The sequence below is a fragment of the Myiozetetes cayanensis genome, unplaced genomic scaffold (genome assembly GCF_022539395.1).
Source record: "Myiozetetes cayanensis isolate MyiCay16 unplaced genomic scaffold, myiCay2020 scf17, whole genome shotgun sequence".
Lineage (NCBI taxonomy): Eukaryota > Metazoa > Chordata > Aves > Passeriformes > Tyrannidae > Myiozetetes > Myiozetetes cayanensis.
The window spans coordinates 3,236,845-3,813,560 of NW_026087378.1; the positions used below are offsets into that span (position 1 = coordinate 3,236,845).

General features: G+C 38.5%; 1 long non-coding RNA gene across 2 annotated transcripts; it reads right to left on the minus strand.

The window, feature by feature from the left end:
- Positions 1-99,578: 99,578 nt before the first annotated feature.
- On the minus strand, positions 99,579-400,158 carry LOC126638278 (uncharacterized). 2 transcript variants are annotated; one of them, XR_007628573.1, is made up of 5 exons: positions 400,053-400,158; positions 393,889-393,953; positions 200,181-200,709; positions 169,857-169,909; positions 99,579-99,618 (listed from the first exon to the last, which is right to left on the minus strand). It is a non-coding gene; the product is annotated as an uncharacterized LOC126638278 (long non-coding RNA). The 2 variants fall into 2 exon arrangements; XR_007628572.1 differs by lacking the exons at positions 99,579-99,618; positions 169,857-169,909 and having other exon boundaries at positions 199,945-200,709.
- Between the last annotated feature and the right edge of the window lie 176,558 nt (positions 400,159-576,716).

The following is a 576,716-nucleotide window of genomic DNA, read 5'->3' on the forward strand; positions in this document are numbered from 1 at the left end:
CCTCGTGGTTTACCACGCAGTTTCATAAGACATTACGATATTTAAAATGCGTACAAAAATCTTTCCAGCAAATCATCTACAACAGAATTAACAAAAGGAGTTGGGTTTCAGTCATCTGAAATTATAATACTACTTTGTTGTTGCTGTATCCACGCCTTTGGCTTTACTCTGGCTATATCAACACATAAACCCCTTGGCCTATGCCTGGATACAACCAGTGCCCACTGACTTAGCAGTGCCAGGTAAATAAGAAAGTCTGTAGTGCTGGAACTACTTTTCACGCTATGCAGTCATGAAAATAACCTCTCCTTGAGTCTAGAGCAGAATAATCTCTTTATCACACAGCATTCATACGGTGGAGGAGAAGAATCAAAGCAAAATAAATTCTGTTCTTTCACATCCCTTTTCCTCTGTTCCCTAAGTTAAATAACCCAAATTTCACACTGGTCAAATGAAGCTGCTGTAACAGCTCCAAGTGCAGTTCAGTGTTGTGCTCAACTGGAAGAGCAAGGGTTTCTCAAGGCCTGTTACCTAAACCTCATTAAATGGAAGGAAGCACAACTGGTCTTTGCCCCTGAGGGAGTAATTTATTGGGGCTTTATTTGGTGGGAGGTTTTTTCGCTTGTTTGGGGTTTTTTAGAGGACAAGCAAAAATCATACCTAATGGAAATACCAGCTAAAAGTACAATGTACCATTTGTAGCATTTTTTATTAATTTCCTAACATTCCCCAATGAACATGGCATTTTAAAATCTAGAGAAAGATGCTGAGGCAGCTTACTGTTTACTATTTCCAGCTGAATTGCATTCATGTAGATTAATTTAATATAATTTTTACTGGCATATTTTTGCTCATGTATGTCTCTAAGAAGAAAAAAATAGAATAAAGATTTCTTATTTGAAAAGTATATGTTGACATTTGCCACACTTGCTCAGTATTGAGCTTTCCTCTGGGATGATGTTCTGCTGTTGAGCTTTCCTTAAGTCCTTTAGTCCCATACAGTAAGTTGCTAAGTGGTCTGAGATTCATTATTTAGAATCATAGATTATTTAACAGACTCTGATATTCTCCACTATTCCCAGTATGAACAATACCATCAGACTTTCATATGAGAACCTGCAAGACTTGGTGCAGTAGAAATGTAAACAAACTGTGATTAAGATAAGGTTTCTCATTCTGCTTCCTAAAGTGGCCATCCCATCCCATCCCATCCCATCCCATCCCATCCCATCCCAATTTTCTAACATTTTTCTTTTGCAAACTATTTCTCAGGAAAATTAATAGCAGTCAGCTGCTCTCACGATGCCTCCTAATATCAATTGCAAAGGTCACATTTGTTCAGAGGTGGCAGGAGAGGTGGTAGTTGCTAATTTTAAAAGTTGTTATGTCCAAAAGTCAGTCAGGTGACTCTTAGTGGGACATGGGGGTTGATTCTGCTCTCTCTCTTAATCCTCAAAAGAAGATTAAAAAATCTTAAAAGGATCTTACACATCCTTTTCTTTGAGAAGCAGGACAACAGACCCCAGAAGATGGGCAAGGCAATTTAAAATCATTAGACATACCTGTATTTTTTGTTAATTCTCACCTTTTTTTAAGAAATATTTTTCTTAAATATTATTAGGAAATAAAATCCTCAGAGGAAAATGTGAAGCTGCATTTATACATTATGCATGGATCCAACACAATGAGCATAAATGTTAATGTGTGATAGTAAAAAGTAATATGTATATTGGTGCAGGAGAAAAATTCTGACTTCAAAAGGAACTTCAGATATTTACAGAATATATTCACTCAAACATTCACTCGATTTTGTTCTTTATGATCATGTGATATGTAAGTGCACTGGATCTGCTTGAGTTGCTGCATAACTATTGATTGAGAAAGCACAAGAAAGCTTCATTGATAAAGAAGATATAAAAGAACATATGCCCCTTTCCATGAACTTACTTGTAATTTTTTCAAGATGAGATGGATAACGTGAATAACCCTCAACTGAGTGCATGGCAAACGTCAGCAGGACTCAAGACTGAATGTCCTTGCCAAAAGATCTCCACAGACCACATTTCAGTAGCTTTAACCAAGAGACAAATAAAAAGCAAGTTAACCACCTAAGAAAGAAATTATGACAGATTCCATAATTGCTTTTATCATCCTTTATCACATTAGTTATCCCTGTTATAATTTGGTTAAATGTGTAGTTGCTGGTGGGTTTGGTTGTTGTGGGTTTAGTTTTTTTAAACATACATATTGCAAATCAGGAGGCTCCAAGGGAACTTTAGGTAAAGCTAACAACCCATTTACAAATCCCTCATTTCCAACAGCATTAAAATTCTGAAGGCTGCTGCTTCTTAATTGTACATAGGCAGGACAATTTGCTCCAAGGTTTTATTACATTAATTTTGTATAACACTGTTATGCATTATTAGATTCTTGCTAAAGTACACACTGCTGAAGCATGAAGTAGAGAGGACAGACTGAAACCATGCTACAGTTTACAATACTGTGTGTCTAAAAAGTTTAAAATCTTGCTCTTATATTTTAAATATTTGTAACCATTTACCTTGGGAAAAAGCGAATGCAGTTTTGAAAGAACATCAGTGCGGTGGCAAATCTTTTAAAAAGAACAGAAAAACTATTCTAACTTTGGAAACACATCCAAATTCTCCCCTAACTAGTTTGAATACGAGCACTGGTAATATATGCTGGTATAATTGAAGTTATCTTTGTACTCTCTTCGGAAAAGATAACATTTCTAGGCAAATTTGATGCTTCAGAATAAAACAGGAGATTACTTATGAAATTGAAAAATGTAGGGGGAAAATCCCTGCTCTGTTAATTGCAGCATATCTGTTTGAACAGTCTTATTAAATTCTGAAAGTTTATTCTCAAGGTTTCTTATGCTTCTGCCACACAGTGGCCTGAGGGGATGGAACTCAGACTTCACCCAGAGTTCTTCTCAGGATCTTCCCTGAGAATGATCCTGTCTGATACTTTTGCCCCTGCCCATCTGAGTTCAGTTCCTTGGGAAGCCTGGGAAGCCTCCCAGCATCCAGAACATTCCTACTGCATTGGTGTTTAGACAGGCAATTAGAACAACAGACTGCCCCAAACTGGAGGTGACAGGGAGAGAGGGGACTGGATTGATTGATCCACAGGGAGCCAGACCCATCCAGCTGGATCTACACTGTGCTCCAGTGGCTGCTTTGAAGTTTGTCAACAGCCCCTCTGAAATCAAAGTGCCCCAGAGACCCCTCACAGCCACCCTGGTGAAATGTGGGCTGGATGAATGGATGAATGGAAGGGTCAGCTTTTGCCAGTGGTACAAAATGCAACTGGTGGCCGGTGTCACTCACAGGCACTGCTGCCAACACTGCTTAATGTCCTTGTTTACAACCTGGACAATGGCATGAAGTGCACTCTCAGGCAATTGCACTTTCCAGCTGGCTTGGGAGCTTTTTTTAGAATCGATTGAGGAAGTCTTATTATTAAAAACACATAAAAGAAGAAATGAGATGATTGGTCTCCTTCTCTATATATACATTTTGTAGAATAACTAGCTGATTATACTCTCAGTATCAAATATGACCACTCATGTATTTCACTATTGAATAATAAATTATTGTGGTTATTTAAAATGTTTATAACAAGCACCTTGTGCTTGGAAATCAGTGTCTTTATTCAAATATTATCTATTGCTTCAGGAAGACAGGCTGATATATTAGAACTGTTTTAGTTAAAACACATTCCATCATCACTTTTGCAAGAAAATCACAAAAATAGGAAGCTTTTTTACTAAAATCTATAGTATACTAGGAAAAAAAGAAGATTCAGTGCAGGTTAGTGGATTTGATTAATGCAGTTATATATACATTCAGAATAAATGCCTAATTCAAGTACCTGATATATGCTGCTCACTCATCCAGATTATTCAGAAAACTATAAAACAAACCAATGATAAAAATGTTCCTGGAATCTCTATTGCTGTGAGGAACCAATGAGGATAAAACCTTTAAGATACTCCAAATCAAAGAAGAATCAAGAGCAGTGTTTCCAAAAGCTGGCTTGGTGAAAATGTTGCCAACACAACTCATACACTGACACACCTATTACCTCCAAACCCAGAAACATTTCAGAGGACAGGTAGAATTGTCCATTAAAGCTTGATGTGTGATTGAAGGCAGAAATGTCACGGTTCAAAGTACAGTGCAATCTAAAGAAATTATTTCAGATATTTTCTGTAACTCAGAAAATTCTTCATCTGACTTATCTTTGGGGGAAAAGCAAAGCATCTCCAAGGCAAGGACAGCAGTCTGGAACACTTCTGGAGCGAATGTGAACAGGCACGTGCTTGCCCTGGGCTTATGCTCTTCCCTAAATGCAACTGGTGGCCACTCTCAAAGGTGGAGTATTATTTGAGGTGCAGACACAATTTATGGGGACTGGATGGACACTTGACTCCATGGACATCTGGTCTAGTTCTGCACAGCCTCTTCTGATGTCACCTTTAATCTTCTGTGTATGCAGCAGAAAACTATGAAAATGCACAGGAGCAAAACACAAAAGAATCAGCTGTGCTGTATGACTTTTGAAGGCCCCATAACTTATCAGTTGAGCTACTGGAGATTTATGAAATAGTAAACATAATGATCTCTGTAATGAGGACATTTTCAGCTGTTTACATGACACGTAAACACAGTCAATGCCTACCAGCAGATCAAATCAAATGCAGCTTTTTTCCCTGATAATTCCAGGAGTTAAATTTTCAGTAGAAATAAAGGTCCATACATGTGTGGAAGGGGGAAGGATCAGGAGAAAATGAAAGAGTTTAAGTTTTTTATACTAGACTCAAAATAGAATTATTCTTCTGAAATTATACAGGGAGACACTCTGATGAAGAAAGATGGTCTGGCTGTAATTCTTTAGAATTGATTCTTCCCCTGGGCAGGGAAGGAGAAGTTTTAGAAGAAAGGTAGAAAATGTATTGTCATGGTTTCTTTGACATTTTTCATTAACAAAACCCAAACAACAAAACAAAAACTCAACAGCAGAAACAAACCAACAAAAACCCAAACACTTCTGCTTCAAAAAGACTGTTTGGTATAACGAATTCCCATTACTGTCATCACCCAGGGGGAAAAGACCATCAGTGTTTCATTTAAAATCAAAATAGATGAGATAATCCAAGGTATAGGATACAGCTCCATTGAGAGCCTACTGATGAGCAGTGCTCTGATAAATGGGCGAGGGAAACCACCTGCAGCCTCCTGCTAATGTGAAACACCAGCTCAGGAGAGGAGGGAAAAATCAGATCAGGGCTCACCCCAATGAGAGCTCTGTCATTAAAGAGACAAGGTTACTGCCAGGCTTTCATAAAACAGGAACTATTTCAATAACATACTGTAATTTATTCTCACAAAGAATTTCTTTGAATACCAGAAATAAGGGCAGTGAGTCTGAAAAGTATGAAAGGAATAAATGTGCAACTTTTCCATATAGTATTTACAAAAGTTATTCTTAATCTAATACATTTTAGAAAGGACTAGAACAGTTGTTCAACTCTTTCTTCAAACTGAAAGGTTCATAATTTTTTTATGTCAGTGAATGCAGAAAACTTGACTAATTATGTATTATTTACTTGTCATAATTTTAAATGGGGTTTTATAGGCTTCCTCTGAAAGATTATGCTGCATTACCCACAATTGTCATCACTGCTAACATAGAGGTTAAGTGTTCTTTCTTCCAAATGGACAGAACAACAAAGGGCAGAGGAAAGGACATTACTTCTTTTTAATATGGTTTTGACTTTCTAGTATTGTTGAGTAACTTTAAGTATTCTAATAAGCTGAACCAATGATTCTAACAGAAATACATATTCAAATTATGCATTTATATTCTTTTGTCTTGATGTCAGTAATAATTACTAAATTAATTTAAATGTCTTGCTTGTTGAATAATAGCTTGATGTGTTTTTCTTCAAGATATAAACATTCAGAATGCAACCATTCAAAACACACTTCACACAACATGCTTTAATACAGACTTTACAATAAATCCTCCACTAATTCCAATCATGCTATTACAATTCTTTCTTATTGTCACTTCTGCACTGGTAATGTCACTTCATATATTAGGGCAGCGTAGGGTAGAACCCTGATTGAAATTTTCTCTCAAACTAATTTTAGTTGTCTGGTGGTGGAGATAAAACAACAGAAATTGAAAACAATTAAGAGATTTGAAACAAAATTTTCAAAAAACTAACATTCAAGCATTTTGGGAACTCTGTGTTTAGGAAGGGAGGGATACACTGGAAGAGAGTTCCAACCTGGTGCCATGTCATATGGAAGTCTCCCCTGTCTCCTAAACTGTTACTGGACTTTTGCTGAAATAGAATCACAGTTCAGTCTCTGACTCCTGATGAGTCACTAGAGAAAGCAGCGAACTCTACTGGCACTTTTCTTGGAGGAGTTTATTTTCATCACCATATTAGCTCAGCCACACACCTGCCTTTTCTTAGTGCATTATTCTGTGCACTTTTGTTGGAAGTAAAACAGCGGCAAGTGCCTACCCCAAACAAGTCAGTGCCTGGGAATAGAAGCAAGGGGTTGGCAGAAGCAGTTCCCATATGCCTGGTAATGAGAACTTAAATTCCTTATCAAGCAGCCTTAATGTTAAATATATCATTTAACAAGGCAATCAATACCAAGATGCACACATTTTGGGAAGGAACTGCAAGGAGATCTATTGACTAAGATTCTGCTTCAAAGTGAATAAGTAAAACGGTAGATTTAAAAATGGATTGCCAGTTTCCAAGGTCTCTGAAAACACCATCTCTAGGAAGTAATTTGCAATTGTCAGCTCTGGAATAAAATACATTGTCATTGGTATGGAGATGTAGTGAATAAAATAATGGGAGAAGAAGAAGAAATAGAAATTATAAAACTATTTCAGTCAAGTATCTGAAAAGACATAGAAAATGCTATTGTAGTAATATTTGGAGAAATAAAAGGCATTAGATCTGACAGGGCAAAAAGCACTTAGGAGAACATAGAGGGGAGTAGAACTCAGAGCTACTACAGGCTGTTAACACTGTCTCATAAGACACTCATGGTTTCCCATGACACAAGACTGAGCAAAGCATTGAATTCAAGATGCAAGAAGATAGTGCTCATCAAAGCCACTGAGAGAGACATTAATCACTTCACTAGGATTTGATTCAGGTCTTAATTCAGGTGAAATATGATAAGATTTCATCTGCATGTTTTTGCAGTACCTAAGAAAAGGCTTTAGTAGCTGTGTGAACTTCGACTTCTCATTCTCATGACCTTCGATTTATTACCGTGTACAGGACTGACTCATAATAATTATTATGAATGTTGATGCTGCTGATCTACTTTAAAAACATAAATACATCCTCTTAGTACAGCCTTCTACAGTACTTCTAGTACTTCTAATAATTCTCTGTCTCCATAGATGTTCAAGAAAGGAAAAAACATAACTAGTTTTACTTTTCTAACTTGAAGGGAGACATTTCAGCCAGTGTGATTATTTACTCTTTACTTAGAATCACAGTTTGCCCTGCTGGCTTTATGTGAGTGGCTTGCAGTAATGGAAAATCTATTTGCTTTTAGGAGAGCATAAGGTACTCAACCACCATAAAGCTTATTGTCAAACCAGTGCTGGCTCTGCACAAAATGATTTCTAATGTTCTTCATTTTATTATGTTAAATGAATTCTCTAGTGCAATTATTTTGCAGTGGATCATGGGGGTAATAAGCTAATTGTTACTTGTTTTAATTGCTTAAGTATGAAGTGTCAGTGATTTATAAGTAATGAAGAAGCTGAGATGAAGTCATAAAATACTAAATGCCCATAAGATCAAGTAGTGCACTTCTGCAGTGAGGAAGACTTTATTTCCCCATGGCAAAAACATTGTATGCCCAGCCTCTCAACAGTAAGATAAAGACAGAAGAAGGAAAGAATTTTGTCTCCTTTCTTCATCACAGTTCCTTTTCAAACAGTGGAAAATCCAGGTTCACCCCAGTAAAATAACTAGAACAGTGACAACAGTATTTATTTCATACAAAAAGGATGACATGAACATTACTATGGATGAACTGTATGAAAACATTTCTGTACAGCTTTATGCACTCACTGGACCTAAACCAGTCAGTGCTCAATCAGTTGCACCTGTTTTGAACTGGAATACAGTTGTTTTAAGAAGGGATTTATATTAGTGTGATCAAGTAGAGTTTAGCTTTGCATGATACAGAAAAAAAGTCTTACTGTTTGTTTGCACTGCTTATAATGAAGCTGTCATATGGTGCATGCTTTTCCTTGATCCAAAATATACAGCTATGAAAATTAGATGGAAATGCATAATTCCCTATTGCACTGCTCCACAGAGATGGATGAGGGAAAAGCTGGTTTGTTTCTTGACTTAATATTTTAAGTAAGGTTCTAAATTTCAAAGACTGGACATAAATAAATCTGCATGTGTGAATTTCCAGATTATATTTTAAAATATTAGAGATTTATGTTCAATAACTCTTCAAAACTCTTCAGATTACAGAAAGTAGAAAGAAATTTCACAGCCCCAGAACAAGTTGATAAAATAAATCTTTTCAACTTGCTCATCCCCAGTGCCAACTGTAAACATACAGAACACAGAACTTTTATTCTAGTCCACAAGCTCAAGGAACATGGGAATCTTCCATCCTCACTAATATGAACTTTAGGACTTAAAGGCTTAATCATTTCTAGAAATCAAATTTCTGAAATATCATCTTTTTACACAGACTATCTGGAAGAAGAAGATGTTAAAAATCTGTTCTGAATTTTCTCCTGTGTTAAAAATTGAGGATATTCTGTTTTCCTTAACAAAAATTCCTTAGAGACATTAAACTAGCAAGAAAAGGATCAAAATACTCAAATCAACCACCAACAACAAAAACCAAACACACAAGAGGGAGAGAATGCCCCATATAGCACGAACTTTAGGAAATTTTACTGTTAGAGAGTGGGAATTTTGCTTTTTTTAGGAATGAGTTCCAATTTAGAGAAGAAATCAAATATTTCTGATGAAGAAAGTGACCTAAACGATGATGGCCACAAAGGAAGAGGATGGTCACTGACATAGCTCCTCCTGGATCTTGGATCTACTTTCTTTTTATTTTAAATAAATATCATATACTGGACTTAAATTTTTATCAAAAATAACAGATTCGTATCATAAGTTTTACTTTTGATCACTGCTTTACAAAGAAACAAACATTCATTAAAAAGTCCTCTCTTCATCTTTATGAAAATCCAACTGCCAGTGAGTCAACAAGAAAGCAACAAGTTCCATCATTTAAGAGTGAGTTGCAAACTTCACTCTGTGCTATTTAGTCACTTATAGTTGCTGCATTTATACACAAAGTTGGAAGATATCAGTGATCAAACTCCAGTGTCATAATTTTCTCATAAACATATGAAAAACATCCATTTTCTAATCAAAGGGTTTTCGTGTAAAATGTGTGTTCAAGTTTCCAGCAGCATAAACGAGGAACCAGCACTATACTAAATTCATGTGAATACAAACGAATCTCACAGATGAAATTATTGTAATTTTGCAAATGCAATATTGATTATTACAAAAGTAAGAAACACTATCATTATCATTACAAATTATTATATTTTTTCCAAAGGAAAATGTCCTCACAGTTTCAGTCACTATTCAAGTCTCAGTAAGAACTCACTAGCTGGTTAAAAAATAATACTTCTTAATTTTGTAAACATTTATTTAATACTTGAAAATAGAGCTTTACTAAGAACATGAGCCATGTTCACTATGTATATATTCATTTGAAACAAATATTGAAGTCTTTCAACATTTGTGCTGCTCTCATTAACTATATTTATTGTGGACACACTGACAGACCAAAAATTGTCCCTCCCTGCTCCGTGCCTGCCCCGAGCAATTTGCAATCTGTAATGTTTGGCCAAGAGAGACAAACAGCAGCAGACAGATAAATGTGGGCAGGAAGCTTGAACCCTTTTATGCTCACAGAGTATATGGGAGCTAAACCTCTCCTGCACATCGTACTAACTCATTAAAAATCCATCCATAGGTCTAGAATGTCATCATTATTCCCAACTTCCAGCATGAAGAAAACACCCAGATAACATTCCTCTGCACAACACACACAAAAACCCCAACCTTCTGCTGAAGGGATACAAAACTGCACTCAACAGTAGCAAGTAAAGCAGAAACACTCTTTTATATCCTCAGAAAATAAGACTTTACATTCTTTGGTCAAGTAAAAATAAAAATGGAAACCTCTTTGCTTCAATAAACAAGATCTTTCTTGGTTGTACAAGTCAGAAGATTTCTTTCCATTGTTTTTGTTCTGCTTCTGTTGAAAACTGTGTTAGGATATCTCTGAGTAGGCAAGCCCAAAATCAAATATCTTGTCAAAGTGCCCCCCTCTCTGGGTACACAGGGAAATCTGAGATCATAACAGTACATAAAAAGCCAGGCTTGTGTTTTGCTTTTTTGGGGGGAGTGAGGAGGGGGGTTAATTTAAAAAGATACCGTTCACATGGCACATTCCCTAATTCTTTCAAAGGTATAACCCTGCACGTGGCCAGAGCAATGTGAGCACTCTACAGTATCTGAACGGCTGTTTACCTTCTGTTATAGTGCTGAGGAGGAAATTGAGCTCTATATGTTTTTTATTGGCTTGGGATATCTATCTACTATCTGAAATTACTTCTATTTCCATATCCATTATGTGAATTGGATGTGGAAATTATAGTCTCAGGTTTCTTGTGGCATCTGCACACTAATGCTGATAGCATGTGGACTCAACACCCCTTGGAAATAATTGTATGAGATCACTCACACCATTACATCTGATGCATTAGGTCCATTACATACTCCCAGAGATCTCTGTCCTCACTACTGTAAGCTATATCCTTGATAGTGCTGATATCAAGGAGAGAAATTCACCTCTTATTTAATCATAATAAATGTGATATTTCAGGGTAAAAGCACTTCCTGAGGAAAATCAACTTCTTGGTCACAGCAGATTTGCTGATCTCAGCCTACACAGGATGGGCATCTTTTTTCTCTTTCATAATAAACATCAAGAGGAAAATGCACTTACTGATCATCCAGTAAAGTTTTTTGTGCTTTCTTCAGCCAGCAGAAAATCATACATACACATTAGTCATGAAAAGGTGCAAAGGAAGAAGCTGTGCTTTAAAGAGGTGGAGTAGCTAAACCCACAAGCTGCAGTTTACTTTTTTCAGGCTTATCAGATTCCCAGGAGACAATGGTAGTAGGAGTGGAAGTATGCATGTGTATACAGAACTACTCAGACTTCACTGGAAAATTCTAATAGCTGCTAAAACATGGCAATCCCATGCATAGCCAGGTAATAACCAGGGAGAGATGTTCATGCTGCAGTTTTGTCAAAGAAGTTGTAAATCAGCAAACTTTCCACACAAAATATCACTGACTTATTCTAAATTTCTTTGTTTCTGCTTTTTCCAGTACAGTTAACACCACAAGCATTCTTTGGGCTGCTGTGATTTAAAGCAAATATATACAATAAGTATCTTTCCTGTTATTTTGGTGGCTTGGTTCAAAAAAAGTGTTATGAGAGTTTTCTGAACTTTGGAAAGGCAGAACAGTAGGACAAAGAATACGTGCTCAGCTAGTCCCACACACGAATCTGGATTTATGGGAGGATAATGGCTTCATCCATCAATTCCAAAGATGAAAGCCACATGGTAGAACAGGTATATATAGAATATATAGAATAGTCAGTGTGGGATGGTTCTTCAAAGTGCACTGTCAGTACCAGGAAGCAGGAAGAAGAACACTTGAGTGAACATGACTTTCAAAATTAAGAATAGTTGAATTTGGGCAAGTATCTGATAACTGACCATTGTTCCATAGTTGAAGATCAACTATTTGAGTAGTTGAGCTACCATATTTTAGAAAGGCAATCTATAATTTTCAAGTCTATACCTTTTAAGTCCTAAAAGATGACTTTACTGTAATTTCCTCCTAGGAAGATAATTTCCCCCACAGGAAAATGGAAGGATGCCTTTGACTTGATACCTTGCTTTCTATAGACTATAACACTGCAGTGTTAACAGCTTTACAGTTTTAAAGGACCTTTTAAATAATACAAGTGCCAAAAATTCCAGGATTTAGGATAAAGCAGGGAAGGGGGAAAAGTTTGATTTTGGATTGATTTCTGTGCTGTTTAGTACAATTTCACATCCCTCTGCTTTGCTGAGTGTAAAACAGATGTGTGAGAATAAAGAAATCAGTTCCTCTAGTGCTTTGGTAACCAACAGGATTCCAGATGGGAATATTTCTGAAGTGTGTATAGTTTCATTTTGAATTTTTGAAATCTACGCATATCAGATCATTCTAAATAGATATACAATAAATTATTCAGATGCCCAACACAAACACGTTCCCCTTTGTTCTCAGAATTATATAACATGCAGAGTAAACATTTTCTCTATTTAACACAAAACAGTCAACTAAAACATAATGAGAAAACTCACTCAAGATCCTAAGACTCCAATAAACCCACATTGTTGGCCACTAATCACAGTTCACAGACAAACAAAAAAGATAAAACCACAATCCATCCTCACTGGTCAAAATCAAACCATCACCAAGATCACAAAGACTGCATGGAGATTTTGCTAAAATACTGAAATTCAGGTCAAAAATATCTAGTGAGCCAGGACAGTGAGTCTCAACTGGAAGGATTTATGGGTTTGGGGAAAAAAACCACAAAAATACCCGAAAGAAAAACCACACGAAAAACTCCAAGAGTCACACTGCATTTCAAATAAAAACACACAAAAGAGCAAAATGCAGTTTTCTTCAGAGTCAGGGCTGAGAGGGAGCCTGAAAACTGAGACCAGTGCCAAGATACTTTGCATATCGTTTGGGCTTCATTTCTTTTCCAAGATTTACAGGGAAAAAGGCAAGTAATTTTCTCTAGAGAGATTTTTATTTTTGAGTCTCATATTAAGAGGAAAACATCACAGAAGCCATAAGAAATTATTGATGAAGCTGCATTATTTCCTCACCATATGTTATTAAGTGACAAAACATCAGTTGAATATGTCTTTTCAAGAAAGATTTTGAAAGACTCAGGAGCTTTGTCAAACTAGTATAATCCTCTTAGATGTGCCAACACTGAAATAAATTTTATTGCTTCTGGAATTAAGAAGTATAAAGTTGAATGGGGAAAAAAAATCATTAAATGGTTTGATTTTGTGTGTTCTTTTTCCCATCAATCTCAAATGTTCGTATTCAGAAGAACTCTTATTTTTATCTCTCAAGTTTTAAGTACCAGCCATCTGTATTATCCACAGTATTTGTGGATAGATAGATATGAACAGTGTTTATATGAAAATCTTAGAAGAAATGCATTTGCACTTTCAGCTGTTGGAAAATATTAGTTGAACACGTTAAGCATGATAATATGAATTCAAAGTAGATGTCAGCTCTCATCCTGTGCTGTCACCTAAAGAGGAACCCAAAATTACAGTCTAATGAGAATAATGACTGGGTTAAAGCTGTGCCAGTGCCCACTTTTATCATCATTTCATCTTTCGTGACATCCTCTTTCAAAAAACAGACCTACAGTAGTTACATTTTATACTGGATATTCTGACCTAAACCTGCATGATATTACTTAGAGCTTTCAAGAATTCGGTGAGGCTATTCCCCTTGTATTGTGGGTGAGGTGTTAATGTGGGCACAGAAAGAAAGGGACAGTAAACTACAGGAAAGATTACAGGAAACAATTTCTGTTAAATTTCATAGAGGATATTGGATAAAAATTCAACTACTTTTTAGTGAAAGACCGTTACAAGAAAAACAGCACAAAGAATCCATTGACAAAGATTTAGGTGTGGGGTCTTTTTTAAAAGAAGGAAGGTTAATTATAAATGAGCATTCCCTGTGGATATCTCAGGAGATACATCTCAGTCTGTTTCCTATTGACAGGTGGCAGTGTAAACGAAATGTGGTATTATGAATTCAAATTGGATTTCAACTGCTCATCATTCATACTCTGGCTTTAGAACAGGCTGAGGCTATTATAGTCTAAAAGCCATAATGAAAATGGGTATCTTCTGTGCCATTTTCTAGTCTCTTTTCTTATTTTTTAAGAGGACAGATTTATGATGTTCGTTTAATATTTATCATCTCAGAAACGGATTATTCTGGGTTGTATACATGTGTTACTTTCGATTAGGTGAAGCAATAAATGCACACTCCGTGGTACAAGTATAAAAATACAGCATTTGTTGGGGGGTGGGCATTTACCACAGACAAGTGTCAAATCCAGAGGATTAGTTTTCAGTCATTAGGCATAGAAATGTTGACATAATGTTATGGTAGGGGTTACCAGTCTCATAATGGCTATGAGTCCTGGAAAAAAAAATAAATGTGTATACTCCAAACATAGGCTAATTTAGTTAGTCTAACAAACACAAGCCAAATGCAAACAAACACCACACTAAATACTCCATCCCCTCTGTCTCAATTTCATTTCTAGCCTCTCGACCTTCCAGTTTGTGCCTTGGTTCAGAATTATGCAATTTATAAACACATTTTTATGCCAGTATATCTAAGCAACACAGGCCCAGAGATGTCCCTGCTAACAATGCAGAAGGGGCACAGAAAAAAACCCCACATGATCATAACAACGAAAAAGAGAAGCTACTGTAAGAAAGAGGGGAAATATTTACACTAAACTTCCCTGTCGTGCTCACTGTGGAACTTTTTGCCCTTCTGCACTTGTTTATCTCCTTGCCTCCTGCTCCTGGCTCAAAGGAGGAGTACAAAGTCTCACTGGAGCAACACAGCTGGGAAAGAAGCATCTGCAAAATATGCTGGGATGGCAGTACTGGAAAGGCAGCAATCATCTTAGAGGCACAAATACTGCAGAAGCAAAGGGTTCACAGAGATCCCTTCTTTCAGCAGGATCTACAAATAACAAAACCTGAGCCTTCCACAGATGTGACTCTGATGTGACCGCTGCCATACGTCAAGTGAAGGATATTGTTTATACACACACACAGAGCTCCTTCCAGGATGTTAAAGCCAACCATGCCAAAACTGAGCTATGGAATTCCCTGGAAAGTGCCTGTGCTACAGCCTCTGCTCAGTGTGAAGGACAGACAGGTAGTGCTAATTAATACCAACAGCTGTGATGATTTTACAGCCACAGAAGCAACAGTTTGTTATAATGAGCCTCAATTCCATAATAATTTCAAAATAGAAGACTTCCACTCCCAAAATATTCACCAATATAATTTTTAATTGTTTGGCTAGGAATTCCTTGTTAGCATTTCATAGGTCTATCCAGAATAATAATCTATCATTTGAAGTTCATTTTGCAAGTATCTCCATTAACCAAAGCAAGTGAAAAGTATTTGATTAAAAATTCACAATAGTATTTTTTAAAAAAAGCACTAGAACAGGGTGTTTTTCTTTACTGTTGTTAATAAAATACAATTGTTCATGACATTCGGAAAGATTAAACATAAATTCAAGAATAGAAAGGAATGTTCAACCTTTCTGAAAACAGAAAGAGCTCATGTATCTTTATAATACCCCCCTAATTTAATTAATATATTCCTCATACCATCTGGTCTGACTCACTCAAAATATAACAAAGTAGATCACAATAAAACATTATAAATCTAACACAACTTTAGCCCGAACACTTTAGATTATACCATCATTGTTAAAAGCTGGGCTGTCAGTGATGTGACAGATGATTCCAGGGAAGGTAATTCAGCAGATACTTTACAATGCTCTCTTTGTTAAAAGCATCTGTATATTGATTTCCATATTTGTATTTGAAGACAATCTTATGATTAGAAAACAAGAGCTCAATGTACAAATGAGGAATGGAATATCTGTCACTTGTCAGATCTGGACTGAAATACAGAGACATAAAAATGTCAGGAAATAAAGTATTTTACATCTGCAGTGAGTAATTAACCAGGTAATTATTACTTGATTTCTTTTTGGGAATAAAGGGCAGAAACTGGCGGGGGCGGGGGGAATCACATTTGGTTTAGTTTTCACAGGTCTTCTCTCCTTCCTTTTAAATACCAGCACATTTGAAAATAGCAGCATCATTTTGAGATATAAACACATTCTTTCCCATTAAATTTTACTATAATTCAAAACTAATGTTGCGGTTTTCAGTATTAATTTAATTCCCATCTAAAATGGTTCCTCCCTTTCTATAAATGGGCCTCACATTATCAAAGTCCATGACCAGGTCAAGAGATGAAGGAGAGACTCATTAATTGTATTTATCTATTTTTGCTCAAAAGTGGTTCAGGTCACACTGACAGAACTAGAATCAGTTTGTAAAAACCCTTTCTTGTTTATTCAAATGCAAATAAGTAAAATCGGAATGACAGCAATAATTACTGTTATTTCTCCTGAACATCTCCATACAGATAGGATGTGAAAATATATGGGCAAAAATATTTACTTTTCGTCCATCCAAGCTTCACCCCTTTTTTTAAATGAAATACAACACTAGTTTTTGTCACAATCTGGGTCCTTTTACTACAAAGTAAGCAGAAACCAGCAACTTGCAAAGAACAACAGTCTTGGAAAAATGAGGGGACTTTGCTGCATGATTGATCCCCCAAAGGCAGAATTCTCCCAAACACAGGTGGATGTGACCAGACTCACAGTAAAAATTCACAGAATCACAGAAATGTGTCATATGCTTCCCCAAACTGTTACTGATAAAGAAAGCACCTTAATTTGGAAGATACAAATATCATGAGAGAAAAATATCCCTTGGAATAACCTTAAATATCACACACACACACACATATATATATACACACACCTCAGAATATAAAAATATGTAAAAGGTGTTCCTCAATACTTATTGCAGCATAAGGAACTAAATACTGCCCTGGTCTATCAGAAACAGCAAACCTGAGGTTTTCTTGCCTTCTATATGTACATTTCTTTTTGCTCTTCATCTTTCACTAGAAATAAAAATCCTTAGTCATAGGGTTTATGGGAAAAGAAAGTCCTTTTAAAATAAGAAATAAAAAGCAATTGATGAATTGATACCACATATATATTTGCACAGGACAGAGAACAGTCTCTTTCCTGGGTACGAATGCAACCTACTGAGAATCTGTAGGGTATAATACAATAATATTTGTATTAATTAATATTTTTTTGCTTATGCTGCAAAGCACAGAATAAAGGAGAAAGTGCAGTTACAGATTGACATAGCATAGTGTTAATAGCATCCATTTTAGTCTAACTTCGACTGTGCTTGGGCTGTAATGGAAGAACATATTTGCATATTATCACAACCCATCAGAGAATCAGTCCTCCACTACCCCTGCTGACACAGGGGAAAGAGAGGGTTGAGTTTTCTACTAACATCAGTTAATTTATCCTATTTGAAGTACCATAGTTTTGAATTAGATGTAATTGAAAACCTGCAAAACAGGGTGAAATGGAGTTTTAGCTGAAAAAGTAAATAATGAGAGATAAAGTGATGCATGTTACCAAATACCATCTATCCAGATTCCCACCAGTTAAACAAATGTCAGAGTATTGATCTGTTCATGCAATAGCTCAGGGGGCCTTGTCTTGAATTTCCTGTGGCTCTCAAGAAATCCAGCAGCAGGTCTCATGCCTGGGCTGTGTCCTGGATCTGCCAGAGGACTGTGCTGATGGAGGCAGTGGCTTTTATGAGGAGGCCTGGCTGCTGCAAACAATGCACCAGATATCAGGGATTTATCTGCATGCTGAGATGGAACACCCAGCGCCCTTGCAAGAGCATCATCACCTCAGCAATCTGTTCCCAGAGCTGCTCCCCACTTCCCAGTGAATTCTCTGGTGCAATACATGTACTGAGTACATGGTTCCTGTAGGTTTAATAAAGGGAGCCAAATACTGAGCATGGGCTCCTGAGAAAAAGACCATGAGGAGGACAAGGCAAAGCTCCTGGTGGAAGGAGCTCCCCAAGCTGACCCTCAGCATAGCAGGACATAGGGTTGCTTCTCTCTGATGGAACCTTCTGGAGATACCACTTTATCCACATTCACCAAACCATCTTCACCAAACTTCCCTGCATGACTGTGGAGTTCAAAAACCATTCTGTAAGGACTTCTGTGAGTCATCTGCTAATTATTTGGTTTGAGGAGCCTGGATTAAAAGGTACTATCAAATATACCTGTGACTCAAACTAGCCTATCCAGTGCAGTGTCACTTAAAAGGAGAAAAATCCAAAGCATTAGCATCGTCTTATTTTGAATATCTGCTCAGCCTTTTGTGAGCTGTACTTTAGTATCTCAGGCAGGCACCACTTGATTTGTGAAGAGAATTTAGAGGCACAGGAGATATGCTAATTTCCCAGCTTATTATCCTGCCTGACTTCCCCTTTATTTTTTCCTTTTCTTCCTGTCATGAACTGAGAAGGTCCCAGATGGAATTTCTAAATGAAAGCATTTGTGTCCAGTGCTCCCTACAGAAAAATTGTTAAGGGAGAAAGTCTGTGGGAGTACAAAGATTGGGTGAGGAGTTAAAGGGAGGACAAAAGGCATCAGTGGGAATATAGATGAAAACAGGCAGGAACTGAGAAGAACAAAGAGTAAGCATGAAAGAATAAATATTAACTGCCCTCCTATACATATATGCCCTTTCCACAGAATATGGAGCTCCTTAAAATACTTTTTCCCCACTTCCTACTGAAAGAGTCAAACCTGACTTCCAGCTTTTATTAAAAAGCAGATACATAGCTCTTTCACAAGTAACAATTAATCCAAATGTTTTTCAGTTATATTTGTTTCCAATGCATAATAAATGCATTTCTCACTGAAAAATGTATTCAGCAGCTTTGCCCCATTTTGCCTTTTAAATGCAAACTGAAGAGAGGGGCCTCAGGAGCAGAGGGAGAGGTGGGTGCTCTGACAGTGCTTGAATTTTCCCAGCTGCCCTTCCACATCCAGAGCCAAGGCCAGAGCCCAGCTCCCCAGCCCTAGGCCTGGCAAGGCATGCCAGGCTCACAGCAGCTTTGCTCTCTTACTTCCACCTCCTTGAGGTTTTATTGTTAAAAACTTCTGCTTATAAACTTCACCACCATAATTTTATTACAAACACTTAGTGGAGCAAAGTGCATTAGTGCTTTTGGCTTACTTATTCCTTGTAATGACCATAACTGGCAATAAAATCTGTTACTAATGTTTACCTTGGTTTAATCAACACTAGACCACAGCAAAGAGCAGAATTGCTGATGCAGTGACCCCACTGTCCTGTGTTTAGATCCTGCTTGCTGGTGATTTATAGCTGCATGTTCCCTGGCCTATATTAAAAGAGAGAGAGATGACTAAGTACTTCCAGAATCATAACAGTAACTGGAAGACTATTCTGTAGCTTCAAGGGGAAGGTAACAAAAGGGATTCTGCAAGCTTCTTTCTCTGGAGGGGTAGTGGTAGGGTTTTCTGCAGTAAACCTCAGTGGCAAGATGGAAAAATCCCCCCTTTCCTCATTAGAGAGCCCCCATCACCTTTTCCCCAAACCCCTGAAAAAGAAACAATGAGGGCTCTTCTGTAACTGGATAGCACATGAAGTAACAGTGTGGAAACAAAAGAGATGAAACACATCATGCCCAGCTCACTGTAATCACCACCAGAGATGAGGCAGATGAATGAGGGACATCCATACAGATTTTACAGCCTCCAGTATCTTACTTTTCCCCTTCCTGGCAGTTGCAGGGAACACATAATTACAAGTAGTGATTTGCATTAGAGGGTAAATGTGCATTTCTTTCCTTCTTCATTCACAGGTTAGATTAACTTTGTGTATCAAGACATACATAAAAATGCAATCACTTCATTGTAAGGAGCCTAAAGCTAACGTTAATTACAGTTTGAAACTTCGATTATTAATGCATCTTTACCTACTGAAGTGTGAAATAAGCAATAGTAGTTGGAATACACCAATTAAATTAGCTTTTGAGACTGGAATTCGTAAATAGGATACTATGTTGTATTTACAGTTGAAATTGTAACGCAGCATTCAAGAGCTGGAGGGTTCTGTATTCTAAACAACAATACACCTTAACATTCACTCAAAAAAAAGAAAAAAAAATTGGCCTTTTTCCATAAACCTATTGCTAAATTATAAATGTGCAACAAGCTTTATGTCCTGTGGAGGCAGATGCTCTATTTATTCTATTCAGTCAACAACTACAAAAATCAAATTCACCTTTCTCGTAAATTTGCCATAACACACACCCCCACACCCCTATAAAAGGAAATGGATTCTATAGCCAGAACTAAGCAAATATTGAATACAGTTATTCAAGAACAATAATTCAAAGAATTAATAGAATTCTTTGTTAGCTAATAATTTTTTTTTTTTGGTCCATTTTCCAAGTTTGTTCATTTCACTTTGTTGAGCTGGAAGGTCAATGGTATAAAAACATATCGCCTAATAAGTTAATATCAAAAATACCTGGAGAAGAAAATGTGTATATAAATTACAGGGAAGCAATAATGTTTTGCATATATTGTAATTGTTAGAAGACAGAGAAAAATTAAATGTGCTTAAAATAAGAAAGCTTTAAAGAACAACAGGTTTCAGCATCAGTAGAGCATACAATATTCCTTCCAGTTTTGTCAGTCATTGCACTTCTACAAATTTACTACCTTTGGTTCAATCGTAGAACAAAATTCCCTTCATATCTTTTGCTCCTCATAAATTCTCCCTCCCTTTGTAATATCTACTTTTACCAAATAAGTTACTTCCCTTTGTGTATTTCTTCCAAATTACTGTATTTTAAAATTAGCCTTTCAAGGGCTTTCATCTTTAATTTCCAAGTATCCCCATTTTTTTTCAAGCAACTTTTCTTCCAATATAAGGCACCTTGGAAAGGCAGTGAATTTTCACCAAAACACAACCTTTTAGTGATGATTGGAGCCAATCTACCATCAAAACTAACAACGTTTTTTAGACATCTGTCCATGCATGAGTCCATACATCATTCATTTGCTGTACTTTACAAGCTTGGAAATCTTCACCATGCACATTTTAAATTGTAGAGTTTTTTAATGAAATATTTTTTGTGCAGTAAATTAGTTACAGACAGCTTTAATTACAGGTGCTGACTTAGACTGAAAGGAAAAGTCTGCACAAAGTGATCTAATAAATTAGATATGAACAAGAAGCATGAAATGACAACCTGAAATTAGCAACATAAAAGAAAATTGTTCTCCAAATTTTCAAGTAGATCATAAGCTTAAACTTAAACAAAGAATATATATTTTTAATGCCTCTTCTAAAACTCACTCCTTTGAAAGCCACACCAGAAACGTTGTTATTCATAGGGGACCAAAAAGTGGGGATGAGTGAGCAATAATTAAGTAGCAATTCAGAGAAGGATTTTCAACAGCTTTCTGAAAGCAAGAGGACACTGGAGAAAAACATTTAGAGAGTGAAAATAATGTGGAAATAGTTAAAGTCCTACAGAAGATAAAACTTAATCCAAAATAAAGTTAGTGACATGCACAGAAGACATCTTATCTCCAAAAAAATCCCCATAGAAAGTTAATTGATCAAAAAAAAATTAAATACATTTGACTTGGATTAATGGTTTGTTTCACTGCATTGCATCTCCCCAGTTCCAGTGGATGACAGGAAAGAAACAGAATCCAAAAATGGAGCTGGGCTGATAGACAGTGGTTTAGAAGGAATCAATGATACACTAGATTAGTGGACAAACTGATTAATGAGTTACTTTGTCAGAGCGCTGGGGATGTTAAGGGAAAACTGCTGTTAGGGTGTCTGGGGGAATCTTGGGCAGAGCTGGGAACTGGCAGGTCTGGCAAAGATCATTCAGCTTTTCTTCATGGGCACTGCTGCCCTGTTTCATCCCAAATTCAGGATGCTAAGATTGTCAGGATAAATACAATTCTCAAACAATAATGCCTTGACTCCAGTAACCTTCTCTCAAAAAAAAAAAGAGACAGGGGAAATTCATTCATGAGACAGATTATTTTTACCTCAGAGGTTTAAATCCCCTGATTTTTTTCCTCAGAGCCACAATGCCAGTGGTCTGGCATGTTCTTACTGCCTTCCCCATCATTTTGTGTTTCACCCATTTCCTTCATATAAGACACCTCTCCTGAAATAACAAAGCCTCAGTGCTCACATAGCTCACCTTTGGGAGCAGCCCTGGGCTGAATCTAAATTTTGGATAACACTTTAAAAGCCTTTAATAGTGCCTTGCAACTTTCTCAGACAGGGGAGCATAATCTCCCTCCCCAGCCCTACTCACACCTTTTCCTCGTCCCTTCCTGACCCATTTCAGTGGGACTAAATCCCAAAACACAGAATTACTCTCTGAGTCTCTTTACAGTGCAAAAATGTTGAGGTCAAGCAGAATTAGAAAGAGCTTTGTGGAGACAGTTTTCATTTTGCTGAGATGAGGAGCAGCTTTGGAACTTACATGTTCTGTCTCTTTTTTTAATACCTGAAGGATTTCTGAGACCCAGCTGGAGAGCTCAGGGCAGGCAGGTGAAGATGCCACTGACTGTGGCTGCACCTTCCCATATGGTGTTCCTGGCCAAAAGCAGAGACACAGCCACACTGAAGAAGCAAATAGATCAGAGCAAGCCCAGTAGGACAAATGCAGAAGCCAAGACACAAATGCTGGGGTTTCCTCAGAATACTGTGATGGCAGAGGTGACCACAATGGTCTGTGCTGAGCTTCACAAGTGAAGAAACAGAGCACCTCTAGTTCCATCTTAGAGTCTGCTGTGTAGGAGGTTCACCTTTATGCCCCTCCCTGCCCCAAGCAAGTCAAAGAGCTCTGTACATCATACAGATTAGAAAGTAACTTGGGGATTTCCAAGTGTTCTGTTTGTTCATTTCAGTAACTACACTGAAAAGCAGGACAACTGGAACCCTTAGATCCAAATCCAATTGTGCCAGAAGCTTGTTTGGATGCCCCAAGTCCAGAGTCTCACAGTGTTTGGGTAACTAAACAAACACTTTGCCATTTAGTGAGTCATTTAAAATATCTCCCAAACTTTTGCTGATAGGATCCTATAATTCATAGCTCATATTTATTCTGTAAATCCAACAGATTTTATATTTCAACTCCTTTGTACTGCACTGCAGAATTTATCCAAAGAGATTGTGACTGGAACAGGCTTTAGTTCATTTCTAAAAACCTGCTGGAAAATTCATCTTGCTGAACACCTGCACTGTTATTTCTGTATTTCTCCTGACTCATAACTGCCTCACCTTTGCAAGGGAAACCACACAGAAGCAAAAGGATATTTCAAGTTACTAGGTCCTGATGGGATATCTAAAATTATTATAATCTTCAGAGGAAAATTTCAGTAGAACTCATCTCATTACCAATCTGACACTGTATTTCACACAAGATACAGTAACTTTGCACAAGGAAAGTTTCTGTTCTTTGCAATTTTTGATGGGAACCATATTAAATTAACTTTGCGGTTTGAAATCAGCATAAACTTTAAAGGATAATGGAAATATTTTTAATTATATGAGCTTGTAAATTGAGCACAGCGTTCAGCAGATCAGAGGCTTTGCACATCCTTATTTGCTGTAGAGCAGTGGGAAACTCAATTTACCACAGTGATTCAGATGTATTTAGGGTTTGATTTGGGAGGGTGTGCTAGGGATAGTAATTGATGTAGGTGCTCCAATAGTTTAGCAGATGATATACCAAACCTATACACTCAAGGGGTTTGGGTTGTTGTTTTTTACTGTTTTTCATACATGGTGTCCACTTTCTTGGCTAGGATCCTTACTAACTAATCAGTCTTCCTCCTCTTTTAGTACAGAAGAAAATCACTCAAATTGCAGATGTTAAATGAGTCAAAACAGCTTTCCTGTACAAAAACAGCTTTTTGCACACCTTTCTCAAAATGTGTATTAATAGATATTTATACAAATGTGCATGAGCAGAAAGAAGAAGATGCATTCAACGGTATCAGTAAGTGTCTATAAAAACATTTGCTGCAATAGCTATACATTATGCTGTTCTTCAGAATTATCTGGCACAATAAAACACTGAGATTGACCCTCGAGTGAAAGAAGCATCAAATACATTCTATTCTCTGTTATCTTGCCAATATTCCAATGACAGGTCAAAATGGGAAACATATATTTAGAGATATTTAGTAGAGATAAAGTTGCACAGGGTCCAGATGAGCCATAGTGGTACTGTGCTATTACACAGGAAACTCTTGACTTGTAGGGTTAGAGCTTTACCATAATTAGGACTTACTTCTTCACAGTCACAATTGCAGATAAAATAATATTGCTTCTAGTTATGCTACCATTGCTAAATTTAATTTTTGCTGTATTTAACTCCTTGTATTAAGGGGAAAGGCAAAGTAAATCTGTCATCTAGCAACATTTCTAAGGAAAAATTGATTTTTCATATTTTGAAATATTAATAAAGTTCTTTAGAAAAATAACAGTAAAAAAAGAGTCACATACATGTATGTACATATTCCCATATAACTGTATTAGAAAAAGCCAGTAATGGAGCTGGACCAAGAAACCATAAAATTTGGTCACAGATTCTATTTTGGACCTAGAAGAACTGTCTTAATGAAAGAGAAACAGATGTGTCTTTATGAGAACTCATATATTTCAGTAATTGACAATTTCCACCAGAAAAATCCTATAACCTTTAAAAGAATTAGATGAATATTTTTCCCTGCTCTCCTACACCAATCCAGCTCAGGTTAAATATCTCTTGACCTGAAGATGTTAACTTTTCTTAAGCTTTGAACTAACTTCGAAAATTATTTTTTTTCTGCCTCACAGCCCCTTACTATGGCTCTAACCCTGACTGAGCACACAAGCCCATGGTCAGTGGTTTCTGTGTACAATGATTTCAAGTTGTCAAATCTCAACACAAACTTGCCAAGATATGTCCCTGGGTTTTGGGAGCATGATAATTTAGGTTAAATCTTCAAAACTTTGCCACTCCTGAGATGCATTTAAACCTCATTTCTTCCAGGTCTCCTTCTCAACCAACACCCTTCTTTTCCTCTTAACTCCCAACTTAATGTCTCTTAAAGACACAATGAATCTTTTGATCCTCCTCATCTTTGCTGCCTGCTGAGAGGAAGTCCTTTTCATCTCCTGCTGTCTCATTTGTCCAGTCTCATTCCTTTTGCCAAGGACTTTGCTAAGTCTGGCAGTTCCCTCCTCTGAGCCAACCACGCTGACTCACTAAAGCTCTGTTGAAGTAACAAACTATTGTCCCTGCTTTTAGGGGGTTTTAATTTCAAAGGCAGTCAATGTTCAGGAGAGTAAACTTCACCTCTAAAACACCTTTATTTTTTTTTGGAAAATGGGTATTCAAAAGGACTGCTGAATATCTCATGGGGTCAAGCTTAAGTAGCAGGAACTTATGTGCTGCATTGAACTCCTCATTTGGAAAAACAATTTCAGATTAAGTTAAAAAAAATAAACAGGAAACTACTTCTTTCTATTCCTGAAGATCTTTAAACGCCCACACAGAAATGTGTATGGTATTCCAGCATCTGTCTGATGACCTGAAAATATAATGCAGCTCTCAGAGGACTGCACAGGTTGCAGTAGATTTTCACTCGAGCAAGTTTATGGGTCATGTGCTCATGCTCTGCCTGATGCAGGTCAGAGCCACTCGCTCACTTCTCGAAGTGCTGAAGTGACTCATTAAATTTTGGGAGAAGGAAGAAACACTCTAAAGCCAGCTTTTACAGCAGCAGGTAATTCTTGCTATTTCACTGCATATTTTATCTCCATTTGTTGCTGAATAACTCAATCACAATCCAAAGCCATTACACTCTTAACAGCCTGCCATTAAATATAACAACATCTCTCAGGAAGACATGGAGACCCATGTCTGAAGTCATAACCAATTTTTTTAAATGACAATTAAGATGGAAAGAATTTAGCAACAACAGTATTGGCTGAACAGAAAAATCAATGAGGGCCTCTCCATTTTGGGCAGAATTTTAACAAATAAAGCTGAACCTAATCTTATATAAACTAGCCTGTCATGGAAATGAAAAGACATTATTGAACTCTAATGTCTTCACCAAGCCTAGTCTGAGCCTACCCATTGATATTTTCAGGAGATGCTGGGTGATGGATAGATTCTCTCAGCAGCTCTGAAGTTGTCTGGATGCCAGAAATCCCGTGGGCAGCTGCTGTTTGAACTTTCATAAGGGTCAGATTGCAGTGGTGCAGAGAGAGAAATAATGTAAGAGTCAAGCTTTGGGTGGGTTTTTTCCTTCTGCGCCTTCTCATGGGCACACAACATGGCTTAGCACTCCCAGAGCCTTTGAGCTCACAAAGGTTCACACAGTGTGGAGGGAGAAAGTTGGGAAAGACAAGGCTTGTTTCCTACCAGTTCTTTCTGAAAATGCCACGATGTGCATTAAAAACATCAATGTATATTTTATTATAAGATGGAAGATAAGTATCTAATTGAGAGATCTATTTCTGTTAGTAGCCATTACACAAGACTACAGACCTGAATTAGCTCTTTTTTTCACTCCTGCATTCAAAAAAATGCTTAAAATGGAAGGAAAAATTAAAAATATTAGATCTATTTGATGTTCCATAACCTGACTTTTCAATCTACTCAAGTTATGAACGCAAGCAATGTTTTCTTAAGTTACACCCACCCACAAGAGAAGATGACTGGTAGGAAAGAGCTCTTCAATTTAGAAAGCAAAGCAGGAATTCTAACTTGAGGTTTCAGGTGGGAGAGCCAGCTGCCACTTAGAAATAATCAGAATAAACAGAATGTCTTAATCAGAAAAACAACCAACACAACCAAAATAAGCAGAAAAGCAACCAGTGCAACAAGGAAGCCCCTGGAATTCAGCTACGTGCTTTTAATCTGCTGCTTTATTGGGTGAATATTTAATTATTTGAGGTATTGGTTCTAAATTCTCACTATCCACATATACCTAACCCTTTTTACAAAATGGCTTCTTGTTTTCTGGCTCCTACTAGAATGTGTTAGCTTGGTGTTGGTCCTATTAGAAGTAATAACTTCAAGACAGAAAGCTAATTCCTAGGGTTCAAAAATTCAGTGATGATTAAAAAATCACATTAAGGTATTAAGTATGGCCATAAGTTAGCATCAAGTGACTTTAGAATATTGTTTTTTTAATTTCAGCATAATTTCAAAGCACTTCTCCTTCGTTCATGATTTAGCCTTCTACAGTTCCATACACCACCATCTTGGTAACAGCAGTAAATGATAAATGGGTCTAAATCATGTATTAAAAAACTGAATTACATCCAAATTGCCCAGCCTTCTCTCTTAATGCCATTGAGGATCAGTAGAAGTGATAAAATCTTAAGTAAGTACCATCAATTAAATGCAGTTATAATGAAATAAGCTGTATTATAATGTACTTTGAGCAGTGCAAACCATTGCAGATGGAGCTTCAAAAGAGGAAATGGTGCTGGGAGAGTTTTCTAGCATAATCTAGATAAAACTAGCTCAGTTCTTTTACCTCAAATGAGGATTTACAATCCCACTCTAATTTATAGTAAAACCATTCCAGCTTCTCAACCTTCTTTCTTCATGCTCCCAAAATTTGTGAAGCACCTGCAAATGAGAGATTACCCACAGCAAACTGAATTGGACACATGTCTGAAAGCAAGAGAGAAAAATCTTCAAGGAAAGAGATTGAGTCTCCTTTTCTTTGAGCTCTGTTACACTGCTTCTGTAAGAGAATGACTCCAAAGAGGGGATGCAGCTGCTTGAATATCAGGGAAATAATGAATAGATTTTATTCCATTTGTAAACCACACTGGATCACTGATAGGAAATAAAACCAAAAAGTGGAAATCGTCTCAGAGTACTGATGTGGCCCCAGAAGATTTCCTTCCCCATATTTGTTGCTTTGGGTTATGTCAGTTTGTTTTATAGCTGCAGTAATTTTAAATGCATTTTTCTCTCTTGTGAGATGCACTCTTTCAACTTTCCTTGAGGGAAGCTTGAGGCACCGATTTATGGTCAGATATGTGTGAATATATCTGACCATAAAACACACTGTACTTTAGTATTTACTGCTGGAAGACAGATAGTATTCCAGATTCAGTGTCTGAGTTATGTTAGCCCTCTTGCTGTATGCAGGTACCATAACATCCTGTTAAAAATAAACACATCTGGTTTATTCAATTATTTCTAAAGGTTTTGCAAACATGGCATTTCAGCCTCCATTAATGGTTAAAGGGAGACCTGCAATATTCTGATTTTTACTTACAAAGGAATCTTAAATCTGGAATTTTCAACCCATCCCTTGATAAGAGATGGAGCCTGAAAGTTTTTGAAATTTCCATTCTCAGATCTAAAAGGGACAGTTTTCTTCTCCTTATAGAGTATAGAAATTGAATTATAGCATTAAAGAGTCAGAAATGCATAGAAGAGAGAACCATCCATGCAGGAAATTCCAGATTTGTTCTCTCCACAGTGCTGAGTTGGGAGCAAACACAGTGAGAAGTGCAGCAGCCCATCCACGAGGCTGCCTCGTGCTCAGGGGGGTCGTGGCCATCAAAGAATGGGATGGCAGAGACAGCAGGGATCTCCCAGGCTCGTGCTCCTGGATCCCTCCAGCCTTCCCAGGCGGACAGAGCCAGGCTCCCCAGCACCCTCCCTGAGGGACTCGGGAAGGGATTGTGTCTCGGAATCCTCCTCATCCAAACAGAGCATCCACAAAACACACACTGCAGTTCTGACGAGGGAATTTCCACACAGATCTCTAGGCAGGCCTCAAACACATCTGATATCCCACAGCTACCTGTCAGCGTGGCATTGCCCTGTGGAGCACACACATGGGGACTATTAATAACATTAATTATTGAATTGAATTGGATTGAAGCTGTGCTGATGCAGGAACTTCTGAGCAAAATAAAATCTCAGTAACACCTAAAGCTCCACCCTAATTTCAACTTGAGCAAGAAAGAATGCAAGAGTTGTCTCTGTTTATAATAAAGCTGATTTAATTTCTTTTTTTAAGCAGGTTTCTTGCTCCTCTGATATTCCTTCTTCTCACACACATAGGGACATGCACTGGAAACACATCACTTCTGCCCTGACTGTAACAGGTCATAGGAAAAGTGGGTGAAAAGAAATCCAACCTGAAATTACTCTGCATTTGCTAAATAGTCACATGTTGCATGACTCCCATTCTCAGCCAGTGGAAGTATAGAAGTAAATTTTTTTCTTTGAATTCTGTTAACGTATTAACATTTGAATTATAAAGAAATACAGACTCATTCATGCAATGTGACTAAAAAGAGTGAAAAATTGCTCTGCTTTTGTAATTACTTACTCAGTTTTCAAAACGCCAAACCCTAGATGTGCTGTGTGATCTAGACTTGTAACATCTATGAGAAAAAATAATAAGCAAATAATGCACCATGAGAACTTGAATCTTATGAAAAATTATTAAAGGATATGAAGAAAACATACTATTTTTTATTAATATCTCAATAATATTTATAATAGCAGCTGTATAAAAATGAGATTTTCACAGTATCAGGGAAGGAGTACCAGATTCTCATAAGATGATCTCTAAAGGATCGAGTCCTTGCCCTTTCTATCATAAGGCTATAAACCAAATACTTGTGATTACAATGCCTAAAAGAAAGGGCTACACTGTCCAGCACATCAAATGAAACACCTCTAATAATCTCCAAGTTTTCAGTTCTGCTGTATTCTTCTGAAGACCATTATGAACACACAGAAATAGTCCTGGCAAAATTGGTCTCCAGACCTTTTGTAGTTTCTGCTTTCTTTGTCAATACTTGGTCTGTCAGGTGGCAACAGCCATAGATGTCGGGGATGCAAAAGTGCTGCTTCTAACAGTGATGTAGACAAAATATTTTCCTCAGTGTCCACAGGTAGTTCAAAAGTTGTCACCTGCCTTCAGCAGCATGCCTGTGTCTAAACTGCTAATTAGGGCCCACTTTTAGGCTCCTTGCTTGAAGCAGGCTCTCTCTGTAGGAACCACTCCACAGAATATTGCCCTTTCTTTTGTTCTTCTTCCAATTAAGGGACATTAGAAAGAAGAAAGATATGTGAACTGCAAAAGGTCCAGAAGTTATTGGGGAATACTGTACAGACAACTTAAGGCCAAATCCTAATCATCATACAGGTATAGGCAGAGTTCCCTGATTCCTCTTGAACTTACAGGTACTATCTGTGAGAAAAACAGATACAGCCAACAGCTTAAAGCTGGCATGAGAGTGCACACTTCATTTAGAATAAATTTTGCCTGAATTCCTGCCTCTTAACTGCTCTGCATTTAACTACCCTGCTAGTTTTGTGTGCTGAGACATAATAATTTATGATCCAAACTTCTCTTCAAGTACAGTCAGAGTGACTAAGAACCAATTTTGGCACCAACGCAGTTGCTTAATGTTAAGGGATGAGTCAACAGCATTATTTAAAAAAAAAATAAAAAAAAAAAAAGAAAAAAAAAAGAGGAACCACCTTTTTATAAAATAAATTTAGAAAGGAAATACTTAGCTACTGAAAGCACAGAGATATAGTAAGACAGTAATCTGAACAGTTATGATGGGTTGTCATTTCTCTGCTTCCCTCATGACATGTATGTCCTGGCACTGCCTACACACTGCACAACAAACTCCTGAGAGCTTCTAAAATTAGGATTTGACCCACTACCAGTCACACAGTTTGGCCAAACTTGTTAATGTAAAAATTACTTGTGTGAAGAGCAGTTCCCACAGTACCCCTTGTTTAGAACAAAATGCACATTATTCCATTTTCCTGTGTTACAGCTAATTTGGTATGGGATTCACCACATCTGAGCTTTTACTTGTAAAAATACCTCATAATTCAGAAGCTTTTCATATCTAAAATATATGAAGTCCAATGTGGACATCAGGCTGACATTTAGGCAACTGCCTGCTTTGTTCAGCCTCTGATCCATTAATGGCAAAACTTCTTAAGTTTTTTGGATTGTAGCTTCCTCATTCCTCTAAGACTTGAAAATGCCACAGCAAATTCCTAACCAAGAAGCTGATAGACTTTTATAGAATACTTGATTGAGGTATGTTTCTAATTTATTCAGCTCCTCCATTATGTAAACGAGAGCAGCGTAAGACAAGTGGAACAGTTTGCATCACTTATGCAAGAAACCATTATGGAAGCCAGCCCTTGGACTGAAATAGAAAGCTTCATTAACAAGGTGTCGGGGTAGCAGCAATAATAAACAGGCTTTTCTGAGTTGTTCATTACCTTTTAAAGAAATCTTCAAGAAAAAAAGTTACCCCTTAAATTTCAGATTGAGGAAAATACCAAGGGAGCCTTTTCAGCTCATTTGAAGTCTGAAGGCCATTGTACACGTTTTTTAAACCTGATCAAAATTCAGTCTGCTGTTTGTTACTAAATTATGTATCTCTGAAGCATAAATGTGTTAGCTTTAGAAAGTTACAAATTAGTGTATTTCCATACAGCTTGGGAAAATATAATTTTAATCGCTTTGTTTTGGGTAGGAAAAATATTGCTTGCATTATAACACAGGGGAGCTGTCAGTAAACACGGCCAGACAGTTTCTTTGGCAGCAAGATTCTCAGAGCCTTACAAGCAAATTACCTAGAATTATTAACAGTATGCCATGTAATGGCTGATTTTATTTTTTTATAGAAATATACATTTTTCATTGACTTGTGTTTATGAAGACATTTGATTTTAAGGTGCCATCTTTTTATTCTATAAGAAACTGCTTTGATGCAGACTATTGGTTTGTTCTATGTCTACCTGATTTTATAAAACTATAAACTCTGGGCATTTCTAACAGAATATTTTCCTACTCGTTTATCTTATAGTGACAATTTGGTTCCACTGCCTAAACTGTTCAAGCAGAACTGATGACTTCTGAAAGTGCCATCAATAAAGGAAATAAGGGCCAACTGTTACTGTAATCAGGGAATGTTGCCATGGATTTCAGTGGTTTTAGGATCAGGACTTATGGCAGGAGGTAAGAAGCAAACTAATTAAAATAGATGACATCTAAGAAAAAATAATAAAAGAGAGGCAGCAGAAGGAACTAAGGGGAAAAGGAAGGAATTAAAAGAGTTAAATCAACAAAAGGAGAATAAAAGTTAGAAAAGGAAGAAAACTGGATAATTACACTGTTAGAAAATAAATTTCAAAAGGAAAGAAAACTAATAGAAAAAAAAGGTATGAATTGAAAGACAATTCCCCTCCTCAAGCCTATATTTTATCAGCCTAACAGCAGAATCCCAGGACACGTCACAGAAGTTTTAATTTCTACTCTTCAAGGCTATGAATGGAAATAATGACTTCAAACTGGAGCAACAAAAGGAAAATTAGAGACTAGACCACAGCTTTTATGTTATCACTATTTATTTGCACTAATGACTACAGTATTAGAATCCATCCCATTTTTGACACCTGCAATATGGTTTTGCTCACAAGCCTCTTGTGTCATAGCTATTGTTCTAGAGGCTGGATATATTTATCCTTTTTTATCTACAGGATATAAAGGAATAATGTGATTTAAGCAATTAGTAGCTGCGTAGAGAGAGGATTATTGATGATGATGATCAGAACTCATGGTTTTAACAATAAATCTACTGAGCTAGCAAACAAAAGACTTTCTTGAGCAAAATCTGGAAATCTAAAGGATGAGTAAAAGCTACAAATTTCTTTGTATTTATCCTTTTCTGTCCATGGAATATAAGTAAGCCAGTAAGTATGATGGCTGATTTTTATTTCTGACATGACAATTGCAGCTCTATTCAAAACATATGAACAGCAACAACAAAATCAATGACAAGGATATTTTTGTTCCTTTTTAAGAACACTTTTTGTGTCATAACTTCAGCTTCTTTGAAGCCATTTCCTAGTGAAAACTACTTAAACCTGCAATCTGTCTTTGCAGACTCATCTTGCTAGCAAGACAGGCAGAGTGACCTTGCATCCTCTTTTCTGATAGAATATTATTTAATTTGGAAAAGTGAAACAGGTAAAGCTTTGCCTCTCACTTATCTTGCCTATTTTTTAAGCAATTCAATGCTTTTAAGCAATTTCTAAGCTTTCACTTAGTAGCGTTGCAAGAAAATGCTTAAGTGCAGCATTTGAAATAAGGTTTTTTTTGTCACAAATGGCACCAATGCCATGTCACATTTTCTTGCCAGTCCAAAGTCTACAGCAGTTATGAAGAAGGCAGCAGTTCACATGGGTTCTATCTCCATGGTAACTTGTTTACAAGGACTGAAATACATGCTGAAAATTCAAGGTTAGCTTTCCCTTTGTTCCTGTTTTGATGTTTTTGGCAATATGAATAATGTGGGCATAATCCTAAATTCAAACAGCTTCATGGCAGGCTGAGTCGAAACAAAACTCTACACAAAATGTGCTTTCATCACCTCCATTAGAAAAAGGGAATTCAAAAGGCTGCTTAATCAGACCCATCAGTTGCCTCTTCCTTTCACACTCCTGAACAACTGTCCTTATTCTGCATTTCAGTTTTATATCTCGAGGAATGAGGCTGTCTAAAGATTTCTGTTTTTCTGAGGTGATAACTCAGGGCATGTGTGTGTCTGTGTTGCATCCATATCACAATCTAAGGAACTTGCTTTGTCTACAATAATTTCAGAAGTAGAAATGAACAGGCACCTTTGCAGAACTTAAGCTGAATCGCATGATGGGAATCTTTTGTGTTTAAAAAATTCAACCTTAATAATAGCAACACACTGCAATTCTGTAATTTCTTATAATAATGTTCCTGTAAATGTTTTAGGATTTTTCTGCATCTCTCACACAGGAAAAACAATGATTTGAAGAATCCCCCACCAGAAAAAAAACCAGCAAGGACTGAGGTGACCTTGCTTTCTCATGTGATCAGTTCAGGTATGATTAGAAATCCTCACCATTCATGTAATAAAATGTTTGAAAGAAAAACCTTTTAAAAACCTTTAAACTTACTGAGTTGTTTTTTCTTCTTATCATATTAAATACAAAGATAATTTATATTATTAATAAGACACCCTCCAGTTTGGCCTTATCCAATTTGCAGCAAATACCTTTGATTTTTCTCCTCAGCAGCTGATGTGCTTGCTTACTGTGTATTTTCCAAAACAGAATTTTAAAAAATCAGATGAAAATGCATGTAACCCTTTTGATGGCACTGGATGCAACATGTCTTATTACGATAAAAGGCTTGGGGGACTTCTGCTAAAGTTCCTTTGCAGTACCTTCTTTTTTTTCTCACATCTCCTTCCTATTCATTAAAACTGGAAATTCCTATCACTCCCTTTCTGTTAGAACAGAAACTCTATAAAAATGGATAGATAAAATCCGCCTTTTGAACAAGGCAGTTATTTTATAGCTGCTCCATCTGATATACAGTTCCCAGTCTTGATGTACTCATTAGACAAACGGTTAAAAGCTGTCAAGCTGCTGGATAGATCAAATTCTGCAGGTTTTGGAACTGAAGCTACTGAAACAAGGAAAGGCATTAAGAATTCAGCCACTACATTAGGATCTCTATCTGAAACAGAATATTCTGTGTGTTCACATCTACACATGCAGAGCTCAACTCTGGCCATGGAAAGAAAGGGAAGAAAGATATTCATTTAGTTCCAGGTCTGAGAAAAAAAGCCTTTAAAATCATTACTGTCCAGCTTTAGCTTAAAGTAGGAAAAGCTGTGTGAGTACCACAAATGTTGTTAGCTAAATAATGCTTATATCACTTTGCTAAGCAAAACAAATGCTTTTGGGAAGGAACAGTATGGAAATATGTCTATTATGTGTTTCACTGATACAAAATGAAATCATTGTATGTTTGGAAAAATTGCAAATATGTTCTGAAATTTTTTTTTTACTGAAACTTCCTATCATCTATTGACCAGCTTTACCTAATGGAATACTTTCTAATTGTACTACATTAAAAATATGAAGCATTTTAATTAAATTAGCATCCATCAGCTCTTGAACAGATATTTAATGGATTAATAGGACACTTCACTTTTTCCTGGTTGGCACCTCTAAGTGAAAGACCGAGGGTTTTGCCCTGTAAAGGAACACTTACAATGTGTATTTAAGGTGCAACTCTTGTTCCCATTGCCATATTTCCTAATTGACAATGAGACTGTTGGGTACTGCTGCCATCCCAAACCCACAATCTGCACATGGTGGGACTTTGCCACTTAGTCCAGCAAGGCTGACATGGACTGGTCTTTTATAGCAGCAATGTAAGCATAAAATCAAACATATCTTCCTCCTTCCTTAAAAAATTTCTTTATAACTTTAATTGAGGTTAAAGACTTGGATAACTTAGACACTGTTTGCTAACAAAAGGCTTTCTAAAATAATTGCCTTTTCCCAAATTCAGCTGTCCTGTCACATTTACCCTTCTATAATGGCACGGCTGAAATGTGAAATAAAGGGCTGTGGAATTTCTTCGTCTGCTAAAAGTTGCTATCCCTGGTTGTATATTATTTTTTTTGTATTGCAAAGGAATCATAAGATCCAAAGCTTTTTAGTTGAAGTGCAAACAAAACAGTGAAAGAAAATAGCTTTTGGTCCCCTGATGCAGTGCCTGACAGCTGACTCGGCATAGCACAATGAACAAGACATGCATCGCTTGAGAAGAGACAGAAAATGTCAGTTGGGGCTATTCATATAGTGAATAGGATGTGATAACCTTTAAATACATATAAACAATGTGTCCTCACATACTGTGCTTTGCTGTTCTCTTCAGAAAGATACTGTCCAACAGTTCTGCCTTTGGTACAGAAAGCAGTTTGCCTGACCACTGAAAGTTAATGACTTGCTTCAAACAGAGAAATAAAGCTTTCTAAAGACCTAGTTAGTCATCATGGCAAGGAGAGGGAGTCAGAATTGAGATTACTGAAGTGGTCTGAGCACCAGAAAAATATAACTCCAATCTGAATCAAAAGTGATGTTACATTACAGAAGGAAATGCCAATATGTACACACAAACCCATGACTGTACACAGCCTCCCTCCACCTCTGTTTGCAAAGGAAAACCAATCCTCCAGTCTCTGATTGATTTACTGTGTTAATGAGTGAAAATAAATTTCCAGAGAAACATTCTAGATTTGGCTCTGAAACTTTGCCTGGGGTTAGAAACCCATCAGTCATGCTCTCTCTATCTCCAATATTCACGGTCATTCACGAAGGAGCTGTAATGGAATCTGTGTATGTAGCAATTGCCCCCCTAATGACCATGAAAATCTCTTGTGTTTATCACTGTTTAATAAAGCTGTGACTAATTTAAGATGTCTGGATTATTTTAATCTTTAAATGTATATATAGACACTGATTTTGAGAAAATCTACGTTTTTCTATCTTCAGATAACAAGGTGGTGCCTTCTGAAGGATGAGTCCTTCTGACTCCCATCATTAGTTATGCCTGGGGAAGACTGCAGTGTGTATTCATTTCTAGTATAATCATTTGGAAGAGATATATGAGGTTGGGGATACCAAAGTTTGAGTAAAAATGTGTATTTTAAATTGCTGCAGCTAAAAAAAGTCTGCAAAGATGTCTAAGTGACAGTATTTGCTCTGGGAAAATACAGTAAAGTGACTGATTTACAGAAAATAGTGTAGAATTGTGGTGCTTAAGAGTACAGTAATGTAAAAGTCTGGATATACACATATTCAAATAAAGCAGTAAAAAGACTAAAAGTAGCTAAAATTAAAACAGTGGAAAACAAACAATATTTGGATGCTATTGAATCTGCTGATTAACACAGGTTCACTGACTGTTTTACAGAGTCCATCAAAGCTGGGCAGAAGTCACAAGGGGAGTTGATAAACTGCTCATTACATTTACATCTGTTTTGCATAAATTCAAACACCTGATGCAAAAATAAAGGAATGAAAGAGAGATCTTGGTCATCAAATCCAATCCCAAACTGTTACAGACATTTTCACTACATAAGATCATTCCCAAATTTTTCAAGGTTCATCACAGAACTAGTCTGCTTCTGCCCACTGCTCCACCTGAAAGACTATTCCAGAAACCACCATTCTTATGGTCAGAAATCCTCTAATTTCTGCCCTGCTTTTCTTCAAGTCTGATGATAGTTATCTCCCACTATGCCATCATCATCTTTCTCACTAAATACCTCTTTCCCATTCACTGTGTTTATTCCCATGATACATTTACAGACAGGAAATCATTCTCCATCTTAGCCCCCCACTTATGCTACTTCAGGCAAGGCAAGTTCATCCAGTTTGCTGTGGCACCACAAGCTTCCCACTCCCCAGGTCACTGTCATTCCAATAACTTGGAGTATTTGAGGAGTATTTGACAGTCCCCCTCATTCTGCCTGTGAGTTACTCACTGCCTGTAATTGTTGTACCATTCCTGACCTCTGAGCACCTGCAAGTAACTGCTTTCTTTCTGCCTCTCTTTCCTCGAAGAACCAGAAAATATTATCTGTTTCTTATAAAATGTGACATATCTATTCCCATAACAGTGATGACTGATGTTGTACAAATAATTGCTTTTTCGGTTTGGTGGCTAAGCCAAAACATGTAAGGAAATCCAAGCAGAAATACTTCCTGCCCAAGTTTGTTGCTAAAGCACAGAATAACTTGTTTCTTTCCAAAAGAGAAGAAGGAATTAATCCATGCTCTTTTTTGCCCCCCTACAATAAACTAATCTTTATTAACATGTCCTGGGTTTAATTCCCTGTTTTGCTTGGACACCTGTATCCTGCATCCCAAAAATGTTCTAATGACCAAGTTTCTGAACAGGTAAACACTATTTCATCTGAGAGAGGTCATGACAGAGCTTCATGGCTGAGCAGTCACTTCTTTCTGTGATGCACGATGACATTCAGGACTCAGGTCACCTCCCTACCACCCAAATCAGCCTCTGTAATGTGGGTAGTGCATGTTGCCTCTCATTCCTTCCTGACAGACCCATGCTATTTGATGTGGAATACTTATACCTTCACCAACAGGAATGAGGGAGCCTGTATCCTGAAAATTTCACCAAGCTTAGACAAAAATTCAGGTTCATTCCCTGGCTGAGTCAGAGACTGCAAATATTACCTTAGAGAGATAAAAATCATGGTGGTTTTTTTTTTTTCAAATTTACACATAAGTCTTGTCTAATCATGTATATATTTGAAAAATACTACTAATAATTAAGTTATAGACATATATATATACATACACACACCAATACATATATATTCTTGCTTCTGGTGGGTGACTACCTTAAGCACACATAAATCTTGAAAGGTAGGATTACCAATGTAATTACTTTAAAGTAGTCACAGATTCACACATCTAGCATAGTTTTGCACTTAGACAGGAGTGTAAATTTTTCCTTTCACCTTGGAAAACTAGAAATTTAAACCACTCTTCAAACAATCTACTTATTTCTGATTGAGGAAAAAGTCTGACAGTGGGGTTTTTTCAGAATAAAAGGAATTATGACAACATCTTTCTTATTCAAATAAGGTTTTACTAAAGCTGACAACTTTAAGTACCTTAAATTAGGCGATTGAACCCTTTACTTGCAGAGGGAGAAATGGCAAACAACACTTAAGCAGGGCTAAGACATTCAAACTATCTCAGAATTCCTCTTGTCTACAGGATTAAGAGAAAGAGTTGACCTTTAGCCTAATGATTCGATGGAACTGTACAGACCAACTCTTTCCAACATTTTAGCAATTGCACCTTTGTTTTAGACAACTGGCAGTGTTTGACAGTCACTGGATTCAGTACTTGACATCACTTGCCCAGCCTTTGGCCTCTCGCTTCTTGTGACTGCCACCATTCCCTTCTCCTCTCCTTCTCTCCAGCTCCTCCTGCCTGCTCCCAGTCTGGCTCTACCACTGCTGTGGCACTGCCAGCATGGCTTTGTCACTGAGTCAAACCACACAGCCTCCAGAAGCATTGGCTCTGCTGTCCTGGGTTCCCCCAGTTCCTGTACCAGTACCCCAAACTAGTTTTGAGCCCTGTAAGTTCTCTCACCTCTCTAGTTTCACTTATAGGGCTCAAAACTAATTTTTTGGGGGGTGGGTTAGTTTTCAGCCTTACTGATGCTAATCCACAGACTGGGTCTAATGGGTTGCAAAACTGCAGCCTGGACTAAGCACGTCTGGCTTGCTCTGATCAAATTTTCTCCCCATGTGTTCCATCACCAGCCCCTCTACTCTCTGCTCCAGCCCAGCTCCAGCTGAGTTTGCTGGGATCCTTGCCTGAGACACTACACAAAGGTGCCTCTTCTCAGTCCTACCTCTGCTTTACCCTAAAACCAACAAACCAACCAAAGCCTCTTCCTGTTCTCCCTCCAAGGCACAGGAGGCAGCAGAGCTCTTGTGTGCAGTCACAGGGGCAGTGCCATTCACAGCCCTGCCTGTTCTACCTCAGCCTGATGGCCAGAACAGAGAACAAACCATGAGAACTTTCTCCTCAGCACAAACACTCGTGTGTGTTTGTGTACACACAGGTATATACACAGCTAATTGTATTCTAAAGAAATAGTCACACCCCCCCGAAGATTGAAAATAAAAAATTTCCCAGAGTTACCCAAATGTTTTTATTAGGAGTTCAGGGTATAAAAAGATAATAAATTGCTACAATTTCTATTTAAATAGCACATATTCTGCTCTCTTCAGTCTGCTGTTTTCACAGATTTGGAGATTTAATGGCACCCACTATAACCCCTAATTTTCAATATTCAATGTCCTGTCTTGCTCCTGTTTTAGTCAGTGGGAGTTTTGCTGTTATCTCAGAAGAGCAGGGGTGAGCATGTGGTTAGTATGGCATTTGCACAATATTAAAATAACCTCTCATGATTGGAACACTGTGCCATAGTTAATTAAATATAGGAATGACTTGTTTGAACAATCTTCTGTTTGCATTCTGGATCGTGGCCATACAATCTGCTGATGGTGCCAGGGTTATCTCTGCTTCTGCTTAGATTTTCTCTGGTTTGTTCTGCTTACTGTGGTTTGCTAAGCATATGTTCTTGCGAGTGTTTCTAACCCCAACCTCCACTTTTTTTTAATACTTATATAAACTGAAAGTGACAAGCCATTTGTTTACTGTGGTTCTAAATTAATTAGGATTCTCCAAGGCGTATTTCATACTGTTTGCAGCAGATCCAGTTTACCGAGCGCTGCAGTGGAGCTCTGCACCTTACACGCAGCATTCTTTAGAGGATCTCAGGATATTTTGTTATAGGAAGTAATTATATTACAAAAGATGGAGATACAGGAGCACAGAGAGATGAGGTATTAATGCACAGCTATTCAGTGACACAACTGAGAAAAGAAGCTTGAATTGTATTATATTCATAACTGATGAGTAATTACTGCAATGATGATGCCACATGCTTACTCTCATGCCCCCAAGCGCATCTTGCTACATCAGAGATGCTTCCAGATCAATGAGATGTAAAATAGAAGATACTGAGGTTCTTACTTGGTTAATTTCTTTATTTCAACCTCAGCTCAACAGCATTTGTCATTGCATTGACATGATTTGTACGGGACAGCACCACACAAGATCTATTTTGCAATCTGTACAACCCTAAACTCCAGTGTGGCCTCATGGAGAGAGGAGCCCACTCTGGAGCAAGTTTGCTGGAAGGACTTCTGACTGACGCTGGAACTACCTGTTCCTGAGGGACTGATCCCATGGAAAGGACCCATGGGGGAGAAGTTCATGGAGGAGTGTCTCCCTTGAGAGGGCCCCTAGGCTGGAGCAGGGGAAGAGTGTGAGGAGTCCTCCCCTTGAGGAGGAAGGAGCAGCAGAGACAGTGTATGATGAACTGATGAACTGACTCTAGCCCCCATTCCCCATCCCCCTGTGCTGATGGAGAGGAGCAAGGACAGAAAATTGGGAATAAAACTGAGCCCAGAAAGAAGGGAAGGATGGCGGGAAGGTGTTTTAAGGTTTGGTTTTATTTCTCATCATCCTACTCTGATGCGATTGCTAATAAATAAAATTCATTTGTCACCAATGTCAGTTCTTTTGCCTGTGATGGTAATGGGTGACTGATCTTTTCCTGTACTTATCTCAGCCCATGAGTTTTTGATTATATTTTCTCCCTCTGTCTAGTTGAGGGAGGCATCCAGCCACGCTCAACCCCCACACGCTGTTACTAAGTACTAGATCCTTACATGCATGCAAGCAGGAGACAAATTAAATATAATATAAATGCACATTTTAAATAGGTGTTATAAATGAAAAAGTCTGATTAAGAACTAACCAGCCACTTAAAAAAAATAAAAATAAAAATTATTCTAGTTTTATGCTTGGTTTTATTTGCTTTCTTTATACAAGAATGGTCCTATCTCTAGGCTTAAGTTATTTGCTCAACCCAGACACAAGGCACAGCACCTGTTAATAAAGAATGTATCTCTTCCTTCTCCATGCAGGATTAGGCTGCAGTAGGAACATGTTTATATTCTTCCCCTAGAGCTTGACTTATTTCATACCAGTCAAAGGCTTGATTCAAACACTGAAATCAGCTCATAAATCGAACCCAGATTCACCAGAAACAAATTTTAAGTTGTATAATATTATAATAGAGATTCTGTTATAAAGATCCAAAATTGCTAAGAACTGTGGGGAGGGGTTCTTTATCTAGAAGCTACAGCTAGGGAACGATTTTCTAGAAAATTACAGTGTAATTGCTTTCTGTAAATGGTACAAAATCTCTGTAGGAAACCCTTCATGCCATGATCCCTTCCAATGCAACGCTCTTTCCACTACCCAATCATTATCAACCTCCACCCATAGCAGAGACTTCATTTCAAAGAGGAAAAAATAATAGGGCTCCTTACACTCTACTACAAATCCTGCTACTAGTATAGATTAGATTGTGAAAGAAAACGGTAGTGTAGAATCATACAGAATACAGTGAATTAAATCTATTAAAAAAATCTTAAAATCTATGCAACATCCACTACAAACCTCACTAGAATGAGCTTAGTTAAGTCTTCCCAGGAAAACTTCATCCCTTAAAAGCTGCTGCACAAAACTGTGAGTCACAAGATGAGCCAGCTGTCCATGCAGGCCAAGGTTCTGACTCTGAGCTGTGCTGGTTGCTAAGGAAAGGGTTGCTCACCACAGGGTGAGCAGAGCACAGAGAAACCCTCCCCAGCTTTCAGTAAGCACTGAACTCAAACATCTTTAAAACAAGAAAAAGCACTTAAACTGATAGGGATAAAGTGCAGACATTCTTCTCTTGGAAAACACCTATTTGTCCAAAGCAAATGCCCTTAGACAGGATGATTCTGACAAAATTGCACAGGGAAAAGCAATTCAGAAAAAAAAACAATTTTTGGAAAGGGAAAGCTTTTTGTTTAGATCTTTCAGGAACATGTGGATTTCTGTTTCAGAATCTCTTCACCTGCTTTTTCTAACAACATTTAAGGAAAAATAAGTCATAGAATGATTCCCAGGAATTTATTTTTAAGTAAAATTTCACCCTTATTTTAATGATGTTTTTAAATGGAAAAAGTGTAATTAAATCCCAATTTAAAAAAAGAAACATCTGGTTGTTGGCCTACTTGAACTGTAGGAGATGTTAACTGTAGTCTTTTAGCCATTAAAACTACTGTTACATCTCTTATGTCTATAAACTTGCTCCATTTTTAATCTGTTATTAAATGAAAAAAATATATCAATAAAATAATCTTATAAGTCCTAATGTCCTTAGCAATGACCTAAGGAACAGAAAAGAAACAGCAGCTCACAGAGATCCAGCCTCTTGCAGGGAAAACTACACGTAGGTGCTCTATCTGATTAAGATGCTATTCCATTAGCCATTTTGAAGAGGAAGTCTCTCCATAATAATTTAAAAATCAGTGTCAAAAGCCATTCATCAAAATCCCTGTTCTAGTTTAGTTACTTATCCTCAACTTTACGTACACAAATCATCACTATTACTGTCAGAGCAGCCGTGAGTTCGTCAGCAATAGTTGGCTTCTTGACAGTATTTATTTGGTTCTTTGTTCCAATTACCACCTTTACTGCCTGTAATAACAGTTGTCCTGCCCTGGTTCTCCATTGCCTCACTCTGTATGTTCAGTAACAACAAATGCCTCCACCTTGCATTTTTTTCTCTCTCCAGAAAATCCATTGCTGCACCTGGTCCTACACTGAACCAGTAAATTGTGTGTTTGATCCTGAATGCTGCAGATCACTGGAAATGATGATGGCCCAGCCCTTGACAAGAGCAAACTTGTCAAAGTTTGAGTTAATTTTAAAGATATATGACCCCAAACACTCAACTGTGTTGGCACGTGGGCCCCAGTGGGTGAGTACATTTTTCACTACAGTGCAAATTAAAAGTAAGCTGTGACTTTTAACTCTCCTTTTACAGTCCTTTAGAGTTGAAGTTTCCAAGATTCTTATTTCATGATTAGCTTTCAAAGATCAGAATACCATTAGTGATGAAGCAGCTATTGTTAGAACTGCATTCGATGCAAATCAAAGGAGACCCATAATATCAGGGAAGGTGCCTTGCCTGCAGGAACTTGCATTTCACAGTCAGTTTTGAAACTATGAGCAAGCTAGGAAGGGAAAGAAAATGCCCTTGGCCTTTGTAAATTGCCCACGATGTAGGGAAGACATTAGAAGATGTGTCTTTAAGAAGATTGACAGCAAAGGTTTCTCAGTCAGGTGTTAAAACACTATGAAACCCTGGTTGAAATTATCTGCTCTGCTTTTTGCAAGATGGTCATACCCCAAAGTGCTCAGTGACTCAGCTCCTGGATTTTCAGACTTTCTCCTTTCAGAGAAGGCCTGGCTGCTCAGCTTAAACCAGCAGTTAATCAGAACAAAAAAGTTTCCAAAACACAACTTCTAAATAATGAATTTGTTTTGTCAAAGCTGGACCAACTCTGGAAATCATATCCAAGCATTTCAAGCCAGGCAGACAAAAAATAAGCAAAGCAAACCAGAAAATTAATGGAGAGTTGGGGATAATTTGATTTTAAATGAATTACAATACACAGGAACTCTGAATTTCAGCCCTGAACTAAGAAGCCATATTTTTTTTTGCTGTTTACTACTCCCTTTTTTACTTTCTTCACCATTCAACTTTTACAATACCAGAGGTCAGTGTTGTACTGAGAGGAATGATTGTCATTACAAAGTGGTTTAATACCAGGAACGCATTAGAAAAATATCATCATCAGACAGTTTCCAATGACACTGCAGTTACACACAAGGCCACTCAAATAATCCTTCATACGTATTTCTTAACTTTGAAGTTCTTACAATCTTTCAGCATTTGTGAATGCAGGTGTGCTCCTACAACTATGTCTAAACTTTCTAAACTAGTTAATGTTTCATTCCTAGAAAAGACCAGCACAACCTTGATTGGTTTTGAAGCTTAGCTATAACACAAAAATAGAGTACTTGTCTGGCATTCATCTGCTATCTGTCAGCCTCCACTTGTTTTCTAACACAGTTCATTTTCTACCACTTGATAGAAATACAGAAGAGACAGGCAGAGAGAATGTACCGAGGGAGAATAGAGAAAGAATAAAAGACTTATTTACAATTATGCCAAGCTTCACTTAAGACAGCAAGTGAGAACCTTGCTCAGAGTCTGATGACAGCATTCTCATGTGACAACTTTTAAGTAAAGACAGTTCCAGAGGCCACAGAGTTTCAGCACATAAAGATATCTGGAGTTTGCCAAATATTGTCTGTGCCATAGCTAATGACTAATAACAAAAGTGTGTTTTCTGTTTTCACTGTTCATGACACTTGAAGTAATATGAGGTACTCCAGAAGCAGAAGTCTTCCTTCAAGAATAGAAAAGTGCTTGTGTGACCCAGTGCTAAGATGTGAGAATTGCCTTTGGAAATAAATGGACCATCCTGGAGCTGAGTAAAAGTACTGATCAGTTATTTGAGCTTAAGAGTAATAGAGAACACTTTGTTGTAATACTTGCTCGTTTCTGAATACTTTTTCTGCATCTTTCAAAAAGTCATTGTAATAAAATACAATTCCAATTTCTTTTCACACTGCAGCATATTCATTGAGCTGGACACTTGTGCTGCTGTGTGAAAATAAGAACACATAAGTTCCCTTTCCTTATAAAGGTAAGCTAAGCTCAAAAATCAGCTATGCTATGTTCCAGAACTTAAAATTTGATGGCAGTGAAATTTATGCATCCAAATTGTCTAGATGTTTTTGAAATACTACCCCTGTAACTTGTGTTGAAGATTTTATATGCACAGGGGATAAAAAGGCTCTTGAAGATTTGAAGATTTTTGAGGATGTGAAAGCACATTCAGGCCAAAGGGCAGGACACTCCACTGTACTGTTTGGGTACTCCAGGAATTCCTCATGGATCAGAAAAAAATAGATAATGAACCAGTACTGCCATCAACAGAGACCAACAGCCTGTAAGATACACCTCTGTACTTCATCATATGGCTTTAAACATCATTCCTGACAACTTCAAACACTCAAATATTCCTGGGTATAAAAGGACTTAATTTGCACAGAATCATTCACCAAGAACCAAAAGAAAACTAGTAGTATTGAAAAATTCCTGTATCTACAACCTGCTGGATGGACCAGACATTGTGCTCCAATTCTAAACAACACAGAAATATTCATTATAAATATTGATGAACTAGATTACACTTAACATGCAACAAAATACGGCATATGAAGCAACACGTTTGTCCCACTTTGAGGGTATCAGTTGGGGCAATTAAGGATCCAGGTCAGATATTAGAAGCACATTATTTTGCAGTGGAACTGATTAAACAGCTCTAAGGCCTTCCCAGATAAGGGGCAGGAAAAATATCTATGAGGAAAAACTGATGTGTTGTAATGCAGAATTACAATTACTTGAGAATCTTTCAAACCTCATTTTATGCTCAAAATGAAAATACTAAAGCACTCAGGATACCACAGCAAAATCATTGGATTAACACTACAAGCTCACAGCTTCCTAGTCATCAAAATTGTATTTGTGCAATTAACAATTAAGTTCTCCAAGAACAAATAAGCCTAACTACATTGTTTAATAAGCTTCTCAGTTTAGAAAATTTTATCAGCAGTTTTATTACCATTTTCCATCTGTAAATTTATAGCATGTTAGGAAGCTATTTCCTTCAAAGTGAGTGGTAAGGGCTGAGGAATAGACCTCAGATTCAATAGACCATAAACTTGGAAATCATCGTTCATACAACTATTGTTTTTAAACAAAATTGCTGTCATTTATATAATTGCTCTAAAACACGAACTGTGTGCCAATTGGAATGCAAGGAGTATTTGCTGAGTCTTAAGATCATTTTGTTGTTTTTAACTTCTCAAGCCCCTGGATACCGCTGCTTAATGCAAACTTTCCATAATTAAAAGGGTACAAATTATCTTCTTTAAAAACCACTTGCTCAGAACTCAAATAGCAATTGTTTTGCTCAGTTATTATCTTCACTGGTCTCAAAATAAAGAGATTAGTGTTCCACAGTATAATGGTTTTCCCTTCTTTTATTTACAAACAGCCTACAAGGATGAAACGCAAGAGGAGCTCTCTAAATACAGACACTGTACATAAAACCTCTGCAGGAATTAGGGAAACTGCAGATGGTGATAGCTCTGCCTTTGCTAAACTATGACAGCAACACACAGCTTTTGTAGGTGTGAATTAGTAGTTACAAGGCAGCTTGGGAACTCGAGTCTCAGGCTTTTGAAGTCCAGGTATTCCCTATGCTCTAGTCTTCTCAGCATAATGTCCCCTTGTTTTGAAGGTTCAGCTGTTTGCTGAAGGGTAGGATGGTTACAGGACATCAGTTTCCAGCCCTCAGGTATCCATAGCACACAGTCCCTACTCTTAACACAAGTTATGGCAACCCACCAGGAATCCTGGCACTGGTTCAGGTTCCCCTTAGGAAAGTTTGAGACTGGGACCCACCACTGAAGAACTTCTTCCTCTCTTTCACAGGTGTCAGTTAATTCATTAAACTAGTTTAACTTAGGCTTCAGCTGAATGTACTACTCAGACCTCTGGTTCTTTTACTGTGTTTATATTCCAAGCAGAGAAATTCTTAATGAACTGTTCATCTTCACAGAATCACAGAATCAGCTAGGTTGGAAAAGACCTCTGAGACCATCAAGTCCAGCCCTGGATCCAACCCTGCCATGGTTCCCAGACCATGGTACTGATGTGACATCCAGTCTCATCTTAAAAACCTCCTGGGATGGTAAATTCATCACCTCCCTGGGCAGCCCATTCCAATGTCTGATCACTCCCTCTGTAAAAAATTTCTTCCTACTATCCAACCTAAACCTACCCCGGTAGAGCTTAAGACTATGCCCTCTTGTCCTACTGCTGACTTGACTACTTGAATACTAGAAAAAATAAAAATGGAAAAAAAGAAAAAAAAGAAAAGGGGGGAGGGGTAGAGAGAAGTTTTTGAAATTTTGCAAATTTCTAAATGCAGAATAATCCAGTTGTACAGGGGCAGGAATTATGCTTTGTGTAAATTGTTGCATTAATTGAAAATACTATCTCACTATTGAAACATAAATGCTTTGCAAAACTGTCAGTAGGAAAAATATGGACATGATATTTATATCAAAATATGGCCTTATCAAAATAGCCTATTGAAAAATAGCATGATATGGAAGCATTGGTGCAAACACACAAATCTTACAGAGTGGATCTCTTTGTCACTGGCAATGAAGAATTTGGCCAATGCTCCAGAACACTGTCCCAAGCATTGCCTTGCCTGCTGTTTCTAATGTCAACATGTCACCTGCTGTTACAAAAAACACTGAGAAAAAACCCCCCACCATATTTTTGTCATTTAAAATTGTACACATGGTGTCAGAAACAGCAAACTACCCAGCCTATTTGCAGATTGGCAGGGACCCAGGGCTTGCCATTTCCCAAATCATAATTGATTCCTTTGGCAGAGCCCTGGCTATGCTGTTATGCCCTCAGTGCAGCGAGGACACAGAGCCCTGTGTCTTCTCTATTACTCTTTTCAAAACAAACAAACCAACAAACAAAAATCAAAGGTCAATAAAGAAATGACCAAATAAGCTCCAAATATGCTGTTGTAGGAGGAACAGCACCCAAAGAAAGAAATCCTACACAGCGTAATCCAAACACGTGATGTTAAGCCAGTGTAAGGACAGTTTGGTTTTATCAACCTCCTTATCCTGGCGGTCAGCACAAGCCCTGAGATCCCCCCCACCAAAATCAGAGCTGCTTGTCACTTCTACAGACTGTAAGAGTCTTCTGTTCTAGAGAACTCTGCAGAACATATACCTTCATATGTCATCATATTTTCCTCTTCAGTTAAGTGAAAAGAAAATAAGGGTACTATTAGAGAGGGTCCATCTAGCATACAATACAAAACTAGGTGCTCTAAAATGAGGATTGAAAAAAGAAAGAAAAGACAGTTGCTCCCCAGATTTGTTTTAAATAGATGTCTTGTTAGCAGTGTCCTTCATAGAGGCACTTGAAAGCAAAAGTGAAAGGTTAATTTTGCCATGTAGATCCTTCTGTTTCAAAATATATATCTGGTTATAGAGAGTATGGCAGTAAATGAATAAAAGTTTTACAAGTCAGACTATTAATCCCTTTTTCTCATTCTGAAAATCCTGCTCAGATGAGTTGAGTGTGTGAACTCATTAGCTGTGTCACCAAGAACTTTTGAAGTACAAAGTCAGCACACGAAATTCGCATAACTCTAAATTGTGAGGTATGTAAAAATAATAGTTTTTCTTTGGCATTGCATTTTTTGAGTCTTTAACATTTGACTTCAGACATTCTGGAAACTCAAGATGGATTAGAACAGCTACTACATGAACCAGAGTATAAATAGTTAGTTAAATCATCACAGAGTTAGAAATTATCCTAAGAAAACCTACTATCATGTCAGAAAGGGAAATACATTGGATTGTAGACTAAGCAGTAAAAATAAAATAAAATAAAACCCTAACCCTAGAGATGGCTTGGATCACTTGGTTTAAATCAGCCCAACTATGCCTGCAGAGCAGGGGACCCACAGGCTGCTTGGGGAGTTCTGGGCCAGGGCTCAGCGTGGTTCTGAATGACACTGCTCTGCTTTGCCTTTTAGCACCGTGATTATATGCAAAACACTCTTGGAATATAAAGTGTCAGACACGACAGCAGCTCACCCACATCCTTGGGTTGAATTGTAGAGAATGTTGTTGCTGAGGCCAAGATAAAAGGAACAGACGTGTGAATGACACCCATGGTTACCCATCCAAGCCTCTGTGTGTCAGACTGCACTGTGTTCCTGATAAAGGACACAATCTTAATGCTTTGTGTGGATCATTGTGCACCAATATTTGTGCAATTAATTTTACCAAGACAAGCCAACAGTTCAAATCTATAAATATTTACTTCTCACCTCATTGACTTTCTATTTATTCTTTTGGTGTTACCATGAGGGAAGTTTCAACACTCCTTTTCACTGCCTTTGCCTGAGCAGCTTTGCTCATCATGCTGTACCAAGGTTGAAAGAGCACTACAATGTAACTCGGAGAAGGCTTCTAAGGATAATAAATGCCTTTTCATTGACTTGAATAGCCTAAGCCCTAAGTGTACAACAGCACATTCCTCTCCCCCAACCAGTGCCCTTAACAGCTGATCATTCCTGGAATAAAAAAGCCATAGAAGAAATTTTTCTTAAGTTTGGGCCATATTTTAAAGACACTGGGGTCATCCTGCAGCTTGAAAATATTCCTTGGTCCTGGACAAGAGAAGCTGAAATCTAATTGCTCCTAAGGTGTTTATGCAACATCCCAGACTGCAAATTCAAGGTCGTTGTTAGCATTTATTGTAAGGAGAAATTATTGTCAGCAAACTACCCTTTAGTAAAAACACAAAGGTTAACTCTTCTATTCTGTTGTTTGAGAAAAATTACTTCATTTGTGAGCGAAACAAATTAAAAAATGAAACTACTGCATGTAATGAAAGTCCATCTATATACAGCTGGTGTGTTGGGCATGTACCCTCCTTGAGCAATAGGAATTAATATTAGCAATTTTTGTGCTATTAGGCTATGGAATGCTAAAAAGGGATGAAAATGCAGTAATTTCTTGAACTATTGCATAACTACTCGTTACTGTACAGTTTCCAGGGAATATCTTTACCAAAGATGAAGTATAGACATAAAAGTCAGATGCTGAAAAAGAATATTTCCTTTTTGTCTGATTATCTGTAATTTCATGAATCTTACATTAAACTCTTCTTCCAAAGGTAATGTTAGAAATATGAAACTGGCACTGGGTGTGGAAATCCTACGGAAGAATAATGCAAAGGAGAAAAAGACACCAACAGAGAAATTCAAGGGAAAAAATACCAACCCTGACTTTGGAGCAAATCCCCCTGTAATGGTTATACAAATGTAGGCCATTATTTCTGGACATGATGAATTCAGCCATCTTTTCCCACTAATGCACTTATTGTAGTTACAAGGTACAAATCTCGTTACAAGTGCACAGATTCTTTTAGAGAGAAGTAGCAAGCCATGCCAGTAACAACATCTGCTTAATAGAAAGGTCTAAACTGAAGTTTGAGTATTTATTGCATGGAAAAAGCATCATTTTGAAATTGTTTCCAGCTTTTAACTGGCAGATTTTTCTTTTCAGTGTTGAACTCCTTTTATTTGGCTGTTTTAGAGGGCTCCAAATGGTCGCTGTTCTATTATGACTCATGAGGGAAAAGTGCAGGTTTGAATTATGAAGCTCAGTCATTCTCTGGAGAACTGTATGTGTATTACAAGAGGGGTTTTTTCACTGATTGATTGAAAACTATTGTTTCTGAGCTGCTGATTGCAGGAGATGTCAATTTACAGTCCCGCTAAAAGGTTTGCCACAAAATTATACATTGCATTTAAAATAAGCCCACACTAAGTACTTTTATAAATTAGCATCAATGTAATATTGCAGAGTGGTTATATTGACACTGAAAATTGTATTTGTGAAGCTTTAAAGAACAAAGTATGGTGACTGTGTCAAGCTAAAAGGGAAAAACTCCATTTCTTCATCAAATGAGGAACAGAATTATTCCATTGTTCCTACATTCTGATCTTGACCTGTAACACTGAAGTCCTTTGTACTGAGAAGTAGAGTTTCAATACAGAAAGTAAAAACATCTACCATATGTGCATTTCTTCTCTCAGAGATGGGTATTTACATTATACATCAAAAGCCATGTAGCCTCACTCTGACCCTTATAATTCTTTATAACCTGGAAGAAGAAAAATCTGTATATGTAAATAAATAGATACTCTATTTTGTAACATAAATTTAGTGGGATAAATTGGCTAATATATTTTCTATCTTCAAATACAGTTTTCAATTTAGAGTTTAGCCAGAAGTACAAACAAGCCACAGTAAAAATAACTTTTGAATTTTACCAAAAGCATAGAAAAATGTACCAGCACTACCTTCCCATGTGGGCAGTTTACAGAAAACTCTTTTAGCCTCTCTGGTTTTCTGTGTCTTATAAGTTTAAATGATCTCATCCTTACTAAGATGTGGGTTTGGCCTGATGCTTTCAGCAAATATCATGCCCACTGTATTCACCTTGCCATACACGTGGGAGGTTGGCAGCAGACAAAAACTTGAGACTAAAATGCCTTGTGACCACTTTTCACACTTTGTTAAAATGTTCTGACACAGCACTGTTAGAAAAGAGAACAGTGACATAATTCTCTCAATGCTTTAGCTCATAGACTTTAAATGATTCTCTTGTTCAGCTTAGATAATGCAAACTGGAAGAGGTCAATTGGACAAAAATGAGAAAAGATTTGTGGGCCTGACAGAGAATAGGAGATGACATTCCCCGATTTCAAGAGAAGAACAGAACATTCAAGCCATCCTTTGACTCATATATTTACCAGTTTAATTTAATAAAAAGAGGGTAAAAGGGTGAAGAATGTATAACTCAGGGAACTGGTGATGGGCTAAAGCTGCTCTTCATCTGCAGAAGTCACTTCTTAATAAAGAAGGTAGTGAAGTCTCTTGTAGGCTTTATAAAAAACATGGAATATGTGAAGAGAAAGAGTGCAAAGATAGTGAAAACTCTTCATCAAGAATGCAAGCAAAACTTGAAGAACTCAGTTGAAGTTAAACTGCACTTCAGAAAAGAAATAGAAAAGCATATGAAATGCCAAGGATGAAAAGAAATCTTTATATGAAAGCTACCAGAAAAGAGAGAGCATTTTAGGACTAATTAACTTCTCTGACTAAAGCTGTTGTATCAGAGTGCAAAGGAAGGCACTACTAGAAATATCTTACCATGAAAATCCAGAGTTTGGCCATCTTTGGTGCACACTGTGGGGAGCTGGCAATGTAACCTCCAGGGCTCACTGCAGTCAACTCTTCACCACGCTCACAGTTTCACTTTTGGAGGCAGATCATGTCACACAAAGGTGGCTCAAAAGTTTGTATACACCTGATGTTGAGAAGTAACTGTCCCCTACACCAAAAGATGAAAATGAGACCTGGCCAATTATAGGTATATTTCTTTCACCATAATGCTACCTTTATAAGAAAAAAAAAAAAGAAGTGTGGGAGTAAATGAAAAAATGGATGAAAATAATACATGGATTTGCTGAGCATGGGTTTACCAGTTTTCTAGTGGTCGAATAGAGTAATTTTATTTAACTAAGATAACAAGATTTGTGTGATGAAAATGGAATCAATCTGATACAAAGAGAGATCTCATTCTATGTGTCTTGGGAAATAATAAGGTGCTGTGCAAAAGATAGACCTGCCATAAGAACTGTAAGAGGTACAAGACAGTGGAGAGAAAAGGGAGCAATAAACAGCAGTTAGTGCAGAAAGGAGAACTAAACAGCTGGAGGTTGCTACTAAAGTTTAGTATTAAACAGAATGCACTCTATAGTAATAAATAAAATTAATAGCAGCAAGAGTTCATGCTGATAAAGTGTTACATGCAAATATTTTTCAAGTCTATCAAGGAGGGATCTAAGACAGGTACTGAATCACAGGGGAACCCATCAAAATTAGTAAGAGTTTGAATAATTCCGTCAGATAATCCTGTGGGTCTTTTTCATTCTGTATTACAGCAATTTTCTGTAAATTTGTAGTCAGATGTGGTAGAACAGACAAAAATAAAATAAAAAAAAATAGAAGTGAAGAAATCAGAAAAAGAATCCCACGTTAATTTTTTTGTTTAGGAACACAAGTGGAAAACACAAGTATCTACAATAACGTTCTGCTAACTTTTGGTCATTATAAATTGTTGGAGTATTTTTACTGAATTATTATTTTTCTTAAAAAAATGAGGGTTCTTAATTAGCATACTACAGTTGATGGTACTTTTCATTCTGAAGACTGACTTAAAAGGTGTGGGGTTTTTGAATATTTAACCTATAAAAGTAAATGCCATAAATTGCATAAATACTTATTTCATAACTGCAAACCAGGGAAGTGCTTAGTCCTGTGACAGTGCACTCAGGAAAGTCCAGGACTTCAACATTACTTGATCTTGAATAACATTTCACAAGATGAATTATAACTTCTATTTTATCTACGGAACTGATTCCATGGACTTCTTAAATAGGGGCTGCATCCTGTAAACAAAGCACACATGTGCAGTGATATAGAATTTGGACAAATTACTCTAAAACTCCACATGCCCTTCATTTTTCAGAGCTGAACGGACACTACAAACTAAGACAAGCAGCAACTTAAGTCAGTAGTACATGGCATCATTAACAAGTGTTCACCGACTCTAAGTTCCACACTGTAAAATCTCTTTTGCTGTACATACATAAGTGTAATTTTTCCCATTTCAGGGATTATTTTATACGGGTGAACAAACTTGTTCTAGGGTTGGAGGTTGACTGCTATTCAAACACAACTATGTGCAGGATTTCTGACAGGAATTTGAGGGCTGATTCAAAGACAGACACCACTGTAAATGGCACAGCAGAGGTGTCTGTCTTTCATGGTAGCACTTGGTGTATCTCCATTACTATCCTGGTACTGCTGCTTGTATTTAAATTACAGAACACCACGGCTGGAAATCCATGAATTTCAAAACATTTACAGTTTCCTAAACTTAGGAAAGGGCTTTTGAAATTTACATCCAACTGTTTTCAAGGATTATTCTCTATTACATTTTCTGCATAGCAAATTTAGCTCACATCCTTGCACTCCTCTGCTTTCTCTTGATCACATTGTAAAATAACCACAGCAGTTTAAATACAACTGTGTGAATAAATACATAAGATTTCAAGCCACCATCTGAGATAAATATTTGCGTAATGTTTAGGTAAATCTCTGCTTAACAGACTAAGACCTCTTATCACTGACCAGATGGAGTCCTGAATTTATCAAAGCATACACACCTTTGCTGGTATTAATTTACGTATTTAAAAAATTTAAAGCCAGTTTCACTGAGGTTTTCTAGAAGTGAAAGGGCACTGAAATGATCCTCAAAAATCATCAGAGACAGTTTCATTTGCAAGCAACACTTTAAACCTGAGTGTACTTCATTTTGCCATCTACCAGCATTCAGGTGCAAAATAACTCACTACAAGTGTGTTATAAGAGATTTTAAACCTCTCTGGATGAAGATATCTTACTGTGTTTTTTTAAGTAAAATATCTCATTAGCCAAATGTCGAAAGAAAAGGTTCTTTATGAAGTTGATAGAAGACAGTTTGTTTCTTCCGAAAACTTACTTTTCTAAATATCTGATTATCTACCTAGATATGATATAGTCCCTCAACACTTGCTAGACAACCAGCAGGAAAACACAACAGCATTTAACTCAAAATTTTATGAAGTCTCAAGAAACGAATCAGCAAAGAAAATGTGACTAAATGTCAAATCCACTGTTTGCTCCTACCTCCTGCAGCTTCTGGAGATAACCTGGTCCACTAACTGACAACTAAATACGAAGTGTGTGTTCTGGGAAATATCCAAACTCCTCCTTGTATTGCAGCAGCATATTCCAAAAGGCCAGAAGAATTATATTTAATCTTAAAGGAACTGAGGACAATTTTATTTCATTCTCATAATGGTTTTCCCTGGTTAAATTCCAGTGCTGGCAGTGGGTCTGCTGATTCCCTGCTATACCCCACAGAACCTACTTGAATGAGAAGTCAGTCAGAAAACCAGGCTGCTATTAGAATGCTTATTCCCATGAATAGTACTTAGAGTGCTATTTATAAAAAGAGCAGGTGCAAGCACAGTGAATATTTCAGTGTTTATTTATTTCAACTAATATTTTAAGAATAATTATTGTCTTTTTAGGCTGAGCACTCATGGGGAAGGCAAAGAGTTAAGGAAGTGACTCAATTTTCATCTAATTAAAAGGCTTCATAAATGTTGTATTGAAAGAACCAGAGTAGATGACTGGTTTGGTCTCAGCCTGTTTGTTTTTTTTTCTTGTAAATATTTGGGTACTTGACTCTGTAAGCCTTAATGTTCTTAAGAGTGGTACATAATTACACATGGATAGACTACAAGAAGTGATGGGTAATACCAACCTTAATTACAATAGCAGGAATTGTTCCCTTTATTATGCTCAAACACCACAGTGCCAAGGACAACATTACTACACAGAATGGAGAGAGAGATAAGATCACAGCCAAAGGCTACAGAAACACTGATGAAAGAAGATTCCCTCTCTAGGGCAAAATTCAAAGCTAATGAAACAAAAAAGCTTTACCCCCCCAACAAGTTTGCCAGCAGATGCTGCAGCAGGATTTTTAAAACTACATTTTTGTACAATTGTTATTATTAATTTAAAAGTTTTTTAAAAAATATTTTGATACAAAATTCTATTTTGAAATAAGTGAAAGGATGCAATGAACCTTTTTAAAGCTCTGTCTTTCAAAATTATACCCTAGACTACAGTTAAACAGCATATCCTACCATAATTATTTAGTAGCATGCCACATTTATTTATCACTGGTAAAAATCAATCACACAGGATGCAGAAGGAGGACTGAAAAAGGACTGAGGCCCAGGATTCTTTTATAAAAAGAGGAGCAAGACTGACAACACCAGGTAATGAGCCTTTCCCTGGACAGAATTCCAGAAGTTTGCACCCTGTTTGCTCACCTTGCCAGAACACTGAAACAACAAGTTGTCAGTTCAGTTTTACCCAGAGCCATTTGGATATATTTTGACCTTGGGCTATTCTAAATATTAAAAAATACTGCAACCAACCCAAATTACAATAAAGTCTAATTCCCTCTCAAGTTCAGTGCTGAAATTAGTTAAAATACAGTTTAATGCTACATGTCTCCAGGTGAGAAAAACCTGTAAAACTAAATCATTGCTTCATTTTATAAAAGGTATAGATAGAATATATGCAATCCAGAAATGAATATATGTACATATAAATGCCTCTATGTAAACACGTAAAACTTGCAGAAATTGAGGGTACACAATCAAACAGTGATGGGTTTGGAGCCTCATCTCAGTTTACTGGTTGCAGTTTTAGCCTGTTGCAGGTATCCTGGAGGGACATTCTCCAGACAGCCTCATCCATGGGAAATTATATATTCTCCTGGCTGCTCTCTCAGCCAAATGAGTATGTCAAATGACAAACCTCAACACTCACTCTTTTCTAAAAGCACTCAATGCTTCATGGGTCCAGTTTAGAGAAGCTTTGCCGAGGGCTGGGATGATACCCCTGGGATGGTGACCCTCTCTGCTGAGGAGCTCACACCAGAAGAGCAGCCTGGTGCCTCTGAAGAGAAGTTAACAATTCCTGATCCCCACTCCGGAGGCCAGGCTGCAGCCTGCACTGTTTGCTCATCTTCTGCACCTCCCACTGCAAGGCAGGACTGCAGGGGAGAGGAGAAATCAGTGCAGTGGGGATTGGGGTGTCCTGAACACAACCCTGTGCTGGCCTTGTCCTCAGTGGTCACACACAGGTATGTATGTATGTAAAGGGGATAAGTTAAATACGATGGCGTTTTGTGCAAGAAGTGACTTTGCTCCAGGAGTTGGAAGATGCACTGCCCCAGTGCTCCCCACTCTGCTAATAACTCCTTCCATAAGAAACCCAACTCTGTTCCCTGGTTTCTCTACACCCACAGCACATTTAAAGTGTAGTCTGGACAATGTGATGCCTCCAAACAGTTGCTGTTTTACCAATGATTCATTTGTAAAACCAACGTGTGAAACCTTTCTGTTAGAGACAAACAGTACCTGATCCCTGTGACATCTGATTTCATACGGCTGGAATCAATCACTGATGTGCCCTTGTCACGCATCATTTTGTTCCCAGCCCTCCCTCACTGAACTGCAACCTCGACCTCTTCTCAAACAGATGCCACATTTTCATTTGGTGCTATGAGCAATCTCAGAGCTACTGCCACTGTTTGAAGATTGTGGTATTACTCATTTACCTCTCTTCATGTTCGACATTAAAATGTATTTTTGGACACTCAACAACTTATTGTTTAAATTAATCATAGGTAGATACCAACATCCATTTTTTCTCCTTTCTTTGACTGAGCTGAACTTCCTTTGATTCATGTGCTAATGGAAACAAACGATATAATCCACAATGAATAATTTTGCTCTGCTCGAGATGTGAAAGCAATAATAAAATAGTAAACACAAGTTATCAGAATTCCCTGTAAATGCTACAACTGCTTTCTTTGTCATGACAACAGATATTTATCTGCTGCCTACTTTTCATTTATATGCAACATAATGAAGTAAGTGAAAGTGTCTTTCCTTTCTAAAACAAAAATATCCAGGATTAACAATTCATACCAAACCATGGCTGATCATTTTCACTGTGTGTATCAGCACTGCCTATCAGCAGGTTAAATAAACTTCATTTAAAAATTCTCCTCCTTTACCTGTCACTTACAGTTGCATGATGCAGATTTAGCAGGAGGAGGATTTTCAGTTACATTTATCCATGTATGACTCAGACCTAAAGCATATCCAGTTTTATACCTAGAGTTAAGTAGAAAGGGGCTTTTCTAGAGTAAAAGTATATACAAGATTTTTTATATTACACCATAAAAAAATACTAAAAAACCACAAAGCTCAGAAAAGTCAGCTTGTTACAGTAATGCCCCTTTCTCACTTGACCGTGAGAATAGGAAGGGAATATTGGCTGCAACAACACAATCTTACCAATAGTTCCCATTCCTGCAAGAATCAAGCCCCTGTTACAGAGGGGTTTCTAAGCATTTAAAAAATGTTTAAAAATAGCGAGTATAATGAACTTTAATGTCTCACAGTAACCTAAATATGGCTGAAACACCCTTTGACCCTCTTAATGCCATATCAGCATTTGTTCAGCGGGGCACTGAGATATCCTAATTTTATAGTCATTTAAGACTGTGGAGGAATATGCTGCACTCTGGAATCCAAAACTCAACTTTACAGGTTTTAAACAAGAGCCTGTGCATCAACTCCTTCTGTCCCTGGTCTTACCTAGAGTCCAGTAAAGACCAGTTACTGCAAAATACTACAAATGACTGCAAATAAGGAAGAGGGAAGTGGGGATAACAATTTCTTGAATCACTGCAGTTCGCTGATTTGCACCCCAAGATCTGCCTTCTAAAACAACACTGCCAAGAGACCTTGGACATCTTTCTAAACTAAGCAGAGATTGGCCCAGAAAGTTCCTTTCCCAAGAAAACACTCTTCAGCTATTGACTTTCCATCTTGCTAAGCTCCCCAAGCAGGACTGTAACACTGCTGCCAGAAATACTCACTGAAGTTGTTACTTCACGAGAGAAACAAATAATTTTTAGCCATATGTATTTGCTGTCTAATTCACTGTCTAAAGACTATTCAAATTCAGAGTGCACATGACCGTGGAAAAATGCTACATAATGTCTGGCCAAAGGATTCCTCTTCTTCCCTCTCTCTCTGATTTTTTATTTTTCAATACCAAACAATTCTTCATAATTAAATGAACCAGGTTATTACCTCAATCATTAGGTTCCAAATCAAACAAAAACACTCAAGTCATAATTATAAACTAATGAGTCTAAAACAAGACTTTGGCAAAGAAGCATTTAAGTGTTAGAAAAATGTTCTTGAATAGCAAGATACGCTCTGCTTATTCTAAGCAAAATGTTTCATAAATCTGTTTAATATTCACAGTAAAGCAGATAGAAATAAAACCAAGTGTTTTGGGTTTGAGCATGTATAAAGGGAGGAAAACAGGCTGCTGAGGAAAGGGGAATAAGCAAAAAGTAATCTATGTCAACTAACAAAAACTGATTTATATTCCCAGTCTGAGAAAACGATCAGAAAGAAACCAAAATAAGATTGTTTGACCTATGTACCAGTCATAGTATATGCTTTAAAGAGGAAAAAAAAATAAAAATGAATGCAATGTATCCCTTATTACCTTTCATTGCTTTGATATGTCCAGAGAGAAGATGTATGAGATACATTTCTGAGGCTGAATTTTTCACAAACAGTTTGACAAATTAAACAATCACAGAGATATAAGATTCCCACGATCTTAGGTAGAATTCTCTATAAGTGATATATTGTTTTCATTAGAGTTTTAAAAACAGTTTTATGTATAAAAATGCATTCTTAAGAAGAAGAAAACAAAAAATGTTATATAGTGGTTTTTTCCTGCTCTGCCTACAAAGTGAAGTAATAAACCATCTGCAAGTTTTCTAAAAAATTTGTTGAGTTCTGAAAGAATAACCTTCAGGAAGATATTCTTGAAGGTGTATTTTCCCCAACATGGTCCAGGGTGATATGTGATATTCCTAAAGATCAGAATCAAGGCTATCAGCTCCCACATTTTGAGCATTTAACATTTGTGCTTTGCATATGATAAGACAATATTCTTCCGAACTGCTTCCATAGGTCTGGATTTTAAAAATTAAGCCAAAACCAAAAGAACATCCCTGGTAATTTCAGTTCCTTCAGTCTGGGGATTAACAGACTTGTTTTTGGGAAAAGAGATTATCATTTAATACTGAACCTATTTGCCAAACCACAAGGTGATCAGCACGCCCCAAACAGCTTGGGAAGGGAGGCTGTGGAGAAGTGAGAAGGAGCATTCACATGCTGTCCAAGTGAATGAAACAGGGGCAATATGCTCTGGCAACTGAAACCGGAAAAACCCACAACAAAGCAAGCAAACAAACAAACAAACAAAAACACAGAGAGAACTTTCTCTAAGGGAAGTAAAAAGAAAACCTTAGAAAGGTCAGTGTCATTAAGGTAGCATTAAATCCTTTTTCAAGCATGTCAGAGCTTGCCTCCTGAATACTGGGCATGTTCCTGTCCCAGGATGCTAAAATTCACGAGCTCTAAAGCCAAAGACACAGATTCATAGATTTAAAAGATAGGAAGGGCCACTAAAAGAGGCCCAGCAAGTCCCAGAACGACGTGATGCTGGGAGCTGCTCTGGGATGGTACTGCCATGGGCTGCTTCTCCCCTCATCTTCCACCCAAAGCACCACTGGAGATAATTCCTGCAGACACTATGCACTAAAATGGCCATGACTGTAACAGCCACTAAAACTATTCTTCTACATTTCTGTCTTCATTTGTTTCATTGTGTGCTTCACAATTTTCCTTTAAAATTAAATGTTTTGTCACCAGAATTAATGTCTGCAGTAATGGATGCTAAGAGGCATTTGGAGACATCTCAGTTCTAATACAATCTCTTTTCAGCAAAAACTTTATAATCTATTTTTCATATAGACTTAAATCCTATGGCTTAGACATCAACTAGTTCATTAACAGCTTTGTAATTATGCAGATTATAGGTGAAATACCAAAATATTTTGCACTTACAGCCAAATACAAGTGTCCAGTTCAAAATGTGGTTATCCTGCAGCATCTCAGCATTCAGCTCAGAGTAAGGTATTTTTTGTTCCCTAACTATATCAATTTCTATATATTTTTAAGTAACTTTATTCTGCATTTATTCTTAACTCTCAATCTCAAACAGTTTAGGGTGATACCTTTGTAAAGCTTCTTGTATCTGTCAGATCAGGAGTATAAGAACCATGAAAAGCCTAATTTTTCAGTCTACATCAACATTTAAACACACTCCAGACTGGTTCACTTGTTTCCCCCTTCATTTTCCTCTGGTAAATCCTAATCAGAAAAAGGCCATCACCAAGGTCTAGAGAGAGCATCACAGTGACAGTGTGACTCAAGGAGATATCTGCACTGAAGATATCTTCCACACACTAAATCAGCCCTAATTCATTCTTTCGTCAGTCTGAGATGATGAATATTCTCTTAAGAATTTGAATGTCACTGTCAAGTAAATAATGATAAAAGGGCAGCTATATTTAGAGTGTCACAAATATACAGCTTCAGAACCAAGGCATTATATTCTGTTTGCATTTTACACAATATCACTTGATCAGTAACATTTTCCTGCACATTTCAAGCAAATACAACCCAGATGTTAACAGTGTAAAAATTTAAAACAATGTCCAGGTTCCCTATAATTCTACAAGTAACATTTTATGATTCAGCTTCCTAAAATTACTAACATTAACACTAGGGGCTTATAACACATTCATAATAGGTATTCATAGCACAAGACAACTTTATATCAAATATACCTAAAATAAGAAGCACTGGAGGATCACTTCAATTTGGTGCTTTCAGGGAGGTACAAAACACTTGTGCAGCAGCTGCTTATCTGGAATGTAAAGGCTGAGTAATTGTGCTACAAGGGAAAAAACAAACACACAAACAAACAACTCACAACCCAAACAACAACTTCAAGAAGATAAATACCCATTCTCTGGAAAGTACAAAAAGCACAAAAGTACAGAAGTATAGTCTCTTGCACAAGGTGGATTTTCTGTTCTCTTTGTATTTGAGATAATTTCTGTAATAGAATGATGTTTCTGTGCATGTCATATAAACACCCCAGATTTATTGCTCAAGTGATCTCCTCAGAGATATTTGAATGTTCTCTACTTCTCCAGTCAATTGAAGTTCTGATGTTCCACACTGTTACCCCACTTGGATTCCATTAACACCTAATTTACAAGCATAAACCATGTAAATGATTGGAGCAGATGCAGAAAAATAATTATAATCTGGGATGAAGTCTTCATTTCCCAACCTCATTCAGTAACAATAAAATCCACTCTCTAAAGAGTAGACAGGAAGACTTTAGGCACAAACCCAACTATATAATATTCACAGCCCTGGGCATTTAATTTCTGGAAACAGCCCATGAATGGAAGAATAATGTCCCAAATTATGAACCAAGCAATGCAGGACATTGTTCTCTACATAAGGATTACAATGATAAAATAATTATGGAGTAGGAAATTCCTAATATCTCCAAATAAGATTTTTCTCAGAGCTTTAAAGTACACAATACTTGGCTTCAAGGGAAGATTCCTGGGTGCTGAAGAAATTATCTGCTTGGTCCTACCTCAATCTACAGATTCAGAAGCTCTTGTTCCCTTTGAGGTGCTTCTGCATAAGAACTTAAGCTCAGTTATCTTATAAAACACAGCACAAAGTACAGAGAGTTTTGCTGATGGAAACTCTTAAAGAAAGAACAGTATTGCCTCCCAATGAGTTTAGTTCTTCTGATCTCTGGAATTCCTCTCAAATAATTCCCAGAGGCACACACTTGGGTGATAGAACAACTGCTGCCTCACCCATTAGAGCTTCCTTCCAGCAATAAACCTGAACTATTTTAATACAAAGTTCTATTGACATTTATTCTCTTCCCCTCACATTTCTACCACGTCCCTTTTATTCCACTATCACATTTTGTGCCTGTATGGATATACCTGGCTCTACACTGCACCAGCAAAATGCAATTTGAGTCAAGTAGATGAGCTTGTGAGTTTTAGTCAGAGCAGAGATGCTGCTCACTAAAAGAACAGAATTAAATTAAACTAGCAAAAAATTGCACAGAATTTTAAAGGACTCGACATTTTTATTATATTCAAGACCTCTTCTATACTTTCACATTGATTTCATTTATTAATTTATGTGTATGGCTATCCTCAGCATCGTTACCTACCATTTTGAAAAAAAAAGATAATCAATATCATGATGTTTATTTGAAGACAATGAAGAAACACTGGGAATCAGAAAATTATCTACAAGCCACCCACAGTCCTTTCATGAAGTTTAAAACTAAAACTTAGGCAATAATGTCCTGTTTATGGTTATTTCACAGACAGAAATGCGAAATTACTGTTTATGTTATTTGTGATACACTGTCTGTGTAATTTCAGTAATAGTGACTTTTATCTACTTCCTGAAATTGCAGGGAAAATTAAATATTCAATATTTTCTATCTCAGAAATATAATTGCTAACACAAAAGACTATGTACAGCACTTCATAGTGCCGAAGGTCTTGAGGGGGATATGCAAAAACCCTGTATTTTTCAAAGACCCTGTTTGAATTTTAAAAATCTCTAAAGCTATTTTAGGATAAGCAAAGTAAAAGATTATAGGAATAAAACAGAAGAGGGGATCTGGGCAACATCCATCAAAACACATCTGCACACTGAAAACTCAAAGTCTACACCTGCAAAAGATCTCATTTCAAGATAATCAGTACTTGGAGGACACATTGTATGTGCTACTTGAAACCAGTTTAACCTTTCTAAGGAAACACAAAACTCATAATTCCAACATTGAAGTAAGTGTTGACTGCTTAAGTCTTTGAGCAGTTTAAAGAGAATATCACAGGTCAATGAATTAAAGCTGAGCTCTTCTTTAATGAATTAAAGCTGATCTCTTTCCTAAGAACAATTTGAGAAAAATTATTTCTGAAGCAAAACCCCTGAAACTTGCCTTTTCCAAACCAGCATTTTATTTCTGTAACTTCTGGCCATCTCTCAGTGGCACTGTTTGAGATGACTGGCCAGCACTCACTAAGGTACTGTGCCTATGCACCTTCTTCACTGGCACGGAAAAGCAGTAACCAGGACTCTGGGAAAGTAGAAATTTATAATCCACACAGAGACCACAGAACCCACAAGAATGGCACCACTCAGCCTTACACCCTTGAGTGAACTGTTGTACTTCATTTGACTGACACACTTTATTTAACTGTGACATGACAAAGGGAAGTCAAAGCTTGGATGGAGAGAGAAAATACAGAATTCAAATCCATAAACTTGAGCACCAATGACCAATAAGTGCATGAAATACCACTTTAAGCAGAACACATGAGCAGAAGAATAGAACTCTGGCACATCAGCTCTCTTCCATGACCCAGAGAACCCCAAGCACAAAAGGGAGAGAACCAAGTTGGGGCATGTGAAATTGAAAAGTTTTATTCAGAGATGGCCTTGAATCTCAAGCTTTCAACAGCTCAGAAAAGTTCAGTTACCTCTCTCTCTCTCTAATAGAATATATTTTTTGTTATTTATGCAAATCTTTGGTGACTGAAACACAGCATGAAGGTGCCTGGTTGAAAATTTAACACATGCAAAATGGGAGCTGTCATTGTACACTGACTGGCATGGAAGTCACTATTTTGAACATTCACTATTTTTTGATTTTAAAAAAAATAACAGTAGGAAGGAAAAATATTGGCTGTTGGCTATCAACATGTTAGCATGTATTTTTCAGCAGTGTTTATCCTAATTTAGAATAAAAACAAACAGAATTAAATCTTGAAAACTTCCACAATTGTGAAAATTGGTTCCCAAGCCTGTGTTTTCTTTCAACCCAATAGCATTTTATATCAGCTCAAAAAGATGCAGCAATGCAATAGTATTTCATGGATCCTTAAACAGAGACTATAATTATCCTTTATTGATTATATAATTACTTTTAACTTCCTACTGTATTTTCTTCTGCCTTCATCCCTCTTCCTTAGTGACTTGTAAAAATTTGTTGAAATATCCTTTTTTAATCCTTGCTTTAACTTCTGATATTAGCTGCCAGAAAAGTTCACCTTTCTGCAGTGATTTAACACAGAATATTCTCTTGTTCATGTAATTATACATATTGCTTGAATGGATGCTTCTGTTGAGCTCAGATCCTACTGTATGTTCCTAAAGCTCCTGGACACCTGGTGGGTTACAGTGAGCTTCATAATAGTATAGAACTCCCTGGTGAAGCTGCTGACAAGAGAATGGGGGCCAGGAGACCTGAACAGCCAACTAAACTCAACAGTCCCATCATCAGTTATGAGTTGTTTGGACAGATGGTCCAGCAGAGGAATAAGGAGGACTAGAGGGTGAAGGAACCTCATGGAGAGAAATTCAGTTCATTGCCTTTAGCTTTTATTTTCTTGGTTTTGTTCATTTGCCAAAAAATTAATAGAGTCTGAATGAAGGACACCACTTGCATATCTTAACTCTTCACTTCTGCACAGAAGGAATTGAGTTCTGCTGCACTGACAATACACTGAAATCAGCAGGCAATCCAGTTTTTTATTTAAAAGCAAATGGAAATATTTGTATACTACTTTTTATATAAAGAATGTAATTATTGATGATGCATTTGAGTCTATCTTTATAAATTAAGATAATGTATGTAATTTGATAGAATAACAGAATAATTTGGGTTAGAAGGGACCTTCTGCTCAAAGCCCTCTCAAGCACATCAGATTCCTCAAGGCATTTCAGTCAAGTTTTGAAAATCTTCAATCTTGAAGGGACTGCAGTGCTGTTGAACAGATCTTCTAATTTTAACCACACTTATAATGAAAACATTCTTACATCTAACTAGAATTGCCTCTCATCCTCTCACTGTAAGACTCCAAGACAATCGTTTCATCTTCTCTATACCCTCCCATCAAACATTAGAGACAGCATTAATATCTCCCCTTCCCCTTCTCCTCTTAAGGCTTCAGCCTTAAACTCAGCATTCTCAGTCTCTCCTCATACCACGTGTGCTCCAGCTTTTCAATAAAGACATTTAACACTTTTGATCCTGGAATGACTCTGCTCATACCTGGCACCAGTTGGATTTGTACTTCTGATCACAGTCCTGGGAGTTCAGTCAAATTTCCACCTCTCTTTTCCATCCACTTAACCAGTGTGCATCTCCCAGAATTGGCTAAGCTTGTAGGAGACCACGGTCAAGACCTGCTGAAGCCAAGTTATCCAAATTAGCCCTCCACCAGACTGTCTCCAGTATGCCCGTGTCTTCCTTGTCCTGGGGAGCCCAAACAAGACACAGCACTCGAATTGTGGCCTCAAGTGTGCAAAATAGAGGAGGAAGATCGCTGAAGTTGCTGGCTGCACTCTTGGTAATGTGGCACAGTATGGGGTTGGCCTTCCTGCCTGCAATATCAGCCCTGTTGTATTATATGATCTCACACAGCCCTTCCAGGGAAGGGATCCTGCTGAGCATGAAAGACTCAGCTATTCCCTCGCAGCATTGCTGTAGCAATCAGTTTGTTTGATTTTGGCAGTCCTGAACTTTCCAAGAGATAGAGAAATGTCAGCAATCCAAAAAGAAATGGTGGGTAGAGTAGAGAAGACAACGAAGGCTGCATAATAACCTGCCTTATTTTTACAAACGATTCAAAACATACAATTGAATTATTTTTGACAATGATCCTGAAAGCTATTCTGTGACTGAATGTAATGACTTCTATTGTCTCAGATACCCATTACTTAGACTAGAGACTATAATAATTGTTCTGTGGCAAACTGTTCAGCTTCCAGTTAATCCTTGTATTGTTTGTTTTTTTTTTCCATCCATGTTGTATCAATCTACTGTAATATTTTGGAAGACACACCTAAGGACTGTGTGGAGTGCAGGGGATTTCATGAAATCCATTTTCTGTTAGAGGCTCAGTGCTCCATGGATCTGTGCAGATTAGTTTGCTCTCTGATAGGAAACAGATTTATGCAATATTATTGCATCACTGGCACCTATGCAACATTTGATGTATTTGGTCTTCATAAGGACTCCAGCAAGAGGCAATAACTCAAGTTTGTTTAAATGATTCTGAGTTGAAAAAGATGCAAGTATTTCTAATATTGACAAAATGGAAAAGCCATCAGTTCAAATTGTTTTGGCTACTGGTGCGATCGATTCATGTGAATTACCTAAATTATTGAAGTCAACATCAAAGCTCCATGGCCTAAATTTTTCATTCCAAAATTCTGTTTCTGTCAGGTTGTCTTTAATTTGTTTAAAATTAATTTCTACAAGATTACTTACTAATATAGCAATTTGATTTGCAACAGAAGAATTTGTAATAAAGAGAAAGCAGGATGAAAGCTACAGATTCTGAAGTAAATATTATTAATAACTTCTGGGATCAGAACAGGGAAAAAAAGAACTTAATTAAGTAACAGACTTTTAAAAGTAAAATGTATGGATTATTCTTACCTCTGTATCAGATTTTAATTTTTTTTTCCTCTGTCTTATTTTTCCCCAGAGCTAATTCCTTAATTATTAGCTATGGTGACAAATTTTGTTTCCCCATTCTTAGCAACATGAGGACATTACTTATGGTTTTACAGGGAGGAAAGAACTTATTCTAGGGCAAAAAAGCAGCAAACAAAAGGCAACAGAACTCAGGTGGATCCTCCACCAGCTGATAATGACATTATTTTCCAATAGGTCACAGAAGGACATGTCACTGCTACATGTCCAAAGCTACAGATGCCTCCTAAAATTCTGAAGAAAAGGCAAACAACAGAGACAGCACTTATCAAAGACCACAGTTTATATTTGCTCTCTGCAGTTTCCCCTAGTTAACTATTAAAACAGGAGTTTCAATATGCACTGGCTGCCTGGGAGGATATCATTGCTTGGCTGAAGCACTCAACATTTCTATTATTAAGACATATTCCAAGAACCCACTCTCTCACCACATTTAGTGTATGAACAGGCACAATTACAAAGTCATATCCCTGAAGCAGAAGTAACAAAAACTGAAATAATTTCTTGCTGCTTTCAGACAGTGTTTAAGGTACTTTATATTAAGCCAGAAAATGCTATGGAGGCTCTCCTAGATGAGAAACAGCAGGAACTCCCATTCAGTGGCACTTTCTGGACCCAGAAAGTATCTCTGCCTGGCACTTTATGGCAGTGTGCAAAGATCTCAGCGTAGGTAATGTCATGCACCACTGCCTGGCATTGCACAACTCACCTCCCATTGTCATTTCCAGTCTTCAGCTGTGATCAGTAGAGACATTTAAACCCATCCCTACTGCTCTGAGAAAAAAGGATCATCGGCAAGATTGTTCTGCTTGTTTTCCATTTAGGCCTAAAATATTAATAGCTCACATACAGGGCAGTGGATTGTTAATGAGAGCAAAGTACAGTATTTTGAATGGCTACCCACCTATTTATCTACTCTTCACACTCACACTACAGGCTATAGAGCCTGAACTTTTTCATTCTTGCTGCTCTTCTGTTATTAAAAATGAATTCCATTTTTATTTAGGTGAAGAGTGCAATATCATTAGTATTATCTGTACACAGTGTACCTTTGGGCTGGGGAAAGCAGGAAGGGAGGAAAAGTTAACTTTAATGAGTTCTTTCTCAATTTTTTTTCAGAAGCTGCACTCCAGCACTGTACACACTGACACATCGGGAGTGCCCCTGCCCTTCTCAGAATACAAACATGGGTCTAGTTGACAAATAAATGCCAAATTCCCTCAGAAGCAACATCCCAAAGAGAAGTCTTCCAAACTACCCACCCCTACAAGGTGCACCCATCACTGAAAATCAACCAACCTTGCTTGGTAAAGGCATGAACCTGATTTCTCCATGCATTGTTAATTAGCAGGTCATTTAGGGATCACGACTCTCATCTATTTTCCTGCCGTCACTTATTAAGCCCTGGGTAAGAAATGGTGTTTTCATCAGCCCACCAGCTCATAGCCTGCATATAAAAACTGCTCTCAAGGTACTAAACTCCATGTAACAGAAGGTTTGACGTTGCCATTAGATGGGAGAAATAAGTTTTTCAAATGCACAGTTTCACATGCCCATTTAAATATTTCCTGAGCAGATGACAGTCAGTAGCTCTTATCACAACAGACATGGTACAAACCTTTGTGCTGGGAAACCAACTGCAATGCAAACCCTGTATTTTGAAATGCCAAACTTAGGTACAGATGCAAAAGCAGTTCTCTGATGCACTTGACGTACTCTAATGCTTTAGTTTTCTCTTCAAATTAAAAAAAAAACAAAACACCACCAACCCAAAACAATTAACAAACCTCTCAGAAGATGTTGGGTAGGGAAAATTCTGGTAGTAAGGCTGGAAATTTGAGTATCAAAGCTATACAGGTAGGAAGAACACAAATGAAGTCATAGAAATTCCCTGTATAAAGACAGGATCTCATATGCTGTTTTCATTCTCTACTTGACATAGGATTAAAAGCACAGTATCTCTGGTTTCATTTTATAAGATACTTTTTATTTGTGCTTTTATTTTAAATCTTTTTTCTGAAATTGTATTTTACATAATGTGACACAAATTGCACACTGCAGAGGAAAATGTCTGTCTTGGTGAATGAAACCATTTTAATCTCAAGAGTTTTATTACCTGTTAAAATCTATTTAAATATAGGCCTTCAATTTTATATTGCTTGACTTTTATGGAGGAGCTGTTTTACCAGAGCAGGATTTTGAATAGAAAAGATCACAATAAATACCTGTGACTTTGACATGTTAACATCAGAAAACACGAAGAAAGAATTACCTGAATTTTCAGAGTTATTCACATACATCAAAATGTTTCCATAGGCCAGAGCCCTTCTAATAGATTGTATTTGTTATGATAATGCCTTCCTGACATGTAGCAATGTAGAAACCATATACATCTTAGAGACACACAAAAACCCAAGCACCCAGGACTGTTAAATTTAAAACTGCTGAAGCATTGTAATATTTAATCGTATAATTCTATTATTCCTTTTGAAGCATTATTACCTGACTGATCACAGATTATTGAATACAATACATTCACATATTAGGGAATAAAAAGGATAATATTTTAGACTACTGTTTCACTTTTGTTTTAAGCAGATGCTGCAAAGGCAGCTTGACTTGTGAGCTATAAATAGAATCATGGGCTATTCCTTTTTTTTTTTTAACATACTGCAGCAAGAGGCATCTTTACTGCAACACTTGACCAAATTGCCAGCTCTAGAGTTAAAAGGATTGAAAAATTGAACTTTATACATTAGATTTTACAGCCCTGTAGGCTCTTCATGCCTGATGTATAATGAAGGAAAACTAAGATTCTTATGAAAAAGTAAAGAAGCAAATCATTGCAAGACTTTAAATTACACTGAACATTCTGCATGAAACTTCAATCCATCAAATGGCCACTGAAAAATGAGGTAATTACCTACAATAATTTGCATGTTAAGAGCTAATACAATATTACAAAGTAAAGTCCAGTTGCACATTAATTGTGAAAGCAATGCATAATTTCCTGATTAATGTTTCATGCCTAATATTCTTCCATGCTCTGTCAGATGCTAAATAACAATATGGCCAATCAATCTACAGAAAGCACACTCAGGCAGGGCCTGAGCTCAGTTCTCATAAATCCTGATGCAACAACTGCAGTTGCAGTAGGTGATTCTGTGAAATTTAGAAAACCAACTGCTGAAATGATATTTTGAATAATTAAATGTTTCAGTAGAGCACCTCAGACATAGCGCTGATTCTTGATACACAGAAGTAAAACTCTGCTTCTTCCAGACAAGGGACAACAGACTGGGGGTGGGGAGAGGGCAATGAGAGGGTAAAATACTGTCCCCCACACGCACACCTTGGCTCCTGGGTGTCTGTCTGGTCAGCAAAGGCTAAGCACGTCAAAGAAATGATATGTTCAGTCTCTCCAGAGGAGGATTTCTATCCATGCTCCTCTGTTGAGGCAGGAAGGAGTATTCCTCAAGGACTGCAACTCACCTGTCCTGTCAGCCACAGACAGGGTGTCACACTTTTGAAAGAGCATCAGGCAAAGAAATGAAAGGATGATAAAAATAAGGAAAACAAAACAAACAAAAAAATACCACTAATAAATAGTGCCAAAATGAGGATAGTGCTTAACTGTCAACAGCAGAAAACAAGCACGGCCTGGAATTTCTCTCTTCTATGTTAGCCAATTCAATGGCCAGATTTTTTTGTCAGGAAATTAAAATTGAAAAGAACAATTATAGGACCATAAAGTCTTTTTGATTTCTATTGGTTTGCTGGGAAAAACCCTCTTAAAGCTTTGACAGGTGAGTTACTATCTTGGTGTCATTCAAACAGCAAAATGTTTCCCAGAACTTGGAGAGGGTAAATTCTCAAAGCAGAGCTTTAAAACACCAAATAGTCAGGCTGAATGAGCCAACAGAAAGAAAACCCAAAACGGTTAAAAAACAGACTATTGACATTAATGGAAGTAGTGGCCACCTACAGAAAGAAGAATCTTTAAATAAAGAATATTAGACTTTCACTGGGTGCCGAGGAAATCGTTGGAGACTTTGTGATCCAATGGAAGCAGAAAAAAGGAATTGGGCATGTTTTAATGAGCTGTGTGACCTTGAGCAAGGCATGTGACTGAAGTGTGTCACTCTCCTCATTTGTACAAGAGGTATTATTCCACCTATTTCACAGCGGTATTTGGAAACTTGATTAATTTACAAAAACTGCCTCCAGACTCTTGGAGGAAGGTGACTCTTAATTGATCTTCCCTAAAGCAGACAATTTTGATTAGAATAAAACAACTGCCCATTTCCAAAGCCACACTCCAGGGACAGATTTCATGTGTCCATTTTCTAATCCTTAACTAAACAATAAATATTTGCCGGGGGTGATAAGAATATGTTTTGTTTTCATTTCCCTGCCCACACAAAGGCTGTGTGATCAGCTCTTCAGCTGGGAGAGCTAAGATTTCACACTACCCATGTGAAAAGACAAGTCAAAATTTCATCGACCTGATGGGCATATTTTGAGCCATTCCTATAACACAAAATCTGTCACCTACTGATGGAAATAAAAATAATAAAAAAAAAAAAAAAAACCAAACCAAAAAACCTCAAGACCCTAAAACAGCTCGTGTGGTTTAAAGATGTTCTCAGAAACTCACTGGTAATTTTTTATATTCTTGTAGTGTCATCCTGTATTGCCTTCCAATCTCCAGTCTGATGTCTGCAGAATCCTACTGGGAATCCCAGAGGCTGGAAAAGCTGAACAGCTCACTGCAACTGGCAGTAGCAGCTCCAGTTTTACCAACAGTTTTCTTATTCTCACCCTTTCTCAAACTCTGGAGTACATTTTTTTTTTTTGCTATTTTTGTCAGGGTTGCTCATTGAATTTAGACTTCCAGACCTGGCACTTCAAATGGGTTTAACCACACTTCTGTTATTATTTCACTATGGGGTCAATCCAACAGTTTATTTGTGTCCGTCATGACCGTAAATGGCTTTCCAATTAAATTATTAAACAGTAGCACTGTATTAAATACTGCAAACATTTGATCTTTGTACTTACTGTCCAGCTTCTGTGGCAAATCCCATTCAGTGGAGGACCACAAAAAATAAATACTCCAAGGCATCAGAAGCAAGAGAAAATGAGAGAAATCCTAATTTATTTGACTCATTTCATACATGATAAGAAAAAACCTTTTGTTTTCCACTGTAGGGCGCCTCTAAAGGAAATTTTGAAATATAAGTTATCATTGCCCTTTTCTCAGCTTTCACAACCAAGTTTGTGTGACAAAATTATTATCATAACTATGTGACATTGTGCTGGAAAGTTGCTTCAGAGAAATTTCTGTAGGATGCTAAAAGAAATAGTTATCATCTTTATATGTACTATGCCCTACCTGAAGCTCTAATGAATCAGGAATTCACTCATGATTTCAAGAGTCACAAAAGTAGGAAAAAGAATTCCGAACACTAACCTAATAAAGTTTTAAGCATCTCCATCACATGTATAATGTTTTAAGAGCATGTGTCACTGGATGTTAAATTTTCTGGTTTGATTGAGTATATGCAATTTTTACACCATTCTCTTTATCTTTCTTTATTCACCATTAGCTAATATACTTTGATTTAGTAACCCACCTTGCCTACCCTTAAGAGCAGTTCCATGAGCACAGAAGGAACAAAGACCCATTTTGTAGATAATGTATGCCATAGCCTATGATCTAAATAAAGTTTTCCACATAGAACATCCTCACTTATCTTTTTAATTGCAAGTAATGGGAAAGTATATTCTATTTATCTTCAGAGGAAAGAGAACTCACTATGCTGGTTCCCTCTGCAACTTATTGAAAAGGAACTATGAAATACGCAACTAACTGTGAGAAAGCAGGGAGAAAAAAGAACTCTAATTGATTGGCAACTATCTACGAAAAGTATTCTTCTGTTACTATACTCACACTGAAACTATTCTTGTTCATTGCCACTGCAGCCCTTCCTTGAAGTAAATGAAGGTTTACACAAAAAAATAGATGGAAATGGAAAAGATACAAGAAAAAAATAGTACTTAAATGTTTTCAGTACCTCATCCTTAGAGATGATACTTGGTAAGGAACTCTTAGTAGATTAAGCAGTGCAAATACTTACCAAGTAAATAATCACTCATCAGTACTTATGCAGAGGGTGGGATAGGTAGTCTGGGAACCAATAAACTGGACACATTCCAAAGAAAATCTTTACGTTTCCCCAAGCAGCAGGTGTTGCCTCCTGCTGTCACTGTGACTGTTCTGGTGCCTCACCATCACACACACACAAAGTGTCAGCTTTGTTTTGCCATCATCTCTCCAGAAGCAGGCTCACAGTTGCTGAAGAAACAAGGGCAGTGGGTTGGAGGGAAGAGGCTCCTGTGGAACAGCACAGAGGCTTTTCATTCTGGGACAGGATTCTTAACTGCATGAGACACATTTCCCACGTGTTTGTGGGAAAGGAATGTAACAGTTATGGTCTTGTCTAGTCTCCAGTTACTCAGCAGTCTGCAGACAGGCTCAGCAGAGCAAAGGCCAGAAGCAGCATTAACTTGGGAATTCTGTTAACTGGAAGAGAACTTGGAATGACTTTTTTCCCTTCCATACACCCCTTCTTACCTTCACGAGTTACAATGAGTACCAAAACCTGGCAGAGTATTTCAATTTCAGTTTTACTAGTAGTTCAGTTTTATTATTTAACTAGGGAACACATGTAACAGCCTTCATCTAAATACACATATACATACCTGTGCATATTTATATACAGGTAAACAGAAATCAACTTTCAACTGCCAGCCTAGACAAACTCTAATGAGTTAGCTAACCTTCCATTTTTTGCAAAAAAAGATGCAAGTAAAGATAGATTTCTAAACCCTCATGATTTATAATTTAATTATAAAGTAACAGTTGACAGTGATAGAATAGCTAGACTGAACCTCAGGTTGGCTATGAGTTGTTTACCTTTCTCATCATCCATTTCCTTTTCTTGCAGTACCTTATCTTACCTCCTTGACTTGTCTAGGTTTCCCTCAGCTCCTCACCTTTCAGAAACTCAGTCTAATAATGCAGTAAGTTTATATCTGGTCCTTTCATTTAGGCTCACAAGCAGAGCTGGAAAGATTTGGGGTGCTATAAAATGAACACCCACACATGCTCCAGCCTCTGACTAAGCACAAGGGCTGTTTCAATGACCAAATTCCAGACGCATACAAGAAAGCTTAAAGGGGAAAAAAACCCAACACATAACCCAAAACCCCTCACCACACCTGAAATCTGACTTTACCCATAAGAATTTACATGAGAAAATTGCTAAGCCCCATTCCCAAAGAAGGATTCTTCCCACACAGCTCAGCTCAGCCCCCAGACAGCCCCCACCTCGCCCCAGTGCACACAGTGCTCTGGCACCTTCCTCAGCTTGGCCAGGAAAACACTCACCTAAATTCAAGTTCAATATATCATAGCAAGATGAAGTTGTTTCAAGTAAGCAGCTTCAGTTTGATGCACTCTTATGGCACAAACAGGTGTCATGTTTGCCAGAAAATAATGAAAGACAAGCTCGATAACCCTCCCATACCCTTCATAAACTAAAGACAGCCAGCTTCCCTCCCACCCAACAGACTCTGAGCACTAAATAAAACTGAGTTCAGTTGTGAAGGCATAAAAAAAAAAGGTAGCTTAAACTCCTGGGGCTTATTTTTGCTCAGATCACCAAAAGACTCAGCATCTGAGGAAGAGAGATTCAAGGGAAAGCATATCTCCTGTAATTTCCACCCTTTGTATTCTGAATCACTGCTGTCTGACAGGTTCAGACTGTATTAAAAGAGAACTGAATTTCTATATTTTCACGCACACTGTAACTATGACTTGCTTAAGAACCAAGCAGACCCTTCATTTCATTCAAAGCAAGCAAGATACTTAACATTTTTGTTATTAAAAAGGTGACTTGAAATGGTTATAAGAGTATGGACTTTCCTAAAATGGACCCAGTTTTCAAGCATTCACTACCATTGTCAGAAGAAATTTCATTAAAATACATTTTGTCCATGACAAAACCTACAGTTTTCATTTGGATGGGGGAGAAATCCATGTGATGATGGGGACTGTCAGTGCTTAAATGTGAGGGACTCTATTCTACTACAGTTCTGGTTTAGCCTGAATCACCCGTTGATGCTTTTATCCACAACCACAGAAACACTCAAAAACTCTACTTGAATCGGCATTTCACTTAACCATGAACTTATGTGAGCAACATATAACGCATTTTGTTGTAAAGTACAAGAGAAGACAAGAAAATAACCAAGATTATATATTATTCTCCATTAAGCAACAAACTTTGCAGATTTCCCTAGCACTACAGCCACCTTTTACCACTTTGCACTTGTACAGATTGAAAAGTAAATTTGATCAAACGAGGGAGACAGCAGTAGAATCTGACATCAAAACCCATCTCAATGTAAACATGGTTTTAATTGTAATGTTTCTACTAGTTCTGACTTCTAAACCATTTTCACACTGCTCCATTTTAGAGAAACAATCTCAAATGTCAATATCATTTCTCTATAACAATAGGAATTAGCAGACTCCAAGCTTCTGGCAGGGATATTTTGATAAAAGCACTACTATGAAAAGAAAGGAGCAATAATGATAAAACCATCTGACATATTTTTTTCAAACTCTAGGTCAAAATACTTCTGAGAGACAAAAAGCCTTCAAAGAAGAGAAGACAACACAAGAATAACCATAAGCACGAACTGTAAGATTACACATTCTTGCAGTTTTCTTCCCACCTCTTTCTTTCCCCTTATCCATCCTTTTCTCACTGCACCACTTGATCATTATTATCCAAGAAAAAACACCCAACTGGGGGATGTTTCAGCTGATCCTCATGGTTTAAATGCAGTCTCCCCTCTGTGCTGGCACACAGACTTCTCCTGGCTGGCATTTATTTTCAGGAGGCTTGCAAGAACAAATTCAAAATTACTTGGGAGGGCTTAAGAGAGGAAAAAGCAGAAGTCAGGCAGGCACTGATATCGAAAACACAGTGATCAAACCCATCATTTACAGCAGAACAAGAGATTAAAACATGAGTAATGTATTCCTGAATACTCTTCTGTCTTGCAGATTTGTGCTGTGGTGCAATCAGACACCACTCTCAGTTCATTTTGGTCTGATCCAATTTACAGGAAAGCTGCAGGCAACATCCTGACAAATTCAGCAGCACAGCCTCGTCTCTGCAGATGAATATACATGCACACAACACCTTATACTTCAGCCTTTTTTTAAGCTGGACTTGTAAAGTAAATGACACTATGTACTGATGCAATAAAAATACATTTCTACATCTGTAATCTGATTGTTAAAAAGATCCTGAAACCTTTGCCTATCTTCTTTACTTCTCTGATATTCACCATTTGTGCCTGAGAACAAATGTGTTAAGGTTTTATATTGCTTCACTTGCTCAGATCAAGCCCTTGATCAGCACATTTTGAACCAGAATGTTGCTCACTTCCCCTGCATACCATTCTCCAAAAATACAGAGAGACAGATGATTTATACCATAAGAAGTGACGAATTTCTTGGATATTGTCAATGCCAAGCCACAATGGCTGCAGAAAATTCTGGCAAGTAATGCTTTCAGATGAAAAAAAAAAAAACAAACAAACAAAAAATCACAACAGGTTTAGCCATTGAAGGAGGGATCCTTGAAAGAAATGCTCTATGAGTCCATTAACTTTTAAAATTACTTGAGCTCTAAACTACTTACATGTTTAGAAAAAAACTTTAGCATGAACTGTCTGATTTACAGGCTCTTACCCAGAGCTTCCAAATTGTGATGAGCAGTCAGATGTCTAACCACAGTGATATGCACCTCAATCACACCCACAAAACTTCAGACAAGGTAAAAAGTATCTTACTGACACATCCTGATAACTGCAGCCCATTGTGGTGGCAAGTAGGCACAGTTTAAATATGTACAGGTCAAGAGCCTTTTTTCAATCTTTTCTGATTCCATCCATTAAATAGATTATAGAGCTAGAATGAGTCAGACATTCTTCTGCAGATGTGAAGAGCGTTGGATTTACAATAGTTACTTAAATGCCTCAAAATATCAAGGACACAGAAGTATGCTTTTATCTATTATTTGTATTGATTTTTTTATTCCTTGTTTTCCAGAAAAAGCTTTGAATTCTGATTTTTCAGGGCCTCTTGTTTTCACAAAACCCACAGTTTAGAAAGATATTTATTCATCTTACTTTTAAAAAATTCATGGGAGAAAAGGGGGAGTGTAGAGGGTGTGGAGCAAAAACTGAGCTCACTTTCACATTCCCACAGTAACTCTAAAGGAACTTCAAATTATTTTCTCCAAGGACTTCTAAGATCACAAATGCATGTAATAAGAGGGGGGAAAACAAACAAACAAACAAACAAACCAAAACCAAAACAACAAAACCCCAGAATATTTTGTGTATAGATGACTAGAAATATTTGTCAGTGATAAAAGGTTTTTCATTGCCTTTAGTAATTTTTTTTATATTCAACAACTTTACTTCAAGTGATATCATAGAGGACAAGATACTTTTAGTAATAAACAATATTTTGATGTATTAGTGTAAACACTTCTCACTTTACTAAGCAGTCTTCATGTAAAATAGAACCCCTGGCTACTGCAAACATGGTGTCAATTTGATGTTGCCATACGTATTAGTGCAATAAAATAATGTAAGTATTACATAGGAGAGTGACTTTACATGTGCAAACCTGCCAGTCAAAAACCTACTGTCATATTTCACTCAGAGGTGACAGAAGATCACACAACACACGAATCTCTACAGATGCCCAGGCAAGAACTCACATGTGTTTAAAACCTTTCACGTTTTTCTTTCTAAGAAAATTTGGCACTATTTAATTAAAGATAAAAAAAGAGATTGAGAGCAACAGGCCAGGTGTTGATCTCCTGTGCCAGGGCAATGCTAGGAATGTCACTCCAAAACCAACAGCGTAGGGAAAGCTCCTGAAAGTTCAGGCAGATGTCCCTAAAACCACATAGCTGTGTCCATTACAGGTTCTAATGGAGACAGGCCCAGTAACAAAGCTGACACTGTAACCTGCCTTTGTGAGGAAATCCAGTGACACAGAAAAGCATATTTGACAAGTTCACTGCGAGATCTGCTAAGGAACGCACAGCTCTGTGTGTGTGTGTGGTGTCTGAGTTTCTTTCTTTCTTTAGGGGCATGTTTTTTTTCTTTGTATCTCTAGAAAGATAAACAGGTAGAGAGGTGATGAGTGCATACTGATGTAATTTCTCCCTTTCTCATCTAAATTTTCAGGTAGCTGCATTCCCCCAGTACTGAACAAGGCGTTTGTTGCTTCAGCTTGCCTTGAGCAGTACACACAGCTCTGCTCTGGGGAGCAAACTCCAGTTGCTGCTCAGTTATCCTAATGCCACTTTACACTACAATCACTGCAAAAACAGGCCTTTAAGAAAGATGAAGTTGCATTGATGTTGCATTGATGTTCAGTGTGAAATCTCTTCCAGTGATTCATAAAATACTTTTCACATGTGTAGGAATGAGAGCTGGTTTGTTCACGGGTAAACCTCACACCAGAGCCAGCTGATGTCCCCTGGAATAAGACAAGGCTGCTACCAGTTAAGTGTTAAAACAATGTGAAAACCTTCCTTCTTAATGTGTTTCCACAGTTATGGAATGAGGGATGGAATCTGCACATTACTCTTTATGTGGATATAGGGCACTCAATGGACAAAGAAAGAATGAGGCTTGTCCAGACATAAAGTTATAAAAATCAGGGGTGGTGAATGCTGCATTCTAGAAAAGTTTGTCTCCTAGGCAAAATATGCACTATAATGAGGAAAAATTTTCATTCTTTGCATGCATAAGTTCTAAGTGCAGTATTTATCAGTTGCTAAATCACACTCATTTTTCTGCATTTTGCCAGCAGTTGCATCAATTGTCATTTAACTGCTCTAAATAATGTGTTCTCTTCCCTGCTGTATTAAACTATTTCTATCAAGGCTAATGATTTTCTGATTTCCACATGCCAGTGAGCTTGGCAGTAACAAATGATGCCTCTCTTTTGCATGTTACAAGTAGCTTAAATTATATCTTACACACCCATTTAGAGGATCATTAGTTAAGTTAATATCCTTTCTATTCAGGGGATCAAGCATTTTAGTAAAGGATAGTCTCACTATACATCCTCTGTTACCTCTGAGTACGTTTTTAACAGCCTTGGCTTGTTAAACTCACACTCACTACATATGGATAGTCTGTGGAAACCCTAAATATCTATTATGGCCTCAGTTATGGTGGCTTATTATGTCTTTGATGCTGTTGTTATCCCTCACCTGAGGAACTATGTACTTCAAAACAGAATCCATCAAAAATTTTCCTTTACTTATTTCTTAAATATTGCCTTAAAATAAGAATACAAAGCAAACAGTAAATAAAAACTCGTGGTAGATTAGGATACCACAGAATTTCGGAAGGTAAGCCACAATCACAGAGGGACTCATTTATAGGCAAAGGCTTCCAAAATCAAAATAATGGCCCACTTTTATCGGAGCTTTCCCTTAAACTATGTCACCACTGCCTTTAAGGATATGCATTTTACAAGGCAGTATAATATACTAGGCAGCAATCTGCCAGTGCAATAGTACCAGCACTTGGTGATGTAATCATTTGACCAAAATAAGCAGTCTAAAATTGGGGTCTATTTATTTGCACTGAAGGAGTTTCACAGGACATGAAATAACCTCTTGTCTGAAATCAAAAGCTTCCAACACAGTTAGTGACAATGGACTCTAAGGAATGCATTTTGGAGGCTTATACAAAGCAAATACAGCAAAATAAATTTTCTCAGTCCTCTTAAGTGAAAAGAATTGCATTTTGGTTCGGAAAAAAACATTTTATTTAGCATTAAAATCTACTTTAATCCTCTTTAATAGATGTAACTTATGCAAACATTTTAAAAAGAAAACACAAAGACTTCCAGATTTGATAAGGATATTTTTTCTTTAAATTTTTAAAATTCAACTTTTCAATTTTCATAAGAGCCTAAAATCTAAATTGTTTTGCTCAACAAATAGACTTTTGTTCCCCCTTCCTACCATCAGCTGCATCCCCCCCTCTTCTTAATCCTAGAGAAAAAGAAGGGAAAGGCTGGCAGGGGCTGAGTTAATGTACAAAGGGAAATGGTGTAAATAAATGTTCTCTAAATAGTCAAATGCAGGAATCAGTTCCCTTTACTGCTGCATCATCAACACATAAGCAAGAAGTTCTACTCCTGCACCTTCTCTCTGATTCCCACAAGGTACTTTTCTTATTTTGGGGTCTGATTATTGGGTTTTTATTTGTCTACCTTCCATACTAGTGTACACACAGATCCTACACACTTTTAACTTTAAACAAAAAACAACAATAACAACAAAACAAAACAAACAAACAAAAAACCCCAAGAAAAAGTGAATAATCACAGTCTCTGAGAAATGACAGAGCTAAAAGAGATGAAGTTACTCTGCAAGCCAGAGCAGCTCAGCTGAAAAAAAGAGTTGATGTTGCAGTTTCTAATGGCCACTGTTTTTAAATCTGGTTTTGACTATTTATAGCTTTGACAAAAATAAAACATTTGTGCTGAACTTTCCAGCACCAGTAGGTGGTTCTTGTTACCAGCCTTCGTTTTTTGTTATTTCTACAACTTCCACACTATGCCAGGTAAGGAGGCGGGTTTGTGTAGCCCATTCCCTGCCAAATACTGCAGCACTGCTTCCAGAAATACATTTCTAGTGATTTCTGGTGCTCTGCTCCCCCAGCAGCTCCATCCCCAGCTGTGCTGCTGCTGCCAGAGGCTGTTCCCTCTCAGCCTGTCTGAGCTGCTGGCACAGGGCAGGAACCCAGCAGTGCACACATGGACAGACCCTGCCTCACCACCCTCAGACAGAGCAGAACACAGAGCAGATACAACTGCCCTCCACTGCAAGGAGCAAGAAATGCAGTGGCTGGTGAACCATTGTCAGTTTTGCCGTTTATCAGTTTCCCAGTTCCACTGGAGTGATGCTGTCTGGTACACTCAAAGCACTGTGAGCTGATTTCAGCTTATTGTAAAAATATAAGCTTTTCTCACCAATACCCTTTTATTCAATTTTAATATATATTTGGGTTTTCAGGTTATAAAACACCTAATTAAAATTAAAACTCAAAATTCAGGTGGACTGAAAAAAAAGGACTGATACAACTCAAATTCCTCTTCTTGGTACACATACAACCAGGATTGTCAGCTGGAGCTCCCTTCCCTTCATAAGATTGATTTTCTTAGTGACTGCACAAAATACCTCAACCAGTCTCTTAAATATTTACCCACAAGTGATCTGAAACTGTTATGGCTCACACATCTGACTGACTGCCATTAGACAACTGCTTATTTGTTGCATCCTGGCTGTACTCTCTGTGCAAGGTTTGACAGCATCTCTGACAGACTCCTTGCTGACAACACATCTCCCTTGTTTCACACTCACCTTGTTTCTTACTGCAAATATTTAACCTATGTAACCACGTACAAACTTGTAATTGGACCTGGGCAACGTACAGCTCCTAAATATTGAGTAAAAGGCATTAACTGACATGGTTAATCTCTAAAGGACCGTGAGTGAGAGAAAAAAACACAACCTCATAAATAACTCTGGTCACAGAAACACCAGAATTGATTCAAAAAGGCTCTAACTAGGATGTCTTTTAGCTTCCACTGCTGGCCCAGATGATGCTTTACTCTTTCTCACACAGACTCAAGAGCAATGACACACAGGACTGAGAAACTACTGTTTGCTGTCATTACTGTACTGCAGGTTTTTCTTCCACAAACCCATTATATTAATCGAATTTTCAAATATTCAGGAAAATAACAAATTAACTTCATAATATTAAACGAATTCCCATTACTCTGGGCAGCTTTGAAGTTTTCTGAATTCAAAATGCAAATGAAATCTGCAGGTTTCTTTTCAGTTTATTCACAAAAAGATACAGCTGGTCTACAAGAAAGTCAAGTAAGCATGTCTGTCTTCCAGCATTACTCTTTTAATCTTGAATTAAATGTTGGGAATTAAGAAAACATTGGTTCCCTCAGGTATAAACCAGCCCCTTTTTGTGTCTGTCAAGTAGCCACAGTAAAAGGACAAGCCTTGTTAAATTGTTATGTTGTAAACATACCATATGTTCTCACTGCTGATTTCTTAGCACATGGAATCTATAGCTCTTACCAAAGATACAATTAAACACAAGGTATAGTCTATCTAGCCAGGGAATGGCTGCATCCTTATATGACAAGTAGATGGGAATATTCATATGCATTATTAGTCCTTTCATTCTTTCTATGCCTTGCTTACATCTAAATTAATTCAGGTTTCCCACTATTCCCCTGTTTAATGGGGTCCTGCCATTTTTATTTTACCTGTACTTCAGTCAACTGCACAAGTTATCAACATTTAAACTTTCCTTGACAGCTTCAAAAACTTGGGCAGAGGAATTTCCCAGAGTCCTATCACTGAAGAGTCTCTTTGCCTTCATCTCTTTAATTAGGTCAAAAGAGTACTTCTTTCAGTACTTGTTAGAATCAAGGGCAAATTGGGTATCAAGATACATTGGTCAGAGGCAGCTGTCACTGATTATTTTGAATGTAAATGAGTACAAAATGTATTATGAACACAATACACCTGAAAAACCATTAGCATTTCCTAAGATGTTCTTAGGTGGCATTCAATGTTTACCTCCAAATGGAGGAAACAGAATGAGGAATGATTTTTATTTTTCTTTTGGCCTCAGAAATGAAAAAAGCTGGTGTACAGAAATGGTAATAAGGAGTTATCATAACCTGAGGGAATCTATTAAATTTCAATTAAGAGTATAAACTTCAGGCTATAAAACTGAAAGGGACAAACATCCCTTCAGACCAGAATGAAAGGCATCTTTAAAAATCAGATCCTAAAGGACTAGATAGATTAAATCCTTGCATAAACCTAAAAATCCCAATTCACAACCAGCAGAAAGTAGAGCTACTCTAATTTATTCATGGTGTATTTTATTGTATTCACCAGAATAGAACATTATTTTGCTGTCTTGAGCTATAACCCCCTACTCATAGAGGTAGCTTTTGATTTCAGTTCCATTGCCTTGGGCAAACATGGCTGAGGATCCACAAGGCTGTGTCAGGTGCTGATTGATTCATTTGAAACTGGAAGATAATAGAAACTGCTCAAATTGACTGCAAGAATGAGAAATGTGAATTGGGACATTAGGCAAATTACAAACCCGTTTTGTAATCCTAATTTTAGGAATTAGTTTAACATGAGAAACACAAGGATTTTAATTCAAAATTTTCTCATAAGCTTACCAGAGCCCATTACAATTTATCTGTTGGATTACATTCTCTAGATTTTGTGGAGATTAGAGACTATATGAAGCCTATAAAACTGGAAGTTAAAAAGGCATGTCCTAGATATTAATTTATCATTTATTCATTCAAGCAACTCCATTTCTTTGGTGCTCAGTGTGTGTTTTCCAAGTAGGGGAAGGACCTCATTTAACACGCTGTCTTCATACAGTCTTTTAGTAAGCTCTTGCTGATTTAAGCCCTCAAAATTAGGATAATGCAATTAGGAAAACAGAAGAGGAACAAGAGTAGCAGCACAGCCTTCTGTCACTAAAATACAAGTGACAACAACCACTGTAGAGTACCACTAAGTCGAGTGTAAAGGTGTAAGAGGTCCTGTGGGTTTTGCAGCCTTGGCTCTATCTGGCAAATGTACTGCATAAACAATATAAACACATCTTGATCTTTAAATATTGATACTAAAGGAAGGGATAATTTTCCCAGCTCTGTCCTGTTCCTGCACCCTAACCTCCAGCTCTCTCACTGTACCATCAGCCATGTAAGAGATTGGTGCTTACAAATCTCTCGAGGGAGCACTGGGAAAGGACGAGAAATTGGACAGCTTGGCACAAAGACATCCCCACCTTTCAAGAGCAGCTCTCTGTGAGATGAAGCTCCTTCTCATGTATTTTTAACATCAGGTTTGGCGCCACTACACAACACTTATGCAAACAAAACCAACCCAAACCAGAATTAAACAAGAAAAGAAACATAAATACCATCAGTTAATAAAGACTGGAGTACTGACAAGGCACAATAGTTGTTTTCTTGAATTCCATTCAATTGGAGATTTCTTCTTTGAAGATTTTAACTTGACAGATGGGGCATAACCTGCTACGAAACACAACTGAGACACAGCTTCCCTGGGTAACCTGTGCCAGGTCCTCACCAACCTTACAGGAAGAATTTTATCCTTATATCAAATATATATATATATATGGAAATGTTGAATAGGTAGAATGCAAAAGTAATGAAAATACTGTAAGGATGGCTCTCTCAAATAGAAAAATATGTTCTGTGTTGGAGAACGATTAATCAAGACTTGGAGGGTCCACACAGAGAGATGAGAAACAGCAAAGATCCCCAGGCTGACTGGTATTACTCTATTACTCAGTAGTTTATTTATTTATGTCCTATTCTCTCGTACAATGCATTGAGTTGAAACACCTTCAGAATTTTGGTAGCAGCAACCAAACCGAGCAAGAGATAAAGATGCTGTGCTGTGTAAGATGCACCTCGCAGCCAGGACCTCTAGATCCATGTTACTGTTGGCTTAGGGAACCCCTGGACTCAGTTTCATTCATTTCACAACAGAGACATGTCTGCAAATAGCACTGGCCTTTTCTGGTGAAATCTTTATTATGAATATATGAATATATCTACAGACACTATAGACAGAAATGAGAATATTAAGTGCCCAAGTGATGGCCACAACTAAAGAAAAACTGTATTATTTAAAAAGAAAAAGCATTCAAGTTGTGGACTTGCATCATAGTACTTAAAAAGAACTTCGGTAGAGAAACACTACTTCCAATATATCTAATTTAACGGTAGCTCTCTTATGCAGAGGCTCTCAGTACAGTTAATAGATATTCAGGTTCTCCAGTTTGTCAAATGGCTACTCCTTGAGTCAGATTTCCTTTATTCAAATAGGACTTTGTTCATCTGCAAAACATGAACTGCATAGCTAAGTGGAACTAAAATACAAAAAATAATTGGGGGCGAACAAATTCCAAAGTTCAGTTCTTGCATGGCCAAGGGCAGAGTGCTGGATTAAATCGGACAAATTTCACCCTTAATTCCGTTTCTCTCCAAACCTCTTATTATTCTACCAGTATTGATAGAGACAGCATCCTGAATGACAGGCTTATCAGGGAGATTAGGTAGTGTCTGTGAACCTTTCTCCTGAAGGGTAAATGTCACCATGGGCTATTATTTGCATAATACATGAGGAAATGAAAAATTGGAGCTTCTTCAATTGTTTTTGAAAATGAATTTTTTTGCTGCCATTCACATCTTGATGTAAATGCTTAAACATGCAGCATAAATGGCCATAAGCATTAATCACTATTCCATTAACACCTGTTCTTGTATTCAACCATATCTACTGTCAATTACAAATGCTGTAGTAGTGGTAAGCAACAATGCTGTCAATGTTTGCAGGTTTTACAACACTGTGGGGCTAAAGATTTTAATTAAGAGGGAGATTCCTAAAAAAAAAAGAGAAGGGGATATCTCATTTCACTTACACCTATCAAAATCAGTCCACATAGCAAAAGCTTGAAGGAATCATGCTGCAAAGCTGAAAATATGGAAAACCAAACAGTCTTGAGCTATGCCAGCCTGAAAAACTATGGGAAAAAAATAAATCTGTTCAACACTATGTATGAAAGTAGTTTCAAACAACAATTATACGGAAGGGTTTTCAACCCAAACCTCACTAAAATAGAAAACAACATCTAAATGTGTGTTAAATGGGTAAAGGAAAGCTCTGGTACACATGCAGAAGCACTGAATAGTCATCTCTAAACCACAGCCTGGGCAAATTATAGCTGTGGATTAGAAATTGTTCTGTGAGCTGGTGCACAGAACAGGAAAAGGGACAGCAGCAGGCTAAGACTTTGACCCTCTTTTTGTACTTCCTTCCTGGACAATTCTGATGATGAATATCAGATTTTAGCTCCATTAGTTGCACATGAAGGCAATCTGCCCATTCACTCCCCATTATAACCTCCATTTTTCCATATTATTCTATTTTCTAAAATTGCTGCATGTTTGATGGCAGCTTCACAGAAAATCTACCACACTGACCCAAGCTGATTAAGCACACATGATTTCCTACCTACAACAGTCGTGTCATGCTCTGCAGAGTTATTGCCAATGCCAGGACTTGTTGAGCCATAAGATCCTGTGATCACTATTATCCATCTGCACCAATATCCACGAGGCAGTTAAGGTGACAATAACCAGGGAATGACAGAGGAGGAGGTACATGCAACACAGCAGTGATAAAACAGGATGGACTGAAAGCTCCTCATCAGCAACAAAGAGGCTGGCACGGGGAAACAACAGCAGAGTAATGTCTTTCATAGATGCAGCGAGAGCTGCAGACACCATTTGTGTTTCTCCATTTCAAAATGGCTCTTAAAATGTTTTAATTTGGAGGAGAGAATATTATTTTCACACCACCTTTCCACAGTCTAGTCCTGAATGCTCCAAGTGTAACAAAACACCCACAGGAACTGCCGTTCCCTCTCCCCATCCAAGCTCAAGCAGAACCTTTTACCCTCCTGTAACTGTACAAGCACATTTGTAACACGAGAGCCATGTAAATGTTCTGTACAAGGGTAAGACTGCAGCTGCAGGAAAAAGGACAAGTCAGCTTGTCTTCTGCTTGCTCACATTAAATGAATATGGCAAGTGGTTCCAGCCCGTGGAAAAAAAGGAGGGTGATGAAGTGTGTTTCCTAGAGCTGAGTGGTAAAACGTCTGTCCACACCTCTGAGAGCCCCAGGCAGTGATGGTTCTCATATAATTACACAAAGGTCCCCTATTTTGTAATAACCAAGTGAGACATGAAGCGAGTAGTGCCACGAGCAAAACTACAAAATAAATACTGCCGTGTTGCCCAGGAGCAATGACTCGGTTTGCTCGAGTGCACACCGCACAAACTTATGTGAACAGACCTTGACCATTTGATTATTCTAAATTTTTTCTGTGTAACATTTTAAACAAATCCCTGGGCCATGCTCAGACAAACTGTGAGACAGCCCAGGCCCCACAGGAATGTAAGATGATCTTGCCTATAGCAATAGCCAATTAAGGGGCTTGGGTCATTTTTCTTTTTTAATTGAAGAAAAAAAATTTAGTGTGACACAGAAGACAGTACTATTGTGGGTTTCTTGTGGAAGTGTGGCTAGAGCTACAGCAATGATAAAGGGGCAGGAGACCTTTACTGTTATCACTGAAAACCAAATAAACCCAACAGATAAATAAATTAAAAGGACCAGAAACCTGCAAGGCCTATGACATAACTATTAGATTTGTTCCTTGTGTGCATGCAACAGAATGAAGGCACCTTAACAAACCCCAAAGCATAAAAGTATAACATGCACTGAGGTTTTCCTAAATGGTAGGATAGTTTGAGGTGAGAAACATATGATCTCAGATGTACAGATCTTCTTAGTAATGCTAATTCTGCAGATTCTGCTCCTGCTCTCCAATTTATGGGTTTTTATTGAGGTTTTTAAATTATTTTTTGTTATGGGTTTATATATTTATTTATATTACAGATCATTTTCTGTTAATACATCCCTCTATGACATGAACTTCTTTCAGAAACATTTCACATCATGCCATTTTGACCTGCTAAACAAACTATTGATCCCATATCCTTTACTACTGACCCACTCCTTGGCCCGCTGTTGTGCAACATCCATTTGTGAGGCTGATTCACTGGGTTTGGGTGAACAGCATTTCAATTTACAAATTTGGAATAATTGGAGGGAGCTGTTTCCAAGCATCCCAAGATCCCTCTGAATTCTGATCACGTCCCCAAGTATACATCTGTCACATGTAAATGCAATATAGTCACTCTTAATTCTATTGTCTGTGTCTAATGGAAATGTTCAGTTGTGCCACCTCTCTCTTTGGAACTGTACCTGATACATTTTTCTAATCTGACAGTGAACCACTGAAAATTGCTCTGAGAATTGTTTTGTCAAACAATTTGTCAATCATGGTGATGGGTTTTTTCCTCCACAGTTGAGGAAAATTTCAAAGTATACTTGGAATGTTTACGAATTAAACGACATGGGCTGAATGTACAGGACACACATGAAAATAATTTTGGCAATATTAACTTCAGGAATATGTATAAGCAAGAAATGTCTGATATAGGAAAGAGACTAACTCTTACAAAAAATTAATGGAAAGCTCCATAGAGTGCAAAGCTCCTCAAGCAGAGCTTAAATTTCCTTTTCTTTTTTTTTCCTCTGATCTGAATCAGTTCTTCCCTTATGTCTCTGTTCATGTTTTCTCACTGAGAACATGATTTTGAGAACAGAATAAGTATTTCTGCAATTCTTTTATTCAACCTTCTACTCTACTACAGCTAAGCAAGGTAGTATTCACATTCTCACCCTTGGACAGCTGCTTCCCTCCAGCTGCACAGCAGTTGTTGTCATTCATTACACCTTTCCTCTGCTAATTCAAAAGCTTCAGGTGTCATCGACTCCTTTGTTTGTTTTAGTTTTAAGAAACGATCACAAGAAATATACAGAAAGTTACGTAAATATAAAATCCTTAGGAAATAAATGGGGATATTCTCTTACAGAACGGGAGAAAATTATTTAACTTGAACCATCTTATTAGCAATGGTTCTGAAATCCTGAATTCCTGCTACAGAGCATTTTCATTCCAACAACCCCTTAAATACTAAACAATTTGGCCTCTTCCTTCTCTGTTATCTCTATTTACTTGATATGCCCTGTGGCTTGGCACCAAAAATTAGGTACTGATACTGGATTTTTCACAGTCTTTCTTATTACTTTCTTACTTACATTCCTCACACAGATAAATTGAGATTAGAAGTAGTCCTTTGTTGTCACTAGTAAATTTAAGGATGCTATTGGCAGTGCACTGATAAATACAGTAGGAACTGTTGTCAAAAGGTGCATTTCTTCTCCCATCTCCTTCTTGCCATAGTAAGGCCTGACAGTGGAGAGAATTCACTTCACTTACAAAATTGATTAGTTTGGAAACAATCAGTTGTGTAATTAAGATAGGTCAGGCCAAGTTTCTTTATAAATAATTCATCAGGAAACTACTCTATAAAAAGCTGGAGAAATGTCACTCCAGGTGCACTCCTTTAAACTATTTCTGTATAAATCAATTAAGGTGTTTTATTTTGACACCCAGTGTCAGTATTTACAAAACTTGGATAGACAAGTCCATCCCTGCAGCATGCATTTGCAAATAACTTTACTCATTAATGTTTAATTAAGACAGAGGAAAACTGTCCTTGATATTTTGCTGCAATTAGTGCTCTCTATACCCCACTGACTTTCCATGATGAATTACTTTTCAAATGCAAAGTGAAGTGATTAAATAAAGCTGAAGATTCTCCAGCCATTGCACATTGCCCACCCTACACTTTTAAGTCCATACAAAACCTACTGCTCAGCTGCAGCTGATAACTATTTGGCAAAGTTGTTATAAAACACCACACTAACCACCTAAATGGAAAAAAAAATTTTTTTTTACATTCTTTCCAAACCTAAATTCTTAACAGCATTTTCAATGTCCTGAAAATCTTCTTAATTTGGAAAAAAATAAATGTCCAAATTCAGATCATATCCTGAAGGGCTCAGATTATTTTTTATTTTTAATCAGTAGAGTATACATTGACCAACTGCAGCTCTAAACTCTTCCACACTTGTGCAGTGCTAAACTAAGGGACAATGCTCACATTTCATGGTATAACTGCCTCAACTCTTTGAAAAACTGCATTTTAGTTCCACTACACATTTTCTTTGCAGAAATATTTTTCAGAGTGAAATAGGGTAAAACACCAATAAAACATTTCAGGGATGAGATGTGCAATATTTTCTCTCGATGCCCTGCAACAGTCTTTTGAAAACAAGGGCTTCCTCCAAGCCCTTCATAGAAATTAAATCTACTTCATAAAACATTTCAATTTTGACGCAAATATAATAAAAATCTTTCAGAGTATTTCTTTCTCTTTTTTTTTTTTATTTTTCTGGTACTAATTAAAAAGGAATACTTTCTCTCAAAACATTTTAGCTTTTCCAGTTTCAGACCTAGACAGAGCTTAGAAATCTGGAGAAAAATCACACACAGAACAAGGAGCTGGAGGGACCTCTGCCTAAGGCCCACCAGAAGGAAAAGAATGACAGTGGTAAAGGAATACATGGGATTATTTCAGGGACTGGACTGTGCTTTGGGCTCAAAATTCTTCCACCAGAATGAAAGCCTAAGCCAGGGTCTGAGCTTGGAAGGTTTCCATGTAAGAGAATGGATTGTCCTGGGTGGGGAATTATTCTTGGGGCAACCTCACTGGCTCCAGAGGAGATTGCACATATTGTGCTGATTACAGTGTGATTTAAATACACATAAACAAAACTTAAATATGGTGTTGAAAAAGCTTAACAGTGTCAGCAAGCTGCTCAGTCAAGGCTATTTTACCATTTGTTATTTTATGGCCAGACTACATTGGGAATAAAGTACAGAGATAGTGATGATTTCATGTTCTGACAATTTTAAAAGGTGCTCCAGAAATCATAGAGGATAAGGATAGTTCTTCACATTGACTCACAGGTCATCCTTTGTTTATTAAGGCTATCAAACAACCCCTCTGATCTACACCAGAAACAAACCAACTGAACTCAAACCAAAAGCCACCAAAGCTACTTCTTGCTGAATTCACAGCTTCTCTGGGACACACTGCCACTGTCACACAAAAACTGAACCATCTGCATTGTCTACTGCAATGCAAGTTTTGCCTCCTGCAATAAGATAGAAAGGTTGCACTATTTAAGGTTGGGAACTATGGATTTAAAGAAGCCTGATTTAAAGAGCTGAATAAATGCTTTCATCTGGGATTTATTTGTGTGGTGAGAGCTTGCCTTGGGCAGGGAAGGTCAAAAGCAAACCTTTGATCTGTTTGGACTATATCTGCGTCCTGTCACAGGCTTAATTTGATGTAGGGACTATCTCAGGCTTAGGGCCCCTTTACCATTCTGATTTTATAGAAATAAGCTAAATTCCTACACAGACAGCCCACATCCTGCCAGTATCACACAGTTCCCTCTCCCAAGAAAGCATGTAGGACATGTATCCATAGCTGAAGCAGTTGTAGTAGGACAGATCAAACTGATAGGAATTAAAAAATAAGAAATAAATTTTCAAATGTGGTTGGAAAAGTACAAGAAGCCAAATTAAAGAGTTATGAATGATGATCTTGCCCCATAAAGAAAGACATGACAAGGAACTGCTGATCCTGTTTTGCACTTGGGTAGGATGTTTTTCCTCAAGTGCCCTCAACCAAAAGTGTATCAGTAAAACAAAATATGACCAAAGGCCTTTAGATTGAATCAAACGTGTTGCATTGCAGGACTTGGGACAGCCCCTCCATAACACCAATAGTGCTTAGGCTTTCTTAGGCGGATTCTTTTTTTCTTGAGTGCCCATTACAGCATAGAGAAATTGGTATGCAGCACTTACTTGCAGGTGAGAGGAACACCAGAGGAATAAAACCCCTCATGTTTGTCTTTGTTCCCAAAGTAGCAACATGATTTAATACCTGACAGTGAGTCAGTAAACCAGTTTCTTAATCACTAAAAGCTGAAAATTTCACCTAATGTCACAGGGCTCTCTATACTGACAGAGTCTGTAGCTCATGAGGACCATACAACTAAAAACCTCTATACATCCATTTACTTATTTCAGCAGTCTACACTACTCAGCACATTTTGGTATGAACCTATGAAACAGCGATTACAAGAAAAACTGTGAAACATTTATCTTAATTTTTGTACAACTGCAGAAGTTGTACTTACAAAGTCATTCTGCAGCTACAGTAGAAACGTTCCCAGATCTGCTCTGCCCAGTGCAAACAGCATGAACAGCTGCATGTGCCACCTACAGCACGCAAACACGACCTTGCAGCTATTTCTCATCTCAGTAAAGGGGATCCACATCTCCCCTTGGCTCCCCAACCGTGGGCCAGCCCAGCAGCCCAACCATCACTGCCTGATCTCCAGGCCCTTTTACTGACTTCCTCTGTGACCAGTCTTAAAAGAGAAAGCCCTACATTTTGCTAATATGGGACTTTTAACTTCCAGATGTAAATGAGAATGGTTTGATCTTGTACCTACTTCCAGTCTCTGCTTACTGTTGATGAAAACGGCTGGTAAATATGATCATAGTAAAATTTTGGGGAGAGAGATGAAAGTTCAAAAACACTAGTTCTACCATCTTCCAAATATGGAGTCACACAGAAATAATCTTTTTAAAGTATCATTTCTTGAAAGAAATTAATTCCTTCATGTAATCTGTTCTAGCTTTGCTGCCCCTCAGCATCTCCTGTTCATCTGCTGTTCTTCCCAAGGAAGAGCAATGTTCATTCTTCTTAATTGCTGCTAATGATTCTCACCCCAGGGTACCCCAAGGGACTCACATTGTCCTGATCCTCAACCTCTCCAGTTCTTAAACTAAGCCATTGGATCATTCAAGGGAGAAAGATAAAATCATGCCTGTGCTGACAAGTTCTTGGCTATAGTTTTAGACCCAACATAACTTGGAAAAGTTGAAACATAATAAAACCCTAGGGAAGTGTGTGAGGGGAAACCTGACAGACCCTTAACTGCAGCAGCCCTACTGGATGCCACTTATAATAACAATTCAAAGACCTTGAGCTATCAAGCAGGTTTACTGATGGAGAACTCTTATCAAAGTTCCTGCTGTTAGTTCTGACAGATTCACCACACATGGCTGCACACGGTTACTCTCACATTCACTCAAGTATACAAGAAATGTCTATTCCTCAGCCTCTAGGACTTTGCAGTAGTAATGTTTTAATTGCAAAGATGCTGAAGACTGACTAATACCTGATGGTGAAAGTTTTCTCGTAGTATGGAGCCTTTTCTACCATTTGAAAAGCAAGCTAAAAGTGTGCTGTATAGTTAAACGGTGTCTCCAACAAACCTGCACATGTTCAAGGGGCTTGGCAGCATAGAAATACTTTTCCCCTCTGATGTAGGTCTTTGCACTTCTGGGATTTGTTTCCTCTTATATGTGCAGTTGAATGGATGCTGAACTACTAATGAATCATATCATCCAGCACTTCAGGGGGGAGCTTGCTCTGGGCAGATGCAATCACAGTTCTGCTGGCAAATTGTCTGGACCAATCTGAGTCTAAGTACTTCCTCCAAACCCATAATTATTAAGCAAAAGAGCAGCCATTTCAGTGTTACATCAGCATCAAATGGTAGAATTTGGTAGAATGCTTCACTCACTTGGAGTAATTGTGAAGAAAAATATAACGAATAATACTGACATTTAGCCAGGGAGTATTGGCAGTGTTGTGCACCAAGTGACATGTCAGAGGAGAGGAACTCTAGGCACTGGACATGCTATGCAGTCTGTGGAGATACACTATTTCAGAGGACAATTTAGAGCAACCTCAATCAGACTTCTGCTTTGAAGTGCCCATTGGAAAAGTATCTCTCTACTAGCTACATTGGGAACTTTTTATCCATGATTTATGAAAAGAATAATTAAAACCAACAAGTAATAATAATAGGAGAGTGATACTGAGAGGGAGACTCACAGACTCTTAAAAATACAAGCCTTGAGGGCTGTCTACACAGCTATTAAGAGGTCTCTCATTTCTCATGGGATGTCTTTGCCATGACCAGCAGACACATGCACACATCATTTGGAAAGAGTAGACATAACTGCAGTAAGAAAGAGGGAAAAAACCAAAAAAACATGAGAATTCCCCTGCTTGAAATCAGGAACCAACTATAACATTTTATGAGGCCTCCTACAACAACAAGTAATTCAGTACCCAAAGTATTGACTAATATGGCATGAATTTCTTTATGGTTTTGACCAGAAATCCACTCAGGCAAGGACTGCAGGAGTTTTCCCCCTCCTGGTTATGCATTAAAACAAATATATTTACAGTTTCTTCCTGACCTCTTAAAACTAAGATTTTATGTAAACTGAATATCTATAGTACAAAACAACAGGCATTGAGCTGGGATACTGTAAACCAAGGTCCACACTCTATTTTCAGCTCAGGCACTCAGACATTTCAACTGAGGCTCTCCAACATGTTACAGGTGATTAAAAAAAAATTTAATAATAACCTGTTGTTTGTAGGTGTTTGTATCCACCTCTTTATGGACACCTTTGGAAAATACAATCTCATCAGAAGCAGATAATGAATACTAGTTGTCTGGATAAAGCAAAATTATTATCCCCAGAGTGCAAACCACATTAGAATTTTCAAGATAAATAAATATTGGGTGTGACCTTCAGAAACACACATTCTATTTATTTCCTAAAATTAGACAGGATTTCTCTCTAATACTTAAAAAACCCAAACTAGATATCTAAGTAAAATGTGCATTTTGGGTAAAATCAGCTATTGCTCCTTGGAATTGTTGAAAGACCTTTCATTGAATGTACATTTCAAACTATTTATCCTTAAAAGTGTTAAATCACAAAGCCTTTATAGGACCTAACCAGCTGAAGAATACAAGTGGAGCTCTATTTTGTTCATGAATCACATTTCCAGCAAACAGCAAACAGCTGTAGAGATGGCAAAACCAAAAATAAATTTGCATCAAGTGACAATGCAGTTAAAATTCCCATTGTGTGGCTGGTGAACCAAGAAATAGATAAGTGCCCTGCCCAGGTTATCTGCAGCCTTTGGTGGGACTGTGCAATAAGTTCATATTTCCTGAGTTCTGTATTCCTAAACGAAAGACCTCCCTTATTTTTGAAGCAGCTCATCTTGGAAATTAAAGTCTCACCTCTTAGATATTTTACTTTTCCTATACCCAAGTTATTTTTAGGGGTTTTTTTCCCTCTGTTTTTCTTATTAAGAGAAGCAGCACCTCAGAGAAAGTGAAGTCTATTCACTAAGATCATGATGTCTATGACATTTTTGACAAGTTGACTTTTTGAACACTCTGAATCAAGCAGTTGTTTTGGCTGGTATTTATTTTTATGTTTTCTATTAATAGACTATCTTCCATCTCATTTGTCTTTCAAGATTCTATGTGTTTGTGGCTTTTTAATGTCTTTCACTGTCAGAAATGCTTTGACTGACACACAGCCACTGTCTGAAAAACAACAGAATTCTGTCTCAAGGCGTCATCTTTTTCTTCTTACAGAAAATCCACACAAGGATTCGATCAGTGGGTCTTATTTATAGGAGAGATTTTTGGAACTCATTACTAAAAATTGTATGCATATTTTATGGAGATTTTCCTCTTTGTTCCATTTTGTAAGTCCAAGCTGAAACAGGCTGAACTGCTTCAGAAATAAAGTGAACATGAAGGAAATCCTTTCAAATCTATTCAGTACATTCAAATCCATTAGACAGAACAGCTCTCACACGAAAAAATAATTTAAAATTAAAAAAGGCTACTCAGAGAAATATATTGAAACACTAAGCATCATGATTTCACCCTTTTGCAACTGTCTCTTATCAAGCCCTCAGTCTACATTTCCCTTAGTATGAGATTAATTCTATTATTTGTGATGTTATACATCAAGTCTCTTTTGATTACAATTTTGATTATAACTACTATGAAGACTTCCTGAATATTAGGAAATTAAAAAAAAAAAAAAAAAAAGGAAGCAAGAACAAACACCTTCTTTAGAAAATTCCTGGGTTTTCCACTTGTCAGCTGAAACCCTTGAACAAATGGGTTTAGGGCACTGTGATGTAACTGCTCTGTAGTCCCGTCCTGGCTCCCTTCTGCCTGAGGGTCTCATGTCATTAGCCCGTGCTCCTCTTTCCCTGCACTAAGAGCTGCTACTCAGCTCCTTCCAGCCTTTTTAATTGTGCAGCCTCTTTCTGCAGCTCCCAGAATCTGCTCAAGGCTAATACCCTCAGATAACCGCAGCAGCAAAGTAGTTCCAATGGGCACCCTTAAAAGTTTCCTTTCACTCCTCAGTCAGTCATAACCAGTTACTGGTGTTGCTCATTAAAAGCACAAGGAATATCTCCTCATTATGGCTGCAGCTTATCTAACATCGAATAGGTAAAAGGAAACTTTGCAAGAAGTCCCACTGGATTTTAATTGAAATAATAAAATTAAACTTGTCACTGGAACCATGCATGGACTTTGACTTACCCATTTGAATTGGTTCTTAGTCCATCACTTGAGGAGAAAAATATTTACATAAATATTTAAACACAAACCTGTCGATTACATATGTAATGTCCATAGTTATTTCTTGAAGGTATCATAACTTTTAAATTGCTTCCTACTGAATCATTCCATGGCTTGTTGCCATGAGTCAGTTTAACTTCTCATCACTGCACAGGAGTGAAATAGTGAGTACCTTCTTCCTTTCATACTTCAAGATGATTTATTAAATAAACATACACATAATGTTTATTTGACATTGTAAGTAGTCAGAATTATCACTGCTCTGCAGCTCAAAATAATTGTCAGCAACGAATAATAGCTGAGATCTATTGCATTTCTGTCCTGAGGGACTGTCAGAGATATTGTGTTCAGTCACATATGTTGTATAATTTGGTAGGTACTCACTATTTAAAAGGGGATAAAAAATGGCAAGCTCATTTCAGATTCTGCAGATTCCCCATTTTGGGACTTTTGTCATGTATTTGCACGCCCAGCCCATCAGGATCCTCCTGTCAAGCCCACAAAGAATCTGCAATGCAGAACAGGCCTGAATGTCTTAGTTACCTACATGCTGTTTGTAAAACAGAACACACCACAGCCTGGAGAGCTAATTCCCATCTTTTCCATCCATTAGCTGAGACAAGGCACAGGGAACCATTCTGCACAACAGGGACCAGGCACATTCTCCTGCATAGCAAGACTACCAGCGTTGAAAGTGAGAGGCAGAACCCTGAGCTTGTATTTTCTAGTGTGGGTTCTGATCCAATTCTTAGACAGCACCTTCAGAAAACCATATATCTCCATTCACAGCAGAGAGATCCCTCTTACCCCCAGCATCCTTCAGAGTCCCCAGACTTCTGAATTAGATGCTAATCAACTCCATTTCCAAGCAGATGAACTATTTTGAAGCAGGAGAAAACTACCACTTCAGGCAAGATATTGGTGGGTTTGAGCTGTTTGTTTGGGGTTTTTTATTTTATTCAAAATCATTAGACGGTGGCCACTGTCTTTGAAGAGGGGATGTCTCTCTCATTCCACATTTCCTGGGAGATGTCACAGCTGTGACAAGGAGGAGTTTATAATGCCACAGTTCGGTGCCTTCATAATTTATTCTCTCTGATTTTATGCTCTTTTAGTCTCCTGCTCAACCATCCACTAACAAGCAGTGATATTAGCCAATAAATCAAAGACATCTGCTTGTCACCACCAGATGCTTGGTCACATTGCAGCCGATTATGAGACATACAAAAGGACAATTTCATGTAGAGAGCTCTGTGGAGGTGTTCCACTGATATTCTGTTTGATAGGAGACCAGCGTGAGGTGAATGTAGTATAACTCAGTAACTTTTATGCCTCCTGGCAATGGAAAAGAAAGCTGAAATAAAACTGGGAAGTAAATTAGGACCTCACCTTTATGACTGTGTAATTTTGATCCTGCATCTATTCCTGAAGTACACTGACACAAGTTAGCATAAAAATAAATTTTTTCATTTGTCCATCTTGCATTGAGCTGGGCACAGAAAAAGCAGCTACTTTAATTTTCACAAAGGACAGAAGAGGTGCTTAATATCAATTGTTACAAAGTGCATCAATTTTTCATGTGCCAGTCTTGCAAAAAAAATAATCCATTAGCCTTATCAGTCAAACGTACCACTAACATGCCCAGTGCAAAGACACTCTGATCTCTCTTTTTCTCCCTAATTTATTATAACAAACACCATTAATGGTAAGACCCAGGGACTATTCTGCAGAATGGAAGAAGAGAGGAGAGCAAAACTCTTGCAGCAATGCTGCTCTAGTTTCTTTTCAAAATTAAACACTTTACTCCAATCCTGTATCGTGAAGCTGACAAAATATTATGCATTATTCCAATGTGCTATAAATAAAATCCATAGGAAAAGCAAACAGTTTGCCAACCATTTCTGTATAGTTGGTAACAGTTCTAAAAGGAAGTGCAGCATTTGCTGATTGCTCTCCAAAGAGGAATCCCTCTCCAAAATCTACAGGGCTGCATGGCTTTATATTGCTGGGTCACCAGCTGAAAGGACATTCAGCCTGGTTTTCTATACATCATCATGCTTCTTTTTAGTAGGTTCAATCTTTATAACGTTTAATCTTTATAAGTTACCTATCTTTTCTCAGACACACACAGTGGGGATGTTACCAGGGTGTCACCACACTGGTACTTTTTACTCACTCGTTCTCATATTTTAAAACATCAGTAGCTTTAAAGGAGGACATATACAAGTACTGATCAGACAGGTTCAGCTTTACAGTCCTCTCTTGTATTCTGGTTTAATTTCTGCCCCTGCAAATCTCAGGTTTGAATGTCTGAGAATTTCCTTTGCTGAACATGGATTCAGCCTCAGGCCATCCCAGTTCTGAGCAGTACAGTCGGGAGGACAATGACATCTAGAAGACAATTTGGGATCCTAACACAACAAGTCCAACCAGCAGCTGCCATTCAGCTAATTGGGACATTAACTACCACACCATTCAGTGACTAGAAAATGTGAGCATATGAAAGAAGTGGTATTAATATATATACATTTTCAATATTCTAATGAATCATGTTTTAACCACAGCTCCAGCCAGAAGCAGCTCATAGTGAAATGACAGCTTAATCAGCAGCATGGCATCAATTCTCACTAGAGCAACACTAGACAAAAAAAGTCTGTTCGATTTCCTGGTAGTAAATGATTGACATGTACCTTTTGTTTTAAGAAGCACTTACCTATGGCAGCTATCTTCCTATCTCATTGCCTGCTGCAGATTCACAGGTCAAGCCAAATGACCTGTAAGAAGAGAAGATCAAAATTATGCACAGGCATAATATCAGGAAGAAAAAGCAATAGTGTGCTTGACTGTTTTACAGAAAGAAAAGCAGATAGTACAGAAACTGCCATGGACCAGCTTCAGGTTTGATAAGTCATCTGGTACAATCCCCAGATTTGAGATCTGATCTATTCTGCCCTGTTTTACATGAGTGAAATTTTACAGAGCTCCCACATTAACAATGAGGCCCAAATACTATTTTTTTAATCTAGTTTTTCTAAAAGATTCGAGGAATGTTAGAGAAGCACCAGGAATTATGCTCTATGTCCTATTAGGATCATGGTGTTTGGAGCACATAAAAGAACAACTTTCCATTAAACTCCTGCTACGTTCATTAGAGGACAAGGAAAGCAGACCTCCCATCAAGCATTCCCCAAATGCAGCTCCCCTGGCACAGCCCCTCTCAAAAATGAAAAGACTTCCTTCTGCTATTGCAGTTACAGCCTGCAAGTTACTTTTTGATTTCCAAATATAATCCTGGGCATATTCATCTAGAGATACTTAGATTGAAAACTGCAGTTAACAGCTGATAGTCCAACATCTACATTCTTCTCTCCCTTCGACCACATTAGACAAGTACCTCACTTGCACTGAATTCAAAATTCAAAACATTTAAATCATTTAAAACATGAACACATCCACTCCTCTTTTTCTTGAAAACAGTTGTCAGAGGAATTGTCAGGAAAGCATTCAGAGTATAAAGCTCAGTCCATAATATAATGCAAGATTCAAAATAATGAGTTAGTTTTAATATGGCTGATCAATTTTGATGCTTTAACAGTCACAAAGCAAAAAACTTCGGAAGTAGTGTCAAAACAACGGTGATTACTGTTGGTAAGATGGAAGCTAATATAGAAGTAAACACTAATAGACAGCACCAGTGCAATATATATTATATAGATATAAAAAAAAGATGGTCTAAAGAGTGAAAGGATTAGACACCTACAGAATGGGATAAGTATCCATCAACTTGTTCTGAAAAATGAGAATATTTCTCAAGTATCTTGTTCCTAAAGCCTGAGATGTACACTCCAAACTGCCCCCAGGGCGGGAGAATTATGTCCTTATAAACCTTGGACTTCTGTTAAGATGAGGTTGGATGTCAATTCTCTCACAAACTATGGAGAGCAGTTCCCTGCTATACCCAAACAAGATGCCATAACTGTCCCATATTAGAACCTACTCCTGGTTATACTGACACGAAACTCAGCAAAGTACATTCAGTGGAGTATCCTGGGAGGCAAACTAGGGATACTCCTGAAATGTGGGGTTTATTTATGGCTTTCTAAATTACAGGTATCCATCAAACATAAGTTTTCATGAGGATTTTTGCCAGAGAATATTTTGGGAAACTCTTCTCACTGTTTCTTAAGTCACTCTTGTTTTCTGAAGATGTGCTTTTCAGAATTAAGAGCTGATGTAGACATTTATCTAGAAAATGTTTATAAAAATCTTGGGTTTATTTCTCTCAGTATGTCCAACAGCTCCATCAGTAGTTTGAGCACAGTCTTTCCAAAATAATTATTTTCCACCCATTTTCAGCATTTTTTCAAAAGTACTAGGAGTCTCCTTTGAGAAAAGAAACAAGAATGATTTTATTTTTATTCTTGTTTACTGAAATTAAGAGCCCTTTCATAAAGATAAAAAGCTCCTTTGAAAAGTCTAGTTCTCCACATAAAACCTTTCAATATGCTTGCTTATGAAGTACATGAATTGTTTCCATGATCTCCATGGGACGGCAGATATATTTAAAGTCAATCATCTGCACAAGTCATTAAGTGACAAGAGCCAGCATCAAATGAGAACTGTGACAAAGGTCTCTTTTTTTCATCGTGGTCTGGGATTTCCACTGCTATGCTGGGTTAAAAAAAAGCTAAAGTGTGCTTCAGAGAACCTCAGTTATAGCTTTTACAGCAAGCACTGCTTAAAATTCTGATGTCATTTGTAAGCAAAGCACTTGGAATTAAATATGATCCATTAAGGTAATAGTAGAGTTCAGCGTGGGTTATTTTAATAGGTCCTGATAGCCTGAACATTAGTCTTTAAGTAGGCAACCAGTTGTGCAGGTTTCAATTGATCTATTTATGTTTGAGCTTAAGCATGTGGCCAAAGTGGCTGCAAGATCTGCAAAGGCTGAAGAATTAACTGAAAAGAAGACATGAAAGGAGGGGATTCATGATGAACACCTCCTGCTACTGCATGGTGGGTGACTGCCAATAATTAGAGACAAAAGATGGGATTCTGTGATGTTAAAACAGAGACCAAATAAGGTTATTGTTAAATAAATCAGAGGAGTGAGGTGATTTAATGGCTTTTTAATGATCCTAATGTTTTCAATTCTAATGATTCTTTTTACATCAGCTTTAATCATTTTAGGAGACTGAAAAATGTCTGCATTAGTTTGGTTTTCTGTTCAATATGTCCCCACAAGCCATTACGGAGGGGTGGCTAACAGGAGTCAACTTTCATAAGTGGAAGCCCAGACAATGGAATAACTGCTAAATTTATTTGGGAAAATGATACATTAGCTATCAGTACAGTAAACCATAACTTTTTTTAAAAGTTCAATGGAAACATTTCACTGCAGTCCAGGAGTTAAATGTTGTATACTAATTAATACTGTGAATTGAATTGTCTTTTCAGTATTATTTAATGTAAGTAACTTCAGGCATTAGAAGTGAATATGACTTGTTTCATCTTTTAAAATTGGCACATAAGGTAACTTCAAGTCATGCAAGAAATCTTTCAGAACAGACCACCTGCAGGACCTCTCCCTTCCAGGCAGCTTTAGTAGTTTTGCTCAAAGCCTGGTTTCCCCTCCAGGGAAGTGCTGCTGTGCCAGAGAGTGGAGTGCAACCACGGAGCTGGGGACACACCGGGACAAAAGGCAGGGGGAGGAGATACACTATGAACTGCCCCAGCAGTTTGGTTTGGGTGTCTGCCCAAAGAAAGGCTGTTGGGTTTGGTGGTGGCACTGAAGGCTCAGGTGCCTCCCTGGGGCAGCAGAGCACACGCTCATTCCAGTGGCTATTCCATGAGAGTCCATCTCCATGGCTTGGCTCCAGACAGTGACATTTTCATTCCTCATGGCACAAGCACTTAGGACTCTCCTACAGCTCTGTGGAATGCACTGATACAAGATTGAGCTCTGCTTTACGTTATTGTTGGAAAAATGGTTTAAGTTCCTAGTTATATCAACTGTAGCATTACTTTCTGTACCTTTCCTCTCAGGCAAAAAGAAATTTCAATCCCTAAGGAATTTAAATTCTGCTCTCAGGTAAAGGAATCTTGCACTTATATTTGACTCAAACCAGTAACAAAACAAACTATTTCTCCCAAAGGCTCCATTCTGAATGTCTCATGTATTGAATCCTCACTTAAAGCTGGGGTATGTTTCAGTTAGGGCAGCAGCACCACATCAGACTATTACTGAGTTTCCAATTGTAACATTACAGAAATAATTGTTCACTATTATTATTATTATTACTATTGGTTAATTTGGACCTACTACAGAAACCAGACCCAAACCAAATTCAAGTCATGATGGTAAAAGAGCAAGGCTGAGGTGTGGAAGAAATAGTGGGAAAAGAAAGACCATCTCACTGCACACTGTGAGGCATTTCCAGCTCCTAAAATAACTTATAAAGCAAATACATAGTTACATTGGTCCAATTATTTTCTTTCTAGGAGAAATAAATACTGAAGATACCAGAATAGCTGTCCTAACTCCCTGCCTATGGTTACCTACCAAGCAGAGTAAGAAGGGAATTTCTATAATGCCAAAACAGATTTGAGGATACCAATATTAGGCTCACTTCTTTTCTTTCTGTTGATTTCTAGGTTTGGAGCTTTTAATGTTAGTGATTTCAAACTTCTCCAGCCATGCTGACACAGATCTCAAGTGTTCTCTTACTCCAGCCCAGAACTGTGGTTACATGACCTCAAGTATTGAAAGTTCCATAATAAAATAATGAATTGACAAATAGTAATGTTTGGGGGTGTTTTTTTGCTGGTAGCAGCAGTATTCTCAATCACTCCACTGGATGCTCTTCTGACAAGAAAATAATTGAGAAATTCTTGTCCTGAACATTGTCATGGAGTTTTATTCAATATGAATCCTCCTCCTTATATGCTCATATTATATTATTTTTAAAAAGCAGAAAAACATAGTTTAGACTGTTTCCATCTTCATAAGTATTCACTTATCAAAGTACCCCATCCACATCAGTCAAAAAGTTAACTAATACAGAAAACTTTAAGGAAAAAATTTAAGCCAACTAATATTTATGAACATACTTGGATACATCAGAATTAATATGTTTCTCTTTGGAGAATGCTTATGAATATTACAACATGCACACATTCATCCAACTGATAAAATTTAGAGTACAGCACATTAAATTCAGCTTTTACTGCCACTAAAAAATAATGCCACTGAAAAAATGCACTTCCAAGTAAACTGTGACCTCCCCCAAGCCAATTTTGGTGCAGTATTCAAAACCTAATTTCTTAGTAACAGGAAATAAAAAATAACAGCTGTCAGTATCCTGGTGAAAAATCCTAGGCTTTACTATGGAGAAATCAGTCTGAAAATTGCCAGCTGGAGGGATCAGGGAATGTGGACAGACAGCCCCTTATCAGCCTGACTGGAAGCAAAGAGGGCCCGGGGATGAAAAGGACAGTCTTCAAATGTGTGGAACAGCCTCAGGAAGAAATGTGGGAAGGAAATCAATCAGCCAGACTTATGGGAATCCCGGGCTTAGCAGAAATACTGAAGGAGCAGGATGAGGAAGATACAGGGGGAAGAATGGAAAAGGCAGATCTTATCCAGAGCAGTAAAGACTTGGCTGTCTGGAGCATCAGGGTGCAAGTGCAGACTGGCAGAGTTTTCAAAGAAAAGACCCTTTAGAAAGAGCAGAGCCCTCTGGACAGTAGGACTGCTATTAGCTGGTCCTCTCCTCTTCAGGGGAGTGATCACAAAGAGTTAATTTGAAACCAATTTTCTCACTCTGTTAAGATCCTTGAGGTGAGATGGTTTGCCCCCCAATCAGTTTTTGGTTGAGAAGACACATCCAACACTTAATTGTGGATTTAGAACTGGTCACAAAATTATATTAAAACTTGGAGATAACAACCAACTTCACGGGCTGAGACAATGCATTTTAATAGTTATGGCTTTATTCCAGTAATTGACTTGATAAGTAATTGGCTTTGATAATTTCTGCATTTCTCAGTTTCAAGAGTAACTATTTCCAAGAATCTAAACATGTGAAACATCCTATGTGTCCTCATGTTGAGTTTTAAACTGCTAGTAGAAGTAAAACAGAAAACAAGCAAACAATAAAAACCAACCAACACCCCTGGCATGGTCTTGCAAAATAGTTTATACCTTTTATAAGCCAAAAGAACTAAAGAATAATTACAAAGAAAACTATTTTGACCTATACTGTTAATGTCTTGAAAAATTGTGACATCTCTAGCTATAATTATTCTTAGCTTTTACTAACAGAAATCCCTGGGACCTGTACACTCTTTTTATCTTACATGTTATCCCAGATACTTCTTTTTGTAGTGAAAATCAGAAAGCATCATCTTCATGGTTCTGTATTGCCCCAAATCTTCAGTGATTTGCTGATATTCACCAATATCTTTGGGCACCTTTGGTATTATTTGAGTACTGCATACATCTTCTTTCTTTTTTTTGCAGGAAGGAAATACAAATGTAGTGTTCCTAAGATGATATTTGTGTAAGTATTCTTGTTCATCTAAGTGCTATCTGAGTTGCTAAAACCACAGCCAAGTTAAAATAGACAATTCTCCATCTGCTTTTGATGCAGTAATATCTCATTTCTGAGGATACAGAAGGTATAGGAAGCTAATAGCTTATTTACGTGATGATTTTGAATATTTGAATACACACTACATCTCTGAAAGAAGGGAATAAACACATTCTGGGCAAATGCCTCAACAAATTAAACTGTAGTGAAGAAACTGGCTCACATTTTAACAAGAATGGTCATAAAACACAGACCTGAGAAATTAATGTAGTTCCTGACAACTCTGCAAGGGAATTTCTCTCAGGTACTGAAAAGAAACAGGCTTGTTCTAGCCCTAATGTCCAAATGCATCATCATCTTTTTTACAAGCTTATGAAACCTCCAGTCAGGTTTCTTCTGGAAACCGTTTCATGCCAAGACAAATAATGACAGGTAAAAAGAAAAACTTAAAGGTGAGTGGCAGTAAATTGCCTTTAATTTCAAGTATAGTTACATAGATCTGCTATCTACATGTGCTGAAAGCAGGCATCAGCCAATATAATTACAGCCTCAAATGTAGATACTCAGGTAATGCTCTCATTGAACTACTGAACCCAGACACATTTGCATTTTTCATGCAGTGGTTTCTCCCCTATTTACGTGGCATTACACTGCTTAGTCTGCTTTAACATTTATTGCTTTGTTTGCAAAATTTCTTAACCCAAATCGCTTGGTTTAGTGCCATAAATGGAATTGTTTTACAGGAGTATACTGCAGGATCTATACTGGGAAAAATAATACGTAATTATGTTGTCCCCAGAGCTCTTAACCCACCAGATCAGTTTTGAAAAGAGTCGCCTGAGTAGCCCAAAATTCGCATTCTGTATTTACTAGTATTAACTTAAAATATGTTATTCTGCAAACAATCCTGGCTATAAACTCTGTCAGATTAAGTCTTTCTGAAAAGGAATCCCAAATAGGTAACAAACCAAATCCTGTTTTATTTCATTATTCCTTTGTACTTAACACTGGCAGCTTTTTAACACAGGGTGATACAAGTAATAGTTCCTTCCTGGTGGGACAAAAAACCAAGAGTACTCAAAAATTGCTGGGGTTACACCATTCTGACAGGCCTCTTGATCCCAAATAAGAAGTAATATTTATTACAGGACAGTTTCTCTTACTTTCTACCGAAACACACCCCCTGTGAGTACAGGAGTGCTCGTATGAAGGTGTGCAAGTGTGCCTGGTACGCATGGAAATGAACTTGCTGGGTCCAAATGTGAGTATGTGGGAATCGTTCCATGGACTCTTACAGATGGAGTCCAAATATCTTGAGGTGTCTACATATCTGCAAATAACTAAAAAGAAGAAACCTAGATGCAAACACAACTGCTCCCACAAGGACGCTCGTGTATGCAGCTTTGGTTTCCTACACCAGAAAAGAGCAGCTGAGCAGTTACAGGTACAGCAGATTTCCCAGTATCCTATTTCATCCCCCACCACTGCAACACCATTGACCTACCCCTCATACACTCCACACAGGAAGCCAAGCCAAGTCCTCAAAACGATTTTGCTAATGCACTAAGGTCTCATAATCTGTGAAATGCAATCACCTCATCAATCATTCACCATCATTATTTTTTATATCTCCTATAGAAGGAAAGGAAAGGGTAGATTACAAAACTATATACCCCTCCTTTTTTCTGCCTAGTACAGCATTAACAAGCACTAACAAACGGCACAGCAGCATCTCCCAAACTAGGGACACAAGTGCAGTGATAAGCCACATAAAATATTCATAACCGGAACTTTAGATGTCGGCAGATGCACAACAGCAGCACACAAGCTTTGTCAGGAATCGTTGGGAGATTGAAAGTATACTTAAAGGATTTATTAAAGCAATCAGAAGAGGCCTGTACTCAGTCACCATGATTGCAAGGAGTTTATGGCCATGTGTTTAATCTCCTTGCTCTGTAACAGATAAGTTATGCTTTCTTGTGATTTGTGCACAAAGAGTTTTTTCAATCTTTTCTAGCACTATAAAGAGCAGAAGTACCATTTCTGCCTTACTAAGAGAAGCATTAATAGGAATGCTAGCAGCAAGATGGAACAGGTAATAAATATGGGGGTTTAACATTATAAAGATTTATACTACACAGAATATAGTCCTAGATTATAAGACAACATTATTATCTTTTGTTATATGCAATTATAGGGAAAATCCTTTGATGACAGGGATGTCCTTTTGCAGCATTATATTGAGGGAGACCTGAGTTCAGCAAAAAAGCTGGGAGTATGTAAACAATCTGAAACAGTTGTCTTAATAGTAATTAACCAAACAGAACACCAGGAACAACAGAAATTGTTAACACATGTCATGAAAAAACAAGTTTGTTTCTAAGGTCAACTAGCACACAGGAAAAATTACTGAAGGGAAAGGAAAAACAATTGCTAATTGAAACAAAAGAACAGAAGTAGGCAACTACACCAGAACTTCTGTGTACACATATACAGAGAGCTTACATTTATGCAAATAAAAACTGCCATTATCTCTACAAGATGGTCGACTATATTCTCATTTTGACACTGACCATTATAAGCTCTGAATAGCTGAGCTTGTTAGCATAACCAAAAAGATGGAAGAATACACTTTTTTTCCTCCTATTTTGACTTGCTGCCTACAGCTTCTTGTAGTTTGCACTGACCTTTCTTTAAGGAAGCCTTAGAAACATTAGCTGTGCTCTGGAGCTCTTCAAAATACTTCACATGCAGAACAGAGCTGACAGACCTTGGCTTCCCTGCTGAGTTTGCAAGAACTACTGAAAAACTCTTCCTTATTTTGGATCATTTTTCTCTTCAAAAAAAAATATCAGTGTGAACACAGGCAGCTTTAAAGAGTTTTAGGGTAGAGAAGGAAAAGCATTGCTGCATCTTAAAGGCAAAATGACATGGAATGCAGGATTCGTTACTGTTATCACCTTGTTTCTTTTTTACTTAATCTTGCAGACTTTCCCATCATCGTTGGAAATTGTTAAAAAAATTTCCTTCATTTTAATTTACAAATGTGCATGAGTGTTGCATGCTTAGCATAAGAGAAGGGATCTCCTCACCCATGGAAGAACTCTTCAGCAGATGCTCTTAGAGATGACATTGTTTTTGTCCACTGCTTTTGGTCAGAACAGAGACAGACAAAATAAATTTAAGTGCCTAAACATATTCTGGGGACTTTTTCCTCATCCCATACTCTTCATCCCAGTTTAATCTTAATCTCATCAGATCACATGAGTTGCCAAAAGTGGATTTAGCATTCTCCTTTCACTCCCATCTTACTGAGCTGCACCTTTGCTATAACACAAAGGAAGAAAAGTCTACTGGCTGATCAAGGGAGGGTGTCACACACCTGCTGAATTGGGCACTTCTCCAAAACCAGTTCTTACACAGATTTCTTACCTTTTTCTATGAAGATTTTACATGTGGAATAAATACTTCCATACAGACCAATTATAAATATTTCACTATAAATACTACACATTAGTTCTAAATTCTGTAACAAGCCTGAAATTTCCCTAGGCATTTAATACCATAAGAAAATCAAAGCAATTCTTCTGAAAAAATTAAAGAACATAGTCATTACCTGTATCCTCCTGCATTTCTGTTCATACCTCTTCATTCACACTAAAACTCACTCTGCTAAGCTATTTTGCAATGCAGCATTTCTTCTTCTATAACAAAATATTAGAACTAAGAACTCAGTGGGACCTTTCTTCCCCTGCTGACCTCGAGATGTTATGGTGTGTTCAGTACATGTGATGCACATGAGTATGACACATGCATAGCTATTTCCTGTTCCTTTTATCAGAAACAGAACCATAGCTTGCCTTCCCATTTCTATTGTCTTATGGAACAAAAAAAATCTCTAAGAAATTCCAAGATCTTAGCAACCAAGACGTAGCATTTACTTTACATCCTGCTCCAACACCAAAAGAACGCCCAGTGCACAGAGGAGGATGAAGACACAAAATTGTGGTTTGGGAAAGCTTACAGTTTTGTTACAGCTGCACAAATATCCCCAGTTTCTAATCCTGTAGTGCAGATCTGTTCTTCTGGTTTGTCTGGAATTCAAAACCCATAATTTTGCTCTAAACTTTGAAATAGAATAAAACAAATGGAAAGAGCAAGTCAGACACAGTCCAAGAATTTCACAACCTCCTTCTCAATGTCAAAATCAATCAAGATTTGCAAAATTTGTTGCAAATGAAAATACACATAGCTGCTCTCCAGAGTTCTTGCACTAACAAAACCCAGTTCCCCACCTAGTAATCTTCTAATAACAAATACACAAATGAAACTCCAGTCACTTTTAGCCCACACCTAATGAATCCATAACTGTACATCCTTCAGGGAACTTAAAAGATTAGTAAAGCTGAAGGGGTTAAACTGTGTCATAGAGATCATTTTCACATGTTCAGGAAAACCTCAACCTCTTTTGTGTTTTAACTGTAGCCCATATTAAAAGCTTTTATTTCAAATCAGAACTCCATACCTAACAGAGAGATTGTTATATGAAGACAAGTTTTCATGCTAAATGAATAATAAATTATAGGTTATGTGTCTCTTTGATTTTACAGGATGCATAATTTACAACAATAAATAATTAACATATCAAAGGATTCTAATTTAACTGATGCCTTCAGCATCAGCACAGTCAAAGTACAAAACCTTCTGTTTGGTGCTAAAAATCCATTTTTGTGATGGAGATGAGTTGTTGTATATAAGTAGTTATTATGTTTTCCAATAGGTAATTTTTGTTTATCACTTAAATGTATTAATAAATACCAGAAAGTTCAGTTTCTGACATACGATCTGGAATCATACTACATCAGAGGACGGAAAGCAGGCATAATTAGCACTATGCTGTTATAAACAGTATTTCAGCCAGAAATACTTAATGCAAGGTTTATTTTTAAGCGGTATTAAGTTTTTCATTGGATGCCTGTAAAGACAGCTTATGGTCCTAGGAAAAAGATTTGTCATAGCAAATAGCTCATTTCTAGGTAAAAAAAAACTAGTACTATTTCTCTTTGGAAAATAATAGACATTAAATTTATCTTAGTACTTGTGTTCTTTAATTAGAGTAACATCTATGGCTATACCAAAATTCCTCGTAACAGGCAAGATCAACAATGACTTAAAAGCACATTTTTCTCACTATCCCAAAACTGGGCAGCTGATTAGAGCAATGTGCAGGCAAGTAATTCCTCTTGCTCAAGTGATGCTGCTCCACAACGGGTGATACAGACATTTCTGTGGAGGAGGCCAGGCTGGACCACAGCTGGGGATTATTGACTGCTGGGATAAACCCCTGCAACAGCTCCAGTGCTGTGCAAGGAAAGCAGCCTGAGGGCAGCCCTTCTCAGAAAGCCCCCATGGGCTGTAAAGCAGGACTTGAGCCCACATCACCCCTGGAAGCAGAATGGACTGAAGAAACACTTGGGACTTACAGAATAGCTCCACCCTACATCAGTGAGAGGATCCATAAATTAACCTCTAGCACGCACAAAGAAACTGTTTTTTCCTCAAGGACTTCATGATCAGGTCATGATCCTGCAACTGGACTGTTGTGAGTGCAGCTTCTGGTTATACAGAGGGTCACTGTTATCAGGCTGAGCCTATTTTCGGGTTTGCTTCCTTAGGGGTGGGGTGGGGATATCTCCTTCAGCTGGGGTCCATCACTGCAGGGCAGGCCTGTGCCTTTCCACCATCCTGACTGTCCCTCTCTGCTCTTGCACAATTCCAGCTGTATCACATCTCTGTGCCCCTTTGCACCCATCTCTCCAGGCACTGTCATTTAAAGCAGACACGTGCCCAGCAATGCTCTCTAAGAGTGGGATAGAGCCTCCAGCCCACAGCAGCCTCCAGACCCTTCTGCTTGGGAACTTCTCAGTGCAGACTTGAGAATTTCTCAGCCAATATCCATCAAGAGCTGAGAGACCTACATTTTTCATCACATACAGAGGAAAATGTGACTGAATAGTTGGAGTCCTGCATTTGTCAAAGTCCTTGATGTTGAATATCAGCTTCTGTGAGGTCGCAGGAACCATAAAAATTGCGCAAAATATTGGAAAGAAAAATCCGTAGTACCATATTTTAAATATATATGTGCACACATCCACAATTTGTAAAAAGCATTTGTATCAGAATTCAGAAGGCTACCTCATAAAAGCATTTGATTTCTTTTCTTGGAGTATGTTTTGTGTTTGGAATGAAAAGCGCTGGTCAGCTGCAAATGGCAGTCAGGCTGTGGGCTGAGAGAAGACAAATGAAACAAGTGGTGCAATTAGAAAAGACAGATATAATTTTCATGCCCAGAAAAATAAATAAAATATTTTACGTTGATGCCAATGGACCAAAGATTGCATCGAAATTGTTTGCATGGAGAGACCCTTAATTACAGCTATGTTAAGGAAAGCATCTCTGCAGCCCAGATGTAATCACATGGAGCATTATGAAATACAGCTTAAAGAAGGAAAGTTAAAAGGTTGCCATCTAGCAAAAACTAATTAGTGGCTATTTATGATCAAGTTTATTTTCTAACACACAAGATATTTCAGTGTGTCTTTTTTGTCCCTCACTTTCATTTTCTGCACAATACTACTGATTTAGACCAAAATAGAAAGGAAAAGTATATTGAGGGTTAGAGAAAATGTGTATTTCCTGAGAGGATCCTATCAAATATCTGGATCATGAAAACATACCCTTATTGGAGATTTATGGTTCAAGGTGTTCATAGTTGGATCAGAAATCAGTCTGGTGTTTTTCAGAGGTCCTTTAGCTACTTTCATACACAGAAAATAAAAACAGAGTCTATTGCACAGCTTAATAGCGAGAATTAATTTAAAGGGAATGAAAATTACTTTTGCACATTTCCTGAGAAAAGTCTGCACTAACATAAGCTCATGTCCGTCTAACTGAAGGTGGGAATTGTCTTGAGTTTCTCCCACTAAGTTTACCACTGGTAGCATCCTGTGGCCAGTTGCAAATTGGGACACTTGTACAGATAAAGTGAAAATCAGATGCTAAGGTGTAAATTTCAATAAACTCTGCCATTTCATAATCCTGTTGGCAGAAAAAGTGACACTTGTCTTGTTAATATTGTTACATCGACTTTATAAAACACAATTTCCGTTGACTGACTGACAGCTCTGATCACTAAACACTATTTGATTTTTCTGCTCCCAAAATGGGTATGGTTTGTCAATAGCATGAATGAAGATTACCAAAGGGCTGTGTTAAAATGTCTCAGATTGGCTCCAGAATTATAATTTGTTTTCTCCTTTAAACACACACTCCTCCTGACTTTACTACATGTATTTAAAAAGTTGAAAATTTGCACCATTATAGCAGGACAAACACTTCTCACCCTAATGAGCCAATTCCTCAGGCAAATATTTCAATAAATCAAAATTAAGAGGGACTTGAAAATCCCAATCTGATCATTTTTTTGCAGTTATTTACACCTGCATATTTAATTCATGTTTAAGAATAAGGGGTCATTAAGCACTTTGTATCTGTATAACCAGAGGTACACACCAATTATGCACTTGCTTTACCCCAGCTCTAATGGCTGAGCAGCAGCTGGTTGACAGGCTCAGGTAGCAACACAATTTGGCCTTGTAGTAAAAAGGATTAATCAGGACATAAGCAGCACTCAGGTTCTGACAGGAGTCCTAAAGAAATTTGAAAACACACTTTAAACACCAGCATTCAAAGCAAGCTGAGGAGGCGTGCATGTCTTTGGACCCTGCCAGAGTGCAGACAGCAGAACATCAGATATTCTTCAATGAAGATTTTTTTTTTTTTTTTTTTTTAGTGACCTGTAATTTGGTACAATTCTTTTTGCTTTAATGGAATCAGTTCTGATGCCTGAAATCTCAGCAACTGAGTGAACCCACTTGGCTATTTCAGCGAGTTTCCCTCAGCTGAAATGACAGCTCGGAGCACTCAGCATGCCCTTTATCTTTAAAGATTCTTATTTTTCTACCATTTCACAGCAAGCTGTTCTGATGAATAGTGCAATTAACCTTTCCATTATTAAAACAATTAATTGCAAAAATTAAAGACATGACAGGGGCTAAATACTAATGCATAAATTATCAGGTTCAGGAATTGTAATTATTAATCTATGTACACTAATTGTGAAATAAACAAAGAGGACAAATTGTAATCAGAAGTCAGTGCTAGAATTGATGGTCATTTGTTTTTCCTGTGAAAAGAGAAATACACCATTTTACCCTTGACATACAGAATTAATCATACCAAACCTTAAACTAGAGTATTTTTTCTCTTGTGAATGATTTAGAATCTGAATATAACTAAAGTTTAGTCTTGTTTCTACAGTAGTGTAAGTTTACATCAAAGAAATTTACATTTCAATGTAAAAATATCTGTCTAAGCTATGCCAGCAGTGAACCTCTACATTTTCATCTCATGTAGCTATAACTTGACTAAGCATTGTGGAATTCTTAGAACAGGGTGATACTACAATGTTGAGAGATACAACATAAAGAAGATATGCTGAGCAGACACAGGGCTATATAACTGTTGAAGATTAACAGCACCACTGAAGTATTTCACTTATGGGAGAAGTACCTGCCTCATAAACATGCACAAAACTGGGCTGCCGAAGGGTAGGATTGCTGGGGAACCAACACGGACACACCTCGTCAATAAATGACTTTTTATTTCCTACGGAAAGTGTCAACATTTCAGCAGTTTTGTAATTTTTCACCTTAAAGACAGTCAGGGATGTAGCTATGAAGATTCTAAATTTATCCCACTGCTTTGTGCCAGAAATAATGGAAAGAACATCCAACTTGAATCCTCTGTTGTTTACTGCCCTCTAGCAGTTTTCCCATCTCCTTGTCCTCCTTCTCCCCCCAGTGCCACTAAAAATACACTCTTCCTGAGAGCAGGACCACCTTCCTCTGGGTCACTGCCTTAAAAGCTGTGATGTTGCCACAGCAGGATTCAAACAGCTGAGCAATGGTCTCATGAGATAAGTGATGTTAGAACATCGACTGCTTTCACTTAAGCCTGACAATTGCTTCCTTCCTTCTACACTGTTCCTAACAGGCTGCATATAACAAGTTTCAAATGGTTTTATCAATTAAATAAAAACAAACTAAACCAAAACCAAACAAATCATAATAAATAAAAAAAAAATTAAAAAAAAAAGCCACACCAAAGCTCCACCATGTAAAGGCACAGTCACAAAAAACTAGCAAAGTAGTTGTCCCTATAAAGTATCTGTGCAGTACCTAATGCAGAAATGGCAGATCTATGAGATTCAAAAGTTGGATAATGATGATGTTAAAACCCACAATGCCAGAGACCTGGAACACTAGAATAAAAGCTTCAGAGAACAATCAGTGTGTTGAAGGAAGGATATTTTGATTTGAGAAGACCACCCTCTCACAGATCTGGAAAGAAAAGACTTGTCCCCTTTAAACCTGGTCCTACTTCACATAATACTTATTTTTGCCTCTGATACCACACCCAGCTCCAATGTCAATGACCAGATTACTTGTATTCACTGAAACCTTTAGATATTAGATAGTTCACCAAATTTTTCAACAAGTGCCTGTGCAGTGCCACTTAGTGCCTTCAAATTTATAATTACTGCACAGCATGAAGCAGAAAAATAGAGGTCTTCCAGTTAATTCTAAATAAATTAAAAAAAAAAATCTATCTAGGTTTTTCTTGACCTGTGCATTATTTGATAAGGGGTTAAAGTCCTTCAGAACATCTTTCATAAGACATCTTTGCCCTTGCAGCTCAAACAAGTTGGGGTGTCCTGTGCAACGTGATATTTAACTTGGTTACAAGGTATTGCACAAACCACTGTACATTGCTAAAAGATTTCTTTTTTTACAGTGTTATGTTCCACCTACCCTTAGTTTCATTCTTATCCTGTCTAGGATCCTACATCCTACCCCATGCACTGGAAATGATGCTGCAGTAAAGAAGGTGAAAGACAGAATGACATGAGGAGCAGCTGTGTGTGCCTCAATTCAGGACAATGATGCAGTCAGCTTTACTCCAATTTCTGGTTTTGATCTTGTATTTAAAAACCTTATTTCACAACTACCATGATTTTTAGCAGCAATACCAGTTGATGAGAAAATTATTCAAATCCTCAGTCTCTTAATAAGTGTCAAGAAACAGGTGGCCATGTGGGGCAGCTTCCTGATAGGGCAGCACAACTATAGCAACCAACAGTAAGAAAAATCTACTCAGCCTTTAGAATGCAGTGGATGGAACCAGTAAATGGCATTATTTTTATAATCACCTTTTCACAAGGACAATATCCCAGAGAACATTAATTGACAATAAGTTCTCTATTAGGAAACCCAAGTTCTGGCAAATCCTCTTTCATATCTTCTCGTTCTTTTGATTGCTTTGTTGTCTGTACACCGTTAAAAATTTTACATTTATTCATGCCAAAGATAGAGCTAGAAAGGGCAATGGTACAGTACACATTCTGAAAACAGCTATATCACTCATAACAAGGTACAGCTTAGGCATATTCCCACAGTTAATTATAAATGTTTGTGCTCGAATGTCAGTGCAAGAAAACATAATCTTGTTATAATATAAAAAGTTATTATATAATGGCCTTTCCTAAAATACAGTTTACTAGAGCATGGCAGGTGGCAGACAGGAGCCTGAAAACTGTAACAAGCAATTACATTACAGAAATTTTTCCCTGCAGTTTCATTAGCTAAATTTCTTCCTATTTTAATCTGATCTTTTTAATAATGTGTCAGGACTGACACTCCAGTGGACATGAAACTCAGAATGGTCATGGCTGAATAAATGCATCTATTTAATTTTTCTCTTCAACTAGTTTTAAAAATTAATATATCTGATTGCTCAGGCTATTATATAAAATTTGTTGGATTTTGTGTATTACTAATAGGCACCTTCCTTGTGTTTCTGCTTGCTATTGCCTAAATGAGGTTTTTCTAATACTTGCTGATGGCTGATTAAAGAAATAATGAAACAGTGACAAAAGTCAATTCTGCACAGTTCCCATAAGGCTTCAAACAGATCTGGAGTTAAGCAAAAGGAAAGCTTCAGAATGGTTTCCAAACACAGTTTTGGGGTTCAGTTCATGTCCACACCACAAACCCACACATCCAGCAGCGTTCCCAACCCAAGGAAGCGGCCTAAGAGTATTGAGCAATTCAAGGTGTGCTCAGGAAAATAGATCAAATCATAATGGAACATAGGAACTACTACATCAAATAGTTAAATTCTAAAATATCCTCATGAAAACATCTTAAAGCTTTTTCAGTGTTTGGTGAGTTTCGTTGAGAGAACTAGAAAAAAAAAAGTTTAAATAAACAAAGCATCTCTCAAATTTTTTGAATTAATTTCTTTCTTTTAATTTTTGAACCATCTGTTCAATTTCCTAAATCCTGCATGCATTTTGTTTCTAAAGACACTTTTCAGTGGATCAAAATCTTTACATTTTTGATGGGGAAATAAAACTTCTGAAGGACCTATTTACCTTTTAGTGAAATAGTAGATCCATATTCAGCTATGTTGAAGAGAATGAAATTGCAGTATCATATGAGTGAATGGTGAAAAATCAACATCGTTTTACAGAATTTTATAAAGAAATACTGACAGAGACACTCCTGGCTGCTCAGAATTAGTTCTCTCACTGTTTGGGGTTGCAGCACTCAAGAGAATTAGTCGCTGGACAAGATGGATCAAACAAATGTCACAAGCTGAAGACTTGTTTAATTTGGAAAAAAGCATCCACCCATCACCTTTTACAGCCATGATGTAATATATACTTCCCTTGCATTGAAGTTTAGTGAATTCTCTTGTTTTCATGCAAGCATTTAGAAATAATTAACAGTGAACTATTTCATTTAAACCTCTCAAGAAGCATTTGAAATATGCAAATATTTTGTGTCCATGTGTTAATTGCACTGTGATCATGGGGTAACAGCTCACTATATAGAAGTGATATAGAAAGGAAAAAAGTTACAGTAGATTTACTGCAGCTACTCCACAATTCTTCCTTTACATTCCCAAAGTAGATCAGCTCCCCTGAGCTGTACAAGTTCCAGATAAGGAGGGACTAAAACTTTTAGATTTCACATTTGCGTACAATGCTTTTCAAATCGCTAAGCCTTGCCTAGAGACTTCAGTCACTTCAAACTCGCCCAGAACTCAAGTAAATTATGAGATTGAGGAGATTACAACTGTCATCTTTAACTTTTATGCTGGTAATAGATTCATATTTCAAATCTTGGTTATCTTTGCATACAGTTCAATGCTATATTGTCCTGCCACCTACTAATCAAGATTTGGGAAAAAGATGAATCTCCCAAAGTCAAACATATATTTCTTTCCTATCCCAGCAATACAGTTTATTCCAGTTAAGGAGCTGATGTCACTATAAAAACTTCAGTTTTTAAGGGGGTATTAAGGTTACCTATAAAATTTTGCCCTAGAACAAAACTTACTGTGCAAGGTTATTATGTCAGGAATCTTTTCTTCCCCTTCAAAGTGGTATGATTTGAAAAGCCATAAAACAAATGGTCTTTTGGAGATGACATTTCAGACAGTTCTTTTTCCCTGACTTCTTCCAAGTGAGAAACTTGGAATTCCATTTTTTTAATAATTCCCAGTCTTGACAATTCTACATCAGCACTCAAACCATTCCTGGGCTCATTCTTAACACAGTGACTAAGACTGCATGAAGATTAGTGAAAATGAAAAGTAAGAACAACAAATAAATAAAATGGAGCATTTCATTGACTCAGTTGAGTACATGCTCATTGCTAAGTTTCACTTGCTATGCTGTCTCCTTTCCCATGCTGCCAGACTCTAATTAGCTTTTTCCCTTCCTAGAACTCTGTTGTAGATCCCTGCTCTTTCCCTGCCCTTCCCATGCTCTCCACTGGGTGAGAAGAAGGGTTTTCTCTACGCTGAATTCAAGTGACTCAAACTGCATCCAAGTTCCCTGTGACAAGGCCAGAGAGACTGAAGGAGCAGCAGCTACAGCCCAGACCAGTCACGCAGTCCTTCCTCCCTGGGAAAGGAGTGCAAGGAATAAATCCTGATCAACCTCTCAGTCCTCAGTAGGCAAGGTTTTCCAAGTTCCTGCCTACCAGGCCATAGGGGAAGGGATTCTCACGTGGAAGAGGAAGCTCGTCACAATTGCAGCTCTTCCTGAATCAAAGTCAGGGACGGACAATTGAAGACATCAAAGCAAACAGAGGAGGAAAGGAGGAGTGTCTTCATCATCTCTTATGGTCATGATAATTACTCTGGGCTTTTGGGGACTTTGTTTTAGATGCATAATAAAGAAACAGAAAAACTCTTTTGAAAAGTTTTCAAAACCTCTGCTGCCCTGGCAACATCTGCTGAGAGCACTTGGAAAACAGACTCAAATCAGAATTGCACTTCTGATAGTTGATGAACTTGCCAGCTTTGAAAAGCCACCTGAGTAATGAACTCTTGCTTTCTAATTAATGCCTTCTGTTTTCCTCCCAGTAGAAAAGCAGGAACATTTTATGGCTTTTTTTTCAGCTTAAGTTCTTTCCTGAATAAACAAAAATATTTTCAACATTGAAAGTTTTGTTTTTTTTAATGAAACAAAGAGGAAGACTGGAGCTCATGGACATTTAATACTGCAACACTCATTCTAATCTGATCTACCAATAAATGCACCAACCAAACAAGAAAAAAACAGAACAATAAAGGCTTGACATCTTCCACTTGTTTTGTCCTATCCTAAGATTGTATAAAACAGGCTGTTCCTACGGCTTTGGAGAAATCAGCTTTACATGTGCTATCAGATTTTCCATTCTAAAAGTTAACACCTGCATTAACAGAGGAAAAGTTAGAGCTGGAAGAAGGAATTAATTATGCAGCATCATTTGATGCTAGGCTTTCATCTAACATTATCCTCAGTGCTAAGCTGAAGGCAAGGACAACTTTCAGCTGCCCTTTTCAACACATTAGGTCCAATTCCATTTTCCAAATATGTTATCAATATGATAATTCCACACTTTCCCATCCGTAGACAGTCCAGTCTTCATAAAAGTAGCATTATTACTACAAATATACTGAGGGGAAACTATTTCAATTACTAGGAGACTATGCAACTCCAAGTCTATTTATTTCAATTTATTCAACTGTCTTGATATATGCGCGCATAGAACTTTTATAAAGAGGGAATAAATTCACCTTGAAATTGTACCAAGTGACTTTGGTCGGGCCAGGCTGTGAGATGGAATCAGAATCACTTCTGCAATAAGCCCTGACAATGCTGATCAAAACAAAGTGGCTACTCATTTATTAAAGTGACAGCTCAGCAATGGTTTCAACCAGGGGACGCCTTGGCCCGGGGTGTTGGCCATGGCCTGGGGTGAGAGCTGCAGCTAAAAGCTTTTTAGGCACTTGTGCTTTCTGAAGCTGCATCTGACGGTGTGACATTTCCTAGGGCTCCCGCACCTGCCTGGATGTCAGGCAGCTGGTGTGAGCACTGTCACCCATTTCAGGTTGTTATTCCACAAGTGACAAGTTTGCCCTGAGACTACATGCATGAAATTGATCCTTCTTCTCTTTGTTACGAGCAATCCAGTCAGGGAGAAAAGCATCTCGGGTCAGACACACGCACAAAATGCACAAGACACTAATTTTACAAATTTATCATCAACTTCTCAGTAATTAAAATGAATCATCACTGAAAATACCTGTTAAAATATATTTGAAAGTTTGAGCCTAAGAATTTCAGTTTCTAGTATTTATTAAACAATAGGTTTAGTGATACTCTCCTTTGAATGTTCAAGTACAGGATTGCTATAGCAACCCATATCCTGCTTTAAAATCAATAGCAATTTGGGCAAGACAAGCTGTTAAACCAGTGTAACAGGTAGGAATGTGCTTCCTCACTTCACTGTAGGTGTTGCTGCTTAAGTTAAAGGAGGAATCACAAACTTCCTATATGATTTTCGAAAACAAGGTAGGGGATGAATAACAGTGAATCTGGATTTGAGGAAGGGCTTAACTGAAAGCAGCAGAACTCATGAGCAAGTGAAACAAAGACCAGATTGTGCTCTTTCAGCTTTTGCAAAGAACAGCGTTGGGCTTAAGTGAATCTGTGCTTTCCTGAAAAGCCAGTTTTAGCTTTCCTGTTGTGTATAAAAAGTCGTATAAAATGCAGTCACAGGAGTGCTTCTCCATCGAGTCTTTCAGAAAGGAACACCCAAAGCAGAGTTAGCATGACCTCATGTGCACATTTCACTGTTTTTCACTGAGAGCAGAAAGGGTGTTGGCACTAATATATAATGCCCACTTGAAGCTATTATTAAATGCTGACAGTTCTAAAATTAATATAATTTAGTAGGAACATTTCTTCTGGTAAATTTTGAGTTAGCCTGTTGTCTACTGCCACTGCTTTGGTGCCTTTGGTTCCTCATAAACACTCTTGGTTGCACAAATCTCTCTGATAGGGCCCATCTCTCCTGCAGACTGAAGAACCCCTCACCTTAATTGATTCTGTATTTCCTTGCTGCTCTGCTCTATTCCTTTTCAGTAATCACTATATTCTTATTAACAAACTTTACTTTATCCATGCCACAAAGCATTCTGGACGCAGGTGTAGTATGGAACTTTATAGTGCAATAATGATGATATCATCTCTATTCCTTCCTAATTCCTACCTTCAAATAATTCATCTGAGAGTTGTTGAATTCTACACTAATGTAATCACAGAATTTTTATGTCATTCCTGTGTAGCACAGTAAACTCAGAGCCCACTATCAAAAGATTAAAATAAGGAATTTTTTTTTTTGCAATGTATACCACTTTATATTTATGAATGTGCCATCTGAGTGCCCTTAGTATTGAGAGGTACTAACCCTTCGTGGTTCTAAGCCAGATATCTGGTGACTCCAGATGTTAAGCTGACTGGCAGTTTTACAGAGGCTCTTCTGTCCAGACATATCAAATCTGACACACTGTAAAGCAAGTCTAAAATAGTAGAGAAAAAAAAGTGGGAAATATGAGTAAGCTTTGTCCTGTTCTAATTCCTTGAAACTGTTTCTGTTTTCTACAAATATTTATAATAAATTGCAAGTATCAATTTCAGAATAAACATCGCCATAGGCAAACACACTTGGGCGTGTACCCCACAAAAGATGATCATAAGAAGTGCTTATTTCCCTGCAACAAGGAAGTACTGATTTCAGAAAATGTCATGCAGGAATGAATACCAATTCCCATACATTTGTAGGCATTTGCACGAGTGTATCTAATAATGAGAAAAAATGAAGAACCACTCAGAATATATATTAACATTTTATATTACTCAACCTATTGACACAGCAAGATAAAATTACAATATGTACCTACCTTCTTCACACCTCTGAAACTCAATAAAAGCATTCAACTATTGCAGAAGTTCCCTACTATCAAGGGGACACCCTTCTAACAACAAATATAATGCTTTGTAGGGAAAAGGTGAAAGAAAATTGGCTAGAAGCAGTAGGTAAAAACCTAAGAAAAGCAGAGAATGATCCAAAACGCAAATGGTAAAGATTGAATGAAACAGTACTTTTTGACAACTCCAACCTCTCTGTTTTTATTACTCTTGCCATATATTGAGCTCTGGGAACTGAGTCCAACAAACAAACAACTCTCCTTTTAAGACACATTCTGTTGTGTGAAAATCCTTTAATGAATTTATGCTACATTTGTAGGTATAAAAGATATCTACAGAGAGCCTCCCTTTCAAAATAGTCTCCTGAATGAAAATATTTAAGTTGTCCCATTTCAGATTATTGTGTATTATTCTCTATTTGTTTTAGAGAAACTTACTGAAGATGACAGTAGTTACATCATTTTCTTAGACCATTAAATCTACAGTCTGGTTTGGAATTAACTCTTCCTTCAGTTTTCATCTTGGCAAAGGAAGTTTCTATTTCCCTGAGTTTATTAATCCCATCGATCCTAAATTTATCAGCAACAGGTAAATAACACTTTGTTGCTTTTATTGGCAATAAATAATATTACTTAAGCTTTTCTGGGAAAATGTCCAGGCATCGCATCTGTGTTAAGTTATAAGATTTCCAGAGACAGCGGGAGAAAAAAGTTCATTATCATTTTTGACCCTGGGTGAAAACAGTTTCCTCAGAGTTATTACACGTTCCTGTCTGGCAAAAGCAAAGCTCCGTATTTCAGCCTGTGCTCGTTTAGTAAATGACTTGAACTCTCTTGGTGTTTTCACATTTACAGAGCTACACAGGGGAAAGAAATTTCATTTGAACAAAGACTGCACAAATGCTGTGCAGGGACAAAAGAAACACCACGGAGCCTCCTTCCATAACCACCAGCACCTCCAAATTACATTCACCTCTTCCTATGTGGAACAGGCAGTGTCCTGATTTCCCTCCCTCCAAAAAGGATGGCTGGCACTGTGCATGCCTGGACTTCTCCTGTTGGTACCTCAGACATTCCCACCCAGCGAGGGCACAAGCTGTGCAGTCTCATTCCAGACCACCTCAATCCACACGTTCTCAGAAGTCACACAGTGTTTAGCTACGCAACATTCCGAAATGCCCACGATTGCTGTATTTTTCTGGACATGTAAACTTTCTTGGCACTAAGCCTTCATTATTTTTCAGTTGTTTAGGTTTTCTTTTTACCCTGGGTAAATCCTTGCTGATTTCCTCTTGCCATATGTTCTCTTGTGGTATATTCCTTTGTGCATGTGACTCACACTGATTCTTTTCATAGCGAGGAAAAAATGGTTCTTGAGAAGGATGATGAAAAAACCTTTTAGGAAAAAGATTGCAGGTGAGTTGCTGACATGCAGACCCCTGTTATGTTATTTTTATTCCCAAGGGATACTACAAACTTCATTATTCTATGAATGTCTACCTACGACTGTAACTTTTGCTCCCTCCAAGTCATGTTGCTGGTGTCAGGTTTCAACTTGTGTCAAGTTTCCCTCAAAATTTTTTTTTATAGTGCATAATGTCAGCTTTTTAAACCTCCCAACAATGTCCTCAATTTAGTTTAATTGTCTTCTTGCAGGTGTCAGAAATCAGCTGACAGTTGTTCTTGGAAGTCTTCCCTATTAGAACAAGGCACTCTGATCTTTTTACTAGAGCTGACACACATGTACTAACGAACACCTTGACAACCACATTGTACCATTTGTCACTTATTTTGGCAGCTTTACAAATCACCATTTACATCACAAGCTGGAATATCATACTCCAAGGGAAAAAAAAAAAAAAAAAAAGAAAAAAGTTCTTTTATGCTCATTCCTTGTCCTGACTAGTTCATAGATCAGAGCATTTGATTGCACCTCATTCCTCCTTGCATGACGAGCTCAGAAAGCCATTGCTCATCCTGAGCCGATCAAAGGCAATGTCTCTTTTCTCCTCATTCTGAAGCTACTCCTTACACTTTTCATTACAATTCACACAAAACAAAAATATTCTTTCCCTCATGTCCGGTATTATTACTCTACTTGTATAAGTTTCTTGCGAGAAAATAATGGCAGCACGCTGTGCTTTGAAAACTGTGTCCGTGTTTGCAGTTAACTCATTCAGTCTCAGAGATCCCTGCATGTGTTTGTGCATACCGAGTAAATACTTCAGCTGAAAAGAGATTTGCAAGCGCCCAGGAGGCAAACTGTTTCATTAAAGCTGATAGTCAAAATCAACTTTGCAGAGGAAGGGTTATCTGTCTTTCCAAACTCCTTATTACAGCCTGACAGCTTGTGAAAAAACCTGGCTAAACAATCCCTTCATGTATGTTTAGCAACTGACAGGTTTTAAGAATGGGGGAGGTTTTGTTTGTTGTGTTTTGATTGGTTTTGTTTTTTTTTTTTTTACATTGCTGTTTAGCAGAACTACAAATCACAGCAGGGGTCAATTAGTGTAGCTGTAAACGTTTTTATGGTTGTCACCTAGCTTTTATCCTTTAAGGCACCATGTAACACCTCAAATTGAAATGTAAGCAGTTGCCTATTACTATGTTCTGACCTTTGGGCTACTAAATTTTTCGGAAAGAAAAGGCTAGTTTTAATTCCCTCTTTAAAGCACATGCCCACATGTGAGAATCTTTTATATCTGGGTGCTGCACTCTGAGCCCCCAGCACCAACCTCTTGCCCAAACCCAGGCTCCTGAGATAACCTCCCTCTTCAAAATCCCCTGGCCCCTGGGTACAGAGACAGTTGGGACAGAGGGAGTTGAACATCCTCCTCTTCCCCACTGAAAAGCCAAGTTTTCTCCTTGCCTTAATAAAAGCAGTGCCTCTAAACAGCACAAATGGTACCCTATTTCTCTGGAAGTGAATGAGCTGAGAGCATCAGGATCACAATCACCTCCATAATTTAGAATTATTTAGAGAGAAGTGACAGGTTCCATTTCTTCTTCTTTGAAGACTTAAAAGTTTACTTTCATTTACTTTTAGAAGGTTTGTGCAGCCCCTACAATCGTACCTTTACCCCCGACATAATAAGCATAGACCACAGTTTTGATTTCCATTGATCTCTGGAGGATTGAGTTGCACCTTACTTGGTAACATGCAGTAGTAGCCACACAGAATGCATCAATATTAAGGACTAAAAATATGCTTCTTTCTTGTTATTCTCATAGGACTGTATTTTGTTCTTCGGAGTACAAAATTCAGTGAAAAAGCAAGGTAAGTAGCTGTTAATTTGAATATTGTGTTTGAATGCTTTTGATGCTTCATGTCTAGACTCACATATTGCCTTTTCTACCTGATTCCCCTCATCTGATCTACCCAGAAATACACCAAAAGCAATCCTGTCACAAGTTCAGCTGGAGAGGCGTGTACAGTCAGCCTGGATACAGCACACTCCCTGCCTCAGCCAACCTGGGCACAGACAACTAAACTTCAACTATTCATTCTAGGTGAATTTCTTACATGTGAAAGTCTATTTGCCCAGTTCCTTTTAATGCCTCCACTCTTTTCCTTTAGTGTTTATGACATTATTTGAATTACTTCCATATAAAAATACTGAGATCGACACACACCGGGCGATTTTGGCATCAAGCTGGACTTGATGATCTGAGAGGTGTTTCCAACCTAAAAGAGTCCCCAAAAGGCTGAAATTCTAATGTATTGTTTCAGAGTCAAAACACTGCTTTAGTGCTGCACACGAAGAATTATTTGTCTGTGTAAGTTTTATGAAATGGTGTGATTATTCACCAACTACTCTTTTTTATGCATTCAAAGTATTTCATGATGAACGGGGCAGCAAAAGGTCTTTTTCATTCCAAGCAAAGACAAACTGAAACCTTTCAAAATTCTTCACAACAGCACTTTATGCCTCTGAACAGCTAACAGTCAGAGCAGGGAAATCAGTCAGGATGACAGAGTCACAGAATAAAGTATTTCTTAGTCTTTGAGACAGGGAAGGTAAAGAAAATTTCTTTTTCTTTTTTTTTTTCAGGGTGTTGCACTTCGGCTTTTTCACTTAAAATTAAATTATTAAGTAGGTCAGAGAGATAGACTGGCTAAGCATGTTGTGCACAGAAGTTCCAGGGATGAAAAATTAATCGTTAATAGTTACTTTCTATAAAGAATGAAAAGGTTCCAATATGAGAGGCAGAAAGGTCTCCACCCAGAAGGCAAAACTGGACAGGATACTTCAGTGAAATCTGGATGACCCAAAAGCAAGCTCTTATCTGAAGCAGGGCCAGCAACTGCTGCTACTCACTCACCATCTGGACAACTTTTTTGAATTTTTTTTTTTTAAATATCTGTTCCACAGTTGCTTTTCTTTCCCTGATTCTAGGGTATTTTTAAAAGTGTATTTTTTTTATTTAAAAAAAAAAAAAGGCACACGATCAAAACAGCATGATCAATTCTGTTTGTAATCTATCTTTCATTTTTCATAAAAATGGTGATAAACATTTACTTAAGTAAAGACTTGCTTTGTGTGCAAATGACGACTACAATAAAGCACTTAGAAAAACAGATCAGCAGTGTTTTCACTGAGAACAGAAACATGTTTGATAAATAATTCATTTATACCTACTGTGCATAATAATCCCTCTTCTTAAGCCAGTATTTCTTGGAAAAAAATCATCAGTCAACAATTTGTCTGGAAACATGACAATGTAGCCTCTCTCACACTGGGAAAAATCTAAACATTCATAAATAAGGGATCTTGGCTTATTAAAAAAATTGAACTGCTTCAAAACCTTGGTTTTGTTGCAAGCTTTAGTTGTTACAGAGCACCTACTCCAGATTCTGTTTAAGCACATAAACACATGCCTTGATAAACCTTGTGCCCCTGCACAAGCAGCAGAGCTGCAAACCTGTGCTGTCCTTGCCCACCACCCTGACACTCACACGAGTTATTGTTGGTGTTCAGGACTCGCTGCACTGCACAGGCTAAAAACAACACACAAGAAAGGCAGTGTTATGGTATTTACAGTGATCACAGCACACAAATTTCTGTGAGGTTCACGAAATCATAACACCCCAGAGAAATGTGGGTGACTGCTTGTGTTCACTGACATCACCTTCCCTATCTGAGTAAGCACTGGAGGCAAACATACAGCTTCCCTATCCAAAAAAACTGAACAAACAAAAGGAAAGATGAAGGAAGCACCTTTCAGTGGTTGGAGTCCATGTAGATTCAGATGTAAATTACTCAAGAAAGAAAACACTCAGCGTAAAAGTGAAGTTTTGGTAACTAAACCTTACTATATCTATTACTAAGAGTAACAGCTACATCAGCATATTTTGCCAATCTCTCACAACTATTTTTTGCACAGATCATTCTCTGACTAAAGCACGTTGACTGTTGGCCTACGTGTCAAATTTCGTTATTTTTTACACTGTCAGTCACCTAAGCAAGAGTCCCAGCAGAAAATCAGGTTTGTGATAAGATATATTTAAGATTTAAACAGTCCCAGAAGAAAGAAAACAACAGAAAATCCTACATGCAGTTTGTACATCCTTCAATACGGTCAAGAGGTGTGTCCCAAACCAAGCTGCAATCAAGTGGTCTTTCAGCTGGTTTTGAATGAACTTGAAGTTCAGCCAGAGCCGGAATGAGCTTCTCAAGGGACCTAATGGCACTCAGCAATCATAATTTGAATATTGACTGGGGACCAGATATCAAATTGCAGCAGTACTGGGCAGTGCCACTCAGTGACAGGCACAGGAAGAACTGCAGGAGCCAGGACAGTCCAACACACACACAGATGGAAACCTGAGTATTCATAAAACGTGAAGGTTGGGGAAGGTTATAAACCATAAAACCTTGTCAAGGTCACAAGCTGGAGGCTTTGCTTTCAACATTTTACTGACATACAAGGACAGCTAAAATGCTGTGTAACTGATATGTAGTTTATGTAAAGTATGTGTTGCAACAACATCTTACGTTGAATTGCTCTAATTAGCTTATCCCAAAGGCTTTTGTCATGTAATTTCTTTATCCTCCACATAAGCACTTCAATAACAGAAGGATCACTGGACAAAGTGTGAACACAAGTTCACATTAAATCTAGGTGAGGTAGTGCAGCCTCTCTAGCACATTCAGGAAAAACAGAGAAATCACATTTCAAAAAGAGTAAAACCATTTGGATATCATCAATCTAAAATATATTACAATATTGCCCTAGTCTGGAAGTAAGATATAGCAATAAATAAGAAAGCCAGTGAAGAGGAACTGGAGAGACCTCTGTAAAGATCTGAGGAAAATGGAGATAACTCCCCAAGAGCTTCTAACCAGATGTTGGCAATTTCACTCCGTTACTCTGTGCAAAGAAGATTTGTATTTCTATGGCCTGGGAAAGATTAATGTGCTGCAATCAACAAATTACAATTTGAATAATAAATTCCAGGTTTCACTAACCATCTCTAACCTTGTTGAGAACAAAAAACCAGACACCCACAATAAATCACTTGAGCAGTAACTTAAAAGGACAGAAAAATACCAAATGGAAAGATATGGCAAACTGAGTGCAACTTTTTCAACTGAATCACAGCTATATTTTTATTACAGCAGGAGGATATGTGGCACTGATTAAACAGACTGATAATTTAGTCATATCATGCTGGAAGGTCTTGGCTAGAAGACAGTATCATATGGCAACTAAGTAGCTATCCCTCTGATCCAGAAAAAGGGAATCAAGGGATATTTACCTTTTGGGAGGTGCTATATCTCCTCAATTAAATTTCTTCTAATAATTTTCCAAAAATATATAAAATGTCAGAAATTATTACATCTATATAATTTTAATAAACACAGTTTCTGAATAATGCACAATTTCATTAAGCCTTCCGTCTCTGTTATGACCATAAATTAACTTCTTAAAACTCTGCACAGATCTAATTTCAGTGCACTGGAGTTAACTGAGATGAGGTAAGCCCTTGGCTGTCCACCCATAATTAAATTAATCACTGTATACAGTTTTCTAACTTTGTGTAAAATATATTTTGCATGACTGGGTAACAATCTATTTAGCATATCAGAGGAGGCAAGGATTAATTTGGAAAGATTTCAGAGATCCCAGTCAGTCCTTAGAACTCTTCTGTCTTATGAGCTAAAATTAATTTACATATGTCCTAATTGTTAATTCACTGAAAACATACCATATGAAGAAATGTTCTGGAATGCTACAGTTCCTTCAAAGGGCAAACCAGGGAAGTTGTGTATTTGCATGAAATAATAATAAACAGAATTGAAAATACATGAAAAGAAATACTGTCTGCATGCTTATACACAGGCCTGATGAACTGCAGCTACAAACAAGGAAGAAACTTTGGAAAAAACTGAATGCACCACAAGGACAAAAACTGTCAAACCTATGGTTACAGAAGATGCATGAGCTGGAAGTGACAAGCTGACTAAAGACATGCAGAGAAGCGAGGAGGGTAAACTCACACATATTCAGGCAGCTCTACCAAGTTCAGAGAAAGGACTTTTTCACAGGTACACTCGAAGTGCAATTTGTACCCCAGACTCCATATATCAATGAGCTGCTTTACATCTAGATGCAATTTAGTTGTACAGAATTTAAATCAAGGGAAAAAAAAATCTTGTTATTGTAATTTCACCAATGCTTGTAGATCGTACTCTTTAACACTGCTTATTTCATGCATTCTTTGATCATCGTGCTTTGAGCTAAATTTTGACCTTGTTGTCTGTTCACATATTTAGGAATATTTTTACACAACTCAGACAACCAGGGGTGTTCCTATTACCCAGGATTCCCAGCAAAATTAGAATCCATTCTTTAGTTATGTGGTCATGCATTACTTGTATTTTATTCAATGCACCAACATAAAGAAATTAACAGGGGATTGAAAGAAGCAAAAGAATTTTAGTGCAAGGAAGTCTCTGGAATAGGGTCAACTGTCAGTTGAGCAAGAAAAAGTACAACAACAACATGTGAGGGGCAGAATAAACTGATATCTTGATGATTGAAGAGTTTTGCTGGTCCCCATCCCACATCCACACCACTCTCCTTGCACAACCCTCTCCCACCTTGCTGTCGACAGCCACACTTCTGTAATATCCACGGAATATAAACCTCAAAGAATTTCTGTACTCTGCAATAGCACTTCAAAACATTACAGAGGAGGAACATAAAACCCTTGTGCAGGATAGGGGGTTTTGAGTAATTTCTACAGAGCTTTGTGTGGTTAAGAGCGAAAGAGGGTATTTCGTAAAGTATCAATAAAAGGATAAGAGAGGATGACAGCATTGCCTGGCAAAAGTCAGCAAGATATTTATGGGGACAATTTTGACATGGAAGAACTTTTTCTTTTTGTTATTTCCACCAAGGACTTTGAGGAGGAAAAAATAAACTGTACCATATGCTGGGCTTTGTAAAGGATTTAAGGTTCAGTTACTACTACAGTTCCCAGGTATATTGCTGAAAATTTCAGACCCAAAATGCACAGAAGGGCACATTTAATAAAGGAAATTAATATACTTATATAATTTTTCACTAGCCCAAGAAACTACTCAGGCTCCTACTCAGGCTCTCCAAAGAGATGGTGTTTGCTGCTCAAATGCTGTGTGTAAATCGTGATGCTGGACTTCAGCACCATCTCAGAAGCAGTACGTAGTTGATGTTACCAAGATGATTATTTTCTCTTGACATCACAGAGAGAAAATAATAGAGGAGATGCATTTTAAAACCAACTATTGCCTGAACATAAAATGGTGATCTGACCCTGTTAGCAATTTCAGTCAAACCCTGAGAAGCACATCCTTAGCTATGCATGTACAAACACACAAAACACCCAGCACAGTTCTAAATTCTGCCTTTTACAGGTGTGTTTGGACTTCTTGTTTTTAACACCTATCATTTTATAACTTTAAGGTACTAAGGAATTTAGTAATGAAAACCATATATAAACCAAATTAAAACGTTGCTGAAATCACAGTTACAAGACTAGATAATAGAATCCTTTCTATAGCGTTTTGGGGATTTTTATTTCAAAACACCACAAATACTTAGAAATAATGTGGTTTTTCAGATTCATGTACATGGATCCCAAGTCAGAAATTGTTACTATCACACACAAAACTTCCCAGCCTGTTACACATTTACTGTACAAGAGTTTTCAGCTGCAGAGTTACTGCACAGAGGCACTAGGTAAAAATTCCTGAGCATTCCTGTGATCTTGATTATATTTTCCTGGACAATGGGCAATGACAACTAAAGAGAACAAAATAGATCTCTGGAGGAATATTTCCAGGCACCCAGAAGGTTACTACATGTAATCTATCTTAAGGAATGGCCAGTAGGCACAAGGGTAGAATACAAGGATTGTTTGAACTTTCTTGGAATTTAAAACGTTTTACAAAGACATAAAACCTTTTCATTTACACATATGTGTGAACACACATATATATGTGATATATATGTTATACATCTATTTATGTTTGAGCACATTTTTTTCAAAATAAACATTGCTCATTTTTTTCTAAACATTTCACAATATTCATCAAGAAAATAGTTCTCAACAATTATTTTATTTGAACCAAATGGAAGCCACGCAAAACAAACCATCAGCTCTGTTTGTTGCATTTAGCAAACACTCATATTTTCCCTTAATTGGAAGACTATTTCCCTTTGTTTTCTCTCCCCAAGAGCAAGAATTTCAATACATTGCATTTGAGAAAGGGCATTATATTCTTTAAATAAAGGATGTCACTCAAATAATCACCAAGCATTCACGTGTAAGGCCACTGTGGATCAAACATCAACTGCGAGAATCACAACAATTGTTTTTATATACATCTTTCACCGAATTTTAGAAAAATTCTGTTTGTGAATAAAGCTGCCACTTCCAGAGTAATTGCAAGAAATTACTTATTTCACAGTCTTGGACAGATGAAAGGTTTCCAGTCAGTATCTTGTTCCATGTATTATATTACAGTACTCTTGTAGCTATCTGATGAACCCATCAGAACCTGACCCAGTATTCAGGTGAGTGTTGATACAAAGTGGGCTGTCAAGCATTCTTCAAAAACACTCATTTAATATTTTTGGACACAAATCATAATTAATATTTAACTCAGTATAACAGATCTCAAAATAAAAGCCTGTGCCATAGCAATTTGGATTTAAAAGTGGGATATTTAGTCCTTAAATAAGAACACTACCTATTATGTATCAGAAACAAAACACACGCAAGAAAAGGATCAGTCCTGCAGTAAAATCCCTTTCTTCTTTCACTCTCCTCTCCTCTAATCCTTCCAAGAAAAACCCAAAGCAAAAAAACCAATGACATCAAATTAGGAATTCACACAGAAGGCAGAGGAGCGTCTAAATTCCTCGCCAAAAGAGCCAATTTTGGGTGAAAAATGACAGTTAGCAACCTTTAAAAGAAAGAGCAGAAAAACAGCAAGTGTCATAACTTTGAATGCAGCAGCTACATTTTTCTTCCCTGGTTTCCACACCTGGCTTGTGGAGTGCCAGTAGCCATAGCAACCCCTCCGTGTGCCAAGGCTCCCACCCCACTGAGCTGGATCTGCACTGCCTGGTGTGCAGGCTACCAAAACTACCTGCATTCGTCAGGATTCTCCTCCAAATCCCCTCTCCTCTGTCCCCTAAGCACGGCTCAGGGGCTTTGTCTTCTTTATAAACTCAAACTCCCTACCTCTCTCCCCGGTAACTGGAGATTAAAAGCCCTTTCCTTGCTGAGGGCACTCAGTCTGTTCAGCCTGGAGAAGGGGAGACTGAGGAGAGACCTCACTGCAGTTCCAATTTCCTCGTGAGGAAAAGAGGAAGGGCAGGCACCGATCTCTGCTCCATGGGGAGCAGCAACAGGACCCCAGGGAATGGCCTGAAGTTGTGTCAGGGGAGGTTTAGGTTGGATGTCAGAAAAAAGTTCTTCCCCCAGAGGGTGGCTGGGCACTGAACAGGTTCCCCAGGGCAGTGGTCACAGCTCCAAGCCTGGCAGAGCTCAAATAATGTTTGGGTGATGCTTCCAGGCACAGGGTGGGACTGTTGAAATGTGTTCGAAATTTTAACAAGACAGCTGGAGGATCCCTAAATATAACCCTGTGCCCACTTCATCCCTGAACACTGTATGAACATATCACAAGTAACACTAAGTTTTGCAAGTAGTTTAACCTGGTGGAAATTGCACGGATGCCAAAGGCGTCTTTTTCGTGCTTAGCTACTCATATCTCACTTCCCCTCTCGCAGTCTCCCTTGTGCAGGTCTTCAAACCATTCTGAAACGACCCACACAGGGAATCAGTGGGTTTCAAATCAAACCAGGGAGTGAGGAATAAAGGCAGCTTAAACCATAGCAACATTTCATTTGGTTCATTTCAGAGTCAGCTCAAACAGATGGAAGGGAAGGAAAAGCTTCCTCCAGAGGCAGGATTAGATTACCTTTAAGTGCTTGTGGAACTATAACATATACTTAACATTTCAAATAGTTTGAATAGGTGTCTTCTGCAAATTATAATAAACCCTAAAAATGTCACCTAGTATAACTATCATCATGTCTGCTGTAGGTACAACACTATGTTGGTAAAACAGTTGATTCTAGAGATAGAGGTTTTGCCAGTTCCTAAATAAAATAAGAGGTATCAGTACAATCACGTTAACACATTTACACTGGAAATACCTTATTGCATTGAGCCAATTTGCTCACAAAGAAGCCTTATTAAAATAAAATTTGACTAACATTTCTATCAGGCAGAATTTCTGATATGGGGAGAATTTCTACTATAAATCAAGACTGCCCATCTGCGTTGTCTTGGCCTGCATTTTCAGGGGTACATTGTGTGTGTGAAAAGAAAAGAATGAGGGATCATTCTCTGCCAGTGTATTTGAGATGCACAAATGAAGATCATTCTAAGCTGGAAGTTTACTAGGGAATTCTGTGTACAATAGCTATAGGCTCCTTGTTATGTATTTGCAAAACATTTATATTCCAGAAGAAAACAGAATGATGCTCTGTTCCACTGAGTACTCTGCAAACACTGTGTAGGAGAGAATTTTTCTCCTATAGATCTTATTTAAATGAAACATGAGAAAAGAAACAGCCATAATACTTTTAGTCACTTGGCCAATACCACTTGAAAGGACAGTTGCCAGACACAACTTACTTTCATTTTTGACATTACTAGACAGACTCTGAACAGAAGTATGTCTGTGGATTTGAATGCCTAATTTATTGAGTATGTTAATACTAATATTATTTTAACTCTAAGCCTTTGTTAAAGAATTAGATCTTCCACTGGATACTCAAAATGAAAAATCAGTTATTTGAGCAAAAAGAGAAAATCACAAAAAGATGTGTCTGTGACCTGGTGCCTGTAGGGGGAGAAGGAAAACTGCAGAGAACAGTCAGACTTGCAGTGTAAGCACCACCTGAGCAAAGCCAGCAGTGTGGGGTGGTACAGACAACTGTCCTGGTGAGCAGGAGGGACTGAGGAGCAGCTCAGCATTTAAGGCATAAACCCAAGTTGAGAAATCCCCTCATCAAGAGGGAAGAAAGTCTCTTCATGTTTGAAAAGGTCATCTCAGAGCCCCCTACAGCCTTTTCCTCCTACAGTTTTGGAACGTTTTAAATTATAATTTTTGATAATTATATATTTTATATGTAAATCAGGTGGCTGGGGTAGAAAAAGCAGTGTAACACTCTAACAGAATAACTCTAACAGAAGCCAAAGATTCAAAGAGATGATATGGAGTGCAAAGGCATAGGCTGGTCTGAACAGAGCAGTTTATCTCCTGCTTTATTCCAGATCTCTATTGTGGCAATTTTCACCACTCTAAACAGCTGGCTTGTAAAAAGCATAAAAGTGGCTACATCAGCCAGTAAATTGTTAAAATCTCTTATTTTGATGCAATGCCTGCTGACAAGACACAGGAAGCTACTTTTTACAATTGGAGCCAGCAAAAGCTTCTGTTGCTGTGACATTCCCTACATTTTCCATTTCCTTGTTTTCTGCCACTTTTATTAGGCAATCAAGATTAAAGATTTATTTGACACTGATAAACAAAAATAATTCAATTTAGATTTTGTGCATACTAAAAGCCAAAGTGAGTGCTGCAGCTGAATCAAAACCAAAAGAATTTCAAACTATTGCATTTTGTCTTTGTGAAATAAAACAATTTAAGAAGCTATCAGACAAAGTTGTTAATCAAATTAACTGGAAACTACAAAGGTGAATTAAAAGAAAAAAAAAAAGAGTATGAGATATTTTACACTTAAAACACTGAACAATAATAAGCTGCCACCTGTTAACATATTAATAATGTTGTTAAGAATATGATGTGCTTGACAATGCCACAGATTTCAAATGCCTATGCAATTTCTTATCTGTCAAAAAGCACTTTTTACCTACTGCAAGAAATGTAAGAAGGTAGAAGGGGAGAAAGATAGAAGAAAAAAAATACTGCATTAAGACTTGAATGAGATTGTGAAAATCCAGTCACTTGACTCATTTACCATCAGGTTTCATATATTGGAAAATATATAAAAGCCCAACATTGCATCAGGAAATGGATTGTACTGAGTGACCTCACAGAACTTTTCCATCTGTGCCATTATTAATATGATGCAGACACCGTAAAACAGAGCTGGCAAAGAAATAAATGTTCTCAGAGAGATGATGGATAAGAAGGGAGAAAATAATGCTGATAGAAACAATTACTTGGTATAACAAGCAGGGGGATTTTGTAAAAGTGCAATGATGTAATGAGGAAGATAAGCTGATATCCCTAAAAGTCAAATTATTACATTTGTAAAGCCAAAATGCAACATCACAGAAGGCTTTCAAGCTGAGCAAATAAATCAGAATGAATAATTTACCTGATACTCTGCTCAGAAGATGTTCTCTAAACCTCTAAACTAATGGCACTTTCTCTAGATTTCTTGCTTTAAATTCCTGATTTCCATCATTTTCTGTGAGATTTGGACTATATGAATTGATTGAAACATTTTGCTGCACTAGACATGTGAAATTCGCATTGGATTTTGGGTTACATACACTAGACAAAATTAATTTAGTATTTTCTTATGCCTCATGAGTCAAATAATATCTACAGAAAAGTATAGCTGGAGTCCTCCAGACAGTAATCAGAGCAAAGTTTATGCAGAACTTTAAAAATAACACATTCATTACTGCAGTGGGTTCCTGTAGGACAAGTTTGATTGTTTATTCAACAAGCCTGCTCAGCAACCTGTAGTGTTAAAAAAAATTATATATATATATATAAAATTTAACTTGCAGAACTTTGTACCTGAGCACAGTAAAAGGTGACCTGGACTACAGCAGGTGCCCCAGGGGGAAACTTAAAGAGGAATTGATGTTTAATACATGTTGATGATCAAAGCAATTTTTAGTGTAAGTAGCAGATGTGTCAGGGGACAAAGACCCTTTTTTTGATAAACAGTAATTTCGGATAAATGAGGATCAGTTACAGTGACACTGTGAGCTACACAGTGCTGAGGAGAGATTGTGCATGCTGTGCAGCAGCTGCATGGACACTGTAGGACAGCCAGGCCAGAAAAATGTAATCATATTCAGTACAACTCCATCTTAAAGAAACTGCAGGTCCAGCAGGGTCAACCAAGTGACACCATTGACAGCCTTAGGTCTCGTTCTCTGCCTCTGTCAGGGAAACACCAGGTTGCTTCTGGCACAGGGAGTAAGTCCTCCCCTCCTCCATCATTTTCCCGACACTGTGGCCTCAATCATTTGCCCTGCTGACTGTTTAAGCCACCTCAGCTGGGAGCCTCAGTGAGAAGAGCCACCAGTTCACCTCTGGCTAGCAGGTCAAGCCAGGGAGAAAGCAAATTACTGCAGAACTTTTATTTTCAACGCCTTAATCCTACCATTGGTCTGCACTGTCAGCCCCTTGGGGTTGTGCCTAAGAAAAATACAGGGAAAAGTGCAGACCACCTTAAAAATTCTGCTGCTAAAGTTTCAGAGGAACTCCTTTGGTAACTTTGTATTCACTGCCCACTGACTAACCACACACACCACCTTCCATTTTCACAGCAAACAAAGGTATTTGAGAGCACTGAGGTCTCTCAAGATGACAGCAAAGAAGTGCTTTATAAAAATGAGAGGGAGGTTTTGATTAATTTTAGCATCAGTCTTGCTAATTATTGATTTCTAATATCTCCAACATACACTATGACTGACAAACACAGCTTTGAAACACTGATATTTTCAATGTTAGCTGTAAAGTAGACTCAAATTAATGTGCCAAGAAGTGTTCTAGATTTTCAAGGCTGACTTTTTCAACAAACTTGCCTTGCTAATGCTTGGCCTCTTCTGCCTTTGTTGAGAGAGCGATTTTAATTACAGAATCACAGAATGTGCTGAGTTGGAAGGGACCCACAAGGATCATCAAGTCCAACTCCTGGACCTGCACAGGACCACCCCCAAGAGTCACACCCTGTGCCTCAGTGTTATCATCCAAATGCTTCCTGAACTCTGCCAGGCTTGGTGCTGTGACCACTGCCCTGGGAAGCCTGTTCAGTGCCCAACCATAGAAACTGAACATCAAAAGATGTTATGAGAAAAAAAAAAACACTTGTGGGCAATGTATTTTTCATTCATAATGAAGTTTGTTCACAGCAGAAGTGTTTTAAGTGTTCATTCACCCTAGAATCAGGAGCAATACAATACACGTAACCAGTCGTAGCTAAAACTACAGCCTTGATGGTGCCTATACAAATGAAATGTTTGTATAATCAATTTACCATTAATACATGAAACTAAAAAGACCTTCTGAGACGTTGGTATACCAAATGAAATGTTTCTGAGTAACAGATTCAGTTTAGCAAAATGATGGTCTACATACTGTAGACATTGCAGAGCACAGCAAAAAGAGTAAAACCACAGGATTGGTTATTGCAAATGATCACTTCCCCAGAGTCATACAACTAGGAAATAAACACAACTTTTGTGTAATATTTTCCTTTTTTTCCCCCAAAACCAAGGAAAACCATGATGCAACCTGCCAGATTTTCAGAAAAAAAAAAAAAAGTCTTTCAGTTTAAAGACTTGTTATTTATCCTCAAGTATCAAGTTTCGGCAACAGCTATTGCTGCTGCCTTACATAACACTCGTTCCTGTGTAAATAGAAATGCATTTTAGTATATGTCAAAGGAAGTGCAGATGCATCTTTAATTGTTTCAGCACAGAAGGGAATTTTTTAATACAGTTATAATCAGCTTAGACATGAATTAACTGATACTTATGTACTGAGTAACAAAGCTCATTAAGCTTGCATGTCATAGCTGTGGTTATCCACCTAAGATCATCCAGAATTTTCTTTCAATTGCTGAGAGAACAAATATTTAAACTCATAACAAATGGGCCCCCAAAGCCTTACACAGTTATTAAAACACAGATTTTAAGCCCTTGCCCACTTTCCCTAGCATGTCATTCCTTTTCAGTTATTCTTTAAGCAGTAAGTTTCTATTCAGAAGGTGATCAACAACCTCAAAGTACACTCTATACCATGTAAAAATTACATAGAATCATGGAATGGTTTGAGCTGAAAGGGACTCTAAAACTCATCCTGTTCCAATCCCCTGCCATGGGCAGAGACACCTTCCAGTAGACCAGGTTGCTCCAAGTCCCATCCAACCCGGCCTTGGACACTTCCAGGGTTAGAGCACCCAAAACCTCTCTGGGCAACCTGTGCCAGGGCCTCATCACCCTCACAGGGAAGAATTTCTTCCTAATCTCTAGTCTAACCCTGCCCTTTTTCAGTTTAAAGCCATTCCCCCTTGTCCTGTCACTGCTTTTCCTTGTCCAAAGTCCCTCTCCAGCTCTCCTGGATCCCCTTTAGGTACTGGAAGGGGCTCTAAGGTCTCCTGGGAACCTTTTCTTCTCCAGGCTGAACAATTCAAGTCTCTCAGCCTGTCTCCACAGCAAAGGTGCTCCAGCCCCCAGTCATCTCAGAATCATTCCAACAGGACCTATATTTAAAGACCCAGGGTTGTACACAGTACTCCAGAATCCTGAACATCTAGTATACAGAAGTATCCAAACTTCTTTGGATGAAAAAACTCCTGGAAAATCCTCTCTTCAGGAATTAGCCAAGTCTTACATACTTCAATGCTTTCCAAAAGCAAAGAGGGACAGTATCAATACCCTTCCTTAGAGCAAACCTGTGACACACTGTGTCCATACAGGCTTTCTAGTCTTCCTATACAAAAACTCCCAGCAAAGTTCCAGTGAAGGAATCCTTTGGGTTTGGGCATGGCTTCTGCAGTTCAGGCAGGTGAAAGCTTCCTTAACAAAACAATATGTTTTGTGCCACCAGGTATCAGATTTGTCTAGTGCTAATAAAGCTGCAGAATCCCATAGGATGCGGCTGTAAGTCAGGGATGTGCTTTATCCGTTCTCTGTTTCCAGCGTGAAGACCCCACTGCCCCAGCGTTCCTTTGCATTTCAACAGCCTGGCCACACACCTTGTCAGGTTCTCTCAGGTTTCAACCAATAACCACAACAGCAGGCAGAGGAATAGGGAGGGCAGGCAGGAAGTGGGAAATTGTCTGGAGCCACAGATGTCAAGCTTCATTCCCTTTGCCCTCTGTGTGCTTGAGAGGGACCATCTTGGCAGCTTCAGCTGCAGTTGGAGCTCAGGTGTGTTACCCTTTTACTCTGCAAGTCAGACGTTCTCCATGCACATTCTTTGTCCATTCAAGGCCTGAATCAATACCTCCAAGGCTAAGAACAAAGTCAAGCTGCACAAATGTGTGCTGCATACAGCAGTTTTCTCTCTAAGGTTTTGGCATCGGACACAACATACTAATCATTCTGCAGTTCCCGTATATCATCTGAAAAGCCTGAATTTTCAGGTTCAGTACCTGCCACATGCCTTTAACTGACGATTTAGCAGTTATTAGGTTGCCTACAGGACTGAAAAGGAGCAATGATTTAATATTGCTCATCCTTAAAATCAGTTTTTGATGAAACACAACCATGCACGTGTAAGTGAAAAGTCTAAAATGCTATTTACGTTTAAGTTTGCTGTGGTCAACCAAGGTTCTAATGGCTTTATGAGAGTACATTATGATAACTATTCTTGATATCCTGTTCAGTTTCCAAAAGTAATTTGTATTAAGTAATTTTTCTCACCACCTCAGTTTAATTTAAAACTTTATTCTATCTCTGCTGAAATGAAATTTCTGCATACGTAACAAACTTTGTCTCCCAGGTTTTAAACATCGACAGACTATCTTTAAACTTGCTGTTTTCTGACAAATGATGATTTTTGAACCTATAAATTGTGGCTTCCACTTTTTCTCCTGCCTGCAGCATTTTAAAAAGCAGTAACAAGTCTGACCACTCAGCACAATATCTTTGTCAGAATTTATGACCACAAAGCTGCACAACACCAGAGATTACTTCAATCTAACACAATAATTAAAACATGATTCCCATTATTTAAAATGCTAGGCATGCAGTATTTCCTACACACACAGTATTATTGGCATTTAAAGAGGAGTTTCACAGACCTACAAAGATTTTATATGGTTTATACTACTTTTTCATGCAATATATCTTGCACTGCTGGGTTTGACCAGGAGTAGCTGGTCATCCACACTATGTTCCTGTTTCCTCTACAGTTTCTGAGGTGAGATCAGGCAGGACCCGGCCAAGAAAAGAGAAACACCTACACATTTCTTGTCTAACGTGCAATTAGCAGCTCACTAAGACGTTCAGAGAGCTACATTAAGAGCAGTGATCAGATCACATTTTCCCAGACCTAACACTTTCAGGCAGACTCTATTGACATGTTTGGCTCCATGACCTTTCACGACGTGATTTTGGGAGCAAATATCACCACCCTCAGGAGAAGAGCATTCTGGAAGTTGCCAAGTGTAGCTGAAAACTTCTGTCAGTGTGACTGTGCTAGAAACCACAAAGTGAAATAGAATACCAGCTGGGTTCGAACGCTTTAGAGAATGTTCCAATCTAGCATTTCATTCCTTTGCCCAAACAGGATACCCACAGTATGTCTAACAGCTTGGACTCAGTTTTCTTGGCCTGAAATAATTTTGCATCCTGGCAGGATACTTCATTCACTCTGCAAATCTCTTTTCGCTTAATGTTTCCAAAACACCTAATTTTTCACACCACACTTTGCTCATTATTTAGAGGATCCTACATTTCCAGCAGGGAGACCAAAGTAATTTGAAATAGTGTTGCATTATCATATGCCTGTGATTTCACAAATCTGCATAAAGTTGCTTTTGGAGAATTTCAGACTTCAGCTTCTCCTAAGCTTTTTATGCATTGTGAAATTCACTTCCAGCACGAAGCTTAAAAGTTGTTTTGGTTTTACAGGGTTTTTTTTTAAAAGAAGAACAGAAGTAACAGATATTGCAGGGTTGATATGGGGCATAGCTAAGCCCTAAACATTATACCAAATACTAGACCTTTAATTTCTCTATTTCATTCCAGTCTGAACTAAATCAAAATGTATTTGCATTGCCTGCTGCAGAACATCCCTATAAGTAAGCAAAACTCATTTTCTTCTTGTGTTCAAGGGTGAGAATGCTCAACTCTCATTAAACAAAACTTTTGACCTGCACTGGTTCATACTGTAATTTTGAGCAGAGAAAACAAACTGGAGTAAGGCAATAACAAGGAATTTATTCCTGCAATCTGTAGTTCAAAGGGAGCTAAAAATGTTAAACTTGGCATCCCTTAAACCCAATAAAATGAAAAGCACGAGCCAATGCAGGAAAAATATAACAAGAGTATAAATAAATAAATCACACACACGCTAATGACAGAGTAATTTCAAAGTCTGATGTGCTTTTCTAACCAAACTGTACAAGCACTCCCCAGTTATTTCTGGTCAGATACTTTCCCTAGGATTGTGCCTACTTCTGGAGTTGCAGAGAGAGCAATCATTTTCCATTAACATTTTTACCAGGACAAATTATTCACTTAACTTTGCTGAAGGATAATGCAAGAAGCTCAAAATCATGACTGACATAAATGTATTCCAGTCATTTGTGGATTAGAGCTTCTTTCTGGCGATTTCAGGGAGATAGAGATTGGTTCCAAAAAGACTTATTACCCACACCACATCCTTATGCATAAAGATACAATAATCACAGAATATGGGGGGAAAAAGTAAGGTGGAAAGGGTGTTAGACCATTTAATCCATTCATTGTAGCTGATGACTCAGAAAGAAATTTGCATAACCTGCTCTAAAAGGTTTTCTATATAATGATGCTTCCTCAGTTTCCCAAAGTAATATTTTAAAGCTTCAGCTCTCCTACTGATAGGAAAGGATTTCATATGACTAATACAAATTCTCCTTCAAGATATATTCTCTGCTCTTTCCAAATAAATATCAGAATAGATCTGCATTTTTTCTATGCAGTGGATGACCACATATTTTGAGTTTTGAAGAGTCTATGCAGTTTCCAGTATTCTAACCCAAAAATGCCAGTTCCTCTCCTCTTGGGAAATACTGAGTTTGCTCCTTATGATTATCCTTAATTCTGTCCTTATGATTATCCTTAATTCTGTCCTAGGCCTTCTCCAAATAATATCCCCAGCCTTACTTTTCCAAGTATGATGCCCAAAACTGAATAAAGTCCACTTTACAAAAGGTTTATGCTATATGATTTAACTTTATGCTTCTACTCATGAGGTATCACTATGACTGTGTTTATGTGTTTTTTGTCTTTTTTATGAACCACTCAGTATCTGATCACTCTTTTGCACTCAGATTCTTTCCAGAGTTTATTTTTCCTAATTACATACGTTTTTATCCTCATAACTGATATGATCAACATCCTTACCACAAAATCCTTGGTTGTTTGTTTTTCTTTCTCCCAGAAAACAACATAAAACTGTTCTCGTGCTCATCAAGACTTCCCTGAAATCTAATAATGGTATCCTTATATTCAGCAACAATTCCTCCCTGTTCAGTGTCACCTACATATGTACCATTCATATTTTCTATTTCATTATGCAGGCCATATATGGAAACACCGAGCAGAGCCATGGTTAGGACATACCCAAGGGAACTCACAGTATCAATATTCCTCAGCAGGGACTGTGACTTGCTAAATATTTCCCTCCATCACAGCAGAAAGCTAGAAAGCTTTGAGCTAATTTTTTTTTTATATATATGTACATTCCCATTGCTTTTCACCAACCTGTTTCCTCATGTGCTGACATACAGCTTTAAGTCACAAGCACTCAGAAGATGCCAACTAAGTTCATCATTCCCACAGCAGGATCAATCTTCCTCCAATTTCTCCGGCAGGCTGACCCTAAAGACCCCAGGACAGAAGGTCCTCCACTGAGACACCAAAGTTTATTAGACCTTAGGATTTAAACAGAAGGTAATAAATGAGCTCTCAGGTTCATACATACAGTGTATCTATACCCACAACAAGCTCAATGCTCCTAATATGTGCAAGTCTGCAAAGAACTTTTTACCAGATTACAGACTTATATCCTTAAATTCAGCTTGGTACATCATAAAAGAGCTCTTCCCACACAGCTGTTTTAGAGTCAATCCCTTAGTTTTGTTTATGTGAGTGGTTAAGATTTGTCAAATATTTTTGGTGAAATTTTTCCTGCAGATTTTTTTTTTTTAAATATCCCTGTTATGTAAGCAGATTGAGAAGTTTATTTTCACTCCTGAATTTGTAAACAGCAGTTAAACAAAACAAACAGAAAACCTAATGACCTTCAAGTGGTCAATTTTTTCCATGGACACATTTGAAAAGTATTGTGCAAACACCTCTTCTTACTTCTAACAGCAGGACTGCACTCTGTACTGCAAAAGGCAGACCAAGTCATTATGACTTGCTGGGGAAATGGAGGGATATTACAAAACAATCAACTTCCTTTATTGATTTTACACTTTGCTTGTACTCTATATATGTAGTCTAACTAGCATGGGAAAAGGGAATGTGCTCCTGTGACATCATTTTTCACTGCCATGTGCTCATTTGTTGAAAGGTCATTTCTAAATTAAAAATCTGAAAGCAAACAATAAAAAAAAACCCGATGCAGTTTGACACTATCATAAAACCCCATTTTAATTTATATTTGCTATAATGTTTTCTTAAGATCTTTTTCTAACACTGTTTCAATAGAGCAGTAGTTATTAACACTTTCAAGCAGGAGTTCATTCAGACTAAGCTACAGTGGAATTTTATGACTCCAGGTGACACATTTTTTTAAAGTGGAAAATCCAGAATCATTCAAGCTAATTCTCTGAATCCTAAGGGAAGTGATAATGCTTCATCATGCATTTAGCATTATGACTATGGCATGCATGCAACTCAACATCTTCAGCATTACAAATGCTTAATGAAATCAGCTCTCTAAAAGTTCACATTTAGATTTTATATACAAGCAATACTTATTTCTTTTAATCCTCTGTCCACTTACATCTCTTGCATATAAAGAGATTGTTTACAACTTGTTAAAGAAACTAAAATAAACCATGCATGTCACACAATTCAAAATAACAGCAGTTGTGCTGGTAACTTGCTGCATTTTGAGCACAGATGTTGTTTGGAAGCAGAGGAAGCTGTGGAATCAACAAAATTAGCCCAGTTCTACTGGTCCAACTTCACAGCAGTCAGCTGAGTGCCCCAGCAGAAGATAATTTGTCCCAAATCATTTTAAAGCTGTAGAGGCACACTCAGTAATGTTATCTTTGGCAGAAAGGGTACCATGAAGTCTGTCTGAGAGCATCAAACAGCACTTGCACTTAGTGTGAAAAATCTAAACCTGCTTTTCATTTTTCACATTAAAAGTCCAGCCTCTTGAAGGAAATGTATTTTTAGCCTTATCTCAAAGAGGGGCAACTGAGCAGTTTCCTACTGCAGCATAAAGTTTATATAAAGATGATTCTATCTGTGAGTGCTAATCAAATGTCATTTGAACATGATGAGAAGACATTATGAAGGCTCAGCTCTATGGAAACTGAGATCAGTTTTGTTATCTTCAGGCCAGAGTTATGAATAATATATTGTCCTGTGTGCATATAGCAGTGATTGATGCACTGATTAATGTGTGTCTCTTCTTATCCCATAGAAGGCCAGGAACCAAAAATACCCTCAGAAGGCCCCTCTCTCCATCCAGTTCAGTAAACTCATTTCAGCTTCCACTCGCACAGATCTCTGCAGTCACAGTACAGAAAAACAGCATCCACAGAGCTTTCATAGTGAAAAACAACAAGTGTCTTTCAGAGTTCCGAAATATTAATCCAAATCCTGCACTTGTTTCACACACTGTGAGCATCAAGGCACAAATGTACCCTCTTGAGAAAGATTTGAGAGAGGATCTACATTAATTCCCATGAATTCTCATAGAAGGACTGAGGCTTGACTAAGGGCACAGAAAGTGTTTCAGAGCAATTCTTTGTTACAGGAATAATAGGGATAGAGGAAGTTGTAGCAAAGTCAACAATTCTGATGAAGTTTAGACTTTGGAAAACTCCTCTCAAATTCATTATTGCATTTTGAAAATCCAACCTTAAAATACTTCTTTTTTTCCTCCCTGAATTCTGATTTATCTCAGCAAAGGCCATAAACAAAGAGTTTAAGGTCATTTGCTTTACTTAATGCAAAGGTACCAATTTCTTTCTGTCCTTTCTGTGGAGGCAGGGAACAGATTTTAGGTCACAGACAATATTTATACCTTGGAAAGTGATTGAATGGGCCAGTACTAAGAATTTTATCATCGTGCAATTGCACCTCCTTTGATCTCAGGGTCCAGCCGTGCCTTTTACAAAACACTATAGCACGAGCTCTCTGTGAAATATGTTTTTGCTGGTTGTTTATTCTGTCTTATACGTATTTACACACTTCTGCTTCTGCCATTGATTTTTCATATCTACTACAGAATGTCAGATGACATTAACAAGCTGTAGAGTCAGATATTACTTATTTCAGATACACCATAATAAAAGGAATAATACTTTGGTCTCTCTTGCTCCTCTGCTCCCAAATTTTACATATTAATACATGGAATACCATAAATATTATATATATATACACACACACATTTATAAATAGTCTGCTCCAATTACCTTCTGCTTTTATTATTAATTGGGACCTATAACCCTCATTCCAAGTAAAAATGTTAAAAAAAAATTCTGACCTTAAAGAGCTGCTAAATAAATCAGTTAATATAGTTTTGTCTTAAAACTGTCAAAAGATATGGATTTCACCTTATAAAATTAGCACTTTGAGGAATAGACTCTGATCACTTTTATACTGGTTTTATACTGATATTGGTGCATTATGCTCTGAAGAGCTATTCCTGATTTACAATGCCATGAGATCAGAATCTGCATCTCTGCATTCTGAAAATGCAAAGAAAAGCCAAAAGAAAACATTCCTTGACTAAACCTGGGACTAAGTCCTCATATTTGCACAGGAATCCCAACCTGCATCCAAAGTGGCTCAACTATTTGGGCTACAAGAATGCCTTCCTAAGCAAAGGTTTCCACGGACAGCAAAGTCTTGTACACAACAGTTGTGATCACAATTCCAGGGGGAAGGGATGACTTCTCCTACCAGCACTTGGTGTTTGACAAAGCCAGAAGGGTTAACTGAGCTCAACTGGAGGCAGCACAGGGTGGGCTCAAGGGTTGGCCAGATAACTCTTTGGGATGGACTTCATGCAGACTCTGAGAGATAAGCATCAGTAGAGATCAATACAGCAAAAGCAAAACCTCAAGAGTTAAGAAATCATACAGCAGCAGCTTAGGGAAAAAAAAAATCAATTTTTTTTTTTCCCTATCCAGAAAGCTACTAGCAAGATTATATTTGGGTCAATGTCACTCAGACTTTCCAAATCACTATGCTTTCTTGGACCTTATATCATACCTATTGCTCCTGCAGTCTCATCTCCTCCTCCCCTTTTCTCTCTAAAAATGAGGAAAGCTAACAAACCAGAACTGAGGGTAACTCAGTTTTCTTCTGTACTGCAGGTTTTCACTCACCTTCACACACGACTCTGACCGTGAAAGTCACTACTGGTGTTCCATTCACATGATTTAGTGAAGTCAAACAAGTGATTTAACAGTAATCAGAATAACCAGTTAAAAAAGACTGTAGAAAATTATGAGTCAAACAAGTTAAAAAAAAAAATTCATTGCTGTAGTGTTCTCTACGCTCTCTACCTTTACAGCTCCAGAAAAAGAGGGAGCAAACAGATCACAGAATATTCTCAGTTAGAAGGGACCCACAAGGATCATCGAGTTCAACTCTTTAGTAAATGACCCATACAGGGATCAAACCCACCATCTCAGTGTTATTAGCATCGTGCTCTGACCAACCGAGCTCATCCCAGAATCAATGGTCTCTAAAAAACACTTTCTTCTCTCCCATTCCCTTATTTCTCCCCCCAACAACAAACAAACAAAAAAATCCCAACTCAAACCAAACCAAAAAAAATCAGTAATAAATCTGAGACCCAAAGTTCAGATTGGAATTTCCTCTCTTTAAATTAAATAACCCACAGATTCAGCTGATATTTGCATTAGTGCCAAAGGAATGGGAGTTTGCCCATGCTTTGCTTGAAGAACATCCAGGTGCAGAAAGGGCCCTCCCTGCCCTGTGTGACAACCAGAGTCACCAGGGAGAGGATCTGCACAGTTTTAAAACTTGCAAAGGCAAAGATATTATGCCTCATGGCTCAGCCTTACTGAGATTTCAGCTGGGAAAGAGCCTTTTTACTACACTTTTTATTCAATATTAGGGGTGTTGTGAAGCTTATAAAGTCCCATGTCATAGCATGGCTCAGTCAAGCCATACCTAAATGAGAGGTGATTTTTTCAGCATGACATAGTTTTATTTTCCCAAGTGGTTATATAGTCCAGGGCAGCTGCCTTCCTGAATCAACTAAACAGGCAACATAAACCAGCTTCCTCCAGTCCACTGATAATCACACCAATTGCTTCATCATTAGCTTAAAGAACCTTGGAGATGTCCTCTGTTAAAGCCTTCAAAAAATTTAAGACATGGACAAACATTTCCCTGGGTTTTGATTTTTACCCAGATTAAATGAGAAGCATCTTTTAACTCCCTTCAACTACAGCTTCCTCCTGCACATAAGTTTTTCTCCTATAAAGAAAAAACTTAAAAGAAAGTTTTCAGACATCAATTTGTAGTGAAAAAATGCAGTCAAAACTGTTTCATATGCTGCTTATAAATAAAATTCTCTCTTTACCAGACTATTCATCTATCTTCTGTTTTCTTCCTAGCTGCCATCCAGAGCTCCTGACACATGATTTGTGGAATCCCAATTATTCATCTGATAGCACACAACTGCATGCTCTCAGCTATTACATTATATAAATTGTGTCTTTGTGGAAATTACACATCACAAAAATTCCTGTGTCATGCATTCAAACAGGCATCTCTTGATTCACTGTTTCTTTGATTTGAGTGCTTGTATGATACCCTGTTCTCTCTCCCCTAGTTGGAATTTTCTTTTTTTTTTTTTTCCTTCAAACTTGTCCTGATTACAGTTTTATTTCTCTTTTCATCTTATTTGAAATTTCCAGAGCAAGAAAGACTATGGCTTGGATGATTGAGCAGTATAATGAAGAAAAAGGGGAGAGAAAAGAGCAGACAAGGTTTGGATTAGCAGAATTTTAAAGGCTTGAACTGATATGCCATCAGCTTTTGTAGTGGTGGTACATAAGCAGCAACTTGCAACATTTCCTGAAGACATTTATTTTATCTTCATTGCTTTTTATGATCCAGTCTTAATCACCCTTAAATACACTGGCATAGAAGCCCTGCTGATGTGCTTTCCTCCACAGCAGCCCTGGTCTGACGGTGTTGGGGCAAAGCACAACTCGCAAAAGGCCCTGAAACAAGTGCCAGTTGTACATTACGACCTGCCAGCCCACCCTCTCTTGTCTATAGGGTCTATGAAATCATGAATAACAGCACCCATGAGTTTCAGCAAAGTCAGTGCACCTGCAGAAACGCTGTGGACTGAAATGTGGTCCCAAGTGCAGTGCTGGGGATCACTGTCGTGCTCCAGACCCAGCAACAGCACCTGACAGAAAGGTAGCTCTGGAACCACCACCAGATCCACAGCCCAAACCCTCACTACCAGCTGCTAGGATTAGCTCACAAGGGGATTCCTGCATTTTCTTTCTCTCAAATTCCTCTAAACTGGATTTTCTACTGCTTTGAAAAACAGTATCCAAAACCAAAAAGACCCAGCCACATAATGACAGACAATAATGCTTCCCTGTATGCTCTAGATACATCTGAACAATTCTCCCTGAACAATTCCAGGGGTTTCTCAAACAGAGCCTGTCAGGGTATCCCTTCCAGAAAGGTGTTCAGTGGCAGAAAGGGCTCAATCAGCTCCACTGGCACAGCTCGTTCTGCAGTGCAGGCACCCAGCTGGATGGTCACTGCCAATAATAAACATAACAGAAAAGTTCAAGGGTTTTTGGAGTTTTTTACCCCTAAAGAACAGCAGTTCTTCAGGAGTCATGTCTACTAGGCAATCTCCTCCTGGTCAGTGCAACAACCTGCTACCCAGTGGGGACACAGCTTAAAATCTAATAGTCCTATAGACTGCTAAACACTGTGGGATGACAGAGGTAAGATAATGCTAAGTCATCAGCTCCTCTATTTCTTCAGCAAGAGCTTCTTATAATACTAAAACATTATTTAATTATTTCCATTAAGGTTGTATGTTGAAACTCAACTTGTAGAGAACTATCCATTTAAGTTCACAAAACTATTAATTGTGCCAATTATTTCTCCCTAAATAAAAGTGTTGATAAATATGTCATGAAAATATTCTTTACAGTGTTATTTCCCTAAAAAAAAAAAAAAAAGGGGGGCAAAAAAAAAGGTAACTCTACTTCTAGTTGTATGTTAATACTGCAGGTTTTATTTTCCCCTACCATTTTATTACAGACCTTCTGTAATTATGACTAATCAAACATCTGTTAGCTACATCTCTGACAAATGATTTATGGTACCTGGAGATCTACTGCAGGTGACTCTCCTCATCTGTATGAAACTTAGTTATTAAAACGAGATTTCCTTTATTTCAACAAGTGCAGAGGAAGGGAAGGGGAGCGATTTCTCATCTACTTATTCACTTTGTGGGGAATATTTCCTTCCCCTCCCTTCCCAGGAAGGGCCATTATTTATAGCTATCTGAAGCATCCATATTTCCACCAGTAAAGGACAGAATTTAGAGTCACTGTTTAGCTGATCATATTAATAGCATTTGAGATTGAAGCTGAGAAAGCTGAAAATAACTTATCCCACTGATGAAACAGCAGTTAGAAGGAGTAAAATACTGTAGGCATTTGCACTGAGAAGGAGCAAAGAAAGCTTTACACAGCTGTGTAGAACAGGTATTAAAAGGCACTATTTTCCATGCTATTTCCCTATTCATATTTTTCAAATAGTTGGCACTGAATCTTGCACAGGATAAATATTGAGTTCTACATCAATTACTTTAAAGTTTACTTTTTTTCCTGGTACTCAGAAATCTTTCTTAGCATCTCTTTCATTACAAAGACAGCTCATTCATAGTCTGTGGATTAACCACTGCAGGCTGAATATTGTGGTTGAGAACATAAGCTGGTTTAAATCAGCACCAGCCTTGTAAAGGTGTTCAATAATGTCAGTTTTAAGAGACAAACCCCCTCTCATTATGTGTGCAAAAGCTGCTTTACCCTTTTGGCACTGTATCATTAGAAATAATAATGTACAGGGCTGGCCAGCTAAGAAACACTTTGCCTGCTTTTAATACAGGCCATATATTCTGGTAAGAAAAAAAAAAACACTTTATAAGAGGGTTTGCTGCATTAACAATTTCATTCCACGGAACAAAGCAGGCCCACGCCTCTGATCACAAGTATTGACTTTCCTTTTCCACACTGAAGTGAGTGACAGCACCTGAAATGCTAAGTGCCACTCCCATGGGATGGGAAGAGGACACAGTGACACAACCAGAAGTGCTTCTCTTCATGTGAGTGGGATTGCAGTCCCCTGAATGGGGATGTTCGACTGGCATTGGCTACCTGTGAAATCTTTAGCTCAAAAAAGGAAACTTTTGAATTTACCTTGACAGCAAACTGAAATGTAGGTTAAATCCTTCAAAAAAATATTATTGAGGTGGCATATTGATAGCTGGTTTGGGTGGGTTTTCATCACTGTAGAAGTGTCACAGACATACAAACACAGAAATTGATGCAGGGCAAATCATCCTATTTTCACCACAAACTACACTTCCTCCTCAGAACTGATTTTTCATGAAATTGAAGCAGGTTGGTTTTGTTTTGTTTTTGTTTTTTTTTTACAAGCAAAATAAACATAAGCAATTTTTGCAGTAATAAACTTTTGTTATCTCTGGAAGCAGAGTATCGAGAAATGCGTTTCTTTTTCTGCACTAGCTGACCCAAAAAAAGTTGCAGTTATTTATCAAGTAATTTTGTAATGTTCAAGTGAACAAAACCTTAGAAAATATGCTGCTAATGAAAGAGAGGAATAATTCTCTTCATGAAACAATCTTATCCTAAATGTATAAAAATGCACAAAAGAGGCAATAAGTACACTTTTCCTACCTGAAAATATTTTGATCAGCTATTAACCACTCTCTTTGAAAAATACAAGCCTGGATGCCAAACTCAGCTCCGCTTTTTCTAAAAGTGTTTAATTTTAATTGTTTGGGTTAATTGAGGAAAGCAGAGATAAGTAGCAGCATGGCTTGGAAAAACTATACTAGTCATACATATCAGCAGTACCTGATGCACCCAGCCCGCTAAAAAGTCAGTATAATATTAATGCAAATGCTGTTGTGGGAGCCACCATTTATCAAGCACACAAGCTACTGCTACAGGCTGCCAGGAGTCACTGTCAAAACAAGGGAAAAGGACACTCCAGAGGGCTGCAAGAAAAGCATTCCCCATCTGAGAGCTGAGTGTCCTCTGCCAGCAGAAGCAGTGAATGGACTTTGGAGGGTACAAGCTAAAAACAGGGTTAAGGTTTAAGCACACAGATACAAAATACCAATTAAAGTGCATGAAACACTTTTCCCTCCTTTGGGGTCAGGAATCCCTTTACTCCACTCATCAGACTGTTGCTGATGACATCTCTTTTCTGCCCACCCCCAAGGGACAAAATGAACACCATTCAACCAGGTACACAGCTGTAAGGGCAGGGTTTTGCCTCTGGTATCAGTTACCACCAGGAAAGGCTCATCTCCACACCTGACTGCCAGGCTGGCACAAAATGGCCTTGGCATGAGATGGGGAGCAGAGGAGTTCCCTCCTCTATAACAGGGACATTAATTATATTGGCTCCTGCAGCTCCAAGGTGGAGATAAGCAGAGACAATCTGATCATCTGACTTAAACTTGTCAGCTGAGAAGTAGAGTTTGAATGTTGGTAGAGGGGAAATAAATATTGAAAATCTCCTTTTACACATGCAGGCAAAGGCAACAGTTATACAGTTATTAAAGTGAAGCACTTGGTCTCAGTATCAGTGGAAATTAATGAGCTCTGCAGCCATCCTTGACCTCTCAAGTCAAAGGAAAGTTTCTGACTTTGAGACTGTCTCTTTGAGACTCACATGGAAACTAAAATACAAAGAACCCTCGACCAAGCTCGCTTCAGAAGAAGCAAGGTGTCAGATTCAAAGACTTGTTCAGAAGATGTTCTCTACAGAAATTGTAAATATTTAAGAACTTATCTACCCCTACATTTTATTAAATCCCTGACTATCCCACCACAATGACTGCATGGACAAGTGCATGGACAGAATATGATAATCACAACATGGGCAGGGTATGCCAACTTTTGCAGACTATTCTCCAGTACCAGATTGAAAGGAACAGTTTTTTTGTGGTAGCTTTTTTTTTTTTTCCTAACTAGAAGTAAAATCTTATCATCACTGAAAATACCTAAAGAGCATTCTCGCAACCATTCCAAGTCTGATTATTTTTATAATACAATTCTGGAAATGTTTGCTATAGGAATCCTCAGAACAAATAAGCATGAAAGATTTCTATTTATCTCTAGATTCTACCCTTTGGAATTGCAGAGAAACCCATGAAAACAAAGTGTCCCTAATGCATCCTGTAATCTGAAGGAACAAAGGGAAGAAAAGAGGATGCCATAGACAAGAAGTGTGAGCAATGTCAGAATGCCTGAGGTTAACAACATTATAAAATAAGCATTAGCATAAACAAGTCAAGGCAAGTGCTTCACACTTACATTCCTTGACGCATGTGGCTTTTTCTCCTCAAATGTGTGCACACATGCGTCACATTGGAGAGTTTTCCAAGGACTGGTGCTTCAAAAAACCAAACACTTTAATTCTAGAGACCTTTGGTCTTAGTCTACCCTTTAACTCTTCTGAATCTGTGGTTAGATAAGTACATTAAGTCAACTTTGGGAAAGAAAAAATAATTGCCCATCTATTTCCTAAGAGTTTGATACCTTTTCCAAAGCTGATTTGGTAATGGGATTATTAACTCTTATAGACAATCATGCTCCAGAAGAAACTTAGGTCCAAGCTAGATATTGTAGTTCTGTTCAGACAGAAAAAAGATTCAGAGAGACAATATTACAAGCAATGTCTCGAAGACAGGTAAGGTTTCATTATCTGTTTCCTCAGCATTCCATTCTTACATGTTTGATATAAACACATCTAATGAATCTGGAGAATTTAAAGTTTCACAGGAATATTATTTAGCAGTCAGAGAAAGATACCACACCTACATAAAATATCACAAAAAGAATGGATATTAGCTTTAAGAGACATGGTCAGTGGAGTTATTACAGATCTACACTTACTACAGATCTTTGCTTCAAATGAAGAAAAGAAGAAATGAAAAAATAATTGTTCAAATAAAAATTGCTAGCACTACAGACCCTGAATTTGGAAATAAAATATATTATAGAGTCATCCTACAATAACACAACAACAAAGAAAGCCAAAAATTTCTTCATTATCATTTCCACACTTGCACCTCAAATGGGCAATTAAAAGAAGCATCATCCCCAGAGCAGCCCTACCCCAAACAAGAACCCTGACCTTGGGTCCCTCTCCTCACCCAGTCTGCTTCTGGTAAGTCACAAAAGCAACCATGATAAGAGAGAGAGAGTACATTTACGAATTTCTCTAATCTCTTTAAAGTTTTTCAACAGTCCTAAATTAAATCCCTTTCACCCTTATCGCTTTATCCATCAGAAAATCCGAAGGATATTTGGATTCTGACATCCATTGCACCAAAGATCTTTCATTACAACACACAAACAAGCACTTTTATTGAACAAGAACCCAATTACTTAACCCAGTTTCAGATTTCATTCTACCCTGCTGCTTCCACCTCGACATGGACCTACTAATCTCTTCTGACGGGCACTGCTACATATCAGTTCTGATACACAGAGATGATTCCTAAGCCTCCCTTGCAGAGAGCTACTGATTAAATAAACTCAGATGCCCATCTCTGCTTCTTTGGACCAATGAATAACAATGAGGAAATAAAGTTGGGAGATAGAGACCTTTTTCCCTTTAATATGAACAGCATTCAGAAATAGACAGAAAATGAGGGAAAATAATTCAGTAAAAGAAACAGGAATGGAAACAGCTAAGTGTTTATAGTGCCCTGTATAAATGATTCATTTATTGTATCAGCTGGAGGTTATGCTTCCTCCTTTTGTTTCTCTGCAGCAAATTAGTAAACAGTTTCCTTGCTACTGTAATGGGTAAGTGATAGTATAACTTCAAATTTACCAAGCTGAGGGTTATGAATATTGGAACACAAAGACTTCAACCTGCTCTGCAGAACTCCACAGCTTAGTCACAGTGATACATTAACTCCTTGTTTTATTCCTTTCCCCAAGGGGTGACAGAATCATCACATGCTCCAAGCATGTATTGCCCAGATCACAGGCATATATATGGATGAAAGTTTTTTGCTATTGAAGTTGGGAAAATAAAGTATATATAGAAAAAAAGAGGGAGGTCAACCATATAAACAAATGACCTCTCTCTAAATCAAACCAGTTAGCAGAAGAAAGATGTTAGATCCAGACTTCTACTAACTTCAACAGCCCCTGGCCTCAAACTCAGGGGCTCTCAACAAAGAAATGTGCTGTTCACCTGCTTATATAAGCAGCCTGCTGTCTAAATCAGCCAGCACACAAAACCACAAGGACCTGGACAAGGACAAGGAGCCATTGCAACACATCATGAATAAAGACATGGATACATGGAAAGTGAAAAAGAAGAGTTGGATAAGAACAGAATGAGAGAGGGAACATCAAAGCCAACAAGCCAGAGAACTAAATATGATCACTGATAATTTAATTGTACTGAAGAAGTAGGAGAGCTCTAATATCACTTGTCTCAATCCATGGGGAGTTATGAAACACATACCAGTGAGAGCAGGATCACAGAGCCACTGTGATCCATTCCCTTCAACTACTCTAAGATTCATATTGCTGTACTGTTTCTTTCTAGAAAGAAAAAGGATTCTAATATTCAACAATGTGTTTCCAAAAGAAATTTTAAAACAAGGTTTAGAATTATGAAAAACAAGAACAGCTGAATCTAAACTATTTTACCTATTAAGTAATTTCTTTTTCCTCTATCAAAATGTCTGCTTATTATCTGTGTTACTGAGATGCTTTTCTTTCATACAAATGTGTATTTCCAAGAAAAATATCATAAAGGAAATGTAAAAGATGGTGTTGTTTCTACATTTGGTATTTGTTGACAAAGACCTTGTGTTATGGCTCTTCCTGCCTCTGTTTGGTTGTTGTTTTGTGCTGACTTGCTTTGTCACATTTTTATCTCTGAACTAGGGAGAATTAATGACTTTCTATATTTACTTTAAGTTACAGACAAGTATTTTTCATGGAAAAAACCCACAAACAACTTACTTCAACCACGAGCATGGAGTAATTTTTAAAGAAATACCTTTTTAATCTCAATGTTATTAATAATTTCTCTACAGAAGGAACCCAACCTTTTGAACTACTCCATCCTCTGCCTTGAGTTTCTAATCAAGATCTTTTCAGGCAAAGAAAGCAACACAGAAAAAAGAGTTTTGTGAATAACCCTATAACATGATAATCTCTGTCTAAACATCATTTCAAAAGATACCTGATGTCTTTCATCACTATGCAAGACATTTAGACAATTATAGGTGCATTTCAGAGTATCTTCTATTTACAGTATTTTGACCCTTTAAGGAGCAACTAACACAACTACAGCAATAAGATATTCATATTATCATTGGCTGCCCCCCTCTTCTGACCCTACAAGGAAAAAAAGCTTCTCCAAGACAGAGCTTGGTGTATGTTATCCCAGACCTCTACTCAGCCTGTATTGTTTACATTTTGTATTACTTGAAGCCACATTTGCTTGCCCTCCTGCTCCCTCCATGCTTTTATCCACCGTGTAGTCAATGGCACTACTATTCTTTTATTTGCAGAGTGGATACACACTGCATATTCCCCACATGGAAAGAGAGGAAAGAATTTATACTCGTGGGTAGAAAGGAGATGTCATGAGAGTAGCATTTTTGCAATAATTAAATTGCTAAAAATATGCTTTCCTCCCCATAACACATGCCCCTCACCCCAGTTTTCTTCTTCCTTTTGTCTTTGGGTCATGGAATACTGCATCTTTTATCATTTTTGGAAACAAATTATACCACTTGATTATATTAGTTAAACAGAGGTTGATTGATGTCATCAATGCAAATTAATTATGTCTAGTTAATGTTTCCATGCCAGATTCCCTCAGCTAATAAAGTGATAGGTAAATGAAGTGTCAGAAAGGACCATTATCTTTGATTTTCAAGGTCAAGTTGTCAATAAAGTTTCAACATGAACTCACTGGGCAGGGATAAGACTCGCTGTAGGGGGTCTTTTAATCATGTTTATTATTTCTGCCAGCATAAATGTGTTACTTAAACCTGTGGTAATAATCTTCACGAGCAAACATTAGGCCAAAAACATCTGCTTGTTATCGTTGCAGATCAATGTGAGAAGCTGCAGATCTATTTGTGTATTTACCTCAATAAAGTTCTAACCTACTTCTGTTTGCAGTGTCAAACATTAGTCTTGTAGAGGTGACCAGAAATGTCACTCACGTTCCATCTGCTTATGACTAAAATATCCTACTTATATCTACACAGAGTGCAGCCAATCTGCATGTAGGACAAACACCTCCAGTGGCTTTGGAGCCACTGTCTCTTATGTCACATTCAGAGGTTTTCCTTTGCAAGGTGAAACTTTCAGAGGGGGCACAAATTGAATTAGAAGCCTTAAAAATAAGGTGAGTGAGCAGAGTTCATACAAACTCGTTTTTCCCCATCAATAACAGATATTCATTAGCAAAAACTTACAGGAACCCAGCAGTCTGTTTGTGTTAGCACATAACTCAGAACTTAATGTAGCAATAGTCTCTTTGCTAGATATAGAAGTTTGTTCAATAGTCCCCTGCTCTGTTGGTTTCATAACTTCAGGGGGAACTTACTAGGTGTTCACACACTGGAAAGGGAAAAAAAAAAATCAGCAAAATACGTAAGTAAATTCATTAATGAACAAACCCTAGGATGATGGTTAAGTGCTTAACTTTGCCTGAACAACAATTGAAGAGGGGTCTCACGTCTGAGCATTTCTGAAGTGCAAAACTTGAATTGCTGAGGGGGTTTTCCAGGAGAAGCTGAGTGGTCCCAGGGTTTTGTCTGCATCCACGAGGCACAAGGCTGGCCAAGCTCGGAGCAGTCTGTGCACTTTGCAGCAGCACCTGCTGTGTTGTGCAGCTCTGGGGGCTGTTCTCTACTGCCCATCCCGGCAAAGTTCTCACTGACTCCGACACAGTTTTTAACAGCAAGAAAATTGAGGTAGCTGTGGGAACAGTGTATCAGAAATACTGATAGTGCAGCTACAAATAGGATTAGGTTGTTATTTGGCACATTTGCCTGCAGGAAAGCCTCTCACCTGATCCTCCAGGACTGAAAGATAGGTGAAACCAGAGAAATGCTCTTCCCCTCATAAAACGAAAAGCTGAGTTTAGAGCTTCTGCCTTGCTATGAAACACCAGCAGTACGATAAAGGTGCTCAAAGAGAAACAGGCAACAAGAAAAACATGCTTAACAAATATAATTGTAACCCATAGCACTATTTCATATTGAAAGACATGCACGACACCCCCTACTAGTATATGGCCATATATTACAAATACACACACACATCACACAGAAGACCCTCATTTCTGTCTACCAAGATTCGAGCCAAGCCACTGAAACATAGGACATTCTTGAATTTGCTTTTCAGTATCTGCACCATGGGCCTAAATTCACATATTACACTAAGAGAACAAATGAAATATACTTTTATTTATTATAGAATCTCTCCTTAACAATAAAGTAAAAATCTTGAAATAACTGTAGCTAATAAAGACATAACAGGTCCAAAGAATCCCTCTAGAAGAATCTCACAGGCTGTGTAAACAACCAAGAGGAAGCCACAGGTGAATGTTTCATCTGACTGCAGTCAGTGCATTAAACACAACACAGAACATGGCCTCATAAATCTGAAGCTGTGGTCAGATGTTCACTTCAGAAACAGCCTCACCAGTTAAAGATGCAAATTAATCTCTGCAGGGGAGTGTCAGTCCAGCTCCTTCTCCGGAGCACTGCCTGTGTGAGCACTTCCCAGCCATTTCAGTGCAGTTACTGAGGTACCTGGACCCGCTGTGGGAAGCTCCTGAAATATCAATGCCTGGCTTGAGAGCATGGCCAGCCCCAGACTGCCAGTGCCAATGCCACGTTCTCCAGCACACACCAGCAGCAAAGCAAGCTCAATGGCATATCTCTTTCTTGCTGGTCATTTGAAAAACAATGCTGTTGATCCTTTCTACAAGGCAGCAGTCCCCCTGCTTCTCAATTCCAGTGGACAGAATAGCGACTGTATGTAATTCTAGATGATTTCATAACAATATTTTAATTTTTCTCATAATAAAAATATTGGTATTCAGGATATTATTAGCCTCAAGTACTACCAAGAAAGTATTATGTATCTTCCTAGTTTTGACTTTGCTATTACTTTTTGATTAGAATTCAGCTGACAATACAGACTGGAATAGAAAGCACATTCAGATCCTGCAACACAGAGAAGTTAAAAGAACAAAAAAGGAAAGAAAGGAAAAAGTAAAAAACCCCAAGCCTTTGAGGGCAGAACGTGCACACATACAACTCCTGAAAAAGGCAAATATAGCACAATACAATATAGTCTTTATGCCAGCTAAGAGTTTTTCTCCCATTTAAGCAGTCACTTTTCTGCCCAGTGCTGCACTTTCATTTTGAACCATCCCATTGAAAGTGTTCTCTGATATGACCCTTTTAGGAATTAATAATTCATAGAGGTATCACTGCATGGTGCAGTTCTAAGATTAGACAGCACTGAGAGAATCTACTACAGCATAATGTAATAGCCAATAAAATATAAAAAATTACTCTTTCTTGCTTATAAATTTAATATCTTCAAGACGCATTTTTATACTTCTACCCTGTTTCAAGAAGGCATCAAGAAACAAAAAAGGGAATAGGAAAAAGGGCTTTCCCTACTTGAGCACATTTTAGCACATACCGGTTCCCTTGCAAAAGCATATGTACAAATATATGTCATATATATATATATATATACACACACACACATACACACACAGCATATCAACATTTTATCAATATCCCAGCCCTCTGGCTTGTTCAAACAGAGCCATGCAATGAATGCAAAATTTAGGCATCAATAGAAGGGCAAGAAAAGACAAACAAATACTAAAGTATTTTCACTTTTGTATTTCTACTAACACTTTTTAGTAATTCTACCTACAGGGCTGCAACAACAGAAGGCAGTTTTGCCCAGAGGCTGACAAGCTGAATATATTTTATTTATTTATTTATAACTTGAAGTGCTCAGACAAACTCAAAGACCTTACTAATATCTCTCCCTGCCTAGTTGAGTCTTATGGTGTATTTTCATTTTTAATAAGAAAATTATAGGGAGAGGGTATGACATTTACATCACTGTACATAGCTGGAAACCTGTGGATACCACATTCAGTGTATTGCTGTCACTGTGCAGCTCTGAACTACTGTTAGCATGTTTTTCATTTCTCCTGATTATAAAAGACTGACTGCAAGAATAAACCAGTTGGAAATAAACTGAAACATCCCTCCACAGGGGCATGAGACCCCACATTCCTCTCTCTTGGTGTTTCCAGCAAAGTAAGAAAAAAACCACTCCTACTGAGTTGTACTTTTGCATCTAAGGCTGAAAAGAAAACAAATGGAAAACAAGACAGTGTGCAACTCTGCTGGCCCACTGAGTGTTTCTAGCTTTGCAGAACAGGTACATCAGTGTCAGTGAAGAATTACTACATGCCATAATCACATCCTTCGCAGTACTTTTCCCGCTGCTGACATCACTAATAGCATTGCCTTCAACGGACTAAAATTGAAAAACCATTTTTCATTCTCTGGAGACACTAATGCAAGCTGGATCACAAGAGGAGAGTCAGTATTTCTTAAAGGGTCCACTTGCCAACAGCCGCAGTACCCAAACCAGCTACATTTTCTGTACCAGTGGAAACCTGCACACTTCTTCCTGACCTGGAGGCTCCCCTTGCTGTAGCACAGCCACTCTGTGAGCTCCTGCCTCTTCCTGCTAGGCATTTCAGAGCAGGGATTTCCCCCTCTCTGCTGGATAGATCCATCACAGCTGGCAGCAGAGAGGAGCACAAGCTGCTGTTCCTCTCAACGGGGTGGGTGGGCGCTCTGCAAGATTTCTTTTGTCTATTTGTTTCTCTGTGGAAACACACTGTTATATATGGGGTTGCATGTTTCTTTTTGAAACTGATTCTAATGTTATGGCCTATCCTAAATGAGATTAAATTCTCCCACGTGGTGCATTTACATCTTGGTTTACTGGCAAAGCTTCCAGTCTTGAGCACCCACGTGGCTCTGGGTCTGCTCTCTCTGCAAAATTCACCATAGGAATGCAAAATATCATCCACTCTCATTTATCCACACCTATTTTTTCTCTCTTCTGATGCTTAAAGCACTGGCTTTGTACACGTACTATTTGAGTTCAATGACAACCAAGTATGGCTAGAGAGCACTCAAAAGCTCCTAAAGAAACCGAAAGACTTACAAACTCAGCTGGAGTATTTCTTTTCTCTCTTCAAGTGCAAACTGTGGAGGACTACAGTAGTTTATCTTCTTTTATTAACTAGTTTGACAAAACCCCAAACTGGACATATTTCCACCAAATATCCATTTTAATTAACTGGAGATAGACATCAGAGGTTATAAGTTCCTTCCTGCTCTACTGCCTGTTAATACTTGCTTTACCCCAGAGGGGGAGGTGCTGAAGGTATCCCTGCTCTTGGATAGATTAAAAACTTGAGGGACCCTGGTCTGAGGTGAAGCCAGCAGGAAAACAAATCAAACAGCAGGAAAACACCACCAGTCAAAGACCTTCTATGGCAGTGGAAGGGGAAGAGCTGGGCAGTCTCCAGCTACAGCTGGACTAATAACAACTTAACATGGAAAACCACTGGGCACTGGGGATAGTAAAGGAAGAAAAACACTCAAATAAGAAAACCCTGCAAGGCTACTTGGGCTTATTTGCTTCTTTATGCTATGCTGCACGTGAGCCCTCAAAGAAAATGGATAATCTGACCATTTGAAAATGAAAAGCATTTAGAGTCAGGGTGTTTAAAATTGGATGCTTTGGTTACGATATTTTAACTTGAAAGATTAATTAATATTTGGAGAGTGGAAGTTTTTTGGTTGTTTTTTTTTTTTTTTTAAAGGTTCAGTGCTCAGCTGCTCATTAAGCACAAAATTGCATCTTCAGTAATTGCTCACAAAAGCTGAGCAAAATGGTAAACATTTCTGTAGTACAAGCAGGAGTACACTGCAAAGCAAGGTACGAGACTGCCTCGTTTGGGAAAGGAAGTGAGAAAAACAACAACTCTTCCACATATTCAGTATAACCTTACCTCTATTTGTCCATTCCCTGGCTGAGGGATGAAGCTCTGTGCAAAGTCCAACAGCTGTGAACTTACTGTAGCATTGAGATTAGGAGCAAAGGGACCCCAGCGAGGAGAGGGACCCCAATCTCTCCCCACACCATGGGGAGATCAATCATTAAATGACAGCAAAGGAGATTCCTTTTGCCACACAAGGTAACACCAGCCCTTGAGCAGCTCCTTGGAGTTCTGGCCTCTCCAAGTCAGGAGAGATGGAAGGGCATTCCCAGGACCACCTGAGAGGCACAGAAGGGTGGGGCAGCCTGCCCAGTGTTGGGTAGGAACCTCATGGCCACATTTCTAACTAAGCTCCAAGTGCAGAGAGAAGTATTTCTAAGACAGCAGAGAAATGGAATTCAAACAAGGTATAGTTTTGATATAGCCAGAAAACATATTACACACTGTATTTCAAATAGTGTGAACAAAGCTGATGTTCATACATATAAAATAATTTACATTTTCCTAAAAGACGTTCTGAAAAAAATACTAATTCCTGCTTCACTATGAAATAATCTGTTCCAGAAGGATTTTTTGGCTATGAAAACCAAGTGACCTTTCATATTAACATTGATTCAAAATGATATTTTTATTTCATTTTGAAATGTCATTTTGGTTTTTTTAACCACCAAACCAAAACGAAGTGACATTTTAACTTTAAATTCATTGAAAAAGAACTGTTTGCATTTAAATGCCAAACTGAAATAAAAAAAAAAAGAATCACTTCTCATTAAATTATTTCTCTCCAGAACTTTAGAAGCTTTTGTTTCATAACTCAACAGAAAAATGTTGTCCTAGACTTTTCTTTCAAAATTTTTATCAGAAAATACCGCTTTGTTCAAGCATCAGTTGTTTTTACTGTAATTTAAATTTATGGATCAGAGAGACAAGAACATTATTTCCGTTGCTTGCTTCAAAGTTCAATCCCCAAACAGTCAGGCCTATTCTTTTTCACCTGCACTGCAATTCACTAAAAAAAATCCTCAACAAATCCCCTTCTACCACCCTACCCTACCTTTAAATTCAAGGGAAAGGAGTAATTTTAGAATTTCTTCTGGACTTCTAGAAGTTAAATTTTATTTCTTTTGCTGTTAAACTCATAATCCTATTAAGATTTATCTCTCACATGAAATACTTCTTACTCATATGCCTTTTTATCTTGTGTTCAGTAGCAAAATAGCAAATAAATCAGAGTTTAATGGCAAAACTACGTCTGTAATGGTATTCCTTTTAACTACTCATCTTGCCATTTCTTTTTCTTTCCTTTTACAGGAATATTTTTAATTTTCTCAACTAATTGCTTATGTAGCAAAGACAATCCAGTGCATAAACGGATATGGAATGTGATTGATGTAAAAGCTGAAGTTTTAAGATTTCAAAAAGTAACCTCATAATGGAGCAATCCCCAATAATGGGAGATCATCACAGTGTTGCACAATCAAGCCAGGATTAATATCAAAACTCTTAAACAATTTGAGTTCCTTTGCCTTGGAGTACACAGGTTTTTTGTTTGAGAGTGGTCCAAAGTCTCTCCCTTTCACTGCAGGTTTTGGACACCTGAGAGCACAAAGCCAAACAAGGGAATTGTTCCATGTTCAATCAATCAACCTTTGATTCTGAGAGCAGTGGCCCTGCCTCTTATGGCTTTGGGCAACAGCCGAGGGATGACTGGTTTAATGCAAACTGGTTAATTTTCTTTTTCAAAACTCTTTGGAAATCTCTGCCCCCCACACAAACTGTGCCATTGTTTCACTTTGGCTCATCCTGTTCTGCCCTAAGGAGGGGCCACAAGCATTAGAAGTGGTTTTGGAGAAATAAAAAGCTCAGTAACACAGGGGTTGCTCAATGTGTGTACATGATGCTATTATTCTGAGATGCTGCAAAGGGAGGATTACGAATTAATCTCGTGTAAAAAAAAAAAAAAAATCCAAGAGAGAAAATCAATTATAAGAGCAGCTGGGAAGGAAAGCAGGGGTACCAAAAAAACCCCAAACCCAACCAACCAACCAACTCCTGGAGAGCAAGCCCTCTTCTAACAAAATGCTGTGTTGGGAAAAAAGGAATTTTTTGATTGATGAAAAAGAATACTTTCATGATAAGTGCCCTACTTGGTATAGAGGAACCAGCTACAGAAACAGGCCAGATCTCAGCGCGAGTGCCAGCATCGGTGCTGCCTCCTCGAGCTGCAGGCTTAGGAAGGGTTTCGACTGCAGTTCTTAGAGCTCCGTGACACTACAGTCAATCGAAATGATACCACCACCTAACCGATAACTGCTCATCTTCCTCAGGCAGGGTGTGATCCAACTCCTCCCGAGCCATCATCGCATCGTTCACAGCCCCCTTTTGTTAGCTCTGACAGGACTGGGATGGTAAGTGGTGTAAACTCTTCATTTCCTTATTATTTCTCAAGGATTAAAGCAAATGGTCCTCGCTCAATAGCCCTTCTTCCCACACTTTTCATTATTCCTTTGAAATTATTCGTACTTTCTTTTATTAGGAAGCGTTTCTGTGGAAGTTAGGAATTGGAAATAATAGAAATCTTTCATTTTACATCAAGAATCATGCAACTGTGTCAGTCTTTTTAAGATGGCATTTTCAAGCGATTTAATTCTAGAAATACAAGTCCTACTACATTACTTGACTCTAAATGGTTTATAAACCTGCCCATCTGCTTGGCACATAAAGATTCTTCTTAAAAAGGCTCGAAGTGTAAATCTGAATAGGAAAAACCCAAAATTATTTTCAAAAGTATGACCTGCATCTCTTGTTCTTCCTGGTAAAAGCACAGAATCCCGAACTGAGGGTAGTTGGGAAATTTTTGGCTCACAAAGAGTAGCAGACAAGCATTGCAGCTGTGTTTTACTTCTGGCCTTATCCTAGAAAAACTAGGCTGTTGCCAGGTTTTCTCAAAGGAAGGAATCACATTTTTTTCTGTCTGTCTGATTAAAGGAACTGAGAAAGTACAAAACAATTGAGCTTCACGTGCTGTAGTTTAAGAAAGATTCATCTGCACCTTTACATAAATAATACTTACAATTCTCTTGCTTGTAAACACATGAAAATTACCTCATAACAGAGTTATTCCCTTCTTCCTGTTATTAAAATGCAAATGGCTTACAAATAATGAGGGAAGCACTTCAGAATCATAACAGGGAGCAACACTGATGAGGGCACTGACATGGGAGAACTGGTGCAACCCCTTCCTTGACCCTTCCCCAACCCTACACAAGCAGGTCAGACACAGAGACATAAAATATCTGCCTTGATCTGCTGGGAACAGCTCTTCCTGTATAGATAAAGAAATGTTCACCACAGGAGGAATATGAGCCTGGATTCCAACTAGGAAATGTCCCAGACTCGCCTGCTGATCTCATGAGTATTCACAGAGTTGCATTACAGGGGCTGGAACCAAGGACACCCCTATCAGACATCCTGCCACAGGACACACCCCCCCACCACCCCAAGGAACCACAGACAGGCAGGAATATGACACATCCCATATCCCACTGCTGGAATGCACTTGCCCCTTGCCAAGGTATTCTGGGACAGCAAACCCACAGTGATTGTATGTGTCAGGACGGAATTTTTTAAGACCTTAATTCTGGTCCAATTAAACATTTCTTGAAGTTGACAGTAAATGAACAGCATCAAAACCAATAGATTTTTTGGGAAATGGACTTTCCTGAAAATGTTATTTCATTGACAGATTTTAGTTGAATGGAATTGTAATCACAGATGTTTTAAGAAACATAAAGATTATCTAATATTATCTTACTTTTCTTAATTTTACCCTTTGAATCTTCATAATTTAAAGCTGATATATCTCTAGTTTGAAAAATATTCAGTTTAAGATTGTAAACACAATCATTAATTGTTTTATGTAGTGGAAGGGTAAACATATCTATTTAAACAAACATCTGGACAAACAGGTGCTTCCCCATTCAATATCCTATTAATAATTCCACTTACTTCTCTTTCCTGCTGATGCCAAACTATTTGTGAGGGATTTAAATCACAGTGGTATAAAGTGTCACCTGCTGATATCAACTTATGTATTTGAAATATCCCAGGCATTTGAGTTTGTCATGTGTCTGGAGCTAAACTTCTGTCAAATGCTGTGAGCTAATTTCAGTCAATGTTGGAGAGACCTCAAATCAATACCTGAGTAATGCAGAAGTGTATCCATCATTTAGTAGGCGATACTTTGTCATTTCAGACACAGTCTAGCCTCCAAGTTCCACCCAGGTTGGTTTGGATTATTGTTTGTTTGGGGGTGGTTGGGATTGTTGTTTTATTTTGCAATTTGGTTTTTTTTTCAAGGCAGAAAACAGAATCCCAACTCTTGGGAATGACAGAAATTTCCCTGTTTCACACACTTGGGAGAGTGTTATTTGACCCAAGCATAGTGGCCAAATGCCAGTTATAATCATTACATTCTCAGCTCTTTGAATTCTCAGTGGAGCTTCAGCTGGATATACTGATCATCTGAGGGCACACAGACGAACTGACTGCCCATCAGTGCAGTGTGAAGTGACCACTGGGTATTTCTTACACATTGAACAGAAGTGTTATGTCTTGCAGCTTAGTCAATTCATTGTTTGTAATAGGAGATCACTGGGTGAAGGATGGTGTAGGAGTACTAACAACAAGAATGAATAACACCAAGTGCTGGATTAGATTTATACATGTGAATACAAACCCTGTCACAAACTCACTCCAGGCAGTAGAAAACATGCTTTCCTGGACTACTTACTTTGTATGAGCTAAAAAAGGTAAGAAAGAATGTTTTGTTGAACTAAACCACAAAGCAAAAAGATCAGTTTAGGTTCAATCAACCTGAACCTTCACCCATATTCAGTAATTCTGGATGAACAAGGAGTTTCTCTACACACTATTTCAAATAAGAAAAAATTTAAATGCTTTTCCCACTTCTCCCTCTGCTACAAGAAAAGATGGCGATATTTTGGATACAATAGGGATCCTAAAAGAAGAGGCAAACCAAAACAAATAAGAACCTGACAGCAAGGGAGGTGGGCTAGTGAGTGGCTCCATACTCATCTAAATCTTCTGTTTGTTCACCCCCAGGATTTAGATATATTAGGTAGGTATTTAGATATATTAGGCTCTACAGACAGATCTGTGAACAGACTGACCCCAGGCAGTTATGGTTGACACCCAGCTATAAACCCAACTGTGTTCTGTGCTATTTTTTGTAGAACAGAGGATAAATCTTAATGTTTAATATTTATCCACACTCATAAACATAATTCCCCAAAACTTTAAGTCAGGCACAAAGCATAACTTTAAGCAGGAGATTTTAATGCCAGAGTTACTAAACTCTGGGGGGGGAAGCAGGGAGAACATGCCACGTTTTCCCTTTGCAGTGTATGCTCTTATTGGATGGAGCTGAGCCTTTTATGAACTACAGACAGCATAGTTCAGACTGCTATGATTGATGGCAAACCATTCATTACAAATTAGGCTCACAGAACCGCACTTTGATATGAATCAGAGAATCATGGAATAATTCAGATTGGAAGGGCTTCAGCAGGTCATCCCCACAGACAACAGAAGGCAGCTCTCACCACAGATTGCAGTACCAGTTACGACACTAGAATTGGGTTGGTTTTTTTGAATAAATCGTCTGATTGTAATAGGAAGTGGGCATAAAAATAGAGTTCAGCAACTCAAGTCATCCCACACATTCATTGAAAATAAATAAATAAATAAAACCCTTTCTCCTAGACTGGCAAATTAGAAAGAAATAGAACTTTCATTATCACCAGCAAAGAAAAGATGAAAAAACCTCCCCCCCTAGGCCCCCTCCCTGCTTACACAGCTAAAGTGACAGGGTCTGCTTAGGGTCAGCATTCAATTTTTCTATTTCTGAACAGAGGAAAAGAGTTTCTATAGATCCAGAAAACTAAAAAAATGCATTTTGACATCAAGCATTGTGTCTATTAATCCTCTCCATATATTTCCCTTGCAGCACTTTCAGTTCAGTAGTAACGTTCTATTTCTTACAAATATTTGCATTGTGACAGAACCACTGTCAACTTGTGAACTTTCTATAATTCAGAGTCAGTTTCAAGGGCTGGTACATAATTTTCAGAAGGTTGTATTGTTTTGGCTTTGTTGTTTGTTTGTTTGTTTTTAAATCTGAAATGTGTTTACACGCTATGCACTTAAATGTTTTACACTGAAATATGAGAGCTGGTATTTAGGAGGGGATAATTCACATTTGCAAGCCTAATTCTCTTCAGTTATGCATTTAAGAATTGCTCTCTTCCTGTAGAATTGCTCATGTGCTTCATAGCTGTTGTGTCTGGGCCTCTGTGATCCCCGATGGCCACCCGTACTCAAGTTCAACACTCCATTTATAAACACAGTAGGGCCAAAAGGAAGAGATGTGTCCTGTTCCACAATCTGATCTAGAATATCCTTCATCTTCTGAAACAATCTGAAGCTGTAGACTCCTTCCCTCTTCAGTTTCTCAGTAGGAGAAGAAAAAGGAAATGTAATAACTGCAGATCCAATACATCCAGACAATTCTAAGAGTCAGAAGACAGAAGAATTTTTGTTCAAACTCAGCAAAGCATAAGGAATTATCAGAAGGGGTCAAAGCAGCCAAAGCACATCTGCTGGGTGGTTCTGTGCTGTGTAAGGAGCTATCATTTATTTATTTTCAAATAAGAAGGAAGGCTACATGCTCAAAGGCAGTTTTGTGGATGTGTGTTGGGTGTATAGAAACTGTTTCTCCTACTCAAATACATCATTCTCTTACCTGGCATAGTTCAAATAGATGGAACCCTAGTATAGGAATTCAAGAATACATTCACTTTATTTTTTTCCTAAGTGCCTTCTTAGGATTGGAAATGAAATAAAGGGAATAAATACATAAGAAAAAGGAACATGAGTGTCAGAGTGACAACAAGCACAACTCTGACCCCTGCAAAAATGGACAAATAGAGCTCAGTCACCTGCATAATAATCCATTGCTAATTTTTTGTCAAAATTACATACTAAATTAATTTCTCAGTTAGCTTCTGGATTTATAGAACAAGAGGAGTGGCAAAATGGTAGATCCTGATGTACCAGCTCTATTTCCAGTCACATAATCCAGAAGTAATATTTGCTGTGGCATCAGAACTAAGTGCTACACCAGGACATGAAGTTTATCATTCAAAACACAGAAGGAAAAATAAGATATAACTAGATAGACAGTGCTTTCAAAACCATCCTAAATATCAATAATTTTAACTAAAAAATAAAACCTAAAATTGGTGCAAAGATCAATGAACTAGAAGCACAGCACACACCTCAAAAGAAAGGATGAAAAATCCCTGTAGTATGTTCTTTAAAATGGCAAAACACAGAGGAGTCAGGTGTCTCCTGAACATTTTCCTTTTCCACTAAAAATTCATTATTATATTTGTCTTGCTAGGGCAACATGCTCCATTTTGACACCACTAATGATGCCAAAAACTACACAAATTGAATAGAAACACAAGAGGATAAATAAAAGTAGATCTTGGAATGCCTGGATTTCACATACCACAGGCTGCTTGTGACTGTCTGAAATACTCACTGCAGAAAGATTTACAGCATTGTTCATGAAGTTGCAGAATAAATTCAGAAAGCAGAGGAGACAGGAACAAAGGAATAAAAAGAATTAAAGTGCCGCTGAAAAGGAGATGGAACTGTTAAATGCAGTTACTGAAAATAAAAAACAGCTGAATGTGTCAGATTCCAGAGAACTACATTTTATAATACAACTTAAATAATCAGATATTCTTACCAGAAGGAGTGCTGTATTTGATGTACTCTGATGAGAACCAGCTATGTTTCCTCCTGAAAGAACATAAAATGAAAATTATGTCAGGAAAAGGCAGCTCGAAAATTCCCTGTCAAAACAGAAATGATTTAGATTGTTTATGTGGCATTAGAATGGATTCATTCAGGAGTAAGTACTCTTAGTTATAACAATATAGTACAATATTCCTTTTAATAACAGCCTTATTCTGGAGCAGGTTTTTTTTTCCCACCAAGTTCATATTAAGACAGACATTTTTACATGGGCAGAGCAGCTATTATGCCTGCTTATTTACTATTTCTGCTACAGAGTGCCTGGGAGGCACACAGCTGCAGGCAGAGAGTACATTGTGATACTACATACAGACATGAGAAGGTGTAAAGTGTTTGTTAAAAAATGAAATACTTATGAGTATACATTAGAGACTTTAGGGCAGGAGAACTAAGGAGAGCGGGAAGTAGAAATCACTGGCCTAAACTAATCTGACAAGAATTTATATTCCTATTCTAAACTCAAATGGCTGGTTTGAAACATTTAATTCCATGTTAATGCAGGTAAGAGTTTCTGTGACCCTGGTTCTAGCATGCTTTGCAGCTGTGCAATAAAAAAAACCCCTCACTTAACAGGGGTTTTTTCTGTCAACCTGAAATTAGAAAATCCTGTAGTATGGTCAAGTGATTGGCAAGATGTGTTGGTGTGTTTGAGCACACTCATGACTAATCTACCAGAATTTTCACCTATTTTGCCCAAAAGTTGCTCTAAAAGCAAGTTCAGGCATGAGGCTGTTTCACAGTCATCACAAATTGTCCTTTTGTCCCTGTGTCCATCACTAGGTAGCAGCTTCCATGATGGGATGGCACATTTATTCTGTTGTGCCAAGGTGTTTAATGAAGCAGTCACATGTATTAATGAAGCATTATATCAGGGTTCAAATGCTGCCCTCACTGATGCTGAGGCTGCTCTGTTGCTCCCTTAGGTAAGGCAGAAATGAGCCCTTTTGTGCCCATATTTCCCTTCTGCAGTAGCAGCCAATTCTTCTCATGCCAGAGCCTTTTCCCACCTGAACGGCTGCACTGACTCCCTCAGGACATGTGTCTCCTGTCAGACAGACTGGACAAGCCCCACGTGAAAGTCTCTGCTCAATATCAGGCATTAACTTTCTTCCACATACTAAAAGCAGAGTAATTTTTAATTTTTTTTTTTAATAGAGAAAGGAGTAACAGATATCAGCTACATTTTTCTGTCAGTAACTGGAGTTTCTAAGTCTTCTAAGCCTTCTAAGACTAATCTATCTCCCCCTCCCTAATACACTTTTCACACCTTTCTGCAAGTCACCTGGACAAGTTCCAGAACTGGCAGGCTCTCACTCCAACCACCTTTTAAACTTTCACATTGTATTTCTACTAATTCTCTTTCCTAACTTAAGGCATCATTACTGATTAAACAAGAGAAGCACAGTCACTGGTCTCTCATGAATGTCTTCCTCCTGTACACATTAAGATGAAATTTAAGATCAAGACAGGTCAGGTTATTATAATTGCTGACGTTGCTTCTCTTGTGGAGCCCTTCCCTGTCCCAGTGCTACACTGCACTGAACGGAAACAGGGACACCTTTTCCACTTCACAATCACTTTATTTTCATGGACAATGGCATTGAGCAGCCAGCTGTGCTATACATTAAACTGCATGGCAATATAATAGGCAAGGTATATGTATCGAAGCAAACAAAGTATCCTTTAAGTGTCTGTGATAGCAGCTGGCTTTTGTTATCACTGCAGAAAATAAGACACTGGAGTACAGGAACTTACAGCACAAACCCTCCACTGAAATTCAAAGTAAGAAAGGTTCCTGACATGGAAATAATGCTTCTGAATGAGATTTCCAAGGAGATACTTTTCAAGTAATTCATACTCCTAAATGCAAACTGAAACACTGAAGAACCTCCAGCTCTACGTGTCTGATGTGGCATTCTGTAGGATTCAGAACCTGTCACATTTTATCATCTGGTACCAGTGGAAGTGGATTTTTAGCTGGTTCTGGGAAAAGGGCAAACCCATGAAAACTTTATGATGCTGTATTTATTTGCAAACAACAAATCTTTACGTTAAAATAAATAAGAAATATAAAGGTTTGTTTAAATCAGTTATAGAAATACAACCTCAGTACACTGAGAGTACAATACTTACAGAGTAAACATATCTAATATATCGTTCACATCTCAGTTTTAAGATAAAACCTCTCCAGAAAGAAATAAGATGCGAAAGTCTATATTTCACTAATTTACTAATAAATCCAGAATTGTTTTCATGGTCCAACTATGAAGGCAAATAATCTGGATTATTCAAGAAGACATCAAATCGTCCAGAAACTAATATATATAGGCTGCAATCATTAGCATTCCTAAATTACCATCATGAGTTCAACAATATTAGGATAAGGATGGTAGCTCATAACATTAGGTTGAGTGTGGTATTTCTTTCCCTAAATGAATATTCTATCTTTACATAAGAAATACAGCCTCTAAAAATAAGCTTTTTTGTTCTTTAAGGTTCTTTTGGACACACCTCAGACATGTGGGTAGATGTGGGCAACACAAAAGATCAGTACTTCTTTTGACATGCTACTAAGAAGAAATAGATTATTTTATTCAAGTACAATATAATTAATTTTTTAATCTGTTGAAGCAGAGAAATTACTATTGTTTGTGTTAGAGTTAAAAATGACAGGCAAGCCTGCTTCTGTGCAGCTTCAGTGGAGTGGAATGCATGGAAAGAATCAAGAAACTGAAATACTTGGTAGCTTCAGATTTATAATAGCTGCACGTATACTGTAATTAGAATCTAAACCAGAAGTGATATACACATGAAAATACAGCATGACACGCACCAAAAATGAACATTGTAATATGATGTGCTGTGCAGTCATTAATAAGTTTTCTAACAAATGAGTGCCAGAAGCCACAGCACCTCTTCTGAAGGTCTTGCTGGCTACCTAAGGAATTTCAATATACAGACACACCTGCCACAGAATCCATACAAAAGTGACTGCTTCCCAGACAAACCCTGCAGAAAGATGAACGCTTTCCAATTCTTCATGGAAACACGCCAGAGAACTGGGGTCAGCACTGCAGGATGGCTTTCAGGAGGGGGATGTAAGGACAAGCAGTAGGGATGCTTCCATGCTTGGCTGGAGCCAGCTGCCCACACACAGCTCTCCCTCGGAGCGGGAAGCCCAGAGCTGTGCTGTGCCCAAAGCCACAGCAGAGTTCCACTGGCTCATGCTGAGCTCAAAGATTCACCAATCTCTCCAAAAGGGTGCTACAAATCACCTTCAGAGTGGTTTTGTGCCCCATTCTCTGGATCTCAGGTTGAACTGAGCCCACCCTGCTCGTTGCTTTCCCTGTGTAGAGCAGGAAGCTCTTGCGGGACTGGATTTCACAGAAGCAGTGAAATACCTTGCAAGAGATCTTTTTCAGGCAGTATCACACTACCTGAGGATGCCTTTCCTAAAATGCCATGTGCCATAACCCTGCTGAGCCCTTCAGACCATGCACTTGCCCCCAGCCTGACAACAGGAAGCAGTTTTACTCTGGAATACTGCAAGTCACTGGAGAGTGCTATGGGCTCTCACACAGACAGGTCCAGGTGGTATGACTGGAGCCAAGACAACCACACTCTCTAGGACACTAGAATTTGATTTAGATTTGAAAGGAGCTCTAGACATCATCTCAAGTTTAACCCAGAGCCAGACTAGGTTGCTGTATATTCAGTAGAGTTCTGAACAGGTCTGTGGATGGAAATCATCCAAAATCTCTTGGCAATCTACTCCAGTGGCTGACATTCAACTGGAATCTCTCTTGTTGTAGCTTGTACCTGTTTTCCTCTACCCTTTTGCTGTACCCCTCCATAAGTCTTCATCTTTGTAAAATCCCTTTAAGTAATTGAAAACAGGAATAGGATCCTCCCCTAAGTCTTCTCTTACAAGAAGAGATCCAGCTTTTCCAGTTTCTCCCCATATATTGTGCCCCAATGCTCTAACAATTTTGATATAATGAATAACACCAAGGTCAGCAATGTCACCATCCCAGCTACCTGGGGTCTTTCTCTACTTCCTGGTGCCACTGAGTCATGAGGTCATTAATTTCAAGGACTTTTTATTTTCAGTTATTATACAAACAGTCATTGCATGGCTACAAAGTCAAGATGAATTCTAAAGCAGATTTGGATTAGAGCTATATTGCTTTATCAGGATATCATTTACTAGTCTTCTCTTCCCAATACCTAACAAAATAAGAAAAGAACAGCTCACAGAAGCACAAGACATGCAGAAACGTGACTTCTACAGCCACCCGTAAAAGCTCATTCATTCTCACTTAATCACAGGACTGTAATATGGAATTATGGAGGATGACAGCAAATCATCTTGTATCTCCCCCTCTGGGTTCAAATTTTCTCTACAAGTACCAGTATTTTTTTTTCCTACTTATTAAAAAAAAAAAAAAAAAAAGGCTATTTCAGACCCAAATACAAAACCTAGTAAAGTTAACCATCCACCGATATTAGAAAATGGAATTTCAGCCAGTTAAATGTGAGAAATCACAGCAGTAGCCCAAGGTCCAGCAGTTTTACTGACACAGCATTAGTCAATGCTCTCTAGTGCCTGCTGGGTCTGGGGAGAGTAGGAGGAACTGGAAAGAAAAATTAAACAGAGTTTAAAAAAAAAAAAAAAAAAGAAGGGGGCAAGTTTGAGATCAGTCATCAGCCTGTATCTGAATGAGCTCTATTCTGAATGGAGAGCGTGATACATGGGAATGTATCCCCAACTGCAGATGCCACTTAGCTTTCCTCCCAGCTGCTCATCACAGAGTGCCGAGCCATCCAGGGCTGCACATGTTCATTTTTCCTGACTCCTCACAAAGTGTCACAGCAATATTTTGCCTTCTTCCTTACTTTTCGCTGCTTTTGCCTTCCTATCCTCTCTCAGCTGAATCTTGCATACATTGATGGGCTAGATGGCTTTGACATTAGACTGACATTACTCAAGCTAAAAAATGAAAGTGCTCTTTGCTTTCTCTGAAGTCACCTTCTCTGAGCCTGCCTTTCAGTTAATTCAGACTCCTCAGCAGCTTTTATTCCCTACCTGGTTCCGTGGCCAGTTCAAGCTGCTTCCTCCCAGGGGCTCTGAGTCCCGTGGATCAGCTATACTTACTCTTTTTTTTGTACTACTACGGACAGTGAGGCAATGGAAACAACGGCAGGGGAGAATCAGATGGAACAGATGTCACATAATGCAGCTGTTACTTTAAGATGGTCATGCCTGGAAAAAAGGAGTGGTCTTTTGACAGAAGACTGGGACCTGAGTATGTCTAAAGAAAGTCACCTCATGAAGCTATAAACCACACATTAAAACCCATCCCACACTCGCCTCTGGAGTACAAGGGAAGCTTTCTACTGAGCAGAGGCTGACAGGATTAGCTGTCTTTTGAATCACAGCCTCAGTGAAGTCACTTCCCCAAAGCCAGCAAGGCAATATATTTTTTATTTTCATCAAGGCCACAGGTAAGACAAGTTCCTCTGATTTCAACATCGATTTGACAATGCACCAGGAGTGAGCACCCCAAGCACAAGCCAGTAGTAAAAGCAACCTTAGCAGCAGATTTGGTGGCCTTTTAGAAAGCACACTGTGAAGGTTGGTAGGAGAAGGAAGAGTAACTGCTGCCAGGACTGGGACAGGAATGCAGCTGTCCTTAAAGGATCACTGACTGAACCACAACAATTCCTTCAGAAAATTCCACCCAGTTCCTGAGCAATAGATGCCCAGAGCTTCACAGGAAAGAATGTGAAAGTGATTTTAGAAATGGGCAGTTGAATTCTGGCAAAGCTGAGAAGATCCTGGTGTGAGCATTCAGCAGATGATTTACAAATAAATGAAACCTGAACAATGCCTATTTTCAAAGGACACATTTTCATAGAATATGGATTTCAGCATGTTCTCTGGAGTCCTGCTTTCACTTCTAACACTACAATGGTATGCATAATATTTCCATAGAATTAGTTTATTCCCATACTTGCCTTCAAATGAGATTTCTGGCATGAAAGTAAAGGTAGGCATGTAGAGAGATACTTTTCAATGTCAGACTGTCAGCACATCCAAGCAAAGACACTGAGAGTAAAGCTGTGCTGAATGCAATGCAAAGTACTCACAAGTATTTACCCCATTCTTGTTCTAGAAAACAAATAATCAAGAAAGTTTTGTTACTGCTCAAAAATACTGTATTAAATAGATACAGTAACCTTAAGAATGAATAAAATAGTACTACAAAAATTCAACTTAATGTATTATTTGATCTAAGGAACAAACTTCCAAGTTACTGGGTTTGTCTCCATGCTATAAACGTTGGATATTTCTTAATAATAAAGCCACACAGGCTGTTGCTGGTCAAGTCTTGACAAGTCTTACTAAATTCTCCGGAAAGAATTTCAATATTGTGAAGACTCAACGCTTCAAGTGTTAAATACATTCTGCATTTTTATGATCCTGATTTGAAAAAGAGTCCTCTCTCAAAACCAAAACATTTCTGTGTGTCCATGTTTCAACACATAAAAAGATTTTTCTTAAAAATTAGCCCTTTCAATAAGACATGAGCTAGTAACATCAGGAAAAATATTTTAGTCTCTCTTTGGCTGTGAAGACTAATAGTGATAAAAATCAAACTTAAAATGTCAATGCTTCAGTCTACACCAAAAACTCAACAGTTCTAATTGCATTGGTGTCATTGAGGCAGACTAATAAGATATGTGCATTTACTGTGCATGGTTGTATGTTTGCTGGGGACTAATCATAGTAAAATAAATCCAATACAGCAATGGAAAAGGTTGTGTTATGACTCATAAATATTTATAAACCAGAAAAACAGTAAAGTTTGGTTTGATGTTCAGGAAAGAAAAGATTTATTTTTCATGAATCCAATTCTTTAAGAGCTTCAGCGTGCAACATTTTTAATCTTTATATAAATGACCTTGATAAAATGAATAAATTGAGCAAGGCTATCACCTAGTGGTCAACGGGAGCAATATTTTATTTTTTCTTGTGAGCTCTTCTATCTGCTGGGGAGGTGTTCTGGGGCTTTCTTTGTCTCCGTGGAACTCTGTCAAATACTAAATCTGCAGAGCAATATTACATAAGCAGCAAATGAATATATTAAGAAACCCTGTTGTTCCAACATAATTTATATTTGTCTCCAGTAGCTCTCTTAAAACATTTCAAGTCTTGAAAAAGTTCTACTAAATCCTTGATTTCACTTAGTGGTTTGGTTTTTGTCTGAAGCTAACCTTAATGTCTACCTTAAAACCTACTCAGAGATTTTCAAGAATATGCAGTAATGAGTTCAGGCAGCACTCCTCTGACCATGTTAAACAGAATGAAATACTGAGAATGTATTTCAGGTAGATAGAAAATCTAGACTGAAGGAAAAATTAAACAGAGCAGTTCCTAAAATAACACTTAAAAAAAAAAAATTCCAAAATACAAATGGAAATAATCAGTGCCTATTCCTCAGTGAAAATAGGTTTGGGTGTTTGGGGGGGCTGGGCTGTATGTTTTGGCTTTGGTTAAAAAAGTCAAGCAAGCAAACATCCCTCACACACTGTCCAGGCTCTGCTCTGCCACAGGATCAGTATTCCAGAGTTCCCAGGAGCTCTGGTCACAGCCCAGTGCCCTGGAGGCTACACCGACACAGAACAAAGGCAGCGCCTGCCCTAAGCAGCTTAGTCCTTCCACCTCCTCCCGGTATTATTCCATGGCCATTAGAGAGCCTGTAGGATTACGTTATCAAGGGCACAGGGGCTGGAGCTCCGGGGCTTTAACCAGACAATCAGCACGCTGTAATTATTTGTCACGCTGGAAGAGGAAACAGTTTTCCATCTTGGAGGTTTCTCCCTTGTTTTCAGACAGTTTTCTGCCTCATTTGAGGCCAAAAAACTAAAAGTGAGAGGATGTATTTTATCAGGAAGTGAGGGTGCTATTTCTCTTCAAACCACTTGGGATAGTTATTGTTAGCAGACTTCACTGCTTTTTTAAACAAACCAAAAAAAACCCCCAAACTGGAACTGTAACAAAAAAATAGCTTCAAGTTTGAAAAGAAAAGGCTGCTGCTCCCTGCAGTCCAGGAGACCATCATGAAAAGATAAGGGCACATTAGTGCAGACACAGCCCCTCAGCAGCACTGCTACGTGGCTGCAGTCAGCCTTGGCTTGTACCTGCCAGCTCTCAGCCAGGGCAAGAGGGTGATGCACACCTATCCCCACTGCCAGGAGAAGAAAGTCTGGTTTTGAAGGTGTTCAGTGTTTCACCTCCAAACAGGAGGGCAGTGCACAGCTCCTGAGGAGATAGGGAAGGTGACAGATTCCGTGTGCACGGTACTTCACTGCAAACAGTGACCCAACCACAGCTTGGGCATCAAAGTGCAAACCTGATAAGGTTTGTCAGGGATCCCTGGTGAAATATGAAACTCCACACAGAACAAGTGCCAGAAGTCAAAGGAAAGCATCAACAATTTCAAACACTGTTCTCAGCTTTCCAACACACTTCTTTCTACATGGTGCTGGAGAGTGATACATGAGTTATCAGTTTCTCAATTGACTAAAAGCAATTATCTCTTAGTTACCAGCAAATGACACCAACGTTGAGAATTTGCATGTAATGTATCTGTATCCAACAAAACACTCCAGCTGGGCCCTCACCTTACCCATCATTATGTTTCATGTATCCACATTTTGTTGCTGGAACGTGTCCAGAATGGACATACAAGGAACCTACACGTGAACGTATAAAGTGAATGGCACTTCAGATCTGATTTCCTACAAATTTTCACAGCTATGACTCATTAGAGGTCTTGTTTTTTCAAGTTCACAACTGTTTTCTGCAGTATCATTTCTGCTAAATCTTGTTATATTTGAGAGCCAATCTGCCTGGCTCATCCCTTCCCAGGGAGGAGTATCCTCTCCTTACCCTGAGTCCGTGTTTACTCCCTCTGAGTTGTAATGTAAACATTATTTATAGTAATTGCAGCTTTTATCATGACTTAACAAGTCACATGTAGAAATAGAAATAGCAGATCACAACTGTGCTGTGTACCCAGTTTTGTACTGATGTTTCAGATACAAAAGTCTAAGCTAAACTTCAGTGTGAAATTGAGTTCATCTTCTCTGATACCATCTCTGATCATATCTGCAAGTGTTAATTGCTCTTTTGATAATACCAAAACTAACTACATTAAGGCTAACAGTAGGAACATGGACTACTGCAACTTATTACCAAGGTCCCAAAGTATAAAGACAGCCCTTGTCCCCTTTTACTCCTCCAAATAAGACGGTTCCAAATCAGCACAGTGTCCAATTCCCTGAAGACATTATTAACTCAGGCCTGCAGTGTTAAATAAGTCAGGTACCAGATCAGACAGAATTAGATTAGACAAATTAATCAGCAGAGGATGCATTGTACAATATCCAGTTCAACCTGCCTACATTTATATTACTGTTAGAATTTAGGGACAAGTTTCAGTCTTTAATGACAAATTCACTTTTTCCTTCACATGCCAGAAGTTGGCTGGTAAAAGTACTGACTGTGGAACGAGTAAAATAAGATAAAAAATTTTGCTGCAGAGTATTAGCATATTAGGCTGCTTGGTAGTTTGAGATTCACAAGGCATAAAATACATTGAAACACACTTGCAAATTTGAGCTGTTTAGAACCTTGCTGCTTTATCTGCAGTTCAACTTATTTAAATTGCACATTCGCTTGTGCTACTACATATTTGAAAAGAAATAGTCCAACACCTTCCAAGAAAGTTTTGCCTCAAACTTTACTCATTTCCCACCTCTTCAGACCTGACCACTGCATTGCCTAGTGGATTTAGGGCTATTCCAGATCTAAATCTTTAGTCATCTTTTCATCCACTCACATCCTTTAGTCTAGGCACTAAAAAGATTATTTTTATAAGACTTACATTCAATTAAGTTCAACAGCACAACTAACAACAATATTTAACAGTATGAAAATGAGAAGTGGAGCAAGATCCACAACAAGCCAAGGCCAAACCCCAAAAACAATGTAAGTGTAACAGCCTCCCTCTTTCAACTCCTTTTTACAGTGTCAAGTGTCATATTTTAAATAAAAAATCCTCAGAAGAATTGACTATGTACCCATAAATTATATGTAATATATACATATATATTGGGATATATTCCATATAATGGAGCTCCACCCCAATCTCAGAGCAGGGACAGCTGTGACAGGACACTCATGGTGGGGTCCTGTTGATTCTGAACATCCCCAAGAACTCTCCTGACTGCCTCTGCCCATGGCCCATCACCCTGACAGTAGAAGAGACCTCACCTAGGCTTACATAGAATTTTTTATATTTAAATATAAAATTGCCTTTTGTCCTGACAGTGGCTACCTGAGACAAGAGTCCTCCCTACATATACAACTGTAGTCAAATTAAGGCAGGAATCATAACTGTCACTGAGGATAACAGATACTTTTTTTTCAAAGTGAAACCTCCTTTTTGTTTTTCATAGGATAGTAACAAGTTTTCATTTTAAAAGAACAGCTGTGCAGAAGACAAATCTAGATCATTAAGATATCGTTATTTTCTGGGAAGGAATATGTCAAGGGAATTTTTCCCTCATTGGAATTTTTAACATTTAAAATTTCAATATGATAAGTCACAGAATTTAAAACTTTCAGTCTCCAACAGAACAACAACAACAAAAATAGCAAAAATGGTGTTTTACTGTTTCTCCTCACTGAAACATTTCCCTCTCTCCAAAATAAAATTTCACTAAATTGACAGGATTTTGTCAACTGTTGAAACTTTATCAGAACTTTACCCACATATGTTGAAAAGCAGCATTTTTCAAGCACACTCCAACCAGCAGCAAACTACATAGTAAGAAGGTGGACATCACCATTTTTTTCACAAAAAATGGCAGCACATTTAAGATTAACTTGGCTTGTACTCAGTGTCTAAATACAAGATCCTTGGTGTACTGCATGCACTGACTCAAAATCATGAATCAAAGTCTCCCTCAGAGTCAAAACAACTGTTTCTCTTGGCTAAATTCTGCAACAATTCTCACTGAAAATTTATTTTAGCTACATTGCTTCAAACTTAAGAGGCAAAAGAGATGAACATGCGTTGCTATCTGTAAAGCATTCCAGAAAGGGAATAAAGAAGCCAAATCTATCTGGGCTTGGCTCTCTCTCTAAAAGCCATGGGACTTGGAAAGAAGGTCATAATACAAGGTTAAAGTTAACACATATTGATGAGAGATGCAGTATAATGTGACACCTGCTATGGGCAGAATTACAGAAGATCACAATTTCATCCTTGTTATTGGTTTTTTGGGGGGGAAAAAAAAAAAAAAAGACTTTCAGGTGTCAAAATTCATAAATAATCTAGCCTCTACAGCTTTATTGCTCTCCTTGTCTTCCTTCTGGCTTCAGAAATCCGTGCAGAATGCTTAGCCCTGGCTCAATTTTTATTAAAGATGATAAAACAGTGCAGGGCTTGCATAGTCTCAAGAAGGCAATGACACGAGAAGCAGGATCTGTATTACAGGCATTTGTATGGATGGATTGGACCCAACAAATGAATTAGCTCAATCCAGCGCTTCACAGCTAGCACAGAATCTTGTTTTGGATTAATTTTCAGGCAGTAGAACTGTTTCACTCAGAAGATGAAGTGTTTTGGAATGAGTTTGAATGAGATAGTTAGAAACATCACATCTAATCTTTTTTTAAATCACACACATTTAAACCGCCACAGCCAGAGAGCCCTGTTCACATTCTGCTTTCAACCACACCAGAAAAGGAAAAAAAAACCAAGGGAAAGATACCATAAAAACCTTATCTGCTCTGTAATCTTTTGGGAACTGAATAATAATAATACTTAACGGTGATATAGCACTTTATCTCTTCAAAGCACTCCACAATCATTAACTGAAAAAAATCATCTGACAATAACTCATCTACCTCCCGTCTGCCATCAGTGCTGCACTCCAATGAGAGCACTGCAAAGAGAACATTCCTCAGTGCATCCAACACCAACTTGCTTATTTTGTTCCTCAAATTTAACTTGTACACTCCCTGTATGGGGCAAAATGTGCCTCTGGGGACAACCCCAGTGACAAGAGCCCCAGTTAGACCTCAGCTGGCAAACTGCTGCTGATGGCCAGGGGGATGCTGAAGGGTCAGCTCACATCACACTGCCTGAGGTCCACAGTCACTGTGTGACTCAGGTGCACTTATTGCAGATAGAAAAGAGTGAATTTTGGAATTTGAATTAATATCAAAGAAAACCCCACAGAATTCTTCAGCTGCCAACTAAACACAGATTTGTTGAATGACCAGGAAACTCCTCTGTCTTTGGTGGGGATTAGAAGGGCATAGGCTGATCTATCCAGGAAGAGGAAACTACTGAGCAAGTTTAATGATTCTTCTCCCACAGTGTGCAATTTAAAATTGTAAATGCAAGATTTTCACACAGATTGGTACAGATACACCAGACAACATTAAGTGGTTTTGCATTCAATTCAGCACAAGCAGGGTGAAGTAGTAATTTATTACCAGCTGGCTACTTCCAAGTCACCTTTACCATTTGTCACATATGCATCCTAAAAAATTACTGTACAGAAATGAAAACCATGACAAGTAATCCAAAGCATTCAAGAGGTCACTTTCTGATAAATGCTCCCTGAGATAGGAGATACACACAAAAGGATCCCTCGGGAAAGCAGCTGCAGCAAATCAAACAGATACACAAAAGACAGAACTTTCAGATTTACCTCTCCATCACCCCATTTATTCCTTCATCTACATCTTCTATATAAACACTTGCAACTGTGCTGTGTATTCTGGGTATTATGAAAACAAATCCTTTATTTGCATTTTACCTTAATCTGGCTTGAGTAAAGGGGAACTTCAAGGTAACTTTCCAAAAAGGACATCTCTTCCAAAGGTAGAGCAAATCTAAAAACCAGAACACAGGGATGCCTTTATAGGTGCTTTGGCTTCTCAGCACATCCTCCAAAACAGTAAAATCATTTGTCCAGGACAGTTAGGTTGGTTTGAGAACAAACATTGCAGGATCGAAAGAAAAAAAAAATTTAAAAATCACCCTTTAGTTACCAGGTATAACCTGTGGAACTCTCCAGCTTTCTGCTGGGGTACAGCAGACCTCACCTCATTTTCAGATCTAGGCAGCAAACACCACCAGAGGTGTGTTATGTTCATAGCAACAGCAGCCACTGATGGCTTTACCAGGCAATCTTCAAATCCCATTCACTCTCAGAAATGTTTCTATTTTCAACTTATTTGCACAGCCCAGCTGCATTTGGGCTTTATATGCTGTAAATGTTAGCAAAACTGATGACTTTAAAAGAAACCTTTAGTTGTTTTAGCAAAAGCAACTTTTAGATACAGCTCAGAACAGTAAAGGCATGGAAAAACATCATTGCTTTAGGGAGTAAAGCACACAGAAAGCAACTCCCCTGAGGCTCACTATATCATTCTATATTATACCCTCATTCTATATTATACCCTCATTTCTTTGGGGATTTATCACATATAATCACAGACAAACATACATGCCTTTCTTCTTTTCTATCAACCTACATTATGTTGTTTACATTATAGTTTCTATTTCAACTTGTATTCTCCTGAAAAAGGCTCTTGGCTGTGCATAAAATCACAGAAATAACATTAGAGGCACATTTACTTTACTTTTACAAAAGGGCACAAGCTTTACAGTTTGCTTTGCCATAATTAATTTACAAAGCATTAAAGACACTAACACCATATGAATCAAAAGCTATAAGGGGAAAAAAATCCCAAACAATGATGACAGCTTCTTTGTTCACAGGTTAAACTGGGGTTTTTTAATTTTATTTATAGGAGTGATTTTTTTTCCTCCCTTAATGGACTAATGCAATAACAAAGGAAGTTAGAAAGTTGATTTCTTTCCTCTTTCTTCTCTGCAGCTCTCCCTGCCTTCAGTTATTTCCTTGTGCTGTTGGTAGCTCCTCCAGGGCTGCAGAACCACAAAAGAAGCCAACATGCCCATTTCCACTGGGTCATAGACCCCGACTAGATGACAGTTAACCCCAGTGGCCAGTTTGCTGAGGAAGGGTCACAACGACATTTATAATTCATGACCAGTGTGTTTGAATGCATTTCAAACACTGTTTATGCCCTGTGGCAGTTTTACAACTCTCCACAGTAAAGCTAACTTTCTCCTGAAAATACTTGCAGTTTTTACTGAGGAAAGCATCCCTTCAAGGTCCCTGCATTCTTCAGGTGCCCCTGAATGGCATTTCCACAAATGACAAACTAATTTACTGCAGCAAGTCTAAGCTACCGTTCTTTTGTCAACAATCAACCCTATGACTCACCTCTATTAGTACTATAAAAAGGTGATTTTGTCATTCTTTGTCACTGGACAGACTTATCCTTCAAAAATGCGTGGAGGATTTACTTCCCTGCAAAGAGATCTTTATGGAGCAAACCAAGTCATACCATATTTGTGCACAGTATTGACAAATGTGCACTTGCACACCCACTGCACTGCACAGGCTGACACATTCAGGATAACCAAGGACAACACACATAGTGTGCAGCCATGGTAATGGATCTGCTACATTCCATAAATTAGTTTCCTCATGATCTTCTCCACTTAGCTCATTGATCCATGAATGTACTATTCCATTTTGGTGCTTAATACTGCTATGTCAGCTCGAGCACTTTTTCCACAGAAAAAAAAAATGCAACTCTAAACCATTCCAGTAAGAAATTAGATTGTTCCTGCTTGCACTGCACTTAGCAATAAGCAATTTTTACAAAACAGTGCAGCAACAACTAGAGAGGAGGGAACAAACTAAATTAAGATTCAGATCTGAATCAGATTTTTTTTTTTGGTTGAAAATTAAACTTGAATTTTGCTGAAATTTCAGAAACAAGCAGTAAAAACTGAAAAGGTAAACATTGAAAAAGACATGCTGCAGCACATCCCACCTCTCATGTGAGCCAATTGGAAACTGTGTGCTTCAATATTTTGTGTGGTTTTGGTCGTGATGAAAGTATCACCATTTGGGGAAATTTTTTTCTCAGTAACCATGATCTCTGCAGGAAGAAAAACTCTCTTTGAAAAAAAAAAATATGATGGGGAAGAACAGAGTCTGTCCAAAGTTGTTCCAGTCCCTTTTTCTCTGCCAGCACAGCATCAGCCCAAGCTAACACCGACTGCTCTCACCTGTACAGCCCTGCAGGGCTGCCTGGGGAGCTCTGTCCTCACCTGGCCTCAACAGCACCAGCACTTTCCAACATATTGCTTGCAGCAGTTTTGTTAACAGTGTTTGGAGGAACTCAGTATAGAACAGTCATCCTTAGTATTCAGCCTTTTTCCCCAGGGATGTCACTGAGAAAAATCCAGGTAAGGAAACCAGCAAGTGAAAACTTGGTTAAAAATTTAAATTCCCTGACAAACGTTCATATTTGTATGTCCATTTTATTCGGCTTCAAAAAAGTGTAAGCTGCATTTAGAAGCAGCTTAGATCTACACCAGCTGGAGTAAAAACTATTATTCAAGGAGTAATTAATAAAATAAACTTTTACAAATATCTGAGGCCAGGTTTTGTTATGTAAATGTAACCATCCTGCATCCTCAGGCAATCAGACAGAAATCCCTTCTAAGAGGAGGTGCTTTGGATGAAGGTCAAGAGAAAAGCATTCAAATAACATGTCAGATACTTATGCTGCAGAGCTGAGTAAATAACTACCTGAAGTCTTATCTTCTTGCTGATTTTCACTCATTTGTTAACAAATGAAGCAAACTTCATGTGCAGCTACTGGTCTTTGCCAACAACTCTCAGGAACTATAAAGTTCTTTTATGACTGTCAGTATTATTTTTGTCTATGTGACCCAAGGTAGGAATGGATGGTAGGAATGTGTTGGGGGCAGAGGATCTTATTCACTGAGGCAAAAGACCCAATCTGGGCACCATAACGTTGAGACTGCTCAGGTGCTTTAAAGCCACATCAAACACCCCATATGCTTTAGCAGCACACCACCAGAAGCTCCAGCAGAGTGGTCAGCGAGACAGGAACCCATAAATCAAATCTGTGGCCACAATATGGGGACGGGTGGTTACAAGCACATTAAGGGAATTCAGAGATGAGATGGTAAGAAGCCAAGTCATTATAGTGACAAACAGCACCCAGATGCAGGAGCGTCTGCTCACATTGCCGGACACCTGCCCTTGCCACAGCCACTGCTCTGAGCCCACAGGCTGCACAGCCTGAGACTGGAGCAGGACAGCTGTGCTGGCATCCTGGTGTGGAGACTGCCCGTGCCCCAGCCTGCCCAGGCACAGCCCAGCTCAGCCTGGTGCCACAGGCACCCTCCGGGGCAGGACAGACTGGCCCTGTGTCCTACAGCAACAAAGGCAAGTATTGTCTTACATGATGCCAGAAAAAAAAAAGGCAAAAAAAGTCAATTCCCCTTGTCAATTTCCACAAACAGTCATTGATTTCACGGAGCCCCAAGTTTAACCAGATTACAGCAGAGGAAAAAACCGCTCTGATAACAAATATGAAATCCAGGGACACGGAAGTAGAGTTAAGGGTGATGTGCAAGCAGCAAAGCTGAAAAGTAGCCTATGGATAGGATCAAGCAAAAAGCCGAGTAAAAGACAGAGTTCAAGAGTATGTTAAAAAAAGGCCATAGCCCAGATGCAGATTGCAGCACTGAGCAGACCCCAGCTGAGCACTGCCTCTGCCTGAGCCCCCACAGTTCACTTCCAGAACTGCACTCTTGCAATCAACATGCAGCAGGGGACAGCTTTTGGTGCAGAGTTGAGCTTTAAGTTCCTCAATCTATTCAAAACCAATACTTAAAGTGGAATTGTAACGTTTTAATGGAACCAAGTTGTGCTTTCCCTCCCCCTCCCCCTTTTCATAAGTGTCAATACACAAAGCTGTTTTACTCATTTACAGTAAAGAACTTTTTGCCATTGAAACTCACTGCAGAGCTACAGTTCAAGGGTAGATCACCTTAGTTCTACTACTTAGTTCCATCATAGTTTTGAGATCCAGAGGCAAAAAACTTCATAAGGCTTTTGTCACCATAGGGAAAAAGCTGCAAATGCTGTAAATAAAAGAAATAAAGCTCTCTGATTACATTTCCCTAAGATTAGAAATGACAGATGCCCACGTATCAGAGAAAGCAGAAAAACATAGAGCTAATCTGCAAATACAATGACTACATTTTTGGTATTTAAATGTGAAGCTTAAGCTATAATGAACTAATGCACTAAATTAATTTTGGCTTGCCAGGTATAACAGAACCATTCAGTTTATTTTTAATTGCTCCATCAAAGTTTTTTACTTTGAAATTAATGTAAAGATACATCATCCAGGCCTGAGCATTTTGTAGATCCACATTTCTCAGTCACCTCAAAGAGCATTCCTCATGAATACTTCTTTGTAAATTATAGTGCTTCATATAAACAAAGTCACAGAGGATTAAGTTGCATATTAATTAATGTAATTTCTTTTCTTCTTCAAAATGCTACTCTGATGATTGACTAATAAACTTAATTATTTTAAAAATCTGATTACTTTGGAAACATAGTATCAAGTAGAAATATATTCAACAGCAAAAACTTTTGTCCCTGTAGCAAACTCTCAAAAATTCCCATTCAAACTATAGTCTCATTTTCTAGAGTAAATCTTTCCATTGGGCTCATGATAAAGACTAAACCTAAAATAATATTACAAACGGCTCCACTGAGCTTGCAGCAAATTATGAGCTTTATAGGTGCAAGGGGAAAGCAGGTTTTATGGTAACACTAAAGTGACTGGTGCAAAACACTATAAAGTTTGCTGCTGCTTGATAAAGAAGTGCTCTGGATTTAAGAGGCAAAAAGAAGGCATGTGCAAATCTGTATAAAATAATGGAAATGCTTTGTGTAAATAGTTGGACATACTTAGATGTGCATCTCTTAAATTACAGGCTAATAAAACCAAAAAACCTCCAAGGTCTTTCCTACTTTTGCCCTTATGCTCACAAACACAGGAGTAATAAAAGACATGCAGCATCTGCTGCCCAGTTTGAAGGCTGTAATATTGGGCTCCATCTTCAAACCTGGAAGGAAAGTGTTCCAGTTTGCCCAAAACCCTTTCACATAAGCAAAACTGAGCATCTTTAATAGTCAAATGGCTTAACTATTCCTTAAGTACTCCTTAAAACATCACTGACCACTACCTAGAGGATGGCTGGTAAAAGTCCTTGGGAATGGACAAGTTTCCATTGGTGCTTTGGAAGAAGTCCTCTCCTTGCAACTGCACATTTTTAAAACCAGATTCCACACACACAGTTACAGTTCTGCAGGAGTTTGCTGGCAGTCAAAGCAAGCTGGGTCCAATTACACAATTTTGAAAGCAAGTATTTTGTACTTCAGTTCTTTTAACCATTTTCTAATGTGTCAACAGTTTTGCAGAAATCTGATCAGCAGACCTGCAAAGGAAATATCCTCCCCCTCTAACAAAGATTTATGATATTGGGTTCTCATAATTCAATACATGATGAAAAACAATCCCATTAAACAAAGATTTTAATCTTTTTTTCTTATTGTGATGAATTATCAATATCATGCTTTATCAATCATAGAATATTATCTAAAAATAGATGAGAGCTTTTGTGCTGTATCCAAGTTTTAGTCTTAATAAATAGTTTTTAATATATACTATAAAAAATTACTGTATGAAGAGCTTCCCTTCCATTTTTTGCATCCTGTTGAAGAACAAATGCCTTGCAACAGCAAGAGTTGCTCAGTGCTAATTCAACCATTGCTAGTTCCATTTGCAATAATATCATCCTTCAAACACCAGCAGTGTGCCTGACAAATATTATGCTTTCCAGTGGGCTTGTCTGGGGACTTCGTGTGTCTTTTTGTGAATCACCATTTAATCAAGAACAACAACAACAACAATCCAATACATTAACTAACTCTTGGACAAAAGCATAATATTTCAGGCCACTTTTAAAGATTCATCCCATGCATGTTGCATGACCTCCCACATCGTGCATGCAAAAACCAGTACTTGGTGAGTATTGTCCATTTGAACCAGCAGGTATGGCTTTTTATAAATATTTTTAAGGTTAGGTTTCACATTTTACACTTCCAGTTCACCACTACTCTTCTACCAGGTTTTCTACAGCTGCTTCATTTTTAATGATACACCAGTTATTCAAACAATATTCACCCTAACAACTAACTAATTTACTGAAATTATATGTTCCTATTTATCATGTATCAAAAGTTAGAGGTAAGACAGGCTCAAGAAATACAGCTGCAGAGCAGCAAACATTAAACCTTGTGGAAAGTAATAAATTAACAAAATGTGCTTTGATGTTACTTATCACAGAGCTACAGCACATTCACTTGAAAAGTGGGAAAATATCCTGGCACTTAAACAAGTAGAGTCAAACTCATTGATTTCCAATCTCTACATTACAAGTGACAGAATAAAGGCAGGGTATGACACAAAAATAAGAACAGGCTCACATTTTCAGAATGAAGCTCTGCTGCAACTCTGTTTTTAGCAACAGACATTTGCTGGGTTAAGATTGGTAGAGGATATTACGAGATAAAAATCAAGTGCCTGGATGGTCAAGGTGCAAAGCCCTTGCAACACTCAGGGCTGCAAAACTACAAAACTGGCTGCTCTCTAACTGCAACAGTGTCATAAAATACACTCCCTAGTGATATCATCATTACCTGCTTCTGGTTCTTTGGTAGAGCTACTATTCTTTTTTCTGCTAAGAATAAAATTTGCATCAAGGCGTCTTGCTTGATTGCTTTTTGGTTTATCATTATTATTACTTATTTTTTAAAACTATTTCCTTTTCACTGAACACATTACCAGAGAAGAACATGCACCTATGGCTTTTTGAAGAAAGACCAGCTTGGCAGATCATGCCACTTACAGGAAGTGAACCAGAACTTGACTCAAGTAGGTGTCTACAGCACAGTCAAATTATCCACAATAATCTAAAGTTTCAGAACTCAAATGGTGGCAGCAATAAGAAATTCCTATCAGAAGTATTAAAGTTTTCATCAAGGCAGAAATCCATGGTAGTAAAGTGCTGTATTTATGCTTTGTGGTTTCTGACTTGCTATTTATGAGATAGTTGTTTCAGCTTTATTTACACCTCTTGGTGTGGATGCTTCAGGTTGCAGTGGTGCAACTTTAACTCTGGTTGCCTGGGGGAGTTATTAAACATAATAAAACAAACTAGGAAAAGTAAAGATGAACTCCCTACAACCCCTTTCTGTCAACACCATGTCTCTTGGAAGAAAGACTTTTGCTCTTTTGGATCTATCTCACATTTTGTGAATGTAATTCCTGGGGATTAAAAAAAAAAGCTTCTGTCAGGACAGCAGCAAGGTACATGACTAAACTTACAATAACAGGACTTATCAGGCAAAGAGTGGCCTTTCCACAGAAACCACCTACAAAAGTCAAAATAAATTAGATATTTCTAGAAAGAGAGAAGACTAGTGCTGTATTTCGTGTAATTAGCATCACACCATCTCTCCTGAGTGATAGTGATCACAAGCCAAGCATAAAAGCAATAAACAAGCCACCAAGTTGAGCTATTCACTCAACTTTCCACAAGAGTTCTGATCCCAAGCATTAAAGCCATTTTGCTTACTCTTGTTATCAAACCTTGCAGTATTTACATGCACTATGGGGATAAGAAATCATATACCAATTTATTTTTTTTTCTTTAAAAAACCCAACAGTTAAGGTTCAAAGAAAGAATTCCTTGAAAACTGTATTTTCCTAGCCCTTTGTTTGAGGCTCTGTATTCATACCTTAGCTAACATTGCTAAGACCCAAGGCAAGAAAATGATACTTGCTCAGTCACAGAGAAATCTGTTGCCATGGGAAACACAAAGATATCAACTCAGGAATTGGTAGCAGCAGTAAATGAAAATCCACTTTTCCAACATACAAAGAAAGTACAAATCAACACACAGGGCTATGCAACGATTGTGATTTAATCCTCATTTAGGTAAGGGTATGTGATTTTTGAGTATGGCAGCTCTATCTGCACAACCCACATGCAGTTGGTACATCTTTTGTTTTAACTTAATATCCTTCAGAAACCCCTCTGTTCTGCCCATCTACAGGGTGACATAAATAGACCTGCACATTCACCCCAGTGTACATTTTTCTGTGAAATGTTTTTCCCATCAAGGTCCAAACGGGTTCAGCAAAATACACAGGAAAATAATCATTGAGAATTAACTCATCCTCGTACAGAATATTATGTTAAACTCCTTTTTAAGATCTGACACTTACATGTTACCTTCTAAAAAACTAGAGTTTTCTCTCAACTAGAATTCTAGTATGAACTCCTAAGCACTTACCAACTGATAACTCAATTTAAGTGATTCATAACTCACTTCAAAGTTTTGTTATACATGCTAATTTCTGCAAATCTAATTTCAACAAAGTTGTGCTGACAAAGCAGCAAAGTTAAATAATTTGTAACTTGCTAATGACAAATGAGATGAAATGCAGTGATGTCAATGTAATAGCTTCATAATTTACTCAATATCCAGAGGATTAAAACTTTGTTATTAATCAATAATCCATCAGACATGGTGTTGTGAGGCAAATCTGTTATTGGTATTTAAATTTCTACTAAAGTTTCTAAGTGGAACAAAAGCTTGGGATGTTCTGTTAAGCTTTGAAAAAATTAGTGCACTGATCAATGAAAAAACAAATGCACCAGCAAAGTGCTTTGGTTTAGTCTGAGTTCAGATTTCAAGGTAGCCCAAAACAGACATAAAATCTCAGTAGTTCATTGCATCAAGAATGTTACCAGTGAACACTATGGTTCAATGCTGCAATTCAGATGAGTCAAATACTCTCAGCTCATTTCAGATCAGTATGTATTTTTCTACCCCTTTACAGTTCATGTTCCTGACAGAAATTGTGCTTAAGGCTCTCCTAGACCCTTTGCCAAATTAAAAATAAATAAATAAGTAAAGATTAGGATACCTTGTGAAATTAAATTCCAATTTTATGCTATGTTTTTCCATGTTCTTGGCTTATTGCCACCAGCACCTAAAGGTAGAGGCTCGGTAGCATCATCCTGTCACTGGCTGCTGCTCAGAGCAGCAAATGGCTCACAAAACACAAATGGCTCAGTTGAGACACATGTTTGTTTTATAGTTTCAAGGTTCCATAGCATCATGATGTACATAAATGTCTCATTCTGTAGAGGTTGCTTATGAGAGAGTAACTTCAGATGCTAAATATTTAACTTAACACTACTAGTAATTAGACAGTAATTTAGACTCAATATTGTGGCAGGCCTCCAATTTTATTCTTGAGCTTGAAGAGAAAATGCAAGCACTGTGCCCAGACCCTCACCCACTCTAATTTAATGGCCAGAGAACAAATCTGTAGGTTCCTTATGCACCTACAGGCTCCAAACCATGTTTAGACCAACTACCCCCCAATTAGTAAGATAGCCAAGAGTGTCCTTCCCTCTCAAGAAAGGTATACCCTCCAAGACAGATTTTCACAGGAACAAATTTACAGTCTAGACTGCTTTGATTTCTACTTGTCTGCAAAAGTCTCCAAGTGTTACATTCTCCCTAAACTGAATCACTCCCCTGGGAGGAACAAAGTCACTGCAGCACAAGCACTGGAGCTGCCTCATCTTGGAATAAATAAAGAACATGCATTGAGGGGCTGCCCCCAGCAAAAGTGACAGTAAGTGTGCAAAGGCTGAAGTCTTTGAGCATCCTGTCTAATAAACACGTTTCCAGGTTTTTCCTGTAACGGGATGCTGGCTGGTAACTGAAAAGCTTTGCTCGCAGCTTGCATTTCAAGACATGTCCAAATAATCTGCTTGACAGATAACGAAACTTTGTGCAATTACCTTTAGCTGGAAGCAGAGTTCTTCAAATATCATTTTCACATTGATTTGCGATGAAATTAATTATGTTTTCCTGCAAGCTGGAACCCACAGCTAAAACCAGAGTCTAATCAACCCGACTGGGACTAAGGCAGTGGTGAAAGAACCCTTAAAACACAGAACAGAAAAAAATGATTCTTGGTCTTTTACAGAGTGACTTGGATCCCTGTAGGGGGATAAGGGTTAAATCTCATCACAAACAGCCAGAAGCCCTTGCAGTCCACTAACAAGGGCGGGGGATTACCAGGAGCTCCACATCTGTTATTGACAATGCTGATGAGCCTAATTGGCAACATGCAGCTGATCCCCCTGGAGCAGCAGGGGAGAGAAACAAATAAAGAGCACAAAGGTGGATAAGACAGCTTGAGCAATGCACTTCCCAGAGTGACTGTGGATAACCTGCTCCTGCACACTGCAGCTCACCAGCCCCTCTAGCAGAGACACTACTCGAGGCTGGGGGGCTGCTGCAGGCTCAGCACTGGTGCAGCTGAGGAGCTCTGACAGACACAGAGAACAGACAGACACAAACAATCAACATGACAACAAGACCTGTCCAAGAAGGCCACGACTTTCTGGTAGATCACACACACACCCTACCTGCCTGCCACAAATTAATTACTAAAGAATTATGGTTCTGACTTCTCAGCAAAACCCTGGAGTCTGTGAAACCATGTTTTGTAGTGAATGTATTATTACAGTATTTGTTTGAACAAAAGAAAAGTTACCTGGATCTTACTAACTTAATTTCTGATCTCTTATGGTTATGTTCTAATAGTTACACCATAAGCAAAGAAGGATATTCTTGTTCATTACCAAAATTTAACCACCACCACCACTACCCCTAGTAGGACTTGTCCTGGAACAAGGATCACTCTCTGCAGTTCAATGGCCAAGATGTGACAGCATGATAGCAGCTGTCTCAACAGTTAGGAGAAAATAAAAACAATGTAATCGGGCCTAATGTCATAAAATTAAGTACAGCCCAGGTTCCCAAAGTGACCATCAACCTTTTATTATCACTTACAAAATACTAGTTGGTGTCCAAGGAATTTTATTAGAAGAGTTTCTCCTTGCAAACACTACTCTACACAACTGGATTCCCTTCTTTCAAGCCTCTTTCCCCAGCACGATCCCAGCTGCCAAGGCACACTGTCAAAGTCCGTGAAGCACTCTTAATTAAAACACGATTAGAATGCTGATGTCACCACATGCCAGAAACATGCCAAAAGGAGAGCCAAAGTGTGTAATTACTGAGCAACTGCAGCTACAGAGAGCCTTCAGAAAAAGCAAAGCCAGGTGGGAAATGTGAGCCCACCCTGAGTACAGCTCCCTCTTACACTCTCAGACTGGCTCTGGCCACCAGTGACACCCACACTGACCTCAGTTTCCTAATTAGTTGTAATGTGTTTGAAAGTCATTGGAAAGACTCTCTGGAGATTTTTTTTTTAGGGTTTAAGCTTTTCATTAGCTGGTGAGATCAATACATTCTCTCTGTACTAACAGAATATAAAAGAAACAAACCAGGACAAACCAAACCAGCTTTTCACCCTTCTCAGACTTTCCCAGCCTTGATATGTACCAATTTATATCTACAATGGAAGAGACTGTCATTTAATTTACTCCCCTTTTGACTAAAGGTAGCCATTAGAAAGAACAGTCAGGAGTTGGGTATCATAACCCACCTTAATATTGACAACTATAAAAGTCTATCCAAACACTATTACAGACAGCTGGTCCCAGGCATCCACCTCAGTTGAAGTCACACAGTGTGCAGCAAGAGTATGATGATTCATCTTTCATCAGCAATCAATGAAATCTTCAAGCAACGATCCTGTTTTCTGTTAACATGAAATCTCAAGATGACTGCCTAGTTAGAAATTACAGAGACATCCACATTAGGAAAGATAGGAGTATTAAACATGCCTTTCTCCAAGGGCTATCAAGAGCTAACAAGAAAATGATTCAAAAAGGCTCTATGATTGAAAATACACTCTGGCAGATCCTTCAATGCTTTCACAGCCTTTTTTTATGCACACACTTCTCTCATTCTGAAGTTTATTCACAAATTTTGTGAGTTCATAACTAATATCCTTCCAGGTGGCATTTGTCAACACATCCCAGAATGATGAACTGCTATGAGCTCTGTTTCACCATTTGGGATTCTGAATGCCCTATCCCAAACACCTCAAAAATCCCCAGATCAAACTTAAAACATTAGCTGCATATCAAGTAAATTCCTTTCACTTCATATTCAAATGAATTACTTATTTTTGTGAAACAAATGCAAAATTATTTCTGCTTTATGTTCAGATAGTAGCCAGACTTAAAAGGGCATTTGGAAAAGGGGTCTTGGCTGAAAATCTGTCTGCAAGCTTTGCTCTGGTACCCACGTGAGCCTGGAATCCAACTGCACGAGCTCCTCAGACATCACATGGGGTTTGGATGCACCTAAAATCCACAGCCCACGTAGGCCCCTCTCCAGGCACATGAATAAAATTTCAAAGCAGGCCAGATTCATTCAGCAATCAAACCTTCAGTTTAGACAGACTTCTCTGCTTCCAGAAGGCAGCTCTGCTCTTTCATTCTGCTTATTCTCGCATGGCTCTAATAGAATTCCTCGCCATTTCACATGCATTACAATAGATTTGTTTTACATGACCAGGAAACAAGCTTTTAAACATGTGCTATGCATTAAATATCACATATATTCAGCAAGGAAAGAAAAACATTTCTGGAGTAATTTTACAGACTCTGGTTTCTAATAAATTTTCACAGCAACCCTAAACTGTATTAGCAAGTTCCAGTTTATTGTCAAGCTCATGCACAACATCCCTCAGTGACATGTCAAATCTTTACCAAGGCAGCTGAACTCCTAAAGCTGTCCTCATTGGCAGCAAACTTGTCAGATTAAATTGCCACCTCTTGTCAGGTAAAGATGTATGATCCGATATCCCTCTGTTGCTGATGACACAAACTGTCCTTTCACTTTGGATGTATTATGAATCTCCAGTGTTTCTTACTATGAGAAGAGATGCATCTCATGGGGAGAGAGGAAATATTGCTTGCTGACCACTTTAAACATGGTGTATTATAAATATAGACAAAGGAATACAAAACTACAAGTGTTTTCAATTGTTGTGTTTAGTTTTCACTCTGTGTCAGGGTATTTGCTTATCTGTCTAGGGAACTAAAAATAAAAACGTTTTCATTATCTCATCTCTTAAGTGCTGTTTCCATAACGTTGCCCAAACATGTATTTACTATTTCCAAATATTCTTAAAGAGGCTGAACAGGCAGGATGGACCAGATGACCCACTTTGGTGCCTTCCAGCCTTACCCATTCTGTGATTTCTGTGCATTATTGCTCCTCTTTGTAAGGCCTTTGAAGCAGAGTTTCACAAGAAAGAATTACCTGTCACAACATGTGCATTATTAGATGGCACATAGATAATGGAATAGATTATTGAACAGAATTTGGTTTTGTGTCATGCCTTTTACAATCACAGCATGGCAATCTGTTTCCCATTAAGTAAGACAGTAAGACAAACCAGTTCAGCTGTCAGCAAGCCCACCACCTCTGTGATCAGTGGCAGTGCAGACACATGCAAGGTACCATTCAAAGACCATCTCAAAGCCCCTGGGCAGTCAGTGGAAACTTGAGGGCAAAACACAAGTCTTCCAGGATGATGATAAGAACTGTCCCAGGGAAGCATTTACTGAGCTAGGAAGCAACCAGCACGAAGTCAGGAATGCAGAAATCAGCTGAGGCAGCTGCACAACCAGCCATCAGATGCCACAGCACCACCCCAGACACTGACAGTTCCGTGGCATCTCTCTGTACCTAAAGCCCTGAGCGATGGTCAGAAGCTCAGCAATTGCAGTGTAGAAGTGGCTCTAATAGCCCAACACAGAACTTGAACCTTGTGGGGAGTTAGTTTTTGGGTTCCAGATCACACCCAAGACTTGAGGAACAGAAAGGAGCAGAGCACCCTAAATTTTTGTGGCATTGACATTGAATTGTTACTTCCATCAGCATTTTTCAAACAATTACAGTGCAAAATCCTACTGCTGGCTTCCTTTACTCAAAACATAACCACACAACTCTGACACATAGGATATTCTAAACAGCCTCCCTAAATTTGGAGGGGAAATAAAACTAAATATTAACAACGTATTTCTGACATGCCTGCTCAGCAAAGTTTTGTTAGACTCCTTTATAAACTGCATTTTCACATTTAAGCTTAAACTAGTTTTGCATTTCCACTTGTCATCCTGCAAATCATCCCAAAACACAGAGTATTAGAAATGCAAAACAAGTTTCAGGTAATTTTTTTTCTTTTCTTGAAAAAACAAAACAACCACATCCCTTTACTGGAGGGAGAACTAAATTTTCACCTCTATTTACAACTTTTCAGTCAGGAACAGGAAGTTACAGAAAATGCAATTTAAGGCTTTTTAGGCCAGAGAACAGAACTTTAGTGCTACCTCAAAGACACAATTCTGTTGAGCTGCAAGGGTATAGTTTGAAAAGTTGATTCACCAGAAATTCCTAATAGCAGGCAGAAAGTTTTCCAAAGCCCTCTGAAGCACTAGTGCTGATTAGTACTTTATTTCCTCACCTGCTTGCAGGAACACAGATTGCTTACTCTGGGCTCATCACAGACTGAAATGGCTCCAAGCAGTGCCTGGGAGCATAATTAAAAAAATTGTGCCCCAGAGAAAGCTGCTGAGAGGCCTGAGCTCACTCAAAGATGCATTCACAACTTTCCCAACTGACAGCAAGAGAGGAGCTGCATAGCAAGTTCAACAGACATCAGATTTAAGGTGATGCTGGAAATTGTCTGGGATTTAACAAAATTTTGCAAGCTTCTCCAAGAAGGTTGAATGGAAGTTCAAAATACTAATTTCAAAATTCCAATTTCTTCACTGAAAGTTTAGATTATGGCACAGTACTTAAAAGGGGATACTTTTTTACCCATTTTTATGTCTTACATAAAATAGACTCTTTCCACTACCCAGTACTATGATCCTAGACCCCAATTTAGATGATTTCATTATCATCTTAAAAGCAGAAAGATATATTACAAAAATGAAGCTATAGACTAATGTTACCTTATTAAAATCCTATTTACATAGAATTACCATAAATACAAGTTGGTAAACCATATGCTATTGCATCTGTTCCTCTGTGTATTAATAACAAGACTGTCCCCTATAGGGCTCTCAAATTAATATGTATTAGACTACAATACAAAGTATTTGGATTCTCTTGACAATATAATTTGTAGCTATATTATTTGTGGGCTTCTAGCTTGGAACTATTGCTGTTACACTATACCTCAGCTGTTCCTTCTACTGTGATTAAAGTAAAACACTTGGCTCTTCTTGTATTAGAACTTTATGGAGTTGTGTCAGTTTCCAAGTATTTTCAGTCGAAAAGTGTCAGAATATGCAGTCCTTTACCAAGCACAGCACTGTTTAGGAGCTTTGTTTTCCAACTTCCTGAACACCTAATAGATGCCAAACACTCAGAAGTCTTTACTAATTAAGTTAGGAAAAAACTCATATAACAAAAGAACTTTGAAGCTTAAGAGGTCCATATTTCATTTCAGTCACCAAACACTCTATAAATATACGTTTGCAACTCCCAATGAAACCAACAGATGCTTCATCCCTGCACTGAATAAAGCAGGTGTTCGTATGTGCTCTTGAAGACTATGAAGAATACTTTAGGAGATAATAAAGTGTCTTATACCTTACTGTTTTTATAATCACATTTATTTCTTTTCTTTGCATACACTGTGTGACCGAAAAAATACTCACAACCCCCCTGATTTTTCAACTCAGCTACCAGGCTTAGTAACTAAAAAGGTTTAAAAACTAAATGCTGAAATAAGAAATTGCATAGAATTCATCTTTAGAACTAGTAAGGCCTCTTCTTCATAGGGGAGAGACTGTCCTCCAGGGCTCCCTACCAAAGGCTGCTCTCAGAATATCACTGTAAAATGCTTCCCCTGTTTTAAAGGGTAATAAAGAAAAAAAGCTGTATGTTGGCAGGTCATTTAAAGAGCTAGAGAAACCCAGAGTTAGGCACAACACCTCTGAGTCTGTTAGGAGTATCCACGCCACAAGGTCAATACACTGCACTATCATCCCTCATGTTTATCAAGTTATCACCACCCAGTCAAGGAAAGTTACCTGATGGATGCCTCATGTGCCCCTCTGTGGTTCGCTCCTACCATCCCTTCCAACCTCAAGATCTCTATTTTGTTGTTTCTCCTTAAGTAACTCACCAAATAAACCAAGCACTACCAAATCCATTATTAAAACTCATCTGGTTAGCCACACCTGCAGCCAAAAGGCTGCTGATCCTCCCCATCTCCCACAGCCTCTCTGCACCTCAGCCATGGTGCAGAAACCACCCCTCCCACACATCTCAAATGGCAGATAGTTCCTGCACACACCTTGAAACAGTTTATTAAAAGCCAAAACAGCATAGGAAAATGCCAACTCATCTACTGAGAGTAGCTTTTAGACCAAGCCAAATACAAACAAATCAACTAAGTCCATCCAGGTGCCATTGTTACCTTTTTTTGAGCCAGGGGAACCTAAGAAATTCCTTTCCCAGGAGCAGCTCCAGCACCATATTGTTCCAGGCTATTCCTCACAACTCAGCAGTGGCAAAACGTTCTGGAAGCCCCAAGCTGTGGACTCAAGGAGCCACTGCAGGTGGGAGGTCCCAGAGAGAGGACCCCACCCCACCACATGCTACCCTCACCTTCTGTGGAGGACTGGCAAATGAAGCCCCACCTAATCCTTCTCACCTGAAGACAGGAACAACCCTAGAATGTCACAGGAATGGCATCCCCAGTCAGGAAGAGCCCCCTCATTCTCAGCAGGCAACCCTGGGACACGCTGCCTTCCTGACCACCCACCCCACAGGCTGCTGAACATCCTGGGAAAATTTTAAGAAAGGTAGTGATAAACTCAGAAGCACAGAAGTGTTTACACTGCTTTTATTTTTATACTCTTGGACCAACTTTTGATCTTCCACATCTCACAGCTGAGTTTATGTTAATGCCTCAATGCCCCAAGACTAATTGCATGACAGGTTCAGGGCTGCAGATGCAATTTATGAACAGATCCTGCCCTAATGCTCTTGAAGTAGTACTGAAAAGTATGTCTTGAGTTTTCAAGAAATGTAAAGAAAATGAAGTGTGTAGAAAATATTACTAAAAGGTTGTTCTTACTGCACTGATTTACTTTCACAGTTCTGGGGCCCGGCTCATTATGTTTGAATTTTCAGCTTCTGCTAACACAGGAAAGGATCCAACATGGCATTCTTATTATATCCAGCAGGAGAAGGAGAAACATTAATGGAACAGTCTTTCCTCTCAGTGCATTTTCTTCCTGCAGTTGTGTTCTGTGCAGCAAACCAGGCACCTGCTCAGGAGCCAAGTGACAGCAAAGGCCAAGCCCAGCCTGCCCTGCTCCAGCTGCGTCACAGGGGGTCCATAACTCGTCATAGGGCACAGCAGACACAGCACAGGGGATTCCAGGTGTTGGACCAAACTGCACCTTTTCTGGAATCAGAGAAGTGTTAAAGCTGGAGGAAGAAACATAAAACTGAGCGGTCCTCAGCTTGTTCCACGCTGGGTCTTCTTCTCCAGGTTTAAATCCACGTTACTTTTATTTTCAGGCTCACACAGTCTTCTGCCTGGCACTCCAGGAAAAGATGCAGTGATGCCCTGCAGGAGACAGTGCAGAACATGTCATCTCCTGGAATGAGAAACAGCCTTAAGAATAACAGATCATCATCAGTTTTCACTGGGTTTAAGTAACAGAGCAGGAATTGCAATATTCAAAAAGCAAATCAGTTGAGCAGTGTGAGGATGGAAACCATGCAGACAGGATTGTAACTGATTTTTAAATCTGACCTGCAACTACTAGATTATTCTGCTTTATTATGTACATTTGTAAGGCTGCATTATGGGTCAGATTGCTGCATAAGGTATTACAGAAATAAGGGAGCTCTAGACCTTCCCCCATGCAATTTCATCATGCCTGCAAAATTTCCTTCAGTTTTGCATATTCATTAATTGCTCGAGTTTTCACGGTCTTGAGTTCTGAAGTGTTTCATTAATTTCCAACCCAGACACAAATATAATGATTTTTCCAGCCAGAGACAAATAGATTGGATCAAGAGTAATCCTACTGAGCTCTGAGGTTCAAAGCAGTGATCACAAAGGGTCTCTCTGTTATAGACCAGTGACCCTTTTGAACACTATCCACATGTAATTAATATAAGCATGTCTTAATAAACCATATGCTCACTCAGCTGTTCTTTGCTGTATTAATAACAAGGCTGTCCCCTAAGGGACTCCAAAATTAATGTATATTAGACATATGTATCCTAATAACCAGAAGGTAACACAGTTGTACTTGTCTTACTTTAGATAAGTATTTAATACAGCATTATTTTAATGACTTTAACAAAACATATGTGCCTGTTGGCTCCAAAATGTAGTTCATGAGATTGAAGATAAGCTGAATATTGGGATAACAAACCTCACAAATGCCATTCTTCCCCATTATATATGAATAACAAATGGAATTGATGATAATATGTGTCTAATACCCTTTTTTAAAAAAAAGGGAAAGTGACTAAAAGGCAAAGTGCAACATAAGAAAACCTCTGAATAGATCATATCATTTCAGGTCTCATTTGCTGTTGCTCATTACCTTATGACACAGACTATAACAGAGTATTGCTCTTCACAGTATTAAAGTAGGCAAACCTATTTAAATAAAATAATCACCATTATCTCACACAAAGGTTCAGCTGATTGGAGTGATCTGAAATTTCCAACCACATTTTGTTCCTATCTGTTTTATCACAAGCAATTTATTTTGTAATATCCTAGCTCCCCCACACTTCTGAAAGAATAAGTGGCAAAATAAAATTCCGGTCAAAATCCAAGAGTGAGGGAAGATGTCTCTAAGTAGAAAATAGACAAATATTAACTGGAATAAAAATTTCTGCCAGTATCTCTGACTTTCCAAAGGAAAAGGAAAAGGAAAGCCTGATCACTGAATTTCTTTCTTTTCTAGGATTGTTCTCATAGAAAGCTTTGCCAGAGAGCAGACTGGTCCTGGGGTGATTTATTAAAATCTGAATATGTCTTTGTGGAATGGGAAAGAGGTCTGATGGCATCACAGGAGGGCCATGAAGATGCTCAGAGGGTTGAAGCACCTGCTGTGAAGAAAGGCTGAGACGGTTGGGGTCGTTCAGGCTGGAGAAGGTTCTGTGGAGCTTTCCAGAGCCTAAAGGGGCTCCAAGGGAGATAGGGAGGGACTTGGGACAAGGGTCTGCAGTGACAGGACAAGGGGGAATGGCTTCACTCTGACCAAGAGCAGGGTTTAATGAGATATTAGGAAGATATTCTTTAATGTGAGGGTGGTGAGGCACTCAAACAGGTTGCCCAAAAAAATGGTGGATGCCCCATCTCTGGAAGTGTTCAAGGCCAGGTTGGATGGGGCTCTGAGAGTGTGGTGGTTTTTTGCTGCTTGGTTTGGTGGAGGTTTTTTTTGGGAGGGGAGAATAAAAAAAAAAAAAAGGCGTTTCTCCATGTGTCTCCACAGGACAGGAAACTGAGGAAAGCATTCCCCAGTGGTCAGGTTTTTTTCTTACTGGCCAAAAAAGATGGAAAAAAAAGGTATTTGCCTTTTTGTTTGTAAAACTTTGTTACCAATTGCTACCTGCACACCTTGTCCTTCCTTCAACAGAGATCTTCTGTATGGCCATGATAAGCTCCCATGTCTTGTATATACAACACCAGGATGAATAATTCATGAATAACCTTTCCTTATACTGTTTTCAATGACTGCCTTCTCTCCCCTTCCATGTGCATTTTCACCCTGTGCCACTTTTAAGTAGAGATAGAAGAGTCACTCTTTTTTGGGGTGGGGGAAAGAGGGGGATAGGGGAGGCTCTGCTGTGGTGTAGAAGGACCATAGGTGCCAAAATAACACACTCATGTGGGATGAAACTTGCAATTATCATTCTACCCCTTACATAGCTCTGCATAATCTGATACAGCTCCTAGAAAAGCTCAAAGTTCCAGCTCCAGTTTTCTGAGCAGATGTGATCCCCACCTCACAAGATCCACTGATAGTTAACAATACACTTGTCATTTTGAGTTGGATAAAAAGCAGCTGTTCTTTAAGCTTTCATTTCAAAAAATTCATACTGTTCTGCAACAAATGGTAATTAACTGCTAAAAGGGGAATATTGAGAGCAGTTCTCCAGATAAAATGCTTTTGTTTATCATTAATTTATAACAATGCATCACAAACTTGAGAAGTAGATGCAAGAGTCACAGAATAATGAAGCCTGAATATTTTGATCAAAACAGCTACAGCAGGTTAAACATCTCCACTGGGCTAAGTTAGCTGAATTGAAATGTCTGGTCTCCATTGCTTGTTGCCGTGTTGTGCTTTCACCAGCTGACATGAGGAAACTTCTTTTCCTGACAAAAGACAAAACATTTCTGCCAGCTGAGGTGACATTGTGTTCATTCAATAATGATACAAGGCCCTGAGGTTCTTCAGCAAGAAAGATAACAAAGAGAATCCTCATTAACTAACTGCAGAAGAATGAAGGTCAACCCACAGAGAGCATTTCATGCTTACATGTCACTTAGAACATTTGTTCTTCATTAATTCTTTAAACCCAAGCTGGGATATCATCTAGCAGCATTTTAATGCCCTGCACTCCATCAGAAATAACTCTTTGCACTATGCTTAAGAGGCTTTATTTATAAGCACTTAACTTCACATTGTTGGGCAATAATAATGTTTTAGGATTGTTCCAAGACTGAATGTAATCCAGGTAATAACAGTTTGAGTATTTCAAGATGAAATAAATGAGGACTGACATAATATATTCCAAGAAGTTCACTATATGGACATATAAAAATACCACCACTATTTTTTATGTTTGTGCACTACTTTGTTATTGCTGTGTTTTTAGGTTCTTTCTGGTGAATCAAAACACCTTATTGCTGTCAAGAGTATACTCCTCACAGACTGGTAGAATTATATGCGAGATACCTGTGTTTTCAAATATGCATTAGCAAATATTGCTAGCAATAGCAGAGCAGAAACACTCATCATTGTTTCTTATGATAATAAAAAAAAATTATTCTGTGTAAAGTTTCAAAAAAATTTCATGATGCCTTAATTGTAACAATTTTTGATCAAGTATTCATACTGGCCACATCCAGAACATTTCATATGGTTGTTTTTCATTAGCCTTAATGCTTGTACTTGCTCAGTTTCTCACTGGAAAACAGATAATGCAAATTTTTTTCAAAATATACTCACCTCTGTCAGATTTTATTTCCTCTGCCCAAATGAAGATGACATATAGATCATTCAGGACTTAAACCAGAAGTCATTACTCAAAAAACACTTAATTATGAGAGTTAAGTGAGTCTCATATTTTCCAATTCATGAAATTTGAATAAGCTTGGATTTGTTTTTTTATTTTCTATTTCAATATGCTTCTTTAATGCTGGGCAGAATGTCTTCTTCCTCCAGTCCACATTAGTTTATTGAAGGTTGAAAATATGACTCCTTTTGAGACATACATGGCTGCTGCTAACTCTTTTCCAACTCTTCATTTTCAATTAATTAACATATTCATAGTATTTGTATAGTAGCATAATATTTGTGATGGGCTTCTTTGGACACAGACATACAAACAGGTTAATGCATAATATAAAATATAATAGAGGTCAGTGAACCCTAAAGTTTTCTAAGATCAGCACTTTTGACCCGATGATTCCTGGTACATTTGTCCTGGTTTCAGATGCCTGTCTTTCAGGGCACAGCTTATCCATTTCAAAGATATTAAAGTACATCATTTGGTCTACCACAATGTCACTTGCTCCAAGTATTTATATGTGTAGTTAAAATGAACATTACAGATGCAACTATAAATATTTAGGTCTATTTATATCTTGAGAGTTTTGGACCTTTGGACCTGTGCTGTGTAATTGACCACCAAGAAGATGATAGCCACACCTTTTTTTTCACAGGCTTTACCAAAAAAAACCATCCATATGTCACCTTATGCAATAATTTTCCACATTTTCCTCTTCCTGTGATGTCCACAAAAAAAATCCCCCAAGACAATAACCTTCTGGTTCCACGTGTTTATTGTTCTTAAGTACAGCTCAGTTCTCATAGAAGTCAGAAAACATAAAGCACAATGTATATGTGTATATGTATATATATACATCTATATCCATATTTTTAATGGATACCCTTTTAAAGATTTAGTCCTGCTTCCTATGATTAGAATTTGAGGGCATTCTGCATAAAAGAGGATGTTAAATGTGAAACTTGGGAAGACTTCCTGCAGTGTGTGAGCACGAGCAGAGACTTCATCTGGTCCTACCCCAAACGCCAGAAGATTCCAGCAATGCAGCAACACTGGCAAACCACAGGATCAACACAGTAGGCTGCAATGCTTGACTGAGCTGAAGCAGCTGAGGAATTCCCAAACTTTCCATGCCATCAATCCTGGTAACCTCCATGTACAAGAGAAAAACATCTTAAACCTTTGTAGCTCCTGGTAATTTTGGCTTCTCTCTATGCCATATGACAATTCTGATTTTAGATTTATTTTATTGTTTACATGTTGCAATTGGAAGTATCAGAATCCTTAGAGAGATTTTGGGAGAGGAAACTGCCAGATCATTACTGCTTCAAATGGCAAGGCTTACTGTTGTATCAAGTTTGTTCTAAAGCAGTCTGTTGTAACCCCACAGTATCTCATGTTTGGGTTGTATTGGTCATCTCTGGATTCTTGTTAGAAAAATAAAAAACATGATGGAAAGGTCACTGAAAAGCAATAACCAAATATCCTTTTACTGCTTCTTCCAAATCCTCAGTGAGTTATCTTAAATCTCCCTTTTAGCCAATGCCAACATGATATCAATATATTATTTTATGAACATTGTGCAAACAGAGAAGCACTCTTGTCTCTCAGCAGACTTTTGTTTATGTGTTTCAGGTTTAATCTGCAGGTGACATTAGATTCCTAGATCAGCACAGAACCACAGTGCACAATGGTCAGAAGGCAGCCTGTGTCAGGGAAATTTGATCAGCATGCTGTCTAACCTAACTTTGAGACAGAAACATATCATTCTTTGCCTAGATCTTCAAATTAGAATCTGGTAATAATTAATGTTACAACAGGAAAGCAGAGAAATAAAATTCTAAAGCACCAAAACACTACGGCACCTGAAACAACACAGCCTCAAATTTAACTCTGTTGTGGTAATCCAGAGGAATAGTGAAGCAAAGTGCCTATTTGTGTCCTGGATCACGAAGCAGGCTGCAGCCCTGAGTGGGCTTATCTAGCTGGCTTTTAAACTGTTTCCATCCAACCTTGTCCACTACAAAATCCTTGGTTCAATACCCTTGTTTCTGCTGTCAGGCAACGCTGTGAACATGACGTTTTTTCTACACTCCTGTGCACCTGCAGAGTTCTGATGTCTGTTCCTCAGACAGCCCAGCAGACAATTGCTCTTCTCTTTCACATGTTCCTTTTATTAGGAAGGCAGCAAATTATAAGCTATTCTCTCTCTTCCGAAATCTTGTCCTGATTGGCTTGAAAGGAGATCCCAGAGCCCACCTGCCACATCTGCTGCACAACAAGGCACCTGCCACAGGCTTGAAAAGAACAGGAGCGGTATCCTGTGTTTTCCATTTCCTAAACACCAAGTGCTACATCAGTTCTACCTCAGCCTTCTCCTCTGCTGCTGCCTATGCTCTTCGTGGCTGGGGTAGCCTTGCTTGTGACAGGTGCCATTTCAGATTTAATGGCTCTTACAGACCATGACAGAGAGATGGTTGTTAGTCCATCCTACCCTACTGGGGTATGCTAGGTAAATCAAGAAGCATAAATGGTGGAATAAAATAACCCCTACATTTGGGTAGTATGTCCATCTTAGCTGGCTATTGTACATTCCTCAAGTCGTAATAAAACTGACATTTACAAATCCCTCTCATGCATGTACTAAATTACAAAAAGAGAACTGCAACAGTGTTCCTAATTTAGAAAATGACCCATTCTGTTCCAGCTTTCCAAATTTATCCAGTCTAATGTTGATCAATGAAATGGCTTTACAAAGGGGAAGTTCCTTACCTAGTAGGTAGATGAAACACAGACAGTTGTCTGCAGCCCAGACACAGAGGCTTTCTTAATTTCTTCTCTTGTGCTTGGATGGTTTAGAGCACAGGATTTGGTTCCCCTTCTTCTCTGCTGAACAATTATGAAGTAATGTCTGGTCTGCTTAGCAAATGGTGCAATTTCCTCTTTCATTTTTATTCATTTATTTATTTTATAATGAAGAGAGAGCTCTCAGAGTGAACGAGCAATTACCCAGCACCTTCCTCTGGGATCTCCCTGAAAGTAAGGAACAGAAGCACTCGAACATGATTCCAATCCACCTTTGCCATCATCCAGTGGCAGTCAATTTGAAGAGCTGCTGACATATCCAGAGGTCTCCCAGGCACTCTCATGAGTTAAGTATGTTAATGCTTTCCTAATCAAAGCAAAAGCTACAAAGTTCCTATTGAACATTCCTGGTAATTACTATCAGATTATAAATGTCTGTGAGAAGTTCATAGTCCATCCCCTAAAGTTTACCTAAAAATAACACTTTCAATAATTACTTGAATATCCTGAAATTTTTGTAACAAGATTGTTGAACTGAACTGTGAAAATGCCAAATTTTAATGGACCTGGGACCAGTTTTCCACCAATGTCAGATGAAATGGATGGGTTTGAATCAGTTGATCAGAATTTTAAATGAAAGCAAGCAAAGTGGGAGTTTTTTTGTTATTTTTTTTTTTTTTCAAGAGATACTGAAACATTATATTATAAAAGCAAGAGATACAAAATAATGCTCATTCAGTTTCAGGAAGGTATACAGGTTAACTCTGAACCAATAATTTTTTGAATTCTATCCCACTATTGCACACCCACTGCAAAACACAAACCTTCCAGTAGTGGAAAATTACCCCTTCTCTTCTCTGACAAAAATGTTTGTGGAAATAACATTCTTTTGTAATTTTCTCAGATAATAATTGATATCAACTAAGTAAAACATAATCCAAAAAATCTTCTTAAAATATCACAGCATTTAATGTTACATTGCTGGATGGAAGCATGCACTTCATGAGGGTTACATATTGCATTAAGAAAAGTGAATATTTTTTAATATACTAAGTCTAGTTCTTAATTGTTTTCCCCTTTGTATAAAACTATGCAAAGGAGGTTTGAAATAGTGCCATCCAAATCTGCCACAGTTTACAACTTCCTGTGAGTGACTGAAGAAGATATAAGATAGTAGAGTATCAGTTCTACTTCACATACATTTAAATAGACTGGAGGAAAAAATTTAAAGCTTTAGAAAATCATAATCAACACAAGACTTTTTATACAAGTACTACTATCATGTGACACTGGGAAAACAGATTTTTTTTCTCTTCCATCAATCTAAGTCTATTTATTTAGAAATTACTAGGTTATTAGAACTGCTATCTTGTCTCTTGCATTTAATTTTCAATCTGCATTACATTTAGATATCCTAGTGACAGAGAAAGAGGCGGATGGTTCCATTTCTGCAGCTTCCAGTTCTGCAAAATGAATCTCAGTGTGAAAAATTAAGATTAATGGGCTTCATAATCATTTTGTTCTGCTAAAGCCAATTTGAATAAAAGGGAAAAAGAGTTCAGATATGAAAACATCTTTGATATGTTTGAATAAAAATAAGCATTGTACATAATGTTGAGCTCCTGCACAAATTGCCATTTTATTTTCTCCCATGCCTGTGTGAAGCACCATTACCACATGTACAGGGGATTTCACAACGTTCTCTTTCAACCTGTTTGCTCTGTGACGTGCACAAAACAGTCTGGGGGAACATGAAGTGTAGAGTAGCTGAAGGCCACTCTGGGCATGTGATTTTAAGGATTCCACATACACGCTGATTTTTCAGCAGCTAATTTACCACCTTCCTTTAACTGAAGGGCAGAATGGTTTAGCTTGAGACAGAGGTCGCCATTCTGACCCCCATTTGCCTACCTGGTCCCTCTGAGGTACTCTCTGAGTGCCTGATGTGGTTGGTCTGTAGCTATTTAAAAGGGTGCCACATGTCAAGAGTTTTGGTTCTGGATCAGCTTAAGAACCTAAAGGTACCTTGTAGGTGATGCAGGAACAGCTGAGAGTTCCCTGCACTGGACAAGGAATGTCTGAGAGAAGGGTGGTGAGACCACTGCCATCCCCATCATCTGTCAGGGTCATGAAAGTTCTGGCAAAGATAATGGACACAAATTTGGGCCTTTCCTTCCTTCTGAGATAAAAAAACACTCTGTTGTATGACACAGAAGTGACATTTGATCAAAAGTAATCCAAGTTGAAACTGCTACAAAACTGGTTGGATAATGCTTAATGTATAATCCTTACTGGTTTTAAACTGATAAAACCAGAACTAAATTAGTTAAGCTAAAGAGTATTTCATTCCTCACTGGCTGAAAATTACTGCACTAGCACTTTGGTTGTTTACTCTTAAAACTGTGGAGTTTCTTTATGCCTGGTCTTACTTCATAGGAGAGTAGGCACATTTTAAATTCTTCAGTACAGGAGAAAGAAGAGAGCAGGTGATACACAAAAAAGCATTTCATACCTATTCAACTTCTTGCAGCCTCTCCAGACCAGTGACCTTAAATTAACAGAGTGATTGCTTGAGAAAAGCCCTCTGCCACAAGTCTGACCAAGTCCAGCATTGATCTGGGGGCACAGCTTTCTCACTGCTACCAAGCCACTCTATTTCATCAGCACCTTCTGCTTTATTTTTAACTGTGCCCCCGCATCGGCTACCACGCTGTTCTGGCAGGTTGAACACTGCCCTCCAGTAATCAACCAGGGAGTGCAAAATGGATGTGGTGTTATAGTACCTTAGGTAGGAAATACTGCAGCATCACCTGCTCCCTGAAAGCTTGCAAAATCCCCCTTTCTCTTCTAGCAAAACTCTCCTGAACCCATAACGTGCAGTAAGTATAATTTAGATTTTTGTAACTGCTGGCTGAGCACCAGCCCATGAGAATGATAAACATTTTACTGTTTCCGGCATCTGGCTCTTGGAAAACTTTTATTTTTAATTTCTGTTGTGTGATTTGCCATCACCTCAGATAACCTGCAATAACCAGGTGTTTCACTCTGTAATAGGAGCAGAGTGGGTACATGGGTTTTTGAATGCACAAGAGGTGCTGTGATGTCCTGACTTGGAGATGGCCTATTGTTAATCTCAGCTTTGGTTGCGTTACTTTCAGAATTGTTTGGTACCAGTCTTTCCTGTCAGCAGGGTGACAGCACAAAATGAATATTTGTATATTCATAAATACTCATTAATAGTAGCAGAGAAGAACTCTGGCACTGTATTTTGCAGATAAGGAATCATTTAGACTGGCCATATATAGATTCATTGTATAATTTGGGCAAATCACCTGGTTTTTTACAACTCATCTCTTTCCTTGTATAGCAGAGAAAGTAACTTATTTTCATTTTCTTTTCCCATTTAAACTTTGAGAACTTGGTAAGATGAGGGTGCCTCACTCTGAATATGCAGAGATACTTTTAGAAACTACTATAACCTAAATGAAATAACACCACTGACCAGACAGTCCTAAAATAGTTCCAGTAAAGGCTGGGCAGATGCATGAGGAGGTCCCTGGGTCCATTTTCTCCTGCAAGAAAAGCTCAGGTAGCTCTTATGCATGGCAGCTTTGGGAAAGTGCAAAGCTTAACCCATTAATCATAGTCAATCCCTGGGTCTGTATTAGCCCTGGTACAATATACTATGTGCCAAAAAATTAATAGTTACTTCTGTGTGCACAGACATAATGAGTACATATATGAGCCTTCTAAATAAATATAAACCATTAAAAATTGGAAAAAAAAACCTCCCCCAAAATTTAATTTGAAGACTGTACAAGGCCTTTCAAAATCAAGCACTTGAGCCCTGGTTCTGTAACAGCAGAGATAAATTGTGGAAGCCTTTGACCTCTCAAAGCATGACTGTGATATCTGAGGGAATCAGACCCAATGGCTGACAAACTCCTCAGGATAAAAAAATATCACGTAAATTCAAAGAAATGTCAATATTAATGAAAAATGATTAAAGTAAACCAAGACACCACCTAGTATAACACAGATGTAGAATTATATTCTCACGGAGATATCTTTTTGAAGTTTTCCAGGAGGCAGCAGTGGATCAATAAAGAGCAGAATTAATCCTTAAAACACTGGGAAATGTGCAGCTCAGGCTTTCATTTATCTTGCACTCATGGTGCTGCACCACGTATATCAGGGGTCTGACAGCACTGTGTGATATTGCTGCTGCACCATCTGTGCAGCAAATGCACACCTAAGCTCCAGGGAGAGGCTGGAGGAGTGCAGAGGAATTTTTAACTCAGTGTTTCTATTTAAATATTTTATGGAACCTCACAGCTGACCCAACATTAAAATATTGCTGATTATTGGACAGTAACAGTAAATGTTAGAAGGGCCTTTCTGTAAATAATATTGGCTTTGTGAAAACTTATGGCATGAAACCCTAACTTGGAGAGGACAAGTCGGGCTTTGACACTCACATAATGAGACCCAAAATTAATCTGTCATGTTCTCATATAGATGGTGTATTGAATTTATTTAGTTTCACAGTACTCTGATCTTGGAATGAAAATACACTTCAAAGTGGAAAAATAGCCTTGTAATACTCTGCAAGAGATTTTTTTAATGTCATACACAGATGAGAAAGATACTCAGCATAACAGGGAAAACCAAAGCACTGAATATAGAAGCTGATAGAGTGTCCTTCACAGAACTTAATATTTAAGCAAAATATCAAAGCATTTGCTCTTTTGACAAATATATTCTCTGTGTGTAAATAAAAAATAAAAGCTGGTCTGACTGCAACATTGTCCAATTAAGTGTAATTTACTTAATTAGTATCAGGAGATTCCCTGGATGTCTGCATTCTGTCATTTTCTTGCCATTTTCTGTATCTACATCCCTCCTAAATTCCTTATAAGTTTAAAGCTGAAGAGTCTATTTGCTGCTTCCATAGGTAGTAATTAGAGTTCAGTTGTTGTCTCATTTTTAAATACAAATAAATTTCTTACATACTTATAAAGCCACCTGTTTCTAACCACCTTTCCAGTACCACAAGGACAGGTTTGTATCCCATTCACATAATAAGTGAATAATTACTGTAGGAAATCCAAGGTTTGTTATCACATGCACAGTGCTCTGCCCACTGGGAAGCTCAAGATTAAGAAAAAAAAGATGACAAACATGATTTTCTTTTGACCCTCTCATGATCAAATATACATGAATGGGGGCTAGAACTTCATAGGAAGAGCAAATAAAAGCAGTGGCAAGAAAGACCCTGAAGAAGTGCTGCAGTTTTCCAGCTGAAGTGCCCTGGGAGATGGCCACATCTGCCTGGCTACAAACATCACTGAGGGAGGGAAGAAGTGAATGAAATTATCAGCTGCTTGTGATGACGATGCTTAGTTTTTAAGTAGGTTCTTCTACTCAGCTTGTAAAGCTGATGGACGTTGAGATTTTCAAACTCATCTGGTTCTACCCTGAAAATAAGCTGCCTAATCTACACTTAGTTGAAACAATACATAGAAAAATAGTCAGAAAAATAAAATGTGGGCCCCTGAGAGGTTTCAATCAATATGTAGCCATAAAAAAAGCTGTAAAACAATTAGTCTTGAGCGTGACTCCAAAACATGTTCTAAGTTAATCAGGAACTCCCAGGTTTTCCTTTCCTTTTCCTGAAAATAGTCCTTCAAATGATTTCCACTCTGGATTTTTTCATTACCATCAGAGTTTACATTAACTCAATCTACCTCCTACCTACCAAAAGCTAATTACCGATCTCTCTTAGGCCCATAAACAGTGCTTTTACATTAACCAGGCGTCATTAAATACCATTTCTTCTCCAGATGGTTGGAGGGTTGTCTCCATGCAACATGTTCAGCATTTGTTCACCTGCAAAGAAGACTTCCAATTAACATGTTTTAGCTGAAAAAAATATCTACAACTTTTTAGAGATGCAGCTGTTGGCAGCTGTAGGCACTGTTACTGATCCTTGCACCACTTTAATTCACTTACTTCAGGACGACTCAGTGTAACTCCATGGGTTTCATCACTTTACATTTTTACTTTCTATGCATTTTTGGAAAACTCTGGTAGGGTTTTACAAAAGTAAATATATACTTACAGTAGCAATTTTACCTCCTTTAGAGGGATGGGGCTGAATACCCAGCATGAATCCCTTGAAAGCCACTGGTAATTAGTAAAATCACTTTGCACAGCATGAGTATTTTGAAAAAATATTAAAATTTCTGCACTTGTGATTGGAAATTCTGTGGTATCTGGGTTATGCACCCATTTCTTGATGAGATGTGAAGATTGTGTCACTGACATCTGTTGTTTTTCTCTCCAGAGGATATACAATGGAAATAGGTGTAACTATTAAAGAGAAACATGGGATTTCCTCCTACTGTGTCATCTGGTCAGGTACCTTAGTCTAAAATGTTATGTCTGATCTGAACGAATTTCTGAAAAGATGGAAAAAACAAACCCTCCTGCAGCAGGGTAGCCTGAGGTCTGAAAATGGGAAGACAGGGAAGCATCATCCAAATATCTGTGAGACTATAAATACATAAAAACACAAAGAGGACACAGTTCCTTCCATTTGCTCTGGTGTTTTCCTTCAAGGTGAGAGTTTTCCAAGACAGTCACTTAATTATTTTCCTATGTGTACATCACCTGTTTGTCAGTGAGTGCCTTCAGGTGCTAAAGAAGAGATGGATCATGAATAAACTAACTCTTGCTTTCATGGGAAGCATAATTAGGAGAGTGTGTGAGAAAAATAATGGGTATTTCATGGAAAATATTCTGCAAGTGGACAGAGAACTCAGAAACCCTCCAGTGGATAACGTGAGGCAAGAACTCAGGGATTCTTAGAGCAGGCTGGGTTGGTTACTTTGAGATCTGGTTTCCTGCCTTGGGCTTTTATCTATTTTACTTAGCTCTAATTATCAGAAAACATTGAAATTTATGTTTTGAGTATTCCCAGCTATAATTATTAATACAAGATAGCTGTGATTACCAAAATTGCTGGACAAAAATTTTCAGATAAAACCATTGTTTGGCAAAAAGGCATACTGAGCCACTGCTGGATGCTTCAGAAAGTCATTAAATTTTGCTGGATTGGGAGGAGGGACCACTGGATTTTCTTTAAAAATACTTTTTTTTTTTTGTATGAGACTTTAAAATCTTGGTTGTTCTTATATTTTTTCAACTCTCAATGTTATTTTTATGTAAATAATTGCTATATCACGTGGTAATTTGTAATTTTTAAGAAAATAATTATTAAAAGAAAATAAACCAATAAATTTCAGTATTTTGAATCAATCTCAATGTTCTGTTAAACCCTTTCAAAATTATTTGGTGGAAGAGACAAGCCAAGAAATCAATTATTTACCTACTTGTAATCATGATTTCTCTGCACTCATAATCACAATGTAACCACTCATATATTTTCTTTTTTCAGAAAACACACTAAGAAAAATTAGATTAGTTCCTGATTAAACAGCAAGGTAACAGCTAGTGCAAAGGCAATAAATGACCAAATTTGAGGATGTCTGTGGATTATTTCTTGCTACCAAAAAACATTCACTATATAATTCACAAATTATTTTTGGGCTCTTTCCCATTTTATGAATGGTCTATTCTTCTGTTTTTATTAATATTGTTGACTCGCTACAACAGGTGACATTTTTATCCCCTTAGGCTGTCCATTATCCAAATGAAGGGCCATCTGGAAAGGGATTCTGTTCACTGAAAAATGTGACAGAGCTGATGGCTTTTTAACTGCAAGTCATCTATGATTGCTGGTAAACACTGAAAATTAGCATTGATCCCCCTCAAATGAAAAAAACAACAACAATAAAGTACTTCAGACAGGCTTATGGAAACACCTTCTCGGCAGATGTGCATGCTAATTAATAATTGTAGATGGCAACCCTTCCTCATTTTTGTAAATTAATGCCAGTTGAATTCTCTAAAACAAATAAACACGACTACAGATGGGGCAGCTACTTGTATATGCCCAGCACAGCATATGTAGATTAGGAAATGGGGTGGGACTGAAATCTCTGCCATGCTACAAACAGGTAGTAGACAAGCACCATTACCACAACCTGCCACACTCAGAAAATCAGATAGTTCATCCCTTTGCCCACCAGGTTCCATTCTGGGAGGCTTTCCAAGGCAGGAGCTGGATGCTGCATTGCCTCTGGTTCTGAAGGTGTTCAGTACAGAGGTGGTGGCTGGAGGGGCTCTTGCAGTCACACATCCAGGGGCACAATAGAACTGCCACCATTTGCATATCAATAACCCTCTAAACTGCGTTTTGCACCAACAGTACAAGAGGATTTGAAATAGCAAATTAAAATATACTCCACTCATCTGGCTTCCAGCAGTACTGTGTTTTCCTTCTAGGGCGATGAGCACACTCCTGGAGTGAATTCACTCATCAAAATCAACTGGAAACTCTTTGGGCTTTGATGGACTCAAACCAGAATCTCTAACAGAACCAGCAAAAACTCAGAGAGAGTCTGACATATCCTGACAAAGCTGTAACCCATTAGGAACAGAAATAGTGAGGATCATAAGCATCAGAAAATAGTTTCATAGTTTCAAATATCCTCTCTGAACTGAGATTATAAACATGTTTATTTTATTATAAAACTGCGCCACATTTAGTAATTAGAAAAACATTGGTTCCACTTAAATTGGAAACAAACTCATTATCTTTTGAGCCACTGATTGAAAATGTGTTTTGAGGGACATTTTTTTCACCAAGATCAGAACTGTAACAATGTTTGCTCAAGTACCTTTATGCTGGCACTGAAAATATACATAAAAAAATTTCTTCAACATACTTTGTCACCTCAAAAGCCATTAAGAATATAAATATCTTACCTTAGAAAAATCATATCCATCAGAACCTATAATGACAACAGGACTAACAACCCTTGATTTATTTCTGCCTACTTTCTCATACTGGAAACCATCTCCCTGCATCTGGTGCCATCCTGGTGAACGCTTGAGGAGCAAGTTTGGGCAACATAAGACTCTTGATCGAGCAGGTGTGTGACTATCAGGCTTACACAATGTTCATATATCAAACTGATTGTGAGAAAAACTTTAAAGGAAAAAAAAAGATCTACAGCAATAATATTGAAGCTTTCCAATGTACCAACAAATAAAAGCACCAGACTTGGTCACAGCACAAAACATGAAAGAATTTTAGTTTTAAAGTGCTGCTCTGCACAAAATAGCAAACAGAACAATCAAATTATTGTCTGCTTGTCTAACATGAAGGCAGCATTATCCACAAACATCCTGCAGCTAGGAGATAAGATGCTGGAGAAGTACTGTAAAATGGTTTATAATGCAGCTAACAATGATTTGGTAATTTGGACATTTCATATTTAATGAAAAGCTATTTAAATCAGAAATCATCAGACACGCAATGACAAGGCTTATTTATACTGTTTGTGTCCCCAATCAATGACTGAGTTCTCTCCATTTTTAAAAAGTACCCTTTTAACATGAAGGCAGAAAGTTAGATGCTTGCTATGACTTTTAAATTAAACCACACAACTGGTATGAATAAAAGGAAACCTCCCAAAGCATTCCATAATAACAGGGATAGCAACAGGGCTAGCAGAACTCTTGCTTTTTTTTCACAGCAGATTTGAAGTGCACTGTAATTTAATGTATTGAAAATTATTTCTAGCCCTCCCTGATATCACAAATCACAACCTGTATAAAGGCACATGGGCAATCAAAGATCCATTTGAGCTGATTCATATGTGCATGTGCTGGTGCTGCTCAGTGTTCTATAATCAGGATTGCAAACATTTCTCATTAGTTTCCCTTTTCATTAGAGTTGCGAAAAGAAGGAAGAGATGGAATCAAATGTAAAAAGAATGAATTTGGGATATAAGGCCAGAGTGCTTTTTAAGGTAAAATTTTACCTGCTTTGTGTGCATGTGTGTGCACATATATAGTGAGAGGTGGTTTCTGAGCAATATTTCATGAAGTAATCATGGAAGAAGTCCCCTGCTGCCCTTTCAAGAACAGGTTCCTCTATCTTCAAATCCAGATGTGCAAACAGAATCCTACAACCCATATCGAATATATCATGATAATTAGGATTTTATTCTCCAAAAATCATATTATGCAGAACAGTACCTACCAAGATAGCATCCTTTTCTTTCCATTTAGATGGAATGGTAATTAATGCCACTCTTGGTATCTAGGTACACACAATGTATCTCCATATTATTAGTACATAAAAGACATAATTAAACCATATACCAAGATGTAGTTAAGAGAAGTTGCCTGCTCAGCGTCTCTTTCAAACAGGAGTGGAAGGTATATCTGGAATGTAGAACTATTGGAATTACTTATAAAGTCTCTACCTTGCACTGAAGAAGAAAACATACAGAATTCCCCTCTAAAGAAGATACTTGAGGAATAAAAGTACAGATTGGAATAAGGAGCTGAGCTGGCTCCCATCATTGTCTGGATATTGGTTTAAAAATGAAGATTTGGATCTGACACATTTGCTAAATGGTAGAACTGTGACTAACTGAAATATCTGATTTGAGTTGGAATTCAAAATCTAATTCATTTCTTGAATCTTATCTGCATAAAGCAGTCAAGACACTTTTTTATAAAAGCGCTTGCAGTTGACATAGGAACAAAGGGTTAATGTTTACCATTTTCCTCCTTGCTTCCCAATCTCACAGGCAAAACTGAAAAGAAGTAGTATGATAGGATTTTTAAAATGGAGAGCAGAGAAAGATAAAATAGCTTGGATAATAATTTAGCAATGACTTAGCAATAATTCAGAAATATCTTTGGAGAAGATAAATAGATCCCTATACTCACATATTCCATGAAAAAGTAAATTTGGCAGTAATGTTGACTTAAGGAAAGATTCTTTTTCTAGGAAAGAAAAAGAATGGAGTTCATTAAGTCTTCTGGTGTAGAGCAGGAGAGTATCTCAAAACCTTAGGTGGGCATAAAATCCATCTCCCTCAACAGAGCAGGATAAGCTACACTAAAATGATTTCTGACAGCTGTTTCCTTAATCTGTTCTTGAAAATCTTCAGTGTGTAGAAAAGACTGCAGCATCCCAGGGTGACACATCCAAGTGCTTAATTATTGTTGCAGTTAGAAAAGGGGTTCTGGTTGCTTCTCTTTCCTGATGTCCAATCTAAAGGTCCCTCACTGAAAAAGAATCCCATTGCTTGCTGCCCTATTCTGTATCCCGACCTGCAATGGACATGGAGAACAATTTATTACCTTCCTATTGGTGATAACCTTTATTCCTTTCAAGACTGGTATCCTCTCTCATGTCAGCTGTATTTTCCCATCTAAACAAGCCCAGTTCTGTCAGTCTTTTATGAGAGATCATATTTTTTCTGATCATATCTGTTTCCATTCTCTGGGCTGACTCTGCACTGTTCTTCATATGCTTAAAATCAGACACACTGGTACAGCCCAGAGTCTGCCTGTATGACTATGATTAACAAATCCTGCGAATTTGCAATGAACAGACAGTAGTATTTTCAAAAATCCTTAGTCATTAAGAAGCTGAGGCACATTTTTAACCCTCAGTGCACATATATCCAAGTAATGCAATTTTCAAACTCGTATGCCAAAGGTTGAAGCACATTAGGAGACCTACAGCCTGAATCTATGTCAGGGATTTATTGTAATAAAAAACTTAAACACTGTAAAATGAGCAACAACTGAGCCAGTCATGACCTCTCCCTGACAATAAACACAGCAATGACCAAAGGAAGAAGTAGCTGAACACACTAAACCTCTGACACACTGCTGGTTGAGGGCCAGCTGATGACAGAGCCCATGATGTAACTGCCCCTTCACACTGAAATAATGAATCCTCCAAGTGATCAGCCCTCAAAGTTATCAACTTTCAGAATTAAGAAAGCTGTCTGAGCAGCTCCATAAAATGTGGAACTGCTTCATGCTGCTCTGAGGGAAACAAACATCATTAAAGAGCTGCATCTCTGTTCTTCGTCACGTTTCTGGTTAAAACCCAGAAGAGAAAGAATTTGTACAAGCACTTGGATAGGTATAAGAAAAAAACCTAATTGCATTAAAGAAAATATATTGAAGAAAAATGAATTTTTTTTCTTGTTATTGCTTATACATAGCTCTTCTAGTCTTCATTGCTTTAAAATCAAATTTGATACACAAGTTCTCATCCCTCTCTCAGCCAGGAAGTTTACTGTTAGTAAGGTGTTCCCAGGAGAAGTGTAGTAAAGTCTGCATTGATCAGTTGTTGATGTATGTAATTTAGGACTCCAGTTACACAAGTGTATGGCTACATTAATTTGTGTCTGGAAGCACAAAACTAACATACACAAAAGGGCTCCCTTAATCATCTTACCACACTGCTCAACCTAATTTTAATTCCGGTACCAGGGAAGGGATTTTGGTTCTTGGGAGAACTTTCTGAAATTACACAGTTATTAAGGTAACACACCTGTAACACAGAGGAAAAAAAAGAAAAAAAAAAAGGCAAAAAAACCTCCTGAGTACTTCAGGGGCCGTGATGGCCTCTTCATCTTTATTGCAGTTGGCAGCACAGGAAACCATAGCTTAATTTATTGTAGGATAAGTGCCCTCACTGAGTCCATAGAAAAAATGAGGGCATTAAATTATTCTATCTCCAACTAACTGCAAAGATTAGTGTCTTTTATGATTCCTGCAGTATTAACTAGAAAATTTATAATGCTTTCAATGAAGCAGTCTTGGATTTTTTTCATTCAATTATAATAATAACTTCTAAAGTTTTGATTTGTTATTGAAAACAAAGTTTAAAACACCTGAAATTTCAGTGGGATGGAAACAGTGGAATGTTTTGAAACAGCTTTCTTTTTACCTTTCTTCCCATAGGAAAAGAAAGTATGTGGCAAGATTCCTTATCACATCAAAAAAATCCATAAACATAACAGGTATTTTCCTATTAAATGTAGTATTTTACTGAGAAAAACATTTATTATGCCAGAATTTAATTTCATGAAAATAATTAACATTAAAAATCCTGCAGTTAATATGAACAAATTTGTTAACTGTCTCTAAGTTTTCAACTTCTGATGACTGCAAAGAAAGCAGCAAAACTCTGGATGTTCAGCATTCTTGCTCTTATGACCTCTGGAGAGCAGGTTACTTTCATCAAAATACCACTGGATTAGCCAAAGTTTTGGACATCTCATCACTACACCTGCCTTTTCCCACCCGACATCAGGCTTCTCTTTCTTTTGGCATTTCCTTGCAGAAACCTTCCCACTGGCTTATTTTAGTGCAAAAATAACTGTTTAACCCCAGCCATCAGCTCAGTTCCTTGCTCACTCTCCTCACTGGTGGGACTGGGGAGAGAATCAGAAGAGTCATGGATTGAAATAAAGACAGTTTAACAGGGAAAGCAAAAGCTGCACACAGAGGGAAAGCAAAACAAGGAATTCATTCATCTCTTCCCATCTGGAACATCCCTTGGGTGAATTCCCTCCCGGCTCCTTGTGTACCCCCAGCCCGCTCACTGCTGGGGTGGGGAGCAGAACTGGCCTCGGCTGTGTATGTGAACACTGCTCAGCAACACTGAAAACACCCCTGTGTAATCAGCACTGTTTCCAGCCCAAATACAAAACACAGCCTACACCAGCCACTGTGAAGAAAACTAATTCTACCCAGCCCAAATCAGCCCAAATCTGCAAGAAGCAAAGGCCAGTGGAAGGGAAGGCTACTGTGCAATTACAAGCCCCTGCTGTGCCAGAGCAGAAAAGCAATATGAGCAGCTGCCCAGCTGTGAGGACCCATCCTAGTGGAAATACCTTCTGAACAATGTTATTTTTGAGGTCATGTGCCTCTCACCATCTCACTACCTATTACCTTTTTTTCCTCATCCCTTTGGCTATCTACTCTGGCAGTCACCTGCCCTCCCTTCACCAACATATTTAAAATTACTGAGCACCTATCAAATGACCATTCACTAAACATAGGGTTGAAGATATCTTAGAATGAAAATTTGAGGGTATAGTGAACAATTACAACTAAATTTAACCCAAAACATTCATGCAAACCTATGAAGGCACAAAATCCAGTGATACTGCTGTAATATCTCCCTTTATTGCAACACTGTTCTTGGATGGTTTGCATTTCAGAGCTTTGAACAGAGAATTTTGAAGCACACACTCATATCAGCTTTACAGCCAGAGTGCTGAATTCTGCCTAAATTTTTCATGGACAAGGTTTTCCAAATCACAAGCATAAAGCTATTGTATTACTTTTCTCAGAATTCTACACAGCTATAGTGTATGAATTATTCCATCGGTGTGTAGTGTTACTAAAATTAATCCTGTGAATTAACAGTGTTTATATCTAATGCAATTCCTGTTCATTCAGAAATATGACTGATCCTTTGCTCTGTTTTCTTCCATCTAAATACCTCAAATAGTACTAAATCCGTGAGAACTATTTAGATATTTTTAAAAAGCCAAAAGGTCAAATAGTTTGTGGGTATGCACAGAGGGAAATCCAACAGTCTTGGGGAATTGTACCATCCTAGAGGATGCCAAAATGCATTCTGGATGCCAGGATACCAGTTTGCATTTTGGATGCTTAGAGGATGCCAAAATGCATTTTGGATGCGTAGAAGATGCCAGGATGTCTAAATGTTTTCCACTCAAAAAGGAACTGACTGGGGGGGGAGGGAAAGCAGAAACACATGCTGCCTTCCAGTCTACCTGACAGGTTAGAGAGAGCTGTTATCTGATCCTAGATAATAATAAAAGACTTCCTATTATCTCCAACACCATGGAAATTCTAGGCAAAAGTATGCAGCTCCTCTGACATCAAAACACCTAACTCCATTTTCATTTGGGATCTATCTGCATCTCAGAAATTTTGGTGGTGGTTTCAGCTATTGTAAGAAAGCTGACATGTTTTTAATCTGTAACATACTGTAACATGCTGTATTTTTGTGCTGCAAACCTGAAATGTGTTTTTTTTCCCCTTAGCAGAATGAGTCCCAAGACATCTAAACAGAGGCCCAGGGCCCCATCACTCTGTCTTCCCTAACGTCCTCAGTGACTCTTTCCACAGATTTAGTTATCTGGGCTTGCTATCACCACATGAAAAGATGGATGAGCAGTTTCCAGTGTAGCTGCCACAGATGTCCCACTCCATAGATCACCCACTAAGTTTTGCTGAAGCGTTTTGCAGTCTGCACTCACTGCATCATATCACATGTCATCCCCCATTGCCCGGGGCCTGGGAAACCAGACACTCTCCAGCAGCAGAAAGCTATGTCAGAATAATAATCAGGTCACATTATTAGTCATGATTGGGGGAGTTAAAACTTGCAGTATTAGTTTACAAAACTCCTAATGAGCTCTTTGCTGTCTCGGGAAAGCAAACGAGCCCGCTGACTCCAGGAATCCCACCAGCAGGTATTAGACAGGGAGCTGACAATCGATACGTGCTGGAATAAGGGCTATTTGTGTAGTTCTTACAAGCACACATCAGACCTGTACAATAATCAAAAGTCAGCCATCCAAACTCAAACTGAAATGACAGATAGATGGAATATCTGAAAGGACACATGCATTGTATTCAGGCAAGCCTTCCTAACATCTATTCTGGCGTGACAAAATAGAAAGCTGCAGTCCTGCTCCAGAGGGGTTTAGTGAACAGAACCTTGCACATTTGCTTGCAAATTTGAACCTGGCCAACTTTAGCCTCTGAGGGGAAATATCATCTTTTCTTATTCTTTTTATTGGCTTATTTATCCTCTCTCCTCAGCACCATAATAACTACACACCCCTTCAGAGGAACTGAATAGCTTATTAGGTAACATATGTTTTGGAGAAGTTAGTGCAAATCTGGTATTCTGTTCTTCTGATCATTAAAATCAGAGTAAATTGCTGATAAAAAGGCAGTAAAGTTTTTGGACATAAAATTAAGACTGAAAGACTAGAGGTTTTTTTATAAAGAGCAACTGTAAGAAGCTACTTTATTATGTTGTAACTGATACCCAAGGCTGATGATTTGAGAAAGCATCATGTTATAGAGCTGCAAGTCACAGCCCAAAGCTCAATTCCACCATAGGTGGATTTGACTCTTTTGTGTGACAAGGGTAACTGATCTCAGGAGATGCACAAGATAACAAACCAGCTCTTTTAATTATACTACCAGCTATTATGACATTCTCAAAACCAAAGAATTGCCAAAACAATGGAGATTTCATAGTCCCTCCAGATTTATCTCAAGAACAATCAATTAGGAATCTTTGAATTGCTATCGACATATGCCTTAAATTAAAACCAAGATGAGCTTTTGACATGGGAAATGTTACTGGTACTGGAGTTTCAGGGATATTCGAGGAATTCAGCTGCAGATAGGAAGACTGACAGTACCACTGAAGTTTTCCTTTACAGCTAAAAAATTGACAGGAGAGGAGAAATGACATTACAAATTGACAGATCTGTTATCGAGGCTGGTGAAAAGTTTATATTAAAGCCTAATTGTCTGAATAACCCTACCCTAAGAATGCACTGAATAACAGGCAATTAACCACTGTTTGGATGGCGTCACTTATTCTAATGAGATCCATGCTCAATACTTTAAAGATATACAAATAGATGTATCAAAGAGATTCAGACGCCTGAATGTCTCTAGTGATGTGTGCCATTAGCACCTAATACAGGTTCATACAAACCCATCTTAGTCAAGCAAACTTACTGAGATTCTTAACCTCTGACATTTCACACCCATTTTTAATTTTAAATTAGAAACTCCTGATATTTCTTATTGTGTTAAGAGGATTAAGAATGAAGATAAAAAGAAAATGAAGATATAGCAGTTTATATATATATATATATATAAAAACGTCAGTCTGCACTTTCAAAAAATGCATGCTGATGAAAAATTAATCCCACTGTATTAGTCATTATCCCTGTGAAACAGAAACCCCGTGTCTATGGTGTACTCTATAAACCAAGGTCAATACAGGAATTTTGAAACTTTTCTTTGCTCCCTGTATTATTTTGGGTGATATATAACCTCGAGTCAAACCTTCATCTCCTATGTCTCCCACACTAGCCTGGCATGATGTTGAGAAAAGTCTTTTACCTGCCAGTAGTGGGCTGGGAGTTTGGTCCTTAGCATGAAGGATGTGTTCAACTGCTGCTGGACAAAGTCCTAACAGCAGTGTGACACAGCCAAATAGACTAAAGTTGTCATTAACCTTAAAACCATTAATACATCCTCCCCTTTGGATTTTTCTAAATTACTGTACAATAATGCCAGACTCTCAAAAATACGTCTTGAAAATGTATTAAAAAAAAAAAAAATCAACCTACTTAATTGAAAGCATGCTTTGGAATTAAAAGCAAATAAATATTGCTATGTAAGCCATGGAACATTTATTTCAGATGTGGTTTTGTTTTATAGTTCTAGTTTGATTGTTTTTTGGTTGATGGCCTTACAGGGAGGGAAAATTGCTTTGCTGCCCTTTCAAAGACATATCAGCACTTGAACAAAGTCTTCCCTGTCCTTTGAATTCTTTTGCAAGTGGCACCAAGTCCAAGTTTATGCTCATTCATAAAATGTGCACCAGCTCAGATGCCTGTCAGGCTCCTGAGCGCAGGCAGCAGTGGGACAGCTGGCAGGGTGACTCTTGGAACCAACATGAGGAATGACGGCAGTCAGAGGAGATGCAAGAGGCTCTGGCTCACTCTGGGCAGCTGGAAGGTGTTCTGTGCCAGGTGGTACCTTCAGGGCTAAGCAGCACAGCCATTTGTACTTACAGGAGTTTGGCATATCTGTCTGGGTGAACTACATCTTCTAAAATCAAAACAACTGAGAGAAGTGGAAAGAAGAAAATGTAATATAAGGTGGAAATAAGCCCAAGATATGTGAGGAAAATGTCTGGGGTATTTTTTGCATAAAAGTATTACTGCATACATTATACAACTTCCTTGATTGAGCTGCATGTTATCTAGAGAATTTAATTAGGTGATGTAGCAGATTTACTTGTTTATTTACACCCCCAGACATATTTAAAAAAAAAAAAAATCTTTCCCCTGGAACACCTAAGAGTATTGCCTAAGCAGTCAGTTGGGAGCTTCCTAGTAACTGATGTTCCCAAAAGCCTGAGGTTCTCATGTCCTACTTCTCCACCATTATCCATGGATAAGAAAGTGAATGCTCAGAATCATTTTAATGCAGATGCCAGCTAATTTTAACGTGGGAGCTTTCTCTCCGCAGTGCTTCTTGCAAAATGTTGCTTTATCCGAGATGATTCTACCTGCAGGGCTTGCTTTAGGTGCACTCTCCAGTGTGTGTGCACCTGGAGTGTGTCACAGTCAGAGGCATTGCCCTGATCACGTTCCTGCTCCCTGCTTTCTGACAGATGAATGAAGTCCTCAGTTTGCCAGAGCAACTCAGAACTCCTGATACCCAAAAAAAGTTTAGATCGTGGTGCTCAGGAAGCAGTCAGAGATGGGGATGAATTTTTTTAAGAATCTCAAAAACAAACTAAAAGCCAGGGAATTTCAATATATCGTTTCTCCTGATACTGAGAAGAGACAATAGTAAAATATCAGCTTAGGAAATCTGAGTTTCAGAAATATATTCCTCCATCAACACAAAGTCTGCAAACATTGCTATGTTGGACCAGCCCATCGGTCCCTTCAGTCCCATCTCAGCAAATGGTTTGTTACCTGTTGTCTTGTGTGGGGATGATGCATCCCCACCAATGCCCTGAGCCAATTATGCTATTGTGTAGATAAGAGGAAAATGCTTTCCTGACTCCTTTTGTGGTTGGGGAAAGCTCTGAACCATGAAATTTTATTACTGTTATTTTAGTAGGAACTGCAAGTATCCTGAAATGGTCCAGGCTTTTAAAAATTTCAGTCGCAACTTATTCCCCCCTGGCACAAATCCAACAGGCTTTAAATAAAACGTACAGAGAAATTTTTCCTCTTAGACTCTTTGTAATTTTCCTGCTATTATTTCTGAGGATAACTTGTCCTTGTACTCTAAAAAAGGCAGGATCATCACTAGGGACCCTAATATTAACAGTGAATTTGAAGAGAAACATCCTGTTCCCAGTTTTGCCATCTGTTTTGTTTCGACATGATGCTCAAAGAGAAAGAAAAAGAATCTATTAAGCAGAGCATATCTTTAATACTTCTGATATGAGATCTAAAGCTTTACCAAAATGTGTCTTCAAAAGCTGCAACAGAATAATGCAGTTTGAAGCCTGAAGCAAAGAAAGTGTTAATTATTACATATAACAGAGATGGCAACAGGACAGAAGAAGAGAAGAGGAAATGCTGTAGTTCCCACTTTAACATTCTAGTCACACACTCAAGCTGAGGGACCGAAGGGCATAAGAGAAGGGGGAAAACGTCACGCCCTACTGTGCCAGGAAAAAAAAAAAAGAAGCTGCCTACAGCAGATTCTCTGAGCTGGTCTCATATTTAACCCTCAGACGGTTTAACAGCCGTGGCTAATGCTCAGAGCAGGGAAGCTGTAACTCTCGGTGCAGAGCCAGCCAAAGGGGAGGCTCCACCAGGCAATTAGCCAACCTTGCAATTTAGCTGGGGTTTTATAGCAACAAATACCACTGGTATGGCTCACTATAATCTTAATGCTGCAATTTGTTCTTTAACTTTTGTAACTGTATTCCATTATGTAAATTTGTGTTGTAAGTAACTGCATTTTTACTGTTAGAGCCTGTCCACTGAGAAGCCTGAACTCATTGCAACACCAAGACGAATCCAAAGATCCTCAAAAGAGGCAAATTCGTTCACTGTCCAGCACAACCACACTGTGTGATCTCAAATCCCAGAAAGAAATTGCCAGATAGAGGTCTTCCCTAACTATCTGTAAAGACCACTACCAAAAATAAAGATTTGTGATTTCAGGGGAGTAGAATTAACCCCAGCTGAACTCCATAATCCAGCAGATTGAAATACTGGATGTAGCAGAACTAGAGAAAGGTTGAGGGAAGATATTTGACAGGTTAGAAGTAAAAAAATTTATTGGATAATTTGGACAAAACCAGTCCTAGACTGAGCATGCTGCTAAGGTGCTATGTGGGAGATTATCCTTGGAGAAAAGACTTGTTTAGAGAAGATCGTTTGGAATGAGTCTTCCCAGCAAGATGAGAGCATTCATTTTTCATAATAAAGAAAGAATTTTCTCAGTCTGCAAAGGATTCTACAAATCACTGCAGTTCCTACACTTCTGCACATCCTAAGAAAACAGAACAACACAATTGCTTCTGCAACTGCCTGCAAAAGAGGAAAGACAGGAGTACAGAGATCACAGGGGACTGGGGGGCAAAGGTGCCTCTGAGACAGTTATTGTTTCAAGTACCAGAGCTGGCAAGTGCTTGATTTCTGTTACCAGGAGGGCCTGAATTTCACCTGTTTGGCTTAAGCAAGCGTAAGAGGAACAATCAGGGAAGGCTTGTACCTAAAATTTGTGCAGAATCAACAACCTCACAAGCTGAGCTCTGAGCAGCATTCGTGTTGCAGCAAAGCTCCCATGGCAAATCACTTGGACAGCACCAGCATTTCCTTTCTCATCAATTCACCTGCCTTGTGTTTCAGCACCTCTCCCTGTTACCAGGGCTAGAAGTTAAAACTAAGGACAGTTTGCCTTGGCTTTCTTTCTGGGCAAAAGAAGTGGGTAACAACAGAAGGGGAAATGCTGTGATTTGTCCTTTTAGAGACTCCCCAGTGTCAACTCCCTGTGTAACTTTTCACACAATGAATGACAGGTGGGACAGACTGACTTTCACAGTTTCTTTGAGGTGGGACAGGTTGTTCCTATGAATTCAAATTTGAGTTCACTCATTTGCAGAGTTGAAGAGTTTGCCATCTAGGTGGATAAAAAGGAAAAGAGGAATCAGGAGAATAATCTTTGCCTGAGAAGGTCACACAGGATTTTATCCCCAGTTCACCCTTCTCCTTCTTTGACATCAAGACTAAAAGGAGGAATATGAAATTCAAACATTTTTATTCTCTCAGATACATAATCTAAATAATTAAAGTACCTAAAGCACTTGATTCCCATGTAAAACTGATCTCGTGATAGTTTCTATAGAGAACTCATGCATCATGATTACTGAAGGAGGTACATCGATGCATTATTCATGGCCACAAAGTGCACACACCATCTTACTCTCAAATGACCCTCATTATTTGGGACATTCCTCATTTTAGATTCACATTCATCTCTATCCCATACTGAGGTTACCATCTGGTCATTTTTTTTTTCTTTACTGACTCAGTCTGATACTTTTACATAAAAGTCATTTGAAGCCAAGCAGTAACCAATTCTTTCAAATAGCTTCAGTAAATAAAAATAAACAAACAGCGATCACAAAGGAGAGTAAATTGGTAGGTATTTAAAGACTCTACAGTAGTGGGAGAATGAAGCCAAGGTTAATATAATCAGTATTTTTTTCTTTAATAAATTTTCACATTAATTTATGAAACTCATAACAAATGACGAAAAAATGAGATTCAGTAATAAGACATATGAAAATATAGATAAATCTACACAGGTAAACTTTAACCTACACAAAGATGAACAAATCATTAGCAAAAAAAAATTATAGAGAACAAAGGACACAAAACTAAACCGATCCAGTTATTTGAGACAGCAACGTTAGAACAGATGATACAACAATTATAACTTAAATCCACTGTCAACAGCATCATCTAGAGAATTGCACACAAGGGAGGACCACACTAGAGACTCCTTTTTACTGCTCCAGGTAAAATACTCAGCTTACTTTTTCTTTTCTACTTTTTTTTTTTTTCTCTCACTTCATCCACAGCAGCAGAACTGGGCAAACACTATCAGTTATTATTCACTTGACTGAAGGAATCTATTTGCTATCACTGCATTTCTGCTCCTTTTGCTTCATTTTTTTTTTTAGCAACTTTCTAGCTATCTGCTGGCTAGAAGGGCTAGTAAACCAGGGTCATGGAAGAAACAGAAACATTGCTACTAAAGGAACAGTCCCGAGCAGGAAAATAGAAGATACTGAGCTCAAAAAAGGTCCTTCTTTTCTTTACAAGAGCTACTATTCATGAGAACCCGCATCACACTGCACTGTGTTCAGCCCTAGGAGCACAGATGTGTATTTCTGCATCTGGCTTTCAAGTCTCAACATACCTGTATCTTGTGTAACCTGACACAGAAAGCTGAGTGAATTGCTGAGTCACACGATATTTTTTATAAGGGTTGAGAAAGGACTTAATGAATTTAATCAGGGGCTGTGGTTGGAAGTGTCAGAATTTTTGTGATACAGTCACAGGTGTCACTGCAGCTAAACAACCTCTTTTATGGCTGTGCTTTCCCCTTAAAAAATTGAATGTGGCTTTGCTTTTCTTAAAATGTCCATATAATGTATCAGAGCTGAAATATTTTAGTCACAGTTTTCAAAAAAACCTTGTCTTGTTATGCCCTTATTCCATCACTTCTGCAATAATACCAGGTCCTTCAAGGAGAAGGGATTTCTTTCTTAAGAGTGCGTGTTCTCTGATACCTTCAATAATAATCAGTCCTATCTGCCACTCTGAAAATGTTTGAGACAGTGCAGGACTTCAGCCTCAACAGTCACTGTTGTATTTCACCAAATGAATGACCATTTGCCAGTTAAAAGCCTGAAAATGGAGAAAAAAAGGGGCCCATTAGTTCTAACAATAATTAATGCTGAGAACTGAAGCATTATTTCAATCAAAAAGTTGAGCTTTTTCCTCTTCCTAAACTCAAGAAATTTTCATGAAAGGTTAGTCTTAAAGGCCAATTTTCAACCAATTTTAATTAGTATTTCTACAGAAATTGTTTCTTTTCAGGAGCTCTGCAAATTATGGCTGGGTTCTTGTATATACTCCATCACTGCCTCCTGCAGAACAGTTCATCTTTTGTCTCTGCAAAATAATGAATGAGTGTTTTGGTCACCTTGCTCTTGCCTTTGCCCTTCCCATACTCCCCTGTGAGAATCTTCAATATCATTCAGCACTTGAAGTTCAAACTCATCTTATTGTTATAAGGAACATTATTAAGAGCTTTGACTGGGGTTCCTGCTTTAGATTTCTCAGTTCGATTAATAGAAAATAATCACTCTCACACTCTCCCTCTCTGGTGATTTGGTTAATTAACTGGTAGGAGCAGCACAAATAATTTCTACACCAGTGTACTTATTGTTTTTAAAATTATGTGAAAATTAGTCCCTTACTAGATGATTAGGGTTTTAGATCTGCTAATGAACAACAATAGTCTGCCACTGCCATCTTTTAATTTACTTTTAATCACCAGCTAAGTAACAAAGAAATGTCTTTTAAAATAATTAAGACTACATATCAGGTCTCTGTAGGACATCAACAATAAAGGGGTTAACGATGCATCCAGTCATCGTGGAAACAATCAAAAACTGCCTTGCTTTAAACAATGCAGAGCAACCCACTATCTAAATGCATCTGTGCCACAAAATTCCCACAGCTTTACAACATTTTTCATCCTGTAGAGATCACACACACATGCACAGAGACACAAAAAATAATGATGGAAATCACCTACGTAACAGGGCAAGATGTAAATGAAAATAACTGTGAAGAGCAGCCACTTTCCTCTGAGTAAACAGAACTCTCTCAGCATCGTAGTGTGACTTCAGCTGTGACAACAGGGCACAACAAAAGATGCCACTCCAAATACAGAACTCGTGGGCAGAGAAGGCAATTTTCCTCTCATAATCTACCAGCACTTGTCTTCTTTAGATACTTCAAAATAAAAAATTTAAGAACTCAAAAGTGGTTTCCCCAATCTTTATTCCAAAGGGATTTATTAAAGTCTCTATAGCACATAAGAAAAAACCCTATTTTTGGGTGAACAATAGTAATAATTTTGCTTTGAATCCATTTAACTTTTGTTAATATTGATATTTATGTCTGCTGCTATAAGATTAACCCACCATAATTCTAGGATGGGATTATCTTTTTTTTTTTCCACACAAATCAGGCATGAAAGTTGTGTGTGTCTGTCCATGCACGTGAATCTCTTTTGACCCAGCAGTGAGTGAATGTGGACAGAAGAGAGACAAAACAAAGTTGCCATGTCTTTTTGTCAAAAAAAATTAAAGAAAAAGAAAATTTGATAAAAAATACTTTCCTTAAATGTAAATGTTTCACAATGTGAGAGAATAATGGCTATTAAGAGCTCCTGAAAGGGAAAGGCAGGTACTGCACTTAAAATTACCAAACCATTTTTACATTTAGAGTAGTGTCCCTCTGAACAGTAAATGCAGCACAAAGTTTACTTTAATTCTTGACCAAAAAAAAAAAAAAAAAAAAAAAAGAATTGTCCTAAAAATTCTCTATTATAAAGCATCCAACACATGTATTGGTACTCCAGAGAGCTACTACACTCTAATACATGTGCTTCCTTTTGAAAATGGTCTTTTCAAGCAGCAGGTTTGGCCCATGGGAGTGCAGAGCACTATGAGGAGGCTGCTAGAAGGCCATCTGTGCTCTGGCTGAAAAGGCTTTAGTTACTTACTGTGGAAAAAAAGAGCCTATTTACTGCTCTCTTCATAGCCCCTATTTTTGTTTGGAAATGAAAATTAAATAAAAATGAGGATGTGAAAATGATATTAAAATGAGAGCTGGCATTGGCCAAACAGGTAACTTCATCCACCTTCTTGTCAGTACAAGATGATTTCCAGCCAGTAGTAAATGACAGCAGCTAGTGAGACTGCCTGCTCTTGCCAGCTTTACCTTCCACACCTTCTACAGTACCAGTCCCATCACACCCTTTCCTTCTGTCCTTCCTTCCATCTTTCTCTCCAAAGGTTTGCTCATTTTACATGAAGCATAAAATCTTCACGGTTACAGATGCCCGTGACTCTCTATGTTTGTACTATGCCCAAAAATTTAGGCTGACTGTCACATAGGCTCTCCAGGGATGATGATAATAGTAACAAATACAATAATCACGTTGATCAGGCCTGTAGAAACCTGATTCTGGAGGTCTCAAACGCTGTGACAGCTTGTTTCCTACTGTAATCCTCATCGGGATTTTACATTCACTGTGAGCATTGTTTTCTCACTTTCACCTCATTGACTCCAATTAACACTCTTTTAACCATTTTCAGTAATCCTCTACCTTGTTTTTTTGGTTCTCTAAAGACCTGTTAAATAGCCCATGCACAGTACTGGAGTCAGACTGATGTTAATTTTTCAGCAGTTCTTTGCAGAGCGTCCCAAATCCAATCTGCAGTGTGTAAGAGAAGGTGCTTTACCTGCCTGTCACTTCACGTCTCCAAGTACCCACACAAACGTCATTTCTCAGATACATTGCTCTATAAAACCCTTGTCCACTGACATCAGAACCTTTCAGCCTTCTACAGATTCCAGTGTTAGAGAGTTCTGATTTTTCTGCACCTCACTTTACATTTTTCTTCACTGATCACTTTTAGGATTAGTTCTATTCTGTGAAGCTTAGCATGGTCTTACCATTGTTGCCTTATGACATCTCAAGCACACAAAATATGTCAATATTTTTTTATGTGTCTTAAAACCTTTTAAGCTCCTGTTTAATTACTTCATTAGTGAATAAAGCCTCTTTAGAGGAAACTGCTCAGCAATTCTAGAAAATCAAACTGCCTATTAGGACCTCTAATAGGCCTTCAAGATGCCAATTTTAAGCATCACTTTGGAAAATCTTGACTCAGATACTTGTTTTATAAACACATGAGATTAAAACTGCAGGACAATATACACAGTAATGCTGAGAAAGGAAGCTTTTAAAAAACCTTTTTAATAAATACTGTGTGAAAAAACCTAGAGCAAAACTGTACCAAATTTATGAAGGATAAAACAGGTAATTGAAAGAGGTTTGCAATACACATTTCACATAAAGATAGCTATTATTTTAAATGCAATTAAATACTCAGGGTTTCATTTGTTATATTTTGCTCTATACATACTTTCAAAATACAAATACAGTTAAATTTGAAAGATGAAAAACTTGGATACAAATCCCCGGGATGAAGAGGCTGACTCTTTTCAGCTCTGTGTGACACATAATTTCCTCACAGACTTCAACAAGTGAAAAATATCAACTTTGCAGTTACCTGTATTTTGTCACCTTGTACAATCCTGACTACTCTGCACTGGGATGTCTGAGGAGCTTGTTCCTTTTTTAATATTGATGAGTACCATTATGGTTATGAACCATTAACTTCACCCATGGGGACATCCCAGAGGTGTCTGTGTCTCTGATGAAAGGCCACATAAATCCAGATGCACATTGTCCACCATATGTGCAATAGTCCTCAGCTTTTCATTCTCCTGTAACAAAATGGCTCATGTGTATTCAGGAGACTTCAAAAGGGCAACCAAAAAGACTGAGACTCAGAGTGGTCCTTTTATGCCTTTGATGTACAAAGCAAACCAGCCTGAACTCATCAGAGACAACTGATGACAGGGGCTGGGCTAATCTTCGAGTGATCAAAGCATTCAAAGTCAGTGACATTTGCAAGGAAATTAATGATTCCTCCATAAAGGTTTTAACCATCCTATAAACAGGATAAATGTAGAAATCCTTAGATGGATAGGACCATTAAGTACAGCAAATGTTACTGAAAATAATCACAATGGTGTCTCATTTATTAAGAGACTGTTCCCCACATTCATTTACATTCCACTGAACAGATTGTATGAAAGCGGGGTTTTTTTCAGTCTGGTTAACGTTCTCTGAAATGAGAAATTACACACTGAAAAGTAGTACTTTGTGTGTGTCATGTCAGAGAATTACAAGGGATCATTATCCAATCTTGGAGACACAGAATTATTACAGATTTATCAATTGTTTCTACTGATGTAAAAGGTCTGATAATGGCACAACGTGCCTGACTAACAAGAATTACTATAATGAAGTTAAGTGCTTTAACTTGTTTAATGATTCTGGTGGCAATTATTACTTATCTGGGACCAGAAGAGAAATTGTAAAATATGCCTCTATCCTTGATACAATTAGAGGTTAAAGGATGAAACTGTAAATTCAAGGTTGGCATTTGCTTTTTAGAAAAGATTTGTTAAATATGCTGAAGTCATATCAGTACTGGCACAAGATAAAAGCAACCAATCAACTTTTTTCAGTAGACAGTCTCTCTCTGCTTTTGTAGTGTCTTTATTTAATAACAACGAGATGTGCCAGGTTCACAAAGTAGTTTTAAGAGTATTTTACCTTTTACTCTGTAACCTCAAGAAATTCCCATACCAAACAAAATACAGGTGAACAATTGCACTTGCTTTTCCCTATCATGTAGGAAAAATTTTTAAAATACTTCTGTCATGGATTGTTTAAATATTTAGGCTCTGTCCTGTTAGGAAAACAACAGTTCTACCATTATCAAAGATGGAATTTTTGGAACTTTTCAAACAAGATCTCTTTCTAATATGCATATTAATACCCTAACAGAGCATGGATGCACTGTTGGCTCTCAGTCTGGCAAGTAGGCCCTATTTACCCTATCTTTCACTGTCTGTGGGTGATAAATCAGTATTTACATGGAACATACAAATGTCAAAGTCCACCCGTGTGCTGAATTTATTTTTAATGGATGGATTTCAGTCTATTCCATCAACCCTTACTTATAATTCCAGAATTCAATAACTTAACAATTTAATTAAGACCATATTAAGCATACTAGAACATGATATTCTATCTGAAGTTTCTAACATTTTTACAATTGTTCATTATCAGAGAGTCCTGTAAGTAGACCTTTCAAAAGTGAACAGATTTTCATATCACATTGCTGTTCTGTGAGTCCAACCACCACTGTTAAGATTAAATCCTTAATAACTTTACTTGCACTCAAGTATGATGCTCTGGTTTCAGGTCAGTGAAGCTCATGAGCTTTTGCCCCTATGTGCTCATTTCCACATCACATTTGGTTTTGATTTTTTTTTCCCTTCACAGATATGATCAGTTGCTTAGTTTGGTCACAAAATATTTCAGTCTGGAAGGGACCTCAGGAGATCTGCAGTCCAGCCTCTTGCTCAAAGCAGGGACAGCTCTGAGATCAGCCTGGGTTGCTCAGGGTTATCCAGTCTTAAAAACCTCCAAGAACAGAGACTGCTCGACCTCTCTGTGCAGGCAGAGCCTGGCCAGCCTCAGGATGTCAAAAGTTTGTCTTTATTTTCTCTCCTGTCTCAGTGTACTGTTGCTCTTCCAACCATGCACCACTGTGCAGATGACATATTCTTGATGTCCCCAAGGTACCAATAGGCTGCAATCTAATCAATAACTGATTGCCTCCAGAGCTGGGTCTTGTCCAGACTGCCAGCTCCCTCAGCCCCTCATTGCAGGGCAGGTGCTCCAGCCTCCTGACCATCTTGGCAGCCCTCTGCTGAACTTCCTCTACTCTACCAACACCTTTCCTATATTGAGAAGCCCTTGATGAATTTTGATGAATTTCTTTAGGTCTCAGCTGCCCATTCCTCCAGGCCATTCAGCTGCACAGCAGCTCTTCCTCAAGCATATCAATCCTTTCCCTCATTTTGGTATCATCTAGAAACCTGAGACTGCACTCTCTCACCTCCTCCAAGTCGGTGAAATGAAAATTACTAAACCCAGTTTAAAAAAAATTAATTGTAGAGGATTTTTTTAATCCCAGATTTTTTTTTTTTGTCAGACTTGGTTTAAGGAGATCTGACAGAAAAGTAGTTTTCAATATGGAATAGGAAAAACAGGCACATGGGAGAAATCTTCCCCCGTGCTCAACTGCAGCATCAAATTTATTCTGAAAGCATCACTATCCTCTTCCTTAGTATGAAGCAGTAGAAAACAACGGGGTTGCAAAACATAAGGACATAGTTGTGACATTTAGACAGATTCCTCAAACTGTCAACTCTCATAATCCAGCATAGTCTTCCCACAACTTTAAATGCACCTGGTAGAACTTCTCCTTTAGCAGACCCATGGCCCTTCCCTTTCACACTTCAGTTTTTCTTCAAAGGTTGATTAAAGAAAAAATAATACTCTGAAATGTCACACTGACTCCAACTGTGCATACACATATGTTTGCAAGGCTCAGAACACTGAACAATCTGATCGGTATTTAACAGAACTCTCAAGATCTTTGCTCAGCTCCGAGTGCCATCGTGGTGTATTTCTGCTTCCCAAACCCAGCTGCTGTAGTTCCAGACTAAGCAAGTTGTGCTTTGCCCCACTTTAAATTGCAGTGAAAAGGATTTTGTTTCCTGTCTTTCTGGGGGAAGAAAAAATAACTATAAATGAAAAGGAACAATAGAAGGGAAGTGCTTTAGCAGTTTTACCTGAGAACTGTGCTGGAGCTCTAATTGCAATGATCAGGATTAAGAAAAACAAAACCCAAAACCTGAGAAAAATGTAACTATTTTCCTAGTAAGAACCAAATCAGGAAAGCTAGGACTGCAGTGACAAACCTGGTCAGCTTTATACCTTGCAGAGTTACTGCAACCATGTTTATTAACACACTGAGGTGTAAAATTTGCATCCCATTAGTCTTTAAAAAAACCCCAAACCCACAACAAAAACCAACTAAACCAATACAACTAACTATGCCTCTATCAGTGAAAAGGATATAATCTGTTTTTCTAGTTATGAGATGGGTTGAGATACCTGCACTGGAAAGAGAACCTGGGCATTAACCAGTTTCATTGCTACCATTCTCTCCCTGCTTCAGCTCTTGCCTCTTAGTTCAGTTTCTACATTTCCAGGATCTTGTTTCTCCTTTGTTGAGACTGATTTCATTTAACTCTGCCTTTCTGCCATCACAAGCTTCCTTCTCCTTGTTTATGGAAATATGTGAAATATGTCTGTAATACTCATTCTGTTCAGTGTGACTGATACACTCCAACACTGCAATTTACCAAAGAAAATATCAGGCTTACATTTACAAAATAAATATGTTTGATGTTAAGTTTAGAGTACGGATGAGACACGTGGAACTTGCAGCACTTGTGAATCTCACCCAGGTGATCTTGCCAGAAAGAAATCTGCGTGAACCAGGGAGCACAGACATGTGCTATGCCTGTTATGGGATTTCTGCTCTTTTTGTTGGGCTTTGCAATTGGAACATAGAGAAAATGAAGCTTAAGCTTAATTAGTTGCAGTTAAACAATACACAAGTGTTACTGTTATTTGTTTGCTCCGTATTTAACTTACATCCTCTTGGTTTCTTGTGTAGGGCACTTGGGAAAGAAAAGGAATGTGAAATATAATTAACCATATTACCAATTGCAATATTTTTAATAAATAACAATCCAAGAAATTATTTGCAGGAGAAATATGTTTAAAAAAAATAAAAACAATTACGTTTGAGGATTTGGCATCCATTCACATTTGAAAGTACAAACAAAACACAAAATGAATGGGAATTAAATTATTTGTGAAATTATTCATTCAACTGTTGCCTTGCTATTTTCTTCCCTCTAAATCTTAAATACAGTTGATTTCATCCTAGAAATGGAATTAGCATTATAGTCATTCAGTAATAATCTCTGACAACTAAAAGGAAAACAATCACCTTTCTACAGCTTCATGAAAGAGTAAAGGGCTCTTTTGTTCTCATGTCAAGCTTTGCACAAAGAGAGAAACTAATTCTGTTTGTGTGCAGTTGGGAAATTTTAATCCAGATTTTTTTTTTTATGGCACTTGCTTATCATATTGAAAGAGAAAACAATTGTAAAATTTTCCTCCACAGCTTTCCTTAACAGCAATGTGTCTTCAAGAAGACAAGTTGAGGCCAGTGACTTTCCCAGTGCTGCCAACAGACACTTCATGTGTGCTCACCAAATCAAAACATTTCTAAGAGGTAAGGGACTGGCAACCCTTGGGCCATTTAAATGAACATCATTTAAATGAAAACTCCTGCTTTGTGTAATCTACTGCATTACACATAAAACAGAGATTGCAGGAACAGCCCTGATATCTGTAGGAGGGCTCTGGGCTCGACCTGAGAAACACATGATGTACCTGTTGCAGGACATGCTGACAGGTGATCTCTGAACAATGCCCCTTCCCATGAGATTAGAATTAAAGCTAGGGAAGGATTTGGTTTTTGTTGTTGGTGGTTTTGTTTGTTTGGGGTTTTTTATTAAAGTGATTCATACGATAAATGGAAACAAAATTTTAAGTGAACCATAACTGCTAATGATTTTCCATTAATTTAGCATATAAGAGAAAGGAAGACCACGTAAAAATATTTTGAAACAATACTTCCATGTTTAACTATACTCTTGGTGTGAAAGGATCTCAAAACCCCCAGATTTTTGTACAGTAGTTTCCTAAGCAAACCAAAATATGATTAACTTCCCTACCTTTACCATGGTCTAGTTCAGCCTCAGAACTCAAAAATCTGCAAGCACAATAAAGGTGTAAGATGTTGCATTTTGTTATGTATTCAAAGTGACAAATTACTCTATATCATTCTCCAGTTTATAATATTAAGCACTTTATCAGTAAAATCCAACTCTTTCCATGTATTAGGGGCCTCTAATAATTTAGCTTGATTTATTTCTAAATGTCATTCTTGTATGAAACCTCCCTGTTCACTGAAAAGTCATCGAGACTGCATATCAGATAAGGGAAACAGAGACTTTCAAGCTGGCTGCTCCTTGCACAAGGGAGATTGTCATATGTCATATTTTTATTAAAAGTTATTTCATGTTTATGCTTGGAGAAAATTCTTCTTTGAGAAAGACTTAGTTTATTCCTGATTTCAACATCCACTACTGACTATTCAGTATTTTTCATACATTCTACTTTGTTTAAACTCTACAGAAAGAAGTCTGGGATGTTACCTTTATTTTGTCATCACAATAGGAAACCCTTTTTAATGCTGAGAGTGAATTGTAGCTTGCCCTATTACTGAAGATGTGTATTTGCAGCTATGAAAAAGGACAGTGTTATCAGTGACTTCCCTTGAAGACTTTACAAAGTCTTCTAAAGAAAGGTTTCTGTTACTTTCCTAACAAATAAGCTCATGTGTGAGTCCTTTATAAATGTCTTTATCTTAAGGCACAGAAGTCAATGTGGAAGTTACTTAGAGTAAAATTATCAAATATTTACAGGTTAAAGATGTTCCTGGGCCTGTAGAGAGTCACTGTAATTTGTGATGTGTGATACCTCCTGCTGCAAATCCTACTAGTTATGTCTCTTGATCCCATTTTCAAGGGATTTTAGCTCACAGGAGCCTAAAGGCATGTTTACAGTACTCAGTGCAACTCCGGTTTGAGGCGTTGTAACAAAGCAAACATGACCAGGTAAATTCAATAGTGAGGCATAACTCGCAGTGCTGTTTGCTGTGGTGACCCGTGATTTTGGTTCCAGCATTATCCTGCACTCAGCTTAGCTGTCTGTGCCAACTGCTGATTCATTCTTGGTGTTATTTATGTTTGAGTCTATATAACTTTTTAATAGTCACTCCAGGTTTTCAAAAGAATTGAGAGAGAAAATTCCCGAATGTGTTGAAAGTATGACTCCCATTTGAATGCAAATGAACATAGTTTTCACATAGCCTAATTAAATTAAATGCCTAAGAAGATATTCAAAAGATCTTAGGTTCTGAGTCATTTTGAAAATGTGGTCTCAACTGTCAAGTGTTAAGTTACACAACATATATAGAACTAAAGACTTGTATTGATCTCCCTTTTGTGGGTATTTAGCAGACGAGATACAGGGTCTGAAATATCCAAGGCCCAAATCAGAGCAGACAGGAAAGTAAACAATAATTTTCCATACTCTTCGTTTCAGCATTTACCAGCTCATGCATTTGAATTTAGAGAGTTTTAGCATATTATTAGTCATGAATGCCAGCTCTGTCACTGACATCCATCAAGTCATTCAATCTGTTTATGTATCAGCTCCAGTTCTGCAGAATGAGAAATTATTTCCTTTGCATTACAAAAAATTGTGAAGCCACCACAGTAATGATTGTGATGCCCCCACTGTAAAGCTAAGCATCTAATACATTACTATTTGTTTCATATCACCCACTTTACTGCTTTATTTTAATTTTCCCCCAAAGGTTTCCTGTCATCCACTTTGTTCATTCCTTCCTTTTTATCATCCATCTACAATTTGCCTCCCATACACTTCTTCCTGTGTACCCTCACATGTACACCAGAGTGAGGATAAACTGTACCACCCAAATCTTGATATTGGTATTTCCCATTATAAATGTCACATCATTCCTTCCCACCTCCTTCCTTCCCTTGTTTGTATTGTGTATTTAACATACATCTGGGTATCACACAATGAGGTAGTTGGTGCATCAAGGAGACTTTAATATTTTAAACCATTCAGTCATGACCTGGCCCACTGGAACAGCTGCTGACAATTTGCTGCTATGAAGTGACACTTGTCTGCAACGCTGGTTCAGGGATCTCTGACTCAAACAGCAACGGGAGAAATGGAAAGACGAAGCATCCCCAGATTCTAAAACATTCTCAGCTTTCTGTTCCTGCAAGTCAACACTGAGCGGGTGTGTCATGGGTGTGGTTCTGGTATCCTGCAGTGCAGAGAGAGACCCAGCGAGAGACTGGTTCTCCCACAGCCAGGCTTGTGCAGCACATTAATATCCTGCAGCACAGCCCAGGCTTATAAAGCATGCCAGAGAGAGGCACGATTCTGTTTGTATTCAAATAAAGAATCCTTTACGCTACCATCTCCTCTTTACTTTGACTCTCCTCTTAACCCCACTAATTAGGGTGTGATCCCAGTTGTCAAGGCTGTTTGACATGGGAAATTCGACATGTGCCTCTTTGCTGATCACCACACTTAGCTGAAGACCTGACCTGGCTCTCTCCTCTAGTAGCTTATGAATCTTTCTCACATTTTCTTTCCAGCTTGTGGTAGGACAAAGTGATGCTCCCAACCCCACCTCTCTATGCCTTGCACAAAGAGGTTTATTATAAACATGAGGCAAATCATGAACACAGAGAGAAAAGCACATCTTGTCATCCCTACATGACAATACAACCCAACCCTTATTTCAGCTCATCTTTACACTAAATGACCAAATGATAGAAGCTCTCACTTTGAATGTAACAGGTCGCTAATGGCTGGCTTGAAAAATACCGGCTCACACAAGTCAGCTCTGCTGAATCCTCCTGGGACAACTGCAGAGATTTCCTGCCTCCCACTCACGAGGTTACCACATCTTATGCAGCTGCTTATTCTGGCACCTCAAATGTGTAATTTAGAGTGCACACCCTAAGCTCCACTGGACCGTGAACCTCAGCATCTGAAGAGTAAATACCTGCCCCGTTTTGCCTTTGTGAGGCACAGCCAGTGAGCTCTGCAGAGATCAGCTGGGCCAGGAGCAGGGAAAGCAGCACTGCTGCTGTTTCAGTTAAGATTTGGCAGGCAGACTTATTTGCTGCAGCCCAAAGAATCACTCACATAGAGTGACACAGATCGCAAATGACAGGTAGAAAAATTCTGCACAGAAGAAAAGAAACTTATTTCGCTCATTTTTAACAAAACTAAATTCCAGGAATTTGCCTTCACATTATGCACATATTTGCCGCAGTGTATTCTCAATATTTTTTTTTCCTTTGATGTCTTCAGTTTACCTGAAATATTTTGCAGCTAAATTATTGGCATATATATCATCAGTTTCTATAGATATATCTGGTCTTTGCTATTTCACTGCAAACTCCACAGAAGATGAAAATAAAAGCCAGGTTTTATGATTGACTTGCTGCTGCCTAATTATATGGAAATATTGTTTTTTTATAATAATGATATGTCAGCAGCTTGATTTACTAATCAGATTCAGTATCTAGGGATAGGAAGGGGTGTGTGAGCACATATGTACATGTATATTTGTTCCAAAATTTGCATTTTATCTAAGTTAGCATTGATTAGCAACTAAATTTTCCACAGTACTTGTAAGGAATAATTTGTCTGAATCATTAAATACAACATAGTACCTTTGCAAGTTAGAAATTCACAATTCTGTCTAGAAAACAAGATCATACCAACGTTATTCTACATTGAAATCCGATAGTATTGATGGAATGAGTTACTTATTCCCCTGAATATATAAGGCCAGTCAGAAAACAGAAATAGTAAAACTCTGCAACTCACTAATCATGCAAACTATAATGAATAATCAAAATAATTTTCAAAATGTACACTGAAACCCATTTGTTTAACAAGTTCTTTAGCCAGTCTATCCAAACCCAGAGTCACTGCCAAAAGACTGGGTCTGTAACAAATACAATTTACAGCAAATGTTCACACTGCTATGCTCAGAAATATAAGATATCAATCATTTCATTTCTATGCATCAGTTTGACTTCAAATCTATCTTAGTAGCAACCACAATTTGGCCTTATAACCGGCAAAGTGTGGGGCTGCTCATCAGCAGGCAAATCTACAGCATTCCAGGCACCTGAGTGTGCCACTGCTGTAACCTGGGGTGGCAAAAGGCCACAGGCTGAGCTGCCCATCTTCACATACCTGAGCCTGGACATTCTGGGGAGGAAAAAGCTTAAAACTGTACTTTTTGTTCTACTGCAGTCCCAGTGCACGTCAGGAATGGGAGGAGAGACTCAGCTCCAATAAGGACAGTCCAGCTGTCCTAGAAAAACCATCTTAGTGACTCCAGACAGAACTCACCACTTTGGGATAACCAAAGAAGAAAACTCCCTGGGTATTTTGCTAAACCATTGCCATACCGATTTCTTTTACTCTACTGACCTCTTCTGAAATGTGGCTGAATTTGTTTGGTGTGACATCTGCACAGTTTGTCCTACTAATTGAAAGACTAGATGTGACTTATTTCCCCAAAGGCTGTCTGCAGCCAGCAAGCAGGAACAAACTTCAGTCATTTCTGATTGGCCACATTTCAAAATCTTGTCCCAGATGTACCTGGGCTGTGTTTTCTATGTGCCACTCATTTCTTTTAAGCTGGCATTTTGATTTAGTTATCTCTGATCAGCTAAGACAGGCCAAGAGATCTCTTTGGTCACAAGCCAGCTGCACTTGTGCCTGGTGTGTCCCCCCTCTAGAGAGACAATGTACAACTGAAGCTCCTACTTATTCCCAAGTCAACCTGTACAGCAAAGAAATTACAGAGTTCATGTCAAGTAAGAAGAAATGGGGAAAAACATTCCTATAAGGACAAATGAACTAATGTGAACCGTATAATTTCTATTTCTACAGAAAGTATCCTGAATTTTAGGCTTATTACTCACCAGCATTTGTTTCTGGCTCGTTGTTTGGAAAAAATAAGCAACCAAAAACCACTGAGGAAACACCACCATTAAGAGAAAATTGAGACAAAGAGATTTACCTTCTCCCACACTTGATGATGCCTGGGTCAGGAACAGAAAAAAATTAAAAGCTTTTTTAAAACAGGAGATCTAAAATTGCCCTGGAACTGGAGGGGACAAGCATTCTTTGAAAACTGTCCCAGTGATCAAAGATGAGGTTGTCACGAGTCACTCTAGCAGATGAGCTTTTCTTCTTGACTCTGAAGACTGACAAACCTACTGGCAACCTTGAAGGAGATTTGCAAGCCTCTGCAGTTATCTGCAGGCAAATGCAGTACAAAGGGGACACAGACTCTATTATGATATTCTGGAATCAGTATTACACTCATATTTCAGCTGAACAGAAAAATGGGAGTTGATGACAGATGGTAGTGGAGAATTGGCAGGAACAATTAAAAGCTGAAGAAGGCATGGGAAACGTATTTTTTGTTAAAATGTTTCTCTGTAATTAAGCAATATGTGTCTCTTGACACCATTTCAATACATAGATATGTTTTAAGACCTAAGAAGGTAAGACAGGCCAAGAAATTCTTGGGTTGTAAGTCAGCTACTCTTGAAAAAGGTCCAGTAGATCTTTGTTAGCATAGCAGGTTTTGCCTGGTGAATTCCAGGAAATGGAAAATACACAGTAACATTCTTAGATGGTGAAAATAGAGTATTCTCCCTTACCCCACTTCATCGTAAGTCCTGATATATTTATAAAATGTATAGGATTTTAAAACACATTTTTGCCAGTTAAGCACACTTTAAAAATCATGGATTTTTTTTTTACAAGGATACCTCTAAAGCTTATACAACCAGAAAAAAAAAAGGTGGAAATGTTCAGCTACAAGGAGCTCTTCCTTTTGCAATGACTAACCCTAGCAAGCACATTTGATGTTAAATGTTCAATTCTGAGTGATGTGGATTCACACTTCACATCTTCTCTGAAAATGACTCACTGCTGACAAAGGATGAAGCTGAATTGGTGTTGAATATGGTTCAGCTGAAAGTATGGTGACATTAAAAAATACAGGCCCCTTTCAGGGACAAGTTTTAAACCGATGTTTTTGAAGATTTTTTTGTTTTGTTTTTGTCCTTGGCTTTCTACCCAGTTCAATTTTGCTCAGCAAAATGACCAGTGCACTGTTGAGACATGTAATTCAGCTTCAACTATGTCCTAATAAGGACCATCAGCAAGGATGCTAATTGGTGTCAGATGTGATTAGGCCACTGTTCTGCAAGAAGACTACTGATTTGTTTTCCTCTACTTCTTTACTGCTGAGAATTCAGCAGCAGGTGACTCACTACTCTCATCTGAAGTAGGATTCGAAGGACTGAAGTCATTAGAGCTTATCATCAAATCTTCTATTCCATCTACTAAGGTTTTGTTTCTAAGAGGAGGTTACACATTGTTTTTGTCCTTTAGAAGGGATAGAAAATGTGGGCATATTTTCCTGTAGTTTTATGGACAACTGTAATAGAGATCAACAGAATTTTTACAGAAAACAATGCAGAACTGTGACGCATTGCTGACTGTACAATAGCAGAACATCGATCCAAGCCCTCTCCCTTTTGTAAGCCCAACAAAACAGAAGCACTGTTATTTTGCAGTGACTGCTTTTGTATTGCTTTTCTTACCAAAGCACGTACATAAATAAATAAGATACATCTCTCCTCATGCCCAACATTTAAAAGCATATGCAGGAACTCTGGGCTACAGAGCACTGCAGGAGAGTATTTCAACACTTAAGACAACCTTCTCCTCTCCTGCTTCCCTCACCTTTTCACGATTCAGTTGACACACAGAAACCACAAGCCTCTTACAAAAAGTGCTCTACAGGATATTCAACACACAATGCACACAGCCTTGAGACTGAAGGCTCGGAATTCAACAGATAATAGCTGGAAACCTCTGTTGACTCGATTTTTTTTTTTCCTGAGAAAACTATATCCAAAAGTAAAATCAGATTTGTTCCAAGAAGTCTGGAGTCAAGACTTGTCCCAGAAGACAAAAGTGGAGCTGGGGTTGATTTGCAATTCCAGAAAATGTGGGAGGTAGGGGGACGTGAAAAAGATCTTTTTGATGGGAGCAAATAAGGTTCTCCTTTGGAAGTGGAACTATAAAGACACCATGAAATGAAGCAATGGAGAAATATCTAGATAGTGAGATAGGAAAAAAAGGTGATAGAGATTGGTTAAGAAAGTAAAAACACGGAGGTGAAGGAATGAATCCCAGAGAAAAAGGCTCGAAAGTAAAAGAAGTTACCAGTAGAGTACTGGGGAGATAGGGGAGGAAAACAAAAAAACTAGAGGACAAGGGGAAAGAAAACCCAGGGGGTCTGGATTATTTTATAAAGAATTCAGAGTCAAGCTATACCTAATCACCAGGTATTTGTGTTGTACTATGCTTTGCTTCATAGCCCATTTGATGAGTTCCCTTTGCTTTTTATTCAAGGCAAAGCAATGACTGGAACTGGCACAGACAGATACAGAGTGGGTGGGGGGTGTTAGAGAAGCTATTTTGATCTCTGTCCATTATGCCACGTTTGCAGGACCTGACATTGTTTAAACAAAACTTTAAAATACATTTCTGACTTGAAAACCATAAACACTAAAACAGCAAGGACATAACCACAGCTTAGAGAAATGGGAGGGGAGGTTACATTTTTAAGTTTTTCTTTCCTCAGAACTACTTTTGTGTTTGACAGAGAAGAATGGCAGGACAAAGGCAGCGGGGAGTGGGGCGTAACACTGTCATAACATTTAATGTCCCATTGGATGTAAAGTGATTTTGGTATCTCTTTGGGTAGGAAAAAGTATCAGTGCAAATTTCTTGACAGAAATCCCTCAATGTTATATGTTTCCTTGACTTTGAATTCAAGGGCAGTCCAAAGACTGCTGCCTGCACTCACAATGAATGCAACAAAAACGCCTGCTGGCCACTGGGACATGCCCAGGTCACTGAAAAATAGCCGATGTAGTAAGAAGAAATTGCGAGCCCAACTCTCAAATGGAGCATAAGGTTTCTGAGCCCTTAGGCCTGGTTTCAAAACCTTAATGTTGGCCAAGCCCCACCCACTGACTTCAATAAATCCTGTCCCACACCAGCACATAATCACATGCACTAATTACAGCTGTCAGAGAGGGGCTTTCAGCTGCCACTCGCCTGCTCCAGTCCCACAACACATCATGCAGCATCTTCTGGCAGTTCTAGACGACAGTGCTTAAGGGGACTTGCAGGTTTGACAAAAAAGTTGCTGAAATTGATTGGTATTTAGAGTTTAGTGGTCTCCAATGAGTATTCCTGTGCTTCTCTGACTGATTTTGATGAAGTGCTTTTATTTGTCTTTCTACCGAGAGACTGCAGATGAATTTGCAATAGAGCAGCATGGCTCCTGTTTAGCTTTGTCAGGCACCACTTAGCCGTGTTATAATTTATTTTCCATGAAAAATTATTTCTCATGAGGGCTTCAGGCTAACACAGTTATAAAGCACCTGGCTACCGTTCAGCTTCGTGTCTGAAAGCGGTTTCATTTCCATGCATAAACAGGAAAAACACCAAAGTGGTGAGGAGGAAGAACCAGCAGCTCCTCCAGGTACACGTGCTGTAGGTACACGGGTCTTCTTAGGAGGGGCATTTAATTAAATGAAACACCCCCTTAGTACCACAGTTAGCAGAGTTAAGGCTGAAATAGGACTGTGCAGAAACACAGGCACTGCTGTCACTCGTGGTGATGCCACAGCAGGCTCTGGGCAGGGTTATTCACTTAACAAAGCAGCCTCTCTCTGCTCATCCCTACGTTGGGAACTGACTGTTCTAAATTTTTGAATGGATTTAGACCTGTATTTAACTTTGACATACTGTATAATAGAGCAATCTTTACCTTGCTTCAGCTTTATTTGGTGAGAGTCCCTTTTATTCAGAGAGCAATGATTGTGGTGTTTGTTGGGGTAGTTTTCTTCCTATTTTCTTCTGAATTATAGTGATTAGTGAGCCGTCTGAAAGCACAGAGCTCAAAGATCGTCTCTGCTCTGATCACCATTACTGTTATTCAAGAAGAGGCCCAAGTCTGGTTACAGGATGAATATAAATATCAATTCAGTTTCACTGCATTTACAGAGACTGTTGTACTCCTTTTCCTGTGTTTTCTTCCTACTCTTTATGTTATTAAAATGCAGGGGAAGAAATGTAGTGATGTACATATAATTAAGACAAAGTCTTTCTAGAACATACCATTGATCATATAAAGTGATTTCAAGCCTGATTTGTAATTAAGAGAGTATTCCTGTTTGTCTTGCTTAAATCTTACATTTTAAGAAGGAGAGATGAAGATCCAGTGAGAAAATGGAGCCTGTTTATAGGGAACTGCTCTCATTGCCAGTTTAATCAGCTGTGATGTTTCATTAGCAGTGACTTAACCAAAGCAGACAATGCTTATCGCAGCCCCCAGCCCTATAATCATTGCACATTACTGCTGTCGTGTGGGGTTTTATCAATTGTTCACTGAGCACTCTGCAATATTGACAACAGGAAACTGCAGGCTCAGGCTTAGATTAAATAACTTACAGCCTCTGAAATGACAACAGGGCTGTTTGGCAAGAAAAACCACCCAAATTTTGCAAACTTTGGTACAAAGAGGATGAAACGCCAATTCTAAAACCAAGTTCAGACAATTCACTTTTCCTAGAACATGTTGAGCACTGCCATCCATCTGTACTGAGTAATTACATTCATTCTGTCTCTTCTACCTCCCAGACACTTTCAGGACTAATAACTCAGCTGACCTAAAAGTGCCTCTTTATACACTGGTAGCATATTCTGCTTATTGCCACAAAACCATCACCCTTTATTTAAATTTAGCCGCTGAAAACTGAGAGACAACGTGACAAAATCGACCTCACAATAGTTTTCAGGGATTGAATGTGTGGAGCCAGATGAAGGGAGCTGGATGGAGCACTGGTTGTGTATGACCAAGAACTGCAGAGGCACTGTGCAGCCTTCATGCTTTGAGGGCGGGCAGGAACAGAGTAGGGCGAGAAATCCTTTTTCCTAACAAACTTCTGGTGAAATCTGAAGCAGATCTCTTTTGCTCTATGAAGCTGAGTTCCTCGTCTGCAAAATGACAATAACAGCACTTCCTTATCTCCAAGAATAAACAGTGGAGGGACTGGAAAGAAGTCAGATATCATCACCAGGAGGACAGGGTAACACAGCAGCAGTGTAACACAAGGAAACGGTTCTATTTTTTTCCAAGTAAATTCAAATCAAACTGGAAAAAGCATTTGACATCTCTGGGATTAAAATAGAAATGGAAAGAGGATATTTGGGCATATTTTCCCCTCAGAAAATAGGATTGATATCATTTTGCTCTGACTTTATAATTCCCATAGCTTATTATAATGTAGCTTGTCCTCTTTGATTTGTGTATTGGAATGTACAGTGGAACTGCATATACTCGTAGAAAGAGGCTTATTATTGTAACAACTCAAGGGAATCTTCTGAATTAAGGGAAAACATTTACATTAGAACAAATTACATTTTACCAAAAAACTAATTGTTACACTGAGAGCTGTATACTGTTGTAATTGCACTGTCCTAATTACACACGTTGCATTATTTAAAAGAAGAGCATTGTTTATTTGCAATATCCTCTGCTTATTTACAGTTGCATATTTGAACAAGGAGCAAGGAGTTATTCCTACAAAGCAGCAGAGAGATTGTTATCTGCACAAAAACACAAAATTAATTCAGTAGAGGAAATCTACTCTCAAGCAGAGCAAGAGAGAAATTCCTCCTGAGGCAAGACATTCTACAATTGTTTCTAAATTTCTGTATAATTAACAAAGCACTTACCATCTGCAGTGATTGACCTGTCAGATCTGCTCCTCTGAGATAATTTCAGTGACATTTTTTTAAAAATGGTGTGAATAAAAAAAAGACATATTCAATTTGTAGAGAACTATGTGATTCTCTAAATAGAAATTACAAACACTGAAGATGGCATTAGTTTACGATGCCTGCTGATTAACATCAGTAGCCCTGACAAGATGAGTTCAGCTCAGGTATTGGTGGGATATCCTTCCTTGGCTCTCATAACCATGACCCCATTTCATCTCCTATCTTTTATTGTGCAAATGCCTCTCTAAAACATGAAAAGGCATCTTGAAAAATTCACCTAATACACTAAACAATGTTTACTCTCCATGTTAAATGGAATTATTGGGAACCTTCATTTTGAAGAAAGAAGAGGATGATTCTCTGTTGTTTTGGACCTTCACTGGACATTTATTTTGACCTAACTAATTAGTATATGAAGTTGATATAACACAGTGGCCACCTTTTTACCTCAGTTGTGTGAATACCTGAGTATGGTAAAATCAAGCCCAATACTGTTGTGTTTATAGAGCGAAAACACTCTGTCTTTTGTCTATAATTTTTAATTAAATATATTAATCCCAAACAGCACAATTTGTGGATTACCTCCACCTCTTTAACTGTTACTCCTTTCTATTCCTGAGTCACATTAAGTATTTATAGATGCTACAAAAATGCTTCTCCATTAACAGCCTGTAATAGTTCTTCCTTCACAAACCTGAATTTCTTGCAAATGCTATTTAGAGACATGTGAAATACAACTTTATCCAAACCAATACACACTTTTCTCCCTTCAGGTTTCGTAAGTGATCTTTTTAAAAGTAGCACAGAAAAAGAGATGGATGTTGTGTGGCATGAGAGATGAATGCATCTTCAGTTCTAAGGAACAACTATTGAAGTTTCAGATTGGTAACGATCACAGTCAAAATGATATTTTAATCTTGGTGCACAGTAGGGAATAGACAGTTACTGCACAGTTCACTAGAATTTTTACCCCCCTTGACACATGAAAGAGCAAGTAGTCTGACTTTTCATCTTATTTCAGAAGAGATCCCCTTCTGGAGGTGGTCTAGTCAAGTCCAGCCAGTGCTCCTAATACAGAAACTTTCAGTTCTACAGTAAACGCGACTGATCTTTCATCTTTGATTTAAGTTCATTGCCACAAAATCAAGATGAATTTGTTAAAGTGTAAGGTAAAAAAAACTGCATAAATGAGAAATCCTGCAGTAACAGTTGTTTGTAAATTATTGATCAATGATTTTTTTACAATATGAATTTTAAAAAGGCTATTAAACTTTCCTAAAGTGCCTTTGACAATAAATAAAATGTTTAATCTGTTTTTTCTTCATTTCAAAGAGGGTTTTTTAGACTTTTTTTCCCCCAATCCATATTGCTAGATGCACCTTGCTATTTTCTCTTGATTCGGTGACAAGGAAGAGAGAGAGAAAAGGATGTTTCTGATTTTTCTATGATCCCAGTTCTTCAAAAATATGTGGTTTGGGTCGATGGTGTATTTCTTACAGTTGAATAATGGTAGTTAAAGAGAAAGCAGCAAGGGCAGTTCCTTCTTGTTTGCAGGTAATGGATAATGAAAGGAGATGAAAAAAAGTTATATGGTCTTTCAACAAACAAAAGAGTACTGGCACAGATTGAGGACTCTCTTAGTCTTTGAACAGGATTTTTAAAAAGGCATATATAAAGAAAGAAGAAGAAAGAAATATTCTGGAGGTAGTTGTTCTACGAAATCTGTCAAGGAAGATACAGCTGTGGAAACCACAACTCTTTAACTTGTAGAGATCCTCAGGAAAGCTTCCAGAGCCCCACCTGGGACTCGCACTTGCCATGGAGATGCTCCTTGAGAAACAGAAGGGAAACATATGGTGGCATCAAGAATACAGTACATTCAGCCATCAGAAAAAGGGAATGAATGCCTGAATCCTGGGGAACTGCATATCAGGTGCCTTAGAGGACCCACAAAAACAAGGAACTATTCTTACAAGTTATTAATCTCACACTGTGTAATCGTTCTACTTCTACACAGACAGCTCAAATCAGGTGGTACTTTCATGGGATCCCCCTACTGTCAGAGCACTGCTATAGTCTGTCCCCACAAAAGAACTACTTAATTACTGAATTTCCAAAGAAAGTGTAAAACATTCCACAGTGGTGAGGATTTCTAAAAAAAAAACAAAACAACCAAACCAAACCAAACCAAACCAAACCCCAAATGAGAGCCAAAGGAATCTCTGTCTTAGAAGAATCTTAATCAGTTATGACTTCTGAAGAAGGACAGTATTAGCTTAAAACCATACCTTGGCAAGCACTTTACAGACATGCTGTATGTACAGATAAATCCATTTTATATCACACTATGAGTGCTAATCTTATTGCAGGACACAGCGATTACAGCTCACACTGAATTAGTACTTTTTAAAATTCATTGTAGTGAGGTTTTGCTGTGTGACATCTCCAAGCTAGTGAGCACTTGATTACTTTTAAACTGAAAAATTGAAGGAAACCTCTTATGTTGAACTGTTAATGTCTTTCATTCTCATTCTAGGTCAGAAGAACAAACCACACAGTAAACCAGGGCTTCCTAGAATCTAACTGGTTCAGTAACTGGGCTTTTAGGTGCTTACTACTATCAATATTAAAAATCCTTTAAACTGCTTATTTATGACCTCACACTCTATACATCACACAGAATGAACTACACTGATGCCCACAGACTATACTACTTCTACAAGGCATAATTTGATTTTCAAGAAGTGCATATATGCATACAAATTATGAACATGCACGAAAATGCAGACAGGATATTAAGATTGTCAGTGATTTAGCTTTGCTTTTAAGGCAATAATGCCAAAACTTCTGGTTTTAGCATAGCAAGGACAATGGTAAAACGTTGCTTGAACTCATGCACATTATTTCAAATTTTAGGACGTACACTCTGAAGGAAAATAGATTATTTTCCAAGGGACTGTACAAAGATTTTTCACTTGTGCTCAGACAGAGAAATATTCTACACGATGACACCTTTTTAATTCTCTATTTAAAAAGCTTTTGATGTCACCTTGGAGAGTCCCTGAGTGTGCTTACTAAAGGAAAGCCTAAGAAGAAAGTGTGACAGCTGTGGTTTCTGACATGAAAATATCTCTCACTTATAGACACAATAACATTTTATTTACCCTATTTTGAGGAGTATGTGCTGACATTTAAGAGAGCAGAGAAGGCAAAACCCCCTAGTCCCTATGTTATAGGAGAAAAAGAAATTCTTTCTGTGTTTTGGTTTGGTTTTGCTTTTCTTGAAGATTCTCACATATCTTAGCTGGTTTAAATGTTAACAGATGTTCAGCAGACTTGAATACAGTAAAAATCAAAACCTCACATATAATTCTCTGGTTAAAAAATCAGCAAAAAAAATATACGATTGCAACTTTTTAAGGGATGCTTAAGAATTAAAATATATTTTAGTTCCATGTTTATGTAAAAAAGGGGAATCTTAAACACTTGGATATTGGTATTTTTTCTTGATCTTTCTTTTCTTTCTAGTGTTACACCTGCTATGGTAACTTACAGAAGCCTCATAACATTTAAATAACACTGTACTGACATTTGCTGCACAACTATATGAACCGAGTTGTTTGTCTAGCTACTAATGAGTCACTATTTCATATTACAGAACACACGACCTCAACTTACAGTACGAGTGGCAATACCAGTTAAAGAGGTTAAGGCTTGACCAACTGTGGAAAAATGCCTATGGTTGCTCTCATCCAAGGCTTCAAAGGGATATATGAAGCAGTTTACACCCCCAATATTGATATCAGTAACCATTAGACACAGAATTGAAGGATGCACGTGAGCACTAATTTCTTAAAAGCTTTTATGGAAGTTCATTCCATGAGCACAAAATGAATGAGGGAATCCATGAGCTCAGAAAGTGACTGTGACATTTTATTTTGCTTAGTCCCTGAAGTGCATACAAAAGTTCCATTTACATTCAGCACCAATCTAATAGGAAGCAGCTTCCTGTGTTTTTAAATCTTAAATGAGAGAAAATATGTCATTTGGCTAAATAACTTTTATTATAACATTTGGCTTACCTCAAGGAAATATGTATTTCCAGACTGCAACTGTCTTACTAAAGAGATACAGTGGATAGTATGAAAAATTTTAGACAGTATGAAGAAAGGTTTATCTGAGGCCTAGTCTATAAATTTATTTATTTTTTTGTCTCAGACATTAAAAATTCAGAAACACTGTAATCCTATGAAGGTCACAGTATAGAAACAGCTCACTTAGAAGACTGTGTGTCCTCATCACCACAATATTCAGAAGCAGTCAGGCCCAGATTAGCTGTGCACATGAACTTTCAGTCACAGAAAAGGGCTTTCTGTTTCAGTTAAACCCTGGAGAACAGGAGACACATGTTTTATAAGCAACACAAGTTTTATAAGCAACAAAGGCATGAAGTTGCCAAACTCTTCTGAAGATTCTATACTGCACCTTTCCTCTACTGTCTGAATTTCTTCCATATTGGAATGAAGAAAAGATACCCTGAATGTCTCCTCTCAAATCTCCTGCCCCTATTCTATTTAGAAAATGTTCCTTTTTTGGAAGACAGCTTCTTACATATAAATGTATACTTGTAACAACCTTTGTCTAATTAGTGACTCTGTCCACAAGCAGAAGTGGAATTTGTTATCACAGAACTATTCTAACCTGAATACCAGAAAACATTCCAGAGGACAATAAGATTCCTCTATTATCTTTGCAGAGTAATAAGTTTGTGATAGCACTACAGAAGCTGGAAAGCACCTTCTTCACTTGCTTCTTATTGTTTCTTATTTCTTCACCTTGCTTCTTATTCTTCCCTCCAATATGAATTCAGTAAGAAACTTACCCTGGCTTTCTTTTCAATCCTTTAATTTCCTGTCTCATTTGTCTTTGTAAATCTTTATATAATAGAAGCTAAGAGAAGTTCCCATTATGAATCTATATTGAAAGGGGAGCTTGCTATATTGCAAATGGGAAAGTCTAAAAATCATTGCTCGCCCTTCCCTCTGCAGAATCCTATGTCATACCTCTGTTCTGAAGCCCAAAGAACAAATCCTACGTTAAAACATCACCAGTCCTTCTCTGAAATGGATTATTTTCACCATATCACTCTCTTTCATCTGATCTGTAATCTCTCACTCTGCTCCTCCAGCTTCTATCAACACAGTTAATATAATTCGTACAAAATATTCCTCTCTCCATACTTCCCCATGTTCCTGATACACACAGTGTTTTGAAAACAATTACTATGTGTATTTACCACAGAAACCTCTGAATTTTGGCCTGTTCTTTCCCCTCTCCCCACAAGTTACAAAACACAGTTTTCTAGCATTAAAATATCACTGTACATAATAGTATTACACTCTATTACTTGGAAATCTCTATGTTCAGGAAAAAGGAAATAACAGGTAAGGAAATTCCTGCAATGCTTGTTCAGATTGTTTTTACTTCTATGTATTTGAAGTTCATCAGCACTTACAATTAAACAAGATGAGCAAAGTACACTACAGACAGCAGGAACACTAACCATGGTGCAAACCAAACCAGGTAATGTTTAGAAGTCAAAACATGCCCTTCCCTCTCCTCTCCTGAGTAAGCAAAATACTTTCCTATTTCAGACAGTTGGAGATCTTATGGAGGTGGAAGGAAGGGAAGGTACTTAGTAGGAGAGAGGATGGAAGAAGTCACAGACAGGCAGCGCCTGCAAAGATGAAGGTTGGGGTCATGAAACCTGGGGTTGTTGGCAGCTGACCAAGACTTGTAGCTGGATTCATGAAAAAAAATATTCCTGGTAGTTGGTTTGTGTATATAATTCACACGTAAGCCAATTCTGATTTAAAAGACTGCAAGACACTCAATTCTATCAGTATTTTCTCCTCCTAAATGCAGTAATGCACAATGGATTTCTGGCTATCCATCTGACTGAAAAAAAAAGGCTAAGTTTACCTTTTCGTTCTTGAAAATTAGTACATGGCCATTAATAAATAACACAACCTGAAGCATTATTTCAGGTTATCTATGCATTTCATACATGGTTTGCACCATCTCAGGACATTTTATGCTAGATTTTTTCCAAACTGCTTTTTTTTTTCCCCTCTATTTTTTTCTCTCCTATCTTTCTGAGAGGTCTGTAAAATAGTTGCTGACTCCATGTTGACCTGTTTTTCTCTGTCTCTTCACCATATACTTAACTCAGTGAGTAGCCTGTGAAGTTTACTGAAGTAGATACCATCAGACTTGACAGCAAGAGAAAAACTCTGCCTTGTATAAGCAAACAATGGTACCAGTATATGGAGGGCCTTGAGGACAAAAGAATATGACTATTGCAATTCTGTTATTTACAGCTTTGTATTACAGCTTTTATTTCTTTTTCCTTCTCGAGATTGAATGGAGCCGGGTTATCCCCAGGCTCCTTTAAGTATTTCTTTCAGAATATACATCAATCTGCAGTCCCTCTACAGCCTCCATTACTTTGGCACCTGAGCACCTTACAAGCTTTCACTATCTTTGCTCTCACAACACCTCAGATGCAGGCAATTTTTATGATATCAATTTACTAAGAGAGAATCAAAGCGCACAGAGATTTTTAGGCATTTAACATCCAGAGCGAAATCCAAACCTCTCCCTCTGCTCTTTTTATAGTACCAGGGATTATTCATCAGCTCCTCAAAATGAGATTCGGGACGATCTGAATCCTGAGCGTGGAGTCACCCACAGATTCAGAAGAAATGAGAAAAACCCTCTCCAAAACAAGGGCTAAAGCTGTGCTTGCATTCTGAGCTGTCAGTACCACACTACCGTGTATTCACAAAGTGTTACTACAAGCCCTGTTTAGAAGAGACACACTCCTACAGCTGAGCACAGATCTGTCTTTCCTGTGCCTACAGGCATCCCTCCTAACATTTTTATATGAAAGTCACCCACGATAAGGGAAATTTGGGTGCAGTTCCTTGCTCTGCCTAGGCGGAGTCAAAATTCACATTTTTCTCCTCATGGGAGAGTGAGTGCCACAGTCATTGGCTGGGGGGGGGAGGCAGGATGTATTTCCTCAGCTACTTCCAGTAGTAGGACCATCTCAAAGAATTCAAGGACATTGGAACGCAGAGTCCTGATGGAGGAGATCTCCAAAATAAATTCAATATAGGCCTGTACAGCTGGGAATTTCTATCTGAAAAAGAAGGAATTTGAGCCAGAAATAATTTTGATTTCTCACTCTAAGACAGGAGTGCTAATTTCTTTAGAACAATACCACCAAACCTTCCTGTATGCTTGTGATGAAGTGCCAGCATCTTTTTATACCTATTGCTGGAGGAGAAGCTGCTATAACAAACTTTTACTAGCTTTTATCTTTTCTATTATGGTCTATTGAATATTAATAAATTACCATCTGCCAGAGTTTGCAGGAGCAGCTGAAACACTGCCTGCATTAAAATTGAAAATAACTCCTTCCCTCTTCACAAACTTCAAGAGAACACAAATTTTAAAATAATGACTACTGCCTGTACTATTTCAGTAGTGTTTCTCTTTAACAAACAATGTTAAGATTTATGTGATACAGTCAGCTTTGGGATTGATAATTAATTGTCACTTAATTACACACTTTAATAATATTTATTCTGAAGTTATAACAACTCTGGCTTAGAAAATGACCCTGAATCACTTTAATTTATTAATTCACTTAATTAAAATGCTTAATCTTGAAAAGAGCTTTCAGGCTGTTCAAATAAAGGTAAACAAATCTTCAAATTAAATCAACACTTTTTTTTTCCCTTTGATATATGTAATTAATTTTCACTCGACTCAATAAATAAACCTCATGTAAGGTTGTTCATGTGACAACAGAAAATGGCTTGCTGTCAGCTTAATCTTCCTTAACACTGTAAAGCATTTTTAGTTATGCTGACAGGCCTGCTGAAAACCGTTTGCTGGAAAGCAATAAATATTAGCATTTTTCCCACTGGCACTGCAGGAAAAACATTTATTTGTAAATGATGATCATTAATCAACATTTTTGTACAAGCAATCACAAAACCTCCCAGGCTAAAGCAAACTTGATGGAAATGAAACTTCTATTTGCAATCAGATTTAACTTAAGCACACTTTCCCCTTAAATAATCACAATTTTTGTTTTCTTCTGTTACTGGCTGTTGGTAAAGGAGTTCTGCATGCCAAGGATTGCACTTTCTATCCCTCGTGAAAGTTTTGAGTCAAACTCAGTTACAGAGCTCACAGCACTGCCAAGATTTCACATGTTTAATGTTACTACTGCAATCAGCTCCACCTAAATCGAGGGCAGTCAGATGAACCACGTGCAAGAGGTGTCAGTGTCATGATGAAACCTGTCACAGGTACAGGCACATGAACAACTTCAAAAAATGCAAGTTTTACTCTTAAATTTAGCACATTTCCTCATATACATAGCACCAATTTCACATATTTCATTGCAGAAACAAACCCTGCATTTTGAAAAGCTGATTTCTAATGAAAGCAATTTTGAATTGTTCAACAAAATTATTCTAGAGGTCTCATTACGGCATACACTTGACTCTGCCTTCCCCTTACATTTCAGTTTGGTTTGTATCTTGAAAACTGCTACAAGAAGATTCATCCTCCCCCTTATTCCTTAACAGGACAAGAATGCCACGTTTTTCATTAGTTTACCATCTCCTTACTGCATGTTCATAGCTTAAGCTGAAGTGATTCTGCTTATTTCTCTCTATCAGTCATATTTGAACAAGAAAAGGATTCAAAAATCTGGGCTGGGTATTTACAGGGTAAGTCTCACTCTCTCAGTCCAACTCAGCCCTGAAAAGCTCAAGTTAATTAACGACAGATCTAAGGAACTACTGTCATCTGGATGGTAATTAGATGGAACTAGATATGAAAAACAGAGGCTTCAGCTGATGTAGTTTTCCATTCCTCCTCAAAAGCTGTTCATAGTACAGGTGTTTGTATCTGACTGCCATGATTTTTTTAAAAATTGCAATTCATTAATATCTTCACTGAACTGAAACCCGTATAAAATTCCTGTATGAACACACACTGTCATGAGTCTTTTCCAGCTGCTTCTAGCACTCAAGAGAGCAGAAATAAAACAAAAAATCCCACTTCTTTTGAAAAGGAGGAATTTTCAAGCCTTTTTGCAGTTTTTACGTGTGCACAGCAGTAAGAAATGACTGCTAATGAGAAAATCGACCTCCCATTTTTGATGCAGTATTTTTAGGTGCCAACCTGAGTTTGGTCTGAATTCTTAATAAAGTCTTCAGAGGATCTGTTCTTTAGCTATATCATTATTCCATCCCTTATTTTCATCCTGAATAAAAATTCATGGAAATACATCTGGGAAGACTTTGCTTTGTTTATTTGGGTTTGTTTTCATTCTCAGTGTGCAAATGCAAATACACCCCTTGTTTAGGAGACACCTAAATAAAGCCAGAGGTCATTTTCACACAAGAAATAAAAGTAGTCAATTTTTTTTATGCATTTTTGGAGAAACACTGAATGATTATCATTATGGTTTACCCTCCAAGGGATTCCAGGCCAGTACAAATGAATTCTTAAGCTTAAGAAGAGTTGTACCTACTGCACAGGAAGACCAGCTGGCGGCATCTCTGCTAACTGTGGGCAGAGTCTGCATGTTCAAGCTGTTTAATGGCGTGGATTGCAAATTGCAATCAGAATAATTATATATCTATTTAAAACAACTTTCCCTGCAACGTAAAAAAAAAAAGAGTTCAAAAATAGCCTGAAGAGATTTGGGTGTCTCTGACAAATTTCAGAGCTCAAGTGCCACTCCAGACAGCTGGCCTCCAGCTGCTCCTCCACAAGGGCACAGGTCCCCTCCTCCCAGCCAGTCTCTGAAGGTCATTTGGATGCCTATTGCTGGGGTGAGACACATTTCACAACCCTGCAGACATTTTGTAGGTTCCTAAACACTTCTTAAAATCCGGTCCTGTGGGACTGAAGTCCTCCCTGCACTGCAATGGATGAAAACTGTTTTGCAGGTGGATTTATTCTTTCCCTGCTCTGATTTAAAAGGGTGCACAACCTCAATCCCAAAAGGTAGACCAGTGACCCTATTACACAGCTACATCTCAGCCATAAACAACTTGCTTTATTTCTTGTGCTGAAGCTCACAGAGGCTACAGTGCTGCTTGCAGGCACCTGGTTGCCTTCAGCAGCGACAGATCAGCTAAATCTCCTAAATTCATCTATTTGTATTAAACATCCCTGTTTTCTGTTTTCTGTTTTTCTGTTTTCTGCTGCAGAACCAGGCAAAAATAAAATGTTGTCATCTTAACAAATGGCATTTAAACATTAAAAATTATTAACTGATCTAAATGAAAGTGATGCTGGACTGGCAACAGTTCTTATTTTGCCTGTGAACTTAACATAAAATATATGATCTCTATTATATATTTTTATATATAACCACTGTAATTATACAGAATATATGCTAAATACAAAATATATATACTACAATATTTACCAATATATACACGTTAAAGTAAATATAAATATTATGGGTTTTAAAACTTAAAAGTATTTTCATTGTGAGGATTGGTAATTACTGACTCAGACAGGAAATGGAAATATTTGGAATATCTGAAACTGGAAACACTGGAGAGTTTCTTATTAATTTCATTTATTGTCCAGCATCTCCCTCTGACAAGAAGCTGGTTCCTTTTGGTCTCAGATGCCTCCAACAGCTGCAGTGTGTGTGAAATGAGGAGTGTGCACAGCAGCAGAGGGATGCAGGGGATGTGAGGGGCTCCAAAAGAGCCTGGGGCATGATCTGCCTGTGCCACGGCAGCTGTGAGGACAAAATGAGCAGCCTGGGGCTGGAAGGTGCCAGGAGCTCAGGGAACCACAGGAAAGCAGGACAGTAATCAACAGCACAAGGAAAAAGGAGAAAGGGTCAGAGGAGGAACACAGAGAGCTGGAACATCAGAGCACAAGGGCAGAGAGAAAGCTGAGGGAGCGCAGCAGAGGGGAGCTGGAGGGTGGATGGGCCCTAAGCTCCTGGGGAGCCCTGGAAGAGGCAGTGGGACAGCCCCTGGCACTGCTGGCACTGTCCCAGGCCACCAAAGGCTGTGGCCACGCAGCCAGTGCAGAGCCATGGCACAGGGGCAAGGGGGAGCGGTGCTTCTGTTCTACAGCATTAGGGCTTATTGCTCTGGACATTTTGGCAGCCTGTTTGGATGTCTCCAGTTTGATCTGTCCTATCGTTGCTGAGATCTGCCTGTTCATTCATTTAGACAATGATTAAAGCTTTGATCTGTTTACTGGTTTGTTAACAAAAGGTAGCAATGTAAAGATCCAGGTTGGAAGGGATGAAATTACACAGCCCTTACAAGGCACAACCCATCCTATAAAACAGATGGCAGAAAAAGGCCCATTTTTACTATTTTCAGTGTAGTGAAACATGGAAATTGCATCAGTGTGCTCCTGTTTACCAACAATTCCAGTCTGTAAAATGAGCCTGAGTCAAGCCAAATGCCACATGGGCTGCAATGCACTCCCAGACACCTCACACTCACACTGTCTCAAACCAATGCAAGCCTGGCACTGAGAGCCCGAAATAGAAGAGTTTGTTGAAATGAAGTTCACAGGCAGCTAAGTTCAAACCAAAAACAAAGAAAAAAGTGACTATGCAGGCTCAAAAATTCCTCAGCTCCAAGCTTCCAATGTTGATTTTTTTTAATATCAGTGTTTAGGCCAGCTGTCCACAAACCTCTTCCATCTTTTATTGTTACTACAGTATCATGGTGCATGTGCTAGCACCAGCAAGGTATTGGTTGTCAGAGGGTTTACAAACATAACTGTAATGATTTAGTCACTGTACAGTATAAATTCTGCTGCAATGACCTCAGTGATGACTGCACTGACAATGTGTATTTGGCTACTGGGGGAGCAATGGATCCTCACATACAGAGTTGTTGTATCACAAGAGTAAAGACCTTTCCCTCCTTGACTTACCCTGCTCACAGCAGCAATGTGAGAAGACTCAGACTTAATTGATTTTGGCTGTCAAGTGCTGATAGTGCCATGCAAACAAGGCTTCCTCTCAGGACTGCAGAGATCTTTGATTCAGAACCATACCACAAACAAACAGACAGACCTTCAGCCAGTCACTTAAAACCCCGTCTGCCTCAGATTTCAACACACAGAAAAAAGACTTTCCTGACTAAGCAAGGGGATATCAGCATATCTTCAACCTCTGTGAGGCGTGCATACATTACAAGAGAAATTGGACTCATCAGAGCTGTATCTCCATGAGAGACAAATAAATCTCTTTCTGAGACAGTGCCCACGATTTGAACATCTACGATTTAGCTGCCTAAATGAAGCAAACGTAATTTTATGGGTGTTGAGTACCTGCAGCACCTTTTCTTGAATGTGACCAGAACCAGGCTGAGAACAGAACACAGTGTGAGCATATTAAGGAAACACTTGAAGGGAAGGAACATCCACTGGCAAAAGAAGAATAAAAATTAAACCAAAAAAAAGGTGATGGGGGGGAAAAAGAAAGTAGATGATTCTGCCCCATACTAGACGTTCCAATGCAATGGAACACACAGTTCATTTGGTTTTGCAATTCATTACTCCAACTGTTGCTATTGATATTCCCTAGAACAAAGACAGTAATCCCTGTGGGAGACACCTCTGCACACAAACCAGTCTTATGTTAAACTTGACCTTTCAGCTTCAGAGTGAACAGGCAGATCTGAGGTCTAGTCTATGCCCCTACATTATGCAAGCAAAAGGCACAGATTTGCTGAAAATTGGTACAACTCAGGATTTCCACTGCTTAAGGAAATCTACCTCTGTGAGCAACACAAACTGCCTGCCTGCAGTCCAGCAGCCTTGCAAGGACAGCAGCTGGGACTGGAAAGTTCTGTCAGCAAAACTAAGGATTTCACAGAATCAAAGTAGCCTTGGGAGGAGTTCTTGGGAGAATTACAGGATAACTGGAGTTTAACCAAGCATGATTCAGGTAACACACTGTCTGCAAAAATGCTTCAGTATGTGTAGCCTGTAACACACTGATGAATCACTAGTTCAGTGAGGATGATCTGCTTAGTTCTGTAGTCACAGAAACAACCAGAGACGTCAGATCTTGAAGATTGTTCTGAGTACTCTGACACCCCTGTAATTTAGGTCTGCCTCAAGTGAAGGCAGTGACATCACAGCGATATTCAGCTACTGAAAGATAATGCAGACTTTTAGCTTTCCAGTTGCCTAAAAAATATTTTGTCTAAATACCATTTGGAAGAAAGAAACCCAGTCAGAAATCTCTTTCTGCCAATTCCTAGAAGTCTCAAGCGATTATAAAAACTGGGTTCAGCAAATAATCTACATTTGGGGTTAACCTTTGCTTACAAGTAGTCCCAGTTTAATCCAGTTTACTCAGATATCTAGGCATTTACTGGATCAGGTTCGAAAGACTCTGTTATATTCAGATAACCACTACTTCCTACCAAGGACTCCAGTTCTTCTAGATTTTACTAAACTAGTACAAAATCAAGACGTTGCTTAAAACAGTTACTTTAGAACCCTTGCTTTAGACAGCACTTTTTCATAACTGAGAGGACTTTTGCTTTGTTTAGCATGAGAATCTTGAATTTAACTAATACTTCACATTGAGAAGTTCTGTTTCCATTTTCAAATCACAAGACCAACAACAGAATCACAAGACACCGAATCACTTTCCCCGATTTACTGTATGTGAGTCTGAATCTGAGCAAGACAATTCTTATGAGACATTCAGGTATGACCAGAGGCAAAAATTCTGGCAATCTAGTGTAAAACATCGTTCTTGTGCGATCCCAGGCTTTGCAGACTTTTCTTGTCAATGGAAGCCTTTTGATTTCTATGAAGTCACTCCTGATTTACCCCAGGGGCAGTAAGACAGAAGCTGGAGACACAGTAGTACATTTTTTTCCTTAGGAGCTGCCTTGAAGTCAACTGTCCTCTGTGATTTTTGATTTTGCAGGATATCTCTTACTGTAAAGAAATCTCTCTCTCCTTTCCCAGATTCTGACTTTTCTTTTCCCAAAGTAATTATGTTTGAAAATTAAATAATATTGTTGCTATTTGTAAGTATTAAGACAAGTACCTTGAAAGGGAGGATGTGTTCAAAAAATAACATCCAGTTCCATTGCTCGACTTTTTTCCTTGCTAGAATTTAATGAATTCTTCATTTGCTATTATAAACTAAATATTTCCTTTGAGCCCAATTAGCATAGCTGAAAGAAAAAGCAAAGCAAGGCAGTGTTCAGCATGCGTCAATGCAATGGAAAAATCAGTTCTTTTATTCGAGCTTTAATAACTGCAGCTTGATTAGAGAGGAAGAAAAAGCTATGGGAGAGAGAGAGGTGGGGGGGATGAGAAGGCCTGCCAAATTAGTTCTATAAGAATTCTCAACCTGTCTGCTCTCTGGCTTACTATTCAAATGCTAATTGAGCCTTTTTGTAAACAGAATGGGTAATCACGGAAGACAAAAACAGACACAGAAAACAAATGAAATATCGCACCTTATCCAAACCAGCACAAAATTGCACTGATGAGCTTTAGAAGTCTTAAAATTTTGTGTCTTTGGTCTCTTTAAAGAACATAGAAAAGCATATAATTAATATAATAAAGTAAAATATAACATAATGAAATAATAAATAATAAAGAGCAGTTCCTTTTGAACAATGAAACCAGTCATGTTATAATTAGATAAGAGGATTTATATTCTCAGCTATAAACATGAAAGTGGACCATGAGACCGGATAAAGGCAAGGTTTTAATTCTTAAAAATTAATTACATGGCATTATTGTTATCAGTACACAGGATGCATTAATTATACAATTAATAATAAGATGAAAGGCAAATTTTTTTGCAACTTGAAATCACTTGGGGACATTTGGTTTTATACAAGAATTGTCCTTCAGGCATTTCTATAATCTTGTTACTATGCAAAGTCAAGCCCTTAAACCTGTTAGTGGAAGTAGTGGATGGAATTAATCTCTCTTAATTTAGACTTTGTACTTACACATATTGCAGCAAATTTTAGATACCCCCTTGTAATTGGGGTCTCAGGTGTAACAGATTTATTACAACCTCTCCTCATAAAATAAACTAAAGACTGATGTTACTAGAGCAGAGCACATCTAGTATGCAATCAGGTAAAGGTGGCTTCTCCTACAGAGAGCTGGCACGATCTCTTGTGCAAAGCCACTGATAATGTCAATATTAAACTCAAGCTTTCCTATGAAGTTTTCCATTTTTGCAGAGAGGCAGAGCTGGGCTTTGTGCTCAGTAGAGGAGGAATGTGTCCCCAGTAACTGAGGTATCAGACCTCCAGTCAGTGTTTGATCTCACAGCTCCAAGCACAAACCTTCTAATCCCACAACTGGGCCATTTGCTAGTCCCAGCCTTGCTCAAATCAGATTCCAAACACTTAAAACCATATCACGTGCAAGAATAATTGCCATAATAATTTTTTCATATATACACATAACATCACAACAAGGCAACAATCCTCCAAAAAGGCCACACTTGACTGTTAGCAGGTCATCAGAAGAACACCAGAGAGTCTGGACACCACCAGATGTACCCCAAAGGGGCAGGTATGGACTCTGCACAGATATGTGGGTGTACCAGGGAAGACCTCTTTTTGCACAGAGGCATTCCAACACATCTGCATTTTTGTTCCTATTTTGTTTTTTCTGTTAGATCTCAATGAAGTAACCCCCTTACCATCCATTTTAACTTAAAAAGAATTATTTGGCAAATATCACTTATGAGGAAAACGAATGTTTGCACTCTGTATAGGGTTAATGAATATAATGTTTAGCAGTGTCTGACCCCATTAAACTGCCAACTAGGTCTCACATAGGAATTCACAGAGGGATGGATGTCATAAAAAGAGAGGTTCATCTTTCAGCATAAACCTTTGAAAATTAAGACCCTTTAAGAACCCAACCCTGTGTTATTATCACTAAGTAATTATTTCCAACTGTTATACTGCTTTTCTGTAGCATTTTGGTCTTAATTTCCATTCATACATTGTTCCAAATTATGGCCATCTGGGAGAAATGCACTTTATTTGGCAGTCATTTCCATTTCAGGTGTGTTCACTGTGACACTACCTCACCTTCCTTTCATTTTGATCTTCCTCCTCCATATCCTCTGCAGCTGAGGTACACCAATCTGATAGGCACCTATTGTGAGACTGTTCATTTCTGCTCTGCTTTTTAATATAAGCTGTGTTTTGATTTGTTATTATTTTTATCAGCACAATCCCTTGGGAACCCAAGGAAGGGACAAGCACCTCATTGTCCTCAGCGCCGTTATCTGTGAACAAAGCGCCTCTATCAACCACACAATCTTCATTGCAGAAGATGAAGGGTTTGCTTTCCTTTTTTGTTTCATTGGAGGGTATTATTTAGTTAGATTTCCTGGAATATTGAACAGCATTTCTATACAACAGGGCCATCAACTTACAAATAAAGTGAAAAAAAAGTGTCCTTTTCTATAATCAAGATATGCTGATATTCCTTTGGACCAGCTGGCCAATGGTCCAGTGTTCAAACAGGAAGTCAAATAAGACAATCAAAGGTTTTCATTAAAACCTTTGTTCTTTTGTCTTGCTAATAAAGAAAGATCAACTTTCCATTTTCAAGCTAGCTACAGTTATACAGTTAATAGTTAACTACTATTATAATTAAGTTGCAATATTAGAGTAGCACCAAGCAATAACAATTAGTACCAAAAGCTCTTTTTAAGTACTGGGTGATAAGGAAAAAACCTGCTTTCACCTGAAAGAGTTTAGACTGCATACTAAAAGAAAGAATTCAGCATAAAAGTATTATTAAGAAACAGCAGAATTCTAGGAGATTCAACCTTTGTGGTCACAGATCAGCAAGGTACTTAACCATGGGTATAACTTAACTTTCAGAGCTGAGGTCTACAACTCGCATGATTCCCTGCACTTTGTAGTATAAACCCATATGAAAGACAGTAGGAAAGAAAAGAAAGGTGACAGAAGACAATTAAAACAGTTATCTGTGGGTCCATTTTGAGTGTGTGGTAATACTGCACATTCCCAACAACTTGTGCAGAAGGAAGGCATTACTTGGAATGTCACTCAGAACACAGCCCTGATCCTTCCCAGAAACTCACTTTTCAAATTCAAAGACCTTCAAGCTGCTGTGGTTTATTCTATTTTCCCCTCACTCACCATCCAGTTTGCTTACAGACAGTTGTTTGTGGACACTACATAAGTCAATCTTCTGAAAACTGGTGCTATCTGTTATTTCTGGAAGTCTTCAACACCACCAGGAAATACTTGGAATAAAATATGACATTACAAACAGAGCAGGGAATTTATTAGGGATTTTTTCTTAACCTTTCTCCTGTTTTGACTTAAAACAACATGGTGCAAAGATTAGAGCTTAAAATCCTGCTTTGTGTGTTCATATATGTGTGGGTGTTTTTATATGTATACACACACTTAGAAATGTGAAATGAGAAGCAACACAAGATCAAGGCAGGGACAGGTCAGGGTGTATCTAAGCTGAGACCAGCCTGTGTTTTTATGTAGCTTTTAAAGTTCTTTAGATTCAAGGTTTGTGCTCACTCACATGTGCTTTCACTGTGAATTTACTGAGCAACGAGATACAAATGAAATATTTCTAAACCTTAGTAAATCTTAGCGTTGGTCTGAGTTCTCAGGAGAAAGCTTCTATGAAAAGCTGGCATTTTTCTTTTTTTTCTGAGTTTAATTGGAACTATTTTGCATGTTATACTAATCACCCCTTTGGGAGAACAAAAGACAAAGACTCTGCCAGCAAAACTCATTCTTTTTTGAGATCTTGATTTGTCAGATATTTGTATTTGCAAGCTACATCACAGTTCTATCCCAGACCAGAAACACTTAATTTGTGAAGTTCATAAAAATTCCGTATTTCAAGCTAAGAACATGACACTGGTATCATTTACAGTAGAATAAACCCAAAATAGCCTTGCTGAAATCCATAAGGTTACAGCAAAATACGACTGATGGAAGTGTGACATAAATCAAATTCTAAGCTTCTCCTATAAAGTTGAAACAGTCTCACCTCCTGAAATAATTCATCCAAACTCACAAAATGCAATGTTATTTCTCTTCTGACTGTCCTAGAAGACAGGTACTCAGCACAGGGCAGAGCCAGGGGAGCACTCATTTCTCCTGTCACACTACTTTGGAGTTGTGCTCCAACTATTCATCATTCCCTATTTGTTAATCTCTGCGTGTCACGCAGTGTCCCACACAATAGAGAATGCTAATTATGCTCTCAGTAACAAGCAGTTTGTGTGAACTGTGCATGACTACAGGAACTGCTAACACTGAAAGTCAGGGAAGTTTGACTGACTGTGACATGGTACTTGACAGAACTGCAAACGTTGGGAACAGGAAATGAACAAAGATGAATACCAAATATTTTACGCAAAAAGTGCTAACAGACAATCTCACACAGACAGTAAGATCTCTCCTCCAGTGTGGCAGAACTGACAACAGTAATAGACATTTTCTAAATATTCATTTAAAGAAGATTCTATCCATCAAGGGTTGGACTTGATCATCTCAGAGGTCTTTTCCAACCTGGTTAATTTTATGATTCTACGTAGATTTTTCATTAGAGAAAGAAGTTAGCAATGTAAGATATAGATGTCTTGGTTAATCACAAGGTAATTGTGAACAAGGTGTCTGTGACAAGAAATTTGATTCTGAAAGTTATCCCAGTAGGGATAGAGCAAGGCATTAATGGCATGTCATCTGAACTACTCTGCACAGTTCTGATCACCCCAGCAGGAAAAATTCAATCTTAAATAAACTTGGCTTTCATTACAATAATAACAGCATTGTTTTGCACAATAACAGTGTAGTTGAGAAAGGTAAAGTCTCAAAGAAAAGATGATTAGAAGTACAACAGAGAGGATCAGTGCACACAAGAAACCGGAAACAATACTGATGTGTAAAACCACAAACTGGGCAAGTAACCTGAAATCTTATTAAAGCTAATCCAGTCTTGTAACGAGGAAGTGAATTCAAACCACTGAGGAGTAAACTTGCAAAACAACCAAATCATTCTCTTTTTGTTCAGACTGAAAAAAAATAAAATTGCAGGAAAGTTAAGAAGGACTTTATTCAAGTCAAAAGGAAACAACACTTTCTAGTCTTATGTTCCTATTTGAGTAGTCAGAACTCAGTTTAATACATATGAATATTATTTAACAAATTTGAGTATTATTTTATTTATAATTTTTCATTATTCTTTTTTCCTTAAAAACCATTATGTTATGGGATGTGTCAGGAAATGAGAGAAGACTGTTCAGAAACAAAACTGTTTTCTGCTATTTTCTCCTGACTTCTGAAAAAATAATTTCAAATTACTGACCTTGATCCCAGTATTTGACCAGTATGTCATCAACTGGGGGTGAAGGACACTTTATTTTCCACCTGAATCCCCATTTTTACCTATTTTTCTTGTGTTTTCTGCACAGCCTAATTTAGGACTCCCATGCAGTAGCAGACAGGTTTCTCCCAAATCATTCCATTTTTCTCAGCTACCACTAGTGAGCCAAACAAGATTCAGACATCCTCAGCCTTATTCATCCCCCTAAGAGAGAGGGGTTTATTCCTTAATAGCAGGTTTGGGTAAACACTGAAGTGCAGCCTCTCTTCTTGTGCTCTTCATAAATTCAGACCTTGCCAGCCTGCACTGAAACATTTCATTTTAACATTTTCTAGTGTGGATAAATACCTGTGAGGGATCACATCACTACAGCCCCACCCAGGCTCTGAGTGGACAGAGAGGGGGGCAGCTAATACAGTGTTAATACTCCTAATATATTTTTCCCATTTAGCAGGGTGATTCCAGGCTCTTTCCAGAGGACAGCTGGCTCAGCCTCTCTTCATGGAACAGGCAAAGCTGCAAACCTTTCCTCACTTCCCAGTTGGCAGTCAAGGACAGGGGGAGCTGCAGGGAGCCTGCTCTGCCTGGTTGTGAGAGTTCAATGTGCCCCCAGTGACTGCAGGGACCCGAAGGAGCTTTTAACATCACACTCTTCCAAAAGTTATACATTCATAACCACAGTGAAATAATTCGTGTTACCAGTAATTGCTAGCAAAAGAAGTCTGAACAATGCACGAGCCCTCTCTAAAAGCCTCCACTACCATCACTGACGTCAAGGGCTGGCCTTGCACATACTTTTGCAACAAAAGTGTGTTTTCAGAAGGCAGGATTTTCCAGCTAATGCTGGGGGCACCAGAGCTGGTAATAGAATAGCCCCTCCTGCTCGTGAGACATGGAGATGGCTTGGAAACAGCAGAGCAACCCAAGTGCCGAGCACAGCTCTGTGGATGGAGGGGTTTCAGCACCATCACAGACCAAAGTGTTATCCCAAACGGTTACCAGAGAGGATGAAGACACCTGGGGTCACTGGGGCCCCCCACCTGAATCCAGGTGTTCCTACACACTGAGAGTGGGATGCAGGAAGGACAGTCCTTTTGAGAGACAGAATATGTACGGTCATATTTGATCCCAGAAAATGATAAAGGCAAAGAAGACAAAGAAGGCAAAAATGACACCATCACTATGGTACCAAAGTCATTGTGCCCTATAGCTGATTCATGTGTTTATAGGAGTCACAAGGAAAGAAAGAAGACACTAAATCCTGACACTCTGAACAAGAACACGGCTCTTTTTTGGTGTAGAATCAACAACACTGATTTTTTGCTCAAGAGTTTGTTACACAAAAAAAAAATGGAGCCTCATCTTGATGCAGACTTTGATGTCTGTGCTGAAATCCAAAAGTACTTCCCTTCCAGCAAAGAACAGGAAATAAAAGAGGAGCATTTGGAAACGTATTTCAAAATTAATAATGTTTCAAAGCTTGTCTCTGAAACTTTTTACGAGATGAAATTTATTTAATTTTAAAAACTGAAGAGAAGAAAATGAAAGTTTTATTGAATTAATAAAATTATCTCCATATGAGCAATTTCAAGCCCACTTACAAACAATCTTATTCTGATGCAAAAAAAAAAAAAAAAAAAAAGGCAGCAAATTAAAAGTCTTGGACTAATACATACTTATTTAAAAGCACTTTTTAGTTCAGCCACTGATCTAAAAGTCAATATTTCATTCAGCTCTAGGACCCAAAGAGAACTGTCTCAAGTATTTGCCCAAAGGACTAAACAAAATCACTTGTATAATTAATGTGATTTTCTAAGAAGAGTAGACTCAATACATTTGAGAATACCAATGTCTCTTAAGACAGGAGGTTTCCTCACAAGCTCATCTTAAGAAGATTTCTCTGTACTTCTTTCCTATGCATATGTGTTCCAAGCTTTTAATGAGCTTCACAGAGTTACTAGAGAAAAAGTAGTCTAACTACTTACTTTCTAGTTCTCTATTGAATTTCTTATTAATTAACATATTAATGCTCTGTTTTCTTAAATTTAACTTTAAAGAAAGCAAAAGAACTTTTCAAATTAAGTAATGAGACAAGAATGTTAACAGCTTTTTTCACTCTATTAATTCAGAGACACACTAAAATTTCTGAGGTTTTTAAGAAGTAAGATAGGAAAGATAGCAATGACAATGTTACTATTTTAAAAATGAAATCCACTTCACAAACTAAACTCTTTCTTTGCTGTTTCCTTCGGAATTTTTTATCCAACAGAAATTGTCACTTTTTGTTTTAATCACACAAAAGGTTTAAAGCACATCCTCAAACCAGTAAATCTTTATGGTCTCGTATCCAGCGATGTGTCCTTCACTGGAACAGTAGCAGTAATCCTAAAGATGGCTACTGGAATCCAACTGTGCCACCAGTCTCCTTATCACTTGTACTATCTTGTAGCCATCTGCAGTGAGCATTATCCTTATAATTTTCTTCTTACTTGTTCTTTGGCTGTGACATGCCCAGACTTGGTATCTCTCTACTGGCTGCCAACCACTGTACACCTTCCACTGTTAAAGACCATGTACATGAATAAACATGTATTAAAATCCTGTGGGCTCGACTGCCCAGAAATCCCTGCTGGCAGCCTTACAATTGTTTGGTTACTTCAGAAACTGCTACAGTTCCTCTCAAAATATACCTGCACCCTTTGAAGTTCTAACAACAAGGACAAAGGATGCTGTAAATAAGATGCCCAAGGGCATATTTTTATTTTTTTCTTTTTGATCGTTTCTTAGTTTACACTATTTCCTCTATTTACCTATGCAATGTTACTTGACAAAATAATCCTTGTTTCTAGACTGAATCTACTTGCAGAATGTAGTGACCAGGACGTCCCACGATCAGCCAGCTTGAGCAGATAAAAAAACTGAGCACAGCTCAGCTCCCTTTGCTTTTGAGATTAAATTATATGCCCCCAACTTCCTTCCAGACTTAGGACAACCGACATGAAGCAACACTTTCTGTCAGCATAACACTTACAAATAAAAGAAAAAAGAAGCAACAGAGCATAAATCATTTTAGGCTAAAGAGAAGACAAGTTTTTAGCTAAGTGAAGCCCATGCACAAAATCTGTTGGGGCAAGAGCACCAATAAAGCATTTGGGATCTGGTTTCATATGCCTGTGAATAACAACCACACGTGAGGAGTCTTTAACACCCAGATTCTGACAAAGACAATCTTTCAGGTCACCATACAAGCTGTTCAATATAAAGTTAATGTCTGTAAAAAAATGTGTTTACATGATACTAAAAATTGAAATGTACCTTAAATGTGCTATAGTGCCTTGGTATAGGAAAAAACCAGATGGAGTTTTCTGTAGTCAAACCTCAGCTTGAAAGACACCAGCCTTGTAGAGCTGAAGCTTAGTTGGTGGTGCACTTCATGTCCTTCATGTAAAATATTCTGTCACTTTTAATTTTGTATCTTGTTTACTTTCTCTGTTACAAAAGAACTGGGACTTGTTTTTAGCAGCTCTGATTAAGTTTCTATTGATTTTCGAGATAGGAAATGGAACTTTCAGATTTCCCACATGAATTTAAAGCAAGTCAGATATTAACCTCGAGGTAAAACATCTGCCATGACATTCAAAGAATAGACAAGTACTATCTCACTGAAAACAGCATCTGTGCTCAAAGCTCAGTGCCTGGGATTTGGAATTTGAGAACAATGAAAGCAGTAGGACTATATTTTTAAATGTGTAAAACCACACAGAAACACATCCACGTTTACTGAAATTCACATTCCCTCAGATGTGCATTATTGTACTTCCATGAAAACCCTTTACATGCACACACCCTAACAACAGTTAAGTGAGTTAGAAATGGTGTTAAGGGGAATTAAGAAGAATGTGAAAGCCAAGCAGAGCTGGAAAGGCTTGGGTTTTTATATCACTGGTATTGCATTTAACCACATAATGGGTGTTTATTATTTTTGAGGATCAATGTCCCCTTTCTCATCCCGTAACAACTGCCAATGTGTATATACATTTTGTAGCTTAAAACTTTCATTATCAAATATATCACTGCTAAAGACTAACATAAAATAAATATACAGAACAATCTGAAATATATGCCATATGTAACACCTACTGAGCTGTAAACTATTACCTTCAGGTCCATGGACTGGTTTTACCTACCATGGTAGCTTTCCTTAAGCACTTAAGGCAGTTGTTTAGAGATATATGTGATACTGGTGAATGTTTCCAGACTAGGAATACTGGAATATCTTTTTTCTATCAACACATTACAATTTTACTTGGTGATTGCCTCTGTAAAGATTGCAAAGCAACTGTAGTGAGATGAGATCTGCTTAAACAGCAAAAATATTTTAGGAAAGGTGGTTTCCACCTGAACAGCTGTGAGGTGTTGACATTTATAGAAAAAAAAATCTACACCTTTCCATTTGCATACTTAACAGAAATCAGTCTTTGAGCAACGGGAGTCAGTCATTTTGCATTTCAAAATACTGGGAACTCCTCTGAATTTGCCAGAAAAAGCAATCAGCATTTTCTCCTCTACAGTGGAAGACAATCCCTGGAACATAATCTATATGTGTACAGGAATGTACAGAAACTCATATTCTGCAGGAGACATACATGTAACAAATTATATATTGACCCAGTCACAGGTGTTTTAAAATAATGGAAGATGAAATCATCACCTCTTCCTTCAGCAGGTTTTTTGTTAGCAATGTCTACTTCTGCCTATAGGACCATCTTCCTACCACCTTTCTCCAGCTGCCTTGGAACATTCTCACTGTTTCTGTAAGCACTAGAAATACACGAGTTTTTGGAGCAGGCAGTTGGGTTCACTAGTTATGACTGGGATCTACTGAAGCTGAATAAATAGAGCCAAAAGAAATAAATAAAAACAAACAAAAATAATGCTGGTTTAAATCTTCACTTGGATTAGACTTAGCCACATTTGAATTGCACATGTGAGCAGCCCATTTATAGTCACTTCTCGTGAGCATTCAGTTTAGAGGCACAGATGTTCAGGGAAAATACATTTTAATCTCAGGATGAGATCATTTAAATATGGCCTTCTGTGAACATTCATACCAGTCAGAGAACAAGAAAAACACCAATCAAATGATATGACTAATCATTTCTACGTTGTGCACAGATATGTATTTGAATTTCAGATGTTAATCTGAAAAAAGGTGTCTCAAAGGCTTAAGGAACATTCAAGAAAAGGGCTATGTGTTCATGGAAATTTTAATAATGGCAAAAGAATCACCTGTGTTCATATGAAAAGCTCAAAGCAGATTATCGGAACAATTTGGAAAAAAATATTTAGAGAAAAACTGCCCTTAATGGAGAGTTTTAATGGAATGGACAGTTTTATGGAATCTCTGGTTAGACTAAAATACTTTGATGCTTAACAACGTTTCTAAAAAGCAGATATTCAAATGGTAACAAGTGCAAATTTACAAAGAAATTACTCAATCTGAATGAAGATTAATAACTGGATCCAGTGGCATGACATACATCTTCCAAAAACATTTTTCAGGCTGTGGTGATTCAGATGCTTTGACTTTCTAGTCTAATGAATCTCACCAGTAGCTGACAACTAACCCCTTTCAACAAAGAATTTCCCACAGAATGATCCTTTTCCAGGGAGCTCCCTGCTCTCAGCAGGCTGAGGTTACGGGTGTCTGCACTTAAAATGGGCTGGTTCAGAACTGCCACCACTTCCTATTTCTCCTCTGGGAGTGCAGCCAAACTACTCCGAGACCACTGCTTGCCCCATGAACTGTCACACAGAAATCTGTAGGATGCACCAGAGTCGTTTCAGATAAATGTCAAAAAAGAGACAGAAGGCATGAAAGTAGAAAGAAGACAGCAGCACTCCTCTGCAAAAAAGCTATTTTCCATGACACATGGCAAATATCTGTTTCAAGTGTAAAGAAGTTGGAAAACATTTTTAAAGGATCAGCATAAAATGTAAAGCGTATTTGGAAAAAAAAACATATTACAATACAAAATACTGAAAAAATAAACAAAAATATCTCTGCCTGTCTATGTGGAAGCTCATTTAGTTGCTTTCTTGAAACCTCATTCTGAATACAAAGCCACCAGAGCAATCCTCAGTTCATTTGCCTTTCTTTCCTGTCTGTAAATAGGCACAACTTTAATACATGAGGGTATTGTTAAGCCTCAGGTTTGGAAAATGTTGTGTGATCTTCAAATTGTGATTTCCAGAAATGGTAAAACCACTGTTGTTATTTTACCTCAACTTCACAAAACATTAAAATGCACTATTGTGCAATGTAGATCATTGTGTTAATTAGATGGAGGGTTGATTCTGATCAAAGCTAATTTTATACAGAGACTTTCATGCTCTTCCAACATCTTCTGACAACTTTATTTTCAGGGAATATGGTAATGTTCCTAGGAATGGAAGATATTTCTGTTGTTAATCATATTTATAGGAGTAAGTGCTGAAATACTGGGACACATTCAACTTGTTCAAATCACTGTAACTACTGGCACTATGCAAATTTTCACTCCAGGCATCATACTGTGTTTCTAAACTACTTTCCCAACAAATGACATGGACTGCTAGGGCCACCTATACTTGGGACAAAGACTAAATCAGCAGAGCTATCAAGCAGCAAGTTAATAAAAAGTTATTTTCCAATTTCTTTTTGACAGTTTGTTAAGCCCAAGGTTACTTGTTTAATCCATCAGGTACTATGTTCTTCCCCAAAGAAGGAACAAGATGCCAGTACTGAAAAATCAATAAAGTGAAATAAGCACGATACTAAGGAAAGCCAAGAATTTTACTCTTAATTCCATAAGGAATAATTTAGGCTTATTTTTCCAAATAGTCCCAGCAAGACCAAAACACTTGGTGAAAAGAAAAATATTTTTGTGCTGCCTGTGGCACATTTTTGGCATTCACATCCCAGAAATACAAACAGTAATTGAAGCTTCAGAAAAATCTGAAAAGTGTTTTAAAGTCCTAAGTATGAATAAGAAAAAATACGCTGGATTTTGTTGCTTTAGTTCTTCCCAGAATGCTGCTATTTAATTTCATGCAAAGGAGGCATAAAACACTCTGCTCTTAATTAGTTCTTGATACAGCTTATCTGCTTTCATGAGGGTTTGTCAGCGCAGCATGAATCAGAATCATTGGAGACCACTACTTAGCTTGAGTTTATGCATGATTTGTCTTTAAAAACAGATTGGTTTGAATTGTTGGATCGCAGAGTAATTGCAGACACTGTTGACTTTGTGTAACAGGTCAAATGCGATTGGGATGCTCCCTTTTCAAGTGCAGTACTTATCATTGGGAAGACAAAGTTTCACATGTATTTAAGACCATAAATGGCACACATTTGCAGGGTTTTTATGCTAGTAAGTTTGCAAGTCATTTATCAGCTGAAAACCAGAAATGGCAATCAAATACAAAGAGGAAAAAAACCAAATGAGCTTTCATTGCTGTGTTATTTTGTGGATTATAAATACTGCTAGCAGTAATCTCAAACTCCCAAAGTGCTTTTAAAAAACATGATTAACTCTCCCATCACCCTCGTGGAGAAGGTAAATATTACCTAAACATTTTACAGGTGAGGCTGATGCTGTGCAAGGAGGCAAACAAGGAGGAAAACAAGTAGTGCAACAGGCTTTTTGGGAATGCAAGAGGACAGTGTGTGTGTGTGTGGCTGTCACACCGTGCTCAGCCAAGGCAGCCCTGCATGTCAGATCAGCTCCTGCACTGCCCACACACCTTTGCCCAGGACACTCTGCAAGGGGAATGCTCAGCACTCACACAGCTCAGGGTCGAGAAGGGATCTAAGCAGTTTTACAAGATTATCTTTGCCAGCCTTAGGTGTGCTGTCAGTCTGTGGCCACTAACCAGCATCTGAACAGGAAAGTTTCATGCTCCAAAGTACCTGCTGTTCCTCCAAGAAGGGAGGAGGAGAATGACAAGTCATGCTACAGAAGCACAACCAGGCAGCACCTCACTCACCTATTTCAATGTCACATCATTAGCTCTGCACATCTTGTCTGGTGTTGCTCAGGCTAACAGGATCTGCCCAGGATCAGAAAGGATTTTGCTTATTAATTCTATAGCTATTCTAAACAAAATGAAGAAAAAAAAATAGTTTTCCATTTATACTTTCCCAGCCGTGTTTTGTAAACTTTAAGCATACATAGGGGTTTGGATTATTGCAGTAATGGGAAAGGCATTTCTTTTGTGAGGGTTGTAGTTTCTTCCTAGGGAATCCTAAAGTGCTCTACATTCATGGGCATGATCCTGCAAGTGCTGGGCATGAAGGACTCCCTGCAGCTCCAGGGGGAGTTCTGCTTGAGAGGTTTTGAAGCTTTTAACAATATTAGACTGTAACAGCCCCCTGAGGAGTCTGTGAACATGCCAGCCAATATGGAGCACAGCAAACCTCTGCTCTTATATAATGTGTCACAGGCTCTTTTATCCACCCAGAGTAGACAGATTATTTGAGAATGACTCAAACTGCACATACACACAACCGCTGCCAAACATCCAACCTCAGTAATTCCACCACTGTACAGTGTAAGCTCTGACACGTGTCATTGTGTTCTTTGTCAGACACAACACAACCTGAACGTGAAATATGGGGTGCTGCTAAGTGTGACTGCTTTTGAAACAAGAAATTAAAGAGTAATCCCAGCATTTGACTAGGGTAAAACTCTATAATAAGGCATAAAACTCTGACATAAGAGTAGCAAGTATACAAGCACACTTGTATAGCTGTGGAGTGAGAACAGTTCCCAGTTTCAATGTGGGTACATACACGTTTCACAAAATATTACTTAAACTTTGAATTTAGATATTTCGGACACCAAAAATTAAAGTATGTTAATGAAAACTCTACAGTGCTGCACCATCATGCTTTGTGCTGTTATACACAGCATGAGACTGTAGGAAAAAGGATAGTGTCATGTAGAAAATAGGATGATGCCATTATGTAATTTTGATTTATTAAAAATACATTACGTACCTATTTGTTATGCAATTAAAGGTTGTATAAACATGAAAGTACAGGACAGATGAACTTAACTTGCGTGACCAAACTCTGTAATGACATTTTCTAACTTACACTGTTATTTTGTAAACCAAATAATTTTCTTTAAATTTTATTTATGTGCATATGAAATGTAATATAGCAAAATATGCTCCAAATATGAGAAAAAAATTTAAAAGAAGAGACAACTAAATTTGCAGAGAATGAAAGAATGTTTTGTCTTTTAATTATGAAATAAATTCTTAAATTTACCATACTAGAAATCAAAATTGGAATACTAGAAAATTTTGTTTTTATTACTAATACTATTCTTAATAGTATTATTTTAACTTGTGGAGTTTTCCTCCTCTCCTTGATCTACAAAGCAATCAGATTCATACAATGCTGAGAATCAAGAGAAAAAGCATCTCACACAAAAGTTCAAGAAGACTCTTCCCCAGTTTTGCTCTAGAACCCTGTAAAAGTTGTGGAGAAGAAGAGATAAACTTTCTCCTGAGCTGCTCAGTGTAGTTTTCCAACAAGAGCAGCCAGTGCTGCACTGAGCAGATGTTACACCCACCACCATTCCCAGTCAGTGGAGAACACTCCACATGGGGCACCTGCCCTTTCCAGCAAGAGCCAATCCCAAACAGGAGGGACCCTCACAGTGCAGTCCCTAATCAGTCATGTGCTTGCTGATGATCACATCTTCAAACACAGGACACTGCTAACTGATTTTTTTCCCCCCATCTTTGTGCAAGAGCTTCTTACTAAGAGCTGTTTAGCAACAAATCCACAAGGTCATCTGTAATAGGAAAATAATGGACTAATTTGAAAGCTGAAGCCCAAATATTTGCTTGTAAAAGGTATGTGGCCAATTGTCAACTTTGTAGCTTTGAGATAAGGCATCTATTTTGATAGCTTAGAGTCTCCAAATTATAGATGAGCACTGAAAACTGGAAAAAAGAAGCATTTCCATTGGGGAGCTGACACGCAGAACTGGGGGCCCTTGCCAGAGGCTCAGCTGTTTTCCTTGTCAGGGCAGTATTTTGACAGCACATTCCACATGGAGGGAATCTGACAGAATTTACGATCTACTGTTGAATTTCTGAAATAAGTGCTCATTTCAATGGAATCATTGCCTAAAAGTGGAAGAACAGCCTACACTGCTGGCACGTGTTGCTCTGTGGGGATGCATAAAGGAATTACTGTTTTTCAAGGACATGGTGACAGCAACTTTGAAAAATCACATACATTTCAAATTGATACAGGTTTGGGCTCTTGACTACTGATCAGATTAACTGTCCATTTGTTCAAACTTGCATCATCCTTTTAACTTTTTAACTACCAGAGGGTAACAGTATGAATCAAGGCACAATTCACGCTTTGCTGTTGTCTGAATGGCTGGTGTTTGTTAATAATGTACAGCCTGGCTCAGGGCATTAGTATTTCATCACATTTAGCTGCAAATAACATTGCATGGGCATGGAATTCTTAGAATTGTGCTTTAATTTGGTCCACACAAGGATCAAAAATCCCTGCAAACTGCTATATTCATATATAGTTCATATCACAATCTGCATGAAATACCCATTTTTGTAGAACACATAATAAACACTACTTAATAAAGCTAAAACATAAACACTACTTAATAAAGCTAAAACAAAAGAGCTTTCTAATTGTATTAGAGTATTTAATTGAAGTGTTATCTATTGTTAAAAGAGCAATGTTAAAAATAGTTTATAGTTTCTCTTAGAAAGAGAAACAGCAATGCACAGAAGTTACAATTTAGAAAGGATGATTTTTTTAAAAAGCAGAAAATTATGGTGTAAGATGGATTTAACCAACTTGATGCTCCACTGCTTAGATTAATTCATTCCATAATAAAGAAGGAATCTGGTCATGTGCATTTCTCCAATAATTGTGTAAAACAATGCATCAGTGCAGCCAGTGAGAGCTTTCCTGTCATCTTAGAGCCAAGATTTTACCAGTTGTCTCTACAACTGAGTACACAGCCTATGTAATGCCTGTCTTTTCTAGGCAAAAATATTTGAAGTATTTCATTCATGGTCTGCCAGCTTGTCACATATCTGCCACAGACATAGGAAATATATATTATTTACATTTTTAGCCTTTAGATCATGCAAGTACTGTTACTGGCAAACTCTGACTGCAGAATGAAATGTGGGAAGACAAATAACATACCTTCTGTTTTCCCTGACAACAAACTGCAAGCACATATATATATTAAAAAATAGATTACATTACTAAATATTTGACATGCATTATTAAAATATTTGACTCAGTATTCAAATAGTTCAGGATGACTGCTGACCCACACTAAACTTCCCTGCCCTGTGTCTACTGGTCCTTCTAGTGGTATCATATAATATTCCTTCAGTACAGCAAAAAGAACACAGTAATACAGTGCCATGACAGCTCTGTCTGCAGGTACTTCTGCTATAAACCAAAGATCTGCTTTTCATGGTTGTCATTATTTAGCTCAGTTAAAATCCTCACTGGTTTAGTAACATATATAGAAAATGTGCTTGTACCTACACGGTGAGAAGAAAACCAGTGGCCAAATGAAGGCTGTGTAATGCCAACCACATCACAGCTCACCCTCTGTTCTATGCAATAAGGTGCTCCTTACAGTCAGAATCAATGTATTTTTGCATGGGCATCATTCTTTGGTGAACTGGTGATAATATAATTTTCCTCCCACCGTAATGATCAAGGCAAAGTTCTTGTTAGAGGCTGAAGTCTGTAAGCTGCCTAAATTATTCCAAGGAGTACAGGAAAGTTCTGATGATGTCCTTCTTGAGGAAGAACAGAAAATAACACAACTCAAGAGAACACATAGATGTTATTCTATATATCTAGTAATATATAAATTTAGATGTTATCAGTGGGCTTGAGTCTGTTGTGTACCCACACTCCTTTGATCCACAAAAATTCCATTTGCCTTCTTGTATGTGGTTGTCTCAATCTTCCACTCTGTTTTAGAATGGTTTTGCCACAGGACTGATAGTTAGGCCATCTGGCTACAGCTTTTTCTTTGATTCTTTTCTCCAGGCTTTCTTCCAGGTTTCTTCTAGAATTAGACTTTTTTTTTGGCTGATTCATGTCCTTTGATTACAAATCAGTATTTAGTACTAAAGCTATGACTCTGCTGTTACCTAGAACCTACATCAATAAGAGGAAAGGTGCTTCCCTATTGGAAGGCTCTCAAGGGAAGTTATTTTCTCTTGCACCCCAGATCCGAACCCTTTGCTGCTTCCTCAAGCCTGTACCAGGTATGCCTATGACATGTCTCCTGACTCTCAGTTTAGACATCTCTTAAACATACTCTATCACCTTCTTTTGCAAGCTGAATAACACCACAAGTGAAAGGTCCAGATTCAGCTGTCATTTGATCACACATAATTATACAGGGCTTGAGCTAAGAGTTTTTCGAAGGACTGTTTCCAATCAAATACACAAGGGGTGCAAAGGTAAGAAGCCTTTTCTTGGACTTGAAAAAGTTTACTAAGAAAATCCAGAATTTAATTTGTTCAATGTCACATGGCCTAAATTTCTGATGCTACTTAAGTGAAAACTGAAGGCCAGACTGAAAACCAGACAGCAGCACATAATTTAAAGGTAATCGAGAGAATTTTAGATAATACACTTATTTTAGAGTAAGAGCATTTTGTTGCTGGGAGCCATCCCTTATTATTGCTAAAATGTCCTTTGTTGTACATGAATAAACTCCATCTAAACATATCATTAATAGTGACACAACTTAGGTCTTCTACAGTTTTCTTCCAACATACTGTAGGTTTCCATCTAGACCATGGCATGAAGAAAAATGAAAGCTTTGTGCAGTATAATAAACATTTCCATAGAAGTCTATATAGTATTTCTGCTTTACATCATGTTTCATTTATCAGCCTGAATTAGGTTTTTGAAAGAGGAAAATGCAGCTTTGCCGTTCAGTACCTTTTCTAGTCTTTTCTTGCAATAACAAAATTGCTTAATGTCATTTCAAGTTCATCCTGTTCCATACACACATGTACGCAGAGCTATGGGTAATTCACTTACACAGTTCAACATCTCCTTTGTCACAGATGGTAAATGTGCAGATTTTTCCCTCAAGGAAAGAAACTCTTTTATAAAATAATTGTATATTCTGCTCATTTTTTTTTCTGTCACTGATGCTCTTGTATTGTTATTATACCCTGTCAAGCTGGTAATTAGCATTCAGGCTCCATCTGACACAAACACAGTTCTCAATCCTCCTTAAAAATCCCTTAGGACACACATGATAAGTAAAATAATGTAAGCCACTAAGGGGGGGAAAGTAGTAAAAAAAAATAAGAAAAAAAAATAAGGAAAAAAGAAAAGAAAAAGAAAAGGGAAGAACGAATAAAAACCATGAGACAGTGAATAACCACAGGCTGCTTTTGTCGTGCAGTCAATGCATTGCTCTTGTTCAGTGAATTGTATGGAGCTAATCCTACTGCGTGGAATAAGCTTTCAGAATGCTACAGCTGTCTTCCTGCAGTTGTCCTTTGCTTTTCCTACACAAAGATCTAAATACTCTTCCCATTCTCACCTTTCTCCCAAACTTCTAAGGCATGCAGTGTCCCTGGGTTTCCCTCTTTTACTCACAGCGATTGCCCCTCCTCCTTTTTCAGGTCTCTCCAGGGAATAAACATTTCCTCTTCCAGATCAATCCTTTCTTGAACACTCTCACATGTGATACTTAATGTTCTGAACTATTCTAACTGGACTATATCACTCTTGGTAAAATGATAATGTCACCTAAAACTTGTGCACCTACCAGAATTCTCCCATATTCAGTGACAATGCCATCCCTAGAAATAAGAAGAAAAAGGATCTTTCTTGCAGTTCCTACAAGATCCTCCTTTTCAGTAATTTCCCGTTTAAGTGACTGGTGTGATCACACATTAGGTCTAGCCCAGGAATTATGTAAGACTAGTACTATCACATAGTTAATTTTTTGTTGAAGCTGTTCCCTCACACACACTTGTGTTTTCATGTGAGACAGACTGGCACCACACTCACACTGTGTCACCAACCCATCTTATATGAGATGATGACTCAGTTTTCTGCCTTCATACTCACACAGCAACAGGAGAGACAGAGCAGTAACTCTTACTGAAACTGGTGGTTTAATATCAGCACAGTATCCTAAAGTTACTGTGGAAATGACAATGTACCTCAATATCAAAGTAGTATGAAAGATTGCAAGGCAGAGACCTCAGAAGTCCAATGGTTCACAGCAGTCCTGTAACAAGGTGGAGAGTGATCTCATAAAGAACTGTGGCTTGACGTAGATCCTGCACTTCTCTGAATAGAAGAAATCTTAATTTCGTGATGGCAAAATAGAGTGTGTCCTAATACAAGTACAGGAAATATCTGCCTTGATATGAGGCCAGCAATTTAAAGGTTCTGAACACTGACCTCAGATCTGCCTATTGGCATAAGACTCACAAACCAGAGATGCCCAGCCAGGAGCAGCACAGCATGGAATGGCCTCGACGTGAAGTCAGGTTGGAGTGCTGTGTCTCAGAGCTCACAGCCACGGTGTTGGCACTGCACCCACCCAGCTACAGCTGAGCAGCTACTGAACACACAGAAAGTCCAGTACCAAACACACTATGAGAGTCTCAGATATATGACATCTTCATGCAAAAGCTACTGAGTTGTTACAGAAGTGTGTGCCTTAAAATAAGAACACCAAATTTAGGCTAATATTAATTAATGATCTGGTCTGACCTTGACATCAGCCTTAGATCCTAGAAAGACTCACTCAGTTCAAGAATGTGTGAATGAGACACACGTCAGATCACTGACACCAAGGTGTGAGTAAGAAGTCCCTGGAGATGTGTATTTGCACATTAGATCTCCACAGCCAAGGAAACATTCCATGTGTGAGTGCAAAGGAGTTGTGCTTTATTTCACTTCCAGACACAGTGCCCCAGGCCCCCAGCCACAGGTTTGTCCACAACTGGGAGGAAACCAGCTGACAGACACCACTGCTAACCAAGTGTAATTTCTAACTGTAAGAGCAGTCTTAGAATGATTCAAGTATTTAAAAAATATTGGATGAGAAGAAATACCTCATTCAGAGTGAATTCCTGTGAAAATGAGATCAGTGTGGGGATGACTACACCAGTCAGTTCTGAGCATACTCAGCCCAAGCTGCACTATTTTCACTGTTTAATGGAGCCCTGCCTATTTTCTCTTCGTTGACTGACTGATGTGTGAAACACCACACCTGTAACATTCAAATATCTAACACAACCACCATTGGACACAAGCAGCATCACACTGAGACAACAAACAATAGTCAGCTAAGAATACTCTCCTAGACCGTGTAAAAAAAAAAAAGAAGTGGAAGAACAACATTCAAACCTTTTCTCTTTCTGCATGTCACAGACCTAGAAGCTCTTAGGATTATTTTGATAATTCAGAGTGCTTTCTCCTCTTATAACTTCATCTTTTACTAGGTAAACCAAAGAGGAGGATTAGGGATTCTGTTAGTCTGGGATTTATGGCTACAAGGAATTTAAACACACAAAAACCATCTGCTGCAGCACACAAGAAGGAACTATTACATACCCAAATCAGGGAAAAATCCCATTAGTGGTGGATTTTCTGCTTTTTGCAGAAAATATTTTTCCTCCTGACCTCTAATTCCAGCCTCTATACAATGATTATTTATTACCAAGCTAATATGCCAATGTTCAGAACACATTTGTGCAGTATCTGCTCACATGCTCACACTTTTCATGTAGCAAAATTCCCTTTTTCTGGGATTTCAGAAGTCCAGAGGCCCAAAAAGGGGACCTGCTGGAAGGACTGAGAGGAATAAATGTTCAGATTTGACATTGTTACTCAGCCCTCTGGGCCAAATGGCTCTCAAGGTGCCTCTAATTTTAGTAGCAATGTATCATGTCAGGTGATGTCTCAATGACTTTTCATCCCAGCATTTCCCTCACAGTTCCCATCATGGACAGGAACCATTTTTTCACAGAAGGTGCATCCTGCATAAATAGCAAGAAGTTTATGCATCTGAGTATGGAAATGTTACATTTTTGGGGGGAACTAGCTTGACACCTTTTCTGTAAATGCCACTGGCTTTCTAGCATTTTCCCACCAATTTTGGGGCTAATCCTGAACAGCCTCTGGAGAAGCAAGTGAAGAAAACTGCAATGATGATTCTGTCCCCTGCAAAGGCATAACATTTCATGGAGAAAACCTCCTGGCATGTCCTTTCTTTTAGTTCTTTTATAGTTTCTTGGAAGAGTGAATGGTTAAGCTCTGAACTGTATTCTCAATACACCAAAATGCCTAGTTCTTTACTATTTTAAATCTTACTTTCTCTTCCTGAATTTCTTTGAGAAACATTTTAAATTATATATTTAACATCCACCTATCTTGCTGTCTTTAAAGATCTGCCAGATGAATGATGGAGATTTCCAACTATTAAAAGTAAGAATCCATGTCACACATTTCCCATATTTGATCCCACTTCATTCATTGTGTATTTGAAAAAGCAGATTTGCATAATATCACATTTCTCTGGACAGTGCACTGACCTGTGTAAAACAACCTCCTGGAGAGTAATCCTCTTTCATGAAACACCAATATTTCTGATGCCTTCAAGGCAAAAGATGTAGACAGCCCAGTTCTCAGAGTCATAAGAAGAAAATATCTTCACAGATTTATGAAGGGAATAAATACAACTTTGCTAACCAACCCCTTCCATTCATTCTAATAGCAACAAGTTGCTCCTCCAGCAGTTAATAACACAAGCATGCCCCACACCAGGAGAAAATGCTGACCATATCAGAATAGGTGAGCCAATACATTGTCCAAGCATGTAAATACATTAAGTGACAGCATAATTAATCCTCAGTACATAATCAATGAGGAACAGTAGGGTCTTGTGAAAAATTGAAGACACCGCAATGAGACTGAATTTTCTCTGAGCTAAAATGTGGAGTCACCAGTCAATGAATCCTCCCTCAGGAGACTGTAACAAATACAAAGAACCAGCTCAAGGACAGCCAGAGTTGTAAATTGAGAGCTATAAAAAAATAATAATCTAACGATTGTGCCAACGTGTTTATAATTTATAGGTTGGAGTTACAGGTGAGAAATAGGGGTTAGCAGTCTGTTATAATCTGAACTTGAGTCAGTAAAGCACTGCAGAACCACTAAATCACCACTTCTTTCATTGCACGTAGTTTAAAAACATATAATAAAACTATCAGACAAAGCCACTTTCTTTCAGGGTTTGAAGCTGGAGCTGTGGATACCAATCTGTTCAAAGTTAGAGAGCTACTGGGGAGTCCAGCAAAGGGAAGCTCTTAATTTTCCTTATAGTCTTTTCTTCTTCGCATTGGGCACTTGCCATGAAAGTACAAAAAGCACAGGGGCCTTTTTGTTATAATTGAGACAGGCAAGAAAATAAGAGTTCCATTTCACATTAAATTTCGGTGTTCTCAAATTTAATTCCGTTTTGATAATCTAATTCAAGGTACCAAAAAAAGTTTGAGCATGCATTTAAATGGAGTGAAACTGGAACCTTTAATCCTCCACAGTGCTGAGTGACTCTGAGTTTCAAATTCCCTTCTCCCAGTGGGTGTTGAGGTCAGCACTTACCACAGAGCAAATTGGAGTCTAGCAGGACTCTGTTCTCTGTAAATAGGGGAGGCTGCCTCGTCGTGCTCTGCAGGGGCTGAGCAGCTGTTCCAAAAGGGTTTATAACAAGGTTTTGGGCTGCTTCTTGGAAATGACTCCCCCTTAGAGCAAAGTGAATTAAATGGAGCAACTCTGCATGCATTTGCTAATAACTGGACAGACTGCAGTATACCCCTTTTACATTTTTTTCAGTCATTCATCTCTCAGAGTTCCCCCTGTTCCCATGAACAGACCAGTCTTTATTGCCAATAAATCTTCTCACTGCCTGTACTATGTATAGGAAGGTACTGGAGCACAGTATGTAAAGATGGATCTATATTCACCCAGACTTTCCCTTAATGATAAAGTACAGCAATAAATACTTACAAATACTTATAAGCAACCTTCAAGATACTGTCCATTTATCTGACACAATCACCATTTGAGCTATAACTCATCTCCCCTTACAACTGATATACTGTATTCCTCTGGCATCGTGATGTGAATTTAACCTGAACTTTGAAATACCAATTGGCACTCAGTATTCTTCACCCATGAAAGGATATGAAAAATTTTCCTGATCAAATTACTTTTCTGCATGCTGTATCTTTCATTTAAATTCCAGCAATTTTCTATGTGCATTTCTCATGGTTAAATGCTCCCACGGAGGATAGTTGCAGCATAATTGGCAATCAAAAATTACTATTAAAAAAAAAAATTCTGAAAACTAAAGTAGGTCAGTAACACAATAAAACATGTAGCTAGTAAAAGTGCAGCCAACCTTTCACACTGACTGAGCCCAGTGGCATGGTTTTCTTTCTACATTTAGAGCCCTTTCTTTGAAACAAGCCTAATGAACACACTGACAGTTGTGTGACAGACAGAAAACCTACCAGACGAGCTCACCAGCTGGATCTTTGTGGGGGCTTGACAGTACTTTGACTTGCTGGGGTACTAACTGAGTAAACAAAACCAAAATAGTAGCCCTCTGCTCTCACACTGTTCAGTAAAAATGTTTCTCTCAGACTCAGCTACACAGCAGTCAGTGAAACCTGAAGATAATGTTGAACAATTATTGTGATCCATCACAGATTCTTGGATATTGTGAGAAATTGGGTCGAGTGAGGCAGTGATGTACCTGCAGACAAGGCTTAACGCTGATTTACCCAGCCATCCTTACACAGGAGCTTGTCCCTGGTACCAAAGGGCTTTTAGCACCTTGAAATGCTTGGTATTGGCAGAAATGCATAATTGTTTGATGAATAACTTATCACCTTCTCAAGACAAAGGTTAACTCTCCGTAGCTTCAGCCTGGTAAAATGAAGGTTGAAAACAAGAGCTATAGGATAACAGGATACATCTGCTGAGTAGATATAATGCTTCCCTTACTCCAGAGGAAATAAGTTAAAAGACAAAAACATCTCAAACAAACAAAACCAAACAATGGTTGCCTCATTCTGAGGTGATTTTTTTAGACTTAGAATTCACTGTTGAGTTCATCAGCAATCCAGCATCTTAGGAGAACCCTCACACAGCGCAGGAGAGAAACAGCGAGCCAGAAAAAAACACTCCCAACCCACTTGGGCTCTGGGCTCATCTCACTTGCAGCAAGCTGTAATCAAATGCTGCTTTGCTGGAAAGCGTGTGATGGATTTAAAATCCACTTCTGTGGTTTACATTTTGCTGTAAACTTGGTTTAAGGTAGCTAAGCCAGGAGCAGGGGAGCACAGAGGTCAGCACCCGCTGCAAAGCCCACACTGGAAGCACCTGCTGTTTTGAGATTCCTGCCAGCAAGGCAGCATAAAGCTTCTGCAAGTGCAGTTGGAAAAGTGCAAAAATCCTTACAAGTACTTCAGGAAAGAAAGTAGAAGCAGAGTACAAATCTGGAAGAAAGACAGGGCTTTTTGAGCAGCCTGCTTTTATCTCAAGGGAATTTAGCATTTCTGTAGACCACAGGAACTGCAGGGTCATCTCAGGCAGAAAGGTCCAAGCCCTCCCAACTCTCCCTGTCAGAAGGAGTGCTTCCAGCTGTCTCAGGAAACACAGGGAGTGGGGAATGTAAGGCCAAGTGTCATATGAACTCCATGATACGTGTCAGGTAACAGCTTACCTGGCACATTATCCACAAGCTTCCACATCTGAATGGATTCACTGTATACCAGCCCTGACCAAATCATGGAGAAAAGAATAAGCATGTGCTCAATTCTAAGTATGATTTATGCTGTAGTGGACAAATTATTTAACAGAGAAAAATGTGTGAAATGTATGGTGTTGTAGGGTTTTTTAGCTTTCCTTTGTGAAAAAAAACACAAACAAACAAATGTGAAGTATATATTTCACTTGACATAATATTTAGCATATGCAAATACTTTATTTCCAAACTTTCCTTATTTATTCAGCTATTTCCAACATTACTTTTGAAACCTTCACTCCTCCTTTACCCGTTCTCAGCTTGGGTAACTGCAAATACCAATATCAATCAAAAACTGCTGTTTGAAAATGTCACCTACAAAGGAACAAGATTTTAAGGAAGAAATTATGAGTTGCTCAGAACCGGGAATGAGGTGATGCCATACAGAGTTGCTCCCTCACAACCTCAAAACCTTTCAGAATTCAAGTTAAAGCCCCATAACGGGCTCCTCTCACCATCTGTCCCTCCTGTGATGTGCTGTCACCTGGCCCTGAGTCACAAGGAGACCAGCACTGATGATGCCCAACATTCATGGGCTTGAGGCTGTGCCTCTCAAAGCTGCCTGCAAGGCTTGGCCTCCTATGCTCTCCAGACAGGTTGGGAATGCCACTCTTCCCTCCAGCAGGAACACACTGCCTTGCAATTCCCAAAGCCCACCCACTCCGAAAGCACGCGCTTGTGAACACTGCAGTCCCTCAGGGCCATCTACATGCAGTTGACTAGCTATGGTTGCTCGAGCTTCAGAGCTTCAGAGGAGGGGCTCCTTGCATATCAAAGAGCATAATTTGGCTTTGTGGACTGAGAAGCCCTTAATAATTAAACTGACACACAGACACAAGACTGAAGACTCAGTCCCATAGAGTGGAAGCAGAGGGAGAGCATCAATGACTTTATACCTACATATCTACTCACTTCACAGTGTGCTTTCTGTACAGGCAGTTTTCTTGCAAAAGAAAACAAAGCAGTGTCAATTAAACAAATTTCTGATCCCCCTTTTTTTAGTTTAACACTTGTGAGAATACGAAACAACCAGAATGGAGGATGGTGTGGTAACTTCTAAAACAGACATTACATGAACAACTAATTGCTAACACAGAATGTGTGTGAAATATTGATTTAGTTTGTGCGGGTAGGGAAGCAAGCCCCAACATACTTTCATCTGCTGTTAAATATAAATGAAAAAACAATACATTTACTCTAAGGTCACTGTGGGAACAGAGGATCAGCCAAAGCACACACAGCTTGTGATTTATATTCAGAACCCACCAGCAGCAAGAAAAGACAGACTGATACCATCATCTTACAATCAGCTTTTGATCATGTTGTGCATCTGAGAACACCAGCAGAGTCCAAGGCTGTTTCTCTGCATTCAGCAAACCAGTTTCACTCAACAATCAAACATTTGCCTTTTCTACCCTTCAGTGCATGCAGCCATATATGATATTGTTCTGCATAGTCATTAAATGATTGCAGGCACTAATTATCACATTCTTGTATGTCTTTTGAATAACAGTAAAAAAAGTATAAAGCCTGTAAGAAAGAAATACACAAGGCCATCAGAGTTCTCCAGGAGTCAGTGACAGACCTGTAATCACTCTTAAACACATGAAGAGATAACTGAGAGTTAAACTGTGAGTTCAGAGCAAACAGTTCTGCACAGGGAGGGGGAAGGATGCAGAATTGCAGCAGACATTGACAGGAGTGAAGGACATTTTCATACAGGGCAGTGAACAAGTTAATTTGCAGGTAACTCTGGGAGCTCTCTGGGTACTCAGAAGGCTTAGCCAACAAGATTTCATCAAGGTTGTTAGTTGCCTCTCCATCTGCTTCACAAGGAACTCTTGGCAAGCTTAACTCTATTCCCAGTTGCTAGACAGATATTTCAGCCTCAGGATGAGGTCTTTCCTTTCAAAATATAGCATTATAACTTCATTCTTAAATAATTTTCATTGCTGAGATTGAGTTTGGAAGCCGAATTCACAAGTTTTCTCACAAAAACACCTAGCAGTTTATAAGACAAATATTGAAATTAAAAATATAAGAAGTTCAAAACTAACTGCAAAACATGATTGGTTTTGTGGTGATACTTTTGTGCCATTTAAGCAGCCAAAGGCAAACAATTCAAAATGAATAATTTATCTGACATGTATTTTCTTTCTGTTCATAGAATTTCCAATAGCATTTCGTTTCAAGCTCAGGTACATTGCCTTTTTAAGTAGACAGTTTCCCTAAAAATTAAGCCACATTCTGAACTTTCTTGGCATGTTCAATACTCCAGAGTCAGAGAGCTGCACAGTAGAATAGAAATGAAGGAGAGCAATTCTGGCATGCACATCTTCAAGTTTAATATTAAGCTTCTGTGAGTGTACCCTCATAAAACTTTGAAGTGTATTCCTTCCCCTACTCTCCCCTGAGGAACTGACTAGCAGAAGAGAACCATGTGAATGATCATAAAAAGGAGGAGCATGAGAAAAGCAAATTAACTCAATGCAGTTCTTTGAACTAAAAAGAAAAGCATTTGGCAAAGTCTGGATTTAGGGTATGACACTGCAGATTTACAGAACAGGAAAGAGCAGAAATTCAGCTATTCTCAAATGTGCTGAGTAGAATATGTATCTACATGCTCATCATCCAGCAAGCTGAAGCAAAGATAATCTTGCTTGCTCAGCCATTGTTCAGATTTGCAATTTATAGGAGTGGAGTTAAGGTGGCAGAAAGCCCAATGCTGTGTTCCTGTATTAGTGGTCCATCTCTGCCTTGCATGGATTAGGCTGAGAAGCCTCTGGTGAGCCATGATGACCCCTACAGCCCCTGGACATCCTTGGCAGCCCAGCCTAGCCCAGCCCTACTGCAGAAATGGAGAGTCAGAGGTGCAAAGCAGTTCATCATTTAAGCTGCTTACAGACAACCCACAGCCTGCTTCCTGAGAAACAGCCTGCTGGTCCCAAGTACCTCAGGTGCTGGCTCTACCTGCTCTTCGTTTTTTCTACCAGGCATGACTCAGGGTCTTCACTCCCTGGTTTGGCCCCTGTTCACATGCAGTGTAGTCCTTCAGTGCAGCCCCATTTCAAAGAAAGTATCAAACAATCTCACCATACATCTTACAATCACAAAACAACCTCACCATACATCATGCAATCATTAAGGTTGGAAAAGACCTCCAAGATCATCAAGTCCAACCTCTGACCGAGCACCACCACCACGTCAACTAAACCAAGCACTGAGTGCCGTGTCCTGCTTGCTCTCCTGGCATATGAAAACCTTCAGTACAAACACAAAACAAACTTAATTCAGTGATACCTAAATTAGCCTCGAATTCAATGTATATGCAATGGAAGTCTTTGAAGCACAGGTCACTAGTAATTAAAATCATATTGATTTTGCTTAGTATCCCAGTGCTGATATGAGCAATGTTAGCCTTCTTATAATGGAATGGAAAATACTAAGTGGCTGTGTGAATAAGATACTTTCATTTTCTGTAAGATATCATCAGGAATTAAAAAAAAATAATTTCAAATCAGTCTGGAGAAATGTATGTTTTCAAGAGACTTTGACTGACATATTTAAAAAGAATTTAACCCAATAAATACACAGACATAGTTCTCTGATGAGCAGGACAGGAATATGCACAAAGAACACTCATCCTGCTCATAAGTTGTGATTTAAGGTGAAAAAAAATGCTTATAGCAATTGGTCCCTCCCTTGCCGTTCCATAGAGTGCAGATGATTGTTTCTGTCCCTCACACTGCCTGTCCTGTGCTCTACACTCAGCTGGCCAGGCAAAGCAGCCCACAAAGCCCACCTCCAACTCCATGAAATTCCCCTGGATATTGCTGGAGGAAAGAACTATATCTGGTGGCTCTTTAGTCACTGCAGCATTCTCCCGATCTGCCAGGGGCATGACGAATTTGCAAGTCAACATGTTTTAAGATGGATTATCCTTTTCAGAAAATGTCTGCGGGGATGGTTTGGGGGAAAAAAAAAAATCCTTTAAAAATCTTGTTCCTGCTTCGCTTTTCACACTAAACATGAGAAGAAATATTCAGAGAGGTTTTCTGCATTCACAGCTAATGGGGGAAGGGATGATTCAAGTTTGTATCCCATGTATAAGAAGGGTTAAACAGCCTTTCAATTTGTTTTGCTATTCCACATAATCATATATTTATATGCACACATACATATACACAAACTCCAAAGACTATGGAGATAAACCTGTAATATGTATTTGTCCACCTTTAGAATGATGATGTGAGGAGAATCAAAGTTCTGCATCACTGCAAACCCCCCATATTTCATAAAGATAATTAACCACTGATGAAAGCTCCCAGCAATTTAACAGATACAAGCAAAAATGTAATGCCTTGGAGGCATATCAAATATTGGAGGATAGCTTAACTACTGAATTATCCACTAACCTTCTCTTCCAGCTCTGCCTTGGGGATACTACAAAAGATGTTTCAAGAATGAGATTGAAGGACCTGAAGGCAAAGCCATGTTAAAAACTTTTGAGGAGTGGCGTAGATCTTGACCTTATCTAAATTAGCTTGGACTTGCATAAGATGGGAAAAGGTTGATGTGTGGGGGGGAAGATGATAATGATCAAGTGTCTTGACTTGTAGACAGGCAATAAATCACTTCTATTGAACATGCCATGAATGACAACAGAGAGGCTTTAACACCGAGATTGAGTCACTGCAGACATTGTGTCTTCTGAGTCATCCGAGGGGAAAAAAGGTCTCCTTATATAGGCACTGTCATCCTAATTTGCAGAAATATAAATAAACATATTTCTCAGCTTTCAATAACAAAAGGAAATACAAGCCCCAAACCTCCTGGATAGCCACAGAGACAGTAAGTCGCCTCTCCAGGTGAAAATTTTTCATTTGTTTCCTCAAGGAAACACATTACACCTCCCAGGGCTGACCTTTAGGATTTAGAAAAAAATCTCTATTGACATCTATTGATTCTCCCTGCAAAGCCAGATGAGTTCAGGGCCTGTCTGAAGGAGAGGAGTCAGTTCTAGCACAGTCTCCTGTGTGTCAGGGCAGCTGTCCCAGCCCTCACAGAGGGCACAGGCAGCATGTTCTCCCCTGCCCTTGCCAAGGGCTGATTTGGGCACTGAAGTGTCCTGCAGATGGGGACGGTGTGCTGATGGCAAAAGAGAGGCAGTAAATGTGGGCATTCCCTTGCAGTGGCTCTGCAGGGTGGGAAGCTGCAGAGTCAGACAATGGTTCTTGCTGTCAGCCATACCCAGATCCATCATAGCTGATGATAACCAACAAATATCTCTGGGGACCTTTGCTCTCAAGGTTCTTTTTCCTGCTCTTTTCTTAACAAAGGAAAAGCCTAACTTAAAAAGAATAGAGATAGAGCAATTCATTTTAGTGACCTTGCTCACACAAGCCGGTTTTTTTAAACACAGATTTTAAGGCTAATCACAAACTTTGCAGAAGTAATCTCCTGCTGCTGCCCTCTCCAGTTTTTCCTACTCTCTTGCTGCCACAAGAGAGGAGCCAGCAGCCTGAATAAGATCACTCTACTGCTGCCAACTTTAAAAAGCACCAAACAAAAAAAAATATTTCAAATAAAGCCCAACTCAATGCACACAGCTTCAGCAGAGCAGTGTATGCATTCTGAAGACCCTTAAAATTTGTATTATATGCTTTACAAATGTTAACTGCTTAGTTCTTACATTTCATGCAATGCAAAGGCCTAAAGGCCTAGATGAATTCACTTGTTATTTTAGTTTTTTGAGAAGGATGGGGGAGGATAAAGGCTTACAGCTTACAAAAATGAGAACAAAAAGACCAATGGTGCACATTCTACTAAATCATCTACAAGGGTTTCCACGTGGGTTTACAATATATTTGTGAGCTGCTAAAGAAAAGATGGGCTGTGACCTCTAACATTGGAGTATTTAGAAATACATGTCTCCTTCTCAGGGGTTTCTGATGGTGCAAGCAGTGTTTCCTTAAGTATGAGTACCAAAAGCAAGTTTTCTGCACCTTCTTTTTTCATTGGTCATGTTTTCTTTTTCAGTCTTGCAAATCAAGATGTGCTTGTAAAAAAATTCTCAGTGCATCTCAGAGTCGTGTAAGAATCTAAAGGGAACTTCTGCCTCACAGATGGCACGATCAGGTTTTCTCAGGAGTTCAGGCCTTTCTCTCTTCCTCAGTACATTCAGGAGGTTTGAACCTTTGCCTCACCTCATAATTAGTCCAGTTCTCCAGACACACTGAAAACTCCATCCTAGTCCTGGGTAACCAGCTTCCAAGAAAACAAAGGACAAGTTCAAGCCCTTCTTTCAGGTTCTTTCTAAAAAGTCTGTCAATCTTCTCCTTCTCAGGTGAATCTGAGAGTCTTGAGGGACTTCATACCTATCCCTTTCTGTCAATGTGCTAAACATCTCATCTGTCTTTCAACTATTTCCTTTTCATTTCACTCTCTGTTCCCCTTGTTCTCCTGCCTATTCTCTAATATCTATACATTAAATTATCTAATTTATTCTTCACATAATTTCCAGTACTCCCTGCTCTTGGATTTTCTTGGACCCTGAACTTCGAGAGCACATTCCCACAGGTCTATGGCCAAAGTCCCCAGCCCAAGATTTTCCAGCCTCACTGGAAATCCAACAGCCATCTGTCCTCACTTCAAGTGCTACCCCCACTCTCTGCAAAGAGATTCACATCTCTTTTCTCCCTCTGCACTGCACATCTGCCACAGGCTGGGGGCTGGGCTACTGCAGGAGCAAGTCTTCTGTCGCCTGCAACAATTTTGAAAGGATGAGCACAATCCTCTCCCAGTTTCCCCACACACAAACACTGCTGTGGGCACCCCAGCAGGCCAGCCTCCCTCCTCACTCTGATTTAATACAGCTGGCCATCCAAAGCCTTGAACTCATTTCATCAGCCTTCAATACTCACTGGGAGCATGAGAAATCTGTAAGAAAAAGACTGCTTCAGAAAAACCTCAGAGGAGATGATTCAAAAGCAATGCCCTTCATTTACACTTCCCAGTCCTGGGAAAAATTTTGGATGTTTGCTCGAGTGCTGCTTTCAACAAAGGGGTGCAAGTCTCTTGCACCCTATCTGCAAAAAGATTATTAATGGCATTTCTTTTTAATCCATTTTGTGAGACTGTACTTGACAAACTGTTCACTTTTCAACAATTCCACTTTTTCATCCTTCAGAGTTTTAATCTTTTTTTTGTTCTTGGGGAAGAAGAAAAATTCCAAGTCAAGAAGAAAAGGCACACAGAAGGTATGTCTGACTGCAATTACTCACATGGTGGCTGAACATTCTAATCAAATCCTGAATACCTGGAGTTTTTCAGGTTTTTAGATCTTAATTTCACAATTATTATCATCCTCTGCTATATGCATATTTTCTATGTTTGCACTATGAAAAAGGTATTATCAATGGAATAAAGGATTTGCAAGAGATTGTTGTACAGTCCTATTAATAATATAAAATCAGTCTAAACCACAGAGCAATTTTGTTGACTCATGGGACATTAAACATGCCTTATTTAAACCCTTTTTATTTTTTATTTCTGAGTTCTCCTTCAAATCATTTTTATTGTCTGATTTAGAATAATTCAACATAAGATATGAGTTTTCCAGCTAAGAAGCCATTACCAATTAAAACATCAAATTGACTTTGCTTCCAACATGCAAGCAAGTGAACTTAGCTTGTTAAACTTTCTTAAAATTAGAAATATTATATAGCCTAGAAAGAACAAGCTCTTTAATGCATTAAATTCTTTTATTGCTATAAAACTTAGATGGTTTACCCACCCTCTATTTTAGGTTCAGGCCATGAATAGACAGATAGTAGATCTTCTGCCTATAAATACAGGCCAAATGCATACTTGTGCATTATCTGAAATAGAGTGACTGCCCAAAATCTTTAGATAGATGCAAAAGTTACTTATACATTTTACTCACACTGACTGCATATAGACCTCATATGAACTGGAAGAGATTATATGCTGAGATGGCTGGTTATTTTCTGATAAGGAACTGGGGTTTGGTGGAGCATGTTAAACGTTGAAACTTAGATTTTTCATAGGAAAAATCAAACCAGTTTTTATAGACATTATTTCCTTGATCTAAAATGGAACTGCAGACAGAAAGACAACCATTGTTGAAAACTCACTCCACAACAGGAGTCCAATCCTCTAGTAATCAAGTTTTTAACTGTAAGCCCAGCTTAGTCCACCAAGTACCGGGCTCATTTCAACACAGGACTGAAGGCTGATCAGGCAGGTCTGTACTATCCATTTATTCAGAATTTCACCTGAAAATCAGGTCTTCATGGCAACTACAAAACTACGCCTTTTGGCATGATTTCCACAGCCATAACATTCATGGCTCCAATGGAGAGACAAGGGGATGTGAATAACTACTTGACTAGGACCATTCAGACAACAAGTTCCATGACTTGCTAATTACCTCCTTTAACCTTTCCTTTTGATTTTTGCCATCAAGTAAACACTTCCTACACATATCTGCACATTCAGATTTTTGAAAGTCCTCAGCATCTCTGGTAGTGACCTTCATTTGCACAGGAAACAGGTGAGTGTGGCGACTGCACACATGCAACACTTCTCTTAGTGAGGCAACAGGTTATTTCAGAGAAATGCACGGTACCTCAAGTGGGTCAGAAATGAACCAAACAAGGTGAAGACAGCTTAGCTTAGGACACTCCCTGAGCAGTCTGTTCTACTTCTGGAAGTGAGAGAAGAAGAAGGGATGCCTTTGGACTAACCTACTGAGCCCTTCAGTCCAAACTTGCAGCACTGATGCAACAAGGTACATCAAAATTTTACAGTCCCACCTGCATTAAAAAAACACATCAAAAGCCAATCACACAACCTTACAAATGCAAACACAATTCTGCTGTAATGAGGAAAATACCCACAGCAATGAAGGGGAATCAGATGCCTCATACAAAACTGGATTGTCTGAAATTTTAACAGGTTTTGAATAATTTTCTGAAAATCTGGTAAGAATTTGGCATAAGATACAAACTCAGTAAGTTTTTTATAGTATGGGTTAGCTTATTATAGCTGCACTCTCCAGGAAGAAAACATTTCTAAACTGTCCATGGATAATCCTCTCATGTACATTTGGGATATATGTACTTACCATGCAAAGTTTTTCAAATGGAATCATTGGAGATAAATTAAATATAGGCAAAAATGCCTTTACTCATGTTAAAAACCAACATACATTTGAAACATGGGGAAAAGATGCAGTCCTAATTTCTTTGGGGAGATTTTCACATTTTGCTCAGAATCCCTCTAATAATTCACACCACACCTTTACAAGCAATCCATAAAAACAATGAAAAATGGTACAATGAAATCATGAACACAGGGTTATTATTGCCCCAATGAATAAGAAAATAGCAAAAAGATCATTTCTTTTAAAGCAAAAAAAAGTGAATTTATTTTTAGAAACATAACAAAATGGAATTTTTACATGCACACCTACCAGCACACATATGTATTCTGGAGTTAACACAGATATGTGCATCAGGGAACATGAAATGTCCTTGAAATTTGTCTGAAGTTTACAGGGTTTTAAGGAATATTTAGAGACATACAGGAAAACGAGACACAAAAGTGCTAATATCTTTTTCCTTTTGTTTTTCTTTGCACTGACATTTGAGTTTGTAACATTGTACTGGCTGGTATTTTTGCATGAACGACCACTGGGTGCCACTGTTCTGCTGCATAGAAAAAGAGCTGAAACAACAGTTTTGTTGTAGTAATAAGTTCTTTATTATTAAAGTATGTATGCTAGTGCTTCATATATCCATCTTTCAGAAATGACACTGCTGCACAGTTCATAGTGAGCTTTTTCAGAGCAGAACAATGGGAAAAGTGGCACTAAGAGCCTGGAAAACCTGTTTCAACTCTACAGGCAATATAACCTTGGAGAAACTTTCTTATAACAGTATATTTTCTACTTAATAAAAGACAGACCTGTTATCCAGCTTCAGTTCTGATATTCATTTGCTGAATGACCTTGTGGAACTCGCTGGGAACTGTTCTGCCCAGCTGTGCACAACTGCTTTTACAGTGCACAAATGTGTTTGTCAAATGTTCACATGGACATGGAAACAGAATCTGATGCACTTAATGAGTTTTTTTATGATAGACACCGTGTGTGCAGCTACAGTAACTGTGCACATGTAATTGGTACATTTTTTCATGTGAAAACCTTATCCTCTGAGCCTTATTTTCTCCAGTTGGGAAATGGGGTTAGCAATGAGTATGTCATTTAAGACAAGAATAGCACTGCAGGGAGAGACCTTTATACAGATAATAAGAACAGGGTTTGGCCTGTCTAAGAAGTAACTCAGGAAGCTGAAGTCCAGCTGAAGTGAGACTTGTAGTTTTAGAAGTAGACAACAGCACCTTGGACTGAGAGAGGACAGAGGGTTGTATTGTATGGTTCTGAGCTGCCACTTCCCATCCAGGTAATTATGACTGCAGTACTAAAAGCCACCAATTGTCTCCAGGTGCAATATGAACATATTTAAGGCCTAAGTAAAGCTCCCTGAGGTCAATGAAGAAAGACAAGTTCAATTTCTTCACTCTGGAACATTAAGAAGTAAGCAAGAAAAAGAAACAGTGATGGAAAAACTGAGTTCCTTGAAAGTCCAGAAGATAGACTAAAATTTCCTTGAAAGTGTAGAAGATAGCCTTTAAAATATGCAAAACACAGAAAGAATGAAGCAGCTTGAACTACCCAGTAACACCTTTACGCCAAATCAGGAAGAAAGATCTTCCCAATTAGATAGACAGTTTTCAATGTTTCAAAAAGAATATGTATTATAATGAGAAGGAAATTTTGTAAAGTTTGTTGTACATTTGTCAGATTAATAAGGTAATTATCTTAAATAACCTTACTTAGTCTTCCTAATATGTTATACTGCCCAAATGTGGGCTCATAGTTATTCATTATATTGCTCTGGTGCATACTTGAAACCATTTCAGAAATGCTGAATGACCTTAGAAAGACATTTTTAATAACAGAATTGGGGTGGTCTTCTTAATCCACTGCATAAGCCAAAACCCTATCACATTCCTCCAGAACAATTTTCAAGAAGTAAAAAGGACACTGTTCATGGTTTATACCCTTCTATGCATGGGACGCCTCAGAACCTCTTTATTTTTAAAACCATTCAGAACTCCAAAGAAAATAGTGTCCATCTCAAGTACCTCAGAGGATTTTGGAAGGGCATTTGCAAAGATCTAAGGAATGCTTCTGGTATCTTTCTTTATTATCTAAGAAGATAACGTTTCTGGATTGAACAAAAAACAGTTCAACAGTTTGCCATCGTCATTTTTAGGACTGTTGTACATCCTGCTGTGCCCACCACTCATAAAGAGGAACACTGTCCATCCTGCTTCCTTTCAGTCACTGGCAGCTTCTAATTCCCTGTACTTAAATCCCTCACCCATTCTCTGCAGTGTTCCCAGTCCTCGTGAAGTTCAACGATAAAAAAGCACAGCAGGACAATAAATAGTTTGAATGGAGCCCTGAACTCCCCTCTAGGCAGCCAGGTGGGGAGCAGTGACTGAGACAGGAAGATGACAAGGTTGTCTGCACTTCTTACCTTTCGTGTTTGGACTTTAATAGGAGGTAAAAATTGGTTTCTGTCTGATGCTGCCTGCCTTCCCTCTCCTGAATTGACCAGCTCAAGTACCACACAGGGAAAACTGTTCCACTTCAAGGGACTGATGGGCGAAGGGCAGATCACAGCAGAGGCAGATGTGACCTTGGGGCACTCCCAGCTGTCCTTGCTATATTGAATGGTTTGGAAACAGCTTCTACTTTGAGACAACAAAGATGAAGTTTATGAAAACTGGTGAACACTCCTTGGCCTAGATAATTTGGGTGCACCTGGAAAGTTAGAGGAAACAATCTAAAATGACCACAGGTTAAAGTGCAAAATATCCAACCTATTGCACATTGTAAGCTTGGCCAAATAGATGAACTGGCAGCAGTAAGTATGGAAATTTTTATGATTATTAATTTTTTTCTGTCATGTTTTCCAAAGTGCAATTATTGTGAAAGGGTTGGGACACATTTGCAGTTGTTTTTCTCTCATAATGTTCATAAACAACACACAAATGTGCCGTGGGTATAAAGGCCATAAAGCCAGATAGATACCCATCTGAAACAAACCATGCTGAGATTAAATGTACTTTCAATTAATATTCAGATCTGCTTCCTGTACCCTAGTCAAACCATCTTGCAGCACGCCCTGTATTTTAAAGCAGACAGAAGATACAGATATACAGTAAGAGAACATTTCATGCTTTGGTAAAACAGAGGCAAACATATGGTTTTCACATCCCTAATTTCATTACAGCTCAGCTCTTCTCAGCAATAACTGTCTCTCCCATAATACTTCCAAATGCCCTGAAATACTCTAAGTGAATTTGGTAACTAGCAAACTGCTGTGTTTTCCTGTTCATTAGCATGAACTGTCTTGTTTCACTTGCCTATCATGCCAATGTGATATGGCATAATGCAGCGCTACACGCTGTAACAAGTCAGAAAACATTTAGAAGGCCACATGTTTGGTTTTATACTTAATTCTCAGCAGCCTGTGTATTGTCCATTACACAACTCAGGTAATTTAATAGCCCAGCTGCTCAAGAAGAAAGCAAAATGACAACTTTTTACAAGTTTTGAAACCTGTATTGCTCTTATTTATCTGTGAATGTCTCTCTATATGTAGACATGTCTTTTCATCTTTTGCAGACCCAAATGCTCGTAGCTTTTGCAAACTTCTAATACAACTTAATATAAAATATGAAAGAGTTTGGAAGCATTTTAAATATACAAATTCACAAATGTCAAAGTGCTTGAACACTGTGAGTTTCCCAAGAGCTGGAAATTAAGCTTGGCTGTGGACACATAAATACTTAAAAAGCACAACATTTCATTTTTCTCAAAAAGCTCAACCATCTTTCTGATGAAAAGGTGAACAGTTATTATTATTTAACATCATATAACATTTTCTCTATTGCACACGTATACTTGTCCAAAACTGGCCCAGAACATGGAGGAGAACATGGTCCCAGACATTTTCCCAAGCCATTCACTGTAGGGAGTAAATTCCAACTGGGGAAAAACCTTGCTGAGGATGCAAGTGAGATTTCAGCCCACCTTCAGCCAGCATGATTCAGTGCTGGGCTTACAGGCATCAGCAATGACTTCCAGCCCCTGTATCTATTCTTTTCAGGTGCTAAGGAAGCAGAAAACAAATGGAAAAATACACACTAAAGTAGTAGTATTTTTCCTGAACTAATTCAAACAGCCTATTTTAGCATCACTTAATTTTTCCCTTTTCCAAAACTGGCAGCTTTCTCAGGAAAAATCAGCACTATAAGAAAGATCAGCAGAATATTCCTGGGGGAATCCAGAAATAGTTCCTCAAAGGCAGAGTTGGGTCAACCTGAAGCTACACCTGTATCAGAGGAGATGAGTCATTTCATTGCTGTTTTACATATCCTGCCAGGCACAGCTGAGGTGAGGGCATCTCTCTGATCTCACATTCCTTCTGAAGCGATAAAGAGAATCTCACACTGTAGGTCTAATGTGTAAAATACTTCTCACCTTAAAAACTAGTGTAGTGTACATACACGTGTATCAGAGCTGGGGAGCTTTAATACACCTGATCTCTTCATCCCCCTTCCCCTTACTTAGGACGGTTTTTTTCTTCTAAACCAGCAAAGCCTGACACTTGTCACCAGGAGATCCCAAAAGAGCTCTGCATTATCTGCTGCACTGTACAAACTGGTGGCCTGCAGCACCAAGCACTGTAGTCACAGGCTCCCAAGCAGCCAAGCAGAACTCAGATGTCCAGAGTCCCAGCACATCCCTCCATCCACTACGAGAGTAAGGAAGGAAAAAACCAGGAAGGCTGAGCCTCCCAGCCTCTCACTGTGCCATGGGAGCACCTCTGGTGGGTGGCACCAGCTTTTAATATTGGTTCTACTTTCAGATTAGCTCTTTCAAGCCTATTCCAGCTTTCCATTTCTATTCACTACACTTGTACATAATCTTGTATCAGCCTCAGGGTGGTTAATAAATTTAATCTTTTTATCTCAGTTTTCTTCTTGTAGCAATTCTTTTGTATTAAATGAAAGTAGTAACATGCAAAAGGTCAGGCAAGGCTGAACCTAATAGGATTGTTTTCATAGCATGTCACTAAATGCAATAAGAAGCATCCAGGGAAATGACCTTTACTCCTGTAAAATTTAAACACTTAAAATAAGGGTAATTTGGTGCCAACCAAAACCTATTTTAGTTTACCCTTTATTGAAAAGATGTACCAAATTGCATTGTGTGGCTGCTTGATCAGGTACAGATTAGAGGTCATCACAAGCTCTATAAATCACTGTGTTCCTGGATAGGAAAGGAGCAAAGCCACAGCACAAAACCAAACCAAACCAAACAAGTCAGAGCAATAATATCCTAACAGTGAAAATCTCTGGTGCTGAGTCCTGTATGTCTTTATTCTAATTGAAAACCCTCGTTGAATATTTACATGCAGGACAAGAGCCTGGCTGATGATGATTATGAAGTACCCATGTATTATTAATACTTTTAAATAACTGCAGCACACATAGAAGCTCTTTGTGTCAGGCAAGGCATAAACAGAATCTGTTTGTCTTCAAAAAGACATTCTACTTTCAAATAATAATGCACTACTGGTTTTGCCAAAGAAATGATTTTGCTCGTGCCTTACAGAAGCCTCACATCTGAGCACCACAAATGCCTACATGAGCAGAATTTGAGACATTCTGGCATATTCTGAATGCAAGGCAGACAGTAATGAATGTTTTACTTTTAATTGAAATATATATCTATCGCTTATATAATCCATAAATCACTCCAACAGAAGAAGGAACATTACATGAAGAATTTGATACACTTCAAACTGAAATAAATGCATCAACTATTAAAATAAATGTGTGTATTACAGGAAAAATTGATCAAAATCAGATACAATGTTTCATTCACCAAATCAGACACATCCCTGTTGAATCACTGCTTATTCAATATAGAATGAGATGCATCATCTATCAAAACAGATATCTTGTACAGTAAATCAAACCCACCATCTGATTCAAATATGTCTCCCGCTGAATCAAAAATATCACCCAATACATCAACTACGTGGCACCAGATACACGGCATTTAAAGAATTACCAAGCAGAATGCCTCTAGATTTAGCAAGGATAACGTTTAAATTAAAATTTATTTAGACAAAGAGATCAGTACTTCCAGGCTCTCTTGAAGGCTGATTCTTGGAATAGGGACTGTTATTATTTTAAAGTTTCCCTGGAGCATCCTCCGTTTAAGGCACCCTGCCAGGAAGAAGTGCTTTCCCCACCTCAGTGGAAAAGGAGGGTTTCATTCCACTTGGATTCATTCCTTCCAACTGCTAACAGTGGAATCAAGCTCTAAGCAGACACATGGCATCCCCAGCTTAGCTGTCCCAGTTCCTCAAAGGGAAGTGCCAATCCTTTCCAGTAGATTCAGAACACCACAGCCCATGTACCATTAAATACAGAGAAGCAAATATTATCATCATCAACCCAAAAATCAGGAACACTGACCATCCAACATTCAACTAATAGAGTGATTTTTCTACTGCAGCCTCATGCAGAACAAACCAAAGTCCATGCTCAGCCCCAAAGTGGCCTCCAGAACACTCTGCCAGAGTGTAAAAGAGATGCCAAATGTTCATATGGGCTGGAAAGAACAGTCAGAAAAGTTAGGGAAGAAGGTTCCATCAAACATTATCAAATACACAGATGTCATTCCTGGCTTGGGAAGCTACTGCAACACTGACTTAGATGCTGGGAGAGTAACCCAGTGAACTATCTAAACACACTTTCATTGGCTTGGATCAAGGATCCAAGCTTTCTTTATTTTTTCTTGAGAGCTCTTGGGGTGCTGGATTTGAGACTACTGAGTGTGGGTGACCTTGTGCCTCTCCTTTCAAAGGCACATCAATGGGCAGCAAAAATGGGGTTGAGTTCTGAGGTAAGAAGGGAAGCTGACAGCACAGAGCCCAGCATCTCAGTTGTTGTGACAGTGAAGGAAACCAGGCAGATTTGGGTTCCGCTCTCTAGAAGGGAATTATTTCTCAATTTTCATCAGTGCTGAGAAATGAGAGTTCAATAGAACTAATGTTAAAACGGACCACACCTGATATTGCAAGGGCTGTCAGGATCAGATTAAGTCATCTACAGTGGCACAATGTTTAAAAGACAGCCTGATTAACCCAGCCAGCTTGAATGTTCTTTCAGGGATGGCAAAATTCTCTGTTTCCATTGGGACACTCCCAAATTTTGAGTTTAGCTTTGAAATTAAGCCATAGAAATAGTGCTCTTATTGGAAGTCATTAAAAGGAACAACAAACCATGCTTGTTACTCATCTGCTGTTCCCTATTATCACTCTCCTCTGTCAATACAGTTGCAATATAATTGCAGTTTTGCCCAACTCAGATTGCTTAGAATGTAAAGCAACAAGACTAGTATAATTATGTCAAAAAGAAGTGCCAACTGACTTGAGACATAAAGCTGAACGCTGCTTTATGGACTACCAGCAAGCAGAAGAAACCTATGTTTCACTTACACTTCCTCCAAATCCTACAGAAATACCATTCTATTCTGCATTTTGGCACTCTTCACAGGAAAATATATCATAACGTTGGCAAATCCAGTCCAGGGAAGAAGCAATTCACAGACACGATGTCTCTACCAGAAATGTCTTACCTCTCGTATCTGACAGAGTTAACCTGACTGCTGCCTGTGCATTTGGTTAATTAAGAATCTGAACAGCAGGAACAGACTCTAAACACGTGACCTTGTAGAGGGTGATGTTTATCTTAGGTCAGGATGGACACTGCTGAGCCTGGAGAGAGTTCAGGCAGCATGGGGGGTGTTGCTTTGTTCCGCCTCCTCTGCTGGATATTGTCACAGCTTGAAGTGGAACGTGGATAATAATTCCTCCTTTCCAAAGGACAGAGCAGGGCTGGCTGTGATAGCAGGAGGCAGCAGGTGGGACATGCTAAATTCAGATATAGAATATAAATACCAGGGGTAAGCACAACTTCACAAACTCAGTGTTTTCTTTTGCAACACTTGTCGTTTCTGAATGGTACACAGAGAGCTCCAAAACCAAAATGGAGTATAGGAATAGGCACAAAGATTTATTTGCTTCCTTTCTTTGTGTCCCTCACTTTCAAAGAACATCTTATCTTACTTTATATTGTACTATCTCTTTCTACATCTTGTTATTTAAATGAGATTAAAGCCATTAAACACTGATTTTGTTAATGGCATTTGCTAGAACCTAAGGCACAAGGGAAAATATTCAAAAGGTACTAAACTAAACATAAAGTTTTAAAAGCATGGCTCAAACACTTAGGGATTTTTCCCACAGCTTACATTTTAAAGAAACTGCTATTCTTAGAGTATATCTTTAGGAAACCCTATGTTAATTAAGATAATATAAAAATAAAATACAAAAATCCCTTAATTTCTTTTTAAGTACGAGGCAGTCTTAAGTAAAATTTAATTAATACAGATAAAAGCTAATCCTTTCTTCTTAAAGAAAAACATATCTAACTTTACAGCAAAGTAACCAGCACTTTACACAAAGCCTCTGTTATTTTCTTTGCTTCCAAGGCATATTCAGGTACTCCTTTTAAAGCCTGCCCACAGAAAAAGTAAATCAATTAAACTCAATCAAATCAATTACAAATCCCTGTAACGTTACAATTAGTGAAACATTCTTGGTGAGCTTTAGTGGGAATGAAGCAGCTAAATCCTCCACTCTCCACTTTGTTTAAAAAAAAAAAAAAGGAGAGAAACTAAATCAATTATTTTGAACGTTTCATAGGATCACAGGATTTGCCATAGTATTGTTCCACCTATTCAAGTATTTTCTGTCTGCAGGCCAAAGCTTCTTATGTTACACGTGGCTGTGTTATGTGTACACACAGGGCAATCCCCCCTCTGCCTGAGTCCTCCAGGTGATCCGTTTTCATGCTGATGCCTGAGATTAGATGAAGCAATTTCTATTTTAATTCACAAAGCTCCCACACTGTTAAAACTGTCACTAAAATTGTACTGCGTTTCTAGCAAAGATTCCTGATGTGCTGCTGTTCTGTGTTCGTGCATATGCATGAAAATTTTAAATACTTGCAAAGCTCACCCCCGTCCCCCTCAAGACCTTCTTTCCTCATTTCTGGAGTTTCCTGCTATGTCCAGCTCTGCCACTTCTCCAGGCAGGGCTGGCCCAGACAGCTGGGACTGAGCCCATGTCCCAGAAACTGGCACAGCTGTGGCATCGGTCAGCGGCTTCTGGGAGGGAAGAGATGAAGCCCCAGCAGCCACTGGAAAAGTTGTAATCTGATTTTTAGATGATATTATCTGAACCTTTTCAGACCAGCGATCTATGCACACATATTTACATTCACTGTTTGAAAATGAAAGACTTAAAATAGCATTTGTTGGCCACTGAAGAATCCTGCTGGCTGTTCAGTGAAGAGCCATGATCCACCAGTGAATTCAGTGCAGCCAGTTGCTGCAAAGAGAGTCCTCTAGACACTTCATTAAATTCCTACATTGCTTATTTTTATGATAAAGAAAATATGGGTTAACTAAAGATCACAAATATTACACGGTATTACACTGAGAAGTTAATGAGCACTGCAAACTCACCACATCACTATCCTCTTAGAGTTACGTGCCTTTTTTATTTTAACACCAATTATATTTTGTAGCAGAACCATCCAGGAAGCAAGCACATTCAGAGGTCTGTAAACATGTTTAAGACAAAATATTTAAGCAAAATAGAGATTTCCAAGTCCCCCAACCTTAACAGTAATGCTGACCCTTTTAAAATAAGTGCTTATAAAATTTCTCTTAGAGTATACATAGTCTTTTAGGGCAAAACCTTTATAAGTCAAAATAGGTAAGACCAAAACTATGAAAGAACTAGACACCATACAGATATATTTTTGATATCCATGAAAACATAATTCATACTTAATACAGAACCAGAACAATGACCAGACAAATGGGGTTGCAGACGTTTCTGAACAGCCATGTCTGAACAGAAAATAAAATACTCTTGCCTGCTATCAGCAGCAGCTAGTTTTCTTTTGTGGAAGAGTAAAGATCCTGACAAAGTTCACCCACCAGGATTGTAAGAAATCACCTATTTTACATGCCGTTCAGTGGGTGTTTTGCTTGAGAAAATGCTTTTTATCTGTCCCTTTCACTGACAAACTTTGCATCAGTATCTTCTGAAGCTGCTAAATCTAAATAATTTTTGAATGTGCTATAGTGACTAGTGTACTGTTACTGAACACTACAGACATATCTGAGGTAGACATGGATATTACAGAAGCTCATTATCCTTCTCATTTCACACTTTAATAAGTGAGGTTTACTTACAGGACTGTAATTTAATCTCAGTATTAAAATAAATGTTACATGTACCTTGCAACTTTGTACAATGCATCTTGAATATTTTGTTGTTTCTTTTTCCTCCTGACTGTGTATTTAATAGGGGGAGGCCCATTATTCATACCTCTGCTCTTAATCAAAGCTGAGAATTCTGTAGAGAAGTAGAAAATTGAAATCGGCTCCTGCAACCTAGAGCTGAACAATTATGACTTGATTTACAAGGAGCCACTTCACTACATATTTAAACACAGCTCTGCTGCAAAATCTGGGGACTTCTCAGATAATCAAAATGCTACAGATTTAGCACTTTTAATTTTTGCTCCATCTCCTGCCAGCTTGAACTCTGATTATAATTACCATTTCATCTTCCCCTGAATGACATTGTTTTATCAGAGGAAGGCACTGTATCTGGAGTCTGAGCGTGATGATTAGTGAGGAACCAGTTTTCAATGGGAAACAATAAGTGTGCGGTGAAATGAATCAGGATGGGAAGTAACACTGTGCAGCTAGAGATAATCTCAAGTCCTTGAGACACAATGCATCACCCCCATAGCTCTGCAATGCATGTGAGAATACACAGAGGGACTATGCAGAGATGTAGAACAGAATAGAAAAAAAAACGCCCTGTACTGCACAGGGCAGTTTCCAAAGGAACAGAAAGGAATCAAAGCCTAATTACTGCCTAAACCCACTGGCATTTACCTCCACTTTTTGTCTTGAAAACTTTTGCTGCTTCATTGGACTGATCTGGCCCAACTAAGTGGCCAACAGACTCTCCTTCCCACGTTTTCTTTCCAGAAACTCTTTTAGAGAAAAATACTGCAGCAGTGAAGCACTCCCGATGCATCCCACCTGCTGGGATGTGGATGGATGAAGAAGGGATGAGTGCTATGGCTGCTTCTGGCTCCTGTTTCTCTTGTTACAGACCTAAGTAAGCAAGCAATGCTCTCTGCATGATTTAAAAAGAAATAAAACTTAGTGGTAAAAACCCACAAGTAGAAGTGGTCTTAAGCTCTAAAATAAAAATAATATATGCTGAGTGTAAAAAACAGGAATAGTATCCCCATATTAGCAGCATCTTTACATTTCAACTTCTTTAGGCACAGAGCATGGAAGACTTTCCATAAATAAATTCAACTGTTAGGAAACCATGAAGCCTGATATATCTGTAAGAGGAATGGACTGCTTTGGAAATTTCTTTCCTTTGTGAGAATTATCTTTTTAGTGAAGAAAAAATTTACTGATAAAATGTCAAGAGGAGTAATAAATTGACACAGATGAGTGTGAGTACCTTTTGTAACAGTTGCAATAAATTCTGATTGGCACAGGAGGATGAAAACAAATGGTGGTGTCGTGCTGCTCTTGCCAGAGACAAGATGTAGCAAAACATGTAACTTAAAATTCATAGCTGTTTCCTTAAAATTTATGTCAGTACTACTTGTCCTTTAGGTTCCATTTTTTGAAAACCCTCTCCCCCAGCTACCCTTATGCTGCATAATGCTCTAAATACTCTTGTTCTGGTCAATGAAACTGCATATAAACTTTTAGTCATGGCTTCCAGGATATGTCACAAGATAGTACCTCAAAGGGGGTAGTGTTGGATGTACATAAACTTTTGCAAAGTGTCACTGATAGACATTATATTTCTCTATGTATCTATAATAAAAAAGCCTTTCCTATATAAGAATATTTCACCTGGAAAAAATAAATGCTCTGAAAAATCCCTAAGTCAAACAGAACTTCTGCTCATCTAACTCAGAATCACAGTGTAAACTCTTCAGAAAAAGGCACAGAGGAGATTTGTGAAAATGCCTGGAAAATGGAATGTATTTCACACAAGACTAAAGTAACAGGTACTACTTTGGAAAAGACCCAGTGAGAGGGAAGGAAAATCTCATAGGGAGTGATGTAATGCAAGCTGTATGAATAGTGAGTGATTACTCACAGCTTCCCCACATGAACGATGGGGTGGCCCATGAACTTTTCAGGCAACAACTTCTTTAAAAAACAATAGGGGCCTTTTGAGGTTTTTTTAACAGAACCAGTAGTTAAGTGGTGGAATTCAGAATCATAGGATATTGTGAAGTAAAAATGATACACATGTTCAAAATCTGGACAAATCTGGAGAATACCATCAAAGAGCATAAGATTGCAAACTTCAACTGAATCTGTGTCACAGTAAGTTCTAGAAACAGGCAAGGAGGAAATGTTGTAATGGCCCTTCCTCCAGCACAAGCTGCTGGATTAATAGTAGCAGCAGGGTGGAATACAATAATTCAAGTGTGGCTCATATTCTTTTTTTCTTACATTGGCTTTTTGTTACCTTATCTTCCCATCATCTCTTAACAGCAGATAATAATAAATATGTTTCTCCTTAACATGCCAGTAGATCTGTGAATTAACAGCACTGTCCAAAAAGAGTCAGAAGAATAACACTGTACATGAGTATGGAGATGCCTCCACATGGAAGAAAACACAAGACGAACATTACCCTGAAAACTAGATGTTATTTAAAATATCCAACACTACAAATTGATATACAAACTTCAGGTCTATTTTTCCTCTTATGTGGTATTTTTGCAGGAAAAAAAAATCCTCAGAGTTAAAGATCCCTGGAGAAAGAGCAAATCCTCAAAACCCAGGGTTGCTTTTGCAGGTTTGCCTCCTCTGTTATCCAACAGGGTTAGTGTGCAACACCAGAAAGGACTGTTTAGAAAGATATATTTACTCCCAAAACAGCAACTGGAATGTGCTTTATATATATATTGTACAGAACTTATGCAAAGATAGAGACCACTAAGGAAACTATATTAAAACCAAAGAATAATTTTGCTCTTAAATAGCACTTTTAAGGCTGAGTCTGCATCGTACTCATTGTACCAAATCACTCAGAAGTAGGAGACAAGCTGTAACTTAAGTCTTGTAAAGACAGGATTGCCTATATTCTTTCTAAAAACCTAACCAAAAGGTGTTCATGAGGTTTCTTGGTTTGCTACCAAAGCCCCAGTGTTTGAATAAAGCAGAACTGTGTCTCCTGGCTAAAAAGGAGAAAGATGCCTTTAGGTTGTATGTGGCGGGAGGCTGAGAGGGACGGATTTCCTTTGAAAAGCAGCATTTGAGCAACTCTAAATACCTCTCAACTTACTGTACTGTCCCTTGTCTCCAAAAAAAGTGCCTTTTTTACTTGGTCTGTTAAAGCATAAGCCCGCTGAAGGCTTTGGAAAAGGCAGCCTGCTCCCGTGAACTGCCGTTTAATTTCCTTCCCAGTGAATCTCCGAGCCAGCCATTCAGCACAAACTCTTCCCTAAAGCTGAGCTTCACCCACACTGAAAAACATGACCAGTTCAGTCAGTATGGTTGCTAGGCTAGCATGCAGCAAGGGAATAAATTAGCTGCAAAATAGTCAGAGTTTCAAGCTTTCGTGCACCTCTAAAATATCAATAAGTAGTGTTCTGGAGTTGTTGAAAAATGATGTGCTTGAAACAATGCCCTCAGGAAGACACTGCCCCATACATTATGTAAGTAATATTGAGCTCTCTTTGGCTAACCTCAAACACTGGCCTAGAAAAAAATCTTAGAATAATATTGCCCTCCTGAAAAATAATATTAAAAAACAACTAAACAAACAAATCACCTACCAAACAGAGACAGGTATTTATTTGGCAAGGAAACCTAACAGTATCTCTATAACTTTAGGACCTATTTGGCAACATAAAGCTGAGAAGTGAGCCAGGGATGCAGCTCAGTAAACTGAATTTTCCCCCTTTAAGAGGAACAGGAGGCTTAGCTGCTTTGGCACTTGATTAACATATAAGACTGTAGGCCACAGGCTTAGATTCACTAAGGGTGAGCAGCTAGACTGAAGATTTCAGGCTGCATCTACAGTGTGTGAATCTGCCTAAAATCCCACAGATGTAGTTTGAAGATCTGCTGCCATCCTCTAACCAAGGCAGGTCTTCATCACCAATCCTGCTGCATCTGTTCAGCTTTCAGTCAAAGTAAATTTTGGTTTGAGTGCATATCTGTTTGTTCTCCAAATGAAATCTTCAGAGATTCTGCAAAGGGAGCAAATACTGAAGTAAAGGGGAATAAAGGCCACAAGCAGCAAACAAAAGCTGTCCCTACAAAACAACTCTGCTCCAGGTACAGCCAACACTCATTCCTCTGAGGAGACAGGACATTTCTTTCCTGCTTTTGAGTGAGAACAGGGAAAACATGGGTAATGTACCTGCCATGTAACACTGAAAGGAAGGGTCTGTCCATTTCCAGTATTCCAGCAGAATTCTGCTCGTGCAAAAGACAAATGCAACTTTGTAATTTGAAGGACAACAAAAACAACCCAAATTCTTTGAAGAGACATCCCCCTCTGGCTAAAAGGTCCGCTTTTCATCTTTTACTACGTGGGCTAAAACAAACACATTCTTTAATGAATGAAGACCTCACTGCTGTGGGCAGTGGGCAAGTTTCAATATACACCCCATGCATCTGACCAAGATTTCATCAGATTGAAATGCTCTAACCTTAATTCAGGATACATTAGCAAATCTACTACATTGGAATACTACAAAGAGGCAGTACATGGGTCATGGGAGTCCTTGGATTACCAGGAAAGATCACACATAGTACTTAAAACAAGCACAGCATAGAGAGAAAGTTTTCATCATGGAGAAAACCAGCACAGGTATTTTGCATTAGTATTTCTTTCTGCAGCATTGAGATTGGGCTGATGGTACTCAGCACAGAGTGGAAGATTCTGCTTTCTTGGGAAACTGGACTCTGAAGGATGAACAAATTGACTTGATTAGTTGGTTGCCTTTCCACAGATACTACAGCATGGCAAGACTCAGGATCTATCAGCACACTGATGTTAATGAAAAATACAGTAACAAACAATCTGGAAAATGTTACTGCCTGAAGTCTGATGATGAGAGCCCCAGGTATTTCTAAGTAATCACGGTTTCATTTCTGTCAGAAAAATAATTCATTAATTCCTTATTTCTGCAAATGCAACCTTCTTTATGACAGTAATTATACTGAAATTATTTAAACATTTACATACAGAACATGAAGGAGTTCTTAAGTGCATGTAGGACAGCTTACAGACAATCCTGAGCATCTGCATTATTTAACTTGAGGTAGTTTTCCCCCTGCAGATCACGTTTCAAAGCTATCATCTCGATTTAGAGATGAAAGGTACGTGAAAGAAATTTCAACTGCTTTAAAAGAGTTAAGAGGAAAATTAACTTCCCTTATAGAACTGGGCCACAGCAAACAACTTGCTGGATACTGGTCCCATTCTTGCTAGCCCAGAACTTTGCTATTACAATAACAAAGTATGAAGTTATTATCATAACACAGGAAACTAAACAATCCACAATTTAAACGCAAACACCCATAAAGATCCTGGCAGAAGAGAAAGTTCTTTTTACCCACTAACTGCTAATTTGCACTTTCCTCCCAGTCTCCGTTCCCTTTTCCCAGCCTTTCACCTTTCCCTGACAGATCAAGGCTCTTCTCTAAAGGATAACTCCGGTTTTGCATCTCTAGCATTTCAGTACTGAAGACAGAGACAAGTCAACAAATACTATAAATGAAAACATATATGTGGTAGTAAATCCTGAAAGAGCATTGATGGCCTGTACACTATTATGGATTGAAAAACAAAGAAATGAGTCATAAATCACCCTAGACACAATAACCTCCTTTTGACCTTGGCTCTTTCTATTTTTTGTATTTGCCTGGTATTTTTAGATAAGCTTTGGAACTCTTTACCTCAACTAAAATATTAACATTGTGTTTACATTGCTATAAAGTTGCCTGAGAAATTTGAAATAAGAAGCCAATCAGGAAAAAATCAATTGCAGCATCCAGAGCAGGTAATTGGCACATTTACAATACAGTTCTTGAGAAGGTAGCCCAGAGTTCCCATGCAAATCCTTTCTCTTGAATGGTGACAAGCAGCCAGGAACCAGGCAGGGATGTTATATTAGTTAATAATTGTAACTCTTGAAAGCAGGCACTGCAGATAAGATGTAATGAAGGTGTAGCACAAAGGGAAGGGACAACGAGGCATCAGCAACTATGATATACCTTTAAACTCTTCAGCACTTTGTAAGATGACAACACACCACAAACTCTGTGCCCACCTTCATCTCCAGAACTTTGCAGTTCCTTGGTGCCCTTACGAACTGACACGCATTTCCAGAGCTCCGGGTCACCACAGCTCTGGGGTTATCATTAAAGGACAAAGCTTGAAAAGCAGAAAACACACACAGCATTTCTGAGGGCTCGGTCCTATCTGATCTGAGCACACATGGCTGGCTGGCTGCAAGTCGAATGCCGACAGCAAATGAAGGCACAGTTAAAATCAAATGTATCACAAGTTCACCATTAGCTCAGAAATGATATGCAACTGGTTTATGTACTGATCTATATGAACATTAATACATGGCCAACTCACATAAACCTGGAAAATTGTTCAGAATGAAAGTAACACATCAAAACAGCACACAAATTTCTTCCTAAAATCACAAGAATTTCAAGAAGCCTTTGCAATCTGTCTCAGATCAGAATCAGTTGCCACTGAAAGCATGATAGACATCATGAATCCTCCATATAAACTCAATTAAACCTTTTCCTGTATTCAAGGATGAGAAGTACTAAACAGGCCTATAATTTCAGATAGTTAGTATATGATGAGCAATTGCAGTGATTAGAAATTGTTTTTTTTGAGAGAGTAGTGCGTGTGAAGGTGTTTCAACTTAACGTACCTGAAAGCAGACTCTAGAACTGCATAATCCTATCACCAGAACTAAAGATACTCCTTTGTAGCCATTGCTCAACCATTTTAGAGTCAATGGATCTACTAGCAACATTTTCACTTTACTTACTAAACTTCCATGCCTTAAGACAAAAATTACTAAACAACAGATTTACAGGGCATTTCAAATTTACTTTTAAAGTATTCTAGTACTCCATTTCCAACATTTCATAGGAGTTACATCCCAGAATGACCTTCAAAACTGTGCAAAGAAGGGGAAATCATTTTTAAATCAGACTACAAGCTTGGCATCAGAAGAGTGTTTTGAAAATGCAATATCATAAACAGTTGTTATTTGGTTTTGCTGCTGTTGGAACAAGTGTAATTCTTATTAATAAGCAGGTAGTTTCTAAAATTATTTCTCATTGTTCCAGATGCACTCAGGCATAAAGCCATAGTTTTACTTTGCCAGAATCTGGAGTACATTTTTTGGTCTGGATTTTTTGTCTGAGCAAGGGAACGGCTCTCTGATAAGCAACTGGAGTTTCTGTGGGTGTGCAAAGGCTGGTGCAGCATTCAGTACTATTCATGTTACTCAGGCATCACCCAACAGCTGAGTTGAATGTTACTCCTCAGTCCACAGTCTACGAGGGAGCTCTTTTTCATGTAAGAAAAAATTACTCTAAGTGTTTCATAGGCAGAAGAAAACACGGTGCTCCTATTACCTGATTCCCCCAAAAAAAAAAAAAAAGTAATACGATTTTATTAAATGACTCCTACTAAAATTCCATGTCCTTTTGTAAGAACCTTTAGTAAGAATTTCATTCAGCAAACTTCACTGTGTTAAGAGAGCTTAAATCAATTTTAGACTTGATTTAAGGATTTCTTTTGTTTGTTGTCTTTCATATTCTGAATGCTTTTATACTGCCAAATGCAACATGAAGAAGTCTGTGGTGAGAAATCTCCTTCCCAGGAAGAAAAGCATAGAGCAAGCAATATTTAGCCTGCCTTTCTGTTAAATTTTTCTTTGATGAACCAAGATTTCAGATTATAAATGTCAGGGGCTTACCCATATTTCTTCAGAACACAGCACATTTTAGCTCATGCCTGCCTTTCATAAAATCTCATTAAATTTAGCATATATACATGCCAGGGAGCCAAATGGCATGCAAACATACTGCATTTCTTCTTTTCTTTGTTATATAGAAATATTTATGAGACAACATAACATGAAATCTTGTTCTTCATCATACATCTCAGGCCTAAAAAAAATCTTAGAAGAGCAAATACTAAGTTATTTAGGGTCCTGAAGCATTATAAAAATGCAAACCACATGACTGCAAACACCTAATATATATATATATACAGACATACAAACATTTCTCAGCAGTGTTGTATAAACCCATTTTTTTCAGAAACCTACAATACTTCATAAAAAAATGAGGCACATGAAACACATCTCTGCTGATGACCAATGGTATTTCAGGGGTTAATGTAAACTTAACTTCTCTGCTCATTTTAACCAAAGTCCCCAGAGCACCAAAATTAGGGCAGTGGCTGAAGTGGAGCTTGGGACTTTGGCAGGGGCCACCTCTTACAGATTCCCAAAGGAATCTGTATTAATATGTCCATAATGTCAACAGCCTGATGGGGTTATAGGCAGCTTAGTCATCACACACAGTACAGACACTGCATTTCAGAGCCTCCTATTGATGAAATGATAAAAATAATAAAAACATATAATTAAACAGGACCAGTTTAATGGAATAAATTATTTGGTTGATTAAAGCTGTGCAAATTCCCTTGATCTAACACTACTTCAGCCTATTTATTTTATATAACTTGTGCTGAAGAGGTCAACAGTTAATGTGAAACAAGCATCTCCTGGTGCTCATTAGCAAGTTATGATGCTACAATGATGCTACCATGTGGTGAGACTTAGGACTTGGCTCTTCTTAGATTATCTTCTGAGTAACACTTTGGAATCTGCACTCACTGGCATGCACACAAGGTCAGAATACGGTTTTTATTTTGCTGCAGTGTGCAAACTTTCTGCATGTATATATATATTATATATATATATATAGGCAGATAAATACCTATTTATATCATTTCATGGAAGCTCATTTGCATTGAAATGTATCTCATTTATTAACTTAGCCACGCTGTACAGGAAATAAAATGAGTCATTTAGAATGGTGGCTGCTGCTTTAAGACACTCTTTTTCCTGTTGCATGGCAGATGGATGTCTCTAATGCCATCACTTGATACCATGCCGAATTGTGACTGTGTCATTTTGTTAGAGCCTGCTGGTTTTGTGTAGAAATTTGCTGTTGGATTAGGGCTTTTGCCAATCCAGGCAGAAGAAAAAGGCTATTTAATGTGTCTTGAGCTGCCATATGGTGTGGATAAAAGAAGTAGTTTCATGGCAGTCATGAAATGTGATGCATATGAGTAAGTCCATGTGGCTTTGCCATATTCCCTGTCATAGAGCGCACCTGCTGCCATCAGGTATTTTACATGGAAAATAGGATTGTCATAGCTCTTGATCCTGAATGCACCTCAGTGTCAGAAAACAGTACCTCCTTCTGATGTTTTCAGTGCACATGAACTGGAATGTGAGGTGAGGAAACGCCTGGCTCACAACACAGCTGATTCAAATTACACTCCAGCTTAATATTCATCTACAAATGCATAATATTCACTCAGAATGTCATAGTATTTTACTAACAAACTCGAATCTCACCACTGTGTCTCAGATTAGATGTACAGAACATGCTATGGAAAGAACTGATAATAGCACTGTCTCCAAGGAAACTCATGAGCCTTAGTCTGGATCTTCCTTTGTTTTACTGTGATAAATCTCATCCTGCTTCTTCATCCATTTCTGCCAGCACTGTGAGTCCAGCAGTGTCCACTAATATAATTCTTATCTTCTTTTCCTTCACTTCCCTTTTTTCTTCCCTTAATCCCTGAAAAAGTCTCGAAGAAAGCAAATTAAGGCAATGAGGTCTTCAATCTAACACTGCAGCTTTCTCCTCTATTGAATAATGGGAGAAATTCTGGCTCAACTGTAGCTTCAGTATTTCAGTCAGTATTTTTCTTGAGGCAGGCAGTGTCTAAGATGTTTAGCAGAGAACAGATTTCCTTTAGAGTATATATGAATGTCACCATCATACAGAAATACCATTAAGCTAAGGTTATAAGCACTAAAAATCCTGCTTATAATATCATTGTTCTTATCAGGGCTCGGTTCATCAGACAATACTATGTCCAATTAATTGCATTACTTTAAGGATCTAATTTTCAGGCTTTCAGCCTTAGAGTGGCAACCAGAAATACCAGAGCACAACAGGTGCTCTGCTGATCAGCCACTCGAGGGCACATGAGGAGACAAAACCCGAAGCTATCTGAGGAATTTCAAGGGAAATAATTAATGGTCTGTAGAGCTAAGTAGCCTTCAGCATTAGGTGATAGCTGAGGAAAAGTTTTCGGGACTATAAAAGTCCTGACACAGTAACTCTATCTAAATGCCATTCAGGGCTTCTTAATTCTGCTGGGGATATTCCTCAGGGTAGCAAATCGACTGTGGAAAATACTACTTCTTTAGCTACCATTTTCCTTCCAGAGATACTTGAAGGCTTACATTCACTTGATAAAAGGAAAAAAGCTCAGGATGTCTGCAGGATTTGGACTGTGTCATACCTAAACGCTTCTGGCAGGAGTGTTTTCTCATATGATTTGCATGAAAATACTGTGAACAACAACTCTTTGGTTTTGTTTAAGGCATATTTCTAGGAGAGAAAGCAAGGGGCAGTATGAAGGTGATGAGAAAGATGGAGAGAGAGGATCATTCTGTTTATTGCACAGCAGAGTGTGCAGCTTCAGCTCTGGAGCACAGAGTTCAGAGCCTCACATGGCCCTGCATCCAAACCAGCTTATCCTGGTCAAACCCCACCCAGCTTTATCACAAAACCAGAGTCCAGTCTTAAGCACAGTTTCTTTTCATCTGCAAAGCTTATTGAAACTCTTGTTCCAATGCTGTTAGTGCAATGAACAGCAATGTCAAGCCTTATTTTCTGGATGAAATCCATTTAATAAAAGCCAACAGATTTCCAGGAGGGACAAAGATCCTAATAGTGCCTGGAGAACCACGCTGACAATGTCACACCCACGCCATGGCCCTGCAGTACAAGTGCTCTGACCTTGCCAAACTTGAGTTCCACAGTCCCTGCATATGCTGAATATAAGGATACTAAGTGATACTATGGATTGGAGAAAGCTCAGTTCAGAAGCCATAAAGAAATTAAAGAGGCAAATCATGACAAACTAGTAAGAATGGTTATGCACATTGTAAGATACTCCTGTAACTGTTCACCTGGTTCCACCCTGCTCAAAATCTCTTGGTTGTTTTTACATCTTCTCACCCCTGGAAAGCTCCCCATTTTAACACAAACTATATCAGCCATCTCTCAAGGTACATCAGCTGGAATTTTCTCATCTACAACTTTCCTATATCCAATGTATTGGATACAACTTTTCTGGAAATTGCTTTGTGTGCATTGCATGTTTTGCTAAGTGATATTTCCCCAGAGCTGGCAGATCACTCCATAGTAGCAGATGTGCCTGTTTTAGAAAATCACTACCATAAGGAATAGCATAATTATATTTACTGCTGTTTGTTACTGCACCACATATCGACTAGCAGGGATACTGGTACAATTGAGACTCGCTAAGAACTTCTTTTCTTCCTTGGCATAATATACATAATTATGTTTTCTTTCCTCTAATTGCAGCTAAAGATTACCTGCTCACTAATAAACTTTTCTTGCAGTATAAGCCAAAATTAGGCCCTACTGAAGGCAACTGAGGATGCATCTTAAGTATCAGAAGACTTTGGTTTATATCCTTTTGAGTTTTCCACCTGCCTCATAATTTCACTTTAGTATTGGTTTCTAAAAAGATGAAATTATTGTAGCAGAACATGCCCTTCTGACAGACTATCCTGCTAAGTTTCATGATATCCATGTATTAGTTATCTGCTGACCCAAAGCCCTACACAAAGTACTGCAAGTATTTAAAGTGTACTATTGAAGATCTGTCAAAAACCTTTTGTGCTATTTTTATGTTCAGAACCAAAGGGAATTAGAAAAGCAAGAAATACTGTCCAGGGAATGATAAAATTTCAAAAAGATTTTATTGAAAACATGTTGCCTGAAACACTCCAGAAGCTTTTTATTTGATAAGTGTTCTTATCCCTTTTTTGTTTCATTTCTGATTTGAGAATACATATGCTGATTTTCTTTCTCATTTAAATTTCAATTATCGCTCCATTAGTCCCAGATACATTGTGAATTTGTAGCCTTTTGAAATCTTATTATAATTTCCACATATATATGGGGCCAGAATAGCCACTTTTAGATTAAATTAAAAGAAAGAGAAGAAAAAATATTGTAGAGAAATTAAAATTACTTCAGTTGTTAAAATGGCAGTGCCATCTACCAGAACAGCATCTTCAAAATGTGTATTATGTCTTTTAAAAAACAAAGAACACAGATGACAATATAGAAATTTATTCCCTTAGGAATAACCTTGAAGTCCTGGCCACTCTAATTACAACACACTGTCCTGGCTGATGTGTCTTATGACGTGGCTCAAGTTCACATCTGAGAAAGCATCAGCTGGTGTCTGGAAAACCAATTTGTTCCTCACAAACATGAGAGTTGAAATTCATGGTCACTGTACATATTTTCTGGGGTAGCTACTGAAAAATAGAGGCTGGTGAGGAATGGAACACTGTACTGAAGGATTGACATTCATACTGTGCATTAGGTAATTAAACCCTGTGTGTGTGTTTGATTGAAGTGCAGAACTAACTGACCCACTGTTTTTCTTTAACCAGAGGGCAACCCTTTGGTTCCATTAGTCAATTATTTAAAAGATACAGTGATTGCTATAACTCCTTCAAAGAATGCTTTGGTGTATTAGTGCTTACAGGAGGTTAATAATTTAACATTAGAATGTCCAAGAACATAATGCCACGGTCATCAACAAATACGAGTACAAAATACTGGTAATGGATCTTGACTTCATAATAAATCTAACAGATAAAACCAAGGGCAGCCACATCAACTGTATGTAACATAACATTCAGCTTTTTGATGCCTATGTTTTTGACAGGTTCAAAATTAAAAAAGGAACACAGTTTTACCTCAACATGAAGAAAAACATTGCATACTACACTTCAGAGTTACCAGTGTCTAAATATCAAGGCACTTCAGAATTTCTAATATTAACTTTTTCCTCACAATAGATAATGAAAAGATCAAGTCCTACTATCATAATTTAAGGCTGGGACCAGATAATTATACACATCCACAGGAAGCTCATGCTAAACAGGAAAATTCTGGTTACCTATGTCCCAGGCACGTCTTCTTCACTAAAACATTCTTCTGTCTGTACCAGCCTTTATGGCCCCAAGACAAAACTTGAAAAATACTGCCTAATTTACAAAGCTTACTCTTCCCATTGCAGAGAACTAAGGCAAATAATGATCAGAATAAGGCCATTTCTCAAGAAAATCCAACCCATGGAATTACAGACTCTCCCTTCCTAACTCTTACATACTTCCTTCATTCAAACACAGCAGCATTGCTTCAAAAAGCTAAATAAAAGTGTATCTGGAGAAAAGGGAAAGCCTTCTTAGACCTAAGCAGCAATCATCACCTATCTACACAGCAAAGAGGAGGTAGCTGAATGGTCTGTGCTGACCCAAAATTGCAGTGGTGTCCTACTAAGGAGTCACTTCTGTGTCCTTCTGTAAGGAGTCACTGCAGAAATAAAGGGACAGTTCAGCTTCCCTTTGCCCCTAAATCCTGGAGGACAAAGCAAAGGAAAATGATACATGGAACTTACTACATCTGCTGAAGAGCCCTGATATATCTCAAATTCCCTTGGCAGCACTGGCACTGAAATTGGAAAGGACTTGTCCTTGGCCACAGTCAAACCCACGCCCTCGACCACAACAACCTTTCAACAGAAGGGGTGCTGCCATGACGAACACTCAAAGCTCTTCACTGGTTTCTCTCCCTGTTTGTTCACTCCTGCAGAAGTGCTGTGTGACCAGGAGCCTCCCTGCTCCCTCAGACAACTGTAGCTGGAGGGTGGGCAAGCACAAAGACTCTTATTTCACCTCCTTTAACAGCACCTTTCTACTCCAGCTGTGCCACACACTCTGCCATTCACCAAATTTTATAGTATCAACTCATCACTTTACATAGTTAATGATTTTTTTCTAGACATAAGTGGTTTCATAAGCCGGCGATGATTATCAAAGGAGAAAGCGAAGGAGAAAAGATGGAGGCAAAACGTGATGAAAAAAGTAACTTTAAAAGAAAAAGTTCTTACTTGTGCCATCACCCTTCCCTAGGACATGGTGTTACTATGCATTTTTATCTCTGTGACATTCAATTTGCTTTGACTAGCAGCAATATGAGCAGCAGAACTGAAGGTGAACCTCTCAAGAATTCCTGTTTTTTTCCAGATAAACAAAACTTGGACAGGAAATGTACAAGAAAATGGAAAAGCTCAATTGGCTTAAACGCTTTTCTTCTTTCAGTTATCCAAAGGTTTCCTATTCAATAACTGTCTTGTCATTCTGACTTGTTTATTTATCTATGTTTTTCTATTAATATTCTATTTTTAGAATATAAACATTTTACCCCTCTGAAAAATCATGTGTTCTTGAGCTAAAATGCTAAGATATATGCCACAATGGGAAGCAAACAAAATGTACTGAAAATAACTAATTCCACTCTTTTTCTGTCCTAAAACTCTGCTCTAAATTTCCAAAGACTGAAGAGCCTTATTAAAAAAAACTGAACTGATTTTGCTAATTTTTTACTATTTTATGGTTCTTATATCAAAGCTAAGTGAAACTCAGGAGGGGTTTTTTTATATCCTTGAGATTTGTCTTTTAACTTGGTATTTAACCTCATGTTTGGGTTCTCTCACTCTTGCTGTTGCAACCTCTCAAAATTAGTGTCAAGAGAATAATTTCCACCTGGTGGAATCTAGAGAAGGGATTTATATAAACCTGAATGAATCCAAACCGAGTGGTGCTGAATGGCTTTAAACTTTAACAAAGGGCTTTGGGTAAGGCCCATAAATCCTGTGGAAGTGTCCTGCACTAAGCCAACACATCTCCTCTTTTCTTCCCGCTTGGAAAATCCACGAAACAAAGCAGAGGCCTGGTTGTTCAAGGGTGGAAGCCCAGCTCCGAGAATCTATTTGCAGGGCTGAATTCTGAGAGCTCGGTAATGAGTGAAAAGTCAGCTGCTATTGAGCAGGTGTTGGACTCCTGCAGACTTCAGATATCTGAACACTGCAGTGCTAGTTGCTAAAAATCCAATTTTACTGGTTGAACAATGATAAGATTTAATAAAGTCTAACAATTACACATAATGCATATTGTGTTTCTACAGTATAGCAGTATTATTATAATAAAGTATGATTTCCACATACTTTATTAACTTTTTTAATCTGGAAACTATTTTTAAAGTATTACAACTCGGTATTAATTTTTGATTGCTTTTACTTAAAACCCATAGCTTTTCTTATAACTTTGTGACAGACAATGTTTATTAAGTATTCATGCCCTTCATTATATGTCTTTAAAGTAATTAACCAAATAAAATATCTACTTTTAGAAGAAGTGTTTTTACAGGCACAGGTGAAGGTGCTCAGGTATTTCCAGAATTCTGGTGTTGAGTGCCACAATCTAAATGAAACTTCTGGGAAAAGAAATCCACCATTAAAATTTGAACCAGAGTAAGTTTTGCTTTTCGTGGAAGCAACCATTTAGCAAAGACAGGGGAATTTCAGAGATTATCTGGATGGATAGAATAAAAGTTGCAGACACTAAAGCTTTTTTATCACTACACAAAAAAACAAGTGTATGCAATGTATCTTTGCAATATTGATGCAACATCATTAAATGTCAGCACATAGAGAACTCTGGAAATTTGAAATATTCATCTAAAATCCCAAAATCTTTCAGCTAATAATACAGTTTCACCATCTCCAATTTCTTGCTTAGAAACGAGGACAAGTGAAAAGCTCTTCAAAGAGGCTCCAATGTTACAAAAAGGAGAAAGAGCAACACATTTCATCAATTCTCAAAACAGACACATAAAACTGCAAAAGCCAACTACCAAAATAAATTGTTCAAAATATTGATTTTCCTGAAAGAAAAAAAGCTGGAGCTGAAAATGAGACTTTTTTTTTTTTTTTTCCTCTAACTAGCAAACTTGCAAAACAAGAATCCAGATCTGGGTGGCCTCACCCACGCCAGTGTCAGGCACTCAAATGGAGCTGGCAGCTCCAGTAGTGACAGTGTGACTGGAAACAGCTGCATGAAGTTCACTGACATGATTTGGGAAGCCACAAAATGGTGAGAAAATACAGCACAGAAAACTGATTCTCCAGTAATGGTTGTTTTTATTGCTCTTTAACTCAGCTGCATTCCAATATCTTCCTTTTGCCTTCCACCTTTAGCCCATCACAAATTCTTTGCTCATGTATTTTGTAGTCAAGTGCCTTCATTTTCCATACTGTCTGAGTATTTGGGGAAACTATTCCAGAGAAAGTCCAGCTTCAGTGTTACAATTATGAATAGAGAGAAAATAATTTTTTCCATTACCATTTGTGTGTCGCAAAATGATAAATTTGTTCGAAAGAAGTTTTCTGTTATTCAAATACATAACTTGTCATAAATTTCTAAATTATTAGTGGTGGATGAGTGCATTTCAGCCTTCAGATTACAGGCATAGACTCCAAATTTATGGTTAAGACAGGGTGGTATTTCATCCATTGATCCAGGAGGGGTTAGAAAATAATCTTTCTTTTGGCTGGTTATAGCATTCTGAGCCAGTATCCATCCAAAAGTTGGGAGCTGTCACATACCCCTTTTCACTTTAGAGTAGTCTGATGCCTTCCTACTGGATTCCTCATGCTTTTATTAAGTATTGCCAATTCTTTCTATCCCAAACCTCATCAAGCTTTCCACAAACCAATTCCAATTTCTAATTTAGCTCATCTCTGTTAAAATGTCTCCTTCACTCAGCATAATACTTAATGAGTACCACGAACTCAGCTTCCTCAGGAATACCATGTATTAAAATGATGCAAATTCAAAAAACGTAGTTAAAATCTCACTCAACATTCAGTGTTCAAGCGCAGCTAAAGCAGCAGGTTTTACTCCCAATCCCTTAGGAGATGTCTTGTCATTTACTTCATCTAACTTTAGAAATGAATTGTGAAATCACTGGCCATAAACAGAATAAGAGAATGAGGCAATAAGAACTAAGATCCCAAAGTTACCAACCTCAGGAGAAATAATTTTCTGAAGGAAATGACTTAAATTTCTGCCCTGAACCACTGCCTCTGGGAGATAGTATAACTAGATACTCTCCCTTGACATCAGCACAAATTGGACTGTGCCCTTCATGTTAGGAAAAACACATTGGGGGTGACAAGTCAAAAAATGGGGCAAATCAGTTGTTTCAAACTGTATGTAAGCAGAGCTGATGTGGCTCATGGGATCCCTTGGGTAGGAGTTAAAGTACACCTGCAACAAGAGAAGTATGTGCTTAACCCCAAACAGTAACTAGGGAAGGTAAGTAAATAAAAATAATGAAGTAGCCAAAGAATCATTAACTTGTCGGGTTATGATGGCACAGCAACAAGCTTCCTGCTATCAAGGGACAAGCTTCTGGAAAAACAAGAATGTGATGATTTCCAGTTGCAGAATTATGCAAGACTTGGAAAGGGAAAATCTGTCCAGTACCACAATAGCAGCTGTATATAAACTGGTTACATGTCATTTTAATTCATCCATAATACAATTCCTTAGACATAAATCACACGATAACCTAATCTACAGAGTCTGAGCAATCACAAATACTGTGGCAAACTGCTTTCTGATCTTATCAATGGATTGTTTCAAAGATTACCACTATAGATCCCACACTGGGGAGCAGCATTTTGCCTGCACCACCACTGGACACCAGACCAGCTCCACAGCCTTGCTCAGAACTTGCATTACACAGAGGACTTGGAGATACACTGCAGTGGGGTGAACTTCCATTTCAAATCTTCAGCTTTTGGGAACATGGAAGAACTAGGAGTTCACACAGATTTGCATTTTTCAGAAGTCAGGATTGAAAGGAAACCTGCACTGAGAAAGTATTGCATTTCACAGCAGCTTTTTCACAAGCCACACTACACCCAAAAGCTGAGTGATTTATGTGTACCTGCAGATACCACACAAACGTGATTGAAATTAATGCCAGTTATAAATTCCCATAACTAACATGATACGTAGAATATTTAGAAGCTGAGAGGTAATTAATGTCTTTAAAAGATCATTCTCTGCTGCAGATATGGTTTCTATCTGAAAGCAAATGAATCCAAACATCCAAGTGAGCTGGAGACAAGACTTGGATGTTCATGTTCAAAAAGAAAAGCTAATTCATGCAGTTGTTTGCACTTTGCCATCTTTGGTAACTATAGTGGATTTCAGACCCAAGCACCCCAAGAAAAGTCCTGCAAATGTCTTTTCAACCATCCTCTTCAGTTTGCCTGGGTAGTTGTCTGTCTCTATAAAGCATGTGGTTTATTTCCTGTTATGTATATGGTCTGTGAGATTTGACTCAGAAGTCATTGATAAATAAGTCAGAAGAAAGATCATATAAAAACATTAAGTGTGGTAAAGTATTGGAATAACTGATGCTGCCTTAGAGTAATTATTTCTCCACTCTTAAAACATCTAAAGAATAGAAGAGCATGATTCACATTGAGACTGTTTGAGTAGAACAGATATATTTATATTCTGTCTGTGAACAACTAACAGACAGGTTTATTAGGTATACTACATAGAAAATAAAGAAAATCCAATTTAGGGTGGGGAATCTAAACAGTATTTTATTCTAAAATTTCCACATGAGAAGGCTTTTCACTGGCTTTCTCTACAATTCTCCTGTCGCTCTTGCATTTTGAGCTATACCCCTAATTTTACATTGATCTCAACATGTGCAACCTACAGATACACAGACCATAACCCTTAAATATTGTCATTTTATTGCTCCTAAGAGTGAGGACAATGTAAAAGAGAATAGTGAAAGCTGCTGCTGTTAGGAGGTTGAAAGCTCTTTACCCACTGGTGCACTTGACAATGGAACTGCTTCCAAACCATGAGGGGAGCAGAGGCAGCCCAGAAACACCACCCTGTGCAGGGTGGCGTCAAGAGATGACAAGGCACGAGGCCATCAGTTTATTCAGCCCTTGCATTTACAGGTGAGAGTTGTAATCTTTTTATCAATGCTGGATGTTATAATAAGCTCACACCCCCACATCTGTCAGCAAATTAATGCTGGCCCTTGCTGGCAGTCACTGCTGGACAGAAATGTTGCAGTGAACTCAACCAGATAAAAACATAGAGGGAAAGTATTTCCAGTTTGGAGAAACAAACAAACAGAAAACTTGCACAGAGATTTCAATGCATAAATCACCTGCAGAATTCTAATAATAGGGGCAAACAAACTGCCAAAATGCCATCTTTTAATGCTATTAATAACAATATTAATATTGTGAAGTATTAATACCAATATCTTTAATATCAATACCATTTACAGCAAATGCCAGTACAGGAGGAATTGCAGAGCTCTCATACAAGAAGTCAAATATCAAGTGCAGTGACATCCTCATGATCATTCTGTGCCAAAGGACGAGATAAATACAGCACTAACCCATCTAAGTGGGGGACACAAGTAATTTTGGGGGCTGGTAATGTCCTGTGTCTGTAAACACTGATGTTCAGTGTTCAATTACATGTTACTTAGAGAGAGACCACTAGTACAGACCACAATGCCTTCCTGCCTTAGCCAACAGAGAAAATAAATGGTTGATCCATTATTGGATTTCCCTCCCTCAGTAAAGTCAATTCCTTTAAAACAGAGTGCCCTGTTCTGTCAATTCAGCAATCTCAAGGCTGTGTCCTGTTATGTTCATTTTAGAGTGAAATAAAGAAAGGGGAGATACCAGAATAAAGGAACTACATCACCACACAGAGAGTTTAACTGATTGATATATAATGCAACTGTTCTTCCTTGCTGAACCAAATCAAAAATATTTGCTCTGGAGACCATTTAGGTTTTACAAAGTAATTTTTATGTGTTCAGTTAACTACAAACTCTGCTTCTAGAAAAGCTGAGATACTGAAGTAAAAGGGGTGTGTGTTTGACTACAGCATGCAGCATTGTACCTGACTGCCCAAAGGTGATCACTCACAAAAACACACCTGTGAACAGATGCATTGTGTTTGTCATTTAACATCAGATTTTCTGAGATTTGAAAGACTTGTGTCATACTAACTGTGGAAAAATGTTTTTCAGCCTGAAAACCTCAACTTTACAGAGAACATCACTGTAATCTCCGTATTTCTCGAGTCATCTATTCCCCCTCCCCAATCCCCCTTTCCTTCCTATAATTTCCATATGCTTTTGGGCCAGCTCTATCCATCTAAAGGACACTAAATAACCCAAATTTTTCCTTTTTCTCTTTCAATCTCTTCTACCTCAAAGAGCCAAATACTTAAATTTCAAAGGAACTCTGTGGAAGGCAGTTATTTCATTGAAATTCTCAGCTGCTAAATTTTCTCCCGCTGAGACACCTGGGCCCAAAACTCTCATCCAAATCTGTGTGAAAAACATCTCTCAGCTCTGTGTTATGTTGCTTATTAGAATTTCTTTTCTCAAGAAAGCCCAAAAATCCATTCTCATGGAAGTGTTTAAAGAGTAAGAGGGAAAGAGCATGGTTTGCAAGTTTGCTCATTTGCTCATTGCTGCTTCTTTCCTCCATTTTTTACTTACATGTTGTTTGTTTTCATAAAAAGAGGGACCTGACTTCCTTATTTGTATGTTTAGCATTTAGAAGAAGGTATTCCATACAGCAATAATAGCAGCTTTGTAAATTCCTCTCAAAAGGTAAAATTGAACCATTATTCTTCTGCAATGGAGTTATGCCTTTTTTAAAAAAAAATTCATTCCAACAGCAGCACCTTTCATTAATAGCTACCAACACTCTCACCTCATCAATTCTGATTCTGTAAATGACAATAAAACCAATTTACTCCACAGAGATCCCTTTTTAAAGGCAATATCCCAAGTCTGTGACTGTGTGTCAAATTAATGTCCTAAAGTTGTGAACTCACCTGTGAACTGAAGCCTTAGGCAGCACATGGGCACAGTCCAACAGGTCTTACAGGGCACACACACAACCCTGTTCAAGGTTTGTGAGCAAAACAGTACTGCCCAGAAACACCTACACTGAACTCAGACCAGCAGCTGTTTTCCTAATGCTTTTGAATCTTCTGAAAGCTAATTGGAGTCTGATTTAATCAAGACCCTTAATTTAACGACATGTAAGAGAGAATTCATTTCTCTGAATACATACAACCTTTATGGGTCCCCCACACCAATCCTGAAGACATGGACCTGCTGCCCAGTCCTGTGCTATATCTGCTGGCTCAACAGGCATATCTCAGTGGATCCCATGTCTAACAGGGCATCACAACAGTCTTTCAGCACCTAAATCACTTCTTCAGAAAAGTAATGTCATGTCAATGCAAAACAGAGCATTCAAAATACATTTTGAAGACCCTATCCTCAAAATACAAGCAAATAGCTACTGCCTTGTTTATTCTGCAGACATGTCCATATGTGAGGTGACCCAGTAGCCAACTGGGTCACCAACAGCCAACAGAAGTAGCACATTTTACTGCTAGAGATTTCACTGCTGTACACCTTGCAATGAACTGGAAAACTGACATTAATGCAGCAGTTGGATATGACAGTGAATAAGCCATAGAAATAGATGGCAAGAAAACAAAGTTTCTTCATTCTCCCTGGGTAGTGGAAAAGCTTAAAGATTTATTTTGAATCATCTCAGTTTAAATAGTTTGCTGTGGTCTCCTCAGGTTTGTTTGTTGCTGGCTTTTTTTATTATTATTTTTATTGCCATTTTTGGCATGCAATCTTGATGAGGGATTTTAATGGCAGAGTGATTAATTTGTGGAAAGGTATGAACTGCAGATCTCATAAGCATAGCAGCAACATAAAATCTGGCTGGAACAAGCAGATTTGAAGAGACCCCTCACCCCCTCTCAGGGTAAGATTTATAGTGTGAATTTCTGCGATATATTTATGGTGATACTTTCTCTTTCCTATATATACACTCTACTGCTGAAATGCAGAGACTTGAGAAATGGAACATATATGAGGCCAAGCACAGTTTTCCTCACTCTTTCTCGCTAAATTGTTCATCTTGGCGTTTTCAGCAGATGTATTAGGATCTTTCCAATACAAATGTTATCACAGGTACTCCACATACACTGTGCAACTAAACACGGGGGACTCATCTTTGAAACCAAATACCCTAAGCCATAAAGGTTCAAAGCTTTAAAACATCTAAGACCAGCTGTATTTGAAAATTCTGGCAATTTTAACCTCGTATACCTTAGAAATCATTCTCCCAAAAGAACTCACTTCAGGCCTGGAGGCAAAATTACACATTCCTAATTAAGTAACTGCAGTAGACATCATGTCCTTAAATTCAGCAGCAGAGCATGAGTGTGAGTTTCATACTGCAAAAACATAATTACTGAACTTAATTAAAACCAGATGACAAATATTTTGGACTATTATAATCCAAACTGTCCTTCCTGCAGTACTTCAGTTGAAAGGTATACAAGGGCTGCTCTAGGAAAGCTCACAAACATCTCGAGCTCTACCGAATCCTGCAGGAAACTGGGGTTAGAAAAAACAATGCACTGGTTTTTTATACCCTCATTATTACAGTAAGTCATGAAAAGCTGGTTTTGTACCAACTAGCTCACCAGTTAAACTGAGTTTTGGACCTCTGGTTTCTTTTTCTTCTCAGATGCTTGCAACTATGAAAAGAAAGTTCTGGATAGTTTTCTCCAGCTCAAACTCCATCTGTCACGGTAACCTTGGACACTGTCAGGTTTCTGTAAGAGGCATTTTGAATATAAATCTTTGTTTGGTGAGTTTATAGATAATTCTGACTGTTCAAGAATTACAGATTACAGTAACTGAGCAGCTCCAGCAACTATTAATACACAGCACTGCAGAAATTTTGGCCCTTGCTGTACTTTCCTCAGAAGATGTAAAGAATGCAGTTTATGTGACCCCATACGAACCACCGCATAATTCATTTGCCACATTTTGAATCATCAGCTTTTATTTCCCTCCCTTTACAACATGATGATGGACAGCACAAGCTTTTAAATTCAGAAACTTTGGTTTATTAGCTTTGGGAAAGGTTTTCCAGGCTCTGAAGCACAGGATTTTTGTAAACCCCATGGGGTATACAAAAACAGAGGGTTTTGTTTAAACAGACCTAATTTTCGGGTCCGTTTTAATTGTCATGCTGATGGCATAATTCCTGAAATACTATTCTACTTCATCTTCCTTACAAGCAAGGATTATATTGTATTATATTTCCTAACAACCTCCTGCCTGCTGTATAACTCCTTAAAACAAACTTCACTGCATAACAAGCTTTTTTATGAATCACTGAAGTTTGGTTCTTTTATAGTTTGATTGAGTTTTGCTACAGAAAAGCAACAAGGAACAAAAGAAGCCCTCTGCTTCTCAATTGGTCAGAAGTATTTTTGGTTGCTCCCTATTTCCAGAAGAACACCAATATCTAGGGTGGCCAATGACTGACTTTTAGACTTCTCCATTAATCCCAAGATCAGTTTTTAGGACAGTGCCAGGAAACTGCAGTAATAACTCTGCTGTCAGTCTGATGCATTTCTTCAGCAGTATATTCACATTTAAAAGAGAATCTGTAATCCCATAAGGAGATATTGCTAATTATGTTTTAGGAGTATAATTTTATATCCATTCTTAAATGTAAACATAAACAGCTTTCATAAGATCATCAAATATTGGAACTACAACTGGAATCTCTGTCACCTTCAGAGGTGTTCTTTATTATTTATGACTGAATCTCTTCTGCTAATATATCACCAGTACACCACTTGCAGTTTCATCACTGTTCTGAAGCAACTAGTAAATCATGCCCATATTTCTCATACTATTCTCTGTTCTCAAACCCTGAATTAAATGTGAAGAATGGAAACTGCACTCATGCATTCTTAAAAGCCCAGCACAATCATAACTCAAATACTTTCTCGCAATTTTTCTATTAAAGTCAAACTGGCAAACTTGTGACTCATCAAAGCAATTTTCTGATACAGTTCTCTGAATCATTTCCAAGGGGGGACGGGGCCATGGGATCCACCGCCAGCAAATGAGGATGCAGCCTGCAGACATATCAGTCAATGGATATTTAATCAAACAGAAGCACTTCTCATTGGCATGTATGGTTTCCTTTGAAATCTAAAAGGCTGATTTGTATCCTCCTCAGCCCGCTGCCAGCGTGGCTTTCCTCACTGGGGCTTTCTGGAGCAGATACACTGTGAGGCTGCTGCAGCAGCTCCAGAGAAGGTGAACTGTTGAGCAGCTGATGACAGGAGCTGCTCACTTCCCACGTGGGGATGGATCCCGAGCTCAGACAGTTTGGCTCTCACCTTTCTCCAGCCAAACAAACAAGGGAAGTGGCTGAAAGAACTAAATGCCCAATGGTCATTTGCCTCCAGGTTGTGAGCACCGGGCTCTGCCTCAGCAAACGCTCGCCCCGAGGAAACTGAACTTGTTAAATATCCCACACTGAGAGCTTTTACCTTGGCCTTTACGATGCCCAACTCCCAGTTTTAAATGGAGCATTTGCTTGTGACTGATACACAAAATCTACTGCATATTGCACAAATGCACTGGAAGGAAAGATGTTACAGCAAAGCTGTTTTCTCTCTCCTTATCCCAGGACTCTGATGCAGGGAAGTGGCAGAGCACAACCACAGGATTTACTGTGTTTCATTCAACTGTGCTTCAATCTGCTCAGGCACTTTCCATTTCTTTCCTCACTGAACAGTTTTAGCAGTCTTGGAATAGACCCCATCAAGTGTAATTTAAGTATAAAGTTAAGTTTGGACAGCAAAACACATGTTCTTGTATTTAGTACCAGGATATTTATCTTCTAAACAGATTATTTTTACAGTGTATTAAGGAAGGTTAAAGAAATATTTGTATACCTTTGATTTTAACAAGAGGGAGAAGAAATGAGCTTGGGCTATAATAGAAGAATTACAGTACAGCTGTTACTCCCTAATTAATTCTGTGTGTGAGTAAATCAAAGCTCTAATTATAGACACGAAATATGCTCAATATTGTGGAATATTTATGCAAAACATTATTCCTAGCACTTATCAGCTAAAATATAATGTCTCACTAGAGCTGAAGCAGCAATTTTTAAAAGTGTCATCATTTTTTTGCCACTTCTTTATAGCTCAATACATGGAAAGTGCCTGATGAGAGTACAATTTCATTTTTTTAAGTACTTTGTAAATCCCCACTGACAACTGGTTCAATTCTTCCTTAAAGAGTTTTATTTTAAAAAAAAAAAAAAAGAAAAAAAAAGAAAAAAAAACCCTCCAAAAATCCTTAAAATTGCATTTCTCTACCTCTTATGAAATAATGTCCTTTAGCTTCACAGCTGTCAACACACTTTGAAAAATTATATTTGACCTTCTTCTCCATGTGCTGTCTCCATGCAGCCTGTTATTCTTATTTCCATTACATCATTAAATAATAACTCCCTCCAACTCCCAATCCTGAAAGTTACTCTACCAAGGAAGACTTGGTTCTACTCTGCCAAATTTAGAGAGCTGAAGTTACTCAGCTACCACGAAGACAGACCAATAATCTCTCTGGAGATGGTAAAGAAGAAAGGATTTGGGATGCAGAGTCCCCACTAGTGAATGCCCCGCTGTTACTCTGAGAGCATTAACCAAAGAACAATTACACCTTAATGGCAATAAAAGATAAAACAATACAATTGCTGTATGACAATGGTGCCACTCAATGGGAAAGCTCTCAGGTGATGACTTGGTGGTTCTGTGCGTGACAGATAACAGACACATTCTAGCAGCATTAAACTGAGTCTCTAAAGTGTGGGCATTCTGGAGTATTTTCCCTCCATCCCTTGAAAATGCAGAAAAAATTGAAATAGACTCTTAAATGTCAGCAGACCTATTTAATGAGCTGTGCAGGCTGCTGTAGTTCCTTTGTTTCTATCATTTATTTATTTTAAAAGAGGACTGTGACAATTTATAAATAGAAAGGAAAGCCCAGTAAACTTCACAGTCACCTGCCATTTTCCTCCTAATTTTATTCCATGGAAATTCAGAGCCCTCAAATACTGCACAGGCTACTGACTGACACTGACTTCTATAAAAAAGTTGTAGCAAGCATCTGATCAAACATCGTTAAAAAAAAAACCCTAGGAAAGAGGCACAGTGCACACAAAAAAAAAGGTGTTAGCAAGATGGCACGAAATAATTTTTTTAAAGGTTAATTAATATTTTTGCTAGATCTGCATCTGCCACAAAAGGTAATTAATATTTTCAGTAGATCTGCATTTTCCTCTAAAAGAAAGGTGGACACAACAAGTCTTTGCTAACCTTTAAGGTAATTCAAAGAAGATACATCACAGAGCACAATGATCTTGTGAAGCACAAGAACTTCTATTGACCTAGGAGTATTTTAGGTTGTTTTAATCTGGCTTCAACTTTAAACTCCACAGTTTCAAAGGAAGTGTGATAATGATCACTTCACTTCTGTCCTTTGAAGTTTCTTCACCTACTCTTGCTTGATACTCAGATCTCCCATTTATTCTGCACAAACACCTAGAAAACACAGCTTATTAGTCTTTCTGATATTATTAGGGCTGACAAAATAACTCTCACAAAGGAGTTCAAAGTAGCAGTGAATGTTGCAAAAATTACCATTTCTAGAAAACTGTGAAAAGGGAAAACCACAATAGAAATTATGTGTGATCATCAACTGGAACATGTGAAAAGATAAAAAAGAATCACTCACAGCATGGAACTGCATTTATCTCATTTACCTGATTCAGCCAAAATTACCGGGCCAGGCTTGGCAGGCTGGGAAATGCAAGTACAACCCCTGTGCTGCAAACTCAGTAATTATAACTTCAGGGGGACCAGTGGGGGAATCAGAGCAAGAGAAATCTAAATTTTGCTAGCTTGAAATATAGCCTGAATGATCTTTGTCAACCTTTAAAAATAGGCAGATTTCTTCGTTTTTGCTACCGGTCCTGTATATGGAAGGGGATGAATAAATCAAACATACACATACAAATACACAGAACTCACTGTCCCTGCCAGAGGACGACTTCAGGCTGACATGTGCAACCCCTTACACACTTCAGCAAATAGAATGTAGCAAAATGACTGCATTACGATGGTGAGAAAATTAGCTTTGTATCCTGTCAGCATTCTCAGATCCCAGAGGCTGGAGACACTCTAGAGAAATGGGAGGGGGGATAAAATAAAACAGTTGCAGCTGCTTCACCCTCCGCAATGGGGTCATACTTGCAGCAAAACAAATTAAAAGACTAATGTTTCTATTTTGCACTGCCATCCTCCTGCACAGCAAAGAAAACAAGAAGTGGGTGTCATTAAATCTTACAGCAGCTTCATCAGTGAAAAAGCTAGTGGGCATTTAGGGCATTGAGCTCACCTCAGTCAGTGTGCTCACTGCACATCCAAACCCTGTTTTTCAGGCCACTCATTTCCTTTCACTACAAGGCAAAGAATGCAGGTCAGAAAAGAGGGACTGAATAGAATCCTTTTAAGAATATTTCAAAAAAATGGAGCTACCTAGCTTGGGTATGCAAATTATGAATTCCTTCTGACGCCTTCAGGGTGTTACTTAAGCCCAGGGAGAGATAGAAGAGCGAAGTGACAATGTATCAGCTCTATAACTTATGCATTTATTTATTTATGCAGCCCATACACTTAGCTCTCCTAACACAATTAAATCAAGAATGCTAATGAACACAGGGAATATCCTAAGTCAGTCTTCTTAATATATTTTCAAAGTTCCATTTTCTTCCAGTGTTAAATTTCCTTTTCATAGCATAAATGCTATTAATTATGACAAAAACAAGGGAACAAATAATTTTTTCACCTTTCAATACATAAACAATCTTAATAACATACAAGTGGTCATAAGTGATGTTTATCTTCTGCTACAAATGTGCTAAAGACAGGCACAAGTTTGCAATTCAAACTCTTCTCCTGTGTGAGGTTGAAGTATTTTGACTCTTCTAAAAAATGGACTCTAAATACTTTTCCTGATTTCATAAATCTTATCTGGAAATACTGATGTTTCCAAAGTGAACAAAGAGGAGATGAGTCTGGGAAATAAGGATGGAAACAGAGCTTTAAAGGCAAATATTTGGAAACTGATATGGGAGGTAGAATCAAAATGCTGCTATGTCAAATATAGTTAGAAAATAATAGAGTTGGCACCTGGACAACTTCTGGAACTTCATTTGTGGCTTCCTGGTTTCTGTAAACAGCACAGCACTGGGGTGAAACTCCAGCACTGCTTCCTTCACAAGCTAATTTTCTATTCTTATATCAATGCACCTTAATTCTAGTTTGATGAGTATCCCTGCCAGCAACACATTCTCGTTTTCCTAAACCCCTGTCTGGGGACTGCTCGGAGCTGACAGTGCTGTTTTAGGGCCAGTTCTTTGCAGTCACTGCCGCCTATTCCCATCCACACAGCCTTGCCAAGATACACAGTTCATACTACGGTGCTCCAGTCTAAATTAATTCTTTCTATTTGAGTTTTGCTGCTACAGCCTCAGATTCTAGTAACTACCTCCCCAAGGAACTTTATTATATCATCTATTCTATTAAGGGCACCAAATTAGATTTACTTACTGGTAAATGCTGATTAAAGCTTCTGTGGGCTGAAAAGTTAGAAAGGTTATGGATTTTAGGTCGTGAACTTCTATATCTATGTGCTAGATTTACTCCAAAAGTTACAGTGCTTTTAGGACTGAAAAAAAGGAAAATTAAAATTTTATAAAAGTAGATGTAACCCTGCTCAGAGGGTGCTTTGTAGCAGTATTTTTAATATACTGTGAGTTCTTTGCCTTTCTGTAGCACATAACTCTGTTCTTCACATCTCTCTTCTCCACATTCTAACTTCCTGCTACTCTTATGCTAGACTTAATATTCTGACACTTCTTTGTCCTCAGGCTCCTCTTCCCAATCACTGTTTTATCTCTGGTTTAACTCCCATGCCTTTCTGTCAAGAACTACATTTCTATTCCTCCTTGCAACTCCTCTTGCCTGTTTCCAATCATACTAATTTTCATTTCTGTAACAACACTGTGCCAGCAACCCTTGCATACTACAGCTAAAGAGCAATGCTTTGTCTTCCTTGATACGTATTTTTAGAAGACTGATTTTAAACAGTAAGCTTCATTTTCCAGAGTTTAGCTGCATGAAATACCATAAAACTGTCTAGCATTTCCCTCCACTAATCCTTTTACCTAACTTTTTCTGGGGTTTCAAATCTTTATTAAACTTTGATATTTAATACATTTGATATTCTGCTGGATGCTAAATTTTTTCCTGTAATTATTTTACTGGCAACATCTGTGTTCAGTAAATTGGAATTCTCTAAAGAGGGCTACATTGTATTACTAAGCCAACATCTCGTGGTCCTGATGTTTAATTCCTTGGGTTTTATTAGTATATTTCCAGGAGAAGATTTAATTTGTACGTATTAAGCGTCCCCACCACACGGCCTCGCACTCAGGATGTGTTTCATTAAACTTAATCCCTGGTAATGAATCTTTTCAAATCCCTCATACAAAATGCTCCTCCCCCTTTTCATTCCACCTCAGATGCTTCTAGAGAAACTTAATCAAATTTATTAAGAAGGAAGCTAAAAAAAATACCCCGCTGTGGTACGAGGTATCAACCTTTGCTGTGTATAAATTTCCACTCATCCCATGCATCGCTGTAATTCCTCCAGTAAGATTTCAGGAATAAAGGGGGCTAAAGGAATGTTCTCTCCCTCAGCTTCAATAGCTGTCAATTGCTGCAGCATTTTCTAACAGACCTGAGACTGTGGTGTGAAGTTCTCTCCCTCAAGGGGCCAACTCTATCTCCATACTATTAATTATCTCTTTATTTCCTACACACCACGCAGCTGCAAAGGAGGTGCAATCGTAAGATAATAAGAAAATTATCTTTTAGGGGAAATATAATTTCTTACTAAGGTACACATAGTAGAATAAAGGAAATTAATCATGTATTTATTTACAGCACATGTTTAGCATTTCCATGAGTTTGTGTATCGAGTCTTGATTACAGGATTATCAGAGTCTGTTTTTAGTTAATCTGTTTTTAATGAACGTGTGCTTGCCAGCTTAGTGCCCCCATTTCCAACAATTTTACTTCATTTGCAATATTTTAACTTTACTCTCTGCCAAACTGAGAAAAAAAAAGGCTCATAAAACCAAAGAAAATTAGTAAAAGTATTTTGTAAGTCCTAATATAAAGCTTTAATTAAGGGAAGCAGTTGAGCATGTGCCTGATTTTATGCCAAGGTTTAAGCACATGTGAAATTAGTCTTAAACATTATGTTGAATTGGACTCCATGTATCATTAACAGTTTGAATTGAATTGCAGCAAAATAGTCATCCATGTTACACGGTTTTGTCTTCAGTAAGTCATCCATTTCTAAGCCAGGGACATCACCACAGCTACCAACAGTCTCAACTGTCAAGGTAAATGTTCACAATAATAGAAAGGCTGCTTGTGCCCATTCATGAGATACCTGGTGCAGTATTCTCCACAGTGAAAGGCTACTAGAGTAGGAATTCCTCAGGGTATTCCTGAAGGCCACAGTAAGCTAAATTCTGAAAGGAGTTTGAAAAGCTTTTGGTGCTCCTTCAACAGCACCGTAAAGCAAAAAGAGGAAACCAAGCCGAGCAGCCTCTTGCTCATCTCTCATTCTGGAACCAGACCTGTGCCAGCACAGCTCCCAGGGAGACTTTGTTAAATATAACAAGTAATACCAGGCAACTACAGACTCTCCAGTCATGTGTGACTCCAGATAGAGCCCCTGGTCATGACAAAACCTCTTGTCAAAGCAGCGAGGAGAAGCCCACGCGATGGGGAAATCTTCCAGTGGTTATTTAAGACAGTTTTAGGGAAACTTGGTAAAAAAAGACTAAAACTTTACTTCTCCGATGTCCCAGAAAACTGAGTTCAGTCTCTTGCCACACTTATTCAAAATAGTGTAGCTTTACAGCAGATGGGAAAATTGCTCACTTATTACATCAGACAAAACCCTAAAATTCCTTGTTATCTTTGAGTGATATCCACATTTTGCATGGCTAATTCAAGTCTCTATGGAAAAGTTTCTTGCACAATGAGAAAAAAATCCCTGGAACAGTAATTTCTCGTTCACACAAGAAAAGCAATAGGGGTAGTATATGAAAGACATATGCAGCCAGGAGAAAAGCCTTTTAATTCCAAGGCTGCATACATTTGAGATTAATAATTCTAATTTCTTTGGTTGTACACAGGCTGTTGAGACAGACTGGTCGGATTAAAGGGCTATTATGGAACAGACTGCAAATGTGTTTCTCCAGTTGAGAAAAGAGGCTGCTTAAGGTGGAAAGTAATAACTATTTTGAAAGATGCTGCCCTGCTCTGCGATGATCTCTCACCTTTCAAAGTTAATTTTTGAACTAATAACTTAAATGTTTGCTTATACTGCACCTTCAGATCAGCCTGCTATGAGATTTTGCAGATCCCTTACAACTCGCTTGAAATCTTACCATGAGATGCTGCAGAAAACGTGTGGTGTCTGGAGCCCTTCCTTAACAGGCTCTGGATCAAGCCCAGTAAAACTCAGTAGCACTCGAGGCAGTTGTTTGGGTGGTTGTCCCAGCCTGACCAGCAGGAAAACTCAACCTCAACTCCAAACTGCTTTCATTGTTTTCAATTGTTCCCTAAACTCTACAAAGATTCAGTTAAAACCTGAGCCAGCACCAGGACCTGCACCAACTGTGTTACCAACTCCATTTACATTTGCCAGGAAGCAATTTCCATGAGAAAAATCATATTTTCTTTCCTTTACATCTATTTCCCTATCACATCGCTTCTTTCTTTCACAATGATAAAACAGCAAAGGAATAGGAAGAAAATGTATTGATATGCAAAAGACTATGAGCTAAAGATGCACATTCATGAAAGTAAACTCCCCAAAATGTCTCACTCTCCCTGTGACTAATGAAACCCGGGTAATCAAATCAGCCATTGTCAAACCTCCAGCAATATTTCAAGACACAAATTCATGTGATTGGATTAAAACATTCAAGAGGTTTTTGCCTTCATACATAAGCATAAAATTAGCAAGTACACTTATTAATTCATAGAGGAAGCACTTAGGTTTAAGTGGCATACGGCTGTGCCAAAATATGGCAGATCTGAGGATCTGACCTATGATTAAAATGATGAGCTACATTCATTTATGCTCAGTTTTTTAAATGATACATCATTTTATCGCTTTGTTACAGAGACAAGAGGTTAGCTCATGTACTCAGAAGCAGAAGAGTATTATCTCATCCAGAGGATGAAGCAAAGACACAAGGTAAGCAAAACTAAAAAAAAAAAATTTAAATACCAAGTTACATAAGTAAACTACTTACAGTGAACTTTATCTTGCAATTCACACACGTGCATATTTTCTACTGTAGAGCAATTAAGCTTCACCAGCTTCCTCATTGTCCCCAGCAGAAAGTAAAGGAAAACTATTATAGAACTGACTATACCATTCTCCAATGAGATGATCATATTTACCCAGATATAGTTCTGCTGAAGGCCAGTGTGCTCAGGGGCCTCTGCCCAAGCAGCCTTACCAGGGAACTTGCCCCTGCTCTCTCCTAGGACAGCTTCCCTTTGCAGGGATCCAGATGAAGGTGGAATAAATCCCATTAAATTGGTTTTACCAGGGAAAAATATTGAGGCCTTATGAAAACATCAACCAGCCCATCAAAAAAAAAAAAAAATCAGAATCTAAATTGTCAGAACCTGTAATTAAAGCCAAGCAATTAATTCTACTGTAACAGATAGTGACTGCCACTACCTATTAATTCTGCACATGGCACATACATACACACAACATGTACATCTCACAAAGCCCACCTGCTTTTTGTACAGGACCAGTTCTCTCTTCTCCCAAGCAAGACAAAAGACAGTAAGCATGGATGATGTTTACGGACAAAATATCTACGGCTTCAAAGAACATTTAAGTGTATAAGTCATTCAGCTCACTTCAATGTTAACCACTGCCACCTGTGAGGAGAAATATAATCAGCTCTGGATATCTTTTTTTTTTTTTTCCCCTTGAACTAAAAGTGAATGCAATGTATGAAAAACCTGCTGGTTGGCTTAGCCTCTCTTGGGAAAGAGAGGCCACGGCTTTTGAAAATCGACTCAGTCCCTCCCTTGTCTCGGTAAGACAAGTCACCTCAATCAGACAGGGAGTCCTGCTGTAAAGGCAGTGGGGGCAGGGAGAAAACAACCTCCAAAAAATGGGGAAACGGAGCCAGTGACACCTGAGGACAGAGAAAGCTCCTTGAGCACAGCTGGCCTGCTTTGTAATTCTTAATATCAGCAAGTGCAAATCACCCAAGCAGCAGAACTCCAAAGCCTCAAGTTTGGAAACAGGAGGGAAGTGCCAAGAAAAAGACACACTCAGATGTGGAACAAGCAGCCTATGAAGAGAGTTGGAGAGAAGCAGCATAGGGAAGGAGGGTATCCTATTAAGGAATTATTTCTCCTGAACAAAAATTCCTCAAATTTTTTTTCACCTTTGGGTGAAGTAGGACCAAATGAGAAAAAATGCATTACAAAGTACTTACAGTAACTTCTTCTTCTTACAAAACATCTACATACTTCAAATCCATTTCTATTTAAAACATTTGGAAAAAAAAAACCCAAAAACCAACATAAATTCCCTTTCTTACTAAGAGACTGAAATGCAAAGGATCACCTGCCTGTAATGTGATGCACAGGCTTTGTCCTGGCAACCTGCACAGGAATGAAATGAAAACCAAATAGTCCCTGCACAGCTAACAAGACACAGCAGGAGTGGGGGAAGCTTTGCTTTTAGAAGATAACAGAATGTGGACCCTTGAAGAGGCAAATGTATCACACTGCAGTGTCTGAAGCATCACTGGCACTGGTAGAACCCCTGCTCTCCTTTGCCAACACTTCTCACTTCCGTCTTGGAATGGAGCATCCGTAACATGAGATAATCATTCAACTACCTTACCCTTTTCTCCCTGTAGGAAGATTACCAATAAAAGATATCTACCCATTAATTCTCAGTGGTTTTTTTCCTATGTCAGTATTCCATCACTTCCAGTGTCATGACTCCAGCCACATGTTTCAGATTGGCTCTCGGAACAAACCAGTAATTTTTGATGGATCACAAATGCAAAAATAAAAATGACCCCAGCTAATATCCAACTAATGTAAGTGAATTAACCAGTCTTTAACTGCTAGTGGACACTATTCTCCTCAGTGATAAGGAAGGTTCTCACTGTTTATTACTTAATGAGTAACATACATCTCTTTCAGTAGGAAAGAAGAATATTCCATGCAGTTGCATTAGTCTGTAACTGGAATGCTTTTTGCAATCCAATCACTGCTTAATTTTGCTTCCAAATAGTATATCCTCAGATTAGAATGCCAAATTCTTTCACTAACTTAGCTTTTAAGTCAAATTTATTAATACTTGACATCAAACTGAAACTTCACAGCAGAAATAAATTCTGTTGTTTAAAACTTTCATCTAACAAAACAATTATTATTGCATTTAAACACTCACAGTTGTAAAGTACATAAGCTAAAGTTGATGATTTCAGATTTTTAGTCACTTGCTGCTACTGCTTAGCAAACTACCACTATCACCTACTGAAGTTACTTGCTGTATCATTCAATGTGGTGAAACAACCAGCCGTGTCCTACAGATAAAAGAACCTTCAGGTAAGTATCTTGCCTTCAGAACCATCAACACAGAAATTTCTAGCACCTTCATTGCTAAAAATTTTAGGGCACAACAACAAATATGGATTCAAGACCAACATAATGGCTTAAAACTACTTACAAATTATAGTTTATTTCATCTTAATTTCCATATGAAATCCATTTGTTTTAATTTTCCTAAGGTTTTCATACATTTTGCAATCTGCTACATTACGTTTGCCATAAAACTTGGGTTTTGTTTGCTGTGGCATTCACTGGACCTTGTTAATCATTAGTGATGTTTTCAGGGGTGAATGATAACCAAGGGCCTATAACTGCAGCATGTGAAACAGGCTGCACATCACCAACTGCTAAAAGCTAACCTGGAGCTGCTGAGATCAATAGGGTTGCATTAGTGTGAGAGGAGAAAGCAGAATGACTAACTGCTGGAGTTAGAAAGAAATTACAGTCAAGTTCCCCCGTAGTCAAGTAATTTGATAATGGCTCATCACAGTCTCTGTTGTGTGTTCCCCTGAAATACCTATGGAACAGATCCAGCACATCTGGATCACCAGCATTCTCAACTCCTGTTCCTGTCCCCCAGGAGTGCAGGAGTAGTTCCACTGGGTCAGTACACCCAGTCCTGTTGCAGCCACAGCCTGGGTCAGGAAGAGGGTTCTGCCATTTCTTTCTCTGACACAATCTTTGTCAATACTGAGAGTTAGCACAAGTTAATGCAAGATGTGTTTTAACATTCAAAGAATTAGTAGGTAGATTTTCAGTCAAGTTAGTTTTGAGGGCAAGTATAACTGCCATAAAATCCAGTTCATTTGTGGGATCATGACAAGATTCTCATTCCAATCTAACCAACCATCCAGTATATAAAGCCTTCCAAGCTTAGCACTGCCACAGACAGACAGTTCATTAACAGGAGCTACTGGAGCACATCTTCACCAATCACACTGGAAAGCCACCCCTCATTAGGTTCATAATTACACTGTATATGTCCCACACATCACATATCATGTTTTTGAGCTATTAAAATATAACTTTCATTTTCTGAAAGGCTAACCACATTAAATCACAGAAGCCAGGAGTAGCACTCTCTTAAACAAATCATAACTCATGGCAGACATTTAAACTGAATTTTATTTGGAATGACACAATCTAGGAAGGTGCAGTATTGCTGATCTTCAGAAGCTGCTTGTTCTTCAGAGATCAGATTTTAATTATGAAGAAATTGACAGTTGTGATGAAGAGGTTGGTAAATGAAATAACTATCTTTTGGTTTGCATGTGGTATTCTAGGCACCATTATTCTCACCATCCCTTGAGAAAAGCCTGAATTACACTTTAAATCAAAGTCACTTAGACTTTGTATGACCAATGGACTACCAATAGTACATTTCATAGACAAAAAGTATTTGTGATGTAAAATCTGCCTGGATCCTGCATATCTTTAATTCCTTTAACAATAAGCCAGAGAATTTTCCATTGAAGTACTCTTCACTTAAATATGTAGACATTTATTTTTCCCAGTGAAAAACTCTTCTAATGAAATGTCCTCCACAGATCCAACAGATACCCACAATGAGACAGGTCCAGCTACAGCATTCAGAAGTCAATGTCTGGAATGCTTCCACACAAAATCCCATCACTCTTCTCCCAGCACCTATTCTGTCTGACAGCTTCTTTTTCCCAGCAATAAGTTCTGAAATTCCTTCACCCTTTCCATCCTATTACCCTCAGTACTGTAAGCACAATTCTTTACATACTTGTGCTTTTCTAAAAGTATTATTATTACTGAAAGCACACAAACACCACCAGTGACCCTGCAAGAAGGCAGCCAGCCACCTTCTTGTTCAAGTGCTGGTGTGCAGGGAAGTTCCAGTGTCTGTAATTAGATAGACACAGCAAGGAATGGTACTGACACTGGCCGTGTATCCTCCCACCACACCCCAGCAGAGGAATCAAGCAAATGAAAATGGAACCATGGTTTGATGTAGTTGCTTCTGAGCACATCTGAGGCTACTAAATGCATAGTAAATAACTGCTTTTAATAAGCAATTAATAATAACTTTTCTGACAGGTTATTCTATCTGAGGGAAGCATCATCCCCAATATTTAGCTAAACCATAAAATGTATGCACCAAGTAGTTTCTACTGTAGACTGCAATTAAAATTGTACCCAGTAGGAATGTCTGTATTTAGAAGATTCAGGATTTTTAAAAAGCACTTTTTTTAATCACCAAGCTCTAGTGTATTTAAATTTGAAATCTTCTCTGTGGAACATAAACCTCACATATAAGGGTATTACTTGTGTCCCCTTCTCTGTTTTCCCCTGTGCTCTCAAAGCCAGCTGTAAACCATTCCCAAAAGATCACAGTGTGACTTTGACTGTCCATCATATCTGTTCTCTCAGAGGTGAAGCAGAACAATGAACACTGCACAATGCTATTTATGTGAATGGCATAATAGAGAGGTTTGCAGAGGTATGAGATAGTGACTCTTGAAAGCAATTGTTACTGAATCCCAAGTTTACAATTTCATGGGAAAAATCACGTATTTCCATGGCCCAAATGAGACAAAACCATTAAACATAAATACAGCCACTATTTTGGCTCTTAAGAGCACCTCAAGATTCTCTAGAAACCCAAAGATGAGAATCTTAATTGTAAATGCCAGACATATTTCCCCTATCAAAGTAAAAACACCACCTTTATCACCTTTTCCATTTACCTCTCCCAAACTACAAGTGTATCCAGTCTTATCTGAAACTGCAAATGATTTATATTCAAAATAGCCTATGACTAAAATATTTCATTTAGATTTTGTTTCCCTGACTTCCGAACTTGGTTAATCAAATCCTTCTCATTTATTTTAAAAACTCTGTGTTTATCATTTCTCCCACACCTTTTTTTTTTTTTTTTCTTTATAATTATTCTGTGAAAATACTTTGGGACTACCCTGCAATATGAAAGACTTCCCTTTCAGAAGAACAATGAAAAGGAATTATTGAATCCCTCACTACTCCACAACTGTAAAATGTCATCAGCAATTCTTATAAGATCACCAGCTGTTGAAAATGACTTGACTTTCTACACTGACCTTTAACTTTTGTAGTTTATAAGAGGAACTCTGTGCTTTTACATCTGCCTAAAATATATCACAATGGAAACGAGACTAATGTTAAAAAATACCTTGGAGAAATGTTCATGTGTGTGTATGTGTTTAGGTGCCAATAAGCAGTCACCTGCTCATAATATTCATCAAGGCTTCCAGTGAATACTTAACTATCTCTTTTTAAATTTTGATTAAATGCTAAACCCAGGAGAAACTCTACTGCACTTAATCTATATGTGAATATGACATTTAGTGTGATGTTGTTTTCTAACAAAGGATGTCATCAGGACACTGGAAGGGTTGGTGGTACCTGGTCATAAACTTGGTATGAAGGACAACAGGATGAACAAAGCATGCAAATTAAAGGTGAGGGAGGATAAAATGGTTATGTGTAAGGGCTGTGTGCATCCAGCATCCTCCAGTTTTATAGACCCCCTTCCAACAGCACTGTGCTCCCTTTAAATTCCCAAAGCAATTGGGTTCTCTAACTCCATAGCTATTCTGGACCTGCACTGAAGATCTGCTTCAGTTCAAAGCTGGAGACAATTATTACCTTGTCTTCACCAGTTTGTTTGTCTGCTTGCTGAAACTTGGACTACCTTTTAATGAATGTCCTGTAAGGAAACAGATCCTGATGCCCAAAGAGGTCTCACGAAAGCAAACAATAAAAAGATGCCAGCACTCTGGTGATGCTTTATCTGTAAGTGAAAGTCATTCAAGCATCTCACACAGAAGATGTAGAAAACAAAACCTTCTCAAAGCATCTTGAAAGATATTTATTTTGTTCAAATGCTGTGTCTGCCTGTAAAAAAAATATTACAACAAGGTGTCTATGAGCTACTAGTTACCACACTAGGATAAGGAAAATACTATAATGCAAAGCGAATTTGAACTAATTTTTATTGCATCCTCCTATTTGTAAATAATCAAGGTGTTTGGTGTATTTATGCCTATTCCTGATACATCTTGAGCATGAAAACCCCTCTTGCTTTTAATGGTACAGCAAACTTTCCTTACAAAGTGAGTGATATCTCCCATATTAGAAGATGGGTGCCAGAGAATAGAGGAGGTTTTGCCAATCACTATTAACAATTTGCCATGCCAGTTTGGAAATACCAAATGTGGCTCCACAAAAATGAGGATTAACTCTTTAATGGGATCCTGCTATCAGACCTGGTATTATCAGACCTATTTATTAGGCCTGAGAAAGACAATGCTGCAGAGCCCAGAGCCGCCAGAGGCAAATGCTGGTCTCGAAACAACAAAACTGAAGGAATAAACAAATTCTTGCAAATCAGGCAGCATCAAACTCCACCTCTTGTAATGGAAAAGATCCTCCTTTTCTCCAGGGTTTCCTAGACAGCTTTAAGAAAAAATGCAGATGAAGCTTTGCAGCAAGAAACCATTCAAGACACAACCCATCCCTGACCTAGGGCTGCCAAGTAGAGAGATTACACAAGAGGTTTCTAAATAATCAAATAAAAGTGGTAGGTTGAACTTTCTGGTGTTGGTGTCCAGGACAAGAAATTAAACAGAACATGACAAATTCAAATAGCATTAAACCAACAATTATATACCTTTTAATGGCAATGAGGGAAATCCTAACTTCCTCTTCTGAATTAAGCAAAAAAAAGAGTAGCATTTATTTTAATATTGATATTGCATATATACTCTGATTATCACTTTCACTAAATAAATTATAAATCTCTTTAAATGTTTATAATATAGAGAAGGCACATAATAGGTTCCTCACACTTAAAAGCTAGAAGCAAAACAATTTTTTCCAGTTCTTTCACATTTTGCTGCCTTTCCTACCTTGCACCCTCATTTTGAATTATGACAAATTTTGTTCTACACAAATTTAGGCCTATTCATTCTTGAATTAACCTGTCTTGTCAGCCTGTTGGGAGTCATTTTGTTTGAACATCTGGACCAACCACATGTTTCCTACTGAAAATAAATCATCATTTATGAGTTACGAGTATTAGCAGAGGGTTGATGAAGATTGGACTGCATGTGTTTAATGCATTATGAGAAAATATTGTAAAAAAAGTCGTATTTGGGAATTTTTTGGAATAAATGGAAAGAGAGATGCTTCTCTGTGTCTGTAGCAAGGTAGTTTGTAGATTCCCAGTTCAAGTGGGTCTGCACTTATTAGAAGTTTAACTAATATTACAGTGCCATCTGTATATAATCAATATTTCATTATTATTTTAACACCTCAATTTATCAAAATTAATTAAAAAAAATGTGATGCATACCTGACTAGAGGAGTCTTTTAATGATTTTACTCTACAAATTATAGACAGTGGTATTCTTTTTTTAGTGGGTTACTGTGATCTCATAGAGCCTTCAGGCATCCTGGACTCTGTAAGGGGATTCAGTATTTTGGCCTCACATCCCTCCCTGAAGTATTTTTCTACATGACAGACTGGAAATGGGAGCTGTGGAAATCCACTGCTCTGATTCTCTGCCACCTGAACATTCAGTAACACACAGGAGTCCTTCCTTTTTGATAGGTATTAAATCAACATTTCTATAGGAACCTTATCATTTTGTATTCACAATATACATATTTGGCAACAGCAAGTAATTAATTGGGAGTCTATCAGTTACAAAACAACTTTAACATAAGTATTATTTCCCTGCACGTAATAAAGAAAAACACAAACAGTTAATTTCAAAACCTTTTTTTCCTAAAATTTCACAAGTACAGAGGCAATTATTAAAAATAACAAAAAGCTTTACCCAGCACTGGTCTTAAATCCTGAAAGCAGGTAAGTAAACTGGAAGAACTAAAAGAGGAAAGTTCTGTAAGTATTTATGCAACCTGGACACTTCTCTCCACCTTCTGATGCTCCCAAACCGAAAGGAAGCTTTTCTATCATCCACCAGAGAGTTTTCTTATACCTTATTTATTGCTATCCTAGCTATATATTGATCAAAATTAATTATTTTTTCAGGTGATAAATTTAACAAACAAATATAAGTTAGGATGGACTGAAAGTTCTACCAAAAAAAATTGCAGGATTTCATTGGTGTAAAAGGATTTTGGCTTCAATGCTCTACTTCCTAGGAACAGTAAAACCGGTCTAAATCTTATCTAACAGTCTCTACAGTAAGTTTTATTTCACTGTATTAGTGGGAGATTTCAAAGTCTCACCTCCTTGAAGTCTGTGATTGCATGAAAAGGGTAAATGTTTTGTAAATAAAAACAAACAAACATTAGGGTGTAGCAGTTAGGGAAAAAGGCTTGAAAGCCAAATAACTTTGGGGAACTCTCCAAAGTACAGTATTTTTAAATAATACCAACCCAAACTCTTAATTTTTGGGCGCCTGACTAATGCCTTTTTTATATCCTCACACTGACTATGTCTAATACATATCACAACACTCACTGCACCTACATCTTTGGGGCTATCAGAGGGTGTAGAATGAATATTTAATAACAGTGTGTATCATGCACTGTAGATACACATTATTAACTGGATAATAAAAGTCAATTAGAATATCAGTGAATGCATTCAGAGCTTACACATTCCATCTCCTTGTTTAGTGAACTGTTTGAATACCAAGAGAGTTCCTACCACAAAGTTAGAGAAGGAGAACTGAGGTTTTATTCAACATATCTTTGCAAGACAAATTCAGAAATGGCTTTGAATTAATGTGAATCGCTAAACTCCTCATTTTTTTTCCATCCCCTTCAGTGCATACTTTTCACTGTGGGCACTGCCAGACATGGTGTTCTCACAGCAACTCACTGAGGTCAAGGAGCGTTCCTTACCTATTTCACCACCCCAGAATTCCACTGTGAGAAGCCTGCAGTCAAAACTGCAATTTACCCTGGCTCTAACTCTTAGCCTGCTTTTGGGAAGAACTGATTTTCAGAGCAGATACACGCTGAGGGAGGACCTGGATGTGTCAAAAATTTCAATCTGCGTCAACCACAGCGTTTTTATCCCGGCTCACGCCCTTCGCCCCAGGCACGTTGTACATACATGTAGCACTACTACTTTGACTGCTTAAAGCCATCTGTCTAATCTGAGCTTATGATCTGGGCACTCTGTACTCACCTAGGCTCTCTAGTCACTGCAGAGTCTATTCCTGAGTCTATTCCTACCATGTGTCTTGGACTCCTGTTGCCAAATTGCTCTTAGAGGTACATGCACTCTCCATTGACTTAAGAGGGGAAACTGCAGCATCGGCTTAGAATAACAACCTGACCAAATGTAAGTAACATAAATGCCACCCTCCGTGCCAAACTGAATCATTGCATTCCAAAACATCAAAATAACGGAAACAAGAAAGCAATTCCAAGAAGCCTTATTGTAAATAAAACATACATGCATTAGAGAGAAATTAAGATGTAAACTGCAACTTTAGACTGTCCTGAATTTGATACTTCAGGCAAACCATATGCACCATTTTTCAAGGAAATCCTTTGTCTTTATAAAAGAAATTATCAGCGTTGGTGACTGCAGCACAGTTTGCCCTTTCCCAGATATCTGTATTAATTATGCTTTGAAGGTGCTGAATGAATCCATTCTGTGAAATACATATCAGTTAATTAAAAGGTATTTTTCTTCAAGAAGGAATATAATTCATGATGAAACAGGAGATTAATGCTTCCTAAGTCAGAAATCCTTTCGGTGAAAATAAAATAGGGTTTGGAATAGGCATGCTTTCCAATCGACCTCATTGGTTAAACACTCCTGAAAGGCTGCAGATTTGAACTGAGGGAGTGCAAAGCATGGCATGGAGCTTTTATTATTATCCTCTGTCTAACTCAGAAGGAATAGGACAGGTAAACACATGGCATTGTAGACCCAAAGAATGAGTTCCAAATCTCCAAACACCACACAATAGCAGGCACGGTGCCTGCAATGCCACGAACAGGGACACAGAGAAAGAGGAGATTTTAGTGTGGTTTTTATTTCATAGAAGCAGCAGATCAGGAAACTTATATGTTCAGTATCACAGTGAAAAGCCAGTATTAGAAACATCAAGGGCTTCTTAACTTGCATCTTTATGCATACATAAACTGCTCATTTGGGTATGCAAGTGAACAAATGTATTTCCTGTATAGATGCAGTCAGGTGAAAAAGCCTCCAAACTGTATAGAAAAAACAAGCTGTATTCTCAAGGTGTACAGGGGAAACCTTAAAGTGACAGGAATTAATAAGTTTCAGTTCACTAACAATGCAGCACAGCACTTTGAAAAACACCAGTGACACGTAGCAGTGTAACTCCTGGAGGTGGGATGAAGGTGGTGAATGCAAGGAATGTGCATTTCCTCAGAGGCTACAACAGTAGGAGTTATTCCTACTGTGGCAGGACAAGACAAGGGAGAAAAAAAAAATCCTCATTCTCTGCTAGGCAAAAGGGCTTCTTGGCTGGTGCAGTGCTGACAAAAGTGTTCTGAACAGCTCATTTCCCCACTTGAGGCACAGAGAACTACTTGGAGACACCTGCTCTGCACTGTGCTCATTTTTTGCTTCTGACAGGCCACACAGGGGAATGACAATAATGGAAGTTTGATCAGATTCGGTACAAACCACAGTTCTCTGCATGGATCCATAAAACGCTGGGCCAAACAGTAGCTTGGCATAAGCTGTCACTGCTCTAATGCTTTCTAATTAAAGAAAAGTGCTTTATAGCTCATAAGCATTTTCCTCAGACTTTGCAAATATGTTTATGCCAAGACTTGATTAGGATTTCTGCTGGCCTAGCTCTGTCCATCAGGGTGCTCAGCAGACATGCTCCAGGACTAACCACAAACACAGACTTCTCCTGCAGGCACAGTTACACAACAAACCGACATTTCCAACAGACTGCTTGGATTCTCTTTTAGGACATGATTTTACTATAATTATACATGGCACAGCCTTCCTGCATCATCACACTCATTCTGGGATCACTTCTGGGGGCATATGAAAGGCCTGAGATTGTTGTAGCTGTGCTAAAGTATCTTCTAGCTTCCTCAGTCCCTCTCTACCAATGTCCCAAGAAAAGGAAGTTGCTCAGGACTGGACTCAAAGTCTCACGATGTTCTGTGTAAATGCACTTATTGGTTGCCATTCTGGGATCCTAATTTACTCCCCATGATCTCCAGCCTCAACTATCCTTCCTGACAAGAGTTCACCCAGCCCTGTAGTGCAGAGCAATCCAAACAGCACCAGCATCCCTGCAGAAAACGTGCAGACAGCATTAGCATCCCAAAATGGATATTGTTCACTCTCCAAAAGCCAGATCCTCAACAGGTGTTTCTCCTTTGATGTCCCTGGAGCTACACTGATTGTTTCACTCAAAGGTTCTAATTAAAGATTTTGTTGGCTGTACCCTGAAGGTATTTCCTGCTCGGAAGTCTAAAAGTGTGAAACAACTATCAAACACATTCAAACTTTTTATCCTTTGACTATTCTCCTTTCCCCCCCTGCCCCCCCCTATTCTGGGACAAGTAAAAATTCTGAGCCTGTAGATTTTAGGCAACAACTTAACAGGAAACCATAGCAGATCTTTCATTTATTTTGAATTAATCAGATTTAACATTTCTCCCAGAAATACAGAGCTGCTGATTCCTCCCAACAAAACACCACCACACTTTGAAAAGCCGTGAAAAAGTTCTAAAGAAAGTCTTCAGCTTCTCACAGATCTGGAAACTTGCACTATTTCATGCAAAAGCTCATTTTCTGCACAGGTATCCACATTTTCCCAGAACCAAAGCAACCCAAATGAAAAAAAAGTTACTAAAGTCCAGACAAGCAACAAGATTTGTTCATCTTTAGTTTCTCACATTCTTTCAGTAAGTCACAACTGGATAAAAGGCAAGACCACGTGCACTGTGAAAGCTGGTCTGAATTCCACTGTGATTGGCAGCAGAATGACAACTTCAAATTAAAAACTACAGAAAATGTCATCAAAAGTCCTTCCTCCATTAGCACTAAAAATCTTGTATATGTGAAATAATTAGGAAGAACAATAGTATGGTAAAAGACTTGAGAGGTGACACAGAAAATAAGTAAGTTACAGGTCAGCATTTGAAAAGTATTTGAGAAAAGGCTTATTTATGCACTTCCTAGAATACGTTATGTTTAAATTTAACGTTCAGTGTCACTGGAGCAGTCTTTATTATCCATCCTCCTACAGTTTTCCTAGCTCTCTCCTCTCATCCATGACAGTGATTCATTTAGACTATTCTTTATGTTAAGCACAGAGTTCCAAAAATGATCTATGACACACAGGACAGACCCAGTCAGAGCCAAAAAAATTATCATCTTCTAAACTTCATAAAGATGAAACCTTTGCCAATATATTTTAGTGTTGCTCTCTGTCTCCAAGTACCAGTCAGTGTTAAGACTGGAGAGAAGACTGGTTCTAAGTCTCTGCCCAAAAACATGCTTTGTTATTATTTGACCTGCCAGGTACCAGCAGGTCAAATAATCAGCAGTGTTGTTATTTACACAATGCTGCATTATAACCAAGTCATGTTTTCTTTCACATAGTTGGGCACAGACTGTATTTGTAATATCATCATATTGTATATCTTTTACTGAACTGCACGTTGACAAAAACAACTCACTTGACCATAACAAACAAACAAACAAAAATCTCTTTTGCCATGTGCAAAAGCTCATGACTGTATTTCTGCCAATTGGATAAGCATGACTAAACTCCTGAAACTATTCAGTTAGATCATTTAGGGCTGCCTGGGAATATGTGTTATTAGTCTAATTGGTGCACGAATCCTATGCATCAAAACAGAACAGTAACGAAATTAATCTTTAATGCTACACATTGATTATGAAACATCATATAGAAACAGCAAGAGACAAACCTCAAAACACATTCTATGAACATATTACTTCACTCAAAACTTAACTTTTAAGGTTTACAATTCACTATGATATTCAATGTTTAAGAAAAATTTAAAATACATCTTTAAAGTATACTGCAGATGTTCTTGGGATTAAACTTGCCTGAAGAAAGCATTACATAAGGACAAACACAGTAGTTCTAAGTACTCAACGACAGCCAGGCACTGTAGTCAGAAGTAGTATTTGTTAACATATGTTAACAATGTAGAAGGTGACACTTACGTAGAAATCTCTTACCTGCCTTGGTTGAATCTCTCCTGATAAGGTTTGTTCTGTGAGAGATGCAAGTCTTTATGTATAAATCAGAAGCAAAGGTGTGCTTGGCACATCCAGTTTTCAGCAAAGCTCAAGTGTGATATGTGTAAGTAATAAATTGGCTTCTCAAAGTAGCTCAGACCATATTAATTGGAAACAGAGTCACTGCTTGCAAGGTTGCTGATGCTGCTCCTTCTGCTTTGTGCCTTTGCAGAGAGCTAATGTATGAATAAGCCAGAGAGCAAATCCCTTTCTCTCTCTTTCTCTCTTTACCTTTCCCTCTTTCTCTTAAATGGTGAGTTAGAGTTCAGTTTATTCTGCAGCCGGTGGCAGAGAACAGGCTGACAGTGTTGCTTCCTCCCCTGCCGAGGCACACTGAATGTGTTGTGAATAAAGACAAAGCCCTCTACCAGTGCACCACATCACTCTGTAGGTAAGAGCTGCAAGGATGTGCTGTGCTGTTCCTCAGCAGGCAGACAAGCCTTAAACGCAGCTGGACAAACTCATCCTGCTTTCCTCACTGGAGACCTGCACCAATAACTTCTGCTGGGGACCACACCTCTCCTGCCAGGGGAACTCCAGCTCTGCAGCTGGCACCGCTTCTGCTTTGCCCTCTGGAAAGGGCTATCTGTGTGGTTTTGCTTTTCTACATCATAAAGGGCAATTTCATTCTAGTTTCTTCTTATAGCTAATGGGTAACTAACTGGATAAACTGCCAGCTTTCCATATAGTCAATTAACCCCTGTAAAATCCTTGCTGACACCTCAGGTTTAGGGTTTGCACCGAAGTAAGGCCTAAAGGATACTTGCTAAAGAGTTTTGCATGTGAATAACAGTGCTTTGCCCTCTGCTCCTCCATGCCCTTTTCTTTTCCACTTAAAGTAAAAAATTCCTAGGTTAAATTGTTAACTCATGGAAACTAACAATGATACCATTGGAAAAATAGAGTGAAGATGACAGTAAACAGAAAGTAAAACTACCTAGCTGCCAAACACTATATAAACTGACTGATTTCAAAAGCCATAGTGAATATGTGGGAAATGTATCCTGGTTTAAGTTCACAAGCAGTGGACTTGAAGCAATTTTAAGATAATTATTATTTTCCATGCTCCTGTCTGTGAATAGAAGTCTTAAAGCAAAGTTATTAAAAAAGAATTGCAGTTTATAACATTGCATTTGTCAGATGTGCAAACCTTTGTTTTAGTACCCGATATGAAACCCTATCAGCCTCCTTCCTTGGTAGCAAAGGCAAAAAAAACCAGAAAAACAAACAAAAACCAAATAAATCTTTTTTATTTTAATATTTATTTAATAGTTATTGAAAAGAACCTTCCCCCTGCTCTCTGCAAATGACAAGAACTTCTTCATCAAATAGTCCCACATTAATGGCTGTGAAATCTGGAAATCTCAAAGCCCCTTAAGCATCAAGATGCTTCAACCAAGGGGAGAAAGAATACATTTGGAAAGAGAAGACAGGATAAGCAATTCCTGAAAGCATCTCTGCTTTTGCCCTGCAAAAGCTTCATAGTTAGGAGCCACAAAATTTCACGCAGAAACCTCAAAATCAGACAAAACTCTTGACTTTGTAGCAAAAATGGCTACAGTGTCAGATTTTTGTAGCACAGATGGCTAAGGAATGAAGCCACTCCTCTCATGTCCACACAAGAACCTCCTCAGCCTTGTCATGGTGCAATAATGACCACTTATCACACTGAATAAAGACCTCTTTCCGGCAACATGCCCTGCGCATTTTTCATTGCAAATGAAAGTAAATCCATTTCCCATCAGTTCCAATCCTGGTCACTGTGAGATTTAGGTTTGACTAGCAGGGAAATTACTGTGAAATTTCAAAACTCTTGTCCAATTTTGTATGGCTTGAAAACATAACAAGCATAAACACTGAAAAATGCAATTTGTCCCAGGCTGATATTTACACTGAACCTGATCCAGCTGTCAATCACACTGCCATTGTTTTATTGAACTTTAGTGACAAGAAACAAAAACAATATGTGGCAGCCTGTGCCAGTTTTATGAGTGCATGTAGAGAACAAAGAACATCAGGGACAACACACTTTTTACAACAGTGATCTACTCATTTTCCCAAGGATGCTACTCCCAAATTTGTTGTGTCTGCTAATGAGAAGCTTTATTTTATGAGGAAATTGCTATTCCTAAGGGAAATATTAAGTACTTGGCACTCAGCTTTATGTTTAGGAAGTTAAATTGTTAGAGAAGGCTTGAGCACTAACACTGGTACTGAAGCCTCTTTGCCTCTTCCTTCTTATGAGTTAAAATCTTGAAGCCTGGATGAGAAATCCTTTGCTTTGCTATAACTGTGTGGCACAGGGGTGTTATAGAATAACACAGCAGTAAATTCCTCTGGGAAAAGAAGACACACATACAAAAAACAAATTTTTCTCTAGCACCTCTTAGTGAGTCAAAGGCTGCACAGTGCCCAGATTTCCAAGAGGAAGAGGAAGCTCTCAGCTCTCACTGTCTTCCACAGCAGTGGAGTACTCTGAGCGTTAGAGCCTTGCTGAGCAACTGCAGCCAGAGCAGAAACAGATCTAAGCCATAAAACACCACTAATCCTGTATTTACATAGTCAGCATCCCAAGGGTTACAGTTAAAACTGCCCGAAGAATAAACAAGATATTATTAAAACATAACCACTACTCTAGAATTTAGTCTGTGCTTTCATTATTTTATATAAGTGTTTCCAGTTTTTTATTCTCACACTAATATCTGAGTTCAAAAATAAAATGTATCACATCCAGTGGCAGAGGACAGCAGAAAAGAATTCAAATTCCTCCTAGAGTTTCTCATTCTGTATGACATATTAAAGGGAATAAATCCATTATATACTACAGAGCAAAGTGTCCAGTCCTGTTCAGCATAAATGCCCTATTTGTGAATATTCAGAGCCATAAAATTATGGGTACAAACATTTTCAAGCAAAGAAGCCATCACCAATATTAGAAGCATTTCACTGTAGAAATCTTTTCAGCAGCCACTGGAAGAAGCTATTCTAATAATCCATCTAATAAATCATTGCAAAATAACTAATGAACAATTATGAAACAGAGGATTCATTTTAAGAAACCAAGTAACATAGAGAAGGAATAGAAAAAAAATTCTAGGCAAGTTCAGTTGCCAAAGAAAGAACAAACAACTTAATACTCACAAACTAATCTACTTGTATTAAATAAAATAATGAAAAAACCCCTAACAAAATCAGAAACTAAAGACCACTTAAAGGAGTTCCATGTTGAGGTCAGCCATGTCATAAATTCTGTGAGTTTGGGAGCACTACAGTTTTCTTCTGTGAAAATGCCAGTAGTTTTGCCAACATATTGTACACTGCTGTCTGATCTGCCCCATCTCTCACTGTGGCCTGTGTATCTCAAGATTTTAGCAAAAGAACCATGAGATACAGCTTCTTCCACTTGCAAGGCATTGTTTGAATCTGAAATACTTCAGTGGAATTTAAATCACTATTGAGTCATTGTAGTGTAAGGAAAAGATGTCCTCAAGATACTCCTTTATGACAAGGAGATACTGAAGTTACACCTGTGGAGAATTAGTGAACAAAAACAACTACATAAATTAAATTTAAGGAGTTAATTGTTTTTAAATGGTAGAGAAGAAGGGGTTTTGTTGGGTTTTGGGTTTCTTTCCCTTTATTTCTAACAGAGTGGGTCATGTCACCTTAGAATTTGAACAACATTCAGCTGATGGTGCGAATGGACAACTGATCAAAGGAAATTGAGACGAAGCACCTCAAACTGGCCAACCTGGTAACCTTAATGAATAGGTGGTGCTAAAATATCACCTCTGCCACTGACCTATTTTTTCATATCACAAACAAGATCACACCTTTTACCTTTTGAAGTTTGCCCGTGATGGGCAGGCAGGGTGACAATAAACAGGGATGCTTCCAAATCCCCACGCTGGATATATCATTTGTTTCTAATCAGATGCTCTCACATGAAAGAATGATACTGCATATATTAATTGCATATTCCATTAGATCTTCACCTTCATCTACTGCAGCACTGTGGCCCCTACCAGTTCTTTAGTATTCCTGCATTTATAAATGTAGAGTGTTTCTTTACAGTTATTCTTTGACTTGTACATCACTATCATATAGAAGGAACATGAAGAGAGTGTGTGAGTCAGAACAGGGCAAAAGGTAAGGAATAGACTCCTATTTATTGCTAGTTAAGGTACCCCCAGCTGTTTTGCCAGACTCTGATCTGTGCTGCCTCCACATCAATTCAGGAGCTAATTAACTGACTCCATGTGATTTCTGACAGGTGTGAGTAATTTACTGATTCATGTTTTGATGACAAAAAGGCTTGACAGTCCTCCAAACTTTCAGAGCTGAAAAGTTACTAAAAAACGAAGTCAAACTCAGGACAGGAGGAAAGGAGCTTCCCTTTCTTCTGCTTCTTTTCAGCTTATCTACTGAAGGTATTGCCACAGGAAATGTCTCTGGGTTATGTGATGCCACCAATCTGGCCATCACAGCTGCATAATTGCAAATATTACTTAAGACTCAGTGTTCCTGAGTAACCAAATCAGCTACCTGGAAAAGCTTGAAGTTTCAAGGACCAGATTTAGCCATATCCATTGTTTCCCAGAAATGGTTTAAAAACAGAAAAAAAACAAACAAAAACACAGACAAAAAAACCAAACAAAAACCAAACAAAAAATGACCAAATGAAACAAAAAAAGTATGTATTTAAGATGCAGGTTTTGCCCATTTTTCTGGATTATGCAGATCTCAAATGCTGGAGATGCTCTCATTAAGGGGTGCTCTGTACCAGTCAGGGCTATTGTTACATTTAGTCAGTGCCTGGACCAAGTCAGACAGTGTTCAGGAGCAGCTTTAATTTCCTCTTTCCACAATTCCTTTTTTCCCTGTTCATTCATAGATCTTTTAGTCCTTTTCATAAGCATAAAGGTCATTTTTCAGCAAAGTAAAAAACACAACTAGTGCACAAACTTTTGTCAGATTTTTTCTTATATTTGTAAGGGATATGAGATGTAGTTGGATGGCAGTCTTAAATTGTTAGTTTAGGAATGATTGCCTGTCTACACATAAAGAGGGAGACAAAATTCTGGCCAAACCCTGCATACTTTTTGTACATGCAATACTCAATGGCTTAAAAGGTTATTTGGATGGATGAAGAACAAGTAATAAGTCCTTTCTTTTGTACGCTTACTGATCCATACAACCTATTGTATCTGGCTTTTCAAACACTGCTCTATAACTCAATATTTTTCATTTATGGCACAGCAAGTTTTTCATAAGCCAAGGGGTATTAAACTACCAACCAAGTGCATTTTCATCGTCAAAAGCATAACAACTGTCTAAATTACACTTGGTATACTTCAAATATTAAAGTACCCAATTTGAATGATAGCCTGAAAATCACTAGGGATGGAAATTCTGAAGTTTAGTCTCGAGAAAGTTGACAACAATATTCTCTACACGGGATACTAGCTTTTCAGCATAAAGGAAGGCAAATACAGTAGGTATGATAAAATGTTTCTTAATGAAAAAAGAAATTTGTCACATTCTTTTGTGATGTTCCCTTTTAATAATGAACAATGCATTTGACAGAAAAAAGAGAATGTGTCAGGGGAGAAACACTATGCAAGTAAATTTTTACAATTCCGTAGGTCGTCAGATAACATTGTAACAGCTTGGTTATTTCTAGAGCATAAGAGACACAAAATCAAGATCAATTCTGCCTTTGAGCTACTGGGATCCTTCACATGCATGAAATGCTAAATGCCCTCATTATACATCATTATTTCATTACTATCTAAATCATCTGTGTATTAGCTCAGATAACTATGCACCCAAGGGAGCGTTGTAGCTTTTGGGGGCTTCAGACATTTCATACTGGAAATAAAAAAGTGAAAGAAAAGCAGCAGGCTTGTGCTCGAATATCTGCAAAGAGAACAAGAAAACAGTGTATGCAAAAGCGTTGCCTTTAGTCTGAAAATGCAAATAAACCAATTCCCCTTGTTCATAAAGCAAGATAGAGATGGAGATTAATTTGCAGCTCCAAACTTCAAGTGACTTTGGCACATCTAAAATTAAGGACAACTCAGAATCACAAATTTGTACAATGAAAGAGGGAGAAAATTAGCCCTAAAAGTTCAACTATTGGAAGAGTGTGTGTAAAACTCTACAGCAAAGGAAAACAAAGATAAAATACTCAGTATCTTCATGGAACTGGATATCCTGCCTAGGAAGCTTATGTAATTCAAGGGAAAAATAAACACTTTAAAAGAATGATGTGCAACCTTATCTGAGGCAATTTAACACGTCTCCTTTACAGCATTTAGGAAGTGAAATTCAAAGGTGCCTGGACATAATTTCAACAGAGAATGGGTCTGAAAGGCATCCTTCCTGTGGAATTCTGCAGTGGCCCAAGATAGCTTAGAGAGGTTTAATTTAAACCTCTGTGCATCAGCATTAGTTAATCTGGCCATTAAACTTTAGAGTTATCCACTTCTGAATAGCTCTGCTCTTTAGGTGATGTAATAAATCAAACCATGCCACGTTAATGGAAAGCTAATGATAGCAGGTTAACCCATTTTTTCCACCTGGATTTCACTGCTACTTGTGTCCAATCAGTCTGTCAGCTCTAGCCATTACCCAGGAGATGAATCCAGTCATTTGGACAGTCCATCTCTGGTCTCAGCCTTTGATTAGTTTTCAGTACCTTCTATAGAGCTTCCCAATTTTATCACCAGTAGGATATACTGAAATCCATCCCTCAATTTAGCAAAGGGTAGCATCAAAACAACTAATCTTGGGTGTCTAGCAAACAACTTGTCACGTTCAGCCTAGCTGGCAAACAATTTCTCAAATTTCTCCAGTGTCTTAGGCTAAATGTAAGCTTTGCAAACTGAACCAGTCAACTGTTTCTAGGCACAGGTTAAGAGGGGCAGAGGAATTTTTTAACATGCCTGTTTCCCTAACTCTCTTACTGTTTTGTTTCCCTAGGAAGAACTTTGGCTGGAAATTGCTGAACAGCAAGTTTAAGGAGCAAGACACTGGGTGGATGTTTCATTGCTGCCCAGAGCCAACCCACCACAGGCTTGGAAGTTCAAAAATGGAAAGAGCAATTCTTTCTCCTACATGTAAGTAGTAAGGAGCCAACATAGTGAAGAACCAGTGTTATCCCATAGCTGTCCTCCTACTAGAAAGGAGATCTGGACTGAAGCCTGAACACATTTGCATTTCACTCTCTCCCTACAGTTAATATCAACTTCAAGTAAGTTAACCTGTTCCTTTTCTAGGTTGTTACAAAAAACCCTGTGTCCTTACCCTTCTCATCAGCTTTTTTCTCTTATCCAGTAGACACAAATGTCTGACACCTTTGTGCTGGATTTTGAACTTGGAAACACCAAGCATGATAAGAAAATTGATTTTTCTAAACAGTCTTTTAGAAAGTCACCTTTGATCCACCCAGAAATGTCCAAATTGCAATACTTGATGAGTTAACCAATCTTTCCTTAAGAAATTATTGATGTGGGTTATCCAGTCAGGGATTCTCCTCCTGATTACAGTGGGAGCTTCAAGCATTTTGAGTATTTGACTGTCAGGCTTCAAACTGATATCCTCTACAAAGTGACAGGCACAATTTAAACCATTTTCTTTTTCATTCTTTGTTATTTTCAGCTGATAGAATTCATCTTAATTTAATCTCCTACTGATGAGGTTCAACAGTAGGATATATGGCTGGATAGATTACAGATTGGTCCTGATGCTCTGCATCACACACAGTTGTATATTCAATGAAGTAGATTCAGGAGAACCATGACAATTTTAACCAGAAGCCTTTAAAAAAAAAAAAAATTACATGAACTTGTTCTTTTCTTCCACTCCACCCCCAATAAAAAGGTTTGTGTTCACTTTTACTGTCTATAGGTGATTTCATAACTTCATTGAATTTACAAAATTACTTGAGCATGCCTAGAAATACATGTGAACTAAAAAGGAACACTTTTTCTCACCCTGCATACCCAGCACTTCCTGTGCAGAGACCACTAGAATCCAGGGAACAGGACTGACTGAAGGAGCACTACCCTTTGAGTTGCTTCTGCTGCTTTCCCTCACTGAGAAGGGCAGAAGCAGCAACAGCTAAAGCTTGCTCAGTCTAAGACTGCAAAACAACTTGGCTCCAGACAGCAGTAACAGCATGAAAATGCAGATTTTTTTTTTTCCTTCATTGGAAATAAAATGTTTTGGAGCAGATTATAGTGGGTGTAGAGAGCTGAATGTCTTTACTCTCATCAGCTTTCCTGAAATGCAAAACAATTGCTACACTGGATGAGGGAGGAGGAACCCCCTGAGAATCTGGGGTGTAACACAACCAGTAACTGCACAGGCCTAAGGTGCATAAAGAATGGTGTGGGTGGGGGACAACTGACAACACCTCCCTATGTAGATGGTTCTGAAAAACACTCTCATGGATTGAAACAGCTCAGCCAGCACAGCATGGGCAGCATGGCATCTCTGTGGTTGGTGTTTAATCTTTTTTTCCATGTTTGACTTCGATGTAAGATGGTCTGATGGCATCAAAGAGTAGACCCTGTCACCTCCTCTGGTTTTAGCTCTGAGTGTCAGAGGGGGCATCATGCAGGGAAGAAGACTCAAGGGTCTATTGTCTCACTCTTCTTTCAGTTCTTTAGATCTCTTTGAGACACTCTCTCAAGAAGTGTAGCTCCAGCCTTTATTCAGAGAAGGATGAATCACAGTCAGAGAAAAAGATGACTCCTGAATATTTCCTCACCAGATGAGAGGAAGTATCAAGAGGTGAGGCTGACTCAAGCCCCTATTCAGCTGTAACAAACACACCAGAAATAATTCCATTCTTTTGCACACTCCAGGAGCTGGGGAACAGCTGTATTTTACCAGCATTCTGGCCTCAACATCTGTCACACATAAATACATAACAGCACCTACATTCATAATCATAAAAGTAAAAACTGACATGCTTTTAATTGCCTTGTTTTCAGTTGTTTATATTTCCTAACTTGAGCTGTTTGCAGTCACGTTCATTTACAGGAGCCTGCCCCTTAGGGAATTTATCAGAAATATTACCTCCCTAGTAGGATTTTCAGATGCTGACAATGGAATCTGCAAAAATAAAGAACTGCTGGGAATAAAGATAAATCAAACGTGGACCCCTAATGGTTGGCTTTGGAAAGCGGGAAGAACAAGGATGCAGAGAGTAACGGAGAGCCACTAGGATGAGATGTGGAATTGAGAAGAAACTGGAGGGTTTGAGTTAAATGTCAGTTAAGAAAAGGATGCGTAAGGGAACAAAACTGAGGAGATACAAACCGATGGATGAAATCAACTTTGGCAAAAGGAGGTAGGACAATGATAGGAGAGAGACTTTGAGCATGAGAGTACAAAGCAAAAGCTCTGGCAAAAGATCTGTCCTGCACTGTCAGAAACCACCTGTGAAAGCCACTGATGTAACTGGCTTATTGTGCAAATGCCTAACTGCTCATTGTAGTCTTCAAATTTTTCCTGTCTTATTGAATGCACAGGACAAACCTGCTTTGGCTTTCTGTCAGAAGGTTGCTAGAAAACAACAGACTTATTAGGTCAGATGAAAAATGCAATCTAGTGTCCTGTCTCAGCGTGGAGAACATTTTATAAGTGTGGGAAAAGAATAAAATCAGCAAATATAGATAATACTTCTGCAAGTATAATGTAACAACTTCCTGAGCTAGAGTTTGCATCTGCATCATTGTGTTTAATAGCCCTTGATGGGTCCATGATTTTCTCTAATTGCTAAATTCTCTTTTTATACTCTGGATATATATAAAATCCTGAGTTACACACTTGAATTATGCATGGCATGTAAACCACAGCATTTTAGTTTAAATTTGTTTTATAAGAGAGTTTCAGTGGTTGTCCACTGGCTCTTCTGTTAGAAGAGGTGAGGAATAATCAGTCCTTATTTGAATTCATTTAGAGACCTTTATTGTGTGCTTGGCTCAGTTGTTCCTTTCCAAGTTCTAGTCCATTTAACTTTTCCACACAAGGAATTAATCCCAACTTTCTTGTCAACAATATGGTTCTTCTCCACCTCTTTTCCAGGTCTTAAATATTCTTGCCAAATTAAGGAGGGAGATCACCTTCTAAAAATGTGTCTGCCCTTTTCAGTTATTTTTGCAATTAGGTGGGCACTTTTGCAGAATCAACCACATTTGCCCAAGATGCCCCTGAATAATGAATAATGTAGTGAAAACTACAGCATTTCTGAAGTCGCAGACAGGTATCATTTCAGAATTAAGAATAAGAACACTTCAATTTATCTGTCATTTTTTTGCACAGTGACTCGTGGCAGCAAGGTCTAGTTTTGCTTTTACTGTTATTTTATAATTTCTGAACTTTACACCTTGTTATTTGTTCCATGAACATGTAGAACAAAGACGCCTTTAAAGATTTTTACAAGACTCCATCTAAAATCTCCCTCATATGTCCCTAGACATCACTGCAATAACTCTTCTGACATGATTTGATTTAAAGCACAAAATAAGAAATCTTATAAGCTTTGGAGAAATCTACAACAGCCAAGTCATTCCTAACCACATGTCTTTTGGCTGCTTCAAAAAATCCTAATGTATTTATAATCATGATTTACTTCAACAAATCTATGTGAACTCCTTTCCATTACTACTAATTTTGCCCCTCATTACAGCTTTTTAGTACAGAAAACTTATTTAAGGATTACATGCAGGGTCCTTTCTAATTTTTTATTTTTTTTTGCAAAGTCTGGAGAGTGTGGAATAAAAAGGATGGAGATATCAGATAAGAGAGGATGGTCTCATGCCCAAGAAAGATGAGCACTGCCCTGACGAACTGAGATCTTTCTCCTTTTCTGGCAGTTTGTACACAACGTTGGTGGAATTCTTTCAATTTGTTCAAACAGTTCAGAAACTGCACAATTCACCTGAAGAGTTTTGCCCTCATGGAAATAGTTCAATACTCAACTTCTGAGCACATTGTCGCTCACTCACAGGTACATCAAAGATGATGGGAGATGAGTTTCAAATGTACAAATTGCTATGAAATGCTAAATATCTTTTGCAGACAGAAGAAAGGTGAAAAATGTCTAAAATAGAACACCCATAGTGAGTTCTGGCCTTAATCTCTCTCTACTTCCATCCCATCTCAAAAGACAGATAACACTAATACCATTCATCTCAAAGCTGTTTTATGCAAGTTCATTAATGCTTTTGAAGCACTCACATACCTCAGTGATAAATATGAGGCAAACCATTTAAAAGCCCATGAGAAAATTACTAACTCTGGCTTGGGAGCTGGGTTTGTGCAGAGGGCAATAAATACAACACGGGACACAAACTGAACTTTTAGGACAAAAAAAAAACCATGCAGCAAAAACTTGATCTTCTGTTTTGCTCACTAAATGAAACAGGTCTGTAAAAGAAATAACACAACACTACAGAATTTAGAATTTCCAAAGCAAAGATGTACAACACTAGTTCAGACATGGGAATTTTTGAAGGCTGGACTAAAAGGCAGCAGTGATGTCCCCAGACCATAATTTTGCAGAAACGTAACGCACAAAGTGGAGACCCCTCCTTCTAACTGCAATGGTCATTTTCGAAGTGCAGATAAATGAATGCAGTGTCATACTAATTTTTTTCAGGACAAATATTGGAGTCTGACTCACTAATCAGATGAACCTTTCACTGGATGTGAGCTGGCTCTTTGCTTCCACAGTCTGCAGTATGCAGCCTGTCCTGTACTAGTTTTCTTTTGTCTCAGATTTCCCAAAGACATGGAGACACAATTTATACAGCAGAGAATTAGACATAATTTTTATCAATTCAAGCATTTTGAATAGATAATTCTTTGCTCTACTCCCTAGATATTATTAAACTTCTAATTGTTACATTTGCAATTCTTTCAGCTGGACATGTTCACCTTTGGTTTAGCTGCTATGTAACAAATGAGGCACACTGACTGCCCACCAGATTTTTGCCTACTGTGAGAAGTCAGAGGCTTGTTTGTGCTTTTTTGGGAAGCTTTTCATAAAGGGCAGGAAGTACTCACACATCTGCCCATGCCCAACGCTCCTGTTGTTCTTTCAGCAGGTGCTTCACATACTTCCCTTCATACCTGACTAGATTTGCTGGCTGGTGAGCACCCAGAATCAGGGCTCTGTCTTTACCCTATCATTTTTGTGAAGCCCTGTGGCTGTTGTAATAAAAGGAAGAATATGTGTTGAACAGAAGTACCTAGCCAAGCAGAAGAAAACAGCTGGTTTCAAGCATTTGCAAGGAAAACAAGGAGGATGAAATTTATTTTAAAAACTCCAAAACCTTGACAAGAGATGCCACAATCATCTCTCCCTGTCATTCCACAGCTCAGTGGAGACCTGTATTTCATTTTTAGTTCTACAAGAGCAGTTTGAACCTGTAGGCAAGAGAGTCACTGCAGCATTTTCAAACTTGCCTGTTAGGAGGATTTCACTTTACCATGCATTGACATAATAAGCAGGAACATAAATGAACCTTCCCACTTCTTACTGTAGAACTCCAGCTACAAGGGCAGATATCCAGCAAGAAAGATAAAAAGAATAACTACTTAGATAATTGCTAGAAAAAGGCAGCACCTTCAACGAGTGGAATTGAGACTTTCAGATCAGTGCCAAGAACCCTCCTCTACAAACAGCAGCTGAACACAACGTGGTGTTTGTGAACATTATCAGGTCATCAGTCACCCAAGAATGAACTCTTCAAAGAGCTCCAGCTCTCACCAGAGAACAAACATGATAGAGAAAATAACTGCATAAACTCCTTCTGAATTAAAGCTGAGCATTGCATCATCCATCTAATAACTTACTGAGAAATTCAAAATCTGCCAGAAAGTTTTCAAGACAAAGTACTGATCCCACAGGTGACTTACAAACCATTCTGAAATACTATTTTGAAATGCCAAAGAGACAAATTTCAGGATCTTTGCTCACACCAGTTGTGCTCTGTGATCTCAAAAAATTCCATTCAGTGCATTTAGTAAAGTAATAGATCAAGAGCAACAAAAATACTGAACACTGCAATCCCAGTGGAAGACAGACCTCTATTTTCTGACCCACCAATGGGACACAGATAAGATGTACTAATGTTATTTCACAGCTGTGGGCAGTATCCCTGACTGCAAATTATATTGCTACATATTTCATCCACACACCAAATTTTAATTTCTTTAAAAAAAAAAAAAAAAAGAGGAAGAAGTAAATTTTCTTGAATGCAGTCACCTAAATTTAAGGCACGGAGATAGATGCCTAAAATGGAAATCAGAAGACACCATCAATTGTTTAAATTGTCTTCTGAACATTTTGTGGAGGTCAAATAAATCCTTACTGCCAGCTGTCAACCCAACACACTCAGTGTTTGATGTTTCAGACTTTATCACGGCTCCAGGTAAGTGCTACCAACAGGGATATAATAAGAGAACCTTAAGAGTGAAGCATCTGGTTCATAAAGGTTCCACATAGAAGCTTCTCCTAAAAAATGTCTTTAAAGCAGTCCTGCTCTCCTTACTCAAACACAGCACTCCCAGTGAGCTGCAGATGAAATCAGGTTTCATTATATGGGAACAGGGACAATGGGAGGATGATCCCTATCACCAGATCAACATAACAGGGAGGGCAAACAGCACAATCCAAGTATTTCACTTTTTTGTCTGATTTATAACCATTTTCTTCAACTTACCAGGAGAGATTATACACACACATGCAAAGCAAGAGGGAACAAATGGTTTCATTTAGCAGATTCTGTTGACATTTTGAGATTACAACATATTTTTTAATCTAGGTGGTTTTTTTAAAAAAAAAATAAAAAATTCATTCAGCAGGTCAACCAAGAACTCTTTGCATCCTACTCACTGTCATTGTTTTCAACTGTTTAAAAGGAAAAGAAAATATCCAATACGTGACAATCTAATTTTCCATTCAAACTGAATGGTGGCATTGAGCAGCACTGCTATTCCTGTCAATCACCTTTTCTAACCTGAAGAAAGGCAAAAGTTACTGACTGACACCAAGGAAAATTTCTTACATTCTACCCTCACAATCAAAAGGGCTTTGGGAGTTGAAACTATCAAATTAGTGTCAATTTGAGGCATTTCTAAGAAGTAGGCAAAGGAAAAAATAAAAAAGGCAACCAACCAAAGCGCTCAAGATTACCTGCCTTCATTTCAGATGTGGCCCTCAGCAAACTAATCATAGGCATTGCCTGTCAGCTTCAAGGACACATTATGTCAAAGTCCACATCCTTCTTTAATTATACCAGTGAATAATCTTGCCTCACCTGAGCTTAAAAAGACAGGGATTTAAATATCAAACAAAAAATACAGTTTTAGCTTCTTATTTTCTGAAATAAATATTTCTTTTCTGACAAAGGAAGATGAGTCAGTTCCTGAAGTGTCTTGTCTTTCTTCAGTAGGTACTTGCCTACCTATCATTCATCTTTTCAGTAACTCAGTTTGTGAATCTCCAGGGAAAGTGATGAACCAATTCTTTTAAGTTTAGCCAAATAAATGTAGCCAATAAAGGACAAATATGGTATTTGTTATTTTATACATAAATGTACTGTATAAAACCCCATAAACTCTAAAATTGATAAAACAATTTAATCCAATCCTCCTGAAACAACATGTGCTTCATCCCTCATATGTCCTGTCCCCATTTGCAGGTTTGCTATTTATTATTTTAAAGTGTCAGCTTTCATTGTTGATTGTCAGAATCAAATGTGAAATTCTTGCAGCACCTTCTCACTCACCACTTGGGTGAAGTTTAAGCTACTCAGAAACTATCTGTGGTCCAAACTGCAGTCATTGTTCAGGTGATTCGGTGCAGGGTGGATCCAGTGCCTGGCTGCAGGAAAAGCCCTGACTCATCCAGTCCTTGGAGCAACGGGGCTCAGCTGCAGAGTTGATGTGACACTCAATCTCTGAGCACTCGACCTCACTGCTTTTTGCAGCAATTCTCCAGCAGCTACGGAGTGTCCTATGGCACACAAAATATCTCTAAAAAAGAACGCTTTTCATTCTGTCAAAAGAAACAAGAATGTGCATTCTAGACACTCCATTAACAGCATATTTCTACTCAAGTATCTTAGCTCCGTGTTTCATGTCTTCCACCTGACCTTGGCCCTCCAAGACTTGCAGTATGGAAGGGCTTTGTATGCCCTTAGTCCACAACTATCCCCACAATATCTACCCAGTTCAGCCAAGGGACTGAAAATTAACATTTGTTCCTGTAGATGAAATGTATCCCAAGCAGAGAATTAAGTGGTATTATCTCTCTTTTATTGCCTCACATGGTTTACACTTAACATTATTTCTCGGTGCCCACTTCAGTGATTGATTCAATCAGGAGCATGTGCTGTGGAGCACTATTTCTGACAAGCATATTCCTGTATGAACTCAGCAACATCTACAGAGAAATTGCCTCAGTGAGAAGAAACGGCAAAGCCGTGAACACACAAACACACACACACACAAAGCCAGGAATTTTAAATCTTGTTGAATCAGTTATGCTACCTTTAAATACATATTCATGAAAACATCTGCAGGTGCTGTCAAAGCCTCATGGAAATTTAGAAAGTTTTTTTGGTTTTGGGTTGTTTGACTGAGGGTTTTTTGACTGATTATGAGGCATGTAGATTTTAAAATGCTGGGAAATGTAAGAAGATAAACACAGTGAAGTAAAAAGAAAATGGTAAATCTCTTTCTGGGCCAAACCGAGCGAGGCTGCTGAATTCCACTGCACCTTTCCTAACCCTTTTTCTGACCCTTACACAAAAGACACACCTGAGGAATAGCCACCAGATTGTCTACCTGGGCATGCTATGATGGCTTTTGTTTTTGTGAGGCTGGAATTTTATTGTTATCAATATGGTGTCTATCATGTGAATAATGCTGGTGTTACTGACCACAGGAAAAATACGTGGGTAGTTTGTTTCTAAAAGATAATCCTTACGATGGCAAGAGTCAGAATCTATACACAAATGCTAAATCTTTCACCTGTCCTTCCCACTGCAAGCTATACATATATTGCTCTTAAGTGTCAGTAGAATAAGAGAATTAAACAGATGACAGAAGCATGACCTACTCAAGGGACCAATACAGTTATAAGACACAAAAAAATTAAGATAATAAATACTGTGCAAGAACTGAGGTGGAAGCGTGTACTTTCCCACTGCACTGCCCATGCTACTCACTTCTTATCCTTCTTAGGCTCCTCTCCCTACATATTCTGCCATCTGATTGCAGAGCAAGGGTGTACTTGCCCAGAGAGGTATTCACCAACCCTTCACTCCAACTCATCCTGGCCATCCACTTTAGTAGTAGCAGTAGTAGACAAAACCTTATAACTCCTTGACATCATCTTTTTCTTAATATCAAAGCTAGGGAACCTGAGAAAAATTCAGCAAAGGAACAAGAAACAAGTAATTTCTAAATCAAAAATACTCACACACAGAGATCCTCCTACCCTAAATTCAAAACCAGTGCTGAGCAAGACACTGTAGTTATCCATATTTAAATGGCTACCTGTACAGGCAAAATACCAGCTCTAGAATTCCTGTTCTAACTAGTCTAAAACAATTTAAATGCAGCATTTCTCTTAGGAAGAGCAAATAAATATAGTTTTTCCATGCTCTTGAAAGTATGGAAAAGAAAATTCCCAAAAGTAAAGACTAAAGCAAAGCTGCTCACTCTCCCCTCCCCTTTGAAATCTATCAGACAGCATAATATTCCCCCTACAGCCTAAAGTTTCACCTACAGGGGACTTTCTTCACAGTATCATAAATTACATTTTTCAGTGTGATTCCTGACCTGCAAGGCAGATTAAAATTAAATGTTTCCAAAGCTCACATTAATTAGGACTAGGGATGCCTCCACGACTTGTGATTTAGCAAACATCTTGTACCTCCAAATAAAGGGTGTGGGGAATATTATGCTTAGGCAAGATATTTTACCTGTCTGACAACACAGGTGGATCTGTATTAAGTGCCATCTTCTCAGAAATTGGGAGCAAGTCATGCCTTGGTGTTCTGCTTTGGAAACAGGAAGAGAAAACCTACTCCTTTTCTAAAATAAGGTTGGGGTCTAGAAAGCTGCTCATGGCTATAAGGGAGTGTGAGCAGCAATAAATATTATGGACTTGTTTAGGGAGCCTGCACACGTCTGTATTTTTCAGGAAAAGTCTTGCACATGCTAAGAAATAATTACTATCTGGCAAAGAACCTACCAGGCCCAGAAGGCTAATTCTCAGGTAAAGGCAGTTGTAACAAAACCCTAGGAACAAGCTAAGCAGGTTAGGTGGCAACGATTTTTTGTGGTAAACTAAGACAAGCACCATTAAAAACAAGTTCCTGGGCCAGAGAAAAACTACTATGGGAGGGGAAAAATAAGAGGAAAGGTACAACAAAAGCTCGCATTTCACTTTATTCCCTGCCCTAAGCACTACCACAACCAAAAGCTGCAGGCACTGCTTGACTACATCATTCACCAACAGCATTTGTATTTCACACAGAGGCAGCTGCCACTGTGTTATGTTTTATAAACCCCTTTCCTGGAAGACAACGTGCAGAATGGGGGACCTTCACCTGTCATCTACTCCATTGCTGTTTGCCTTGACATTCTGTGAGCAGATGATCACTGAGAATCAGGTGCAGAGCTGAACCAGCGGAGGAACTCGGCAGTGCACACCCCAGAAGGCAAACTAGAGTCAGCAATTCAGTCTTTTAAAATATGGATGCTCCTAACTCTAATTACCACAGTTCAGTGGCTTAAATAAAGTGATCCAATAGGTTCAGACCTGTTTTCTAGATATCAGCCTTCCAGTGAAAATCTTTAATCTTCTTTATAGTGTAGTTTGTCTTCCATCTCCCTGCAAGGCTTGTAGTTTACAGAACCAATTTCTCTGTTAGGATCCCACCACAGAAGGGGGTAAGACAGCACAGCAGGCAGAGATTTAGGCTGCCCTGGATTGTAATGCTGCAGCTCTGTGTAATTAACTCAGGCTCGGGATATCAGAGAGACATTTGAGCTCACATCTAAAATACAAGCAATGATTTAAACAACTGTGTTTTTCACACAGGTTACCAGAGTATATGACATTGAAATAATGTTATATTTGTAATATAAATTAGGAGGGAAAAGGTTGTTGAAAATCAGGGCTGATTCTAATTTCTGAACGCCTTAAGGTTGAAAAGACAAGGAGCATGAAAATTTAAATCATTAAACTCACTTTCATTCATTCTTGCAGGCTTCTGCCAACTCAATGTATTTCTTATCTATATTCTGAAAAAAAAAATAATTACTAGATGCTCTTATTATTTCCTACACTTTTCTACCTTTCTGTCTTGCACTCAAACCTGTAATACCTGGATCATTCTTGCTTGGAATGAACTCTTGGTAATAGTCTATCTGCCCTACCTTCACCTATACACAGGCTTATATCAGGTTAGAAAAGTATGTGCATGTTGAATATAGTTCTTTATTTCCTAGGAATGGCTTTCTCTTGTTACCAGACATAACAAGAAGTTATAAAGTGATATTACATAAAATGTGAAATAACAGCAAATGCTAAATAACACGTTTTCTTTCTCAGCACATTTGCTACATGACTGACAAGTTGACTGCATGCACATGCAGGTGTTTATGAAACATTACAGGTATTCATGTCTGTGGACCATTCAAGAGGAAACCCATTGAACCTTAACAGTAATCCTTTACCTCCCAATGGTAGTTTTCAATTAACAAACTCAACGTTCTGGAGTGGGCACTTTGTGGTATTATAAAATCTGAAGCCTTAGGACTTGTAACAAACTGAGGGGGAAGGGGGGGAAGAAGGTGAATTAATTTCTTTTCTTAAAATGAAAGGAATTGATGTTTCAATACGAAAATATGATAATGGCAAAATAATTGGTGAAAATAATGCTGAAGGAAAAGAGTAGAAAATCACAAACATGACATTAAGAAAAACTTAGATACGCAGTAAATTGCTCTTAATATAGAGAAAACAAAGAACAGGGACCACAAACAGAAAATGAGGAGAAAGAAATGTTCTTTATCTGGAGATTATTCTTATAGAAAATGTCAGCTGACTGATGCTGCACTGACTTGCATCACTCCCAAGTTAAGAGCCAGGATGTATCCAGCATTTGATTACAACATTAACAGGCACTGAGCTCATGGAAGCTGCTTCCCCTCCTCCTTACACCAACTTTACATGGATGGAATTGCAGTAGATTCATTCTAGTTATTCTTGGTTTATATGAAAGCAAGTCAGAGTAGGAGGGATTTTTATTGCTTTCTCCATATGTTGTGTATGCTATATCAGGTACTTACTTATTCCATCAAAACACTTTGCATATTTTGGAGGATGACTTGCCAGGAGCCTGAATTCTGCCAGTGCAACTCAACAAAAGAGTCTCTTCCCTCTCACCTCCGTGTAGGAGACACAGAAAAAAACACTTATGAAATGTGAAATGCTGAGCTCTGTGGCCTGAACTGGAACCCAGCCTTGTGCTCAGCAAAAGGAAATCATTAGGTTATTTTGAATTGGCTGAGGTTAAACAGCCCCAAATCATCTCTTGGTGGACATTGGGCCTTCCCTGGCATTCAGCACTCACAACTGTTATAATGTGGTCACACAGCTGCCAGCTCCCTGAAGGGATGAGAAGCATAATAACCACAGATACTGGCAAACTGCTTTGTTCTGCTCAGTGCCTTCTGACCAAACCTAAGAACTTCACAGTTCTCCACTTTGCCTCACCTACCTCTATAAAATATCTTGTGTTTCTTAAAACAACCCTCACATGGCAGAGATACACCTATCAAAAACAGAGGTGAGTGAACGAGCAAGCAAAGATAAGAGAGCATCACTGAGTTCATTTCTATCTATGAGATTAAAGCAAACACCACTAATTCCAGTTCCTAAAATTTTATAGAATCTGAAGGTAATTCTATTTAAGACTGTTGGTTGGGATTTGCAACAAATTTTATGAAGCATGAGTGCTAATATGCTACAAAAATTTACACTGGACCTCAGGGTAGCTCGTCGTCAGATTCAAGGATCTTTTATTTGCCTGGTTTTATTGTGTTACTTAAAACACCTCTTGTGTGATAGGAAGATTATCACTCCCTCCACTGTTAGCAACAAAACCCAAGTTATTGAAGAAAGAATGGAAAAGGATAGCTCTTCAATCACAATAAACTTATAATAACTCATGTGTTATACCTCAAAGAATTCTAACTTTGGATATAATAAACTGCAATACACATACATTAATAATAATATCAACCAACACTGAGGAACAAGTATGAATATCAAACAAAAAATAGCATGGTTTCGCACTCTGCCTCAGACTTTTTGCTTATTCATATCCACTTTTTAGTAGAAGTAAATCTTTTACTTTATTGACAGCTGTTTAATTCTTCTTTTGGTCAAAGTTGCATATACTGGAAAATAAATAAAATTCATATAGGAAAATGGGCTTAAATAATCGTGTGCCTTCACAGGTAGAGTTCAGTGTGAGACATATGGAATTTCCTCTCTCAATTCTAGAACAAGGTTTTATCCTATTTCTTTTGCTGTTTGCAAAGCAGTCTATGAACTCCTTGGGATAGGGGTGCTTTCCTAACTGATGCACAGAAAAGCCAATGTGTCTGAACATGCATGTGTTGATACCTATACTCAATAAACACACTATAAAATGAAAATAAAAAAAATATGAAAAAGAGAAAGTCTAGGATACAGTAAGTTTATAAATTCCTGTATGTCACCTTCCATACATAATAAGTTCAGGAAGCCTCTAAATACATACAAACATCTATATGCATGTATGTACATGTATATGTATATATGTGTATATATATATGTATATGTGTATATATATATACACACTTCCATGTGCAGAACATGAGTCTCTTCCTTGCCTTATCCCATGCCAAAACATCACATGGCATCACATACCAGGATATGGAATACATGAACACAGTGCCCAGGCAAAGACCCCTCTCCCAGTATGTGGAACAGCTCAGCTTTTGTCCTCATGAATGAATTTCAACATGATGTGTCTGCTGGCATTCAGAAGTGATTTTTATGACAAGTCTGTGAGACAAAAACCTGAGGTTTCTGTCAGCTTCATTGGCACTGGATTCTTGAAAACTCCTGAATCTCACCAGTGCTCATGCTGCATATTAATAATGATAAAGGAGGTTTAATACTGGAGGGATAGAAACATCCACAAGCATCATTCAAAAGGAATGGGATCCATCAGATATCACTTCTACTTCCTGAGCAAATCACTTGTCTTTTTCTTGATTTCCCCATCTTTCAAACCATCTGTTTACTCAGATTTGAAATACACTGCACATGCACATATTTGTCTAAATAATTGAGCAGAACTACTTAACTGAATAATCATGATTCATATTCATTACCTATTTTACTTAATCCTTTAAACCTATCATATCTACTATTCTAAATAGTAGATACATAGTAATATAATAAATTGACTTCAAACTAGCTGCTAGAAAGCTTCAATACTTACTTGGAAGTCAAATCAGTCTGGGGATGTAGGGAATACAGAAAGTATTATTGATATCAGTAATCCTTAAGATTTAAAAGGTCTGTCTCCAGCTATTTTTTTTGTATTTCTCAGAAGGGTAACCAAATAGTGAATTTCTTACATTGCTTAAAAAAAATTAAAAGAGCAAAAATCAAAATGCATCAAATGATTCTGATTTGAGTCCATTAAGATACAGGACATATGGATTGGTGCCTTTTCTGAAGCTGAAGATTTCTGCTCAGTATGTATTTTCTCTTTCTCAACCTTTCACCTCATGATCAGAAATCACTTCTCTGTGAAGGCTTTAGGGAATAAGAAAATCAGTGCACAAGGCCAGTGTCTCACATGTAGGATTGATTTACATCCTCTGCTTTGCATGTTGGCTCCATTAATTGATAGAGTCCTGGGTAATAACAATCCACTAATAACTCTGAATGTGGTTTTAATGGAAATGGAAATGTGGAAAGCATTACACTAATAAAAAGAAATGGAACAAGATTTATGCACCAACAATAAATATTAAAAGGAAAGTAGAACTGAAGACCCAGTTATGATCCTGATGATTCAGTATCAATTTCTTCCCCCCTTTTTTTTTATGAGATCAGTTTTAACATGCCATTTGAGATACATACATACTCCTGTGCAATGCCAACCACACACATGTATCTTTTCCACCTTTTTTTTCCCAATTATTAGAGTCAATTCTGACTGCAAACTTCTAAAATATCTGGGGTGCTTTATTTCTAATTTTTTTCACTTATTTCATTTGAATATGATCAAAATAATCATCAAACCTTTAACCTGTTGTTAAGAAAGTAATGGCAGTATTTCTTCATGCTTGTCTGTCAGATGACTAAGCATTTAAAAAAATTAATCTGTTAGTTAGTTTAAGGTAGTTTAGAAGTACTAACAACTACTTTTTATTTCCTACCTTCCTCCAGATTCCACTGAAGCATCTGAAAAAGTCTATTCTTTACATATAAACACATCAGAAAAGTCACATTCTGGAATAAACTGACAGAGAACTGAGGCAGAAGTACCACGATAAAGGTCATAAAACAAGTCACTGGGAAATCAGAAAGTCAGGCCACATTTGCAGATCTAGTTTTCCAGCTGGCATATGCAAGCACAGCTCCAAGGAAGTATAACCCCAGCTGAGATGTTACCACCCCTGAATTAACAATTTAACCCTACTCTCTACTGAATAATTGTGTAAGATATGTAAATGAAATGTGTGTCATGCTATCAAGTGTTATGCCATCCAGTAGGCATAATTTGAAGTGTCTTGATTTTTAACATACTGCAGTCTTCTCTCGGTACTGAAAATGTGAAAAATGAGCCACTGGAGAAAAGGGATTAATATTGCCACAAGGAAAAAACGAATTAACCTGAAGGCCAACATAGAGTCAGAGCCTAATTTGAAAATTACTGCACTAGTCATTCTAAGAAAAAATACTGTATTTCAAGTAACTGTTTATACACTGGAATATTGGTACAGCTGCTGGGTAGAACCTCGACAACCATCTGTGTAGTCCTGGATTTTGTTTCCCATTGTGGTATTTGAAGTGAAGTGATAAGACAACATATATTTCACAATTACAGAAAGATCTAACAACACGAGGAATCTCAAGGTAATTATTACTTTCAGTAGTTGGTAAGCTTGACTCTAACAAATGGAACTGTAGAATGCTTCCTCACATCTATCCTTTCTCAAAATTTACATACTTTAGACTTAATGATGCATTGTGTCAGAGAACTCCATCAATTAATTCTAAATGCAATAGTTTGGTCATCAACTTGTCACAAAAAAAGTATATGGTAAAGTCAAAATTAACTTAAGTACAGCAATTGCAAGCACCACTGTGAAGATGTGAGCTACTTTCTAAACGCAAATCAAGTTCAGAATATTGTTTTAGTTTCAAAAAAAATAAAAATCAATGCCTGAAATATAGTGTGGATGGGCTACACTTGATGCTGTTACACTAAGCAGAACACAGAGTTTGCAGATCTACCCAGATACTGAATAAATTGTAAGATTTTTCCAATATGTTATTGCAGAAAGGGTAATTCAAGTACACCATTTACAGGAAAATCAATAATAAACCATTCATTTGAGAAAAATCTTTTCCATCAAAATGAGAAATGTATGACTTGAAATAAATTTAAGAAGTTTCTTATTTCTTTCATTATCCTCCTTCTCTATTTTTCAGTCCAGGGAAGGCCAATTCTCAATGACAGACAATGAAATTTCTGTATTGATAAGGAGAAAAAAATAACATGTTCTCCTTCACTGTATTTGCGTAATTACATTGTATTTTTATCCAGAAAGTCAGTATATTGTTCAAATGTAATTGCTTGTGTGCCTGTATGTTTGTTTATATTTATCAGACTCCATGATAGAAATGCATTAGCTGAAGTAATAACAGCCCAAAAAAAGGAAAAAGCAGCTCCAAAAACACGATTCTCTGCAATAATGAACTTTAAAGGGTTGAAGGAAGTGACTGTTCCCATCTTCTAAGCCCTCAGAAGGGCACACCTGGAGAATTGTCCCATTTTGGGTCCCCCAGTACAAGACAGATGCTGACAAACTGAGTGAGGGAAGAGGGCACAGAAGGTGCTTACACGAGGGGGGCAGGTTCACTGGGCTCACAGAAAAGAAGCACCTGCAGGTGGTGCAGCAAAAGTTGCAGTGAGGAAGGGAAATTCCTATTGGATATTGGAGAAAAAGTCATAATAAGGATGGCCAAGCACTTGAACAGATTGTCCAGACCCTGAAGAACACGAGACACCCTAAAGGGTGGTCCACAGATAAACAGGTGATCAAGTTTAAAAGATTAGGAAAACAAGATGTCAAGTTAATAAAGAGAAACCTTCCATGGACAAAACCCAAATGACCACTGCCAGCCTGTGGATATAACTGCATAAAACCCGCTCCTAAATGGTGCAAATAACTCCCTTTTTCCAAGCTGGATATGCAGAGCAGACCACTCTGATATCCTGTACTCTACTGCTCTGCCCGTAAATAACATTTTACTAACATTAAAGAGCAAAAGCATTCCTAATATTTGCTCCACACACTCGGTTGATTCCGGTTTCTTGGCCCCAAGGACTGGCTGTAAAATCTGGATGAAACAGGCTTCACAATACCTTTGTGAGACACATATGAAATAGTGTCCAAAATTAACAGATGGTCCAACTAAAGAATAGAGATTAAATACTGTTAAGTTGATCATAATATGAAGTAGAGCTGAGCAAGATATTTTACCAGAGGAGATGCAAACTCAGATGGTAATTTTTTTTTTTTTTTAAACAAATTTATGTTTCAACACATCAAATTAGGTGGCAGAACTCAAACTTTCAAATAAAAAAAACCATTTAAGATAAAAAAAAAACAAAACAAACAAACAAACAAAAACCACCGACTGATTAACTGTTGAATCTGACAATTTCTACCATGACAGTGTATTTTATTTTTGAAGGAAACAGAGGAAGCATAACTTCCAGGTCTAAGGAAAAAAAAATTCCTGGTGAAAAAGTAGGGAAAAAAAACCTTTTGAGGGTCAAGTTTTAATATCATTTAGCAACATATTAGTTCTGACCAAACAGTTTTACTTATTCTCAGAATTCCACTATGGAGAGAGTAAAGCACCATCTCTTGGAACATTACAATAAAATTTAAAATATGGTGGCTTACCTAACGAGGAGTTTTACAGATATGTAAAGGTGTGGTGATAGATGGAATAAGATGCAAGTTGAAAAAAAAAATAAAATATCAAGACAACCTTTTCTGATTCAGACATAGATCAGGAGCTTTTCAAGGATAAAGGCTATGAGTACATATTTTTAATAATAAAAAAAAAAAATTAAGATGCAAAAGAAGTCATTCCCTTAAAGCAGCACCCTGCTCAGCACACAGGCTTCTGCACGAGCTCCCTTTCACCCTTCAGTTCCACCACCCACCTGCTGGTTATTGATGTGCTTTAGCCCTGAAGTAACCAGGAGTTTGCTGTTGTCTTTCAGCTGTTTAATCACCTACAGTTACAGCAGCCATTCCATTAAAAAATAGCAGACTTAGGATAAAAAAAACAAAAACGTGTCTAGGCAGGTTACAATAAAATTGAAACACCGAACTCCTGGCTATTTTATACAACTGTATGAAAATTAGAGGCAAATTTATATGACCTGCTGACAAAAACTGTTATGCATCAGTGAAAAAGATGCATTTCTTTGTTCATATATATATTTTAAAAAAAAATAAAATCTGTGTTTAATTCCCAACTTGATGCAGGTGACACTCCCTTGAAAGAAATTCTGTAACTTCACCTGGGAAACTTGAATTCTAAGCTACATCTTGCACAACCATTTCTGATTATGTAGGACATAAACATGATAAATTATCACTGAATGGAATTATAATGCCTTACATTATTTTAGGTTTGGAATCAAATCCATGTTTTACTTTGCATTTTAATTCAGACTGATTCATGCAGAAATGTACTGACTTCTATTTTCCTTGCTTTGGTCACAGTTTCCTTCATGCCTCACTCAGGAAACCCAGGTTAACATGATTTCAGGGCTGCTATGGTTAAAACCCTTTCAGATATTGGAATCATTTTACTCTTATATTGCTGATCCTTGTAGGCATTTGATCATCATCTCCCTTTTGTAATACTGCAATCAACAAGCAATATCCTAATGGGCTAATTAAACAATGACGACTCAGGCAGGAGGCTTCCTGGGAATTAATGACCTCTTGGGAGGAGCTGATGTCCCAAAATATAGCCTAGGGTCATTAACTGCATTTGTTTATTAATCTTTAGGAAATGGTCCATGATGAGATTGCTACCTCTATTACAAGATGGAAGAATTAAATCTATAGATATTTTAAGTTTCTCATATTTTAGCTAGCAAACGTCAGGCATTTCTAGAGGATTTAATGAGCCACACAACTCTCCAAATTGTGCTTCATTTGTTTGTAATTTGGGATTTTAGAATAGGAAGTATAAAAACTGGCATTATTAAAACTTCAAGATGAGAAAATGAAAATATCCAAGATCCGAATAAAGATGTTGTGGTTGAGCACCAAAGAACCACAGGAGCATATCCAGATGTGCATTGAGGCAAAGAGGATTACTAACAACAATTTGCTTCTAGTGCTACACAAAGAGTACAAAACCAGATAAGGAGACTTGAAGGAGTCTTTTCATGACCCTCAAACCTCACCTTACCTGTATCAGGGCTAAGCAGCCTTAATTTCTTATTTCTAACAGTCCCACGAGTGTCACCTTGACCACTGAATTAACTTATTTACATTGAGTTTGGAGTTTCAGCTTGATTTGAAAGTTATGAACATTTACAGAATGTATATCCTGGCAGGAGTGAGGGCAGTGAACACATGGAGTGTTTTTAACCCTGTGAGAACATAGGGTTTTATCACCCCAGTTTGCAAAAAAACCACAGTTCTTCCAACTTTTCAAAATAAGATTCCAGAATTCCCAATGAAAAGCAAGTTATAATTTCCAAAACACTTTTACTGCACTGGACACAAAGCATCAAAAATTTCTGCTGAAGAGCAAATCCAAAGTGTAATTTTAAACAACTTAGATGATGCTCCATTTAAACTTTATTTTAAATAACAAAGACGTATCTTGCAATTTAGAAGGCCAAGTCTTAGTTCAAAGTTCTTAGCCACACAATTCTGAGTTTTAAATCCCAATTTCTCAGCCTAAACCCAAGCCAGCAATTATCAGATATTGGTGTGAAGACCGAAATCTCAAAACTATAGATTACTGACACTGCAGAGGGAGAGGAGTCTCAGGGGTTTGGGGCTTCTGGACCGTAAATCATTTTTCATTGTGAACTGCTAGGGAGGAAGAGGAACTGGTTGAATCTTCTATGCAAGTAGATTTACTGCTAAGGAAGCATTTCTAAATAACATGTTCATTTTATCAATATTAAAACCGACAAATTTTGAGCAGCAGTATCAATACCATCATTAATATCAGACCTTCATATAAAAAGCCTGTTTTGACAGTTAAGCAAACAAACATCAATGATGTGAAGGTATTCTGCTAGTGGGCTGGGCATCTACACTTTCATTCTGAAAAATAAAGGTTTAATCCTAAGTCACTGAAATTAAACAGACTCCTTCTCTCAAAGTGGTTTTTTTTTTTTTTGATTATGGCATTAAATGAGAATAACATTCAAGCAGCGAGTGCTTTACCTCAGAGCACTAAATTATTCCAGCTAAAAGGAGGATGTTTTCTGTGTATTGGGTTTCCAGTGTAAAGTGCCAAACACCCTCTTGCTCAACACATAGGGAAAAGAATAGCATTATTTTAGACAGCAGAGAATATAAAGGGAAGATAAGCTCCATGTAATCAATACGGTCACAACACTGCTGGCAGTTTCTTTTCTTTCCATTGTTCTTGTGTCAGACACCTTCTGACATGCTAACAATGTTCTTGGTTACAATGTGGGGGAAAAATCCCTTACTCAGAGCTGCATATTTTACTGTGTAATGTAATATCTTGGTAGAAGAGGAGAAATTAAGACTAGAATTGATGATGAGAAGATCTCAGCAATCTACAACCTCCTCCTGAGGGGAAAAGGAGAGGCAGGGACTGATCTCCTCTGTGGGGACCAGTGGCAGGACCTGAGGGAACAGCCTCAAGTTCTGTCAGGGGAGGGTTAGGTTGGATATCAGGGAAAGGTTCTTCCCCCAGAGGGTGGTTGGCACTGAACAGGCTCCCCAGGGCAGTGGGCACAGCACCAAGGCTGCCAGAGCTCAAGAAGCATTTGGATGATCCTCTGGGGCACAGCGTGTGGCTGTTGGGGGTGGTCCTGTGCAGGGCCACGAGTTGGACTCAATGATCCTTGTGGGCCCCTTCCAACTCAGTATACTCTGTGATTCTGTCAATTTTCACTGGAGATTTACGTAGCTTGGTGACAAGAACAGGCAAGAGGTTATTACACGCCACCAGCACAGCCTCCCACTGATGTCTTACATACGTTTCCCAGCTTGCATAAAGTGTGTGCTTCTGGTTTTTAGCCATAACACTTAAATTGGAGCCATGAGCAGAGACTTTTAAAGGTAGCTGCCAATGCTGTATTACAGCAAACACTGTTCTATGAGGCTCAGAAGGATCACAACTATTATGTGTTTTGTAGTTTGCTGCAAACCTGGAAATACTCCAGTTTTTCCAACACAGCAGTTGACTTTTTCAAAGATGCCTGGCTGCTTACTTGAATTAAAGTGAACTTTACAAAATATCACTGAAAAGCACCATAAAACAGTAGAATTATTTGGATCTTAGCCTACTGAGTGCTAGCTGATCTCTCTAAATCTCAGCACTCTTACAGTTGCCTAATAGCATAGCAAAAGCACAGCATTAAAAAAGAAGATTGTAGACTTTGAACTATTCTATTTAACTAATAAAACAAAGGAAATTAGCAAAGCATAATTAGCTCCTGCCTTACTCGAGGTAAGAAAAGGCAATGAAAAGCTATTATTTCAAATGTGGAAAATCGAACGGGTGATTTTACAACACATCAGATGACATCATTACTCTCTCCAGATAAATGTCTAAGTATTTGCCACATTAATGAGCCACAGGATAAAAATGCTTCTTTGAGCTCTACAAAAGAGCTCTTTGAGCTCTACTGAAAGATCAATACAGAGAAGAAATGCTATAAAGGCTCTTTGGTTCATTTCTGGAGAACCAGTCAATTGTCTTAGGAAGAACAAGAGTCAAACTCTGACAAAGGAGCCTCATACAAGCTTCCAATCACCACAAACATTGCAAGTACATTACTGGTATTGCACATTTATCAGGAAAACTGTTCTGGATATGTAATGTCAGAAATTATGAAAAGAGAGACAACTGCTTACAAATCTTTCTTTTTAAGTTGTGTCTCCTGTAACAATCTAATGTGAAATTTTCTGTTAAAAAATTGTCATGTTTCACTCTAATGATGAAAGTGAATATATTAATGCTTCAGAGCTGTTAAAGAGTCTCCCAGCATTTCACAATGGTAGTAGTAAAGTCTTGGGAAGAAATAGCTTAGATGAATTACTGGGAATGTAGTTTTCCCTATTACAAGGGGCCTTCCAAGAAAATTGTTTTGGAGATTTTATTCACGCTCTTCACATTCAACCATATGTGTATTTTTAGTCAATTTTTTTTCCAGTGGTGAAGAGAGCTGGGATTCTGCCCTAAAAAATGACACAAGAGGTGTAAGAAGGAAAAAAAAATATAAAAGACCACAAAAGACACAACTGTGTTGACCTGGAGTAGATACAGAACCAGTGATGGTAAGAGATGAGGGACTGTACTGGCAAGGATTGGCCTACTCTGTAGTCACCCTCCAGCCATGGAACAACAAAGAAAGGCTGGGATGCACTCCATGCTTGGTCTTATCATTAGTAATGGGCAAGAGATGAAAATATTCTGCCCATTTTATTTCTTTTGTAGCCTTTCAGAACTAGAAAAACAGGCATCGAAAAATAAATCCCAGAAGGGACTAAGAGGTTCTATATCCATAGTTCCTCAATAATCCCTGTCCTGAGACGATTAAAATATAAACACAGCAAGTCAACACTCAACAAAATCAATGGGATTATTCAGCCAGCTCAGCCTCACCCAAATCAAATAGTTTCAGTTTACAGCCATGAAGGAACTGCCCCAGGTGAGTGTGACAAAATGAGTAAATGCCACTGCTTCCCTTTGGTGTCTGTTCACAAAATACCTCCCTCTCTTCCCTGGCCTTGTGAGCTCACCAAGCAGAACCAGAGGTGAGCCTGCTGTTCACATTTTTAGTGTGCTCAAAAGAAAGAGCTGTGCCTGCTGTGCCATAACTCACACCCAGGCACAGGCTCAGCATTATCAATAACACAGTTCAGGTGCATAATTTCTTCAGTTCTCTGGTAATAAAAGCTAATCTGATTCTAAAGAGCGGTTTAAAATCAGACTGAAAACAAGTCATTTTAATCAACTGTAACCACCTTCAGAAAACACGAGGATGTTTCACTGGCATTATTATTTTTTGAATTGAAATGGACACAGTTGATACTGCTTATCTTAAATGACGTTTTGTATCCTCTCCGAGGCTACAGAAAAGGTTTATTGTTAAACTGTTGTGCTTGTTCTTCTTTATTAATCTACACTCATTTGCTTTTTTCCAAGTGCAATAATGCTTTTGATTTCAAGGGTCACATTCAAACGCCACTATCCCAAGGACTAAATGGAGAACATTTAAGCACAGGCCAGCATCTCACTGGGATTTGCAGAACCTTCAGTAAAGTAAATAAGGCCCTTGTGGCTTATCAGACATTGGTGTGTTCAGCTCCCTAAACTAAGAGAATTGAGGGGATTAGTTAGAGGAGAAATGAAATGTACCTAATTAATTCCCCAGATCCCTGCAGATTATATGGCATGTTTGGAACAGCAGGAAACTGTGACTGAAATAAAAAATACATACCTACAGCAGTGAGGCTGAAAAATGCAGCCTTTTGTCCTTTACTTCAGTATTAGTGATACATTAATAAAAGCTATTACATGTTACAGTTTTTTTCATTTTATAACAAGTTTCCCCATGCCACACTTCCACATTTTTTTTTTTTAATGCATATTTAATACAGATCTGAAAATTCCAAGTCTCTACGTCCCTGACAAGCAGAAGAGAAAAGTAATGTTGGGAAATGGGTATTATTTATCCTTGTAGATTTGAGAGGGGTTAGCTTTGTTCTCTTTGCTTCTCCTCCTTCTACCATGCTCTGTTTTTCTCTGACTCTTGATCCATTACATAAAAGATCAACAAGATAAGGATTCATATGCTGTTCTTGGTGACAGAGATATGAACTTGGAAATACTCAGGGGAGCCTAAAAGTCTTCTGGATTTAAGTAAGGGCAAGAATAAAGCAGAAGCAAACTTGATTTTGGGGAGAAAAGAGGGAAAAGGTAAATAAACATGACTAGTTCCAGCAAAAGAAAAATGAAGGCAGTTTCAATTTGTCTGAAATGAATTTTATATTTTATTTCCTTTCTATCCCACTTTGGAAGAAGGACCTCAGTTGCCTCTACATTTTCTCTCTTAGAACAGGGAAGAAAAACAAATGTGCTGCTTACAGAGCACATGACAGCTTTTCAAAAATGATCTTCAAGAGCAGATTACAGAAACATTTCTCTGAATTCATGTCTGCTGGTTTATATCTTTTCAAACCACATAAACTAAAACTGTATGTTTCTGCAGTTCTGAGCAGTTTTACAGAAGTGTTTGCCACATGCTTTTGCCTGTGTTCTCACTACAGATTCCCCATCCATATTCCTAATACAGAGTATAAATAAATATCTTTGTTTGTCCATCCTGCTTTGTGGTACTCTCACATGCTCTCATCCATGGAACTGAATAGCTACTAGAGATGAAGGTTATTTTTCTGTTGGAGCCCTGTATAATACCACTGCCAGTAAGCAGAAAGATTTAAAAGTAGAATTTCAAAGAAAGGGGTCTTAACTAAAGAGGAACTTCTGCACTCCTCTCAGTAGCAAACTATGGGACTGCACAGAGAAGGGATGAAGAACACAAAAACCTGTCATAAACAGACAGGAAATCAAGTGCTTTTTTGTACATTCTGTAAACAAGAAAGGTGGTCTGAACTGACCACAGGGAAGGGTAGACAGGAATGCAACAAAACCACTATTTTGGGAAAATCACTCTACTACATCAGTTCCCATAAGACAAAAGGATTCAATTTGCAACCCATCAATCATTTGCCATAATAATGGGAGTAAATACGTCATAATAGAGGGATGTCACAGGATCAATGTCTTCTATTTTCAAAATAAACATTTTGAGGATTGCTCCAGTATTTACTGTCCGTAAAACAGATAATTGTAAAATAAATAACTGGTTTTAATACAGCATTCAAATGGCAGCAGGAAACCACTGCTTGGTGATATTTTATTTCAACAGTATTATCTCTAAACAACAACACAAAATTAATTTAAAAAGGCTGATTAGTTGTGGATCTATCACACATTCCATTTACTCTACCCTACCCTACCTACCAGTGGCTCCATAAGAGCCACTGACTGACAAATAATGCCATTTTAAGGGAAAAAAGACTAAATTAGTACTATGCAATTGTCTTCATCTGCAGATTTCTGGACTTATATAAGACCTACACACTTCTTAAACATATCTAAAAATGTACCACTAATAAGCTACTTATATTTTGCTCCTCAACTAAAGCTTGCTATGAAGTAGAAAGGTACCTTTTGGAGACATTTTTCATAAAGATGATGAAGTATTTGATTAGAGATGTCAACAAAAATGCCAAAAGCCCACACCATTGAAAATCCTGTCATAGTTTCCTTTCACTAGTACTACTATAATTCAGTAGTTTCAGTCCCTTGAAATGAATGCCCACATTGTCTGCATTTTTGTGAAATACTGAATTACCTAATTGTTTTCCCAGTTTGATGCCTGAATAAACTGAAAACTAATCTGTGGGTAAATTAATTGAAAAGTGTCACATGCTTTTCGATTTCATATGCTATTCTGAACTTTTATCTCCTGGAACATCTAAAGATAAATCTGTAACTCAAACTGAAACTCAATGCATCTCAAAAAGTTCAAGTAACTTAGGTACCATGCCTAAGCCTGTAGATCAGGAAGGAAAAGTATGTGTGATCCTGCCTATAACCACTTCTTGCCAGTGGCAGACAGAAACCTTAAAAGATTGATCCAAGGTGAGAGATGGAGTTATCAGCTGAATTCCTCAGAAATGGAATCCTCAGGTTTGGTTTGTTCCAGTTTAGGCTAGAAGCCTGAATTCTGTGCTATAATTCAGGTCTTGGCAGGTAATGTCTTTGAGTTCACCTTTACTTTGGTCGCTTTAAGTTAGTGCTGCTCATGTAATGAGCCAGGCTGGTGATTTCATACACCTCTAGCTCCTCTCCATTAACTGTTTGCAGAAACTTGTTTAAGCATCTGCTCAGGTCTCATAAAGCACCTCAAGACATCCCAGGTTGAGCCAACCATCTCCTAGAAATCTGCATAATAATTTAACAGTGCAAATGTTTCCAAAGGGAAATATATGTAGTATGACCAAAGTATTATGCAAATGTTGTTTTTACAGTGATTTAGCCCTGCCATAATATCTTATGCCATTATACAAGCAGTGCATTAAGCCATGTCATTGCTGACAAAAGGAGGCAGGAGTTGGACCAGACATCCTGCAGCCTCAGCCTGAATGTATGGATGCCTTGGGGGCACACTACCTATTAATTTAAAATTCTGAAACTAATTATGTATGTCAGGGTGACCTCTTTCTAATCTACATTCATCACAGAACACAAGCCTTCTGTCTCTGTTGTTCCCATAATAAAATAGCTGCTGATAGACTTATATAATTGACTGTATCTGAAGTGGACTCATACCACGGTGCTACATTCAAATTGTATGTAATCCCAGTTGAATAAAGATAAGCAAAAATAATCCAGCTATCTCAAGTAATTAACTTCTAAGGTTTCAGAGTAACACTGGAAAAAGAAATATTACCCATGATCTTAAAAGCAATGTATCAGAGTATACTGAAAGTCACATTCACTGCTGAGCTACCAAGAAATTATTTAAAAATGTATGTAGAATAAGATGTAGCCACTCCTATTTATTTATCTATCCCACATATAGCTTGACATGTTCAAGACACTTTGATGAAATACTCCCCTATACCTACAAAGGCCCCTGAACTTGACACTGGGATTTTTAGAGATGCCTAAAAGAATTAAGTACCCAATTCTCATTAAATTCTAAAGGACATAATACTTAATTCTCACTGAATTTTAAAGGAAACAGAGAAGAGCATGCATGGTAGAGCATGTATCTTCTGCTGGACCTTTACTCACACTACAATTGAAAAAACACAGGAAAAGAGGAGCTGCTGTTGCCTTCTCCATCCTACACTAGAGAAGTCCTTGGAATTGCTCTTCAATCCCATTGCTTTAAGAGAGGTCAGATTTACAAACAGTCCGTTTATATGCCCAGCTTCGAATATAACAAGATGAAATCCCAACATCCATAACTTCCCTTTTCTTTGGCAGTGTGATTTTCAGTGAGGTTTGTGATTCCAAATGGCTTGAAAATAACTTAGGCAGTGCTCCTGAAAGCCTCGAGCTCTGCAGATCTCCTCACTTTCTGAGCAGCCCTACAGTCTCAAGCCAAGAGACTGAGACACGTGTAAGCCTTTATAGGATCACCTTTCTGCTGAAGAGCTTTAACACCCCAAACAACACCACTGTATTGCACGTGTGAACAGAGAGACCAAACTGAAAAACCATCATTAAAGAGAGAACTGATCTCTGAAATATCCCAGCCCAATAAGCACAAGTACTTTAAGGAGACACCTAAGCTGTAGTAGAGACAGGTACAGAATGTAATAAGCAATCAAAAAAAGCAAATTTTGTAATAATAATATAAGGACACGTGACAGATACATCTTCTTCAAAGTATGTTGAGTTTCTAGTGTTCAGGAACAGAGAGTTTGCTGAGGCAAGAATTCATCAGTTCTTCCACTTAGAAAGCAATTATGAGTACAGCTACACTACAGAAAACTGGAATAGCACATTACAAGATGTGAACAAGATCCAGCTAAAAAGTCAAAAGTACATTTATACGTGGAAATTAATATTAATTTCTATTACCAGGAGTGCATCAGATGTCTTAAAAATCACAAAAGCCCTCTATTCTGTATAAATGAGCTGCAATGAGGAAAGGATATGGTAAATGCAGTAACAACCCTGTGTGATATTATACTATAAATATTTGATTTAATCAGTTACAAACATTAATATTTAATCATCAGTTAAAAACATTAACATTTTCCCTAAATAGGTCATTGTGAGTTCCTATGATAAATATCTGAATTATAACTGTAAACCAGCTACAAACCAGCTTGAACCAAACCAAAGCTTTCCCACTTCTATGTCTAACTTATTTACCAAATCAATTCTGCTCTGCAGTAACTCAGTTTCTCTCCTGTTTGTAGCCTGATTTTTCCCAATACTTGTTTATGCTAATAATTAAATATTCAGATTTCTTGTTTCACTGGAATACATTCATTTGCACAGTGGAGTGCTCCATCAGAACCCAGCTCCTCTGGAAATGACAGACACTCTACTTTTGAAGTGCTCTGTGCTTCTCTAGAAGAGACACTTCTAGAAAAACCTGTTTTTTGGCTCCAGGAAAATGTAGCTAGATGAAGTTAAAGTTGAATGATGAAGATGATGTAACAGTCAGCTTTGGGGAATCCTGTGATTATAAATCCCATAGGTCTAAGGACCTACATAAGCCACTTCAGGTAAAGATGAGGGGGTTTCAACCTCAACTTCTCTAGTAGATTCACACACATGTCCTTTCCAAATAAAGCATTCCCCTGAACACAATTCCTATATGGGAGAATAAGCACACAGCACCTTCTGCACTGCTGGGGGGATCCAAATACTGTGGTAACAGATGCACTGTAAGGATAGGACAGAATAAGCACAGAACATCTTCCTATAGTCCTCAAAACCTGACAAAACAATACTTTACAAATAAGGTTACTTTTCACACAGTTTAGCTGCATATGTTGCCTATTTGAAATGTCAGTCACTAGCATTCTAAGAAAACATGAATTATGCTGACTGAAAAATGCACGTGAACTTTACTGAATGAAAAGCCGAGCTCCTGCAACAATACTGCTAAGTGGGACTAGTGAATCTCAGTTTACAAAATTCCCCACTGAGCTTCAGAAAAAAAACATAAAAGACAACTTTCTTTGCCAAAGACTGGTATTATGCCCTCCCTGAAAGGAGTTTCTCTGCAGAAGTCACTTTTGATATTTCATACTTAGTGGTCTCCACAAAATTCAAAAACATACAGTTTCAGGAAGCATTCACGAAATATCAAGTACTACAATAATTGAGAAAGTATTTCTTCAAAAGACCAGCCAGCTTATCTAATACCTACTGTTTATATTCTTTGTGTTCTTATTATAGCTTCCACAAAAGGAGGCATTTCTTTGTGAGACTGCAGTGCTTAGTTTTTTATACTTCCTACGTACAAACTTACTCTTTTCTTGAGGCACAGTTTTACCTTATTCTGTCTGTTTGTTTGGGGCGGGGTGTTTGTGTGTAAATTACATAAAAATTTCCACACAGAACAACACATTTTCATTTATTTCATTACTGACAGAAACATTTCTAAGGGAATATGCAAGAAAATGATCCCTAAGTCTGGGAGGGATTTTTGAAGTCACAGCTAAAGGGCAGGAAGCTACAACTAACTTCCAAACTCTGTTACAAGAACTTGTTCAACAGTTGTTCATGAATTTTCTGTAGCACCTCCTCTACAGCATTTGTACTTTTTTTGTTGAGAATTTCTTTACCAATTGAAGTTGGGAACCACATACCTATCTATTCCTCCATTAGGAAGTGAGTGATGATTCCTGAAGTAATTACCATTACAGTCCTTAACGCAGAAAAAAAAAAAAAAAAAAAAAAAAAAAAACCACAAAATGGGGATTTTGTCTTTTTCTTAAAATGGATAGTGTTTTACAAATTATGTAACTTTATTTAAACCCTTGCAAGTGGGAAGCTTTCAATCTCCTACAGGCAAAGACTGTTCCTACCTTTTTCTTTCAGTGTCAGAGGAAGGGCTTTTCCACATGGTCATTTGTTGCAGCCAGGCATAACTCTGGGTTTGTCAGAGAAGAGTGGAAAACCTTCCAGGACATCACAGCTAATCCATCAGTTGTGACTAAGCCAGCTCCACCAATAACTTACATCTCCTCCTGTACAGAGCCAATGCCATGCTCAGTGGATACTTAGGGTTGTCTCACAGAAGACTGTGGAGTGATGTTTAAAGTTTTGCTAAGTTTGAACTGCTTGGCAGAAACCGACCTCACCAAACATCTGCCCTGACTTACTCCTGTTTATTTGTTAACTTATTTAGTGCCAGGCAAAATAGTATCCCGTGCCTGGAGATCACACTTTGACAGGAATTGTGTCACTACTGATGCTGAAACAAATGTGCTATTTTTATGCTAAGAAGCTTCAGAAGTACCTGTAGGTTTCACGGTGATTACCCCTCCATGGATGTTCACAAGGAGCTGCTTTACTACTGGGATTTCATCATTTCCACTTGATTTTATAGCAAACATTACAGTGTGTCTGTGCAAGAGGACACCAAGGCCATCAAACCTGACATTTTAACAAACCAAAAGAAACACCAGTACTTTGAAACAATTCAAAACCTTCGTATCACTAATAAGTTATGAAAAAGATTTAGCACGTATTGTAGACAACCTGTACACTACTAAATTATACTGCACACTGTACTTTTTAAATTTGCATTTTCTGCTGTAGGGGCTTGGTGTAAGAGTTGGTTCAAAGGAAACTTTATTTTTATCAATTCTTCCAAGACAGAGTGAGCCATTAAAGATATAATTTGTTGAGCTAATTTAAAATAGTTCGAGTAGACTTGCAAGTCATCTGGCAGTAGATTTTTTTTTAATAATTTGATTTTTTAAGACTCCCCCAAACACTGTATTTTTCTTCTAATCCACTATTTGTGATTCTGGGTGGACCACATTATAAATGTAGCAATAATCACACTTTTGGAATAGCCTGCTCACACAATATAATACAGGTAGGAGCACAGGAAAATAGGTCACTAGAGCTTATCGATGTGCAGCTGTCAAACCTTTTATTCATCTCAAGGTTTGGTGGTTTCTGGACAAATGCACTATGATTGAAATCCCATTGCAGAAGTAAAGCTTTCAAGGTGAAATAGTATTTCATTTTCATTATCATGAAAGAAAAGAAGAAGAAATGTCTGCAGTAGCAGAATGCCCCAGCAATATGTTAAGACTGGCAATTCTGTAACATTGTTAAGTATAAATAGAAAGGTGTTCATTGCTGTCTTTCCCTTTCTTTCTGATGCCCATTCCTTTCCTTTTCTTTCTCTGTACTCTTCCAGCAAACAGAAGTTATAAACAAAACATGCTGCACCAGAAAGATGTGCTTTTGAGGCATTGTCCACAACATCACTGCCTCCTCTGGAGAAAAAAAGGCACCACTTTGTCTCAGGCACTTTACAAAGAAAGGCAGAAAATGGCAAATAACCCTGTTGTTACCTATTAAGCATGGCAACGTTTTTACATATTAAAGAACCAAGTTGCAACATTTTGCCCGGTGCAAATCAACTCTCTCCTGGAAGAAGGCTGCCCTCTGTCCTTAATCCTACAAATTTGTCACAAGGCTGCTCCCAGTACTGCTTTACTAAAGAGGGAAAGAAGCAGCTGAATCGTCAGTGCAGCAGCAAAGCCGAGGCTGTCACTGCCAATGCTCCACGTCCTTTACACTTCAGTTCCCAGGGCTCTGCTGCACAAGTGTCTGCAGGGACCCCTGACAGACAACACCCACTTCATCACCTGCCCCTCAGCTTTCTGAACTGCAGCAAAGAAACCAGGGAGTGGCCGGGGGAAATAATCATCCAGTCCCAGGGCAAACTGGTAACATGGAGACATTGTTTTCTGGATTCCTCAATACAGAACTAGCAAAATATATTAGAGAAAGCTCCCCAGATCTGGATGACTGAAATCACAGACAGAAGATCCACTACAGAGGCAGGACATTTTCAGTCAGAACATGAGGCTTCACACTGCAAGCACATATTGAGCTGTGTTCAGAGGGACTGAAAAATATGGCAGAAAAATTGTAGAAACAATTCTTTTCTTACCTTTTCTGTGAGTAAGAGGAAGTTCTTCCTACGCTCTTGAAGAAGTTAATGCAGATCTGCTTCTTCTGAAAAAAGAAAAGCAAACAGTTTTCAAAAAAACTTTGAAAAAAACAGGCTTTAAAGCCTTGGTTTTCTTTCATATCACAAGAACTAATCCCAGTAAGTGCTTCTACAATAAATTTTACCCATTTTTCTCATTTTCATTTTAATTTGCCAGAATATTTTCTTTCTCTGTTTTAGGTTTAAGCAGATGGATTCATGCTTTCTGGTTGTTAGGGAAATAGGGTTCAGGCAACCATTGCTGTGTGTGCTCTCTGCGTTCACAACTGTTGCTTGACTTATATTTTCAAGTATTTGTTATTCAGCTTAACATAATTAATTTGCTGACATTATATTGCTTCTACTTCTTCGGTGGGAACGTGATGGGACAAGGATCTGATTGCAGGGTGCTTAGGTTTTTAAAATTTATTTATACTCAGCAGTGGAATTTTTTTCTCTGTCTTTATCATGTCGCAATTTATTTTTGCACATTGTAGTCTTTGGGTGAGTTTGGCATCTCGCTATGTGACATGAACAGAACAGCAGGAGGGCAGCGCTGCACCACTCTCAATACAGGGCCCCAGCACAGGGAAACTGTTCAAAACAACGTGCAGAAGCCTGGGAGTATGTTAACAATTTGAAATGCTCACTTAGGCAGCAGTGAGTGCCCTAGATATTACATTTCTTGGCTGTAATCAACACTATATGGCACCCAGATGTTTATTGCTATTCAGGAAAAGGAAAAAAAAACCCTAATCTATATCCTTCCCAACAAACACTGGGAGCTCTACAATATCACTGCACTATATTATTAATGGATGGAGATGAATGGCTTGATGTTGCAATTAAATTTGGGACAGTGCTTCATTGATCTGTGAAAAGTGAAACCCTTAAAAAGACAACAAACTGCATCTCCAAGATACAACAAACAACTCTGTTCCTAGGAAAGTTTGTCTGACCTCTTGGATACATGGGAAAGGGTAAGCCTAAAACATCTGCTGCAAGATAGGCTTCAGAAAAATCTAATTAACACCATGCCCAGGAACGAGGAGAGCAGATGTATCCTGGATAAAGTCACTGACAGGAGATCACTTTGTTATGCCAACACAATTTCAGCTTGGAAAGAAAAAGGTTTGGAAAAGTCTTCATTGAAAAAATCATCATTAAATGAAAAATTATGGCAAAGGAGGAAGAGAATCACACATTATGTAAGAAAAAAAATTGCATGAGAAAAAAACAAGCTGAGAGGGGGGATCCCATCCTTGCTTACACTGGACCTTGCAACTGTGAAGGTCAATACATTATGGAATGGCTGCAGACATTCTAGTGAACAGACTAGTGCCCTGAGCTGATATAAATGTTTTAGACCCTGTTGAAGGTGTTGACTGTAATTAAAGGCCAAATAATGGCCTCAAAATACTGAGAGCAGATATCACTGTCTTTTCTGCTTGGATTCAGCAGCAAAATAAGCTTGGTATCTGTGTGACTTCATTGCCAACATGGTCCAGTACAAGATTCCTGCAATCTACAGTAAACTTCTCTGTCACAAACAAGAAGGAATCCAGTACTTTTTTTTTTCCCCAACAAACTTGGACCTATTTTTGAGTGCAAGAGAATAATCCCTCATTATTGCATGTGTGGCCTACCCTTTACGGCGATTTTCACTTTATTGATTGGCACTGCCCAAATCTATTTCATTGCCTCCCCAAAGGACTGAACTCACAGAGGGAGATAAACAAAAAATATCAAGTTCATCATGTTTAGAACTGCTTCTCAGCATCTGTGCTGCCTCTCCTCACAACGACCTTTTGCTGATAGCTTTTCAGAATCATTTTCAGAACGACTGAAGAGAAGCAACAACAGCCTGGTTTGCTCTAAGTTTTGTGATACGTGTCTGAGAGATTAATGTTTTGATTAAAAGAACCTTGATTGAATTTTCTGATAGAAAAATCTTTCATAAGCACATGTGCCCCTTATTTTTTGATCCTAGGTCGGTTTTCTTGCTTATAGAGAGGCACTATATGGAGAGGAGGAAAGGAAGGGAGACACTAAACCCAGGCAGTGCTCAGGCGTGTCATGGTTAAATGGTAGGTGGCAGCACAAAACAGGCTGTCAGGCTTCATGTTCATTTTAGTGCCAGTTTGGACAACAGTTTTCCTCCTTAATCAGAGTTCACAGGTTCCCATAAATAACAAGTGACTTCACTGTACTGTCTACTTAACATTTTACTAGTGACAGGTCATGTTTCAGGAATGAAAACAGATATGACACACATGGCAAGTAACACCCTCATTCATTTGGACTTACAATTAAAAACTTGTCACCTCAATGTTTTTAAGTGGTTCCAAGGAGATTGATTTTTTTTTTTTCCAGGTTGTTTTATTTCTTTCTTTATTTATTTTAAATAGAGGCATGCATTAGAACAACCTTTTGATCACATATTTATGGAGTAACTAGTGTCTAGTGGGGAGAGAGGAAGCCGGCAATGAGGCTTCCGGAATTTTACTTTTAAGGTAAGTCATTGATCTCTATGTTGCTTTTGGCAAGTCACTTGTTGTGTTAGACTTGATCTAAGCATAAAATACTGTAAATAATGCAGGTGTGCTGAAGTCTATCTAATCTCTGTAAATCATTTTGCAGGATTTAAGCAAAGCAGATGCTGAAACACCACTGTGGTGGGAGGGATAATAAAACCCAGCTGGACTAGAAAACCCACTACTGTCTTTATTGAGGTTTCAAGGGTCAGTCTCAAAACAAGCAATTTTCAGTTATCATTCCCATACTATGTGCATCTACTAGATTTTTTTTTCGTTAAAATGTTTCCCTCAGTCACTGACAAAATAACACTCTGTTAAGTGTTAATGGTAGGGGCAGCTGACTTTTTTTTTTTTAAGTTTCAAGCCCAATTTTTCCATCAACTTAAATCCTGAATAGTTCCTTTACCTTATGATTTTTCATTCACTTTGAACAGACACAAATGAGAATATGTGGTTTAAGGTGGTAAGGAAGCAAGTTTTTGATGCAGAAATTTGAATAGTTAAACAACTGTCATTTAGCTTTCATTTTAGTATCCTGAGATGGAATGGAAGGAGACATCCCATCTCCAGCATGCCATAATTGCTACAAAAATGAAGGCAGAAAGCTATTTTCTGTTGGTAATTTCTGTGCTGCTTATGTGTAATAGCAATAGAAAAAGAAGAGATTAAGTTATCCATCAGCCTTGGAAGGATGCTCCATGCTCACAAGACAGCAAGAAAGAAGCCTTTGAGATGTTAAATCAAATACAGACATTGCCAAAGAGGAAGGAAGCCAATACACATGGGTAGACAAAGGAAGCCAGCATGCTGAAAAGCATGTAAAAACACTTGGATTTGCTGTTGAAGAAACACAGGCTAAGAAGGGATTAAAGAAGGGATGCAGGGTGACAAAAAATACAAGGAAAAAGGAAAACTGGGCAACAATGTATCTCGAGTGAAGTAAGAGATGACAAAACAGGCAGCAGATACAGTTTTAAGCAAGAAGTAAATGCTGAAAAAGAGCTGACAACAGTGTGTAAAATAAGAGATGACAAAAAAGGAGAAAGAGGAGTAAAACCAAATACACAAAGCACTGTTCTATCTGAAATTCTGTCTTTCAGTTTCCTGATTCACCTCTTGTGATATTTATTAATCATATCTCTAATCTTTCACATCGTTACCCACTTTCTACAACGTTGAGCAAGAATCTCTCAGGATTCTGCCCTTCTTCTGTCCTACAGGCTTCTCAGATGTTTCCTCCACAAACACAACTCAGGCTTTATCTATGATGTCTCATCAATCTTTGCTCTACTCCAGACCTATCTTTGCTCAGACTAAAAGAGCAAGTCGCATCTGTGACCTCTCCTTATGGATCTGCATGATGCTACTTCCATAGAATTACCTCCAGAACTAGGAGAGAGCTCTCAAACCCTCATTCTTCCCGAACGTCTTCCCTTTACATCTCTCATAAAACAAACAAAGTATCTACAATCTTCTCAGTCTTCCTTTACCATCCTCTTCTTGGGGCTCAGGGTGCTCTTTAGGCATCCAGCCTATCTCTAGTACCTCACATCCAGAGCAGGCCAAGCCCTTACAGAACTTTTCTGTATGACATACCAAGTACACAGGTACTTTTGCAAACTTTCATACTGGTCTCTGAAAACACAATTTTCCTGACTTGGCAGAGGAGAAGGAGGAAGTGCCTGAAGAAAGGGTGTGTAAGAAAACAGTCACCTCAAACATGAGCTGCTCATCTCCATATTCAAAGCCCTCCTGAGCCTTGGTCTATCTTGTTGGCTCTCCCTGAGTTGTAGCAGGTCAATCCCCACCTCAGGTTAGACCACGACCTCAGCATCTTTTATCTGCTTGTTACATTTCAAACAAGCACTTGCTCCCCAACTGCTCAGACACTGGGAAGAAGTCCCATAAACATCCATGAAATTATCCCATTGTACATCTTCAAACAGCTCTTTAAACCCTACTATGACACCCACAAAAGTTTTAACAATGCCTAAATCACTTGTTTTATAAGAACACAGCCAGCTAGTACTGTTTCTTACATCCCTGTACATCTAAATCTGTCCTATCCTCAAATACTTTAAGGAGATATCTGTATCTCTTTTTGATCTGTGTTCATAATGTGGCTGGTATATATCTGTAAATATATATATCTGTGAATTTCCAGATGCTACTACACAGGGCCACAGTTCCTGTGTGCTGCGTTGTTAAACACAGAAGCCTGTACTTTACTAAATCACGCAGGCACAAAGCCCTGTAACAGAGAGAACGAGGTCCTTGAAAATGAAGCCAAAATTTAAATCACTGACTCCAAAATCTAGATTTTTACATCTCTATTATTGTCATAGTGCAAGTATTAAAAAGCAGCTATGATGGAGTTTATGGGGAAGCACTAATGAATTGTAACACAAAACAACAGAGACTGATTTACAGACTGACATGAACAAAGCTTGCTGGTATTATTCATATATGATTAGACTAATATCCATAGTTACAAGAAATGAGTAATTTTCTGCCCACTGCATGTTTATAATTCTTTCTCTTGCTAGAACAGGAAATGTGAAGCCACCTGAATTCTAATTTGGAGAAGAAAGTATTTTGAGGAGATGTGCTCTGTTTTTTTAAATATCAACAATATGCAGGATTTTTTATTAAAATCAAAACCTAATAAAAATGAATGACCAAAACGTTAAAGCTTCCAGTGCTTCAGAAACCCTGAGCTGAACAGAGATTCACTTATTTACCACACTTTGACATATGCTTGATTCCTCAAAGTCATATTTTAAAATAAGCGATAAGTCTGAGCTGCCTCAGTGTTTTAAATGAAATCATTATTCTGCAGACTGAACCTAATGCTGAGGTAATGTAGAGTCTGACCTTTACAAATAAATCTCTCTTAATAAATGTTCCTCTCTAGTTTCTGGAACAACAGAAGCCTCTAAGGCAGCAACAAACTAGAAACAAGGGCAAGATGCAATAGTGAAGCAAGAGGCAACGTGATTTAAAGGTGAAAGGATTTGGACATGACCCTACTGGGCAAAAAGAAGCAGAGAGGCTACATTTTTCATGAGTGCCTAGGGCATGCTGTTTGCAGAGTTTGGACCTCTGGTGAACAGCTCCCTGCAATTCCTGTCTTCTGTTTTTGAATTTCATCAACTGGATTTTTATGTCAAAGAGATGAGAGGTACACTGGTTGCTGTACATCAGTTTACAGCAGGGAATTATCACTACATATACTAGACTTTCATAACACCACTAGAGGTGCTATTATTTTTACCAGCAGTAGTAAGTTTTAATTCCCAGGTATAAAGACCACTTCTTTTAAAAAGTTAGTGTAAATTTAAAATTAAATAACCCCACATAGACCCTTCTCCGGTAGGATGATGCTTCACTTTTTCGGTAAAGCAGGGATAAAGGATTGCAGCAGACAGAAATGATGCTAATAACCTACCTGAAATGAATATTTGAGATTTCCTGAGTGAGGATTAAACAAAGGGACACAGCAGGGGAGCCATCCAGAGTCTACAGGGCAGCACTAAGAACCCACTTAGGGCACTTTGGTGGAGTTCTTAAACAAATTGCGCCACTTACCGAGTCCGGGGAAAGTTCCTTTCACATGTAATAGGCTGTAATGGTTCCTCCTTTGTTATCCGGAGCATTCCAGACAATGCAACTCCAGTTAGACACTGGTTCTGATTGGACACCTGGAGAGGTAATAGCAGTCAATGACACATCTTCTGAGTGACAGACCAAACACAAAAGGACTTTTGAGTCGTTTCTAGGGTGAGGTTAAGATACTACACACAGAATCACACGCGGTAGAAATGCTGACAGAGACGCACAGCAGAAAAGCAACTTGCTCACACAACTTAAACCCCAGGACTATGTAGTTATCCCGAGATTTCAAAGTGATGCTCTCTCCTCAAAGCAGTGCCAATTCTTCCAGTAGATGTTTGCTACCCAGGTGAGGAGCAGCTGTGCACCAGTGAAGCCCCACACTGGCTGTTCACTCAAGTCTTTACTCAAGAGTTTATTCAATGAGTTCATACTTGGAGAAAATTCTGGATGGATTTTCTTTTCCTCCTTCAAACTCTTTAACAGTTTGCATACAAGTCCACTGCAGTGTCCTCTAAAAATCCTTCTGGAGAAAATATATAAATAAAAATTCCTTGTACGTTTGGTAACTTTGCTCCTATAGAGGACACAGAGAGACCTATGCTGAGGTAATACTCCAGTTATGCATTCCTAGGTAATGAGCTTTATCTCTCAGGATCAATTTTCCATTAATAGCATTCAGTGCACCATCCAACTTTCAAATTAATTTGAACTGTGAACCCGGGGTGTTTCGATGCTGCTTTTTAAACTACTGGAATGTAATGTCAACACAACACAGAAAATTTACAGCAGTCAGAATTTAACGGCCAAACTGATGCTTACTGGAGAATTTTAAGGCAGTTTAATGACAAGGCAGACAGCCCAAATGACACTGGAAAAAACCCTAAAATTAAAAGACCAAACTTGGAGAACATTTTTTAAATACAGAGGTATCTGCTGTTTCTACCTTAGCAGTTGACTCAGTAAGATAAGCAATCTAAAACTGCTTTTATCAGGATTGTCTGAGGCAAGAAAAGAAAGCCTGCTATGTTATTGATCTGCAAGAAGTTTATTTCTTCCACTCTGCAATGTTAAAGGAATCAATCTCTTAACTAAAAAAAAATAACAGTATTGATAATCAAGATGATGGCTGAGCTTTTGTAGGACAATGAGCGCGTTGTGTCAGTGGTGTAATAGCGTAAATGCTAGGTTTGATTGTGTCTTTGACATGCCAACTGGTAGGTTATGATTACTGGAATCAATTCTTGACAATGAAAGAGACACCTCCAAAATATTCAGTGGGGCAAGCCAATTATTAGGACACTGACTGCATTAATCTCTCAGTGTTGTGCATGGCACAGGTACATTTTATTACACACAGTCCAAAGGTCTGAGGGCACATTCAAGTGAATGCAAATGAACTAACTGTAGCCAATGTCAGCTTAAAGTACATTTCCAGCCCTATATCTGTGGCTGTATACATGAGCTTGCATTTCTACCTGCCTTATTTAATGTTTGGGGTTTGGGCTTGTTTGGATTTTTTTGAGGAAGGTTTCTTAGTGGGCATTTTTTGGTTTAAAAGTTAAAAAAAAATCTGCTATAGCAAAAAAAAAAAATTATTGGAAAAAGTTGCTTAAACTTCTATAATTAATAGTTTTGCCAGAATCCAATACCTTGTTACAGGAAGCAAAGATTAAACTGTTTGCACTTATCTAGAAGTGTACAGCCAAAAGATAAGAAATGTCAATTGTTTTCTTGCATTTTTAATAAGCAAGCAAATATCACCAAATGTCAATAAAGATTTGGAATATTGAGGTTTTGGCTGTGAAATGCAAGTTATTACTATTTTAGGAGTCATAGTTAAAGATGCACGCCAATTAATTGAAACCTTGAAGGTAGGGAAAATATACTGTGCTTCAAGAAAAATGTTATCCATGAAACAGTCTACTTCATCATGGAAAGGATATCCAAGTTTATCAGTGAAGTGAGAAAGTACTGGCACACGGAGTAAGTACTGCAGATCTCTGGGTACTGGAGCGGATGGAAAGGATAAAAATAGGAGTGTTGCTATAAAACAAGTGCACAGACATTCAGAGTAACAACTGAAAAAGCCTGTTTGCTCTGTAACTCATCAATGAACCAAAGCACAGTGAGTGAGGTTACACACATCAGTTCATCCCTGACCTTTTCACTCTGCTCTGACCCTCGGGTAGTCACCTCCCTGGAGCTGTATCTGCATAAGAATTACTGCCTTTTTTGTGGGCACTTTTAGTGGTTGGGTTTTTTTTTTTCTTCCCCTTTTTCTGTCCCCGGTCTTTCAGGTGATGCAACATGGTATTATAATTTAGGGGCTGATCTGTCTTTTCACCCATAGCAAAGGAGAAGAAAAGGCAGGTCCTACACAGCTGAGCCTCTCAGAACACACTGTGATTTCCAGAACTGGTACCAGTCACAGCAGCAATGGAATCAGCTCTGGGAGAGTTCAGCTCACAGCTTTAGGAAAGCTCATGGAGGAAGGAGCCTGACTCCTTTTTTCAAGTCTTGCCTTTGCCTCTTATTCTCAGGGAAAGCAGCTAAATCATACAGATGCTATCTGTATTTTGGCATTGCCAAGTGCAATGGGGCTAGGGCCTTTGAGAGGCTTGCAGTGTAAATAACACAGAGTAAATAACAATGACATGTGCTTTTTAACTGCAGAAACTCATCAACCATGCTAAAACATACATCACACACACTGCTACTGTCTCTCACTATTCATTAAAAGAGAATGAATCCTGAGGGAGGCATCACTGAATACAGATATGTCTCCAACACACCAAATCATATCCTGAGCCTCCAGTAAAGCTAATAAAATCATATTAAATACATTCCAAAAGTTCCCTTGGCTAAGTCCAAGCCACTTGGGCAATTTATAATTTAAAGGAGAATATAAGATTAGAGAGTGATGAAAATAGTGGGATCTACAATTTGAAACAAGAGTTTAACTGTTTTGTCCTATTCAGAGGATGTACTGGTTTATAGTACATAGTACTGAAATTTGCTTGAAGAGAACTCTGAAGTTCTCAGTATTTTCACTTTCATGAATTGCATGTAGAGTAATGTTGGACTCTCAAATAAATGACAAAAATATACTTCTTGTATAATCAGTATAGTCAAACCCATTCTGTTTTAAAGACAACAGTTTGTGAGAGTGATTGCACATATATATGTATATGTTATATCCACCCTAACAGTCAATAGCATCCTACTCTCTGGGCTGATGTGGCTTTTAAGTGGTAGTGCCTGAGATGCACCCTCTACCTTTGTCTAAGCTTTGACCTTTAAATGGTGTAATATTATAGTTTTATTATTTTAATCAAAAAGCTCACCATGTGATCGATTATGATCTTACCATAAACAGTGATTGTTTATGAACAAGTGCACTGAAATTCAGCTTGAACTCTACAAAAATACCTTAGCAAGGTTTTTTGAATGATTAAGATGATATCAATTGCTATTTCCATTCCCCAACAAAGGCTCTGATGCTGCCCTGAGGTAATGCTGGGTAAGGTCCCTTTCCAGGCAGAGCTGTTTCACCACCTGAGTTCTGCCACAGGCCCCCAGAACCATGACCCAGCAGGCACACCAGTAAAACCTGCAGTGACATTAACTTGATCTTTTTTTAAAATATTTATAGAAGAGACTGCCTGCATTGCCCTTCCAGAGAAACATAATCTCTGGATACTTTCTCCTCAGCAAAGAGTCTGCGTGAAGTGGTGGTGAGACAAATAAGCTTAGTGTGATGTCAAGTGACAACTTCATATTTATGTTTTTGCCAATATTCTGTTGAAAATACAAAATTTCATTTGTCTTGTCTCTGGTTCAAAAGCAACCTGATGATACTGGGTACTGATTAGAACTAAAATCCTCTAAATGCAGTTGACTGATAAATCTTAAAGCTTATTGTTTTACAAGGAATACCTCCCTTTGACAAAGAAGGTCTATTTGAGATAATCAGAGCTTTTCAAAACTTTTCTTATTTTAATAAACTAAACTACCATGGAAGATTAATCTAAAAACTACGCAAAAACACAGGTACCATTTTCATTCAGAAAGAAATAATTCATGCTGTATTTTGAGATATATCAGGGAGGCATTCAGATAGACAACTTATAACAGGACAAGGTGAAAGGGAAAAAAACCCAAACTTGCACATATGGTAGCATCAAAATCTGTAAATGCTCTCTTCCAGTTCATCTTAAGCCTTAAAAACTGCAGGAACCCTTAAAAAAAATCTGTTATTATTAATATGTCTGAACATGCTAAGACACAAATTTCACTGAAACCCCCTTAATTTAACATGAATTTCTTCCCAGACTAAGCAACAAACTGTCTGTAACTTTTTCTGGAGCACCTACAGAACTTCTCAACCAGAAGAAAAGAACTCTCCTGGGTATTCAGATAACCAGACAGAAATGGGTGCTGGCTGCATTTTCCTATCTGAAGATTTTTCAAGAGCAAATCTTCATTGCAGTTTTGAGAGACAGTTTTTTCCTAGATTTAGGATAACACAAAACAGTGGAGGGAGGATTTCCGTGATGCTTTTCATTTGTTTGAGGATGAGATATAAAAGTATCTGTGCTGTAGGTGGTTGCTGCACTGCCAGCTAAAAGAGGAAAAGCGCCAGGGAATTCTACAGTTCTGATACTGCAGGGGCTCTACAGAAGGACCTGCTGAAAATGAACAATGACAATATTGCCATATACCCCTAATAACAACAAAAACACTAATAAACAAATCTCCATTCTTTCTATTCCAGACATTTAGCTCAAGCCAATCTCTTAAAGAACCAAGGGATTCCTAAGAGAAAATGAAACTAAACTAAGAATGACCATAACAAATAGTTGATTAGTTTAAATGAACTGGAGAACAATTACTGAGACAATGAAGTGACAAAGTAAAATGAGTGAAATAATGTGAAATAATGAAAACAAGCTTCTTGGCTAATTCCATCACAGTTCTTATGAGATTCAATTGAATATGTAAGGTTTTGACAATGGCAGAAAGTTGCAAGAGAAATTTAATGTGAAATTCAGGGATGTGAGTTTATTTTCTTATACAGCATTTAACATCTAAAATTCCTTTCTTGATATCGGTGTCTCACAATGTTTTATCAAAACGTTTTGCTAGTACATCTGAGCTTCTAGACTGGAGTTGGTCTGGAAGGGGTTGAGGGACTTTTGTTCAATTCAGCAGTCACTGGGAGGGCAGAAATCCCCCCATCAACACACACTGTCCCTCTCCCAAGCAAAAGATTGCCACCACTTGGAACCTGTACTAAGTCACTGAAGGCTTCAGCCTTGTCTTCTTAGATAATGGAGAGACCAAAATAGCTACCTGCAGCACTTCCTTAGCAATAGATTTAAGGAAACTCATCCCTGTGAGGTGGTTGGTAATTTTTGTCTAATTACTGGTTCTTTGTGAGGTCTGCCCAACAACAGCCAATTTAATTTATGTTGTGAAATATTAATCTCCTAAAATGCAGTGACAAGAACTTATCCTCAGGAGTCTAGCTCTCTCTCCCAGCTAATGTTCAGGGTGCACTTGTTTCTGCAGGATACATTAACTATTAAAGCTCATATCAGCACGTGCCAACAGCCAACTGGTGACAGCAGAATCCACGAGCTCGATTTTGTCTTCACCACTCCCTCTGCCTGCCCTGCCCCTGCTGATCTCCCACTGCTCTCTGGACAGGTGACTGTCCCAGTGCTGATAAACATTCATGCTTCTATTTTTAAATAAGGTAAAGTCTTAGCAGTTCAACCTGAAACAAGCCACTTCCTCAGCACGTCTCACTCCTTTGATCTGTAGTGACTGCACGGTCTGTGAAGACTTTGAATCACAGATTGTCTCTTGGTGTCTCTGTAGAGCACCTCCCACAACAGAGGATTGATCTCACCTGGAACCTTTCCAAATTGCTGCCACCAACATGACTGAGCTGAAGTGGTGGGAGGCAAGTTAAAACCATCATTAGCTAAAGCTTGAATTTTGCTCCCTACGGAAAGGATTTTACTCTTAAAGACTGAGTTTTTACTCTTAAATCCAAATTATCCTACAGCAGTATGTTTTCTTAAAGCAAAGAAATTTAAATAAATAAATAAATAAATAAATAAATTACATCCCTCACAATTACTAACACAGAAAAGACAGTAATTCAGTCCAGATGGCACAGTTTTAAACTTGTGGTCAATGCACAAGTCAAGCATTATTTCGTGATAAATCAATTATGAAGCCAATCAAGAATAAATTATGAAGATCTGTACCTCTTTTTGCATATTCAGTCTCCCAGCTGAATCTCTCATCATCTTTGGTATTTTCAGTCTTACTTCTGAATGATATTGTCATCATGCATTTTATTGGTATTGTAGGAAACACAAATTTACCATCCCCACAATTTTCTTGTCAGTTCATGATGCTTGTCTGCTCCTTAAATACTTTAAAATCCTTTACTTGACATACAGAAGTCACCTGATGTCAATTTTTTCCTCAGTTTTCTCTCCCTTTTTTTTTTAAACTACCCAATTTACTCATTTCTTCCATCCTTTACACTTCACTGCATGATTTCTGTTTATCCTGATGTGTGTTCTTAGGTTCATCCCTCTAACCTCTTTAGGACAAAGTGACTTACACCTGAGACTTGGATTCTACTGGAATGAAAAAATCTATCAGGATGTTGCTGATGGTGACTAACATTTTGTTTCCTAAAGTCCAGACGTTCAGCTGGAATAGATTACAGTCCATTTAGGTTAACCCTGCATTCAAAGCTACAGACAAATTCCTGCAGGGATGGCTGCATACAACATAGCAATGAAGAAAACCTAATTCACAACTGCACTGTTTCGTTTTGAAGGTTTGTTCTCATGGAGAAATCCCCCCAGGGCATCAGCTTAGCATGTAACATAGAATCATTAAGGCTGGGAAAGACCTTCAAGATCATCGAGTCCAGTCTTGGACCAAACACCACCCTGTCAAACCAGAGCACTGAGTGCCAGTTGTTTCCTGAACACCTCCAGAGGTGGTGACTCCATCACCTCCCTGGCCAGTCTGTTCAAATGCTTAGCCACCCTTTCAGTGATGAAATTCCTCCTGATGCCCAACCCGAACCTCCCCTGGCACAGCCTGAGGTTGTTTTGTCTTGTCCTGTCCCTTGTTCCCTGGGAGCAGAGCCCGACCCCCACCAGGCTCCACCCTCCTGTCAGGGAGTTGGAGAGAGCCAGAAGGTTCCCCCTGAGCCTCCTTTTCTCCAGGATGAGCCCCCCCAGCTACTCCTCACATCACTTACACTCCAGACCCTTCTCCTGCACTTCCCTGGACACGCTCCAGCACCTCAATGTCCTTCTAGAAGTGAGGGGCCCAGAACTGGACACAATATTTGAGATGTGGCATCACCAGTGCTGAGTACAGACATCATATAAGATTTCAGAGAAATATCTATTTTAATCTCAAAGAATCATACTTTTTATGTAGTTTTACTCATTAAAAACAAACAAACAAAAAATCCCACACAGAGCTATTGCTATTCTCTGCAGTTGTGTTGCATCAACAAATCCGGAATTAAAAATAAATCTAAGGAAGTTATTCCATATCACTGTTGAACCCAGTCAGCTTTTCCTTTGTATATCAGCATGAACTATTTGATGTTTACAAGCCACAAAATGTCTAAAATGGTGTACAGTTTAATATGGACACTGACAGAAGTACATTAGTATTGTATTTGTCTATAGCATTTAGAGCAGTTGTCTTTTTGAAATAAAGCATGCATTCAGTGAAGTCACATTAAGGGCAATTGAATTGCCCTTCATCTGTTTCTGGGGCTCTGAGGACTAAAAAGCAGCATCTGGAAGCTTTATGGGTATTATCTGGCTTTCTGTTTTATTCTGTTTCAGCAGACTTGTCTGTGTTTTCACACATTAGACTCAAAGACAAAAGGATTTCCAGCAATAACCTCCTTCTGATGAAACTCATCTTTATCTGCTGCTTCTTGTTTCTTAGCAAGTGATGAAAAAATCCTTTATGGGCATAAGATTACTTAAATCAATAGTGACTTGTCCATGCACAGCAGGGCTCAGCTGCCTGTTCATCAAAATGTCTATTTACTGGCTGCACTCACTGTCAGCAGGAGCATTCACCTGTCCAAGTACTTAGCTCAGTGTTAGAGTAAACAGGGACACTAAATATTCCAAATATTCACGTTTTCAGGCTTATTGGTATCAGGGGCAAAGTTTCTCTATTTTTGATGGCAGTAATGTTATACTTGAAGACAGCTGGCAGTTCCTAATAACCGGACAGCTTGTTGTCCATAGCGCAGCAAGTGCCACCTTATCATCCCTCCAAAAAAGTGGCTGGTACTTGCTTCCCAGGAAACTTCCCTGAGCCTGCAGGCTGGGCTCAGTCCCAGGGATGTGTCTGTTCAGCTGTCACTGGCCTCCCTGTCCAGACAGCTTGCAAAGTGATTACTACATAACTATGAATTACACACCTTGAAAATCAGTTCTCTTTGGCAGCCCCACGATCCCCTCTCTGTGCCTGCTGGCTCCTTTGACCTCTGCTCTCTGGACAGCATTTTATACCACACTTATTGGATATTTAACTTCTCATTTTCCTCGCACACTGCCCCAAACAGCCAGTCCAGTTCCTGCTGACTCTGACCTGCCAGCTAATCCCCGCTGGGCCAAGCTAAAGATACTCTCCTGACATACAGTGAGCTGGCACATTTTGGTGAACATCTGGAGGGAATACCCCAGGCATAATGATTTTGGCTGGATTAAGAGAAGAGCTCATTTATTATATCACTTGAAACCAGTTTGTTCAACAGGGCATTTTCAAGGCCAGGTTATTGTGCCCAGAGCAATGAAAGCTGTCCCTGCTAGGACGAAACACAAACTGGAGTTCCACCAATGCCCAGACTTATACCCCTTCTACAAAGGGGCAGTGCCTGCCAGCTCCCCAAACATCAAAATGTTCCTTACCACAGACTTCAAGAACAAATAGTCAGGCACATCTGCTAGAGAGATACAAGTCACTCTTCATGGAGTAAGCCCATGGAATAACCAAAAGGTTCTATGGAATATCTTTGGAATATTTTCAGAAGGCATTCACCCTACTGTGATCCCAGGAAAAAAATAGAGATCCTGAAGTAGGCAAGAAAAAGCTTCATCTCAAGAATTGCATCCTGGGAGAATTTTTGCTATAAAAAAGAAGGGATATGAACTGAACTATGATTGTCCACGTGACCATATAAAGAACATGGATACCAGCAGAAAGTACAACTTCTGGAGAACTGTTGGTGGAAGGGAGGGAAAAGTGGCTAGTTTCCATTTTCTCTCCATTAAGGCTGAGTGGAAATAAAAGGATTGGATCATCCTTATCTGGTGCCTCAGTCCTTTCCTTTATCAGGTGTTAGCCTGGTCTCCAGCTATTAATCAAACCAGCCTTACTTCATTAGCTTCTTCACCTTTTCCTGGATCTTTTCCCACACCCTTGACAGGGGATGCTGTGTCACACAGCAGGAATTTTGGCCAGGTAGGGCTCTTGACATCTGCAGCTGACTATGCATTCCCACCAATGCATCACACCATACAGCAAGCCTGGTAATCTCATTTTTGAGGAAAAAATAAATGGGGGGGCAAATGAGAGAATAAAAGAGGCAGAGAGGGAAGGAAACACTCCTCCAGATAGCAGGTTTCAGGATAAGCATACCTTAAAGAGCACTGGTTGACTTCCCTTATGAACATTGAATGCAGAGGGGTCCTACAGAACCCAGCATACTGATTTAGATACCTACTCCAGGAGTAAAACAAATGAAAGACAAATTGGGAAGGGGAAATAAGAGGATACGAATTAAATATCACAAACATTATGTGGCTTGATAGGTTTTCCTGGTATGGGGTACGATGACATATTTTAGCCTTGCAAGAACCATTTTTGTTTATTTTCTTAATGTTGTTTGATAGTTTAGAAATCATTTAATTCCTCTGAACAGTCAGCAAGTCTGAGTACACATGATTCTTACTATTTTTATCTTGCATGTAAGTGAAAAGGAAGTCTGTTTTCATTAAGTCCTGCTAATAGAACACAATCAAGAAGTCCATTGTCATTACCAGAAGGTTCTGTTACAATACCACAACAAGCAATCTACAAAAGTGAATAAAACAGTACCCTCTGTTCCCTAAATGACAAGGGCAAAGCACAATATTCAGATTATTTTCAACCAGCCAAAGAAATCAAACCTTTGTCAACATAGTTCATAAAATTAATCAGGCAAAAAACCCTTTCAATTAGGTTAGCATTCATGTCACCCTCAGTATTTTAAATAATAAACACAAGAATGACTCAAAAATACCACAGTGTCAGCATAACACACCTCATTCAATTCAACAGCCTTGAGTGCAGAAACTCTTGTTGTAAAAACTTTCTGGAAACCAACAGAAATTTTGCCAAGTGTTTGTGCACGGGGTTTATTTTCCCTGATCTCGTTCTATGAACTTATGGCTTCCATGCTGCAAACATCATGGAGAGCATAGCAAGAACACTACCATTTGAAATGCCAGATTGCTTGGACATTGAATTCAAAGAATTTTTTCTCTCTGACTATTAACATCTGAAAGCCCTGCCAGACTTGGAGAAATGCCCTAATTTATACAAGTTCTCTGTTTGGTTAATGGAAAAATACACCCTTTTGCCCCCAATCCAGTTTGGTGTGTGAAAGCATAGACATTTCATTCCAATAGAGCAGCAGAGCACAACACTAAATTTTGTACACTCTTAGCATGATTACTTTGCAATTATGGCATACGTATTATGGCAATCCCAAGTAAATTATGAACTCTGTACATTACAAAGGCACTGTGAAACACTGATTGATTTGGACAGTTTGTAGTTAATTAAGTTCATTTCCAATTCCATCTCTTCACACAATTTCAAAGCATTCTGCATTGAAAGCCCATTTTCAATTAGTAAGGAGGATGAAACAAAAAAGAATTAATTATAAAAGTGGCAATCCCCATTTAAATCTTCATAGTGCAGCAATTATTTATGTTAAGTGTTGAGAAATTGGAGAGTTGTACTTGTCTAATATAGTTTTTTCCTTGATATATATTGCATATATGTTAAATCTGTACAAAGTAGTGGCATAGCATTTTATAAAGTAAGGACTAAATTACTGCTCACAAACTTGTACAAAGCTCCAAAAGGTAGAAAAATGTCTCTGCTTGGCTAGAGCCCAATTAAGGGTCCTGACTTGATTCTTCTCACTACTACTTCACTTTTTCCTTAAGGTAATTCCATTACTTGGATGAAAGCAAACATCCCCATGGAAAAAGCAGTGAAGGAATACTGATATCAGTAGAACTTTATGCTGCTAAAGGACTACCCAAAAGCAGTTACTCATTTTATTCTGGAGTTTGATGCTGTTCAAAATGGCATTGCATGTCACCACAGGGAAGGGTGGGCAGGAAAGCTTTCAGATATCATTTTCTAAAATCCTTTCCATGGGTACATCTTCACATCTGGTCACCACTTTCAGATTTCAATAAAGTGAGAGGTAAAGAACCTCACACTGTGTATCTCTTTACAGAATAGGTCCAGGCACCCCTTAGCAAACTGTTTTTATAAAGAGTTACAAATAACACCATTCATTAAACTCCTGGGAACATGAGTAAAAAAGAAAAAAAAAAAAAGATGTCACTGTCTGAATTACTGATGTTACTCTAAACAGATGTTCTTTAGCTCATTAATACCTCACTTCGAGTCATATATCTTCAATGCCCATTAAAAAGAGAGAAGAAGGAAAAGACTCGATGTATTTAAAGGCATCATTTAAAGATGATATATCTTAATTTGCTGATTGCATTCTCTTCACCTCTATCAAAGACTGTCAGCCACAAACATGACACCAAAATGAATAAGGCCAGCAGATGCACAGTGCTGTAAACCAACTTCTCTAACTTCGTTTGCTGGATTCTAAACTGTCACCTACCAGCCATTTGTCACTGGCACTGACTCCCTGCTCCAATGCCAAGATGACTTCTTTAACCACTGGCACAAACTCCATGGTCTGACTCAGGGCTGGCTCATTCCCTCTGTCCTTTCCTCTGCCACTTTGGTAGCAGGCTTTGTAACAACACAGCAGGCAGAAGGACAGCCAGTAACAAAAAAATACAACCAAAAAAGAATTAAAACAGAGAGTAGGTCTTTATGAAATGGGAAACCTAAGTTAAAGGGAAAAAAGAGGAAGTGAAACAAATGCAGTCAGTCTTGAAGCTTCAAAAATGAATGCAGATTTTAAAAGAAAAGAACAGTACAAATCCTTCATGCTTGTGAGCTGTCTGCAGTATTCTGTGATGTTCTCAGCTCTCACTGAACCATTCAAGGCTTTATTTTCCAACCATACAGGCAAAAATATATTTAAGCTAAGCCTATCTTTTTGGTTAGTTTGTTTTGTCTAGGTACACTTGGACTATCCCACACTGGCTCTTCACCAGAAGAGCAAGTGCTTATTGCAGTGACCACTGATCACAGTCACAGCCGTGACGGACAAACAAGCAGGAAAGTGCAGACACTGAAAATTCTGCACCACTCAGGAGCTTCTAAGGAGCAGGGCCCTGCCAGGGTATCACTGTGTACTGCTCAGGTCACAGAGAATTCAAGGCAGGTGAGTTCAGATTTAGACTTTGTACCATGATCTTGAGAAAGCCCCAGCAGCTTCTCCCAAACACACACCAGTAATGGAGCCACTGCACAAGTGCTGGTCCTGCAGTGACCCCACCTCAGGCAGAGGGAATCCCCCATCAGCCCTGAGCTGCCTGACTGAGCTCTACAAAACTGAAGAAGCACAAAGGACCTGTGTAAGTCCAGAGAACTGGAACCATTGTTGCCACTTAAATCAGCAGCTGAGGTCACCTCAACACCAGCAGAAATGAGCCGAGGCCTCCTGTTTCTTGACAACCTCTTCAAAATAACAGCAGCAACAAGCGTGGGATTGGGTTGACAATCATTTACATGCAAGTGTGACCTTTTTACTCAGTGGTGACATTTGTATCCTATTAGCAAAATACTGTATTGTATTTAAGCAATAACTGCATTTTCTATGGAGACAAACGACATGTAAATCAATAAATGACGAGGTTGCAGGCCAAGCACGTTATCGATTTTCAGTCATGTTCATCTCTGAGCTTAATGCTGAGAAAATACAGTATATGCTATGATTTTTTTCAGGTTACATCTTTTGGGCCAGATAGAAGTTTTCTGAGAATTAAGAAATAAGAAAGGTGCTCTCCAGCTGAGAGAGAAGAGATTAAAGAGGAGTGAGAATTCAACAGCTGTAATCGAAGTTAACACCCAGTATCTTAAAAGCAAATGCTGAACAGATCAATAATGGCTTGTATGACACCCTTGTCATCTCCTCAGCTGCTGTGGTTGATCACGCTATGCATGCACATCATCTGTATCAAACCAGTGGTTAAATGTAACATCACTGAAACAAACTGGAGGTTTACAGAATTCTTGTGAGAACCACTCTTCATGAGAAAACCTAATTATTCAAAACCCACCACAACAGGACCCCAGCAAGGGGTGGATATGAAAGAAGGGCCTTCCTGAAACATGAACAGTGTTTCCAAATATGCTACCTTTTCCAGATGACAACATAAATTACAAATATTAATACAAAACAAAGAAGAGAAGGAAATAATCTCCCTGTTTTGCTTTTATAAATAAATATTAAAATTTTAGAGCCAGATTTTTCTGTGAATAGGCTGTGAGAAGGTCAACTTTCAGAGGAAAGCAGCTTTAAATTAAGAACCAGGCAGTCAGTTATTAAAGATATAGTATTCCAATACTTAAATGAGGACTATGGCTTTATATAAATTTGTTTTTAAAAACAAAAGCTTAAGCAGTTCACGATTCCTCTCTTCTGTAACTGCAGAGAGAAAACCAAGAAAAATCTGGAATGGCTTTCCTAATGGATCAAAACAGTCATGTTTGCCTGATCTCCATGAAATGTGCACAAGTGGTCTGAACCTCCTGAAAGCAGAGCAGTGAGTGAAGAAAATCCTCAACACACAGGCAACCCCAGCCATCCTGGGAAGATAAAACCAACCTTCACTGCCAAAGTGACTCCCAAGTCACCACTGGGAATGTGAGACAAGATGTTGTCAGTCACAAGAAATAGGAAATTAACGACATCTAACTGGAACGTTATTGCAGTAGAAGCACTGACTTTTCTAAATCTCTTCTTAAATCATTAGTAAGGTAATTGATTCCTAATTAAGGAGACTTAGCCTGATTTGGGATTTGTTTCCCATACACTTCTCTGTGATGGTCATAATTTAAGAACCCAGTGTTTATAACTTCTTTACTGTAGTAAATGATGTGATAGAAAAACTCTTTGCACTTGTAGCCATAACACCAACAAGTGAGGTGAGGAACAAGTGAGGAATAATCCTGCAATATTATTTTATGCTGACCAAACTCTTCTTTACAATACAAAAGGAGCAGACATAGACATTCATTTCACCCACAAAGGCCAATTTTCCTTCCACTAGGCATTATTTTGAATATGGATTATTCAATCTAAATGCAGTTGTTCAGTATGTAAGACTCCATAGTATCCTACAATCGAACCAACAGGTTAATACACTTTTCATCTGACTGCACTAAATTATTGATCTACTGGTCCCTTTTTCAGATTTTAAATCACCTAAACAGAAGGAAAAATAAATGCATTAAGACTTTCCAGTCACAGTGAGAAAATATATGTAGGTAGTTTGAGTCCCAATAGTAAAAATAATCACAGAGTATCTTGCAGTAATCCATCTGATTTTGAATTAACCGCTCAAAAAGCAGTTTATTTTTTAAATATATTTTTAGTTTGCTTGAGAGTTGACTATATAAGTCCCATCTATCAATTCCTGCAGTTTGGGTATTACAATATGAATAATATATGCCTTTGTCATGTGAATAAGATAACAGCCTTCACTCCTCAGTGCTCTACATTTCTTGCTCCAAATGTGACATAAAAGACAATTTTCCTCAAGGAGCTGAAAAGGAATTTGGAATAAATGAATTATGAATACTTCAAGGGAGATAGACACTAATTTTTTTAGGGGAAAAAAAAGAACACTAAGCAAAATATTAAAGAATTATTTATTAACTTCAGTCAGACACTCACAAGGGCCTAAAGATTTAGCTGAGGAGTGATGTTTATTCTCAAAAAACACACCTGAATACCAACACTTAACATCTTTTTAAGTTACCACTTTAAAAGTTTCTTAAGTCCTTTTGAGCCTTTTTCAATAGCCAGCAAGCAGCGTGCCCCTTGACCACCTGCAGGTGTGAACTCAGACGGATTCAATTCTGGTCACTTTGTCTTATTTTCAACATTTTTTGCTCTATTTTATTTATAATGGAGGCTCTGGCAACCTCTTCCAAAGCATCAGGAAACTGCATCTGTTTAAAACAGGTTCCAAGGCTGGGCAGAACACAAATACCATCCCGTGCAGCAGCTCCTGAGCTCTTGTTTGGCAGAGCCATGATTTGTATTTCTGAAACAATTCAAGCAATATATTTAAATATCTGGTTCTTTGTCCATCAAGCAGCATTATGGATCTGCCTGGATTCTAACTAGAGTACATACAGCCTTGGCAGCCTAAATAATCCTGAAAAATTATGAACTGACAAGAACCACTATGAAGTGATCGTTTAGCCCACAGCATGACTGAAACCTTCTCTGTATATATATTTTTGTCCTGTGGCCTCCCTCCCCATTTGTTCTTTATGCTCTTAAAAAAAGTAAAATAAAGTCTTAGCTTTCCTATTGTTCACTACCCCAGACAAAAAGGAACTGGAGCTTTATTGTGACCAAGAGTCAGGAAGAAGCCCAGTACATATTTGTTTGGAATCAAAAACTGTTTAGTTTTCTGATTCCTTTTTTTCCAGGTTTTTAACACTTGGGCATGCACAGTTATTTAGGCTGTCACAACAACTGTTTAAGACATCCCTGTGTTTGATGTATGGTGAAAGAATCATAGAAGAAGACAGGAGTGGAAGAGCCAAACGATTACAGGCAGAATTACAAGGGGTCATGGTGGGAAGGAGAGGGAAAAGAAGAAAACAAGATTCCATAGAGCAACAAATTCAAGAAAGCACTGAAAATATTAGAATTTTAAAAATTTTCAAAAGAAACTACTTGGATTTATGGTTTTAAATGTGTATATATCTTAATTATTGAGTAAAATGAGGATTTTCAGAGAGAAGTATTTCTCTGATAACCCAAAATGATTTTCAAAATTATTTTTCTTTTCCTGTACCTGAGAAAAACACAATTTAGGATAACTCAGCAAAATTTTCTTGCTGCCTTCTCATCTGGTAAAATAAACAATCTAATAAAATAACTTATTCCCACAGATGTAATCAGTAACTCTACGGACCTGCAACAGCACTTTGTTAAAACCTTGGGAGCAAGCCTTGGGCTGGTGGGCACCATGAGAAAGCAGCCCAGCAGTTTAACAGCAATGGGCTTGGGCTTATATTCTGCTGTGGGACAGAAAATACCCTTATGTCAGATATTTTAATGGCTTGACCTTTAAAAATCAAAAGCAACCCGAAGAAATGCCCCAGATGGATAATGGTTAACGATGTTCACCAGGGCACAGGGACATCAGGCTGAAGGGAACAAAACCATATCCCTGCTTCTCCCGTTGCCCTTGTTAGAAATGGAAAGTCACAAGCACTAAAGCAGATGATAACATTTGTTTTAAAGGAAATGTTAATTGAAATTGGCATACTGCTGCTCACAGCTGGGAACAGGACCCCAAGAGATCAGCAGAAAGAAAGGGGTGGGGGGGGAAGGTGAGTTTTGCCAGATGAGCACTGACTCTCAGCCAGTGATGGGGAGGGCTTCAAGTCTAATAATCCATTTTTAACTACAGCAAGATTAACTTTGACCTGAATAAAAAGCCATTTCTAAAGTGCAAAAAGCCTATTATCTGCCCTTTTAAGCATGTGAGTGGGAGGTGAAGAAAACAGTCACATAAGATCTACATTTTCTTAATTTTTTTTTTAAACAGACACTGGGACCTGAAAAATCTCAAAATAAGAAATAAAAATATTCATTTTAATGCATGCCATGTAATGCTTATCACTTAATCACGGCAAAGTGCTGTCAGGTTTAATTACAGTCTTCAGTGGCCCAGCAAGATGAATAAGTCATGAATCTTAACACCCAAACCATGAAAGTTAGATCTCACCTCCCCTCCCAGTGCATCCTGGATCCCTTAGAAAAACCAACATATCTTAACACCCATTTCTAAGCAGAACAGCAAACTAAAGCAAATAAAGTCTTTGTTAAAAGCTGATTTTATAGCAGGGACCAAAGTTATGGGCAAGAAACAACCTAAATCAGCCTCGCTCTGGATTAGTTACTGTTTAGTAAAGCAGGAGCTATCAGGGCTGGGGCTGCTGGACAGCACTTGGGAACAAAACATCCAGGTATCAGTTACTGCAGTGCCTGAGCAGAGACACAGAACAACCTCAGAAAGCTCCTTGCAGCAACCTGTCAAGCCCAGGAGTTGCTTGCCTACCACCAGGAACTGTGGCATTCTTCCCAGGCATAAAACTCCAGGGACAAGACTTCTTCAAAGTTTTTTTTCTCCTGCTCTGCTCCACCTCACAGGCATCCTGCTGGCAAGAATAACCACTAAGCCTTAAGCTGCTCATTTCCCCAGGAGCTTGTTTATTCACGATCACCTAGATGTTTATCTAAGTGTTGAATGCAGTCTAAGATGTACCAACACCTGAATGTTTTGAGGAACGGCACTTAAGAACCTGATCAATGAAACATCTTTCACTGACTTTGGAAGTAAGTCCCACTTCAGACAAAGGTATGAAACTCTATTCAAGGTATCGAGCAACTGTTCTCTGAGCTTTTGAGGAGCCATGGTAATAATTTTTCCTTGTTACAACCTGGAGGAGAGAATATAATTGAGAATAGAATACAATTTGCTGGCCTTTGAGAATGACCTGCTGGGCATACATTATAGGAGACAGGTCACTGTGCCCAGTTTTCCAAATACACTTATTCACATCCCTGGTCATGAGAAAAATCAATACAACAAAAATACAAATACAAATTGAAGATTATGTCAAAGTCACAGCCCCATGGCAGCCACTCTTTCGAGGGTTAGATCCCTTGTTGCTGGAGGTGGACTTGGCAGCTGGACAATTCACTTCCTTTGTGCTGCAGGGTCACCCCTTCCCCAATCACTGCAGTGTTTTACTGTTTCCAGATGCCAATACAGCAGGAATGAGTCTGATGCAAAATTTACATTGTTCAGCAGGATGCCTTCACTGTTTTTTCAGACTGTCTACCAGCGAGATTTCCCTGACTTTCCTTCTCTCCTTTGCCCTTCTGCATCATCTGAAAAGAAATGCAAACCACTGCTCTCTGTCCCTTCTTACCCTCTTTGCTCTCATTGGGTCTATTCCTATCCCTAGATTACATCTTGTTCCAATGGTTGTGTGTGTGTTTGAAAACCCACTTCCCTCACTGCAATAAAAAGAGCCTCCTCACAACAACTCCCATTTCCAGGCCTTTCCAATGAGCTCCAGTAATCAACAATAAAAATGAATATAAACATCCCCTCCCTGAAAAAAACATATGTAAGAATACTTAGGACCTAAGATGGTTAAAGTGTTGCATGTACAGAAAAATAAGATGTTAGTTTATTGATAACATCAAAAATTATTAAATTAATTCCTCTGAATATCAATATATGGTTTTTTCCTTCTTATTCATTATGTTGAGGTTGATTATTAGTTGCAATTACCCATTGTTTGGAGAAGAGATGGGACATAATTCGCTGCAACTCTTTCCTGGCCTGAATGGGCTGTTGCATTTCAGATGTGAATACTCAGTATTGTCTCGTTTCACAGTTTTTGACTCAGCAGCCAAATGATGCTTTTAAGGAAAAGGAAAGCCTAAGACTCATACAGAAAAAAAAAATGGGTGCATTAGAGCTATGGAAATAATTTATTCACACCCCAGTGTGCAAGAGGCACTCTCAGCCAGACACGTGCAGCAAAACTCTTTAGGAAATCAGCCTCTATAATAGAACATATTTGGAAAGGTAAAGCTGATAACCTATCTGAAGTACATTCAATGGGCTTCTTCCTTTAAGCTTTTATAATTACAGCATTAAATTCTCTGCTTTTTAATGCATTAGACACACTGAGGACAGAGGACACTCACTTAATCAGCTTCATATAGGAAGAAAAAAGTGAGGTCTTCACAAAAGAACTCAAGAGTGGAATTATATTCTAGATACCTACACTGAGCTTCCTTCTGGGAAATAGTAAGAGGGAGAAACATTTGTAATGGAAAGGATGATCATCTTTTTGTTGGCTGATACTTTTAAATGCTACTTTTGCCTATGTTTTATTTGGATGAATATTAAATACTGGTATGTAGAGAAATTGAAGCAGTTGATAGAAGAAACCTGGCACATCATTTTCAAAGCTGCATTCCTGTATACAGGACTCTAAGCTTTGACGAGGGCAAATACATGGAAATTCATCTCAGAGTAAGAATTAAGAGGCTCCTGATACAGAATAATTAGAACCTTGGGGATGAGACAGGTTGAGAATTCAAAAATGCGAGTCTACATGGCTTACAAACAGAGGTAAAGTGTAAGGGTTTTCTATTAATCAGTCTTTTAAGATGGTAGAAACTCTGTATTTCCCACCTGCAAATGCCTGCAATGCTTTTTATCAGTGCCTTACCACCAACATTCATTTTCCTTATTTATACAGCTCTGAGGGGAAACAGCAGATTCTCTGGAGTTCAGAAACAATTCATCCACAGAATACAGTGTATGATTCTGGGTACCTTGTTGAAAGACTGAAGTTATCACAGCTCTAATCACCTTCCAGTGTGAGGGGAAAAAAATAAAAAAGGAGTCCCCTTGCAGAGGACACAGAAAATACCACATGTGTGCATTTCCAAAACTCCATTCCAAAGTTGTGCTCTGAAATAAGGGGTTAACAGAGCAATTTTTCCATTCTGTTTCTGGCACTGTCATTATGCCATCAATTATTATAGTGCCATCTTCTAATAGGAATTTCATCATGTATTCAAACTGGTGAGCAGAGTCATTCAGCAGCCACAACAAATTGAGCTCAGCAGGCTTTATTTCAAGAACTACAATGGTGTCAAGTGGTCAGTCCCTCATTTTTAATTTCTGGTTATATGAGATGCAAATGCATGATCTCTCATTCTAACAGCCAGCCACGGCAAATAGTTACAATTACATTCTAACATACCCTTAAATATGGGCAAACAGTATTATCAAGCTGGGGATGGGGCAGTTCAGATCCCAAAGAAAAGATTTATTGTATTATGGAAATTTTTAATTTATTTTTCTCTTCATTGACCACAGTCATGTCTTCCTAATCAGAAAAGTAAATACCAGAGTTTGTACCTTGAGCCAATGTAAAGAAATTCAATAATTGCATGAATTACTTTTTTTTCCTCCTTTCTATCTACATCTGCAAGCTTGAAAAGATAATTAATTAATCACTCAGTTCTTCAGTCAACAGTCTGTTCCAAGGACCTTCTTCAGCAATGGTAAAATCTTTCTCTTTTTTTAGCACCTTTTACTATCAACTATTTTAATTTGGTACTACCAAACAGGTTCTTCTGACATATCACACCTTTGAAGTCCAATCTACTGTTTAAACAGCAAAAGTGAAGCTGCCACTCCTTCCTCTACTTAAGTAGAAAAAAAATCAATCACTATAAATGAACCTCCTGTTTCAAATGTTGCTAGAAAAAAATTGTTGAAATCTGCTGTAAAGGAGTTCAAAACATGCAAGCTTAACATTTGCTTTCTGAGCTGGCCAAGTCTAAAATCTTTAATTGTGATACGTGTGCTAAGAGAATGCTGGACAAAACAAGAGACTGACCTGTGAACAAACCAAATTCATTTAAACAAATAATCATGAATACTATCAGGAATTTTATTCCTTCTGTGTTACACATCCACATTCTGAGCCTGAAATGCATCCTGCCCCTCCAGCAAGCCATTCCTTAAGCCCTGATGAGTTTTAAACACTTGTTTCTGTTGCCAGCATGCCAAGCTACTGACCCAGAGCACCTTATGGTTATTCTGATTTGGACAGAATAGCTTGAGGAAGATGCTTACTTCAAATGCCAGATCCATTCTGCTGTTTGCACACGGGAAGCTCTTCCGTGACATGCATTGGGATGAGTTGATGTTTGTAAAATCCAGTGGAATGTAATGGGAAAAAGGTCACCTGGTTTTGTACTGGGACACCGTAGAAGGCAAGATTTGTTAAATCTCACTCAGACCCGTCTATGTCACAGATCTGTAGCCTTATTTATACTGTCACAGCAGAGTTTATTTAAATTAGAAGGTTGCACATCATTGGAAAAAATAAAAGATGTCACTTGGTGAGGTTTTAATATTTCCTCTGTACTGCTTGAATTCTGAACTAATTTGAAAGAATCCTCTCAGAATGTAATACCAAACAAATTACAACAGAACCTGCTTGTCTTTACTCAAGTTATCTTTGCCATTCATTGGCCAGTCCTCAAAAATCCAGGCTCTTCTTTCACAGTGTAGTAGCGAACTCCAAAATGCTTACTGAACAACATCTAATTATTCTCTTTCCTTCCAGTGTGCACAACACAGGTTTTTTACATCAGAGATCTGTTTAGCATTGGTCTTCTCCCCATATTAGACTAAAGATAAACATTACTGTTTGAGAGTCAATCCCTCCACATTTGTTCACTCTCAGTGTATCTTCAGCAAATGCCTCAGTGAAGAAACAGGCATTTCTCTCTCTGCACCACCTCAGCCTGGCTAAGGTCCACCCATCTCACCTTCTTGCTTACTGCCAGGGCCCTGCAGAAGTGCTGTGTAACACTGCTGATTCCTGCAACATCCACACAAAACCGAATCCTGACTTTATTCTGGATAAATTACAAGTGATGGAAAGAACTTCAATAGGTTGCCCAGGGGAAGCAGAATATTTATTTCAACAATGATCCAATTTCCAAACAGTCCTAACTGAGCTGGTTGTCAGCACAGTGAGATTACAGTGCTTTTCATTGCTATTCCAGCAGATGGTGAGGACTTGTAAAAGCTGAATGCACTGCCACTCTGCTGTTCTAACAAATTAAAACTGAAGTCTTGAAAAGTTAATTCCATCAACAGCAATAACAAAAATGTGAAGTTTAGACCCTTGATATGCATCCACATATATAATTTTATAGGCACTTATACCATCTTCTGAGAAACTCAGATCATTTTTCTGTGAAGATTTTGGATTTTATCTTTATACATGTTCTCGATAAACAGTCATAGTTCATTTATTATTTCAATATACAGTTATTATAACTGCAAATGTCTTCAAGTTCTGGTATGGCACTTGAAAGCTCCAGAAAAGGCTTCCAACAAAAACATGAAATGGATTGTGAACAGCTAATTAAGTGTGATAGCCAGCCTTGTGTATGAGAGAGCTGTCTTTGGATGTGTTACATTATTACAGCACTTTCTGGAATAATTTTCTTAGGAATAAGAGAAGATTTCACTCTCTGTCCCAAATCCACAAAACATCAAAGGACAACAATGCTAAGTGACATTTCTTACTGTCTTAAAACCATAACCAGGTTATCTACAGCCATTATTCCTGAAATAGCTGCTCTATGGCTGGAACCATTGCAATGTGCTCACTGACTGACTCTAACTCAGGATGATTTCTGACCAATTCAAAGTCTACAGATATTTTTCTTACAATTACTGTATCTCTTACAGTGTCTACACATCATACAGTATCACATGATGTGTTTTGTTGTCAGCATGGACACTTCTGCTGAAACAAATTATGTTTATCCCCATTTTACATATGAAGCAAAAAGATGATGAATCTGGTTTGGATTTGGAGGGTTTTTTTATTCTTGTTTTGGTTTTTTAAAGGCATTTGGATGCCTGTCTGCTCCACAAAACAATGGCAAGTGCTTCATTAAATGCTCTGAATCAAGGTAGATGTTCTTTAACGAAGATGCTTTTGGAAATAGACTTTATGCCTAAGAGCACTAAGCAGATCTCATATTTGAAATATGGGCTATGGGAGTACCAGAAGGTCACCCAGGAAGTTCCCAGCAGTACAGGGAAGTGAACCACAACTTTAGCAATCTGCACTCAATCTGCTGAGACAGACTCTTTCCTTGTGTAATCCCCACCCACTAAATTCTATGTCCCTCCTTTTCCCTTTATCTGCTCTCCTCTCTTACCTTCTCCTGCTCCAAAATTGCCCAGTTCACCTTCACATACACCCTTGTTAAACTTTTTAACAAAATACATATGAACAAATCCTCGTTTAAGTCCTTTTCATATCTTTTCCTCAACATTTGTCTTTCTTAGCCCAAAAGTGCCATGGAACTTGCTCAGCATTCCCTTGTGTTTGTACAACACCTGAAAAACATCTCACTGATCCACTCTGGGGTTCCTTTGGTTACCATGGAGATAGAAATAACAATTAGAAATAGCAAAAGGATTTAGGATGAACAAGTCTAATAAGAAAAATACACAGCTATAAAAATTACATCATACTGCCTAGACCCTTTGAACTCGATGCAATAAACTGATTGGGGTTATGTTTCTTCATTGGCTTATTTAATGAGGAAGGAAATCAAAATTTTTCTCCCTGATGCACATGACAACACCCTATTGAACATCCAAGCTGAAATGTTACTGAAGTAGAAAACAAGGATAGAGGAAAGAAGCTTCAATATTGCTTATATAGTGAGGGAAGTTTATCAAGATTTAGAGAAGTGGTCTGGAAGTCTGCTGAGGTGTGCTACGAAACCATACAAATATCCAATTAGCACATTAAAAACTGTTAAATTAGATTGATGCTACTATTTGGGTTTGATTTAAAAACCTGCATGGATTTGCCAGTCTTTGTGGCTTGTAAATATCTATCCCTGTTAGATACCTAAACTCACTGGTATAAGAATTTCTTCAGCCGCTGTTCCTGATTTGTTCTGCATTTCCTCCCTCTATTGCAGTTCTGAAACTTCTCTCTTATGCTGCCTGGCAGAATTAATCCCAGACATTTAATATTGCAAAGCAACACTGCACAGAATTTTACTGACACACAGAATATTCAGAGTTGCAAGGGCCCCATTAAGATCATCAAAGTTCATCTCCTGGCCCTGTACAGGACAGCCCCAAGAATCCCACCACGCTGGACTTTTGCCTGTCCTCCTCCACTTTTCCTGTATTGTTAGGTAAGGGAATTAAAATGTTAACAGTAAGCATCTACAATAATATAGCCTTTGCCTTGAAGCTTGTCACACCTTTGCTGGCCCTGTGTGTTACTTTTATTCCTGGACAGACCTGCAGGAGAGCTCCCGAACCCCAGGGATACCACAGGAGCAGGGACCTCTGAACAGCACCCTGCTGCTTCTCAGCACTTCAGTGCCCAAAGAATCCCCTCCCTCTGCACAGACCTCCCTTATCTCACACACGTGCTTCCCTCAGAATCTCCAGGGCTTTTTTATCAGCAGTTCAGCTAAATAGAAGTTTTCCACACAGATGACAAGATTTCCTAAAATGAAGCACTGCACTAGAAAACCGATGTTGTTTGGAAAGCAAACCCAGCACACCTGTGTCTGAACCAGACTCAGGTGAAAAATCACAATTTAGGTCTGTGCAGAAACAGCTACTGGCAGCTGCACTTGCTGGTGGAGATGGTATCATTTCAGCATCTATTTCACAAATACCCACAAAAGTATTTTGAATATAAATATACATAAGGTGCAAATTAGTGGTTTCACAGCTCTTTTCCCTTTCCTTTCCTCCCACAGTCTGCTACAATAAAACCTCACTTCATAGAATCCCAGTTAAATATAAGCAAGGTCTCTCACTTGATCTACGTTCAAGTGTATCACCTCTCAAAATTATTTAAAATACTGATTATTTAAATGTTGCTGACACCTCTGAAGCATGACATTCACATGTTAATACTGATTATCAGCTAGAGAAAATAACTGGAAATCCCAAAATATTTTGAAAAAAGGCCAAGAGATTAAATCAATGGCCAGTTCAAAATCTGTAGAGTTAACAAAGGTATCACAGGTAGCAGGTCCTTCTTGAAAAAGCTTATCTCAACAGTGTGAACTTCAGACAGCACCATTGTAGCAAATCATATTTGTTTTACAAAAGGAGGGGTGTAGCTTGGAAACCCTTGGTGTGCTGAGTGGGAGGAAAACAAGAGTTTCCAGAGGGGAAACAAAAATCCCTTTCACTCTTAATCAAGGTGCTAAAACAAACACCTATGAAGGTAATATAAAATATAAAATATACAGGTCCAGTCCTGAGTCCTGACTCCCATAAAGCTTCTGTATCTGAAAACACTGACTCCTAGTCCCACACTTTTAGCTTCCTCAAGGTATATTTGCCCTAAAGGGTAGGGCTCACTAACTCAATATGGAAGTCAGAAAACTCACATGGGACAGACAACACTGTAAGGAAACCCATCCTGATCTCAGGACTGAAGAAACGTCACCTGCAGCTCCCACTGCTGCTGACACTGTGTGTATAGACCATGTGCAAAATATCCTCATCCTGAAGGCATTGCATGTGTTTTTTATAAATGCTGGTAAGTTTTCAGAAACTTAACAAACTGTTTTCTTTTTAAAATGCAGAAGATTGGCTTTCAGTCCCAGGCTCCTAAATTAATAGTATTTAAGTATTTAATCTGAACACTGAAGAGATTAATCCCTATAATTTGCTTATACACAGTTAATCACATGCACGGTATCTGATCTATTTACAGCACTGTTGCATCTCTTACTAGGATTAAAAGAATTCTTAGGGAAAAAGTCCAATTTGAAGCTGAGCTGGAGCTGATTTGTGCTGCAGACCCTCCTCAGCCATCAGGCAACCTTTGGAATGTCAGAACTGCAGAGGATGGAGGACAGCACTGAAGGAAACTTTCCACTGACACCACTGTCTCAACCCTGAGATGCTGTAGAGGCTTACTGTGTTTTGGTTTATATGAACTAGGAGAAATGCAGCAGCCATGGAACATCTGCCTGTTTTCCTTTGTTTCCCTTTCTTCTCTTGCTCAACATTTGTTTTCTCCACCATCTGATCTCCTTACCAGAGAGAAGAAGAGTTAAACATTTACACCAGCTCAGGCAAACACAGTGAATCCCTTTAACAATTCCCCTGGGAACTCCATCTGTCTGATTTAGTTTTCAAGGAACCACAACACAAATATTCTTTCCTACAAATACAGATGACACTAGTTCCACATTCAAACTATTTTCCCCCAGTTTCAAACCCAATACCTGCACAAACAAATTCAATTTGCTGTGCTGTTTTATTCCACTGCCTTTACCGATGGAGCTAAGCAGAAATGTCATCATGTTTGAGTGATTGTTGGATATTATTTATTTGATACAAAATGAGCACTGAATGAATTGGCAAATTAATCAGCAAATTATATTATTGCCTTGAATAGATTTAAGCTACTCCATGTCCAACTATAGCTTTTTGTTATACAACTTTCATCACTGGATAAATGTACACAGGCTACAAATGTACAAGCAGTAGGAACGATCTTTATAGAAATAAAACTATTATGTAATAGGAACAAGGTAGGTGGTGGAGACATTGTTCACATTTCATATTAGAAGCCAGAAATTGTTATGAAATTGAGCTGAAATGTGCTATAACAGGGAGGAAAAGGTGATCATCAATAAATATCATTTATTGGAGTACTCTGGTATTGACATTTTCTAAAATTAGAAATCATGAGATTGTTGCCTTCCACAAGTTTGCCTAGGAGTAGGATCACTTAATAGCATACTGGGAGAAGGGAAGCAGCTGGAGGTGCACAGTGAGTGAAGCATTTTCTCACAGAAGTTTTAAAATATTCTATGCAAATTCTTCCCCTCTTCTCACATGAGCTTCAGGGACACACAGAAATGTGTTCTTTCAGCCCCACTTGTCAGGGCAATGCCCAAGACAGAGGACACAGAAGGACTGATGTCCTGAATTAGTGGAAGGAACCAGCGTAGTACCCAGCTCCCTCTGCTACTCTGTCTTCTCCAAACACTCTGACTGCAGGAGCTGACCATCATAGTCCACAATTAAAATTGTAACTCTCTGTCATATTTGCAAGGCAATAGTCCAGCTCCCATAGTCAAACTTCTCTACTACTTGATTGCCTCCTAGCCAGGCAGACGCCAAGCACAGATCACTCCATTTTTGATCTCTTAGCCAAAGCACTTGATAGGGTTCCTAATTGCTCATTTACTAAACACGTCTCATACCTGTTTCTAACAGGAGGATTTCCAAGAAAACATTGCTATCCACACTGAAGAATCCATTATTCAAACACATACTCTGAATAGTTTCCTAACCTCTAGATAATTTCTTTATTTGCACCGTTCTGTATTTGAGACATTTCCAGTATCCAAATGTTGCATTTCGTCTTTCTTAACCTATTGCCAAGAGAACCATCATAATTTATAATAAGTAACTCTGAATGGCAGATTTCTGAGACAAACACATGATTTACCATTTAGCTTTAAAAAGACCTCTTAAATTTAACATTCAAACTACTGTCAAACATTCTCGTAAGTCAACACACTCTGACTGGGACAGCCAGAGTCGTGAAAATGGCTGATAACTAAGCATACCAAGGTGTTCCTTTAACTTGGGGGAGAATCATTCATCCAGTTCTGAGGTGACTGGATTGTGCCCACACATCAGCCTCATCACCAGGTGCCTTCCCCATACAAGACTCCTCACCACAAATACAGGTGTTTCACTTGAATCACAAAATCAAAACTAAATCAACATCCTCACAGCTAAAATTGACTCAGTAACATTTACAGCATCATTCCATATTTTATCTTTACACACATACCCTGATAGGACACTGAATTTGCACCTCCCCTCATCCCAGAAATAACTGAATAACAAAGATTATCATTTGAGATTTTTAATTCCCCTTTTCACATGATAAATAGGTTCATATATCACAATTAACTCTTTCATTCTTCTTGTACATGACATACACCATATTTATACCCATCAGCTTTGCTTAGATGACTATATACAACTATAGCATATATATGGCATATATTTCTATATATTCTTTAACACACACATACAGGACAAATTGAATTGTCCTGAATTAGGACTTTTCTATATATTATTCTGATGATATTCACTAGTGAACACATAGTGAACTGTGGTCCTATTTAAATAATTGATCAAAGAATAGGATAACTTTTAAAAATTAATATTGACCTAGAGAGGCTAAGTCACCACAATGCATGTAGGTCCTTCTTTTAGGACAAACTAATCACAAAAGAGTTTTCACCCCTAAATTGAAGTAGTCTGCAGGAAATGAGCTGTAAAAGAGACAGGAGGCTTTTTGGCACAGCTGAAAGCTTATGAAAAATAAATTACAGAAGAAACATTTTTAATAGACATGCTTAATGTTTTTATTGGTGAGTGTGCTGAAGTGGCTGCCAATTCAACTTTGCATTCAAATTGTCAAACATAATTGCTTGTATATGTGACATAATAAAAATCTTCATTGTAAAAGTCTTAAGAACACTAAGTAATATAACACTGGCTTTTACAGCACTAAAAAGAAATAACAGACTTGTGTCCAGTTATCATATTTAGAGAAATGCAGAAAACCCATTAGATTTCATCAAAGACAGACACATTGTTAAATGGTTTTTGCCACTTTGATCTGCACAAAAGACAGAAATCATTCCTTGGGAACATTTTCAATTTAAAATTGTCTCCTTAAAAATATGCTTTTCAAAGTGTGCATTAAAATAAAAGCTACATTCAAATGCAAACACTCAACTTATAATTTCTCCATGTTGATAATTGTATTAATCGGGTAGCAATCTGTGCATCTGTGATATTGTTGTGACCTCTTCAGCTGAAAGCAACTTCTAATAGGCACTCTGAAAATTCAAGAGTCATTGACTTGAGTGCAAGAATGTTCTATTTACAAAGAAACGTGTTCGGCTGGTAAACAGGAAAAAAAGAATCCAAGATAATCTGAAAGATGAAGCAAACAAACTAGGATCAATTGAGGCATAATAAGAAAATGGAGCAGCAAAAACAATTTAAATGGTTCTCCTGCTGCCACAACTAGTCCAACATGAAAGTTTAACTTCTTTCCTTAAGGAGAGAGTAGTCCTTCCAAACACTTCCAGTCTGAGCCCAGCACATCTGGTAGCTTAGCAAGGGCACAGTCTATTTCCAATTGGAAAATTAGGCAAAAACAAAACTAAAACCCTCCCATAAGTACACTGGGAAAAAACCTGTGAAAGGTAACGTCAATGTCTACAGAAAACAACTAAAGGAAAAACAAATTAGGAAACGAGAAGGTTACGATGGAGATTCAAGCTTATCATATAACAGCTTTACCCAGGCAAGATCCCTTTGACAACCACAGGAAAAGGGAGTGTAAGAAAACTTTCATTGCAAGACACAGATGACACCCTCTCTCTCTTATTTACTAGAAATCTAGAAATCAACACAAAGAACAGTAGGTAAAAATAATTTAAAAAAAAATTTTAAAAAAATAGAGACATTTCCATTTTAACTGAAAGAAAAAGCTGCTAAAGAGGCAGTCAGCAGGAAAAGTACAGCCTCATACTTCATCATGCTTTGAAAATACAGCCTTATTTAAGTATTTAATTTATGCAGAGTAAGAATTTCATATTAACTCTTCAGAAAATAAGTCTTGAATGTCAGCCTTGATGTCTTCAAAGCAGTACAGAGAATAATCCATTCCTCATAAAAACAAATAATGTCCTCATGGCACACACATCATTTTGGAAAGGAATATTCTATCTGAAAGTGCCACACTCCAACTGTCCTCAACAGTTAGTCTTTGAAGGGAAAGAGAATACAGGATTCATACCACCTAAAATTTAATAATCTCATTTGGTTTACTCAGGAATCAAATCCAGGAGAGTTACATCAGACTACCAGTATCAGTGCAAGAAGCACTCACTTCCATCTAGACTGACCTGACTCCTTTTCCTCTGCAGTAGTAAAGTCATAAAGAAATAAAGAGATAAATAAATGTTACAAAATCACACTCTCGGAGACAGAAGTCACTCCTACCAACTAAGAAGAAACTAGGGAAAACAAAGCTATTATTCACTAAACCATGTCCACCTTCATGTGGCTTTTCTTTTAAATCCTGATCTGGTACCAACTCCCACAGGGACGCAAATTTGGAGACCTAAATTAAGGCAGAATTCAAGAACAGATAGTACAAGTAGTATGAAGGAGCAGTTGATTTTTATTATAAAAATATATAAATAGAAATTACATGCTTATGTGAGTTGCTTTCTGGACACTACTTAGCTATTATCTGGCAGTAATTTACCTCAGGTTTCACAGTAATAAGTTTAAATGCATGATCTTCAGAGTTTGAAGATCACCTCCTTATTACAGTTATTAATGTTCCCTTTAATTTTCTGTAACAAAACACTCAGTTAGGAACTGTTGCCATTGCTATAAACCTGCATTCTGAGGATGCACTGAGTAAGACACTGTTGCTCCAGTCTTTAACCTGCAAATAGCACAGGTAAGATGCGCTGACAGTGATGAAAATCAGCAACTCTAGGGAGCAGAGATACTCTGAGCCTGTTCTGCACTCAGGAGGCAGGATCCCCTCCAGACTGACCCTAGAGCAGATGCCAACAGGAGGCCAATCCTTTGCAGGGTGTGTAGAGACAACATACACATCCACAGCTGTACCATCATCAGTTATGACTTGCTTACATGTACTACCATCATTCTTAGGAAGAGCATATCTTCACTCCCCTCTGTGCCAGCTATTATCATCAAATTCCAACAGCTCCTCTCCTCTCCTCTCCTGTGTCTGTCTGGATCTGATTTCTTGCTTCCTTGAACTGTTACTATTTTCCCTCCAAAGGGGAGGGAAAGAAAGAGAAGGAAACAATCAGTACAAGATGCAGGTTTCAAGCAGGGTTTCACAGTGTCTCAGGGGTCAAACTGGACAGGGAATGGCATGAAGTTCGAGGATGGGACAATTCATACAAACAGGGGATCACATAAAAAGTCCAGGTACCACATTCCACACAGGGCAGATAGGCTGAACATGAAACCTCTGTGGCTCTTTTCACCTACAATTCCACACCTTGAACACTATCACACTCTTTGAAAATGCTTATAACAAAAACTCAAGGAAGCTACAAAACTCTCTCCTGACCCCTAATGCCCAAAAATCCAGTGTAAATCCTGGGCAGTGCCAGCCCACCTCTCCCTCTCCACTGGTACACTTGGTCCATCGCTGTTCCCTCCACAGGAGGGATATTTACTTCCCTTAGTCAGTCTCACCCAGGCAAATCTCGAAAGCCTGAGAGTTTCTCCATGTCAGTATTTCACCAATGTCACTTTATCCAGCTTCCTTTACACCCATACAGCCAGTCCCCTCCTTAAGCTTTACAGTTTTAATATATGCACAAAGGTATTGCATTCTCTTAACACTCACAACTTCTATTCTCAATCCTTATCCCTTACACTTTGCTCATTAACTGACCCTGGTGATTTGCGTGTCCCAGTCCTGAATGACACCTAAAAACTTTTATGAGGAAAAGAATTTTAAAGTTTTAGAGCACAGTTAAAGTCACAAAACCTACTAACACATAACTACCACAAATGCCAACTTCCTCCAAACTGGCCCCTTTAACAAACTTTACCTTCTCAAAATACTTCTCTGCCCAAAACCTGACCAAACTCAAGAAGGTCTTTTTCCACGTAGTTATTTAAATTCCAGCCCCTCGTCCACACACTGGAGGATTTTTCACCACAAAGCTGCAGAATGGAGCAGCAGGAAAACTGATCCTACACATAGCAGGATTAGATGCGAGAGCTACATAAAATCTCAGGAAACCTCAAGTTATTTCTTAGAACTGTTCCCTTCCCTGGGCTGGTTGCTCAGCTGACAGCAGGACAATGCCCTTGGTCTCAGCACCTGACACAACGGGTTTCTCAGAGGAGCTCCAAGATTTCAGGACTACGTGAAAAACTTCAGGTCTATCTTTCCTTTGCTCAGCAGAGACAACAATGCCTTCTAACTAAAAATGTGAGATACTGCAAAATATCTAGTTATAAATGGCACAGTATGTATGTATGTCAATAAATCTATACTTCCATTACACTCAAAATAAACAAGGGAGTACTACACCGAAACCAGGATTTTCCACTCTTTCAGTAAGAAAAAGAATATTATGAACTTCCAATTTCGCATTAGCACAATGTGACATCATTACCATGAGTTACATATGTAGCTAATGTGTTTTAAATGAAATAAACACTTGAAAAGCAAAAAGCAAAAAGATGGTTTTTACCCTAATGAATAGCTATGCAGTACCCATGGACACGTGCAGAGAAGAGCTGGGGCATATCCTGCTGAAAGGTTTTAAGTCATTAGAAGAAAGTAAAGGAACGGCAGCCCATTCTCCAGCCAGCCACAGACTTGGCAAGTACCCCCTTCATTTTGGTGTTAAATAATGCTCTAGAAAACTGCAGAAGACACACAGAAAATCAAGATTTTAACTGGAACAGACAAAGAAATAATGAAAATTAACTCAGATACTTAGAAAGCAGAATTGAACAGACAGGGAAATGAAACGGAAAGAGGAAATTTGAAATTATCGTGCAGGGCACCTTTGGATAACTAAGCATTTAAGTGCTATCCTGATGAAGAGAAACTTCATTAATCTTTTCTGACAAGTGACTTGCAAGAAACAAAGTTGTGGCAATATTTCTGCTACTAAAGGAAACTTCTGTAACAGTAGCAGCTGCAACTGAACCAATATGGTAAAACTCACCAAGAACACAATAAAATTGCTTTAAGGAATTGCAAACATAAATCTCTCTCCTGCAATGTTATTTTCTCCCCCAGTGCTAAGCTTTATGGGGCATACCATCAAACAGAGCATTGCTGCAGTGCCATTGACCCCAGCAGAGCTGATGTGGAACTGCATCATGCCTGGCCCTCAATCTGGGTTTGTTTGTCCTTTTAAAGAAAATATTCTCCTCCCTCATAATTCAGGTGCTGTTTCAAAATCAGAAAAGCAAACAGTTTTCATCTATTTTCAATCAGAATGGATGCCTACTTGTATTTTGGAATTCTTTTTTCTACCTTTACACATCGTCTTCCCTTAGGGTGACATCTCTGAGATGGGGCTACAACAGCGGCACAGGAGGGCAGGAGGAAACCTTGACACTGCCTCTCAATCTTCCTCCTCCTCCTCCATAAAACAGACCAGATGCTTTTAAAGCAAAACCTTCAGCCTGTTCTGAATGCCCAGGCTTCTCCTTGACCTTGCCACCAGTGGGAAGGAAGAATGGATGGCGTGGAAGGAAAAAGAATGTGGCTCAGAGAACAAGGCCGAAAATAGTTTCATGCCATGTTTTCATGTGACAAAGAAACAATCTGACTGTAAAATACTGAAACAACAGGTTGACTCTACAGTTAAGTCATTAAAAGGTGTCTTGCATTTAATTCCATGTCAGAGGCAAATTTCCTCTGCTCATACAGAAAGCTTGCTCCTCCTGAAAGCAGGAACTGGCCTCTCTCCTATGCAGCCAAGGGACAAAAAATAATAGGTTTCCTTCGTGGGAACACACACAATTTTATCACAGTGACAGTGATTTATGCTAAAGCTTATTTGCTTTCTTGTTTCTCCCATTTCAAGAAAGTTTGCTTTCTTGCTTTAGAGCCAGCTGCTTGCCATCAGAGGAGACAGGGATCTGGTGGAGAAGGGGGAGAGCAGAGCCCTGCACAGAGGCAAGAGGAGGTGATGTTGTCAGAAATGGGCCCTTTTTCAGGTTTTTGAGACATTTGGGACCAATGCAGAGGTGATTTCTCTTTTTTATTGGGCATAAACACCAGTAATAAGAGCATTTGCATACACTTGGGAGGAGGGAAGCTAAAGAAGAGTCAGCTTTGACTCTTCTTTTTATGAAAGCAAAAAAGAGAACAGACCTTAAGATTAAGACACAATATAATAACCATATCCCACAGAGAGAGGAAACAACAGCTGCAGGCACCCATCCATTGCTGCTTTCTTGTGACATGAACATTTTAACTGCTTCATCAGAAATGGGGACTATATGTGAACACACCACCTGCAAGTAGCAGGACATGGTGCCCATCTCAAGTGAGAAAAAAATCAACGTCTTAATACACACAAAAAAAGTGCTTGAACAAAATACAGGTTTTCCTCTGTAAAAGTATAGATTTTTACTTTGTATGAAACAAAGTCAGCATTGTGGGCGTTGCTTTAGGAGAAAAAGAATTTAATTAGAACATTTTTTATTGAATTAAGTACAAGACAGGGCAGTTCATTTAATTCAATAAATGCAACAATAAAGAGAGCTCCAAACATCAGATCTTTGTAACAACAGTATTTAGATTCACCCCTCACATTAGGGGCTGGAAGACAAATCAAATCACAGACTGAGAAACCCTTGAGCAGGCTGACTCCAGGAAACTGAGGGCAGTGGCACAAATACACATTACACATTCTGCAAGGTTAGATTAATGTGAAGTAAATTCCTCAAGTTATGTAAATAAATTATAGTAATGCTGCCTGACAGCTTGCATTAAGTAAGATTAATTCAGCAAGCATAAAATATGCAGGGGACTTAACACGTCCACGTATCCCAATGCCTCTTACAAACTCCAGGCCTGAGGAAGATGCTGCAGACTGAAAGCCCACAGAAACAAGTCTGCTCAGCAGTGGCAGGGCTCTTGGATGGCTCTGGAAAGCTCGTTTCTGAGGCTGAGCCCATCTGATCAATGCTGCAGACAGTGCACTCCTGCAACACCAGCCAGGTGTGACACACCGAACTCTGCACTGCTACTGCAAAAGGCAGAAGCTTGAGAAGTGAAGCAGAGACTCCTTTGCCTCTTACAACACTGTAAACTGAGCACCAAGTAGTTTATTGTCCAATCTGTGGAACAGACAAACCAGAGAACTTGCAGGTAACTCAGAGGAAAAGCAAATGGTTTTTCAAAATCAAGATCTTCCTCTCCCCCAAGCTTTCTTTTTTTTTTTCCTTTTTAATCTTCTTTCACAATCAAGACCCCTAACACAGTCAACCAAAATTCGACCAGGAAATAGCAGCAGAGGATCACTCCTTGATAATTAACACTGATATTTCCATTTCTCTCTAACATTGTGAAGAGTTTCCTAACCCAAGGTTCTCTTTAGGGGGAAATTGATACAATTCCATCAAAGTCACCATTAAAGAATTCATATTTTGTCCTATTCTCCCCCTTCAGAGGAGCTTGGTATCCAGCTCCTGGAAGGTCCATTCTCTGTTTCTACTTTTACACACAAAAGAATGTATTTCTGTACTAAAAACAAAGCACCACATAGACACACATACCCACATTGCTACAGAAAAAGAAGAGCATTGCACTGAACTTTGGGCTTTTGAAACAGCCTTAAACATTTTACCACAAAAAGCCCAAAGTATTAAGGGATGGATTTTATTCTAGTGATTGTGTATAACAGTATTTATTCGGTTTATAGACCAAGTGAAAAAGGAAATACTTCCATTAAAGGAAGGGTAAGTATAAAAAAAGGGTTGTTTGGAAATCTCAAAGTAACCCTAGTTACGGAACAAAAGAAAACTAAACATGTGGAGACACTAAAACCAGCACCAAACCCATAAGCCATTCATTGCACAATATATTACCATTAGATTAAGACTGACTTTATCCATCTATCTCTTTGCAGGCGTGACTCGACTCCAGCAAGCAAAATTGTTCTGCTCTTCTTAGGTTTAATCTAACTTCTTAATCTTCATTTCAACTTTCATCTTAAATTTCCTGCTTTCAAGTATCAAGCCAAATTGATTTGATACTTAATGCTTGACAAATAAATAATGAGCCTTTGAATTAGCCCACGTGTGATAAGGCAATGATCCCATTATTTCTAACATTCTTATAATCAGGCAATGATTAAATTATTTCTAATGTCCTCAACATGAATGCAAAAATACACTAAAAAGATCTTTAACAAAGCTCCCCACCATGTTTTTTTATTAAATGCTCTTAATTTGAGTATTTTATCACATGATTACACTAGCTGGGCCATAAGAGCTTATTTTAATGAGAATGGGAAGAGCTCAAACAGTGGGTGTTCTGCATATCTCTTTGACATCTTTACAACCATTTGCCATTTTGAGTGTGATTAGCTGAATAGCAACTATTAGGAAGGCTGATTAATACTTTTTGAATATTCCAAATCTTGGATAGCACTCAGCTTATTTTCTTGGGGAACAGACTGAAACAAAGACTTCCACCATCTCCACCCAAGGACACAGCACAGCGTAATGTGGGCAACCAAGACAAGACCTCACACTCAGCTCACTGCCTGCACCACTGACATTCCTATTTACAGAGGTCTGCACTCACATATGATATCCAAGGACTTATCTTAATTAATATCGTGTCCACATTAGAAGTGTGAGCACAGTCCCAGTTAAAGAAATGGTGTAGGCAGTGTGGTTTCAATGAGTGCCTCCAGGACACTGCTATTGATAGCAGACACCTATTAAAGTGCTGAGAATCAACATGAAACGCCATTTAACATGCTATTAAAAAAAAAAAAAATTAAAAAAATCCCCACATATTGAGCTTGCAGAACAAAGAAGCGCATTAAAAGCACTGATAAGGGTATTAAAAGGCAATATTTGATGTATGCCTATCTAGTACATTAATATTGAATCTGGCTGTGATACGAGTTGCACTAGTTAAAATTACATATTTCTCTTTTTCCTTGAATCAGAGGAGACAGTTACAGGAAAAATCAATATCTAAAGCTTACAAAGCCAAAAATCTTCTTTCAGCACTAAGATACCATGGTGATAAAGGCCATGAAATAAAGGTCAGAATATATAAAATAGACATTAGATGCAGAGAGACATTTGTAACATGTACTGAGATTAGTAATGCCTTGCTCTTACAGAGGGTTACCCTAAGAGCTGCTCCTGCCAGCAGAACACGCCCTCTTCTCTCCACAATCCCACAGGGGTGCAGAACAGGCTAAAAGTAACTTGTTTGAACTGTGTGCCATGACTGTGGGAAAACTGCACTGTGGCACTGAAACCAAGCAAACACAATCTTCTGTTATTTCCCTGCTATTCATCCTTAAGGCTAAAGTCACCCATATGAAAATATTCCAGAGGAATTCTGGGATGCCTCAAGTGTCTGTAGGTGGCTGAAGAAATGGTTGAAGGCTTCTTGGCTCAGCAGCAGTTTCTGAGTTACTGCACCTTTTTGAAACAGGTGAGGGACAGAACTCTTTGAAGAGGTGGGGAATGGAGGAAATGATGCAAAGTCAGAAAGCCATATCTTAATGTGCTTGTCCATTGGCTATAGCTCATGGATATTGCTCAGTACTCAGATACTCATCCCAAAATTATCACTGTCTTACCACAGAAAGCAATTACAGAGTAGCAAATCACATCACTCCTGGCTGTGGTAAGCAAGAGAACTGCTCCAAACTAAGAGCTGCACAGGCTGCCAGCACTGTCCCAGTGAGCAGGCAGGTTGGAGGACACTTCCAGGTACCTGTCTGGTTTCCACTGGTTCAGACAGCACTGAAAAGGAAGCAGCACAGACTGTGCAATTAGCAACTTCTTCCAACATAAATGTCCCTCTGGAGTACTGAGGGAAGGCTAATGGGAATCAATCTTGGTTAAGTCATAAATTCACCACATGCCTAGTTGTTACAAGGATGTGCATACACAGTCGTGCTGCTGGTCATCTGTGTACTTAAAAATAAAGTCAAGACAGGAGTTATAAGGCAAATTTTAGGTGGAAGAAACAGCCATAACCCATTCCATTGACCCAGGTTTTCCAGATGGAGTTAGAAGACTGTCATGCCAAGCCAGTCTCTTATGAGGTGAGCTGTAATATTTTATTGAGACATGAAGAAAACATGGAGAGACATGGAGGCACTGAGAACACAGCATGTGTTTGTCTGCAGTTGAGAAAACAAACTGCAGAGGAATTTCTTGTGCTCCAAACATATTTGAAGTTTAGACTGCCACTTGTAGATAGGACTGATCCCTGGCTTCTTCATGTTTGTGTGTACTTATTCTTTTGTATTAAGATGAGAGGAAAGCCTTAAGTGTATTTGCCCCATCAAAGAACATGAGAAGGGTCAAAAAAAAAAAAAAAAAGTGGAGAAAGAACAAGATGGAAGAATCAGAGAACTGGCATTTCAGATGTTTCTGTAAGGAAGAAGGTGGTGTTAGGATTGAATTCACACTGCTGTCAGTCTGAATTGCTTGGCAAGCGCCTCTACACCTGCAATTTGCCCTGGTATGCCTCCACTTTTAAGGAGAAAAGAGCAGAAAGGAGTGGAAGGAGGCCTGGAGGAAGAGGTAAAGGGGAGCTGGAACAAGAAACAGAACAGTGCAAGGAGAAGGGTGTTATGACAGTAACAGATGAGCACGTGCAAGCAAAATGGGTAAACAGGGGTAAAGAGAACTGGGAAGATAAATCAAAACCTATTCACAACTATTACCAATTTCTTATATTGCCTGTCTGAAGAGTACAGAGCAGGAAGTGAAAGGAAGCATTCCCAGGGGACTTGCCTATGTCTTCTCATGTAGGGGCGGATGAACTGCCTTTTTAAATATATAATACAGTTCTCTATTCCTCCCAGTCTCTGTTCTCACTGCTCTTAAAAGAAGTTGTATTTATCATGACTATATGACAACTCTGAAGGAACAAAATTTACATTTTGTGCCCCAAGCACTGAGGGTGGCAGAACATACTGATGCAGGGAAAAGGGTTCATTTTGAAACACGCAGAAAATAAATGGAAAGTGTAGGAGAATGGAGAGGAGGTTACATTTACTTTTGAAAAATTAAGGAGACAAATAGCTCCTTTTCTGAGATGACCTTGCAATTCCTACCCTCAAGGGTCCAGAATTTGAAGATGGGAGCACCAGGCATTGCTTTCCCTGGCCTGTGTTGGTACAGGGGCTATTTGTGAAAATGTCAGAGCAGCACTGGAACCATGAAACCTTCCCACAAGTCATTCCCTGTTAGCATCATACCTCTTTAGCTTTTATGTTACAATCCCAAAAACGTTCTCCAGCAAGCTTCCCATGTAACAGTCCCTGCAATCAGACAAGTTTGCCTACAGCAAAGCAGGTACTAAACAAAGAACCTTCCCTTGCTTTGTGTGCATAGGGGAAATCACATTTCTGCAGACAATCGCTCTCCGTTTTTCATGAGGGGAATAAAATCACCAAAAACATTTAGTCTCCATGAAAAAGCAGTGAGCATGCTTGTCATTTTGCAGCAGGATGCTGATCTGCAGGTGGAACGGCTGCCAGGGCTCCAGGTTGCGTCACCACAGTCCCTGCTCACGTGCTTAAAGCCACAGAGCACACCATCCTAACAAGTCACAGCTAAGTACACACACCATCATGGTTATTTCCCAGCAGTGAAATGAGGCCCTTTCCTTGAAGCTGATGCAGTGAATGGTTAAACTGAGGGCCCAACTTAAAAACGTTCCCTCAAAAAAGCTAAACGATATGCAAATATGAACGGAGCTCTCAACTCGTGGGAAGTCAATACATCTTCACTGTATCACCTGGCACTAGAGGTAATAAGACAGAGGACACTTCAGAAGTGGTCTGGAGCTACAGGCATCAACAGATTGCTGCCATTAAAACAACATTTATCAGAACACTGTCAAAGGGGCTTTAATTTCGACAGTGAATAGCTGGCCCTTGGTAAGATTCTGGGTCAGAAAACACACAGAAGTGGCCAACAGCCACATTCATACCCACACTGCTCAGCTAGTTATTATGACATGCAGCAAAGTAGTTATAAAACAATCTTGTCTCATCCCCTGCAGAATGTAATTCTACCACCATCAGAATTTGCTGTGTCCTGAGAGTGCTTCATCTGCACAGCTCTGCAAAGAAGTGGAAAGGACAAGCAGCATTTACCCATAGGACAAGATAAATCCAGTATCACAATCATTTAATGAGGACTACAAATCCTACTAAGTGCTTTTTCATTTTTAAGCCCCAGATAAAGGGGCAGGACAAACCATGGTTTCCCTCCAGAACGCTCCAGACAAAGACAATGCCGATTTTGGCCTCATGACAACATGTTAATACAAGAGGATCTGCAATAAAGCCTTTACGAAGAACACCACAGAGTATATGTTTTAGTGTCTGTACCACAAAACTGGGATGCTTTAGCAGCATAATTCCTCATCATTACAGTCATGCTTCAGTGAGGTGGAGTCATTTTCCCATGACAACACTCTTAACAGTATTATTCCATTTCTTTTATGCTGTGTAATAAACAGGAGTTTCAATTACTTTATTTGGCAGATGCTGGAGCAGAACCAAGCCTGTTGTTCCTTGCCACTGAAGCTGTTATGCTGCTTTAAAAAGCATTTCCATGTGCTGTTTTCTCCTTACCAGATGAGTCAATGGGACTTTTCCAACATAATCTTTACATTATCTGGATCACAATAAAATATATGAAAGATAAGGAAACGAACTAGATTAGAAAAAATACAAATTAACTCCCACACTTCTCTTGCCTAATCTCTTGGGTTTGAGATTCTGGAGAAACAAACTAACCATTTCTGTTCTTAGAGGACACAGAAGAATCACGCTCTGCTTAAATGCAAAGTCCTTCTCCAGGTTCTCTCACTAAAACAGCTTACAGTATCACCCTCACACAGTAACTATGATAGCACCTTCAAATATCAACATGCACCTGGGAGAAAGAAACTTCTACTGAGATAAATCAACGACAGAAACAGGAACACAACCCAGGCTGCACCCAGCTGGCAGCACATACGAGATTTGTGTGGCACTCTGCACCTTCATTCTGCAAACAAAAATGGAGAACACAATGATGACTCATTTTCCCTCCAGGTTACCTTTGCTTCCCTCTCCCCCCATGTCCCACCCAGACTGTTGCCTAACAGGCAGCCTTCAGCAGGAACAGGGTCCTCAGCCATGTGGGCTTAATTAAGCCCCTTACCCATTCAGGCTTAATGTCCTGCATTCAGTGTTCAGCTTCACTGTGCTTCTCTAAGTCACAGAGCCTTTCTAACAACACCAACACATGAGAGTTGATTTCTATACATTATTTGAAAATTAATTTCCACTCTCCAGGATAGCTCTGGATGAAAAACAGGCAGAGTCATGTGTTCACATGCCAACTGTCTTGAGAAAAATAATCAAGTTTATTGTTCTCCTTTCAAAAGGCAAAAAACCCACCACCTCTGCTCACAGTTCCTTGTTGCTTTGCTTTCCTTTGCATCAGCTATGAATGACTAGCAGTTAAACACATCTATACCACCAAAATTGCAGAGCACATGCTCCCCCTTGTCAGCTAACAGAGTAGGACTGAGAAGTAGAGGCTTTCTTGCTTTTGGGCTTGATCACCCCAGCAGCCACGCTGCCCTGGCCAAATCATTTGGGTTACAAGAGCAGAGACCCAAATCAAGGGGTACAACTGTGAATTTAAGAATTACGTAAAATTGTCTATTTTATCTGCCAGAGAATGTAATGATTAGAAAAGAGCCTTTATCTGCATTTACCTGCAATTTCCCCACTGCCAGAATCTGCTGAGAGGAACCAACTTGTATGAATATAGTCTACATTTAGATTGACTTGGTAATTCTTCTTGCCCCTATAACCTATGTCTGTTGGTGAGAGTATGAACCTCCAGCTCCCTGTACAGAGCTCCAGTGCAGAGAGATATAACTTGCTGGTAGCTTTCACCACACATTAGTTTGCATTATCAGCACAGACATGTTGAACCAGTGAACCATGGACACTTACCCTCTTAACTCACTTCAAACACTGCAAGGGCTGACAAGAGTGTTGCTATCCAAACTGATAGACAGCACAGGTTTACTTTCCCTCTTCCCCATGCAATAGGGTAGATCACATTGCATTTTGCAGTGGAATGCAATGTCAGTGCTGGGATGTCGTGCAGTGTCACATGACAATGGGACACGATGAGGGGCAGCATAATGGCATTTGAGATGGGCAGCTGGATTTGCCAGTAATCCATATTCCAGTGAGCCCTCCAAGCTGATGCCTATTTAACATCTACAGTCTCTCCATCAATTAGTGTCACACTGACAAAGCTATACATATGTATGTGTATGTTTTCTCTTTACATATGTATGCCTGTGTACACCAACAGCTATCTGCTCAGCAATCAATCCTCCTTTAATCAGTTCCCCATTAAATACAAACATCTACATTTCCACACTCTGCTTCACCTCATCATAACTACGAAAATCCCTTTATGATGACTAAATTGGCCTTTTAGTGGAACAGTTCATCTGCTAGAGGAGGGAAGGGGACAGGAGGAAGATACTAATTGTGCAAGTGAGAGTTATGAGGCAGGAAAAGTCTTTGCACCTTTTAAAAAGGTTCTTAATCAAAGAACTAAGTCATCCTCAGCACTTAAGAATCTGAGAAAAAGCTTATTATGTGAAAAGTGCTTGGCAAATCTCGTACCTCAGGTTTCCCCTTGAATTCCCAAAGAGGACTAACATTACAACAGTGCACAACACAGAGCCGTGCAGCAGCAGTTCCTCAGACAGCATTGTTCCCACCTGCAAACCCAGAGAACAGAAGGAATGTATTTCTATTCCTGAGGAACACAAAGGACATAACATAAAATGTCAAGACACACTCGGTGAAAAGTTTCCATCATTACTGTGTTGTCACCTAATCAGAACTAGCGGAGTTTTTGCTTGCAACTTAAGGTGATTATCAAAGACTGTCCACTTACATGCAATGTGCATAGAAGAAATTAATATAGCTTTAAAGTACCTTGAATCTACAAATTCTTATGGAAACTAATGTTTCTTGTGTTAGGGTACAGCCTCAGTCCAGGTTAGCCACAAGGAAAAGAATATCACTCAGCTTCACTGACACAAAGCCAAGCCAGAGAAGGCCAGCTCCATTTGTCTCACAAGCATGGAGATCACTCCAAAAATTCCTAACTGGCAAATCCTCATCCAAAATTGTCTCTTAAACCAACCTGCAATCTTTTCCTGGTAAACATCAAAAAATAACATCTCTGTAACTTTTCCAATCTGCTCTCCTGACAATGCATTGCTAGGAATGAATTCCACTTGGAATAAGGCACTGAAGGCTATACCTGTTAATACAGCACTTAAAGTTCTCAGAAATTCATGTCCTTGGAGAAAAATTGAAGCCTTTCACCCTTTTTTTCCTCCAGAGACAGGGAGTGATAATATGGTTTATGGGGTGACACAAAGATAGCCTGATTTCTTAAAATCATTTCTATACATTTGTCACTACAGCAGAGTGAGAACATGAGGGCAAATACTATTTCAGCAGGAATGAGCACAGAACCGAATCTGCTCAAACTGGCACAAAGAAGATGAAAAAGGACAAAATTTGGGGTGAAGCTGGTTTTTTTTTTCCTGAATAAATAATCCCTGCATTTCCTGAAATGCCACAGACTTGTTGCAAAAGGCTTACAAAATTACATCTAAAAGTTTTGTCCAGCTTGAAATAAAAAGCCCTGATTGACAGCAAAAATAGGTCTTTGCTAGTAATCAACTTGCTTTGTTTTTCAGCCTCTCTGCATTTTGTGGACAACAGCCCAGATTTTGGCAGATTATTTCATTAGGATAAGCTTGCAGTTTAACTAAACGCGGCTTTCTCAACAGAAAATTGATATCAATCATTTCACATTTTTTAAGCAGACTGAATGATTCATCTCCAGGAAATCTGTATGAAAATCTAGAGTTACAGCTGATCAGACAAAATTAAAGGCGCAAATCAGTGGATTTTTGCCACTTACACTATTGTATCTTTACATACATGCTGGGAAAAAAAAAAAGGAAAATAAGTCCCAAAACAAGTCTAAGTTTCTTTAGTTACTTTTCTCCATTTTTCATCACAAATTTTAACTCCTAATATATCCACTGCAATCCATTTTTGTGCAGAAAGGTAGGAAGAATTCAAGATATAGCCAACTACTATAACTCAGCATTATGACATTCACTGTTTTTTATTCACAGTAGCTTGCATAGACCTTTTTGTGGCTGTGTTTCAGCTGCATTTTGCTCTCAGCATCCTGCTTAGATACAGTGGGTCTGAACAAAACAGCTTATTTCTGCCAGGGATGGAGAGGAAAATAAAGGCAAAAAGGAGTTTTATCAATAAAATTATAAATAGTTCACTACTCAACCATCAAGCCAAACTTGCCAAAGCAACCCCATTTGCTCAGCATTTGATTACTGGCAACATCTTAGGCCTCAATAAACACTCAAGTGAACAATTTTGACTGTCTAAACTCCACTGAACTCAATGGGGCAGAGGGCACAGTTCCTCCCCTGGACTAGTTTTAAACTTCAGAAGAAACATGATGCATATCTAATCCTACTAACTTATTTACCAGTCAACTAGATCTACATTTAGACAATTTTCTACACGATATGCTCTAGGTAAGTAAATAACTTTACCTGAGTTCTCCCACTCTGGATACCCGCTCAGAACTGTGAAGAGGGTCCTGTGTCTCCTCAGGCGTGGGGCACAACAGGAGCAAACACTCCTGCCCCTCACCTGGGCTTTGAGACACAGGTGACTTAGGTCTCATCAACATTTGGTGCTACATCATGCCCACACCTGATCACAGTCAGTCATTTTGTGTGCACACACCTGACCACAGTCAGTCATTTTCTCTGCCCACAAAGTGGGGAAACACAGTGACTCCAGTTGAAAGACAAGGTTTAATTTTCTCTCTGAGAATTTTTGTTCCTCCCTAAAAGAAACAAAAGGGTGTTCCACCCCCCAGCATCTGCAATTTTCTTTGCAGTCACTGTTTTACTTAGCCAAGGCATTGCTGGGTCAGACAGTCACTTTAAAACTAGAAGAAACCAGGTGCTTTTTATATAAACATAATTAAGCAATTTAATGAAAATCTGTTGCGTCCACCTCTCTCTGAGAATATGCAGAGCTCAGCTGGGTGTATTTCTGCTTGTTTTTCAATGCATGCTCCACTTAAATGTAACTTTGCTGTCACCAACAGGTTGCCATGAGAATGAAATGTTTTTCATTTAATTTTTTTTATTATTTTATACCTCAGGCTAAAAATACAAATGTGACTCACCCAGACTTAGTCTTAGTGAGTATTATTCTAATTTGTAAGTAGTCTTGTTAACTTTGATGTAATTAGTGATGACTTAGTAATCTCTGACTAAGAGGGATAAATGTGGTATGGGAAGGCAGAATAAAGTTGCTGCTGTTCAAAACATCACAGACAAAGAGAGAACATAATTAAATTATCTATCTGATTTTCAAATTGTAACAGAGATGCATCACACAGCATGTCACTTCTGGTTTTTCAGAGAGCTTATTCTTCTTTTATTATGAACAGAATCATCTCTATCCAGTGCATGAGATAATTGATTGGCTTCAGTATAACTGGATGTTTTGCCAGCCTTCACTATGCTCCCACTCAATATGTCATGTAAAATAATGTGCTGAAAACTGGCTGACCTACCTGTCTGCTTGGTGTTTATAAGGAGTTTGTCTCCATGGTACTTCAGTTCTTTATCAGAAAACAAAACAGGAGATACAGGAAGCCAAGGAAACCTTGAAAGGAAAGCTATAACAGTGATAAATAAGATTTGATGGCCCAGACACAATCCTGGGAGGCTAATGACATGTCAGCGTCTCACCCTGCTTCCTGAGCAGCCCTGGGAACACCACAATTCTCTCCCTGCTTCCACCTTGCTCAGGGCATATATCCTGCTCTCCTCTCATCCTCAGCATATCACATACAAGGAGGCTGAGCTGCCAAGCACTGTGCTGGCAGCGAGGACAGAGCCAGAGCATGACTCAGTCCCCACCTCCATCTGTACTTCACCCCGTCCAGCCTCTTCCTCTTGGTTTCAGCTAAGTTCATTTTCTTAGTAGCTGGTGCTGTGTTTTGGATTTAGTATGAGAAGAACATTGATAACTCAGGGATGTTTTGGTTTTTGGTAAGCAGTGCTGAGTTGCCAGCTGGGATTGAACCACAACAGGACAGTTAACACTACAGACACAAAAAGTGACAGCTAAGTCTTGAAGTACTTGAAGGGAACTGCACAATAGCAGCTGTGTTCAGGAGATCAGCCAGGGCACTGGAAAGCTGAGCATGGAGGCAAGAATCAGAGAGCACTGGACATTTCGATCCAGGGCTCTGTTTGCTACTGTTGGGGCCAAGCTAAATAAATTTTAGGAACTGAGTCATGAGTTTGTAGCTGGGACAACTCCATTTGCATGAGTTAACCTGGTGCTTTGCCCAAGGCCTAAGTACCTTTTGTACAGAGCGCTGACTTTATCAGGCATCTTCATTTGTGTTGGCTCTAACGTTTTCCATTCCTTAGACAGCTGTCTCTTCTGCTCACACACTCACACTACCACCAACTACAACCAAGTTAGGGTGTAATTCTTAGAATTACATATGGCACAGCAATAAACAGATCTCTAGAAAGCACCTTATACCATAAGGCTTATTCCTCTTGGCAAGCAGGAACGGGTTATGGAATAAAAGCGTGCCTGCACCGGGATAACTACATCTGCAGAGGACAGTAGTGATTAAATGACACCAGTATCATAAAACTGGTACAACATTTATGTTTAGACAAGGTTGTAGAACCCTCCAGCATCTGTTGTTTAAATGGGGATCAGGACAAGAAGAAGAAGAAGAAAACAGGAGTGGATGAGTTTCAGAGAGCTGTCAGGTTAAAATGGCCTCAGTGCTGCAGCAGCTCTGTGCTGCAAGCTCACACAGCTCAGTGTGCTTGGGAAACAGCTGAGTACAAGACAGAACAAAAACAACCAAAAAAAAAAAAAGGAACTCACCACAAGGAAGGTTTTCCCTAGTGTCCTCAGCTAAAATGTTAACCTGGATGTCTTTCAGGATAAATATCTCAAGAGTTATTTGTACACAATGCTGCAGTGTTTACCTTTTGATTACAGATCTTTACACGCTGTCCATTATTATTGAATGCCAGGATGAAAGGCAGCCTAAGGGCTTGAATGCAATGTTCTGTCACAAAGAAAATACAGCAAAAGTAATGGCAGGCTCTGAAAGTAGAGATATATGAGGCTGGAAAGAAATACGAGCACAGTATCGGGGTTTCTTATGCAGGGTGTTTGGCTTTTGCTTTAAGAGAAATTTTCATGCAGTTTTGCCTAGACAGTGACATGTAAAGCCTGGATTTGGATATAAATTAAGAACGTGTGTATAAAATCCTCATGACTAATTTCTGTCTCTTCCATTTGTGTCTGTACAAATAAAATAGGAATTACAGAAGTGTTAGTCTACCTGTATTTCTATCCAGAATCACAATGAACACTAGACTTTTTAAGCATTTTAACAAAGTTTAATTTGTAGCAATACTCATGTTTCAAATTACTTGTACAAATATCTACAATTTTTATTAATCTTCTCTTCTAGCACATAGTTTTCTCCTTAGCCTGCTGCTGGAGTCACACAACTCGTTTGCAATTTTTACGCTCATGTTCCAGCAGTCCAGACTTGGATTTTGAAAGGCCAAAGCCTGGGGCTGCTCCCTGAAAGCATTTTGATGTGCCACCTGATACAGATGATTCACATTTTCAACGAGGTCACTTGTGAAGTGTTGACAGCAGCAGAGGTATCCAGACTTCTCTTTATAATTGCATCATGATACTGCCCCATTTACCATCATACTTTCCTCCACTGGCCAAATTTTGGCGAGTTTTTTAATGAAAATCTTTCCACAGCCATTTATTAGTGCACTTATACTGGCTGGTTAGTGCAGGTTTCGTGTAAATCTTGAGCTTAAGTTTTTATTCTTAGTTCTCTTTTACAACATCTCAGTGCTTGCTGCGATACTTTTAAGAATACAAATCCCACTTACTGCACTTCAAACATTCTACCTGTTGACAAGATCCACTTGAAAATACTCCTGCCATGGGTAAGTCAGGCTATGTTACAAAATACCGCAGCACCACCTGACTTCACAGAACAAGAGAAAAACTGACTTGAAGTACATACCACTGCTTTACATTTAAGGGTAGGAAAGCAGGCAGTAACAATTTTTCATATAATCTTGTGTTAGATTTAATTCTTATTAATAACAAATGAGAGTCATTAACACTATTAAAATCTAATTACATTAGCAATTTTCTATCAAGTCATATATGAGTAGTTAAGTGTTGATATTTGTTTTTCCTAATGGGATTCAAAAGTCTAATTAAAAGTATCTCTTTTGTGGTTAAAGTGGAATGAATCTTTCTGAAAAACAAGACACTTCTAATAGCCAGAGATGGCATATTTCCTTAAACATCACAACTGTCTTCCTCTTCAGCACTTTAACCACCCAAGAATGATACAGAGGCAGCCAGAAAAATCAAATAAACTTCCTTGGTGCTACAAGAGCACAACTGTGAGCCCTTTCTCCTCATTCCTCTCACCATGCCCAGTTGTTTTAATGGGTTATAAGAAATGGGTAATGGTAATAAGAACAGGTATAACAAAACCTTTTGACCCCTTAAAATAACACTAAGAGTATGATTTTGCAACATTTTTCAGTCATGTTTATAAAAGCTTCATTGTGGACAGAGTTACAATGGAATAAATTATTCCTCTCAAGAAATCAGAACAAAAAAAGCCAAGTTTGCCTTACAAGCTGCCCCATACAATTTTTCAATATGCTCTATGTTTCAGCACAGCTATTCTAACAAAGTTTGGATAGTTTAGGCTGAGCTCTCAATTTTATTTTCTAAGCATAACTGGTAATACATTGTACTCTAAAAACTGCCATTGTCACTGGAAGCTTCACTGCTCTTGAAAAAACACTGCCTTCAACCCAGTTAGCCTTTTGAAGAGACTTCTTATCCTTGCTTGTGTTGAACACCGAATCACACGTTTATGTAATAGAAAACACTAGTAAGATGGAGAGAGAGACAGCAGAGGTAAGAAAGCAAGAGTTACAGATGTTCAAGATGTTCAGGACCCCTCAGAACACCCAGAAAAATAAAAATAAAATTATGTGAGTTCAGCACACCAGTAAAACCAGCTGTTCCTTAACAGCCTAGGACTTGGACTACACCTGCAGACAGAAGCAGCAGTCCCCCTATCCTGAAAGCAGCCTGTCCTTCAGCTATGCCATTTTATTTGCCAGTGATGATATATGGGGACTATTTTGCATATCACTGAGCTTCGCTGCTTTATTCTGTGAAAATCAGAGCACTTTACCACAAAATGCAAATCTAAAGTGCTCCACAGCATGCTGGCTTTGCTTTTCCTTAACACGTACAGATCAATGACAGGTTAATGCTTAGTTAACATTTATTAAGAGCAACATGGTTTCAGAAACTTCAGACTAAAGGTGTCAATTAGATGACAGATCCTTCATGAAAGATGAAAGAACCTCTGTGTTGGGCAGGTACTCTTATGTTTTGCTGTCAATGATTTATTAGCTACAAGGTCCCGAGTGTCCAAGCTTATCAGAAAGGAGAAAAGCAAGTATGAACTAAAAGGAACTGTTGATTCTTTATTTCACAGAATCTCACTAACGATGACTGGTATGGAAATAGTCCAGAAATTACAGATTCACACAGCCTTACAGTGACTACCACAAAGTAACACAGAACAGTTTGGGTTGGAAGGGTCCTTAAAGTTCATCTCTTTCCAACCTCCTGCCATGGGCAGGGACACCTTCCACTATCCCAGGTTGCTCAGAGCCCCATTTAAACTGGCCTTGAACACTTCAAGGGATGGGGCAGCCACAGTTTCTCTCGGCAACCTGTGCCAGGGCCTCACCACCCTCACAGGGGAGAATTTCTTCCTAATATTTAATCTAAGCCTGCCCTCTTGACAATGTGAAGCCATTCTCCCTTCTCCTGTCACTCTAGGTCCTTGCCCAAAGTTTCTCTCCAGCTCTCCTGTAGCCCCTTTAGGCACTGGAAGGTGCTCTAAAGTCTCCCCAGAGCCTTTTCTTCTCCAAGCTGAACAACCCTTGGCTCTCTCAGTCTATGTTCAGAGCAGAGGGGCTCCAGCCCTCTGAGCATCTTCATGGCCTCCTCTGAACTCACTCCAGCATGGCCCCCTCCTTCTGGGCTCTAAGTGCACACTGCCAGGTCAAGGTGAGGTTCTCATCAACAGCCACAAGTCCTTGTCCTCACACAGCACTGGGGAGTGACCTGGTCTGAGGTAAGTCTGCCCAAAGCCTCTGTCAGGGTAACCAACCTGTACTCAAGGTCACTCTAAAATCAGAAACATCAATGCTGATTGCAAATTAAATTCTCTACTGTTTTTGTGTTGGTGCAGACACTGAGACTGTGTGAAGTGTCTGACATCCTGCACATAATTACTACTAAATCTGAATGGGAGTAATTCATACCCACTTGAGCAGTGCACAAATGCTGACAGGACAGCAGCAAGACAGGATGCTTGACTAGGCAGCATCTTACACCCAAGAGGTTTTCAGGCCTTTTCAATTTGTGAACTCTCAACAATTCACCAGTGCAGGTGTAAACTCAGTGCAGCTGTCTGAAAATGGTCTTGCTTTGCCTGTTTGTGCCCTGGAGATCAAACCCCACTGCACTAGACTGTCATTTTGCACAGGTATGAAGGGCTACACAAACCACAAAAAAAGTCAGCAAGAACTCAGATCTCTAAGTTTTATCCCAGTTCAGCCCTAGAGCACAAAATACAAATAAAAGCACACTACAAACAACAGTGAATATCCAGAGTACAAATCCACCAAGCACACTGGAATTTTAGAAGCTCCATGCTCTCACTTTACAGAGAAGAACATCTATGTACAACTGACCCCGTCTTTGTGTGGGCTGGCAAACAAATCTGACTCTTTCTCTTGCTTCCAGTAAGAATCTCCTACCAGTACCTCCAAAGCCATCTTGTAAGGAAATATCACAAAATCCCTGCTACAAAAGACATAATATCAAATACCATTTTTCTTCATTTTCTTTGTGTATGACCTAGGCTCACTTTCTTTCATGGCAGAAGAATTTATGAAAACAATCATCCTAAACCTGCAAGAAGATTTCCATTATATGTATTTATTCTAAAGTATGTACATCACTGAACCTGACCTCAGTTTATCAATAAAAGGAGTATTGGGAATACCTTTGGGTGCAGGAGTTTTATTCTTTTTTAATCATCACCTGTCAGTAGAAAAAAAATATCCCTGAGCAACAAAATAACTCAGTGGGCTGACAGAATTTTAAAGTAAGGAGAGAAAACTGGATCTTTTTACAAAAAAACAGAGACAGTAAATTCTTTTACAAAATGGTATTACCAGAAGCTCTTCTGCATCTCAATCAAAAGGCTGCAAGCCACAGTCCTGAATTTCAATTGCAGATGGTAAGATGACATACAATTAATATGATTCTATTTATGTAGTCTAATCAAAGCAGGAGAGAACAGGAAAAACAAATGTAACATACAGTGTGTCTTCAGTTTCAACCTATGATGCACTGAAAGAGACCATGAGCATTTCAGTACCAAATTCACAGTAATCTCCCTGCATCTGCAAGTGTTCCCTTCTTTCTAAATACCATCATACCATCCCGAGCCAGAGGCAGCTCTTATCTCTGAGGTGTTTACAGAAACTGCCAAGAACACGTTTTTTTTCCTCTCTGGAAGGCACCAGATGATATATCAGGTGTCAGATTCTTCTGCCAAAGTTTCCCCAAGGGTAGATCATGAAAATCTTCTTTGTTATATGTCACTCATCTCGCATTTGACTACCCCCTTCCCCTGCTCCTCTATTATTCTTCGTGCAAAAAAATCACCTACTGGAAGAACAATGTTTTGCTCCTGATCACACTCTGACATCTTCACTTTCTGTCGCTGCATCTTCTACAGAAACAAAAACCTTCAATTCTTTCCTGCTCACCACTGCACCTGACTGAAATCTCAGCACACGGTGCTGTGATCCCGTTCTTTGCAGTGACAATGGATTTCTGTCCATCTGGATTACTGAAAGCTGCAGAGAACAAGGGGAGTGTTCTGCAGGGAACAATGGTGCTTTGGTATTAAAAAAAAAAAAAAAAAAGAGAGGCATTAAGATGACTAATAACTCTTCTATACCCTATCATGCACAAGCATAGTTACTTTTCCTAAATAGCTCTCCCTTCTTAAAAATCCTGTTCTTGACATAATAGAGCTCTGCTATTAGCTACTCAGTTCTGAATTTCTGATTTATCACCACATCAGGAGATAAAAAAACAACAGCCACATAACACTGCACTGACAAGGAGACATTTCTGAACATAAAAGGGACATATTTATGTAGTCTGATCTTATAGATATACCTTCTTTGTGGTTTAAACTGGGAATTTCCTTGAAAAACAGAAAAAAACCCCACACCCAAACCAAATCTTTAAAAATAGGACAGATCTAAAAATGATGAGAGAATGACAATTTACTAATTTTTCTCAGTACAGCACTTATAGTCATAGAAACCATTGGCTTATTGCTCCCAAACCTGTCTGGTTTTTGTACTCCTAAACATTTTATTGTATCAATTGATTTATTTTACTGTACCAAGTGAGGTATCATGTGCCCCTGTTGTCCTTTGCAAGGTGAGACACGTGGACATACTGAAGCCTGGAAAGAGAAGCCAGTTTGCTGCATCAACACCAGCTCCTGGTCTGGCTGAAGCACTGCCTATAAACACATCATCCCCCAAATGAAGCTGTTTCTTCAGCTCCAAGACCCTCAGATCAAGCAGCAAAACCACTCAATGCTTCATGCAAATTCATTTCATTCATCAGATGACTCACAGACTGGCATTACAAATATTCATCAGCATTTACCAGAGCTGAATCTCCAGCCACAACCAGCACTGTGCTCAGTATGGGGCTGCTAATATAGAACATTAACAGTGTGTGGGTAATGGTCTGTACCACTGCACAGACTGAATTTCATCCTTTTAAATGCATGACAGGTCATTTGGTACTGTTTCTGCTCCCCCTTTGGATGAGAGTAATTGTGTAAACTCTCAGATCAAAACTGTGCATGTTTGAACACGCACGTCAATAAAACCTTCCTTCCTCCTCTGAACCTCCCTAACAATAAAGAATTGTTAGATAATGCAATCACATACTCCACCATTACCTCCTATAGAATTCTTTACATATTATTTTCGCACATTGAGACTTATCTGTCTGTGTCTGACTTTGCAGCTCAGCTCAGAAGTTAGTCCATTCTTAGTGACTTAGTCAAAATTAATTTTCATCCTACATATGGAATTAAATCCACAAAGGCCGTTATGCTGAGAGACATAACACCCTTTTCCACCCCATACAGTCGTTACTGCTAGAGAATACAACATATGTATAGTGTGACAAGCATGTAGAATGTTAAATGAAACATGAATGAATAATTCTCTTTCTACACTTAATTAATTAATCAATTTTCAAGCATATAAGTAAATGTTAATAGCAAAGGTTTAATGCCAGTGCATAATAAATAAACTTAAATATCACTGGCATCTATTTTGAAACATCAAAGGAGGGAAAGGAAAAAGGAATTGTGAAAGTGAACAGTTTAAAAGAAAATGAAGTTTAGGTGACCTAATTAAAGGCTTTTCCTCAGCTACAAAAAAACATCAAAGTGCTGCTTCTGAAGTTCTTTTGCCAAACCAACAGCCTCAAATTAAAAGACTGCATTAATTTCAAGGAGTGAGTCAGAGAACTACTACTGTAAGAGCCTTCAGTCCCTCTGTGTTGCCACAGAAACAGAACATTATGGCTAGTTTATAATCCAAGTGCTCCATTTATATAAGAGAATTTCTTTTTCATTTTCACCTTTTCATTTACTTATCCAGATATATAAGAAAGCCCCTCAGAAATTAATGGTGCCTCTCCCATGACTGACAGCTGGAGTTTGGATGTCAAACAATGCCAGGTTTCCATTGTCTTTCCTAATGGCTTTCTGACAGGAGTGACAGTGGCAGCGTTCCGAGTATCTGCAAAGCACAACAGCCAAACTGGGCAACCTCTGGCAAAGCTGGGCTCAGGCCCTCTGAAACACAGCCAGGATCCAGGGACTGATCACAGCTCATGGCAGCAACATCCCTGAGAGTGGGCACAACGCAGGAAATTCACCCACGGCAGGAAACACCTTCGTGGCAACCCAGATGTCACCAGCAGTAACTAGGGGACACCTTGTGTTGTCACCCAGGTCCACTTCAGATGCTCACAAACCCTGGTTCCTGTCCACTCTGACAGGTTTGAAGAAGTGCCACCAGCTGCAAGTCTGGACCAGTGTCACAGCTCAGGGAGAGGGAAGGCAGAGGCTCCCCAGCACCAAACACCTCTGCCCCACACGCTGCTTCTGCCAGTGAGAATCCTTTTGCCACTGATGTTTGCTGATTTTAACATCAGGCTGCATGTTGAACCTGGAATAATCCATTTTATAATATAAACAGATGAAATTTGGGATAGACGAGCTGGTGTAAAAGCCCCACCCAAACAGTCCCTTTTAGGGTAAAAACTGTTATAAGCTTTCATTTCACTCATTCTGTGTACACTTTGCTACAAAGGATGTAAACTGCAGACTCTACACAAATTATATATATATATATATATATATATACACACTATGCTCAAAATATAAGTTAATCAGGTTGAGTACTACCTTCTTGGAAACAACTAGCAACATGTCTTGTTTCTATGGCTTTTAATGAATATTCTAAATTCAAGAAATGCATAAACATAAGGGTAATTTACATTGCTAAACTTAATCAGTTTTCTTATATACATTTTATGCATCCGCATGATTTTTCATCTGTATTGCATAAATGCATCTTCTCGTTTTTAATATGCGTATGTACATCCAAACACTCCACTCACAGTGCCTTCTCGCTTTTACAAATTTCTAGAACCACGCCTGTCTCGAGATTTAAGGAGTCCGTGGCTTACAAGAGAAATTATCAGCAAAAGGTTGTAAAATACTTACAGAGTCAAGGCGGCATTTAACTCAGACGTGAACTTGCCCTTTTGTAACTCAGTTTTTCTATCAGTAAAATGATAATAGAAGAATCTCCTCCAGAAGCTGGCATATCAGCAAACGCCCAGCACAAAGGACAACTCCATTAAAGAAATGGGTTTGTAGGTACAAATGTTAGGTATGAAATTTGACAAGGGTACAGCAAATCTTCACTGATTAGCATTAGCAAAGGGCCCTGAGATGCAGGGATGAAAGGTCGTCACTATGAAACAAAATGCATATTTGTTGTTAACATCATTCTGCATTTACAAGCTTTTCCAGTCCACACTAACTAGATACTAATGAACCTTCAAATGTTTCTCTAGTTCATTCCAGCACAAAATCAAGGACTTCTAAATTCTCCTTTGGCAGGGTCAAGAGAATTAGGTACCTAACAAAATAACTTATGGTTGTTTTCTCAAAAGGGTTGACCTTTACCTGATTTTGTATAAACCACTATACATCCAAGTCCCCATCATTTTACATGGGTAGAACTAGGAGCAGTATAAACTTCACCTTTTGATATGCAACATTTCATTATTTACAAGCCAACAAAAGAGGTTTAATAATATAATTTGGGAACTGCAGCACACGGGCTAGTTGAAGGGACTTTTAGATCAGTGAAGCTGCTATTAAAGTGCCATCAAAGCATTTTGGACTCCATAGAATTAATCATGAAATCTGTTCCTGCCAGCTCACTTATCATATCCGAAATATTAATTTTGAGCAAAATTAAATTGGACACCCACCGACAGCAACATTTTGCCCTTCAGAACTCCCCTTCACATTGATTTATTAACGGCTGCCAGAACAGTGTACCACAGCAATTTATTACTACTTTCTCGATGTTTCCCTGTGCTTACAAATAGTTCTCCAGAGTGAAAGGTGCTACCTGACAGCATCCTGACAAAGGTGCATTTTTCAATTTGCATAATGTTCTTCAGATTTATTAGGGTGTAAGAAAAGGCATTTCTTCCTATTATCAACAGGAATGGGTGATTCAGGTAAAAGAACTCAGAGTGGAGGTTCTGTGTTGAGTTGCTTTCAAACAAAGCAGATCCAGCATTTTCATTAGGACTTGGTGTGATTTCAGACAGAAGAGTCAGCAAATTCTTTTGTTTTATTCATCAGCATAATTTCCTTTCCTTGCAAGACAGCCAAAGACATTTGTACAGAGCGGTAGTTGAAGTGGGTCTCAAGATGCAGCATTACCCCAAAGAGAGCTAAAGGCACACACACACTCTTACTGCGTTTTGGAAAATACCGTGTCAGAAAGGCTCATTTCATTGGGTGAAAAGCAAAGAAACACCCACCAAAGTTCCCCTCTGACCAAAAGGAGGTTTCTTCCCTCTGCAGTTGGAAGCCCAGGGATATCCACAGGTAACATGAAAGTTTGTCATGGGGTGTTTTGATTTGGCATCAGTAAAAGTAATAGCTAATAGAAGGGAAACTTCAGGTCTTGGTATGCCTAGTCTGTATTAGAGCTACTCTATCAAATGGGGAACCTGATCCAAATCCCTAACTTTCAGTGGCTTTTTCAATCTTTGAAGTATTTGATGTCTGGGAGAAGATTCTAATTCAGCAGCTTTTAATTCCTTTTGTAGAACTATTCCATCCTTTCTGCTTCTTCCATTTCTGTGGCTGCACAAAGCAGAAACAATTCCTCTCTTACAGGTATTGGTTTATGAACTTACTGCTTGAGAGGAAGACAATTCATAAATACCATGGCTGCTGCCTGTTAATATTCTTGGCTCCAATCCAGCTTTTCAATCTATGGGCTTATTTTTAAGCGTGAATACTCCCATTAACGTCAATTGGGCTGCCTGTGTTCTTAAGTAAAACAGGTGTTTAAGCACTTTGCTGCATCAGAGCCTATGAATGCACATCTGCCATCTTAGCTCAGTTCAAGGTTCCTTCCTAATCATTAGACATTTATCCAGGAATTCCTCTTGTTTATCCTTGCATACACTTCCCGACTTTGCAACAGGCTACTTCACACATTTAAAAGCAATTGTGTTTGCAATCAGAGAAAAAACTGCCTAGCAATGTAAATTTGTGTCTATGTGTTGAAGGAACACAAGGAGCTGAAAGTATAATAGGAGAGAAGAACACCCAGTTGGACATTAGTGGACGGGAAGCCTTCAGTAATTGACTGGAAGGCAAAACAAGTTAAACATGCGCAGAACCAATTAAGACACTCCAGATGGGGCTGGAAAAAAACCACGTCACCAGCATGTAGCAGAAAGCAGTCCTTTAAAACATGAACATTGAAAGTAAAAAAACTGTTAATGCTGTTGCCAGCTCTGAAAACTCATTAAATAGAAAAACTCCTGTCCTTTTTAGAGCCACCTATGGAGAACCTGCTGCTAGCAGTTATTTGCATCGTTGTATGTAGTCGAGGCCAACATTTCCAATTCTGTGTGAAAATGGAACAGTTCCGTGTTCACAAAACATCAAAATTCTCTGATGTCCACTGCCATCGTGCTCCTGGGTATATATGTAGCATGCTAGGATGTTTTATACTCTACACTGATTGTCATTAGGTGGCAAAGATCCCTCTCTGGAAGATTTAACATAGTTTTGCCAGTCTTTGACAGCCTAACAAGTGCCAACTTCCTTGTAGCCGAGTTAGCTCTCTCACACTGTGCAGTTTGGTGTTTTTACCTTAAAATTTGAGCCGTTTGACACTGTCCTCTACCTCTCAAAGAAAGATACACCCTCAAAGTCGCATACTGATGTACCAAAGGTTACAATTCTGCCCAGGAGGTGCTCATGTGCAAAGGTGACTGTGGCAGGAATGGGGCTGGGACAAATCAGTCTCTGGAATTTCTCAATTTTCTCCTGAATGTGGCAGACACAAAGCACACCTCTAATAGAAGAAAGGACTGGAGGAACAGCCTCTTTAGAACTGAGGTATGTATTTCTTGAAACTTGCTCCAAAGCCTAATGGATTATCTAGGTTTACAATGGAGCTCTTTTCCAGTCTTCTGATTTGTCTCTTGGAAAGCCTATTTCCTAATAAAGATTTTAAAGTTTAACTTTCAGAGGACTTTCTGCTGTAATCATACTGCCAACAACAAGGCTAATGATGTAGTCTTCACCAGGATCAGTCACCTTCAGTCTTGCTCTTTCAGGAAAGATAAAGTGTCCCAATAAAAGCACAGAGAACATTGGTTTAGTGCAGAAGTACAAAGACTTTAGACCATCACACTGCACTCAGGATTAGGAATGGGAAGGGTCCTGTCTAGTTTATTCCCTTAGCAATTCCATATTTCACATCATGTGGTATTCCACGCTCCTTTTCAAAAACTATATAACCCACTTTCTCCCTCAAGTTCCTTCTAATGTCTAGAATAATTTATTCATTACTTTGATAAATATCCTTTGACTTCATTTTACTTTTTGTTTCATAGCACCTGTTATTCCTAGTCATAGTTTAAGCAAGCTGTCAGGTTTTCTGAACCTAGTTATCCTTCAGTGTTGTCAGATGTTTATTATTTAGATATTTTATCATCATTGTGGCAAATTGTTTTTATTTATTCAGCTTACTGTTTTCTCTTAATCAACCTTTTTTAGTTGTTTAATCAATCATTTTTCCTGACCTTTTCTACTCTACCTTCACTTTTGGCAATTGCTCTCAACTTTTCATGTGCCTAAAGGACCAGTATTTTCAAAGTAGTATTTACAATTTAAGACTCAAATACACCAGAATAAGGTTAAAAACGCAGTGCTTTCCAAAAGTAGTTAAGTTTCTTTTTACTAGTCTTATGAGGTAATTATTTTTCTTATTTAAATGCCAGAAGCTAAAAATTCATTGAAAATTAAAAATGAGATCGTTATAATAGCATCAGGAACATGGGGGCTTTATAGAAAGAGGAAAGATACTAATGATTTTGAATTTCATACTCCAAATTCACAGAAAGTTCAAGCAAATGTAGGAATTCAGTCTTCACCATTATTCTGCACCTAGTTTATTACATAATAGCCCTGTAACTATTCCTTGACAATCCCTCTCCCATTATTTCACACACATTTCACATTGTGAAACCATACTAGTTGCACTATCTCATCTCCTTTGTGTTGAAGTATTGCTCTCTTATTACATTAAACACTCGTTTCTCCATTTGCACACTTTTTAGATTACTTTATTTATTATTTTCTGTCCTATTTCTAACTGCAGGATCTTTAAGTTATCATCCAATCTCACAGGTATTCACATTTCTTCCAAAATTTAATTCAACCTGTGAATTTATTTGCCACGCTGCTTACTGTGCCTCCTGGATTATTAAGGTGTTAAATAAAACCAGGTGTAACAATAAACTCAGAGATATCTCCCTGTAACTCAATCTATTTACCAGCTTTTGTGACAGATAATGCTGATATCTAAGATAGTTTGAACTATTTTTTCCCAAGTAAGTTATGGCATCCTACAAGATTTAATTCTCCTCTTGGAGATACTACTATGCAAATACAAACCATAAAGCCAATAGAGTGTGGGAGGGATCAGTTTTGATATCGATCTCATATTTTATGGATAGACACACAATGACACAAGGAAATCTCGTTTCCGTAATAGGTCCACAATACTTATTGCTCACAAACAGATTTATACATTGCTTTAATCAAATTTATCAGACAAATATTACAATATGCACATGTTAACAAGACACAAATTAAGAGCTGAGGAATCAAAGTATACGACAATCAGAAATAGAGGGAAAAATACGTTAACCACGTGTGGACTAAAGTAAGCCTCAGTGATCAGTTTTCAATGGCTTGAAGACTTAAATGAACAAGAAAATGCTCCAATTTAACACAGAAAGTGCCCTCATCCCGAGGTAGGAAAAAAAGTATTCTACACTGCCTAGTCCCTCTTAAAGCTTTTTATGCTTTGGTCCCTCATAGATCCATCAAAATTAAAAAAGAATCAAGCCAGGATCCGTCGCTGAGAAAGAGCCTTCTCCTTCCTTCATTACAATCAAGCAACTCCTCGCCCCTCTGCCTTAATGGACTCTGCCGCCCTCGGCACCGCTGGAAAAAAGCCCTGCCTATCTCGTTTCAATCTTCTCTAAGTTCCTGCCTTCAATTTACACACGGGGATGAATCTGATTCGGAATCCCCCTCCCCCAGTTCTTATCTATTTATCTTCCTTAAGAGAGAGAGAGTTGTTACTGGAGGACCGGTCTTGCAGCCGGGGTTGAGCAGTGCAACAGTGACATCCGATGGCTGCCTACATCAGGCTCCAGAGAGCTTTCCTGGCTTGCCAGTGGCCTCTTCAGCTTTGATAAAGACAGGTGATGATGACTGAATATTAGCTGCCCTCGGCGCATTTTATTCATTTACCTCTTCATTAAAACCACCTGGGCAGTTTTCCCCGTTTTTCCAAAGCACCAGGAATTGTCTTGGACACAAGACTGACTTACTGAGCTGCCACTGCACTGCATGGGAGTAAGAAGGCAGACCCAGGAACAGACAGGTGCACAGGTATTCCTATAATTCCTCATTTATAGCTGCAAGGGAAAGGCACGTGAGGCATTTTTGTGGTGATCACAGCTCTAGGAGTCTGCTGCATTTCTTCATTTATCAAAAAGGTAAGCTAGAGCCTAGATTAAACACTGGCGAGTGTGTGTGCAGCAGTGTTCTGTATGCAAAGGGAGTGGAAAGGTCATGAGAAGTATTAAATACAGAATTGCTATTTAGTTCAAAGGGACCCAAAATCTACATTCCTCAAATCAGAGGCTATTCAACTCCAAGGCTAAGTGAGCAAACTAAACCCAAGATTTTCACTGCCTGAAATCTGAACTCTAAATTTATATTAATATCAGAAGTGAGAAATAGTTTCTATAGTTTGATGGCAACAGATTTTAATACACAACCTTTATTATGTTTATCTGATGTTGCTTTGCAATACAGTGTGACAAGGAATAAACAAGTTTTATTACGCCCTGGACTTTTTCTAGCACTGAGTGCCCTATTCTGATGCTCCCCAGGGTGGCTATGGACCTCCATTGGCCTCACCACACACAAATGTTCTGTGTTTTCTCCCTACAGACATAAATTATTCAGTCTTGACTGAACAGTTTGGTACCTTAAGTAGCAAAGCCTTCCTCAACACAAGATAAATCTGACACAACAGCCAAGCAGAAGCAGCCCAAAGGAACTACACTATTCACGATCAAAATGGATCCACAGCTCAAAGCTGTAAGACAAAAGAACCAATGACTATCCTGATCCAGATAACCATCTGTGCTCACATAAAGCACTTCACAAATTATTCAACAGTCTTAAGACCAAAAGTCACAGGTACATTGTGTCATAGGTGGAGCTGAGCTGCAGTTACACTGTTTGTTTTAAAGCTCTGTTTGAACTTGACATACTATAACACGTGGCACCTTCTATTTCATCCATTTCTTTCATAAATAATGTTTGTTATGTAAAGCTTTATTATTAACTAGTGCAGTAAGAAGCTGATACTTTTTTAAAGCCTGAAACTTCTTCAACTGTGTTCTCTGTATAACTTGTGTCCATTGTATTTGTAGGGAAAAGTCATCATAAAGAACTGCCACTCTTCCCACAGATTATTAAGAGGACTGCAAGCCATGTGTAACTATCCATTTTTACTCTATAGGCTTTCACTTGTGTGCAGAATACTCTCCAATTTACACACAGACACACCTTTCAAACTAAAAAAACCAACCAGAAGTGAAGCAATATTGCCATTTTCCTTTTTCCTGCCTTTTTCTTCCCCTTTGTGTTATTTGTCTACTTTACTCTGTTTTTTCCTCTAATGAATCTTACTTTGCCCAATTCTTATTGTCATTTTGTTGAAACTATTCAAAGTGCCTCAAGCTGCTAAACAGCTGGCAAAATACACAAACATTTAAGACTTTAAAGTCTGAATATTAAATCACGATTTCCAGGAGAGAACAATGGGGTCCTTCCTGATTTAATACTTTCTTTTGAACCATATGTCATTTTTGCTTTCAAATTAATCTGAGCATGGAAAACAGGTTGAGTATATTTTTATTAGAACACACTCCAAATATTTAGACAGTTATTTGAATCATGTTTTGGCAAAATGATTATGCTTGTCAGTCTGGAAACATACAATTTCCATATTTCCCTTACATTAACTCTCTTTAACAAAGGATTATTAAAATCTTAAATGCTATTTTCTCTTCTTTTCCCCTCCCTCTCTGGCATGAATAGTTAAAAGAAGCCCTAATAAAATATTTGGGCTGCATTAAGAAAATCTGAATTGCAGTTGCAATTCTAGTGTAGTCACAAGCTTGTCATTAAAATGCACAGCACAGTGCTAGTGCAGCTGTATACAGCTTTTATTATTCAGCCTGCTAAATGGATAAAACATATTTTAATTCAACGTAAACTGTGCAACCAGAAACACGAGAGCATGAGGCTTTTTTATTTCCTCAGGAGGAGCCCAGATCCTTGAGCTCAATAACTTTTCTTGGCCAAGGGCCAATCTAGATTTATTGCAAGAGTCCCTGTGCTGCCTCTCCAGACACACATTTTGCAATACTTGAAGAAGTTGGCGAGAATGGCTTTCAGCCTCTACCACCTCTTTTTATTAACATGTCCCTGTTAATATTTCCAGGCTCTAACTCCGTATTCCCTAGCCAGGATACAGGCAGCAGCCCTCAGGAGTCAGCTCTGGTACCACAGGAGTTCAGCTTACACAGAGATGCACTAGAGCCTAGGGCCTCCCTTCTGAGCTAAAACCCAAAAATGTCCCCAACCCTGCAGATCTGGACACACACTGCACCTGCTATTAATGTCCTGAGGAGTTCACAACAGCTTAAATGCTCTCCTGCAAAGACTCAGTCAATCTCCACACCGACCAAATTCTAGCTGACCAGTGCATGAACAAGCTTTGACACAAATTCCATGTCTCAAGTATTAGTCTGTGTTATTAGCTGCTAAACATCCATTAGTTCTAATCACAGCACGTGTAAACATCCCTAATTTTTATGTTGGATTTCATGTATCAGGACAACAATAAAGCAGGAGAAATGATTCAAAGCTCACACACAAATCATCTGGAATATGTTGCTGGAATAACATGAAAGAACCATAGAAGCACATTAAAGACCACACAGAAGTCTACTGAGGCACCAGCAGACAAAGAGTTTGACAAATACGTCCCTCTTTAAGGCAGATTTGCAGCAGAAATGCAACAGAAAATAAGAGTGCAGGCCCTGAAGGACAGCCAGTAGAGCCTAGGAACCAGATAAGCCATCAGTGTGAGAAGTACCCTTAAAAGGAAGCAAGTCCTTTGCCAGATTTCAGCCCTCTGTAAGCTCAGCAACAAGGTATTTTCTGGCCCATTGTGTGCCCTTCTATTGAGGTGGCAGCAGAGTCTCATTATCTCCATGGGCTGTAAAAGTGCCCCTAATTAGCTAGTCACCAATGCTCTACCAGAGGGTATTTTGGAGTAGATATATTCTAATTGTCTCTGTTGGGCGTCCACAGTGATTCCATAGAAAACAACCTTCACACAGGGTATGCTCAGCTTGCAGGCATTCCTGTCCGCTCTTTCACTCATTCACAGCATTTTAAGCCTGGATGCCACATAAAGCCGAGATGGACGTGCTACGATTAAAGACAGAATAAAAATGAAATGAACCAATAGACCGAGGTTACAAATTGGAAGTAGCAACAGCTAATTAGTTCCGTAGTTGAAAAGAGAGAAGCCACAGTGCTTCTGTTCAAGAGGCTACTGCTGCTATTAGAATATGCTAGTATTCCAGCAATGAGTTTCTACATTTCTATTTTTTTAAATAAAAATGTGTATTTTATTATTGATTTCCAGTTGCTTAAGCTTCACTATTTCTGTTTTGCTATAGCAATCTGTTGCTTGTCACTCTGACATCTACAATGACAGTCATTACCTACTTCCCCCATACCACAAAAGAGGGCTCTGTAATGCAAAGTAAAAGAGAATATTCATTAGCCATGACAGAAAATTACTTGACTCACAGTCTCCATCCTCTTTTCCTCTAGTTAAAGGCTAAGACGGCCTTAAACATTCAGTTGACTGTTATTCCTTCTTGTAATATTGGTGATACAAATGCTCGGTTACACACGCAGGCTTTCATTCCCTCACCTAGATCCAAAGGGCCAAATTCTCCTGTATCCTACACCTACAGGGTTAGGGAATGCATACATGCCTCATTAAACATTAATATTTATGGAGAAAGAAAAAAAATGGTTTCTTAGAAAAGCCCTTATGCTACCCTATTTTAAGAATTTGTAAGATCCAAGGATCTTAGTGATAGGCTCTTGGGTAACATCTTCTGAAATGCAAAATGATTTCATATGATTCACACATTTTGGGGGAAAAAAAATAAGCTAAAGAAAAAGTCATATATATATAACACAACATCTAAGTAATTCACATTTGAGACATTTCACTTAAAATATGCTGATCTGCCTGCTGACAGGATTAGTAGTGCATCTGGAAAGACTTATCACTTTTTGTCACTGTTTTTAAGGCTTCTCTGAGCAGGACCCCACTGGCCACCAGGCCAACTCTAGTCTAGACTAGCCTGGGCTACAGCAGTTTTGGGCCTGTGACAGGTTCCCTTGCAACATGATCAGTGTCAGCCAACTGGCCCCCAGGCAGGTATCACCCATTTGGAGCAGGATTATGCTTCCTTTCTGCTGGAAGAAATTTTACTTCTCTAAGTCTGCTTAGTCAGTCCTCTGTCCTACCTCTAATTATTACTCAGATCTTTAAGATAGGAGCAAAAGATCTATGAATAATGCTGTCAGCATTAGAGGCTCAACATACACCAGTAACCTCAGTCTGTTGGTACATATGTGTGCTGCATCCAAGATTATTCCTATTTACAGTGTGATATTTCCAGAAGCTCTCTCATTTTCCATGCAATTCACATTTTTTTCTTGGCTGTTTTTGAGCATATTTAATCCACTTGCTTTAAGTTTGAAGGTTACTGGAGGTGCCATTCCCTCCCTTTTCACAGGCTCATGCATGACTTACACTTTGATCGCAAATGCAAATCAGAGCAGCATATTTTCATTAATTTATTGCTTTTAATCAGAAATGAGACTTTCATGTCTGGAGATTTATCTAGATACTTCATCACTTAAGGTAGGACACAACTTAATGAAAAAATCACAGGATGCCGACAACACTAGTCGAAAAGTTCCTATTTTCTACCAACACAATGTTCTTCCATCCCTCCTCCAAATCAGATGTCTTTATGTCTAACAATAAGAATATTTTTCAGAAATAGTATCCAAAGCAATGTCCAACCTCCCTTTCGCTCTGAGAAACACATTTCAGTTGACTGAACAAATTATTCACATAAAGCATACAGGTAACTGAGTTTCTCTGCCTCTCACTCCTTTTAATCTTGCTGATATGTTATTTATGTTCTGTTCAATAAATAAAATCAAGATTAAAAAGCTGAGCTGCCTGAGGGCACTCAGAGCTTTCCTTTGCTAACAGATATTTTCAAGTGTACAACTTGTTTTCAACTTTTAATAACATCCAGAGAGATATTTTGTTTTATAAATCACCCATGTGAGGTGTGTGCATAATCACTGCAGCTCCCCAAAATTAACATTTTCTCTTCTATGTACCTGCCATCTACTTTGTTCTCTATGATCTGTATGAGCACTCCACTCTAACAGCACCTAACCAACTTCCTGGATTGGGACCAGGAGAGCAGGAATTCATGATGTGAACACAAAGGGAAACCCTCAATGAGAGTAAGGGTGATAAAGCAGTGTTTAAGAATCGCAGTGCTGATGTACCTCACCAGTGAGGGTGGCACACTGGGTTTGTTGGGGGGACTACAATGTGTAAGGCCCCAAGCTGAGCGGGATTTGTTGCCAGCCCAACAGTTGTCACTGTTTATTAGAGCCATTTTCTCTCAAGCAGTGGACTGAAAACGACAAGAAAATAATCAACAGTTGTCTGAGAATATAAGCCACCAGCGAGCAGCCCTTCACAACAGCATGGAAACCAAAAAAAAAAGAGCAGCCATTAAGCTGCTTATCACAGCTGGAACTGGAACTGGCTCCATTTCTGAATTGCTGCTGAAAGCAATGGAAAAGCCCAATTGAGAAAGAAGTAGCTGTAGTAGCCAAATTGCAAATGGCTTGGAAAGAGGCCTTTTCAGCTGACACATTCTTCAGTGCTTTATAAGAGGGGTCAATGACCTCTGAAGATTGATATGACAAACTGTGTACTTCTTTCCCAAATTAGGGGTTAAGTGTGCAAGAAGGACCTTGCACAGAAAGCTGGATTTCTGACCAGTTTCCCACTTTCACCTGGATTCTGCTGCTTCTCTCAGCAGGCTGCAATTCCCAACCCTCAGGTCTGTGTTAGTGATGCCTTGTGCCATCCAAAACTTGTGCTGATCCTGTCTTTAGTGTATGTGTGTCACAGGTAACCATCCTCTCCCACTCTTCATGCCATCAATGTATGTGGAACACAGAAAGCACCTCAGAGAGGGGACACAGCTACAGAAAGCTTTTCAGAGATGCCTTTGTCAGTTCCTGCCTGACAGATAACCACTGGACTGACATTGTTTTGCTTTCTGAGCTGTTTCCAAAACAGCCCCTGACAAGTAAATACACACAAGTTTCCTCTGTCCTCAGTCAAACAGGATCTTAGAGCAGCTCCAAGACGCCAAGAAAGAGATCATGGACAGCACTTGCTCCTCTTCCTTGCTGGGAAAGGGGTTCCTTCCTATCATTTGTCTGTTCCATTCTTCCCTTTCCTTCTCTCCCTTCCCCATTAGTGCAGTTACATGAGAAAGCTGTAACTATAACAATGCTGCACCTTAGTAAAGTGGGAAATGGCACAGGATTACTTTTATTACATCTTGAAGTGTCCAAGGCCTAGTGAATGCAATGCTTATAAAAAACACTTCAAGTAATTCGACTGGAGGTCCTTAGCTCACTGTGACATAATTGCACTCTTGCAGGTGCACTACTTAGCCTGCAGCCATTTCACAGAATTGCTAAAAATTAAAATGGAAAAATAATTTAAAAGTTCACCAGCTCACATAAAGGTTCGTACTTTAAAGAAACAGCATTAAACTCTACTTTCATTCAGGTATTCCTCAGAAAAAGAATTACCAAGTTGACTGTGATCCCATTTACTTGCCTAAATGTACACAAAGAAGCAGAAATTGAAATTACTACTGAATAGTTTCTGAAAAAATACGTTTTGCAAAGATGTTTGAACTATTGTTAATTCCTGAAGATTTCCCAAGATGCTCCAAGTATCTAAAATTCTGGATTTTTGGCCATGTTTCTTGAAATAGACACAGCCCACAATCAAAACCCCAAACCAAACACAATTAATTTTGAGGTTTACCTTTCAATACATCATCACCTCTCTCCTTATAAAGAGAATTTCTTTACAAGATTAAAACCTGAATAAACTATTTAATCCCCTAATGTCTAATAACTGCTCTACTTAAATGTTGGTTAACAGTGAACAGCAAGAAAACTTCTCAAGAAGAAAGAACAAGAGAAACAAGCAGCAAATAAAAGTGATCAGCCACAAGACTGTCTGGAAAATTATTAATTCACATATATTTCTATTTCTGAAACCAGATGACAATCACCTGCTCCAGTGGTAAAGGCGCCGCGCTATCACCGCGGAGACCCGGGTTCGATTCCCGGTCAGGGCCACTCCCGGGCAGGTGGGGCTCGTTAGCCCTTAAAGGCAACCCACCTACGTCCTAAGGACCTCACTGCCACCGTCCAAGCTCGCTTGGCCCCGGCAGATGAACCTTAGGATTAAAGGGTGGGCTCAGTTCCGCGCACACTGTGTCTCACCTAAAAAATCCAATGCGCAGGCTGGAAGGTGGAAAGACCTTCCCCAGATCTTCGCTCGCGAAGACTGGCCATTATGTTAGACCAGCTCAGAACTGTGAGATTTTAAAAAGCACAAGTCATTAGCTCTTAGCAATTACCTTGTAGAACTCTCCCAGTTTTCCTTTGTGCCCCACAATTCAGCAGTGCTGGTTCATTTCTTCTGTGGCTTTTGGCAGAAAGTAATTGAGGGTGACAAGGCTCAGAAGGTCTGACCACTCCCACATTTATTTGGGTTTGGTTTTGGGGTGGGTTTTTGCTTCTTGAGGGTCCTTTCTCCTTTGGCTACAGGTAACAGATCCCTCCAGCACCCAGAGCTGAGGCTCTTCCCACCCCTCCTGAGCCACACTCACAGCCTGACTCATCCCTGGGTGCTTCAAAGAACAACAAACTCGTTTTCTCCTGGCTTCAAGAAGGCTTTTCCTATTAAGTAAAACTGAGAGATTTACTTCTATTTCTACTAAATCTGTCACTGTTCTTCCCCTCTGGCCTCTGTCAGTGCTCCTTAGCAGGGTGGGGTCACCCTCCATAGGCTCTTGCTGAGCTTGCCCAGACCACACAGCATTTGTCCCCTTGTCCCACAGCTGCTTCCTTGTCATCCACTTCTTTGGTACTGGGTACACAGAGTAAGGTGTCATTTAAATAGACCACATCAGCCATCAACACGATTTCTTATTATTCATCCAGCAGGAAGAAGCTGTCATACCCCACGCTGGTATCTAAATATTTCCTCCAGATAATGACTGAATAGTCCTTGAAATTGTGCCCATTATGCTTCTGACCCCCATTTGCCACCTGCAGTCATCATCTTTGTCCATCTGCACTCATCGTGGTTGTTCATCTTTGTCAAATTTACAGCAAACAGTCTTGGAGGGAACAATGCACAAAGCACAATTGTAAAGATGAGAAACAAACTGGGGGGGGAGGGGGGAAGGGGGGGGAGGTATCTCTAACAAAAGCCAGGTGTAGAAGTTATTTAATAACTGCAGAGATTTCAAAGTACAATTTAAGTAATTGGCACAACGCATTTTTTTGATGCAGCTGAGGATTATGTGCTCCTACCTTTTCACTAAAGCACTATAGAACATAAAATTATTTAGGAAAGAACATTCATTAAATTCTGCCATACCATGAGAAGCAAGCCTTAAACGAAGTATTTAGAATAAAATATTCACATTTCAGAGGATACAGGCAGTAAATTTTGACAGTATCCAATCTCTGGGACTGCAGTATCTGTACTCAAGGCCCCAGAGTAGTAGTGTTAATTGTTTCTTTTTTTAAAGCAGTGCTTAAAAAGAAGAGCTTTAATTTGATCAAATGAAACTTAATGAAGGTGATTTAGCCTATAAAGTTAATCATCACTTTGGTGTCACTGTTTCACAGGATTTGGAGACTTTCCATTCTGAGGCAGGAATGCAAACTTCACAGACAAGGGCATATCTGTGTTTCTGCTGCTATAAGTTCTACAGATAAAGGAGAAGATGCAGTGTCTGATTCACAGGCACACTGCTTTTCCCAATTGCTTTATGATAAATATAATCTTCCTCTTCTTGGACTTATTTGTAGATAAGCCTCCATTCCACACACCTATCTGTGTACTCTCCACGCTCCCCAGTGTGTATGTCTGTGCATTCTACAGCATCTTAAAGAAAGGAAGGTCTGTTAAACCCTCGTCTGCTGGACTGGGCTTTCACCTGTGCTCTCATCAGGGCCTGATCCAACAACCACATTAAATAAACAAGAGTTTTTTTCAGTAAATGTAATACCAATTCAGTCACGTCCCTGATTATTCACCCTGCTCCCTGATTATTCAGCCTGCAGAGGATATGAAAGCACTGTGGAGGCAAAACACACAACTGCAATAAGGACGAATTATTTTCCCCCCTTTAAATTATCTTCCTGTGGCAAATACAGCCTGGGACTGCAGAAGCCAAAAGGACCGTCCAGAGATTTCCAGGCTGTTTCAATTTTTTTCTGGCAACAAAAATAATCAGAGAGATCATGAGTGCTGAAACTACAATTAGAGTAGCTACATATTTTAAAGCTGCCTTCTGCATCACGTCCAGAAGTGATTTCTTTTCATTACATTCATATTACTAATGACAAACAGAAGATAAGGTCTGGTGCCAAGGTAGATTATCTTGTTTCTCTAGGAGAGAAATTTGGCTTTGTGAATCCAGCTATTTGGTGTCAGACACATATGTGTCCACAATATTCTCCTCCTTCAGGAAAGCAGGTGAGCAGGGCAGCGTGAGGGGTCATCAAAGCCTGCTACTGTAATTAATTAGCAATGAACTGTTTAGCATCCCAGTACAGCCACTGCATTCAGAACATACAAGGCAATTCCTGCAAAGTGTTTGAACCCTCCGTTCTACATTTAGGTAGGAAACTCAGTTCCGTGTTTGAGCTTTCTCACTTTGCTGTTCCTCTTCTCCATGACATATTTTCCACTGCTTTACCACCCAATAATTAACCTGAACACAAATACACACAGGCACTTTCATCTACCACATCCAGTTCAGAGTTGTCAGATCTCAACTTCTAATTTCTGTGCTATTGCTCATTCACATCCTATCAATTGCCAGCAACTAATAGTGGGGGGGATTTTTTGTGTATCATAAGGCTTTTTCTTGTGGAATATATAACATTTTGATAAATACTATAATTTTAAGTGCTTTAAAGCTCACTTTATACTGTTAATGAGGTCATACAATAAAGAAATGGCAATTACAATGAATTTCTTTAAAGCTTCTTTGCTTAGAAAATAAAATGCCTGCACAAATTTGCCAGTTAAAAATCAAAATTGTCATATACTACATGTAAGCCTTTAGTACAAATAGAATTTCTGACAGATTTATGTTCAGGATAAAAAATGCTACCTGTCAAAAACAGCTATAAAAAATTAAATATCTGCTTAATGTGAGGCTTCAAGTATTGCAAATGTAGCATTCATTATCATAAATACAGTAGTATGATCTAATTATGTATTCTCTACTAAGTTTGTCAGATAACACAATTTGAAAATGGCACAACTAAATCAAATATGTTCTACTTACCTATTGAGTGATAGTGAAATTGCACATAAAAGGCTTCTTTACAGTCAATTTTAAGATGCTGCAACTTTGTGATGGATTTTATTTTATTTTAGGTTTTTATCATCAGTTTACCAACCAACTTTAGAGATTTTTCGAATGCAAGTGTCTTCATATCCAAACACACGCAGATGAGTTGCTATATGAATAATCAATCTCATTAATGTTTATTTTCATCTCACACCCACTGCCCAAGTGTAACCATCTTTTTCCACTATCCTGTGATTCATTATTTAGGCAAAGGCAAGATAAGAGTTTAGAAAAGCAAGGCAAGAATCTGAAGGTCAGTTTGACTGATTTTGTTCTGGTTTAGGCTGGAATAGTCTGTTTTCTTCCTCACAGCTGGTACAGTGCTGTTACCCCACCAGTGAGCAGCCTGGGGGGACACAGCCTGGACAGCTGATCCCAGTTGAGCACAGGGATATTCCAGACCACACAGCATCATGCTCACTAAATATAAACTAAGGAGAAGCTGGCCAGGGTGTAGCTGCTTGGAAACTGGTTGGACATCAGTCAGCAAGGGGTGAGCAATTACATTGTGCATCACTTGGTTTGTATATCTTATTAATTTTTATTATTAATAATGATTGTTATACCTTCCATTTATGTTCCATTAAACTGTCTGTATCTGGAGCCACAACTTTTACAATTTTTTTACCCAGTTTTCTCCCCTATCCCATTGGTGGGGGTGAAGAGAAAGCAAATAACTCTGATCCTGAGCTACCTGCCAGCTTAAACTGGGACAGGTTTCAATATCAGCATTATCAACTTCAGGGACAAAAGAATGTGATTTGTATCACACACCTTAGATTAAATAAAAAATAGCTGGTCCAGTTAAAATAAAATTAGAGCTAACAAACTGTAAGAAATGTAAGAAATTGTTTTCTCAAGGACTAGAGAGGTAGAGCTGCGGTAAAATTAAAGTAATTAATCTTTCAAATAACTTCTCTTCAACATCACATGAATTTTATCTCAATCAATCTAACCCCTAATATGGATCCTTGCAATCTCAGGTAGGTCTGACTTTTGCTTTCCTCTCAGACTCCTATGCCATGGACTGGAGGAGCCCACCTGCTGCTGCCTCAACCTTCAGCCAGAGTCATTTACTGTAGATCAGCCCCTCCCCTGGCACTCTCTGACACACATTTGCCCTCCCAGCCTTGTGACACGACTCTTGTTCCTCGGGTGCATTTTTAACCATCCTTCAGAAATCAGGAGCTTACACCTGCTTTCTGTGGGGGTCTGAATTTTCTACTCCTTCCCTTGCTCCCTCCCTGCAAAGAAGGGTTTTGATCACTCCCTTGTTCTCTGGCCCCCAGCTTCTTTAATGTCAGTCTGAAGGTGTTCTCACAGTGCCTCTTTTTCTGCCTTCTGACGCCTGACTCGAGTGTCTCAGTAGGATTTGAAAAACTCTGTTAACACAAGGACATAGCCTAATTATTATCATCATCATTTCCATTCCTGTGACTTGCAAAACTGATCCTGGGGTGGCAATCCCATTCTGTTTGACACACACACAAAACAGCCAGTTAAAAGACCATCTCTACAGAAGAGACTGTAAAAATGGGTTCTGAAAAATCACTTTAGGTTCTTCTTGACTTAGAGGAAGACGTCTTATGTACCAAGGCATCCATATTCAGTTTTTTTCCTGACTTAGTTTCTTTAAACTAAAAACAAATTTATATCCATTTAATGAAAAACAGGACAAAGAGTGATCCTACTGCACCCATAAAACAACACAAGACTGCAAAGATACACCAAAGAAAAGAGAGGAAACATAGTGTAAGCACACATTTTAAAGTTATTCAGCCATGATATTGTTCAAAAGAGTGAAGAATTAAAAAAAAAAAAAGAAAAAAACCAAACCCACAACTTCAAAAGTATTGAAAACCTAGAAACTCTGCTCATAATGTTGCAGCTAAATTATGAATTGCAGTCATTCCATTATTACACCACACAATTGGGGCCTACAGGGGAAATATTGGCACACTACGAATTAGAGTTGTAATAATACAATTCTTGATTCCTAATACTTAAAATTATCCCCATGGTGATTTTAGTAAGACTAGTAATAATACTGAGCAATAACAGTAATTAATCTAATTAGTTCATTAAAATGATGATGGCTATTATTACTATAGGTCATAAATTAAGATGAGACCTTCTCTGAGCATAAATAGAGATGAAATATGTTTTCCTTTGCACAGTGGACAAGGTAGCAGCTGTTTCTTTGGTGAAAAAAATAGTGAGATGATTATCTAAAGATGCAAACGAAGTTTCTTTCACTAACTACTGTGAAGGTCGAATATCAATGACATGAAAATAATTTTCCTTCAGTCGGAAAGGAAACAGTGACAGCCCACTGCAGAGCAGGGAAAGCTTTTCGTATCCCAGTTCAAGACTTACAACCTGGCAGTACTTCCCCTGCCCTATTATCCCTTTATCCCCTTCCCCATAAGAAACTTCCATGTAAAATAATATATTTATCACTAAAATTTTAATAACGTGTTTGCTTGATTTGTAGAATACATTTAGGGTGTTTAATGTATGAGCTTTTTGGGTGTACATTTGTATGCATTAACTCCACCTGTGTCAAATATCATGTATGATAATAGACACGGATTTTAAGATGTGGAAGTGAAAACCTTGGGCAAAGTTGCAGAAACATATGATAAATAAATTATTTATGTCCTTTTTGTTGCTTCACTGGCCAAATAATTCTGTGTTCCCTGGAGCTTCAACATTCCAATCCACTGGGCAGATTACAGCATCCATCATTTGCTTGAAATCAACATGCCAAATAAATATTTCTTCCATCTGCCTCTAATGTGAAATGTCACCTCTTTTCTACAAGCACTGGTACGATTCTTAAGAGAGCTCCAGGTTTCCCTGCTATAAAAGCTTCAGAGTCTAACAGCACCCAGGCCTAGGAAAATGATGCCAACAAGGAAGGACATTCCAGTGCCTTGCTCACATCCACTCCAAGCTTTGGAAAATCCCAAAACCTTGAAAACAGGTAAACCACATGCAAAATATTTTATCAGAAATGCAAAGCACTACAATCCATCTTTTCTTGAGCTTCCCAGCAAAATGCATTAGTGGAAAATGGCACTATGTGGACGTTCTCTATAAAGCTCAGCCTCCTGTGCCCTAAATATTGCCTCCCTCTCCACACCCCAGAGCCTGCTGAAAAATGCCATCCTGCAGGGAAGAGCAAGGCAGAGAGAGGAGAAAAGTGGAAGCTGTAGAGAGATTTTGCCAAATGACAGAATTTGTTGAGATCACAGACAAAAGGAAAGTCATAAAAAATAAAAAAAAGGACTGCAGAATCTTCTGGGTTAGCACACTGTGGCTCACCTTGACCGTGGCTCACATTTAGACTGCACAAGTCATTTAACACCGTCACAGACAGTTTGATTCTTTCCTAAACAAATATTCTATTCAGAAAAGAGGTTTACTATATCCTGAATTGCATCCTTCACATATAGTCACGGTGTAACTAAGCTGTCAAAAATAGGGGTTGTATTCAGGGACAGACAAATGCCACTTGCCCACCTCCCTTCCAGGAGCAGCCCTTCTGCAGCAACTGCTCCTCCTTCTCCAGCCTCCCAGATCTCTGCTTTGTGAGGCTGATTCTTTAAATTCACTTATTTGATATTTTCATGCCCTAACAATTTAGGTTAATGCCAGTTGATACAGACAGGAGTGAGCCTGAAATATGACTGGACTGTAGGATCTCCATATCCAAAAAACAACCCGATAAAAAGAAATCATCTAAAAACGTGTAAGGAATTGCAATAACATTGCACTACAGCTGGGAGATGGCATCTGATTTTTGCTTTCAAATATAAAGCCAGAGAAGTCACAAAACAGGTAACTCTCAAAGTATGATAATTAGTCAGAATCCGTGGATGCTTCCTAGGCATGGATTTATTTTTGTTTAATGTGCAACTTCAGTGGCAGTCTTAAGTTTGAAAAAAAAAGAAAAAAAAAGATATTTTCTGTGCATTTTTAAAGGAAATAATGAATAATTCAATTTTAAGGATGGAAGCATAGAACAATTGACTCAATCTTTCCTTTTCACTGGATTATTTATGCTGGCCTTTTTTTCCATAAGAGATAAACTTTCTTTAAAGAACCAATACTTCCAGAACAATTGCTTTTAATTACACAAAATAACAAAACATTTTCCAAGGACTAAGCCTCATTTTGTGAAAAGAGCTTGATGAAAAAACAGGAAAAGAAAAAAAATGTATAAAATTTGAATAAGCTTCAAGAGCAATTTTGGTCAAAGTGTTACAGACTATTAGCATTTTTCTTCCTATGAGCTGTTTTATTTACAGGAATAAAAATGCTAGTCTGCTGAAGGAACTAAAGAAAAACAAGGGGGAAATCCCAACCTCTAAAAAACCCCAGAACTTTTTAGAAAAGTGTTCTACTCAATGGCATCATTTTCTTTGGCCTTGCCCTGCTCACAGCCCAGGTGCTGCTAAAAAGGTAAACTGAGACAAAGGCAAATGTTTTCTTTCACAATTCCTGATTACTTCTCACTCTGCTTTATATTTTTCTTAATAAGCCAACTAAAATTCGTACTCCATACTTTAGGATCCTAGAGTATCATCTCTTCTTTAGGATCTGATTTTGCTTTTGTTTTCTCTTGTTTTCCTTAATTTGCCGCTGTCAATTTATTGTTCCTTCTGTTCAGTGTTGTAAGAGAAATATGTCTCTCATTGGTCCTGTAACTGTTTGTGATGCACTCCTGCTGAAAGACACAGTTCTTCCTTTTAAAGAAACACAAGAACTACAAGTTATAAAAAAAAAATCCCCCTTCCTCCAGATTGTAAGAAAGTTTTTAAAGGTCTAAAAATCTTGTTTCCAAAATAATGGCTCTGGTATTCGTTCTTCTATTTTGCCTCTTTTTTTAATTTTCTTTTTTGGTGTTATGGTTCAAGGTTTCAACTTCTCTGGAACTAGGAGAATCAAAAAAAAATAAAACAGCTTAAAAAATTAAAGTTGGCTCTTGAAAAATCATATCAGCCTGGAAGCTGTAGCTTTATAAATAATATCAAATATTGCAAGAAAATAGAAACTAGGGAAATAATTGTGAAAGAACATAAAATACAAACTGTCTTAGAGGAGATAAATTTTGTCAGTAAAACCCAGAATTCAAAGATGACCAACCAGCCCCTTCCTCTTTGCTCACATCCTGCACTTGTATCTTCACGGTTATTCCTGGGATTTGCATAATGGGCAGCACTATTAGTAAGCATACAACAAAAACTACAGCAGCACTGTTCAAGATCCTATTTCTAACTCTGGCTTTTCTCTCTGTGTCTGCAAAAAATACTAACATACAGGTTAGACGTTGATGAGGCCTAAAAATTTTACCAAAAAATACCTTTGTTGACTTAGAGAACTTTTCCTCCCTGACACTGGATGTAAAGGCATGTCATACTTGGAAAAAAAGCTCACTGGAGCTTGTGCATAAACATACTCTGCTTATGGCTTTATTGGTACAGAACCCTTGCTGATCTCAGGAAGAAAATGGAATATTAGAGAAACGACTAAGCAAGAACTCTTAATAACACCTTCCACACAGTGGTTTCTTCTATAAGGCACACACGTGTTAAAAACACTGCCAGCAAGTTTCCCTTTGTCCATCGTGTTCCTGCTGCAGCCCAGATGTTTGCCTGTGTTCCACTCCAGTCAGAAAAATCATGAAATGTTTTCTGATTTCTGATAAGCACAGCTGGTCCAGCCCAGTGACTCAGAGCCTGTCTGGCACCAGGTGGGAAGGAGAAATCACTGCAGAGCTACATCTCAATGACTGCCAGTCACAGTTTTGTTGCATCTTTGAGCGAGGAGCGGAAACACGCTTTTGAACCCGTCTGGATCATCTGCAACACTTCAGGTCACCTAATGCAGGCCTGTGCCACCACAACTACACTGCATTCCTGCTGGTCAGCTGCACCATCCCTTTTCTATCCCATAAAACAGTGTCGCCTTCAGTCAGGACTTCAACATGAATAACGGACTCAAACCCCCGAGCCAAGAACTTCCAGTGAATCGTGATTGTTAAAACGTAGGTGCTCAGCCATTTCTAAGAATCTTGAAGGGTACTCAAGGCAGGTACTTCTGAGCACGAGGCAGTTCAAGTCAGCATTCAGATTTTAACATCTTATCCCTCCATTTTTGAGGCATCATCATATCCCACTGCTGGAGCTGCAGGGGATCCTCAGCACGTGACTGTCAGAGGCAAAAGCAAGGCCAGCACCCACTGGGGTGTCCTCTGCAGGGAACAGCCTCCTGTGTCCCCCTGCATTCCCTGACCTCTGAGCCCATGGAGTACGTTCAAGGAAAGTCTCGGTTAGTTTATTTTCAGGGGGAAACACATTCTTTCAAGTCTCTCCATTCCTAAAATTTACCCTCTGTGCCAGAGGTATAATTCTCATCTGCAGGTTTCCAGAGGGCTGAGAACATGCTCAGACTGAGAAGGAACACACTTCTGCTAAGGTCTGATTTTTTTGCCTAGTGACACTCGTGTGCTTAAATTAAATTCCAATGTTTGACTGTCGAAATTCAATCTATTAAAGAATACTGAGCAGAAATTGCATACTCGCGTCATTACTGATAATTTTAAAAAGTGAAACACTTTTGCATAGAAAAATAGTAAAATAATCAGCATTTTTTCTGGCTTAAAACCAAAACATGAGTCATCTCTCCTGTACTAGAAACAAATAAAACAATTAAAAGAGAAAACAGCTTTGCTTCTGGGAGAAATTATGACTTTTCCTTAATCAAATTCATGAATTTTAATCAGTAAGTGCCTTAATGTGTGAAGGGAAAATGGCAATTTTCAGAGCTCTTCTCCCTGGAAGGATATTACATTATATCTTTTCCATTCTGAATGTCCCAGACATATTTTACAAGTGCCTACAGATACTTTTAAGTTAGGATTGAATTCTGTATTTAAATTGCAACTCATCTCCAGTTTCAGGTCATTGAGATACAAAAGGTCATGATATTTGCCTTTCATTTTTCTTCTCTCAGAATACTAAAAGTTGAGACTATAAAGAATGCTGTATGAAATATAATTTCTTGCCAATTGCATGAAGAATATACAGTGATTAAGTAAGTAGTTTGACCTGAGTTGTTTAATCCTATTCACCTAGGATCACCTTGAAAAATTTGGCTTCTCAATGCAAGTATGAATATTTTAAAGAATACAGGAAAAGATTCCAGGTGAAAAAAGGCCACAAAAGATGAAAATCTGCTTCATCTTTAGGTCAAAAACATTGCCTCTGAATAAAAACAATGAAAAAAAGATATAACTGACTTTTATTTTACATTCAACAGAGAATATATTATTTTCAATGTGGGACCTAAGAATTTTAAATCTGATAAAAAAGGATCTGGGCTAGAGATGGAGTCTCTCCTCCCATGCCCAAAAGTTTGCAGACAAGTTTTGGAGTAAAGCTTTCAATCCTAATTACACAGAACCTCTTTTTCCTGTCCTACTAGTGAAGAAAGTAGTCCAAGTCAGTAGATCTTGCATCTACTTTAGGTCTGTTTAACATTTCCAGATGGATATGAAGAGGTCACAGTGCAAATGACAGTCAGAGCCAGCATTTCTTCTGAAATTATTAGATTCACCAATTTGTAGGAACTGAAACGGACCATTATCATCATCCAGTCTGACCTCCTGCATATTGACAACCATAGGTTTTTGCCAATTTATTCCTGAAGTGAGCTCATAATATCTATTCCAGCTACCTTATATCTTTTGAAACATGCCCATTTTGATTTGGGGACATTAAGGAATGGATATTCTGTCGCATTTCTCAGTAAATTTTCTGTCAGTTAAATGAGTCTCACTATTAAAATGTAATACCTCAGCTCTAGGACAATGTCAACTCCCCTGTTTTCCATGTACTCTCAGAACACTGTCACAGCTTTGCACATCACTTTTGCCAAGCACACATTTATGTCTCAAAGCAAAGGCTGCCTTTTGGCATCCAACTGTAGGGATTCCACAGACTCAAAATAGCCCATAAAACTTACTGTAACAGAAAGTGCAAGTGCAGAAACTGCTCAGTGAACTGCTCAGTGTATTCAGGCTCAGAAATACAGCTCTGAGGGTCAGCTGCCAGTGGCAAAGTGTTGTCTCACGTCACCTGTTCACCTTCTTTCCCTTTGGTAGTGTCAGGGGCTCAGGGCGTATCTGGAGGCTTCATTATATGGAGCAATACACAGGCACACCCTAAAAGTGTGGTCTTGTCTCCAGGTACCGGCACCAACTGCCCCCATTAGACCTCCAGTGACCCACACCAGCTCTCTGCTGGAGATCCCAGAATCCTAGAATCGATAAGGTGGAAAAAGACCTCCAATATCACCCAGTTCAACCTTTGAACAAATACCATCATGCCCACTAAACCATATCATGAAGTGACACATCTACTCATCTTTAAAATACCTCCAGGGATGGTGACTCCACCACCTCCCCGGGTACCCTGGTCCAATATTGCTTGACCACACTTACAGTGAAGAAACTTTTCCTAAATGCAACTGAACCTCCTCTGGTGCAGCTTGAGGCCATTTCCCCTTGTCCTGTCGTTGGTTGTCTGGGAGAAGAGGCCAATCCCCACCTTGCTACAACCTCCTTTCAGGTAGTTGTAGAGAATTATAAGGTCTCCCTGGAATCTCTGTTTCTCCAGGCTAAACACCTCCAGCACCCTCAACCACTCCTCATAAGACTTATGCTCCAGATCCTTCACTAGCTTGATGGTCCTTCTCCACACACACCTCAATGACCAGTTCAAGTGGTGGAAGACACCTCATCCTCCAAAAACTGAACAGGGGGAAGTGCTCTGTTTTTCCAGGGCAGATTTCACATATTGCTTGGCATCATTCTCCTAACACTCCTACACAAGTACATTCACAGCTACAACCCAAAGAGCAGCTCAGAGATGTGATTCTTGTTCACCTCAGCCCCTCAGGTGGGCTGGCAGGATACAAGGAAGTGACTGAACTGGTTGAGCTTCCCCTCTTTTCCCTTCTTCTTTGTCTAGAACACCACCTCAGAGGTCAGAGAACAGCCCCACAATGAAGGGAGAGAGGGGAGGCCACTGCCAAGAGGGAAGGGGCAGCACAGGAACCTCTGGCTGTGCACAGGGACAGGGCCTCCAACACCTTCCCTCTGGCAGCTCTGCCCTGTGGGGTAGGTGAGACTCAAGTACCCATGGGGACAAACTGATGGGAACAGGAGGGTGACACCTCCTTGTATCCCCCTTGACACTCCCTCATCCCCTGCCTTACTTGTGGGGCCAAATTAATATTGCCTGGTGTGGGCAGTCATGAAATAATGTCATAACCCACCAGTTCCATGATCAACCTCCTGAGTGCCCTGTGAGGAGCACACTGAGCTGTGCTCACTAGCGGGTAAGGGCTTTCTATTTACACAGCTGTGGATCTCCAAAGATAACTGGTTTGCTTTTTTTTTTTTAATCTGCTTCTTTTGAAGAGATAAAGTATTCAGCAGGTTGATAGAGCTTTCAGCTGCAACTCTCTTGCTTCCTCACTCTTAAGCCTAATGGCTCATCAAGATGCAGCTTGCCAAATCTGCTTCTTTCCCTCCTCCCCCATCATTTCCGCTGTCCTTTTCAGCATCCAGGGTTTTAAAGAATTTCTGCTTCTGAGGTTTATAGGCAAGACACTCATGTCTGCATGATGCTGCATCACATTACAGATTTTTAATCCCAAATCAGCATCTTCTCACTTTTAAATAGATGTATCTTTACTAGCTATTTGTTTTGTAAAATTTAAATTTGACTCAGTGCTGTGACTGCTACTTAATGCCTCCAACTGCTGCAAACCACTTCAATCTCTTTTCATAAGCATCACCTACAAACATCTATTTAACTTCCCTGAATATATTATCCAACTGTATTGTGCATTTGTGATCTTACTCTTACACAGAAGTCTCGTTCTATTACCATTAAAATCTTGTTAGAGAGGATTATTTTCAATTTGTTGAAATTTAGCTTCTGTGCTAGGAAACAGGGAAGAAAGATGGCAAGCAAGAGTATGATGGACTTATTTTCCAGGATGCTTGTCTGCATTCATGCTGAGGGTATAAAATGGATTTACTTCCTCAAAGAGGAGTTAGAAGGGAGTTAAAGATAAAAGGAAGAAGATTAGTTTGACACTGAAGGACTGAAAAGCTTCTTTTAAACAGTATTTAGGAAAAAGAGAAAAACATAAAACCTATCTTATGCCAAATCTTCCTCCCACTCTTGGCTCCACTGTAGGTTATATAGGTAGATTTTCAAGTAATTTATTATTGAAAAAAAAAAAAAGACTATTAATTTGTTTTCTGTTAAAGAAATAGAAAACATAAATAACTCTCTATTCTTTCACTTTGAAGTGTCAGGTGTCACTTTGCAGTGCAAAGTTTATTAGCCTTAACAGTCTTTTTCTTCTTTTGCTTTGTGCTACTGCTCTTTTTATCATGTGTCACATTTATGGGAATCTTAACTAACATTTCAGAGTGCCCTGTTTATACCACAGATGGTGTATTTTTAATTTATAAATTTATTTTTATTTACTGGTATTTCTTTTCTGACTCAGAAATTTAATGAGCTCTCCCACACCTCACACCCAGGGGAAGTAAGAAGACTGAGTAGGGCCCATAGGAAGCAGTAGCTGATTTTATAGCTGTTAAATGTGAAATATGCTATTTATAACAGAGAAATTTGAGCCCATGGCCACTGCAAAAATGCTCAAAGTGATGAGGAGATGGTTTTCGTTGTGGGGAAGAGTAATTTCTTCACAGTCATCCTACTAAACTGAACAGGAATTTCTGCATAACAATTGAGTGTAAAAACTGAGTGGCTACTACAGAGCAACATATCTTAGAATCACAGAATGGTTTGGGTTGGAAGAGGCAATAAATACCATCTCATTCCAACCTCCCTGTCATGGGCAGGGACACCTTTCACTAGACCAGGTTGCTCCAAGCCCTGTCCAACCTGGCCTTGATGGGGCATCTACAGCTGGACAACCTGTGCCAGGGCCTCACCACCCAGTATGATGTACTTTCATAACACTAACCATGTTATCTCTATTTTACATATAGAATACATATTATCTATGTACATTTTAGCAATCCTGTCACTGCAATAATAGTTTTTCTGCTTTTGGTTGCAGAAACGTTGATAGCAAACCTATTGTGGCAGAAAAACTGTGAAGCTCTGGAGAATCTACTGTGCTCATATTTGTACAACAGCTGGGGAAGGGTATCTTCTGTATTGCACAGTTAACTTTCCAGCTATTTCCATTTCCCCCCCGTGGCATCAAAGAAGTCAATGAGCAATTGATAAATCCTCTGTCACCCTGGGCAATTAATGGGAGTTACACAGCATTGACTGCATCAATTCTTGTGTATGTGAAAAGCAAAAAAAAATCGATTTCACAAACTTACTGGTGCCTATTGATTTGGTGCCTGTTCCCCAGGCCATTCCCATTTAACGCCTTTGTGAGGTCATTGAAAAAAAAATTTCAAGACTGTCAAATAAAATCTGTTTGTTCACAGCTTTCTCTGTTAAATTATTTGCAAGTATTTTTAGCCTCAGCAACATTTTTTCAGGCTGAGCTTTAGGCTCGTAGGATTTTCATCATCTGCAAGGTAAGCATAAACAAACTGATCCCACCAACCATTAAGTGAAGCTGTTTTGAAGGTTCAGGGTCCTTTTAAGAAAGCCAAGATACTACCTACAAAAATCCTTCCTGAGACTTCATAGGCTCAAGACAGGTCTAGAGGCAAATCAAAGCACTTGTGGATCTAACCAATTTGCATCTGCATGCATCTGATTGGCACCTGAATACCAGGAACATCCATAAAAATTGCTAGTCCGAGTAGCTAGATTTGTTCCCAGGACTGAATGACTGGTAGAGGATCTCAGAGACAAATGCAACAGAAGTAAACTGAATGCACAAAAGAATAGCAGCTTTCTTGGAAAATTTGTCCTCATGCACCTGTAGCTCACAGCTCATCACCCACGTTTGTCAAGACACAATAGGCAGAACAGCAAGAAAAAATTGCTCTTCTATTTTTTTATTTTTAGATATTAACTCAATTTTTTTTGAAAAATAACATTCCATGGGAAGACATTTGCTTCTGCATCCTCTTTAGCTTCATCCTGTTTCAGGCCTAAGACAGCAAAGTTGATCCCTCTATACACAGATGCCTCAGACAAATCTAAAGGTGCTTTAAGGTCTCTGGATGCATAAAACATGATCTATGTGACCTTCTCCCACCCCCAGGCCATCATACCTTTGCTTTCTGAGGAAGACACCAGTCTCTGATAAGAAGCCTTCGCTGGGTCTGAACACATGTCAGGTCGCACAGTCTCCAAAAACCCACTTGGCTCAGCATCTCTCCAGGGTTTAAACTGTCTGCACTCCGTGTCTTCTTCTGGGAAACAAAAAAGTAACAGCTTTTCAACAGAGTCTGCTTTTTATTGCCTGTAGAATGCAGTGAGATCCTCTGAAAATTAAATAAAAATCAGGAACAGTGGTGTTTATAAATACGTGGTAAGTACTGAGGTAAACTTTAATATGTGAATTAAAGTACCAAGAAATCAGAAACAACAAATAAATATTCCAATTGCTTAACTGATATCAGAAACATCAAATGCATGCATCAACATACTGTGAGAGAATGATAAAAGTGATTGTTAATAGGAACTAACAAACTGAAATTTAACAGGATGACTTGTCAGTTTGATATCCACCAAGTCAATGATCCCATATCTGAGTAAGGACAACTAATTATTTAAGCAACGTTGTTGTGGTGACAGTGTCAATTCCATAAAATGTTTCCATTTTTCATTTGGCAGAATAAAGGATCCCTGTTTATTCTAGTAATGACTGCCCTTGAACACTGGGAAAGTGTTCTCTGAAGTGTTTCTAAAGAAAAAAAAATAAATAAATAAGTAGCTATTCTTTCCTTATTTTGTTTAATAGTTGCACTTTAATATCCACTGAAAAATTTATAAAATAATATTTAACTGCTTTTTAAGTACTTATTGGAAAACACTGATTGGTAAGAATTTTAGGACTAAGCCCACACCTTTGGTGGCATTTAAAGCCCTTGCTCCCACTGAAATGAAACTCCTGCAAAAAGGATTAAAATGCTCAAGAAACAGTCAGATAATTGGAAAATAATTACATGTTAAAAGTCTACCAAGAACAAAGAAAAAGTACGTTACACCTATCATGTAATTCACTCACAGTACAAAAGAAATTACATTTTAATGGTATTACAAATATTACATTTATTCAGTGTGTATGATTTATTATTAAAACGGTAAATGAAATATTCTGTTTAATCAAACGCATTCAAAGCAACTTCCTTGGTTGAAAATGTAAACCCCAATGTTCTTTTTAGCTCTCCACAGAGATTGTCTCACGGACATGGACTGAGCCCGTGCTCTGTGGTGAGTTCTGCACTCTCTGTAGGGCAACACTCCCCCCACTCTGCTGCTTCAGCCCCTGATCCAGCTTTGCAATGGATCTAATCAGAACCCAACCAAACTGAGCAGAAACATCTGGACTGATTTCTCTGAGCTGTGGACCCTCCCTCTCCAAAACACAAGCAGGAATAGGAGTACCCATTAAAATGTTGATTTGGCCACCACTGATTCTGGAACTGAAGTGTTCCCAAGTAGCTCAGTGGTTTGAGAAGCAACTTCTTTTTTTTTTATTTCAGAAGACTGTGTTTTCTAATAAAGAACTATGTACTTGAAATACTAAAAATAGCTGATAAACCTCTTTATTCATAAGTCTCCAATAACAATTTGAAGAATCTCTGAAAATAAATGCAGTTCTCCGATAATTTTTTTCCATCTCTGGAGCCATTTTCTAACAGCACTGATGCCATGCAATAAGAGAGAGAAATTTTGTTGATTATTGGTGGAATTCACGGATATTTCAACGCTTATTTTGGAAGTTGTTCGATTTGGTCTTTTTTTTTCCACCAAGACCCTTTCTCATGATGTCCACGCTTGGCATGAGCACCTCAGTCAGATCCAAGGAGCCCGCCAGGAACAGCAGGAACAGCTCAGCCACGCTGCTGTGGCATCCCAAACGAGATACCTCCAGGGCAGCAGCTCAGGCAGATCGTGCTCTTACGGGTCTAACACATCTAACAAGCTGTTCAGAGGGGATTTGGGAATTGTGGCCATGCCAAGTGCACAGTTATTCCTGGATAGGGCTGCTCCTGCCAGTGTTACCATGGCTTAACACTCCCTTTGCCACCACTGTCTGTTAATTTATTCCTTTAGCTCACATTTTCCATCCTCTCTCTTTTCTTGGACTTCAGCTGAGTCCAGTCCATGTAGCTATTATTGATCTTATGACCATTTTTCTATCTATAAGGTCTCTGCATGGATATATTTTATATTGTGAAAGAAGCCTTCTTGATGTACAAACAGAAAATTAGAACTTTCAGTTCAAGTTGAAAACCTGATTCAACATAAGATACTGAATTGTCATTCAACTGTTACAGAAGTTCTAGTAAATATCTGTAAAAGCTTGTTTTAAATTATGTTTGTACCTTTCAATAGCACATTCAGAAAAAGTAAAGGCATATTGTACAAATCTCAAAAAAACCCCACAACAAAAACCCCAATAAAAAACATCAAAAAACAAACCACATTTTAGGGCTTCTCCTTCTCAGTAAAAAGTTTTCCAGGGAGTTGGGGTTTAAATATATTAACTACTGGCTACTTCACTGGATATACTTTGTCAGCAATTTAAGATTCTGTTGCCTTAGAAAAAATATAAGAGAAATGGATTGCTGGAGAGTTAATTTCAAAAACAAAATGAAAAACTGGCATATGTGAAATGAAAACTCCAAAGAACGGAGAATAAAAAAGTAAGCAGACACCTTAATGCATAGTTTATTATACTGAATATTTTCCAAATGAAAGATTCAGAGTATTAATGTTTTATTATTGTGGGAATAGCTAGGTGTAAATCAAAAGAATGAGCTACTGCATCCACATCAAGTAGGTTAATTTTCCACTAAAATAAAGTTAGTGATTTCAAGAGCATTATGAAGTCTGACTGTGTTAATGACTATTCAGTTCTCAGACTGTTCAGCTTGCAGGGAGGTTGTTGTTTAGTCCAGCTGCATATTGATTTTATATGGTGCTTGCCATGGTTCATGGTACTCCCCAATAAAGCCATAAATATCTCATTTGTACATTTTACCTCACCTGTATCAGCTCTACTCGAGCAGCAGGAGCCCCTGAATGATGAGCAAGATGCTCCTTGTTACTACTCAGTCATTCCTATTTTCCTTTCTCTCATATTCTCTTAAACAAATGCAGAAAATTCAAATACTGCCTTCTACCCTTCTCTGAGTTCCAAATTCCACTTCATCCTGCCACAGAAATCATCAAACACACTTCAGTTTCTAGACCACCCTTTAAACTCACTGTACTGCAGCTGTTAAGGTCCTCCTGGCTGCTGTCTCCTGCTGCAGGAACTAGAGGAACAGTGCCCAAATTTAAATCCAATACTTACTGAGTAAACAAAACTCATTCAGTCTAACAATGAATATATCAGTTCTTGAAGTACTCTGTAAAAGAGTCTTTCATGGGCCAACCATCACTTTAATGGAAATTTTCTCTGGCAGGAAAAATAGACACTTTACTTTCCTATATCCAGAGCTGTACTGATGTGAAATTTCAGCCCTCATTAGACACATTAAGTCCTACATTATAATAAAGCAAAACATCTTCCACTACAGCTTCAGCAAGAGCTACTGAGACTGCCTGGGTAACTGACAGTCCCTATCCCATCCCCTTCCTTCTGAATGTTTTGGGGTCTTCAGCTTGGATTATCTAACTCTCATCAAAGCAACCATGCAACCAAAGCCTAACCAGTTGAATTCTGACATCTCTTATTACCAGGTCAAAGACAAAGATAAATGCTAGAGTAAAGTATGTTGGAAAAAGGCATCCCAGTTAAATATATTGAAAAGAAATGTAAATGTTATTTTCCCTCTACTGAACCAGGTGATTACAGTTCCATCGAACTCAGAGAAGCAGCACCCAGTGTTGGGTCATCATTCCAAAATATCCCTTTAGTGATGTAGGTCATGCAGCAATGATTTGATGAAAAATTGCTGACATTTAGGTTATAAACTAACAAATATGTTAATTCAAAAGGTGAAGTACACCAGAGCTCACCTGAATTCTAAATAATTCCCACCAGCTATAAGGGACTAAAGGCCAAGTGGACAGCACATTCTGTTATCATCTACCTGCCTCAGATTAAATCTGTGGTCATTAGTTTTACCTAGAAAAACAATCAAGTTTGATGCTCCTCTGCATTTCCTTGCATGGGAAAGGATGGCAAACCAGACACTGGGGTTTATTTTACATATGGCACTTGAACCACATGCTCAGTGAGAGACAGAAATCATTCTGCACAGCTGCTACACTTGTCTTCCTGGTCTAGTAGGAGGCACCTTATTTTCTACATATTGTGACAGATATGTTGGATATTTGCCCTCCTATAGAAAGGAATGACAATCCCTACTTTTGTATACACAAAAAGAGAAGCTATGTGAGATATGAGGTGTAAATATATTGATCTTATCCCCAGAAATTGCTCTTTTTCCTCTAGTCAATCCTTCCTTTCCCCATCTATAGAGGTAACAATATTTTTTCTTTCCTATTCTCTCATCTCCTTTTCTTTCATTGATCTCAGTCCATTTTTCCTTTCCTTCTCTCTCTTTCTCTCTCCCCTTTGGCACAGTCAGGCTCTTCATCAATTTAGCTTCAATGACACATAAATCTGAAAAACTGGTAACCACAGATGGTTATGCTTTGGCTTCCACAATAAGAGAGGGTCTCCCAGGCCTCATTTTAAAAGGATCTTCCTTAATGAATTTTGTAGCTTACGGTTTTCATGCAGGGCTTTTCTTTCACTGTTATAACAAATACTTGCCAGTAAGGGGAATTTGCCACTGAATCCTTGATAATGTCCTTTATTCTGCAGTTCTCTACAGATTTGGAGTAATCCAGTTCTGTGTTTGTTCAATTAATGCTACAATGCATTTCATGCTGGTCATCCAGTCATCTTAAGCTCCTCAGTGAAATAACAGGAGCTTAAATAATTTTCTATAGCCTTAGGATTTGAATATTTATAAATGCAAGATAAAGACTTAATTCTGTTTGATCAGTACTGTGAAAACTGTTTTCCTTTACATTATATCAATCCCATAATTTCTGCAGTTTTAAAAAACATCCTAGAACTGTTCCTGTCATGGTTCAGCCTAAAGTCGTGGGAGAAAACAAGAGGTACGTGCACATTTTGCATAAAATTGAAACTAACAGATTTCATCCGTTTATTGAAAAGGGTGAATAACTATTTGCCAGATGGTAGGGCTTGGTGAGGTTTTGCTTGACTAATGAGTTAGTGTTCGTGAACTTCCAGGAATAAGGTACATTTTGCACATATTTATATTTTATTTATTTATTAAAGGTTGAGAGAAACCCTGAGCACATTCTGGCTTGAGTCTGTTGCCCAGCACAGGGCACAGCTCTTGAAGTTACCTGCAGCCAACACTGTGTTCACTGTCAGACCTTGTACTGTTCCAAGAGGCTCCCACGAGAGCTGTGCCTATGAGGACTTACCCAAATTCTACTGAAGTCAGTGGCAGCACTTCCAGTGATCATGACAAATTCCGTGTCAGTTCCATGAAGAAATTAAGCAACACTCTGCCACCTCTTTTGTGATCTGTATCACAGAACTGGTTATGACTTCACTGTGCCTCCCAGTGACAAATAGCTGCTCAGGAACAGCAAAAACAGGTTCTTACAACTGAGCTACAGAGTAAAGTTTCAGCAAAGTAATACATAAGCCAGAGAGGAGATTTGTGACTTTGTGTTTCAAGTTAAGATATAGCAGGGCACTTTCTCCTTATAAGGTTGCTTCTGTGTGCCATTGATTTTACAGTTTATTATTAAAGTGTCTTACAAGAGAAATGGCAACCAGATTTGACACTGGGAGACATATTAATGGCATGAAACCTTAGAAAAATGGGCACTCTGGTAGTTATTAATCAGACCGAGCTGCTGCATGAGCCTCCCCTTGCTCCCCTTTGCTTTGACAAAGAAGCAAATCCTCTGGCATCCTCCAACTCATTCCACCACTTTCAACAACTGCAGATTTCCCTTCTGCTCACAGAACAAACTCCTTCTTCAAGAACTGTCAGCCTGGTTTCCAAGCAGTACTTACTACTTCATGACTCTACAATAGCATAATATATTAAAAAGTAATAAAAGCTTGTTCTTCTCTTGAAAAAAAAAAAGAAGAAAAAAAATACAGAAAGTTATGTTCCTATAGCGAGCTGTGATTAGTTCTAATCTGCCTCTCTGGAGGAGGAGGAGGACATGGCATTTAAGCCATTGAGCCCCTCTATTCCAAAAGGCTTATTCCTAATAGCATTGAGAGGAAAAATTGATTCTTTTGATCTTGTATTTTAATCTTAAATTTTAATTTGAACCATAAAACTTTAATAGCTGTCCTCTAAGTTTCAAAGAGAACAGCAGAAAGTATTTTCTCCACACTGCATATTACACATGTAAAGCCAGATTTCTTTGTATCTGCAAGAACTGTGAGGGCTGCTTATTAAATTAGTAATGACCAGCAGTCAATGGCTTTCAGCCCCTCTGAGTGTGTGTTGTGTCTTAAGCCAAGAAAAAGAAAATCATTGTTGTCCATGTAGAGCCTTTATTTGCATAAGCATCATGGCATTTTAAAATAATTATGCATAATGCTTCATCTGGGATTTGGAAAAAACACAGGATTTCCCTAATGAAACTTATCAGGTTTCACAAGGTTGAAATGCAAAGTAATTACTTGTGTCCTTCCAAGATCTAAAAAACTGATAATTAATTTTATATGGTACAAAGAAACATGTACCAGCTGGTGTAATAATTTCACCATACAGCTGGGTAAGCAACAAATTCTCTAATATGAGTCCAAGAGGAGAGAAAGTGAGATCTGTTGAAAGGCCCTTATTGCAACCTGAACAGGTGTTGTGGCATTCTTAGGAATGACCAATAGCTCTATTTGGCAAATCAGAGATATAATTTTTATCTGAGCAGTACAGAGGAAAAACTGTGCTTAAGTTCTCCTGGCAGAACAACTTCATAAATTGCAATAATTTATGAGCCAGCTGACTTGCTCTAATGTGCCTGTCCATCCTGCCACAGAGCAGGGGTTACCTGTGAGGAGTCTGGTGCCTTCTGCAACACATGCAGCTTCTACCAGCTTATAGACCAAGACAGCATCTCTGGCTTTTTCCACTTTCAGTGGTAGTAAATGTTATTCCTGTTGATGGCATAACTACCCAGAATAGAAGCAGCTACAGAAAAAGTTCAACTCTGATTCATTTTACTGTATCAGCTGTTTGCCTACAGTCCTTAGTTTGAAAGGCCAGGAAGGCTTTTCAGTGTTTGCAAAATGTACCACTATGGGGAGGTTAAGGCAAAAGAAAAAAGAAAAAGGATAATTCTGAGACAATCAAGACTTCTTTCCTTTTGAATTCCCTTTAATATAGTTTCTATTTGTGAAGAAATTGCCTTACCAGGCAATACAAAGGGAGGGGAAAAACTTTTTAGCAAGTGTTTCTACCCCTACACACTATTTTTAAATCATATGTGCTTGTGTACAAGGTAGGATAGCTTTATAGAAGGTTCAGGCTTCAGCCAATTAGGAATTATGATTAATGACGATTTTTTTACACAAAACTGTGGATTTTTTCTGTTTGTTGCTATAATGTAGGATTGGGTAAAAAAAATACCAATGGTGTTTAAACCAGGGTGAAGAATGATGGACAAACATGCTATTGAGGCTTCTCATTTCTGTATCCTGTGGATGTGCCTCTACCACACCAGCACAGCATTTCCTCAGTACTGGTGCCACCACTGCTGCTGTTCCAACGTCCTGCTGTCAGCTTTTATACAGGCCAGCATGGAGAACAAGGCTATGGCTGCATCTTCTCATCTCCTCTGGCCTCAGGGCAGATCAAACCCTGCCTTGTCACCCACATCACTGTGAGTATTCCTGCATAAAACTGCTGGAATGCTACTGCAGGGACATCAGAGCTTGCACGTGAAAAACGGAGTCAAAAGCTGAATGAAGGCAGCCTTTGATTCTATTTAGAATAAAAGTTAAGTTGAAATCAATCTGTAAATAAAGATTCCTATTTCCTGAAGTATAATTGTTAACTGCTGTTCCAAGAGATAATAAATATATATTGCTCTCAACATATAATATTAGAGGCTTGTTCCTGAATCCTTCTCATAGCTCTCCCTCTGGATGTCTAGGCAGAAAACACCCAGGAGGAAAATTTTTAAGACACTGTAAGATGATGTTCTTGGAAAACAGAACAAAATATATTGCCAAGAGCTGGAAACTACTGAAGATATTGTTAACTTTGGTGATTATTTTACCTGAATCATAGCCCAGGTGAAATGGTAACCACTATTATAAGGCCTTTTGCAAAAATGGACTGGAGCCCAAGCTGATACCCACACACACTCCTCGAGGTGCAGCCCATGCCTGCTGAGAAACAGTAAGGGAATTGTCAGGAGTATTTCACTGAAGACAAAGAGGATTTCTGAGAGGCACCTTTACACACACAGGCATAGATGTACACAGCTGTGTGCTTGTGTGTGAACTGATTACGGTATCAATGCTGTTCTCACAAATCTACATTGAAGTCACAGTTATAATTGTAGCAAATCCTATTGAATCACTTTTCAAATGTCAATAATTAAGTGCTGCTAAATCCTTCTGTACCCTTACTTTTGTGTCCATATCCTTTGCACTTTACCTTTTGTTTTCTCAGTCTCCATGCAAATCATTCTAAATTGATTCTAACCCAATTGTCCCATGTCTGCTTCATCTGTGTACTAAGTATTAGAGTGAGTCTTGCCACTGAACTCTGCTAAGTCACACTTTCACAAATTTATACTGATACTTGCTTTTTGCCACTACCTGTGACAGTGATTCTTTAAGGGGCCCAAGCCACTTAGGGATGGGACTGGCTGTGTGGAACACTGAAACCAAGCAAGACCTCCAAGGGAGAGAAGAACAATCCGAGATTAATGGGCAAAGACAAGTTTCCAGTTGCAAAGTAGTAACTGAGAACAAAGAAGGACCACGTAAAATATAAATTGTTCACCTCCACCACAGCAATCTGCAATGTGCAGCACAGCTTCTTTGCTTTTCCTCTCCCCCCCTCCCTGTGTTCCCGTGCATTGTGACAGACTGGCTCTGCACTGACAGAACACCTGGCTGCAAAGGGAAACAGCTTCCAAATTCAAAGCTTGTCACAAACATCAGTTGTGGCCTGTGCACGTTTGATTTCATTCTGTCAAAACCTTAGGCTGATGTGTGTTACCTGCTGCACTGCATCGCTTACATGAAAGCTGTCACTGATTTTCTATCTTCTCTAACGCTGCTCTAATTATATTATATTTAAGAAGATGCAGCTAACGAACACAAAACAATCATGGATGAATTAATTTCATCAGATTCAACTACCGGAAAAATAGTGTTTATTTTTAACCAGTGTCAGATAGGAATTCTGCATTTCTAGGGTAAAATACTGCCTTTTCATTTTTTTTTTCTGAAGGCATTCATACAGAGAGCATTTTAATTTTCCACACTATAGCTGTGTTGACCTTCCAGACCTTGCAAAGTAAAGTATTTATGATCCCAGAGTTTTTTTATGGTATTGTTTCAATATTTTTGTAACATTTGTATTTCTTGCCGATGTTTTTGGCATTAAAAATCACTCAAGCTGTGCTGAAATATAATGATATTCACTGAACCATAGTATGGAAGGATAATTCAGTTCAGGGAGGTTATTCTAGCTCATCATGTACACAAAGGCTCGAAAGAAAACGCAGAGGATTCTCAGTTCTTGACATGTGCACTATTCAATCTCTCTTTAAAAAAAAATAACATGACACAGAGAAGACTTCACTTACATATTGAAATATGCAGCTTTGTGTCTGCAGAGCCAGGCAGGCAAAACAGGTATCCAAAATGCACACAGACAAACACCTTTTATGGTCTTCCCATAAGCACACTGTCTTTTAGATTCAATTGATCATGGAAAACTCAAGTTTGTTAGAGCCTCCTTTTTCTTCTCTTCCAGTACCACAGCCTGTCACCCATTAACTCATTGCATCTCAAAATATTATAAGTGAGTCACAAAGTGTCACTGTGTTAGTTTTTCTACAGGCTATGCTGTGCTTTACATTTGCCCCCATCTTCTCTTTTTAGTTCTTATCATCCCTTCCCTCTCTTTGTCTTTTTCTTGTCTTATCCTCCCTTTGTCTTGTCTTTAGTGGCAGAGGAGATGCTCATGTGGAGGAAGGCAGTTCTGCACTAACCTCAACCATTTTGGTGCTTCTGTAATGGCAAAACTTTACAAACTTCATCCACGTAGTCTCTCCTGAAGCTGACCACTTTACAAACTTCATGGGGATCAGTGTAAGTAAATTAGACATAGATTTGGTTTTTTTCAGGTTGGAAAGCCAGTTCCACCTCAAATATCCACAGCTGGAGCTGCTCAAATGTATGTTAATTTAATACAAGCTTTCCAGTCTTCTGATAATCTCTGAAATGAGACCACGTGACTGCAGAATCTCTTCTGTCTTGGCATCAACTCCTATGCAGCCACTTTGTAGTTTACAGTGGCATGAGGTACAAATTGGACTCTTTCTAAGTGTCCATTTTGACCAACACAAGCTCCACAGCAGCATTCTCTGGATTTCTCAACAATGCTCTGATATGAAGTGCATTCTGACCAGTCTAGAATATTTAAGAGGACAATAAAGTAATCCATAAAGGCAACACCAGAGCATGAGTACATATGACTTACTGCTGTGATGTATAATATGAAAAACAGATAGTGAAACTTAGCTGAATATGGGTCCTGAACTCTGTCATTCTGTTTTATATGGGATACTCTCAATAGAATTTCTCTATAACAGCCAAGTTTCAGAGAGGAAACCTAGACTGCCCCCCATGCACATCATGCCTAAAATAAAAGAGTTCAGAAACAAGAGTTAAGGAATCTTTTAGACCCCTGTGTTATTCATTACACTTCAGAATGTTAATATGCTCTATTTCTGAAATATGAACTGATATACAAGGATAGGCTCAGCCACCCAGTGGGTGCAAGAAGTCAGATAGAGCACTTGCAACATTAAGTCATTAAAAATGGACTCAGCCCTAAAATAGATCTATATTTTTATGGTTTTCTGTGAGACATTTAATTAAGTTCTCATCACAATTCAAAAATTTTAATGAAAAATAGAATCATAATGCTGGATTCCCAAACTCTTCAAGGAAAGCTGATATATTTATGAATAAGAATCCTTCATAGCAAGTAGTAGAAATATTATATGCCTGACTTTTTTATTTCTTTTTCCTATCCCAGCCAAGCATGATTCTCTCACACACTATGATTGCAAAAGTAGTTAATACAATACAGATAATTTCCATATCACCTCATGAGATTTTTATGGATATGTTGTAATAATTACAAAGTCCTATAAAATGTGCAAAATTAGCATTGCTATTCAGCTACTAGTCTGAAATAAGCTTTGAGACCAGATACAGGAAGTTAATTGGGTACCAATATTTTTCCTTTTCTGTCTTTTTCTTTAAGCCTGGAGATGCAGTTCTTATCATAACTTCTCTACATTTCTACAGTTCTACCACTCCTGAAATGAATGGTTTCTGTTTTGAGTCTCCATATTCCTTTTGAAAATAAAACTGAGACTTCCACAGCCCAGCTTTAATTTTGGGAACTTCATATTCCCTGATTCTCTTCCATAATCAACAGAGGAAGATGAATGTGTGACCTCAGGTTGTGCCAGGTTTAGATTGGATACTAGGAAACATTTATTCAGTGTTCTCAGGCACTGGAACAGGCTACCCAGGGAAGTGGTGGAGTCTCCATCCCTGAAAGTATTTAAGATGTGTAGGGGACCTTAGGGACATGTTTTAGTGGTGGACTCAGCAGTGCTGGATTAACAGTTGGATTTGATGATCCTAAAGGTCTTTCCAAAACTAAAAGATTCTGCAACTCTGTGACTGATGTTCTCTGAACACCTCCATGAAGGAAACTGCTGGCTGTAACCAGAACACCAGGAAATCAGCTTATCTAAGAAAATGTACACCTCACGTGTCATTCTCATGAGGTTTTTAATCACTCAGGTGCTTTTAAGTACTTTGTTCATCTGTCCTCTTTCTCTCATCTACTGCTTTGCATTTGTACTTAAAATCAAAATGCCTCTATCATGTCACTTATCTCCTATCCAGGACCTGCTTACACAACTCTGGTACAGGCAGCCTGTTACCTGCTTGTGGGGTCTGAGAACCTTTTATGCAAACCCCCTCTTCTTTCAATAATGTTTTCATAACCTCATAGCACCATTACTGCCCAATTTCCATTTGTTTTTTGGGAAAGAGTTAGTAAACAAAAAAAAAAAAAACACCATTTCAAGGGGTCAAGTGAATACAGAGCCTTGATGAAAGTTTTGCAGATACTTTTTTAATTCAGAGTCAAAAAAGGACTAACCATCTCACATTTTATATGGTTTAACCTGAATACTTGCTCCTTGTATTTCTGTGCTGGGAGATATTTATATTATCTATTCAGCACAATACCAACCATCAGGCTGACTGTTCCCTGCAGCTCTGCTGACTCAAAATAATGACTTGTAGGAGAGCTCTAATGGCAGAACAAGGGGCAATTACAGACACAGCACGCGCTTTGGAATAACTGTGTGATGTATTTAGTGCAGTTGATTGACCCCGTGTTCAAGTTCATTTGGGCTCTGCTGCTGTAGATCTGGCCTGTGCCTGAAGGTACATGGCTTGTTAATCTCAAAGTAAGGAGACAGAACAGATCAGGTCACATCAGATCACTCAGAAGAAAGCAAAACAGCTTCCAGTGCCAGGACAATAAGTGATAGCACGAATATGTGACTCTGAAAGCAAATATTCCTTTGCCTACAGACAGTAAGATCTGACGTTGTAAGAACAGATTATTCAAACCACTTTAAATGTTGATCTCCGTGCGTGAAAAAAAGAGGATGACGCTTTTGCCCTCAGGTATTGGAAAAGACCATCAGGAATTTTGAACTGATCTATGGATCAGGGGCAAAACCAATCAGACCACATCCCTTCATGTTCTTGTCTCTCTGAAATACAATCCTGCCGTAGCTGCTCAAGACAGAAGAGCTTTTCTGATAACTTATCTTAATCCCAAAGCCAATAATTACTACTAAAGAACAGAGAAGAGGAAACTGCAGATGGTTTCTCACATTAATATTAGTATTTATCATCAAATCAACTGCAGTTATCCAATGTGAAGAAAATGCCAAACCAAAAAAAGGAGAAAATGTTTCTGAATCACTTTGCACAGAAACAAGACTGATTTTGAACTGGTTCAAAACTAGTGCTCCTCTTAATGGAAGCTCTTTACAAGCAGTCCCACTCACATCTCTGAAAATGACTATTAATATGGATATTAACATTTAATATAAAACAAGTAAAAGCAATAGGAGCAGGTTTTTTTACAAGTGCGTGCATGAGGAAGGAGCCACCACCTGGGCTGTGCAAACACAAAAATGTTTCTAAAACTTTTGTCCCCCAAGTATCCCCTCTGATATATATACTTATGCTAATTTATGCTGAAAGGTGGTTTTAAAAAAAAAAAAATCTGTCACCATGAAAAATCGTTAAATGCTAGCATATCATATCTACGCATTTTATGATCTCTTTATAATGCCAGAATTGTGTGAAATGGTCTCATAAATCAGAATGCAGAACACAGCAAAATCAAATCCTAAAGAAAAAGAGGCAGGTCTTTAAAACAAAATAAAAATAAAAATCATACTTACGAATACAGACTTGTGTGCAAGATACAGATTAGGTTTCTCTAAATAATAGTGATGTTTGACTGGTTTAGAATTATTTGCCCACTGTGCTAGCTACCAAAGTACCTAAATGGTTATGTATGTGACAGATACAACAGAGAACCTGCAGCAATACAAATGCTAAACTTGTTTGTAGAAACCTTCCATGAATACAGTCTTCCCAGCCAAAGTATTTCTACAATTTATAATTTTTGTATTTAATATTTATGCAGTTGAACAGAGAAATCAAATTACTATTGGCCATGCTAAATGCCTCCTGCAAATTTCGGGTTGGCTTTTTTTAGCAGAAGAGCTTTGCTTTGATCGAGCCATGCTTGTCATTTCTGCCACTAATAGGTGTAGTTAAAACCCCCTGCATCTGAATCCAGTGGAACTGTCACCACCAGAACAGGCCTTCATAACCCAAATATTTAAACAGAGCAACAATAAATCTAAGCAGAAACAAGTTGATTACAAATAAAATACTCATAACATGCTCATAACAAGTAGAATACACCAACCATATGAAGATGAATATGACTTTTCTGTTTTCATGCTCAGAAATGAGCTTATGACTTAGCACTCAGAAGTTATCAAGGAAACAGAACATCTGCCAGGAGGAACTGAAAAGGCTAGGACTGAGAAACTAGGAAAGTCTTCTCTGGGTAAGATCATGGTTAACCAAATTCATGACTGCAGAACCCTCCTCCCTCAAATCTTAAAATCCTGGATCGAGGAAGCAGCAGGGAAGGTGGGAGGGGTTAAGAACAGATCACAGATAGAAAGGCCAAGATACCTCTCTCCTTCGGGATTTTGACTTCCAGGACAGTTTCTTACATGAACTAAAACAGTAAAAGAAGTTTGGGATATTTGGCTTTGTCCTTTATATCTTGTTTAGTATAAGTATACCCACACATTGTGCTCTGTTACTTAAAAGGACATTTACACCTGATGAAAAGCAGCAGCACTAGGAAGAAAAGTCTTCAATATTTATTTAAACAGCGGGTAACAAAGCCTCCCTTGAATCTTGCCCAAAATTCACACCAGCTGTTCAAGGTGGCTATTTCAAGATTAAAGGATCCATGTTGCAATACCGAATAATTTATCTGGAAAGGACTATTAGATACAGTGGCCACTGATTAACTTCATTCTAAGACCTGTGCTATTAAGTATTTTTATTAGCTGACTTAACGTTTTATGAATCAAAAGAACTAGAAATAATATATTGCTGCTGGATAAGCTAATGAACATTAAAGAGCTGTGCTAATTCAAACCAAATGCAAATCAAGGACTTAGATCCTCAAGTGTCACACCTTCCATTTAAGGATGCAACTCAGATCAACATTTTAGCGTAGCAGATTTGCTACAAATAAAATACTTAAAAATAATCTTGAGATTACACCAAATTAAAAAAAATAATTAGAGATAAGAGAAATAACAACAGGTTAAAGGTTTTCTGTGCCTGAAAATGGGCCTCTACAGCAATGCATGGCCAAGAGTCTGCTGAAGTCTTACTGCAAAATATTTACTGATCTCTGGCAACAGGAGCAAGTCATACTCTGCTCAAGAGGGGTAATAAATGAAACACTCATTAATTACTAAAGAGCAATACCATCTATTAAGATCTGGGGTTTGTTTGATAAATTCTCTTATGTTTTTTCTTAATAGCAGGATGAATTTATTACTTGTGTGATATCAATGACACAGATAAGCTGTACAACTGCTACAGTGCAACACAAGATTTGTTCCTACCCATATCAGAGAATGTCAGTGAGGCTCTTTCTCCAATCAGAAAGGTCAATACCTGATTACAACCTGAGCTGGAAACAAAATAATTTAATGATGTATCCTAAAAACATTAAATCTCTGCCTCTGATGAGCTGCTTCCTTCCTTCACTGGGATGTGTTACCCAAAATGAGGTTTCTTCCCAGCTAATGAAGGTAAGATCAAGAGTTGCCTGACTTATTTAGCAAGAGATCACACCAACAAGGACAGACAACTTAAGTGAGGCAATGTCATCTGTTCTGATTTGCTAAAAGAAGTCTGACTTCAGTCAATCTCATCTTTTGATTTACAAGACTAATAGATTTTTCTTAGGTAGCTCTTCCTTGAAAAGTTAGAGACAGAATAAAATATGAAAAGAGCATAAAAGCATCTGTTGCTTTTCAGGTAACAGTAAACTCTCTCACAGCCTGGTTGTAACATAGATTATCCAGAATTGCTTCAAATGACCAAATCTCTTCTTTTTTAACAGCTTATTCCCCAAAATAAATGGGAAGCTGCAGTTGTGTCCATTCTCTGCTGAAATATCTGTGTACATTTCAAAGGGTAAGGAACATTGTTATTGTTATAAGCAATATTGGGTTTTTTTATACCTATTGACTCTATTAAACACTTATCAACACATCAGGGGATGTGATGGAAAGGAATAAACACTGCCAAACTGCTCTAAATGCAAACCACATTTTGAGACACTCCTCTGTGGAGTCAATACATTCAAAGAAGTGAAGACAAAATAAAGGAATTTAAAACCAAACTGGGAAAATGCAGCATCACGTCATATGGCTTGCAGTGAGAGCTCCAGCAGAGCTGAAGCTTGGGATAACAGTTTCCCCAAGAGTTCAATAATTTATTCAAATAATTTTTCAAATGATGCTCAACAGTCACAAAGAGTGGACTGCAGCATTTTGCACCAGCTCAGAAGGGAAGCTCCAGTTGCTGTTTAGTTGCTGACTGGAGCAATGCAAGACAGCAATGACTGACTTGAGGCTGGCAACAGAAACAGGTGAAAGGCAGACGTTTGATCTTGTAACACTTGCATATGAATTAAGAAGGTATAAAGAGAGAAGACTCCAAAACATCCCCCATTCTCTCTGCTCAGTGTCAGACACAGCAGCATGAACGGGGGTTTCTCTGGTTCTCAAACATTAATGTTATTTCTGGGAAGAAATCTGTCAGGAAAGGAACACCTAGAAAACCCCAGGAACCTGCTCCCAGCCATCTCTGCTCCATCTCCCTGTCCCTGCAGAGGGATTTCAAGCAGCCAGGGCACCCTGCCACCACTGCCACTGCAGTGACAAGGATATCCCTTTCCCTTCTAACGATTAAAAGGCCCAAAGCAAAGGCAAAGAACAGCTACATCTTCTCATCCCGGTTTTTTCCCCTCACAAGCTTTTGTTCTAACAGCTTCAACAAGTTAACAATAAATTTACTTTTGAGACTGTTTGGAGAAGATTAATTTGCTCACTGATCATTTTATGCAACTAATTAGTCACAATTGCTACGAGGAGGGGAGAAGGAAAAAGATATAGAAAGCAGATTAAAGAAACAAACCATAACAAATTCCATAAAGTCCATGCAAGTGTCAAAAGCTTGTCAGTCTTATAATTGCCTATGTAAATATCCAGGTTTTATTCCCAGTGGTTTAACAACTTCCATTTAAATAAGGAATAGCTGAATATATAATAATTGTTTGTTCATTTTACAAGCACTACAGTTCATTAAAATAAAACCCGTACTCGGCTGGATATCCAGTACTTAACAGTGATTTTATAGCACATGTAGATGTTGATAAATTAAGTTGACAAGAACTGACTGAGGATATATTCCAAAGTCAATTAGAATTTTAGCTTCTTCCTTTAATTGTGACAGTGGTAACTAAGAATAAATATACTACAAATGTAAGATGGAGGAAGTATTATATGACAAAATAACCCAAATGGTATTTCCAGACATTTAACTTAGGCAACTTGCTCCTGCAGGAATCAGGAATATAACACAGTTTTGTACAATCAGCAGGTCCAATAAATTCTTTTCAGTTCCTTCAGCAAACGAATTCTTTCACCAAATGTTGGGGGGCGGGCACAGAACAAACAAAGAGCATTACAAACATAAAACATCAGCTAAGTTAAGTAAGTGGAAGTGACAACGTTACCAATACCAGTGTGGCCAAAACATATTTGAATACAGATTTAAATGACTGCAGCTTGAAACTTAAAGAAGGGAGCAAACTGACTACTCTTCATTCAGCCTAGTTAAGCTTCTTAAGAGAGGCAGGTACCTAAAGAGGGATCTCTGCCCAAACAAGCAGAACATACTCAAGCTTGTGGAGCACTTGTCCTCTTAGCAGCAATTTTGTGAAACAAAACAGGTAGAGAAAAGCAACAACAAAGTAGACAAGCCAGATGAAAGCAGGACCAAAAAGATGTCCCTGAATAAAAAACTAACAAACAAACAAACAAAAAAAATCAAACAAAACCCCTAAAACCACAAAATGAAACACCAAACAAACAAAAACCCAACAACAACAAACAGGAAAGGGCTACAAAGGTCCTGAAACAAGACAGAAAACTTTCAACCCTGCCATGGAATCCTATGTTGGGCTACATCTTTTTGCATTTCTTGCAAACAAGATGGATTTCATGGTCAGAGGATTCAGTAACTATTTTCTTCTTCCAAACTAAAGGCCCTACAGGAACCCCAGCTCCAGACACTTGCTCTGATCAAAGAGCAATGACTATTTAAACAGAAAAATTATAGAATGCATGAACCAGACTGCCTTATTAAGAAGAGACAAGTTATAAATTCACATGATCTGTGACTGTTAAAAGGCCTATAAGTTTAATATCTTCCTCAGTTCTCTGTTTGGCAATTGAATTCCTTTCCTCTTGCCCACCTTCTGTACTTCACACTGCTTCCTTTCAGCTGGAACATTCACATCCCCCAGGGAAGAGTAGATGGCTCTCCATGTCACAATCCCACTCCTTTTCCTCAGAGCCCCAGAGAGTGGTGGTACAAACACCCAATTCCACCTTTACTTGCTGCTTCCCGTGGTCTGCAGCATCAGGCATGGACAAAAGCTGATAGAAGGCAAATGCTGCCACATCAGCACCTCAAAGAAGTGCCTGAAGTGAAGAGTTCTGGCAGTGGGGAGGAGATTCCTAAGGATCTGGGCTTTGGTCAAGTAGGCAGAACTCCCTTCTGCTCTCTGCATTCAGCACTGTGGCCTCAGTTTCTGCATGCAACAGAGACCAGCACTTCAGTGTTTAAAATACATCCTTTCATACCACCTTCCTTTTGCAAAAATAAAGCATTTGGCTCTTTGTTGTACCCATTGCAAAATATGCACAAGTTGTCCATTGGTTTGGTTCACAGACATAGAAGTAAATAATTCAAAAAGGAACTTGTTTTTTGTAGCAAACAAAAGAGCAGTTCAGCATAGATGTGTTTCTATCAAAAAAAGGAAAAATCATATGAAATAAACCCACAAAACAAAACAAAACCCACACAAGCAGGTAAGCTACGGTCTCATAAAAACACAAATCTGACCATGTATCTGAAACTTCTGATTAACCTGTACAGTAACAGTACAGCAATATTGGTGGAACACAGTGATCAGATTTCAGATTAGGTGCCAGCAGAATAAATCTGAGCACAAAGTCTGACAGTCACAACATTTTAAAAGTTTTTCACGTGCTCATTACTCTGCCAGAGGTCTGACACAGCACTGACACGCTGTCATGGCCTACTAAGCAGAAGATGGGGAGGGCGGGGGGCTTGCAGGAGGTCTTGTCTTTTTCTCCCAGAAAGGAAGTGGCAGAAAGAGGCAGGTTTCCATAAAACACAAGTTTCTGTAAAGCAGTACATTTGTTCAAAATTGCAGGGGTGCTTGGGTTCAGATCCCCTCAGGGAAATCGTCATTACAGAGGTGGGATATACACTGACATCTAAAAATAACTCTGCTTTGGTGCCAGATGCAGCCCCTCTTTCTGAAATCTGCCCCTGGTCTGACTTCAAGAGAAAACATTCAGATCCTCAAAGACCTCTCTCCTGAGCTAAAGAAAATCTCCATTATCATTTGGCAGCAAGAGATATGACATCGTCTCTGCATGTTCCTGCTGCTACAGGGCATGAACATCAGACCTGTGAGCAAAACACACGTACCTAGAAAAGCAGTAACAAAAAGCACACCAAGGGGAGAAGTTGTATTTTTACCAAATCTCCCATGACCTATTTTGATATACCAATGGAAATCTTTATTTCAAAGCTAGGGGGGGAATGCCAATCCTATCTCAATTAGAACATCACTCTAGTTTCCCTGCAAGGTAGTCAAGCTCATTTATTGTTTCGAAGGATGACTGGATGAGCACTAAAAGGCAGAAGGTATTATCAGGGCAATGACCTCTCTGATGCTTTATAGATTCACAACAAAGCAGCTTTATTGATATGATTTTAAAGAGCTCTCAGAGGCACAAAATGCAGTTGCTATAGGAATAAATAGCAGACATCCCTTGGAGAACAACAGATGGCAGCCAAGGTGACTTATCTCCCAAACAGGTAAGCACTCACTTTCACTTATTTGTAAATAGCCATCATTTATCCTGGTTTGTTCAGCAGGTCCCAGTGGTGTCACCTGCATCAGTGACTGAAAGAAACGGATGGCAAAAATTAAACACAAAAGTGCAAGTTTAACTTCTTTTGCCCCTCAGCACATCTGAGACCTGAAGTGCTACATAAAGAAACCTGGGAAAATAAAAAGTAATGGTACTCTTGGTAAAAATTATGCATTCCAGTACATTCTGAATACAGCATAGGGGAATCCTAATGTCCTTTCTTTCCTGTCGAGATTCTAGTACAAAAAGAAGTTACCTCACTAGAACATCTGGGTAAAACCAAGTTTTTTAACTAGCCTGGATATCAAGAATGAGCATTAACTGTTAAAGTGGAGATGCACAGCTGCAAGTCGCTTATTAAAATGCTTCATCATTCATTAAGTCCCAGTGGCAGAATCCAGAGAGCTGGAAGACCTTCCAGGCTGTTTTTTGAAAGTGTTTCACAATCAGCACTAGAGGCAACTCAATTAAAAAGAAATCATGTCTCAGCTACCACAAAAGAAACCCCAAACCACAGAGACAGACCACCCTGTCAGACTGATCATCAGGCAGGTCTGCAGGATGGCTCAGTCTGTAGAAGCAGAAAGGTGTCTACATTAGCACTGCACTTTGAATCAGCAGTGCCCTTTGGAAGAAAACCCTTCAGCTGAGCACACTTTGGTTGGTGTGACACTTGGTCCTACAGCACTGTCATGGGGATCTCCCTTTCACAAGGTGCTGATGGGAAGTTGCTCACTGATAGCAAACCAAGCACACTCATCTGCTAGAGGGCATTTAGTCCATACAACCAGAATAAAGGCAGTTTAGAGTAAGCTCCTCTCTGTTCCTGCCAGGTCCTCCCTGTTGTGCCTACCTGCATCATACTGTGACTAACAGATTTATTTCTGAAGGCAGGGGTTCAGCTCTGAAGGATCCCACATTATGCTACTAAACTGCATCATTGTTGTCACACAACTCTGCATTCCTTCTGCTACAGAGACAGCAATCCTCCTCTTCCTCGGCCGGGTGAGACCCTGTTCCAGCCCAGATACCCTAGAAGCAAAATACAGGTATTTCAGACCAGCCTTTCCAAGCTCTCAAATGAAGTGCACAACTTCTCAGATACTCAGTACCTCACAGAATTTGTAATCTTTAAAGCTGATGAATAACTGCATTTTTGGCAAACAGTGTTCATCATGTTAGAGAAAAACATCGCTTTTCTTATATCTGAAGAATAAACTGCTCATCAGATTACAATGCTTAGTTTTTCTGTTGTCACATCTTGAGCCCTGACAATTCAGGACAAAACATAACATCCCATAAGGTCTTGCTTCTTAGAAGTCTTAAAAGAGAATCAAAGAAAGAAAGGAATAGAAAGGGTTGGGACTATATAGCTCAAGTTTGCAAACCAAAATAATTCATTTGGTTGTGATTACAAACAATTTCAGATTGCTCCTCCCATTTGTACAAAGATACAGGCACAAAGGATATTCAGTGCTGTCTGCCTGGGAGTGTCACTGAAACTTGCAGCAGCAAGAACGAGCCCAGCTGCTCCCTCACTGCAATACCCTGACACCAGGGCAACAAACTCCCTTATGGTGACCATGCTGCACCTCCACGACCACCACTGCCTGCTGTCCTACTGCCAGTAAGCTAAAGCTCAATCCTAATATATTTCTGAGAACCCCTCAAACGTTCACTTCTCAAAATATTGCAGCATGAAAAAAAAAATAATCACCCTTCACAATGAAGAGAGGGAACTTGCAGTGTTGAGGACTGGCTGTGAAGTAACACAAGGCATTCTTCAAGAGGTGAATATTGCCCTCACAATAGTGCCCCAGCCAGCAGATTTAAAGATAAATTAAAGATATAAAGATTTAAAAACGAGTGTCATCCAGGCATCAGCAGTGCTACCACACTGCTAAGTCACATTCCAAATTTAGGCCTCTCTTCTCTCTGCTTTTGTACAGTTTCTGAACAGGGAAGCATTAAGAAAGTGGCTATGAACAAAAATCTCAGAAGGGATTTGTTTTTCCATAACAAATTGTTAAAGGGAGCTGAAAAATGCTCATAGTTTACCAATGCAAAGATGTATTTTGGTGATAAGTTTCCATACTGCACATAACATCTCTCCCCCCACCCAAAATGTTTTTCATGAAATATTAGCATTCAAATTCATCTGTCAAAATGATTGTTGATGTAGTATAGAAGGGCTACATTATCATCTGCTCTGCAGTTTGCCTCAGAGCAATCTTGATTCACATATTTACATAACCAAAGATTATGACATATTTTCCAGCCCTTTTGATGTGTCTGTCAGCAAGATGTCAGTGGAATCAGATTAATTCCAGCTAGATTCTTTCCTGATACCCAAGAATAGCTGTGAGGCATGAAGCAGTCATTTTGCCAAGGAGAAAGTTTGTTTTCGAAAAAAGACCCCTGACAAATCATTCGAAGCAGACAACACATATACACAAGAGTGAAAAATGTGTGCTTTATTATCCTTGAGGCCCAGATGTAGTGAATTTGAAGGCAAGCGTGACCATTGGTGGAAATATCTTTAAGGATAGTTTAAAAGTACTAAAATAACTTCTATGTCTTATATCAAATATCTTATATGAAATCTCTTATTTTTTTATTGCTAGCCCTTGTAACATAGTGATAGATGTGAACTGGAGAGAACTGCAAATGCTAAAGGACATAGAACTAGCCTCCATTCAGACAAATCTTGCAAAGCACAACTATTTCCACATAGTGTTGAGACTTGTCAAGGTTCCCAGGTGACAAAACTTAAATGTCCATGAAGCTCCCCACCCCACAAACCCTTACATTCACTTTGCTTAACGTTCTCCTTCCTCCACACTAAGAGGAATGGGACAGAGTTTGTTGTCATTGATGAAAATTATCTTTGACTTGGCCCATTTCTTCACCTGAGTTGTGAAAAGACACTTCTTCTTTGTCAACATTAAGGCTGCTTTATGCTATTTATGCTACCAAATTTAAGCTGTTGTTAAGGAAGTGAAACTAGATAACAACACAGAATAAAATTCTCATAAAGGTCAATTATCTAAGGACAGAATTAATTGATGTAGAGTAATTCTCTACTAAGACCTTATAGCATGAAATATAAAGAATATTTACAAAGAATGTTTGTGTATGAACTGATGTTGAAGGAAAGCTTATTGAGTATAAATAAAAAGGGTCCAAAAAAACAGATTAAAGGACAGAACAGAAAGGAAAGAAATGCAGTAAAGAAGGATTGAGAGCTTAGACATTAGCAGAAGGAAATAAGAATAATCAATGACAACACAGCAGACGAACAAAGGGTTGGATGTAAATACCAAATTAGAGCTGTAGAAGAGATCAAATGAAGCATCAGATAACTCATGAGAATTTCTTCAACCCTTTCATTCACCTCCTCCTGCAGATGGATGAGTAAATTGGGTGCCCCTTATGATCAAAGGAAATCACAGAGTAGCAATGGAAGTGAATTTGGCTTAGAAACAGTATCATAGCTGAGCTTTACAGTCCCAAATATTTCAGATTTTCTAGATTGTTCTGCAAAACTTCAAATTCTTCCAGAAAAACCTGTGTCCTGTTTGTCTAACATCTCTCATTGTCAGGAACAGGTTACAGTGATACAGGACATCCTCTGACCTTATTTGCTTGTCCATTTATAAATGTATCATTCCAGAGACAAAACTCTTGGTCTACAATGGCCCGAGTTAAATCTCACCTCAACCATTCCTGCCCTCAGAATACAGTAACTACTGTCATTTCCAATCACCTATTGCTTCAACTGTCAGGTTTAAATCCTCCTCCATAATTTTAAAGCTTTTTTCTCCAGTGTACCAGCACCTGACATTATATGATGCTCACAGATGAAAGACAAAGGTATGTGACTAATATTAAATGCTGTCAGTCAGCTGGGGCTGGGTAGATGCCAACTGGTCAAATTCTCCAAAATCTTTGAACAGATGCTGTGGATATTCCAGTTATTACTTCAATTTCACACTCTTCCTATCTATGCTGACAGCTAGTTTTGACAGTCTGCTCTCTTCTTCTCAGCTCTCACGTCAACCTCAGACACGTAATAGCTGGATTAGAGCTTAAACAATAGTGATTAGATCAGGCAGAGGAGGAAGCATGGTGGCAATAAAAATTAAGATGCTTCAGTAAACCTTCAAACTCTGGCCACTTCAGCTGAAAGCAACTTTACAGAAACTGATCCAGCAAGATAAAAATTACTCAGAGGAGAAGAGTAGGAATTTTATCAAGGCCTGGGGCATCTCTTTAATTTTGTGGGGTTTTTTAATCACACTAAGTTTCATGAAAGGGTTTCACTGAACAATTCTACCTTCACAGTCTCGGGATTTAGATGGGTCAACGGGTTACAAGACATCACCTTATCCTTGGCAGCTGGCTGTGAAAAGGTCCTACACCCTGCAAGCCATTGGCTACAGTTTAGCCCTCATTAAAAGAATGAAGCCACTTGGCTTTGTTAATGATTGCAACATAGGTAATATCAAATAAATAATCAGAAGAATGTGCTGTAGATGAGAGCCCATCACATTTAAGCATGCCAAAGAATACTATGTGCTGTCAACAGTAGGACCCAGCCCCACATAATCACTGCTCTCCTCCACAGTAGGGATAGTAATAATATTTGAAATGCATTTTTGCCATCTGTTAAATAATTCACACAAACAAGAACTGCAGATGTATTTTTTCCAGAAATGCTGGCTGTATATTTAAAAAGGTAACCTCTACAATCCTCACATCCATAATTAGGTTTGTGGGTAGACTGAAGAAAAGAATTCCATTTGCAAAAAAGCTCAACAGATGGTATTGTGTATTAAAGTAGAAGCATGTGAAAACTATTTGAACAAATGGCAGATGTGTCTGTCAACTTTCTCCTGTGCCATTAAATTAAAGATTGGCATTTAGGCTATTATTCAGACTACTAGAATTTCACAGAAGTCCTCTGAAGCCTGTGTTGGCCAAGGATCTTTGCAGGCCCAGAGATAACCAGCCATGGTAGATAAAAAAAATGTGTGGGATTTGCATGGCATTTAGGGTTTTTTCCTTATCCAGTCCCACTCTCAGCTTCTTCCCAGAGGCCTCTCTTTAAGTATACAGGAGAGACTGCTCTTAGCTGGACTTTAGACAACACTGAATTGCTGTCCATTAAAGATAATTATATCAATCTGTTTAACCTGGGACCACTACAAAAGTTAATGTCTCTGAACACATTAATTTCATGTGCACAGACTTATGAGTAAGTGCCTATACCTGCTATTAGTGAAGGAGGGCAGGAGGCTTCCCATTCAAAGTTAGAGGTGCCTATTCACTGAATCAGTAAGAATTAAAAATTGTGTTCAGTTATAAGAAAAAATGCTGCTTAAGAAATACACTTAAGAAAAAGAACAATCTGTTTTACTTTGTGGAGCTTAGATCATTTTATTTTCAGGAATACCTTTGAAAGAGTCAAATCCTCTCTTAGGCAGCAATTGCCCAAAGCAATAAAACACATCCATATTTTCATGATAAAAAATCCATAGTTAGCTGTTATGGAAGTTAATTCTTAATTTAGGTTTATCTTAGGCTTTCGTTTACCCAGAACACACAAGCTATCTTCCTCAGGGAAGAACAGAGAGCCTGCCAGCTAGTTCTGATTAGCCAGGAATCAAAGCCTGTCTCACAATAACACTTCAGGAGCCACCTGGTCCCCGTTCTGTCTGACCTGCAGTCCAGGCTCCAGTTCCACACTGCGCCACAGACTGCCTCATTGTGATAACTCTTCAGGAGTCACTTTCATTCTAATGAATTCTCTTACTAAGAGAAATCTTGCCTAGATCCACAATGAGAAAGGATCCTGAGACCCAGCAGGTGTTAGAAATGCTCTCTCTCTGCGTATTGGTTTTAACAGTGGGGGAAAGTCTAAGGATCCAAATTCAGTGCACACGAGAAACCTGTCTGACACTGGGGAGGCAGAACACACCACCATCACAGCAGCTGCTTAAACCCAAATAATCCCATCGCACACATCAGGCTGTGCAAGAGCATCCTGAGCAGTCCTGTCCTCTCTATCCACCTTTTATTCCCCAGCTGTGCAGCTGCCAAGCCAGAGGGGTACACTCAGTGATACCAAGCAGCAGGAGGCACACTCAGAGCCTGCTGCCCTGGGCTCCTGTCCCAGCACAGAGCCACTCGGGCCAAGAGAGAGGCTGCTCCCCTCCCAGGGGCACGAGTCACAGCTCCATGCAATACAAATGTAAATGAAAGGTAGCTGTAGCCCATGCAACACAATGCAGCACCCAGAGAACAAAAAACAGCACACAACTGTACCCTCTCCATCCTCACACCTGGTGTACTTTGGAGATATATATATATATATACACACAAGGTATAATATATACATATAGAGAGATATAATGACTGCTCTTTGTGTAATCCTCTGCAAAAGTAAATCCCTTTATCAAAGAAAGCTTAGATCAATGGATCCCCCTACTTCACAAGTAGAGTTAATGCAGAGAGCCCTTCTCATTGACACCATGCTCTGAATCTTCTGAACTATTGGCAGACATTTGCTGCAAAATTCTCTTCTAGTTTACTACATCTTCCCACTTTCATGTACTCATGTTGGAGATTAAAAGCTAATATTGAATAACTAATTTGTGTAAGACAGGTTTTTTTCTCTTCAGTTTTGCATACAACAGTTCTTTTCTGCTATCAACTCCAGCTACTTTAGGGAAAAGTGCTTAAGCCTGTAGCTAAGTGGGCTGTTTTTCTAAAGAGTTAATTCTGTACAGATTCTAGCTTTCTCAGCAGGTTGCAAAGAAAATGGATGCACAAATGTGCCTGTAAATATAGATTAAAACACTGACATCACATCCTTATCTTAAAATGGAGGGCTCTGAGTTTGCAAATTTGCCTGTATTTCATAGACTGTCTCACTGAAAGAGAGAAGACTTTCTGTTGCTTTTGTAACTTCTTTTAAGTTAGTCACAAAGCAAAAAACAGGTAAATGCATCAATCCGAAGATCACATGCAGCAAAATTAGTTTGCATTGACTTACAAGAGTTTGGATTGATTACACTAAAGCAATTCTGTAAGTGAACACACAGGACCAATTCACAGCTCTAAACGAAGATTCACAACTAACCAGCCACACAGGAAGTTCAGAAATACACTGCAGTACTTTCGGTTCTGTTGTTGGGTTTGGTTTTGTTTGTTGTTTTTAATGCCAGAATTTAATGCCAGAATTAAAATGCCAGAAAATACACTGAGAATATCTTCAACTTGCCCAAGTTCTCACAGCTCCAGCTGGTCCCTTCTGCAGCAGCCTTGCTGTGCCCTGAACTGGCACAATAGATGGTACAACAGCAACTACTATTAGTGAGGTCTTGCAATGAAAAGTATGGAAAAAAAGTAATTTCAAACAGTATGTTCTCAAAACAATTTCGTTTTGTAATTGACCTTAAAACAAATTGCTTCATACTGGATGATATGAGGGCTTAAAAGATCAAATTATAAAAGAATGAAATAATGTTTTCTAAGTAACAGCAAGGGAATCATTTTCAGGAATGCTTGTGGCATGACTGGAAGACGTTATTAAACCTTGCTGTTTATCTCTGTTTACATTTTGAAATACTTTTTTTGGAAGTAATGGCTTAACTTGATAGTATCTATGGCTAGAAAAAGCAAGGGACCCTTTTGTTCAAACAACTAGACTGTTACATCAACACTGTACCCAAAACAAAACAAAAAAAAACCCAATGAAAACAAACAAACAAACGTATTCATTTACCACATAATTCCGCCTGTATTTGCGAATTCTGATTCCCAAACTTGGGCTTCATCCAAACTGCACTGCTGAGGAAACACGTATGTATGTCATCTTTTCCTGTATCCAGTACATCTTCACCATCAACTACACACCAACAGCAAAAATCTGACCTGAAGCAGGTGTAAGACACTAAGCTGCACCAAATTGCTAAGCAGCAATTATCACACACACCCCCACACCCCCTCCTTTCAATGTGGCCCCTTGTTTTCCCTATAATGCCTGTGCAGTGAAGGGAAAGACAGAGCACAGCACTTGAGGATATTCCCACAGAAGAGACACTTGTTACCAGTGGACAGTGTTGAACCAGACAGACCCCTTGGGACACCAGAACATCTGGAGAAGCCACATCAGGGCAAGCAGAAATGTGATCTTAGGAATGGTTTTCCTCTCTGTTTGCACTAAACAGCTGTGCCTCCTTCCTCCCTGAAGATCAACTGAGCTACACTAAGATAGGGAGAATACAGCGGAGACAGAGCTGTTCCTACCCAAAGAATTACAAAGGCAGCTGAGGATTAAAGAACTTTTCCACCAAGTCAAATAATCAAATCAGTTCTGTACCGATGATCATCATTTATGGGTTCGTGTTCCATCATCTGCACAGCCCTAAACAGAGCTGGAAGGAATACCAGGAGGAAAGGAGTGTCTGACAAAGAGTGAAGTGCCAACACACACAGTTCTCTGAGGGAAATCTGCACTGACACTGCATGGGGAGGGGGGAGGTTGGGTTGGTGGATTTCTTTAGAAGGAGATTACAGTCCTAATTGCTATCAATCTCCTTCCTTTCGTTTGTGTTAAGCTCACTCCAACAACAGAATCAAACAAACAAAAGAAATCTTGCCTCCTACTGATCAAAATCCCATGCAGGCTGTTCAGATGAAATTTATTTTTTGAGAAACATTTGTATTCCCCATTTCTAAAGCATGCTACCTTTAGAAAATCAGAGCTAAGAAATCAGAAATATTTCCCAAGAACAGAGTCCTACTCAACTATTTGCAACGTGACTTATCTGTTTAAATGGAACTTAAATCACTCTCACCTTTACACCTGTGCCACATGTCACAGTGATGTACTGCACATCCACAATGTTTGGGTTTGATGCTGTTTTTTATACTAAAACCCACATTACACTGGTTATTGATCCAGTGAAAAGCATGATTGATTTCCTACTTGGCTTTGCCATTAAAGAGAGAAAGTCCCAGCAAAGGGCTCTCTTTGTAAGGTGTCCTAGTACATGAAAATCAGTGCCTACCCCTTAATTGCTGACAGATGGCTAAATTCTAACTACAAGCTATTAGAGAAGTGGAATAAATGCACCAGGGAGTTGACATGTACTAGATTCAAACTTGATATACCTTTGGAAAAAGTTAAAACTTCTGTCTAACAGGAAACATTTTATCTTCCTATTCTTTAATCTGCTGTATTTAATCAGCCCTTGACACAGAGTTTTAAGACTTTCTACTATGTGACATAATATCAATCAGGTTGTTTAGCTCTTTTCATCTTCTGACACCATTTACCTTTTCAGATTGTCTGCCTGGACATAGACTGAAAACAGAAGCTTGGCATTGAGAAAAATTGTTTGCAGTAAAACAGATTTTACTGATGATGTGAACAGAACTCAGTTCATATCCAAGATCTGCCTGACTACTTGAGGAGGTTGAAAAAAGGAAAACAATGAGATACTTCAACAAAAATAGAATTATGCAATTGCATTTTTGCACTAATCATTAGATGAATGTTCTACTAAGATCCAAACACCAATAAATCAATAAATAGGAAGAACAGGCAAAAAATTTTTGTCTAGCCTGATTTTCCCCAATATCTGCTTGGAACGTGAGTAGAACCAGTCTCTGATTCACAGAAAAAACCCAAGGAAGTTTCTCTGACCACACCATCTCGTGAATCCTGACATTACATTCTCTATTTTTAAGTGTCTGATTTCTTGGGATTTGAAGGTAATTTGAAGTCAGTGAAAGTCCTTTACAGTAATTTTAAATACTTCCACAGTAATTACATCCCAACATTTTCACAGCAAGCAACATGAGCCACACTTTGAATTACCCTTGAACACAACAATTTCAGCTACCAAAGGAGTCAGTTCTTCCAGTGGTTAAATCAGCAATTAACTTTTGTGTTGACTAAGTGTTCTTATAGTTATTCATACAGCCACACCAAGATACTGAGTGGTCTTGTGGGGGAAAAAATGGTATTGCAGGACAGCAAACATTCCCCACCTTGTCAGTTTAGGAGGTTCATGACAAACAGAGGGAAAAAAGAAAGAGAAAGTAAGAAATTCAAAAGAACTTTCCTTCCATAAGGAACTAGGAAGAAAGGAATTAATATAGAGAGTATATTAACGTGACAGTGGAACCATTCCAACCCAAAATGTCACTTAAGAATTTACTGTTCCTTATCTCACTTACTTGTCAACAAAAGGTAAAGCCACCACAGAACAGCAGACAATCCAGAAGACAGACCAAGTTTCACACAGCTAAAGGTAGGAAACAAAGTAAAGCCTAGAGATGATGTACTTCACAGAAGAGGATTATTTTACTCTAGTTTTTCTTGGAGCACGCCATAATATTCAGTCCTTTCAGACAGAAAAATAATGGTGTTGTATGGGCTTCTTTCAAGTAGCATTTGCTTATTTTAATAAAGCCTTCTCAAGACTTACAGAGCTGTTCACTGTCTCCCTTCATAAAAGGTGTTATCCTGCCAGGTGGTTTATCCAGACTCCCTCAAGTTTTAATTATCTCTTCACTTAATGAGTACAGTAGCTGATCTAGATTTATTGCAGTAGCTAGAAGCTTGTGTGAATAAAATATCAGTTCTGTTTGTGATGTGGCAGTTATCTTTGTTTGCAGACTCTTCTAATTACTTCCAGGTCATTAGGCCCATCTCCAGCAGATATTTTACTGTCATTAGAAAAAGTGTTATAATGATACTAAAAAAGTCAATGAGTACAGAAAAAAAAAAGCCACAAAGTCAGAAAAGGTTAAAATAAGGCTCAAACCTGTTAATTGAAATCTGGATTACAGACACAGAAATCATGCAGACTTGGCACACGTCCTGTGAGCCACCATAGCAATCAATAGGTTACACTGGACATGTGTCAGGGCAGGATTTCAGCTTATCAGTCACCACATTAAGTCATTTGTTTTATACTGAGGTTAAATTATAAGAATAGTTGAAGTTTCTCATTAGTTTAAACCCTGACTTCCCAATATGCAACATGTGGAGGAAAGGATATGTAAGCACCAAAATATATCTCATTTATATATATATATATACACATCCATGTGCATGTGTCAGAACTCACAGTGAATAAAGTTAGCAAAGCTTCTGTACTTGACCAATGGCAGCACTGGACCATGTATAATTTTATTCCATTTCACTACTGAACAATCTTTTTAGAGGTAGAAATCCAAACACACTTATTTGCTACATCTTGTCCTGTCTCTTCCAGAGGCACCACTTGCTGAGGCAAAACCCTGGCTCTAATTGCTTGATCCACTTGTTCACTGAAAGATTGCCTCCATTACCAGCATTTTCTTGTACCAATCCATCCACTATCTGTCCTTTATTCAGCTGTTTGCTTGTGATGTATTTTAAAAAGGTATAGCCAAGGGTATTTCAGCAATAATTAGATTCTGCCACTTCAGCTATCCGGTCAATGGCCGTGATTCTAATTCCAAAGGAAGATTTCCAAATGCAATGTCACAGAACATTTAAAAAAAAAAGAAAAAAAAAGTGTAGTTTAACTTAAATGTTCAATTGACCACTTATACTGACAACCTTAACTGTTCACAAGTGGACAAAACTATGCATTAAAATGTCTTTCAGCATTGTTCTAAATCAAAGGATAACCTGGCTTCAATCATTATGTTTGAATTTGCAAACTAATTGCATCTCTTACATTTTCTTCCAAAAGTTGTTTCTTGTGAAAGAAGTTCGTGTGAAAGACTGCCAAGACACTGTTGGAGAAAAACCTCAGCCTTTAAAAATAAATAGGCATTATTCAGCACTCCCAAAAAATGGACCACAGAGCTTCACATTAAGTGTGAATATTGAAGAGGCTTCTAAGCCCCCTAAGTGCATGGTATTGCTTTTCATTCCATATTATCTGGGTATTTGTAGGCATGGTCTGTAAAGGTGAAAAGAGCAGAGTTAACACTTGTAGCTTGCAGCTTTAGACTTAAATCTAAGTAAGCAGAATGGAAATAGGGAAATTTAAAGGGCAAAGTCTATTGGAAAATCTGAGGTTGGGCATATTATAAAGGTAGAATTTTTGCAACTCATCATTCCAAGAGGGTACCCCAAAGAAAAGTTTCCCAGTACTGTTTGCATTTCCATCTCTAATTTTCTTTCATCAAGCCCTCCTCTATTAGGCAAGTGTCACCTTAAGCTCAAGAACATAAATTTTTTTCTTTTGATCAAAAAACCCTTTTCCAATAATAAATAAGAAGCCCAGGCTGCATATCATAGTCAGTACATTTAGCCCACTAAGCTTGCTTTCCAAAGTATGTTTGTGCATGATTGCTCTTTGATTCATGTGGATTTGGCAGAAAACCATAATGGTCACACAGGTTTGTCCTTCCCATTCTGTTCAAGTACTGACAATGTATATTGGTCCCTTTCTTTCACTCTTTGTATTTTAGCTCCCTGAAACGTGATGCACTTGCAAGTGAATGACTGCAGCCACCATAATCCAAACAAAAAACCAAACAAACAAAAAAACCAAAACAAACTACACACATGAAAGAGATTCACCAAGTATTAGACTTAAGAGAACAGAGGATTTGATGAGTTCCCTGTATTGAATATACTGAGTCAGCACACAGATTGACTGTAAAATGAGTACTACCAGAATTTCTGAATCAGCCCCTCCCATTTCATCACTCAAGGGGTCATCTAAGCATCACTGACACATATGAAGCTGTGGAAAATTATTGGTCCAATGAGCTACACAACAGAGTTTTGCAGGGTAAGTCAGGTGAACCAGAGGCTGGGAAATGCAGAAGGAACTGCACTGTGGAGTGACTATCAAAGCAGCTAAGTCACTGCTGCACTAAGGGGGAATTTATACCAGTGTTTGTTCCACTGGAATATCATACATTTCACACAGTCTTTTGTTCACAAAGGCTAAAGAGAGATTTTCCTCAGAACTTCCTGTCCCCCCAGATCAGCAGCAGCAGTCTCTGGGCTTTGGTCTTTCTGCCCTTCACTCTCCAGCTCCCTGAGGCCTCGGGCAGCCAAAGTTCCAGAGCTCTGACAGGACCCTGCCTAGTTAAGAATCCACTGGCAGCCATCGAGGTCCTTTCTCAAGTCTTGCCCTACAGTTTCAGAATTAATTCCAACTCCTCAGAGCCTGAGCAGATTGTATTCCCAGAGATACTTCCTTAGATCTATTTATTTTCTCTGCAGTAAACCAAACAGGAACTGCTTGATAGCCTTTTCAATTTTTCCATTACTACTGTGGGTCACTAAAAAAGAAGAAATGGTTTCCTCACCAGACACATATTTCACAGTGTCATGGACAAAACAATTCATAATCACCTAGGACTACACTGGTCCTTCCTTTGGCCCAGATACTAAAAGATGTGGTTTCTATTTTGAAGAGATGGAAGGATACTGAAAGTGCATCCTTCAGCTCAGAATGCTTAAATCAGCTTAGTTCCATTTTTGTATTCTTTGTATTCCTTTCACTTACTGACTGCAATGATTATAAATTAAAACAGCATCACATCCAATTACACTCCCAAGTCATAATTTAAAGGATAAATAACCATATATATTTAGGGGCATCTTAGTGATGTTATAAAACCGTAAAATTTCCATGTGCTAATGAGAGATGACCTAGCAAAGAGTGAAGCAAGTCTCTCTCACCATGGACTATTAAGAAGCCACTGGAATGTGAAGTAACTCTTCTTGGAAAGGAAATTTAATAATACAATCTTTATAATGCCAAGGAGTTGTCAAATCACTCAGAGATTGTATGCATTCTATTCCTTCTTCCAAACTACATATGCATTAGAAAAACAGTCACAAGATAGAGTTACTAATAAAAAAAATTCTGTTTCAAATAAAATTTACGTCTGTAACCTGATAGGCACACCAGATTGGGCAATTCATCTCCTTGGGAAAAAATGTTTGTGTCACTCATTTCTTCTTTTAAATATAAAATCCTATACCTGTTATTAAATAGTCCATAAATCTTAGATAGAAAAGCCTCCAAAAAGTATTTAATGCAGAAAAAACCTCCCATTTTATAACTGAACAGTAGCTTGAATCCCAAAAGAAACCTGATACAGTATGATAAACTCCCAATTAAGTTATCTAAGCGATTTCTTTTTCAAAAACATCCAAGATATAAAGTATTAACTATCAAAAAAAAAAGTTCTAGAAGGTATAACCTGAGTTGTTGACCTTGGACTTTCAGTAATCACATTACCAACAAGGCACATGTGTCCCTGAACTAGTTTGTGTTGTGTTTTAGAGTCAAATCATTGGATTTGCAATACCACAGACCCATGGAATCCTAGGTTAGGGAATTTTCAATAGTATGGAATAGGATGTCAAGTTCTTCTCCATTTTCGTGCATTTGCTTTAGACCAGTTAGAAAATCTTAGGGCTTCACAAGCACAAACTAACTAAGGTGGAAAGACACCAACAGTTGTGCACTGGTACCACAGTGGGGCCAGAAAGCTCTTTCAGAGATGCAACTCCTGTTTGAACATAGTCTAGAATACCTCACAAAAAATAATGAGGTGATGAAGTTTAGGAAGTAAGGATTACAGATAACATCCTTGGAAAAAGAATTTCTTGTTTTGTATTAGTCAACAGTGTCAGAAACTGCTAGTTACAAAAGCTGAAATGAATGTTGCAAGATCTTTGACTGAAATAAGGGAATTAAAGAACAACCTCAATCCTGCATCCCTCTTTCTTAAAGATTAAACAGAGTTGTTTTCTTTGTCCTGTAAAACACTAGCTCCATCCCTAATGCTGATTCCATGTGCCTAACTGGGTCCTAAATTGGAAATATTTCAACACCTGTTTCAACCTTAAAGTGTCTGATTTAAGTTATTGACTTCATTTGAACTGAAACACCATCTCACTGACTCCAGTTTATGTGTTTCTCCAAGACTGACATCCACTATTTAGCAACCTGCGTTAACCTCTGCAATGCAGGACCAGGACTCACCAGTGACAAGAAAACAAGCACATACATCACTGAAACCACCTGCACAGCCACTGACTGTCTCAAAGATGTTCTTTAAGTGGTCAAAAAGAGAAGAGGATGAAGGATTAAAGCAATCCTTGCTGCCAATTACATAAAAAAAACCCCAAACAAACATAAAAAACAAACCCCAAAACATCAAGTGGGAAAGGACACAGGCATATTTATAATGCCTGACCTCAAACCACTATGGTCACAAAATCAGGTGATTTTTTTTTCTGAATTGACCAAAAAGTGCAGTTCAAAAAGTCACTTGGATCAGAGAGTTTGTGGTCCTTAATAAGCAAAGCATTTCACAACTGTGGCTAAAAGTGTTGCATATCAAAGAAATTATTATTGAAATTAACACAAAATCTTGGGGAAAAGGCTTATATTAAACAGAACTTTACAAGATCTAATTAACTCTTTATTGTTAGTAACTAGCTTTGAGGATTGAAGTGACTAGATTACATTATAAATTATTATTACACCATATTATTTATAATTCTTGCATTAACATTGTGTTTAAATTAAGTCTTGTAAATAACTGTATTTATTTTAAGGTATGTAACACGAAGCCATCCAGGGAAAACACTGAGAACAGGATTTCAAACACTCTGGTTTGCATTTCAATTACAGTAAGTTCTTTTGTCCCCACTTAAATAACTGATAGGAATCAGTGTTTCAAACTCCTTGCTCTTGTATCCTACAGATATTTCATGCCTTACACATTGTTTGTTCCTAAGCTTTAAGTAGTGATAAGCAGGACAGACTGTGCCAGCTGATCTATTATGCAGCACAGAGACTTTGGGCAGCCAATTTTGTCTGACTAGTTCAGTAAGTCCATCTCTCTTTTCACATACCAGCTTCACTAAAGGTCTGTGAATCAGTCACTTCTTTTAGAGTTATTTCAGGGACACGAAGCAATTGCAAAGGATATTCCAAAGCACATGTTCTTATTTTTCCTCCTTGGAAAAACACTTAGACCTGAAATACACTATTGTAAGGCTTCAGAAATGTTGTTTTCTAGGTACCCCTTTTTGGTTGCCAGGATATTCATATGTATATCATATACAGCCCACACTAACATATGTGACTGTATCATCAATATGTACATGATAGATTTTATGCTGAATAACACATTTGGGATTTAGTTCTAGAGAGGAAGAAGCCCAGACTCAGTTTGTAATTAAAGCTAAGATTAAGCTTGTATTGAATGAGAGTGTTGGTTGAAGCTCAGGTCTAGTAAAACCTTCTCAGAGTTCTGCATCACCAAGTTTCCCGTTACCACCCAAGCTGAGTCAAAATTACCCAGAAATGCATCATCTGCTGAGACTCACTGCTTAAATATACAGAAGGTTCAATCAGATAAATTACTGAATCTCATGGTTTTACTTTTCTTGCACAGAGTGTATTAGACTACTGCCTTTTACAATATTTAATTAAACAATTCTATCAATTATCCTGAGCAAATATGCAAATACAACCATAGCTGCTTCATGCAGGTTTTTTCTGACTTAGCATTCATTAAAAACTCTGCTAGACTGTGTAGCACATTAAATCCATTTAGCAAACCTAGCAGTTGTCTTACCTAAGAAAACTGTTTCTTTATAATTAAAACATTTGCTCTTATTTGGCGCTTTTCCCTCTGTAAGTTGAATTAAGAAGCTAGAAAAGGCTCCCCTGCAGTACTTGTTGGTCTGGTATCTGGGGATGGAAGCACACCCTCAGAGTTGGGTTGAGGTTTACATTTCCCCTGAATGAGAAAGCTGTAATTAGCCATCACCAAATCTTTTGGTGCATGGATCTTTCATCTCATCCATGCAACAAATAATAGTCCTGAAAAACCCATTCCCAGAAGACACTGCTGGGAGCAGGGCTTTGGTATGGTGCACAGTTAGACTGGCTACCTAAACAGAAAATTCTCTATAGTGACAAAGCTGGAAAAAACCCAAGGTTTTTGGAAGGAATTCCAGCTCCCATGTCAGCATGGTTTCACCTGCCACTGGTTCAGGGCTGCCTGCACCACAGAACCTCTAAGATAGCACATATTTGGGATTCATCTTGCAACTGTACTCAACCACACTGCAGTGCCCTGCCACCCACATTTGGTAGGGGCTATCCAATGAATCTGTGCAGCATTTCACATTCTCTGAGCCAGCACAAGTGTGCATCAGGTATCTCTATAGAAAAGTAGATCTCTGCTAACCATCCATACACAGATTTGCTGTGTCCATCCCTGTGGACTCCCTGCTGCAGCATCCCTACAAATTCCATCTCCTAAGAGAAGAGAGAGTTTGAAAGTGGGTGAGAACAGGTCTACATTCAACTGAAAATTCAACAGGGTTCCCTCATGCAGCCTGAACCACTGTCAAGATCTGATACTTGTCAGTACGAGCTCAAGAATAACCTTCCTTTTGCAAAAGGCTACTTTCCACTACTGGAGAAGGCAAACTGAAATAAATCCCCAGCCAAAACACTCCTGGTACAGCCTAATAGAGCCACTGCCATAGTGATCAGCAAGCACAGTGCACTCTGCTATCAGCATTAGCTTAAGTAATCTGTATTAGAATTCATCTCCAGGACAAGACTGCTAAAGCAAACTAGAAGCTTTTCTTTCCCCCAGACTTTCACACCCAAAAAATCCAATTTAAGTCAAGAGAAGCGAACGGTCACATGCAGAGATACAGCTTTATAACAAGCACTCACTGCAGAAAGGACACAGCAACCTTTGTGGACCACATTGACACTCAAAAGACTGATCAGGAGATAAAATGCCAGGAAGCTGCTAAAGAAATCAAACATCAAACTAACTAACTGTGACACATCACCTTGAATTGGTGTGAAGCAGGTCTGCTTTTTTTCCACTATATGTTAGTGGTATTTTTATTTTTATAAATCTGTGCCTGAATAAGATTTTCTTTTTTTTTGAGAAAACTTTTTAAAGTGTTAGAAGTGTTTATTACTTTTTGAGCAGTTTTAAATGGACCTGCACTTTACACAGGACTGTTGGTTCTGCAGTTATACATTGGCACCACTGGCAACTGCTAAAGTGAAATTTTATCCTGAAAATGTTTAGTGGAATACTTTCATGAGAACATTATTGTTCATAGATGAAAGAAAACATTGCCTGACTTTTCAAAAACAGGTTATTACTAAACTACGTTTAAAAATAAGCATGTTTATCAATACACAACCACTAACAATACTATTTTAAGAAACAGATCTTATATGCATAAACAGTATTTATGTTAAAAATAAACATAAAATTTTAAATCAAAATAAGCTGTTTAGCAATTCTTCAATTTTTCCTTCTTTTTATAACTCATAGCTGAAAGCGAAATAAAAGTACAAACCACTAGAAGCGTGAAATCATATATTGAAACTGCATCCTGAGCACCCTGAAGTGTTTGGTGGGTTATATTTGATACATAACAAAAGCACTTCCTGTTCTTATCACAAAAGCTTTGTAGCTATTTAGGGAATTTAGCCACTCGAGCAAGTCTTTGCACATAAATAGAGAGTGGGAGCATAAAAGAGAAGGCATTTTCGAGGCTTTTAAAAGAGATAAGAGATTAAACAGAACGTATTTCTCCATTTTATGGGTTCTGTGGACTGAAAAGCAGTGTTCCATTTTTCTTTACAGGCCAGGATTTGTGTTTGTCAAATTAGAAAGCAACAGTAGGATCTAAAATCCTTCATTTTTTGAAAACAGTCTGAAATAGTGCATTTCTGACTTCACTCTTCTTAAGGTATTAAAATCACGAGAAATCAGTGGAACAAAACTACTGGACTTTGGATTACACCTTAGAAGAAGCTTCATTTAGATATCACATGATGCTAATTTTTATTCCCTGATATTTTTCACATTCTTCTTGCTTTTATACTTTATTACTATCCAGTCTCTATAATAAAAACAAAAATATTCAAATACAATCAGGTATCTCCTTGCTAAAACAGAAAAATCATCAGATGTTTCCCTTGCTCAAGGTCAGTATTTCATTGCACACAAGAATAATATTTAGACAACAGGCATGCTGCATACTGCCCTCTTTAAACCTCAGTTCCTTGCATTAAGGCATATCCATAAAGGTGGTATTACTCCTAAATCAACTTGCACTGTTATCAGATTGCACATACATTCCAAAGAATTTGTTCAATTAGGGCATTAATGATTTCTTTTTAAATCATTACTAGTACAGTGGGGTGATGTATTAGTATTTGCATGTGTAAATAAACTCAATTAATGAGTTAATTGCACAGAGACATGAAAATTAGTTTAATCAAGTCAATTAAATCATAAACAGTTCAGAAATAAGAAAGTAAGCTTGTAATGCAATTAGTGTTCTAATATGCTAGTAAGTTTAGTAAACAGGATCTTAATTATATGGCAGGTCAAAAAGACAAAATATTTTAATGGATATAAAATGGAGCTTTTCCTGCTACTTTCGAGTCTGGCTTAGTTTAGAGAAAAATGATCTGTGCTAATGAGATCAAAATGTTGTTATCTAGAACAAAAATAAGATTTTTTTAAAAATTGTAATAGAAATTCTTCTCCAAAGTAATCCAGACAACTGAAGGAAGCATTACTGACTGTGAGAAACTAATCATGCCATCATCCACATGTGATTGAATTAGACATTCACACAGTGCTCTCCCCAAAGCTTTTCAGAACAGTAAAACAACTGCCAGAATAAAATATCTGGTAGTATTTTAATATTAATCACCATAAATTAATTTTATATTAATACCCAGAGCAGTGCTGCTGCTGGAAAGGCGATGAGTGGCAGTGAAGTGATGACTCACGGAAAAGGCCATCGCTCTTTTTACTGTGTAATTGGGTGTTCATTTATGGGGCACTGGGATCTGGGAGCAACACATCCAAGGTCACTGAATTCCAGTCACCACTTGCTCTTCTCCATCACACAGTGCCCACCTGAGGGGCTCCTGGTGGAAAGGCTCCTCACAGGAGAGTGGACAGTGGGGTCGTCATCAGCCATGCTCAGGTTCACTGAGAAGAAGAGATAATACCTTAAATGCAGAGGATGGTTCACAATTAAAGGACAACTAGCAGGTATTACTGTGCCAATTAATAGCCTGTACTTAGGAAAGGGCAACAAGAAAAAGCCTTGGAGCTGAAGGAGATAAAAAAAAAAAAGCCTATCCATAGGAATAGCTTGACTTGATAGCTTTAAATTTAAAAATTGAGCCGAGCTACTCTAGACTGCTGCAGTGCTGGGACTTGAAACAGTTTACACAAATGAACTAGCTCCTGAAAAACGTGAGTCTCACTGAGGTGAAGCTCACAGTGCAGATTCCTGAGTGCCTGACATGGAGCAGGGATGCCGTGCCACCCCATCCCTCTGCATCGGCAAAAGAGCAACTACATTCCAAAACCCTGATTTCCCCACAATCTTGAATAAAAAGGGCACAGGAGGGACCATCTTCATGATCAATCAGTTAAAATTTTAATAGCAGCGCTTGTGAACATTTAATTCCTACACTGAGCAAGCAATAATAGCTCCGTGTTTGGAGAATACAAACCTAGATAGCACGAGACAAAGCCATTACTCACCTGCTTTTTAATTCCACGAAAAGTCTCCAATATTTATTCCTTCATTGAATCCACAGTCCAGTAAATTAATGATTAGCTTTACAGGAAGAAGTGGATAAGAGGATTTTCCTAAGAAGTATTTGCCTAAGGCTCCTACAGTAAAATCTAGATGGAAAGAAGGGTATAGAGGAAGAAAAGTGTTTTCCTACCCGTATTTATGGAGAACCACTATCATCTTATCTTGTGACACACGATATTAAACAACTTGATCATAGAAATCATCCCCCAAAGCCAGAGAAGTGTAATTATTGCCTTTAAAAAAAGAAAACAAAACTGAAAACCCAAAGGCAAAAAACAACCCACACCAAAACCACACAACAAAAGCAAAACAAACAAAACTCGCACAGAAACAACAAGCAAACAAACCAGAGCTCTAGTCCAGAGACTTAAATGGTTGGTTTTAAACCTGTTTTGGTTTTTAGCAAATAAGGTCATCTACTGGGATTCTCTATGTCTCAAAATTTGGTTCCTGGGGACTTCCCTCTTGTCACACAGTAATTAATCATTCTGAACTATTGTTTTTTTACAAGTCATTAAAGAAAATACATTAAAAATGGAAATCAATTAATACCATTTTTAAAATATGCAACACCTCCCATAATTGGATTTGCTCATGTTTTCATGGTTTTACTCCCTAAGAATGAAGGGCATATTTACCTGTTCACTCAGAGCTGCCTCGAGACAAGGACAGCAGCATCAGGGAAACAGCCTGTCACTGTCCCAGGAACTCACCACCAGAACAAGTGGCACAGGGGCCCCAGAGACACTCAGCTGAAATGTGTCTGTCCACTCTTTCCTCACAGGAACAGCAGTAGGGTTGGGATATCAGCCCGTGCTGAGTGGGAGAGTAGGACAGGGTTAGGGATGAAGGCAGCTAAGAGAGGATGGAGGTGATAACAGAGCAGGACCCAGCAGCACTGCTGACCTTTCTGGTTCTGATATCATGAACAGGAGGTGGACCACAGGTACCCAAACTTGTCACCCTGCAGTCCAACAGGGATGAGTATTCACTACCTCAGTGACTTCTCAGTGCACGCCTCCAGAAAAAACCAGCCATCTTACATATCCCTACAGCACTTCTCTTACAGCCCTTACAGTAAATCAGAGCAGGTGTGTGCTGTTTCTGTCCTTGCCTGACTTGGAAATCACCTGCATCTCTTACAATAGAGTGTAACTATAAATGGCTCATCTGCAGTGTCTGTTCTTTTCAACACTTTAATGCAAAAAGATGCTACAAGGGGGTGGGAGAAGCATAACTTACAGGATATACTTTTTTCAGCTAGAAGGAGTTTTTCCTTCAGTGAACTCTAGCAGAATACTTATGAGCTCCCTGAATTTCACAGAAAAAAAAAAAAAAAAAACCACACAAACCTGGGTAAAAACCTCAAGTAATATTTTTAAACAAATCTCTGAGGCATTCCTGCCCAAATACCTTTGGAGAGGTCTTTCTGTGGCTTTATTTACATCAGCTACTTCCAGGTTGCCAGCTAAGGGCCGACTGCAGAGCCACCCATCCCTGAACAGTGATGACACCCACATGTAACTGTCCTCCTGGTATTTCCCTTTTCCAAACACAGGAAAGCAAAGCTTGAAATAAAATTCTACTCTTTGCTCTCAGCAGGAAATAATGCTTATCAAACACCCTGGTCAAACACAACAAAATCACACCGGGTTAGGAAACGGTTTTTGCAATTGATTTCCCAGTTTTCATAGACAAAAAGGGACTTCAGAAACATCTTCATAGCCCTGCATATACAGCTAGATCTGAGACAGCCTACAGGTCATGAAATCTAAGGGTGTAAAATTCAGTCCACAAAGAGCTCTGGGCTTCTGCTGTTTCAATTCAGTTGAATTCAGTTGTCAAGACACTCCGAGAATGTCCAGCCCCAGGGCATGGTCCTTGTGTCTACAAGATGGCTCTATCCTGTCACACATCATCCATTATGAGCTCTGAAACCAAAAATGTGGAATGTCTACTGATTTTAAAAATATCAATATACAAATCCTGTAAATAGTCCCAGATTCTTGATTTTGCCCAGTTCACACAAAATATGAGAATAATACCAGGCAGAGTAAAGATCCTAAGAATCTTCATTAAAAATCAAACTTAGTTTCTAGTGCCAAATTTCACATTAAATGCTAGGTTGACATTTAAAACACCTTTTTGCACAAAGGGCACTGTTCATATTACAAAAAATTAATTAACCAGATCTCACATGCTTTTATGTATTGTAATTCATGGATTACTGAGATTCATAATTGAATAATATGTAGATGTCACCTAGAGCTACTAAACCAATTCTCCTACTTGTAATTGCCTGACTAAGTAAGAATGACACTAACTTGAGCATTTTCTCTCTGATTAAGGCTGCTATAGATTTGTGGTTGCCTCTGTGTAATATAAATCAATAAAGAATAATTTTCCAGGCAGTAAATCAATTGTCAGTTCACAGACCCTAATACCTCTGTGCAGGATTTATTGAAAAAAATGAATGGCAGGCTTGTTAGTGGGTGTACAACATGCTGCACAGGCACACAGTGCTGCAAGGGCCAGTCCATTCCATACCCTGGGGCACCTGCCAAGCTTTTTAACTCTCTCCTTGCCTGGCAGAACTGTGGGGAAGTAGAAGAAAGGTGAAAAGGCCTCTTAACTGGGAGAAAGGAAATGAAAAAATTGTATTGGCTTTACACTCCTCCATGTCTGCATCCTGGTGTCTGGATGTTCCTGTTTGTCCCATGAGACTTTAGGGCAAGGGGGCCGCTACGCAGTGCCAAGCTGTCAAACTATCAGTCCTACAGAAGTCAGACTGTTATTTTAGGAGTTAAGTTACCTGGAAGAGCAGCAACAGAAAGGGGAAACATTGGAAAATGCTAACCTTATTAGGTCTAAGCATTTTGAATGCATATTTTTGCCAATTTTTTTTTATTACTATTAATCAGATCAGACTCCTTTTCTGTATTTCTCTTCTTGGCTTTTATACAATACTGCACTGTTACAGGATACTATTCCAGACCCAATGGACCTCTTCCCAGACCTATCATGATAATGTTCACGTTGCCACATGAAAGTTTGTTTTGTTTTCTTTTTTAATTAAAGCCAGCTTTAATATATCTCAATGCCAAAAGAAATGTGCCACGTGGTAAAGGGCTACTGCAAAATTATATCCAGACAGACTTAAGTGCCACCTACCAACATCTATGGAGCTAGAGAGCATTCATGCCCTGGACTAGACTAAACTTTACCTCCCTTAGATCCTTCTTAAGGGAGGAAAATGAATCCTAAAGACACTCAGTGAAAACAATCTAACTGTGAATAACAGGCACAGTCTTTGCTAGTTCAGGACAAAGATAGCAAAGATGACTTCACCTTCAGAGGCAATTGCCAATGGCAAGTTTGGCTCCATCTGAAGTGAGAACTAAAATTAGAAATAAATTTAAAAAATAAAATAAAAAAAGTTTAAAACACTCCACTCTCCAGGAAAGTTTTTAAAAATGGTTCAAGAATCTGTTCCATGACAGTCAATCTGTATCACTCTAATTCTCTTCCAAATCACTTCCCATTGCCACTGATGTCACCTTTAAAAATGAAATGTATTTGAACTTCTCTCTGTACAAAGAACAATGGTCACTCTCTTTCTTACAAAGAAGCAGAAAGAAAAAGTAAAATAGAAGCTCTACACACATAGTTTTACACACATGGAATTTTATGCAGAGAAGGCAAAAATTATGCCTTATGCCAGACTATTATGAAGAAAGAACTTGTCATAAATTCAAACTCAGGCTCATTCTCTTACACATAAAATAAAGGTTGAGTGCAACCTTCAAGCAAAGGAGACGGAAAATGTGCAGGCATTGTAATATCCACACTCTCCCACGGTGCTGAGAAAATAGGACCTTAATTATCCAACACTGTTGTCACCTAAAATAAGAACTAATGCTCCCCCACTGGTTTTTGAAAATCCATTCCACCTTCAATTCAGTATCAAGCCCACACTGCACAGTCTAACTTCTCATCCGACTTTCAAGGCTTGCATTTTTTTGGTAGCATGAATTTCATGTCTTTGCTGGGAAATAAATAGAATTGGACAAAAAGCATTCATTAAAACCCATTTCTCAAGCAAAGTGGGCCTTCAAAAGGAACATTCTCCTCCCTTCAACTCCTGCCATTTCTACTGACATTTTTCAATAAAAGAGTGAGATGCTATTTAAAAGCAGTTTGCAGATTCTTTTCATGAAGGTAAGATCTGTATATCTCACGTGAGAGAACAGATTATTTAGGGGTTCTAAGAAAGAAGAAGAAAAAAGGCTCTGTTCAAACTATTAATTCACATGTATTTGTCTTTTGTCATCTATTGAAATAAACTGATTTTCTTGCAGGTAAGTCCTCTTGATTTTTCTTGTCGCACAAAGATGATATAGTTTAGGTTGGAAGGGAAGTTTGGAGGTCTCTATTCCTTTCCCCTGCCCAAAACAGGTCCAATTACTTCAGCTTCCTTAGTGTCTTACCTAGACAGGTTTTAAGTTTGAGAATTACATTCAAAAATCTTTTTGGGTTCCTATTGATCAAATCACTCAGTCAAGAGAGAAAGAGGAGCAAAGCACGTTGCAAGGAGAACTAAGGCAGCAAAGACGAGGGGTCCAGCTCCTGTTGCAGTTACAGTTGATGGATGTCACTCAATACCTGCTTAACAAAGAATGGAAACGCTCAGTGCAAGGACTGAAGTCCTGAGCTGTTCAGTGGAAAGAGGATTATAACCATTTCCCTCTGTTCCTAAGGTCATGTGGTAAAAAGTAATCTCACCTTCAGTTTTGACAGCAAACCTGAAACAGTCCAGAGCTGGGCTGAGCCTCCTTCTGAAGCATCACCTGGAGAGCCTTAGGGCTGAAAACTGTGTACTGAAGGACAGATGCCAAAACAACCAGACTGAAAATCTCAGTCTTGTGCTTTATGTCCCTCTTAATTCTTCTGCGGATCTCAGTCCAAGAACTACAGAACCTTTAAGAGGTAACGAAGTTCACGAGGGCTGACCACGCTGCCATGCCCACAGAAACCCACTCCACTGATACTCCTGCAAGTTAAACTCTTTTTGAAGATTTCAGAGGGTTGAACATTTGCCACAGAAACTCAGAATTAATCCTTTCTGTTAAACTCACACTTCCTGCACTCACACTCAGCAAAAATAAATTCTTGCTCTTACTAACAAATGATGCTTTTACACAGAGTCTGATCTACAGCCCACAAAAGATGTTCCTACTCACACAAAGCCCTGAAGTAGCTGGCTAATTTCTGTTATTTTAACCATACTTTTATATTCAGCACAGTATTAAACAGTCTAACAGATCCAGATGGCTGGATGACTTGCCTGAGATACAGTCAATATTTTCTTTTTTTTAATGAGTTTAAATGCCTACAGCTTTTTTGCTATAATGGGCTCATCACTAACAGTAACCCAATTTACCATTTTTTATATGCATGTACATTATTTTTAATACTTGATCACTCAAAATAGATCAGAAACAAGAGAGAAATGGAAGGAGATCTCATCTGCAAAACTAATCTTATCGCAAAGACATCCAAGCTGACAAGGGATTTGAACTCAAAAATATAACATAAGCTTCAGGAAGCTTCATCCAATAATTTCAGAGCTGAATTTAGCCTTATTTTATTTATCTTTAAGGCTTCTGTGTGTATTCTCGTCTATAATTTGCACTTCGCCTTGTTCATTATTGAAATAGCACTTCAGTACATGTCTAATCAAAATAATTACTACAAATTGTTTAGAGCTGTGAAGCATGGTGGGACTAAGTTTGCAGTTCACAAGTCTATATAATCACACAGAGAGCTGCTCTAGAGACTTTTTATAAAGTAATCAAATTGTGAAACTTAGCAATGGAATTGATTTTCTTGTCAGAAGATCTACATCACTGCCTGGGATGCCAAACCACTGATGAGAAATTCATTCACCTACAAGCCTGGGAGCAATCACCCGCCCACCAAAACATTTGAGGAGGTGGGGGGTCTGCTTTAAATGAGTCACCTAATTATCTGCAGTACACTGGTGCAGCAAAACCAGCAACACTGAGGAATATGCATTTTACTCAACACTTTCATTCCTTTTCATTTCTCGTTGGCACTTTTTCCTTCTCAAATAAAGCCCCTTCTTTCATGCCATGTCAGAAAAGACATATGATGAGTTGTAGCATTCACTGAGGAGCTGCTTCATTAACAACTGAGTTATGTCACATCCTTTCATGCCTTGCTATGTGAGTGCAACATCTTGTCAAGACAAACCCTAACACAATGCATCAGCCCCAGTGAATAGAGAGATGCTGCTTTCAGAAGCCTGCTGTCATGACAGCATTTCTTTATTTTTTATTCTGTAGGTTGTGCTTGCTGAAGGCTGCACAGGTCCTTTAAATATACCTTGGCAGGCCCCACACTGACCCCATACATCCTACTGTTACTTGCTAATAGGAAGCCACGTGGCCCATAACTGCTTGAAGTAAAACTGCAGACAGTACCATAGGACTGTACACCAACTACTGATCCTTCTCAGCTTTTAATTTGGAATTTCCAAATGCAAACAGAAAGCATGCTATTATTAGGGGCTTCATATTGTAGTCCTGATTTTCCTATTGCCTGCATGGTCTTTTGCCCTGTCTTCTTTCCAGTCTCAATACAATATGTAATATAATACAGTTTCATTCCTCAAGTCTGTTATAGGAATGCACAGGTTGTTAAACAGGTTAAGAAGTTTTCTGATATTGTCTCATACTCTGCTTTTCAAGCAAAAAAGAAAAATAGCTCTCTGATCAGCAATTTTTGCTGTTACATTTCATTTTACAATCGCTGGGCCCTTCGTGAATATCACCAGTGCTAATACTCTCTTTTGCTGGCCATTTCCCTTCATTCCCTCTCTTCTTTCCAATATTCCAGTCTAACCTTCCTCTCACCCCCATGATCCATTCACTTACCTCACCCTAATACTAAAGTCTGTGCCAATATAGAGCAGCCTGAGCAGGTTCCTCTTGCTGTTGTAGATCTGTCTGCTTATTGTCTCAGACTATTACAGTTTCTTCCCCACTGAGCTACCATTTTAACCAGTCTCTTAAAAAAAAAAAAAAAAAAAACACACAACTATTACATTAAAAGAGGCTCAATCTTCTCCAACCTGAAGACCACTTTTAACAAAGGCACAGGCATTTCAAGCCTTTCTTTAGTTATTGCTCAGCACAAGGCAAACTTTCATGTTTTTTCATAACTACTTTTATTACATCTTTCTCATTCTCCCATTTAAATAAAAGCCCTGGAAACCTATGGTTTCATAGCTTGCCCACAACCCACAATTTATGGATGCTACTTGCAACCTTCAAAAGCTTTAAAAAATAGTACCGAATCTATTATTGTGAATTACAGTAATTGCAGCAAAGATTTAAGAGGCACTTTGAGAAATTTCAATTTCATGGTAGGTTTTTGAACCCACTTCCTTGGCATCTGGGGGGGGGAATGCATTAATTTTTTGTGAAAGAGATTTTCTTACTGCCTTTTCATATAAAGTCTCAACTGGAACCTCAGTATCCAAATTTCTCTGAAGAAAAAAAAAAAATGCTGGGTTTCTAATTCCAACTGCAACAGAGGCTAAGACAGTACAAAGACTAACCCCAGCTGTGTGAGAGTAACCAGCAAGCAGTCCCATCAGCCTTTGGGATGTCCCTTTTCTTCAATTTTCTAGGAATTTCTTTTTCCAAGGTCTAAAACTTGGAAAGGCCTGATGTTGGCAATGTATTCTTCGATGAACAACCAAAACCCAAGTTGGGAATGTGCTGTTGGGAACATTAGCAGGTTTGGGCTGAAGAAGGACAAGTCCATTGATATATAGGATTGGAAGAAACACTCAAGGAGCTCTGCAGCTTTCCTTACACAACCTGGCCACTACCATTATTTGTAGTACATAATTGTGCTACTGGTAAAATATAGTCATTTTTTCAGGTTTAGATGCCATCCAGATGTTTTCCCTTAAATTCAGCTTAGACCACCTCTCTCACTGAAGCTGTAATGTTACACTTAGTTTAGAGGAAAGGGAATTACACATTTTTGCTTTCAATTTTATGTAAAATAGGGGATGATTCAAAACTGGTAAGTTTTTTCTGTGCAACTAAAGTGGCAGCAGCAGAGGCACACAGTAGCAGAAGTATCTTGTCCCCAAAAAACAAGTAACTTTTAGGAGGGAGAGAAATGATCACTGGAATCATTGGCTTGGCTTCTGATTTGTGTGCTATTTGCAAGGCAGTTTCATTGATGGCTCATCAAGTTTGAAATTACTGGTATGGGAGCAATCATGTTGTGCAGATACCGGAAGGATTAGCTATTCCCACGGGAACAGGATCTGAATCTCACTCTCCTGTCTCTCTTCCCCCTCCCTCATCTCCAACACCCTCACACCACAGGTGATACCAGTGCTCAGGTTTGGATGAACAGCCTGCAGAGTCTTGTTTATACTGATCTTCAAGTAAGAGATTCAGACAATTGCTCTACTGATATGGGTCCAACACCATGGCATTAGCTGGTGTTAAACCTAGTCTTAAATTTCCTGTTCAGAGGGTTTTAAAGAGACTTGTCTATCAGAACTGCACTGCCATGATTCTGAGCTTTGTCTCTCCTCAGAAATCACCAGCTCCAGGCAGGACAGGACTGAAAACAGATGAGGAAAGAAGACTCTCAGAAAGATTTGACTTCTCAGAAGCAACAAACGAAGACACTTCTTGGTTCCTTTGGATTAAAAGAAGGTTTGCAGTCCTTCTAGACATGCAAATAAAAAAACCCAGCCCCAAAAGTCTATTTTTTCCTTCAGTGATGAAACAATCATTAACCAGAGGACAGGTAGGAGCAGAATGGACAGAGTTGTGCAGAGAGTAAATAGATGCTTAGGACATGTTTCTGTTTGAATAGTAAAATGCAATGAAATCCATGGCATAAAAGAGAACATGTTTAATATCAAGTCTATATAAATTCTTATTACAGCAGCATGATGACAGCACAGTAAAGGGATTCTTTCCTCACTCTCATTTCTCCTTTCTTTGACTACCAGCACCAGAGAAATAAACTGGCCTGTCTCAGAGGCTGAGCTGGGCTGCCTCTGTTACTCTGACATACCCAAGTCATGCCAGCTCCCAAAATTGTCTTCCTCTATTGGACTGATTTACTTCAGTATCTCCTGCAGCATGGCAGGGATTGTTGAATAAGCTCTTTCTGAAAAAAGTGGTATCTTTCCTCAAGGTTTGTTGGTTTTTCTTCTCCCTACTGCTCTCCTAATGAAAAGATAACTACATTGCTAACATACTGTAAACACTAGTAAGTACTTCTGCTCTGTTTTGTATGGCTCAGGTTCATGCAAATTTTGCCACTGTCAAGCAAGCTTGCTCTATCCAGTGGTATTTCATTATTTTAGTTTCTCCAAATATTGTAGATTTTATTATATGTTTACCATCCAGTAGGTTCATTTAATAGGTCACCTGAGGATGAGTAATCTGGAGACCCTTTCTCTGCCTGGCAGTAGCTTAAGCTACAGGACAAATCTGGTTCTATCAGCACACTTTTTTTTTCCATCTAACAATGGAATATATAGTCAGGAAGCTGCAGCTTATTTTATTCCTCAAGGAATGTTTCCCACCAACATATGTTTGGTTTTCAATGGCCTTACTCCTTCCTTGTTAGCAATAGACTGTGGAGCCTGGAGCAAGATGCTTCAGTTCAGAAACCAGCCAACTATCACTGCTTTACAAAACAATTCTGTTGCTGAATCAATATTTTCATGGCCTCCAGCTACTAGAAATGCCAGTATTTTTAGAGCTGCCAAAGCACTGAAATGTCATTTTCCAATCAAGGTCTAGATGATGATCACCATTACACCTGTATAATTGCATGTCAGCAGAATCACTCAGAATTTGCAGATGGATCTGCTCAAAATACAGCCTCATCACCTTATTTATTTTCTGCCTTGTCTCTGAAGGTATTATTTTTAGAACCCCTGATCTTGAGGGAAGGTAAGAAGCCAGAGGCCTGACTCCTATTAGGACAGCCATTATTGCTTCTTAATGCTCCACTGACCAAGCTCCTTGCAGGCTGTTACAGTTTTGCTGCAGCAGGAACATCATCAAAAGAGCAGATGCCTCAGCTGGTCTGCTGACCAGACACTCTTCCCAGCAAACTCAGTGCTCCTTTTGATTTTATTCCCTAGCTTTCCTTCTGTCATTTATTTTCTCCTCTTCCTGTAATATTAGCCAAGTTTCTGGCAATCAGTTATATTCCTGATAGGACTCCTGTGACTTCCTGAAAGCTGATAATCCAAACAACAAATCCTTTACTTAGAAGTTCATTTTTTACTCTGTCACAGATTTTTTTTTTGTCAGTTCATACATTGTTGCACAATCGCACACACAGGAAAGACACAACTTTTAAATATGACTGCTGACTGGGAGGGTTGTAGTGGGGAACAGCAACTATAATATATCCACAAAGATAATGATTAATGATCAGATAAAGGAAGTAGGGGAAGGAAGGAACAAGTAGTTGTTTTTTTCTCCCACCTGGCTACACCCCACTAGTCTCATCATCATCATGAAGTGCAATGGAGAGAGCGTGACATGAGCCAGAGAAGAGCTCCTGCAGAGAGTGAAGGCCAGATCAAACAAGCCAGCCCACAATCTCCTGGGTCAGGAGACAACCAGCAACTGAAGAGAGCTAATTAATTTATATTTTTGGTGCATGTCCATGCTCTTCAGTTTTAATTGGTGACAAGTGAGCAACCAAAGAATTGTAAGCAGAATTTCATTTATCTGTATAGGGCAGATCAATATTCACTCAGTCCGCAACAACTCCTTGCATCTCAAAGGGATGAAATAAATCGTCAGTCAGCAGCATGCTTTTGTTATTGCTGGAATTTTTCCGGCTAAATTATTCACCTTCTCAGAAGGACACTTGATAAATGTTTATTTCTTCTCAAGTGTGCTGGTTAGGGCTGGGGGAGAGTTAATTTCCTTCACAGTAGCTGGTGTTGGGCTGTGTTTCAGATTTGGGCTGGGAACACTGCTGACAAAATAGTTATTACTGAGCAGTGCTGGCACAGAGTCAGGGACTTTGCTGCTCCTCACCCCACCCCACCATGAGCAGAACTGGGACAAGAAGCTGGGAGGGGACACAATTGGGACAGCTGACCCCAAAAGGCCAAAGGGATATTCCCAAGCATGGCATTAAGGCTCAGCAGTGAACTAGGAGGAAGGTTGTCCAGGAGCTGCTGCTCCAGAGCTGCCTGGGCACGGGTTGGTTGGTGGTGAGCGATGGTTTCCATGGTGGGAGGGGGAAGGAGCGAGGGGCTGTGTGGTGCTTTGTTGCCAGCTGGGGTTACACCACGACAATAATGCATTCTAACAACTGCTCATTTGTGACTCGTGCAGTGAACAGAATTTAAATTCAGTGCAGGGCTCTAGGAAAACAGTGAGCAGTGCAAACAAGAGAGGGCTGGAAGAATTTACTTCTTTTTCTTCGCTTCAGATATTGCAATGGCCTCCTGTGGTATAAGGGGCACTAATTGAATTTAAGGGATGTCATAAGCAAGAAATTCTCCTGCTCACTTCGTATCACAATGAATGCCAGCTCTACAGTCCTGGCAGCAGCCGCAGCACCAGAGGAGCACTGTGGAGCTGTAGAGTTCACTGATGAGTGTTAGCTGAGGCCAATCCTGTACAACAGCAGGGAAAGTTTCACAGACACTCTCTTCAAGAGGGTACAAAAATCAGACTATCCATTTTGCAAATAATAATCCTTGACTTGCAAATAATAATCCATTTCTCAGCATCACAGAAAATTTAGATTTCACTCATCGCTTACCAAAAAGTTCAACTGTATATTTCAACAGTATACTACAAAATGTAGAATCAGAGTCCTGGAAACAGAGGTAATTGCAAATAGCATTTCTACATTAAAGCATTTCAGACCCTGAAGTATTACCATCTCAGGAGTTTAACTTCATTTTTACTAAAACATAAGTATTCTCTGTTAGCATGAGTTCTACTATTAGTTTCAGTGCTGAAGAGCATAATGCAGACAAAGATGCATAATTCATACAATGAAGAGCCCATTAAGACAAGCACCTGCAAACCATGACTATGACCATTAGTATCAGTTTGACTCCAAATGAACACAGAGCTCAAACCTGCGGCGTGCTCAGAGCCACAACAGGACCTTAGCAGTGATTCAAAGTGTCACCTTACAAAGGGTAATTTGAGAGGATCAGAGGGGAAGATTCTCACGAATACAGCAAGACTAAATGATTACCCAGGGAAGTTAAGTTTTTTGAAATGTTGCATTATCTTTGTTAAAAACAACACTATTGAAGAATTTCCTTGAAGAACTGGGTCTCAGTATGGATTCTGAATGATGAGATGAGCAACACTGTGATTCTGCTCAGAAAATCTCCAAACAGAGTAGAATGGCAGAAAACATCAGTTAACTGGCAGGAAAAAACAGAAAGGGGTTATGACCATTAATAAAGTATAAAGGATGTGAACAATGCAATAAAAGATTATATAAGAAACGAAACCGAGTAGCAGAAGATGTAAAAGGGCTGAAACAAAATAAGAATCTGATGAGGCATAAAGATGGAGCTCATTTAGGGGAAGGCATCATCGGCAGGATGTTCAGAGCTGTTGCATTTTAATATACATTGGAAGAGGGTGATACAGCTTTGATAGCAGCTTGCAAGGATGCTGCAGTAATCCAGATGGTAAATTAAGAGAGCCTGTTTAAAAGTCCTAATGTCAGAAAACAGAAAAGGGTAAACAAACTTATACTGCCCAATTTTGATTGTGGCACATTTCTCATTTGATTCAAATGCTGCTGAGTTTCCTTCAGATCTGAGGCAAAGCATAAGCATAGGGAGCAAAAAAAGAAAACTACACTGAGGAAAAAAATAATCCTGGTGAACATGGATTAATCTCTAACAATTATTTTAGAAGTCAGGGAGAGAAATACAAATTGTGTATCAGCTGTAATTTATGTTAAATGCAGCTGTAAGTGCCACATGTGATATGCCTATATCCTCAAAAACAGAAAAGGGAAAGTATAACAGATGTTGCTGCTGTAAAACATTAGGCAACATGAATGACACCATTTGCTTTCCTAAATAAAAATAAAAAAAAGAAAGAGAAATGAACACTGAGGACCTAAATTCATAAAATATTAAATACCTCAGTTGATATAGCATGTGACACCCTTTCTTGCTGCAAAACTCACAGCTGCTGTGGTAAAAGAAAGGAAGGAAAGGAATGGGCATTAGTGTAAAATGATGGGGCTTTGACACAAGTTATAACAGGGAGGAGAGACCCTAAAAGCTCTAATTTGGAAGCTTTCAGAAAATTTGAGGTTGCAGAGCTTAAGGTGATAGCCTCAAAGACCTTTCTGTGGTTGGGTTATACAGGAAGGGAAGCAGAACAGCATTTAAGTCTTGACATGGGAGTTATTTGGAAAAAATATCTGAAGGCTCTTCAGAAAACATTCAAGACCTTTGCTAGCTGAAGAAATTCATCTGTCCCAAGAGACTTCTCTGAAGGGTTTTGTAAGTAAGATACAGGTTTTATCCCTCTCACCTTCAAGCTGGTGAGAGTGTTATTTGTACCTCAGTACTTGCAAGTGCACTTGAGGCAAGTTCCTAATGACATCCTGCCCATTTGACTTCCCCAGGACAAGGCACATCTAGACAGAATAAGAACTGCAAAGAGCAGGTTTGTAGTCAAACAGTGAGTAAACAGATATAGGAGGGGAAACAAAGATGTAGGAGGTGGAAACAAAGAGAAAAAGCAGAGGAAAGCAAAACCTGCACAGAGCTGGAGTCTGGGTCACACAGCAGCAGTCCCCAAGCAGATGGACTCTTTTGCAGGGGGTATTTGGTTGTTTGGGCTTTGTTTGTTTGTTTTTAGTGGTTGTTTTGGGTTTTCTACTGGACCTCCAGCAATTTTTACTGTTCTTTTAATCCCCCACAATCGCTCTGATTGCTGTTGTTTGCTCTTTCATTATCTTGAATTTATCTTGGCAGAACAAAGGCTCCTGACTGCTCCAGTTCACCTCATTATATGCCACTCCCTCACTCCAGTGACAGAACATGGAAAGAAGCTGAAGACCCCAGGATCCAGATTCTGCTCTCACCTTTCCCAAGACCCCTGGGGCAGGGGGATAACAAGAAACCCAGTCTTGTATTCCTGTGCTTCCCCACACCTCAGACTCCTTTGACAGAGGAATTTGAAGATGACTGCCTCATTTTTATGCCCACACATTCTCTCCTCCACACGCTCTCTTGTCCCTGAAATCAAACTACCAAACAAAGCTTTGTAGTATTACATCTGCACCATTCAGCAAAATCTAATAAAGACCCCACAGTAATTGCTGAGAAATTTTTCACTTTTCCCCCAATAAATGAAATTCCTGCCTGCTGCCTGCACATCGTCCCTCCCCACTGAGCCAGTGCACTGTGATAATCACACCAGTAGCATTCAGATAGAGATCAAGTGACGCAACCAGCTTTATCTCAGCTCTGACTTTCAACTTCACATTTTACTTGGACGTACATTTTTTCCTCTAATGAAAACTGCTTTTAGATAACAGCAGAACTACCCCAGATGTAGATAAGAAAGGAAGGAGTCTAATCCATCTAAACACAGGGAAAAGGGTTTGCTGGGTTATGCTGTCCTTCTTAATATTCTCTTTAAGAACACTGTTAGAACCATTTATATCCAAAAGAAAAAAATAAAAAAATAAAAATCACAGCTTCCTCAAAGGGCCAGTACAGACAATATGCTGTTTCTCTATCAGCCTTTCCAATACTGGATTCATACTCCTACCAGAAGCAGTTCTGTACATATACACACAGTCAAAAGAAGGAATAACTACAAAACTAATACTGACTATGGCAGATCCCAGAGACTTCCTGAGCTGTACAGGATGGCAACGACACCGCTGAACACAGGCAAATAGGAACATATATCCTGGTATACAAAGCCAAAATCTGAGGTTCCCTTCCTTGTTACAGCTGATTTAGCTAACCTGACTGAACTTTCTGACTCTTTTGGGTTCTCCTTTAAGTCTTGCTTTATGTTGGAACACTTATAGAAGAGGGAGCACTTGGGTTTGGTTACTAAGAATGCCAAACGAGGGGGAGGTAAGATATCCACGTTTTCATGGAAGTTGTGTGTGCATACCCACAACCACTGCCCTCATCACTACTCTGTATGTTAACAATGGACGCTTTGGGATTCTGGAAGAGCTCACTGACAATGCAGTGCCTGAAAAAGCAAATAGCTGTGAACAGCCCTATTGGCTTCAGAGGGGCTGCTCGTGTAGAAAGTGATTCCACAGCCACGAGTAATATTAAAAACACATCAATACCCTCTGTTTCTGTCACAGAGGTGGAACCTGCTGACAATCACAACCCCAGTTATACAAACTAAGCTTAAGGTAAAATACATCACCTTTTTACCTTATTGCTACAATGGTTGTCTCCATGACTTACCATAGACAGGATTCCAAGTTTCCTTTAATCTACAATCAAGTGCTAGAAAATTGTATTCATCTATCTCCAACTGTTTTTATTGATATGAATACTTACAGAGTGCCAGCACACTTAGAGCAAAGACATCCCCAAACGAAGAAATATATCAGCTTATGCTTCAAACCACAGCCTGTGCCCTCTGATTCACTGCCTGCTCTCCCTCTGCTCTCATATAACAGCTCAAAACTTGGCTTCTAAATCAACTGCTGAAACAATGATGCTGCAGCAGGGAGACACTGAGGGAACCAACTCTCCCCCTGGAAATCCAGTCAATTAAATTTTGCCCGGAAGGGATCCAATCTAATATCAAAAAGGCTGCCAAAAGGCTAAGTTCCCTGGAGCACAGGGTTAATGATTTAGAGCATGTCAGGCTGGCGCGGAGCAGTGGAAAGGAAGCCACACCTAAATTAATAAATAAATACATAGGGAAGCAAACAAACTAAATACCTGTAGTAATTTAAAAATTACCAGGCAGACATACTGCTGTAATTGGCACCCTATTTATGGGATATTCAAATGTTCCTGAAATCTCACCTTAATGCCTGAATATTTTATTTCCCGAGATCACTGAAACATAAACCACCAAAGAGTCTGTTAATACCTACAAAAAAACTCAAGCATGAGTCAGTCATTTCTGAAAGCTACTTCAGTTCCTGCTAGGAGCAGGTGAAAAATGTTTTCACATTCAAAATGGAGACTGAAGGTTGGATGTCTTCTTTACAGCTTGTAATTCATCCTTACATATACACATAGTAACCAGCATTAAAATACAAGAACCCTTATAGTCTCTGAAGTATTTATCTGTGAGATCACAGTGAAGCAGAGGTATCTGGTGATATGAAGAATAAGCTTTTCTAAACTTAATATTCCAGACCCAACAGGTCCAATTAGCTACACTAAAGTACAAGTATGTTTCTTTGTTTTTAATGAATCGTTTTTGTGTTTATCTCACTGCAAGTGTCACACAAGAATCGGGTTTTTTCAACTGCAGTTAATTCGGTATGCAAAAATTAACAAAGCTTTTCTTATATGAAAGCAAATAAATGACAGCATCTGTAGATTATGCTGCTTCTGAGATTACTTTTAAGCCAACTTTTCTCTCTGTCTAGAAGGGTTACAATTAGAAGCAAAAAGGTTTACACTTTGCAAACACATCTAAGATATAAATGAACCCTGTCTTGGATAGCTCCTTCTGAGCCACAGCTGAGCTATACCTAGAAAAAGCCTTGTTCAGACACAGAGCAGCAGAGAAGGAACCTGTATGAGAATCATTAACATTCAGCACACATTTGAAGAGGCAGGTTAAGATTCTATCATGATTTATGTTCTGGACAAGATCTCACCATTAACACTTCCCAGTGCTCCAGTTCTCTATCTAAAAAAGTGATTAAAAGGTAGTGTCAAGATATTTTTTGCGAGGAATAATGGAATCTACATCCCCCAGAGAGGATTTTGGAACATCAGTTCTCTGGAGGAGAAACACAGAACTGCTGCTAAAGCAAGAAGCATCTTTAACCATCAACTCAGTGCTTAAACCACATCCTCAGGATATGGAAGACTCATCCTGACCTCTCTCCTCTTCTTAAGAGATAATGATTCTCCCTCTTATTAAAGCATCAGGTGCTAACATACTAGGCAATGGGTCTTGTACCTTCTCCCACTGGTCATGCTTTCCTTTTAATAAAGGAAAAGTAATAAAGAATTTAAAATAAAATAATTTAAAAACCCCTCCCTTGACCATCTTGACAATATACATGAGTATACATCATTGTTGATCAAACAAGAAATAGTTTTGCTTTGTTTTCCATTTATTCATAATTAAAGAATTCTTCCCAGACAGAACAAGGGCTTGTCACCCAGAATGCAAAAGTTCAAATTTTCTTCCAGAAAAATTCACACCTGCCCCTTTTCCATTTGTTCACAGATCAGCTGCTAAATTACCAACAACCAAATTACCTCAAAACCAGAACACAGTCCCCCTTACCTATTTCATATGCACTACTCAATAAGATGTTATAGCAAGGACAATTTACCCACTGGAACAAGAACCATCAAAAGCTCTGAGAGAATATGTTGAACTATTGTCCTCAAGCAGCAGGAAGAACACACCAAACACGTACTTCATGCCTATTGCAAGAACACCAACAGCCACTACTTCTTTGGAAGACAAAAAATGCCACTGGCTCTTTCCTTCAGCAGCTGCCTTTGATGATTATATATGTGCAACATATCATTTCTTTATATGCATTGTAACTTTTAAATACATTTGTCTAAGAAGATTTAGAAAACCATAATAATATTATAACAAACATGACAATCATGTTCCTTATTAGCATCATTCTGGCTGAATTCCCTTCCCCTCCAGAAACTGCATCCAATGAGTTAATTAAGTGACTGGAGTTAGTTTCCAGGAGCATTAGTAGACTTTGCTAAAGTCATCAAAATGAAAACTCTTAAAGAGTTGGGCAGGTTTATGTTCAGGACTGAAAAATATCTGGCCATTTTGCCAAATTAGTTCTGTCATCCTTTCACAAAAATATTGGATATCTTTACTCTGTCAAAAAAGCATCTACGTCCTTGTAAACAGATCTACACAAAAGCCTTGTTGTAGGAACTCCCCATGCTATAATTTTTGGCAAGATAGTTATTTATGCTACTTATGTAGTGTGGATTATCTCAGCATCCTGGTGCTCCACTACAGGCTGGGACACAGGGAGGGTTCAAAGGAGCTTCCAAGCATAAGATCAAGGCCCTGAACTCATGATCTCTTTAAAGTGAAAAAAAAAGACAATATTTCACAAAATGTATTTGGAGAATAAATGCCTATCAGAGAACTGGTAGTAAAAAGCAAAACCCTGTTGATAAAGCACAGGACTTACTGACTCCTCTTTCTTTGTGAGCAGCAGCCCAAGCTCAATCCTGTGGCAAACAATAAAGCCGGGACTGAGCCTTCAGATCCTTCAAGAGAAGGTCTGATGCTAAAATAAATCAGTTCTATGCTGTTAAGGGCAATGAACATGATAGTGATGGGCAAGGTATAAGAAAATAGAAGTCAAACCAGCAACAGAACAATCAAGTAGCTAGATATTTGTTCCTATGGCAACCAAACAGCATATGCTAGAAAGCATTTATGCTAGCAAGGGCCTCTGAGAAATTACAAGCAGAAATGAGAGAAACTGCAACCCAAACAGGGGTTTGGCTACACTAGACCTAAAAAGTAGTCCTAATGCTTATCTGTGAGTAAGGTGATGACATGGAGACCATGCTACATTACCTGCTGGGTAGGTTCTTCAGGAGCATCCATGGCACAGGGAAGTTGTGTTCAAGTTAAGCAGTAATGTCATATCATGAATGAAGATGGTAAAAGGAAGTCTGAACTATCAATTAAAGCAGACTGTTCAAAGACACTGCTATATCCCCTTTGACAAAAATCTCTCCTTGGATTAGCAAACCAATTTTATCTATTTGTATCTTAGTGCCACACTAACCCCCAGCTGAAAATCCAGGTATGTCTCGTAAAATCTTTATTTACTGTCTAGTAAGTGTCACATGGAAGATTAAGGTCTAATTACTACATTTTTACTTCTCTCTAAGAAGTTTGACAAGTTCTACAGGCAGCATTTGATGCTTCTGTGAAGTGTCAGCAAGGAGAAAAGGCACTGGTGATCTAAGACAGCACAACCTACATCACCTCAAGACACTTCCACGCCCAGCTCATTAGTCTCTCCAGTATTTTTCACCTCAGATCACCCAGATATTTTAGCTTTCTGCAGGTAGTCAAACAGACAGAACTTTTATTACTTTTCTCTTTGAAGAAAGGGAGAGAGAAGGAGAAACAGCAGCCAAGGGTCTTTTACTTTCAAGCAGTCCTTCCAGGTTGGATATTTAATGTTGGCAGTCATACTGTAAGCTCATTCCTTTAGAAAATTCCTAGGGGAAGAAGCTCTACCAGAAATACTGGTTGAAATAGTAACCCTTCATCTTTAGGGTCAAAGGAGAAACTCTTCTTGTAAGCTCAACGAAAAATGACCTGATGGATACGAAGGAAAGAGGAAAAAAAGTTGCCTCCTGTATAAACACCTCTAAAGTAAATAAAACCCTTAAAGGAAAATGACAAAGTTACAGAGTCAAGGGAAATAGCAGAAAGATAAATTATCTCAGGAAGCCAGATTCACTCCTGTGCAATATGTCAGTGGCAGAACAAAAAAAGGGTTGAAAATCATGGCAGGTTTTAATAGATTAAAAAAAAAAAAAAAAAAAGTAGTAAAGTCTGACCCAACAACTGTGCCTTCTCCCTCAGAAACAAGCAAAGTAACACAAAACAACAACAACACACAAAACAAGTCAAAACAACTTTAGAGAAAACTGCAACATTGGAAATTAAAACCCAATAACTTCTCTAACCATTTCAGATTATGGTGCTTGGGACAGAGTGTTAGAGGTGCTCATTTTAGACTGGCAAAGCAGATAGAGATCTCACCTGAAAAATAAAAAAATTGTCCAAAAAGGAACAGAATAAGAAAGTTCAGCACAAGCACTGATGGAGGGATGGCCACTAAGCCCAATTCTCTAAAATCAAAATGTATTTCTTTTAATGGGAGTGATCTGGATTTACAGAGCTTTGCTGAATGGAGTATTTGGACCAGTTAACATCAATTTGAAAGGAAATAGCTGATTTAAGAAACAGTAGTTAGCACAGGAGTTTGCTGATGCTGAGGAATATAAACATCAGAATTTTTCCTGTGTCTGTGGAGATACACAATATTGACAGTTATAAACACAAATGGTTAAGAAGATTATTTAATAACAGTATATATTCACATGAGTCCCATTCTATCATAATACCCTGCAATATTATTTTGTGTGTAAAGCTGTACCAAGAAAAAAGTACTCCAAAGGCAACATGGCCAGGGCACAGGATCAGGAGATCTGCTTTCCTCGCTCTGTCACAAGCCCATGCTGATTTAATCTCCATTTCCACGTATTTGACCATAACCAGCCCATCCCTCTGGACATACCCTTAGGCATTTCCTGCCCTATGGACATCCTTTGAGTATTTACTCAGTTCCTCTTCCTGGCAAGAGCCACACCATCTGCTAGGAGGTTTTCACTGGAAATGGCAATGGACTGATGGCAATTCCACTGCAGCTCTGTTTCAACACACACAGTCATGTCTCCCTTCACCCAACACAACCAAAGCATAAGAGGTGACCTCAGCAGAAGTCCTGCCACAGGTTGGAATGTTTGTGCCCTCAGAAAACACTTTCTGGGCATTTATCAAGTGCACAGTAAGACAACAGTTCTCCTGTCAGGAAACTATACAAGGCAAGGATCATTTTTTCACTTTTTGCTTCTGTTCTAAGCCTTTTTTATATCTTTCTTATGAAATCTCAAAATTCTCTTTTGATATGTTATTAATATCACGAAATCTTCTCCTATTGTTGCAATACACAAAACAGAATCCAGTTCAATACCAGTCAGACTCATGATATGACAGGATTTAAACAAAAACAGCTCCTTCCAGTTTCATTTGAAAATATGACAAAGCCTGTTTATCAAATACAACAAACCCATCTATCACCTTCTAATTTTTTGCCAGCGTGCCTGATGCCTCACTAATCTGTACACAACTTAATAGGGAAGTTAATAAATTATACAAGAGAACTAATTATACCTATTTGTCAAAAGATGAGATAGTTAAACTGAGGATTTAAACAACAAGAAATGAGCATTTTATCCTAATTAGTTTGACCTAAACTTTGGGGGACAGGGGAAAAGAGGAATAAATTTTTCTGCCTGATCTCTGAGTGGTAAGAGCTATTATTATACAGACAATACAAGGCTGAAAGGGCCACTGTTTCATCAAACACTGGAACAGGCATTTCTTTCAAATCACAGTGTACCATCCTGACCCCAATCTCCCTAGCTGTCCAATCTGCTTATGGTAAAAGTTCATGAAAGGGAAAAGTTAACATTTAAGCCACTTTATCCCCCCTCCTTGTTACTCTGAGGTTGTTTGTATCCATACAGTTACTAAATATCTACCTTTCTATCTTCCATGTAGCCTATAAAAACACTAACAAAAGAGAAGTCTGTTATTAGGATTTTAAAATAACCAAACAAATCAACAAATCCAACCAAAAAAAAAAAAAAAACACTGAAGGAAGATATTCCAGGGAATAAAATGATTTTCTTTAAGCATGTGTAAGACAGGTCTAGGAATGAAAAACTATCTGAAACATATGGAACACCACTGGAACAGAAGAGGTGCTGACCAGAAACAGAAGACAAAGCACTGAATGCATGACAATCCACTCAGCATTTGTTTTTACCTGTTGACTGCTGTGCCCAGAGCAGTATAGAATTGTCTCTCTTCAGTTTGCATCACCTGATGTTTCTCACTCCTCCTGTGCTTAAGAAGCAAATTACATCAAAAGACATTGACCATTTCTGCATAAACACTCTTCTCTGTAGATATATTTTTCAAATACAGTTGATATTTAGGTGAACCCTCTTCACCACAGCTTTACAGAATGGACACTGCACACCAAGCGACCGATTTAGAGAGATTAAAACAGTTTTTGAAATGAACTCTGAACCTTTAGTCATTATGCAACACCTGTGGTTGTCTAGTTAAGCATCTTTAGGAGACAAAAAGCAATAACAATAGTCCATATTCCAGAGGAAACTTACAATTCAACATTCCAATAGTAGGACAGAGTATCAGTATAAGGCTCAGAATCCCAAGTCTGTGTTCTGAGCTAACCTTTAGAAATAAGCTTGACGAGAATACAAGAAGTTGAGAGCCTGTCACAATGTCAAACCAAAAGTGACGAGACCTTTTTATTGACTTAAGCCTCCAGCCCTATCCTAAGTTGTTGCTTCTACAACCTTTGCACTGAGCAGCACTGAATGTGAGAAGCCCAGTGACATCCAAGGAGTGTGTGCTGTGCAAGTTGAACACGCACAGAGGGACTGGATTCTGACACACCCTACAACAGTGCAAGCATGAGGATACACTTGCAAAATATCTAATACTACCTAACTCAGTTCTTCAGTGAACTAACCTTTTAGCAGAAGGAAGCAAAAAGAAAAATGTATTAATTCTGCAAGTTACAGGATACTGTTAAAAAAAACATGTGGGGACTGCAAAAAGCAGGCAAAGAGTCTGAGGAGCTGAGCCAAAACTGCCAGAAGTTGAGAGTCTGGGCATTTAATTGAAAGCCGAGTTTCAAGTACACTTCAGGACACTCTGAGCCAGCAGTGTCACTGAAAGAGGTAATTCTGACCCTTTTCCATACATCTTGTTCCCATTCCTGTCTCACTCCATCACTTGTCCTGGCACAAGCGTTGGCCCAATGCAGTGGGACATAACTGGCTGAAACAGAACTGCGGGTGATGGAGAGCTGAGGAGGAAAGTAAAAGTTACCTTTAACCACACAGATTTTTCCCAATCCACATTACCTCACAAATCTTTCCCTCTCTAAGAGTGTCAAGACAGACTGAACTGGCAGGCAGGTAACACTAATTTAAACCTTCTGACTGTGAATGTGTCACTGCAGTCTTACTAAGGATATACCAGGTAGACTTTAAGTCTTGCCATTCTGTTTCCTCACAAAATGTACATTTGTACCCCTATTCCCTGCTTTTTATTCCAAACAAATGGAGAAAAACATGTCTGTGTGCAGAAACTGGACTAAATTCCAAGTTTTGCTACTTGCAAAAGATATAAGCACTTAAAATTAAGTAAAAAAGCCTTTCTTTTTTATCAAATCCAGTGATCACTCTTCAGTTTCTAAAGGGAAAGAATTTTTGTAACAAAAAATAGGAAGAAATTGTTATTCTCTTCCTTTACTCATTACAGTTCTCATCAGCTGGTTTTTTAACTTAACCTTGGCTGGCTTACAATATTAACCAGACAAGTGTACATTTAGTTTTTTGGAGCTGGTTTTAAGGGAGAAGAGAGAGCAGGAGGAAACAGATAATATTTACTGCACAATTTTATGATTCAATCTGGATGAATCAAAACCAGTCATCTCTCGAGCCAGGAAGTATATGAGAATGTTTAAATGTAATTGAAAACTTCTTCATTCAATTCTACAAAGAAAATTCTCCTTCCAGCATAAATCCACCATTGGCTGTCTCAACCCTTAACTGTTAGTTGTAATTCTCTATAAATCCTAAATCACTTTACACAGGAGCATCATTTAACCAAATATTCCCCTGCTGTATTTATGCAGCTAATTCATCCTTCTGAAGTGGACTACCACTGAAGTGGCCTTGTCCCAAAGATCATTTTGAGTTCTGTACCTGTTTCCCCACATCTTGTTTTCCTTCTCATTCTGACATGGTTGACAGACTCAGAAAACACTCTGTTTTCTACTGTCCAAGTCATTAATAAAAATACTGATTAATATGAGACACAGAATATTGATGAGCCCTCCTTGATAAATTACCATGTTCTGACATTTGGACAATTATATATATCCTTTAACATTTTTTTCTGAGCAATTCTATATCCCCAGGCAGTAGAAGACTCCTCTAGACCACTTTTCCTCATCTGACTCAAGAAAACACTACATGAATACAGTGCAAGAAAGTTTAGTCAAGTCAAGCATTGTAATGTCTAATGCTTCTGTCCTCACCACCTGATCTGTACAAAGAAATTAAATGGGTTTGTCACGATTTGCCCTCGAGAAATCTGTTTACTTGCTAAGTGATCTTGCTAACTGGCAGGGGCTTATAAGATGTCTATCCAATTATTCCTTGCTATATTTAAGCCAAACAGACTGGTCTTTAATTACCCAGCTCATCCCTTCCCTATCCCCTCCTGAAGTACTATATTTGCTTTTCCCCAGATACCACTTTCTTCCCTACACAGCCAATTCTTTCAATGCCCTAGGATTAATCACATCAGGCCCAGTTTCCTTGAAAACATTTAAGAACTACATTAAAGTTAGGAATCTTCTGCACCTCTTTCTTCATTGACATAAGTCCCTCAGTACAGAAGAGTCCCTTTAAGCAGCTAAAAATGAGTTTTCAAAATACATAAATCCTAAAAGAAAACACAAAGTGGCAGTCATCTGGCTTAAGAAAATTTTCTGCCCATTCAACAGGCATTGAGGTCAAGAGAAACAGTGATTAGTACCAATAAAAATAATTTATGATATTGGAGCAATTGAGAACGTAGTTGCACTTGAGTCTCAAGATATTTTAGAAGTGCATTCCTAGCTCTCCCTCCCACCACTTATTTGAGCTTTAGTTGTTCCACTTTTGGAAACCAGATCATAATAGTAAAGCTTCTGCTTTACCACCTTGAAAATTCTCTTTCTAGGAGCCAAAACAATTAAGATGGAGTTCAGAGAAACTTGGGTTTAGTCCCAGAACTGTGCCTGTAACTCATGAAAACTTCTGTCTTCTGTGCTTTTAACCAAACAAATAGTTGAGATGTGGTGGGAAAAAAAATCAGTTCTTGAGATGTGTATTTAAGGGAGGTTTGCACAAGAAGGAATTGATTTTGACCATACAGTCCATTATGGTATCAAGGCAAGAATTTAAACCAGGTTCTGGTCCCACTTTGATGGCAGCAATTCCAATGCTCATCTTTACTTTTCAGTGACCAATGACATCAGCATATCTTGCTACGGTTGGGCATAATTTTTAACCTTACAATGAGAGCCCACTTAGGAGATAGGGCCTAGTTTCACATCTAAGGTAAGGTATAAACCTCCCACGCTCCTCCTCTTTTCCCTTGTAAAAACACCTCTGCTCTAGAAGGAACAAGCCTCACTAGAACAACAAAGCAAGTTTCTGACAGACTAATGCCTTCTCCAACTCCAGCAGTTACTCCTTACTGGATTACACGTGGTCACTACGATAAAGAAATAATTCCTGACAAGTCCCTGCTTCCAAATATTCAGAGATGAAGATGTTTTCTTGTGGGAGTTACACCCTATTTAACCTCTCCATTTGTTCTTCCCATATTATTGTTCACAGCAGTCCTACAAATGCCAGAGCAAACGACTCAGCCCCTGCACAATGATTGTTGATTGATTACCAAATCATTACCCCAAGTCTTTTTTTTTTTTTTTTGCCAAAGTTACTGTAGGGGTGGAATATCAATTTCCAGCTTAGGTCATCTTAAAAGTGCTTAAACAATTACATTCAGTTGATCCTAATGGAAACAATCCTGAAGCATTGCATTAAGGACATCATGATATCAGAGAGTAAACTCTAAGCCACACAAGACAAATACAGGCATTACAATTAACTGCACTCAACTGCCTGAGCCAGCAGCAGGGGGAAGTGCCAGCGACCTGAGGCAGGATCACTCTCCCCAGCAGAATGCTGTGTAAGCAGGAATCAGAAAAGAACATTGCCTTTTTTGTTTATGTACCTGCTATATAACAACTTCTTTAGGAAGACTTACAGTCAAAGACCGTGGTTTTTTTAACAGGTAAAACAAAAAACACATCACCGAAAAAGAAAGCATCAATTCCATTTTCAAGGGGGCAATGTCTCCTCCTCAGAATATCCCATCTGTCCAACATGAAAAACTCCCCTTGATCTTCAAGTGGATCCCTCCAACCCAGAATTTATTTGATATTTTGAAAGAAACTCCAAGGAAAACAACACAAGCCTTAAACTAACCAGTAAAAGGAAAGACACAAGCTCATTTTTTTGTAATTTTCTTTTCCCAAAGGGCATTCAGCCCTTATCACAGGATCCAACTCCCACACCCTCCTCTCTACAACTCACGGAGAGACACTTTCCAACTTGGATTCTTAATATTTATTGAGGTTATTACAGATTGCATAAACAGCATAACACTGTATTTTCTGTTGCAAGATGTAGAACTAGTTGTTTCAGCCCTCACATTCTCCTCACTTGACTCTCCCACTTCAGCAGACAGATGCATTTTTCTTTCAAGAAGAATAGTTCTCTGGAGAGACCAGCATTGCCCCACCCAGAAATTCTGCAGAATGCCCACCATTATGACTTTCTCCTGAGAAATGGAATATCACAAGCTTGACAGAACTGGCATTTCAATCAGTCTTTCATTCCTGAACTATCTTTTGTCACTACTAGTTCAAAATATTCCAGTTGAATGCAGCCTAGTCTATGGACCATTGGCAGAGTAGCAAACCTACTGCGGGCTGTTTTCATCCATTTTCTCCTACCAAAAAATCTGCAGTGCTACTTATGTTGCATGTGATAAATCCTTGCCTAAGTATCTGCATGCTATTTAAAAACATATCTTCAAGAGGAAGTAAACAACAAGAACTGCTGCTGACTGTAACAAATCTCAACCCAAAGACTACAGATGTTGTGAGATCTGAAACACTGCTTTGTGTTACTCAACAGTGACAGACTAAGGATGGCGAGGCTTACAATAAAGAAAGCAGAGCAAATCAATAAACAGAGTAATAAATAGCTTGCCTACTGCATATGTCTTTCACATCAAAGACATAAAAGAGTGATAAAAATACAGAGAATTTTGTCCTCAAAGTGAACTGTAACATGGTACTTGACTGGAGCTTGTTTCTCACTGATACACATTCCTCCTACTTCTGCAGGCAGGACTAAACAATAGGTAAAAACTATTGAGCCATTGTATTCAAGTTCTGGGTTTACAGTCTTTCTCTACTAATTTGCTGGTAATTATTTACTACCTATAAGTTTAATTACAACCACTTAAAGAAACATGGTGTAAGTCTGCAAACAAAGGTTGGTCGATTTGAGGTAATAGGTAATTGTAGCTAAATGAGATTTCTACTCAACTATGTTCATATGTATGCTGCTAAACATGTTCAATATTACAGCTCAAGGTTCCAGAGGAATCTTGAAAACTAACTGTGGAATTGGTTCCCAAAACAATCGAAAAATCTGCACTTGTTTAGACCGACAAACAATATCCTCACAACAACAGACTCGAAGAAACTTGCAGCAGTGACGTGATCAGTCCATAGGACTGTCCTAGAAACACCCCCTCAAATAAAACAGAAAAACCTGAGTGAATAGAAAAACTTAAGGTGAATTCTCACTCCGGATTACCAGAACCAGAGGGTCATACTGACTAAATAAAAGCAGTATATCTAAAGAAAAAAAAATTACATCAAAACTTTTCTTAAATTTACAAGAGTAAGCAAAGGGCATCTGGTAAGAAACAACTTGGGGTTTGCAGGTGGAAACTATTCTCTATGGGAGCAGATTTCCATAGGCTTCCTGCTGATTGAGATCCAGCTCGTTACATTGGAGCTCCCCACCCAACTGAACTCGGAAAGGCAAATGCAGCAGCAAGGGCCACAGAAAATCTAAAGGAGGGAAACAACACTGAAGGGGTAAGAAAAGTTTCCCTTAAGCACTTGCACAACAACCACCATTAGATTGTCCCTGGATTTCTGTCTCCTTCCCACACAGTTCTTGGACTGTACAGCTGATTACACTCATTACCTATTCAAGGTACAATTCAGTGAAGGTTACAAGTTTACTGATTCTGACTGAGGGGTCAGCTGTCCTCATACACGACAGCTCCCATTCCAGTCCCTTCCTTCACTGGCTATTCCTGTCTATTCACTCTACAGCTTTTCTGAGTTGCTCTGGCCTATGAAACTAATAACTCACACTATTTATTACTGCTTTGTTTCATTTTCTTTGTTAGACATCAAAATACTGCTCTCCCAGTGGCTCTATTCGAGTCCACATGTACCATTTTAACTTTCCCTTTGGACAAGTTTAATATGCTTTAAAGTCATATTACAGAACAGATCTTTCAATGTAGCCCTACATAATTACTTTCTGGTACAGAAATGCAGTTTCAGTCTTCCTCAAATCCACACATATCCTTAAGCACTTGAGCTAAACAGTATGAATCTTGGTTTAGAACTGCAATCACAGTTCCTTGTTAATCCCCAGTGTAAACTCCTAAGCACTCAGCCTGTCCAGGAAAACATGTATTGGTCCAACAAGTCTTTTTCAACACTAAGACAGCTACAGGCAATGTTGCTTGAAAAAGCACCTGGTATAAATGGAATGCTGGCTGATTAGTTCCCATTTATCAAATCAATTTTCTTCCCCTAGAACATACTCAGTTGAACCCCGAGGAATTATTCCATATAAGGTACTGAAATAATACCCCATTCTGACTTTTAGGGTGGGACACTTGAAGTCAACGTGGCAGCATCATGTTTCAACATTCCAAATCACACATTTCCCATTAATCAGTAAGTCAGTGGATCACTAATACATTTTTCATGGTGGGCAAACATAAATACCTCTATTACAACGAAACCAAACGCTTGGTTATTTGTTTAAGAGCCTGCCCATAAGTGCTGAAGCCCAGGCAGTCAGCACCAGAGAGAGAGGCTCACAAAGAACACGAGTGCAGGAAGAGTGTCTGGAGCTTTCTGCCTTCCCCCCAGCCTGCTCCAAAGGCACTCGGTGTGTTCTCAGTTAGTGTGGTGCTGCAGCAGTTCAGAACCTGGATCTGACCACTGCCAACAGGGCTGCTGGAGCAGAGGGAGCCTGGAAGGGACCTCAGACTGCACCATCAGATGCCCTGCATTTAAAGTGCTTGTTGATCTCACTCTGCTTTCCAAAGCAAAGTTACCAGGAATATAAAAAGCTGGTACTTTCTGTGATTTATACAACTTACTAATAAATGAAACAATTGAGTCTTTAGGTGTTAATCTACTTTTTCACAGATCATCACTCAGTTTTCTCTTGCATCTTGGCACATTTTCTCAAATCCACCGTTGCTGACAAGTTATTATAACTGTTTAGTAGTAGAAGTTGTTTCAAACAGTATATTTCTGTCTTCTTGTTTACACCTGCGAGAACATTTTAAGGTTATTTTTCAATTGTTAAGATCTACTGTTTCATGTGTCTCATCACCACAGCCTTAAAAAGTCAGACAGACTTCACGAGCTCCTTTGGAACGTTGCTTGTCTTTCATCATCAAAAGCACATGCTGTTTTATATATCTATGCATAAAATTTTTCATTTTTCCCCCTGAAAGTTTGCAATTGTCAGCACTGCCATTTCACAAGTGGCTTGAAAAATACTACCACAGTCTTATTTACAGCAAGTATTTCACAGAGCATACAGGTGGGATGAATGCAAAAGAGTTACATTGATAAATTAAGGTAATTCAGAATCTGAGCCTTCTGCTCATCTTGCTTGAAAACTCATCTGCACATATGTCAACCCATCCACAACATCCTTGCCTTGTACTAAAAGTCCCAGACAAGACCAAAGAGAAGGGAAGGAACAGATTTTCTGGTATGTCTATACATCTAACTTGAATTTAGTGTAAAGAAATCCACATTAGTTTAAAGTAGTGTAACAACAACAACTGCCAACTTGTATCAAACAACTGGCACAACCCTTTTTGTCCAGCCGGTCGATGCTCATCATCAGCTGTCCCACAGTTTGGCTCCTCATCCTTTCAGATGGTGCAATCCTGCCTTCAACTCTTAAGTAAGAACATTTACCTTGAGAAAAATCGTTGCTTTTTTTGCCATCATCATTTATAGAACTCTGTAGGGAGAGGATATGGTCTCAGTATCAACACAGCTTCCAAATCCTCACTACCCTTTGAAAATGGCCATGTGTCTCCTTGGGTTCAGTTGCCCATTTTGGGAAACAAAACAACAGCGATGGGGTTGCCTGTCAAGGAAGAACACAGGCTGCACAACACTTGTCAGATCAAGACCCTACAGTCTAAGCAGACAGATATGCTACACAAGAAATACTTCAATAAATTGAATAAGTAACACACATGCTGCAGTTGTCTGTAATTTTTATGCAAATACCTGCAAGAACATTCAATGGTTGCCCCTCTTTAGGAAAAGAAAAGTCTCTGAAATGATTTAGTCCAGTTTCAGGTTTGAACTTAACAGTAGCATTACAAAACAAAAACCTGCAGTCCTTTCATAGCCTCATATTCAGTTTAAAATCCCTATCACAGACACCACCATCTCCTTCCCCTTCTGAGCAACATCAGAAAGCTGTCCATCAGCCCCCATCTACTCTGCCTCAGACCAGCACAGCTCAGAAATGGGTGTTCAGGGTGTTATGTTTCAGACAACACTTAGCAAACCTAAAGGAAGAAAAAAATCTGTTATTTTGGTGAGACTGCAGTTCACAAAGCTAGAGTGGCACCAAGTGGTGAGCAGATGAATTTGGGTCTTATTTTGTGTGTTTTTTCCATCACACTAGAAGCTATACTTGACACATTATGAGTTAAAATAAAATGGTTTGGCAGCTCACTTTTACTGGGGAATATGTCTTTTGTTTTGGTTTTTTTTTTTAGAAATCCTACTTAATCCAGACACACACATTCACAAAATAACAAGGGGTAGAACTTTTTAAGTGAGTAAGGTTCAGAATTACTAAATTGACAAAAAGCGTATGAATGTGAGTAATGAGCAGGAAGTGAACAAAGGTATCCTCATTTTTATAGTCAGATACAGCCACAATTAGTCTTTATCTGACCATATGACTTTTCCCACTCAAGGCTATCCAATTGTCCACACTGGAGCCATTACATCTCTTATTATGTTCTAAAAGGAACACCTTTGTGTTTATTTGCCTCCTTTCCAGCATTTGTGACATGCCCCACCACCCCCATTCTTAAAACATCTTGCACGCTGTCACTTTTCACAGTAGCTCAAAAACAATGAAACAAACAAACAAAACCACCCAAAAACCCCACAGAACACTCTATACCAAGGATACCCTGTACCTTCAGAGACCATGTCAGGAGAAGGATATTCCCCTCTCCTTAGCCATGATTACCATACACTTCATCCCACTCCTCCCCACAATACACTAGATTTCTCATCAAACCCGTGGAACAGAAGAGGAAGACAGATGAGTATTTCTGTAAATAATATTTAAAAAACAAACCAAAACAAAAAACTAGTAAAACGCAGGAACAGACACCACCCCACCTCCCATTCCCATTCTACTGTTCTCAATTAAAAAATCCCCTACAGCTATTTCAAGGGCACCAGTGCATTATTTCTATAGAAAATGAGAGATTGTTTTCATCACGCATTTGTACTGGCTAACACCTAATAGGAGCCATTATTTACCCAGGCAACTGACAAAAGTGCTCATTCACATGGAACAAACTATTTGATGTTAAATATTTGTTGGCTACTTTGGCGCAGTTTTTCAAGTAGTGGAAAGTAGTTTCACCTTTTGCCTGATATCACAGATATCAGATATACTGAGGATAGAAAAGTCACTGTCATAGGAGCAGTAACTAAACCCAAACCCGACTGAACAACCACATAAATCTGGAAAACAAACAAACAAAAAACCAAACAAAAAGAGAAGTTGAGGAATTGCCAAATGGAGCCTTATTCAAGCAGGTCTTTGTTGCACACAAAGCATCTTACTAACCATGGGCAGGTTTATAATATACCAGACGTAAAGATGACAGCCCAAGACTGCAGCTGGAGGGAGACTTCACTCAAGTAATTCGACAGAGGATCAGAGGTTTCAACAGCCAGAAAAGTCCCTGAAGCTTCTGACCCCTTGGAGCTGCACAAGCTGTCAGTAACACGATCACATTAATATCGTAATCAGGTTACTTTGGGGGTTTTTTTACTTCCAGGTAACAATGCTCAATCTTTACTTCAAAAGGCAGATGATACAAAATCTGAGCTAGTAAAAGGATTTCTACTACACAAACCCACTAAATGTCTCATTGTTATTTTAAAATTTAAATTCAAGGTCAGGTGGTTACATTCTGTGTATGAACATCCCGACTGTAAATTAATGCTTTGTCCATAAGCTCGACTTTCTTTCCTACTTTTAACAGATGGTAGGAATGTTGATCTACACATTAACAGCAACTGATTTCAAATTCCAAAACAAGAGAAATGATCTTTGTATCATTTCCCACTGAGAGGTAATTAATGGATATTTGCAAGCTGCTTGGAGATCCTCCAGTAAGGCTTTTTTTATTTGTTTGCTTTGGGGGTTTTTTTGTGCCTTTTCTTTTTTTTTCCTAAATACCGTGCAGTATTTACAGCCTGTATTTCTCAAAGTGTTACACAGTTTACTTTTGTGAGATTCCTCACACCTCATTTCATTTTCTCATGCTTAAATTAATTCCATCTGAGGCACCACCACCTTCACTCTCTGTCCCAGACCAAACACCTTCCTCTACCCAATCTCAAAACCCTCTAAAAGCTGGAGAACGTAGACTGTGGCAGGTGTGCTGGTGGCCATTCCTTCATCACTTCCCTGTCTCCACCAACTCCATTGTCCAATTTCACTACTGACAAGAGTTTTACGCTTGGATTATAAACGACTTAGGAGCAAATTACGAGCTTCACGTTGTGTATTTGTACCAAGCACAGCAGGGTCCCAGTCGAAGGAGCCACAGTTCCCACTAATTGCTGTTTATTAGGAGAGCACTGAAATGAACAAGGTGATAAGACTGTGTTGTCTGCAAAGATACAGCTGCCCTAGTTGCTTCATTTTCATCATTATAAACAATGAGGGGAAAACCCATGGAAAAAATATCCCAGCGTTCACTGAAGTCAGTGTGCAGTGCTTTTATAAACTGTACAAGGACAGCTCTGCTTCCTTGCAGAAGTGGAAACTCAAAAGTATTTTACAATAGCACTCATCTCCTTGGAGATATGGCCACTGGTAGGCAAGTGTTTGAGAATAAAAAATACTACCTACCAATTTATTGTAAATGAGAAGTTGCATGTTGTGCTTTATTTTTAATTCTTTCATGAATGAGTGTTTATCCTGGGATAAGTGGATATGGATGAATAGCAGACTAAAGTACCAACTGCTTTCTTAAAAGAAGAATTATCTGAAATCAGATCTCCTCTGTTGGATGAAACCTAAATTGCAGAGGGAATATTTAACTATGTAAGGAGTAAATCCATAGATAAACTACCCCAGACTACAGTTAGCATAGCTAATTGTCTTTATCACTTGCTCTCTCAGGCTTCTAATGGAGTGTTTTGTCTAAATAACAAAATAAAGTGTCATTAATATCTTCTGATGCAGATTTCTTGATCATTAGGCTTTAACGATAACAAAGGGCTGGCATTTGGATTGCTTAGCAGATAAAACTTCTGTTTGCTCAAGAGACCTCAAGCCAAGTTCACCCTTTTGCACTAAGGCAGAAAAATCTCAAAACTGCTCAGTGGGTTTAGCAGCATTTCTGACTGCAGTTGGAACAGTGACCTCCCAGCCTTTGATGAGGACTCTCTCTCGGGTCAGGCATGTTTATTTTGCTGTATTTTTGTCTACCTTCCTCAATTCCCATTTTCTGGTTCTCTTCCAAGTGTACACTACACGTTCTGACACCACAGAGGAACTGAAAACTGCATTCCAAGATATTGTTTACTATCAAAGATTATACATCTAGGTTTTATGTGCTACACATAAAGCCTGCCTTTTGCATTTCCTTTAGCTAATTGCTGTGCCAAAAAAAAAAAAACCACCAAACTAGAGTTTTTGTTAATAACCACTTTGCACAGAGATACACAATGCAAAAACTAAAGGAGAGCAGAGCAGAAGGGGTCATTTCAGTTACTGCTGTCATATATGACCATGCTTGGTTTTATTTAATTTGCTTTCAGTGAGCATTACAACTAGCTGAAATATCTAAAAGGCTACTAATTATCCTTCTTGAAAGAAAAGAATTATAAGGAGTTTCTCATAAAAGTCCATCTACTTCTCCTAGTTCTGTCTAATCACTTGCTACTTGTCTGTAAATGGATTTGGTCTCATACATAATAATAATAGTGACAGATGTTTTTCTGCCAGTCAAACTTAAAATTCAAACTTCAGTTGATTATTATGAGTAATCTACAATTTCCTCCATAATTAAGGCTGCAACTCTGTTCACATTAACAAGTTCAATTTTGACCTCCCACTCACATCTATTAATGAAGGAGAACTTGAGTGATACGTGAGAATCATGGCAGAAGAAGAAATTTTCCCTCCCATCTCAGAGTAAAGTAAAGGAGGAAATTCCAATTTACGGCAATGCGTTATAGATATTGCCACCTGTCAGTTATCTGTCACTTCATCGAGGGGAGACAAGGAGGGAGGAGAAGAAAGCAATAAAACTTTACTGGACTCAAAACATGTTCTCGTGCCTAGAACTGAAGCTGAGACAACAGAAGTCTGATTTTAAAGGTAATTGACAGCTGCTTTACTAAGATCAGGACAGACTGTGGGCTAAGAAATAATAGGCAACAAACAAGCACCGTAGCAATCTTCCCTCTACTTTTGCCTCATTAAAACCAAACCATCTTTCTCCAACCACCATCAGTAAGACCCAGAGAAAAGCAGAAAATTTTCATAACACAGCAGAATTTATTTGGATGAGCCAAATGCAGTTCCAATGATAACTGATTTATGATGTTCCAGTATTAAAGGTACTCACCGGATTTCTAAAAATTCCTCTTTGGGCAGTCTCTAACAGAGAGAGAAGGAAGGTGATAAGACATAGTTTAATGGATTTATCTACTGAAAATCTAATGCACAGGGACAACGTTTTGTTACCCAGAGTCCAATTTTAAAAGTTATTAAGATTTTAATAGGCTCACTAGATCGGTGTGTTGACTCTGACAACCTAATTTAGGCTCACTGGCAGTTTCAGAGATGCTGCATTAAACTGGCCCCCTCCAACAGTTAAATAAACTCCTTACTTAGAACAGCCACAAACCAGAATCAGCTCTTCAGAGCAGCTCAGGTTAAAGGATTTGAAAACAACTGAGGGACCTGAATAGGCAATACAGAGCCAGGGCCCATAATGAATTTCTAAATAGACCTGTATTTGATACACAGGACAGAAGGCACCAAGGAATAGCCTTTTTGAACAACTTGGGGGGGGGGGATTAAATCTTGGTTTTTCTCTCTGCGTGCAACACGCTGAGTAGTAGCAGGGGGACTGAAATACAGCTGAGGAAGATGTAGATTAAGAAATTTGTTTTTATAAAAGCCTCTGTTTCATTCCAGAGCCTGTGGTTAATCAAAACTCACAATCATTTTTGTCAGAAATTACTCCCATGCAGTTTTTATCTTTAAATAGTGATGGGGAGGGGGAAGGAAAAAAAAATTACTTTGTAGGTTTACTGGTTTGACTTTCTGCTGTATATCATATACTTTCTTCTTATCAGCAACAAAATAAAAAGGGAGAAAGTAAAACAAAATCTTGGTACCAACATTTAAATAGCAGTATACTTATTTCCAATCCTTTTATTTTTTAATCAGAAATTATGTTTAAGCTTAGAACTGGTAACTGATGCTAAAAACCAAAATTCCTTGGCTGCTAAAAACTTAACACTAAAAACTAAAACACTTAAGAGTGATATTTATTACAACAGAACCTTAAGACTGCTCATTTACTGAGGGTAGTTTATTATCTCAGTAAAGCTCTTTCTGAAGACTTGAAAGCAACATGAGCATCTCTAGTGGAAGCTTTGGAAAAAGAAAGAAACTGCCAAGACACTTGTCCACTACTCCTCCTGCATCAGCAGCTGTGAAGTTTTCCATTAAGAACATTTCAGCAATTCTGGAAAGACAGCTGATGTGCCAACTCAAAGTTATCATTTGATATTAATACTTATAAGTATTCATCTGAGTCTACTCTTTACACCTTATTTTTAAGAGCTTTGCATTTCCCTCAGACAGAACAGTTTCCATTCTGTGAACATGAGGCAGAGTAAGATCTTTAGGAAATGTTGGAACAACTATTTCTACCTAAACGAGATCCAACTGCTTACAAAACAGAAAAGCAAGACCACCACAATGCTGGAATCCTGGCAGCCACCAAGAGCCCAGGGCATTCCCTGCTCTCCCTCACATTTCAGAGCAGGTGATTAACACCTAAGGGGAGTTTGCTTTCATCTCTGTGAGAGGATGAATCTGTTCAACAAATAATTCATGTTAAGGGTTACTAGGTCATTTGAAATAATTCAAGACCTGTCTTTTTACCTTGAGCACTTTGGTCTAAGCCCATGTTTACTTGACTATTTTTAGTGTTTATGAGTCAAAGACCTCAGTTTACATTCTGTTGCCAATACTTTCTGAATTTTTCCCCATTGGGTTCACATCTCCTCTACTGGTTTAAGGGCATCTGCTTCAGGGTGTTTACATGTAACATTTGTTCACAGATAAAGTGAAGGAACAAATATTATTCCCTGGATGTCTTATTTGTTGTCCTGACTTGCCAAGGGAAAAGAAAATATGCATTGATTGGTATGATACACAAAAGCCTAAAATGTTAATGTAGTGGTAAGAATAAAAGTTTATATATCCAGTTTCTATGCACAGTTGTATTATTCCTATATTTTTATTTGATCCCAGGCCAGTATTACTGCTGTGAAGTTGAAGAATTCTTGAAGGAGGCAATTAAGATATGAAGGTTCCTCAAAAATCCTGGTGAAGTTTGATTCAAAAAGACAATTCCTATCCTTTCTAAAATTCCATTTAACTCTTCAGACATATACCCTGCTAACTCTAGATGATCCTGCCCAGCCAGCATTCCTTGGTATCCTGATAACTGTTTGGCCCCAGTCAATCTTGCTGCTCATTCCTTCCAAAGCAATGCTATGTTTTCCTCAGGTCATTGTGCTCCTCACTTGTCCTCACACAACATTCCCCTTTTGAGGCTCAAAACTATCGTGCTATTCCACCAGTGCTGCCTCAGGGCCTTTGACTTCACACTGGTTTCCCTGTTATTGATTTGGATTCTTTGTTTCAGGCTGGGTTTCCTTTGCAACGTCCTGAAGACAGGAACAGGTTTGATAATCCCAACGTTCATATTCCAGATGGCAGAGTTAGGGGAATGCCAGCCTCATCTGCTCCCATCTTCTTACTTACTGATACTGAGGCTTCTGCCATCCCTTGGAGTTCATCCTGCATATACTGCAGTGTGAATTCTCCTTATTTCACCCACAAGCCCACAGGTGAATTTGAATCAGTGCAGCATAAGCCAGACACAACCTAAGCTCAGCTGATTTTTCCATCGAAGTTGATGCTTAACAAGTCCATTATCAGCCTGTGTTGGCAGCTGGCAAAGCTCTGATACACAAGGACTCCAGAGTCAGCTCCTGCCTGCAACAGGCACCCCCACTAGGTAAGACTGACTTCCAGTGAAGTGACCCCTCAGTGGGGCTGCTGCGTTTATCAGAGGAAGGGAGGGCAGAAGGAAAGGTTGGTGTCCTAACAGCACCAGCACAGAACAAACAGATCAGTGTCCACACTGCAGTATCAAATACAAGGATGCACAGCTTCCTTGAGACCCACAGTGGAATGCTGCAGATTATTTAAATTAGCAGATTCCAAAGATGTTCATCAGCAGAGGGCCAATTCCATCTTCACACATTTAAGGCACATCAAAAACAAATTACACCAACAGCCAAGCACTTACATGTTAGTGATTTGATTCAGTCACACACAGATTTCATATGGCACTCCAAAGGCACCCATAGCCTCTTTTAAGTACTACCATTTACATCTTCCACTTAATTCTCCCCATCTCTCTAAACAGAAATCAGAAATCACCAAGCTGAAGAGCTCTGTCAAGTCTTTCTGAACAGTGAACACTTTATTAACCTAATCAAAACATCTCCCTTCCAACACTTACCATTCAACACTACATTTTACTCTTCCCAGCACTAAACCACAGCTATGTTCACCTTTGCTTCTTAGCAGTACAGCTGATCTGAATGCACCAGCCCAGTCAAGAGCACCATGGTGCTCAGCAATTCACTTCTCCCTTCCACAATTACCCTGTCACATGTAATAAAAAGAAATCATGCACCTAAAACCATCCAAACAAAACAGTGCAGTAGGTGAACAATATTAGAGCACTATACAGTCCTAGATCAGCCTGACAGGGTAAGGGCAGTAAGTGACACCTCTAATATTCTTCTTAGGGAAAAAAAAAACCCATGCACACAAGCAAGCACTCAAAGTACTATGGAAAGTTTTTAAATGTCATACCTACTGTCACCAAAAAAATGAACAAAACTGCCATCCTAGGAACCCAAGACACCAAGTAATTTTAACATGTGTTTGAAATTGGTATTGCCTGAAACACGAGTCTGACTTGCTGCTTGTTTGAGAAAAAGACCCACCCATTTATCACCTGTGTGGAGCTGATACCCTCCAGCTGCAGAAATGGTGTGTATTAAGGGGCAGTGGGGAGGCTCCATTTCAGGGCATCCCAACATCCCTGCACTGCAACAGCTACAGCGAGGCAGAAACGCTTCAGGGGCATCTGCTGACACATCCTGGGTGGACCACAAAGCCTCACGTTCATACTGACACTCCCAGATTCACCTGGTGGGCTGGTGCATAAAAAAAAAATTCCATAGAAATCAAGTTCAGAACAAAAACACCACTATGAAAATGACATTTTAAAGTAACTACTGGCTGCTCTACCAACATCATAATACATCTCGTCAAACACTGGCTTTATCAACCTAATTAGTAATCTGTGCCATCATGACAATGAAAAGAATATAAACCATTATATGTACTGCACGCATAAAATGCATGGATCTAATTTCAAATCCCTTACAAATTACCTGTCACAATTAAGTCATTCACTGGGAGAAGCTGATATACACACACACAAGCACACACACACACGGTTTTTTAAACTAAGATAATGGGCACACTGCTGCTGGTGGGCAAGTCCTGATCATACATTATATTGCACTTGCTAACAATTTTGATGAAAACTACAGGTGGAGACAGATTATAATGGGTATATCTAATTGAAATTCATCTCCATTTTGCCTCAGATGGAAGACACGCTGCTTGAGCCCTGAAACATATTCAATTTCATTCAAATTGCATGCAGATTTTCAGGCAAAACTGAATTTATTAAAAAAAAAGTTTTGGAGACTCCTGAAAGAGTTCAGAGTGCTGCAGACACTTTATAACTGTATTTTTTGGCATCTGTGACTCTCCTGCCTCCATGAAAGCCAAAGCAAGGAGAGATGTAAATCCCACAGAGGTCTGTCTTTTTCATGGGAGTGACATTTTCCAGTGACACGTTCGGTCCTTGTGGATTCACTGGAGCTTTAGCTGTTATTCAGTGTGGTTCCTTCCGACACATTCCCATCAAAACATGGCCAACTCATCTGTCTTTCACCTTTCAAAATCATCATGTGACTCGAAGTTGCAGCTTACGTGTTTTGGGGTTTTTGTGTTTTGGTGTTTTGCAAGTGAGAAGACTCAAAGCTGCCAGTTACACTGAAGATTTAGGAGGGGGGAAAAAGGAAACAAATGCCACTGCAGCATTCCCTTCTCCTTCCATTTGAATACAAACCAGAAGTCTACTACATCTCACAAAAAAACCTTCAGCAAATTCCACTTAATTGTGGAGAGTAATTGTCTGAACTTCCATAAAGAATAAAGATACTGAACAAGACATTTGAAGCAGTATTTGTAGCAAACAGTAGCTAACATGGCCTTTCTCTTCCTGCCAGTCATTGATGTAATCCCATTTTAAGTTAATTCAATGAAGAGCCTGCCCTGTCATGTAAACTAATCATTAATCCAATTACATGACAGAAATTGATACTCTGTTGCTCCTGCTATTGTCTCCAAACACCAGGCACATAACAGGAATCTCCTCTAACAGTCACCTGCACACAGAAAACAACAGCCCCAAATCCCTGACCTTCAGTGCCACGATTGCAAAGTCACAGTGCAGGAATGGAGGAACTAAGGGTGCTGACAAGTAGCTGACCATGTGGTATTGGCCCTGATTACTGCCTAATGTTCAGGAAAAAAAAAAAAAACACATACAAAGAGGATTTCATTTATGTTTTGACAAAGATTAGGCAGAGAAATAAAGGGTTAACAGAAGAAAACAAATTTAGAAGTCAATCTTATTGTAAGAGTGGACTCTGGATTAAAGTTCAGAGTTTGAAAATGCCTTATTAATAAGGCTAAATAATTTGTTACTGCATTTTAGTTTGATGTACACACAGGGAGAAAGAAGTACTAAACATGCTACCTTTATGAAATCATAGATAATATAGAAGTATTTATCATTATCTGAGAAGACAGTGACAAACCTGCTTTCTATTAGTGCTGTTTCAGAATGGAGAATTTCCCTTTTGCTGTTTAATTTCTCTTAATAAATCCAAGAATACAAAAAGGTAAACCCTGGTTTGTTCCACTTTCCTTCATTTAGGCAACAATAATTAAAGTAAGCTAAAACACCCCTTCACTGAATTTCCACACACAATTCCTCATGAAAGGAAAAAATGTGGGATGGGAAGAGCAAAAAGTGTATGATGAGCTGTAGCAACAGCAGACCAAGCCAACTACCAGGTCCTGCAGGCACTGAACTCTGGATCTGAGACAATTCTCAAGCAAAGCATTTCTCAGAAGCTGGCAGAAGATTACAGGACCATTCCAAAGAGTAAAAATTAATTTTCTTCCACTGGAAGCTGGATAGGAAATTATGATTTGACCACAGATAGGGAAAAATGTTAAACACTACAGCATCCTTAAGACAGGACACGCAGCCATCCAATTCCTCTGGTTTCTTTGGCCATTTCTCTCCTCTAGGTATAACCAGCACTACAATAAATATATAGTCACTATTCAAGAAAAGGAGAAAGTGGTATAAAATGTTAGTTCCTGATGACACTGAGACCCTTCAGTTGCCTGAAATAGGTATTGGCAAGGCACACCTCAAAGATGAGAGTAAAAAGTTGTTCAGTGCACCCACACGTGAATTACTGACACTGGGAAGCCGCCTGTACAAGAACCAGCGTGGATCTCCTGAAAGCATAAGCAGTCAGAAAACACACTAAACTGACCATCTGTTCCTCTCTGATAACATGAAATTAAGTAATTTATTTATTCAGCACTTAAACCCTCTCCCCTCTCTTCATATTAGTCAAGGATGATTATGCTAAATCCAGATGCAGTTAACATATTGTGCACTCAAGTGAGCAATGTCCTTACAGCACATGACTTTCCTTCTGGCTCCCCACCTTCACAGTCCCAACCATGTTGCCCTGAAGCCTCTGTTTGCCTGAAGCCCCTGTTTGTTCTCCTCCTCTGTGCCTGCAAGCTGGGCAAGTATTAAGGAATTTTGTACAGTGATTAACCGAACAACACAAGAATTATACACTCTCCTGTGGGCCACAGTAACCAGAAACATCTCAGCTGATCTGCACGTCTGGCTACAGCTCCTTCCTTTCTATAGGACACAGGACTGCTCTTTTAAAGGTTATTTAAGACCTTTGAATTGGTGCAGCTTTAAAACAACACGTTGACCCATCGATTTGCAGAGTTTTCTGAGGAGGTGTGTTTGGTTTAGTTTGGGTTTGGGGTTTTTGTTTGGTTTAAGATGAAGAGGTTGCATCGGAAAGAGATAATTCAAAACAAGAACACATCTTCCTGCAGTCCTGCATGCTACAGTAATGCCTCTGGAGTCCCAGAAGCCACCAACAAAAAGGTTTTGTACATTCTGATGCTGCACACAGACAGCCCTTCCCTGGAACCCTTTCAAGATGACACATTTTCATCTGCAGCAGCTTTAGGATTAGCCTCTAGGAACTCATTAGAAAATGAGTCCAGGTTTTCAATGGACTAAGGCTTTTTTGCCATAAAGGTAGATATGACAAAAGTTCTTCTTTAAATAGCAGCTTCCCTGTATTCTTCCAGGAAAAGAATGCCAACTTCAGATATCTTGAGCGAAGGTCACCCTTTGTTTTGGAGGTTTGAGTTATGACATTTCTGCAGCCACTCCTGGCATTTCTTTGAGGTCCAAAAAGCCCTTGATTCCTACATATATATATAGCCTTTTTCCTATTTGCTTTTACTATTAAAGCATAAAGGCTGGATTGAACCGTTCATCCCTCTTGTAAACCAAGAGGAACAAAGTCTCATAAAGCTCAGCAGCTTACCAGCACTTGTCTTGCAGGCTCACACACCCTTTCAAGTCAAATTACTGCTCTGGAAAGTGAAGCTGCAATTTACCCCAGCTCACTAAGGGCATTTTCCACGTGATAATTGCTTAGTTCCAAAAACTGTACTTCAAACCCAGTTTTTGTTATTTTACCCTCAAGTTACCAGCACATATTATTTCCATACTGCAAACACGAGTGATTTTTCACCACAAATCCACGATTTCGCTCAGATTCACACAAAACTGATTTGTAACAAAACAGAAAACTGCAGAGTGCTCCAAGTGCCTCCCCATTTTAACAGCAATATTGAATGAATGTGGGCAGGACAGAGGGGAGAGACGGGAAAACCCCAAAACATTTAACCTCAGTAAAGCTAAAAGCTAAAGTTTTAGAAAATTCAAAAAAATCTGTGTTGACATAATTTTTTTAACTTTGACATCTCGTGATTCCCATGATGTGAAATAGTAGCTGTACAGAAAAAAAAACCCCACAGGCTTCAGCTGAATCGATAAACAAACCTCAAGAATATAATTTATTTCATTTGTATGTCCTTATGTTGGCGAGGAGTGATAAAACACCTTCACAAATATGAATTTCAAATAAATTCACACACTTCTCCCATAAACAAAGATCCTGCTATGTAGTATAAGGAATGTAGCAAAATGGTACATTTATGGACCATCTGATTAGAAATTGATACAATGCCCAAAGTAGCAGAAAACTTCCAATGTAAAAATTTGTGTTTTATTTTCCTCTCATGTCTTTCTAATGTTCTTATTTGTTGCAGTTTGGTAAGGTTTGAACTTCTTTCCAATTGACCAAAATCATTAAAGAACAGAACAGTCAAATAAAAAATACTATATAAGCAAGTCAAAATTTATTTGCAGGTAGACTCAAGTACTCTGAGTCTAAAATAAATTCTAGTTTTCCAGAACTTTTCACACCTTCTATTTAATTTTGCTATGATTTATGAGTCAGTCTCCTGGGTACCTGCTGTATATAAAGGAAACATTAACTCAGTGGAGGGAATAGTTTGGTTTTTAATAGTAAAAAAAGCATACTGTTTATACTATTATAGCTTAGGAAATTAGATAAGATCCCTTCTAATACCCTGCTCACAGGATACTGTAGCAAACCACTTAACATGCAATAATAGAGTATTGACTGGCACAGGGATAATGCAAGACAGAGCTCCCACCAGATCAGACACATCCCACGCTGTTGGAGCCTTGGTACAAATGTGTTTGTTCCACCTTAACAATAAACTTTCAAAAAAAAAAAAAAAAAGATCAAATTTAAGCGGAATATTTTGTGGTTATGTCATAATAAACAACTGTTCATAATGAACAGTTGTTTATTTAATAAACAAAACATAATACTTCTCGCCTTTTGTCAGTAAAGGCTCTGTACTGGGGTTCTCTGGAGTGCTGCATGTGCACCCCAAAAAGGCAACACAGCATTTCCCCCAGAGGACACCCAAAAATACACATCTGTCACAGGGTTTCTGCAATGTTTACTGCCTATGTTTTTGAAGTCGTTCTTCAGTTAGTCCTGAGCAGATGTGACCAGCCACACCTCACAGGAGCACAGGAGGCTCTGTTTGGTTGATGTGATCCTGCAGGCACAAAGCACTGCAATCAGTGCTCAATCCACAGGGAAATGCACTCTTAACTTCCTTAAGTGAACCTTAGCTCTTTCCTAACTTGTCAGCACATTTATTGCACTTCCAACACGACACTGGCAGCACCTGACTGGTCAAGTGGGCACAATAAGCACCTGCCCAGGGCCAAAGACCATCAGAAATAACACCCCAAGTCATGCTGCCTCCTCAACTGGCATCCCACAAGACTCCTATCAGTGCTGCCACTTTGGGGACCACTGTGACACCTCCACTCCTCCCACTCTCCTGGAGCAGTAGACCTGGCAAGGCTAATCCTTGAGGCTTCCCTCATCTTCCAAGGCAAACGTGACTATCCATCCCATCTCTTTATGTGGAAGAGCACAATAGAGTTACTGCCAAGCTGTCATTCAGCTTGGGGTCAACTCTCCTTATACCAATGTATCTGGCTGTAAATATCCAACAGACACATAAATAAAATAAATAATTCCCCTAAGCTTTCACAGGCACCACATCCCACTCTGTCTGTAAAGTTCTGCTTCATTAAAAGAAAGCCCATCTTTTTATACATGCTTTTGTACAGCTGTACATACCAGTGAGAAACAACAACGATCTCCATGTAAAGCCTTTAAAGCCATCTGCTGCTTTCACAGGGAGTTTACATTTACTTTAAAAGGACAGCGACTATTTGTAATTTTGTCAGAGTTTGGTTGGTTGGGCATTTTTTATTTGTTTGGTTTTTTCTGTACTACGTTCACTCTCAAGTGCTCCTGACAGAGTTCTTCATTTTCACAAACGCTGTTTTCTATTTTTTTCCTAAATATTTCTGTCTCCCAAGACAACACATGAAAGACACACAAAAAAACCCCAGAGGACTCACTGACATAAAGGAGCAGTAAATGGCAGGGCTGCCTTTGCACTGAAAGCTGACCAATGGAAAAAGTGAACTAAATAAGAAAAATGTTTTCCCAATGCAATGAACTTGAATAGATTAAGGAAGTGCACGATCTATACATGTACAAGTAGAGCTGTTCTGAGATGGGAGGCAGAAGAGGGAAAAGTAGCAATAGACAAAGGAGAATTAACATTCTGGGCAATTTCACCCTTTTTGGAGGTAAGTGGAAAAGAACCAAAATGTTTTTAGCTGAAAAATTAAGATGTACCAGACTATCTCTCCCACAATGCACAAGGCATTTAAATACTTTGCAGCATGGGAAAAGCAGTTACCAGAAGGGAGACTTGAAACAACAAAATGTCAGCTCTCATGAGACTTCAAAATATTTTTATTTTCAGTAGAAGCATTTAGAGGCAAGGGAGATGAAGCTTTTTCTTTTTTTCTTTTTTTCTTTGTCAAGAACATGTGAAACAGGTCACTTAGCAATTAGGTTTGCTTTTCCAACAGTTTTTTATGAAAATAGTTTTTCCATTCCAAATTTTCAACTTCAGCTCATTGATTTTAAGCTGAGTTCCAGAGCTCTTCCTTAAAAATTTTAGCTTGTACCAGGAAAAGAGGCTGACCTGCATAAAGGCAACATTTACTCCCATGTACATACAAGCTCTGTTCCACCCAGAAATTCCACTAAACAGAAAAATATAAATCAAGGCATCTAAGTGCTTTCCATCAAAAGTACAGATCACAAAGTGGAGCCTTGTGCACATTATCACAAACTTACCAAGTAATTGTACTGAGATTTTTTAAAACTATTTTGCTATCTGTTTCATTTAAAGCTATAAGCTAAAAAATCACTTTAGTTTTATATAGACAAAGTATGAGGGTCTATTGAACGATGATGACATGAAACTCTTCCACTGCAAAAATGTTATGAATCCCCAAGGAGGAAGATTCAAAGGTGCTCTGGGAGCAGAATCCTTGTTCCTTCAGTGCTGACTGCAAGACAACTCCCAAGTTCCAAATATTGCAATAAAGCCTGTTTTGACATCAACAACAATAATCCACATGAAAAAGACCCAGATAAAACCACAATCACTTGAGAATAGGTGTTTCTGCACACATACAGATGCATCTCAAACTCTTTTAATATCAAGTTATCCAAGGGAGAAGAGGTTACAGTGACACCTGATTGCTCCAAGGCAGCCCAAGGCCCTTCAGTTGGTACAGGCAAACACCTTGGCAGCATTCCTTTCAGGTGAATGCAACCCAGTCAACAAGGAGGAGTTTTGGAAGAAAGTTTCTCTGGCATTTAGAGTTATTTGTGGGTTTGGCCTTCTAGAATTTAGAAGGCTTCCCTTTCTCCAATGCTAAACAACCAAATAACATTTTTGCCCATTAGTTACCTGGAACAATGTCAGGAAGGTGGACCCTGTAAAGAATTCTGTAAGTATGGAGACAGAAACAACAGCAGCCTCAGTGAGGCAAGGATGAGCTTGAAGGTCATCTCTGTGTAATATGTACCTTCTTCCTATTTCCATCTCGAACTTCACCTTCCTGCATAACTTAAAGCAAGACAATGAACCCTTCTTTGTCTCAGCTCCCCCAACACCTCTGCTTTGAGGTGCTGTACAGCTTGTCTCATTAACATCTCTGCAGTGCTTTTCACTTCTTTATGGTGCATCAGCTGAGAAGAGCAAAACTTGAACTGCAAATGTGAAGGTATTTCAGTTGTTTCTTTGGAGAGTGGCAAGTGGTGCATGAATGAAAAGAAAAGAAAAAAAGCATCAAGGTAGAATTAACACAGATGAAAATATAAAATTAACTTAGAGTGCAATACAAACACCTGCCAAACAGACAAGTAGCTAGTACACAGCTACCACTATTTAGATTCCACAACTGGGGCATTAATAACCTACAGAAGGGAAAACCCTCTGCAACGAGCACAGGAACACAAAACCCAAACAAATACAAAAAAAACTTTCCAGGGTCAGTCAGATTTTGAAAGTAACTCAAAGCCTGTCAGTCAGTCTCCCACCACAGAAACAATGCATCCCTCTACTGTCTGTAGGTAACAAGAGCTGTGATGAGGCAATTCACTTGCTGGCACTGCTGCTGTTCCAAGTGAAGACAAGACAAGTGGGACTTCATGCAAATTGAACTAATCGTCAACACTTGATCAACTCAATTAGCTCAAATCAACCCAAGTGTTTCTCTGTCTGCAGTTACAGCCCAACATGGATGCAGGCAGGCTATAGTGGCAAACAACATGCAAAGAAATGTAGATTTGCTCTGCCTACCCTCCAAGATGGCCAGACATGACCTGGTTTGAAAGTTCCACAGCTCAGTTAGCAAAACACTGTGTTTCTCTGACCTGGTCAGATAAATCCTGCCCTGTGTCAATATGAACTGGGAATATTTCTAAGATATGTTGTTCATAATTAAAATAAGGAGGAATAGCACAATCAACACCAATATTCTAGGAGAAATTTCTGCATTAAACCAGAGAACATTTGTGCCTAACATAGGTTTCAACTATTTCAATGCAGCAAGATAGGACTGCTTTGTAGAATAAGAGAATCCCATCCTAGATGACCTTCGTGCATTTGTCCTGAGATTCCAAGATGACTCCATGCAGAGAAAATGAGAGGAAACACAACCAGCTTGCCCCCCTCTCCTTTGTCTTTGCTGCCAAGAAACCACGCTGGCCACTGAGACATGGACAGATTACAGCACTGAGGAGTATTGGTGATTTTATTGATGAGTCTCTTAAATCATTACTAAACCAAAATAAGCTCTTCACTTCTCAGCTAGTCAAATGGACTGATGACTAATATCTCAGCCTTGGCAGATGATAAATGAAGCTACCATACCCATGGAGGTCCTTGACCCAGTTTCACAGTTAGTCAATGACTTAGCCAAAACCTTTGAGAGGACAATGTCTAATGATGCTTATTGCTACTCAAACTATTCTTTGGCAACTCTACTTGCATCTCATCTGCCAAAACAGATATTCTTCAAAAATCAGCACAGGTGCCAGTGCACCTCATGAAAGTAAGTACTTATTCTTACTCTGCCCTCTCTGCCCTCCATGGTTAATACATAATTCTTTTTAGTTCCACCAATAGCCTCAAAGTTTTCTTTTTTTGATGGCAGGAGGAAAAATGGTGCTACTTCATAAAAACTCTAAAAAACAAAACAAAACAAAACAAAAACACAAAAAAAACCCCAACAAAAAGCCACCAACACAAAAAACCAAAAAAACACAACAAAAAACCACCAACACAAAAAACCACACACTCACACACTTGTTTCAGTCAAGCCCTTATAACAATGACCCAAGTGCCTATCTCAAATTAAATTTTCACTGCATATGGCACTGTACAAAAGTAGAGGCAGCAATGAATCAGATTTTGAAGATACCCAAATTGGACATAAAGCCAGAGAATTACTGACAGTTTTTAGGAGTGAGGTCAGGGAAGCATCAGGATAAGATTTCTGAGACACATAGAGAAGAACTTTACCCAGTCCCAAAATAAAGTGTTTTCTACACTCCAGGTCTGGGTATGTTGTTTGGGAAGGTGGCCTTATTGGTTCGTTTTAATTGGTTGGTTTGTTTTCCTTTGAAGAGGTGGGAGATTTTGTGAGGTTTTGGGATTCTTGAAGAATATTTCCTTGCACAGCTGTGGCACAGCTCTGACTCCTGCAGGACTACCCACTTGTGTAAAAGCACATTTGTGTTCAGCTGTTAGGGACAGACAAGTCAATATTCCACACTGGAATCAAAGATGCTGGTGGGTTAAAAAACACCTGAATTCAAAGCCTGTACTAGTTTTGGTTGTGATAGAGTTAATTTTCTTTGTAGTAGCTCCTGTAGTGCTGAGTTTTGGATTTGAGCAGTAATCAGAGTTTACACAAAGATATTTTAGCTCTTGTTGAAAGGCTCTCACTCAGCCTCAAGGCCTCCTCCATTTCCCTCATCACCCCACCAGTGAGCAGGGTGGGGGTGCACAACAACCTGAGAGGGGGTCACGCTGACCCCAACTGACCACAGGGATATTCCAGACAATATGACAATGTGCTCAGCAATTAAAACTAAAGGGAAGGAGACGGAAGGGGGATGATGTTCAATTTTGTGGCATTTGTCTTTTTCACATCACCTTTACATGTGCTGGAGCTCAGCTTTCCTGGAGATGACCCAATACCTGCCTGCCCATGGGAAGTAATGAATTAATTCCTTATTTTGCTTTGGGGTCTGTTCAGTGTTGCTGTATCCATTAAACTGCCTTTATCCCACCCAAAAGTTTTCTCACTTTTACCCTTCAGATTCTCTCCTCCATCCTGCTGGATGAAAGCGAGTGAGTGGCTGCCAGCCAGGGTTAAACCAACACAAATCCCCCAAACAAACCACCAACTAAAAATGCAGTGCACTAATCTAGTGTTTATTAATATTCAAGCCACATATTACTATCCTCCACACAGTCACCCAAGCAGAAACAAACAGATATACCTTACAGGGGCGTTATGAGATTAATTAGTTAATAACTAGAAAACAATTTGAAGGTGTAAAGCCATGTTACAGAAATGCTAAGCACCATAATGTTATATGTGTAGAAATGAAGGTGAGCTTGCCTGAAATTCTGAGACTGACTGCATGTGAAGTAATTACAGGAGCAGTTCAAGTTATTTTCTTGCTTAATATAACAAACCATGTCCCAGCCCATCAAACCATTGTTTCCAAGGAGTGAATATTGAGTGGAACTAACAGCTCACAGTAATGGAACTGTTCTCCAGAGAGCACAATACACATCACTACCTCATAAGAAATACAACTGGAACAAAGTAAGCTCAAAATGAGCCCAGGAACCAGGGTGATGCTATTCTTTTATCCATGCCACAAGTAGAAAAATTAAAAGAGAAGATTAAGAAAGAATCTCCCAGAAGAAGAGGTTTAATCCTATCTTTTGTGCCAGTGCAGTGCCTATTAACCTCTCTGCACGGGGAGAACACAACCTTGACAGCGACGCCTCAAAACCTGCCCAGTCCATAGAGATTTCTGTGCACACACTATCACCACTTCTGAAGCTTCACCTGAAAGCCAAAGGTGATATAAGTGGAAGTATTGAGTATTTAATTTTCATTTTCCTCAGTGTTTTCTCAAATTCTTTTCTTTTTCCTTGCCATTCAGTTTACAACACTACATTCTGTGTATTCTCACACAATCTTTGCAAAGCCTCCCTATTCTAACCAGCTTTACCAAGTTCTGCTGCACTAATTTTTGTCAACTCCATGACCAGTGTGGGAAATGTTCTCTTGAAGCCGAGGACAGCAGAGATTCAACCCATGAAAAAGTAATGGGCAGAAGACAATCTCTCAGAGATTATGTTCCATAAAATTGAATTGGCAACATCTGCTCAATCTACTGTAGATAAACAGTGAACTATTTTCCAACTCATTAACTCAGAGGAGAAGATATTAAATAAACCCCAGGGGCCTCATGCTTTGTTATCACATTTAAGGCTTGTCCCAAGCTCACCAAATGAGTTCTTCTGTGCAAGAGAGAACCTTAGAATTGAGTTGGAGTTGCATAAGAAACACATAGCCCCTTAAATCCCTGGATGACTGAAAAAACCATCCCTGCTTAATCTAGCTGTGTTTCTAATTACTAGTCACTTAGCCTGAATTATTAACCGTGTCCTCAGCAGTGATGTATGGTACACGTAAATCTCCAAACAGGGTTCTAATAGAATTATCTAATTCTATTAAACCACAAACAACTATCCATTAAATATTTATTAGAAAGCTTGCATTCACTTAAAATAGATTGGAATGTCAGCAAAACACTTCACTAATCCCTTCTTTGCTTCAGCCTTCTATGCTAAGGGTTCAAAATGAGCTATCAGAATCACACATTGATTTAGTACAAATTAGCTGGCTAATCAGAGTCAATAAAAATAAAAAGCTCTAAGAAGAATTTACAAAGTAGACTATGGATTTCTCTAAAAAAATACACTCTGTTTAAATAAACAAGTTAGTTAAATTCCAGATTACTTGATTATGTAAAGCTTTTTAGCTCATTCTACCATAGGGCAAGGGTGGTAAGTAACAATTAAATTTTATTTGTCACACCAATGAGGTGCACGTCTAAAAGAAATAACAAAAACAACCCAGAACTGTTTTAAGACACTTAAACAATTCAATAGCACTTTAGGTTCTCTGTACAGTTGCTAGATTGGATTTTTCTACAGCTTATTCAGTCTAACCTGGCACCAGAGCAAAAGCAGTACTTTAAAAAACAAAGTGACAAACAGTTGAAAACATTCAAAATCATGCACAACAGCACCTGTTCACCTTTTAAAAAACTAATTCTGAGGACAGGTAGAAAGAGCACAAGGGACAAGTAACCAAAAGCCACATTACCTCTATAGTGGTAGTAAATGAGTTATGCAAAGCCAATCTTTACGTCATTACATTTTGTGGCAGATCCTGCTTTGATCAGTACAGTTTTACATATATTTACATGCACATTTGAGTCATTCCAACAAAATCCATGCTGCATACTGAAGTGTAACCAGTCCCCCCTAGTGACACACATCCTCTAGAGTCAACCCCTCAGAAAAACATAAATCTCTATTAGCTGAAAAACTAAAAAAATCCTCATGCAAATACTACAAGGTGCCTGTCCCAAAAGCAGACACAGTTATGTGGTTTTGAGCTCAGAGATAGTATCCAAGAGTCAGCCTCTTCCTCCCCTTTTACTTCTGTTCTTCTCATGATATTTGGGACTTCTCTCCATATGAATCACCTCTGGCAAACTCCAGACCACATCTGATGCAACCATTGTAAGCACTGCTATCACCCCACAGATGACACTGGACACTGCTCAAGATCAGACTGGTTTAAAAGGTTTTGCATGTTTTGCAGGGGAGGAGGAAGTACAATTCCTGGAACTTTTCCATGCTTATATGAACTGTACACCAATGCTGAAAGACACAGAGAAGCACAAGGCAAATCAAACAAATAATACATTTCTCCTAATCTTAAAACTCCAAATTACCTTTTATTTCTCAAAATCACGGCTGTCCACACACAGTCAGAATAAAATTAACTGCTTTTTTAGTTACCTGCATTGTTAAGCTGTTGAATGCTTCCTGAAAAAAATCCCACTCAAACAGTGCAGAAGGAATCTACTGCTGACAATACTCAAGACCAGTCAGTGAGAACGAAGCGAAACAAAAACTAAGACTTGCTATGCTTAATGCTCCACAGACACATGAAAGGTGCTTGGTTATGTTCAAAAGTCCTGTAAGTTAAGGAGCTCAGCTCCCTGCAGAGCCTGACAGACCAGGCAGCTCATCA